This window comes from Schistocerca americana, chromosome 6, assembly GCF_021461395.2.
Source record: "Schistocerca americana isolate TAMUIC-IGC-003095 chromosome 6, iqSchAmer2.1, whole genome shotgun sequence".
Lineage (NCBI taxonomy): Eukaryota > Metazoa > Arthropoda > Insecta > Orthoptera > Acrididae > Schistocerca > Schistocerca americana.
In genome coordinates this window covers 133,410,457-133,912,685 of record NC_060124.1, presented here as the reverse complement: position 1 = coordinate 133,912,685, position 502,229 = coordinate 133,410,457, and the positions used below count along the sequence as shown (strand labels likewise).

Here is a 502,229-nt window from a genome sequence, read left to right as displayed (position 1 = left end):
TATGTGCATGGGATGTGATGTGTCATCATTGTTGTTTATTATGGTTGCTGAGCAGTGGCGAAATGTGGCACTTTTTGTATGGTAGGCTGAGAATTATGAATTTCAAAAAGAAAAAGATCTTACAAAAAACTTGTAAAATAGAAATACTGCAAAAGTAACTTAGTTACATATTTCTGATAAGACAGAAACTTCTACAGAAATTGTTATAAATAAATGCATAAAAGTATTAAACACCTATACATTAATAAAAATATAACTCACAGTTACAACTTTTTATAAATCAGTTTATCCTGTCCTCTCCCATGGAGGAAACATCGCAAACATGAGAGATGAACTCCTGAGCTGCATATAGGCACAACAAAAAGACTGCCAGTATAATCTCTCAGCCATTGTGTCGAAAATAGAACACACACACACACACACACACACACACACACACACACACACAGATGGAGGGATAGCTTGGTAGGGGTGGCGGACAGTGAAGAGGTGCTGCAGAGTGCTCAAGGGCGAGGTGGAGAGATGGTAGGGCAGCTAGGTGCAGTTGGGAGGTTAGATGGAGGGCCGAGAAGAGGTTTTTTTTTGGGGGGGGGGGGGGAGGTTTACAGAAAAGGAGATAAGTGAAAACACTGGGTGCATTGGTGGAATGAGGGGTGTGAAGTGCTGGAATGGGAAAAGGGAAGGGGCTGGATGGGTGAGGACAATGGCTAATGAAGGTTGAGGCCAGGAGAGTAATTGAAATGTGGGATATATTGCAGGGAAGAGTTCTCACTTGTGCAATTCGGAAAAGTTGGTGTTGGTGGGAATGATCCATATGGCACAAGCTGTGAAGTGGTGGGAAGGATAGTGAGCAGGACATTTCTCCTTTCAGTGCACGACAAGCAGTAGTCGAAACCCTGTTGGAGAATGTAATTCAGTTGCTCCAGTTCTGTGTGGTACTGAGTTATGAGGGGAATGCTCCTCTGTGGCTGGACAGTGAGACTTAGGGAAGTTGTGGGAGATTGGAAAGTTAAGGCATGGGAGATTTGTTTTTGTACGAGGTTGGGAGTATAATTACGGTCTGTGAAAGCCTCAGTGAGACCCTCGGTATATTTTGAGAGGGACTGCTCGTCACTGCAGATGAACCACGGGTGGCTAAGTGGAGGTATTTCATGTGGTTAATAGGTTTGATATGGACAGTGGCATTGATGTAGTCATCTTTGAGGTGGAGGTCAACATCTAGGAAGGTGGTTTGTTGGGTTGAGTAGGACCAGATGAAGCAAATGAGGAAGAAGCTGTTGAGTTTCTGGAGGAATGTGGATGAGGTGTCCTCTCCCTTGATCTAAATCGCAAAGATGTGTTGTGCCCATGGCGACTCAGAATATCCTGTATATAGTGACTAGCAACTTTCCTTTTCATAATATTGTTAAAATTCCATCCTGGATTTTCCATTGTTTGATAGATATGAACTCTTGTTGTTTGGTTTAAGATCTGACAGTTTCCTTCTCAATAGCCAAAATTGCCAAGTTTGTCAGTATGTCATTTGTCATTGTGTTGCTTCTTTTGCAAGACGTAGTGGTTCCTGGAATTCCAAGAACCAATGACAATAATTTCACACATTCAGAGAACACATTTTTTAATCCATTGTTTATAATAGTTTCAAGGAGGTCCTGAAGCCGTAGACGTTTACCACCACTGTTGTCATAAATACAAATTCTCCTTTCAATTTTTCGCTGTCAAAGATTAGTCAATATTTTAAGTATCATGGTTTGAGAAATTGTTTGGCCTACTATAAACTGAGAACTTTTTATTTGCAAGCTCTGTAAAATTTGTTTCATGAAAGTCCTGGAATCTAGTTTCCATGTTTACTACTACTGTGTCAACTGTTTCGAATGCTAGCCTTCTCAATTTCTGAATACTTGCTTCTGTTTCATTAAAATAAATTTCAGTTATTCTTGCTGAATTTATATGGCTCTTAGCTTCCACTTTGCATTTAAAATAATTTCCTCACATCTTAGCCTTTCAACAGCCTTAATGTAGTTTTCAATTTTGAGCTTACAGTAGTTTATGTCAAAAATTTCTCTTTGCAAGATGATAAACAAGGTACTTGCATGCTGGAAAATCAAACTGAACAGCTGTAGTAGAAAAAGAAAACTGTGATATACTATTTATCCCAGTTGCTTGATGTAAAGAATTGTTGTTTCACCTTTCATTGTTTATCACATCATTAAATGCTGCTCTCAGGTCTGTATAGTGAAGAATATTGGTTTGTACAGTGCATGGATGGAATTTTCACCTTGTTTCACAAGGACTGGGTAGTTTAAATTCCCTTTATCTCAGAAGTTAATTTCTTTTACTGGAATGGCTAAAAAATGCATGAAATCCTGATAGATTTCCCACAAGAATTTTTACTTCTGTAATTTTCTTTACAAGCTTAGACGAGGACAAGGTTCAAATGATGTGTGTAGCAGTAAATAAAGAGCGCATGATGATATGCTTGTTTCACAATAAAATGGACACCATGATTTTTCCTTGCCAGTGCACTGCAGCTGTTGTATATTTGCGATAAGTTTTTTAATCAATATTCCAAACTGTTTAGCACTTGCAGTAAAATAATGGCTATGTCTTGTGCAGTCCGGTCTTTGGATACGTCATAAAACCCTGAGAATCTCTTGTATTTCTCCTGATTCATTATTTGCAGAACAAAAAAATTACACTCAAACTTCTAGTATCCATTGTTTACTCAGCATTTAATGATATAAAAGGTATATGTTTAACTTCACTTGAATTTTGTTCATTAGCAAAATCCATAAACAAGCTATAAATTCTTTCTGGCAGATTAAAACTGTGTGCCGGACCAAGACTTGAACTCTGGACCTTTGCCTTTCATGGGTAAGTGCTCTACCAACTGAGCTGTGAGGACGGGGTTTGAGTCGTGCTTGGGTAGCTCAGTTGGTAGAGCACTTGCCCGCGAAAGGCCATAGTTCGAGTCTCGGTCCAGCACACAGTTTTAATCTGCCAGAAAGTTTCATATCAGCGCACACTCCGCTGCAGAGTGAAAATCTCATTCAAGCTATAAATTCGTCCTCTTTGCCAGAGGAAGCACCTTTAAATACTCCACCGGATGATAAAAGATCCTTCATGTGTGATTCATCTTCTGCCAAGAAGTCCGAAAGTTCTAAATAATTCCCTTTATTTACTGACACCTCAGATTCATCATGACCTCAAAGAACCAACTCTTGCTGTGCTAAAAAGCAGATAGTCAAAATTATTTTCTTAATTATACTTCTGTTTTGATCAACCTTCTTGTTACGTTGCAAAGCTCTCAAGCATGTTACTTCTAAAAGAGCATGGTCAGTTATTACTGTACCTAGCTGACTGTATTTAACAGCTGATGTGATATTTAAAATGAATGTTCATACCTTGTAGCATTTGAAAGGAAATTTTGAAGACACTCTTCACCTACTCCCCACTTACACCATTCAAAACTGTTATTACCCGTTCCAAATAGCACACAGTAAAAAGAAGAAGGTTTGTTACTTAAAAACGTTGCCACTTAACCATAGTACCATTGTGTTTGGAAATGTCTTATAAATTTTCCATAATGTTTTGTAATTGGCAGAATTGGCGTTGGCTTTCATTCTTTCAGCAGGAGTTTATCTTCCAAAGAAAGATGAGAGAAGAATGCAGGGTTTTCAGTTACAAAATTCAGTGGGTCTCGCGTAGAAATAAATGTGTCCATGGCAGTTTGAGATAGAAAGCAGTACTATGTGTTATATGATAATGATTTAAATATTAGACAACTTACAGTTTTCCTTTCGACAACCCAATGACAAGATAAATTGACGTTGACACCTCACACATGCCAGGGCACAGTGAAATATACTTCACTACCACTGCTTACAACATTTTAACTGCAAAAATCATGTTCCAGGTTTCACCATAAGCACATCTAGTACTGTTGATTTGAAGACCTACAGACATGCTATGGAACTACCAACATTTGAAATAAGTAAAACTACTGAATTTTAATCTGAGGACCAATGAAAATACACGGGCTATTTCCTATAATGTTGCAACATCATCCTGTGACGCATTAACATTTATTTTCTGTGAATTATGAATGTCTTCGTGTTTTTTTAAATAAACACTTAAATTAAGAGTAATGGTTTCTCATTATGCCCAGCTTGCTGCTAGTGTGCTAGACAATGCGAATAGCACTATCTATTAGGGAACTGCTGAATGACTTGTCATTCCACTTAGACATGTGTCCACCTGCTGGCGAGCAGAAGAAACAAATCAAATGCCAGCTTTTAAAAACCGTATACACACTGTAGTAACCCCAGTCTGCCACGTGAAAGAAACGGGCGTACTGGGCTTGCTTGTAATGAGCATGGTATTCTGAGCTGCTATTGGTTGCAAAGTTAGGGGAGTGATGCACTATAATAGGGGTGCCTATATGAAATTCAAACGTTAAATATTTGAAAGAAAAAAAAAAAATTACTAGGATTCATGATCAGATCAGATTAAATTCAGTTTAAGCAAATTATTTTGGAATTTTTCGGGTAGGCTGAGGGCCTTAATCGAAGCTTTGCCACGGTTGTTGAGGTAAGTGGTAAGACTGCCATAATTTGTTATAGGGAAATGTTACTAGACTATAACTGTTGAGTTGCTTCACATGACATCTTGCAGCACCTGCATGAAATCTACTTATCAAATGGCTCTAGGTTGGAATAATGACAGTATTATGAAAAGGATAAATTGCTACTCACTGTATAGCGGAGATGCTGAGTCGCAGATAGGCACAACAAAAAGATTTTCAAACTTAAAGCTTTCTCCTAATGGCCTTTGTCACACACACACACACACACACACACACACACACACACACGCGCACACACACAGTAACAGTCTGTGGCTGCCAAGGCCATACTGGGAACAGCAGCGCAAGATTGGAGAGGCAATCTGTGCAATGGGAGTAAGGGGGAGGCTGGGGCGGGAATGGGAAGAGTGCGGGGTGAGGTGGAGAGAGGGTAGGGCAATTAGGTGGAGGCAGGGTGTTAGACGGAGGGTGGGGTGCAGCGGAAAAGAAGAGAAGTAAAAAGATTGTGGGTGCGTTGGTGGAATAGAGGGCTTTGTAGTGCTAGAATGGGCACATGGTGGGTGTAGGTGGATAAAGGAGAAAGACTAACGAAGGTTGAGGCCAGGAGGGTTACGGGAATGTAGGATATATTGCAGGGAGAGTTCCCACATACGTAGTTCATAAAAGCTGGCGTTGGTAGGAAGGATCCAGATGGCACAGGCAGTGATGCAGTCATTGAAATGAAGACCAATGGGATGGTCCAGCTGATTCTTGGCTACAGTTTGTTGGTGGCTATTCATGTGAACAGAGACAGCTTTTTGGCTGTCATCCCCGCATAGAACGTAGCACAGTGGTTGCAGCTTAGCTTGTAGATCACAGGACGGGTTTAACAGGTAGTCCTGCCTTTGATGGGATAGGTAATACTTGTGACTATACTGGAATAGGCAGTGATGGGAGGACATATGGGACAGGTCTTGCATCTAGATCATATTACAAAATATGAGCCATGAGACAACGGATTAGGAGCAGAGGTTTTATAGGAATGGAGGGGGATATTGTGTAGGTTTGATGGGCAGCAGGATAATACCACTGTGGGAGGGGTGGGGAGGATAGTGGGCAGAACATTCCTCATTTCCAGGTATGATGAGAGGTAGTCGAAACCCTGGCGGAGAATGCGATTCATTTGCTTCATTCCTGGATGGTACCAAGTCAGAGGAGAATGGCTCCTCTGTGGCCAGATGATGGTTCTTTGTGAGATGATGGGGTGACTGGAGAGGTAAGACACAGGAGATCTGTTTTTGTACAAGGTTGGAAGGCTAATTTTGGTCTGTAATTAACAGATCTCCCATGCCTTCTCTCTCCAGTGGCCCACCACCTCCCAAAGTGGACGAAATTCAGTTCTGTTCCTTTGTAGTAGAAATTCATTGTGTGGTACAATATACAGTGTGTCCCAAACCGTCTGCTCAGAATGATACACATGGTACAAAACACTAAACTGAGTATTTTGAGAAAGAAACCAATGGTTGCAAGTAAATACACTCCTGGAAATGGAAAAAAGAACACATTGACACCGGTGTGTCAGACCCACCATACTTGCTCCGGACACTGCGAGAGGGCTGTACAAGCAATGATCACACGCACGGCACAGCGGACACACCAGGAACCGCGGTGTTGGCCGTCGAATGGCGCTAGCTGTGCAGCATTTGTGCGCCGCCGCCGTCAGTGTCAGCCAGTTTGCCGTGGCATACGGAGCTCCATCGCAGTCTTTAACACTGGTAGCATGCCGCGACAGCGTGGACGTGAACCGTATGTGCAGTTGACGGACTTTGAGCGAGGGCGTATAGTGGGCATGCGGGAGGCCGGGTGGACGTACCGCCGAATTGCTCAACACGTGGGGCGTGAGGTCTCCACAGTACATCGATGTTGTCGCCAGTGGTCGGCGGAAGGTGCACGTGCCCGTCGACCTGGGACCGGACCGCAGCGACGCACGGATGCACGCTGAGACCGTAGGATCCTACACAGTCCCGTAGGGGACCGCACCGCCACTTCCCAGCAAATTAGGGACACTGTTGCTCCTGGGGTATCGGCGAGGACCATTCGCAACCGTCTCCATGAAGCTGGGCTACGGTCCCGCACACCGTTAGGCCGTCTTCCGCTCACGCCCCAACATCGTGCAGCCCGCCTCCAGTGGTGTCGCGACAGGCGTGAATGGAGGGACGAATGGAGACGTGTCGTCTTCAGCGATGAGAGTCGCTTCTGCCTTGGTGCCAATGATGGTCGTATGCGTGTTTGGCGCCGTGCAGGTGAGCGCCACAATCAGGACTGCATACGACCGAGGCACACAGGGCCAACACCCGGCATCATGGTGTGGGGAGCGATCTCCTACACTGGCCATACACCACTGGTGATCGTCGAGGGGACACTGAATAGTGCACGGTACATCCAAACCGTCATCGAACCCATCGTTCTACCATTCCTAGACCGGCAAGGGATCTTGCTGTTCCAACAGGACAATGCACGTCCGCATGTATCCCGTGCCACCCAACGTGCTCTAGAAGGTGTAAGTCAACTACCCTGGCCAGCAAGATCTCCGGATCTGTCCCCCATTGAGCATGTTTGGGACTGGATGAAGCGTCGTCTCACGCGGTCTGCACGTCCAGCACGAACGCTGGTCCAACTGAGGCGCCAGGTGGAAATGGCATGGCAAGCCGTTCCACAGGACTACATCCAGCATCTCTACGATCGTCTCCATGGGAGAATAGCAGCCTGCATTGCTGCGAAAGGTGGATATACACTGTACTAGTGCCGACATTGTGCATGCTCTGTTGCCTGTGTCTATGTGCCTGTGGTTCTGTCAGTGTGATCATGTGATGTATCTGACCCCAGGAATGTGTCAATAAAGTTTCGTCTTCCTGGGACAATGAATTCACGGTGTTCTTATTTCAATTTCCAGGAGTGTATTTCAGGCATTATGAGGTTTCGAATTAATGAGTTGTGTAAGGTAGGTGTTTGTAAACTGTGTATTAGGGATCAGTAATGAGCTCTGTGTACTCACTTTAAACTTGCCAGTGAGTCCTGTGACATCTCTGAACTTGGTAACAATTACATTGACATGTAGCACACTTTCATGTGGTTACCAAGTCAGTAAAGACATTATCAGAAAATGTGTCATGAGGATGAAGTGCAATGTCTAAATGGTGACTAATTATTGAAATACATTACATAAATGAATGATAAGGTACACAACACATGTTAGCCAGTGAACGTAAGTTGCCATGACAAAATGAATATAAAAATAGTGCTCTTTTTGGACTTTGGGGTTTAACAATGAGGTTGTTCTGTGCACAGCTTCCATTTTGATGTACTACATATGTTTTCCCATGGTGGAGGTGGACTAAACAAGAATACAACCATTTCATTGGATAAAATTTGTTCTTCATCTGAAGCATTGACTACAGTATGAAAGTTATTCCAGATATCACTTCTCTAATGCATCACATTTGAATTGTGTACTTTGCATCAGTTACTTTTTGTCTTACATCCTCCACAGTCCCACAAAACACAGTTTTGTTAAACGCCATCAGATCCCGAGAATTGGTCATTTTGCCTTGTGAGCGCTACTTCAGAGCAGCAAGATAGTGTACTCATCTTCCATACTAACAATAAATTACAATTAACACTATACTAATGCACGCTTCAGTAAGAGAGAACAAGTCGATGAGTAGGAAGTAACCATAGTGCCACAGTTCTCAGACTCTCATGCTCATGGAACTACTGCAGGAATGAAGGAAGCCAGTTAGCACTGATGTAACAGTGACGCCTTGATTTGTGAAGTCAAGTGATAGCTCTCACAATAACGGCAGCGGTGCTTGTTATATTTCATGCATGTTTGTGTATTTATCAAAGTTCTGCCCTTTATTAACTTTGCAGTGCATAGAACTGCTATTTGCATCTCACCAGGCATTTGTTTTGTGTTTGCTGCTTATAGTAATTAGATCCTCCAGTCGAGTGATAGGTCTCATAGCAGCAGCAGTGCATCAGATTACTGTGAGTTGGCCCAGCTTCTCATAAGAAGTGACTTAATTTAAATTTCATGAGAGTTCTTTAGCTTCAACTCCTGTATTTTGTGCATGTCTGAGAGTTTGTCAGGCCATATTTTGTATGGGTAGGAACTATAGTTGCTGTGCTCAGATGAAAACAGAGTTGGTAATCCATTGCTCACAGCTCCAGGCCAAGCTGGTTACAGTCATGCAACTTGAGGCTATTGCCAATGGGCATCGTTTTGGACAGCCAGATGGAGTGATCTGAGGGTGTCCCGTGTGTGTCCCCCAATCGGTCCACTACCATGGTCACCACAGGTACTGCCTGCACTGAAATTAACCCCTTACCCGTGGTTGAGTGAGAGGTTGGTCCGAGGGGAGGCATGCTGTGAAAGACTTTCGTGGAGGAGGGGAGGGAAAGGGTGATCTTGAGGCCTCTTCCAGTTCGTCCGATGAACAAGTTTTGGGCGCTGTCTGTGGTTGACAGAAGTTCCTGAGCCAGATGAAATTGCTCGCCCTGTTCTACGGGAATCCTCTCGGTCCACAAAGTCTGGGCATACACAGAAAGTGGGATTACTGGTAGATGGGAGCTTCAATGTTAGGCTCGTAATGGGGCCTCTTAGGCTGCAAGGGAGGGGAAGGAATTCAGTATGCACTTTGTGTGCATACTGGGAGGAGTTCAGATGTGGAACCGGTGCTTCTGGATACAGTAAAGAGCACAGGTACCAACAATGTGTTTTGCTTTGGATTGGAAGAGATTTTCTGTTTTCGGCTGGCTATCTGAAGTGGTAAAGTCTGTTAGTCTTGCTTGTAAGATGGAGGCAGATCTCGCCAACTGTAGCATTGTCGACAGAACTGACTGTGGTCTTTTGGTACAAAGTCTGGATTTCAGAGCGAGGTGCTTTTAATAGTTTCCACATCGAAACTCTTGTCTTGAAATCTGGCGAAAAGAAATCAGAAAGATTCTGATGATATGTAAAGTAAATCAGCAGAAAGAGCCAATCAGTACCTTCAATGTGTGACAGGAATGTTGACGTTACTGATGACATGCCACAAAAGCGGAATTACCAAATATGATTCTCTGACATTTCTTCACTATAGAAAACAAAGTAAGTATTTCAGAACTGGAATCAAGAACAGCTGCCAACATTTGTAACTTAGAAGTAGATATCCTCAGTACAGTGAAGGAGCTTTAATCACTTCATAAATAGAAGTTTTTTGGTCCAGATTGTATACCACTTATGTTTCTTTTGATGCAGATGTTATTACTGAGCAATTACTTGCTCAACAAAAGATCCATACCTAAAGACTGGAATGTTGCTCAAGTCATACCAATACTCAAGAAAGGAAATACAAATTACAGACAAATATCACTGATGTTGATTTACAGTAGGATTTTGGAACAGACATTGTGCTCTAACCTAATAAACACCTCAAAGAAAATCACCTATTGACAAAGTCACCACAGATTCAGAAAATATTGTTGTTATGAAACACAACTAGCTCTTTATTTACATAAAGTAATGAATGCCATAGTCAGGGAATCTCAGATTGGTTCCATATTTTTAGATTTCCTAAAGGCTTTTGACACCATTCCTCACAAGCGACTTCTAATCAAATTGTGTGCCTACATCTCAGGTGTGTCAACTTATTTGTTATTTCCTGTAGAAAGATCACAGTACGTAGCAAATAATGGAAAACTATTGAGTAAAACACAAGTGGTATGTACTGTTTCCCAAGGTAGTGTTATAGGCCCTCTGCTGTTTCTAATCTATATAAACATTTTGGGAGACAATCTGAGCAGCCCTCTTAGATTGTTAGCAGATGATGCTGTCATTGACCATCTAGTTAAGTCTTCAGAAGATCGAAACTAATGCAAAAATGTTTTGCCAAGGTATCTGTGTGGTGTGAAAACAATAAATCTAGCAAATCTAAAGGCTGTCAATTCACTAAATATTTAGGGATAAGAACTGAAATTGGAACAATCAATTAGACAATGTTGTGGGGTAGGCAAACCAAAGATTGTGCTTTATTGACAGGACACTTAGAAGATGCAACAGGTCTACTAAAGAGGCTACCTACTCTACACTTGTCCATTCTCTTTGGGAGTATTGCTGTGCGATATGGGATCCTTATCAGATAAGATCAATGGAGAACATCGAAAAAGTTCAAAGAAATAGTTTACCTTTTAATGAAATTGAAGTAGATAATTTCTTTGCGTTAATATGGGTAGAAGTTATACTTGACCAGAGTGAATTAATAATTGGTTCCTTTTACTGATCTCCTGACTCAGATGAACAGTTCAAAGATTACCTGAGTCTCATTTCAAATAAGTACCCCACTCATACAATTATAGTTGGCTGTGACTTCAATCTACCCTCGATATATTGGCAGAAATACATGTTTAAAATTGCTGGTAGGCGTGAAATGTTATCCAAAGTTGTACTGAATGCCTTCTGAGAAAACTATTTTGAACAGCTACTTCAGGAGCCCACGCAAATTGTAAATGGTTGCAAAAACATGCTTGTCCTCTTAGCAACAAATAATCCTGACCAAATAGGGTCCTGACAGATTAGTGACTACAAGGTTGTTATAGCTAGACTGAATACTATAACATCCAAACCCATCAGAAATAAACATAAAATACCTCTATTAAAAAAAATCAGATAATAATTTGCTTAACACTTTCCTAAGAAACAGTCTCCACTTCTTCCAATCCGACTGTGTAAGCACAAACCAGCTGTGGTTTGAAATCAAAGATATAGTATCGACGGCAATTGAGAGAGGTATACGACATAAATTAATAAGAGATGGTACAGACTGTCTATGGTACACTAAACAGGTCAAAACACTGTTGCAGAAGCATAACAAAAATGCTAAATATAAAAGAATTCAGAATCACCAAAACTGGAGAAGTTTTGAAAGCTACAGAAAACCAAAAGAGATTCTGATTGTATGCAAAGTACACGAGTGGCAAGATACAGTCAATACCTTCACTGCGTAATAATATTGATGTTATCAATGACAGTGCCACCAAAGCAGAGTTACTAAACATGATTCTTTGAAATTCCTGCATGAAAGAAGACAAGGTAAATATTCCAGAATTCGAATTAAGAACAGCTGCCAACATTAGTAACATAGATGTAGATATTCTCAGTGTAACAAAACGGCTTAAAACAGATAAGAAAGGCCAGGTCTCTGGTTCAGATTGTATACCAGTCAGGGTCCTTTGAGAGAATGCTGATACAATAGCTCCATACTTAGCAGTCATATACAACAGTTGGTTTGTACAAAGATCCTTACCTAAATACTGGAAAGTTGCACAAGTCACAGCAATACCCGAGAGAGGAAACCACGGATTACAGACCCATATCACTAATGTTGGTTTCCAGTAGAATTTTGAAAAAGTATATTGTGTATGAACATTATGAATCACCTCGTATAAAACAATTTATTTATGAATAGTCAACACAGATTCAGAAAATACTGTTCTTTTGAAATACAATTAACTCTTTATCCTTACGAAGTAATGAGTGGTATTGATATGGGACATCAAATTGATTCAGTATTTTTAGTTTTCCAGAAGGCTTTTGACACCATTCCTCACAAGCGACTTCTAATTAAATTGCTTACTTATGGAGTATTGTCTCAGTTGCGTGTGAATAGCAGACTGGACTCGCATTCAGGAGGACAGTGTTTCAAACCTGCGTCCAGCCATCCAGATTTAGGTTTTCCATGCTGCTTTCCCTAAATCATTCCAGGTAAATAACAGGATGGTTCCTTCTGAAGGGCACGGCCAATGTCCTTCCCCATCCCAGACACAATCCGAGCATGTGCTCCATCTCTAATGACCTCAGTGTCGATGGGATGTTATCTTCTATCTGCTCTTCTTCATACCTTATGCATATGCTGGGTGGAAACCTCTTACAGGTTCTGAATTGCATATAGTGAGTCTTTTAAAAGTCTAATGTCAGTGAGTTGGCTTTAAACCATTTATTAATATCCATGAAAATATCATTAGCAGATCTTTCTAGAACTACACTCGACATACTATTTATTGCAATACTTGTGTCGTCTGTAAACAAAACGAACTCTGCTTCTGGCAGTGTAACTGATGGAGAGATCATTAATGTACACAAGAAAAAGCAATGGCCCTAAGATGGATCCTTGTGGGCCACCACATGTAATTTCTTCCCATTCTTATGATGACTGATGACTTAATTCACTAGTCCCTTGCACTGACACCCTATGTTTCCTGTTAGCGAGGTATGACTTGAACCATTTTGCAGCACTGCCCGTGACACCATGGAATTCTAATTTATTTAAAAGGATGTTGTGGTTCACACAATCAAATGCCTTTGACAAATCACAGAAAATACCCGCTGCTTGTAATTTGTTATTTAATCAATTAAGTACATTTTCACTGTGGGTGTAAATAGCCTTCTCGATATCAGAACCCTTCAGATATCCAAACTGTGTTCTTGATAATATGTTATTTGTGGTCAGATGATTGAGAAGCTGCCTGTACATTACTTTTTCTAAAATTTTTGAGAATGCTGGCAAAAGTGAAATCGGTCTGTAGTTTGATGGTATCTCTTTATTCCCTTTCTTGAATAGAGGCTTAACATCTGCATATTTTAGCCAGTCAGGAAATGTCCCAGTTATAATTGTTTGGTTACACAAGTAACTTAGAATTGTACTAAACTCACAAGAACATGCCTTAACTAACTTTATTGATATTTCATCATAACCACTGGAATGTTTTGTTTTTAAAGATTTTATTATGGAAGTTATTTCTTTTGGTGAAGTGAGTGACATATTCATGTACCTGAAGCTATTTGTGAAGGCTAGTTTCAGATATTCAAGGGCATTATTTACTGATCCTGACAATCCCATTCTATCAGTAACGGATATAAAGTACTTGTTAAATAGATTTGCCACACTATGCCCATCAGTTACTAATGTGTCATCTACCCTTAATGCTATTTGCTCCTGTTCCTTTCTGGTTCTACCAGTCTCCTCTTTCACTATATCCCATATTGTTTTTATTTTGTTCCCTGACATTGCTATCTTCTTCTCGTAGTGCATTTGTTTAGATGTCTGAATTACTTTTTTTTAATATTTTACAGTATTCCTTGTATTTAGCTAAATCATCAGCATTGGAGCTATTCTTGGTCGACAGATACATTTTCCTTTTTGTCTTACAGAAAATCTTCATTCCTTGTGTAATCCATGGTTTTATTATAGACTTCTGTTTAATTTGAGTAACTTTTAGAGGAAAACAGTTTTCAAACAAGATACTGACATTGTTCATGAATGTGTTACATTTTTCATTCCTGTCATGAGCACTATAAACATCTTTCCAGTTCATATCTTTGAGCAGTTTTCTAAAACACTCAATTTTTGGTTGATTGACTACTCTCCTGTACTCAGATTTAGCAGTCTTGATAATCTGCTTAGAATTTACATCTAAAACAAGGAGCTGCATGTCATGATCTGATAGTCCATTTATTACAGGTTTTATGATATGATTTTGTTCCTTTGATTTGTCTATAAAGATGTTATCAATGGCTGTCCTTGAGGATTTAGTGATCCTAGTTGGAAAGTTTACAGTATGAGTTAGATTGAAAGACAACATTACTCATCATCATCATCATTTAAGACTGATTATGCCTTTCAGCGTTCAGTCTGGAGCATAGCCCCCCTTATACAGTCCCTCCATGATCCCCTATTCAGTGCTAACATTGGTGCCTCTTCTGATGTTAAACCTATTACTTCAAAATCATTCTTAACCGAATCCAGGTATCTTCTCCTCGGTCTGCCGCGACTCCTCCTACCCTCTACTGCTGAATCCATGAGTCTCTTGGGTAACCTTGCTTCTCCCATGTGTGTAACATGACCCCACCATCTAAGCCTGTTCGCCCTGACTGCTACATCTATAGAGTTCATTTCCAGTTTTTCTTTGATTTCCTCATTGTGAACACCCTCCTGCCATTGTTCCCATCTACTAGTACCTGCAATCATCCTAGCTACTTTCATATCCGTAACCTCAACCTTGTTGATAAGGTAACCTGAATCCACCCAGCTTTCGCTCCCACACAACAGAGTTGGTCGAAAGATTGAACGGTGCACAGATAGCTTAGTCTTGGTACTGACTTCCTTCTTGCAGAAGAGAGTAGATCGTAGCTGAGCGCTCACTGCATTAGCTTTGCTACACCTCGCTTCCAGTTCTTTCACTATGTTGCCGTCCTGTGAGAATATGCATCCTAAGTACTTGAAACTGTCCACCTGTTCTAACTTTGTTCCTCCTATTTGGCACTCAATCCGTTTATATTTTTTTCCCACTGACATTACTTTCGTTTTGGAGATGCTAATCTTCATACCATAGTCCTTACATTTCTGATCTAGCTCTGAAATATTACTTTGCAAACTTTCAATCGAATCTGCCATCACAACTAAGTCATCCGCATATGCAAGACTGCTTATTTTGTGTTCACATATCTTAATCTCACCCAGCCAGTCTATTGTTTTCAACATATGATCCATAAATAATATGAACAACAGTGGAGACAAAACTACTCTGAACCATGAACTCAATTTACCGTCAACTCTAACTACTGCCTGACTATCCATGTAAAGACCTTCAATTGCTTTCAAAAGTTTGCCTCCTATTCCATAATCTTGTAGAACAGACAATAACTTCCTCCTAGGAACCCGGTCATACGCCTTTTCTAGATCTATAAAGCATAGATACAATTCCCTGTTCCACTCATAACACTTCTCCATTATTTGCCGTAAGCTAAAGATCTGGTCCTGACAACCTCTAAGAGCCCTAAACCCACACTGATTTTCATCCAATTGGTCCTCAACTAATACTCACACTTTCCTTTCAACAATACCTGAGAAGATTTTACCCACAACGCTGATTAAAGAGATACCTCTGTAGTTGTTACAATCTTTCCTGTTTCCATGTTTAACGATTGGTGTGATTACTGCTTTTGTCCAGTCTGATGGAACCTGTCTCGACTCCCAGGCCATTTCAATTTTCCTGTGTAGCCATTTAAGACCTGACATTCCACTGTATTTGATGAGTTCTGACTTAATTTCATCCACCCCAGCTGCTTTATTGCACTGCAATCTATTGACCATTTTCTCCACTTCCTCAAATGTAATCCTATTTCCATCATCATTCCTATCCCATTCTACCTCGCAATCTGAAACATTACTGATCGCATTTTCACCTACATTGAGCAACTCTTCAAAATATTCCCTCCCTCTGCCCAAGGCATCCACAGGATTCACCAGCAGTTTTCCTGACCTGTCCAAAATACTTGTCATTTCCTTCTTACCTCCCTTTCGAAGACTGCTAATTACACTCCAGAATGGTTTTCCAGCAGCTTGACCCATAGTCTCCAACCTGTTTCCAAAGTCTTCCCACGATTTCTTCTTGGATGCTGCAATTATCTGTTTGGCTTTGTTTCTTTCTTCAACATAACTTTCTCTGTCTACCTGGGTTCTGGTATGTAGCCATTTTTTATACGCCTTCTTTTTCCTTTTACAGGCTGTCTTGACTGTGTCATTCCACCAAGCTGTTTGCCTCATCCTACTTTTACACACTACTGTTCCAAGACATTCTTTAGCCACTTCTAGTACTGTGTCCCTGTACCTTGTCCATTCCTTTTCCAATGACTGTAATTGACTACATTCAACTAACTGGTACCTTTCTGAGATCGCTGTTATGTACTTGTGCCTGATTTCCTTATCCTGAAGTTTCTCCACTCTTATCCTCCTACATATGGACCTGACCTCCTGCACTTTCGGCCTCACAATCCCAATTTCACTGCAGATTAAATAATGATCAGTGTCATCAAAGAATCCCCTGAATACACGTGTGTCCCTCACAGCCTTCCTGAATTCCTGATCTGTTATTATATAGTCAATGACAGATCTGGTTCCCCTGTCTTCCCAAGTATACCGGTGAATGTTCTTATGTTTAAAAAAGGAGTTTGTGATTACTAAGCCCATACTGGCACAGAAATCCAAGAGCTGTTTCCCGTTCCCCTCTCCAAATTTACCCGTAACCTTTTCATACCCTTCTGTTTCCAATCCTGGCGTTAAAATCACCCATGAGCAGAACACTGTCCTTGTCCTTTACTCTAACAACTACATCACTGACTGCCTCATAAAAACTATCCATCTTATCTTGATCTGTCCCTTCACAATGCGAATATACTGACACAATCCTAATTTTCTTGCTAGACACTGTCAAATCTATCCATATCAGTCGTTCGTTTACATACCTTATTGCAACTACACTGGGTTCCATTTCTTTCCTGATGTAAAGCCCTACCCCCCATTGTGCTATTCCTGCTTTGACTCCTGACAGGTAGACCTTGTATTCTCCCACTATCTCTTCTTTCTCACCCCTTACCCGAATGTCATTAACAGCTAAAACGTCCAGCCCCATCTTACTTGCAGCCTCTGCCAGCTCTACCTTCTTCCCAGAGTAGCCTCCATTGATATTAATAGCTCCCCATCTCATTACCATTTGTTTGCCAAGTCGTATCTTAGGAGTCCCTGGTTTGTCAGTTAGCGGTGGGACTCGTCACCTCCAAAGGTCCGAGGCATTTTGCTCTGATTGTTGCCAGCATCATATTTAAAGTACCAGGGAAGCAGGTTGCTAGCCTTACTTGCCCCGAGTCCCATTGGGTTTTACCCCTAACGGCTGAGGGACTAACCAGTGGATTTGGTAGTCTTTGCCGTATGAGCACAAAGGTGACCACGACTCAGAATATGTCCGAGATGCCCAGCCTTATTCCAAAGTAACTGGTATCCCGACTGTCGGGACCACTTACTTGGCCACTCATACGTTGCCCGTGGTTCATGAACTAGGACATGACTACAGGAACCCACACCATGAACCACGACAACATTACTAACTGCAGTAAATGTTTACTGGAAGATTACATTAGAAAATCTGTATTAAAGTCACCAGCAATCAAAATTTCTTTGTTTCTTCCTGTTAAATAACCCAAAAGAGCTTCTAGATTATTTATGAATAGATCATAATTTCCTGCAGGTGCTCGGTAAATAGTTACTATTATATAGGATCTGTTATGGAACTCTACTTCTGTTGCACATGCTTCTAGATGCTGTTCTAAACAGAATTTATTAATGTCAATGTTCTTGAATTTATGGCAGTTTTTAATAAATGTGGCAACTCCTCCTCCATCCGTATCTACTCTGCAGAAGCAGGAAGCTATCTTAAATCCTGAAATGTCTAACATATATATACCAGTGGTCACTTGATGTTCAGAGAGGCAGATTATGTCAATTTGGTTAGATGAATTCATTTCATCAATACAAATGAGTAGTTCAACTTTATTTCTGAGTCCCAGAATGTTCTGGTGTAATAAAGATAACTGATACTCCATACTGTTGGGATTATAACTACTTTGGCGAAGATGAACTGGCAGTTTCTGATTACTTTCTGTTAAACATTGTTTAAATGGAAGCTGTATGCTACAGTCTGACTCCTGTTCATCTGTTTTCTCAAACTGAGTGTTTCTTCCAATCTCTCTTAAAACTACTTTTCTTTCCCCCTTCCCTATCTTAAAAAAGGCATCCCTCTGACGCCCATTCAGAGTCTCTGTCAATGCTGTTTCCCAGACCACCCACTGTAACCACGGCATCCTCCTTTGTGAAATCCTTGCATAAAGAACCTACATCCTCTGTTACCTGACCCAGATCTGCACTAGGATTGAAAAAGTTTGTGACCTGGTACTCTGGACCTAGATTTTCCTGCAGTAGTTGGCCAACACCTGTACCATGGGAGCTACCTAACAACAGAACTTTCTTTCTCTTTACAAATTTCCTTACCTTTTTCAAGTCCTTGAAAGCTTGTTGTGCCCTTTCTACAGCTTCAGCTACATGAGGCTCATCCGATTCTGACTGAGGCAACAGGTCAAATCTGTTTTCAAGATTTATGACAAAGCTGTCTGATGCTCTTCTTTGCCCTTAGAGACAGAGCACAAGCTCGGATTAGGAAAGGATGGGGAAGGAAATTGGTCATGCCCTTTCAAAGGGACCATCCCGGCATTTGCCTGAAGTGATCTAGGGAAATCACAGGAAACTTTAATCAGGATGGCCGGACGCGGGATTGAACAGTCGTCCTCCCGAATGCAAGTCCAGTGGGATAACCACTGCGCCACCTCGCTTGGTCCTGTCAGAAAGGTCACAGATCGTAATTACTGATGGAAAGTCATCGAGTAAAACAGAAGTTATACCCGGAGTTCCCCAAGGAAGTTCTACAAGCCCTCTGCTGTTCCTGATCTACATAAACAATTTAGGAGACGATCAGCCCTCTTCGCTTGTCTGCAGATGATGCTGTCATTTAGCATCTTGTAAAGTCATTGCATGATCAGAATGAATTGAAAAATGATTTAGGCTAGATATCTGTATGGTGTGAAAAGTGACAGTTGACCTTAAATAATAAAGTGTGAAGTCATCCACATCAATAAGAAAAGAAATCCGCTAAATTTCAGTTACACGATGAACCACACAACTCTAAAGGCTGTAAATTCAACTAAATGTTTAGGGATTAAAATTATTAAAAACTTAAATTGGAATGATCACACAGATAATACTGTGGAGGAAAGCAGGCCTAAGATTCCAATTTAGTGGCAGAACACTTAACAGATCTACACTTGTCCACATTCTTCTGGCATGTTGCTGTACAGTGTGGGATCCGTGTCAGATGGGTTGATGGAGGGCATCAGAAAAGTTCAATGAAGGGCATCTCATTTTCTGTTACCATGAAATAAGGGAGAGGGTGCCACGGATAAGATACTCGAGTTGGGGCGACAGTCATTAAATCAAAGGTGTTTTTCGCTGTGGCAAGATCTTCTCATGAAATTTCAGTCACCAACTTTCTTGTCAGAGTGTGAAAATATTTTTTGGTGCACACCTACCTAGGAAGAAATGTTCATCGTAATAAAACAAGAGAAAATCAGAGCTCACAGGGAAAGATTTAAATGATTATTTTTCCTGTGCACTGTTTGAGAGTGGAATGGGAGAAAAGCATCTTAAATGTGGTTTGATGAACCCTCTGCCAGGTGGGTAATTGTGAATTGCAGAATAGTCATCTAGATTAGATGAAGTATGCAACCTGAACATTAGACTCGTACCCGCTCCATTTCTGACCTCTGCTGCTTATGTGTTTGTGTCAGTGTTGATGCCGCTAACTTGAAAAATAACACACAATGGTCTCTGGTGTAATCATTATGGATTCTTTGTGCGAAGAGAAACTTGTTGGTACAGTTCTAGCTGCTTTTCTCATTGTACAACAAACATTGTGAATATTTCAGAGAAATTTTATGCTCAGTTGTTATGCTAGAGAAATTTTATGCTCAGTTGTTATGCTAGAGAAATTTTATGCTCAGTTGTTGAGCTAAAAAAAAATTACGATTTGTTGTTATGCTTTTCTTTAGACTACTTGGGTTTTGCGCGGTAGGCTATATCTGATGTACAGTCATGAAAGCCTCTCTCTTAGAAGAAAACGGAACTGATGACGAAGTTGTTTGGTTCCTTTAATCACCCAAGCAACGAACCAACAAACCTTGAGACTAACGTTTGGCATTTTGAACAGTTGCCAAGAGCTAAAGTTGTTGCAGTAAGGTGTAAGTTGTGTGTCAGCCAGAGACAGATTAGGATAATACCCATATTTCCTCCAGTGTCCTGTTCTAACTAACTAACAAAAAAGACTGCGCGATCACTGAATCTTGTGAGTTTCATAAATTCCCCCCCCCCCCCCTCCTCCTCCGTCCTCCCCCCCCCCCCCCCCCCCCATGCCTCCAGAGGGCTTACCACTCTTTGGCGAGATCGTGCTTAGTTACCACGGGGCCCCACTTTTTCCCCCTCCTTTGGGGAACATGTCTAGGATATTTTTGGCGATGTGTTCTGAAGTTTTAGTATCCTGACATCAGCACAGTCCCTCCACTACTTTTTGTTACTTTCTCGGTTTTCCATCTCCTATCCTTCCTCTGCTTTGACGTTTGAGACCACAACAGCAGAATTGCTACCGACAAAGAACAAGATTAAAAATGACGGACCAGAGCCCATGTACTAATGGACTGATATGGTACAATAAACTGCCAGAGCCCATTAAAAACAGTAATAAAAAGCAATTGAAATCAAAACTAAAAGAATTCTTAATTGAAATGTGTGTATTCACTCAATGAATTTTAAATGGTTAAGTTTAAGAACTGTGAAATGTATAAAAAAATAATTAGCTGTATTACCATGTGTAAGATGTAATGTATTTTGACAACCATCAATTTACTGTTTAATTACTATCTGTAAGGCTAAGATCTAAATGTATTTTGTTTGTAACTGCACTTGATGTTTGCAAAAACCATCATATTAATATTTTCACGCAAAAGCAATGTAAGTAAATTACTCTTTCTTTCTTCTTTCTTGCTGCATGCTCCTGAAGGCTGGCCTACACGTCTGATGCGTAATTGGTGACTGTGTAACATGTAATTCCCAGCCCCGGGTTGACAGGTAAGGTAAAGACTATGCCCAGGGAGGGGTGATTACCTGAGCTGTTATCTTCCCAGATTGCCGATTAGTCCCTCTGTCAGGAGTTCAGGAGGTGTGACCTGAGGCGCGAACAATCACCTAACGCAGGTGAGGGACCCCCCCCCCCTCTCTGAGGGGGTCCTCCAGTTGGAAGGAGCGTGCCATTGGTGACGCTGGCAATTGTGCAATTGTGGGGGATTTTCTCACAATGAGCCATTCACTATCTCAGTCTACATCCACCCAACATAAACAGAATGAGGCTAAAGGTCCCAAGACACTCCCAGCTGCACCTCGGTTGCTTGATATATCACTTACTGAAGGAGGTCAGTCCTTTGCTACAGTTAATCCGTTTATTATTCAGAAAGGTGTTGATACAATTGCAGACCCTGTGAAATCCTGCTCCTGTTTGATGTGATAACACTTTACTTTTGGAGACCAATTGTGATTTTCAAGCGCAATAACTCCTTGCAGCTTCGCTATCCTGTTCGTTTCAAGGCCCATCGAGTGCTGAATTATTCACCTGGTGTTATTTGCACTAGGCTGCTTGATGGTCTGATTGAGGGAGAAATTCAAAGTTACCTCTCTTATCGGGACATCACTGCAGTCCATCAGGTAATGAAAAAGGTTGTTGCAACATTAGTACCTACATGCACTCTTTTTTTCTCACATTAGATAATGTAGTGCATCCACCAAAGATCAAAGCAGGCTCTGAAATCATCGTGGTCCGACCTTACATTTCAAAACTGATCACTGCTACCAGTGTCAACGTTACAACCACTCTCGAATGTCTTCTTGAAATACAGCCAAATGTGTACTTGTGGTAGGGATGCTCACATGGACGATTGCCCATGTCCACCTCTCCGCTATATCAATTGCAATGGTGACCATGCAGCCTCATCCCAAGAATGTCCCATATATCTCGATGAGTGGGCTGTCCAAGAGATCTGGGTGAAGGAAAAAGTGCATTATCCTGTCACTTGCAAGTTGTTGGCCTGTCTAAAGCCCAGTGTTTTACCATCTTGCACTTACATTACCATTCTTGCTACATCTTGCTCTATGAAGGACGTGGCCATGCAGTCTTGCGAGCTCAAATTCAGCACCGAGTCTTCATCTGCCAACTGCAAAGGCTCCTAGAAATCGAGCAAAGGCAAACGGTCCTCTCCTTCGCCGAATAGGAGAGCTGCTTCAATGGTGTCACTGCTTCATGCCCTCACCCGGCTGACCTCTGTTTCACCGGAGTGCACTGACAACTGTTTTTCATCCTGGAATTCACAGGCTGACCAAGAGAGAATGCTGACACTTCAGTAGATCTTGTGGAACAGGATCTCCCAGCCTCTGTGCCCTGTAGCAATGAGTCTTCAAAGGTTGGCACTAGGCAGCCATTGAGGTGATTTAGCTTCATTTCTTCCCTCCTCTCCAATGCTTGTTATGACTCTTCTCAAGTGGAATATTCATGGCTTGAGATCCAACAAGGAGGAATTACAGCTGCTCTTGTAATCCCAGCGTCCACTTGTTCTTTGCCTCCAGGAAACAAAATGGTGTCCTCGCAACCACTTTGACCTATTGCATTTCCTTCCAGAGGACAGCATTCCATCTCATGGGGGAGTTGTGCTGCTGATTGGGGATAAAATTCGTAGCCAAACAATAGCACTGAACACTCGGCTGCTACAGTCCGTATTATCCTTCCTTGCTCTTTTTGCTGCTCGATGACATTAATGCATAACAGAACGTCAGATATGTGCCCTTTTGGCTGACCTCAATCAACTCAGCCTCATCTGTCCTAACATTGGAGCACCCCTGTTCCTTCCAGGCTTAATTCCTCCCTGGCAACCTTCTACCAAGAAAATTTCCCCAGTTGTAATCACAATGTAGAGCACCCCATGAACGTTATTCTTACCACTGCAGAACATTCCATATGTTGCATTTCCATCTTTACTGCTACGTGTCTCGGTCAGCATTGGACTGAGGCGTGCCTGGACCTGATTTGTGTGCAGAGATGTGCTCTCAACTTCTTTAACCATCATCCTACAATGGCGAACTCTATCTGTTATAAACAGTTGCGTGCACAGTGTCATTGCATTCTTCACAATAGGAAAAAAGCTAGCTAGATTTCATTTACTAGTTCTTTTAACAGTTCCATTCCCTTACTGTCATCTGGGGCAATCTCAGTTGGCTCTCTGGGACCAAGCTCCATTTCGCAGTTTCTGGCATGTCTGTGGCAGGTGATGTCATTGTGAACCCTATAGCATGTTTGAAAATATCTCTGTTATCAATGTTTTTGGATTATTCATGCATTTTCTTCCCCTATGGAGCGTCTCAACAGTCCACATCACTGTTAGTTTTTCCATGCTCAAGGAATTTGATGAGTATTGTGCCTCAGATGACAAAAAAGACGGTGAGCATTACCTTACCAGCTGAGTGCACAGTTTTGGATATTTGGTGGCGCTTGCATGTTTCGTGTCTCACTATATTATCATAAAGCAATATTTCGTATCTTTTCATTTGAACACTCCTTATAACTGTCGACAAGGTGTAGCTTAAATTCAGAAAAATTGTGTCAACGGCAATTCAGCATTTTGTACCAAGTAAATTAGAAAGAGACAGACAAAATCTCCCATGGTTCATGAAACATGTCAGGACAGTGTTTCAGAAGCAACGAAAAGAGCATGCCAGATTTAAAAGGCCATAAAATATCCAAGATTGGCAACAGTTTTCACAAGCTTTTAACAGTTTCTAAAACAAAACTCTATCCTAAAATCTGTCAGAAATCCTAAGAGATTCTGGTCGTATGTAAAGTATACCAGTGGCATCATACAATTGGTACCTTCATTGCATGGTGCAGTGGTACTGTCATTGACAACTGCGTAACTAAAGCAGAATTACTGAATACAGTTTTCCAAAATATCTACAGAAAAGAAGATGCAGTAAATATTCCAGAATCAAGAACAGTTGCCGACAAGAGTAATTTGGAAGCAGGGACAGTACCCTCAGCGTAACGAAGCAACTCGGGTCACTTAATAAAGGTAAGTCTTCCAGTCCAGACTGCACACCGGTTAGGTTCCTTTCAAAGAATGCTGATGTGAAATAGTCTCTCTCTCTCTCTCTCTCTCTCTCTCTCTCTCTCTCTCTCGGTTGTGTACAACCACGCGCTCAATGAAAAATCAGGGAAGTTGCACAGATCGTACCTACATACGAGAAAGAAGTTAAAAATACTTCACTTAATTATAGCCCTTTTTCATTGATTTCTAGCAGTATTTTGGAAAATATACTATGTTCCAACACTGTCAAATACCCCGAAGAAAACTATATGATAACACACAACCAGTGCGGGTTCAGAAAAAGTCATTCTTGGGAGGCATGACTAGCTCTTTATTCACATTAAGTAATGATGCTATTGATACGGAATCTCAAATTGATTCCATATTTCTATATTTACAGAAGGCTTTTGAAACCAATCTACATCCACTTACATTCTCCGCAAACCACTGTGTGGAGTGTGGTGGAGGGTACGTTGTACTATTGCCACTCATTCCCTTCCCAGTCCCACTTTTAAATAGTAAGGGGAAAAAATGACTTTCTGTGTGTCCCCATATGAGCCCTAATTTTCCTTATCTTTGTGGTACTTAATGTGAAATGTACATTGACGACAGTATAATTGTTCCACAGTCAGCTTCAAGTGGTGTTTCTTTAAACTGTCTTGGTAGTGTTCCACAAAAAGAAAATCATTTTCCCTCCAAGGACTTCCACTTGTGTTCACGAAGCATCTTGGTAATACTCGCAAGTTGATCAGATCTACTGTTAACAAATCTAGCAACCTGCCTCTGAATGGCTTTCATGTCTCCCTTGAATCTGACTAGGTGGGCTCCCCAAACACTTGAGCTATACTCAAGAATGGGTCATACTTGCGTTCTATATGCAGCCTCCTTAACAGATGAACTACACTTTCCTAAAATGCTTCCAATAAGCCTAAGTTGACATTAGCCTTCCCTACTACTATCCTTACTTGTTCTTTCCATATCACGTCACTTTGCAACGTTACACCTAGATATTTAATTTTTGTGACTGACTCAAACAGTACCCAACTAACGCTGTATTTGAAAACTGTGGGATTGTTTTTCCTGCTCATCTGCCTTAACTTACATTTTCCTACATTTAGAGCAACCAACTGTTTGTCACACAACTAAAAATTTTGTCTAAGTCATCTTCTATCTTCCTGCAGTCACTCAACAATGACATCTCCAGGTACCCCACAGGATCATCAGCAAACAGATGCAGATTGTTGCTCGCACTGCCTGTCAGCTCATTTATGTGAGTAGATAACAGTAGTTGTCCTAGCATTCTTCCCTGGGGCACTCCTTACAAGACATGTGTGTCTGATGAATCCTTGCTGTTGAGGACAGTATACTTGGTTCTGTTACTTAAAAAGAAGTCTTCGAACCACTCACATAACAGGGAACCTATAACGTACACTCATACCTTCATTAATAGTCTGTAGTGGGGCACTGTGTCAAATGCTTCCTGGAAATGTAGGAATACGGAATCTGCTTGTTGGCCTTCATCCATGGTTTGTAGGAAGGCTACGCTAAGTTTTGCATGAATGATCCTTTCTAAGTTCATGCTGGTTTGTGGAGAGAAGCTATTCCATCTTGAGGAAATTTATTATATTCAAATTGAGAATGTGTTCAAGAAAGTTGGAGCAAACTGATGTTAAAGATATTGGTCTGTTATTTTGTGGGTTTGTTGTATTATGTTTTTTATATAGGGGTGTATACAATCTGGGACAGCTGTGAAATTCAGGAAAGCATGGGAACTTTTTCATCCAGGAAAAATCTGCAGAATAATAGTACAGCAATAAAACACAAATGAGATAATAAAATTTAGTTGCAAAGATCACATTTTGCTGCAAAGAACACATCTAGCTGTTGGCAGACACAGCACACACAAGTGTCTGCCAACAGCAAAATGTGTCAAAGGCTTCAGGAAGAAGACTATGCAATACCATGTAACAACAAACATGCTTTTGATGAGCATGACGTCACAACTATTTACATTTCTAACAGGTCGCAGTAAAATGTTGGGAATGGTGGTTTGGGAAGCATCACTTTCAAAGTAAATTTCCTTTTATGCAAGATGAATTGTATTACGTGCAGTGAATTCTTAAATCACAGTGTGTTTGACTCTCATTCAAAATTTAACACTTTAAGGACCAGCCACTTAGAAAAATTTTGGGCCCAGGAGACCAGCCATTTATGCCATTATTTAAAATTTTACTTGCACATTTTTGTTTGATATATCTTAAAGGGTAATACACACTAAAAAAGACCAAGCTTCAAGGTTAATTTTTCATATTTATTTTAGTTCTTTCATAGATTACAAATTATGCAATACTGTGGCAAAAAATATAATTATCCTTTCTGTGGAAAAGTCAAAGTGTTCTGGCATGCAGAGAGATATGTTGCAATCAAAGCAATACCCATGTGCTTTTTTTTGCCAGTGAACTGTCTTGTCTTCTCCAAACCATGCTTTGAATATCGGCTGTCATTGGCTGGTGAAATCACATGACATGAGCTATGATTGGCTGACAAAAGCATATTGCACTGCACAATCCCAATTTCATTGGTTTGGAAGCTACAGTATTGTATTTGGTGGAAATCATATTTATACTTTCTTAGTATTAAAATATGCAGTTTACATGTTGCCACACATTTTTCCCAACTGCATTGTTTTTTGCTGGGTTTTGTATCACGAAGTGCCAGGGAGTTCTGTGGCTGTGTATAAAACCTTTACCATACAAAGGATTGTTAAGTTTTGCAGCTTCAGTGGAAGGTATATTGTCACTTAACAAGGAAAAAAATGTCTTACCCCAGGGTAATAGTGTATTTTCACCCAGGGAAAAGTGTATTTTTAACTAGGAAGTCCAGGAATTTCTTTTTCTTTCTGATACACCCTGTATATACAAAAGGCACTTGCACTTCTTTTTCCAGGTTCTTAGGACTCTTCACTGGGTAAAAGATTCGGAATAAATGCAAGCTAAGTAAGCAGTCAGAACTGTACTTGCTGTAAAACCAAATTTTGATTCCTTCCAGACCCGGTGACTTATTCGTTTTCAACTCTTTCAGTTTCTTATCTATGCCAAGGTGCCTATTGCTGTGTCTTCCATATGGGTGTCTGTGTAATGGTCGAATGATGGAATGTTTGTACAATCCTCCTGCATGAATGATGCCTTAAATGTTAGATTTAAAACTTCAGCTTTCCTTTGCTGTCTTCTATTGCCACACAAGTATAGTCAATGAGTGACTGGACAGAAGCCATAGACCCACTTAGCAATTTTACGTAGGATGGGAAATCTCTCAGGTTCTCGACAAGATTATTTGCTAAGTTATGTTTTGCGCATTGATCTATTTACAGACGCACAAAGTTCTACTAACTTTTGCCTGTTGTCATTTGCCCATTCTTTTTTGAGTAAAGAGTGCAACAATCTCTGCTTCCTCAGCAATTTCTGAATTTTGTTACGAAATCACAGTGGGGCTTTTCTTATCTTAATTCACTTATCACATACTTACCCGGGTTGTGATTTACAAGCTGTTTAAAATTTATCCGTATTCCTCTACATCCATCATACTGTAACTAAATTATGTCCATTAATTTTCTGAGTGGGATGCTAACAACTGTTTATCCATTCTTTTTAGCAAAAATAGTCCCCTAGCCTTCCTAATAGATTTATTAACTTTAGTGACCATCATCACTATGACATTATGATCATTAATCCCTGTTTCTGTACTTACACCACTGATAAGGCTAGGCTTGTTTGAATCTGCAAGGTCTAAAATATGCAGTGCTTATGGGCTGTTGAGCTAGCTGCTCAAGACAGTTTTTAGAATGTGTGTTTCAAAGTAAATCATAAGCCTGCCTGTTGTAGCATCTGCTATGTATCTGTAGACATCCCAGTTTATACTCATAGTTTAAAGTCACATCCAACTAATAATGCATTATCTGGGTATTTCTGTGTATTTAGCATACACATTTCTTGAACAATTCTAAAGCTGTCATAGTGGAATTGTGTTGCCAGTAAAGAGTTCAGCTGTACATGTTACAAGCATCCAGATAACTTCAGTCAGACTCAATGTTGACATCTGTAGACACAATATTCTTGTCAACTGCAATGAGAACTCCCCCTCCTGATGTGCCTAATCTGTCTTCCAGCATCTATTCCCTGCCACATAAACATTTGAAAACTTTCTACTTCTAGTTTCAGCCAGCTCTTTGTTCCAAAAATAATTTGAGTGCAACAAGTTTCCTGAAGGATAGTTAATTCAGGAATTTTGCCATGAATACTTCAACAATTTACTGTCAAAATTTTTACAGTTGAAGTGTATTTGCGTGATCTGATTTCACTCTCTCCATAATGACTGGCAAGCATTCATGAGAGGATCTCAAATTACCACCTAGCATAAGAAAAACCCCATGTGCTCTTCACAAATACTCTGCTAACTGCATAGCCTGCTACCTTGATGTAGTGCACCCCGTTCCTCAAGGGGAGTTTGTCTACCCCATAACACAGGTCCAGAAATCTGCAGGCAAGACCAGCACAGAATTGACGGAGCCTTTGGTTGAGACCCTCCACTTGACTCCAAACCAAAGGACCCCAATCAGTTCTGGAAAGATACAGCGAGTGGTGAGCTCTGCTTGCATCCCATTTGTGAAACCAACAGTCTTCACCACTTCCACCAGCTGCTCGTATGAACTGAGGATAACCTCAGAACCCAAGTGACAGGCATCATTAGTGCCGAAATAAGCCACAACTTGCAGATAACTTAACCCTGCATGGTCGATAGCACATCTCAGATGAGGCCCTCTCAGCAGATGTACCGAGTGTACACTGGATTTCTTTCTGGCCTTGGGCACTATTTCTCTAAGAGGCTCCATAACGTGCCTAAGATAGGAGTTCTCTTCCCCGATAACTTGCAAACCCTGCCCCCTTGCACCTGTTCGGACCCAACTGAAGAAGTGCCACTTGTCCACTCACAGGGTGAATGGGCGAGGCCAGACAACCAGCCTCCATGTTGGATTGAGCAACACAAACATGCTTCCACCCCTATCTCACCCTGCAGTGAGAATGGATCTACAGAATAGGGCACACTGCAATGTGCCTTGGAAGCAGAGCCCATGGGCAAAACAAGCAACACTTGAGGTGTTCCCATGTGATTCGCCAGAGCCTCCACCACCACTCCTCAAAAATGGCTTTTAATTGAATTCCTTGTACTAGTGGATTTGTGATTTTCTGTCACAAAGATCACAGCTTGCTGTAATTGACAGTTTGTGGGTTCAACTAAATATAAACAGATTAAAATTACCAACACCTTGAACTGAAACCCTCACATAGAAAAGAACTGTATTGTATTGACAAAATGCTTAGGAGATGTAACAAGTCTACTAAAGATGCTGCCTACACTATGTTGGGATGGCAATCACTAAAACAAAATTGTTTTTCGTCACGACATAATCTTTTAATGAATTTTCAAGCACCTCCTCTCCCCTCCCAAAGCCAAGATATTTTGTTGATTCCCACCTGCATAGGGAGAAATGCACATCTAAGTAAGAGAAATGAGAGATTGTACAGCAATGTTTAGGTATTCATTTATCCCATATGCTATTTGAGATGGAACAGGAAAATAGACCAGGAGCTATTCGTGGTGTGGAGCCCTCCAACGAGGGACACCTGCGAAGAAATGAGCATCTCTGTCCTGGACTCCGAGTGCTGGCAGGGACATGGTGTAACACCAGCGGGAGGCACCCCAACAAGAGGAGAATATTGTCATACTCCGAAGTTACCACACCATTCATGATGGCACCTCGCCGCCCTTTCTGAAGTCATTAGAATGCAAGACATTTAGACAACCTGCGGAGCAGTGCACATTGCCACCACCCAGCACCAACAGATGGAGACAAGTAAGATTTGGCTATCTAACCCTGGAGAAGAGTTCACTGTTCCTCATCAAGCAATGTTCGATGGAACTGATGAACACACTACACTCAAGGATCTGGGATTGTTCAGTCGGCACAAACCTAGCTAGGTACATAGGCTCTTTATCATATGCAATTTTGGTTTACATATTAAAGTGATTGTCTATTAACTGCTGTTCTCAGTTTTGTGTGTCACACGTGCCATGTTGCATTCACAGCTATTTACTCACTCACTTAGGATGCAGATGTGGGCTGGCAGGGTGGCCCACAGTGCCTAGCCCCGATGGTAATACAAGGAAGGATATGTATACTAGGGAAAGAGACAGGATTACATTTTAAGTTTAGTAAAAACAGAACCAAGGAGGTCCTGCAGTTAATACATATAGATGTGAGTCTATAGGAAGAGTCCATTATTTTCTTGTCTTCATACATGACTATATAAGATATAATCATATTTATTTTTTAAGTTTCAAAAATCATGTGAGTTATACTTTTGAGAACTTTCATCAAGCAAGAGAAAGAGTAATGCGAAAGAAGATAAAAGTAGTCAGACCTGATAATGGGGCATACTAATAAAAAAATTCAGGAATAGTTTGAAGAAAGTAGGCATTAGGTACAAAACTGTTATCAGATACAGGCAATCCCAAAATGTACTTGGTGACAGAGGAAATAAGACTATTGCTAAAAGGGCAGCATGTTTGTTTAACAGCTGCAGGATTACGTAAACGTTTTGGGGTAGACTTGATGTCGACAGCAGCATATTTGATCAATTGATCACCTACCAAAGTGGATAAAAATAGAAGCCACTATGAAGTGTGGAGAGGGAACAAGCCAAACCGAAGCAGCTTAAAAGTTTGTGGATGCAAGGCTATGATACAAGTCCTGAAACAGTTGAGTGTAAAATAGGACCCAAAGTCTACGAAAATTTTCTAGAGGATGAAGAAGAGAAAGTATTTTAATATGGTTCTTCTTGTGTTCCATACATAAATCTAAATCTAAAGAAATGTATATAGCCCAAATTTGAATGATGAACCTACAGTAGTTGAAGAGGTTATGAGTGGTCTGAATTCTCAGAAATGGAGAGAAGCTATAGAAGGAAAAGAATTGTTAAAGATACAATGGCTTAAAAAAAAAAAAAAATAAATAAATCCTGAGAGTGCAGCACTGACATACAAAGTACAAATTACAATCAAGGGATATTTATAAAAAGAATGGATAGATTAAAGAGAAACATTTTTGCCTTGCAAAATATGAATCACTTGATACCTTTTATTTAGCCTTGGCAGTAAAAGATGATTTGCTAATTCATCAAATGAAAGTGAAGACAACTTCATTAAATGGGAAATTAGATGATGAAGTATAAATGATCCCACCAAAATAAAAAGAAGCAAGACAAACTTGTCTAGAAAAAGAAAAACTGAACAAAAGTATATATGGATCGAAACAGTGTGGATGCTGCTGTAACAGATGGCTGCATGAAACCTTGATTAGAGTGAGTATGAAACTATCTAAGGCAGATCCTGGTATTTATTAGAGGAGTAAAGGAGAGGTCACAATAATGGCTACATGGGTGCATGATTTCTTCATTCTAACTTCAGATAAAAAAAGATGAACAATTTTAAAAGATAACTCCAAAGCAAGCTTAACATGCATGACTTCAGAGAGGTAAAGCAGTATTTGGGTATGCAGATGGTTAAAAATACGAAGATAGAAGAGTTATGCATAGACCAATCATCAGACAAAGAGAAATTTTTGAAAAAAAAAGAAAAAAAAAGGTGGAGGGGTGTTGGGTGGGGGGGGGGGGGGGGGGGGAGGGGGGGGGTGGAGAGAGAGAGAGAGAGAGAGAGAGAGAGAGATGATAGGAGTGACTGTAAACCCATTTCTACATTGATGGAACCAGGAGCCAAGCTAATGACCAATGAAGATGATGGAGAGTACAATGAGTGTGTGTTGTCTGTGCGTATTTACTCTAGCTCGGATAACTATGAAAGCGAGCAAGTTTCTGTCTTTTGTTGTGCCTATCAATAACTAAATACTTTTGCTTTTCTGTGAGTGGTCTCCTTTAACTCAAAAGTATTTACACTCTACAAGAACTTTTCTACTACGTATATGTGCATATGTGTGTGAAAAAGTGTACTAGATGGTGTTTAATAAACCTTGTGGCCATGTTTTATGTACTCCGTGCTGTTACCTTGACAATGTACTATTATGTGCTGTTCTATGTAATCACGAGTGTTGAAATATAGCTACCTTAGTCCTGCAATTTAGCATTCAGGATTACTTATTTTACTGCACTAGTTCTTACAAGCAGCCTTGGAAATGATGGAAACTGTCCTTTCCTTGCATGTAATTATCATCTCACTGCTTCAAGTTATTGTAATTTTAACTGAACAATAATGTTTGTTAAGATTGGTATAATCATTCAAAATACCTTCTCCAACATCATACTCTTTGACAACCACTGGAAGCAAATTGTTTGTCTAACTTTTAGATATTTCCACAAGGGGCTGACACACTTATCATGTGAGGTTCTTAACTGGCATTCCTTTGTTGGAACAACTACCTTTCTTTTACACTATTTTCCACATGAGAAAGTAGTATAGCCACATGGAGGGTCTAGGTTTAAATGAGTGTGCTCTGATGGATTCAGAACAACAGTTTGGAGTAACATGTAGTCATGTTGTAGTAGAAGAGAAAACATTTGACTAATTGAGAGTATGAATACATGTCACTGTTTACTTCAGTAGCTCTAAAAACAAATGTGTCAAGGCACCAATCCCGTATGTACATAAATACTTCACAATCCACTATACATCGTTTATTTTAGTGGAAGTCTATTGCCATTCATATATGGAGCAAGAGAAAATACCCATATGCCTTTGTATTCACCTTAATCTTCCAACTATTGTCTTTACAGTGTGAAATGATATGTGGAGTCAGAAGAATTCAACAGTATGGAGTATTGGTTCTTTAAGTTTATACAACAGCACATTTCATGATAAGCATCCCTCACTGTTTCCTATTTGCACAACATTTCTATGTGGACTAAAACCCCTGATTGCAACTGTAGCAGCACATGTAAAAATTCCTTTCAGCTTGTCCTTCAGATAGACAATGTGAGGACTCCAAACACAAACAGAACTAAAAAACAGTCCACTAATCTCACAAGTGATAAGTTCATTATTCTATGTGCAGGTAAGTCTTCCAACTCATTCCACAAAGTTAATTTTTTTCATTCAGCTTTACATAACTTAGTATCAATATATATCTAAAAACAAAGATGATGTGACTTACCAAACGAAAGCGCTGGCACGTCGATAGACACACAAACAAACACAAACATACATACAAAGCACTTCCGCCTCGACTGACATCTCTGCCCAAACTCTTTGCCTCTGTATATGTCTGCTTGTGTCTGTATATGTGTGGATGGATATGTGTGTGTGTGCGAGTGTATACCTGTCCTTTTTTCCCCCTAAGGTAAGTCTTTCCGCTCCCGGGATTGGAATGACTCCTTACCCTCTCCCTTAAAACCCAAATCCTTTCGTCTTTCCCTCTCCTTCCCTCTTTCCTGACAAGGCAACCGTTGGTTGCGAAAGCTAGAATTTTGTATGTATGTTTGTGTTTGTTTGTGTGTCTATCGACGTGCCAGCGCTTTCGTTTGGTAAGTCACATCATCTTTGTTTTTAGATATATTTTTTCCCACGTGGAATGTTTCCTTCTATTATATTAGTATCAATATAATAATATTATGATAAAGATAGTTGTCGTTCACCATAGAGTGGAGATACTGAGTCACAGATAGGCACAACAAAAAGACTGTCGCAAAATAAGCTTTTGGCCAACTAGGCATTTTCCATCCTGGATTTTCCATAGTTAGTATTAATACACCATTATTTAATCAACATGTTGGCTGTCGGTTCACCACTAGTACTATAATCAAGTGCCATAAGGTTCTTATTCTACTTACAAGCATTTAAGCTTTGCCACAATGCAATACAGCAAGAAGAAATTTCATTGATGTTATTCTGGATTTCCTTACTGTTACTGATATTTTCCTGAAGTGTAGCTTTGTCAGACAACTACTTGGAAGGACCCACTCTATTTGATACTCTGTTTATATGTATTGTAAATATTAATAACCTATATGCCACATTATAGACACACACCAGTCTTACATTTGTTTCCATTCTAATCTACTGTGAAGGGTGTGTTTTGGTGTCCAAAGTCTTAGACATTTTTGTGATCTTTATGGGATGCATTGTAATCATTTATGGTTATCTTTTGAATTCAAAGGCACTCTACTTCAAAATTTCTTGAGTATCTCATTGTCATCTGCTTGTTGACCAAGGGATTGTGCAATCAGATGGAATACCCTATTGAAAATTATACACTGTGTTGATAATCTTGTCCTGAAATACTGTCTGTTAATTGGCACCTGTAAGTCCAGAAATTTACAAACCTTGGCAAACTGAATATTCTTTCAAAAGAAGTAGACAATGTATGGTTGAGGTTTGTAGTATTAAAAATTGGCAGAAGAAATGACACAATTGAGAGAGGTGGTGGTACAGTACAGTAATATCACTTTATCATATGAAAACAATGAGTGTGTTTATTAGACAAACATGTGTAAATGCATGTCTTACTCTCAGGGATGGACCTGATGCAACTGACACTATGCCGGGATGCACTGAAGAAGTAAGAGTCTAATCCTTTTCTGTGCAGGCTATGAACGAGATTTCTGGACATAAGTTTTCTAAATGGAAGATAAATACCAGTTACTTTGAAGTATGAATGGATTCACATTTCATCAATGATTTGAAGACTATCTGTTGCCTCTAATTGCTGTAGGTTAACTGGCTAAGAAATTGGGGTATAAATCTGTATTGACTGTAAAAATGAGTTATGATCTAATCTAAAAAGAATGCAGTCACTGATACTATAACATGTGGTCAAGTCTTATAAAATTTTCCTTCTTTAATTTGAGAGAACTAATTTGTTATTTCACAATATTTACTGCATATGACTCGTGTTCACCCTGTACCTGTTATGTGACTTAAAATGTATAAATACAATAAGCTTTGCAGTCTCCACTGCTAACACTAGCGTGCTGTCCCTACTACCAGCAAAGATAGTGACAGGAGTCTAGAGTTGTTCCACTTTTGTTTGTGGCATGGGAACATGTGCCACATGTATGAGCACATGGTATATTACACACAATTAAGTAATGCCATCTTTTGCCATGGGTATATGTCAATCACAAAATTATTGTAACAGAGCTATAGAGGCACATACTGAGTTAAATCTTGCTGAGTGTTTTTTTATTGTTCTTTAAAATACGCAATTTGATCACTTTTACCACTGAATAATGATGCTTTTGTGTGTGTGTGTGTGTGTGTGTGTGTGTGTGTGTGTGTGTGTGTGTGTGTGTGTTTGGGATACATATGTTTTTTTTTCAGGTTTCTCTGCTTCCTATACTGTTTGCACCTTATTTTGATATGTTATGAAATGGTTTGTTATCAAAACAATGGTTTATATTCCCATAGTCAGTCAGGTCTGCCAATTTATTCCCAACATAGTACAAGCTTTGATAAAAAAAATCATCTCTCCCTTTTTTCACTGTTAATGATCTTATCACATCCACTGACAACATTAAAAACTTGGTGGTTGATATTATTGCAAGCATCTTCTCTCTCTCAGTTGCAGACATAGCACAATATGTTTGTATTTATAGCTGTGACACTTACTTTGGGAGTGGGATCAAAATCATTCAAAAATAGAGAGTAAATATTGTTTTGTAGACAGTCTAGATAATATGAACGTCCTTGATAACATGACTTTAGGCTGTTGACGCTAAAATAATGTTTGGTAAAATTTTTGACAAGTGTGTGGCCACATCAATATGTGGATAAAACGGCAAATTTTTCTGTTACAGTTGAAAGTAATCTTCATTAGGACGCTTGCTTGGAAAGCATTTGTTACAGCTGTGTGTTCCATTGGATTCCACACCATTCCAGTTGTCATTTGGTGGACGTGTTTAAGTGTTCTGTGTATTGTTTGGATTACACTTTCAAGCTGGAAGGAGATTAAGTAGGAAGTGTTTGATTTTAATTTTTATTACTTGGTTAGGACACTTACCTATAGTCATCAGATGACCATGATGAATAGTGCAAGGGGTGTGGAATACTCCGTGCAAGTGTTGGAGTCATTCCTGATGACATTTACCCATTCACAGTTCTATGCAGAACACTTATTCTCTTAACATTACACAGAGAAGTGTTTGATCACCCATAAAAAACTGCAGAATTCGTTCACTGGTTTCCATCTGGTACTGTATTTAATCAATTCCTTATCCAACTAATCATTTTGTGGCAGCAAAAACATGCAGGTGTCTGTCATATGATGGTTTCATTTCCATGCAGTAGACCTCTCCATACAGGATACAAACATTGATAAAGCAGTATGCCATGTGACTCTGTTCGGGTGGTTGATACATTTGGAAATAATTTAAGAATTGCTGCATGTAGACCAGCTCTTTCAGTTTGCAGTCTTATGAGAAATCAACTCTCCTTTCTTGTAATCTTCACCTGATATACATTGACTGTTCTTGTTGTAAATGTTAACCTCATGCATTTGGTTCTTAAATTATCTTGTATGTACTGTCACACGCCGTACAACTCGACTTCACTAGTGTAATTGCAGCACAATATTGAAATGTTGTAATGTTGGAGTTATTGTGTAGTATCAATTCATTTTAAGTCACTTAAAATTGCAAAAGTCATATGGATGGCCCTTAATGAAGTTCACAAAATGAGCTAAAATAAACATATTATTGCAATTACAGTCATTTAAGGAATTCTTAAAACTGACTTATTGGTTTGGTGGAAAGTACCCAGAGTCTATCAGATGCCTTCTTACCTCTGTTGCCTTCCTTGTATTAATGCTGTTTGTTAGGTTATCACCCGTGCAGTTGAACTTCTTAACCATAGCAAGTAGACCAGTAAATGTGAAACGTAATGTATCCAGTCAATTTTGATCTGTACTACATGTTCAGGATATATCTAAATAAATTATTATTGACAATTTTATTACAACAGTTTTTAGATATGTATAATATAAGAGCACCTTGTAAAACCATCTCAAAATTCATGTTGTGGCTTCCAGTCTTGTCACTATGTGCTAAGGTAAGTCGTAGGATCTTTGGAGACAATGACAATTTCTCTCAATTTTTTTTAAAAAAAGAAAAAAATATTTTTAATATGTACATTGAGTCTTAAAAAGCAAGTCCAAGGTTTACATTTTTTTTGCGATGTATAATATGAATATTGAAGACAATTATAAAACTGAAGGGTACCCATTTCCCACATTCTCTATTTTGTAGTTGGAGTATATATGACAGTGATGTGATTATTGGTTACTGTTGTGTTTGTCCTCTGGTGGAGATTTGGAACCTGAAAATGAATTATTAATCAGTTTGCAGACTGAAAATCATAATCAAGAGATATGAATATTCACCAAGTGTATGAAATACCAGTGAAGTGTCAAAGACAAAGTGACTTATTTTTTATATTAATTATGATACAAAAAATTAAATGACTATTTTACCCATGGCAGATTTATATTATGTATATTTTTGCCGAAATAAAAAAAAAATGATAAAATTAAGTACCGGTTACAGCTGACTGTGTTCAACTAAAGAAAAGTGTGACTTTAAGATGGAAATAGTATATAGAACGAACAAACATCTCTTTATTCTAGAACCAGTGTTCTGATTTTGTAGTTTTGTTGATTCCATCTCCATGGAGCGCTTCCTATCCTCCCCCCCCCCCCCCCCCCCCTTTTTTTTTAAAAGTCTTCCTCTCATTTATTATTTATGATGCTCTTTTCATGTCTTTGTGATCTATACATGCAGTCCACATCGAGAAGGCCTGTGATATTACTGGGAGGCTAACGTTCTTGTACAGCTCCTCGAACACAGCTTCCAAGGACATCTTTCCATTTTTATATGGTGCTTCTTCTCTCCATGTTATTTTAAACAGCAAATTGGTGACATTCTCTGTGACTGTTTTGAACAAGAGAGCAGTGTCCATCACAGAAGTTATCAAGTGTGACTGTGTCCCCTATAACTGTTAATAAGGTAACTTTGACAATAAGAGATCTTGTCCCATATTTGTTGTTTGTGGATGATGTCTGTATCATTTGTTCCTCTCCAGCCTTGCACTGAGTGATTTGGTGCATTGGTAAAGCACTGCAATTGCTTAAAAGGTGGTGGTCATGGTTCAAATCCTCATCTGGGCATCCAAACTTAGGTTTTATTTGGTTTCCATAAATCACTTAAGGTTTATTTAAAAACAAAGATGATGTGACTTACCATATGAAAGCGCTGGCAGGTCGATAGAAACACAAACAGACACATATATATCCAGACACATATATATCCACACATATTGTGGATGGATATGTGTGTGTGTGCGAGTGTATACCCGTCCTTTTTTCCACCTAAGGTAAGTCTTTCCGCTCCCGGGATTGGAATGACTCCTTACCCTCTCCCTTAAAACCCACTTCCTTTCGTCTTTCCCTCTCCTTCCCTCTTTCCTGATGAGGCAACAGTTTGTTGCGAAAGCTTGAATTTTGTGTCTATGTATGTGTCTGTTTGTGTTTCTATCGACCTGCCAGCACTTTCGTATGGTAAGTCACATAATCTTTGTTTTTAAATATATTTTTCCCGCGTGGAATGTTTCCCTCTATTATATTGATATCATTAACTTAAGGTTTATTGTTAGATAGCTCCTTTGTAAAGGACATGGCCAATTTCCTTTCCCATCCTTCAATGATCCAAGCTTGAGCTTCATCTCTAATTACTTTGTTGTCCACAGAATCTAACCCCCTTTTTCTTTTTCGAGTATTATAGCCAACCAACCTTCAGTTGAAACATGTTTAGAAGAACAGGCAGAGAAGAAAGGTTTTAATTTTTCACCTGGGGAGTCTATATGTAATCCTGTCCAACCAACCATGTTCTATTTTTAATTTTGCTGAACTGAAGATGGTGGACACTATTCTTAATTTTACCTGTTGGCCACACATTACGTACATGAAAGAATTGGGCCTAAAAGCACTAAATATTTTAAATGTTGTTAGTCACAGCTCACGAGAAATAGATCAAACTTGCCTGCTGGAGTTTCACGAAGTCTTCATACTATTCAGGCTTGAGTATGGGTACACAGTGTATCTAAAAATACTAGACATGGTGGAGGAATTAGTATGGAACATGGACCCATGAGAACTGCCCTATTCCAAGCATCTATGCTGAAGGTAGACCAGTACTCAACATCAGGCAACAACTCCTCATGATGCACCCTATACATAAAAAAATCCATCCCATAGGCACCTGCATACTATACCATAGCTCACCCATCAATGGAATGACTTTTTAACTAATTAAGTGTGAGCAATGAGGCCGTTGTAGATTCGTGTGAAGAACTCTGTTTTAGAAGTGGGTGTATCTAATTTCAAACTTCCATTTAAAGGTTGCAGCAGATCTACACATTGGTTCCATAAGAGATATAAAATTAAAGGAAACACATCCCCTCCTTCAACAGGAAGAGATACAAATGTCATCCTGCTGTACAGGGTGGTCCATTGATAGTGACCAGGCCAAATATCTCACAAAATAAGCATCATACAAAAGAACTACAAAGAATGAAACTCGTCTAGCTTGAAGGGGGAAACCAGATGGTGCTATGGTTGGCCCACTAGATGGCGCTGCCATAGGTCAAACGGATATCAACTGTTTTTTTTAAATAGGAACCCCCATTTTTTATTACATATTCGTGTAGTACATAAAGAAATATGAATGTTTTAGTTGGACCACTTTTTTCGCTATGTGATAGATGACGCTGTAGTAGTCACAAATATATAAATACCTGGTACCACGTAACGTTCCACCAGTGCGGACGGTATTTGCTTCATGATACATTACCCGTGTTAAAATGGACCATTTACCAATTGCGGAAAAGGTCGATATTGTGTTCATGTATGGCTATTGTGATCAAAATGCCCAACGGGTGTGTGCTATGTATGCTGCTTGGTATCCTGGACGACATCCTTCAAGTGTCCGGACCGTTCACTGGATAGTTACGTTATTTAAGGAAACAGGAAGTGTTCAGCCACATGTGAAACATCAACCACGACCTGCAACAAATGATGATGCCCAAGTAGGTGTTTTAACTGCTGTTGTGTCTAATCCGCATATCAGTAGCAGACAAATTGCGCAAGAATCGGGAATCTCAAAAACGTCGGTGTTGAGAATGCTACATCAACATCGATTGCACCCATACCATATTTCTATGCACCAGGAATTGCATGGCGATGACTTTGAACATCATGTATAGTTCTGCCACTGGGCACAAGAGAAATTATGGGACGATGACAGATTATTTGCACGCATTCTATTTAGTGACGAAGCGTCATTCACCAACAGCGGTAATGTAAACCGGCATAATATGCGCTATTGGGCAATGAAAAATCCACGATGACTGCAACAAGTGGAACATCAACGACCTTGGCGGGTTAGTGTATGGTGTGGCATTATGGGAGGAAGGATAATTGGCCTCCATTTTATTGATGGCAATCTAAATGGTTCAATGTATGCTGATTTCATACATAATGTTCTACTGATGTTACTACAAGATGTTTCACTGCATGACAGAATGGCAATGTACTTCCAACATGATGGACGTTGGGCACATAACTCGTGTGCAGTTGAAGCGGTATTGAATAGCATATTTCATGACAGGTGGATTGGTCGTCGAAGCACCATATCATGGCCCACATGTTCACAGGATCTGACGTCTCCGGATTTCTTTCTGTGAGGAAAGTTGAAGGATATTTGCTATCGTGATCCACAGACAACGCGTGACAACATGCGTCAGCGCATTGTCAATGCATGTGCGAACATTACGAAAGGCGAACCACTCACTGTTGAGAGGAATGTCGTTACACATATTGCCAAATGCATTGAGGTTGACGGACATAATTTTTAGCATTTATTGTGTTAATGTGGTATTTACAGGTAATCACACTGTAACAGCATGCGTTCTCAGAAATGATAAGTTCACAAAGGTACATGTATCACATTGGAACAACTGAAATAAAATGTTCAAACGTACCTACGTTCTGTATTTTAATTTAAAAAACCTACTACCTGTTACCAACTGTTCGTCTAACATTGTGAGCCATATGTTTGTGACTATTACAGCGCCATCTATCACAAAGCGAAAAAAGTGGTCCAACTAAAACATTCATATTTCTTTGCGTACTACATGAATATGTAACAAAAAATGGGGGTTCCTATTTTAAAAAAAATGCAGTTGATATATGTTTGACCTATGGCAATGCCATCTAGCAGGCCAACCATAGTGCCATCTGGTTTCCCCCTTCAAGCTAGACAAGTTTTGTTCTTTGTAGTTTTTTTGTTTGATGCTTATTTCGTGAGATATTTGGCCCGGTCACGATCAATGGACCACCCTGTATACAAGGACATGCATGTGGGAATATGGCTGTTCATGCATTTTGGTGGCATTCTTTCAGTGGTTGCTCTAGATGATAGATTGATATAGTGTAGGAAATGACCACTGGACTGAAGGTAGCAGCAACATTTCACTGAACGGAATCTGTGAGGGCTGGAGAGCAGAACAGAGCTGATGTTGACCCAGTAGTGGGGCTGAAATGTGTGGTTGCCAGTGTTTAGAATACACAATTCCTGTCTAAAAATTGTTCCCTTGGGGAAGTAGTTCATGGGCTCTTTTACACACTGTTTGCATGTAAGGTCTGCCAATAGGAGAAATGGTCACAGAGCTGTATTATTTTTGAGATCCTCATATCTAATTCATCTGGTGATAGGATGTACAGAGAGAACACACTGATTTTTTCACCCAAATGAATTTCAACAGCAACTGCTTGAAGTTGTGTAGCCAAGTGTACAACAGAGGAGTGGTATGTGTTATGAACACAGCTGCCCCTCTTTTGGCTCTTTCCCTAGTAAGGCTCGCAGTGGACAGTAAAGCCTCTTAGGGCAGGGTCATCAGTGAGTTTAAACTGAGTTTCTGAGTACACTAGTCTTCCCTGTGCTAGGAATTTCAGTCTCTTGACATGTGTCATGAATCCATTTAATGTTCCACTGCAATATGGGAGCTTTGTCTTTCCCCTTATCCTTCTGCCATGCTAGGAAACCTAAACAGAATGGTGTATTGGATGAGGGGAGCAGCAGTTCCACCAAACAGTTTCCATAGACGATAGCATATGCACAAGTTTCTTCAGAATTGTCAGATAAACTAGTGTTGAGTATTCTGATGTCTTTGGACTCTAGTCTTTTATGTTTTCTATTTTTTGTTCCCTGTTTATCTTTTGTCAATGAAGGTGGGAATTAAACTATTTTGCATATACTAGTTGGTTTATCTTTTCTATTCTCTGTGCATTGTGCATTGTTCATAAATGTGGGTTTCACTAGTTACTTGGAGGAGGTAGCCTGCTTTATAGTTATTGCTGTGCCTCTGTCAGTGCAGTTACAAGTGCATGTTGATTCTCTTTCATTACTGGTCTCAGTATGCGTCAACATCTGAACTTTTTGTGGCAGCTTTTTTATTTTAACCACAAATGCTGTAAAGGTAGGCATCTCATTCATGTTTTTCACTTCACTGTAAGGTGCCTACGTGGTCATTTTAATTTCCCAGAGCATCCCCTCCAAATAGATAGGACAGCTGATCTCAGACTGGGTGGCTCTACCTCTACTGAAGGTGTCAGTGGTAGAAAGTACTAACCCTCAATTCAGTAATGATTTGACTGGTCACTTTGTTGTGTTTGAGACTGTACACATCCTCGAAAATAGCAGTTCCATGGTACACAGGAAAGCACTGTCTATCATCTAATTTTTTTTTTTTTTTTTTTTCATATTGTACTTATGGTCTTAGGTTTAACCAAACATATAACATGCAATAACTCAAGATACATCATTGAGTTAAGAAATTTTTTCTGATGACCTCATCAGTTAACATGAGTGTGTAGTTGGATACTGAAGCAACATATATTTTCTACAGTTACTGCATGATGCCCAGCCTTTACATTATAAAGTTGTGTGCCTAAAATATTGACATTTAATACTTCTTAAAGGATTTGGTACGTACAACCTTACTTTTATGCAGATAAACACTGCTATTAAATGTTAATGTCTTTCCACACAGAATTTTTTTCATGATATTATGTACATCAGCCACTCTGTCAGCTTCTCATTCTTCCTTCAATTCTACCAGCCACCATGTCATCCTCAGCCTACAGGCATCACTGGATGCGGATATGGAGGGGCGCGTGGTCAACACATCACTTTCCCAACCGTATGTCAGTTTACGAGACAGGAGTCGCTACTTTTCAATCAAGTAGCTCCTCAGTTTGCCTCATAAGGGCTAAAGTCTCAACAGCTTTGCTAAAATTTAGGATATTGTGCAGTTCCATCACATCTGGGAACCAACCAACGCATTACACATTCTGCAGCAGTATTGCCTGGCATGATGTAGCAGTTTTCATTATCAGTGTACCTCTCTCTCTCTGTTTCTCAAACCTGCACTGCTCAACTGGGTTTTAGATAATTGTTTTGACAATCTTATAACAGATTATAACATCTAAAGATGTGTAATATTGTCATAATCTATGGCAACTTGAGATCCATTCATATATAAAATGGGTGTTAATGTGATTTGTTTGTATATCTTTCAACTGTGTAGGAAAGTATGCTATATGATTTTACACTATCACGAATTCATGGCTTTCAATCATTGATGATCCTTTCCCATTGTTTTATCATCAAATGTTTGTTAATATCAAAAATTTAAAATGTTATTGAAAACCAAATTACCTGTCACATCAACGATTTTTTGTCCTATTGACAAATTAGCCTAACTTTATTTCTTGATGATCATAATTACTTACATATACTGCTTTTATGATAAAACCTGATGGTGTCTGCATTTTAAAGTGTCTCCACCATCTCCTCCAAATTGGGTTAATTTTTTAATTACATAAAAAAATTTGTAACAAAAGTAGAGGAAGCACTAGAAAGTACAACAAACATGCAAACAAAACTTTGTTCACAGATCCAATGAATTTGAAATGAATTCTCTGATATAATTAGATGACATAAGAAAATTTCATAGTTGGAATTTTTGATTTTGTTCATAATGATGCACATTTGTTTTTCACAGTAACTGAAATTGTGGCAAAATTATTATGCAGAGATTTAAAGTTTTGTAAATACATACCAAATAATATTATTGGTATATTATTATTAGTGAAGTACTTCATTTTTTGAACCAGATGTGATTACGTACGATTTTTAATGTGCTTCTTCCTGGGGTGGTTTGGACAGGGCAGGTTCATCAAATGCTGTCGCCAACCATCCTCCCATGGTGGAATGTTGCTGTGACATAATGGACAGTGGTTGGCAGTGCTTAGAGGTTCCACAGCTGCAAGAAATATATCAGTCATTTAGCTTTGAAGTTGGTAGAACAACTGTGTGTTTCTAATTCTTTAGAGGCATTAGTTTTATTGTTGGACCATGTGCATCAGAGATGGACGGGGTGGGGGTGGGGGAGGGGGGGGGACAGAGAGAGAGAGTATAGGAATTATGATTAATTCTTGAGGTTGTATATTACTACCATAATTGAGTTTCAAGGCATCACTATTTGAAATAATTTTAAAAAATCAGACTGGTTATCTAAAACAAGGTCAGCAACAATGAAAAAATTTTAGATTCATCATGTAAACTCTTTGTAAGAAGTAAGACATGAAGCTTTTCAGTGCCAAAGAACTAATCAACATTATGCAAACATAATAACAAGCATAAAATAAAACTTAGTTATAAGAGTGGACAATCAAAAATGTGGAACAATAATGACACATTACTCTCATTAGAAACATTTCTAATTTCAATCTTGACTTTATCTTTTCCTAACATTTTGGGAAAAAAAAATATTACAAGGTTCCTAAAATATTGTTCATTGAGAAATGAGTCCATAACAAAAACTTTAAATAGAAATGTTAATTTTTTTCCCATATTACTTTTGGGATAACAGAGATCCCTTGAGTGTGATGGTATATTTTAGTAGTGTATTGTCAAATAAAACATATCTGTAATACATTGAGAAAGATAGGGAAGAAATCCCTTAATGTAAACATTAAACACTCAGATAGTCATGGTCGTGAGTTAGGAAAAATGTTATGTGAAGATCATGATGTCAATGTTTGCAGTTTTGTGAAATCAGGAGGACCAATGTATGAAATTCGAAAAAACATACAAGATGGCTCTCCTACAAATATAAGTGAATGAACGGTAATAGTGGGGGGAGCCAACGACATTTACAAAAACGAATTATCGAGTGCTGTCCAAAACTTGAAGATGATACTTGATTCTAATGATAGTAAAGCAATGATCATCATGGGAATTCCTCATAGATATGGCCTTATATATGAATCATGCATAAACAAAGAAATAACCGAGTCTAATAAACAGTTTGAAAATATTTGCAAACTGTCTCGAAATACTCAGTTTCTGTCTGTTGACTTCCTACAAACAGACAGCTTCATGAGGCAAGGACTTTATTAATAATGGTGATGAAATCTGTTTTAGTGAACACTTTATGAAACTTGGTTCTGACACACTGCAACTGAATAACTATAACCTAGCAGCTCTTTATTGTGGACATTCTTTAGATAAAGGTGGAGTGGAAATTTATGTTAAGAACAAAATAGGGCAATTTATGTTAAGAACAAAATAGCTTATCAATATTTAGACTTGAGTGAATACTGTATTGATCAACATTTTGAGGTCTGTGGAGTTGTAATCTGTACTGGTTTTTCTGAAATTACTGTCCTCTCATTTTGCAGGACTCCTGCAGCCAAAATCAGTATTTTCCTAAACAGTTAGAATCTCTGTTAACTCATTTTTTGTGCAAAAACAAAAAATATTATAATTTTATGTGATTTAATGTTGATTTTCATACTGATAACATGGGAAGAACTGAATTATCACTTTTAATTAGCTCTTTTAATTTAACGATACTGGTTGATTTTCCCACTGGAGTCATAGCTAATTCCATGAGTCAAATTGACATCTTCTTAGACAGAAGCAGAAATCTAAACACAACTGTAAAACACATATTAAAGGGGCTCTCAGACCATGATGTTCAGCTACTTTCAGTTGAAGGTGTTAGCCCTCTTAGTAAGAACAATTCCTGCAGTAAAACTTTCAGAGTAATTAGCACACAATCTATCAATACCTTCTGTAATTTCCTACAAGAAGTTGATTGAGCTCTTTGACATTGTTAATGACAAGTATAATGCTTTTCTAAATGAATTTATCTGCCTATTCTTAAAAGGACTACTAAATTCAAACATGAAACCTGTTCTAATGAAAGCTGGTTAACTTTGGCCATCAAAACCTCCTGCAGAAGGAAATGTAATCTGTATGTCTTATTCAAATCCAGTTATGGAAAACGAAAAACATTACAAACTATACTGCTCTATCCTTAAAAAAGTTCTAAGTATTTCTATAAAATCAAAAATTGATGTCTCTAATAATAAAACTTAAACCATACAGGATGTAATATAAAGGGAAAGAGGTAAAATCCTTGCTGCAGAAAACACCCTAGAAACTAAAACAAATGATAATGTTGAAATAATTACCGGTTTTTAACAATCACTTTTTGGCATCAGTAGCCCAAACTGAGAAAACATATTCTGTTAATGAAGCCATATTATCCCTTCAAAAAACTATTAATAAAAAACCAAGCAGATTAAACTGTCTCCTGTCACAGTACATGAAACTGAGAATATAATTAGAGAGATGAAAAGCAAGAGTTCCATTGGCAGTAATCTTCAAGATTACTGATGGAATGCTATAAGCCAATAAGCAGGGTGCTGTGCCATGTATTCAATGAATCCATCCAGCATGGGGTGATCATGAGGAACTAAAGTATGCTATTGTGAAACTTCCCTTTAAAAAAGGAGACAAAACTGACATTACCAACTATCAGCCTATTTCCCTTTTAACAACCTTGTCTTAAATTCTTGAGAAATTGGATCAGAAAAGACTCATTTATTATAAGGTATTAAACAGTAGCCAGTTTGTATTTCGACAGGGTGTATCAATAGAGCAAGCTATTTTCTGCTTCACCCATCAAATCTTAGAGTCTTTTAATAATTAATTATCTCCTCTGGGTATCTTCTGTGACCTTTCTAAGGCCTTTGATAGTGTTAACCATGAAATCCTCTTAGCAAAGGCTGAATATTATGGTATAAGTGGATCAGCTCAAGAATTAAATCCTACCTAACTGGAAGAAAGCAGAAGGTCATGTTGAATGACTGAGGGGCACCTTGTGACATCTATGTGGGACTCTGTTGGCTGTGGTGTTCCTCAGGGCTCAGTACTCGGCTCCCTGCTCTTATTCATCTTTATTAATGACCTTGTGTACTAACTTTAAAACTTATTTTACTCTTTTCGCTGATGACACCTCCATCCTCATCAACAAAACTCCCAACCACAATCCTGAGGAATCAGACAATATTATCTTTAATGAAGTAGTTAACTGGTTTGAAAATAAAGGGTTATCACTAAATGTCAACAAGACCCGGTTTGCTCATTTCCAAGTAAGTAATGAAGTGGGGGTCAATTAAGTATTAACTGTAATGGTAGTGAGTTACTGCAAGTTGAGTCATTCAAGTTCCTGGTTGTACACACTGACAGCAATCTAAAATGGTCTGATTATATTTTTCAACTTCTCAAAAAACTGAGTTCAGCAACATTCGCTATTTGTATGATTTTCATTGTCTGTGACCAAGACACCACAAAAACTTCTTATTTTAGTTACTTCCATGCACTATTGATGTATGACATAGTTTTCTGGGGTAATCAGCCACTTTCCAAAAAAATATTCACTGACCAAAAGAGAGTTATTAGGGTAATGAGTGGAATCCAGCCTAGATATTCTAGTAGAAACATTTTTAGAAAATTAGGGATACTGACAACTGCATGTCACTATATCTACTCCCTGTTATGCTTCATTGGTAAAAATGAGCAACTATACAAAACCAATGAGTCTTACCATACCCACAATACCAGGAGGAAGATGGACCTCCAGTATGAATTAAAAAACCTTAGTACTGTACAAAAAGGAGTCCATTACATGAGCTGCAAGGTGTTCAGTGTTCTCCCACCATCACTGAAATCACTTGTCCATGAGCTTCCCAAATTTAAACAACACCTCAAACATTATCTCACAGATAATTATTTTTATTCGGTTGAAGAATATTTCAGTTGTGTTAACTCTAATTGATTTTTTCTTTTAATTAAATCTGATGTTCTCTAATGCATTACGATAGTTGGAATCATTGCTAACATTACTATATATCTTATGTAGCTTTATGTTAACCTTTTTAAGTTTAATTTTGTCTCATTTTACTAAGGTTTGAAGCTCCTCTTGATGTTCTTCTGTGTTTTTGTTTTAAAATGTGGTTGTTTTGAGAAATAGCCTTATGCAAATACAATTTTTTTTTTGTATTTACCCAGACATGTTTCAACACCTATGTGTCATCTTCTGTGGTTCAATTTTTTTTATTTCGTAAAATTACATCACTAAATCATCTGCATTATTATACACTGGTTTTTGTGCTCTTTTTTGTCGTTTTTTTGAGAGCACGTCATCTGCATATTTTTTTTTTTTTTTTTCCGTCCAGATATGTGTCTGGTTGGTGTCTCGATCAATGGCTATTCAGTACACTGTTTCTACACAGTTTTCCACACAATTTCTGCTCACTAATTCACTTCAAATGCACTTACACAAAATGTGGTGAAACGTGATCTGAGCAGACACATCTGACTCCATTCTCAGTGAGAGGTGTTATAACACATGCTGTCAAAAAAATGTCAAGAAAGAGCTCAAAAACCGGTGTGTAATAATGCACATCGTTTAGCGACATAATTTTAAGAAATAAAAAAAGAAGATTGACCCACAGAAGATGACACACAGGTGTCGAAACATGTCTGGGTAAAAAATAAATAGATAAATAAATTGTGTTTGCATAAGGCTGATTCTCAAAACAATCCAATTTTAATTTTGTCTACACCCATTAATGTCTATTTTGTCTTATACCTATATCTCCTCTTGCAAGAGGGTTTTTTATGTGTTCTTTTTGTATAATTTGTAATAACCTGACATGTTGTACATCCATGCGAATGTCTCACTGTATTGAATTTATGGGATCTAAGTAAATAAATAAAATAAATGATCTTGATCCAAAATATTCGTGTTGTCATCTTAGTTAATGAAATCCATTTTTCTGTCAGAGTACAAGATTTATTACATGAATAATAAGTGATATTTGTGGTCTTCAGTCCAAAGACTGGTTTGATGCAGCTTTCCACACTTGCATCCAAGTAACATCATCTCTGCATAACAACTGGAATCTACAGACACATGAACCTGCTATGACTAAGCATTGGTCACCCTCTATAATTTTTATCCCTAACACTCCCCTACTATTCCAAATAAACTATTCCTTGATGTCCCAGGACGTGCCCCATCAACCTACTCCTTCTTTGAGTCAAATGTGGCACAAAACTCTTTTCTCCTCAGTTCAGTTTAGTACCTCTTTGTTAGTTATCCAGTCTTCCTACCTAATCTTCACCATTATTCCATAGCTCTACATTTCAAAAGCTTCTATTCTCTTCTTGTCTGTCCTGTTTATAGTACATGTTTCATGTAAGACTGCATCTCAAACATATATTTTCAGAAGAGACTTCCTAACACTTAAATTTGTATTCTATGTTAACAAATATCATCTTCTTTTTTGTGCCTTTGTTCAGCTTTGGCACAGGGTCTGCATGGCTATTGATGGATTTGACATTGTTAGATTAAGGAGTTGCTGGCTACCATTCCTGTTGCCACCCCGTTACGACCCCCACCCTCTGATATACAATATGTGTATGCCAGCTGTCTATGTAGGAAAACATCTAAAACCCACATCCAGAGTGACTAGTACACTGATCTCTGTCATTGAATCTGTTGGACAGATTTGACTTGGGTCTGTTGCATCTCCCCACTTCAGAAGTGGTGCTTTAAAATGCATGGCTGTCCAGGTGGTTCGTTACTAACAAGTATCTGTTCTTTTCTTTTCACAAAATGTTTTCCTTGCTACTATCAGTCTGCATTATATATCCTCTTTACTTTTGTCATCGTCAGTTATTTTTCTGCCAAATATCAAAACCCATTCACTACTTTAGTGTCTCATTTCATAATCAAATAACATCAGCATCACCAGCTGTAATTTGGCTACATTTCATCAGCCTTGTATAATTTTGCATGAAATGTATTCACAGTTGTGAATATGGACAACTATTAGCTGTATAATGGAATGACAACAATGGAAACTTGTGCTGGACTGGGACTTCAACCCTGCTTTCCCACTTATTACCTTACCATTAGGCTGCCCAAGCATGACCCAGGGCCAGACCCAAACCACCATATATGTCATCAACCTTGTGTCTACTACCTGTACTCATATACCCATTGTGTATATTCCTGTACAGGTGAGAAATTTTACTTGAAAGTTGCTTGCCCAGTGTTGGTGGATACGTACAATATTACAGTGTCTGCGTTATTCCGAATTATGAGCCAATGTCACTTTGGACATGCATGCACACAATATCGTATTTATCCCCATAAATGTCCAAAGGAACATTGCATTGTAATTTGAAATAACATAGGCCCAGCAATATTGTATTGTGTAATATAACTTGTTTTCGAGAGATTGTCATTTCTGTTTATCTGATCTCCCAAGTCATTAGCCACCTCTAACAGAGTCACAAAGTCAATGACAAACCTAAAAGTTTTTTTCTTCTCCTGTAACTTTAATTGCTTTTTCCAAATTTCCCTTATGTTTCATGCACACTGCTTTCCCTGTGTACAAATTGAACAACATGAGGCGAGCCATGAAATCCCATCTTACTCCCTTCTGAACTACTGCCTCCCTTCTGTTTCCTTCAGTTCTAATAACTGCAGTGTGGTTTTGGGCCAGCTGCTCTCTGTATTTTATCTACAACAATTTCAGAATTCAAATAATTTATTCCAGTCAACAGTGCCAAAAGCTTTTCTTACATTAACAAATGATGTAAATGTAGGTCTATCTTTCTTCGATATATTTTCTAAGATAAGTTGTTATATCAGTATTACCTATTGTGTTCCTACATTTCTCCAGAACTGAAAGTGATCTCTCCCAGGTCAGCTTCTACCAGTTTCCCAATTTTTTTTTTGTAGTTAATTATTGTTAGTATTCTGCAGCCATAATTTATTAAACTGATGGTTTGGTGATAATCCTGTCTGTTAGCATCCACCTTCTTTGGTATTGGGATTATTATGGAGAGTAGGGTCTTTTTGAATCTGGGGATTTTTCATCCTTCTCATGTATTCCATATATCAAGTGGATCAATATTATGAAACAGAAAGTTGCTGCTCACCATGTAGTGGAGATGCTGAGTCGCAGATAGAGACAACCAAAAGACTGTCACAAAATAAGCCTTCGGCCAATGAGGCCTTTGTCAAAGCAGATCTCTCGCTCACACACACACACACACACACACACACACACACACACACACGTGCAAATACAAACACAGCTCACACAGACCCATGACAGCAGTCTCTGGTAGCTGAAGCTACACTGCGAGCAGCAGCAGCAGTGCATGATGGGACTGGCAATTGGGTGGGGGTAAGGAGAGGCTGGGGCAGGGAGGGGGAGGGATAGCAGGGCAGCTAGGTGTAGTCTGGAGGTTAGACGGTGGGCAGGGGAGGGGCGGGTGGGAGGTGGGGTAGCAGAAAAGGAGAGAAGTAAAAAGACTGGGTGCATTGATAGAATGAGGGCTGTGTAGTGCTGGAATGGGAACAGGCAAGGGGCTGAATGGGTGAGGACAATGACTAACAAAGGCTGCATGCTATGTGAGCATGACAACCAACAAGTTGTCTGTCCACATGAAAGGCCACCAACAAAATGTGGCCGTAAACAAGTGGACCACCCTATTGCTGAGCACGCTGCCCAACACAACATCCTTCATTTCAATGACTGCTTCACAGCCTGTGCCATATTGATCCTTTCCAACAGCACCAGCTATTCTGAATTGCGCGGCTGGGAACCCTCGTTGCAATATATCCTATGTTCCCGTAACCCTCTTGGCCTCTACCTTCGTCAGTCATTGTCCTCACCCATCCAGCCCCTTGCCTGTTCCCATTCCAGCATTATACAGCCCTCATTTTACCAATGCACCCAGTCTTTTTACTTGTCTCCTTTTCCACTACCACCCCTTCCACCTCTCCCCCTCCCTGCCCCAGCTTCCTCCTTACCACCACCCAGTTACCACTCCCCTCATGCACTGCTGCTGCTGCTTGCAGTGTGACTTCCACATGCCAGAGACTGCAGTCATGTGTGTTGTGAGTGCATTTGTGTGTGTGTGTGTGTGTGTGTGTGTGTGTGTGTGTGTTTTGTGTGTGTATTTTTGATGAAGGCCTTGTTGGCTGAAAACTTATTTTGTGTCAGTCTTTTTGTTGTGCCTATCTGTGGCCCAGCATATCCATATATGGTGAGTAGCAGCTTTCCTTTTCATAATATTGTTACATTCCATCCTGGATTTGCCATTGTTTGATATATCAGGTGAAACACTTTTGTCATGGTTTGTTCAATAATTCTGAGCAAATTTTGTTTACATCCGGTGCCTTGTTTTGAGTTGAGTCTTTTTATGCTTTCCCTTCTTTGCTTAGCACTAGCTTGCCAAGTGAGTTCTTGATGTTCATACAGATGCTTCTCACTTCTCCAAATATATAAGGAATCTATCTTTCCTACAGTCATGCATGCTTTTAGAGCATATTTCTCTGCTGCCCATTTCTGCTTTTCCATTTGAACTTTCTCTCTGTCCCAGTTTTAGACATCTTTATTCCTTGTGCCTGCTCATTTGATGTATTTTTGTATGTCTCCTTTCATTAGTTACACTTAATAATATCTCATGTGTGATTCTCTGCACTTTGTCCATTTACCTTGTTTCTCTGTTGTCTTTTCTATTTCATGTCTCAAATAAGCTAGCCATCATCTTTGTTGTCTCTCTTTCGTCTATTTCAATAAGTTGTTATCTATTGTTCCCACTGAAACTCTCACCAATCTCTGATCTTATCCAGACCACACCCTTTCATTCCCTATCTTTTTGCAATTTCATCAGCTTTAGTACACATTCACTAATCAATTAATTATTGTTGACGCCCACATCTGCTCCTGGAAACATTTTGCAGTTTAGTATCTAATTTCTTAACTATCTATCTTAATATTATATGAAGGTGTTCTGAAAAGTAATGCCTCCAAATTTTTTATATGAAAAATCTTATAAGCATTTTAAATAAAACAAATTTTATTAACAGTCTACATCTATACTTTTCATGTCTACATATCTATTTCTCAAGAATGTCACCCTGGCAATGAAAACGTTTCACCTATGAGACACCAGTTTGTTGATACTGTCACTGTAGAATATTTAACTTTGTTGTTGGAACCACAACCTCACCTCTGCTTGCACTGCCTCATCACTGTGTGAAGTCCTTGAACGTGTTCTTTAAGTTTTGGAAACAGATGAAGATCAGATGGGGCCTAGTTGGGACTGTATAGAGGATACAGTCCCAAGAGGATAATAAATGACAGTGGACACAAGGCATCGGATTTTTTGCTTATGTTGCAGTGCTTGTGTTGTCCGGCATTGACATGGTGAAGGAGAGGGTGCTCCATGTGTGAACAAACTCTTCAAATTCGAAACTCAATTACAGCACACTGCTTCTCATGGAGCGACATAATTACATTATACACTGGCATGTTACACACTACAATTCAGAGCCCTCTGGTGAGAAAAGGCTGCAAATGTGTAAACACAGAGAATAAAGATAGAGAACATTATTAATATTTGATTTATTTTAGAAACTTAAAGAGTCTCCACATTAAAAATTTCGATTCAATGCTTTTCAGCACAGTCTCATGTCATTAATCTGAAACCTTCCAATGTCTCTAGGTCTCTTTGATGTATACAAACTTTGTTATTATGTTTAATCCAAGTATTATCAATCATTAAATTGTGCTTTGTGTAAAATTCTATTAGGTGGCTTCTTGTTTTATTCCTCTCTCCTACTATTTTTTTTCATTCCCTTCCCTGATATGAAAATCCTTGTCACCCATCACAATTAAATTTTTGCCTTCCTTAAGGTCCTGAATAATTTTTTTATCTCATAACACATTCTTCAGTCTCTTCGTCATGTGTGGAAGTACTTGGCGTCTATATTTGTGATATTGTGGTGGGCTGTGGTGGCTATGATAATCTGTTCACTGCGCTGCTTTTCATTACCCACATTTCTTTTTTCTTTTTCATTACTCCTGTGTTACCTCTGTTTGACTTTGTGTTGATAGACCTGTGCTCACATGACCAGAAGTCCTGTTATTGCCCCTGTTGTAACTTTCTTTGCAGGCTTTATGGTTCTGTAGTGGATACAGCAGTGAAGAACAGATGTGGTTCATGGACAGAGAATTCAGATATTAATTTAATCTAGGGCTAATATCAAACAGGAAAAGTAATACATAACTTTGTTTACTGTAGTTCCAGCATCAATTGCTAACAGTAGATTTGAATGTTGAAATACCTACAGATGCAAAGGTTTACAATTCAGGCAGACTTCAATAGAATGACAATTCTGCGGATGACAAGTCCTACCACTATGAAATGGCTAACAACAAAATGGGCTCTGTGCATCAATGTTTGAACTTAAGTACATGTGCTACTGGAGCTTTGTAGAGGGGATGCTTGCACATCATTCACAGCAGCTTAAGCATTTGTGGTAGCACCCCATGTCATGATGGCAGCTGTAGGAAACAAGGTGGCATAACTGGCAGCACACATGTTTTAAAGTGCAGCCAACCAGATGATGGCTGACACCGCAGCTCCCGTACTTCACGAATTACCACTATATCTACTTTCAACCTACCCTTTACCTTTTCATATTTGCTAAACTACCTGAGTAAGGGATCTAATATTCCATTCTCTAAACTGTAGAACATCAGATTTGTTTTCTCTGATGACATCATCATCTGGAGTAGTCTCTGCCGGGGCAGTAATTTCCCCTTACTTTTAGCCGTGCTCCAGTATGAAAACACCAAGGTCAAGGTCATGCCAGGTAATATTACATGGCCAGATCAATCAGTCAGCCAGACTGTTAACCCTGCAACTACTGGAAAGGCTGCTGCCCCCTTTCTGGAACCATAGCTTAGCCTCTCCACAGAGATCCCTCTCATGTGGTTGCATCTATAGTACGCCAATCTATACCACCAAGGCATGTAAGCCTCACTGCCATGGCAATATCAATGGTTTGTGGGGGGGTCATTGGTACTACTACGTGATGTGCTGTGCCACATTGTTTCTTTAGCATACATTATAATCGGAATAGATCTTCATTTTCCATCCTCTCTCATTCCATTACTGTCTGTACTCACTGAAAGATACAGCTGATAGTTATATGTGAACATTTTGTCTATACTGTTAGGTAGACTAATGTTGTGCCATTTGAGACACGCTGGCTTTCATGTCTGCCTCTCGAATACATTGCACAGATAGCTCAGTATATAGTCATGTCTCCACTGAGAAAGACTTCCTGGTTGTCACATATACACTGGAATATGAAAAGGATGTTTGATTCTCTGTTATCAGCTGTCTTCCTATGTCTGTACTGATCCAGAATCCCTAATATCCATTAAATGAGATACTCTGCAATGCAAATACATATGGTATTTTGATTGAAACATAAATTGAAATACGTAAGGAAAATATGTAATATGTATTCCTCTTGGGGACACACTACATAACACCACAAATGGGCAATTATTGTTAGATTACAAAATGGAGTGCTTTTGCTTCAAATTCTGCCCTAAATGGCTTGGGTAATGTGGGGAGTTGAGGAGACCTGTGAAACAATGCCATCAATTTGTGCTAAAGAGTTGAAAATTAAAAAAATGTTGGTCAGGATAGGTATATTGCCTTAGGGAATTACAGTGCCCACCTTATTATTTATTTATTATATACTAGCTGTTTCCCATGGCTGGGCTCGCATATCAGAAGTTTGGTTATGAGGAGTGATGGTGAGTAAGAACAGTACTGTACGTGCAATAACATCAGGTACCTCACATATCTACTGTTGGGTAAGCATAGCTCATAATGTGCACCCCACTCTCTCTCCTCCCAAGCTGTCGCAACACATGATGCATCGACATGTGCAGTGCCACTGCCAAGCAGTGTGTACAGACGGTCATAGGCAGGAGCATTGTGCTATTGAAGTAGCTATACATTATACAACATGTACATTATGAAATAAATAGTGTGGAAGTATGGGTTGAACACACTGAACATTGCATTCAGTCCTTTGAATCATTTTATGCAGCCAAAAAAGCATTTTCACAGACGTGATAGAGATCAAAGTAGAAGTGTAAATAGCTCTTGAAGAGTAAATAGTTTTCTCTAATTCATATAATATTCTTCAAATCAATAAGTATCTTGTATTACACACTTTATAAAGAAGCTTATGTTCTTCCTCAGTTTTCAATCTCTCTCCATACCAAATTTCATCAAAATCAGTTCAGTGGATTGGTCGTGAAAGTATAATGGGAGAGTTACTTTCACATTTATAAAATTAGTGTGGATAAAACTTTCAGTTATGATTTCTGTTTTTTCTGCAGTCTGATTTTGGTGTAATAAAGCATATATTGTGCCCAAAACAATGCTCAAGTCAAATGTGGAAGCTCCATGAAAATTCATTCTGTAGTTTTGGAGAAGTATGTTCAGACAGACAGAGAACAGTTTACAGGTTTTTTATTAGTATAGATTTCAGCCTCAGATCACACAAATGTTATCATTACTGGTTTCAACTTATCAAGTCATCATCATGTGATCTGTTTAAAAATAAAGAATTTGGGGGTGGGGGTTATAAAATGCTAGAAAATTATATTACAAATCAAACTAATTTCTATACACATGTATGTCTACTTGAATACTTAGTAATTTTTCAACTGAACAGGCCCACATAGGAGTTCACAGTGTTGACCCTAAGTACACAAGTGCAAGTTAGAATATGCCAGTTGTGCTTTCTAATATGTTTGGTGACATCTATGGGAGATTTTAGGTACTACCTGTTCCACTGTACTGATCAATTATATGATTGCCTACCCAAGTATATTCATCTGATAAGTTACTACATAACGTAATGAAGTATGACAATTGTGTATACAAATTAGCTTGGTTTTTAATGTAGTTTCTTAGCGTTTTACTAATCCCCTTTTTATTTCTTTTCAAACATATCATCTGACAATGACTTGGTAACAAGTTGAAATTGGCTCTAATACCTGTGACCTGAGGCTAATGTACATAACTAAGAAATAATAATAAATTCAAAGTTAGCACATTTTTGAGTAACTGAATTGAATGATTATTATTACCGGTTTTAGGAGAATACCACCGACATTATTATTCTTCAGTGGATGTATAATCTGTATTGCACCCATATATCTGCCCTGGGTGGCAATTTCAGGGACCTCCAGATTCATATTCTTGAATGAAAAAACCTTGTCTCACAAAACACCTAGCATCCAGTGCACTTTGGCTCATCAGTCATTCATATGATTTTGAAATGCATCCCAATTGGTTTATGAACACATTCTATGTTGATTTCTGAACAAATCATAAGTTGGTTTTTGAATGCATGCATAGTGTACATGATGTCTCTGCCAGGGGAACTCTGTTGCATGTAGAAACAAAAAACTTTCCTGCAGACAAAAGGGGGTGGGGCTATGTGAGGCAAGCCGAATAAACCTGAACAGGTGAATGCCAATCACTGTTTGTTTATGTGATTGACTGGGTGAGCAAATGATCATTGTAGTTATAATTAATAGTGAAATCCATAGATTCAGATTACCAGGGTGGAAATAAAGAAAGATCATATATTATCTTCTCAGTGTGTCCAGCAGAATGAAATTTTGACAGAAAAGTTTTGCCAGATTGCTACATTACCAGTTGTACAGTCCCCAGTTAACAGATGCTTTAAGTTCTATTCTCAGAACAGTGTGAAAAAGTGTGTTGTTCAAACATGTAATAACATCTAACTGGAACATAAATGTGAGATAACTGTATCTGTGATTCTGGCAGTGTTACTGAAGTTGACTGGAGAATAAGTTTTGACAGTGGCAGGAATAGTTACAGAATTAGTGATGACAAGATTGTTTGCTAGAACAAGGAAGGAGAAGCAAGGAGGACATCACACAGATTATATGGAAGAATATGATGATTCCAACTTTATATAAAAATTTCATACTACTACTTTTCAGACTCATAGTTGAGAAACTGGAATGTATGAATGAAATGTGAAATTATTTACTAACATAAAACTTTTTGCTGGTTCTAGACCTAATAGACATTTGATTTGGTATTTCGTGAATTATGTTCCATCATGTTATTTATGTAAATGAGGTAAACAAAAATCACCATTTGTACCAAAGCAGTTTCGCTTATATTTGGCGTGTGTTACAATTGCTGCAATATTAGAAAGGCCTATTTTGTTTTATGTAGCAGACAGTGACAAAGCAGATGTAATCAAATCAAGAAATCACACCAGTATTGGGTATTACTTGTACAACCGCTTTTTCGGTATTAGACAATGACATTTTAATTTTTCATGTAGCAATATGATGAACTTTCATGAGGTAATAGATTCTTTTGTAGAAAGGAAAGCATGCCATCTAAAGCTGTAGCAAGATTAGAGAGAAAAGAATGCTGGGACCTAAGGATTGAAGAAATGTGTACCATCTTGGTTGTCTCTATCTTTACTGGTTTTATGTTTCCTATATTTAATTACCGCTGGACCTTCATGGCCTGTTCAGGGGGAGTTTAGCTTTTAGTTTTAATATTTAACTTTATGTCAAACAAAAGAGAAAGTTATTAGCTAATAGGCAACAAAGAGTACAAATTTTATGAAGAGTTCTTATTCTCCTGGTCACAAATAATACCACCCAGTATTAATTACGAGTTTCTTTTTTTAAGGAGGACAGGATGTCAAACCAGCCGACTGGGAGAAGAAGAAGCACCACAGGACATTTTAATTTCCACAGTCCTGAATATAGGTTTGATGGTTCTCATTACAAAATATACACGTTTCAATTCCACAGAGTGAAATATAGTGATGTGCGATAGAAGAATGCTGTGTAAAGAGGTGTGGCACTGCACTCTGGCACACTTAAGACCAAATAACATGTCTTACATTTCCTCGAACATATATATTTTATATACAAAAGTCTTCAGAAAGATGTGTGCCACAAAATGAACATAATTTTGAAAAATCGATTTTTTTTTGTTTTTAATTTGTGATGTTCTAACTCAAAAGCTCGAGGGGGAGGGAGAGGGGGTGTCACTATCAAGTTTATGCCCCGGTTCGGAAGTATCATAGATCTGGGGCTATTTACCTCAGTCCAGTCTTCTAGAATAGCAGTTAACTGATTGAGTGGATTAAAATTTTATTGTTGACTGATGTCGGCTTGTCCCGTTAAAGTTTTTATCTGATAGATAACTTTCAGTCACGTTGTTGACTATCATTACGAAATCTAAATAACCAAAAACAATGGAGCACTGCAATGTGTCCCTTTAAACAAGATCTAACACCTATAACTGGTCATTATTTCATTAAAAAATTAAAAACAGCATAATATATTCTGCCAAAAAAAAAAAAATTGTTTGCTTGTTTCTCTTTAAAGCACTGGAGTAATGTTCTGGTTTTATGTTTATTTCTTTGGGAAAAAAATCCAGAACAATTACTGATTTACTGTAAATAATATTCTAAGACTCTAATGTTTTCAGCATCTATCATTGTTGATTACTTACGGACACATTCAGTAGAGTTGATGTGGTCATCAAAATAATCTTCCAGGATGGCTTCAGTGCAACGCTCACATTTCTTGTACAGGTGTCGCATGTCACATTCATCTGTAAATACAGTTTCATTGATATTTTTTTGAAATCTGTTAATTTTTCTGTTGTCAATTTAGCAAAGATCAATCATATTAAAAGTTTGCATGTTTGATCTTACAGTGTTTTTGTCCAATATCGAGAATTGAAAAATATGAGAAAGGAAGAAAATGTAAAGCCTGAAATTTTGAGTGCCACCTCTCAGATTCATTTAAAAGAAATGTAAACGTATTACAGTTTTAAATAGTGTGTGCTTTTGCATAAACTAGATTCTAAAGCAGATTGCGAACCACAAAATTAAGGATGAGTATACATTTGGTATTTATAGAAAAGTGTATTGTTCTGCTGGGAAATGACATCTTACTGTGGGACAGTTTGCTTATATTGGCAATTAAATCTGTGAAGGGCCTGAATTTCATATGCTTCTCAATGGACAAGGAAAAGCAATAATCATTTCTCCTTTGTGGTCTATGTACAACTTATTGTGTCAAATTAGTGGTTACTTAGAAGTGAATATTTTCTGCTATGAACAGTTGCTTGTCATTTTGAGCAAACAAGCGGCATAAAGCAGTGACTGTAACATAACATCTGACACCAATTATTTATAGTGCATGATAAGTTCATTTTGTTTCCCTTAGCAGCATAGGCAAAAGATGCAGTAATCCAAGACGTCTGTTTAAAAGGTATTGTTTGGTTACAATAGTTTGTGAGTAATCTTTTAGATAAAAAGAACTTTCAATTAAAGTGGTTTTATAAGAAATGATATTGCATTCTGGCTGGATTGCATCAAACAGTTAGAAAAATGCTTTATATCAATCTTTGAAAGGGGTCACTCACTTTTAGTTGTGGCATGAAGGCAGAATGCCTACATGCTCCACACATATATTTGAATACAAACTTAAAAAAAAAAAATTTGGTATCCTCACCATAAGAACTTGCATAATTTTTTGTAAGAGAAATTTCCTTCTCAGTACTCTTTTGCTCACAGGAAATCACTTCACACAGCCACCTGTGTAATGGAGGTACAAGTAAACCTGCAGTCAGTGCACTTGAGTGGTGTGCATTGCATTGCCAATCATGAATGTGAATTTGTCAGCATGACTTGAAGGACCATTTTAAAGTCAGACTGTGCACATGTAGCAACTTCACTGCAAAAAGAGTTATCAACACAGGAAGTTGCCCATCAAATAGTGTACATCATAGTGACTTCATCTGAATGTTCATCCACCTTCATTAGATACACAACAGTGAAGATTTGCCTCTTAGTGGTCACGTTCAATCAGCATCAACAGTTGATGATCACCGCGTACAAGTTGTAACTCTTTGGTAACCTGAAGAGAATGGAATGGAACTGTGTGCTGTGTTTTGAAGGCTACTGGGAGTATTGCATCAACTCTGACAGGGCACAACCATTTCCATATGACAAATTTGGGCTCTAAGCATCCATTAGGAGCAACAGAACAAATCCGCCATCACTATGGTGTGTGAGTAAAGTGAGAAATGGTAGACTTGTAATCGTGGCATAAGGTTCTCTTCACTGATGTGTGATAGAGCTGTCTAACGCCTGATGTTCATCATAGAACAGTGATAACAAAACACATCTCAGGCAAGGGAGGTGTGGGGGGGGGGTTAAGTCATGTTTGGAGGGGTATCATATATGGATGTGTATTGATAACAGGATTCTCCATCCTATTGTACAGCCCGACAGTCAATATTTCAGAGATATCTTTATCCATCAAATTGATAATGCACAAGTACTCTGCACCCATCTTCTAAACACTTTCCTCCAAGAACAAACTAAGTGTACGATTTGTTGACATGAACCTGATGGAGAATACTTTGGATGGTTGGAATTTATATTATTGCAATAATCCTTCTCACACTGGACAATCTCAGATGGGCTTGAGCAACAACATCTGTGTCTTGTGGAAAACATGCCAGGAAGAGGTCCAAGCATATTATAATTAACAGGTAACAGGTTGGAGCAACTTACTGCTGAGAGTTAGTCAACAGGAGACCTTTGTGGATATGCAGGCTGTGTTGAACTTTTTTAAAATAGGCTTTTCACACAATTTTGGTACCTATCAAAAAATTATTACAGAGGAAGCAATTGTCATTTTTTTCTGTGATAATCTGTTCATTATTATCTGAATACAGAAAATAATGAGTTCTGCTAAGACTTACAAGAATGAATATTTTTTGAGCAATTCATACTTTTATTATGTTTTTTGCATGCATATAATTTTGGAATGTTCATTTCTACATTAGACATGTATTCTGTCTGTAGCATAAATTGGGACTTGTAATACTGTGGTTTGCTGAACAGAGGACCATATATACATTCTTGAAAATTATGTGAGAAATGGCACTACTGCTTAAAATTTAGTCAGATGAATGCAACATGTACACAAAGTGTATCACATGATTCACAAAATAGTGAGTTATGTATGTAGATATTATGTAATACTGATGGCGAAAAATTAAATTCAACTTTTCATTAAATTTAATTTTCTAACTGAAAATTTATTTTCCTATAGGTTTAATGTTACATGCCAGAATGTTGTCTTCTTACCTGTCAGATGATGCGACAGGACTGATATCTCAACAACTTGCTTGCAGTGCACACAACGTGTTAACATGGGACATGAACGCCAGTAATGTATATTTAATCCTTCCTCGGTGAAGTTTTCTGCTCTCACAAGGCAGAAAATACACATTCTGTCAACAAAAATTGCAAAGAAATGAAACGTGTCTGGAGAGCAGAAGGTTGATTTTAACACATAAGAAAATCTCTTTTGAATATTTATATGAAACCCAAAAAACTGCTCCTGCATAGCCATGAGGGGAAAAAAATGTTCAGCATCTGCCAGTAAACATTTTATAATGACAAAATTTAGTGATCCTGGTTATTTGTGCTATATGATGACCTAAGAGAGTGTAGAATTATGGCTTAATATTGACAGTGAAACTCAAATATTGTAGTACCTGTGGCCCCCCTGTCTGTCCCTCAAAAATTATCTAGTAGATAAAATTATAGACTGTAGTTTAACATGAAATAGTGATGAATATGGTAACAGAGGTGATATTTTGAAGCAGTTACTTTTAGAATGATGTTATTTACTGCAATATAAAGCAAAGTAGATTATAATGCAACTTTCAATATGTGAAACATTTATACCATTGTTATCAATGCAGAAAATTCCTTTCTACATGCACTCTTGCTTACCACCTATATTGAGAGTAAGATGATACACAGAAGGCTCTAAATTTCCTAGGAAAGAATAAATATATGGTGCATTCAAAAAGAAATTAATGACTGTCCCCCTCAAAATAGCCCCTCTACTGGCAATACATGGACGATAACCAGTTTGGACAAGAAGAGAATAGAAGCTTTCGAAATGTGGTGCTACAGAAGAATGCTGAAGATAAGGTGGGTAGATCACGTAACTAATGAGGAGGTATTGAATAGGATTGGGGAGAAGAGAAGTTTGTGGCACAACTTGACTAGAAGAAGGGATCGGTTGGTAGGACATGTTTTGAGGCATCAAGGGATCACAAATTTAGGATTGGAGGGCAGCGTGGAGGGTAAAAATCGTAGAGGGAGACCAAGAGATCAATACACTAAGCAGATTCAGAAGGATGTAGGTTGCAGTAGGTACTGGGATAGAGTAGCATGGAGAGCTGCATCAAACCAGTCTCAGGACTGAAGACCACAACAACAACAACAACAACTGGCAATACATTGTTCCCATCATTTCTTCCACTTTTGGAAAGCCTCCTGGAACATATTTTCTGGGACAGTTTGATGAAGCAAACTGGGATATTTTTACTTCCCCTCTTGTTTTGCCATCTGCCTCCTTAAATTCGTTTTTTTCACTTTTAACTAATTATCATTAATATGCATGAGTATAAACTGCATTTTCATAAAAGAAATAGGTTGGCCCTTAGTTTTAAAGAATATTGCACCAATCTTATTTTGTGCTTAGTTTTATGTCTATAATTGATTTTCTAATTTATTTTGACTATTCCTAGTTAATACCTTTCATTAGAGGGTGAAATCTGCAATTGCTTCATAACTTAAATTCTATTGTTGACTTATAAACAAATGTAAATTCTGTACTAATTATAAACATTTGGGAGATGAAACACTGCCATTATTTAAGTATTTTTTTGGCTCTATTCGAAAACATGTCAGCAAAGTCAGCTCTTAATTAATTCCAAAGTAATCAACAGTTTTGTCAAAAGTATTGTTTGCATAACACTATCTGTTAATTTCATCATTTAAACAAATAATTTGGCCTAACGCTTGTAGTAGAAAAAACTGTTAAAAAGAACCAAGTTGTCAATGTATTCAATGAATCAAATGAGTTAAGTTTAAATTGTAATTTCTGTAGGTTGGTTAAAACAACAACAATGCATCAACTTAACTGTGAAGAAAGTGTAACCCAATTACGCCGTATGTTAAAATAATGACAGTGTCTGTTCCATATGTACCTTATTATACTACAAGAACTATGAAATGTGTGGTTAGGTTTTTATGGCTCATAGATGTTCAACAGTAAACTATTGTAGCAGTTTGTGGAGGTTTTGCCTGCAAACTATGAATGAAAGTTATCCAATAGTGCAGTGGCCATATAACTGTGTAATATTGGGGGGGGGGGGGGGGGGGCAGTTGTGAACAGTGAAAGTAAAGAACTGTGAAACGCAAATGTGCATCTGTCAGCTACATCATTTAAAGTAGTCAGTTTTGTTTTCCACACCCCATTTTTCAGCCAGTATAGCAACACAGTACATTGACACCAAGAATCATCAATGAGGAAATAAAACAGGCAAACGGCATGTAGGTCTCATCCTGCACTGTCCTGAATCTCCTCTATAGTTTGGAAATGACATCCTTTCAACATGATTTTAAGTTTGGGCAACAAGAAAAAGTCTGCTGGGGCTATGTCTGAAGAATGCAGTGGACTGGGCACAACAGGAATGTGATATTTTACTAGATAGCTGCAGACAAGAATAATGCTTGAGCCAGCACATTCTTATGATACAACATCCAAGTCTGGTTTTCCCCACTATTCTGGTCACTTCCTATGCAAAGCATTGCTCACTTGCACAAGGATTTGTCAGTAACTTCTCAAACAGTTAAATGACAATTTATGAGAATCACAGCATGAACTCTCATGACATGGTCATCATTTATTGATATGGAAGGTTGTCCAGGCTTGGGACTGTCACCGACTGACATTCTACTCTGTTGAAAATGCTTTACCACTCATAGCACTGTGTGTGACTTCCTGCTGCTTGCTCTGTCTCCCTCTCTCTCTCTCTCTCTCTCCCCCCCCCCCCCCCCCCCCCCCCCCCCCCCCCGCCCCCCCCCACACACACACACACACTACTTCCAGATTTTTCACTGTCACTTTAGCACTAACCTGATGTGCAGCTTGTGCATTTGCTCACTTCAGCACAAGGTTATAATATGACATCAGTAGCTGTAGCTTGCTGACTAGTAATCAGAATGAAATGCTGCTAACAACAGCTCTCTCTGCTGGTTGGTGTGCTACTTCAAAAGTTTGGTTTCTTTTTTAAGACATCTTGTATGCTCATTTGTGACTGTATAACTACAGTGCTATGGCTATGTAGTTTGCCAGAACAATGTAGCCATGTGTGTGTATGGTTGTATGTGTGATTTTTTTGTTTTTTTTGTTTTTAAATAAGAATGTTACCTGAAAGATCAGCACTGTTTTTAGTCTTGTCTATGCGTCTGTCAGTTACTCAATGCCTCAACTATACTTTAATCCTTCCATTAACTCTGAGGACTTTTCCAGTATCATATGTATACAGTTAGATTAATTTATGAAAAAACGGAAATGTATTACTTAAGAAAATTCCATGAAGTTTCATCTTAAGTTTAGGCCTTTAGTGAGCGAGTAATGATGTACCATCATTTGGGGTCCACACATATAATGAAACAAATATACTGAAATTAAAACAGAATTTAAAAATTTGCATTCAACTGTCTTTTTGCTGTGAAACCCAAGATGTCACTCCACCATTCAATGGCCACAGTACTGAAAAAAAGAGAGGAAGATAGATAGATAGAGAGAGAGAGAGAGAGAGAGAGAGAGAGAGAAAGAGAGGGGGGGAGGTAGAGAGAGAAAGAGGGAGGGGGAGAACTTACTTCCCCACCGTTTCTTTTAAAAAACTAAAACTGATCAGAGACAATGCAGTGCTACAATTATTTTTGATGTACTTTGAATTTGCCACTAAATAATCAGATAACTACTATTTATTGAAATCTACTGCATGGATGTTTCTTATGTGAGACAGGAAGTGATCACAGCTCTCAGCTATTTACCAGTGAGTTAAGAGTGTCAGCAACTCTGAAAATGTTGCGAAGCTTTTGGACAGTGTGCTCCTTCAGAGTGAACTAATAAAGAATGTACATACACATGGCTACCCTGAACTGACACTGCTGCTCTACTGGGGTGATGTGCTGTGTCATGTGGATTGGATGAGAGGAAGGTTGGCTGAGGTCCAAGGGAGATTTGGCAAGAGAACAGAATAGGACTGTGGTCCCAGTGAGCTCACCCTGATGTAGGTAGGGGCTTTGCATGTGACACTCAGTGGTCTGGCAGGGTGAGATGGAACAGAGGAAGAAAGAGATTGCAGAGAGGAAAGTGTGAGTGTGGATTGATGGGATGGAGAGAGGGGCATGACAAGAATGGAGATGGGTGTAAGGCAGGGTCTAGCAGAAACAGAGACCAGAAAGATTGTGGGATTGAAGATATGTTGTGAGGAGAATTCATGTCTGTTTATTACAATGAAGATGATGTTAGGAATGAGGTGGGGATTACAGATTGCATGGATTGTGAAGCAGTCATGGAATCCAGGATGTTGTACTCAACATTGTGTTCTCCCTCTGGGTGGTCAATTCCGCTCTTGCCCACAGTTTGGTGGTGACCATCCATTTGGGTTGGCAGCTGGTTGGTGGTCATGTGCACATCTGAATTTGTACAACAGTTTAACAGAGATGGCATATGACATGAGTACTTTCACAGGTAGCCCTGAATCTGATGAAGTAGGATAGGCCTTTGACCATACTGGAAAGGGATATGCTGGTGGGTGCATAGGACAGGTCTTGCATCTGAGTCTGACACAGTGATATGACTCAGAGCTATGTGTAAAGCAGTTGGAAGTAAAGGTGGCATAAGAATGGACCAGCCATATCCCATGTGCCCCACTTCACCCATCACTCTACATCCACACTTTCTCCTTTGCAGTCTCCCTCTTCCTCTGTTCCCTCCCTGTCTCCCAAAACATTCTCCCACTTCATCGTTTTCCACACAACTTCCCTGTCTATGGCATTGTGAGCTCATCGGTGCCATGTTTGCTTGTTAGAACTGAAGAAGGGCATTGTCCACAAGTCCGAAAACTTAGCGATGTTTTCCACCTTGTTTATGTGCCTGTGAACCACTTAATGCAAAAACCATACAATAAGTCATTACATTCAGTCTTTCCATTATTTGTACTCATTGAGGACTTTTTCCTGTACCACACTAAAAAAACTGCTGTCTTATTTTGCTGAATAATATATGCATCAAAGTTGTAGATCGGTGCAGATAAGGTTTTTGAGTATGGCATATGCTTTTGTAACAATCAGCATAGGTTGTTGAGGCCTGTAACGTTTAGAATCTGAAGTTGGCCAATGTGTGGCCAAAACCAATTATGACTTATCACGTTATGTGACTGTGTCTGAAATAAAGTCTTCTCCACAGAGAGAATGTTGCTTTTTTCCAGAAACTGAATCCACAGGATTTAATTTACAGTGATTGCTCTTAGTTTATGTGGAATGATTTATGAAACAGTATACACTGACTGGAGGTAATTGTGTCAACATAACGACTCTACTTGGCATTAAGGGATATGGATGATAAAGGTAAATTGCATAATAACCTCTATTGTAAAATTGTAAGAAAAGTCAGGAGTACATCAAAATTTATGTACTTTCGCAAAAAAAAAATCAAGTAAATTAAGACATTTCTTTTAAGGTAGATAATGAACTGGTCAAAGAGATCTCTAAAATTGCAGGAACTTTTAATAACATTGTTCTGTCAGTGGCATATAATTGGGGTTTGAATACTCCATTAGCAGATAGCCCAAAGTCCCTAAGGAAAGCCTTCCAAAACAAGTTTGACAAAATTCAACTACAGCCGATACCTCCAAAAGAAACACAAAGTTTATCAACCCCCTTAAAAATAAATATTTCAGGTTTTATGATGAAATCATTAGTAAAATAATGAAATATCGTTCAGCTGAACTCTGTAATTTATTGAGTTACTTGGAGACTTAAACAGGCTTTTGTCAAGCCACTCCACAAAAAAAGAAGGCAAAACATTAGTGAAGAATTACTGGTCCATCTCATTACTGCTAGTATTTTCAAAAAAATTTTGAGAAGATAATTGTACAATAGCCTTCATACTTACTTAGTACATAAAAGCATATTCATTAGCAAACAGTTTGGATTTCAAAAAGGACTGTCAACTGAACCTTGACAGATGATATACTAGAATCAGTAACACATACATTATTACCACTGGGAACATTTTGTGGCTTAGCTAGGGTTTTTGATTGTGTGAACCATTACATCTTAATGCAAAAGTTAAAACATTATAGAATAGTAGACACAGAAGTTCATAGTTTTTATCTTACCTCAATGACAGAAAACAATGTGTATCATTTCCATGTCAGTCACGTCATAACAGGCATTCAGAATTTGAGCAGTCAGACATGCTGTACCACAAGTTACATTTTGAATTCTCTATTAGTTCTGATATGTACAAATTATCTTCAACTTATAATTTCAGAAGATGCACATTTTGTACTTTTTGCAGATAACACAAGTATAAGAATAAAAAGCAGTACCAGTCCTCAGGTAATGAAAGATTTGAAAACATTAACAGATGGCTCATGGCAAATAGATTAGCATTCACTTCTGACAAGACTCAGTACACACAGTTTAGTTCATCTCACTGAACTCCACAAGCCATAAAAATGTTTCTCTAACCATGCATACATGAGGTAGAAAGTGTGAAGTTTATGGTACTACAGATAGATTACAACCTCAATGCAAAAACCCGCTGTCTAGCATTACTGAAACACCTTGGTTCACCTGTGTTCACAATATGCATGTTTACTGCTACACGCAATTTAAAAATGAAGAAACTGGTTTATTTTGCATGTTTCCATTTGCTTATGAGTGATGCAATCATTTTCTGGGCAAATTCAAATTACGGGGATTTTGTTGTTGTTGTTGTTGTTGTTGTTGTTGTGGTCTTCAGTCCAGAGACTGGTTTGATGCAGCTCCCCATGTTACTCTATCCTGTGCAAGCTTCTTCATCTCCCAGTACCTACTGCAACTTACATCCTTCTGAATCTGTTTAGTGTATTCATCTCTTGGTCTCCCTCTACAATTTTTACCTCCCACACTGCCCTCCAATACTACATTGGTGATCCCTTGATGCCTCAGAACATGTCCTACCAACCGATTCCTTCTTCTAGTCAAGTTGTGCCACAAACTTCTCTTCTCACCAATCCTGTTCAATACCTCCTCATTAGTTATATGATCTACCCATCTAATCTTCAGCATTCTTCTGTAGCACCACATTTTGAAAGCTTCTACTCTCTTCTTGTCCAAACTAGTTATCATCCATGTTTCACTTCCATACATGGCTAAGCTCCACACAAATACTTTCAGATACATCTTCCTGACACTTAAATCTATACTCAATGTTAACAAATTTCTCTTCTTCAGAAACACTTTCCTTGCCATTGCCAGTCTACATTTTATATCCTCTCAACTTCGACCATCATCAGTTATTTTGCTCCCCAAATAGCAAAACTCCTTTACTACTTTAAGTGTCTCATTTCCTAATCTAATTCCCTCAGCATCACCCAACTTAATTCGACTACATTCCATTATCCTCGTTTTGCTTTTATTGATGTTCATCTTATATCCTCCTTTCAAGACACTATCCATTCCGTTCAACTGCTCTTCTAAGTCCTTTGCTATCTCTGACAGAATTACAATGTCATCGGCAAACCTCAAAGATTTTATTTCTTTTCCATGGATTTTAATACCTACTCTGAATTTTTCTTTATTTCCTTCACTGCTTGCTCAATATACAGATTGAATAACATCGGGGACAGGCTACAACCCTGTCTCACTCCCTTCGCAACAACTGCTTCCCTTTCATGTCCCTCGACTCTTATAACTGCCATCTGGTTTCTGTACAAATTGTAAATAGCCTCTCACTCCCTGTGTTTTACCCCTGCCACCTTCAGAATTTGAGAGAGAGTATTCCAGTCAACATTGTCAAAAGCTTTCTCTAAGTCTACAAATGCTAGAAACGTAGATTTGCCTTTCCTTAATCTAGCTTCTAAGATAAGTCGAGAGTCAGTATTGCCTCACGTTTTCCAATATTTCTACAGAATCCAAACTGGTCTTCCCCAAGGTCGGCTTCTACCAGTTTTTACATTCGTCTGTAAGGAATTCACGTTAGTATTTTGCATCCGTGACTTATTAAACTGATAGTTCAGTAATTTTCACATCTGTCAGCACCTGCTTTCTTTGGGATTGGAATTAGTATATTCTTCTTGAAGTCTGAGGATATTTCGCCTGTCTCATACATCTTGCTCCCCAGATGGTACAGTTTTGTCAGGACTGGCTCTCCTAAGGCCGTCAGTAGTTCTAATGGAATGTTGTCTACTCCCAGGGCCTTGTTTTTCAGTGCTCTGTCAAACTCTTCACGCAGTATCGTATTTCCCATTCCATCTTCATCTACATCCTCTTCCATTTCCATAATATTGTTCTCAAGTACATCGCCCTTGTATAAACCCTCTATATACTCCTTCCACCATTCCGCTTTCCCTTCTTTACTTGGAACTGGGTTTCCATCTGAGTTCTTGATATTCTTGCAAGAGGTTCTCTTTTCTCCAAAGGTCTCTTTAATTTCCTGTAGGCAGTATCCATCTTACCTCTAGTGAGATAAGCCTCTACATCCTTACATTTGTCCTCTAGCCATCCCTGCTTAGCCATTTTGCACTTCCTGTCGATCTCATTTTTGAGACGTTTGTATTCCTTTTTGCCTACTTCATTTACTGCATTTTTATATTATCTCCTTTCATCAATTAAATTTAATATTTCTTCCGTTACCCAAGGATTTCTACTAGCCCTCGTCTTTTTACCTACTTGACCCTCTGCTGCCTTCACTACTTCATCTCTCAAAGCTACCATTCTTCTTCTACTGTATTTATTTCCCCCATTCCTGTCAATTGTTCCCTTATTCTCTTCCTGAAACTCTGTACAACCTCTGGTTTAATCAGTTTATCCAGGTCCCATCTCCTTAAATTCCCACCTTTTTGCAGTTTCTTCAGTTTTAATCTACAGTTACGGGGATAGTATTTTCAAAATACAGAATTGTGTTACAAGAATTATATCTGCTAATAATTAAGAACATCTTGAAGAGGCCTCCTACTTTTTTTCTTTTTTTCTTAAAAAAAAGGAAAACTGGGTATTTTGACAAATTGTACATATGATTGAGCTGCCCCTGCCATTATCATTTTATTATATCATCAGCATTGACAGATAGTTTGTTAACATCATTAATTTAAATGGCCTCATGGGCAATGAATGAAAAACAACTTTCGTAAACATTATAATAAAACTAATTATGTTGACAATTTAATCCAAACTTAACCCTTACAAGCACAGTAGTTTCATAGTCAAAAAGCATGATGAATACAATGTTGCAATTGTTTATGCTGTCAAAATTCACAAAATTTTTAGGTAAAATTTATACAAACATCAGTATTATAATTTTTAAGTGCTTGACTAAGCCAGTGGTGTTACAAGGCCTGTCAATGAAGAATAAAAAAAGGTCAAACATGGAAAATAATTTTTGCAGTCGCGAGTATTTCTGCAGTGGTAGGAGGGAATGGCATCAGCAAGACACTGGAAAATCCTGACTGATAGGGGTCGAGCTGGGAGTGGGGGTGCATTTGAAAGTAACTTTTGTATGTTTTTCCTGAATAATTCAAAAACTATGGCGGCTATTGAAAACATTTCCCACTACAAAATTTAATTGCATTAAATTTCCTACAAAAGGCTGTGTTCATTTTTTCTGTTGCACCAATACTTGCCACGTAGCAAGTGAGAGAATATGAAAATCTCATGTGTGGTTTATGTAGGCTCCCTGTGACATTGCAGGTTGCATAAAATGACAGTGAATGGGACAGTGGAATCAACACACACACACACACACACACACACACACACACACACACACACACACTGCTATAGTGAAAAGTGTGATGTAAACAGAGAAACAGAGAGGAAAGGTTGTGCTGGAGTGAGGGTGTTGGTCTCTGCCAAAGATGGGATGGACATGCGCTGCAGAAGGTTATGATGGAAATACAGGGTGATTCAAAAAGAATACCACAACTTTAAAAATGTGTATTTAATGAAAGAAACATAATATAACATTCTGTTATACATCATTACAAAGAGTATTTAAAAAGGTTTTTTTTTTTCACTCAAAAACAAGTTCAGAGATGTTCAATATGGCCCCCTCCAGACACATGAGCAATATCAACCCAATACTCCAACTCGTTCCACACTCTCTGTAGCATATCAGGCGTAACAGTTTGGATAGCTGCTGTTATTTCTCGTTTCAAATCATCAATGGTGGCTGGGAGAGGTGGCTGAAACACCACATCCTTAACATACCCCCATAAGAAAAAATCGCAGGGGGTAAGATCAGGGCTTCTTGGAGGCCAGTGGTGAAGTGCTCTGTCACGGGCTGCCTGGCGGCCGATCCATCGCCTTGGGTAGTTGACGTTCAGGTAGTTACGGACAGATAAGTGCCAATGTGGTGGCACTCCATCCTGCTGAAATATGAATTGTTGTGCTTCTTGTTCGAGCTGAGGGAACATCCAATTCTCTAACATCTCCAGATACTGTAGTCCAGTTACAGTAGCACCTTCGAGGAAAAAGGGACCAAAAACTTTATTGGCTGAAATGGCACAGAAAACGTTCACCTTAGGCAAGTCACATTCATACTGAGTTGTTTCCCGCGGATTCTCAGTGCCCCATATACAGACATTGTGATGGTTGACTTTCCCGTTAGTGTGGAAAGTTGCTTCATCACTAAACACAATCATTGAAATGAAAGATTCATCTGTTTCCATTTGAGCAAGGATAAAATCACAGAAATCGATTCTTTTACTCTTATCAGCTGCAGACAGTGCTTGAACCAATGTCAGACGATAAGGTTTCATAACTAACCTTTTTCGTAGGACTCTCCATACAGTTGATTGTGGAATTTGCAGCTCTCTGCTAGCTCTGCGAGTCGATTTTCCTGAGCTGCGAACAAATGCTTGCTGGATGCGTGCTACATTTTCATCACTCGTTCTCGGCCGTCCAGAACTTTTCCCTTTGCACAAACACCCATTCTCTGTAAACTGTTTATACCAACGTTTAATACACCACCTATCAGGAGGTTTAACACCATACTTCGTTCGAAATGCACGCTGAACAACTGTCGTTGATTCACTTCTGCCGTACTCAATAACACAAAAAGCTTTCTGTTGAGCGGTCGCCATCTTAGCATCAACTGACGCTGACGCCTAGTCAACAGCGCCTCAAGTAAACAAATGTACAACTAAATGAAACTTTATAGCTCCCTTAATTCGCCAACAGATAGTGCTTAGCTCTGCCTTTTGTCGTTGCAGAGTTTTAAATTCCTAAAGTTGTGGTATTCTTTTTGAATCACCCTGTACAACGACTTCTCTATTGCTTCTTTACTAATTTACACAGCTTGGACTCCACCATGTAACTGGTCTGTAGTGGCTGCATGCAGGCATGAGAAAGAACACAGTTAGTCTTTAATAGTCATTTGAGTGTGTTTCTGTCTTCATCTAATATTCTGGCATAGTAGTGGCACGGAAGGAAGCACAGCATATGGTTGATACCTGCTACCTCATAGGCAGTGCTGAGCTGACATCTATGGTATGCCAGTGCTGAGTTGACAGCAATGATCAAGCACTGCTCTTGGTTTTCTGCAGCACAGGGTGGCTGGCAAGGTCAACTGGTACAGCAAAAGGTCACAATGTCTCAGATACATGGCAATGGCATTGCCTGGAGTTAGAGTCGGATCCGATGCTGTAGAGCAAGGGCAGGCAGCTGGCAGTGTGGTGGCTGCCTGGACTGGGCAGATAGGCTGAGGTCTCTGGATCACAGCCCAGCAGCAGCAGTGGTGACAGTGCCTGGATGTCACATAACTGCCCACCTGGCCAAATGCTGGCTGGTTCAGGTGAGCTTAAATGCTGTTACGGCTCATTGACTTTGTGGGAGGCATGGTATTAGTATTTCACACCAAATTATCTGGAATGAAGTTAATGACCGGCTGGGTGGGTTGAGCAGCTGGTCTTCCTGGTGACTGGCCATGTTTTGTCATGTGGACGCTGTGACACAGAATAGCAAAGTCCATTCAGCTCGATGGTTGCTGACCGGTGCCTGACTGACTCTAGTATGTGGCTTAATTACCACCCTGGTGCTCCATCACCAACTTCAAGTCCTGTTGAACTTCTTTCCTTTACAATGAATGTACCACTAGCACCTAAAATAATGTCTACAAAGACCTCAAGTGATCAACAAGTGGACATTCAAAAGATTGAATTAAAGAACTTTCTATTGAATTACTACTTCTCCATTTAAGAGTACCTTCACCTGCATTCTTAAATTCAACTTTTGTAGTCTTGTCTTCTTCAGTTGCATGCAACATTATGGTATATTGATAATTTTTATTTTTTTGGACTGTCTGACTACAACTGAACGAAACATGATTTTTGTGCCGTAAGCATTTTGCAAGACATCTTCAGTGGCAGGTTGTGCAGACGATTTTCTACATACTATGTTTCTGTTCCATTTTTGGTGCAGTTCCTCTTCTTATAATTGCCACTTGGGGTTTCTCCATATTTCACAGCACTAGGAACTGAACACTTGTTTTGATGCACCCTTACACAGACTGTACTCACAGTGAAAATGAGGTCAGTACTATGGATACTATGGTAACATTTATAGTGCAGAGTTTTAATTTGAAAATAAATTAAACCATCACACTGTGTGTTTGTTCCATGTGCTATATTAGTTACTAACTCTGTATTCTGTACCATATAAATGTATTCAGTGCAAAATAAACACTACCCACGCGTGTCTGCAAATTGTGTCAGCACTGATATAACAGCTGCACTGCAGAAGTGTGGGGTGATAGAGTTTCTAGCTTCTCATTGTGACATAGTGTGGTAGCCACAGAGGAGACTCGCTAGCTCTATCATGAGTTTGCAGACAGACAATGCTCGTAGAAATGAGAACACACATGTTGGAGAGGTATTTTTAAAAGTGCCACGTAAAATCTACGCAATACTTATATAATCTTTACTCTGTGGCCATTCGTACACAGAGTGTGGATCAGCTTTTGCAACTGTCGGATGGCAGCTATTGATCTAAAAATAGAGAACTCTTCTAGCTGGACTAATCAATGCCCATGAGTCGGTGCCGGTTATGTTTTTGCACTTCTCTGAGCCATTCAGCAGAGCTGGCACTTTGAGGTCCATCTCATTGAGGAGCCTTGGTTCTTTCCATGCATCAAAACAAGTGTTCAGTTCCTAGTGCTGTGAAATGTGGAAAAAACCCCAAGTGGCAATTATAAGAAGAGGAACAGCACCAAAAATGAAACAGAAACATAATACGTATAAAATCATTCATGCAACCTGCCATTGAAGATGCCTTGCACAGTATAAAGGTGAAACGCATATGGTGTGAAAATTGTGTTTCATTCAGTTGTCATCAGATGGTCCAAAAAGTAAAAATGATCAATATACTGTAATCTTAAATTCAATGTTTTAAGTTAATGTATAATTAGACTTAACACTGGAATAAGGCAATATTACAATATTATGTCATTTAGCAGTATTGCACTTAAATGAAATTAAATTTACACTCTTGAGTTCTTCCATCCCAGAGATCACTCTTCATGGGACCCAAGGAGTATCACTAATGTAATACAATATGATATTCTTGACATATAAGAATTTTTATGCATAAGGCGCTGCAGTCGTGGACTGTGCAGCTGGTCCTGACGGAGGTTCGAGTCCTCCCTCGGGCATGGGTGTGTGTGTTCATCCTTAGGATAAGTGTGTAAGCTTAGGGACTGATGACCTTAGCACCTTAAGTCCCATAAGATTTCACACACACAATTTGTATGCAGCACAGTGTTTAAGGTTTTAGTCATTAAGGAAGTAAATGATTGCTGGCAATGCATTGGCAAAGAAAGGCATGCATCCAAACTGCCTTCACATATTTACTTGAGTGTCTGACTTGTTTCACATAAGATGCTGAACCACTGTAAATGGAGGCAGTGTGATCACTGACTGGTTGTTTGCACCTTATGAGACTCTCTGAAATGTTGTGCATGGCAGTTAGCAAAAAGAGCAATGTCTGTGAAGTGCCATGTAAAAAAAATTTCTCTCTTCACCACATCATTTGTATGTTGTGTTGGCCAAGAGGAAGAACGGATACATCATTTAGCTTATTCACAGTGTCTGCAGGTATCTATATACTTTTTATTGGTTGACTTTAGAGAGGGTTATGGGGAATGGGTGACCTAAATCTTGCCATTCTGGTGTGGGAAAGGAGCATTGCAAGTGGAGAAAGTATTATCTTCCTCATATAGTGCAGCCACCATTCCCATGCTTTCTGCTAAATATCTATGGTGGTAACTCTTATTGTTCATAGAAAAGTTATTCTACCAAGGAGTCTCTTGCAGTATCCATGAAGTATCAGATGCTGATTCAGTTCTCATTTTATTACAAAGAAACTGAACATGGCACAGTGAAATAAAAAATAGCTCTCATCAATGACTATACTCTCTCAGTATTGTCTGATCACTTAAATTGGCAGTGACTGAGATCAAAACACTAACAGTCCAAAGTCTTCTGATTTCTACTGAATTAGAACTAGGAAGCTGAGCTGTCAAGAAATCTGTTGTACACTGTAATTTTCGGTGTATTCCATTCGTGGAATAGTACCACTTCAGTAACAAGAGGATATTTCATATATGTCACAGAAACTTAGGGAGCAAAGTTTTCAACCCTGACATGATGCTAATAGTGTATATCTGACACTTTTTTTCAGCAAGTCACATTTCCATGTGGTGGTATAATGCTGATATTTTTTGATGACTTTTATTGGTTTTGCTTTAATTTTCACTAAAATGGTCGTGGTTTGAAGTAAATACAAGAAACGTTTATTACACTAATTCAAACACAAAATATACAGAATACACATACATGAAACAAGAATAAAGAACATTCATAGAACTAACACCACAGAACATGTATATTGGTAGAGGTATAGATTCTCGTTTATACATTTCCACTAGAAACAGTGTTTGTTGACCAAGATGTTAAGCACCAGACCAGCTTGCAATCGCAAAAGCTTAATTCGACACTATACTGCAAGAGGGCGTTGTTAGACTATCGAAGGCTGTGGTCCACTGCCTTATATTTGGTGCCAAAGAAAGGTGGGGCCTGATGCCCATATGGAGACTATCGTGCTCTGAACTCGAGAATAGCGTTGGACTGATATCCTGTGCCACTACTAAGAGACTGTAACTACACATTACACGGTGTGAGGATATTCAGCATCTTAGACTGTGCTAAAGCCGATGATCAGATACCTGTGACTAAAGAGGACATCCTAAGGACTGCAATTAGAACACCATTTTGCCTGTTTGAGAGTATGTGTGGAGCATTACAGAGTCATCTTGAACATCACCAATTGTGTTTTCGGATAATCTGAAGTGACCTTCTTGGGACGTAGAATCCTGCTGTGGCCTCCCTACTTCTGACTGAGAAGACAGGTGTGATTTTACAGTTACCTGGGCCAGAGAAAATCAAGGAATTGAGTTAGTTCCTTGGTATGCTGAATTTTTATCGTTGCTGTCTGTCTCGTGCAGCATAATAGCAGGAACTATTGACAGCAGCACTAACTGGTCCTAAGACAAAAGCAACTCCCCAGTGCAGAGGACTCAGTCTATGTGTTCTGCATCTGAAGCCATGAAATAGAGCATGGCTGACGCAGTGTATAAAGTATTCATTGCACAAAAGCGTGTAATCAGAATAATAGCTGGAGTCCACCCAAGATCATCCTGCAGACATTTATTTAAGAATCTAAGAATCTAAGAATCTAGGGATATTCACAGTAGCTTCTCAGTATATATACTCTCTTATGAAATTTGTTATTAACAACCAAACCCAATTCAAAAGTAATAGCAGTGTGCATAACTACAATACTGGGAGAAAGGATGATCTTCACTATTCAAGATGAAATCTAACTTTGGCACAGAAAGGGGTGAATTATACTGCCAGTAAAGTCTTCGGTCACTTACCAAATAGTATCAAAAGTCTGACAGATAACCAACAAGTATTTAAGAAGAAATTAAAAGAATTTCTGAATGACAACTCCTTCTACTCCATAGAGGAATTTTTAGATATAAATTAAGAAAAAAAGAAAAAAAATTATAAAAAAAATAAAAAAAACAAAAAAATAAAAAAGTTGTTATATTAACTTAATTATGTTGTTAAATTAACTTAATTATGTCATGTATTGGAAAATTTGACTCGTTCCACATCATTATGAAATATCGTATTCATGATCCATGGAACTAATATTAATCTAATCTAATCTAGCTCATCCTAAGCTCAATGCACCTCTCGCATTAGCAGTGGATGCAAGACAGATGGCTATCAGTGTGGTGCTACACTCTGGAGGAAGGTTTATGGCAACCACTGGCATACTTCTCATGAAAGCTGTTACCATCTCAGAGAAAGTGGAGCACCTACAACCACAAATTCCTGGCAGTATTTGAAGAGGAGAAATACTTTCACCCTCAAACCGAAGCTCGAATGTCCACAATATTCACAGATCATAAACCACTGACCTTTGCATTCAAGTGGAACAATGCCAACTGTTCTCCTCACCAATTCAACCACCTAGGGTTCATAGCCCAGTTCACTACTGACATCCAGCACTTTTTGGGAATTGATAATGTAGTGACTGTCTTTCATGATGAGTGGTATCCACTTTTTTCCGTTGGCCTGAGGACAAGAAGAAGATGAGAAACTCCAAACGTTTCTTGACAATGATGTGTCATCATTAGAACTGCAGTTCCTGGAGAAGATGTCAAGCTCTACTGCAATGTCTCTCATGGATAACAAAGACAAGCCTTCAACAGAATTCATAACCCCTATTCCACTGCTTTGTGTGGCCAAGCATGGAAAAGGGCTGTTGAGCATGGACAAGGACATGTTTGCAATACCAAAGGTGTAAAAAGCCTCAATGTATGCATGTCTGAGTTGGCAACTTTCTAGATACAATTGTATGTTTTGCCCATGTACATCTATACGTTGTGGGGCTTCCTCCTTTGAGCAGTCAATGCTACCTTTTGTCAACGACTGATTGTTTTACCCACTGGGCAAAAGAAGTGCCAATTTTACTGCAGAAATGTTAGCCTCTACCTTTGTGTCAGTGTGGTTAATGAGGCTTATGTGCCCGCAGCGTAACACTACCAACCATGGATGGCAGTTTGAGTTGGACCCATTCTACTGGCTTGCCAAGTTTTGCAGGTAGATCCACCACAATACCACCAGTTACCATATCACTAGCAATGACATGGTTGAGCACTTGCATCATACCCTGAATATGATGCTCATGTGCCATGGAAACTCATGGACTTCAGCTCTTCCAATGGTTCTACTAGGCCTACAAACAACTTATAAAGCTGACTTTGATTCTTTGACCATGGAGATGGTTTACACAGGGACGTTGTGTCTGTCTGGTGAATTTTTCAATGCTGATACAATGAAAATATCTGCACTAGACCGACTGGACTTCTCATGTCACCTGTGGAACCTTGTCACATAGATCCATCCTCTGAGGCTTCACGTCACAGCACGCTGCCTGCACCAGGACCTGGATCACTGCTCTCATGTCACACTCTGCACCAACAACATAAAACCACCATTGCAGCCTCCAACCACTGGTCCATACTGCACATTATGGAGAAGTATGCAGACAATGTACATATTGGTGAACAGTAAACCAATGACTGTTTCCCTGAACAGAGTCAAGCCTGTACCCAATTTTCAAGAAACATCACAGTCCACTACCCAATAGAGACATCAGAACATGCCAGAAAAAGCCCCAAGCAACACCATCACCACCATCACCACCACCACCACCACCACCACCATCACCACCACTACAGCCATCCACAGAACATCCATCTATTTGAGTGAACTGCTCCAGATGTGGTGTTCACTTCCCTGCCTGTTTCCTTGATACTGATGCACAGTTTCTTCTGAGGGAGTTGTTACACGCTAGCGCACAGAAATGAAGTGCTCACACAGTGTGTGCATGGTGCAGTGTCACATGGTGTAACAGGTGAATTGCAGCCATCATGGTAGTTCGTTACAGGCTGCCAGAGGCAGTGTGTTTTTCATATGTAATAAGTGAATTGTGGCTGTCAAAGAGTCCCGCAATCAACACCAGGAAAACTGATTTTTTGTGGTGTGTGCTTTTGCCTTCTCCATGCATGATATTTGTTCCTGTGTTTTTATGTTTTTATATATTATTCTGAACTGCCACTCTGTGTTACATGTCAATTAACCTCTTGCCTTCATTGAATAAAGAGTGTTTGTTAAGTGTAATCCTTTGGCATTGGATTAATCAGTATTCTTAAGTCGATCAGTTTCAATTATGCAGATCCCATCAACATTGTATTCTTGACAGTGACTTAGTCATCATAACAGTAAGCATCTGCTCCACCAGGATTTGTTCTAGCGTAACTTGAGTCTATTTTTTTCTCTAATAAAAATTAAGTCTGATATTGATATGCTTGGTTCTTCCACTGCAACCACTTGTTTTGGTTAAGTCAACTGCATCTTTGTTACCACTGGCCGCCACCTTCAGGACTTGAACAGATTTCTTTTATTAACCTTTGTAGCCAGAGTCTCTCAAGACAAACTCAGGCTAGGGCCTTGTATTTAGCTTCAGTAGTTGATAGGGCAACTGTGGTGCTGAAACAACTTAGCAACTATGACTGAATACGCGAGGTCAGTTCTTGTTCCCATATGTGCATACATCAACATTGAAGTGCAATCCTTCATGTTGTGTTTATTTAAGATTTGTTCTATATAATGAGACTGATCCACCCACTAGACTCTTTTGTGATCTCTTGTGACTCTGATGCCAAAGCAATTTGTCACTTGTCTGAGCTCTCTCCATTTAAATTACTCTTTGAGTTTCTTTTTGAAGATTTCCTTCCCTGGTAGATTATTACTGAAAATTAAAATGTTGTCCACATAAACTGCAACAATTAAAATGTTATTTCTGTTATTCTTCTTATAAACAAGTGGATGTTCTGTGCTTCTTGTAAAGTTCAAGCTGAACAGTGCTTCATTTAGGTTAATATCCCAGTTACAAGTGCCTAGTTTTAATCTAGAAGTTGCTTTTTTAAGCCTCATTATATATTTGTCCTTTACAGTTGAAGTGTCAAAATTGATTTCTGGAATTTTTTGTGTTAAATACTTGATGTCATGCATATAGTGAGAAAAAGTTTAGAAAGGTTTGAAATTGTGTTTAAAATATTGTGGAAGTTGCTAAATGCTCTCATTTTCAAATGCTCAATGAATATAATCTGAGTGAGACTTATACAGAGTTTCTAATTGTGATACTTGTATTACTGTGTTAAAATTTTAACATCAGATGATGCTTTTTAATGAGTAGATTATGATAGTATTTTAAATTTTTAAAGTCAGTCAATAACTATATGAAATATTGAAAATCAAGTTTTTGTTGCCACTGGAAGCTGTTAGAGAGGCAACTTGTAACTGGAGCCATGCACTGGGTATGCCATTTAGTAATATAGATGCTGATCAGATATTTGCATATTTAAATTAATTTATTTATTAGTTTCAGAACTGCATTTCCACAGAGACAACAGTAGAATCATTTTAGAGGAGCTACACAGGAAACCTACTTGACTCCTTAGAAATTATTTTGTACTTAAATATATTTACTTGTCATCACTGACGTCTTGCTGAGATGCATCGCTTGGTGAGGTTATTATACTTGCTGATGAGGAACTGCTACCTGTTTGATGGCCAGGTGATTTGTTGACATTTGCATTGTTTGTAGGACTTGTAGACACGTTTGTAACTTGTGCAGCTGCGCGAACCACTTGCCTGTTTCTTTCTAGGACCTCCCTCTTCCGCTGAAAGTGTTTTGCCATAAATCACTCATCAACAAACAAGAAAATATTGTAAAATTTTGTTACTATTCCTTTTTTTTGCACTGTTACATGGATCATTTGACACTGCATTAGGAAAACTACCCACTGTATTGCTTTTGATGGTACTCAGTTCACTTTCTTAAATAATTACTTGCTGTAACGGTAAACTAAAGTAACAAAATTAGTTAAGCTTCGCGGATGTAACAAGCAGCTGGATATATCTAAAAAAGTTCACAGGCATGCAGCATAAGGTATGATAAAGTATTGATCAGAAGCTGTCATGTACATTTATTCATTCACAATCAGATTTCCTAATTTTTCTAAATATTTCATAATTACCACAGTTCCAGTACAAAAACTGGTGAAGCTGGTGGTGTAGAAAACAAAAGTACATTTCAAATTAAATAAAAAACTAAATGTTAACAGTTTCAAGATAATGTGTCAAAATAGAAATAACTAGAATAATAGATATGGGGAAAAATTTAGAAAATGTAGTTTAATGTCTTTCCTTTAAAACATTAAAATAATTTCTGTGCCAATAGAATGAGATCAACTGTGTTTTGTAATTTGTACCCTCTGAGTACTACTAAAGTTGTTCTTGTTTTGGCAGCTGCTATATAACTACTATTAATATATAAAATTTTTGTAATTTTATACATATACTCTACATCTTTTTTGTTTGTATTTATTTATTTTGTTTATTTACATATTCCTTAGATCCTTTAATGAGTGTGAAATGCTAGGATGTGAAATGACACGAATGTATTTTCATAGAATGTAGTAATTACTTTATGAAAGCAGACATTAGACATAACAATAATTTTACAAAAACAGTTGCAGGAAAAGTTCATAATATAAAACTGCAACAGAAAAAATAAGTTATTTTACAAAAACAGCTTTTTCAAGTGTAGTCATTGTGGTATAGTTCTATTAATAATGCTCATTATTTCCAATAGCTGATTTAGATCATGATAAGATAATATTTACTACATTAATGGAAATTCCATGATGGAAACAATAAGCAAAAAATGAAGATAGGCAGCAACTCACATGCACTTGATTGAAGTAGGGCACACAAAACATTCTGCTTCTTTCCATATCTATACTGGTCACCCATTGTTGCTCAGATCTAATGCTTACTTTTATAATAGCCAATTATATAAACAATTGCCACACTGAAGCACAATACTCTCTTGGCAAGGCACTTATTTTATTATTGGGATTTTTTTCTTCTGGACTCTTACTCTCATTTCTTCTGTCAATATACATTACATAAGATACCAGCAGCTCAGATTCTTAATTGTGAATATTTGTTTAAATTTTAGACAGCTTACCAAGTGAACATTTTTAATATGTGCTTTCTAACTTTCTATGGTGGTTTACTAAATTTTTGACTCCTGTCTCCATTTATCATTACAGCATTCACTTATTTTCAAAAGTATTCTGTTTTTGCATTTTCATTCTTGATTCCTCTTTCAACACACTTTGTTTTTGACCAGTTATAAGTGAACCCTGGCTCATTCTGACTCTAACAGTTCAAAAACACTGGCTTCACTCAATCCAAAGAGAGTCCCAAACACTCTTCCTGAACTCCTTTGGTTGGTTGCCATCCATCCTTTCACAATGATTTCACTTTTTCAGAATCCAAATTCTAAGAATTTTGCCAGTCTGGTCATACACAATCACACCATCCAAGCACAGACCTTACTTAACTGCTTCTGCTCCTTTTACAAAATCTTATGACTCTGTGAGTGCAACTGCCTGCATCCTGTCTTTGAGATTGAGACGTTTGCTAGAACAACTCTCTCAACACCATTTGATGAAACTATGCAAGCTAATTTTATGAGATAACTGCTATTACCAAAACCATCCAACTGCCTATTCAACTACTCACAGTCCCAAGACAGTGGCATGATGACCTACTTCACCTCCCACATTCCCCAGAAACTTCTTTCATCTACTGCCTTACCATGGTTTTCAGCCTGTTACAACCATAACCCTTGCTTTTCACTGTGGACACTCCATCACTGTATGCCAAGATCCCCCTTGACTTTGCTGCAATGCAACCTTATTCTGATCCACAATTATTTCTCCTTTGAATGCCAAATCTATAATAAAAAGATCTGTGTAACTGCCATGTGCACTTACATGGTCCTTTTCCATGCCAAATTGTTTATGGGCCACTTATAGAAATTCTTCCTTTCCACCCAACACCTTAAATCCCTTGTGTGGTCAGATTCATTGATGACATCCACATGATGTGGACCCATAATGAGGACAGCTTATATTCTTTCCTACCCACAAATCTGCTTCACATTGTCTTCCTTACCTCAGTGAGTCACCTTTTCTGATGTTGATCTCGAACTTCTCAAACCTCTGTCCATATTCAATGCTCTAACAGCCAGAAAGTTACTCCATTGAATCCATGGGACCTATAGGTGCTGCATCTACAGTAGAAAGCAGGAGTTATCCAAATATGCTGACACACAATGTCCTACTTTGCAACCCAAAAACAGATTTTCTGTGCTATCTCTTCATAAAACACCAACAAACCTATTGTCATTGTGAAACAGGCATCACTCAGAATGCTCATCACTTAATATTATCCAGACACAGTGACATTAAATCACACCTTTATCCAGAGCTTTGAATACTTCTTTTAGTGCCTTGTAATGTGAAATATGCTATCCAAAATCCTACCTTCGTCAGTCAAAGTAGTCCTGTCACCCACCCATCATCCTTATACCAGCCCTGCTCCTGCACTTACATGTCACTCCTCTGCAGGAAATCTGGTTTAAAGACATGTCCCATACACCCACCCACCATCTCCCACAGTAGGCAGTTCTATCCAGTTCGATTACAGGACTAAATGTGAAAGCAGTCACATAATGTACCAGCTGTACTGTGCTTACTCTGCAGCATTCAGCATATAAATAATTCATGAGGATATTTTTGATCTGTTGTTGCAACTAATAATTAGCCTGCTGTGTCTGCCAGCATCAATCGCTCCCATCAAACTGTAGCTCACCACCAACTTTACTGCTTCAAATGCAGTAGTAACAGCCCACTTGCTCTGATATCACTCTTAGCATAAATAAAATAACAGTAATATGGAAAGAGTAGAGTGTTACTCACTACATGGAATATTTTAACTTTCAGAGGAAGTCTTTCTTCAGAAAACAAACAAAAACACACACGGGACTGGATGGATTGGGGAAGGGGAGGGATAGCAGGGCAGGGGTGGGTGAAGATGCCAATGGGAGCATGCAGGGACGTAGTTGGACAGGATAGGGCTGTTAGGTGCTGCATCAGGAGGCTGTGCTGGGGAAGGGGGAGGGGCAGAAGGATGGAGATAGGAGAAAGGAGAGAATTAGAGAAGGGAAAAGGTCTATGTAGGTGTGCTGACAAGACAGAAGGCACGTCTAGTACTGGAGTGGGAACAGTATGAGATAGGCAGCTGTTGAACAGGGACTAGTGAAGGTTGAGGCCGGAGGGGATATGGAATTCAAGGATTCATTTTTAGGGAGAGTTCCCACCTACACAGCTGAGAAAAGCTGTTGTTGGTCAGAAGAATACAGACAGCACAGGCTGTGAAGCAGATGTTAACATGTAGCACATCATGTTAGGTGGCATGTTCAGTAACTGGGTGGTCCAGCTGTCTCCTGGCCACAGTTTGGCAGAGGCCATCCATGTGGACTGACAGTTTGTTAGCTGTCACACCCACAGAACATAAATATATTTCTGATTGCTTTGTTATGCGAGCTATATGAAACTTGTACATGAAATACCAACATTCTTTTACAAACTGTATTTGTCTAATCTTTACTGGCCAAGAGTGTAATTTACATTTAATTGGTGATCACAATATAAAATTTGACCCCACTAAGAATTGTTTGTTTCAGGACTGACATACCTCATTTTGAAGCACTATTTCTCTTCTATATAAAACATTTTGTTTTCTTACAAAATTTTGTAATTATGGAAATATTTCTGTTAAAAACTTTTGTTATCATAATAAACATGTTACTTGAATTTTAAAATGGAAATCTTTTTCAAAAAATCCAGTGTTACCATTTTATAGCTCTGAATTTTCTGTCTCTAAATTATGCATTGTTACTGGGAAAATGTGTTAGTTAATTAAATATGTCAAATATATGTATTGCTTAGAGAACAACCTTGGTGGACTTAACTAGAAAATGTGGGACAAATTTCATACCTAAAAATCTCATCATGAAAGTAGAACTCAGTGTTGAGACATTTAAAGAAAACAATCCAATAGACAGCCCAATAATTTCATTTCTAAATGTACACACATATTACCTACAACCATTGTTTTTTATCTTATTATTAAATATATAATTGACCTGTATTTTAACATTTTGTAAAAAGTTAGTTAAGTGAGTCTTTAAACAGTGACTGTGGGCAAAGATACATTCAGTCTCTGTCAAACATTCATTCAGTGATATTCTCATAGTTGCCCCTAGTCATCCCTAAGCATTTATTAATGAATATTAACAATGAGTCAACCTGAAACAGCTTTTGAGTTCAGTCATGTTCAGTTAAGTCTCTGTTAGTTTCTGCTATTTATTCAGGGGAAATGTAAAGAACCAATATTTAGTTGCCACTCATACAAATAGATAGGCTTCTCTGTAATCTCAGCAGATCATTGACCTAATTTTGTGAACATTAATGATAACCACAGCCTCCACGCTGATCAAGTTGTGTGTGAGTGTGATGATAAATAGATACTGATTGTAATTTAAATATGCTCATGGTTGATATGTTTATTCAAAATTTTAACTGGCCATTCGGTGAGCTATAAGTAAGAGGCACACTAAAGGCTAGTGACATTACATGCTCAAATGCTGAACATGCTGCACATTACAGTACCAATGACATCAACAGCTGTTTATATCTGGATCCTCTGCCCAGTACTTGCTTCTCTGAACTATGCAGGTGGGAACTGCTGCTCTTCCTTCTCACCTACCCTCTTCCTACTTGTTTCTTATCCTTTCCTCTTCTATCAATTTCCATTCCATTCCTCTCTTGTAGAGGCCTTGTAGCCTCTAATCTCCCCCCCCCCCCCCAATCCCCCCCTGCCCTAAAAAAAATCTAGCTAACTTCACCCTCTAATTTTGTGGTGTTCCCTTTATTTTATCCTCATTTTGCTACAGAAAATCAACTTTCTTCTCCACTCATACCACTCATTACATCCCTACAGTCCATTTTGTCTAACTCCAGTTACTACACTCCTCCACTTAATCCACAAGGCTGAGCAACTACTTATAAATGGCATTGCCAAATCTTCAAGTGATTAGTGCACAGCTTCATTTCTCTTTATTTAAAACAATATCTAGAGTGACTTAGTTGCCAGTTCATCTTCCACATTGTGTGGTCATGGTCTATGAAACATTTTTGTTCCTGGTGTTGTGTCTTTATAGTTGTGTTGAACATCTACATTACTGCTCCTTGTTCCAATGAGTCTTGCTGACTGATGGGTTGGACTCTGATGTGTGACATAAATATTGTGAAAAAGGGTATGATAAAAGCTTAGACATGACTGGCACAGAGCATCCTTGTCAGAATTGAACCTAACTATCGGATTGTTGTCTGTCAAAGATAAACTTATCTATTGATTCTGTAGAGCTACTCTCCACATATCACCAAGTTTCTTAGCTGCTTCTTATCATCCCCATGTTTATACATTTTGAAGGCTTCTCAGTGTAGCTATGGAGAATAGTTTGTCATTGTTGATAAAATTATGGATTTGAAAAATTTCACATGATTTTTCCTGATTGAAGAGCATGTTCTGCTACAGTTGATATTTCTACTTTCCCTAGTTGGCAAAGACTTCTGTGTTTATTCAGTCATATATTTACACTTCTCTTGTTAGTTACAATGTAGACCTTACCACACATACACAAATTTTGTATACCCTACATGCCAATAGAAGAGGGTGTCCATCTTTACATATCTAAGGACCTGATGTATTTTCCTTGTTGGTCTGAAAACTGGCATGGTGTTATGTTTCTGTAAAATCTTCACAATCTGATCAGTTACTGGAAGAACACTGTTTGTCTTTCTTCCATGGAAAAACACAGTTTATATAGAGAAGCCATCAAAATATGTAAAAATGGGGATAATTTTATAGAAAAGAAGAGGCCCTGAAACTTAGTGATACAGTACCTCCATTAAACTGATAGATAAGTCTTATTTGCTGAAGATGTCTGCACATGTCCAACATAGCTCTGGACGAAACATCAGGACTGAAAATGTTTCATGGACTACACAACGTGCAAGATTCCTCAACAGCTATGACAAACAGTCATGAAAGCCTTCATTGTATGATTTAGAATGACTTTCATTTATTTATTCACCTGCATGTCAATGAGATCAAATTCATGAAACAACTGACGATATAGAAGGTTCCTCCGAGTAATGTCATCATCAGGTGGCAGCTGTTTCCTCACAAGTCGAGGATTGACCCTGTACACAAGCGTGAGCACTCTCTCTGCCACTTTACGCACTGCTTCAGCAGGATGATGCAGACCAGATGAGCCAAACTCAGCAAGTACACGGCATGTCAAACCACTGAAACATAGTTGGTACAACATCTCATATGAACAGTGAATAAAATAATAAATTATGTTAAGCATTTGTGTCCCTCCAGTCTAACATTAAAAACACATACAGCTACAAAGAAAAAAGTGTGTGTGTGTGGGAGGCCGATGGAGGGGGTGGGGAATGATGAGGCAGAAATAGAGAATTTTTTTGTCATGAAGCATATTGCTGTGTATTAAGTATATTAAAGTGTTATTTGACAGCAATGTGTTCAAAAGTGGGATCTCATTGTTTGATATTTGTACATATGAGATATTGTCTGTCAGTTGAAGGGAATAATTTGTGATGGCAACTACTGAAATAAGTTTTTTATGATGGCAGAATAATTTCTGGAATGATTTCATTATTATGATATCAGTGATCACTGGATGCTAATTAAGTCTGTTGAATTATACTAGGTTAAGATACTAGCAGAGCAACGAGCACACTTATGGAGTCTGAGTTACTGAGTCCCTACTGGGCCAATAAAGGCACATACAATGATGACTTGTTATTTTGCAGTGTTAAGAAAGAATATGTAGACTGGTAAATGCTCTGGATGTGATGAATACTATCCAATTTTCACAGATAGAAGAATTATTACAGATCAACAGGAAGATTATTTACACATTCATGGAAATAATGGCTGTTTCATAACATCATTTTACAAAATCAAGGAAGCACAGACATTTTTATCTCAAAGTCTCAATCAACATTTGAAAATTTGCTACTTTCCAATAATATGGTCAAATATTTTGATTTAATCAAGTATGCAGAATAGTAATACTTACATGCCAAATAAAGATAGAAAAACTTCTACTTACAAAGCTACAGTAGACCGACTGATACAAAAGCATCAGGGCTTCCTCATTCAACAATGTACAGATACAAGTAACATTCAGTTCTGTACAGTTCTTGGCTTTAATCCATTTGTTTGTAGCTGTTAGTGTTTTTTGGCAGTTTCTGTATATATTTGTCAGCCTGCTAATACTTGATCATTACAAGTTTTTTCTACCGTCCTTTACTTATACTACACAGGAAAAATGCACTGCAAATTACCTTTGCTTGTCTGTAGAGATACCGTGGCTTAAAACCAACTGTTCCACCATCTCAATACGGCTGAGAGCAAGTCTAGGATGTATGCTGCTTGTTAATGGACGTGTGAGGTGCACTGGTATAATATGCAGCTCTCTGGAAAATTTTAAAGATTGATTGGACTAACTACAAAGTATAACAAAATTCAGTGATAAGAAGGAGTATATAAGAAGAGAGAAACAAAGTAAAACACGTAAAAAGATGGTGAAGCTACATAAAAAAATCTAACAAAAGCTATGATTGGAAAAAAGTTATTGAAGGCTTTTTGCAATGCAGTGAAGAGAGGGAAGGAGGGAAACATATGGAACAACATTTATTATTTCTCTGTAAGCATGATGCTGCCTGCTTACAGTGAATGGTTGCCTCACATGAAGTTTTCTCTTATTTTATAAATGGTTTTCTCTGTTTAACTCAATATCTACCCACTGATTTTGTGTAAGCTTTGCTGTATAAGTTTTTTAACACTGCTTTGTTTTTTTTCTGCTTCCAATATGACAATGGCAACACAACTTGCATCCTAAGGCAAAACTCATTCCATGTTCTATCTGTATGATAACTATTGGATTAAATATGGTCCCTCCCTCTTCTTATTGTGTTTGTTTTAAAAATTTTTACTGTTGGTGTCTACACTACTGGCCATTAAAATTTCTACACCACGAAGATGACGTACTACAGATGCTAAATTTAACCGACAGGTAGAAGATACTGTGATATGCAAATGATTAGCTTTTCAGAGCATTCACACAAGGTTGGTGCCGGTGGCGACACCTACAACTTGCTGACATGACAAAAGTTTCCAACCAATTTCTCATACACAAACAGCAGTTGACCAGCGTTGCCTGGTGAAACTTTGTTGTGATGCCTTGTGTAAGGAGGAGAAATGTGTACCATCACGTTTGCGACTTTGATAAAGGTCAGATTGTAGCCTATCTCGATTGTGGTTTATCGTATTGTGACATTGCTGCTCGTGTTGGTCGAGATCCAATGACTGTTAGCAGAATATGGGATTGGTGGGTTCAGGAGGGTAATGTTATGTGTTATGTTATGTGTTATGTGGTTTATTCATCTCATTACATACAATTTTCAAATCATTTGATTTGATGTACAGGAGACATGTCAAGGTTTACAAAAGAAACTTTTTTCACTTTTTTAAAGAGAAATACAAAAGTTTACATTATATTTTACATTTCTAAGTTACAGCTACACATGTACATAAAATAATAAATGTATTACAATCCCTGTGTTCAGATTGTGAAGCTGTCCTCAATGAATTCATCGACAGAATAATAACACTTTTCCACCAGGAGAGTAAAGAGAAATCTTTTCAGTGAACCAATCCCCATTTTAAATATATTTTATTGAAAATTTTTAACCCCATATACTCTGGCATTTGGGCATAAAGTTTTAAACGATGTGTTGGAAGTTTGAAGTTATCTCTGTGGCGAGTGCTGTAGTTGTGATCAAAATGGAAATTGTCTAGTGTATGTTGATTTCTATATAGGAACACCACCATCTCATATATGTAAAGTGATGGGATAGATAGTACTTTTAAATTTTTTAACAGTGGTCGACAGGATTCCCGTTTTTTTGCAACACACATGTTTCTAATTACTTTCTTTTGTAATACTAGGAGCCTAGTGACATTTGCTGAATTTCCCCAGAAGATTATGCCATAACAAATAACTGACTCAAAGTAGCAGTGATAAACTATCTTTCTGGTATCCATGTTTGTGGTACCTGACAAAATACACATTGCAAATGCTAAGTTGTTCAGTTTATTTGCTAAGTAATCTATGTGTACCTTCCAATTTAAATTTTTGTCAAGATTTAGGCCTAAGAACTTCATGTGGTTTGCTTCTGTGATATCCTGATCATTGCAAGTTATCTTTATTTCACTCCTTTCTACTGATTTAGCTTCAAATTGCATCATTTTGGTTTTAGTTACATTTAGTTTTAGTCCATTTTGATAGAACCAAGATTCAAGTTTTCCTAAAGTATTTTTGGCTTTTTCTGGAATATTTTCAGATACCTCATTTTCAATTAGAACTGATGTATCATCAGCAAATAAGACTGAATGAACATCAATAGCAAGTGGTAGGTCATTTACGTAAAAAAGAAACAGATAGCGATCCAATATCAAACCTTGTGGGACTCCTTGGGGAACTGTTTTCCAGCCTGATGAATAATTGGTTCCATTTGAAGTTAAAATTACTCTTTGTTTCCTACCTGACAGGTAAGAGCTAAACCAGTTTAAAGCAGTGTCTCTGATTCCATACATCTGTAATTTGTGGAGGAGTAATGCATGGTTCACTGAATCAAAAGCTTTAGTCAGATCACAGAATATACCTGTGACCTTTCTACCTTTATCTAACGTGGAGCATATTTTTTGGATAAACTCATTTATAGCATTCGCAGTGCTTTTACCCCATTGGAATCCGAACTGGTTTTTAAAAATTATATCACTTACAGTAAGAAAGTTATTAATTTGTTTTGCTACAATCTTTTCAAACACTTTAGAGAAGACTGGCAAGAGAGAGATAGGGCGGTAATTCCCCATATCTTCTGTCGATCCTTTCTTGAATAGAGGTTTGATCTCACCATATTTCAATACCTCTGGAAAGCATCCCTGTTCATAAGATTGATTTATAATAGTTGACAGTGGTTGGGAAATAATATCGTACACATACTTGATTACAGATGTTGTTATTTCATCCCACCCATGTGAGGTTTTGTTTTTTAGAGACAATATTTCCTTTTCCACATCCCTTTGGGTTATTTTTCCAAATTGTTTAAAAGATGTGTTGTGGCTGTTTTCCAAATTTGTGATGCCCTGATAGAATGTCATATTCACATCCGATCTTACTACGTTTAGGAAGAATTCATTGAAACAACTTGACATCTGAACAGGCTTTACTATAATTTCATTTTCATGTCTAATTTTCAAAATCTCATGAATTTTTACTTTGGCTCCTAGTTCAGACTGAACAACTGACCACACTGCTTTTGTCTTATTTCTGTGTTCTCATATGAATTTAGTATTTGCCATTTTTTTAGCTGCCGCTACAACTTTCCTAAATACAGCTTTATACTGTTTGACATAAATAACAAAATCTGGATTTCTGTTTGATTTTAACTCATTGTGGAGCTCTCTCTTTCTGGCACTAGAGATCTTTATTCCTATTGTAATCCATTTGAGTTTACCATTAACCTTCTTTTGCTTATATCTATGAGGAAATGATTCATTAAATACCTCTAAGAAACAATTTAAGAATTTGTCATAGTTTATCGAGCTTGAACTATTGTAGTCTACAGGCCAGCTTATTATACTTAATTTACTGCGGAATAAATCCATTTTACTTTTTCTGAGATCCCTTTTTATACACACTTCTGGAGGCTTTAGGTTACGGAATGCCGTGCTGGATCCCAACAGCCTCATATCACTAGTAGTCGAAATGACAGGCATCTTATCTGCATGGCTGTAACGGATCATGCAGCCATGTCTCGATACCTGAGTCAACAGATGGGGACTTTTGCAAGACAACAACCATCTGCACAAACAGTTCGACGACGTTTGCAGCAGCATGGACTACCAGCTCAGAGACCATGGCTGCGGTTACCCTTGACGCTGCATCACAGACAGGAGCACCTGTGATGGTGTACTCAACGGCAAACCTGGGTGCACGAATGCCAAAACGTCATTTTTTCGGATGAATCCAGGTTCTGTTTACAGCATCATGATGGTCGCATCCGTGTTTGGGGACATCGTGGTGAGTGCACATTGGAAGCGTGTATTCGTCATTGCCATACTGGCGTATCACCCGGCGTGATGGTATGGGGTGCCATTGGTTACATGTCTCGGTCACCTCTTGTTCGCATTGACGGCACTTTGAACAGTGGACGTTACATTTCAGATGTGTTACGACCCGTGGCTCTACCCTTCATTAGATCCCTGCGAAACCCTACATTTCAGCAGGATAATGCACGACCGCATGTTGCAGGTCCTGTACGGGCCTTTCTGGATACAGAAAATGTTCGCCTACTGCCTTGGCCAGCAAATTTGCCAGATCTCTTACCAATTGAAAACGTCTGATCAATGGTGGCCGAGCAACTGGCTCATCACTGTACGCCAGTCACTACTCTTGATGAACTGTGGTATTGTGTTGAAGCTGCATGGACAGCTGTACCTGTATACGCCATCCAGGCTCTGTTTCACGCAATGCCCAGGCGTATCAAGGCCATTATTACGGCCAGAGGTGGTTGTTCTGGGTACTGATTTCTCAGGATCTATGCACCCAAATTGCGTGACAATGTAATCACATGTCAGTTCTAGTATAATATATTTGTCCAATGAATACCCGTTTATCATCTGCATTTCTTCTTGGTGTAGCAATTTTAATGGCCAGTAGTGTAGTTTATTTGGTCTAAACTCGAGAGGAAATACAAAGTTTATCTTGACATATTTTTAAATTTTTTACTGTATAAAATTGTACTCTTAAAGGCTATAATCCTAGATTTTCACAAAAATGTTGGATACTGGTTTTCTTCATAAGCTACTGTTAAGCAGACTAGCATATCTAACAGAGGCTTCTGAGTGTGTATACTCTTCTTGTAAACTGTAAGGTATCTTGTCTTGCTCCTGTAGGAAGTTTTTAAGAACATAGTAATGCAGTAAACGGAGATACTTGACAATTAAGAGGACAAAAACACTGAATCAAGCACTAATAACTATCCTGTTGTGTAATATGACCAAAACAAGAAAAACAAGGTATGATTAATGTCCTCCACGGGAAGACATACAGAGGCTTAAGAAAGTAAGGAAATGTGCATGTTAAAGAAAGAGATGAGATCGTGCAGGATCAACAGATTTTTTATGTTTTTCAACAGCACACAACTTGTGTAACTGGTGAGCATTACTGCACTGAGTTCAATACCTGACCTCCTGGCAGTCTGCCATACTGAGTATGGTGTGAACAGCCATATTATGAATCCGTGGAGTGGTGTCACCGGATTTGGACAATAGTTCTGGGAGCAGACGCTCTACACTTCTAGATACCTCTGCTGAAGTAACCCTGAACAGAACAACATACAGTTATTGTATTAAAGTGTGATGTACACAGTTTGAACAATGAAGGTCTACACATTTCATTTAACAGAATTTATACTGGTATATAAAATAGCAGTTCATTAAATTTTCAACTCTTAAATTACCACTGCAGTCTATTATTTGATGTTTATTCCACTATGTTCATCACAAGACTTTAAAATATCTAAGTGTCACTACCAACGTCTTTGAACTTCTCTTTAATTTCCTCATTGTTTGACCATAGCTTCCTGATTTTGTATGCTTGACACCATGATAATGACTTCATTGTTATCTGATACCTCTGCCTCACTGTTTCAGTTTTTTGTCTGTTTATATAAATGTCTGACACTTTTTGATGTTTCTGGGTATCCCCTACTTTTTTGGTCATTTCACTACTACTGTAAGTGCACTGCATATGCTCACAAGAAACTGGGGCAGTGTACCCTTCTTCGGCTCATAGCATTCTCAGGGCCACCATACAGCTGGTTCAAGTATTGGGCATTGTCATTTTGTGCAAAGATATTGCAGGTTATGGGAATGAAACACACTGGAAGAGTCAGACAGTGATTTATATTCATACTGCATGGTTAACACAGAGGACACACATGTAATGAGAGTATCAAGTATGAAGTGGCAGTCTATATTTGATAATCACCATCGCTTTTCAACTCCAGTTTCCCAGATGTGATGTACAAGTGCTTGCTCACCAACTCCTACATCTCCTTGTTCTGGTGTAATGACAAGCGTTGGCACAAAGATCAAGAGCTATACAGCAGAGAGGGCTGTGAGACAATGTCAGCCAATAGCTCACTGACTAGGACGTCACCATAACAGAAGTGGTCTCTACACAAAGAGAATGAAAGTGATGTGCCGCCTAGCCGCAGCCGGACTAGAAGAGAGGCTCTAGAAGATGCACTAGAAGAGCTCCACTAGAAAAGCCACAGTGATATTAACGATAGCAGTGACTTGTGAACTTGTGTGATTAGCTTGGATGGAAATTGTATACACCAAAGGACTTCGATTATTTGCATGTCACCAATTTCTTGTGACCCATCATGCAGAAACTAAAGTTAAGTACTGTCAATTCAATTACAGTAATAAGCTCCATTAATATGATTTGCTTGTACGTTGTCTAGCTATCCAAGAAACAGCTTCCTAGGCACCCTATAAGAGACGAATGGGCAGGATCCCACACTTCTGTTCCAGGAAAACTTACCAATTGTGTCCTTTCTCCCCCACATCAGATCCTACAGTCTCTATCCTGTATTTTCTTGGTCTTCCTCATGGTTTTTTTCCTATGAGTCTCAGGTCGAAAACCCTTTTAGCAGGTCTTTGGCTGTTCATTCTCATAATGTGCCAATACCATTGAAGCCCGCATTTCTTTTGACACTGGTAACAGGAACCTCAATACCAGCTACTTTTCTGTTCATCTCATTCCTAATTTTGTCCTTTCTAGTTGTTTGATTCACTGTTCTAACAAATCTCATTTCTGTTGCTTGAATTCTGCTGAGGTTTTTGTTTAGTAGGATACATGTTTCTAAATCATATTTTAGGTCTGGTACAAAATAGATGTGGTACATAGTCACTTTTGCTTTTCATGGCCTTTTATCATCCCAGAGAAGATTTGTGATTTGACTGTAAAAACTGGATGCTTTCTGTGTCCTGCTGAGTATTTCCTGCTTAATGGTGCTGTCTTTCAAGATAATGCCTCCTAGATACTTGAAATGTGAAACACATTCTACTTTGACTCCTTCTAGAAATGTATTTGAGGTTATTCTTTGCCTGTTGGTAGTCATTTCTACTGTGTTTGTTTTACTTATTTTTAGTCTAAATTTTTGAATGTGTTTGCAGTAGCCACCAGAAAGTTCGCAGGAGACGCACATCAGCACGGCGCGTCATGGACGGTAGTTGCCGCAAGTAGAGTCCCGTCCACCAGAGGGCACGCGAGAATTCGGACGCGACCTCTGCTGGCATAACAACAACAACAACTCCATCAGCACGGGCCGTGCCCAGTCAGTTAACATTGGGCATGCCTAGGACACAGTCCCGGTCTACGCTAAGTGAAGTGCGATGTAAACGTGAACAGTGTTACTACACAATTGGCGATGAGTAGGGTCGTTCTTTTGCGTGTTGCGTCGTTGTTCTGGTTTCGCAGCTTCTCCACGGCATGGAGGATTTAGTGCGGGTTTTGGCTGAGCAGCAGACGGAGCTCATGGCCACCATGAAACAGGTGCTTCCGGCGTTGCTTTCCACGCCGTCTGCTCCAGCGCCGTTCCCTCCTCCCTTTCCCCCGTATGACGAGACGGCGGAGGATTGGGACGCATATGAACATCGCCTTCGGCAGCATTTCCAGGCGTTTCATGTTGGCGATGCGGAGGTATGTTGTGCTCTCTTCTTGCCTTGGATATCTCCCTCACTGTATCAAGTTTTGCGGCAGCTAGCGCCGTTGCAGGAACCCTCGTCCTTGTCTTTTGACGCATTGTGTGCATTGCTGTCTTCATATTATCGCCGCCGCACGCATGTTGTGGCGGCTAGGGTCGAGTTCTATCAATGCAAGAAACAGCCCCATCAGTCTTACAGGGCGTGGGCCGCTACCCTGCACGGTCTTAGTCGCAAGTGTCATTTTGTCATGGAGCAGGTGCGAGAGTCGTATGCCCACGTTATGGTACGCGACGTCATTGTTCGTTCAGCCCCTGATAGGGAGGTCTGGCAACGGGCCCTGCAGTTAGAAGACCCTTCCCTCGAGGAAGTCCTGTCCATTGCTCAATCATATGAAGTCTCTCACGCCGCAGGTCAACAGCTGGAAGTGTGGTGTGACGTCGCGGCGGTTCAGGGCAGCGCGGCTGCGTCCACTGTGTCCGGGGTGGACGACGTGTGAGCGGTACAATCCGGCCGTTACGGCTGCTCCCGCACGGCGCGTAAACAGAATTTCGGCCACTGGCCCCTGTTGCCGTCCTGTGCGGCGTGCTATATACATCATGATCGGTCAGAGTGCCCCCAGCATTGGGCCGTTTGTCGCAAATGTAATAAAAAAGGTCACATTGCTAAAGTTTGCCGCTCAGCCTCCAAAGAATCGAAGGAAGCAGGTACAGAGGACATGGACGTTGACATTCAGGAAGTTTCATCGGGCAGGCTCCCGACGCATCGGCACGCAAACTCTTTATTCAGGTGTCGGTTCTGTTGCACTGGTTACAACTGCAAGTAGATACGGGCGCGGCAGTTTCGTTGTTGGATGCACAAACTTATTCCGACCTCGGATCGCCCCCGTGGCGCCAGTTTACCGGCGTCTACGCGGTTATGGTAAACAGTTCATTCCCCTACTGGGTCAATTCACTACCGACGTGACTTACAAATCAGTCACTCGGCCTATTACTTTTATTGTTGTCAGTGATGCGAGCTCCACTAACCTTTTTGGCCTGGATGCCTTTCAAGCTTTCGGTTTTTCTATTGCTGACACCATACAGTTGGTCTCCGAAGACATCCCCTATCAATCATTGGAATCTTTGATCTCAGACTTTCCAGATATTTTTGAGGAGGGCCTGGGGCGTGTTTCAGATTTTGAAGCTCACTTAACGTTGAAGGTGTCGGCTCGCCCGCGTTTTCTACGTGCGAGGCAGATTCCCTTGGCTCTCCGCCCTCAGGTAAAGGAAGAGCTAGACTGGTTGACAGCCCTAGGAGTCGTTCTTCCCATTTCTTCTATTGAGTGGGCTTCGCCCCTCGTTATTGTAAGGAAGCCCTCGGGAAAATTACGTCTTTGTGGCGATTTCAAGGCCACCATTCATTCCCAATTGGTGGTGGACACCTATCCTTTGCCTCGTGCTGATGAATTGTTCTCCGCCGTGGCGGGAGGCCAATATTTTTCGAAAATCGATCTTTCGGAGGCTTATCATCAGATACCACTTGATGAGGACTCCAAACGGCTGGCAGTCGTCAACACCCCGTTTGGCCTTTACCAATACCAGCGGTTGGCCTTCGGAATATCCAGTGCCCTGGCGATATTCCAGCGTTATCTTGAGCACGTCACGTTGACAATCCCTCATTGTATTAATTACCTGGATGACATAATTGTCACAGGCCGCAGCACGAAGGAACACTTGCACAACCTTCGTACCCTCTTTCTCAAATTCAGGTCCGTGGGCTTGCGTTGCAACCTGCATAAGTCAAACTTCTTCCAACCGTCCATTGAGTATGTGGGCTACACCATCTCTTGGCACGGCATCCAGCCACTAGGAAGTTTGGTCCAAGGTATCGTCGACCTTCCTCGGCCCACTTCGCTGAAAGAGTTACAAGCTTTTTTAGGCAAGATAGCCTATTACCACCGGTTCATTCCCACGGCTTCCACCATAGCCCACCCCCTGTACTGCCTTCTGCGCAAGGGTGTTCCTTTTGATTGGTCGCCTGCATGCGAGCGAGTGTTCACCTCGTTGAAGGGCCTCCTCACGTCAGCACCTTGTTTGGCTACTTTTGACCCCCATAAGCCGTTGGTCCTGGCTACAGATGCTTCGAAGTATGGGGTGGGGGCGGACCTGGCCCACCGCAACGCAGATGGTTCCGAGCAACCACTGGCGTTTGCATCTAAAACTCTTAGTCCCGTGCAGGCCCATTACTCCCAGGTGGAAAAAGAGGCTTTGGCCATTGTCTACGCTGTTACCAAGTTTCACCCTTTCTTGGATGGCACGAAGTTTCAGTTAATCACTGACCATAAGCTGTTAATATCGTTATTTGCCCTGCCTCTCAGATTCTGGATAGGGCGGCCCACAGACTACAGCACTGGTCCTTGTTCCTCTCTAAGTACCATTATGACATTCATTTTTGCCCTACCGGACAGCATGCCAACGCCGACGCTCTTTCCCGTCTTCCGGTGGGCCCGGATCCTACGTTCGATCGAGAGGAGATTATGTGTTTTCATTTGGATGTGGTGTCCCGCCAAGCGGTTGATGGCTTCCCGATCACTAGTTCTCGAGTCGCCAGGGAAACGGCAGCTGACCCGGTTCTCCGGCAAGTAGTTCGCCTCATTCAGCAGGGGTGGTTATCCCGCACTCCGGGCCGGGCCTCGGACCCTCTTCGTAATTATTTTATTCTACGAGACTGCCTCTCGGTCTTGGAAGGAGTTCTCCTTCTGGCTACTGATGATACAGCTCCTTGCGTGGTTGTTCCTGCAAGTTTACGAAGGGAGGTCCTCACGTTATTACATGCAGGGCACTGGGGTGTTTCCCGTACTAAAACCTTGGCTCGCAGACATGTGTACTGGCCCGGTATTGACAGAGAAATTGAGCACTTGGTGGCCGCCTGTTCCCAGTGTGCGAGCCAACAGGCATCTCCCAGGGCAGCGTTCTCTTCATGGCCGCCGGCAACCCAAGCATGGGAACGTGTTCACATCGATTTTGCGGGCCCGTTTCTCAATGGCTTTTGGCTCATTGTCATTGATGCTTATTCCCGATTCCCATATGTGGTTCGCTGCTCCTCAACCACTTCAGAAGTTGCAATCCAGGCACTAGCAAAAATCTTTTCTGTGGAAGGTCTGCCAATCACCCTGGTCTCGGACAATGGACCGCAGTTTATTTCGCAGACCTTCCAGGATTTTTGTAGGCGCTTCGGTATTCGGCACGTTTGCTCTCCCCCCTTCCATCCACAATCAAATGGGGAAGCCGAGGATATGGTGCACACATTTAAGATGCAGATGAAAAAGTATGTGCACGAATTTCCTGTGGAGGAAGCATTGACGTTTTTCCTGACGGCATACCGGACCACACCAATGGGAGAACGCAGCCCCGCAGAGCTCCTCCATGGGCGTCAACCTAGGACTCTGCTGCACCTCCTCCGGCCTGGTCCTCGCCAGTCTTCGCAAAGCGGAGTACCTGGCTTTCCACTGGGTATGTCGGTCTGGGCCCGTGGGTTTGGTCGCAATCCACGTTGGATACCGGCGGTGGTCCTGTGCCGAAATGGCCGCCGGCTCTATACCTTGCAGGCGGGGGACCGGGTGGTACGTCGTCACCAAAATCAGCTATGTCCATGTTTGGGCACCCACCCTCAGACCCCTCGGGCACCGGCTTCCCCATTGCCGGCACCCGTGTTGGTTTCTCAGGGGACATTACCGCCTCTCCCCGCTGTGACTCCGCCGCACTACGATGGTTCCCAGCCTTGGCAGCCTCCAGCAGCTCCAGCACCGGCATCGCCATCGTTCGAGATGCCCCAGCGAGAGCCGGTCCCCCTCACAGGCCCGGTTTCTCAGGAGGCTGGTTCCCCTGTGGTCGTCCCTTCCCCATCGTCCCCGCCACTGGGTCTTGCCCCTCCCGAGGTGGAACAGGATCCGGGGTTCGACAGCTTGTCACCCGTTTTGTCCTGGGCTCCGGTTGTGGGACAACGGGGGCCTCTTCGTGTGGGTCACTTCCAGCCGTATTCGAAGGTTCCGGCTCGAGGGTTGGCAGATCCCCTCGACTCCGGCCTTCCAATAGATGTGGAGGTCATCGCTCCTGCCCGACGCTCCACCTTCCGACGCAGTGGATCACAGTGGCTTCACCCCCCGAAGGAGGAGGAGTGCAGTAGCCACCAGAAAGATCGCGGGAGGCGCACATCGGCACAGCGCGTCACGGACGGTAGTTGCCGCAAGTAGAGTCCCGTCCACCAGAGGGCACACGAGAATTCAGAGGTGACCTCTACCGGCATAACAACAACAACAACAACTCCGGCAGCACGGGCCGTGCCCAGTCAGTTAACATTGGGCATGCCTAGGACACAGTCCCGGTCTACGCTAAGTGAAGTGCGATGTAAACATGAACAGTCTAACTACAGTGTTGTTCCAATAATTATGTTTCTTCTATGCTTCAGCTTCTGCCTCTCCCCATACTATCAAATCATCAGCAACAACCAGGACATTTGTTTCGTTGTCTATTTTCTTGATAGATTTTATGATGATGTCCATTACTATTATAAACAGGAGTGGTGACACGGTGGCACTTCCTCGTTGGACACCTCTCTTTGTTTCAAACTATACTGATCATCCATTGCCCATCTGGACACAGCTGTAACACTTTTGGTACAGTATCTTGACTTTATCTTCCAAATATTCCCATTTCTTGTTTCAATTGAACACTGTCATACGCTTTTTCAATGTTCACAAACACAATCACAAGATTTCTTCCACATTCCCAGTACTTTTCTTTCAGCATTCTTACTGCAAAAATAAGATCCATAGTACTTCGGTCTTTCCTGAATCCACATTGTTCTTCCTCGAGTGAAGGTTTTATTATCTTTCTAATGATCATTTCTATGATCTTTTCTAACAGCTTCAGGGTGTGTGACAGCAGCATGATGCCTCTATAATTTCCACATTTTCATCGATTGCCCTTCTTGAACAGAGGGATGATGACTCCTTTCCATACCAATGACAACACTCTAATAGCCAATTTAAGCCTAATATTCCAACTGCCTTTATCATGTGTGAGCTGAGACCATTACAGCTTGTCGACCTTCCATTCCACATTCTCTTTAATGCTGTTTCTACCCCACACCATATTAATGGGCATCTGTTGGTTTGGACTTCATTAATTACTCTACAATCGTTGATGACAGTGTTGTCCCCATCTCCATTTAGCACCATGTTAAAGTACCTTTTTATTTCATCCCTGATCCCTTCCTCTGTTCATATTAAGTTACCGTCATCTGTTTCCAGGGCAGGGACATTTACATATTGATTTTGTTTACTGTTTAGTACTTTGTATAGTAATTGCCTACTTCCCTAACAGTCTTCCTCTATCTCTAGTTTCTTTCCCCAGTATTCCTGAGCTAGATGTTCAATTGCTGATTCATTTTGTCTATCATCTGTTTTCTGTTTTTCATGGTCTAATTTTCTTTTCAGTATGTTCCTATCTCTTACTGCTGTCTTTACCCAATCGTTCCACCAAGGTGTTTCCTTCTCATGGCACTTTTTTCCCACAGATGTCTGTGGGTTCTCTAACAAGGGTTTTCTTGAATAAGGGCCACTCTTCTTCTACTCTCCCTTTCTCAGTTTTGGGTAATCTGGCTCATCTGGATGAGTCTGTCTATATGTCTATATCTTTATGGAGGATGAGGCCAACTCCATTTTTGGATTCATTGCTGTTATCACTCCAATATTGCACATATCCATTTCTCAGTAGTTTCTTCCCATAGCTTTTTCACTTTGTCTCACATAACCCCAATACCCTGAGCTTAGGCCTGTCCATAAGATCTGCTAGTTCTTTACATTTGTTGGTGAGAATGAGGATATTGAGTGTATCAATTTTCAGTTTATATTTGATAGATTTAATTTTGTTTGAGAAGGGCAAAGTACCATACATTGTAGTCAAGTGAGAGATTTTTATTAGAATTACTTATAATTTTTCTGAGAACATTTTGTGCAACAGTAACTGACCTGATCATTGAAAACAGTTCGAACATTTTCAACCAAACTTTGTAACTGCACCCAAATTATTTTCAGACTGTACTCTTTATCAATTAATCTAAATATACAGCCATATTTACGTATTTAAATGGAGTAATACATGAGAAAGGCAGAACTGAGCTATGATTGAAAGAATATCTGCATCCACATCCATACATTGCAAAGCTTTGTGAAGCGCATGGGAGAGGTTATTTGTCATTGTAATACTTATGAATGTTTCTTCTCATTCCATTCAAGCATGGCTTTAGGGAAAGAATGATTGCTAGAGTGTCTCTGTTTTTACTATAATTAGACTAAGCTTGCTTTCATGGTCCTTTTTTAAGTCATCCGTCTTTTGAATAATTTGACTTGCCTGCCATGAGTTCCTCTCCTGCCCCAACTTTTTCATCTCAGACCAGGAATTGCAACCTACGTCCTTTATTATTTGTTTGATTTTTTCCAACCTCTCTCCCTCTAGTTTTCACCCTCTGCAGCTCCCTCCAGTACCATGTAAATAATACCCTAATGTCTTATCAGACATCCTATCATTCTGTCCCTTCTCCTTGTCAGTGTTTTCCATGTATTTCTTTCCTCGCTAGTTCTGTGGAGAACTTCCTCATTCCTTACCTTGTCAGTCCATCTAATTTTCAACAGTCTTCTGTAGCACCATCTCTCAAATGCTCCTGTTCTCTTCTGTTCTGGTTTTCCCACAGTTCATGATTGACTACCATGCAATGCTGTACTCCAAATGTACATTCTGAGAAATTCTTCCTCAAATCAAGCCCTTTGTTCGATACTAGCAAACTTCTCTTGGCAGTACTAGTTTGCTTTTTATGTTATCCTTGCTCCACCCACCATGGATTATTTTGCTGCCTAGATATCAGAATTCCTTAACTTCATCTACTTTGTGATCCCTGACCCTGATGTTAAGTTTTTCGCTGTTCTCATTTCCGATACTCCTAATTACTTTTGTCTTTCTTTGGTTTACTCTCAGTCCACATTCTGTTCTCATTAGACTGTTCATTCCATTCAACAGATATTATAATTCTTCTTCACTTTCACAGAAGTTAGCAATGTGATCATAAAATCTTGTCATTGTTATCCTTCCACCTCATATTTTAATCGCACTCTTGAACATTTCTTTTATTTTTATCTTCTTCAATGTTTAGATTGAAGGTGATCCACATTGGAGTGATATGTAGGGGTCTACGGTATATTCCTAGATTGCCCATTTAATACCAGTTCATGAAACTTTGTGAATAGACTTTCACAGGACTGTTGGCATGTGTCTTCAACTTCTGCCAGTTCAGGTTTTCCAGCATCTCAGTGACACTGTCCACTTGGTCACACAAATCTATGACCAGTTATGCTGCCCTTCTTTGTATGCATTCCATACCCACTGTTATTCCTATATGGAATGTGATCCAGGATGGGCGGCTTGAGTATTTTGTAAGCAATCTCCTTCATGGACTGCATACATTTTCCCAGTATTCTGCATATGAATCAATGTCTGCCATTTGCTTTACCTATTACTGAGCCTGTGTGAGCATTCCACTCTGTATCTCCAAAAACTGTTACACCTCAATGTTTGCAGGAGATGACTGATGCCAATTGTGACTCACTGGTATTGTTTTAGTGTACTACATTTTTGCATTTTGTGCAGTGCACAGTTTTATTTTTCTGAGCATTTAAAGCAAATTTCCATTTCTTATACCACTTGCGAATGTCATAAAGGTTTCAATGCATATTTATGAAACTTTTTTTTACCCCCAGACAGTACTGCATAATCTGCAGGCTACTATTAATATTGTCTGCTGGATCATTAATGGGCCCCAACACACTTCCCTGGGGCAAGGTTGAAGTTATTTCTACCTCCGTTGATGACCCTTTCAACCAAGATAACATGTAACATCCTCCCTGTCAAGAAATCCTCAATCCAGTCACAAATTTCATTTGATAACCCATATGATCATATTTTAGTTTGTAAGTGTTGATGTGGTACTGAATCAAATGCTTTCCAGAAGTCAAGAAATACTGCATCCACCTGATTGCTTCACTCTGTCACACTCAATATATAATGTGAGAAAAATTAGTTCAGTTTCACGTGATTGATGTTTTTGGAATGTATGCTGCATGATGTTCTGTTCCTTACAATGTGTTGTGAGATTATGAAACAGATGGATGTTAATGATACTGAATGATAAACTTTATGGATCACTTTCTGATACCTCTCTTGTAAAAGACTGTGACCAGTGGGTAAATATTTTTGTTTGATGAATCTATGGTAGAATATGGTTGAGAGAGGGGCTAATTCAGTTGCAGATTCCATGTAGAACAGATGGGAATTTTATCAGGCCATGGGAACTTGTTCAATCTAAGTGATTTCGGCTGTTTCTCAATGACACTGACACTAATTTCTACACCAATGACGTTTATTGTGGGGCAGAACTACTGAATAAACTGTAAGTGATGAAATTTAACCTGAAACATTTTCTTATGTTCAAATTTCCAAGTTATTTGGAATACAGTAGAGCGTCGATTATCCAAACGTCGGTCAAACAAACGACCGCTTAACCAAACTGTGTACTCGCTCATACCTGTTACTCTCCCACCCTACCGTCCATCATCCCCCTCATTCCCAAACCAAGTTTCCCACAGTAGTCACCGAACAGGGCCACCGCTGGCGGAACATTGCTTCTAATGGGGCCTTCACAAGGTGCTCCTGACCGGCCAAGCCGCCAGTCGCTGTGTTTCAACAATCAGCACACTTTTGTCGGCTTGGCACTCGCAGTAGAAGTAGCGGCAGTATCAAAGCTGTTCACAGCAACAGCTGCACCAGCTTAGAGTTGAGGCATGCTGCTCCACACAGTTTGAAGGATTGCGCGCCCCCAAGAAGAGCTTCTCATGGTGCAAACAGTCACCTTCTGTTCTCTGTTACGACCACTTGTGTGCTGCTGCGTGAAGAAGTGAACTTGATGATACAAAATGCTTAAACGTAAACGTGTTGTCCTTTCTATGAGGGACAAGTACGAGATTATTAAAAGGTTAGAAGAAGGTGAATCTGCAACCACTTTATCCAGTGAGTACAAGGTGGGAAAGTCGACAATTACAGATATAAAAAACCAAAAGAGGAGCATAGCAAATTTTATAGCTATGCTTGATTCTACTGATGGATCAACAAGCCATAAAACTATGAAGCTCGCCACTAACACAGATCTAGATGATGCTGTTTACAAGTGGTTTACACAAAACAGATTGGAAGGAGAACCTATCTCAGGTCCCATTCTGTGTGAGAAGGCAATGCAGTTCAACGAAAAACTTGGAGGGCCTTCGAACTTAAAAGTGAGCACGGGCTGGTTAAAATACTTCAAGCCAAGACTCGGCATTCGTGAGCTTACAATACAGGGAGAAAAACTGTCGGCTGATTCTTCAGCAGCTGATTCTTTCAAAACTAAGGGACGTATTAAGGGAAGAAGATTATGCTCTCAAAAACGTTTACAATGCTGACAAAACTGGACTTAACTGGAAAGCTTTACTGAGAAAAACTCTTGTTTCACATCATGAATTAGCAGCACCTGGTCCTAAAACAAGCAAGGACTGTATTACAGCTTTGGCTTGTGCTAATGCTACTGGAAGTCACCGACTGCCTATGTTCGTCATTGGTAAAAGCAAAAAGCTGCGTTGTTTCAAGCACGTTAATATATCAGCCTTGCCTGTTGTGTACACCTCACAAAAGAGTGCCTGGATGGATAGTACGATTTTTATGAAGTGGTTTCTGGACGTTTTTGTACCCTCTGTAAAAGCTCATCAGCTAAAGAATGGGAAGAGGGAGAAAACACTACTTCTCCTTGACAATGCACCAACTCATCCGTCATGTGATATTTTAAACAAAAAAGATGAGTTCATAAAGGTAATATTTCTTCCACCTAACGTAACCTCCTTATTACAGCCCATGGATCAAGTCATTATTGAGACTTTCAAATGATATTACAGGAAAGAATTGTTGCGTAAGTTATTGTTAGAAAGAGAAGAGGATGGAGAAGAAAGTCTCTTAAGAAATCATAAGAATATTGACTTGAAAGACGCATCCTACATGATCAGCGCAGCATGGAATAGTGTAAAGGAAGAGAGTTTGGAGAAAGCCTGAAATAAAATTTTGGACACAGAAGAAAATTCACAAGGTATGATTGAAAATGAAGAGCAGAATGATATGTCCGAAATTCTCGGTATGCTAAAAGAAATAGATTGCCACGAATGTGATGAAGAAGATGTTCATGAATGAATGAATATTGACGATGCAGATCCAGGACACCAAATCATGCAGGACAGCGAGATTGTAAATGTCGTCACTGATAAAGATGACGCCGCCAGCATCTCATCAATCAGTACTCCAGAAAGTGAAGATGAAAGTATACCAACAGCTTCTGAGGCATTCACTTGTTTAGATACTGCCTTGCAATGATTTGAAGCCCAAGATGAAAGTGACCAGTTTCAGATATCTGTAATGAAAAAAGTATGTGACTTAGCTGCTCATAAGCATGTAGACTTGCTTAGACAGACCAAAACAAAGGATTTTTTTAAATGTTAATTTTGTATACTGTGTGTATTGTTCATGCAAAATGCATATGTAATATTTATATATTTTTGTTTAATAAACTGTGCCACATACTATATGTTTCTACTGAAGTTGCCTTTGTATGTTACTTTGTAATACTAAAAGAGATGCCTGTTTTTATGAATAAATTTACTGTACAGTACTTCTTTTTGGCAAATGAACATGTACAGTTTGATTATCCAAACAAACCAGTTTTCCAAACACCCATGTCCCCCAATTACTTCGGATAATCGACGCTCTACTGTAATATTTATTTTGGAATTTTAATCATGGTCATATTTCTTTAGGACACATTGTAAGGTGCAAATAAGACTCACATATGTGAAAAATTTAACACTATTTTTTTTATTTAAAATGGATTTGCAACCATTTAAGTTTACTCCATTCTTTCTTGTATATTTCATTTTATTTAATCTTTTTCTTTCTTTCTAATACAAACTTTTTCTGATTTAACTCTTGTGAAGCTTGACATGTATTTTTTTTCTATCTTACACTGTCCTAGGTATTGTGTATGGTCCTCCTATTTGTCCCCACTCTTTTTATTTATTCATTTATTTATTTGGTCCAGTAAATAATTCTAGGTTATTGTTTGTCCATTTAATAAGGATAATTTATGTTACAGTAGTTAATAAGTGAGGCTGCAAGTCAAACAAAATCAAAGTAAATAATGATGTAAGAATATTATAATATCTGCTTTTTATTAACGCTATAATGTCTTTAATTATAGTGTATTTCGTTCTGCCCCTCTTTTCTTCTTCCAAACTTTTTCTCTCTAGATCATTTTTCTTCATACAATACTTTTAGTTACTTTGCAAACAAACTTTTGTTTATTCCAAGCTATATCCCTGTCTCTGTTGATCTCTTGCCTTTACTTGCAGGGTTTTATTATAAATGTTTACAATTCTGGATGCATTTTTTCCTCACAGAAAGAAGAAGGAGGTGCTTAAGAAGAGTGACTACACAAAGCACAAGGAATTACTATCTGGAGATTGCAACAGTGTATTTTTTCAGGCATTATGGTTCACACTTCTCCTCAACATGGCACTTTCAACAGAAGTCCTCATCAACTCTGTGGGATGTCTGCAAACTTTATTAATTATTGACAAGGTAACATTGCTATCCAAGAAGTGGGAAAATTACACCTCACTTTTTCATCTCAATTAGGCATTGGCTTTGTAAAATTCATCATCATATTGCCAGGTTTTGGCTCCATAATGGCCATGTCTTATCTTTAATCATCCAATGTCTGATATCCATTACCTAACTTGCAACATACAGATCAATATTCACCAGAGGATAAAAAGCTCATGTATTTCTCAGTAGGAACACTGCACGCTGTCATGCCACCTTCCTATTTAGCAATGTCTCTCATGTAAACTGCATGTTAGTTCCTGAAAATACATACCCGGTAACAAATTTCTCATTATTATTATGAATTTAATTATTTCTTTTGATGATGTTTGATGACATTTCTCTTGAAGATGTTGGGTTATAAATTTTGTGGATATTGGAATATAGATGGCTTCTCCTTATGATATATTTATAGGTACAGTGTTTCAGGATTGCCAACTCTTGTTTTATTGGCACATATGTTCCTGCCAGGATGGAAGAGTTGTTAGGGAAACAGAATTCCAGTTTGTTTTCCGATTACAGCTTTGCTGTCAGTCATACATCACCACTTTATGAAATAATGAATAGTTTTGCAAAGAATAATAAAGTAACTTTTCTTATATTACCACATCATTTAAGCATACCATAAATGATTCAGGCAGTCATTAGCTAGACACCTCTGAAGACAGAATAACTGTGTTGTGAAGTTACCAATAACATAGTAAGTGCTTAAAGAGGTTCTTGCTAGACTGTGACAGGCAAGTCCTACACATTGCTCATTCCACTTGCCCATTTCCAGTGTAGATATTCTTGTTAAGAGGTGAGTTACACATCAGAACTACGGTGGAATGACAGTAAATAGAAATGTTGAAAATATTGTCATATTAATGATTTACTTTTCCTGCAAATTGGCAATGACATTAAACAGAAAAGTAATTTATCTGAATTATTTACGAGTCAACTTGATGTATTTATTCATTTTAAGTTCTTGATGATGAACTCACACACAAAAATATGAAGATCTGTTACACATATATCACGATTACATTTATTATTTATATCTTTTATGGCCTGGGTAAAAGTTGTTTAAAACAATGAAAATTTCTTAACATGTATTTTGTACTTACCATTTTAAAACTAGAGTGTGTAAGCTTTATCTTTACACTGTATGAACAACTAAAGATAATTTCCAATAATAAATTATGTAAAGAACACATTTAATTTTTACCTGGTAGGAACAAATTCTGAGAAAAACAGCCTAATATTTTCAGCTGCCAAACTGTAGACGGAATATACCTTATCCCTGAGTGCCCTGTGTAATAAAAAAATTGCAGCCCTTGCGATTTTGTTTGGTGAAGCAGTTGGTTGCTCAGGATGTTTCTCTCCAGATGCATATGCCCGAAGCACATCTTTCAACTGCTGCAAACCCTCCTCCTTGTCTGAATACTGCTTTGAGTAGAACTTCTCAACCTAAAAGAGTGATACAGCTGATTAATTTTTACTTACAACTGCCTCATCTCCTTCAACAATAGGAAAGAAAACAACATTTTCAAATATACTACTGTGAAACATCATGTTGTGAATAAAATAAACACAGTCATACAATCATAAGGGATAAGATGGTCAACTGTTCACTGTGTGTATTGTCATTCATAAGTTGTAAGATGGCTAACATTTCACAACAATCCATTTTCTGTCCTGCAGAACAGTTTATGGAATCTTCCTACAAAGGAATTTTGTTAGTATGGTACAAACACTACAGTGTGAGGAAGTTTCCAGGAAATTTCTACATAAGTGCATAATGCTTGCAATATTTTTTATCCTGCACTGTTTAGTTGTTCCACATTTCCCTACCTGTCGTTTGCGCACACATAATTCGGTTCTGCTTTTCAGGAGGAGGGGCCTGTTTAGTGTAATGTCACCCCCTTCCCTGTTTTATATCATATTATTTGCACTTGATACAGTCTGCTGCACATAAGTGGGAAATTATTCACCTATGGATAACAGGAGGCAGGTAGTTACTTGTTTAATTATATTAATGCCACAAATGGAATTACATAGAACCTGTAGTAAATGCCAAAGTATAATAGATAGTGCCTGGGATGAACTGGCTTTATACACAAAAGGAACCATGAAGTACTTGTTGGTGATCTGTGGAAATCCTTCCTTAAAACACAAATAATGCATAATGTGTGTATGCCAAGAAGAGCACTATTTCTCAGTGACGATATCTTACTGTGAAAGGCTTACGATTGGCAGAAGGGACTAGTCACAGCCAGCTTTCTACACTAGGGAAAAACGTTCTTTCACTTAAACTTGCACCTCTGTAAAGCACCTGAAGACTCCTTGAGGGGTTAGCTTGTTTGCAAAACACTGAAAGCCATTATCTTCTCAAACAGAACCTTGAAAATGCTTGATGGATCTGAGTAAGCGAAAATCCTGCTGGTTTTCAGAAGAAAGTTGGCATCCTGTGACGAGGAATCAAGAGGAAGAGAACTGCCCAGGAGGAATTGTCTATTGCCTGGAACTGATGTGTCATCAGCCATTGATAAGCTGCAATGACAAAATTTCAGTGCTCTGGGAGTTTAAGAGGGGAAGACCTGGATCAGAATCAGAGAGCTGGAAAGTGAAAGGATTGTTTTTGGTAGCGTGATGTGATTTGATGACCAACATTTCATGAACTTTTCTGGTGGAAACATCCAGTGAGGAGCAAGACTTCATAATGAGTCTTTCAGGAGACTTCACGTTAGGACTTCATCCCAAGACTTGGTAGTAAGGACTTGGTCTGCACTTGCCCTTGATGCTGATCTGATACCATGGTGACTTCAATTTACTCCATGTTGTTTTAAATCCCATTCCAATCTGCTGGATTTAATCCCAGTCCAATGCTTATTCTTATAACAATTAAACTTTGTTTTCTTATCTAAAGCCAGTCTTCTGACTCTCATCTGACGCTGCTTTTCCAGCATGATCCCAATACTGATACGAATAATGACTCTGTTACCAATGAGTCATTCTCATGACCATTGTTAACTGGTTCAAATACTCCCTTGGTCAGAAAAGTTCCAGGACAGTTTATTTTTTATTTCTGAGTTTGTAATACTAAACAGGAACAAATGTTGCTTTTATGTTACCAAGTATGTGTGTGTGTGTGTGTGTGTGTGTGTGTGTGTGTGGTGGCAGGGTTGTGCTTAGAAACACACTGTTTGGGTTCTTGGTGCATTAGTTATGGTGGCACAATAGATGCTGATTGTGATCAAAAGGTGAACATTAAGTTCTGTGTTAAGCTCGCGAAAAGCCCTAGTGAAACACAGACAACATCAAGCAAGCATATGCAGATGAGGCACTTTCAAGAAGTCATGTTTTTGAGTGGCACAAAAGGTTTTGTGACAGCTGCAAGATGATCTCACAGCTGGTCGCCTATCAACAGCACATACCAATGCAAATATGGGGCAAGTTAAGTTATTGCAAGAAGACCATAATGTATCTGTCCATGCGATATCAGAGGAACTTAATTTAAATCACATTTTATGCAAAGATTTAGGGAAATGGAAACTTAACACAAAATTTGTTTCTCACACACTAACAAATGAACAGAAAGGGGAAAGACAAAGGATATCTGCTGAACTACTGCATAGAGCCAGGCATGATCCCATATTTTGGTCAAAGATTTTTGCTGGGGATGAAAGTTGTGACCCTCACACAAAGCTTCAAGGTCAGGCTCCAGCTCTTGGCTGCGATACAAGTGCATCTACAGAACAACAAGTTAAGAGTTTATCCTTTTCTGTGTTTTCCTCATAGTATATTTATTAAATTTCACACGTGTTTCTCTATTTAAGAGGGTTAATCTTGGGTTTTTGTAAATGTAAATTCATTCAGTCTGTAGCACAGTAGATGCTTATTTGTTTTGTTTTGAAAGCAACTGTCCATTTATTTAGTAAGCCAGTCAGTCAGGCTCCAGCTCTCGGCTGTGATACGAGTACATCTACAGAGTGTTAACAGAATCTTCGGTCAGTTCTTATATTTATAATTTTATTTATTTACTGTGCAATTTTTTACTTTTTCATTGCATTACCGCCACACTGTCAAATATGTTACTTACTGTATGTTTCTGCTTCAGTCTAGACATGTTACTTCTCTTCCAATGTTATCTGCAAACATTGTAACTCCTTTGGTGACAATACTCAGTGAATGCCTGAAGATGGCCTTGTAAGCCGAAAACCGGTTAACACAATAAAAGTAATACTGTGGAACAAAATCAAACTGGTGCTTTTCATTTATTAAGTGTTTATCCTTTTCTGTGTTTTTCACATAGCATATTTATTAAATTTTGTACATGCTTCTCTGTTTAAGGGGGTTAATATCACATTTCTGTAAGTGAAAATTCATTCAGTTTTTAGTGCAACTGCTCATTAACACATCTGCATCCATTGGTGACACAACAAGGTAGCATGTCACTTATCTAGGATTGTCTGCTTTTATAGTTCATTTCTTCTGTTATTGATAGGTCAGATAGGATGTGTGCATGCTGTGTGCAGATGCAAGAGGAGCTGGCTGCCGTTCATGAACTGTGTTGCTGTTGTTGACTATGGTCAATCACCTTCAGGCCACTGGGGTGTAATGGTGGTGGACAATATAGCATGTAACATAGGACACCTCTCACTTGTTTTGCCTGCAGGCTCTGCTTCCAAGGCACCTCCCAGAGCACACGACATAGTGGATCAGCCCTCACAGCAGGGTGAATGGCGGGTGGTAACATGTTTGTGTCAAGGATGCGCAGTGCCAATGTGGAGACTGGCCGCCTGGCCTCACCCGTTCACCCCGTAAGTGAATAGATGGCTGGTCCTTCAGCAGGATCTGAGTAGTCACATGCAGGGGAGGGGTTTATGGGTTACTGGAAACTCCAATGTTAGGCATGTTATGGAGCCCCTTGAACAGATAGTGTTCAGGGCTAGAAAGAAAGTCAATGTGTACTCGGTATGTCTGCTGAGGGGCCTCATCTGAGATGTGGAGGTAGTCTTGCCTGTGGTTATCGAGCGTGCAGGGTGCAGTTGTCTGCATGTTGTGGCTCATGTCAGCACCAGTGATGCCTGTTGCATGGGTTCTGAGACAATTCTCAGTTTGTGTAGGTGGCTGGTGGAGGTGGTGAGGGTTGCTGACCTCACGTGTGGGATGAAAGTACAGACTGCAATATGCAACATCATCCCCAGAGTTGATCGGGGTCCTTTGGTTTGGAGCCAAATGGAGGATCTCAACCAAAGGCTTTGTCAACTCTGTGATGGTCTTGCCTGCAGATTTCTAGACCTACGTTACCTTGTGGGGATTTGTAGGCATCTCCTTGATAGGTCAGGGGTGCACTACACAATGGAAGCAGCTACTTGGGTAGCAGAGTACTTGTGGAGTGTACACGAGGGATTTTTGGGCTAGGCGGTAGTTTGAAGTGCTCTAAAGAACACTCGCTAGTTGATTCACAGCTAGGGAAGTCAAATGGGGTTCAGAATAAAGACGCTTCAACTGTCACAATTTTATCAGTAAACTGTCAAAGCATTCGCAATAAAGTTCCTGAATTTACTGCCCTCCAGGAAAGTTCTCACACCCAAATTATTCTTGGGAATGAAAGCTCACTGAGACCCAAAGTGGAAAGCTCTGAGATATTTAGTGAGTCATGGAACGTACATTGGAAAGACAGATTAGAGGTCACAGGAGGGGGAGTGTTCATTGCAGTTGACAAAAACATTGTCTCTATTGAGGTCAAAGTTACATGTGACAGTGAAGTCATCTGATCATGTACAACAAATTCTGTTGTGACAGTTCTAGAGTCATTCAAAGAAAGTCTACAGTCAAAGGTGTGTAAATACTTAAATCATGCAATATTAGTTGGAGGTGACTCTAACCTGCCAAGTATAGACTCGGATGTCTCTGGATTCATTGCAAGGGATACAGACAAAAGTCTTGTGAAATACTTTTGGACACATTTTCTGAAAAGTGCCTTGAGCACCTAGATGCAATGGAAATATCTTAGACCTCATAGCTACAAATAGCCCGGACCTTATCAACAATGTCAGTATAGAAACGGGGATTAACGATAATTATATCATTATAGCAACTACAATTATGAAAGTTAATGAATCACTCAAGAAGGCTAGGAGAGTGTTTCTGCTAGACAGAGCAGACAAGCAGTTATTAACATCTCACTTAGAGAGTGAATTGACATAACTTAGTTACAGTAAGATGGATGTAGAGGAATGTAACAATATTGTGAAAAGGAAAGTTGCTACTCACCAAATAGCAGAATGCTAAGCCGCAGATAGGCACGACAAAAAGACTGTCACAAATACAGCTTTCAGCCAGTAAGGCCTTCATCAGAATTAGACGGCAAACACACACATACACACTTATGCAAATGCAACTTACACACACATGATTGCAGTCTAAGGCAACTGAGCCCACACTATGAGCAGCAACAACAGTGCATGATGAGAGTGGTGACTGGTGGGGGTAAGGAGGAGGCTGGGATGGCGAGGGGGAGGAATAGTAGGGTAGGCATGGTGGCCTGTGACATGCTGTTGGGGAATGCGGAGGGACGAAATTAAAAGAGGGTAGGGCAGCTATGTGCAGTCGGGAGGTTAGATGGATGGAGCGGAGAGGTGGGGAGGGGGGGTGGGGGGGATAGTGGAAAAGGAGAGACGTAAAAAGTCTGGATGTGATGTACGAATGAGGTCAGTTTAGAGCTGGAATAGGGATAGAGAAGGAGCTGGTGGGAGAGGACAATGACCAATGAAGGTTGAGGCCAGGAGGATTACAGGACCGTAGGATATATTGCAGAGAAAGTTCGTACCTGTGCCAATTCAGAAAAGCTGGTGTTGGTGGGAAGGATCCATATGCCACAGGCTGTGAAGCTGTCATTGAAACAGAGGATGTCATGTTTGGCAGCATGCTCAGCAACAGGATGGCCCACTTGTTTCCTGGCCACAGTTTGACACTGGCCATTCCTGGAGACAGACAGCTTTTTGGTTGTCATTCCCACATAGAAATGCAGCACAGTGGTTACAGCTTATCTTGCAGATCACATGACTGGTTTCACAGGTAGCCCTGCTTTTGATGGAATAGGTGATGTTAGTGACCAGACTGGAGTAGGTGGTAGTGAGGATGTATAAGACAGGTCTTGCATCTAGGTCTATTAGAGGGGTATGAGCCATGAGATAAGGGGTTGGGAACAGGGATTGTGTAGGGATGGATGAGTATGTTGTGTAGGTCCGGTGGATGGTGGAATACTACTGTGTGAGGAGTGGGAAGGATAGTGGGCAGGACATTTCTCATTTCAGGGCACAATGAGAGGTAGTCGAAAACCTGGCATAAAATGTATTTCAGTTGCTCCGATCCTGGGTAGTACTGAGTTACAAGGGGTATGCTGCCCTGTGGCTGGAGAGTGGGACTATGTGAGGTGGGAGGAGATTGCAAAGATAAGGCATAAGAGATTTGTTTTTGTACAAGGTTGGGAGGATAATTATGGTTTGTGAAGGCTTCAGTGAGACCCTCGATATATTTCAATAGGGACCGCTTATCACTGCAGATGCAATGACCACTGGTGGCTAGGCTGTATGGAAGGGACTTCTTGGTATCGAATGGGTGGCAGCTGTCAAAGTGGAGGTGTTGTTGGTATGTTTTGTCATATTTTTTCAGACGTAATTCTATGTTATTCATGTAAGTTTTCACATTTCTTCCACCACCATGGATCCTTGCTCCTTCCATGTGCATCAATACAGAAACGTTTCTTTATCCCTAGCCAGAACCCAGTCCCACATACTGTTCCTGCATTGTTGCTTGGCTTATGGAATCCTCCCAAATGGCCTTACCATCAAATTACCCATCTCCGGCTGCCATTCCTCCTTAAAAAATGACCACCACATGTTCAGATTCTGCCAATCCTTAGCCCTCACCAACATAGTCCTGCAAAACCATATCAACCAAGCCCAAACATCCTTGCAGTAACTTCTCTCAATCCACAAAATTCTCCTGCTATGCAATCCCAAATTCCTGGAACCCTTAACACACATCGAAACTCTTGCCCTCCAGGAACTAAAGCAATAGGCACAACATCACCTCAAAAAGCTCTCCAACCTGCTCAATCCCTACTCCCACCTTGGAGTACAACTGTCCACTCCCTCTACAACAATTTCCAAACCTCCTCCACATCCCCTCGTGAACTGCTAGGATTATCTGGCAGAAGGACTTCATCAGCTGTCAGATACACCCACCTGCAAGCTTTACCACAGTGACCCCATTCCAGAAATCCAGCAGGATCTCCAGTCACTCCTCAGATCCTTAAGCCCTACCCAGAACCTCTCCCCAGAGTCTATCTCTCTACTCACCCCTACTACTCCCTATTCTCCCACCTTCTACATGCTTCCTAAAATTCATAAATCCAATCACCCAGGGCACTCCTTTGTGGACAGTCACTATGCCCCCACTGAGAGAATCTCTGCTCTTGTAGACAAACATCTCCATCATATTACCCGGAACCTACCCTCCTATATACAAGACACCAACCATTCCCTCCACTGACTCTCCACAGTTCCTGTCCCTTTACCTGCTCATCACTATTGATGCCACCTCCACTTACACTAATATCCCTAATGCCCATGGCCTTACCACTATTGAACACTACCTTTCCCAATGCCCACTAGATTCCAAACCAACTACCTCCTTCCTAGTTGCCATGACCTACTACACACATCAAAAAAAGTTTTGCATCACCTCGGTTCCAGAACCTGTACAGAAAATTGGAAGAGAGTTCAACATAAACATCATTTACACCCTTATTATTGCTCATGAAAATCACGCATTGCATATTGTACCACCATACAGTGAGACCTTCAAAGGTGGTGGTCCAGATTGCTGTACACACCAGGACTTCTAATACCTAGTAGCACAACATCTTACACTGATGCATGCCTGTATTTGTCATGGCATACTATCCACAAGTTCTTCAAGGCACTGTTGGTCCAGATTGTCCCACTCCTCAACGGCGCTTCAGCACAGATCCCTCAGAGTGGTTGGTGGGTCATGTCGTCCATAAACAGCCCTTTTCAATCTATCCCAGGCACATTCAATAGGTTTCATGTCTGGAGAACATGATGGCCACTCTAGTTGAGCAATATCATTATCCTGAAGGAAGTCATTCACAAGATATGTGTGATGGACACGTGAATTGTCGTTCATAAAAATGAATGCCTCACCAATATGCTGCCGATATGGTTGCACTATTGGTTGGAGGATGGCATTCACGTATTGTACAGCCTTTACGGCACCTTCCATGACCACCAGTGGCATACATCGGCCCCACATAATGCCACCCCAAAACAGCAGGGAACCTCCACCTTGCTGCACTCGCAGTGTGTCTAAGGCATTCAACCTGACCGGGTTGCCTCCAAACATGTCTTCGGTGATTGTCTGGTTGAAGGCATAAGTGACACTCATTGATGAAAAGAACGTGATGCCAATCCTGAGTGGTCCATTTGGCATGTTGTTGGGCCCATCTGTACCACACTGCATGGTGTCATGGTTGCAAAGATGGACCTTGCCTTGGATGTCGGGAGTGAAGTAACACAACATGCAGCCTATTGTGCTTAGTTTGAGTGGTAACAAAAAGTCCTGTGACTGCACAAAAAGCAGTATTCAACATGGTGGCGTTGCTTCAGGGTTCCTCCAAGCCATAATCCATAGGTAGTGGTCATCCACTGCTTTAGTAGCCCTTGGGTGACCAGAGCGAGGCATGTCATTGACAGTTCCTGCCTCTCTGTATCTCCTCCATGTCTGAACAATATCACTTTGGTTCACTCCAAGATGCCTGGACACCTCCCTTGTTGAGAGCCCTTCCTGGCACAAAGTAACAGGGCAGACGCAATCGAACTGTGGTATTGACCGTCTAGGCATGGCTGACCTACAGACAACATGAGCTGTGTACCTTCTTCCTGGTGGAATGACTGGAACTGATGGCTGTCAGACCCCCACCGTCTAACAGGCACTGCTCATGCATGGATTTTTACATCTTTGGGGACTGTGTCTGTAATACAATATCCACAGTCAGTGTGTATCTTCGGGATTTCTGGGTACTGGGGTGATGCCAAACCTTTTTTGATGTGTGTATAGCCTCACCCACAATTACTTCTCCTTTGACGGCATTACCTACAACAAATCCATGGTATGGCTATGGGCACCCACTTGGCACCATCCTACGCCACCCTATTCACGGGCCATCTACAGGAATCCTTCCTAAACACCCAGGATCCTAAACCCCTCACCTGGTACAAATTCACTGATGACATCTTTGTGATTTGGATCGAGGGAGAGGAAACCCTATCCACATTCCTCAAGAACCTCAACATCTGCTCCTCCATTTGCTTCACATGGTCCTGCTCAGACCTACAGGCCACCTTCCTAGTTGTTGACCTCCATCTCAAAGATGGCTACATCAGTACTTCTGTACATATCAGACCACTAACCACCAACAATACCTGCACTTTGACAGTGCCACTTATTCCATGTCAAGAAGTCCCTTCCATTCAGCCTAGCCACCCGTGCTCATCGCATCTGCAGTGAGGAGTGGTCCCTCGATCAAAATACACTGAGGGTCTCACTGAATCCTTCATAAACCATGATTATCCTCCCAACCTTATAGAAAAACAAATCTCTGTCCCTTATCTTTGCAATCTCCCACTACCTCACAACGTCCCACAGTCCAGTCACAGAGGAGCATTCCTCTCGTAACTCAGTATCATCCGCAACTGGAGCAACTGAATTAAATTCTCTGCCAGGGTTTCGACTACATTCTTCGCCAGGGTTTTGACTAGCTTTCGTCATGCCCTGAAATGAGACAATATACTCGCCCGTCCCTACACAACTCCTGCTCCCAGCCCCTTATCTCATGGCTCATAACCCTATAATAGACCTAGAAGCAAAACCTGTCCTATACATCCTCCCCCCAGGACTTTCTCTAGTCCGGTCACAGACCTCTTCATTTCAGTGACTGCTTCACAGCCTGTGGCATATGGATCCTTGCCACCAACGCCAGCTTTTCTGAATTGTGCAGATGGGAACTTTCCCTGCAATATATCCTCAGTTCCTGTAACCCTCCTGGCATCAATCTTCATTAGTCATTGTCCTCTCCCATTCCAGCACTACACAGCCTTCATTCCTTCATTGCATCCAGTCTTCTTATTTCTCTCCTTTTCCGCTATCCCCCCCCCCCCCCCCCCTCACCTCTCCCCACCTCTCCGCTCCATCCGTCTAACCTCCTGACTGCACATAGCTGCCCTACCCTCTTTCCACCTCGTCCCTCCGCGATCCCCAACAGCATGTCACTGTCCGCCATGCCTACCCTACTATCCATCCCCCTCTCCACTCCAGCCTCCTCCTTACCCCCACCCAGTTGCTAATCCCATCAAACGCCAGTGCTGCTGCTCATAGTGTGGCCTCAGCTGCCTGAGACTGCAGTCATGTGTGGGTGAGTTGCGTTTGCGCGAGTCTGTATGTGTGCGTTTACTGTCTAATTCTGACAAAGGCCTTACTGGTGAAAGCAATATTAGTGACAGTCTTTTTGTTGTGCCTATCTGTGACTCACCATCTCCGCTATATGGTGAGTAGCAACTTCCTTTTTACGATACTGTTACATTCCATCCTGGCTGTAGAGGAATTATGGGCAAAGTTTAAGTAGATTGTAAATTGTGGTCTGGAGAGTTACATGTCTACTAAGTGGATGAGGGATGGAAAAGACCTGCCATGGTTTAATAACAAAATTCGGTGGATGCTGAGGAAGCAGAGTCTGCTGCACTCTAGATTCAAAAAGGGGGCACACAAATGACGACAAGCATAGGTTAACAGAGATTCATGCATTTGTGAAAATATCTATGCACAACGCATACAACAACTAGCACTGTCGGACCTTTGCAAAAAATCTGGCAGAGAACCCGAGAAAATTCTGGTTGTATGTAATATTTGTAAGTGGGTCTAAGGCTTCCATTCAGTCCCTTATTGACCAGTCTGGTGTGGCAGTTGAAGATAGTGAAACAAAAGCCGAAGTTTTAAATTTCATGTTCCAGAAATCATTCACACAGGAGAACCGTACAAACGTATGTCATTTGATCATTGGATGAACTCCCATATGGGCGACATAGAAATAAGCATACCTGACTTCCAGAAACAATTGAAAGATTTGAAATCAAATAAATCAACAGATTTGTTTGGAATTCCAGTTCGATTTTACAAAGAGTGCTCTACAACATTGGCCCCTTACCTAGCTTGCATTTGTCGTCAATCTCTTGCCTAACACTAAGTCCCAAACAATTGGAAACAAGTACAGATGACTTCAATATATAAGAAAGGTAAAAGAATGGACCCGCAAAATTGCAGATTAATCTCCCTAACTGCTATTTGCTGCAGAATCCTTGATCATATTCTCAGTTTGAGCATAATAAACTTTCTTAAGACTGAGAAGCTTATGTCATGGTTTTAGAAAGCATCAGTCATGCAAAACTTAGCTTACCCTCTTCTCACATGGTATACTGAGAACCATGGATGAATGGCAAAAGGCAGATTCCATATTTCTAGATTTCTGGAAAGCATTTGACGCAGTGCCCCATTGCAGGCTGTTAACAAAGATATGAGTATACAGAATAACTTTGCAGATATGTGAGTGGCTTGAAGACTTCTTAAATAATAGAACCCAATGAGTTGTCCTCAACAGTGAGTGGTCATCAGAGACAAGTGTATTGTCAGGAGTGCCCCAGGGAAGTGTGATAAGACGACTGTTGTTCTCTATATACATAAATAATTTGGCAGGCAGGGTGGGTAGCAATCTGCAGCTGTTTGCTGATGATGGTGTGGTGTGCAGTAAGGTGTCAAAGTTGAGTGACTGTAGGAAGATACAAGATGACTCAGACTAAATTTCCACTTGGTGCGATGAATGTGGAAAAATGTAAGTTAATGCAGATGAGTAGGAAGAACAAACCTGTAATGTTCAGATTTAGTTTTACTAGTGTCCTGCTTGACACAGTCAAGTCGTTTAAATATCTGGGCATAATGTTGCAAAGCAGTATGAGGTGGAATGAGCACATGAAAACTGTTGTAGGAAAGGCAAATGGTCGACTTCGGTTTATTGGAAGAATTTTAGGAAAGAGTGGTTCACCTGTAAAGGAGACTGCATATAGGGTGCTGGTGTGACCTAGTCTTGAGTAATGCTTGAATGTTTGGGATCCTTACCAATTTGGATTGAAGGAAGACGTCAAAGCAATTCAGAGGTGGGCTGCTAGATTTGCTACCATTAGGATTGCACGACATGTAAGTGTTACTGAGATGCTTTGAGAAATCAAATGGGAATCTGTGGAGGGAAGGCAACATTCTTTTGAAGAAATTCTATTGAGAAAATTTAGAGAACCAGCATTTGATACTGACTGCCAAATGATTCTACTGCCACCAACATACATCTCATGTAAGAACCAAGAAGATAAGATACAAGAAATTAGGGCTCATACAGGGGTGTACAGATAGTCTTTTTCCCTCGTTGTATTTACGAGTGAAATGGGAGGGGAAATGACAAGTAGTGGTACAGGGTACCCTCCGCCATGCACCACATGGTCACTTGTGGAGTATCTATTTAGATGTAGATGTACAAGTGCTGAATGGTAGAGTCCTGGATCACCAGCCTTAAAAAAAGTCAAACAACAATCTTTGAGAACAAAGACATTGTTGATCACTTTCTTTGATAGTAAAGGATTGTTCGCCATCCGTATGTTCCTCCAGGTCAAACAGTGATCCAAACTCTTTCCATCAGAGTCTTGAAACGTTTGGGACAAGCAGTTCAACATCACCATCCTGATTTGAGGCATCCTCAAGAATGGTTCTTACTGCACACAACACAAGACTCCATACTGCTTTATCTGTTACTGAGTATGTGGCCAGATGTTCTGTTATTGCCATCCCCCATCCACTATGTTCACCCAATCTCTTGCCTTGCAATTTTTTCTTTTTTTCACGAGATCATCCAGATATTGCAGACATTCAATGGGCTGTGAGAAATGAGCTTACAAGCATTGCAGTTGAAAATTTTCCTGCTTGCTTCCAAGACCTCCAAAACCTTGGCAACTGTGTATAGGTAGCTAAGGGGACTACTTCCATAGGAGCTAGGATCATTATTTGGTAAGTGCAAATTCTGTTTTTAAAAAAAACCTGGCCTGGAACTCTTCTGACCAGAGAGCCGACCGCTTCTAATGCTACTACGTAAATTGTGAATGTGTAAGCCATGCAGGCCTCACCCATGGACCACGGCACTAATCCTCTTGGCCTGCACAAAGGGAACAGGCCATTTAACCATGACAGCTTTCAGTCACCTGCCATGCACTGCCCGCTGCCAGGGTTGATGGACAAAATGGCAACCCATGACACACAGCACTGCAGATTGATGGCATCTGACAGCCACCTCTGCATGTAAAATGGCCAAATGAAGATCTAACTGACACGCCAGCTTCACGGGGACCCTATTTCTTCCATATCTGCCCAGTCCAAGCGCCCTGAGACCCTGTATTTAATGGTGTTTCTTGTCTTTTGTTGTTTTAATAAATTGCCTGTCTTCACCTCTCAGTCATTCCATTTTGCACATGGCCATTGAAGAGGTGAATTTTGGTTTGATTAATGCTGATGCAAAACACACAAGAAATCACTTAACTTTTCCCTATTCTCCTGCTAAAATTTCTCATTCAACACAGGCTCAGTATTATGCAAGTTATCACAAGCTTCACATCCCAATCTCTATGCATCATGTGACTTCCTCTTAATTTTGTGTCTGAGTGATCTATCTCCTTATCCATATTATGTTTCACATATTTGTATGGTGTGACACATGGTATGAGAAGTGTGAAGTCATCCATATGAGTACTAAAAGGAGTCTGCTAAATTTCTATCACATGATGAAACACACAAATTTGAAGGCTGTAAATTCAACTAAATATTTAGGGATTTCAATTACAAATAACTTAAATTGGAACAATCACATAGATAATGTTGTGGGGAAAGCAAACCAAAGACTGTGATTTATTGGCGGAACAATTAGGAAATACAATAGGTCTGCTAAAGAGACTGCTTACACTACACCTGTCTATCCTTTTCTCGAGTACTGCTGTTTGGCATGGGACATGCAAAAGATAAGACTGATGAAGGACATCAAAAAAGTCCAAAGAAGGATAGCTCATCTTGTATCATCATAAAATAAAGGAGAGAGTGACATGGACATGATACACTAAATGAGGTGGGGATCATTAAAACAAAGGTGATTTCTGTTGCACCAGGATCTTCTCATAAAATTTTAATCACCAACTTTCTCCTCAGTGCTTGAAAATATTTTGTTGGCACCCACCTACAAAGGGAGAAATGATCTTCATAATAAAATAAGAGAAATTTGAGCATGCATGGAAAGATTTAAGTGTTTGTTTTTCCTGTGCACTGTTCTTCGAGAGTGAAAAAGTATAGAGAAAGCTTGAAGGTGGATTGATGAACCGAATGCCAGGCACTTAATTGTGAATTGGAGAATAATCATATAGCTGTAGATGTACCCATGCCAAACCTGTCTTTGACTTATTCCTCTGCTCTCATCCTTAAGAAAGAACCTCTGGTTGCGAAAACTAGGCCTTCCTTGTGTGTTTTCCTCTGTATGTTTAAAACAACATCTCTGGGAGCTTTGTCTTTTGAGATATGTCCTGAATAGATAATGTTTTATTATGTGAATTCAGTCTTTTTGCAGTTCCCATATACAATGTATGTTTCAAACATGAAGTGGAATCAGACAGAATTTATTATAATAAGTGTGGAAAATTATTTAAAAGATACAGTCAATATGAATGTAAACCAGCTGACTAATGCCGACGGCCTGGGTGGCTGAGCGGTTCTAGGCGCTACAGTCTGGAACCGCGCGACTGCTACGGTCACAGGTTTGAATCCTGCCTCGGCATGGATGTGTGTGATGTCCTTAGGTTAGTTAGGTTTAAGTAGTTCTAAGTTTTAGGGGACTGATGACCTTAGGAGTTAAGTCCCATAGTGCTTAGAGCCATTTGAATCATTTTTGACTAATGCCAGAAGTATAGTGTGATTTCTATATCCTTCCAAGGAACACTTCTTTCTTCTAACAAAATGCAGAATGTATGTGTCTCTCATTTTTTCCATGGGTGTGTTTTGCTTCCTTCTCTCCTTGTCTTACTTGCTTTTCACTATCTGATTAAGTAATAATGAAAGTTCACAATTCGTCATCTGTTTTTTTTTGTTTTGTTTTTTGTTTTTTCTTCCTCTTTGTACCTCTTTGTCCCTATTCCATTAGCTTCTGTTTTATTAATGAACCATGTTAAACATAGTGAGGTGAAATATAACGAAGTAAACAGAATCTGAAGTAGAAAACTTCATCAGCACCAAAAAGACTTTATTATATAGACATATCAATTAAAAATTTCCTTACAATTTCCATGCTATTTTTGCTTATGAAATCGAGAAAATTTAGACACTGATATTTGTGCAGATGTATATACATACCAATTCCAGTCCAAAGACTGTGATTGGAAGAGCAGCCTGTTTCTTTTCTCGTTCACTAATTTTTGACCTGGTTGATGTTTCATTTTCCACTTGGCACTCTCTCAGGCTGCTAGCATGGCAGCTGAAAAAAAAGTCTGAACTTAAAACTAAGTAGACTGAGAACACTCGTCATGGTTATAAAAACACTAAAATTAAATAAGCATTGAGATCGTAATACTGGTATTATAACGAAGTAACAATTTGAATTAACTGAGAAGTAATTCATATAATTATAACTAAGAGTATTTCAGCATTAGTCATACTTTATTGTTAGTATACTTTACAGAAGGTGCCTGTAGTGGCAGGTTCTGCTTATTAATACCAGGGTCATCCACAAAGTAAATTCTGTTTGGTTACATAAAACAAATGGGTACAGATACAGAAAAAGTATTTATTGTACAAAAATCTACAACTGTTGAACTACTTTTCTACATGACTTCCGAAATTTTGTAGGCACTTGTCATAGCATGGCACATGTTTTTGTATGCCTTCTTCATAGAAGGTTGCCACCTGTTTATTCAACCATGTCGTAACAAGTTCTTTCAGCTCGTCATCATCGTTGAAGTGTTGACCACCAAGGACAAATTTTAGGTGTAAGAAGAGAAGAAAGTTGCTAGGAGTGAGGTCTGGGCTGTACGGAGGATGCTCAAACATGTCCCAGTGAAATTCCCGTAAGAGTTGTTTGGTCATATTTGCCGTATGTGCTCAGGCATTATTGTGGAAAAAACAACACCTTCTGACAGTAATCCTCGGCGCTTGTTCTGTATTGTGTGGCGCAATTTCTTAATGGTCTCACAGTAACCATGTGCATTGATTGTTTGGCCTTGTGATAAGAAATCAATCAGCAAAATGCCTTTTCTGTCCCGAAAAATGGTGCACATGACTTTTTGAGGTGTCAAGATTTGCTTAGGCTTAACCTTAATTTGGGATGAAGTGTGCCTCCATTCCACTGATTGCCGTTTTGTTTCATGGGTGTCATATGATACCCAAGTTTCATCCCCCGTGACCTTCTGAGAAAGAAAAACATCACCTTCTTCATTGTAGTGTGTCAAAAACTGAAGTGCACTGCCCATCTGTTGTTCAGTAAGAATTTTGGGTACCTAATGTGAGCAAAGTTTTCAAAATTTCAGTTTTTCAGTAACAATTTCATGAATTAGTGATGGTGAGATTTTCGGAACTTCCGTAGCAAGGGCACTAAGTGTAAACTTATGGTTGTGCTTAATCTTTTCTTCAGTTGTGTGAACCAGTTCATCAGTAAGCACAGATTCATTGTGCACTTGATCATGTCCTTCATTGAACAGTCTGACCTATCTTCTAGCCATTGAATCACCCATAGCATTTTGTCTGTAAAACTCGCAGATTTCCTTTGGTTTAACTTTCTTTGCATTTAGAAAATGAATCACAGATCTGATTTCACACATGGTGGCATTTTCAATTATGGCTGACATTATAAAGAAGCACTACAAAGCACATGTTGACAGCAGCAATCTGAAAATGGTGTACATGTCTTCTCCTTGAGTCAGAGTAACTGCCACACGTGCTCGGAACTGTGATCATAGTGCTGCCACAGATAGAAATAGAAACGGAACTTACTTTGTGGATGACCCTCATATATAACTTTAGTTGTATTAATATATCTAAAAACAAAGATGATGAGACTTACCAAACAAAAGTGCTGGCAGGTCGATAGACACACAAACAAACACAAACATACACACAAAATTCAAGCTTTCGCAACAAACGGTTGCTTCATCAGGAAAGAGGGAAGGAGAGGGAAAGACGAAAGGATGTGGATTTTAAGGGAGAGGGTAAGGAGTCATTCCAATCCTGGGAGTGGAAAGACTTACCTTAGGGGGAAAAAAGGACAGGTATACACTCGCACACACACACATATCCATCCGCACATACACAGACACAAGCAGACATTTGTAAACAAGAAGAGAGGATATACTGAGGGGCAAGTTCCCAACTCCGGAGTTCTGACAGGTTGGTGTTAGTGGGAAGTATCCAGATAACCCGGAAGGTGTAACACTGTGCCAAGACGTGCTGGCCGTGCACCAAGGCATGTTTAGCCACAGGGTGATCCTCATTACCAACAAACACTGTCTGCCTGTGTCCATTCATGTGAATGGACAGTTTGTTGCTGGTCATTCCCACATAGAAAGCTTCACAGTGTAGGCAGGTCAGTTGGTAAATCACATGGGTGCTTTCACACGTGGCTCTGCCTTTGATCGTGTACACCATCCGGGTTACAGGACTGGAGTAGGTGGTGGTGGGAGGGTGCATGGGACAGGTTTAACACCGGGGGCGGTTACAAGGGCAGGAGCCAGAGGGTAGGGAAGGCGGTTTGGGGATTTCATAGGGATGAACTAAGAGGTTACGAAGGTTAGGTGGACAGCGGAAAGACACTCTTGGTGGAGTGGGGAGGATTTCATGAAGGATGGATCTCATTTCAGGGCAGGATTTGAGGAAGTCGTATCCCTGCTGGAGAGCCACATTCAAAGTCTGATCCAGTCCCGGAAAGTATCCTGTCACAAATGGGGCACTTTTGGGGTTCTTCTGTGGGAGGTTCTGGGTTTGAAGGGATGAGGAAGTGGCTCTGGTTATTTGCTTCTGTACCAGGTCGGGAGGATAGTTGCGGGATGCGAAAGCTGTTTTCAGGTTGTTGATGTAATGGTTCAGGGATTCTGGACTGGAGCAGATTCATTTGCCACGAAGACCTAGGCTGTAGGGAAGGGACTGTTTGATGTGGAATGGGTGGCAGCTGTCATAATGGAGGTACTGTTGCTTGTTGGTGGGTTTGATGTGGACGGACGGGTGAAGCTGGCCATTGGACAGATGGAGGTCAACGTCAAGGAAAGTGGCATGGGATTTAGAGTAGGACCAGGTGAATCTGATGGAACCAAAGGAGTTGAGGTTGGAGAGGAAATTCTGGAGTTCTTCTTCACTGTGAGTCCACATCATGAAGATGCCATCAATAAATCTGTACCAAACTTTGGGTTTGCAGGCCTGGGTAACCAAGAAGGCTTCCTCTAAGCGACCCATGAATAGATTGGCATACGAGGGGGCCATCCTGGTACCCATGGCTGTTCCCCTTAATTGTTGGTATGTCTGGCCTTCAAAAGTGAAGAAGTTGTGGGTCAGGATGAAGCTGGCTAAGGTAATGAGGAAAGAGGTTTTAGGTAGGGTGGCAGGTGATCAGCGTGAAAGGAAGTGCTCCATCGCAGCGAGGCCCTGGACGTGCGGAATATTTGTGTATAAGGAAGTGGCATCAATGGTTACAAGGATGTTTTCCGGGGGTAACAGACTGGGTAAGGATTCTAGGCGTTCGAGGAAGTGGTTGGTGTCTTTGATGAAGGATGGGAGACTGCATGTAATGGGTTGAAGGTGTTGATCTACGTAGGCAGAGATACGTTCTGTGGGGGCTTGGTAACCAGCTACAATGGTGCGGCCGGGATGATTGGATTTGTGAATTTTAGGAAGAAGGTAGAAGGTAGGGGTGCGGGGTGTCGGTGGGGTCAGGAGGTTGATGGAGTCAGGAGAAAGGTTTTGTAGGGGGCCTAAGGTTCTGAGGATTCCTTGAAGCTCCGCCTGGACATCAGGAATGGGATTACCTTGGCAAACTTTGTATGTGGTGTTGTCTGAAAGCTGACGCAGTCCCTCAGCCACATACTCCCGACGATCAAGTACCACTGTCGTGGAACCCTTGTCCGCCGGAAGAATGACGATGGAATGGTCAGCCTTCAGATCACAGATAGCTTGGGCTTCAGCAGTGGTGATGTTGGGAGTAGGATTAAGGATTGAGAGGCAAGGCTGGAAGTCAGAAATTCCTGGAAGGTTTGGAGGGGGTGATTTTGAGGAAGAGGAGGTGGGTCCCGCTGTGACGGAGGACGGAACTGTTCCAGGCAGGGTTCAATTTGGATAGTGTCTTGGGGAGTTGGATCATTAGGAGTAGGATTAGGATCATTTTTCTTCATGGCAAAGTGATATTTCCAGCAGAGAGTACGAGTGTAGGACAGTAAATCTTTGACGAGGGCTGTTTGGTTGAATCTGGGAGTGGGGCTGAAGGTGAGGCCTTTGGATAGGACAGAGGTTTTGGATTGGGAGAGAGGTTTGGAGGAAAGGTTAACTACTGAATTAGGGTGTTGTGGTTCCAGATTATGTTGATTGGAATTTTGAGGTTTTGGAGGGAGTGGAGCTGGAAGTGGGAGATTGAGTAGATGGGAGAGACTGGGTTTGTGTGCAGTGAGAGGATGTTGAGGTTTGCTGGAAAGGTTGTGAAGGGTGAGTGAGTTGCCTTTCCGGAGGTGGGAAACCAGGAGATTGGATAGTTTTTTAAGGTGGAGGGTGGCTTACTGTTCTAATTTGCAGTTGGCCTGTAGGACGATGCTCTGAACAGCTGGTGTGGATGTGGGAGAGGAAAGATTGAGGACTTTTATTAAGGATAGGAGTTGACGGGTGTGTTAATTGGCTGAGTTGATGTGTAGGTGAAGGATTAGGTGGGTGAGGGCAATGGATTGTTCAGTTTGGAACTGGTATAGTGTGCTTTAGTTGTATTAACATCCAGATGGGTTGAAGGCTATGTGTATATTAATCCTCTGCAGGTAATGTGTCATTGTGTTGCCAGTACATTTCTGTAATGGTGTTGTTGATTCCACTGAGTAGAATCTTGGGGCACTGACAGCCCATCTCCTTTCCCCATCCCCCTGCCCTGTACCTGGAACTTTTTGAAAGAAATTTTTGCCATTTGACAGTAGATTTGGATTCATTTATGGAACCACAGTTGCTGTCAGTACCTCATTGTCTTGACATCTGTCATAGTGTGTCACACATGTCTGTCTGCTGAGTTGCTGGGGGGAGGAAAATCTGTACATTTTTGGCCATAGATTTGGCAACACCTTTGGTACCAATGTATACCACTTTAAGCTGATTGATGGATGCAACTTTATTTCCCTGTTTTACCCAGAGGATCAATCAATGTCCTGTCACTCCATCCTTCGAGCATGTAGGGGTCTTGATACAGTGGCTTCAAAGCCTTACATAGTGGGCCCAGGTACATAAAGTTCTGTTTCGTTGCGCCTAGGTCTGTGAAACTGAATAGCTCCTTTGTTGTGGTAATAGGTGAATTTAAACCAAATTTCTTCCATCTTCTTATGGAGATTAACAATTTCTTTTAAAAATGAGAGTGGCTTATTTTTGTTGATTTTTAGTGTGCTTTTTATGGTTTTATGGTAACAAAAGAGTCATATCACCCACCATTTTTAACAGTTAACATTCATTACTTTTCTTTAAAAAATGAAATTTTGCTATCTAAATTATGTGTATTTCATACATTATTTCACTGACTATAAAAGTTGCCAACAGCCTAGCCATAGTTATACACCAGTTCCCATCAGATCAGCAAAGTTAAGCACTGTCAGGTTGGGCTAGCACTTGGATGGGTAACCATCCGGTCTGCTGAGTGCTGTTGGCAAACGGGGTGCACTCAGCCCTCGTGAGGCAAACTGAGGAGCTACTTGACTGAGAAGTTGCGGCTCCAGTCTCATAAACTGACATATGATCAGGAGAGTGGTATGTTGACCACATGCCCTTCCACATTTGCATACAAGGATGCCTATAGGCTGAGGATGACACAGCGGCCAGTCAGTGCAGTTGGGCCTTCCTATACTGTTAGGATGGAGTTTAGTTTTTTTAATAGTATGAAGTTAAAATTTTGGTGTCGGGTTTTATATTTGTAAGCACTTATTATAATTACTATGACAAGCTCTTTCCTGCACAAGAATGTCATGGATCTGAAAAAAACCCTGTCACTATCTCCAGATATTAAGTTGGAACCAATGACACAGTTTATGGGAGTCTTATCTAAAGATGATCCTCAAGATTCACTTTTTGAACAATCGCCTTTATTTTTTGCTTGAAAATTGGATGATGGCAGTGAGGAAAAAGGTGATTACTTCCATCAAGACTTCAGATGGTATCAGGGTCACTGCAATACCAATAAGCTGGGAGACTACTGTTTGTCACTTCACCAAGACCGACAATGAACAACTGGTCAGAGAGAAGACTATATATTAGATGATAAAAAGAAGAAAATAAACATTAGTTCTAATGGGAAAAATTAAATTATTTTCCATTCTAACTACATGCATTTTACCAATTTGCAGCAACACTAACCATGATAGAGAGAGAGAGAGAGAGAGAGAGAGAGAGAGAGAGAGAGAGAGAGAGAGAGAGAGAGAAAGAGAAAGTTGTGAGATACAACTATGGCACCTGTGTAATGAACATTGATGTTGTGTAGGTAGGCGTGAAAGACAGAAGGAATAACTCACTTGACAACTGCAGCGACCCATCATAGGTGAACTCTGCCAAAGGCACTTAACAGTCCTTCTAAAGCATACTGTGCAATCTCAGCATGCTAGCAGGAGGAAGGAAGATTAGAGTTTAATGTCCTGTTAATGATGAAATCATTAGATACAGGGTACAAGCTCAGACTGGGGAAGGCTATCAGCTGTGCTCTTTCAAAGGAACCATTGTGGCCTATCCCTAAAATGATTTAGGGAAATCGCTAAAAATTTAAATCTGGATGACTGCTCGGAGATTAGAACCAGTTTCCTCCTGAATACAAATTCATTGTCTTACCATTGTGCTATCTTGTTTGTTTGTAGCAGGACACGCTCATTGTAAAGACACTTCAGCTATCAAGATATTAGCAGTAAATTTTCAGAGTGTTCGGAATAAAGTTCCTGAATTTACTGCCCTCCAAGAAGTGTGTGGCGTGCAAATTATTCTCGGGACTGAGACCTGGCTGAACCCTGAGATAGAAAGTTCTGAAATATTTAGTGAGGATTGGAATGTGTATCAGAAAGACAGATTAGACACCATAGGAGGTGGTGTCTTCATTGCATTTGACAAAAATATTGTGTCTACTGAGGTCGAAGTAGACTGTGATTGCGAAGTTATCTGGACATATTTAACAGGGCTAGGGGAAATAAAGTTAACTGTTGGGTGTTATTACTGGCCACCAGGTTCCACCATGGCAGTTCTAGAATCATTCAAAGGGAGTCTACATTCTGAATCGCAGAAGTACCCGGATCATGCTATATTAGTCGGAGGTGACTTCAACCTACCTAGTATAGACTGGGATGTCTATGGATTCATTACAAGTGGTACAGACAAGCTGTCGAGTGAATTACTTTTGAACACATTATCCGAAAAATGTCTTGAGCAACTAAATCGACAGCCAACGGGTAATGGAAATATTTTAGATCTGGCAGCCACGAACAGACCAGACCTCATAGACGGTGTCACTGTTGGGACAGGGATTAGTGATCATGATGTTGTCATTACGACTATGGTTAAAAGTCGGTCAAGAAGGCTAGGAGAGTATTCTTACTAGAAAGAGCAGATAAGCAGTTGTTAGCATTTCACTTAGTAAATGAATTGACTTCATTTACTTCCAGTACGATGGACATGGAAAAATTATGGGCAAATTTTAAACACATTGTAAATCACGCATTGGAGAAGTATGTGCTGAAAAAGTGGGTTATGGATGGAAAAGACCCACCGTGGTTTAACAGCGCAATTCGGAGAATGCTCAGGAAGCAAAGACAGTTGCACTTGCGGTACAAGAAAGATTGGGAGAATGAGGACAGGCAAAATTTAGTAGAGATTCATGCTGCTGTAAAAAGAGCGATGCGTGAAGCATACAACCACTACCACTGTCATACCTTAGCAAAAGATCTTGCTGAAAACCCAAGGAAATTCTGGTTTTACGTAAAATCGGTAAACGGGTTGAACGCTTCCATCCAGTCGCTCACTGATCAGTCTGGCCTGGCAACGGAAGACAGCAAAACGAAAGCTGAAATTTTAAATTTAGCATTTGAGAAATCTTTCACGCAGGAGGATCGTACAAACATACTGCCGTTTGAGTCTCGTACAGATTACCGTATGGAGGACATAGTGACAGACATCCCTGGGGTTGTGAAGCAGCTGAATGAGCTGAAAATAAATAAATTGCCAGGTCCTGATGGGATTCCAATTCGGTTTTACAGAGCGTACTCTACTGCATTGGCTCCTTACTTAGCTTGCATTTATCGCGAATCTCTTGCCCAACGTAAAGTCCTGAGCAACTGGAAAAAAGAACAGTTGACGCCTGTATATAATAATGGTAAAAGGACGGATCTTCAACATTACAGACCAATATCCTTAACACTGGTTTGTTGCAGGATTCTCGAACATATTCTCAGTTCGAATATAATGAATTTCCTTGAGACAGAGAAGTTGCTGTCCATGCATCTGCACAGCTTTAGAAAGCATCGCTCCTGCGAAATACAACTTGCCCTTTTTTCACATGATATCTTGCGAACCACGGATGAAGGGTATCAGACGGATGCCATATTACTTGACTTCTGGAAAGCGTTTGACTTGGTGCCCCACTACAGACCCCTAACTAAGGTACAAGCATATGGGATTGGTTCCCAAATATGTGAGTGGCTTGAAGACTTCTTAAGTAAGAGAACCTAGTACATTGTCCTCGATGGTGAGTGTTCATTGGAGGTGAGGGTATCATCTGGAGTGCCCCAGGGAAGTGTGGTAGGTCTGCTGTTGTTTTCTATCTACATAAATGATCTTTTGGATAGGGTGGATAGCAATGTGCGGCTGTTTGCTGATGATGCTGTGGTGTACAGGAAGGTGTCGTCGTTGAGTGACTGTAGGAGGATACAAGATTACTTGGACAGGATTTGTGATTGGTGTAAAGAATGGCAGCTAACTCTAAATATAGATAAATGTAAATTAATGTAGATGAATAGGAAAACGACTCCCATAATGTTTCAATACTCTATTAGTAGTGTAGTGCTTGACACAGTCATGTCGATTAAATATTTGGGCGTAACATTGCAGAACGATATGAAGTGGGACAAGCATGTAAAGGCAGTTGTGGGGAAGGCGGATAGTCATCTTCGGTTCATTGGTAGAATTTTGGGAAGATGTGGTTCATCTGTAAAGGAGGCCGCTTATAAAACACTAATACGACCTATTCTTGAGTATTGCTCGAGCATTTGGGATCCCTATCAGGTCGGATTGAGGGAGGACATAGAAGCAATTCAGAGGCGTGCTGCTAGATTTGTTACTGGTAGGTTTGATCATCATGCGAGTGTTACAGAAATGCTTCAAGAAGTCGGATGAGAGTCTTTGGAGGAAAGGAGGAGTTCTTTTCGTGAATTGCTACTGAGGAAATTTAGAGAACCAGCATTTGAGGCTGACTGCAGTACAATTTTACTGCTGCCAACATATATTTCGCGGAAAGACCGCAAAGATAAGATAAGGGAGATTAGGGCTCGTACAGAGGCATATAGGCAGTCATTTTTCCCTCATTCTGTTTGGGAGTGGAACAGGGAGAGAAGATGCTAGTTGTGATACCAGGTACCCCCTGCCACGCATCGTATGGTGGATTGCGGAGCAACCGATGAAGAAGTGAAGAAGAAGTGTGTTCACACAAGACTTGGTCGTGAGTAACATGATTGCGACTTCCAGTGAATGGGGAAGGCTTTCAACCATGTCATTAGAAGCTATATGATATGTTGTTATTCTCGTGCATGGTATACTACTGTTTCCCATCAGCAATCTTAATTAGTTGTCACTTGTTCCAGGCAGCTAAAGTGTGCTGTCCAACTGAAAGTATGGGCTACTCTCTCCATTGTTTGAAATCCTCGTGGTAAAATTTCTGGTCACCCCTTGAATCAGTCGTTTCCTGTAAAGCAGTAGTAGAAGTTGTTAGAAGCAGGTAGCTGGCCAATCATATTCACATTGCAGTTATGCTAGACTTGTGTCAGGATAATAAAGGTTTTGAGTGTAACAATGTTTTCAGTTCCACTGATGTATTGCATGTTGGTTGCAAGCTGAGTAATAAAATTGTAATGATTGTGTTGAATGCTGTGTTGTTTGAAGAGGGCCACTGCAAAGACCGTTGAAATGTGTGCTTTAATAATGGATTGAGTGTCAAAACGATGGGGCCTAATGTCCAAAAGGAATTTATTCAAATGGAAACTCATGGTGGAAGCCTTTGCACTTATATCAGTGTGCAGTTGCTCCAGAGTTCTGTAAATAGAAGTGTCAGCAGTCGGCACTGTGTGGATATGATGAAGATGTGGCCTTCGACCATAAATCTGGAGTTTTTACGGCCTTCTAGGTAGCCATCAGTTCTGTATAAAACACTGGCTTCTGTCTGACTTTTTAACTAAAAGGCCCAAGGGCTGCCAGGTTGCATTGATGTGCTACTGAAGAACTGCACCTATGACAGATGACATGGGTTGAAGCACAAGAAAAGATCACAAAACAGGCTCTCTGGTTAGATGTTTGAGTGAAACAATCTGTGTACAGTTTGTCTAATTCAAATGGATGATATTGTGGTCAACGTAAGGCCACAACAATGTAAAAAAGTCAAAAAGAAGCATCAAGAACTTAGAAAACTCTCTCTCTCCAGTGACAACTCCAGATTGGGCAAAGATGAGAGTGTCATGGAAAATGATGTATAGAACTCCACTTCATCCTCAACAGTGGAGGCATTAATGCTGTTACTACTAAAGCTTCTACTCTATAGATGAATATGTTAACAGGGCCAGTTAGACCAGCCTGTTAGATTTTAGTTTTGACAGCATTTGGTCACAACAGTCAAGATTAGGTATTTTGTTTATGATAAATTAATTTAAAGTGTGTAACTATGTTTCATTATGACAATGTATTAATTCTGTAAATATTAGCAGTTCCAGTTTACTGTAATATATTCATCTATTTTGGCGATCTGACAAATGACCAGGGTAGTGAGTATTGTATTCAAATTTTTTATGTTATACTTTCTGATATGTTCCACACCCATTGGACTCATCTCATTTTTGGGTCTATGGAATGAAATCTAAATCTAATCAATGAATTACTGCTTGCTGTAAATGTGCAATGTGTGATTAGCACTTGCTGAATGCCATAAATGTAACAACAAAAATAACAAATGTAGTATGGATCCATTGTAGCACAATAATATAGTGAACAGGAATAATAATTCAATATTGCGGAGCTGATTTGATTCAGGATATGCGTGAACTTACATAGCCCATGATGTGTGTTACACCTTATATGTGACACCATGGTCAAGGATTTTCAAGGAACAATCTAAATGTAGCCATGATGCAGTGCATGGCCAAGTTTATTTCATATCAGTACCACCAAGTTTGTCTCAAATCAAATCAAATTTTTACTATCCCATAACATGCCTCACATAATCAAAGATTGTGACATAGGTGGCTTGTCAATTTTAAGACTGACATACAGACTAATAAACTAATCTAAGGTGACAATACATATGTACAGGGTTATTACAAATGATTGAAGCGATTTCACAGCTCTACAATAACTTTATTATTTGAGATATTTTCACAATGCTTTGCACACACATACAAAAACTCAAAAAGTTTTTTTAGGCATTCACAAATGTTCGATATGTGCCCCTTTAGTGATTCGGCAGACATCAAGCCGATAATCAAGTTCCTCCCACACTCGGAGCAGCATGTCCCCATCAATGAGTTCGAAAGCATCGTTGATGCAAGCTCGCAGTTCTGGCACGTTTCTTGGTAGAGGAGGTTTAAACACTGAATGTTTCACATAACCCCACAGAAAGAAATTGCATGGCGTTAAGTCGGGAGAGCGTGGAGGCCATGACATGAATTGCTGATCATGATCTCCACCACGCCTGATCCATCGGTTTTCCAATCTCCTGTTTAAGAAATGCCGAACATCATGATGGAAGTGCGGTGGAGCACCATCCTGTTGAAAGATGAAGTCGGCGCTGTCGGTCTCCAGTTGTGGCATGAGCCAATTTTCCAGCATGTCCAGATACACGTGTCCTGTAACCTTTTTTTTGCAGAAGAAAAAGGGGCCGTAAACTTTAAACCGTGAGATTGCACAAAACACGTTAACTTTTGGTGAATTGCGAATTTCCTGCACGAATGCATGAGGATTCTCTACCGCCCAGATTCGCACATTGTGTCTGTTCACTTCACCATTAAGAAAAAATGTTGCTTCATCACTGAAAACAAGTTTCGCACTGAACGCATCCCCTTCCATGAGCTGTTGCAACCGCGCCAAAAATTCAAAGCGTTTGACTTTGTCATCGGGTGTCAGGGCTTGTAGCAATTGTAAATGGTGAGGCTTCTGCTTTAGCCTTTTCCGTAAGATTTTCCAAACCGACGGCTGTGGTAAGTTTAGCTCCCTGCTTGCTTTATTCATCGACTTCCGCGGACTACACGTGAAACTTGCCCGCACGCATTCAACCGTTTCTTCGCTCACTGCAGGCCGACCCGTTGATTTCCCCTTACAGAGGCATCCAGAAGCTTTAAACTGCGCATACCATCGCCGAATGGAGTTAGCAGTTGGTGGATCTTTGTTGAACTTCGTCCTGAAGTGTAATTGCACTGTTGTGACTGACTGATGTCAGTGCATTTGAAGCACGACATATGCTTTCTCGGCTCCTGTCGCCATTTTGTCTCACTGCGCTCTGGCGGCAGAAACCTGAAGTGCGGCTTCAGCCGAACAAAACTTTATGAGTTTTTCTATGTATCTGTAGTGTGTCATGACCATATGTCAATGAATGGAGCTACAGTGAATTTATGAAATCGCTTCAATCATTTGTGATAGCCCTGTATTACTTTACATGGTTAGCACTTTTTTTTTTTTTTTAAATCTGTGGTTATAATATACTATGGTGTTACTTTTTAGAGAGATACTATATTACATGGTCATCATTCAAGAAATCTTCTACACTACAGTATCATTTACTTTTAAAACAGTTTTTCACGCCTCCTTGAGTATTTTATGGATCTGGATCACTTTTCTCCTAACAGATTTTATTTACAAATTTCGTGCCCATGTAGTGTGGAGTTTTTTCATACAGGCTGAGTCTATGGATAGGTAGCATGTAATGTACCCTACGTCTAGTCTCATACTGATGCAGAAAGCAGTTATCCTCAAAAAGTTGTGGGTTTTTGCGAAGTTTTATTTCAAATTGTAATTTTTTACCCATGCCTCCACTTCCCTAAGTGTCTGCTCAATACGGCCGATTAGTCTCCATTGGTTTTACAGCAGACTATCGCTGTTGAATCATCTGCACCATGGATGGCATCTGACTCAACTTGAAATGGCATATCATTGATGTAACACAAAAATAATAGTGGCCCTAATATTGAGCCTTGTGGGACACCTAATTGTATGTGTTTCCAGCCAAAAAGGAATTTCTTGGCACTAAAATAAGTACTCTTTGTTTTCTGTTTGGCAAGTATAAAATGACATACAATTAAGAAAGTTTTCTTGAAAACCATAGCTAGTCAGTTTTTGAAGCCGATCATGGTTTAAAGCGTCAAAAGCTTTGGTAAGACTGCAAAAGATGCCTGATACACACATTCTATTATCAAGACAATTGCTAACTTTTGTGACCAATTAATTTATCACATGGGTTGTGCTGCAGTCTTTCCTGAAACTGTACTGATTATGTAAAATAATATAGTGGGGTGAATTATAATTTTCTATCTGGTCATATGCAGCTCTTTCAAATATTTTTGGAAAAAAAAAAATGCTAACCATGAGATGTGCCTATGTTTCCTGTTTCGCCTTGTTTGCCTTTTCATAAATTGGCAGAACTGCAGCATATTTTAACTCTGGAAAACATCCCTCTTTGCAAGACTAGTTGATTATGACAAAAAGTAGATGTGCAATACTATGAAGTACTGATTTTATTATTCTAGTGGACACCTCATCCCAATCCACTGAATTTAAATTTTTCAGGGACATTACAATTTTAATGACATTAGAGCTTGAAGCAGGTGAAAATTTAAAACTCGAGTAATTTCTCACTGCCATACTAGGAACTGTACTTGGTGATGAGCAGTCACCAATATTGTTAAAACTAATGAAGGATTCATATATGGCACTGGGATCTGTAACTGTCCTACAATTCATCATTAGTTTAGATTGCATTTTCTCTCCAATTTGCTGCCAACCTCACTTCTTATATCAGATCAAACATCTTTGCATTTGTTTTTGCATTTAAAATGAATGTATTGTTTGCAGTACACTTTGCTAGTTTAACTACATGTCAAATTTTTTGTATATGCTTACATATTTAAGAAATTCAGGATTTCAATAATCTTTTGCTTGCATATGCCAATGGCCTTGCCACTGTGGTAATGCCGGTTCCCTTCAGATCATCGAAGTTAAGCACTGTCGGGCTGGGCTAGCACTTGGGTGGGTGACCATCCGGTCTGCCGAGCGCCGTTGGCAAGCATGTTGCACTCAGCCCTTGTGAGGCAAACTGACATATGGCCGGCAGAGCTGTGTGCTGACCACATGCCCTTTCATATCCACATCCAGTGACGCCTGTGGACTGAGGTTCGGGCGGAGTTAAGTTTTATTTTTTGCTTCCATATGCAATTTTTCTCTTCTTAATGCTAGACACTCTAATTCCTTTTGTTACCCATGATCTACGTTTGTGAGACCTAGACCATATTGTTACAAAAGTGAACATTCATTGAATATGCTCATGAATTTGGCTGAGAAGTTATTGTAATTGTCATCTGTTGAAGTGAGTTTGTTCACTGACCATATGGTGAGGCTTAGTTTTTTAATAAATATGTCCACATTTTCTTGGCTTTAGTTCTTACATCTATTTGTTGTGCCATTTAAATTTAATTTTGATAATGATACAGATTTCATGCATTATTTTGTCAACAGATCGATTCAAGTGTTGCTCACGTGTTGTGAAACTAGCTTTTTCATAACTGTTGACATCAAGAAGTCTTACATTTTTAAACTTTGAACACAAGTGTTTTATTTTTTAATTTGTTCATCAAATTCCACTATTTAGGCAAGAGCAGTTCACCAGATCAAACCTCATAGGTATGTTGTTGTTGTGGTCTTCAGTCCTGAGACTGGTTCGATGCAGTACTTACGGGAGGCGCGAACGATGTCTTCAAAAATGAAACATTGAGTGCAACGCGCGATCTTAAACAGTGTCTGAGGAACCTCACTCACACTAACGTAATACTTGTCAATATTCCGCAACGCTATGATCTTGTAAGATGGTCATGTGTTAACAGGGAAATAGAAAGTGCCAACAGTTAGTTTGCAAAAATCTGCAAACATTTTAAAAACGTGAAATGCGTTGATATAAGCAGTATTGGACGTAGATTCCACACGCAACACGGACTTCACCTGAATGGCTTGGGGAAAGAATATCTGACAAGCCTGATAACCAGGGTAATAAAAAACCACCAAAACAAATTCAAAACCAAAACGATAATTGCATTGCCATCGCCTGACTCCATTATGAAAACACTTCAAAAAAATTCATTAGAAACTTCATCAGCAGCAGCAAAACATGTAAAAAAAGACCAAATTTTAACAGAAAGAACAGTGGACATCGATTTCAACAACAAAAGAACTACTGTTCCTCATCAGCCAAGTATTATTTTAGAAGAAAATAACAAAAACGAGAAGACTCCAAGTTCACAAGGAAACACAGCAGTAGTGGTAGAACCAACACTTGAAGTGTCAGAAACAGCACCACCATCAACAACAACAAATAGAAGGCTGTTGGACAGAAGAAATGCTGAGCCTCCTTCTCATCTCAACGATTTTTTATGTGTGGGCCCGAAGAAAAAGAAGGGACAACAGTAGGTAGTGTCAGGTGTCTCCTCTCTCCTGTCTCAAGGCAGACTCCAATGGATTCTCAGTCAGGTAACAGCACTAATAGAATGAAAAAGCAAGAGGAAGGCATCTCTTTCTTTCATCAAAATATAAGGGGCCTCTTAAACAAAATAGATCAACTCCTTATTAACATTAGTGAAAAGGACAGTATAAATAATGCCCAGATTTTGTGCTTAACTGAGCGCCATGTTACTGATAAATGTGCCTTGCCATCCATAGCAAGTTATACTTTAGTAACATACTACTGTAGGGAAAGTAAAGATAAAGGTGGAGTAGCAATTTATGTTAAGGATAGTGTAGCATACAAAGCTATAGATATTAAGAAATATTGTGTGGAACAACAATTTGAGGCATGTGCCGCAGAAATAACAACTAAATTCTATCCAATAATAGTGTTGGCTGTCTACAGGGCTCCTTCAGGTGACATAAAAACTTTTCTGCATTCAATGGAACTCCTTCTGTCATGGTTACTTTCAAAAGCGAAGGATATTGTAGTATTAGGTGATTTTAATATAAACTTTTTGACAGAAAATAAGAATAAAATAGACTTTGAGATTGTGATGACCTTACTCAATCTGACTTCAGTAATAAATTTCCCAACAAGAATTACATCCGAGTGCCAAACTATGATAGAAAACGTTTTTTTAGATGTAAATAGACATCAGAATTATATTGTCAGGCAGGTTATAAGTGGGCTTTCAGATCATGATGGACAAATTCTCACTATTTATGACGTTAATCTGTTCAAAAAAGAATTTCCTCGATGGAAAGTCATAAGAGTAATTAATGAAAAGGCGAAAGGAACTTTCAACCACAGGTTGCAGCAAATGGATTGGTCTTTAGTATATAGCCATGATGATGTTGATACTAAATTTAACTGTTTTATAAATGAATTCTGTTCTCTCTTTGAAGAAATATTTCCCAAGAAATGGGTCAGAAACAGTGCTTCCAATTCTGTAAGCAAGCCTTGGATTACAAAAGGTATAAAACAGTCATGTAAAACCAAAAGGGAAACTTATGCTGCAATACGATTCTGTAAAGATGTAGAAAAATGGGAACACTATAGAATATACTGTAAAATTTTGAAGAAACTAATACAGAAATCAAAAGCCCTTTATTATGAGAAGAAAATAGATAATTCTAATAATAAAATAAAAGCAATTTGGAGCATTGTAAAAAAAGAAACAGGAAGAGATGCAACAAGTAAAGAAGATATAAATAATATCAGATATGAAGGTATCCTAGTAGATAACCCCAAAAGGGTGGCTGAGATTTTTAATAAACACTTCCTATCAGTATCTCAACAGATTGGTTGCAAGCCCGATGTTGATGAAGCTGTAACTCTTTGTCAAGCTGTATATTCTAACACAATTTCAGAAATGCACCTTAATCCTGTAACTGTAGAAGAAATTCAAAAAATCATCATGTCTCTAAAAAGTACGAATTCTGCAGGGGTTGATAATATATCTAGTAATTTATTGAAATATTCTTGTGTGTGGATAAGGGACATTCTCTGTCATATTTTCAATGCTTCCCTTCAGAAAGGTGTTGTTCCCAGTAGACTTAAGTATGCCATTGTGAAGCCCCTGTACAAAAAGGAGGATAAAGCTGAACTAACTAACTATCGACCTATCTCTTTGCTGACAGCTTTCTCCAAAATTCTAGAAAAGCTAATACATGTAAGAATTACTGATCATCTCATGAAGAATGGAGTTCTCAGCAAAAGCCAGTTTGGCTTTCAAAAGGGCCGTTCAACAGAAGGCGCAGTCTACGCACTTGCAAATGAAGTTCTAGAAACCCTTAATGAAAAAATGCTAGCACTTGGTGTCTTCTGCGATTTATCCAAAGCGTTTGACTGTGTTGATCACCAGATTCTCTTGCAAAAAGCAAAATTAGTAGGAATAAGTGGTGTTGCAGGCAATTGGCTACAGTCGTACCTCCAAGACAGAAAACAAAAAGTTGTGTTGAATAGCTCGGGTGGAGTATGTGACACTTCCTCAGATTCTGAATGGAGTTCCATTATATGTGGAGTGCCCCAGGGCTCAATTCTTGGGCCACTATTATTCCTGATTTTTATAAATGATCTACCATCATGTACAAGCCTGCCGTGTAAATTTACATTATTTGCTGATGATACCACAATTTTTATGAGCAGTAGAACAGACAACAATCTTGAGGAACTCAGTAATCACATACTCTCAGATATGGTTAATTGGTTCAAGGTGAATGGTCTCTCATTAAATTCCAGTAAGACCAGCTTTATTCAATTCTGTACAAAAACAGAACAAGAGAGAGAGATAAGTGTGACATGTGGTAATCAACCAATAGTCAGAATGGAAACAACAAAATTTCTTGGAGTGCACATTGACAAGAAAATGAACTGGTCTTCACATATTATTGATCTCTGTAAGAGGCTTAGCTCTGCTACCTATGCTTTACGGGTTGTCACTACATGTGTTGAACCTAACACTGCAAAAGTGGCCTATTATGGCTATTTTCATTGTCTCATTGAGTACGGAATTATTTTTTGGGGCAACCAGCCATTAGCAAGGAAAGTGTTCATTGCACAGAAGCGAGCTTTAAGAATTATATGTAGATTGCGCCCAAGAGACTCTTGTAGAAATAGTTTTCGTAATCTTAAAATATACACAACTACATGCCAATATATTTTTTCTCTCATGTGTTTTGTTTGTAAAAATATAGATATATTTCAACCAAATAGTAATTATCATGAGCATAACACATGGAGGAAGAATGATATACACAGTGAACTCAGAAATTTGAGCTTGGCACAAAAGGGTGTCCATTACACTGGAGCAAAACTCTTCAATGCTCTTCCTCCCGAAATAAAGACAAAGATTCATAACAATAGCGAGTTTAAGAAAGCACTAAAAATATTTCTGCTAGAAAAAGCTTTTTACAGTCTAGATGAATTTGTAACTAAATAAATTGTAATATTTTAATATTATATAATACAAGTTGACATAATGCCACTATGAATTTTATTTAACCTGAGATCTGTATCTGTGTGTGCTCCATATCTGTTTTCTGTAGTGTTTTAATAATTCTAAGAAAATATGTATTTTCTTTTTCTATATTGCTGCCCAAAGAATTTACTGTATAAGTTTTTATATAATTATGTACTCAAATTTCTGTATATGCTATAAGATTATCAGACTGTATTAGTAAAAAACTGACTCGTTCCACGTCCTTGTGTATTCAACACAGTTGACCTATGGAACACGAAATAAATCAAATCAAATCAAATCAAATCTCCATGCTACTCCACCCTGTGCAAGCTTCTTCATCTCCCAGTACTTGCTGCATCCTACATCCTTCTGAATCTGTTTAGTGTATTCATCTCTTGGTCTCCATCTACGATTTTTACCCTCCACGCTGCCCTCCAGTACTAAATTGGTGATCCCTTGATGCCTCAGAACATGTCCTACCAACCGATCCCTTCTTCTGGTCAAGTTGTGCCACAAACTCCTCTTCTCCCCAATTCTATTCAATACCTCCTTATTAGTTATGTGATCTACCCATCTAATCTTCAGCATTCTTCTGTAGCACTACATTTCGAAAGTTTCTATTCTCTTCTTGTCTAAACTATTTATTGTCCATGTTTCACTTCCATATATGGCTACACTCCATACAAATACTTTCAGAAACGACTTCCTGACACTTAAATCTATACTCGATGTTAACAAATTTCTCTTCTTCAGAAACGCTTTCCTTGCCATAACCAGTCTACATTTTATTTCCTCTCTACTTCAACCATCATTGGTATATTCGTCACTATAATGTTTGTAGCTGATAGCAACTGCAAGATAATTACCAATTTTTGATCCTGCTATGAGAAGAACACAGTCACTCTTAGTAGAAATGCCCCATTCTTTATCACCACTGCTAATAATGTTTTCGAATGTTGCTCCAGGCTTAACAAAAGGTGAGACACTCATGTTTTCTTTTGTAGTGTCTGATAAAAAGTTTGAAGCATTGCGTGCATGGCTGTCTCTGAATATTTTGACTTTTATTCCATCCTGAATTTGTTTTTGTGTTGCTGCAGACTTATTCTTTGCAGATTTCATATCAGTTTTTTATGGTCCATTTTTCCACGGGATTTTAAGCACAGCAGTGATGTCTTCTACATCTTCAGAGGCAAGGTTTTTATTGGTTACATAGTGAATATGTGTAGAATGTTTTTTCTTGTCTATTATTGTTAGACAGTCTTTTTTTAAGTTTTCCCTTCCTACCATTTTAGATGTAGCATATTTCTTGGTTAAATGGGAGCTAAAGGTTTCGAAACACTTATTTTCATTCACTTTTAAACTGTTCCCCAGTATTTTGCATCTGTGTTTTAAAGTAGCACATTTCATCTGTAATGCTTCAATATCACTTTGCACATGTTTATTTACTGAATGCTTTTCTCTGATAATTTTTATACACTTTTTTCATGTTTCGGTACATAGGGATCACTTGACTACGAGTAGTCCACAGTTACCAGTTTTATGTTTATTTTGCAACAGTTTTCATGAAACCACCATTTACAACATTTCTTAACTTTCATCCCACATAACTTACAGTTACCACCACTTTTTAATTCACTTTTATCGGAGCAATTTACACCTACTGGTCTGGTCGGTGCCATCTTTACCATTTAGACCTCTGTATTTTCATACGGCAGAAGGCAAAATGACTAGTGTCGATTTCTGCTATCTAATTCTCATTACACTACATATTAAAAACAATGAATACAGTTGAACTGTCACACATTTATCATCAGATTATTTTCTGTGTTTACCTAACAGGTTATTCAGGCTTTTCTTCCAAAGGTTCATTGATGTTCTCTGTTGCACTTTCATACAGTCTGCACTGACCTATTATGGTCTTAAAAATGTGTGTCTGATTCTGTTCAATGTTGCTGTCATGTTTACCTGATAAATAACGCAAACTCTGGAACAGTACTCCAGAACTGATCACTCCAGTGTCTTGCATACAATTTCCTTTACTGAAGAATCACACTTTTCAGAACCATTCCAACAAATTCAAGTCTTCTACCAGCTTTCCCTACTGATATTACTTGTTCATTGTACTTCATCTTGCTGGTACCAAAAAACAAACTTATGTACTGAATGGATTGACTTAAGGTATTTGCTATACCCACAAAGAGACAAAACTTCAACATGAAAAACAGACAGCTATGGTTCATACATTTGTAGACCGGTGGGTTAGTTCCAAAATTCAGAAGAAAGTGCTGCTTTAATGACAGCTAAAAGGTCTGTGAAAAACCGCCCAGACGGGTGTACACATTAACATGCTGCTTCTAGCACATGGGGAGGCAAGTCTGCTGGGATCAAATCTGCCTTGCGGATTAACAATGAGGCCTGGTGGGATGGCCAGCCTGAATGTCATATTTAGGCAGTCTCTCACATGTTGTTGTTGTGGTCTTCAGTACAGAGACTAGTTTGATGCAGCTCTCCATGCTACTCTATCCTGTGCAAGCTTCTTCATCTCCAAGTACCTACTGCAACCTGTAGGGTGTATTTATCTCTTGGTCTTCCTCAAAGATTTTTTACCCTCCACACTTCCCTCCAATACTCAATTGGTGACCCCTTGATGCCTCAGAACATGTCCTACTAACCGATCTCTTCTTCTAGTCGAGTTGTGTCACAAATTCCTCTTCTCCCCAATTCTATTCAGTACCTTCTCATTAGTTACATGGTCTACCCATCTGATCTTCAGCATTCTTCTGAAGCACCACTTTTAGAAAGCTTCTATTCTCTTCTTGTCTAAACTATTTATTGTCCATTTCACTTCCATGGCTACACTCCATACAAATACAAGTACTTTTAGAAAAGACTTCCTGACACTTAAATCTATACTCAGTGTTAACAAATTGCTCTTTTTCGGAAACACTTTCCTTGCCATTGCGAATCTACATTTTATATCCTCTCTACTTTAACCATCATCAGTTATTTTGCTCCCTAAACAGCAAAACTCAGCTACTACTTTAAGTGTCTCATTTCCTAATCTAATTCCCTCAGCATCATTTGATTTAATTTGACTACATTCCATTATACTCGTTTTCCTTTGTCATGTTCATCTTATATCCTCCTTTCAAGACACTTATCCTCCTTTCAAGACATTCTCCATTCCGTTCAACTGCTGTTGCAGGTCCTTTACTGTCTCTTGACAGAATTACACAATCATCAGCAAACCTCAAAGTTTTTATTTCTTCTCCATGGACTTTAATTCCCACTCCAAATTTTTATTTTGTTTCCTTTACTGCATGCCTAATGTGCAGATTGAATAATATTGGAGATAGGCTACAACCCTGTCTCACTCCCTTCCCACCCACTGCTTCCCTTTCATGCCCCTCGACTTTATAACTGTCATCTGGTTTCTGTACAAATTGTAAACATCCTTTCACTACCTGTATTTGATCCCTGCCACCTTCAGAATTTGAAAGAGAGTATTCCAGTCAAAACTGTCAAAAGCTTTCTCTAACTCTACAAATGTTAGAGATGTAGGTTTTGATTTTCCTTAATCTATCTACTAAGATAAGTCATAGCGTCAGTATCGCCTCACGTGTTCCAACTGTTGTGACTCGCTGATCATTCAAAGTGCCGCTGCTCAATTGCGTGCGTCCTCTACGTGCGGCGCTGTCTGCCAGCCATGCAGCAGCTGCGCCACCTAAGCGGCCAGCCAGGAAGCGGCCGTTAGACTTGGACTCAGTGCTCATTCGAATGTTACCGTGTTCACATGTATTGCTTGTCAAGTTGCCCTGTGACTTATATGTGTTGTGTCGTTTTGAAATATATGCGTTCAACTTGATGTTATAACACCAACATTTCTACAGAATCTAAACTGATCTTCCCCAAGATCAGCTTCTACCAGTTTTTCCATTCATCTGTAAAAGAATTTGTCTTAGTATTTTACAGCCGTGACTTATTAAACTTACAGTTTGGTAATTTTCACACCTGTTGACACCTGCTTTCTTTGGGATTGGAATTATTATATTCTTCTTGAAGTCTGAGAGTATTTCGCCTGTCTCGTACATCTTGCTCACCTGATGGTAGAGTTTGTCAGGGGTGGCTCTCCCAAAGCTATCAGTAGTTCTAATGGCATGTTGTCTACTCCTGGGGCCTTGTTTCGACTCAGGTTTTTAAGTGCTCTATCAAGTTCTTCACGCAGTATCATATCTCCCATTTCATCTTCATCTACGTCCTCTTGCACTTCCATAATATTGCCCTCAAGTACATTGCTCTTGTGTAGACCCTCTATACACTCCTTCCACCTTTCTGCTTTCCCTTCTTTGTTTATAACTGGTTTTCCATCTGATCTCTTGATATTCATACAAGTGGTTCTCTTTTTCTTCACAGGTCTCCTGTAGGCAGTATCCATCTTACCCCTAGTGATATATGCCTCTACATCCTTACATTTATCCTCTAGCCATCCCTGTTTAGCCATTTTGCACTTCCTGTTGATCTCATTTTTTAGACGTTTGTATTCCTTTTTGCCTGCTTCATTTACTGCATTTTCATATTTTGTCCTGTCATCAACTAAAATCAATCTCTCTTCTGTTATCCAAGGATTTCTACAAAACCTCTTCTTTTTACCTACTTGATCCTCTGCTGCCGTCACTGTTTCATCTCTCAAAGCTTCCCATTCATCTTTTGTTGTATTTCTTTCCCCTGTTCTTGTCAATCATTCCCTAATGCTCTTTCAGAAACTCTCTACAACCTCAGGTTCTATCTTTATCCAGATCCCATCTCCATAAATTCCCACCTTTTTGCAGTTTCTTCAGTTTTAACCTACAGTTCACAAGCAATAGATTGTGGTCAGAATCCACATCTGCCCCTGCAAATGTCTTACAATTTAAAATTGGTTCCTAAATCTCTGTCTTACCATTATGTAATCTATCTGAAACCTTCAAATGTCTCCAGGCCTCTTCCACATATACAACCTTCTTTCATGATTCTTAAACCAATTGTTAGCTATGATTAAGCTATTCTCTGTGCAAAATTCTACCAGGCAGCTTCCTCTTTCATTCCTTACCCCTCTTCCATATTCACCTACTACTTTTCCTTCTCTTTGTTTTCCTACCATAAAATTCCAGTCCGCCATGACTATTAAATTTTTGTCTCCCTTCACTATCTGAATAATTTCTTTTATCTCGTCATACATTTCTTCAATCTCTTCAGCATCTGCAGATCTAGTTGGCATACAAGCTTGTAGTACTGTGGTAGGCGTGGGCTTTATGTCTATCTTGGCTGCAACAATGTGTTCACTATGCTAGTAGCTTTTCCACACTCCTACTTTTCTTATTCATTGTTAAACCTACTCTTGCATTACCCCTGTTTGATTTTGTATTTATAACCCTGTATTTACCTGACCAGAAGTCTTGTTCCTCCTGCTACCGCACTTTATTAATTCCCACTATATCTAACTTTAGCCTTCCCTTTTTAAATTTTCTAAGCTACCTGCCCAATTAAGGGATCTGACCTTCCATGCTCCAATCCGTAGAATGCCAGTTTTGATTCTCCTGATAACGACACCCTCATGAGTACTCACTGCCCAGAGATCTGAATGGCAGACTATTTTACCTCCGGAATATTTTACCTAAGAAGATACCACCATCATTTAACCATATAGTAAAGCTGCATGCCCCCAGGAGAAATTATGGCTATGGTTTCCCCTTGCTTTCAGCTGTTCACAGTACCAGCATAGCAAGGCCGTTTTGGTTAATGTTACAAGGCCAGATCAGTCAATCATCCAGACTGTTGCCCCTGTAACTACTGAAAAGGCTGCTGCTTCCTTCAGGAATCACACATTTGTCTGGCCTCTCAACAGATACTCCACCATTGTGGTTGCACCTACTGTATGGCTTTCTGTATCGCTGAGGCATGCAAGCCTCCCCACCAACGGCAATGTCCATGGTTCATGGAGGGGGGGCTCCCACATATACCTCTGTAAATACTGAGCTGATACCCATGTCCTGCCTTAGACACAATCTACACAAACATTCAGAAAACGTTCTGACACTTCAGCATGAGAGTTACTCTACATGGGGCACACTGATTCCTTCCTAGTGAGGAAGGTGGTGTCAGGAGGGGCATATGGTCACCAAATGTCACTAACATTTCTAAAACTGATATAACAATTCTGACCCAATAGAGAAACCGGAACAGGTGAAGAAGAAGAAGAAGAAGAAGAAGAAGAAGAAGAAGAAGAATCTGTCTGTGAAAAACTGAAACACACTTAAAACTGAAAATGTGAATGTAGTAATTGAAAACTGAGTTGTAACCTCAAAACATGAATAACACAGTATGTTGCAGTGCATATATAGTCTATATCCCCTCCCTATTTATCTATTCCATTCACAGGTGGTATATGTGAAGAAAGATTATGGTTACCTCCTTATGCATTTCCAAATTCCTCTAAAATTCAACAGTCTAACAATTGTGCTGCACCATCCACACCAAAAACTGGGAAGCAGGTTCAGCATAGCAGACATCAGTTTCTTATACCCTTTATGAGATATATAACAATGACTACTCTGGTATCCATATGATCACCTGGTATCATAAAGGTGCCTGATGATGACGTGATGCAATTGAAATCGACTGCAATAAAATTAAAGAGTTACAAATAGAGCTGAAGGTGCCAAACCTACTACACAACGATTGTTTTAGTTTGGTGCGGTCTCCGTTTATGTGACTACCGGTATATCTTGTTCAGTACGCTAATGAGAAAGTATCGACTTTTTAAACATCTAAATACATCGAAATACTGATCATACTGGCATACCATGTTAATATGAGGCGCATTCAATAACTAATGCAACACACTTTTTCTGAAAGCAGATTGGGCTTATTCAGGATCTCAACACACCATATACCCCAATCTTTTGATGACAAAACCTTATTTTTCAACATAACTCTGTTATTTGTGAGGCCTTAGGTTACCTTAGTGGGAGTACCTGTCTAAGCCTGCTTGGTACTACTCTACTGGTCAACAAAGGAGCCAACATCTTCCCACTTCAATGACCTCCCTGTTATCCATGTATTGCTTCCTGTAGAGTACATCTCTCATTGGTCCAAAGAGATGGAAGTCGTAAAGTGCAATATCCTGGCTGTAGGGTGAATGAGGAAGAACAGGACAATGAAGTTTTGTGAGCTCCTCTCAGGTGCACGAAATGTGTGAGGCCTTGTGTTGTCATGGGGAAGGAGAAGTGTGTTTGCATTTTTGTGGTGACAAACTGCTAAGTTGTTTCTTCAATTTCATGAGGGTAGCACAGTACACTTCAGAGTTGATTGTTGCACCATGAGGAAGGACATCAAACAGAATAACCCCTTCAGGGTCCCAGATGATAGTCGCCATGACTTTACAAGCTGAGAGTGTGGCTTTGAACTTTTTCTTCAGAGAACAGGTGGTGTGGTGCTACTCCACAGATTGCCATTTTGTTTCTGATTTGAAGTGATGAACCCATGTTTCATAGCCCATGATGATGTATGACCATCAGTGACAGAGCACCTCGAGTTCCTACTGCTAATAAGGCGAGTACACTGTTCATTTGTTATATATCTTTAAGAGCTTCAACAGGAGTGACTTATTTTCAGTTACCTGTGTAGTTACTAGTTATTTTTGTAATTTCTTACATGTTTGAATGCTAACTAGGCACAGCCTTTTATTTTAATAACAGTGTAGTGCACAGTACCGCCATTGCTATCACCCCTTGTATTGACCCTCGTAACCTATAGGTTTTTGTCTGTTTTGATTAGTGCCGCTCAGTGTTGGTTAGACCATCAATGAGAGAGCAACTGGAGTTCCTGGTGCTAATAAGCTGAGCACACTGTTCGTTTGTTACATATTTTTATGAGCTTCAAACAGAAGCGACTTCAGTAATCGATAGGAACAGTGTACAGATGCAGACTGAGTTGGTGACCCTTAGCTCACAGCTCCAGGATGTGTTGGCTTCCGTCACACAGCTTGAGGTTGCTGTCAAGGGGCATCACTTTAGGGGTCCGACACGGGGATGCGAGGGACATCAAGCAAATCCCAAGTGTCCCCCGATTGATTCACTGCTGTGGCTGCAGGTACTGCCTGCCCGGAGGTTGACCCCTCATCTGTAGCCGAGAGGGAGATCATTCCAAAGTCTGGCAGGCAGTGAAAGACTTTCCGAGAGGTTGATTATAGGGTCTCCTCATTTCATTGGATGAACAGCTTGTCAAAGTCTCTAAGCCAGTTGCAGTTGTCCACCCTGTTCCAGAGGAAGCTTCTCAGCCCGCAAGATCTGGGCTTTCACAGATGGTGGGTTTGTTGGTAGTTGGGAGCTCCAACGCACACTGAGGGAAAGAATGCCAGTGTCCAGTGTGCTCTCCATGTGCATACCGGGGGGGGGGGGGGGGGGGGGGGGGGAGTCACTCTGGATGTGGAAAGGGTGCTTCCGGATGCCATGAAGTGAATGAAGTGTACAAGGTGCAGCCAATTGCAGGAGGTGACTCAGGTCAGTACCAATGACGTCTGTCACTTTGGATTGGAGGAGATTCTCTCTGGTTTGGGGCGGCTAGCAGAAATGGTAAAGACTGTCAGACCTGCTTGCGAGATTAAGGTGGAGCTCACCACTTACAGCATCATCGACAGATCCAACTGTGGTCGTTTGGTGCAGAGACAAGTGGAGGGTCTGAATCAGAGACTCAGGTGGTTCTGTGACCGTGTAGGCTGCAGATTCCTTGACTTGCGCCATAAGGGTGGTTGGGTTTCGGGTTCCACTGAATAGATCAGGTGTCCACAATAAGCAGGAGGCGGCTACACAGATAGCATGGGCTGTGTGGCGTGGACTGGGCGGTTTTTTAGGTTAGAAGGTCTCGGGAAAACACAAGAAGGGCTTCAGTCACAATGGGTGCAGGCTGAACACAGGAAGGACGTAGATACAGGAACCATTGATATAACAGTTGTAAATTGTCGTAGCTGTGTTGGGAAAGTACCACAGCTCCAAGCGCTAATAGAAAGCATTGATGCTCAAATCGTTATAGGCACTGAAAGCCGGATATAAGCTCTGCCGAAATTTTTGCGAATAATCTAACGGTGTTTCGAAAGGATAGCCTAAACACGGTTGGCGGTGGCGCGTTTGTTGCTGTCAGAAGCAGTTTAACTTTTCGCGAAATTGAAGTAGATACTTCCTGTGAGTTAGTATGGGCAGAGGTCATTCTTGGCAACCGGAATGAAATAATAACTGGATCCTTTTACCGACCTCCCAATTCATTTGATACAGTTGCTGAAAGGTTCAAAGAAAACAGGAGTTTGATTTCAAACACGTACTGGACTCATGCGATAATAGTTGGTGGTGACTTTAATTTACCCTCCATGTGTTGGCGAAAATACATGTTCAATTCCGGAGGTACGCATAAAATATCATAAGAAATTGTGCTAAACGCATTCTCTGAAAATTATTTCGAGCAGTTAGTTCATGAGCTCACGCGAATAGTAAACGGTTGTGAAAACACACTTGCCCTCTTAGCAACAAATAATCCTGATTTAATAACGAGCGTCAAAACCGATTCAGCGAGATTGAATATTGTAATTCCCAAATCCTCGAAAAATATACCTATTCAAAAAAGCAGATAAAACTTCACTTGACGCCTTCCTGAGAGACAATCCCCTCATTCCAAATTAATAATGTAAGTGCAGACCAGATGTGGCTTACATTCAAAGAAATAATATCGGCAGCAATTGATAGATTTATACCGAAAAAATTAACAAACGGCGGAGCTGATCCTCCTTGGTACACAAAACGGGTTAGAACAGTGTTGCAGAAACAACAAAATAAACATGCCAAATTTAAACAGACGAAAAATCCCAAAGATTGACGATCTTTTATAGAAGCCCGAAATTTAGCGCGGACTTCAGTGCGAGATGCGTACAACAGTTTCCACAAATAAACTTTGTCTCGAAACCTGGCAGAAAATCCAAAGGGATTCTGGTCGTATGTGAAGTATGTTGGCGGCAAGAAACAATCAATGCCTTCTCTGCGAGATAGCAATGGAGATACTATCGATGACAGTGCTGCCAAAGTAGAGTTACTAAACACAGCCTTCCGAAATGCCTTCACAAAAGAAGGCGAAGTAAATATTCAAGAATTCGAATCGAGAACAGCTGCCAACATGAGCAGCGTAGAAGTAAATATCCTCGGAGTAGTGAAGCAACTTAAATCACTTAATAAAAGCAAGTCTTCTGGTCCAGACTGTATACCAATTACGTTCCTTTCGGAGTATGTTGATGCATTAGCTTCGTACTTAACAATCATATATGACCGTTCGCTCAACGAAAGATCCGTACCTAAAGACTGGAAAGTTGCACAGGTCACACCAATATTCAAGAAAGGTAGTAGGAGTAATCCACTAAATTACAGGCCCATATCGTTAACGTCGATAAGTAGCAGGATTTTGGAACATATATTGTGTTCGAACATTATGAATTACCTCGAAGAAAACGATCTATTGACACACAGTCAACATGGGTTTAGAAAACATCGTTCATGTGAAACACAACTAGCTATTTATTCTCATGAAGTATGGAGTACTATTGACAATGGATTTCAGATCGATTCCGTATTTCTGGATTTCCAGAAAGCCTTTGACACGGTACCACCCAAGCGGCTCGTAGTGAAATTGTGTGCTTATGGAATATCGTCTCAGGTATGTGACTGGATTTGTGATTTCCTGTCAGAGAGGTCACAGTTCGTAGTAACTGACGGAAAATCATAGAGTAAAACAGAAGTGATTTCTGGCAAGTGTTACAGGCCCCTTTCTTTTCCTTATCTATATAAACGATTTGGGAGACAATGTGAGCAGCCGTCATCGGTTGTTTGCAGACGACGCTGTCATTTATCGACTAATAAAGTCATCAGAAGATCAAAACAAACTGCAAAACGATTTAGAAAAGATATCTGAATGGTGCGAAAAGTGGCTGTTGACCCTAAATAACGAAAAGTGTGAGGTCATCCACATGACTGCTAAAAGGAACTCTTTAAACTTCGGTTACACAATAAATCAGTCTAATCTAAAAACCTTAAATTCAACTAAATACCTAGGTATTTCAATTACAAACAACTTAAATTGAAAGGAACACATAGAAAATGTTGTGGGGAAGGCTAACAAAAGACTGCGTTTTATTGGCAGGGGACTTAGAAAATGTAACAGACCTACTAAGGAGACTGCCTACACTACACTTGTTCGTCCTGTTTTAGAATACTGTTGTGCGGTGTGGGATCCTTACCAGATAGAGCTGATGAAGTACATCGAAAAAGTTCAAAGAAAGGCAGCACGTTTTGAATTATCGCGAAATATGGGAAAGAGTGTCACAGAAATGATACAGGATTTGGGTTGGACATCATTAAAAGAAAGGCATTTTTCGTTGTGACAGAATCTTCTCACGAATTTCCAATCACCAACTGTCTCATCCGAATGCTAAAATATTTTGTTGACACCGACCTACATTGGGAGGAACGATCACCACATTAAAATAAGGTAAGTCAGAGCTCGTAGAGAAAGATATAGGTGTTCATTCTATCTATGCACTGTACAAGATTGGAATAATAGAGAACTGTAAAGGTTGTTAGATTAAATCTCTGGGAAGCACTTAATGTGATTTGCAGAGTATCCTTGTAGATGTAGATGTAGACAACTCTATGCTTGGAACGCACCCCTGTTGCAGACGCCATTTTGGAGCTACGTGTAGCGCCTCCACCTATAGGAACTCGCCTGAAGCGAGATTGTTCCATGATGTCCCACAAATAATTCTTCATTTTTTCATCCAAAATTGGCCGTTGTTGTATTACTTATTGAGCGTCCCTCATCTTTGGTTGATTCTGTTGATGTGACTATTTCGCGTTCAGCATTCTGGTGAGAAAGTAAAGAAAGTATTCACTTTGAACATCTAAAAACGTTGAATTACTGGTCATACTGACATCTGCTGTTAACACAAACGTTTACAGAATAGCTAGCTGTAGATTAGAAGTTGTGCAAGATAAACATTTGCGCATTGGCTCCAGCCATCGAACTCCCCCTACCCTACTGTGCAGTAACATGTACAACAGAAACCACACAACTACCAGTGACCCCTCCTCTACCTCAACGTTTTTGCTGGTATGGGTGGAGTTGTTTCGTGTGCACTAGAGATGGGCAGAACCAAGAACTTCAAGGAATCGAGAACTGTTCTTGAGAACCCAAAAGGAATCGAATATATGTCCAAGAACCAAGAAGTGTCAAGGGGAGTGCAGATTTGTTATTCAAAAGCATGTGCTTGTACTACAGTTAAAAAATATGTTTGAACACTAATATCAGCCGTTTTCATTTATTTTATTTATTTATTTATTTATTTCTTGTTCCATAGATCCAGTTAGTGAGTCAATCACAAGGATATGGAACGTGTCCAATTGTACAGGTTTCAATTTAAACTTACAATAAATACAAGGGCATTTCAATGGCAAATTGTACATAGTTTAAGTAAGACATACTATAAATACAGTAACAGATACAATGTCAGCTAGATAACGTAACTACCATTTGACAGAAAAAGGAGTTTCAAATAAAGGTTAAAGATAAGAGCTCAAAGTTAAATCAGATATTAGGCCTACAAGAGTAAATACATGTACAGCCAATCTGTTGTTACAAAAAGTGTGCTAATGCCCAAATGCACAATAAAATCAATTGAACTACTTCTAGACATAATACGTTTAGTGATGGTATACATTTTCTTTCAGGTATTCATCCACAGTATAATAAGATTTCTCTGTCAGGTAATCTTTGAGAACTTGTTTAAATTTTGGCAGTTCTGTATGAACACATTTGATATGCAGTGGTAGAGCATTGAACAGCTTAATGCTGGAGTAGTAAACTCCTTTTTGTACCAGAGTGAGACGTTTCATTTCTAAATGTAGATTGTTTTTGTTTCTGGTGTTATAACCATGGAATTTGCTGTTGTCTTGGTTGATGGAATAATTTTTGCACACAAAGGTGAGCAAGGAAAAAATATACTGTGAGGCAGTTGTTAGGATACCTATCTTCCGAAACAAGTGCCTGCAAGAGTGTCTTTGATGGACCCCACACATTATTCTGATTGCTTTTTTTTGGATGGTGAAAACTTTTTTTGCAAGTGGTTGGTTCCCCCAGAATATGACAGCATATGACATCAATGAGTGGAAGTAGCCAAAGTAGGCAACCTTAATAGTGTCAACTTCAGCCACCGAAGAAATTACCCGTAATGCAAATGTTGCCGAGCTAAGTTTTTTACATAGATGAAGAATGTGAACTGACCAATTACATTTACTGTCTATGTAAGCACCCAGGAATTTTGTGTCTTCAACTTTCTGTATTGGTTGATCTCTACATTTTATGTTAATTTCATCGGGATTACTTTGTGATGTATGGAACCTCATATAATGAGTTTTATCTGCATTGAGCGAGAGACCATTTGAGGAGAACCAATTTAAGATGTCATTAAAAACAGTATTTGTAGTTTTTTCAAGATCATGATCAATCAAATCGTCAATTAGAATTGTGGTATCATCGGCAAACAGGGTAAATTTGCTGTTTTTCTCAGAACAAAGAGGAAGATCATTAATAAAGATGAGGAAAAGCAGTGGGCCCAAAGCGGAGCCTTGAGGCACACCACACGTTATCGTGCCCCATTCAGACGAGGCAGGTTCTCCAGAAGAGCCATTTAGCATTACAGTCTGCTTCCGATCCTGTAGATATGATTGCAGCCACAAGCCAACAGTACCACCTAAACCATAGTATTCTGCCTTTTTCCAAAGAATTCGGTGGTTTACACAATCGAAGGCTTTCGTAATATCACAAAAAATACCCACTGGAGACATTTTTTTGTTAATGGCTTCCAAAACTTGGTTGCTGAAAGAGAATATTGCCTATTCAGTACAAAGACCGGCACGAAAACCAAACTGATTTTTGCTTAAGATACTGTGGAAGTTGAGATGGTCTACAATCCTCCTGTGCATGAGTTTTTCTAGAATTTTCGAGAAGGTAGTTAATAGGGATATTGGGCGATAGTTTGTAACAATGCCTTTATCCCCTTTTTTAAAGAGAGGAATCACTACAGCCAACTTAAGTCTGTCAGGGACAATCCCATCTTGTAGGGATGCATTGTATATGTTGCATAAGACGGGACTAACAAATTTATAACAGTGTTTCAGTATTTTACTAGAAATATTGTCCACTCCAGCAGAATTTTTATTTTTTAAGGATCTAATTACTCTTATGACTTCGCTTACAGTAACTGGAGGTAAGGATATCTGTGAGATTCTGTTACTAATAGCTTTCTGTAGGAGGGACAATGATTCTTCCATAGAACCATTACAGCCTGTCTTCTCTGCTGCTCTCAAAAAGTGGTTATTAAATATTTCTGCAACCAACTCAGGTTTCTTTATGATACTGTCCCTTGTATTAATCTCTACCTGAGACATGTTCCCTGTTGTCCTGCCAGTTTCCCTCTTTATTACATTCCATATAGTTTTAATTTTATTTTCTGAGCTTTCGATTTCTGATTTTATGCACATACTTTTAGATTTATTTATAACCTTCTTGAGAATGCTACAGTAAAGTTTGTAGTGTTGTCGTTTCTTTGGATCATTACAAGTCCTGAGAGAACTGTATAACATCCTCTTTGTTCTACAAGATGTTATTATCCCTGTAGTGATCCAAGACTTCTTGGCATTGCCTATATGACTATTTCTAACTACTTTTTTGGGAAAGATGGACTCAAATACAGACATGAATCCATTTAAAAATGAATTGTACTTTTTGTTTACATCTGTTTCCCTATAAACTCGGCTCCAGTCTATCTCTTTTAGGCTATCATTGAATTTTTTAAGGCCCTGTTCATTTATTATCCTAAAAGATTTCCAAGAATGCTCAGAACTGTTGCACACACTGATGTAATTGAGCCTAAGCAATTGACCACCATGATCAGAAAGGCCAAGGATTGGATGTACAGTGATCTCATTGCATTTAGACTTACCTATAAATATATTATCTATCAGACTTTTACTGTTAACAGTAATCCTAGTTGGGAAATCTACTATTGCCATCAGATTATAAGACTCCATTAAATGTACTAAATCAGCTTTACTATTGCTCTCATTTAGGAAATCAACATTAAAGTCACCAGTAATTATCAAGTTCTTGGACTTTGAGTACAGTATGGATAATAAAGAATCTAAGTGCTTAAGAAATACATTCAAATTCCCTGAGGGAGATCTATACAGTGCTAACACTGCAGCCGTGAAGCCATTTACAGTAATCTCAACACCACATACTTCAATTTGTTGCTCTATACAATGGCTCTTTAAATCTAATGCATTGTAAGATATGTTGTTTTTTACATAAATTACCACTCCACCTTTTTCCATTATGGTTCTAGAGTAATGCGCTGCCTGACAGTAACCACTTAGCTGTAACCTTTCAATATCTTTCACATGATGTTCACTAAAACATAATACATCAGCATCTTTTATTCCTTGTGGTTCCTCTAACAGAACAGTAATGTCATTTACTTTATTACCAAGTCCTCCCACATTTTGGTGAAAAATCGTCATTTCTTTGGAATTAGAGACAGATCTAAACTTTTGCCTAAAAATTATCGGTAGCTACAGACACAGTACGTTCATTACTAACAATTTCCTGAAACATTTGAGTTTGAAACCGAGTCTGACTTGATGGTTGGAGCCATTCAAGTGCGATTGGTTCCAACTTTGGGGTACATTTGTGGACTTCTTCCAATATTTTTGTTTTTAAGAGGGTACCTAATGCTTTTTTTCCTGATCTGTTCAGGTGCATACCGTGTCTTGTAAACAATTCTCGTCCAAAACTGCTTACATCTACAACACAAGTATTTTTAAAATGCTTACACAACTTTGCTAACTTAGAGTTCGTTTGTGAGATAGCCTCATTTACACAGGACTGTGGAATTAAGTCATGTCTCTTTGGAATGTTCACAAAAAATACCTTAGACTGATGAAGCGCCGATATTTTCTTCCTGAGCGACTGTATGGCATCATTCCCTTCGTTGCAGGCAACGTTGTTTGAGCCACCTATTAAGATCACACACTCGTTTTTTACTTTTTCAGGATCACACCCCGCTACAACTTCTTGAAGTTTAGCACCTGGCTTCACAATTCCACAAACATCGGCAGCATTAAAACTGCTTTTCCCTATATCAGCCATGCCTCTACCATGACTATCAGCGAAAATGTGAAAACGATTTGTTGATGTTTCACTCACAGCAGACTGGATCACACCACTGCCACTTTCATTGCTTTTAACTGAACGTTATGGCTTTGGAAGATCAAACCTAACCTTTTTCCGATAGTTTATCGGCACACTCTTCTTACGATTGTTTTCACTTTTAGTGAGACTATTACTAGAACAAAGTACATCAAAATTGTTTACATTCTCGAACCTCGAAACATTTGCTGTACACGAATTTTTAGTGCCGATTGTTTGACGCTTGTTGTGTACTACCTTCCATTCTGATGATTTATCAGCGTCATTTTGCACCAATGTAGCCATGTTCTCGCGAAAGTTTTTGTCCTTCTGTCTGTCTTGAAGCAATGGATCCATGTTTCACTTCGACTTCAGTTCCATATTTTCGGACTTCAGGCTGTCGATTTCTATTCTTAGACTGCTGATTACACATTGTAAACTAGCAATACGCTCATTATACTTTAATAATTCACTTTTGCAACTTACACACGAATTTTTAACGGCTTCACTGTAACTTATTTTTTGAGTAAAATCGCGGATATCTACACACGCCGCCATCTTGAACTTAGATACACATTAGCCTTTTCCCAATGCCACCTCAGCCCCTCGGCTCAAATAAGTGTTCTACGACGTTCTTATCGTAACTTACTTCAGATGGTATACGGTCTGGTTAAAATTGCTGAAAACCCTCCTCAGACGAGCAGAAAAAAATTCCACAGATTCATTTCAACTTGCGCATTACTGCAATCTTATGTATCAGATGTTACACGTTATTTTCATTACAACCAGTTTTCACTTATGAACACTATATCTACCAGAAATCTGATGGTTGATATTTATTCTGATACACACAAAGGATGTGCTCACCAAGGTCGCATATTGCTGACGGTACCCCGATACCACAAATGGCTGCTTTAACGCCAACTTCCCACAATTGAACAAGCAGCGACACAACCACTACGACGTTTCTCACTAGCTTTTACTCGGATTTGCGGGGCACCCCAGAGATTGTTACCACTTCTTATATCATTAGCCCTTAAACAACTTCATTATTATCATCACAACTTGTTTGTGAAATATTTTACTCTCTTGTATTTTCACACAAATTTTTTTGGCAGTTAATGAATTATTTCGTTCCATAATTCTATGATTTTGATGTTGCAGATATTTTGTTTGTCTCAAGACATATTTCAATTCAACGTAATAATTTGTTTCACAAGTTTCTGTGTTAAAAGCCAGCAGGCACAAGTAAAAGTCTGAGAACCGAAAGCGTACATCCCATTTTGGTCAAAGGAAACATATACACAACAAAGAACTGAGAAGCAAGAAGTAAGAAAACGGAACTGGGAAACAATACGCAAAACTGACAACTTCTGGATTATAATCACCACAAAACTTTTAAGACATTGATTCTTTTGCCCTATAGACAAAATAACATAAATGGAGGTTTAAACGAAATAAAGGATTGTGAATAAAACAAAACTTTAGCAAAATGACGAATAGAAATAATGAAGGCAATAATATGAAAGAAAATATGAAATGATAACATATGAAAAATAATGAAAATGTATGGACAAAGATTGCAAATGATATAAAGAAAAATGATTGCAAATAAAAATGTTAATATGATGATTAAACAATGTGGTAAGCGATTAGAAATGAAAGAAGAGATTGTGGATAAAACACAACTCTAGCAAAATGAGGAATAGAAATAACGAACACAATAACATGAACGAAAATATAAAATGTTAATATATAAAAAATAATTGGGATTACATGGACAAAGACTGCAAATGAAAATAAAAATGATACAAAAAAATCGAGCACAAATAAAAATGTTAATATGACGGTTACACAACGTGGTAAAGGATCAGAAACGAAAAAAAAATTTAATTCAAATCAATTAATGGAATAAAAATAATGATGAAAATCATTTCAATGAAAATTTAAAAATGTAAGTTTTAAAGCACTTCACAAGAATCGAACTCACAACCTTCGGTATATCAGAAATGTATTTCAAGCATTATATTACGCAGATACTTTGAACACAGTGTCAACTTAATTGTACTGATACAAAATGCAAATACCTGTGATTGCACCAGCACTAGGTGTATAAATGTTTGTGTCAACAATTTTTTGACACTACATGCAAGGACTCAAAACGGAGAACAGAAACCCGTCCTCGGGAGTTGACTGGAATCTGGAAATTACCCAGTGTACTTACTGCCTGAGTGCTGGGACGGTGCGCTCCTCATAGGCCTCGTAGCTGTTCCTGGCGGGCAGCGCGGCGCCTGCAGACTTGTTGCGGCGTCGCTGCGAGCTACGCAGAGACCCCGTGTGCAGCTGCAGGCTCTGCGTTTGGCTGTGGCTGTGGCTCAACTGCATGTTTGTGGGCGACGACGACGGGCTCACCCGCGCTGCCGCTGGTGCCCCTGCGCAAACACACACAAACTGGTCAGGTTTTCATCTCTACAGTGGCTCAAATGGAGCACGCAAAAGCAGATGGTAGCCTGTAATTCGTTGGTAGGATACTGTGAAAATACAGTAAATCTACACATAAGACAGCTTGAAAAACTCCTGTACCACCTACCCTACAACTGAAGACTGGAGGTAGACTGCAGTGTCAGAGAAGTGTCCTTGTAGATCAAAATACCTTCACTAGGTTTCACAATACAAGTACCTTTGTTCGTGACATGAGGAACGCTAGATGTGTGGACCATATCTAACTGCAGTGGTGAATATGTTACAAACCTCTTTCTCGTTCACTTTCCTACAAGTAATGAACAATACTAAATTTTACTTCATTTCAATTATTTATTTGACGTGAATCTTTTGTGTCCAGCGCTTTTGGATGGAAAAGAAAGGCAAACTAGAAATACACATGAGAATACTGTGATAAGAATTCAAGGAAAGTCATATGGAACAAAGGGAGAGCTTGTAATATCCCCCCTCCTCCTTTGTTCCATCTAATGCTCACATTAAACAATTCCCAATCCACCTAATTAATAAGCAAAGTTTTTCTTGAAGATTTGAGGGGAGCGAAGAGTACAATAAACTGCTAAGTTTACTTACCTTGTCATGATGAGATGGCTCTAGATACAAAAAATTTTGTCTAGAGCAACATATAGAAGCAAGTGCCTGTCAACTTAAACTGAGGGAGGGCTCTTTTATAATTGGAACAGTATATTGGTCCCCTTCAGGAAACTTTCATTTATTACTGGAAAACTTGGATGCCTTGTTGTGCTACCTGTCAGATGGGGGAAAGCAAATTATTATTTGTGGGGACTTCAACGTCGATTCACTGAAAGAGTATAACAGGAAATATGACCTGGAAGTCTTGCTCAGTTCTTTCAATTTGACATCTGTCATTAATTTTCCTACTCAGGTAGTAAAGGACAGCAGCACATTGACAGATAACACTTTTATAGACCAAGATAGGTTTAAAAACATAAATTCTTGTCCTATTGAGAATGGCCTTTCTGATCATGGTGCTCAGCTACATCTACATCTACATACATACTCCACAATCCATCATACGGTGCGTGGCGGAGGGTACCTCGTACCACAACTAGCATCTTCTCTCCCTGTTCCACTCCCAAACAGAACGAGGGAAAAATGACTGCCTATATGTCTCTGTACGAGCCCTAATCTCTCTTGTCTTATCTTTGGGGTCTTTCCGGGAAATATATGTTGGCGGCAGTAAAATTGTACTGCAGTAAGCCTCAAATGCTGATTCTCTAAATTTCCTCAGTAGCGATTCACGAAAAGAACGCCTCCTTTCCTCGAGAGACTCCCACCCGAGTTCCTGAAGCATTTCCGTAGCACTTGCGTGATGATCAAACCTACCAGTAACAAATCTAGCAGCCCGTCTCTGAATTGCTTCTATGTCCGCCCTCAATTCGACCTGATAGGGATCCCAAACGCTCGAGCAGTACTCAAGAATAGGTGGTATTAGTGTTTTATAAGCGGTCTCCTTTACAGATGAACCACACCTTCCCAAAATTCTACCAATGAACCGAAGACGACTAGCCAGCCGGAGTGGCCGTGCGGTTCTATGCGCTACAGTCTGGAACCGCGTGACCGTTACGGTCGCAGGTTCGAATCCTGCCTCGGGCATGGATGTGTGTGATGTCCTTATGTTAGTTAGGTTTAAGTAGTTCTAAGTTCTAGGGGACTGATGGCCACAGTAGTTAAGTCCCATAGTGCTCAGAGCCATTTCTGAAGACGACTCTCCGTCTTCCCCACAACTACCATTACATCCTTGTCCCACTTCATATCGCTCTGCAATGTTGCGGCCAAATACTTAATCGACGTGACTGTGTCAAGTGCTACACTACTAATGGAATAGTCAAACATTACGGGATTCTTTTTCCTATTCATCTGCATTAATTTGCATTTATCTATATTTAGAGTTAGCTGCCATTCTTTACACCAATCACAAATCCTGACCAAGTAATCTTGTATCCTCCTACAGTCACTCAACGACGACATCTTCCCATACACCACAGCATCATCAGCAAACAGCCGCACATTGCTATCCACCCCATCCAAAAGATCATTTATGTAGATAGAAAACAACAGCGGACCTACCACATTTCCCTGGGACACTCTAGATGATACCCTCACCTTCGATGAACACTCACCATCGAGGACAACGTACTGGGTTCTATTACTTAAGAAGTCTTCGAGACACTCACATATTTGGGAACCAATCCCATATGCTCGTACCTTAGGAGTCTGCAGTGGGGCACCGAGTCAAACGCTTTCCGGAAGTCAAGGAATATGGCATCCGTCTGATACCCTTCATCCATGGTTCGCAAGATATCATGTGAAAAAAGGGCGAGTTGCATTTCGCAGGAGCGATGCTTTCTCAAGCCGTGCTGATGCATGGTCAGCAACTTCTCTGTCTCAAGGAAATTCATTATATTCGAACTGAGAATATGTTCGAGAATCCTAAAACAAACCGATGTTAAGGATATTGGACTGTAATTTTGAGGATACGTCCTTCTACCCTTCTTATATACAGGCATCACCTGCGCTTGTTTCCAGTCGCTCGGGACTTTACGTTGGACAAGAGATTCGCGACAAATGCAAACTAAGTAAGGAGCCAAAGCAGTAGAGTTCTCTCTGTAAAACCGAATTGGAATCCCATCAGGGCCTGGCGATTTATTTATTTTCAACCCATTCAGCTGCTTCACAACCCCAGGGATGTCTATCACTATGTCCTCCATACGGGAATCTGTACGAGACTCAAACGGCGGTATGTTTGTACGATCCTCCTGCGTGAAAGATTTCTCAAATGCTAAATTTAAAATTTCAGCTTTCGTTTTGCTGTCTTCCGTTGCCAGGCCAGACTGATCAGTGAGTGACTGGATGGAAGCCTTCGAACCGCTTACCGATTTTACGTAAGACCAGAATTTCCTTGGGTTTTCAGCAAGATCTTTTGCTAAGGTATGACGGTTGTAGTGATTGAATGCGTCGCGCATCGCTCTTTTTACAGCAGCACAAATCTCTACTAACTTTTGCCTGTCCTCATTCTCCCGATCTTTCATGTACTGCGAGTGCAACTGTCTTTGCTTCCTGAGCATTCTCCGAATTGCGCTGTTAAACCACGGTGGGTCTTTTCCGTCTGTAACCCACTTTTGCGGCACATACTTCTCCAATGCGTGATTTACAATGTGTTTAAAATTTGCCCATAATTCTTCCACGTCCATCGTACCGGAAATAAATGAAGTCGATTCATTTAATAAGTGGGATGCTAACAACTGCTTATCTGCTCTTTCTAGTAAGAATACTCTTCTAGCCTTCTTGACCGACTTTTTTGCTTTCGTAACCATAGTCGTAATGACAACTTAGTCGTAATGACATAGTTACAGTATATGACATAGCTCCATTCAGTAATTCAAAACGACCCTCCAAAGTTGTGCGTTCAGTTAATGACTCAACAATTAGAAATTTCAGGGAAAATCTTCAGCAGTTAGACTGGGATGAGGTGTACAAGGAACCCGACGCTAATGTAAAAATATAACTTATTTCATGATCACTTGTAAGAGAATTTGAAAACTGTTTTCCCAAGAAAGTAGTTAAATCTAATTATAAGAAACCATTCAAAAAACCTTGGCTTACTAAAGGAAGAAAAATATCGTGTAACCACAAAAGGGAACTGTATCTAACAACAAGAAAGTATAAAGTCCCGAATACAGCCAAATATTATAAAAACTACTGTGCAACATTAAGAAAGGTTATTAAAAAGTCCAGAAGCATGTGTATCATGTCTGAGATTATACCTCTGATAACAAAATCAAAACAATTTGGAATATTATTACATGGGAGACAGGCCAACCAAGAGTACAGGATGACGGTATTACCATAAAAGCGAATGGAAACTTGACAAACAACAAGCCGGAAGTCGAAAACATTTTGAATAATCATTTTTTAAATGTTGTAGAGAAAATACGATCTAAATGTTCATTAGAAGAAGCAAGGGAGTTAATGGAAGAGGTCTTACCCACACAATTTGATACAATTGAAATTCCACCCACTACTCCTTCTGAAATGAGGAAGATAATAAACTCTCTCAAGAATAAAAGCTCACATGGAATTGATGGCATTTCCAGCAGGATAATAAAAGCTTGTTGCCAAGAGATAAGTGGGATTCTTAGCCACATTTGTAACAGCTCACTGAAGCAGTGTATTTTCCCAGATAGACTGAAGTATGCCATTGTTAAACTACTGCATAAAAAAGGGGATAAGTTTGATGTCAACAACTACTACCCAAGCTCTCTTCTGACTGCTTTATCCAAAATTCTTGAAAAAGTAATGTATTGTACAGTAGCTTCATACCTTTGTAAAAATAAAGTTTTAACAGAATCTCAGTTTGGTTTCCAGAAAGGTTTTTCAAAGGAAAATGCTATATATACTTCCACTAATGAAATATTAAATGCTCTCAGTAACCGGAAGTCATTGGGATATTTTGTCATCTCTCAAAGGCTTTTGACTGTGTAAATCATGGATTACTTCTGGATAAGCTCAAGTGCTGTGGTATGAATGGGACAGCGCTCAAATGGTTTAAATCATACCTAACTGGAAGAGTGCAGAAAGTTAAAATAAGGAGTTCACATAATATGCAAAACACTGGTGATTTCTTAAACTGGGGAGCAGTCAAGAATGGGGTGCTGCAAGATTCGGTCTTGAGTCCTCTGCTGTTCTTAATATATATTAATGACTTGTCATTCTATATTCACGAAAATGCAAAGCTGGTACTTTTTTCCGATGATACAAGTATAGCTATCACACCCAACAGACAAGAATTAACTGATGAAATTGTAAATGATGTTTTTCAGAAAATCATTAAGTGGTTCTCTGCAAATGGGCTCTCATTAAACTTTGATAAAACACAGTACATAGAGTTCCACACAGTAAATGGATTGACACCATTAATAAATAAAGACTTCAATCAGAAATCGGTAGCTCTGGTAGAATAATTAAAATTTCTAGATGTATGCATTGACGAGCGGTTGAACTGGAAAAACACACTGAAGATCTGCTGAAACATTTGAGTTCAGTTACTTACGCTATTAGGGTCATTGCGAATTTTGGCGATATACATCTGAGTAAATTAGCTTACCACGCCTATTTTCATTCTCTGCTTTCGTATGGATCATATTCTGGGGTAACTCATCATTGAGTAAAAGAGTGTTCATTGCACAAAAGCGTGTAATCAGAATAATTGCTGGAGCTCATCCAAGATCATTCTGCAGACACTTATTTAAAGAGCTAGGGATCTTCACTGTAGCCTCACAATATATATATATATATATATATATATATATATATATATATATATATATATATATATATATATATTCACTTATGAAATCGTTATTAACAATCCGAACAAATTCATAAGTAATAGCAGTGTACACTTTGGCTTAGAAGGGTGTAAATTATGCTGCCACAAAAGTCTTTGGTCACTTATCTAATAGCATCAAAAGTCTGAAAGACAACCATATAGAATTTAAAAGGAAATTAAAAGAATTTCTGAATGGCAACTGCTTCTACTCATTAGATGAATTTTTGGATATAGTAAGTGGGTAATTTCCCCACCCCCCACCCAAAAAAATTAAATGTCATGTAATATTTTGTGTAATGTAATATCTTGTATAGATACCTTTTATTAACGTGACACATTCCACATCATTACAAAGTGTCGTATTCATGATCTATGGAACAAGTACTAATCTAATCTAACCTAATCTAGTTCTCCTTGTCTAGGGGTCTGATTCTCGAAACTGAAAATCTAACATCAGGTCCTCACCGTTTGTTGGAACTAAGTATGTAGGAAGATTGTTGCTACAGAATTTTTTGCAGAAATATATTTTCCACTGTTTTTCTCACATTTTAGTAGGCTACATATACAGTATTTTGATTTTTCACATTATGTTGTTCGCACCTGTTACACAAAAATACGTCCGATCACTCTTACATCCTGCGGAAATAACAATATTTCACAGGATTTACAATTTTCCTAAACAATTGTATTCCTATTAGTTTTCGTTACATTATTAATTCGATTATTATTTCATAAATGAATCCAGAAATAAACATTGTAAACAGTACAGGATTGCGTAATTAATAACAGAAATTTTAAATGTGCAAATAATTCGTAATTTCAAATGTTTCTAAAAAAATAGTTTTAACTGTACATTAAGAAATAGTAGTTATCGATTATAGCTCGGAACTAAAATATTCATCATCATCATCATTTAAGACTGATCATGCCTTTCAGCGTTCAGTCTGGAGCATAGCCCCCCTATAAAATTCCTCCATGATCCCCTGTTCAGTGCTAACACTGGTGCCTCTTCTGATGTTAAACCTATTACTTCAAAATCATTCTTAACCGAATCCAGGTACCTTCTCCTTGGTCTACCCCGACTCCTCCTACCCTCTACTGCTGCACCCATGAGTCTCTTGGGTAACCTTGCTTCTCCCATGCGTGTAACATGACCTCACCATCTAAACCTGTTCGCCCTGACTGCTACATCTATAGAGTTCATTCCCAGTTTTTCTTTGATTTCCTCATTGTGGACACCCTCCTGCCATTGTTCCCATCTACTAGTACCTGCAATCATCCTAGCTACTTTCATATCCGTAACCTCAACCTTGTTGATAAGGTAATCTGAATCCACCCAGCTTTCGCTCCCATACAACAAAGTTGGTCGAAAGATTGAAAGGTGCACAGATAACTTAGTCTTGGTACTGACTTCCTTCTTGCAGAAGAGAGTAGATCGTAGCTGAGCGCTCACTGCATTAGCTTTGCTACACCTCGCTTCCAGTTCTTTCACTATGTTGCCATCCCGTGAGAATATGCATCCTAAGTACTTGAAACCGTCCACCTGTTCTAACTTTGTTCCTCCTATTTGGCACTCAATCCGTTTATATTTCTTTCCCACTGACATTACTTTCGTTTTGGAGATGCTAATCTTCATACCATAGTCCTTACATTTCTGATCTAGCTCTGAAATATTACTGTGCAAATTTTCAATCGAATCTGCCATTACAACTAAGTCATCCGCATATGCAAGACTGCTTGTTTTGTGTTCACATATCTTAATCTCACCCAGCCAGCCTATTGTTTTCAACATATGATCCATAAATAATATGAACAACAATGGAGACAGGTTACAGCCTTGTCTTACCCCTGAAACTACTCTGAACCATGAACTCAATTTACCGTCAACTCTAACTGCTGCCTGACTATCCATGTAAAGACCTTTAATTGCTTGCAAAAGTTTGCCTCCTATTCCATAATCTCGTAGGACAGACAATAACTTCCTCCTTGGAACCCGATCATATGCCTTTTCTAGATCTATAAAGCATAGATACAATTCCCTGTTCCACTCATAACACTTCTCCATTGTTTGCCGTAAGCTAAAGATCTGGTCCTGACAACCTCTAAGAGGCCTAAACCCACACTGATTTTCATCCAATTGGTCCTCAACTAATACTCGCACTTTCCTTTCAACAATACCTGAGAAGATTGTACCCACAACCCTGATTTAAGAGATACCTCTGTAGTTGTTACAATCTTTTCTGTTTCCATGTTGAAAGATTGGTGTGATTACTGCTTTTGTCCAGTCTGATGGAACCTGTCCCGACTCCCAGGCCATTTCAGTTATCCTGTGTAGACATTTAAGACCTGACATTCCACTGTATTTGATGAGTTCCGACTTAATTTCATCCACCCCAGCTGCTTTATTGCACTGCAATCTATTGACCATTTTCTCCACTTCCTCAAATGTGATCCTATTTCCATCATCATTCCTTTCCCATTTTACCTCGAAATCTGAAACATTGCTGATTGTATTTTCACCTACATTGAGCAGCTCTTCAAAATATTCCCTCCATCTGCCCAAGGCATCCACAGGATTCACCAGCAGTTTTCCTGACCTGTCCAAAATACTTGTCATTTCCTTCTTACCTCCCTTTCGAAGACTGCTAATTACACTCCAGAATGGTTTTCCAGCAGCTTGACCCATAGTCTCCAACCTGTTTCCAAAGTCTTCCCAAGATTTCTTCTTGGATGCTGCAATTATCTGTTTGGCTTTGTTTCTTTCTTCAACATAACTTTTTCTGTCTACCTGCGTTCTAGTATGTAGCCATTTTTGATACGCCTTCTTTTTCCTTTTACAGGCTGCCTTGACTGTGTCATTCCACCAAGCTGTTTGCTTCATCCTACTTTTACACACTACTGTTCCAAGACATTGTTTAGCCACTTCTAGTACTGTGTCCCTGTACCTTGTCCATTCCTTTTCCAATGACTGTAATTGACTACATTCAACTAACTGGTACCTTTCTGAGATCGCTGTTATGTACTTGTGGCTGAATTCCTTATCCTGAAGTTTCTCCACTCTTATCCTCCTCCATATGGACCTGACCTCCTGCACTTTCGGCCTCACAATCCCAATTTCACTGCAGATTAAATAATGATCAGTGTCATCAAAGAATCCCCTGAATACACGTGTGTCCCTCACAGCCTTCCTGAATTCCTGATCTGTTATATAGTCAATGACAGATCTGGTTCCCCTGCCTTCCCAAGTATACCGGTGAATGTTCTTATGTTTAAAAAAGGAGTTTGTGATTACTAAGCCCATACTGGCACAGAAATCCAAGAGTTGTTTCCCGTTCCTGTTTGCCTCCATATCCTCTCCAAATTTACCCATAACCTTTTCATACCCTTCTGTTCGATTTCCAATCCTGGCATTAAAATCACCCTGTCCTTGTCCTTTACTCTAACAACTACATCACTGAGTGCCTCATAAAAACTATCCATCTTATCTTGATCTGTCCCTTCACAATGCGAATATACTGACACAATCCTAATTTTCTTGCTAGACACTGTCAAATCTATCCACATCTGTCGTTCGTTTACATAGCTTACTGCAACTAAGCTGGGTTCCATTTCTTTCCTGATGTAAAGCCCTACACCCCATTGTGCTATTCCTGCTTTGACTCCTGACAGGTAGACCTTGTATTCTCCCACTTTCTCTTCTTTCTCACCCCTTACCTGAATGTCACTAACAGCTAAAACGTCCAGCTCCATCTTACTTGCAGCTTCTGCCAGCTCTACTTTCTTCCCAGAGTAGCCCCCATTGATATTAATAACTCCCCATCTCATTACCATTTGTTTGCCAAGTCGTATCATAGGAGTCCCTGGTTTGTCAGTTAGAGGTGGGACTCCGTCACCTCCAAAGGTCCGAGGCATTTTGCTCTGATTGTTGCCAGCATCATATTTAAAGTACCAGGGAAGCAGGTTGCTAGCCGTACTTGCCCTGAGTCCCATTGAGTTTTACCCCTAACGGTTGAAGGACTAACCGGTGGATTTGGTAGTCTTTGCCGTATGAGCACAACGGTGACCACGACTCAGAATATGTCCGAGATGCCCAGCCTTATTCCAAAGTAACTGGTATCCCGACTGTCGGGACCACTTATTTGGCCACTCATACGTTGCCCGTGGTTCATGAACTAGGACATGACTATAGGAACCCGCACCATATTAACTAAAATATTTTATAAAGTAATTCCTTCTCATAAATTTTAGCTTGAAATATAACGTACTGTGTATAAAATTATATGGAAGTTTTCAGAAAAGCAACTGAAATAATATTGACCTGTCCAAAATTCGAAAGAAAATAATACTGGTCTCGACAATTACTGTTGAGCTTTTGCTCAGAAAGAACCACCACAACATGATGTAAACTGAAATCGTTAGGATTTAACTGTGTATTGTGAAGAATAACGAAATAAAACAAAATATCGTGTAAAGTTAAGGTTCATCCTAGGAAATATTCCTCACCTTCCACTGAGCGGCAATTTAAGTGCTGGAAAAAAAGGCAGGAGGAGGCTCTGTTAGCCATGGTCAATTTTCCTGGAGTGAAATACAGGGAATTTTATTACTGACTGTGTCAGTGATATCAACACTGTGTTCTTTGTTAGTGTTCAGAAATAAGTGTGCAATCAGCGATTTCTTGGAAATGGGACTTGGCATTTGAATATTAGCCTAAGTTTTCATTTTCGAACCTATTACGCTTCTGCAACACTTTTTTGACAGACGTTACAGAAGCTGTGAAACTATCATAATTAACATTCCCTTGACTAAAATGATCTATAATGAGAAACTGTTATGGTTTTTTCTTGATTTTTTACGTTTTGGCGTTTTGCACCTTGAGCGTTCCCCTTTTCTAGTCTACAGGTGTGACCCACAACCTCAATAACAGCCTCGCCTCACAGCAAGACACATATATGAGCAGTTGTGCAATGTCAAATAGCAAAGAAAGGGGCCCTAACTTAATTAAATTCAGATTTGTATTTATACAGAATGTCGATCCTCTCGTTACAATTACTAGTCTTATCCATTCGATTTCTTAACATTAATTTTATTTCTATATCTGTGTAACTTTACATCAGATTTCCCAGTCAAGACTGAAGATACTATCATATCGAAATTCCTTACCTACCTCTGAACAGTATGCGGGCACCTGATCTATGATACAATAACCATGAGAGAACTTAGTAATTTCTCCAAAACTGCGACAACTGTTAGAATCCGCTGAAAATTTGAATGGCGCCTCGTCTTAAGAGAGGTGCCTTGATACGGAAAACATTCTCCTTCACGTCGGTTGGCACCTAGGCAGGATGGGAGACCACAGAGAAATGAAGGCTTTATCTGCTTCTAGGGTCCATGCTCTTTGTGTGAACATCGGTGATTGCACGGTCGAAAGACACCAACAATTATCGCATTCGGCTCCAGGCAGTTGCCACCTAGACTCATGTTAGAGGGTCGCTATTCATTAAGTTCGACAGAGACGCGCAATGACACCTTTGATGAAGCTACGCTGTTTTAACATTGCCTGAGCAACCGTTTTGAGTAGGAACTTTTTAGCAGCCTGCTGGATCCTGCAGGCCACCTTCACCATCCCCCACCCATCTCCTTTTGTCACCTCGACTGAACTCTCTCTGACATCCTGTAACTACTACCTGCTTAGTAATTTATTGACAGAGCTTGTATCCTTTTAAATTTCAGTGTTTTGCCAATAGCTGTCTGCAGTGAATTCTTGGTTGTTCCCATACTTTTGTGAAGCTGTTTTCGGCAATGTGAAAGTTCTTTGCTGTAATATACGAATATTTTAATGATAACTTCTTTCTTGTGAAACTTCCTGGCAGATTAAAACTGTGTGCCCGACCGAGTCTCGAACTCGGGACCTTTGCCTTTCGCGGGCAAGTGCTCTACCATCTGAGCTACCGAAGCACGACTCACGCCCGGTACTCACAGCTTTACATCTGCCAGTATCTCGTCTTTCTTGTGTTTTATAAACCCTGTTCAACTCCTCAGTTTCGTAATTACTCACTCTGCACAGTACAACCCTCTTGCGAGTTTGATTACCTTATGCAGTTAGGACTAATCTTAATTGGTTTTACCAAGAAGAGGGCGCTACATGGAGACATTCCCTCTTCTCACTTGATTCACTCTGTCCAATTCAGTTAGACAATATTGATCATAACTGTGAGTCCTGTACCAAATAGAACTAACACTTTTTTTCTGACCTTCTTCCAGCTATATCTACACCTTTCGTGATTACTCTGCACATCACATTTATTTTGACTGAGGATTCATAGGACCACTTTCAGACAGTTTCTCTACATTTTCAAATGTGAAATAATCTGGATGAAGTTAAGCATCAAAGGTGGGTCTAAAGCGAGATATTCGGATGCTTTCACAGACCGACTACGTCAGGAACTATAGCGGCAGAGCGCTTCAGAGAGAATTCGCAGAATTTCGTGAATAAATCACCCGATTACGCTTTTGTAACAGGGGAAGACTTTAACTTACCAGCTGCTGAATGGGAAAATGATGGGATCAAAACTGGTGCCAGAGTGACATTCTCAAAGTCGTGTCTTGGAATTACTTAGAGGAGATAGAGAACCAACTCTTGAAGGTAATGTATACACCCTGTAGCAACAAACAAATCTGAACTTTTCGAAACAGTTAACGCAAAATAGGGCATCAGTGATCGTAAGGCTGTAATAGCATCAATGACTGAGTGTTATAAGAACTGTTAAGAAATCTAGGAAAATATTTTTGTTTAACAAAAGTGACAGTATACAAATTGCGGAGTACCTGCATAGTCAACATAAAATATTCAGTGCTGAGGAGAAGATATGGAACGAAAATGGATAAAATTCAAAATAACCATTCAATACGCCGTAGACAAGCACGTTCTGAACAAGGTTTTAAGGAATGGGAAAGACCCACTATGGTTTAACAACTGCGTTGGAAAGCTGCTGCGTAAACAAAGAGCCAAAGATTTAAGATAAGTCAAAACTTAACCGACGAGCAAAACCTACTGAAGCGAAAATGAGAATGAGAGTAATGAGAGAAGGGTCCAGTCGGTTTCAAAGTAAAATTTTGCCAACTGATCTTAGTGATAATCCTAGGATGTTTCGCTCTTACATAGCTTCAGCAGACGGGTTGAAATCAATCTATTCAGTCACTCAGTGACTGTACTGACGTCAAAACAGGACATGACAGAAGGCTGAAATACTGAATTTGGTCTTCCAAACTGTTTCACTGCGAAAAATAGTAACGCAGTCCGTCCTTTGAAACGCAACACAGACGGCGAAATGACAGATATTGAAATAAGTGATTGTGGAATAGAAAAGCAATTACAATAGCTCAGTAAAGGAAAGGCAACTGGACCAGATGAGATACCTATAAGGTTCTACAGAGACAATACGAAAGGACTTGCTCCCCTTCTAGAAGCAGTATATAGCAGATCGCTGGGGCAACGAAGGGTACTTAGTGATAGGAAAAAAAGCGCAGGTCATTCCTGTTTTCAAGAAGGGCCGTAGCACAGATGCACACAATTATAGACCTATATCGCTGATGTCAGTCTGCTATAGAATTATGGAACATCTCTTATGCTCAAGAATTTTGTGGTTTTTAGAGAAGGAAAATCTGCTCTGTAAAAATAAACATGGATTGCGCGAACAGATATCTTGCGAAACTCAGCTCACTCTTCCTTCATGATATCCACAGCGCCACAGACAATGGCTCAGCTTGACATCGGAAAGGAATTTCACACCGTCCAACGCTACCAACAAGTGAAAAAAATATGAGCTAACCGTGTATTGCACCAGATTCGTGACTGGATTCAGAACTTCCTTCCAGATAAATAAAGGGACTGTTAACATTAGTGACTCGATGACGCTGTTTGCAGATGATGCGGTTGTCTGTAAGAAAGTGACAATGCCAGAAGAGAGTAGAGAACTTTAGGAAGACCTGCAGAGGATTGATTAATCGTGCAGGGAATGGCAGATGCCGTGTCCAGACTAAGCGCCTGCAACTCTTGCTTCCCGCGAAGCAGACCGGCACAGCGGGCCCCGGGCCGAGTAGGGGTCAGCCTGGCCGGTCGTCCCGGAAACACAGACGCTTCCCAGAGACCACCAGGAGGCGTCCACGGCGCCGCAAGAGGTCGCTACAGCCGCGGACCTCTTTCCTTCCGCTCGACACGTGACTCCAAATAGAGCCAGTCATATCCATGCGCCGAGCAGTATTTAGGCTGGCGCAGGAGCCTGGAGAGGCAACTCCAACGCCACCGGCAAATACAGCGACACGTACGGAACCTTATTACAGCAATGAAACGCCGGGACTGGCGCCAGACCTGCACACGACTCAATGCCACCCTCCCTATCAACTCCTCCAAGTACTGGTCTGCCTTCCATCGTCTTACTGGTTCCCTTTCCGCTCCCCACTACCCCCTTCTCCATAACGATCGTCCCCTTCCAGACAACCTCAGTAAGGCCAACCACTTCGCTTCCCACCTTTCCGAGGTCTTCTCCATCCCCGATGATCCCCACTTTGATTATTCTCTTTTCCCCACCGTCATGGAACGTGCTGATACCTCAGTCGCTCCACTTGCTCCTAGTCTCCAGTACTTGGGGCAGTTGCCCCCCTCGGACGTCAACACTCCCATCACAGCACAAGACATTAAACTTCTCCTCCAGTCCAAACGCAACACGGCCCCTGGTCACGACTGTGTCACCTACCGTCACCTTCGAGAAAGCCCCTATTCCTTCCTAACTGTCCTCGCCCATCTCTATAATGTCATCCTCTCTACTGGCTTCTACCCTGACCTGTGGAAGACCTCCCGCGTCCTCCTCTTCCTCAAACCCAACAAACCCCCTTCTGCCGCCTCTTCCTATCGTCCCATCTGCCTCACCTCCGTCTTCAGTAAGGTCCTTGAATCCATCCTCTCCCACCGTATCCATCGGCACCTTGCTCAACACCACCTCCTCCCCCTTACCCAGTGTGGCTTCCGACCCTCCTTCTCTGCGGATGACCAACTCCTCAACCTTGTTCACCTTCTGTCCCTCCAGCTCAACTCCCGTCGCTCCGCCATTTTTGTTTCCCTTGACCTCCAAAATGCCTATGACCGTGTATGGCATCCCGGTCTCCTCTTTAAACTCCAAACCTACGCCCTGCCTATCAATTTTGTCCGTCTGGTCGCTTCCTTCCTCTCGCACCGTCCTTCCTATGTCGCCCTCCACAACACCAACTCCCGTATCTTTTATCCCACGGCTGGCGTCCCCCAGGGTTCTGTCCTCTCCCCTCTCCTTTATCTCTTGTATACAGCTGATATGCCCAAGCCACCCCCACCAGTTCACCTTCTCCAATATGCTGATGACACCGCCTTCCTGGCTCTCTATCCTACCCTTCAAAGGTCTCAACGTACCCTCCAAACCCACCTTAACCAGTTCACCACCTGGTGTAACCAGTGGCTCCTCCGTCTCAACCCCTCCAAAACCCAGGCAATCATCATAGGCCGTACCACTCGCTCCTTTCGCCTCCAAGATTTCTACCTCACCCTTTATGGTCGTCCTATCCAACTCACCCCCACCCTGAAATACCTTGGCCTCACCCTTGACCGACACCTCACCTGGACCCCTCATCTCCTGACCATCCAGCAGAAAGCCCATTCCCGCCTCCGCCTGCTGAAACTCCTGTCCGGCCGGACATGGGGATTGCATCCTTCTACCATCCTCCACACCTACAAATCCCTCATCCGTCCTATCCTCTGTTATGCCAGCGTCGCCTGGATCTCCGCCCCCACCCGCTTTTACAAGGCTCTCCAAATACTTGAACGCCATGCGCTCCGCCTTGCCTTCCGTATCCGCCTTCCTTCCCCCACACGGCTCCTGTATGAACTGATCCCCTTCCCCCACCTCCTCTTGTTCCTCCAACATCTCCGCATCCTTTACATTGTTCGCAGGGTTGATCCCCCCCACCCTCTGGTTTCCTCCTTCCTCTCCACCCCCCGCCCGTTGCCGCGCCTCTATCGCTGTATCCCTCCCTCTCTCCACCTCCACACCCTCCATCTCCTTCATCAGGGCAATTTCCAACGCCTCCCCCTCCCGGATGACGAACTTCGCCGTGACATATACCCTTCCTTCCAACTATAACCCGGCCTTGTTCCCCCCCCCCCCCCCTCCCCAGGGCCCCCTTCTCCTCTTTCCTCCTTCTCCCAGAGCGGATTTTCCTCCATCCCCCCCTCCCCTGAGACCCTGCACCCCATACTTGCCTCTCTCCTTCCCACATCCCTCCCTACCTGGCCCTCTTCCGAGCGCCCCCCATTTCCCCTCCCCCATCTCTTCCCCTCCCTCCCTTCTTCAGGTCGCCCTCATCTCCTTGAAGCTGGCAGATCCTCTGTATTGATCAACATCAGTGTGCCACGTCAGTGTTGTGTTTCGTGCTTTTCTCGTGTGCGTCAAGAGGTGTGATTTTAATTGTGTGCTGCCTTGAGGTTCGCCGTCAGTGCTACGCTGTGTGCTATGCCAGCCGTCAACACCTTTATGCTCCAGTCATACTGTGCCTTGTGTTTCTTTTAATCGTCGCAGTGTGTGGCTTTTTGTGTGTGCTACTTTTAAACAGTTTTTTATCTCCATTTTACAGTCACCCCGTTTTTTGTATATTGCCTTCCATGATGTTCTCCCTTTTTATATCTATGTTCGCCTTCTTCTCTCCTTTGCTGTTTTTAAATGTCTTCTATTGTTTTGTTCTATGTCTTTCGGCTGAAGAGCAGCGCATATGCTGCTGCCAGCCCGCCCCGATAGGGGAATTGAAATACAATAAAGAAAAAAAAAAAAAAAAAAAAACCTGGAGAGGCAGTTTACGCCGAGCGAGCTCACTGGTGTCACCGTAGCCGCCGCTTCATGTCCACCGCCGCCAGCGTACCGGAGCCATCCTCACAGGGCCTCTACTCGTCCTCGGACTCAGGTGACGGCAACGTGGACTCCGCGCCGCTCTTCACAAGACGCCTGGGGCTTGGTTTGGTGAAGTTGTGTGGTTACTACAGACAGTTTATGTTTGGAAGAATCTCTGATTTAGTTATTGGTAGGCTTGGAGGATCAGTGCTACCTCACGAATATTGTTTTGTAAATTTTGAAGAAAGACTTAGTTTAAATAAAAACGCTATAACTCACACTCTGCGATTTTCCTATCCGCGGGCGGTGGATATATTAGCAGATGACCCTGAACCTGAACGTAAATAAATTTAGCATAATGCGCATACGTAGGAGAAGGTATCCCTTACAGCAAAATTACACTGTTGGTGACAAATTGGTGGAAAAAATAACTATTGAAAAACATCCAGGAGTAACCACCAAGCAAACTTATGTGGAATGACCACATGAAAAAGTAACAGGAAAAGCAGATGCCAGACAGATTCACAGGAAGAATCTTACAAAACACTTGTTTGACCAATTCTCGAGTACTGGTCATCAGTGTATGACATTCACCAGGTAAGAATGATTAAAGATTGATTGATTTGGGAGAAGAGACCAAACAGCGAGGTCATCGTTACCATCGGATTGGGGAAGGAAATCGGCCGTGCCCCTTCAAAAGAACCATCCTGGCATTTGCCTCAAGCAATTTAGGGAAATCACGAAAAACCTATATCAGGATGGCTGGACGCCGGTTTGAACCGTCGTCCTCCCGAGTGCGAGTAAGTGTGCTAACCACTGAGCTACCTCGCTTGGTCTAATAGAAGACATGCTTAAGATCGAATGAAGAGCATTTCAGTTGGTGCGACAGTGTTACGGAGACGTCCAACAGACTTCAGAGGAAAGCATTACAAGATAGTTTTTACTTGTGCATCATGGTGAGGTTTATATTGCAATCCTGAGAAAGTACTGGAAAGAGTCAGAAAACATTACTTCCTCTCACGTCTCATGAAATGACAATGAGACAATTTTATAACTTAATTAATTGGTTATAAATTGGTACCTTACATAATTGCGCTCTGGCTATTATTCTCCTCCCACACCCTCCCTAGTGTTTTATTTGGGGGGGGGGGGGTCCAACTGTGTTTCAGTATCGACGCCTTTTGGCCAATGGGCTCCTGTGCACCGGGACTCCACATGGGGTAGCATTTCTTACTATCAAATGTCTGAGCGGCACCAGTGCCACTTGCGTTCAGTACTTTGAGCAGTAATCATGACAAAACCCATTCTGCAGCAGCGAGCAGCTAAGAAGAAGAATAAGAAGACTGCATGTGAAAGTGCTTGATCATTATTATTATTATTAGTATTATTATTATTATTGCTGATGTTACGTGTGGGCACACACACACACACACACACACACACACACACACACAGTCACTACTGTTTTATTATTGTTACAGAATTGCGTGACTCCACACAGCCTCCACCAATGGCAGCAGCAGCATTAGCAGCTAGCTTTCAACTTCTTGGCATTTGACCAGCAGCAATCTGCATTTAAGCTCACTGACCCACTGGCATTCAATTAACCCCAGCCAGCAGCATCGAAACTGCAGTTCAGTGCTACTACTAACAGAATGTTGCCACTGCTCTTCGCTACTACATACACTTTAACAGAAAGTGGTTCCAAGTGTGTGTATGTGGGTCTGACAGTGACTTTGAAGCTATTGACAGAGAATGTACAGTGAAGTGATACTAAAGTGTGTTTTATGTGGTTAGAATTAAACCACATGAGTGATATGATTGAGTACATTGGAAGAAAAATTACTGATGAGTTAAGTTCTCTGCTTACACCAACTAATATTTGAATGATAAACGGTGAAACAGCGGTAGTGGACATGTAATAAGAGGCCATGCACGAGTTAACAGCTGATGGTGCAACCAAATACATCAAACATTCAAGTGCGTTGCATTTATGTGACTTTTACTTTGTATTAATGATTGCGTCTGACAAACTGTCGCTGGCAGCAATATGTCACAACAATATTCAATGACTATTATGAATTTGTACACCAACAAAATTAAGCTGAACAAGCTGGATCAGTGTATTAACACGTGTATTCCATATGTACCACAATCTATAAAAGTTGATCTTCTAAGTGTTGATGCTGAATATATTGAGTGGATACCAGTGCAAATGCCCCAACAGGATTAACCCCTTAACAGTGGTATTTGTTTCTTCAGATTATGTTCGAAAAATATTTACTTTTATTAATGAAAAAGATTCTGTAACGACTGACATTACATACTGACATATAAAAATAGTTTTTAAAGCTAAAAATAACACGTTACAAACTCTTGAAGACCACTAAAAATAAAATATCCTGAAACTTGAAGCCACTTTTTAGTTTCTATATATCTATGAAGTCCAACCATGCATTTCACAGCTGTTTCCTGTGAACATTAATACATCCGCTGTGCTCCAGCCAGCTCCTCCAAGATTTCTCTTACCACTGGTCACTCTACTGACAAATTGTCACTTTCAGTTTCTGATCTTTTTTTAATAGCGGTCTCTCGCGAACAGACAAGTCCGCGTTCGAATGCGTGACAAGCCTGTGTTACACAAGTAAACATAGTGTCTGTGACCGCCACCCTTTCAGTGAAAGACATATTGTGAGGTACTTTGAAATCCTACATTTTTATCATCGTCCTCACAGCTTCCAGATCTCAAAGCTAGCATGAATTTGATATGAGTATGTCCTCTCACTGTATTTCATTAGTTGCTTGTTTTAAAGACAAATGCGGGTGCCTCAGCGTCCTCTGCTACTCGCTTGCTTGGTAGCGTTCCTCCTGATGGGATGGATTACAGAAGTTTGTGTCATTTTATGATGTAATATTTGACTTAAATTAGAATGTTACGAATATTTACGTTAATACGAGGGGCGTTTGAAAAGCCCACGCAAAGTCCGAGAGATGGCACCACCGGCGCGTATGGAGATCATGTTTAGTTAGTAGCATCTTTGGAAAGAACTCACACCAAGTTTCAGCCATATTGGTCTATTTGTTTGTGTTTGGCATTCGTGTGAATCAAGGAAGTCGAGTGATTGTCAAAAAATGAACGAAAAAGAATTTTGTGTGGTGATTAAACATTACTTTATGAAAGGCAAAACGCCTCAGGAGACTAAAGAGAAGCTTGACAAACATACAGTGACTCTGCACCTTCGATTAGAACAGTTTATAAGTGGTTTCAAAATTTCCGGAGTGGCCATATGGGCACAACTGATGCTGAACGTTCTGGACGCCCTGCTGAGGTTACGACTCCAGAATCATTGATAATATCCATGATATGGTGATGGATGATAAAAGAGTTAAGGGTGCGTGGATTGCTAGTGCTGTGGGCATCTCGAATGAACGGGTACATAATATTTTGCATAAACATTTGGACATGAGAAAGCTATCCGCAAGATGGGTTCCGCGATTGCTCACGTTTGACCAAAAACAGAATTGTGTGCAGTGTTGCAAGGATGCTTTGCAGCTGTTCAGGAAGAATCCGCAGGACTTTAAGCGTCGTTTCGTCACTGTAGATGAAACATGGATACATTACTATACTCCTGAGACCAAACAACAATCTAAACAATGGGTTACCAAGGGACAATATGCACCAAAAATGGCGAAGACCAATCCTTCGGCCGGAAAGGTTATGGCGACTGTCTTTTGGGATTCGCAATAAATAATCCTCATCGACTATCTGGAAAAGGGTAAAACTATTACAGGTGAATATTATTCACCATTATTGGACGGTCTGAAAATCGAGCTGCAAGAAAAACGCCGGCGATTGGACCGCAAAGAAGTCTTTTTCCATCACTACAGTGCACCAGCACACACCTCAACAGTTGTGGTTGCAAAATTAATAGAAATAGCATCCCAAGTCGTTTCACACCCCCATATTCTTCAGACTTGGCTCCCTCGGACTACTATTTGTTCCCCAATTTGAAGAAATGGCTGACGGGACTAAGATTTTATTCAAACGAGGAGGTGATTGCAGCAACTGATAGCTATTTTGCAGACTTGGACAATTCCTATTATTCGGAAGAGATCACCAAATTAGAACAGCGTTTGACGACGTGTATAAGTCTAAAAGGAGACTATGCCGAAAAATAAAAAAAAGGTTTACCCCAAACACATAAGCAGTTTTTATTTTTACACGGACTTTTCAAACGCCCCTCGTAGTTTTGCCATTTTCTCCATTGCTTCCCCTAATCTGATTCTTAAACATTTTTCCGCAAATTATTCGGAGACGTTCTTCTACGTCGGTCGTCTTAATACGAGGATGCAGTTGATTGGCTGCCATTTCGCGGCTTTAAGGGCATATTGCACGATATACGTTGGAACCCATTTCCTCTCAGAAGTCTGATTCCCTTTTAGAGCATTATTTTATTACATGCTCAACACCGAGACAAAACTTTTAATTATCTTTTCACGGTCACGCATCATTGTGTTAAAGATGGGGCGGCAATACAGGCTTCGACGAGTTTGATTGATTCCGTCAAAATTACGATCGCCCTTTCTCACTTTTACTTATCTTATCCTTTCCTCTTCTTTCTTGGCTCTACAGCTCATGATGAGCCTTGGCCTCTTCTACATTTTCCTTACATCTCTCTCGGTCCTTTGCCAATACTCTACAGTTTTTATAGCCCTTCTTCCTAAGATATTCGATTACTCCATCTTCCCATCTGGCTCTTGGTCGACCACGTCCTCTCTTCCCTCCTGGCTTTCCTTGTAATATTCTTTTTGGTACTTCTGTATCATTCATGCGAGCCACATGTCCCGCCCACCTGTCTGGAAGATTTCACTATCCTTCTGCTGGGTTGGTCTTTGTATATGGTATACAACTCATGGTTGTATCTCCTCCTCCATCTTCCTCTTTCGCAGATTGGGCCGATAATTCGTCAAAGTACCTAACTTTCAAATGCATCCAGTGTTTCAATATCTTTAGTTGTTAATGTCCAGGCTTCAGAGGCATATGTAAGCACTGGTCGTATAAGTGACTTATACATAGTTAATTTCGTGGTACGAGTCAGGAGCCTTGTGGATAGAAGTCTTGTTAGGGCAAAATAAGCTCTGTTGGCCAGTATTAATCTCTGCTTAATTTCAAAGGAGGTATCATTTAGATGTGTAACTGTCGAGCCCAGATACTTGAAATGTTCAACTCTCTCAAATGTATAATTGCCCATTGTTATTGCGTTCGGCATATTTTCTCTATGTGCTTTTCAGCTGCCATATATTTTGTTTTTTGTTCATTAATAATTAACCCCATGTTCCTACTGGGCTGTTCAAGAGCTGTAACTGTCTCTTCCATTGCTTTTTGGGTTCTTGCTATTATATCTGTCATCTGCGTAGGCCAGTATCTGCACCGATTTATAGAAGATCGTTCATCTGTTCCTTTACAACCAATATTAAAAGAAATACGTACAGAGGAAGAGCGATTATAGCGTACAAGGTCCAACTTCGGGAAGCGTGTGTTCCGAGATGGACTGACCTTCGGTGGCGGTGGCGGCGTGCACGTGCGCGGGCGGCGTCTTGGGCCTGGTGTGGTGGTGCAGCGGCGACACCGGAGACTGGTGCATGGCGGGCGGCGCGGGCAGCGGCGACGTGGCGCCCTCCCTGGCGGCGGCGGGGGCGGCGGGGGCGGGGGCGGGGGCGGCGGCGGCGGCAGCGGCGGCGGAGGCGGGCGGCGGCTGCGGCGACACCTGCAGCAGGCGCGGCGGCAGCGGCAGCTCGGGCCGGTGGCCGGCGCCGCCCACGTCCAGGCTCTCGTCGTTCTTCGCCACGGGCTGTCGACATACCGCACCGCTCTCCGTCACTCGACACTCGACAGAGCGACTCATAGACATGGCTGCAACACTCTTACATGACCGAGTACAACAGGGCTCTAGTTCAAAGTACTGCGCGTTTTTACCTCGCAGTTCAAGCTTGGAATGTAATCGCGGAAAATGCCTTTGTGAGCAGCCGCAAAGGCTTGCTGTTAGTTATGTAATTTATTGACCGTTAAAAGGAGAACCGAGTTTCAAGATATCTGTTGTGAATAGCCCCTTTAAGTACACTACTGGCCATTAAAATTGCTACATCACGAAGATGACGTGCTACAGACGCGAAATTTAACCGACAGGAAGAAGATGCTGTGATATGCAAATGATCAGCTTTTCAGGGTATTCACACAAGGTTGGCGCCGGTGGCGACACCTACAACGTGCTGACATGAGGAAAGTTTCCAAATGACTTCTCAAACACAAATGGCAGTTGACCGGCGTTGCCTGGTGAAACGTTATTGTGATGCCTCGTGTAAGGAGGAGAAATGCGTACCATCACGTTTCCGACTTTGATAAAGGTTGGATTGTAGCCTATCGCGATGGCGGTTTATCGTATCGCGACATTGCTGCTCGCGTTGGTCGGGATCCAGTGACTGTTAGCAGAATAAGGAATCGGTGGGTTCAGGAGGGTAATACGCCGTGCTTGATCCCATCGGCCTTGTATCACTAGCAGTCGAGATGACAGGCATCTTATCCCGCATGGCTGTAACGGATCGTGCAGCCACGTCTCGATCCCTCAGTCAACAGATGGGGACGTTTGCAAGACAACAACCATCTGCACGAACAGCTCGACGACTTTTGCGTCAGCATGGACTATCAGCACGGAGACCATGGCTGCGGTTACCCTTGACGCTGCATCACAGACAGGAACGCCTGCGATGGTGTACTCAACGATGAACCTGGGTGCACGAATAGCAAAGCGTCGGTTTTTCGGATGAATCCAGGTTCTGTTTACAGCGTCATGATGGTCGCATCCGTGTTTGGCGACATCGCGGTGAACGCACACTGGAAGCGTGTATTCGTCATCGCCATACTGGCGTATCACCCGGCGTGATGGTATGGGGTGCCATTGGTTACACGTCTCGGTCACCTCTTATTCGCATTGACGGCACTTTGAACAGTGGACGTTACATTTCAGATGTGTTACGACCCGTGACTCTACCATTCATTCGATCCATGCGAAACCCTACATTTCAGCAGTATAATGCACGATCGCATGTTGCAGGTCCTGTACGGGCCTTGCTGGATAATGAAAATGTTCGACTGCTGCCCTGGCCAGCACATTCTCCAGATCTCTCACCAATTGAAAACGTCTGGTCAATGGTGGCCGAGCAACTGGGTCGTCACAATACGCCATCACTACTCTTGATGAACTGTGGTATCGTGTTGAAGCTGCATGGCAGCTGTACCTGTACACGCCATCCAAGCTCTGTTTGACTCAATGCCCAGGCGTATCAAGGCCGTTATTACGGCCAGAGGTGGTTGTTCTGGGTACTGATTTCTCAGGAACTATGTACCCAAATTGCCTGAAAATGTAATCACATGTCAGCTCTAGTATAGTATATTTGTCCAATGAATACCCTTTTATCATCTGCATTTCTTCTTGGTGTAGCAATTTTAATGGCCAGTAGTATAGTTATAGACAAATCCCGAAACCTTCAACCTACGCAAAATAATGCACTCTCATCTCCCAGAAAAACAATTTCAAAACGTTATCTGACTCGGATAGTTCAATAGAAATAGTCACACACACAAATACTTTTGTATTGCAGTGCAGTGGAAAAGAAATAGGTTTGTGCAGTTAATAACTCAATCAATGCACAGCGAGTACTGATTCCTAAAGGCAGCAACTACGCTGATGAACCAAAGAAACTGGAACACCTGCCTAATGTCGTGTAGGAACCCCGCGAGCATGCAGAACTACCGCAACACTACATGGCATGGACTCGACTAATGTCTGAAATAGTGCTGGAGTGAAATAACACCCTGAGTCCTGCAGAGCCGTCCATAAATCTGTGAGAGTAGTAGGAGGAAAAGAGATCTCTTCTGAACAGCACTTTGCAAGGCATCCCAGATACGCTAAATAATGTTCATGTTTGGGGACTTTAGTAGCCAGCGAAAGTGTTTAAACTCAGAAGAGTGTCTCTGGAGACACACTGTAGCAATTCTGGACATGGGGGGTGTCGCATTGTCGTTCTGGAATTGGCCAAGTCCATCGGAATGCACAATGGGCTTGAGTGGATGCAGATGATCAGACAGGATGCTTACGTACGTGTCACCTGTCAGAGTCGTATCTAGACGTATCAGGGGTCCCATATCACTCCAACTGCGCACGCCCAACACCATTACAGAGCCTCCACCAGCTTGAACAATCCCCTGCTGACATGCAAGGTCCATGGATTCATGAGGCGGCCTCCATACCCGTACACGTCCATCTGCTCGATTCAATTTAAAACGAGACGAGGCAACATGTTTCCAATCATCAACAGTCCAACGTCGGTGTTGACGGGCCCAGGCGAGGTGTAAAGCTTTGTGTCGTGGAGTCATCAAGGATACACGAGTGAGCCTTCGGCTCCGAAAGCCCATATCGATGATGTTTTGTAGAATGGTTCGCACGCTGGCCCAGAATTGAAATCTGCAGCAATTTGGGGAAGGGTTGCACTTCTGTCATGTTGAATGATTCTCTTCAGTCGTCGTTTGTCCCGTTCTTGCAGGGTCTTTGTCCGACCGCAGCGATGTCGGAGATTTGATGTTTTACCAGATTCCTGATATTCGCGGTACACTCGTGAAATGGTCGTACGGGGAAAATCACCACTTCATCGATACTTCGGAGATGCTGTGACCCATTGCTCGTGCGCCAACTATAGCATCACGTTCAAACTCACTTAAATCTTGATAACCTGCCACTGTAGCAGCAGTAATCGTTCTAACAACTGCGCCAGACACTTCTTGTCTTATACAGGCGTTGCCGACCGCAGCGCCGTATTCTGCCCGTTTACGTATCTCTGTATTTGAATACGCATGCGTGTGCCAGTTTCTTTGGCGCTTCAGTGTAAAATGAACATGTATTAGCCTTTCACTTGCATCATCCAGATGTGGCGTAATGATGTTTCCTCAGTTTTACAATTGTTGCCTAAGAATATAAGGTATCTCTAAACCACGTGAGCCGAAATGTAATTCCTAAATACCAGTTTTATATAGGGGCGTAATAATGTGTGAGTACTATCCGCACTATGTACAAGGTGAAGATAAAATGGCGCACTTGGCGGCGGCATGCAATTCCCCATCCAGATTCAAGACAAAAGTTTATCCTGAAAATTTCCTTTCCCATCCCTGACACCATCCGAGCTTGTGCTCCGTCTCTAATGACCTCGATGTCGATTGGATGTTAAACCCAATCTTCCTTCCTTCCTTTCTTTACGTTCATGTAGAGCGGCTTCTCGATAGAGTACGCAAACGATGGGTACGTCGACATGCTTCTGGTGCTGAATGCATCCCATAACCAAACTGCTGTTGCTGCTGCTCGTGCGTATGCTGCACGGTACCCCCAAAGGCGAATAAGAATAGTTTTCGTTGCCTGGAGCAACGCCTTCGGGAAACCGATGGTCTTCATCCACAAGTACTGGAAAGGTGTCGTCCAAGGACTGGTCGTACTCCACAAAAATAGAATGCGATCCTTGAAACTGTTCACCAATCGCCTCGGCGAAGTACCCGTGATTGTTGCAAGGCAATTCCAGATATCTCAACGACTGACTGTTGAAGTGTTGCACGATTAAGAGCTGCACCTATATCATAAAACGTTAACTCACTACCAGAGGCCAGAAGACAGCATTCGACGAGTACAGTACTGTGTATGGTTTTTGCACTAAGTGGAAGATAACGAAGATTTTATATATAACGTGATATGGACAAACGAATGTAGCTTCATTCGTGAAGGTATTTTCAACCTTCACAACAGCCATTATTGGTCGGAACATAACTCACATGCCACCTGTGAACATGGTTTTCAGGCTCGCTTTGATGTAAACCCGTGGGCTAGAATCGTGGGAGGTGTGCTTTTGGGCCCTTATCTATTTCCGGACAAGTTGAAGGCGCCCCTGTATTGTACTTTCCTTTGAAATACACTCCTGGAAATTGAAATAAGAACACCGTGAATTCATTGTCCCAGGAAGGGGAAACTTTATTGACACATTCCTGCGGTCAGATACATCACATGATCACACTGACAGGACCACAGGCACATAGACACAGGCAACAGAGCATGCACGATGTCGGCACTAGTACAGTGTATATCCACCTTTCGCAGCAATGCAGGCTGCTATTCTCCCATGGAGACGATCGTAGAGATGCTGGATGTAGTCCTGTGGAACGGCTTGCCATGCCATTTCCACCTGGCGCCTCAGTTGGACCAGCGTTCGTGCTGGACGTGCAGACCGCGTGAGACGACGCTTCATCCAGTCCCAAACATGCTCAATGGGGGACAGATCCGGAGATCTTGCTGGCCAGGGTAGTTGACTTACACCTTCTAGAGCACGTTGGGTGGCACGGGATACATGCGGACGTGCATTGTCCTGTTGGAACAGCAAGTTCCCTTGCCGGTCTAGGAATGGTAGAACGATGGGTTCGATGAAGGTTTGGATGTACCGTGCACTATTCAGTGTCCCCTCGACGATCACCAGTGGTGTACGGCCAGTGTAGGAGATCGCTCCCCACACCATGATGCCGGATGTTGGCCCTGTGTGCCTCGGTCGTATGCAGTCCGGATTGTGGCGCTCACCTGCACGGCGCCAAACACGCATACGACCATCATTGGCACCAAGGCAGAAGCGACTCTCATCGCTGAAGACGACACGTCTCCATTCGTCCCTCCATTCACGCCTGTCGCGACACCACTGGAGGCGGGCTGCACGATGTTGGGGCGTGAGCGGAAGACGGCCTAACGGTGTGCGGGACCGTAGCCCAGCTTCATGGAGACGGTTGCGAATGGTCCTCGCCGATACCCCAGGAGCAATAGTGTCCCTAATTTGCTGGGAAGTGGTGGTGCAGTCCCCTACGGCACTGCGTAGGATCCTACGGTCTTGGCGTGCATCCGTGCGTCGCTGCGGTCCGGTCCCAGGTCGACGGGCACGTGAACCTTCCGCCGACCACTGGCGACAACATCGATGTACTGTGGAGACCTCACGCCCCACGTGTTGAGCAATTCGGCGGTACGTCCACCCGGCCTCCCGCATGCCCACTATACGCCCTCGCTCAAAGTCCGTCAACTGCACATACGGTTCACGTCCACGCTGTCGCGGCATGCTACCAGTGTTAAAGACTGCGATGGAGCTCCGTATGCCACGGCAAACTGGCTGACACTGACGGCGGCGGTGCACAAATGCTGCGCAGCTAGCGCCATTCGACGGCCAACACCGCGGTTCCTGGTGTGTCCGCTGTGCCGTGCGTGTGATCATTGCTTGTACAGCCCTCTCGCAGTGTCCGGAGCAAGTATGGTGGGTCTGACACACCGGTGTCAATGTGTTCTTTTTTCCATTTCCAGGAGTGTACTTTGCCTGACGTATTAGAAAACTTGTCGCTTGGTGTTCACCGACAGCTATGGTTTCAGCAAGATGATGCAACGCCACAACTTGGAATGAATGTGCGTAACTATTTATATGAAGCGTTTTCAGGGAAATTGATTGGTTGTAGGGGTCCAATGTTCTGGCCACCACGTTCCCCACATTCCTTCACTAGATGTTTAGTTGTGGGAACACTTAAAGAAACAAGTTTATAGTACCCCACCCATGGATGTACACGACCTAATAGATCGCGTGCATGCTGCTTTGGCAATGGTGGATGCAAGTGTGTTGCATAGGGTCCAGAAAGTATGATTTAGTGACAGGTGAATTGTTTTAAAATGCAAGGTGGTCGCTTTTTGCACATCTTCTCTAGAGTGAACTTTGCTTGTACGTGTACGTTCCGGCTCTGTGAAAATAAACGTGGACATCAAACATACAGAATGAAGTTGTTGTGCGTCGCACAATGTGCAGTCTAGTGAATCCTACCTATTTTTTGTACCTCGTTGGATACAGACGATGTTACTGTATCAACTATTATTTTCTGTTGGCTTTATTTGTGCCATTGACGAAACAAAGTGGTCGTTTACACCTGTAAGGTAATGTTATGTCTTAGTGTTTAAATAAAGGTAACAGAAACAGAAAGAAGTACACAAGATATAGCATTGTGGAGGTACAAATTGGATACAATTTGATCTTTAACTGAAAAAAAAAGATTGACGCGAATGCGACTCGAATACCGTCGAGTCTGCATATCCGTTTCCTATGGCATTGCCTTGTCTCATATTTTCTTAAAATATATTTTTAAGGACTCTTACCTTCCAAGCGCCCAAAGGGGGGAGGGGGGGGGTGACCATTTGTGGGAGGAACTATTATGTTGCCCGACAATTTTTGGAACATACGCTCTCGGACATTCAACAGCAAACTTATTCATGACGCGCAATGTTTCTCTTTAAGTGTTTGCTAATGAAGTTTTACGATCACAGCTATACTCCAGACCTTTCCAAACGAATCCGTGACGAAACATTTTGCTCTTATTTGAATCTTCTGTCTCTCTATTCTGCTGGACGGGCAAATTAAACTAACGTGGAAAATATCTCATGTACATTAAGACAGGCAACCCAACTGGTATCATCTGATGATCTAAATTTGCTTGCCTGTCTTAAGGAGCATGAAATATTTTGTAGACGAATTTTATTCTGCCCACGCTGTGTTAATCCTGCATGGTAAAAGTCTCAAACTGACACGCACTACTCAATAACCGGTCCAACGAGTGTTTAGTTAGCAATTTCTTTCGTCGATGAATTACGGTCGTTTAAGATATTTTCAGTGAATCTTGGTCTGGAGAAAAATTAGTAGCCAAGGTCGCATTCAGTACTATTTATTCCTAATTACCGATTTCAACTGTTAAGACTGTCATCTTCTGATCTTTAAAAAGTTGTTATTATAAGTCCTGGTCCATTATGACTGTACCGCACATAACATGCTGACGTTATAGTAGGTATTATGTCCGACATAACAGACAAATTTGTTAAAAATAAAATCGATTTTCATTTTTATTCTTAACAAACATCTGTGGAATGTCGCACATAATATCCACTAGAATGTCAACATGGTACGTGCGGTATAGTCACAGTGAAACAGGACTTATAACAACACGTTTTTTAAAGGTCAGAAGATGACAGTCTTAACTGTTCAAACCGGTAAATCAGGAATAAATAGTACTGAATGCGATCTTGACTATTAAATTTTCTCCAAAGCAGTTGCGGATCGGTCCTTCTTATCTCTAATTATGAGAAGTTTCAATCGAATCTTGGTCTGGCACCTGGTTTTCCTACAAGTACTTTTATGTGTTCATCCAATTTTAGGTTACTCCAGACAATTACCTTCGGTTTCTGTACGGTTCTTTCTGTTTCCAGTCATATCATGAATAGTGTAATCGGTCAGTAAGACCTAAAAATTAATGTAAATTCGTCTGTCTTTAAAAATATCGATTAGCGAAGCATATCACTTTCACCGTCACACTTTAGCGAACGATCTTGACGAAAACCTTAGGAAATTCTGGCTCTAAGTAAAATCGTTACTTGGGTCGACGGCTACTCTTCAGTCACTCGTAGACTAGTCTGTGTTGGCGATAAAAAGAAAGTAAAAGGTAAGCCGAAGCTTTAAATTTAGTCTTTAAAAAATCATTATCGCAGGACACCGTACATATGAACTTTTACAGACGCACAAACTCCCGTATAAAGAACAGAGAAACGGCATCCATGGCGTTAGAAAGCAGCTGAAAGAGTTAAAAAGAAATAAGTAACCAATTCGGTTTTACAGAGAGTACTCTTCGGCACTGGGCTCTTACTTGGCTACATTTATCGCGAGTCTCACACCCAGAGGAAAAACCCAAGCGAGTGGATAAAAGCGCAGGTGTCTCTCCTGTGTAAGAAGCATAAAGGAATGGACCCGAAGAATTACATACCAATATCCTTAATGTTGGCTTGCTGCACAGCTCTTGAGCACATTCTGAGTTCGAATAAAATAAATTTCCTTGGGTAAGAAAAGCTTCTGTCCATAAATCAACACGGGCTCAGAAAGTTTCGTGGTTGAAAGTTTTTGCAATAAATAGGACGTTTTGCATAACATTTTCTGTGGTGTCCTGTCCATTCGTCTCTTTTAGGGTGCCTAGGAAGCTGTTTTATCGGATAGTTAAAACGATAAAAGCAAATCATATTAATGAAGTTCATTAGAGTAATTGAATTGACAATATTTTGATTTAGAATGTCGTGTCGCAAGCAATTAGCGACAGGCAAATAATCAATGACTTTCATCACACACAACGTCCATGCAAATAATGGATATGGATCACAAGTCACGGCTATCGTAGTGCTCACTTCTAGTCTGGGTCTACTACTGTCCAGCCGAAGCTGGCAGGAGCGGCTCTTATATTCTCTTCGACTAGAGGCCGCTCCTGTCGGGGTGCGGTCCTTGGTAATGGGCGATTGGCTGACGTTGTCTCACAGCCTTCTCTGCTCTTGCGTTCTTCATCTTCGTGCCGGCGCTTGTCGCTACGGCGGAACATTTTCATCGATCTTTATAAACACTGCCCAACGGCAATTTGCCTTTAACGTCAGTGCGCGACCATTGTTTTAACAACATGAAGAATATAAGAATTTCCTAAGCTACATTACAGGCCATTAAAATTGCTACACCACGAAGATGACGTGCTACAGACGCGAAATTTAACCGACAGGAAGAAGATGCTGTGATATGAAAATGGTTAGCTTTTCAGAGCATTCACACAAGGTTGGCGCCGGTGGTGACACCTACGACGTGCTGACATGAGGAAAGTTTCCAACCGATTTCTCATACACAAACACCAGTTGACCGGCGTTGCCTGGTGAAACGTTGTTATGATGCCTCGTGTAAGGAGGAGAAATGCGTACCATCACGTTTCCGACTTTGACAAAGGACGGATTGTAGTCTATCGCGATTGCGGTTTATCGTATCGCGACATTGCTGCTCGCATTGGTCGGGATCCAATGACTGTTAGCAGAATAAGGAATCGGTGGGTTCTGGACGGTAATACGCCGTGCTGGTCCCAACGGCCTCGTATCACTAGCAGTCGAGATGACAGGCATCTTACCCGCATGGCTGTAACGGTTCGTGCAGCCACATCTCGATCTCTCAGTCAACAGATGGGGACGTTTGCAAGACAACAACCATCTGCACGAACAGTTCGACGACGTTTGCAGCAACATTGACTATCAGCTCCGAGACCATGGCTGCGGTTACCCTTAATGCTGCATCACAGACAGGAGCGCCTGCGATGGTGTACTCAACGATGAACCTGGGTGCACGAATAGCAAAGCGTCGGTTTTTCGGATGAATCCAGGTTCTGTTTACAGCGTCATGATGGTCGCATCCGTGTTTGGCGACATCGCGGTGAACGCACATTGGAAGCGTGTATTCGTCATCACCATACTGGCGTATCACCCGGCGTGATGATATGGAGTGCTTTTGGTTACACGTCTTGGTCACCTCTTGTTCGCATTGACGGCACTTTGAACAGTGGACGCTACATTTCAGATGTGTTACGACCTGTGGCTTTACCCTTCATTCGATCCCTGCGAAACCCTACATTTCAGCAGGATAATGCACGACCGCATGTTGCAGGTCCTGTGCGGGCCTTTCTGGATACAGAAAATGTTCGACTGCTGCCCCGGCCCAGCACATTCTCCAGATCTCTCACCAATTGAAAACGTCTGGTCAATGGTGGCCGAACAACTGTCTCGTCACAATACGCCAGTCACTACTCTTGATGAACTGTGGTATCGTGTTGAATCTGCATGGGCAGCTGTAACTGTACACGCCATCCAAGCTCTGTTTGACTCACTGCCCAGGCGTATCAAGGCCGTTATTACGGCCAGAGGTGGTTGTTCTGGGTACTGATTTCTCTGGATCAATGCACCCAAATTGCCTGAAAGTGTAATTACATGTCAGTTCTATTATAATATATTTGTCCAATGAATACCCGTTTATCATCTGCATTTCTTCTTGGTGCAGCAATTTTAATGGCCAGTAGTGTATTTGGTCATTTTCATAAACACCCAGCCATTGACGTTATTGCATAGAATTGTCGAGGAGTAATTAGTTATGACAGTATTGTCCAGGAAATAATGTTATTTCCTACTTTAATTTTGTAGTATCATACAGAGATCGTTTTGCCACACCAAAGTTGGCAACGCGAATCAATATCGCAGACATTAGCGAAGGTTCGCTGGAATCCACAATGGCGAACTGGAGGCGCTCCTGAAGACCACGTCTCCCCTCTCAGCTCTCATGCTGATGTCAGCACAGTGTCGAGCCAGCAAGAGCTCTTCCCGCTGCGTGACCTCAACTGAAAGAGTCAACACGACGGTACAGGACCAACATGGTAATTAAAGTTTATGATGGACTTGTTCATTTAAGAACAGTTTGGCAAACATGTTCATAAGAAAAGGCCATGTCATGATCCAAACAATAATAGGGGATTGATAGCAATCCCTTTCGTTGGAAGTCTGTATTCGAAGGTACTGAAAGATCTGGCAGAGAAAGAAACGACTCACAAGCAGCGAGAATAGCAAGAGGGATTCAGAGCTGGAAGATCTGTAATGGACCCATTTTCGCATGAAACTAATAAGTGGAAAACGCATAAATATTGGAGGCACATGTTGCATTGATTGACCTGGAGAAAGTGTACTATAATGTATCCACCAACAAACTGTGGGAAAAGTTGAAAGAGACAGAATTAGATGAAATTATATATGAAAATAACACAGCGAGAGTAAGGAATCGGAATAGTTTGACAGAAAAATTGGAGGTGAATAGGGGCAGCGACAGGGATTTGGGCTGCCATCGACCCTCTTTAAGCTGTACCTAGACAAACCCTGCAGACTTGGCATAGAAAATACCAGGTTATGGGAGTGTCAGTAGAGAACAGTAAGATATTTAGCCTGCATTTTCCAGTTAACCAGACTGTGTTAGCAGAAGATGAAGGTGATAAGAGCTATGTGGTAAGAAAGCTTAACCCTTCAACTGCTCTGGACGTCCAGAGCAGTTAAAGGGTTAAATAGAAGTGTTATAAGGCTGGTCTGAAGATGAACACGAAGAAGTGTGAGTACGTGGGCTTTGGAACGGAAAAATTAAGAAATTTGGAGGTAGATGGAGAAGCAACTGTAGGCGTGGAAAAGCCAAAATATATTGGGGTATTATTTAATCAACAGGGCACTAGTAATAATGAAATCGCTTGCAGGATTAATAAAGGAAGAGCTGTAACAAGGGCAATCAATTCTGTTCTGTGGAAAAAAAGATAAAAAGAACAGCGGAGTAGACAATGTATAAGACAATAGTCTAGAGTGTAATTTTGTAGAGAGCAGAAGCATGGGACGCTGTTGAGGTGTGGCCATGTGAATAGGATGAATGAAGATAGGATACCAAATGGGATACTACGATGGATACCATCCCAGCGGAAGACGCAAGTGGCAAAATGATGTGGAGAAGGCAATGCAAGCAAGGAATATGAATGTTGAGGAAAGTCAAGACAGTAGAAGATGGCGACTAAGGGTGGAGAAGCGGCGCCAGCTGTAGGTAATCCGCAAGAAGAAGAAGGGGGGAGAACAATTTGTCTATTAGTGCATCAAGTGATCCTTTGCTAGTCCATGACTGTTGTAAATTACACAGTACTGCTGTGGCAAAGATGAGCCTTCTCCTAGAGCAATCAAAGAACCCACAGTTATGTCTGGATGGAAGTATGGTAGCTTCGCTTTCTCACAGCTTCATTGTCCATAAGATGTACAAAAACCTTCCATGTGAATCAGTCTAGCTATTGATGAAAACGGGATGAAAATCCCTACAGTGGTGACTGAGATTAGTCGTAACACACAAACAGAATATTGAGGTGGTGGTCTTTAATTTACATGTACAGATAGTTAAAAAAAAACAGCTTTTCGTAGGTCACAAAGAGTTTGGAAGACGGGAGTGCTGGTGGAGACTCACCCCGCTGAGCTCGAGCAGGTCGTCGACCTCGAGGAAGCGGTAGACGGTGTGGCGGTACTGGTCCAGCTGCGACTTCTTGAGCTTGGCGCGGTCGTAGTCCTCGCAGCTGATGGCGTGCCGCTTCTCCAGCTCCAGCTTGCTCAGCCGCTCGCCCGCCACGCGGAGGTCCGCCATGGCCAGCTTCAGTCGGCGCGCGTACTCGAACCTCTCGTCTGCCGGCACACAGCACACGCGCCTCCAGTCTCACTCACCAGCTCAGACTGTGTTGCACAGCAAGCTAGTAGTAGAGTGCGCACGAAATAAGCCGGCCACTACCTTTTCAATGGCGGTGGTAGGGGGTTGGGGGGGGGGGGGGTGAGGGGCGAAATACATGCAGAGGTTTTAAGCTACAGCTAACGAATGCGCAAACAATTGAATTAATAGATCAGGGCAGTAGCATTAATACACTGTGCGAAAAAAAGCACCTGGAAGGGAAAGAGGAAACGAAATGAAACTTCACAGATTGAGAGGGTCTTTGGTGATAATTCAGTATTACAAATAGAGTCCAGTTTACAAAGAACATGACAATATGAGCCCACTTACCAGTATGATCTAGTGCCCCCTCTGTCCTGGATTAATGCAATGACTAAGTTGTGATGGGTATTATAAAGCAGTTGTATTTTTTCCTTAGGCAATCTGGCCCATAACTGTTGCAACTGGTCCTTGATATCATGGGTGCTGGCGCTGGGACAGAGCTGACGTCTAAAGTAGTCCTATATGTCTATTGAGGACAGATTTCGATGTCTTGCTGGCCACAGGTGTACCTCAACGCCACACAGACAGTTCTTAGAGATGCGTGCTACATGTGGATGCGCGTTGTTGTGTTGGTAAATGACACCACGATTCTGTCGCATGGAAGGTAACACATGAGCATGAAGGATGTCCATGACGTACGGTTGTCTCGTCAGAGTTCCCTCAATCGCTATCAACCATGACATGAAGCCATACCTGATAGCTCCCCACACCATGACGCCAAAAGATCTAGAATGATTGGACGTCTCCCCAGGTCTCCGCCAAACTCGCCAACGATGGTCATCCAGGGTAGTGTAGAACCCCAATTCAACGCTGAATACAGTGCAATACCTTTAATCACCAGTCCATGGTTCGCAGTCACGGAACCTCTCCAAATGCAATCATTTGTGCTGTGTTGTGAATGGCAGCCTATGCATCGGTCGGTAATTCCCTAGGCAGCTGAAGGGGCTACTGCCACAACCAAATGCCCTACAAATCTCGATACTGCACGATTTGACCAGCTGGCCAAATGTAGCGACATAAGGACACTCCTTTGAAACACTGTCAGTTTCCAATAATGCTGTCCCACACAAGTACACGTATACTCTGTGTCCTTCATAGTGACCGCTATCCCGCCCTGTAGTAGTCAGACGTGGTTTGTTGGGACCTTGACAAGTGTGGCTGCCCTTACTTTCCCATGCAGTCCAACATCAGATCACTGACACATCCGGATGCCCAACAAATCTCATATTGCACAATTCGGCCAGCTGATGCCTCGCACGAGTATGCAGGACCTCCGTGTCCTTCTCACTGATCAGGCAACATCTGACGCTATTCACGACCGTTATATGCCCTATTAGGCCTGGTAACAACGCTAAACACGAACAACACTAATGCATTCTCGTGGCTGTTCTACCTGTCACGGAGAACTGCAGCTGTAATCATTGACATATCCGCCGATGGTGTTTCTGTGCACAAAGTTACATTGAAGTACGGCCACATGTTACTGCCTGCTTCACATTTTTTGTCAGGCAGTGCAATTTGACAAGTCGGTAGGCACTGACTAGAATACCAAATAAGAAAATCAGCACATGTGCAACTGAAATGGTCACTTCTAACAGTTGATATTCACTGCTTACTATACTAAACAAGCTCAAGGCGTCCGCAGCTTCGCAACTAAGAGGTAGACTAGGCCAACGCTAAGAACGAGAATGCGTTTTTGTGCATAGGTCAAGTAATTTTGCACGAGCTCTACCAAGTCACTCACCAGGCCGCAGAAAAACTGATAAAGGGGTCTTGGAAGGAAAGAAGGGAGAACAGAGCTTTACCTCCCGTCGACGACATGGTTATTAGAGATGCGGATCAAATTCAGTATGGCAAAGGATGGGGAAGGTAATCGGCCGTATTCTTTTCTTAGGAACTGTTCTGGCATTTGAGTTACGCAATTTAGGGTACCCACACAAAACCTAAATCGGGATGAAGATTTGAACCGCCAGTATCCCATCGTGGAAGTAATGATGAGTAACCTTACTGAAGGGCCCACCCAGAATTGGACACTTCTCTTTGTGGCAATAGCAACGCAATGAAGGAGATAAATAAATGACACGAGACATTTAAGAAACTCATGAACTGTGATATAATCACAACGAAGTACAGCGTTACCCATTGGTTAGGTAAGCTTTGTAAAATTTAGAACAGTCTTGATCACAAACAAATTTCCTCTTATATTATACTTGGTACCTATCTCGTATAAGATCCTCATTACATATGTGTCGAAAAAAAACAAGAAGAACGTGCTCAGTCTTTTGATTTCTTCAAATGTCGGATGTAGCACCATCTTTATGAAGGGCACAGCGATTCAGGGTATTCAAGGCAGATAAGATACACAAATTTACAGTTGCAGAGAGGCAGGTCTAACATATGCTGAGAAGCTTCTCATCGACGGTCTTGTTACTTAAACCTATACGCTTCCACGCTTGATGTAAATATGAAATGAAACATTAATTTCCATCGAGGACTAAAAGATAACAATGGACTCTCAATGACTGTGCTCAGCGCAGACAACGTACAAGATACTTTTGTGTAATAAACAACAACTCGGTCAGACAATGAAGGTATAAAACTGAGTGCACATACTCACTATCTCTGTGCATCTCGTAAATGTAAGTAGAAGAAGGAATAAGTACTATACCTCTTTTTTCTTTATTTTCACTCCTTCAATCACTCACCTGTATTTATTGTTTTCCAGTTTCAGTATTATAGGTTTCGAATCCATAAGACTCAATATTCAGGAACAAGGAACGTGGAAATCGGTACATATCCATAACATATGTCATCTGAACATGAGGAACTGCTCATCCTACCACGTCATCAGTAAGAAGTTCTTGGCGGCGGATTCCCACGATTTTCTGTCACTGTGGAAGCGACAAGGCACAACGAGGGTGTCTAGAACACATTTCATTTTTGTTCAGCGTTTGCTACGCTGTGTGAGAATGCGTTAAGCCATACAAGCACGCAGGCATTCAAATGAAAAAAAAAAAAACCAAATTTATTCCTGTAGGTAAATGGTACCCTTATCATTTTGCTTTCAAAGGGGTATGCTAGAGATTTGAATCATGATATCTGTTGTTTATCAGATATACTGTATTTTTTCCTTCAGAATCGGCATTTGGAAGATGATACCGCTGTCATAAAACAGACAGACATTAACAACCACGATGTTATTACGGCAACCAAAGTCGCCAAATGCAGAAAGTTTGTCCAGAGGGCTAGAAGAGTGTTTGCGTTTGATAGGGATGTTAACCATTTAACACCGTACTCTAAAGGCGAACTGTGAACATTTTGTTGAAGTCTTACAAACGAAGAAGCCTTGTGATCAAAGTGTAAACAATATGAATGGCACTTGAGATAAATAAGTAGAGAGTAAGATAATAAGAGATGGCGAAGACCCACGTTAGTGTAATGATCCCATTCAGTGAAGGTTAGAAAACAAAACGTGTTACACTCTCGCATCAAAACATTATGTAGGGGACTGTTGTAGGAAACTTAATGTCACCCCACACATCCATAAGAAGAGCTACCCGTATAGTATTCAACAAACTATCGAAATATATTTCAGGAATGCCTAGGGAATTCTAGCCCTATGTGAAGTCGACTAACGTATAGAACCTTCAATTCAGCTTCCTTAAAACAACAGAGAAAGTCCATTTATTAAATTCTAAAAAATCCTTTTACTAACATCCCACCGTTGCAAAAAATTATAAATGGCTGTAGGTACACAGCCCCGAGTACTTAATCTAAGCTCTACGCCATTGTGACAGAATTTAGAATTTCGTACTTCGTACTGCGCAATAAGATATTCAAAGCTCTCGCAAGTTACAGTCATATTCCTCAATTCTGCGTTTCAAGTGGCAATAACAAGCACCTTTGACATCTTACTAATCCTGTGGGCTCGAAACCTTGCCTGTTCAAGTTGCAGACTCGCGTGTGTTTCTAACCAGATTGACGTATTTTCCAATTAAACTACATAGCTCTAGGGGCAGTGTTAACCATACAACAAACTGAAATATCTTAATGAACATGTTAAAATGCTTAGAAAATTTAAAATTAAGATAAAGCAGTAAATATACAGTATAAATGGAGGAATGTCATTCTCTGCTTCTAATGAGCAGAATGTCCTTTCAAGCACAGAATGAAAATGCAATAACTATGAGAGACAGCCCACTTACAAGCAAAAAACTGCAGAAATTTGTACTTAATAATTCAGTCAGTTTATGCGGGAGAGACTCCTGACTGGGTAGAAATCACTTATTGGGTTCCACAAGGATCAGTCTTAGGTCCAATGTTGTTTCTAACTTCATGTAAGCGACCTTCCATTTCATATAGAACAAGTAGAATTAGTTGTTTCTTCACGTTACACTAGTACTGTAATCAGTTCTAACATATGTAAATCAACAGAAAAACGATAAATAATTTTCTTAAAAGTATGAGAGTGACTTTTTGTAAATGGTCTCATATTCAGTTTCAAAAAGATACGAAATATTCAGTTGTGCACAACTAGAGCTATTATACCAGGGATAAATGTTACACATGGAGAAGAAGTAATAACTAGGGTGGTAACGCCAAAGTATTTAAATGTCCATACTGATGAGAATTTAAACTGAAAAAAAAACGTATTTCTGAACTCTTAAAACAACTCAGTTCAGCCACATTTGCAATTCGAATCACTGACAATCTTGGGGAGATACAAATCAGTAAGTTAATATATTTTGAGTGTTTTTACTCCGTAATCTCCTATGCAATAATGTTCTGGCGTAACTCATCCTTAAGAAAGAAATTTTAGTTGCACAGAAACGTATTGTAAAACTAATATCTGTTCCTCACCAACCATCATCTTCTGTATGTATTTTTCAGGTGTTAAGTATTTTGCGCACTGCTTCACAGCACGTGTATTCCCTCATGAAATTTGTTGTAAATGATCCAAAACAGCTCAAAATGAATAATGCACGTAATTATAATACCATAAGAAAAAATTACCTTCATTATTCCACATTAAGATTGACTTTTAACTCAAAAAGAAGTGGATAAATGCTGTCACAAAAAGTTTTGATCACCCTCCCAATGATACAAAATGTCAGACAGCCCGCAAAATTAATTTTAAAACAAACTGAAAGAGTTTCTCCTTGATAACTCCTTCATTTTCGTAGAAGGATTTCTGTTTATGTAACATTTTAAAGTTGGTTAAGGATTACTAATGTAGATGAAAAATAAAACCCTGTTAATGATCTTCATGAAGCCATATCTAAATATGAACGTATAATATGAATGGAAAAGAACTCGTTTGACATCACTACGATTAGTCGTACAAATTATTCACGGAACATGAAACAACTACACTGAACTGAGGGGTATCAGTACCAACGTTTGAAATTTGAAACGCATTGTGTTAAAGTCTCCTCTCTGTGCAGTATAACATGACCTCTTTATGGTTGTTTCCCCCAGTGCTCTTTGTGACAGGAAGAGATTTTGGTACTGGGTGACTGTCTGCGGAAAACATTGAACTGGCTGCGCAAGCCAGGTGGCCTCTTCTTTGACTGGTGAAGCGCGCCGCTAGAGGTCGGTCACGTGGGAGAGGGGAGGGAGAAAGGTCCCCGCTATCGACGTGTGTCCTACATGTGTGCTCTTCAAAACGTACCCATCGTCCATACAGGATGTTAAGACAGAGGCCGAGCTTGTAACTTGTCCTTGTGCTGATGGGGGAAGGGACAGGCGATGACAAGGATTCAGATCTAGGAGGAGGTGGGTCAGAGTTTCTTAGTTTCCACCCCTCCTCTCAACTCCTCCTCCCCAAACTCCAAATGTAATTTGCCATCTCCATCACATTTAACGTGCCACATATGCCTAAAATTATAATAATAACAAAAATCATAATAAAGCATTTTAAAGAAAACTGAAGAAATACTAGAACAAAGAGCTTAAAAATGGAGAAAATGGAAAAGTTCAAAAAAAGAGTAACATTTAGAAGAATTCAGAACAAAGAAAAGGAACATCAAAATTAATCCGAAAAATCCAAAGAACCTTTGGAGAAACTCAGCTTATAGAAATACAAGAAAATTTAATAAAAATAATCCTAGAAATTTTTACGAAACTTTTAAAAATGTAGTTAAAGGGTATCAAGCGCCAAGTATTTTTTCAAAGATGAAAATGGCAAAGCAAGATTTAATAACAAAGAACTTTGTGAAATACTGTCAAAATTTTTAGCAAGGTTCTAAGAGTATCCAGTTCAAAGGGTTAAACTGGAATTTTCAGCACTATCACAAAATCTGGACGAAGATTTCCCACCAACAGAGGACGAAATTTATGAAGATATCAAATCACTCAAAAACAACAAAGCAAGTGAAGAAGACTTCATTATAGAAGAATTCTGAAATGGTTACAATCAAAGATTATAAATGATCAACAACTGCTTTTTGAGAACATCTGGAGAACTGGAAAGATTCCAGAAAAGTGGAAAAAAGGGTTAATCCACCCGTTACGTAAAGATGGACACAAATAAAATGTCAACAGTTACAGAGGAGTGTCACTCTTCCAGCTGCACAAAATATTATCAAAAATTCTCCTCGACAGATTTGTACAAACTTTAGACAAACAGCTGGGAGGGTATCAGGGAGGTTTTCGAAAGGGAATATCATACATAGAACAGATTTTTAACTTAAAAGCAATAATTTTCCACAGAATGTTAACCAGCAAACCTATAATAGTATCGTTTATTGATTTCAAAAAAGCATTTGATTTAGTAGACAGAGTAACAATAGACAAAATCATTAAAGAATTCGGTGTTAAAGCAAACATAGTTCGGGAAACTCTTATAAATACGAAATCTGAAGTTAAATTGTGCGATAATTCTCGCACTTGTCAGCTCTTGCAGTCTTCGAAATTGCGTGGATGATATTTTTCCGGAAGTCAGATGGTATGTCGCCAGAGTCGTACAGTCTACACACCAACGTGATCAGTCGGTTTGTTCCCCCAATGATTTCAGAAATCATCTATCGCTTCTGCATTATTTGATGTTAAGTCCTCCAAAGCTCTCTTAAATTCTGATTCTAATACTGGATCCCCTATCCCTTCTACATCGGCTCCTGTTTTTTCTTCTATCACATCAGACAAATCTTCCCCCTCATAGAGGCCTTGAATGTACTCTTTCCACCTATCCACTATCTCCTCTGCATTTAATAGTGGAACTCACCTTGTATTCTCAAAACCTTTGCTTTTAATTTCACTGAAGTTTGTTTTGACTTTTCTGTATGCTGAGTCTGTCCTTCCAACAATCATTTCTTTTCCGATTGCTTCAAATTTTATATACAGCCATTTCGTCTTAGCTTCCCTGGACTCCCTATTTATGTCATTCCTCAGCGACTTGTATTTCTGTATTCTTGAATTTCCCTGAACATTTTTGTATTTTCTTCTTTCATCGATCAACTGAAGTAATTCTTCTGTTACCTATGGTTTCCACGCAGTTACCTTCTTTGTACCTACACTTATCTTTCCAACTCCTGAAAGTGCCCTTTTTAGAGATGACCATTCCTCTACAACTGCACTGCCTACTGAGCTATTCCTTATTGCCATATCTATTGCCTTATGGAACTTCAAGCGTATCTCGTCATTCTGTAGTACTTCCGTATCCTAGTTCTTAGCATTTTGATATTTCCTAAGCTCTTGAACTTCAGCCTACGCTTCATCACTAATACAATGTGATCTGAGTCTATGTCTGCTCGTAGACACACCTTGAAATTCAGTGCCTGATATTGGAGTCTCTGTCTGACCAAAATGTAATATAATTGAAATCTTCTCGTATCACCCAGCCTTTTCCAAGTATTCCTCCTCCTCTTGTGATTCTTGAACAGAGTATTCCCTATCATTAGTTGAAAGTTACTGCAAAACTCAATTAGTCTTTCTCCTCTCTCATTCCTAGTACCAAACCCATTTTTTTCCGTAACTCTTTTTTCTACTTCTTCGCCTACAACCGCATTCGAATCACACATGACTATTAGATTTTCGTTTCCCTATATGTACTGAATTACTCATACAATATCCTCATGTACTTCTTCTATCTCTTCATCTTTGGGGTGCAACGTCGGCATGCATACCTGAATTGTCGTTTTGGGTGTTGGTTTGTTGTCGATTCTGAGGAGAACAACCCTATCACTGAACAGTAACTCACTCTCTGCCCTACATTCCTATTCATACGAATCCTATTCCCATTAAACCATTTTCTGCCGCTGCTGATGTAATCCTACACTCATCTGGCCAGAAATCCTTGTCTTCATTCCATTTCAATTCACTGATACCCATTGTATGTACATTGAGATTTAGGATTTCCCTATTCAGATTTTCTGGATTCCCTACCAGGAACAAATTCGGATATTCCACGACCTGACTCGTAGAACGTTATCCTTTCGTTGGTTATTCCATGTTTTCCTCATAGTCACCTCCCCCTTGGCAGTCCCCTGTAGGAGATCCGAATGGTAATCTAGTCCGGAATCTTTTGCCGTGTTATCTGTTTACCAATGCGCCGTCAATTCAGGACATACACTTGCTATGTTGCTCCTGCGCAGTCCATTACACCTCTGATAGGGGTGTACATTTTACCAGCCAACTGGCGAGCTACGAATTTTGCAATTTTCAACATTTTTTTTCTAAAAAGGTACTTTCTGTGCACCTTAGCAGCTGAAATTTTGACGGTGCCTTTCTTTCGTGTATTCTTCCTGTATAAAAGATTTCAGGATGTGTTTCAACATGTCAGACTGGTCTACTCCCTTGTATGTGCTGTAGACTATATTAGGCTGTGTGGAATATATTATTAATTCTTCAGGTACTGAATTTTATAATGAGAAAAGTGCTACATATTTTCAAAACTATTTATATAATATGTGGACAGTTACACCTCACTTCGTTGGCTGTGCACCATCTGTCTTGAAACAGAAGAATGTCTTTTACTGAGAAACATGTGATACTTGCAAAAAGAATTAAATTTCTTTAATGTCCTGATAATTTTACTTGTCTTGAAAATGGAAATTCATTTTAGTTTCCAGTAGCTTCTGTTTCAAACTGTATTTAACTTGTAACTGTTTTTTGATAATACTTCTGCTTAAACTGATTTCACTTACTGGCTATTGGTGTGTAGTAGAGCAATAATGTAACTGATAGACGATTAAACACAGTATTGACAAGATCTTGTTGATTGCAACGCTTCTAAATTTCAATGCAATGCACGTTCCTAGGTACATGACCGCGTTGTATCTTGAAATACTATTTCACATTTTGAAAACCTTAAATTTCTGAAGTAACCACTGTAATTTCTGAAAAAAGCTGCTGCACATAAAAACTGAATGTCATGGTTTAAAAATGTATGAAAGTTCACTTATAGGGAGGGCTAGAGACGGAAGTGTGGAAAATGCACCAAAGTGCAACTTCGTCCATATTCTCTAATTTTTGGACGAATGCTTCACAAATGCTGTACTTCTCTGAAGTGGAATTTCTTGGAAGTTCTGTAAAAGTGATGTAGTTACTGATGTAAACAATTTGTCATTATATTAAAGCTTATATAAGCTTTTTTGCTATGCTGCTTAACAAATGTTCAAACGTGTGTGAAATCTTATGGGACTTAACTGCTAAGGTCATCTGTCCCTAAGCTTACACACTACTTAACCAAAATTATCCTAAGGACAAACACACGCACCCATGCCCGATGGAGGACTCGAACCTCCGCCGGCACCAGCCGCACATTGAAGTGACGCTATACTTTATCGTGACGACAGTGGAGAATAAACAAGGAACTGTTTCATTGTTAGTAAACTATTCATTATTCAAAAATTATCATACGAAATGTGCTGCAGGAATTGTTAAACTCGAAAAATGAAGTAAGTGTAAGAAATATTTCATTCCAACAAATGAAAAGTCCGTATTGATGGAAATCATCTGTATAACACAAACACTGTCTTGGTTTATTTTCCCCTGTTAGTCACCTTCGTAAGAACTACTTCTGCAACACATTAGCTGTCGATATGAACTCCCTCTTATTCAAAAAAATAATAATATGTAACATTTTCGTATGACTGCTTCAAATTCGCACGTGTCACCGTGGTTATTTGCGCTACGCAGCGCTACGCTCTCTTGTAACCGCCGATCGCGCACTAGGCAGGAAGGGATTGTACAAACAACTGTCATAAGCGATTCGTTGGGTGGCAAAAACGAGTAGCTTCAACAGTTTTCAAAACGTCTTGCAGTGCGTCTTAGCAGATGAAATTTTGACAGTGCATTCCTTTCGTTGTATTCTTCCTGCACAAAAATAAAAAAAAAAGGCTGCGTTCCGACATGTCGGACTGGACCATTCTCTTGTTACATGTACAGAATGCGAAATACACTCCTGGAAATGGAAAAAAGAACACATTGACACCGGTGTGTCAGACTCACCATACTTGCTCCGGACACTGCGAGAGGGCTGTACAAGCAATGATCACACGCACGGCACAGCGGACACACCAGGAACCGCGGTGTTGGCCGTCGAATGGCGCTAGCTGCGCAGCATTTGTGCACCGCCGCCGTCAGTGTCAGCCAGTTTGCCGTGGCATACGGAGCTCCATCGCAGTCTTTAACACTGGTAGCATGCCGCGACAGCGTGGACGTGAACCGTATGTGCAGTTGACGGACTTTGAGCGAGGGCGTATAGTGGGCATGCGGGAGGCCGGGTGGACGTACCGCCGAATTGCTCAACACATGGGGCGTGAGGTCTCCACAGTACATCGATGTTGTCGCCAGTGGTCGGCGGAAGGTTCACGTGCCCGTCGACCTGGGACCGGACCGCAGCGACGCACGGATGCACGCCAAGACCGTAGGATCCTACGCAGTGCCGTAGGGGACTGCACCACCACTTCCCAGCAAATTAGGGACACTGTTGCTCCTGGGGTATCGGCGAGGACCATTCGCAACCGTCTCCATGAAGCTGGGCTACGGTCCCGCACACCGTTAGGCCGTCTTCCGCTCACGCCCCAACATCGTGCAGCCCGCCTCCAGTGGTGTCGCGACAGGCGTGAATGGAGGGACGAATGGAGACGTGTCGTCTTCAGTGATGAGAGTCGCTTCTGCCTTGGTGCCAATGATGGTCGTATGCGTGTTTGGCGCCGTGCAGGTGAGCGCCACAATCAGGACTGCATACGACCGAGGCACACAGGGCCAACACCCGGCATCATGGTGTGGAGAGCGATCTCCTACACTGGCCGTACACCACTGGTGATCGTCGAGGGGATACTGAATAGTGCACGGTACATCCAAACCGTCATCGAACCCATCGTTCTACCATTCCTAGACCGGCAAGGGAACTTGCTGTTCCAACAGGACAATGCACGTCCGCATGTATCCCGTGCCACCCAACGTGCTCTAGAAGGTGTAAGTCAACTACCCTGGCCAGGAAGATCTCCGGATCTGTCCCCCATTGAGCATGTTTGGGACTGGATGAAGCGTCGTCTCACGCGGTCTGCACGTCCAGCACGAACGCTGGTCCAACTGAGGCGCCAGGTGGAAATGGCATGGCAAGCCGTTCCACAGGACTACATCCAGCATCTCTACGATCGTCTCCATGGGAGAATAGCAGCCTGCATTGCTGCGAAAGGTGGATATACACTGTACTAGTGCCGACATTGTGCATGCTCTGTTGCCTGTGTCTATGTGCCTGTGGTTCTGTCAGTGTGATCATGTGATGTATCTGACCCCAGGAATGTGTCAATAAAGTTTCCCCTTCCTGGGACAATGAATTCACGGTGTTCTTATTTCAGTTTCCAGGAGTGTATTTACAAATTCTGAACAAAACACAGCCACAAGTCTAACAACAAAAACTGCAGAAAATGACGAAAAGTGCTTCTCGCGGTCTCCACGTGTTTCTAAAAGCAGAAACTAGACTGAAGGAGCGACAGAACAACATCATGTGTTCCTAGGTACTCTGTCCACTTGATACAATACTCTCCCCTACATATGACACACTATTGACATAAGAAACATAATAGCAACAAACTCTCACATTTCTGACTTCAAAATTTGTACTTATTTCCGACACACTGTGGGATGGAATAATGTCCAACACAATTAGAAAAAAATATTTGCGTTCGGCTGTAGTCGAAGTATTATTTTGCCTATTGACTACCAGTTTTGGCATCATTACGCCATCTTCTGGTGCATATTAGTCAAGCTTGCTTTCCAAGTATGACGGGCGTTCAATAAGTAATGCAACACATTTTTTTGCTTGAACAATTTCGGTTGAAAGAATGTGGAATCTGTTGTGGGACATAGTGTAATTTTCCTGCTTCAGCACCTATAGTTTCATGAAGTTCTGATTGGTGGCGCCGCTACACGTGGCCTTCAAAATGGCGCCTGCAACGGAGGTGCGTTACAAGCAGAGAGCTGTCATTGAGTCTCTTTTGGTAGGAAACCAGGGCATCGTAACTATTCCTAGGCGCTTGCAGAATGTCTACCGAGACCTGGCAGTGAACAAAAGCGCGGCGACTCGTTGGGCAAGGCGTTTGTCATCGTCGCAAATAGATTGTGCAAACCTGTCTAGCCGGCCGGCTGCAAAAAGCTGTGACTCCTGCAATGTTGAAACGTAAAGCACAGTCAAACACCTCTCTGCACAACTGGACGTCTCTGTTGGTAATTCTGACAAACTCGTCCACCAGTTAGGGTACTCAAAGGTGTGTACCCGCTGGGTTTCTCGTCGCTTAACAGAAGACTTAAAGCGCAACGAAGGACCACCTGTGCGGAATTGCTTACACGTTACGAGGCTGATTGTGACAATTTTTGTAGAACATCGTCACAGGCGATGAAACATGGATTTGTAACTTCGAATCGGAAACAAAGCGGCAGTCCGTGGAGTGGCAGCACATCAGCTCTCCTTCCAAGAAAAAGTCCAAAGCCGCGCTCTCAGAAGGTAAAGTCATGGTGGCGGTCTTCTGGGACTCTGAAGCGGTTGTTCTGTTTCATGTCCTCCCTCATGGGGCAACGATCAATTCGGTAGAGTGTTGTACTACCCGCAGGGAAGTGAAGGAACTACTTCAGTGTGTTTGTCTTCACAAAAATACAAACAAACTTCTCCTTCTCCACAACAAAGCAAGGGCTCACACAAGCCTGCGTGCCCGACAGGAGTTCACAAAACTTCACTGGATCGTTCTTCCTCATCCACCCTACAGTCCGCATCTCGCATATTCCTACTTCCATCTGCTTGGCCCAATGGAGGATATTCTCCGAGGGAAGCAGTGCGTGGATGATGGAATGCTATTGATGCAGCAGAATTTTGCTCCAACGTCGACCAGTGTAGTGGTACTACTATGCGGGCATACAGGCCCTCCCTGTAATGTGATGGAAAGCCATCACATTGAGCGGAAATTATGTTCAAAAATAAAGTTTTGTTGCCAAAAGAGTGGGGAATAATATGGTGTACTGGTACCATGAATAAAAGCAACCTGCATTCAGAAAAAAATCTGTTGCGTTATTTATTGAACGCCCCTGATATGTGTGACACACACTGCTTAAAAGCTTGTTTGTCTGTCCTTGGAACGAAATACATAATTGGTTCTGCGTGTCAGGAATCCGACAGTTTCGTGGTAGGTTTGGCAGGTATGTGGCATTAGACGCCTACGTACAGGTCTACATCTACATCTACATTTATAATCCGCAGGCCACCCAACGGTGTGTGGCGGAGGGCACTTTACGTGCTACTGCCATTACCTCCCTTTTCTGTTCCAGTCGCGTATGGTTCGCGGGAAGAACGACTGTCTGAAAGCCTCCGTGCGCGCTCGAATCTCTCTAATTTTACATTCGTGATCTCCTCGGGAGGTGTAAGTAGGGGGAAGCAATATATTCGATACCTCATCCAGAAACGCACCCTCTCGAAACCCGGCGAGCAAGCTACACCGCGATGCAGAGCGCCTCTCCTGCAGAGTCTGCCATTTGAGTTTGCTAAACATCTCCGTAACGCTATCACGGTTACCAAATAACCCTGTGACGAAACGCGCCGCTCTTCTTTGGATCTTCTCTATCTCCTCCGTCAACCCGATCTGGTACGGATCCCACACTGATGAGCAATACTCAAGTATAGGTCGAACGAGTGTTTTGTAAGCCACCTCCTTTGTTGATGGACTACATTTTCTAAGGACTCTCCCAATGAATCTCAACCTGGTACCCGCCTTACCAACAATTAATTTTATATGATCATTTCACTTCAAATCGTTCCGCACGCATACTCCCAGATATTTTACAGAAGTAACTGCTACCAGTGTTTGTTCCGCTATCATATAATCATACAATAAAGGATCCTTCTTTCTATGTATTCGCAATACATTACATTTGTCTACGTTAAGAGTCAGTTGCCACTCCCTGCACCAAGTGCCTATCCGCTGCAGATCTTCCTGCATTTCGCTACAATTTTCTAATGCTGCAACTTCTCTGTATACTACAGCATCATCCGCGAAAAGCCGCATGGAACTTCCGACACTATCTACTAGGTCATTTATATATATTGTGAAAAGCAATGGTCCCATAACACTCCCCTGTGGCACGCCAGAGGTTACTTTAACGTCTGTAGACGTCTCTCCATTGATAACAACATGCTGTGTTCTGTTTGCTAAATACTCTTCAATCCAGCCACACAGCTGGTCTGATTTTCCGTAGGCTCTTACTTTATCAGGCGACAGTGCGGAACTGTATCGAACGCCTTCCGGAAGTCAAGGAAAATGGCATCTACCTGGGAGCCTGTATCTAATATCTTGTGGGTCTCATGAACAAATAAAGCGAGTTGGTTCTCACACGATCGCTGTTTCCGGAATCCATGTTGATTCCTACAGAGTAGATTCCGGGTTTCCAAAAACGACATGATACGCGACCAAAAAACATGTTTTAAAATTCTACAACAGATCGACGTCAGAGATATAGGCCTATAGTTTTGCGCATCTGCTCGACGACCCTTCTTGAAGACTGGGACTGCCTGTGCTCTTTCCCAATCGTTTGGAACCTTCCGTTCCTCTAGACTTGCGGTACACGACTGTTAGAAGGAGGGCAAGTTCTTTCGCGTACTCTGTGTAGAATCGAATTGGTATCCCGTCAGGTCCAGTGGCCTTTCCTCTGTTGGGTGATTCCAGTTGCTTTTCTATTCCTTGGACACTTATTTCGGTGTCAGCCACTTTTTCGTTTGTGCGAGGATTTAGAGAATGAACTGCAATGCGGTCTTCCTCTGTGAAGCAGCTTTGGAAAAAGGTGTTTAGTATTTCAGCTTTACGCGTGTCGTCCTCTGTTTCAATGGCATCATTATCCCGGAGTGTCTGGATATGCTGTTTCGAGCCACTTACTGATTTAACGTAAGACCAGAGCTTCCTAGGATTTTCCGTCAAGTCGGTACATAGAATTTTACTTTCGAATTCACTGAACGCTTCACGCATAGCCCTCCTTACGCTAACTTTGACATCGTTTAGCTTCTGTTTGTCTGAGAGGTTTTGGCTGCGTTTAAACTTGCTGTGAAGCTCTCTTTGCTTTCGCAGTAGTTTCCTAACTTTGTTGTTGAACCACGGTGGGTTTTTCCTCACAGTTTTACTCGGCACGTACCTGTCTAAAACGCATTTTACGAGTGCCTTGAACTTTTTCCACAAACACTCAACATTGTCAGTGTCGGAAGAGAAATTTTCGTTTGGATCTGTTAGGTAGTCTGAAATCTGCCTTCTATTACTCTTGCTAAACAGATAAACCTTCCTCCCTTTTTTTATATTCCTATTAACTTCCATATTCAGGGATGCTGTAACGGCCTTACGATCACTGATTCCCTGTTCTGCACTTACAGAGTCGAAAAGTTCGGGTCTGTTTGTTATCAGTAGGTCCAAGATGTTTTCTCCACGAGTCGGTTCTCTGTTTAATTGCTCGAGGTAATTTTCGGATAGTGCACTCAGTATAATGTCACTCGATGCTCTGTCTCTACCACCCGTCCTAAACATCTGAGTGTTCCAGTCTATATCTGGTAAACTGAAATCTCCACCTAAGACTATAACATGCTGAGAAAATTTATGTGAAATGTATTCCAAATTTTCTCTCAGTTGTTCTGCCACTAATGCTGCTGAGTCGGGAGGTCGGTAAAAGGAGCCAATTATGAACCTAGCTGGGTTGTTGAGTGTAACCTCCACCCACAATAATTCACAGGAACTATCCACTTCTACTTCACTACAGGATAAACTACTACTAACAGCGACAAACACGCCACCACCGGTTGCATGCAATCTATCCTTTCTAAACATCGTCTGTGCCTTTGTAAAAATTTCGGCAGAATTTATCTCTGGCTTCAGCCAGCTATCTGTACCTATAACGATTTCAGCTTCGGTGCTTTCTATCAGCGCTTGAATTTCCGGTACTTTACCAATGCAGCTTCGACAGTTTACAATTACAATACCGATTGCTGCTTGGTCCCCATATGTCCTGACTTTGCCCCACATCCTTTGAGGCTGTTGCCCTTTCTGTACTTGCCCGAGGCCATCTAACCTAAAAAAACGCCCAGTCCACGCCACACAACCCCTGCTACCCGTGTAGCCGCTTGCTGCGTATAGTGGACTCCTGGCCTATCCAGCGGAACCCGAAATCCCTCCACCCTATGGCGCAAGTTGAGGAATCTGCAGCCCACATGGTCGCAGAACCGTCTCAGCCTCTGATTCAGACCCTCCACTCGGCTATGTACCAAAGGTCCGCAGTCAGTCCTGTCGACGATGCTGCAGATGGTGAGCTCGGCTTTCATCCCGCTAGCGAGACTGGCAGTCTTCACCAAATCAGATAGCCGCCGCAAGCCAGAGAGGATTTCCTCCAATCCATAGCGAGACACATCATTAGTGCCGACATGAGGGACCACCTGCATTTGGGTGCACCCTGTACCCTTCATGGCATCCGGAAGGACCCTTTCCACATGTGGAATGACTCCCCCCTGTACGCACACGGAGTGCACATTTGTTTTCTTCCCCTCTCTTGCTGCCATATCCCTAAGGGACCCATTACGCGCCTGACGTTGGAGCTCTCAACTACCAGTAAGCCCACCCTCTGCGACCGCCCAGATCTTGCAGACTGAGGGGCAACCTCTGGAACAGGACAAGCAGCCATGTCCGGCCGAAGATCAGTATCAGCCTGAGACAGAGCCTGAAACCGGTTCGTCAGACAAACTGGAGAGGCCTTCCGTTCAGCCCTCCGGAATGTCTTTCGCCCCCTGCCACACCTCGAGACGACCTCCCACTCTACCACAGGTGAGGGATCAGCCTCAATGTGGGCAGTATCCCGGGCAGCCACAGTCGTAGTCCGATCGGGGGATGTGTGGGACGAGCTGGCCGCCCCCGATAAACCCCCATCCGGACCCCCACAGTGATGCCCATCGGCAACAGCCTCAAGCTGTGTGACCGAAGCCAACACTGCCTGAAGCTGGGAGCGAAGGGATGCCAACTCAGCCTGCATCCGAACACAGCAGATGCAGTCCCTATCCATGCTAAAAACTGTTGTGCAAAGAACGTCTGAACTAATCTACAGAGAGCACAAACAAATCGACACAAAATTTAAACGGTTATTAAAATACAAGATTGCCTAGTAAATGCAGTAATGCTGCTACTTTCGCACTGCTGACACACTGCTCGGTGGCGGAAGGAGACTACGCGATTTTACACTATTCAGGTACTAAAACGCGATGCTATAACTCTCAAATACTATAATACGCCCGAAATTTATGAATTAAACAATGCAAGTACCAAAAACACGCAAACAAATTAAGAATTAAACTATGTAACAAATAAGTGAGCTAGGAGTATACGACTTTTGCTGGCAGCTGCTTATCCAACGGCGGCAAGGGGGGCACGTAATTCGCGTAAATAACGGGCCGCTGATTTGCGTACACGGTGATGGCGTCCCAATAGTGACCCAGATGAGTTCCAAAGGTTTTACATCAGGAGAATTTGGTCATCGCGATATCAACATGAGTTCACTATAATGCTCCTCAAACCACTGTAGCAAGGTTCTGGCTCCGAAACATGGGCAGTTACACTGCTGGAAGATGGCAACGTCGTCAGAGAAGACAACAAGCTTGAAGAGTGTCTCCCGTATTATAATACTGCCCCACCAGCCTACGTTGTAGCGCGCAGCATGTTTCGAACTGCCGTTCACCTCGATGATGGTGTTTGTGGATACGATCATCGACTTAGTGAACCAAACATGTGATTCACCCATTTGCGTTGATCGAAAGTCGAATCCCTATGGTCTCGTGCCCACTGCAATCGAAACTGACGATATCTTTGAGTCAACATGTGAGCACGTAGGGGTGGTCTGCTGCGGAGCTTCATGTTCGACAACGTACGATGAACGGTGTGCTCCAAAACACTTGTGCGTGCACCAGCAATTTGCTCTTTCGGCAGAGATGCCACAGATCCCCATCTATCCTACTTTACAGAGCAGACACTGCTCCGAACCACACGTTCCGTGAAGAGTCATGGACGTCCATTCGTTAAGCGCCTAGAGGTAGTTTGACTGTTCTTCTACCTCTTTCCACAGATGCTCACGCCGTTCACAGGCTCTACATAATAATAATCTGCACTTATTTCAATGGACTTCCCCATTTGCATCGCATATCTTCGCTAAGGTGATCTGCCGTTCGTGTCTGCGCCGCTTACATACTTTTGCTACCGCGTCAAGTACCCTCAAAGCCACCAGGCGCCATCCAACGTCGCAGTGGGCAGTGGTCATATTGTTCTGGCTCATTAGTGTATACTAAAGGTAACAACGTAATGTCGAAGTGATCTTTCATGCTGATTACGATTTCACTTGGCACTGCTTATGAAGAAAGATCTGTAAATATGACTATTCGAATATGTAAATACAAAGACTGCTATACCTTTCAGCCGTTTCCGTCTACCTTCCGAAATTAGTTGTTTTTGTAATTCTTCTTCTTAGCTGGGCGATTATTGTTTCCGTTTCTGTCTCGGCTCACTCTACATCCTGTGGTTTTCCAGTCCTATCTGAGGTCTCCAAACGGTTCGGGTTTGTGGTCGGCAGCAAGTTCGGTTGGCTTGTGCATATGCGCCTTTACCTGGCTGGAATGTTCTCTGCAGGCAGTCTGGACGTACGCCCATCCGCGTGGGAAGAAACTGAATTGTTGAAATATGTCGGCCGAATATTTGGTTGATTCGTTTCGTAAGTCGAAAGATATTAAGTCTCCCGGTAATTTAAAAGACTAAATATGAGCAAAAAGTAGAGAAATGGTTGACATTTGTAGGATCGAGGCGTGCTTCCCGCTTCCTTCTCTTCTAAGAATCATGACATTAGTTGTCCCTCTAGGTTGGAAACTTTTCATAATCCCGGCAGTTTGCAAAAGACGTAAATTCTATACCCCTGGCCCAGTGAACACAACTTGAGGCCGCTGGCCAGACAAGTGAAGCAGCTTCAGTTGCGGGTTTGGTACGGGGTTACGCGTTTTGTGCGTGCCGTTGGCTTTTCGACGAGAAATGTGCGTGGACAAGATTCTTTTCCGTATAGTTTCGAAGACACTGACTACACTGTGACTACCGAAAATAATCACGACAACGACAGGAAAACCGTGTCTTCTCGAGGACAGTCTTCACCACAGAGAGCACAGAAATTGTGATGATTATACGAACTGGATGTGCATGAATTCCGAAAGGAGTAAAATCCGAGGTCGTTTAAATATTGCAAACCAGCTGTACCTGGACACGCCTTGGTGTGACTTCGGCTGCTGAAATGGAGAAGACGACAAGAGAAAGCAGACGTTTCCACCCTGTATAGGAATTGGATATACGTCTTAATCTCCGACTCTCCCCTGTCTCTGTCCATCTTTCCCCCCTCCATTCTTTGTCCATCTCCTCCTCCTTCCCCCACTCTCTGGCCATCACCTCCTCCCCCTCTCTCTATTCTTCTTCTCCTCCCCTCTCTCTGTCCATCTCTTCTTGCCCCTCTCTCATAGTCTATCACCTCTTCCACTCTTTCTGCCCAATCTTCTCCTCCACCTCTGTCTCCATCTCCTCCTGCTCCCACTCTCTATCAACCTCCTCCTTCCCGTGTTCTATGTCCATTTTCTTCCACCCCTCTTTCCCTCCCCCCTACCCCCCCCCCCCCTCTGACTTCAAGCCTTCTTTATTAATATAGCGACTTCAGATTCTATAGTAGTATTCTAATTATAAACCAATAAGCCATAACTACAACTTTCCTGTTTTTTTAAAATGTTTCATCATTGTGTATTTTACAACGTTTCCCTAGTATTCAATTTATGTAAATTTGTGTATTACGTATATTTAAAAATAGATAAATAAAAACGGTGTCTCAGTGGAACGTTGCGTCAAAATTTCGAAGCAATCGGTTAAGAACTTTCGGACATTAACGATTTTGACCAAACGAACATTTACATTTTTATAATGTTTCCCCTTTTATTACGTACATACCAGATAGCGTTCCAGTAGGTGTATAAAAACACGTGAGTATTCGAATGCAATGTTGTGTCAAAATTTCAAAACCTTCGGAAATTTGAGATTCTGAAGCAACGAACATTTACGTTTCTACTTATACAGAAACTGTAAATGCTCCTAATCGCAAATCTACGAATCTATTTGTGTGTATGCTTTTAAATTTTGACACGACAATGCACTGGAAGACACGTGTGTTTTTATACACCTATTTTTAATATACACAATATTTTATACATTCCATAATAGGGAAAAGTTGTTACAAAAAGTCTCAAAAATATCAAAAAGAACATTTACATTTTTCTTTACATAGGTAGAAGAATCGTTGCTGAAGAGCAACAGTCAAATCCACCTAATGAAGCAGATGTGCAGACCAAGAAACGAATGCATAACTGCAAGAAAACAGTCCACGAAGAAAAGACAGAGCCTGGTTTCGAAATTTTAAAGAGGAATTTCAAGATTTAAAAGATAAAGCTTTAAATTTCATCGCAGATATGCTATATTATGAGAACTGCGAGAAAGCTTTATCTCAAACAAGGAGGCAGTTATTGGGACGATCCAACGCCCTGGCTGTAGTTCTTAGATTCAACTGAACGACATTTTGAAATTAATTGAAGGTGATAGTTTTTTGAAAATTGATGATGAGTCTGCCCCTGACAAAATAATCCTGGTGTTCGGTTGTGAAGAAAAGCAACAAACTCTGTCTTAAAATGGAACTTTTCTTATGGACGGGAAAATTTTACAGTTTTTTGAAACGATTGAAGCAACTGTACACCAGTAGGTTGACATTGGAAGCACAGAAGGGAAATATAGGGATAGAGAAGACGTCCGACTGTTTTGCCGCATGTGTGCTTCAGTGGTAGATTTTCCATCAAACAGTGTTGATGAAGCGTGGATGGTAATAATGGTGGAAATTCAGAATGAAGAAATTGTCATGAAATTCGCAGATTATATGGTCAATCAACGCCTGGAAAATCCTAGTATGCCAACTGAAATGTGGAATGTTTGTTACCAGCGGCACAGAACCACGGATGCTGTCGAAATTTGTCACAGGAAACTAAACGATTCAGCAAATCAAAAACTATGAACTTATACTTTCCGATAAATAAGCTGAAAGAGGAAGCAGTAAATTCTATATTTGAAATTAAAAAAAGACTCTATTAGCCTGTCTCTTCAAGAAAATAAGGAAAAGATACACGGATCTTAACAAAAGGTTAGAAGACATTGTAAGAATATATAACGACTATGGGGATTAAGAAGAGGTTTAAAAACTCTTTCTTACAAAAAATTGAGTGGTAAATTATAATTCATAAAATAAGACAAGACGTTTAATCATTGCTGCACAAATTTTGGCAAAAAAGGTAAAAAGAACCAAAAAATTTAATCATTTGCTGCACTAATTTTGTGGAAAGAAGAAAAGCTAAAAAATAAAAAATAAAAACAAGCTTATACATGCCTATTTAGTAGGCAAATAGTCAGTCCTAAGCCTGGATAAAATGTGAAGCCATGTTTTTACAAAATACTGTCTAACAATAAAGGAATATCATCCGTCAGTTAGTGTACATTCTATAGGATTCTGAAAAACAACATAATTTTTATAGTGGTATCAGTTAATGTCACATGCCTTTTTTAAAAGTAAAGAGAGGCATCAGTCGTGACTTACGCCCCTTTGAAAAAAATTCTTAGGTAGCAGTACTGCTGATGCTACGTACGTATAATTTACTACTTCCTACTTGCACTCCTAGATGATATTACCAATAGTGTTTACAAGACAGCAATGTGCTGTTATCGTTTTGAAGGATTGCTGTCTTCGTTATCCCCCCAGTTAAACGCATTATAGGTTGGCAGTAGTGTTTTCCAATTATAATACAAGGACTCCTTCTAACACTATACAACAAGAATATACCGAACTGTGACTATTCTCAAACAACTACTCAGTTCAGAATAAGAATAACACTCTCAACAGATTTCTGTTGTGCCTAACCGATTCTGGGAAATTCAGCAAAATTCAACATTTATTTCCAGTAAGAGGGCACAATTTTTGCCCTGCGATAGGTGTTTCGGCAATATGAGAAGGAAAAAGTAAGGAAACACAACAAGTTGTTTACTGTGCATGACGTCGCAGAGATAATTCCTACAAGTTCGAAACCATATAAATTTCTCGTTAGAGAGCTTGCTGCTACTGAAATAATGGAGTTCAAGTCTTGGTGGCAGACGAACAATAGGAAGACCATAATTCCTGAAGCAACCCAAACTACTGAAAGACAAGGGAAGGTGACAATCTCTATCGGAGCTTTTTCACAATCTGTTTTTGTTAACAGAAACGGGTTTTATTACATCTTCTGCGCTGATCATTGGACTGATGAGTTACACTTGTCGTCTGGACCTAAACCGTGATCCATTGATTGAGCCGGAAAAACTAGCTTATCCATCAAGGACTTGGAAAATCTCCGTTTTCTGCCTGACGAGCACTTAAACTTTCTACGAAGAAATGTTGAAGTGACCTGTAAAGAACGACAGCCAAGACAGCGAATGAATAGGGTATCGAGCACTGATTATCGTTGTAGAAAGATGCAGTAATATTGTGAAATGTAGGACCGTGCATTTGTATGCACACAAGATAATGTTACAGTGAATAAAGAGGAATGTGCGATTGCTCTATCTCTTACATGTGTGTTTTCAACTTTTGATGATCAATTACACTACCAAAATATAACATTAGAATTCCAATTTCTTCTTTGATAATCACATTTCCATCGTATTACATAGCAAAGCGAATAAAGATGCCCGTAAAAAGTAAATAGTAGTTCTCAATTTTCGTCCAGTGTGTGTCAGTTGACTTAAGCTCCTTTGAAACTGTACGATTCATCTGCGATCGAAAACAATACGCTAACGTCACAGTCACAAACCCCATGGCCGGAAAGCCCGCGACACCGAGTAGGCGCCGCTCGTTAAAAAAAACGATACCTCGCGATTTTAATTTCCTTAATTATTTCGATATGCCTTTGTGGACGTAGGCCCGTGTTTCCAGTCTGCCTTTCGTATGACGCATTATGTCAAATAGCTTCCTAATGTGCTTCTTCTTTGCTTACAACTTGTAGTATTTCAAAATCACTTTCCATGATCCCCGAGTGTAATTTTCACAATCAAGGCGATGTTTCTTTTTGAATGTGGATGGCCACGTGTTGATAGACCGACTTCTGTGTGGCTCATAGTCTTAGATAACTTCCTATTGTGTTCCTTCTTAACTAATCTTGCTTAAATGCAGTTCTACAGTCATTTACAATATGGCCCTGAGTATAATTCCTTAACTAAACTAATGGTTCTCAATGAATACGCGCACTCAGAGTCAGGAAATCTTCTGTACTGCTCATGGTCTCTGATAACTTCCCCCGTCCCTCTTCATTAGCAAACGTGTTTCACGAGAGTTCTGCTGCCTTGTGGGAGTAATTTATCCAATTTGACCGGGATTGCTGTGAGAATTCATACTCGTGGTGGCATGAATGCTGGTTGATAGCCCTTGTTACTCTGGCATGTTACCCCTATCACGTAGCATTGAACCAGTTATTTCTCTACAAATGGCAGACTATCCGGCACGTTTCGGTCCTTCGTTGTCTGGTCCTTCCTGCCCCACATACAAAAAATTTGCTCGAATTGTTGTAAGAATAGTGTGTTACTTATCTCCAACTAATGGTAAACTCGTGATTCATGAGAATCACGAGAAGTTGTTGTTGGAGAAATGAAAAACAATACAGAAATACAAAAAAAAAGTAGAACTAACTTAGAGAGCTACAGTCCTATGACACTCGTACCTGTTTTTAACAGAACACATATTATTAGTTCAAACATTATGACGTATCTACAACAAAATAGAATTCTATATGAAACTCAAAATGGATTCCTGAAGTTACGACAACGCAAAACTCGCGTTCTTCACACATGATATCCGCAGTGCCATCGGTGTTTCTAGACTTTCGAGGTTTGCGACTGGGTCGAATACTGCCCGACAATTAGGAAGCAGCGCGTTATCCTGGATATAGAGTCATCTACAGACACTAAAATAATATTTGCAACCATTACTTATCAATTAAAGGACATGGGGTACATTAAGAGGTGTTTTACATCATGTAGGATTCGCTAACAGGACCGTTGTTGTATATGTTAATATTAGACGCAATCACAGGTTTTTCGCAGATGATGTGTTTCTTTATGAGGAAATTCTGTCTTGCGCAGAGTGAAGTTATACCCAATTAGATTTCGACAAATATCAACCTGCTGCAAAGACGGACAACGAACTGTTAATGCAGAGAAATGCGAAGCGTGGTATCTTTTGGCTACAGAATTAATCACAACTAGAGTCGGTTATGTCATACAAATATTTATGAGTAACAGTGTATGGAGACATGGAGTGAAACGACCACACTGTTTCAGTTGAAGGTAATACATATGGCAGCCTACGATTCATTCGTAGGATACGAGGAAACTTTCTAATATCATCGATTTTTTTAAAGTTTAGGGCGTGATATATATTTTTTCAGTGATAATTGGTAGCATTCAGCCACTTTAATAGCGCAGTTAACTATTGAACAGCGCGTTTCGAGAAACAATCGTCTTATCACCACCACATATGCTTACAACACTAAGCAGTATCAATATATTAATGTCATTCATGAAACGAAATTTAATTTTGTTGACTTCTGTTTTATTTTATTTCATGAACGCCTTAAATATGTTTTTAGTATTTTAACCAAACGTGCTGAATGTTACAAACGTGCTGAATGTTACCGGCCTGATGAGGAGAGCACTGTCTCTCGAAACCCATTGCTGAATTACGTTAAGTACCATTTAAGTGCCTGACCGATATCAATTATTACTGATACAAGGAAAGTGCACTCTACAAAAGAAATTACGCACAAAATCTGGGCGGCCAATGCTCAGATGCTGCTCAAGTGTAGTAAGTGTGCGACTGTCGATAGTGTTATGACCTACTCCTTACGCATCGGTGGTTCACTGGAACAATCGAGCTGAGCGTGGCTTTTTGAGAGGAACAGAGCGAAGGTTAACGCGCCTCTGTGCGAGGCGAGAGCAGCAGTTCAGGTTTCGTATCAGTAATATGTCAACTGGCGTTTATGAAACATGAGGCTGGAAGTTTTTCTTCAAATAGTAAGTAAACAGTAAGTAATTAATCGGTTTGTTTGTAGGGGGTGCACGTAATTAAACACGAAAGCAGTACACAAATCAGTATTGTCATTCTTAGTCAGCAGCATCAGTTGGCGGCCTATATTATTAATTGGATTATTATCAGTATTATCATGAACTTTTATAGCGTGATATCTTAATTTTGAAAAGCAATGTAGCAACGGCAGTGGAATTAATTGCTAACGTGAGCGTAGTTGAGTCTAAGCATTATTAGGAAGTCTGTTACTTACATCAACCATCGATAGAAACGGAATGAACTGTTATCCTTTCAAAGCGGCATTTTCAGTTAAATTGAAGAACTGAGGACTTTAATATCCCTAAAGAAAGGAGAAACGTTTTGTTTTAGGCAGCATTGCTAGGCTTTATACGAACCGCGTTGTGTCTATTAACCATTTCTTACTCATGTCCGATATACCCAAAGGAATCTATTTCAGTTAAGAACCAGTAAAAATATAGTGCGAGGGAGGTTACGAGGTATATCAGCCATATCAAGCTGGACTGTGAGAAGAGACGGTGTATGCGAAGATGGGTAGTACGAATATCGAAACACTTATCTGACTAGTGAGAGAGTGCAGGATCTGATCAAAAGTGTCGGGAGAACTATTAATGTTCCTCTATTGCACACAGAACACAGTGCTGAAAAATCTGTTCATATTGTTCCACGTTTAGCGTTTTCTTAAGCGCAATAAGGAGGCCACATCCTCATCATGAAAAACGCCCCTTACCGTAACACCACACCCTTCGCTTTAATGTTGGCACTACACATCCGTCCTCCAGGGATTCGACAAATCGAAACCCTTCGATATGATATATACACTAATGGCCATTAAAACTGCTACACTACGAAGATGACGTGCTACAGACGCGAAATTTAACCGACAGGAAGAAGATGCTGAGATATACAAATGATTAGCTTTTCAGAGCATTCACACAAGGTTGGCGCCGGTGGCGACACCTACAACGTGCTGACATGAGGAAAGTTTGCAACCGATTTCTCATACAAAAACAGCAGTTGACCGGCGTTGCCTGGTGAAACGTTGTTGCGATGCCTCGTGTAAGGAGGAGAAGTGCGTACCATCACGTTTCTGACTTTCATGAAGGTCGGATTATAGCCTATCACGATTGCGGTTTATCGTATCGCGACATTGCTGCTCGCGTTGGTCCAGATCCAATGACTGTTAGCAGAATATGGAATCGGTGGGTTCAGGAGGGTGATAGGGAACGCCGTGCTGGATCCCAACGACCACGTATCACTAGAAGTCGAGATAACAGGCATCTTATCCGCATGGCTGTAACGGATCGTGCAGCCACGTCTCGATCTCTGACTCAACAGATGGGGAAGTTTGCAAGACAACAACCATCTGCACGAACAGTTCGACGACAGTTCGGTCACACTTGACGCTGCATCACAGACAGGAGCGCCTGCGATGGTGTACTCAGCGACGAACCTGGGTGCACGAATGGCAATACGTCATGCTTATAGCATCATGATGGTCTCATCCGTGTTTGGCGACATCACAGCAAACGCACACTGGAAGCTTGTATTCGTCATCGCCATACTGGCGTATCACCTGGCGTAATGGTATGGGGTGCCATTGATTACACGCCTCGGTCACCTCTTGTTCGCACTGACGGCACTTTGAACAGTGGACGTTACATTTCAGATGTGTTACGGCCCGTGGCTCTACCCTTCATTGGATCCCTGCGAAACCCTACATTTCAGCAGGATAATGCACGACCGCGTGTTACAGGTCCTGTACGGGCCTTCTGGATACAGAAAATGTTCGACTGCTACCCTGGTCAGCACATTCTCCAGATCTCTCACCAACTGAAAACGTCTAGTCAATGGTGGCCGAGCAACTGGCTCGTCACAATACGCCAGTCACTACTCTTGATGAACTGTGGTATCGTATTGAAGCGGCATGGGCAGCTGTACCTGTACACGCCATCCAAGCTCTGACTCAATGTCCAGGCGTATCAAGGCCGTTATTACGGCCAGAGGTGGTTGTTCTGGGTACTGATTTCCGAGGATCTATTCACCCAAATTGCGTGAAAATGTAATCACATGTCAGTTCTAGTATAATATATTTGTCCAATGAATACCGGTTTATCATCTGCATTTCTTCTTGGTGTAGCAATTTTAATGGCCAGTAGTGTATTTTTTCAGTGATAATTTGTAGCACCTAGTCAGTTTAATAGTGCATTTAACAATTCAACAGCTCTGCTCGACAGACAATATAGCGTGATCCACAACTCCAAATCATTCGCTTCCAGTCATTCACTATTCAGCGGCGTCTCTGTTTACACCACCGGAACCTCGCTTAGCATTGACTACAGAAATGTGTAGGGCATGAGGACCTGCTTGACCACTGTAACCCATTCTTTTTAACTCCCTACGCATAGTCATTTTTGTAGCGAGACTGCTAGTAGCATTTTGGAATTCCGAGTGATTTCTTTCACTGACTTCATGCAATTTTTGAAACGGACGATCTGCAATGTCATTGTCCGTCACTGCATGAGCTCTGCCTGGTCTTGGTTTAGCTGTTGTTGTGCCTTCCACGTTTCCATCTCATAATTACATTGGCAACAGTCGACTTGGGTTGCTGTATGAGGGCTAGAATGTTCCTACCGGATTTGTTGCTCAAGTAACATCCAGCGGCCCTCCCGGTTGGCCGTGCGGCCTAACGCGCGGTTTTCCTGGCGGGAAGGAGCGCCTGGTCCCCGGCACGAATCCCCCCGGCGGACTTGTGTCGAGGTCCGGTGAACTTGCCAGTCTATGGATGGTTTTTAGGCGGTTTTCCATCTGCTTCGGCGAATGCGGGCTGGTTCCCCTTATTCCGCCTCAGTTACACTATGTCGGCGATTGCTGCGCAAACAAGCTCTCCACGTACGCATACAGCACCATTGCTCTACCACGCAAACATAGGGGTTACACTCGTCTGGTGTGAGACGTTCCCGGGGGGGGGGGGGGGGGGGGTCCACTGGGGGCCGAACCGCACATTAACCCTGCGTTCGGTGTGGGGCGGCGGAGGGGTGGTAGTCGTGGGGTTGTGGACCACTGCGGCTGCGGTGGGGACGGAGCCTCTCCGTCGTTTCTAGGTCCCCGGTTAACATACAATACAATACATACAATATCCAGCGACTAGTTCATCTTCAAAGTCACTGAGCTTTCCTGATCGAACCATTCTGCTGTTACTGCTTCTCGACGGACAACAAAATATTCCTTACCTCCTTCTATAATGGCAGGTCCGCCCCTCGTGCCCATCTAGTGGGCAATAAGCGTCTGGCATCGGTGGCCGGGAGGCCCCTATTCGGGGAAGTTCGTCCGCCAAGTGCAAGTCTTATTTCATTCGACGTCACATTGGGCGACTTAGGCGCCGGTGATGGGGTTGAAATGATGATGAGGACAACACAACACCCAGTTCTCGTGCGGAGAAATTCTCCAATCCGGCCGGGAATCGAACCCGGGCCCACTTACATGAGAGGCGAGCACGTTACCAGCCAGCTACGGAGGCGGACAGCGTGTGTGGACAATTTAGATTAGATAGTGTATGTTGTCGGTTCATGTGCATGCCCGTAGAGGTCTGGCTGATGCTCGCTCGCTTGTTCATTAGATGGCGATAAAACAGCAACAAAATGCATTTTTGGTTCTTCGCTTCAACAGGTGCAATTGAATTTAACGGTACGGAGTTATTTTCGACGGTAGTATGATATTGCACCTCCTACAGCTGATAGTCGTACGGATCTCGCATTGTACCACCGCCTACAAGGTCGCCTGATCTCGTAGTACACGATTTTTTTTTTTTTGTGGGGTTTTTTGAAACACTCCCTCTGTGTCTCCAGTTGTAACAATGTTGGGTGAACTATGACGCCGCATATCCACAGCAATGAAAGTAGTAACTACAAACATGCTCGAAAAACGATGCGACGAGTTTGACTATCACTAGGACATTTGAAGTACTTGCATTGGAGGGTGTATTGAATTTTTGTGAAAGATAAACAAAAACACAAAAACTATGATTCTAGATTACACCAAGACTTCGTGTGCATATATGTAAAAGGTACATTCTTGTAGTATTGGGTGGCTCTTTCGAAAATAGAAAACTTTGTAGTCTCATGCGTAAGTTAAAGTTTACCATAAGTGTCTTTCTTCATTCCTATAAAACAAACATTTTTATGGCAGCATAATTCACCTCTTTCTGCGCCAATGCCTGATTTAACCCAGAATAGTGAAGACCACTCTTTCTTCTAGTGTTGTAGTTATGCTCTTTGCTATTATTTTTGAACTCGGATGTGTTATTAATTACAAATTTCGTAAGTGAATATATGTATTGCGAAGGTGCTGTGAATATCCAGAGTTCCTGAAATAAATGTCTGTAACGTGATCTTAGGCGTGCTCCAGATATTATTCTGATTGCATGTTTTTGTGCAATGAATATTTTTTTCACTTAATGATGAATTACCCCAAAATATGAAGCCGTCTGAAAGGAATGAATGAAAGCAGGCATAGTGAATTAATTTACTGATATGTTCATTACCAAAACTTGCAATAACCCCGATAACATAAGTAGCTAAACCTAAAGTACGGGCGGGGGGATCCTACGCAGAGCCCCTGAACCAATAAAACCACTATCTTAACCGTTCTCTACTTTTTATTATACTTTTTATTAATCGAGTCTTGAAACTTTTTGGACAGACAAGGTAGATGTAGATGCTTGTGAAAAGCTCATAATGGTCTTAATAACTTACAAAAACAAGTAAATTTGATATTATTGTTATCTGAAACAATTTTTGTGTGATATTATGACCTATTCCTCAGATTGTATTTATTTAAGTAGACATAGTTTTGGACAAATTTCTGTTTAAGGAAGAGGTATCTAAGAACGAAAACTACTTATCTGCAACTACATGTGTACTGCGGAAGTCTTCGTATGGTGCACGGGAAAGGTACCTTGTATTTCTGCTAGTTATTCTCTTTCCTGTTCCACCCGTAAATGGAGCGAGAGGAAAACGCCTGTCTGTATACTTCCTTACGGGCCCTAATTTATCTTGTATTCGCGGCTCTTACGCAAGATGAACCTTGGTGGCAGTAGAATCGTTCTGTAGTCTGTCGCAAATGCCAGTCTCTAAAGTTTCTCGATAGTGTTTTGTTTTGTGAAAGAACGTCTTCTCACCTCTATGGATGAGACCACGGAGAAGAGTTGTGAAACTACTGAAGGTTACCGTAGACTATCAAAAGTGTGCGTACACTACAATAGTTGTTCTGGGAGCTTTGGTCAGTTAAGGACGTACCCATAATACCTTCACATTAGGTGAGTTGCTTGTCTATTAGGTGTTACCTAGTAAAGACCGCTTTCTTTACTTACGCGATCAGTGTCCTTCCAGATTCCCCTAAAACCCGCAAGTGGTTAACCGTCTAGAAATTGAGTGAGATTATATAATGATCTGGGTAAGCTGTGGAACATTTTTGTTCCACAGTTATCCTCCTGTCTCTTGCTTAAAAGTAAACAGTACGAGTAGCAAAATTGAAACTGTCAACGTTTTATTTAAGTTTTATCTGAAAATTGTTGATTTGTAACGCGAAACGGGGGATTTTGTAGTAGAAATAAGGAAAACAATACACATCTGTTTCACAGCTCTAGAAAACACCATTTCCTCGACAAAAAGGTAAAATTAAATAAGATTGTATGAAACATGTTTCTGTTATTCATAAACAACTTTCGCATTTATTAATAACTTGCTGACCCGGCGAACTCTGTTCCGCCTTAAAGCCAATAAATAATCAGATTTTGGATGCTAAGATCAATTTTTATTGGGAAATACAAATAAAAAATTAAGTATTTTAATGATTCTTTATTCTTTATGTTTTTTGGTGCATAGCTTCCACTCTTCAATTAAATACCTTGTGATACACATTTTTTGTTTTATTATCAGGCGCAAGAACAAACAACGCAAATGGTCTTCCGACTCGTGAACATGCCACATATAATTGACCATGTGAAAAACATGGATATTCCAGATTTAAACCACAAACTTTCAAGGATTTTCCTTGGGATTTGTTAATGGTCATGGCGAATGCAAGATGGATCGGAAATTGAAGTCTTTTAAACTAAAACGGCATATCGGTTGGGATCATCGGGATTCTCGGCATGAGAACTTCCTCACCTTCGAATTTTCCTTTGAGTATCGTAGCGTAAATAACATTGTTCATCAATTTACTAACCACCAAACGTATACCGTTGCACAGTTTTGGTTGGTTTATGTTTCGAAGCATGATTACTACGGAGCCAACTTTTAGGTGTAAATTGTGCGGTGGTAAGCCAGGCACATCCAAGGAGTTTAAAATTCAATTGGATAGTTGGTGGCTTCATCTTCATTTGTTACACAGTCAACAGATTTGAATGAATGCATTTTACCAGTGATCTCATTCTGAATTATGTAGTTTAGGTCATCTATATCTTTATTCTTAGCGACTAAAATTGCTCTCTCACTCAACCATTCATTACTTTTGCAGTTAGTAATGATGTTTGGGAATACTTTGTTTGTAAGTTCGTCTTTCGATGAGACAAAGTTACAGAAATTATGAGGAAATGAAATCATTCCGCTCGATTCTTCGACAGGTACTCGACCATTACCGATAGTCAGCAATTGCTCAGAGAAATCTCCAGCAGATGTATCATTAAGCAATGCAACTCTCATGCTTGTCAGCTGAAATTTCTTGACATAGCGCCATAAATGGTTCAAATGGCTCTGAGCACTATGGGACTTAACATCTATGGTCATCAGTCCCCTAGAACTTAGAACTACTTAAACCTAACTAACCTATGGACAGCACACAACACCCAGCCATCACGAGGCAGAGAAAATCCCTGACCCCGCCGGGAATCGAACCCGGGAACCCGGGCGTGGGAAGCGAGAACGCTACCACACGACCACGAGATGCGGGCATAGCGCCATAGATTCGATGATTTGAGGCAAGCATTTATTTCGTCTGCAGCCGTTGATCTTGGAAGTACTGGCAGTGTTTGGCGGAAATAGCCAGACAGTAAAATCATTGCTCCTCCAAATCACCTCGAGTCATTGCGTAGATATTTCAGTGTTCGGTTAACTGCCTCTAATGCACGTTTATGCGCCATTGTGCATTCGTCCCAGATGATGATCTTGGATGCTGATAAAACTTCGGCCATTGCTGAGTTTTTTGTAATATTACATGTTGGTTCTTCAATAGCTTTAAGATTTAACGGTAATTTTAATGCTGAATGGGCCGTACGGCATCCTTCTAACAATGTGGCTGCTATTCCAGAAGAAGCTACTACACCGCAATGTTGGAACTCGCACGAACAGTGAGTGGCTAAAACTACTGACATGAGGAATGTCTTGCCAGTTCCACCAGGGGCATCCAGGAAACATAAACTACCATTTCCATCATCAATTGTCTTCATTAATGTATCATAAACTTCCTTTTTTGGGAGTTCAACAGGGATACATTTGTTTGAACTACTAAATTTAATTCCTGGTGATCATATTCACGTTCCCGTTCCAATTCTCGATTAAATGTGTCATTCATTTCACGATTTGGCGCCGGCCTTCCTAACCTGACTAATAAACTTTTGCACATTAGATAACACACGTCTTCGATCAAGAGAAAAGCCCGATTATGTATCTCCTCATTCATTTCAAGATCTTGATTTCTGAAACTGACATGAATTTGATGTAAAATATCTTCTGTCATATTATCCTTGTATTTGTGCCACAGGTTAGATGGGTTCGATGGAGAGCTCTTCACGGGCAATTTGTTGTTCTTCTTTAGTCCTTTCATTCGCAATGTTTTGTATCCTTCTTGCATTACGGCTTTGTCGAGAAATATTCGATCGTCTTGGTCGCGGCATTGTTAATGATGATTCAAAGAAAATACAAATTATTTCTTTAAATTTTTAATTAATGATGTATACTGATACTTAACCATAGACGTTTAGCTGTCATTTGCGTTTTGCGTTTTGTCATTCCATATCAGATGCGTTTTTGTTATACCACGTTTTATAGTGACGTTTAGCTGACATTTGCGTTTTGTTATTCCATGCCAGATGCGTTTTTGTTAGACCACGTTTTATAGCGGTCGAACGGGATAAAAAGTAACCTATGTCCGTCTCCTGGTTCTAAGCTACCTCTCCACCAATTTTCAGCCAAATCGGTCCAGCCGTTCTTGAGTTATAAATAGTGTAACAGGAAACTCTTGCCTTTGATTGTGACGAAGGATGTTCTGCTGCGTACAAAATAATAACAATAGTCGTATATATCTTTTTATGTTTGTAAAACATACTTGCGTCAAAAGTAATTGCTTTGATTACAGCAGGCTTAGGAGTGAGGCGTAGTCGTCAGCTCTCAGTTTCTGTCTTATACATTCATTTATGTTTCTTTCCCCACAAATGCTTCCAATACTACTGGTAATCCTACTAACGTCATTTATTTAGCGTACCGCGCAGTATTTCTGTAACACTCGCGTACTGACTGGACACAGTAACAAATCTAGCAGTACGCCTTTCAGTTGCTCCGATAACCTCTTTTTATCCGACTTGGTGGGGATCCCAAACACTTGAACAGAACTCAAGAGTCGGTCACACGAATGTTCCGTACCGCTACGTCCTTCATAGATCAGCTACACTTTCCCAGAAGTCCCTCAATAAACCGAAGTCGGCCATTCGTCTTCCCTACAAACCACTTTACTTGCTCGTTCGTTTCACGTCGCTTTGCTACGTTGCAGGTAGATATTTGACAGACGTGATTTGTCAAGCATCACACCACCTACGCTATTCGAACATTACAGGAGTGTTTTTCCCGCAGTCTGAGTTAAATAACATTTTTCAACTATCTGCTGCCTATCACGTCTCATCAGAGAGTCTGTCAAAGTTATTCTGTATCCTCCTACAGTTAATCAATGACGACACTCTCCCACACTCTGCAGCCTCATCACCAAACAGACACAGATTTTTGTTCAACCTACTCATTACATCATTTACATACAGGGGCCAATACCACTGGTACACAGTAGAAGCTTGATTTTTAACAGGCGAGTACCCCACTCTCCACTGCTCCTTGACATGAACTTTAACACGATTGAAAGTGAAAGCGCATGCTGGACTCTGTTTGGGTACGGAACACTTGCAGTCGCAGTAGAGAGAGGATGCGCTCTCATTTCGTTGCAAATGAGACTGCAGAAGCCGCTAGCCGTGACGTTCCTCACTTTTTCTCATTTATGAAACTCCAGCCACAAGTGTCCGGAAAAGGGGTCTTTTCAGCTTTGTCCGCCCTCGGCTCCCGGGCTCACAGATCTTTCCCCTTTAGCTTCTAATCCACTTGTGGGTCAAAAGACTTTTAATCTCCTCTTCCACAACTAAGCGAGTTTTCAACTCTGGCCACTTAACTCAGATCTTATGGCTCTTTTCCGAATCAGAAGCGTTTGTATGAATGTTATGAACGCGTTTACATCCACTCGACTCCGTTAGATGTTCTGTCGCGTACCCCGTGTCTTCAGTCCCTCTCCTTTCACCGTCTCCCACCCTAACTCTCCGATCCTACGACGCTTATTCGAAAAGTAGGAATCGTTTGCTTATTCCGAAATGCTGGCGGCTCACAACTACGTTTCACGAATGTACCGCCATCTATCGATTATTTACGAAGGTAGGAACTCGTTATTTTGAATCAGCAGCCATTTTAAAAACGGTTGTTCCAGCCAGTTACGAGGTGCGGTCTGTAATTCGACTTTCGTGCCCAAAAATATCTGCAGCTACTCAGATTGATCAAGGGTTGTGCCTGGTTAATTAGCCTGCTCTAACCTCTGAAGGAAGAACGAGACAATTGTGACCGTACTAAGGTGAATGATGAAGAGTACAGTGGCAGGTGCAGTAACCAGACCGAAGAAATCGTGCTACAAATGGACCAAGAAACGAGAACGGATTGATGATTGGTTCTGTGGCTGATGAATTCCCTAATGTTGGAAGCATCAATATACATGGTGTCTCAAACCTTTTGCCGGCCGTTGTGACCGAGCGGTTCTAGGCGCTTCAGTCCGGAACCGCGCTGCTGCTACCGTCGCAGGTTCGAATGCTGCCTCGGGAATGGACGTGTGTGATGTCCTTAGGTTAGTTAGGTTTAAGTAGTTCTAAGTCTAGAGGACTGATGACCTCAGATGTTAAGTCCTATAGTGCTTAGAGCCATTTGAACCATTTTTCTCAAACCTTTTGGTTCAAATTTAATCAACCAGTTGTATTAAGCCAGGGAACCAGTCGTCGGAAACGCATATTTATTGTGTTATGGACGTAAACAGCGTATAACGCATAATGATAAAGTAGCTCATAGTAGTTGTTCAGAGTGACAACCACCAGGTCCTGTGGCCGGAGTTTACGTTACGTTACATTACAACTATGTATAGTGGGCGTAATTCTGTCATGTGATCCATTCTGCCTTTAACCGTATTCAGATTGCTAATATGTTCCTTACAAACATTTCTACTGTGTTGTATCATGAACACTGTGATTTTAAGCCAGAAAGACACTTGTAGTACACAGGTTAGTATCATATATTTAGTATTAAATAGGAAACTTATTCCTAAGGTTCTGCAATATAAATTTTGCAGAATATCAGGAAAATGATTCCAGATTAATACTGTTGTCTTGTTCTGACAATAATTTAGAGAAAACGCCGCCAGTATCACGTACAGTGAAGAGCCAAAGAAACTGGTACACCTGCCAAATATCGTGCAGGGCCCCGCGAGTACGCAGAAGTGCCGCAGTACAACGTGGCATGGACTCGACTAATGTTTGACGTAGTGCTGGAGGGAACTGACACCATGAATCCTGCAGGGCTGTCCATAAATACGTAAGAGTACGAGGGGGTGGAGATCTCTTCTGAACAGCACTCTGGAAGGCATACCAGATATGCTCAATACTGTTCGTGTTTGGGGAGTTTGGTGGCCAGCGGAAGTGTTTAAACTCAGAAAAGTGTTCCTGGAGCCGCACTGTAGCAATTCTGAACGTGTGGGGTGTCGTATTGTCCCGCTGGAGTTGCCCAAGTCCATTGGAATGCACAATGGTCATGAATGGATGCAGGTGATCAGACGGGATGCCTACGTACGTGTCACCTTTCAGAGTCGTATCTAGACGTATTAGGGGACCCATATCACTCCCAACTGCACACGTCCCACACCATTATAGAGCCTCCACCAGCTATCATGCAAGGTCCATGGATGAATGAGGTTGTCTCCACATCCGTACACGTTCATTCGCTCAATACAATTTGAAACGAGACTCGTTTGACCAGGCAACATGTTTCCAGTCATCAACACTCCAATTTCGCTATTGACGGGCCCAGAAGAGGGATGTCGTGCAGTCATCAAGAGTACAAGAGTGGGCCTTCGGCTTCGGAAGCCCATATAGATGACGCTTCGTTGAATGGTTCGCACGCTGACACTTATTGATGGCCCAGCATTGAAATCTGCAGCGATTTGAGGAATGGTTGCCCTTCTGTCACATTGAAGGATTCTCTTCAGTCGTCGTTGGTCCCGTCCTCGAAGGATTTTTTTCAGGCCGCAGCGATGTCGGAGATTTGATGTTTTATCGAATTCTTGATATTCACGTACACTCATGAAATGCCTGTACGGGAAAATCCTCACTGCATCGCCACCTCGGAGATGCTGTGTCCAATCGCTCGTGCACCAGCTATAACACCACGTTCAAACTAACTTAAATCTTGATAACATGCCATTGTAGGAACAATAATCGATCTAACTGTGCCAAACACTTGTTGTCTTATATAGGCGTTGCCGACCGCAGCGCCGTATTCTGCCTGTTTACATATCTCTGTATTTGAATACGTATGCCTATATCAGTTTCTTTGGCGCTTCAGCGTATATCTATATATACGATATGAAATCATTTCTCGACCTTTGATAAATTTTACATTTTTCGCATAAATCTGTGAGCTTCATCTGGAAGCTACGCTTCATGAACTTGCCAGGACCAGTTTTGGTAGAGGACTGCGCGGTATGCATGCAGTTTAATGGATCCCACTGCCCTGTGATTGTAATGTGATAAAATGATGTTCTGCTTAGAGACGACGAGGACTAGATAACGGACGTCTAAAAATAAAAAAGAAACTGGACGAATATTAGAACCATAGCCCCACGTTGGGTTTGAGTTTGAAGTCCCAGATGTCTACTCATTGAACTACGACTGCCGGTACCAGAGAGCGGGCTGATACATGTCCCTCTGTACACTCCGATGCGCTGCACCATGTGACAGTGTTACCATATCGTCATATCCTCGTTTTCATACTATGTTTTCAAAATGGATCCGATTTGACTTTGTCTTGAACAATCGCATGCTGACCTCAAAGTGCGGCATTTTTTCTTCACCCTGGGTAAGGAAAAATCATAGAAATCAGACAGAAGCATTTCGACTGAAATCGCCGCTCATTTCCTATATGTACTACATATAACAGAGCTATCGTCGACATCGTTCGACTAAACTAATTATTATTATCATTAATTACCGGCCATCATCTCATGATTTATACGCATCGCAGCTGGCGCTTCGTGCGTATTTATTAAAATTAATTTGCGACTCTAGTGGTAATAAAAACCTAAAATCGAATAATCCGACTATTTGGCGTTAAATATGAATCAGATAATGTAGCAAGTGAAGCTCTTACAATTCAGTTACAGGGTGACAATTATTTCTGAACATTTTGCATTAGGACGTTCAAACTGCACAGTTGGCCGGGGGGCATGACGGAACTGGTATGCGTATGAACATTGTTTGGTTTAGCGACGATGCCCACTTTGATTTGGATGGGTTCGTCAATAAGCAAAATTGCCACATTTGGGGGACTGAGAGCCTGTATTTCACGATCGAGAAGTCTCTTCACTCTCAACGGATGACTGTGCGGTGTGCAGTGTCCAGTCACGGAATAATCGGCACGGTGACTACCGAACGATACGTCAAGGTTGCGGAAGATCATTTTACCCGAAGTGACCCTTATTTCGACAATATGTGGTTCATGCAAGACGGAGCTCGAGCCCATCGCAGGAGGATAGTGTTTGATATCCTGGAACAGCACTTTGGGGATCGCATTCTGGCTCTGGGGTACCCGAAGGCTCCATGTATGGGCCTCGATTGGCCGCCATATTCTCTGGATCTGAACACGCGCGACTCCTTTTTGTAGCGCTATATCAAAGACATGTTGTACATCAATAACTCCAAAACCATTGCTGAGCTGAAAACAGCATCGATGTTCCGACACTTCAGCGGCTCATGCAGAATTTCACTATTCGTCTGCGTCATATCATCGCCAATGACGGCAGGCATATCGAACATGTCACAACCTGAATCTAAATATCTGTAGGACGTTTACATGTTGAATAAACTGTGTGCACGCCATAGTTTGTAACTAATTTAAGTTTTTTCACATAGGTCAATTATTGTCAGCCTGTACATTAAAGGTAATAAGCATGCGCGAAATCTATAAGCCGTCTAAATTAAAGACTAGAGTAAGGTAAGACGTAACTTGCTATCTTCGTCAGAAATGCCTCTAAGGCAATCAGAAAATTGGGAATGAAAAAACTATGTAATATGTGACCAGTGACTTTCACAAGAAACAATAATAAAGTGAATGAAGAAACAGCCTGGAAATTGGAGACGACGTTCGTACAATTTTTTAACACCTTAGACACGCAGTCCCTTGAAAAAAAGTGAACCATTAAAACAGAAACAGGAATACCTCCAAAAAACTAAATTCTTTATACACTCCTGGAAATGGAAAAAAGAACACATTGACACCGGTGTGTTAGACCCACCATACTTGCTCCGGACACTGCGAGAGGGCTGTACAAGCAATGATCACACGCACGGCACAGCGGACACACCAGGAACCGCGGTGTTGGCCGTCGAATGGCGCTAGCTGCGCAGCATTTGTGCACCGCCGCCGTCAGTGTCAGCCAGTTTGCCGTGGCATACGGAGCTCCATCGCAGTCTTTAACACTGGTAGCATGCCGCGACAGCGTGGACGTGAACCGTATGTGCAGTTGACGGACTTTGAGCGAGGGCGTATAGTGGGCATGCGGGAGGCCGGGTGGACGTACCGCCGAATTGCTCAACACGTGGGGCGTGAGGTCTCCACAGTACATCGATGTTGTCGCCAGTGGTCGGCGGAAGGTGCACGTGCCCGTCGACCTGGGACCGGACCGCAGCGGCGCACGGATGCACGCCAAGACCGTAGGATCCTACGCAGTGCCGTAGGGGACCGCACCGCCACTTCCCAGCAAATTAGGGACACTGATGCTCCTGGGGTATCGGCGAGGACCATTCGCAACCGTCTCCATGAAGCTGGGCTACGGTCCCGCACACCGTTAGGCCGTCTTCCGCTCACGCCCCAACATCGTGCAGCCCGCCTCCAGTGGTGTCGCGACAGGCGTGAATGGAGGGACGAATGGAGACGTGTCGTCTTCAGCGATGAGAGTCGCTTCTGCCTTGGTGCCAATGATGGTCGTATGCGTGTTTGGCGCCGTGCAGGTGAGCGCCACAATCAGGACTGCATACGACCGAGCCACACAGGGCCAACACCCGGCATCATGGTGTGGGGAGCGATCTCCTACACTGGCCGTACACCACTGGTGATCGTCGAGGGGACACTGAATAGTGCACGGTACATCCAAACCGTCATCGAACCCATTGTTCTACCAATCCTAGACCGGCAAGAGAACTTGCTGTTCCAACAGGACAATGCACGTCCACATGTATCCCGTGCCACCCAACGTGCTCTAGAAGGTGTAAGTCAACTACCCTGGCCAGCAAGATCTCCGGATCTGTCCCCCATTGAGCATGTTTGGGACTGGATGAAGCGTCGTCTCACGCGGTCTGCACGTCCAACACGAACGCTGGTCCAACTGAGGCGCTAGGTGGAAATGGCATGGCAAGCCGTTCCACAGGACTACATCCAGCATCTCTACGATCGTCTCCATGGGAGAATAGCAGCCTGCATTGCTGCGAAAGGTGGATATACACTGTACTAGTGCCGACATTGTGCATGCTCTGTTGCCTGTGTCTATGTGCCTGTGGTTCTGTCAGTGTGATCATGTGATGTATCTGACCCCAGGAATGTGTCAATAAAGTTTCCCCTTCCTGGGACAATGAATTCACGGTGTTCTTATTTCAATTTCCAGGAGTGTAAGTATCAAAACTATAACAAGAAGTTACCAAGATGATTCCATGGAGAACAGAACGAGCTACAAAGAAACAGCAGAAGCGCTTCTAAAGGACACACCTCGTCAGTCCAAAAATTTTCGAGACTGGATTAAATAAAAAATAGAGAAAAGTAAAACTTGGTGGTTTTACTGGTCCAGATGTTCACACATAGTCCCCTCAATCCAGCGACCCACCTATAAACACACGCACACACACAACTATGTGAAACTGTCAGGAAAGTCGTCCATTTGGATACTGTTCATCTCCTGCGTCACATTGGCTTGAATGTCGGTTTCGTCGTCAAAGCGTTGACCCTTCGTTTAAATTTCTGCACTTTGTCGTTTTGCGATAGATTCGTATTGATAACATCAAGTCTCGACACTGGCGATGTCCGCGTATTGGGTTTCAATGAAGCGTCCAGGCGTTGTTGTTTCTGTTCTGGAGTCAAGGTGTGCGGGACAGGCTTAACACACATTTTTCCCTTCAAAATATTATCGATAAGTCTTAAACACTTGCTTTAAAGATGCTGCTCCATTGCGATTTGTAACACAACAACGATAACACAATACGGCAGCAATTCCAATACTTAACACTGCTGACAAATCTAATGTACATCTGTTGTTTGCAGCTGTTAGTTCAAGCTGCCTCCGTAATTGCAGCGCTGACGTCACCCATAAGCCAGAAATACAATCAGTATCGGAACTTTTTGGACGGTCCGTGTATATGCACGTGATGAGAAGGTGAAAGAATAATCCAGGGCACTAAATCATCAAACAAGAGGGATCTAAAATAGGTAATTAAAAAAAACAATAAGGAGGGCAGAAAGAGTAGAAAAGCGGTGAGAGAGGGCTCTTTACAGCAATGAAACTTTTAGTGCTAGTACTGAACATTCGCGGAGATTTTTCAGTGAGTTTTACCTTTTGCCAGTTTATCAATAACACGGTCTTTGTGTTTTGGTATTGGGAGAAATTGTAACTCTGTTGAACCCGAACACTCTGTCCTAATTTGCGCTTGTATATTGGAAAGTGTTGGAGACTGCGGTTGTCGAATATTGATGCGGCCCGGAAGCACTCTAGAGAATAGAGAGAGCGAGAGAGAGAGCATGCGTGTGTGTGCGTGTCTGTGATGAGTGTAATCTTGAATGACGGGGAATTTTCTCCCCTCCCAGAAGTGGGCCACGTGCTGGCGCTTAACACAGCCCTAGGGGCAAGGCGTCCACTCACGTAATTAGTCTGCACGCTCCGCTAGCAAGGCACTGGATTGCTCTTGGAGGGGCCAGCAACATGGCTCTCGACAGCTCAACAAAGACCGCTTCTATTTGCACAACGGCAGGACGCCGAGTACAGGATGTTATCGGAAAGAAGCAGCCACATACAGGGAAGAACAGGTTTGTGATTCTTGAAGATTTCCCGGCGTAATGAGTGTTACACGATATTTCGGGCTTGCAGTCAGATGTCATCTACATTTTCCCACGATATTTCAGCTGCCAATCCCTCTTCAAGCGAGTTCTGCACTAAAGATTGCTCTCTCTATATCCTTTTTTTGCTTTTTTAAAAATCTTGATAATAACACTGGGCTTCGTGCACTTTGACCCTTGTAGTATACAGGTAGAGGTTGAGGTGGAGAGCTACTGTGGAACCTCAATAACCGCCTGAGGGACTCGGACCCAGTGCCGACGCTCACAAGCTACCGATCCAACATATTCTAGGTGGCGTAACGTGGGCCGTAGGGTTTCTAGTTTATCCACGAGCTTCCGTGTGTGTGTTGGACGATGGTTTGCGGGACAGTAGGTTGGTTAAGCTCTTCATGCAGGTCACGGATTTTTGACCATCTGGGTGCCCACAGTGTGCGTCGCATACATCGATTATGCAAGCTTTGGATGGTTTTTAAATTAGAGGGACTTGCCGTCCCCCATGTGGAACAACTAATAGTTGGAGGGCTGTTGCTCTGTAAAGGCGAAGTTTCGCATTGACATTCATCTCCGAGCTGGCCAGTTGGGGGTATAGTTGGTATTTGAATTTTAAAATCTTGATCCTCTTATCCCGCACATGCAGTTTAAGGAGTAACTTACTGCTGACTATAACCCCTACGTACTTGACCTGATTTCTCCAAGGACTTTCCTAATAGTGGAGAATCAAACTATCTCACAATTCCAAGTGGCGACGCGCAAACATCCTTTTGAATCTGTCTAGTGTATTCATCTCTTGGTCTCCCTCTACGACTTTGCCCTCCACACGTCCCTCAAATACTAAATTGGTGATTCCTTGATGCCTCAGAACGTGTCCTACCAATCGATCCCTTCATTTAGTCAGGTTGTGCCACAAATTCCTCTTCTCCCCAATTCTATTCAGTACCTCCTCATTAGTACGTGATCTACCCATATAATCTTAAGCATTCTCCTGTAGCACCACATTTCGTAAGCTTCTATTCTCATCTTGCCTAAATTTATTTATCGTCCATGTTTCAGTTCCATGGCTACTCTCCATACAAATACTTTCAGAAAAAGACTTCCTGACACTTAAATCTATACACGATGTTAACGAATTTAGCTTCTTCAGAAACGCTTTCCTTGCCATAGCCAGTCTACATTTTATATCCCCTCTACTTCGACCATCATCAGTTATTTTGCTCCCCAAGTAGCAAAACTCATCTACTACTTTAAATGTCCCTTTTTCTAATCTAATTCTCTCAGCATCACCTGATTTAATTCGACTGCATTCCATTATCCTCCTTTTGCTTTCATATTCATCTTATATCCTCCTTTCAAGACACTGTCCATTGCGTTCAACTGCTTTTCCACGTCCTTTGCTGTCTCCGCCAGAATTACAATGTCATCGGCAAACCTCAAGGTTTTTATTTCTTCTCCGTAGATTTCAATTCCTACTCCAAATTTTTCTATTGTTTCCTTTACTGCTTGCTCAATATACAGATTGAACAACATCAGGGATAGGCTACAACCCTGTCTTATTCCCTTCCCAATCCACTGCTTCCCTTTCATGCCCCTCGACTCATATAACTGCCATCTGGTTTCTGTACAAATTGTAAATAGCCTTTCGCTCCTTGTATTTGACGCCTGCCACCTTCAGAATTTGAAAAAGAGTGTTCCAGTCAACACTGTCAAAAGCTTTCTCTAACTCTACAAATGCTAGAAACGTAGGTTTGCCGTTCCTTAATCTATCTTCTAAGAAAAGTCGTAGGGCCAATATTACCTTGCATGTTGCAACATTTCTACGGAATCCAAACTGATCTTCCCCGAGGTCGGCTTCTACCAGTTTTTCCATTCGATGGTAAAGAATTCATGTTAGTATTTTGCAACTGTGACTTATTAAACTGATAGCTCGGTACTTTTCACATCTGTCGACACCTGCTTTCTTAGGGATTGGAATTATCATATTCTTCTTGAAGTCTGGAGGTATACCGCCTGTCTCAAACACTTTTTTCACCAGATGGAAGAGTTTCGTAATGACTGGATCCCTCAAGACTATCAGTAGTTCTAATGGAGTGTTGTCTACTCTCGGGGTCTTTTTTTTACTTAGGCCTTCAGTGCTCAGTCAAATTCTTCACTCAGTATCATATCTCCTACTTCATCTTCATCTACGTACTCTTCCAGTTCTGGCCGTGCGGTTCTAGGCGCTACAGCCTGGAGTCGAGCGACCGCTACGGTCGCAGGTTCGAATCCTACCTCGGGCATGGATGTGTGTGATGTCCTTAGGTTAGTTAGGTTTAATTAGTTATAAGTTCTAGGCGACTAATGACCTCAGAAGTTAAGTCGCATACTGCTCAGAGTCATTTGAACCAACTCTTCCAGTTTCATAATATTGCCCTCCAGGACATCGCCTTTATATAGACCCTCTATATACTCTTTCTATCTTTCTGCTTTCCCTTCTTTGCTTAGGACTGGTTTTCCACCTGAGCTCTTGATATTCATACAGGTGGCTCTCCTTTCTCCAAAGGTTTCTTTAATTTTCCTGTAGATGTATCTATCTTACCCCCAGTGACATATGCCTCTATATCCTTACATTTGTCCTCTAGCCATCCCTGCTTAGCCATTTTGCACTTCTCGTCGATCTCATTTTTGAGACGTTTGTACTCCTTTTTGCCTGCTTCATTACTGCATTTTGATATTTTCGCCTTTCACCAATTAAAATCAGCATCTCTTGTGTTAACCAAGGGTGTCTACTAGCCCTCGTCTTTTTTCTTACTTGATACTCTGCTGCCTTCTCTATTCCATCTCTCAAACCTACCCATTCTTCTTCTGCTGTATTTCTTTCCCCTGTATTTGTCAGTCGTTCCATAACGCTCTCTATGAAACTCTCCACAACGTCTGGTTGTTTCAGTTCATCCAGGTCCCACATACTTAAATTACTAGCTTTTTGCAGTTGCTTCAGTTTTGATCTACAGTTCGTAACTAATAAATTGTAGTCAGTGTCCATATCTCCTCCTGGAAATGTCTTACAATTTAAAACCTGTTTCTTATTCTCTGTCTTTCCATTACATAAACCATCTGAAATCTTCCAGTGTCTCCAGGCCTCTTTCACGTATACATGATTCTTAAACCAGGTGTTAGCTATGATTAAGTTATGCTCTGTGCAAAATTCTAGCGAGTGGCTTCCTCTTTCATTCATTACCCCCAGTCCACATTCACCTACTACTTTTCCTTTTCCCTATTATCTATGTCCAGTCCCCCATGACTATTAAATTTTTGTCTCCCTTAACTATCTGAATAATTTCTTTTATCACATCATACATTTCTTCCATTTCTTCTTCATCTGCGGAGCTAGTTGGCATATAAACTTGTACTACTGAGGTAGGCATGGACTCCGTGTTTATCTTGGCTACAATAATGTGTTCAGTATGCTGTTCGTAGTAGCTTATTCGAGCTCCTATTTTTTTTATTCGTTATTAAACCTGCTCCTACATTCCCCTATTTGATTTTGTATTTATAACCCCGTATTCACCTTACCAGATGTCTTGTTCCTCTTGCCATTGAACTTCACTAATTCCCACTATATCTAACTTTAACCTACCCATAACCCTTTTTAAATTTTCTAACCGACCTGCCCGATTAAGTAATCTCACATTCCACTCTCCGACCCGTAGAACGGCAGTTTTGTTTCTTCTGATAACGACTGAGTTGATTATAATTGTATTTTCCTTGGTCCAATCTTCTACCATTACGAGTTGGGTGTTGTAGACGAGTGATGAACACGTTGACCCTCCGGCTTCTTGTCACCAAGGCGATGTCGGCTGTGAATTGGGCGAGCTGCATACGAGTCAATAGCGGAATATAACTTATAATGATAAAAAGGAGTAACAGAGACAATGCCCTACTATATATCCAAAAATTTCAGCTGCGGTATTGGGGAGCACTGCGAGCACAGGAGTTCGTAGCCTCCTAGTCGCCATTCATGTCACATGCGTAGCAAAAGAATTACTCTATACGTCTGGTAGAATTTTGCACAGAGCATAACTTAATCATAGCTAGCACTTGGTTCAAGAATCATACAAGAAGGTTGTATACATGTAAGAATCCTGGAGATACTGGAAGGTATCAGATAAATTATATAATGGTAAGACAGAGATTTAGGAACCAGGTTTTAAATTGTAAGACACTTCCAGGGGCAGATGTGGACTCTGATCACAATCTATTGGTTATGAACTGTAGATTAAAACTGAAGAAACTGCAAAAAGGTGGGGATTTAAGGAGATGGGACCTGGATAAACTGACTAAACCAGAGGTTGTACAGAGTTTCGGGGAGAGCATAAGGGAACAATTGACAGGAATTGGGGAAAGAAATACAGTAGAAGAAGAATGGGTAGCTTTGAGAGACGAAATAGTGAAGGTAGCAGAGGATCAAGTAGGTAAAAAGATGAGGGTTAATAGAAATCCTTGGGTAACAGAAAAGTTATTGAATTTAATTGATGAAAGGCGAAAATATAAAAATGCAGTAAATGAAGCAGGCAAAAGGGCATACAAACGTCTCAAAAATGAGATCGACAGGAAACGCAAAATGGCTAAGCAGGGATGGGCAGAGGACAAATGTAAGGATGTAGAGGCTTATCTCACGAGGGGTAAGATAGATACTGCCTACAGGAAAATTAAAGAGACCTTTGGAAAAAAGAGAGCCGCTTGTATGAATATCAAGAGCTCAGATGGAAAACCAGTTCCAAGCAAAGAAGGGAAAGCAGAAAGGAGGAAGGAGTATATAGAGGGTCTATACAAGGGCGATGTACTTGAGGATAATATTATGGAAATGGAAGAGGATGTAGATGAAGATGAAATGGGAGATACGATATTGCGTGAAGAGTTTGACAGAGAACTGAAAGACCTGAGTCGAAACAAGGCCACGGGAGTAGACAACATTCCATTAGAACTACTGGCGGCCTTGGGAGAGCCAATCCTGACAAAACTCTACCATCTAGTGAGCAAGATGTATGAGACAGGCGAAATACCCTCAGACTTCAAGAAGAAAATAATAATTACAATCCCAAAGAAAGCAGGTGTTGACAGATGTGAAAATTACCGAACTATCAGTTTAATAAGTCACGGCTGCAAAATACTAACACAAATTCTTTACAGACGAATGGAAAAACTGGTAGAAGCCGGCCTCGTGGAAGATCATTTTAGATTCCGTAGAAATATTGGAACACGTGAGGCAATACTGACCTTACGACTTATCTTAGAAGAAAGATTAAGGAAAGACAAACCTACGTTTCTAGCATTTGTAGACTTAGAGAAAGCTTTTGACAATGTTGACTGGAATACTCTCTTTCAAATCTAAAGGTGGCAGGGGTAAAATACAGGGAGCGAAAGGCTATTTACAATTTGTACAGAAACCAGATGGCAGTTATAAGAGTCGAGGGACATGAAAGGGAAGCAGTGGTTGGGAAGGGAGTAAGACAGGGTTGTAGCCTCTCCCCGATGTTGTTCAATCTGTATATTGAGCAAGCAGTAAAGGAAACAAAAGAAAAATTCGGGGTAGGTATTAAAATTCATGGAGAAGAAATAAAAACTTTGAGGTTCGCCGATGACATTGTAATTCTGTCAGAGACAGCAAAGGACTTGGAAGAGCAGTTGAATGGAATGGACAGTGTCTTGAAAGGAGGATATAAGATGAACATCAACAAAAGCAAAACAAGGATAATGGAATGTAGTCTAATTAAGTCGGGTGATGCTGAGGGAATTAAATTAGGAAATGAGACACTTAAAGTAGTGAAGGAGTCTTGCTATTTGGGGACCAAAATAACTGATGGTCGAAGTAGATAAGATACAAAATGTAGTCTGGCAATGGCAAGAAAAGCGTTTTTGAAGAAGAGAAATTTGTAAACGTCGAGTATAGATTTAAGTGCCAGGAAGTCGTTTCTGAAAGTATTTGTATGGAGTGTAGCCACGTATGGAAGTGAAACATGGACGATAAATAGTTTGGACAAGAAGAGAATAGAAGCTTTAGATATGTGGTGCAACAGAAGATTGCTGAAGATTAGATGGGTAGATCACGTAACTAATGAGGAGGTATTGAATAGAATTGGGGAGAAGAGGAGTTTGTGGCACAACTTGAAGAAGGGACCGGTTGGTAGGACATGTTCTGAGGCATCAAGGGATCACAAATTTAGCATTGGAGGGCAGCGTGGATGGTAAAAATCGTAGAGGGAGACCAAGAGATGAATACACTAAGCAGATTCAGAAGGATGTAGGTTGCAGTAAGTACTGGGAGATGAAGAAGCTTGTACAGGATAGGGTAGCATGGAGAGCTGCATCAAATCAGTCTCAGGACTGAAGACCACAATAACAACATGCTCAGCAAAAGAGGAGCAATTTGTCCTAAGATCAGCTTTGAAAATCAATCAACAATGCTGATGTTTCACACTAGTGGTAAGGCAGTCAAGTAACGTAAAAACGATGAGGTCACTGATATCTCCTAAGGTATGGAATAGACATCTTTTGTACACATAATGAGGCATGTGATAGTACTCAACGATTCTTCATTAGGACAACATGTACTTCCGTTGTCGTCAGGTGTAAGAAACAGACGTGGTAGCCATCAGCTCGTCTAAGCACTCCCACAATACGATTTATTTGTATCGAATTTGTAACGTAGCAACTCAGTAATTTCAATATCCTTTTCTTCTCTTTTTTAAATACCTTATCTCGTCCATTAGCTTGATTCTCAATAAGGCAGTAAACTTTTGCAACTGTAAATAAAATGAAATACACTGATCAATATATTCACAAGATAGACGTTGACTGTGGATACGGTATCACAGACACAGTCCTTCTGACTGTTTTGAGATGTCACCAAACCAGCCCAAAGATGTGAACAACCATGCATGAGCAACGCCAATTAGACGGAGGGCGTCTGACAGCCGATCATTTCCAGTCATTCCACCAGGAAGGAGGTACACGGCTCGTATTGTCTGTAGTTCAACCATGGCTAGACGGTCATTGCCGCGGTGCGATCGCGTCCGCATTATTACTTTGTGCCAGGAAGGGCTCTCAACAAGGAAAGTGTTCAGGCGTCTCTAAGTGAACCAAAGCGATGTTGTTCGGACATGGAGGAGATACGGAGACAGGAACTGTCGATGACATGCCTCGCTCAGGCCACCCAAGAGCTACTACTGCAGTGGAGGACCGCTACATACGGATTATGGCTCGGAGGAACCCTGACGGCAACGCCACCATGTTGAATAATGCTTTTCGTGCCGCCACAGGACGTCGTGTTACGACTCAAACTGTGCGCAATAGGCTGCACGATGCGCAACTTTACTGCCGACTTCCATGGCGAGGTATATCTTTGCAACCACGACACCATGCAACGCGATACAGATGGACCGCTCAGGTTTGGCATCACGTTCTCTTCACCGATGAGTGTCGCATATGCCTTCAACCAGAACATCGTTAGAGATGTGTTTGGAGGCAACCCGGTCAGGCTGAACGCCTTAGACACACTGTCCAATGAGTGCAGCAAGGTGTAGGTTCCCTGCTGTTTTAAGGTGGCATTACGTGTGGCCGACGTACGCCGCTGGTGGTCATGGAAGGCGCCGTAAAGGCTGTACGATACGTGAATGCCATCCTCCGACCGATAGTGCAACCATATCGGCAGCATACTGGCGTGGCATTCGTCTTCATGGACGACAATTCGCGCCCCCATCGTGCCCATCTTGTAAATGACTTCCTTCAGGATAACGACATCGGTCGACTAGAGTGGCCAGCATGTTCTCCAGACATGAACCCTATTGAACATGCCTGGACAGGTTGAAAAGGGCTGTTTATGGACGACGTGCCGAACCAACCACACTGAGGGATCTACACTGAATCGCCGTTGAGGAATGGGACAATCTGGATCTTGATGAACTTTTGGATAGTATGCCACGACGAATAAGGGCATGCATGAATGCAAGAGGACGTGCTACTGGGCATTAGAGATACCGATGTGTACAGCAATCTGGACCACCACCTTTGAAGGTATCGCTGTATGGAATGTGTGGTGTTCATGAGCAATAAAAAGGGCGGAAATGATGTTTACGTTGATCTCTATTTCAATTTTCAGTACAGATTCCGGAACTTTCGGAACCGAGGTGATGCAAAACTTTTTTGGATGTGTGTATTTACTCATAACTTTGCCTGAAGATGGCTCCACAGCTGCTAAGAAATTTTCGAACGACTTCGTATCGCTTCCATGCCTGCTGTGTTTGGTCTCTGTTCATTGTAAAAATAGCAGCAGTGTTTTGTCGAGCTTTTAGGAAACCTATGTAATCTGGTTGTTCTATGACCTTCCGAGAGCATTCTAGAGCCTTTGCTAGCGTGGCGTGTAGCCGACAAGGAGTCATCCAAAAAAAAATTGTTACCTATATTTAGAAGGGCTCACTGGTAGGATAGGAATTAATTTTCGGATGCTCTTTGTAAATATCGATAGCTTAGTCATTGGGTCTGCTACATTATTTAGCGGCGAGAGTAGAAATAGTTGTAAGCTAGCAGTGAGAATATAAGTAGACGATGGCAAGGATATGGTGTCTGGTATACGATATCGTACTTGTTCGTCGACACCAAGCGAGCAACTTTAAGTTAGATTTTCTCCATTGTGCGGTAATATACTTAATGAACGTGCGAGTGCTTGTTGCAGACACGTGGTTGACGACGTATGAAAGTTTGCTTCTGGCCGTGGAGAGTGTTTGCATAACCTTATGGTAAGGTGACCAATCGCGATAAACGATAAATCCGGGTTCGAGTCCCGGTCTGGCACAAAATTTCATTGTCATCATTCCATTATATAGCTGATGGTCGTTCATAATTGCAGCTGCGAATACATTTAAGGAATCTGATATGTTTCCATGGGGAGAGCGCTAAGCAGGCGCTTTTGATACGGCTCTGCCCGGATTGCTTCTGGTTTTCCCCATGAGACTTTACATGCCTGTCGCCTGTTTGAAGAACCAGCACCACTCCCGCAATTCGTCGTAGCCTTCATTACTTCGCTTGCATTGAGTGTCAACCCTTGACGACTGGAAAACCGTGACCTGATCAGATGAGTCCCGATTTCAGTTGGTAAGAACTGATGGTAGGATTAGAGTATGGCGCAGATCCCACGAAGCTATGGATCCAGATTGTCAAAAAGGCGCACTGTGCAAGCTGGTGATGGCTCCATAACGTGATCTGTGTTTACATAGATTGCACTGAGTCCTCTGGTCCAACTGAACTGATCATTGACTGGAAGTTGTTATGCTCGGTTGCATGGAGACCATTTGCAGCCATTCGTAGACTACACGTTCCCAAACAACGCTGGAATCTTTATGGATGGTAATGCGCCGTGCTATCGGGCTGCAATTGTTCGCTATTGGTTTGGAAAACGTCCTGGACAGTTCGATCGAATGGTTTGTCCACCCAGATCCCTCAGCATGAATCCCATCGAACATTAATGGGACGTAATCGAGAGGTCAGTTCGTACATAAAACCCAGAATCGGAAAAAACTTCGTAATTATGGACGGCTATAGCGGCATCATGGCTCCATATTTCTGCAGATGACTTCCAGCGACTTATTGAGTTCATGCCATCTCGAGCTGCTGCACTAAGGCGGACAACTTGAGGGCCGACATGATATTAGGGGGTATTCCAAGACTTTTTACACTGACGGAAAAATAGTCGCAACACCAAACTGTAGAGTAATGAAATTTTGGGAATGTATTTGTCTAGGTAATATATTTAAGTGTTTTACATCGTAAGATCACAGGTTGATGTAAGCACGAGATAAGCCATTGTAAATGTGAACTTTGGTACATTAATAAACAGTGTAAGCGCCACAATTGCAAGCATACAAAAGTGCATGCATTGTGTTGTAAAGGTGCCGGATAAGGTGCCGGAAGTCAGCTTGTGCGATGGAGTTACATTCCTGTTGCACATGGTCGGTCAATAAAGCGCGGTTAACACTGTCTGTAGATGACGCTGGAGTTATGTCTGATGATATCCCACACGTGCTCGATTACTAACAGATTTGGTTATGGAGTAGGCCAAGGAAACATGTCGACACTCTGTAGAGCATGTTGTGTTGCGACACCGATATGTGGGGGAGCGTTATCCTGTTGGAAAACACTCCACTGATGCTGTTCATGAATGACTGCACGACAGGTCGAATCGACAGATTCCTGTACAGTTTTACAGTCCGGGTGCGTGGGATAACCGCGCGAGTGCTCCTGGTGTCATATGAAATCCCATCCTAGACAATAACTCCACTCTAGCACGCAGATGGGTTGGTTGTAGGCCCTGAACTGGCCTCCTTCTAACCAACACACGGCCATCACTGGCACCGAGTGGGGTCAGTGAAATGCACGTTACAGGGCGTCTGGCTCGGAGCTGTCGCTGAAGTAAGCGATTTGTAACATTTCGTTGTGTCACTGTGGTGCCGACAGCTGTTCATATTGCTGTTGCAGCTGCACTAAGATGCGCCACAGGCATACACTAAAACACGATGGTACTCTGTGCAACGTGGCCGCGTCCGAAGCCCAGTCTTCTTGAGACAGTACGTTCCCGCGACCTCCACTGCCAGCAATCACGCACAATGGGTACATTCCTGCCAAATCTTTTTGCAGTATCATAGACGGAACTCCACCTTCTTGTAGCCTGTTACACGACCTCGTTCAAACTCAGTGACATGTTTATAATAGTATCTTTGTCGACTTAAAGGCATTCTTGAGTATCATAAACTTACCACGTCCAATCTCAAAGATAATTAACGCTCGCGACCTTTGTAGCGTATATTTAAAGAAAACGCGATTTCTACATCTACATCTACATCCATACTCCACAAGCCACCTGACGGTGTGTGGCGTAGGGTACCTTGAGTACCTCTATCGGTTCTCCCTTCTATTCCAGTCTCGTATTGTTCGTGGAAAGAAGAATTGTCGGTATGTTTCTGTGTGGGCTCTAATCTCTCTGATTTTATCTTCATGGTCTCTTCGCAAGATATACGTAGGAGGGAGCAATATACTGCTTGACTCTTCGGTGAAGGTATATTCTCGAAACTTTAACAAAAGCCCGTACCGAGCTACAGAGCGTCTCTCCTGCAGAGTCTTCCACTGCAGTTTATCTATCATCTCCGTAACGCTTTCGCGATTACTAAATGTTCCTGTAACGAAGCGCGTTGCTCTCCATTGGATCTTCTCTATCTCTTCTATCAACCCTATCTGGTACGGATCCCACACTGCTGAGCAGTATTCAAGCAGTGGGCGAACAAGCGTACTGTAACCTACTTCCTTTGTTTTCTGATTGCATTTCCTTAGGATTCTCCCAATGAATCTCAGTCTGGCATCTGCTTTACCAACGATCAACTTTATATGATCATTCCATTTTAAATCACTCCTAATGCGTACTCCCAGATAATTTATGGAATTAATTGCTTCCAGTTGCTGACCTGCTATATTGTAGCTAAATGTTAAACGATCTTTCTTTCTATGTATTCGCAGCACATTACACTTGTCTACATTGATATTCAATTAGCATTCCCTGCACCATGCGTCAATTCGTTGCAGGTCCTCCTGCATTTCAGTACAATTTTCCACTGTTACAACCTCTCGATATACTACAGCCTCATCCGCAAAAAGCCTCAGTGAACTTCCGATGTCATCAACAAGGTCATTTATGTATATTGTGAATAGCAACGGTCCTATGACACACCCCTGCGTCACACCTGAAATCACTCTTACTTCGGAAGACTTCTCTCCATTGAGAATGACATGCTGCGTTATGTTATCTAGGAACTCTTCAATCCAATGACGCAATTGGTATGATAGTCCATATGCTCTTACTTTGTTCATTAAACGACTGTGGGGAACTGTATCGAACGCCTCGCGGAAGTCAAGAAACACAGCATCTACCTGTGAACTCGTGTCTATGGCCCTCTGAGTCTCGTGGACGAATAGCGCGAGCTGGGTTTCACACGACCGTCTTTTTCGAAACCCATGCTGATTCCTACAGAGTAGATTTCTAGTCTCCAGAAAAGTCATTATACTCGAACTTAATACGTGTTCCAAAATTCTACAACTGATCGACGTTAGAGATATAGGTCTATAGTTCTGCACATCTGTTCAATGTCCCTTCTTAAAAACGGGGATGACCTGTGCCCTTTTCCAATCCTTTGGAACGCTACGCTCTTCTAGAGACCTACGGTACACCGCTGCAAGAAGGGGGGCAAGTTCCTTCGCGTACTCTGTGTAAAATCGAACTGGTATCCCATCAGGTCCAGCGGCCTTTCCTCTTTTGAGCGATTTTAATTGTTTCTCTATCCCTCTGTCGTCTATTTCGATATCTACCATTTTGTCATCTGTGCGACAATCTAGAGAAGGAACTACAGTGCAGTCTTCCTCTGTGAAACAGCTTTGGAAAAAGACATTTAGTATTTCGGCCTTTAGTCTGTCATCCTCTGTTTCAGTACCATTTTGGTCACAGAGTGTCTGGACATTTTGTTTTGATCCACATACCGCTTTGACATAAGACCAAAATTTCTTAGGATTTTCTGCCAAGTCAGTACATAGAACTTTACTTTCGAATTCATTGAACGCCTCTCGCATAGCCCTCCTCACACTACATTTCGCTTCGCGTAATTTTTGTTTGTCTGCAAGGCTTTGGCTATGTTTATGTTTGCTGTGAAGTTCCCTTTGCTTCCGCAGCAGTTTTCTAACTCGGTTGTTGTACCACGGTGGCTCATTTCCATCTCTTACGATCTTGCTTGGCACATACTCATCTAACGCATATTGTGCGATGGTTTTGAACTTTGTCCACTGATCCTCAACACTATCTGTACTTGAGACAAAACTTTTGTGTTGAACCGTCAGGTACTCTGTAATCTGCTTTTTGTCACTTTTGCTAAACAGAAAAATCTTCATACCTTTTTTAATATTTCTATTTACGGCTGAAATCATCGATGCAGTAAACGCTTTATGATCGCAGATTCCCTGTTCTGCGTTAACTGTTTCAAATAGTTCGGGTCTGTTTGTCACCAGAAGGTCTAATATGTTATCGCCACGAGTCGGTTCTCTGTTTAACGGCTCAAGGTAGTTTTCAGATAAAACATTTAAATAAATTTCACTGGATTCTTTGTCCCTGCCACGCGTTATGAACGTTTGAGTCTCCCAGTCTATATCCGGCAAATTAAAATCTCTACCCAGAACTATAACATGGTGGGGAAATCTACTCGAAATATTTTACAAGTTATCCTTCAGGTGCTCAGCCACAACAGCTGCTGAGCCAGGGGGCCTATAGAGACATCCAATTACCATGTCTGAGCCTGCTTTAACCGTGACCTTCACCCAAATTATTTCACATTTCGAATCTCTGTCAATTTCCTTCGATACTACTGCACTTCTTATCGCTATAAACACGCCTCCTCCTTCACTGTTCAGCCTGTCTCTGCGGTATACATTCCAATCTGAGTTTAGGATTTCATTACTGTTTACGTCTGGTTTCAGCCAACTTTCTGTCCCTAGTACTATATGGGCATTGTGACCGTTTATTAATGAGAGCTGTTCTGGGACCTTTCTATAGACGCTCCTGCAGTTTACTATTACATCATTAATGTTGTTATTCCCTGTTGCGTTTTGCCTACTAGTACCTTGCCGCGTCTCAGGAGGCGTCTTGTCGAGCCTAGGGAGGGAATTCTCTAACCTAAAAAAAAACCCACATGTGCACTCCACACGTACTCCGCTACCCTTGTCGCCGCTTCCTGCGTGTAGTGCACGCCTGACCTATTCAGGGGGACCCTACATTTCTTCACCCGATAGCGGAGGTCGAGAAATTTGCACCCCAGATCTCCGCAGAATCGTCTGAGCCTCTGGTTTAAGTCTTCTACTCGGCTCCAAACCAGAGGACCTCGATCGGTTCTGGGAACGATACTACAAATAGTTAGCTCAGATTCCACCCCGCGAGCGAGGCTTTCCGCCTTCACCAATTCCGCCAACCGCCTGTACGAACTGAGGATGACCTTGAACCCAGACGGCAGGAGTCATTGGTGCCGACATGAGCAACAATTTGCAGTCGGGTGCACCTAGTTCTCTCTATCACCGCTGGCAGGGCCTCCTCCACATCTCGGATGAGACCCCCCGGCAAGCAGACAGAGTGAACACTGGCCTTCTTCCCCGACCTTTCCGCTATTTCCCTAAGGGGCTCCATCACCCGCCTAACGTTGGAGCTCCCAATAACTAATAAACCCTTTCCCCCGTGTGCCTGCTCGGACACTGCTGAAGGAGCGGCCACATGTCCACTCACAGGCAGAGCGGGCGATGCCACACGGCCAGCCTCCACATTGACCCTCCGCCTCGTGCGCCGCGAACGCCGCAGAACCCGCCACTCCCCTTGGGGAGAGGGTGGCCCAACCGCGCCCGGTACCCGCGAAGATGTCTCGACAGCAGGGACAGTGGGCGAAGCATGTAACACCTGGGGTGTACCATGCGACGCACCAGACTCCCCACTGCCGTTACACTCCGAGGCGGCAGCCTGAAAATGGCTGACTGCGGCCATCAACACGTTCAGCTGCTCGCGAACAGTGGCCAGCTCCTCCTGCGTCCGTACACAGCAGTCGCATATCCTATCCATCCTAAGAAATCAATTTACTGTAGAGAGTTAATCAACTTTTAACTAGACTGCTAATTCACTAAATGCGGCTGATTGTTGACTAAACTGTGGTTGCTAGACACTTCTTGTAGAAAACAATGAAAATAGCACTACCTGTCTCTGGACAGTATTGAAAACAAACACTAGCACTACTGGCACTATGGCTGACAAAAGGGACTCTGACTGTATTCAAAACAAACACGAAATCTATGGAACACTATTACTAGCACTCGACAGTTAAAGCTTCCTAAAAGCAAAAACACACGGAAGAAGAAGTGACAAGTAAGAAAAACAGTTAATACTTCAATTAACGTAGTTCGCTGTGAAGCAGAGGTGAAGCAGACGGCAGTTACGACGACACTGACACATCTGACTCATTTCGATCCTCATAGTGACACTGCCAGTTTCTTGGTGTTGTGAGTTCTTTCCCGTCAGTCTATTACAGGTATTTTTCAGGTACAGAGTTTTACGATGAGTAAAATTCTGTGTATTTTTTAAAAATGGTAACGTAACGTGTGGATAATTAAGCGACACGTAGTCAGTTTCGCACCATCTTGTAGCTTGAAACGGACGATCTGTTTACCATGGAACACGTGATATTTGCAAATGATCTGAGCTTCCTTAATGTATTAACAGTTTTACTGGTCTTGATAACAGAAATGTGTGTGTTAGTTGCCAGTATCTTCTATTTCAAAATGTTTTAATCTTTTAACTGTTTTTTCATAATATCGTTTTTATTTGATTTCACGTACCGATTACTGGTGTTTAATAGATTAATAACGTAACACATACACTATTACATACAGTGTTGACAAGATTTTCTCGATTGTAACACCTTTAAACCTAAATAGAATGTTTATTCCTAGGTACGTTGCCGGCCGAGGCGGCCGAGCGGTTCTAGGCGCTTCAGTCCGGCTACTACGGTCGCAGGTTCGAATCCTGCCTCGGGCATGGATGTGTGTGATACCCTTAGGCTAGTTAGGTTTAAGTAGTTCTAAGTTCTAGGGGACTGATGACCTCAGATGTTAAGTCCCATAGTGCTCAGAGCCATTTGAACCATTTGAACCTAGGTACGCGACCCTGTGCTGTACATTGGAAAAGTTTTTCACATTTCCAGATTAATTAGTGTTATTTCAGAAAAAGACTGTAGCATACGTAAAGTAAGTGCTGTCAGTTCAAAATGGAATAAGAAAGTGTTAACCTTCTATTAAAGTTTGGCGGAAGTCTGAAAAGTGTTCCAAGGCACAACACTCTCCCCTACTTAACACATTCTGGAACCACGCAGCCCTTCAATCATGCTATGAACCAATGCCTTGCATTAATTGCATGATTCGTTTATTTTAAAAAGTTATTAAAATTTACTCTGTAATTTGCATACAAGTAAAGAAATGCAAAATAAGAGTGCATTAGAGACACTTTCGTCCTTCACGTTAACAGATCAACGCTTAACTCCCGTTCAAGTGTTAAAGACAGATTATTGAACATCAGTGCAAATATGTTGCCGGAAAAAATTAATACAGCTGGAAAGAGGACGTCTATTTTGATTTGATGCTGGCATGCGTCACCTGGAGAGACTAAATGTACTGATAATAGTTTCAACGTCGTCCGGCAGCAGACAACGTAGTGGCGTAGCACCAGAGCGGCATCTGTGTATACCCTTTAATATGGAATGCTCACAGCGAGAAGGCTTAGTGCAGTGCAGATGTGGGAGGCAATTGGTCAACCATGCCTCGGAGAGGCACTCTTCATTCCTACATGCAACTGAGCGAGTTTGAAGGAGGTCAAATTATGGCCTTCCGGGTAGCAGGATGGTCCTTTCGGAGGACTGCCACACGAGTTGGATGTGCTGCGTCAGTTGCGCAACGATGCTGGTACCAGCTGTCACGTGGACATTGTCACACACGTAGACGAGGTACTGGACGTCCACGCAGCACGGACGCCAGGATGATCTACATCTACATCTACATCTACATCTACATGGATACTCTGCAAATGACATTTAAATGCCTGGCAGAGGGTTCATCGAACCACCTTCACAATTCTCTATTATTCCAATCTGGTATAGCGCACGGGAAGAATGAACACCTATATCTTTCCGTACGAGCTCTGATTTCCCTTATTTTATCTTTGTGATCGTTCCTCCCTATGTAAGTCAGTGTCAACAAAATATTTTCCCTTTCGGAGGAGAAAGTTGGTGATTGGAATTTCGTGAGAAGATCCCGTCGCAACGAAAAACGCCTTTCTTTTAATGATGTACAGCCCAAATTCTATATCATTTATGTGACACTCTCTCCCATATTTCGCTACAATACAGAACGTGCTGCCTTTCTTTGAACTTTATCGATGTACTCCGTCAGTCCTATCTGGTAAGGATCCCACACCGCGCAGCAGTATTCTAAAAGAGGACGGACAAACGTAATGTAGGCAGTCTCCTTAGTAGGTCTGTTACATTTTCTAAGTGTCCTTCCGATAAAACGCAGTCTTTTGTTGGCCTTCCCCACAACATTTTCTATGTGTTCCTTCCAATTTAAGTTGTTCGTAACTGTAATATCTAGGTATTTAGTTGAATTTACGGCTTTTAGATTACACTGATTTATCGTGTAACCGAAGATTGACGACTTCCTTTTAGCATTCATGTGGATGTCCTCACAGTTTTCGGTATTTAAGGTCAACTGCCACTTTTCGCACCATTCAGATACCTTTTCTAAATCGTTTTGCAGTTTGTTTTGAACTTCTGATGACTTTATTAGTCAATAAACGACAGCGTCATCTGCAAACAACCGAATACGGCTGCTCAGACTGTCTCCCAAATCGTTTATATAGATAAGGAACAGCGAAGGGCCTATAACACTACCTTGGGGAATGCCAGAAATCACTTCTGTTTTACTCGATGATTTTCCATCAGTTACTACTGACTGTGACTTCTCTGACAGGAAATCACAAATCCAGTCACATAACTGAGACGATATGATCGTATTGTGAGGACAGCAGTTGCAGTTCATACACCTACCACAGTATAGACAAGAGGGCTGTGAGCCCAGACGAATCAATACGAACGGTTGCGAAGCAGTTATTAGCAGTGGGACTACGGGTACACACAATTCTAGCCCTTATTCCACACACACCACAGCATCAAAGAGCACGGCTCGGCTGGTGCCGTCAGATGATCTCTTGCAGAAGGTGGAATAACGCACCATGATCTTCAGCGATGAAAGCAGATCCGTTTGCGCGTACGACGTAGACCTAGTGGTCACTGTCTCGTAGAGAACATTCGTCCAAGACACACTTGCCCACTATATGCCTCGTGTTGTTGGACCTGTTCTTTTGCCGCTGTTGCAACAGGAAGGTGATATATTGTTCCAACAGGATAGTGCTCTCCCACACATTGCACATGAAGCAAGCGTCTTCTAATCAAACTGCGTGCCTACGGACTATCGCCGCAGTTGTGCGAGTGGATTCGTGATTTCCTGTCAGAAAGATCACAGTCCGTAGTAATAGACGGAAAGTCATCGAGTAAAACAGAAGTAAAGTCCGGCGTTCCCCAAGGAAGTGTTATAGGCCCTCTATTGTTCCTGATCTACATTAACGACAAAGGAGACAATCTGAGTAGCCGTCTTAGATTGTTTGCAGATGATGCTGCCATTTATCGTCTTGTAAAGTCAGCAGATGATCAAGACGACTTGCAAAATGATTTAGATAAGATATCTGTATGGTGCGAAAAGTGGCAATTGACCCTGAATAAGGAAAAGTGTGAAGTTATTCACATGAGTATTAAAAGAAATCAGCTAAATTTCGCTTACGTGGTAAGTCACACAAATCTGAAGGCTGTAAATTCAACTAAATGCTTAGGGATTACAATTACAAATAACCTAAATTGGAACGATCACATAGATAATATTGTGGGAAGAGCAAACCAAAGACTGCGATTCATTGGCAGAACACTTAGAAGGTGCAACAGGTCTACCAAAGAGACTGTTTACACCACGCTTGTCCACCCTATTCTGGAGTACTGCTGTGAGGTGTGGGATCTGCATCAGGTGGGAATGACGGATGACATTGAAAAAGTACAAAGAAGGGCAGCTCGTTTTGTATTATCGCGAAATAGGGGAGATAGTGTCACAGGCATGATACTTGAATTGGAGTGGCAATCATTGAAACAAAGCCGTTTTTCGTTGCGACGGGATCTTCTCATGAAATTTCAATCACCAGTTTTCTCCTCCGATTGCGAAAATATTCTGTTGCCACCGACCTACATACGGAGATATGATCATCACGATAAAATAAGGGAAATCAGAGCTCGCACGGAAAAATTTAAGTGCTCACTTTTCCCGCGTGCCGTTCGAGAGTGGAACGGTAGAGGGACAACATGAAGGTGGTTCATTGAACCCTCTGCCAGGCACTTTATTGTGAATAGCAGAGTAATCACGTAGATGTAGATGTAGAAAGTCATGACCAGCACGATCTCTAGACTTGTTTCCAACCACAGTCTTGTGGAGTATGATGCGACGAGAAGTGACTGGTGTGACTCGTCAACCAACAGCTCTTAACAGAACTACGTGAAGAGGTCGAGCAGGTGTGGTATAGCGTATCTCTGGACAGTATTCGCCTGCTGCACGATCGATTCAGTGCGAATGTCAATGCCTGCATTGCCGGCCGTGGAGGCGTACGCCATATACTAATACGGGTGTGTCAGCATAGGTCGATACCTTGTACCCCAGAACCGCTTGTGCTATTGATCTGTAAATGTGATCATTTCATGTACTTCATATGTACAGTTGCAACAATAAAATCTGAGTGAATTGGGAACGTCAAAAAAGATGTACTAATTTTTTCTGGCTGTAAAATGAAACAGTGGCTAGCTGATTACTTTAGGTCACCCTTTAGCTGAACGTATTTAAATGGTATGAATACTAACCGATCTGCTAATGTAGCATAATGCGAAACGTGCTAGCTTGTGAGACTGGGAGGTGGGCCACACTCGGATCGAATTCGCGCTGTGTATTGATGATCGTTGGCCCGGTACGTCGGCTAGCATGAGTGTGGCTTTTATACGATTATCGTAATTCTGTTGGGCAAATGCTGAGCCAGTCCCTAATCTCTGACTCAGAAAATACGATGCACAAGCAGGTAAAATAAGATAACACATATATTGTTTAGTCTATCCACAGACAGCTGGTGCGCACGACTGTCCTTTCCTTGGTTATCTTGTGAGTATGGCCATAAATTTTAGTAAAATATTAATTTTAAAAAATTAAAAATTATTACAAAATAATGTCTATCTAGACAATTTAAAAAATTACAATAAATTTTAATCTTAACAAGTTTGCTTGCATGGCCATCATCCGCAGGAAGCATAGAAATATTCGTTTTGCAAATAAAAACCGGCTTTTATTGATGCAATATATTTTATTTCTTGTAGACGCGTTTCGCCTTTTGCTTTAAGGCATCTTCAGTGAAATCTAGAATGATACAGTTTTAATTTAATTTTATCCATATTTCGCAGCTTCAAACGTGACTGTATTCAATACACTGGAGGTATGGATTAAAAAATGCCTTCAGTCACAACTTTCGAAAAGTTGTGACTGAAGGCGTTTTTTAATTCATAGCCGGCCGGGGTGGCCGAGCGGTTCTAGACGCTTCAGTCTGGAACCCCGTGACCGCTACGGTCGTAGGTTCGAATCCTGCCTCGGGCATGGATGTGTGTGATGTCCTTAGGTTAGTTAGCTCTAAGTAGTTCTAAGTTCTAGGGAACTGATGACCTCAGCTGTTAAGTCCCATAGTGCTCAGAGCCATTTGAACCATTTAATTCATACCTCCAATGTTACAGTTTTGTTTTGATGCTCGATATTTGTAGATTATGAGAAGTTCACGTCTCGTTTTTTACATAAACAAGTGATTACTCAGAGCTCTGTATGTTTTTGGTTGGCATCTGCGTTTCCTCTCATCTGGTCAACAGGATGAGACACAAAGGGAACAAACTGTAATTAAGACTTCTAATCGAAGTTTTGCGTAAAATATCTACAACTAGTGGCAGAAGACTAATAGTGATTCACAGCAGCAAGGGCAAACAATGTGGAAATTGTGAAGGAAAAAGTTCGTAACATGAAAACATGCTTATGTTTCGCTGGTGAAGTTATACTGCAACCTCCAGCATGTGACCAGATGAGAGGAAACGGAGATGCCAACCAAAAATGCGAAAAACTGCAAGTAATCACTTATGTAAAAAAGAGACGTGAACTGTCTTATAATTACAAATATAGCGCAACAAAACAAAACTGTATCATTCTAGATTACATTGAAGATACCTTAAAGTAAAAGGTGAAACGCGTGTGGAAAAAATAAAATATATTGCAAGAAGAATGGGTGATTTTTATTCACAAAATGAATTTAATTTTTTTAAATCTGTAAGATCGTTTTTTTGTATTCCTGATGATGTCAGGTATTACAAAAATATTAATATGCCGAATCATGAAACAAAGTGAGGCTCGTATTTCGTAATAAACGCTTGGAAGTAAAGAGGTATTATTATTATTATTTTCGATTATTCCCATTTAAGAGAGCGTTTGAACTTGAATTCCTTTATGATGATTGTTTATGTTTCTTCTGAGCCCAAATTTTCTTCATGTGTTCACTGGGGTTGTTTCTTTCGCTCCGCTGTCCATTTGCATCCTGGTCTCTTCTGTGTTGTGTCAAATTTATGTTTTTTGATGGTGTTCCTGAATTCAGTTCTATTTTCTGCATCGTTTACTGTTATGTGTGCTTGTCTGAGGTCCTCTTCAACTTCTTTTATCCATTTTGTTTTTCCCTTGCCTGAGTTGATGACTTTAAGAATTCGCTTTGAAATTCAGTTTTCATTCATCCTGTGGATATGTCCGTAGAACTGCATTCTTCTTTTCCTTATTGTATCCGTAATCTTGTCTGTGTATTTATATAATTCTGATGCTGGTCTCTTCTTCCAGATTCCTTGCTCTTGTATCGGGCCAAAAATTTTCCTGAGAATTTTCCTTTCTTGTTTCTCTACTTCTTTGATTTTAGTTTGCCCACCTATTTGTGTTGTTTCAGATGCATACAGTGCATCCGGAAGTACGACAGTGTTGTAGTGCCTCAATTTTGCATTAATGGATATGGACTTTTTGTTATAATAGTTCCACGTGAGTTTATATGCTTTCTGTAGTGTTTTTATTCGTTCCCCATTGGCCTTTAGGTTGATCCCTGATGGCTGGATGATTCCTCCCAGGTACTGAAAATGTGGTACTTGTACGATTTTCCCATGGGTTGTCACAATAGGCAATTTGTCTTGTGGCACTCTTTCTATGTACTGGGTTTTCTCATATGAGATTTGCAGGCCAGTTCTTTGTGCAATTTCGTGTAACATCTCTATGGCGTTAGTGGCTTCTCTTCTATTATTTGTGAGGATTGCAAGGTCATCCGCAAAAGCTAAACACTTCACATTGAATCTGTTATCTTTTCTAATGTCAATTTGGATTCCTTTGACTTCTTTTTCCCATGTCCTGATAATTTTTTCAAGAATGATATTAAAGAGTAATGGTGAAAGTCCGTCACCCTGTCGCACTCCAGTTTGGATTTCAAATGGTTCTGAGATATCCCCCATAAATTAAACCTTGGAGACTGTGTCAGTTAATGTTTCCCGAATGATTGCTCTTGTCTTTTTGTCAGTGCTGAATTCTTCCAGCGTCTTGCAGAGCGCTACGCTGTCTATTGAGTCGTAGGCCTTTTTAAAATCTGCAAAAGTGACCACTGTGTTTCGGGTGTTTCTCATCTGGAGAATCATTTTCAGATTCCAGATCTGCTCTATGCATGATCATCCCTCAATGTGAAGAGGTATTATTATACGCAAATTTAAAATTACGTGATAACCACTGTGATTCGTAGAAAATTAGAATTAGTATTACAATTTTTCAAAATGTATTATTTGTGTGTGTGGAATGTGGTTCATGTACGTGCCTGTGCGTCTGTGCTGTGTTATCAATAAATTATCTACGGCGGTATCGCTGTGATGTGATGTGTACCAGTTAACGACTAGTATTGCCTGTGGAGAATGCTGATAAAAATGTAATCCTTAAACGAGCTTGTTTTCAGTGCAGAAAAAAATCCTACTGTTGAAGAATGGTGTTGTAAGGGCTCCAGGGGACCTACTTTTCCTCTCTTTTTGTTGCCATGTTTTTTCATTACATTTATAATAAACATCACTACATTCAAATATTATAAATACACCTATCTGAATATAAATGTTCCAATGTGTCTTTATGTATCCTTACCTGTAAGAGAGCGTATTGCGATTATCGAAACTGAATTGTCGGACGGTAGGATCGGTGACGAAAGAAACGTTGGTTGTTGACGTGAAGGCATGCCTGGTGGTATGGTTTTCACGGGTGCGGACGCGGTTAAATTAATGTGTGAATTGCAGAAAGACTGATTACTATTGAGTGAACCGTAAATTACACGCTGTGCGTTTATCGTTGGATGAATTGAGATGGTTTTTGAGTGTCCAAGGGACGCAGATCGATGGGTCGCTGATAAAAGAACACGTGTTGATATGAGATCTGAACATTGCTTTGATGTGAATCAACGTTGAATTCTGTCGGGTCACTCAATGAGCAGGTACTGTTTCACGGGTGCCGTGGAGTAGGACATCGTATAGACAAATGTTCTCTGCAAATACGTCAGTACTGCATATTTCAGATTGTGCGCACTCGGGAAATGCAATCGCACGACATCAAGCTCCCGACGACAGCTGCGGCAGAAACGGTTTTGAGCGCATAATCGTCAAATACCAGAATCGTGCATCATCGCCACACTAGACCAGGATCATGCATCGAGGGGAGGTGCAGCTAAGGCCACGGTTTTTTTAAACAGACTGTTAAATGGGGTCAGGTTCTCAATTGCAAAAGTTATATGTCCAGTATTGTTTCACGTGCACTGTCTGCATATTATTATTATTATAGTTATTAATATCAAGGGTTTTTTTCTTCCATTAAGTGACGATTAATGTAAAAATCACCAGATGTTTAGTTTTGTCATGACAATAGCGTTGTTTTGGCTGTCTTTAGTCTAAAACTGATGAACGGCGATTGCATTAGATCGACAGTATTCTCACGAATTCCCGCAACACTACTAACATATAAATGCAGTATTTGCTCCACACGCCTCCCTAAAATTTTTCCTTTAGTTTATAAAACGGTAGTCACACAAAGTCCCATTCAATCAATACATTTGCAAAGTTTCGCAGTTTCTGATTTCTCACGTAATAAATAATTTAAAGTACGAAGTAGACAATTTACAAACCGCCACTGTATGGTATAAAAATGGATTAAAACAGTCTTGACCGCAATGGAATATTTATTTGCACTGGTTATCGATTTAGGTCAGAATGTGACTATCTTCAGACCATTTACACTCAAATGAAAATACAGAGCCGCGCGGGATTAGCAGAGCAGTCTGAGGCGCTGCAGTTATGGACTGTGCGGCTGATCCCGGCGGAGATTCGAGTCCTCCCTCGGGCATGAGTGTGTGTGTTTGTCCTTAGGATAATTTAGGTTAAGTAGTGTGTAAGCTTAGGGACTGATGACCTTAGCAGTTAGGTCCCATAAGATTTCACACACATTTGAACATTCTGAATTTGAAAATACAGAATGTATTTACAGGGAAGTCTGATAACAGTAGTAACATATAAAATACATGATATATAACAAAAATTAAAAGAAGAAATTGTACCCATGACAGTAGGTCGTGGTGGTGAACGAACAGATGTGGTGACTCTACGAACGTCAACTGCTAAGGAGAGCAACATAGCTCTTGCTTACGTCTGTGTACCTGATTGTCTATCGCTGATATAATTCCTTATGGGGAGGGCGGAGCATAGCGTATTTAAGCAACAACTACGTTACTCTCCTCAGCAGTTGACGTTCGTAGAGTCACATCTGTTTCGTTAACCGCCACCAGCTAACATCATGGGTATAATTTCTTCTTTTAATTTTGATAACACATCGCGTATTTCGTATGTTACTCCTATTATCAACGTCCCTCTAAATCCATTCTGCATTTATATTTCAGTATAAATCATCTGAAGATGGTCACATTCAGACTGAAACTAGCAACCATTGTAAATATTCTGTTACAGTCATGGCTCTTTTTAATCCATTTTTAAAGTATTTTAGCTCCACCACCGCGTTCTCCACGGGAGATGTTCTCAGAAATTACTGCCACTATATGGCGTGTGCGCGAAGCTATAACAAATTTGCTTTGTTCTGGTTGATCGAGAACCGTAGCAGGGGCTGCATTCTGATCTGACAGCTGGTGCACACGTCTTTGCGGTTACTTTGTTTACGATATTACGCGAGGGCAAGTGATGGGCGTGTCAGTGCATTTCGAGTGCTTGTGTGCATTTCTGGCTACATACATACTTGTGGGAATTATATTTGTCGCCAAAGAATGATGTTAACTTAATTATGTTCATTTTAGTTTTGTGTGCTTGGGTAAAGGTGAAGGACATGTATATGAGTATCACTTTATTGATTTTGAGTTGGAAAGTAATTTTATTTTATTCTTAATAATTTCACAATTACGCACCCGGAACCAATTATTCTTGACTAGCGCGTTCTTGACTAGCACGCTCAAGCTCAATGTAACATAATGAGATTAGCTCACCATTTGATTACACGCTCATTTACACTATCTAAATTTAGGTCGACCATCCCTTTGTGTAGGACTGTCGAGGTAGTCAAGCTGGTGCCTGTCGCCCAGGTGTCCAATTTTCATGGCGGGCGGTAGGCGTTAAGGGTTTCAAAAACATTTACATTATGATTTGAAAATAAATTTGACTTAAATTATTTGGTATGTACTCATTATTATGAAGTTTTAACCTAAATATGTCGCACAAATTGCAGGACACATCCCTTACATATAGACGAAAAAATTAGACTACTGGCCATTAAAATTACTACACCAAGAAGAAATGCAGATGATAAACGGGTATTCATTGGACAAATATACTAGAACTGACATGTGATTACATTTTCAGGCAATTTGGGTCCATAGATCCTGAGAAATCAGTATCCAGAAAAATCACCTCTGGCCATAATAACAGCCTTGATACGCCTGGACATTAAGCCAAACAGAACTTGGATGGCGTGTACAGGTATCCAACGCGATACCACAGTTCATCAAGAGTAGTGACTGGCATATTGTGTCGAGCCAGTTGCTCGGTCACCATTGACCAGATGTTTTCAATTGGTGAGAGATCTGGAGAATGTGCTGGCCAGGGCAGCAGTCGAACATTTCTGTATCCAGAAGGGCCCGTACAGGACCTGCAACAAGCGTCGTGCATTGTTGTTGTTGTTGTGGTCTTCAGTCCTGAGACTGGTTTGATGCAGCTCTCCATGCTACTCTATCCTGTGCAAGCTTTTTCATCTCCCAGTACCAACTGCAACCTACATCCTTCTGAATCTGCTTAGTGTATTCGTCTCTTGGTCTCCCTTTACGATTTTTACCCTCCACGCTGCCCTCCAATACTAAATTGGTGATCCCTTGATGCCTCAGAACATGTCCCACCAACCGATCCCTTCTTCTGGTCAAGTTGTGCCACAAACTTCTCTTCTCCCCAATCCTATTCAATACTTCCTCATTAGTTATGTGATCTACCCATCTAATCTTCAGCATTCTTCTGTAGCACCACATTTCAAAAGCTTCTATTCTCTTCTTGTCCAAACTATTTATCGTCCATGTTTCACTTCCATACATGGCTACACTCCATACGAATACTTTCAGAAATGACTTCCTGACACTTAAATCAATACTGGATGTTAACAAATTTCTCTTCTTCAGAAACGCTTTCCTTGCCATTGCCAGCCTACATTTTATATCCTCTCTACTTCGACCATCATCAGTGATTTTGCTCCCCAAATAGCAAAACTCCTTTACTACTTTAAGTGCCTCATTTCCTAATCTAATTCCCTCAGCATCACCCGACTTAATTAGACTACATTCCATTACCCTTGTTTTGCTTTTGTTGATGTTCATCTTATATCCTCCTTTCAAGACACTGTCCATTCCATTCAACTGCTCTTCCAAGTCCTTTGCTGTCTCTGACAGAATTACAATGTCATCGGCGAACCTCAAAGTTTTTATTTCTTCTCCATGAATTTTAATACCTACTCCGAATTTTTCTTTTGTTTCCTTTACTGCTTGCTCAATATACACATTGAACAACATCGGGGAGAGGCTACAACCCTGTCTTACTCCCTTCCCAACCACTGCTTCCCTTTCATGTCCCTCGACCCTTATAACTGCCATCTGGTTTCTGTACAAATTGTAAATAGTCTTTCGCTCCCTGTATTTTACCCCTGCCACCTTTAGAATTTGAAAGAGAGTATTCCAGTCAACATTGTCAAAAGCTTTCTCTAAGTCTACAAATGCTAGAAACGTAGGTTTGCCTTTCCTTAATCTTTCTTCTAAGATAAGTCGTAAGGTCAGTATTGCCTCACGTGTTCCAGTGTTTCTACGGAATCCAAACTGATCTTCCCCGAGGTTGGCTTCTACTAGTTTTTCCATTCGTCTGTAAAGAATTCGTGTTAGTATTTTGCAGCTGTGACTTATTAAGCTGATAGTTCGGTAATTTTCACATCTGTCAACACCTGCTTTCTTTGGGATTGGAATTATTATATTCTTCTTGAAGTCTGAGGGTATTTCGCCTGTTTCATACATCTTGCTCACCAGATGGTAGAGTTTTGTCAGGACTGGCTCTCCCACGGCCGTCAGTAGTTCCAATGGAATATTGTCTACTCCGGGGGCCTTGTTTCGACTCAGGTCTTTCAGTGCTCTGTCAAACTCTTCACGCAGTATCATATCTCCCATTTCATCTTCATCTACATCCTCTTCCATTTCCATAATATTGTCCTCAAGTACATCGCCCTTGTATAGACCCTCTATATACTCCTTCCACCTTTCTGCTTTCCCTTCTTTGCTTAGAACTGGGTTTCCATCTGAACTCTTGATATTCATACAAGTCGTTCTCTTATCTCCAAAGGTCTCTTTAATTTTCCTGTAGGCGGTATCTATCTTACCCCTAGTGAGATAGGCCTCTACATCCTTACATTTGTCCTCTAGCCATCCCTGCTTAGCCATTTTGCACTTCCTGTCGATCTCATTTTTGAGACGTTTGTATTCCTTTTTGCCTGTTTCACTTACTGCATTTTTATATTTTCTCCTTTCATCAATTAAATTCAATATTTCTTCTGTTACCCAAGGATTTCTACTAGCCCTCGTCTTTTTACCTACTTGATCCTCTGCTGCCTTCACTACTTCATCCCTCAAAGCTACCCATTCTTCTTCTACTGTATTTATTTCCCCCATTCCTGTCAATTGCTCCCTTATGCTCTCCCTGAATCTCTGTACAACCTCTGGTTCTTTTAGTTTATCCAGGTCCCATCTCCTTAAATTCCCACCTTTTTGCAGTTTCTTCAGTTTTAATCTACAGGTCATAACCAATAGATTGTGGTCAGAGTCCACATCTGCCCCTGGAAATGTCTTACAATTTAAAACCTGGTTCCTAAATCTCTGTCTTACCATTATATAATCTATCTGATACCTTTTAGTATCTCCAGGGTTCTTCCATGTATACAACCTTCTTTCATGATTCTTAAACCAAGTGTTAGTTATGATTATGTTGTGCTCTGTGCAAAATTCTACCAGGCGGCTTCCTCTTTCATTTCTGTCCCCCAATCCATATTCACCTACTATGTTTCCTTCTCTCCCTTTTCCTACACTCGAATTCCAGTCACCCATGACTATTAAATTTTCGTCTCCCTTCACTATCTGAATAATTTCTTTTATTTCATCATACATTTCTTCAATTTCTTCGTCATCTGCAGAGCTAGTTGGCATATAAACTTGTACTACTGTAGTAGGTGTGGGCTTCGTATCTATCTTGGCCACAATAATGCGTTCACTATGCTGTTTGTAGTAGCTTACCCGCATTCCTATTTTCCTATTCATTATTAAACCCACTCCTGCATTACCCCTATTTGATTTTGTGTTTATAACCCTGTAGTCACCTGACCAGAAGTCTTGTTCCTCCTGCCACCGAACTTCACTAATTCCCACTATATCTAACTTCAACCTATCCATTTCCCTTTTTAAATTTTCGTGCATTATCCTGCTGAAATGTAGGGTTTCGCATGGATCCAATGAAGGGTAGAGCCACGGGCCGTAACACATCTGAAATGTAGCGTCCACTGTTCAAAGTGCCGTCAGTGCGAACAAGAGGTGACCGAGGCGTGTAATCAATGGCACCCCATACCATTACGCCGGCTGATACGCCAGTATGGCGATGACGAATACAAGCTTCCAATGTGCGTTTGCCGTGATGTCGCCAAACACGGATGCGACCATCATTGTGCTGTAAACAGAACCTGGATTCATCCGAAAAAATGACGTTTTGCCATTCGTGCACCCAGGTTCGTCGTTGAGTACACCATCTCAGGCGCTCCTCTCTGTGATGCAGAGTCAATGGTAACCGCAGCCATGGTCTCCGAGCTGATAGTCCATGCTGCTGCAAACGTCGTCGAACTTTTCGTGCAGATGGTTGTTGTCTTGCAAACGTCCCCATCTGTTGGCTCAGGGATCGAGACGTGGCGGCACGATCCGTTACAGCAATGCGGATAAGATGCCTGCCATCTCGACTGCTAGTGATACGAGGCCGTTGGGGTCCAGCACGGCGTTCCGTATTACCCTCCGGAATCCACCGATTCCATATTCTGCTAACAGTCATTGGATCTCCACCAACGCGAGCAGCAATGTCGCGATACGATAAACCGCAATCGCGATAGGCTACAATCCGACGCCGGCCGGTATGGTCGTGCGGTTCTAGGCGCTTCAGTCTGGAACCGCGTGACCGCTACGGTCGCAAGTTCGAATCGTGCCTCTGGCATGGATGTGTGTGATGTCCTTAGGTTAGTTAGGTTTAACTAGTTCTAAGTTCTAGGGGACTGATGACCATAGATATTAAGTCCCATAGTGCTCAGAGCCATTTGAACCATTTTTTTACAATCCAACCTTTATCAAAGTCGGGAACGTGATGTTACGCATTTCTCCTGCTTAACGAGGCATCACAACAACGTTCCACCACGCAATGCCGGTCAACTGCTGTTTGTGTATGAGAAATCGGTTGGAATCTTTCCTCATGTCAGCACGTAGTAGGTGTCGCCACCGGCGCCAACCTTGTGTGAATGCTCTGAAAAGCTGATCATTTGCATGTCACAACATCTTCTTCCTGTCGGTTAAATTTCGCGTCTGTAGCACGTCATCTGCGTGGTGTAGCAATTTTAATGGCCAGTAGTGTATGTTATAAGGACATGGGTCTGGAAACGCTTTGTTTCCGTGTTACAGCTCATTTTCTCCAACTCAATAATCATGGGAAACACACACGAACGGACCGCACCAACATACCACATGCAACTCTTTCTCACAGGAGATGTTCATTATGACCTCCGTGGATGTCAATACGCGGTCGTAGTGAATCTCGGATGCGCTGATGTATCCCTGGAGTACTGCGAGTGGTTTCGTAGCCTTCCGTAACACTGGCACGTAGACTCTGAACATCTTGTACTGCGGTTCCATATACAAGAGCTTTCAAGTGCCCCGACAAATAAAAGTCCAGTGGGTTTAGGTCCGAAGAGCATGGAGGCCAGCCAATTGGTCCAACTTTACTTATCCACCTGTCACAGAATCTGTTATTTAGGAGCCGACGGGCGATAACACTAAACTGAGAAGGTGGTACTCCATCGTACATTAAGTACATCAACATCTACATTCTACATTTATACTCCGCAAGCCACCCAACGGTGTGTGGCGGAGGGCACCTTACGCGCCACTGTCATTACCTCCCTTTTCTGTTCCAGTCGCGTATGGTTCGCGGGAAGAACGACTGTCTGAAAGCCCTTCTTTGGATCTTCTCTATCTCCTCCGTCAACTCGATCTGGTACGCATCCCACACTAATGAGCAATACTCAAGTATAGGTCGAACGAGTGTTTTGTAAGCCACCTCCTTTGTTGATGTACTACATTTTCTAAGGACTCTCCCAATGAATCTCAACCTGGTACCCGCCTTACCAACAATTAATTTTATATGATCATTCCACTTCAAATCGTTCCGCACGCATACTCCCAGATATTTTACAGAAGTAACTGCTACCAGTGTTTGTTCCGCTATCATATAATCATACAATAAAGGAGCCTTCTTTCTATGTATTCGCAATACATTACATTTATCTATGTTAAGGGTCAGTTGCCACTTTCTGCACCAAATGCCTATCCGCTGCAGATCTTCCTGCATTTCGCTACAATTCTCTAATGCTGCAACTTCTCTGTATACTACAGCATCATCTGCGAAAAGCCGCATGGAACTTCCGACACTATCTACTAGGTCATTTATATATATTTTGAAAAGCAATGGTCCCATAACACTCCCCTGTGGCAAGCCAGAGGTTACCTTAACGTCTGTAGACGTCTCTCCATTGATAACAACATGCTGTGTTCTGTTTGCTAAAAACTCTTCAATCCAACCACACAGCTGGTCTGATATTCCGTAAGCTCTTACTTTGTTTATCAGGCGACCGTGCGGAACTGTATCGAGCGGCCGTGCGGTTCTAGGCGCTTCAGTCCGGAACCGCGGGACTGCTATGGTCGCAGGTTCGAATCCTGCCTCGGGCATGGATGTGTGTGATGTCCTTAGGTTAGTTAGGTTTAAGTAGTTCTAAGTTCTAGGGGACTGATGACCTAAGATGTTAAGTGCCATAGTGCTCAGAGCCATTTGAACCATTTGTATCGAACGCCTTCCGGAAGTCAAGGAAAATAGCATCTACCTGGGAGCCTGTATCTAATATTTTCTGGGTCTCATGATCAAATCAAGCGAGTTTGGTCTCACACGATCGCTGTTTCCGGAACCCATGTTGATTCCTACAGAGTAGATTCTGGGTTTCCAAAAACGACATGATACTCGAGCAAAAAACATGTTCTAAAATTCTACAACAGATCGACGTCAGAGATATAGGTCTATAGTTTTGCGCATCTGCTCGACGACCCTTCTTGAAGACTGGGACTACCTGTGCTCTTTTCCAATCATTTGGAACCTCCCGTTCCTCTAGAGACTTGCGGTACACGGCTGTTAGATGGGGGGAAAGTTCTTTCGCGTACTCTGTGTAGAATCGAATTGGTATCCCGTCAGGTCCAGTGGACTTTCCTCTGTTGAGTGATTCCAGTTGCTTTTCTATTCCTTGGACACTTATTTCGGTGTCAGCCTTTTTTTTTGTGCGAGGATTTAGAGAAGGAACTGCAGTGCGGTCTTCCTCTGTGAAACAGCTTTGGAAAAAGGTGTTTAATATTTCAGCTTTACGCGTGTCATCCTCTATTTCAATGCCATCATCATCCCGGAGTGTCTAGATATGCTGTTTCGAGCCACTTACTGATTTAACGTAAGACCAGAACTTCCTAGGATTTTCTGTCGAGTCGGTTCATAGAATTTTACTTTCGAATTCACTGGACGCTTCACGCATAGCCCTCCTTACGCTAACTTTGACATCGTTTAGCTTCTGTTTGTCTGAGAGGTTTTGGCTGCGTTTAAACTTGCTGTGAAGCTCACTTTGCTTTCGCAGTAGTTTCCTAACTTTGTTGTTAAACCACGGTGGGTTTTTCCCGTCCCTCACAGTTTTACTCGGCGCGTACCTGTCTAAAACGCATTTTACGATTACCTTGAACTTTTTCCATAAACACTCAACATTGTCAGTGTCGGAAGAGAAATTTTCGTTTGGATCTGTTAGGTAGTCTGAAATCTGCCTTCTATTACTCTTGCTAAACAGATAAACCTTCCTCCCTTTTTTTATATTCCTATTAACTTCCATATTCAGGGATGCTGCAACGGCCTTATGATCACTGATTCCCTGTTCTGCACTTACAGAGTCGAAAAGTTCGGGTCTGTTTGTTATCAGTAGGTCCAAGATGTTATCTCTACGAGTCGGTTCTCTGTTTAATTGCTCGAGGTAATTTTCGGATAGTGCACTCAGTATAATGTCACTCGATGCTCTGTCCCTACCACCCGTCCTAAACATCTGAGTGTTCCAGTCCATATCTGGTAAATTGAAATCTCCATCTAAGACTACAACATGCTGAGAAAATTTATATGAAATGTATTCCAAATTTTCTCTCGGTTGTTCTGCCACTAATGCTGCTGAGTCGGGAGGTCGGTAAAAGGAGCCAACTATTAACCTAGCTCGGTTGTTGAGTGTAACCTCCACCCATAATAATTCACAGGAACTATCCACTTCTACTTCACTGCAGGATAAACTACTACTAACAGCGACAAACAAGCCACTACCGGTTGCATATAATCTATCCTTTCTAAACACTGTCTGTGCCTTTGTAAAAATTTCGGCCGAATTTATCTCTGGCTTCAGCCAGCTTTCTGTACCTATAACGATTTCAGCTTCGGTGCTTTCTATCAGCGCTTGAATTTCCGGTACTTTACCAATGCAGCTTCGACAGTTTACAATTACAATACCGATTGCTGCTTGGTCCCCGTATGTCCTGACTCTGCCCCGCACCCTTTGAGGCTGTTGCCCTTTCTGTACTTGCCCGAGGCCATCGAACCGAAAAAACCCCCAGTCCACGCCACACAACCCCTGCTACCCGTGTAGTCGCTTGCTGCGTGTAGTGGACTCCTGACCTATCCAGCGAAACCCGAAACCCCACCACACAATGGCGCAAGTCGAGGAATCTGCAGCCCACACGGTCGCAGAACCGTCTCAGCCTCTGATTCAGACCCTCCACTCGGCTCTGTACCAAAGGTCCGCAGTCAGTCCTGTCGACGATGCTGCAGATGGTGAGCTCTGCTTTTATCCCGCTAGCGAGACTGGCAGTCTTCACCAAATCAGATAGCCGCCGGAAGCCAGAGAAGATTTCCTCCGATATATAGCGACACACATCATTGGTGCCGACATGAGTGACCACCTGCTGATGGGTGCACCCTGTACCCTTCATGGCATCCGGAAGGACCCTTTCCACATCTGGAATGACTCCCCCCACTATGCACAAGGAGTGCACATTGGTTTTCTTCCCCTCTCTTGCTGCCATATCCCTAAGGGGCCCCATTACGCACCTGACGTTGGAGCTCCCAACTACCAGTAAGCCCACCCTCTGCGACCGCCCGGATCTTCCAGACTGAGGGGCAACCTCTGGAACAGGACAAGCAGCCGTGTCCGGCCAAAGATCAGTATTAGCCTGAGACAGAGCCTGAAACCGGTTCGTCAGACAAACTGGAGAGGCCTTCCGTTCAGCCCTCCGGAATGTCTTTCGCCCCCTGCCACACCTTGAGATGACCTCCCACTCTACCACAGGTGAGGGATCAGCCTCAATGTGGGCAGTATCCCGGGCAGCCACAGTCGTAGTCCGATCGGGGGAAGTGTGGGACGAGCTGGCCGTCCCCGACAAACCCCCATCCGGACCCCCACAGTGATGCCCATTGGCAACAGCCTCATGCTGTGTGACCGAAGCCAACACTGCCTGAAGCTGGGAGCGAAGGGATGCCAACTCAGCCTGCATCCGAACACAGCAGATGCAGTCCCTATCCATGCTAAAAACTGTTGTGCAAAGAACGTCTGAACTAATCTACAGAGAGCACAAACAATTCGACACAAAATTTAAACGGTTATTAAAATACAAGATTACCTAATAGATGCAGTAATGCTGCTACTTGCGCACTGCTGACACACTGCTCGGCGGCGGAAGGACACTACGCGATTTTACACTATTCAGGTACTAAAACGCGATGCTTAACTCTCAAATACTATAATACGCCCGAAATTTATAAATTAAATAATGCAAGTACCAAAAACACGCAAAGAAATTAAGAATTAAACTATGTAACAAATAAGTGAGCTAAGAGTATACGACTTGCTGCTGCAGCTGCCTATCCAACGGCGGCAGGGAGCACACTGGCTGTGACCAACAGACACTGGTCGTTCAAAGCAAAAACAGAAGACAGACGACTACCGAATTTACACTATTCAGGTACTAAAACGCGATGCTACAACTTTCAAATACTATAATACGCCCGAAATTTCTGAATTAAACAATGCAAGTACCAAAAACACGCAAAGAAATTAAGAATTAAACTATGTAACAAATAAGTGAGCTAAGAGTATACGACTTGCTGCTGCAGCTGCTTATACAACGGCGGCAGGGAGCACACTGTACGTGTTTTGTCGCACAGCTAACGGCACAGATTCTAACAGATCAGATATAACGTTCTCTGCGAAATGGTGATAACTTTATCCATTAAACCTTGGTGGAAGAAAGTGAGGCCCTACCAGTCAGCAACAATTCCAGCTCAAACATTAACACAGGACCTTTGTTGATGACTTCTTCGACAGTCGCGTGAGGACTGACGCCTGTCCATACATGTCGATTGTGAAAATTCACACGTGATCTTGAAACTCGTTGGAGAAAATGAGTTGTAACACGGAAAAAAAGCGTTTCCAGACGTTCTCATATGACAATTTCTTCGTTCATGTGTGAGGAATGTGTCCTGTAATTTGTGCCTTACATTTTTGTTACACCTTACATGTTTAAACTTGCAGTAACGCTGCTTTATAAACTTTATAAAGTATTTCGAGTTTAGGGAGAATACCAGGTGGGCTGAGATGTGAATGGGATCTTGAATTGAGGATGGAGGCGTGCTGGGGTAGCCGGTACAGTAGTGCAAAGCCACTGTGTCAGAGTGGCGTAGTGGCTGCGCATCTGCCTTACGAGCTGGAGACCTGAGTTCGACTACCAGCATTGATACAAGTTTTCATTCGTCGCTTCAGCCTGCATATATACATCATACATGACTGAAACTATAAAAGGTCTCTGGAACCGTATAGCTTCATTTCGGCGCTTAGAAAAGTTTACAACTAACAGAGACATAAAAGAGGGCGGTAGGTAAGAAAAGGTTGACTATCCCTGTGTTAGAGTACATTTTGGCTATTGGATGAGTCTGACGTTAGTAGAACTTTTAAGGTGGAGGTCGCAATACAGCATGCCCAAGGAATGTCCACCTGCAGCTTATTGTCATTTTTCAGACTGTGAGAATGGCCAAATGACTGTCATTAGGAACCTGGGACCGTCATACCAACAGACTACCAGACAGTAACTGCAGTACAAGTAGTTACTAGGTGGAATCAGGACGACAAGAAGAGCAGACACGTGTCATTCCAGGACTAAACTACGAGAACATCCTAGGGTTGTAGACTTGCTCTGACGAATGGACGAATGACAACAGCTGAAATCTGGGAGAAGGTTACAGGTAGAATATCACTACGAAACGTCGGGAACAGATTACTGGAACGTCGAGACATTAAAACGGTGTGCAGTATTGGGACTCGCTTCTGAGACTTCGCGAGCAAGTGCTCTTCCGAATGAGCTACCCAACCACGACTCACGACCCACCCTCACAGCTTTACTTCCGCCAGTACGTTCCAAGCGTCACAGAAGTTCTCATGCATACCTTGCAAGACTAGCAATCCTGGAAGACAGGAATGTGTACTGATGGTTCAAATGGCTCTGAGCACTATGGGACTTAACATCTGAGATCATCAGTCCCCTAGAACTTAGAACTACTTAAACCTAACTAAGGACATCACACACATCCATGACAGTGGCAGGATTCGAACCTGCGACCGTAGCGGTCGCGCGGTTTCTAGACTGAAGAGGCTAGAACCGCTCGGCCACTGCGGCCGGCTGAATGTGTACTGAAAATTTATTGTTAACCACAAATTCTGTCATGGAGTGTCGATACAGAGGTGGCAGAGTGAGAACGCTGAGCCGGCCGGTGTGGTCGAGCGGTTTTAGGCGCTTCAGTCTGGAACCGCGCGACCGCTACGGTCGCAGGTTTGAATCCTCCCACGGTCATGGATGTGTGTGATGTCCTTAGGTTAGTTAGGTTTAAGTAGTTCTAAGTTCTATGGGCCTGATGACCTCAGATGTTAAGTCCCATAGTGCTCAGAGCCATTTGAACCATTTGAGAACGCTGAGACGCTGGAGAGATTCACGAAGTAATTGCGCAGCCTGTTCTGACTGTCCTTTTCTGAGGTGAGAATATGCTTTGTGGGTGCACAGAAAAGCTCCATAATACACTGATGTGCAAAACTTATGAACGGAAGTAGCTTTTGCTTGATGTGTCAATGCCAAGCACATAGCAATGCCAAGCACATAGCTTGATAAAACTTGGACTATACATAGAAAGAACTACTAGAGTATAGTGCAGAAGTGAATGAAAGAAACACGCGATTGGAAGAACAGAAATTACACTCTTATTCAATGATAATAATTACACTAAAGTCACAGCGATTAATGATGATCTCCAGGATAATACAAACGTCGGGACATGGTTCTTAATATGGTATATGATTACCACGGACGGCAACGTTTGTTCTGCTGCGTGCTCCCATACTGACTGTAAAGTTTGTGAGGAGTTCTTATGGTAGGAATTTCTATTTCTCCAGCGGCGAGGTTGACAACTGCTGAACGGTCGTTGCTGCATGCGGACGAGCTGCAATACGCCTCCCATGCAGCTCAAATGTGCTCGATGGGATTTAAGTCAGGGGGACGGCCCGGCCAGCCCATTCGACGAGTATCCTCTCATTATCTCCTCATACCAACAGCTCCTCCACCTGCGCTCTTCGATGCGCTCGCTCTTTGTCATCCATAAAAATGAAGTTAGGACTGAATTCGCCCCTAAAAAGATGCACATGTGGAGGAAGTACGGTGTCACAATAACGCTGACCGGTGAGTGTTCCGTTTCAAAGATTTATAGGTATGTACGCCCATACAACAACATGTCTCTCCAACGTCAGAACCTCCAAAACGATAGAGTTCGACACTGCTGGATGTACCACACGGCGAGAGGCGAGCTTACGTAATGCACCCAGGAACACTGTCGAACATGATCGTTTTGGTGATGTAGATCTTATGGTGTGGGGAGGTATTGTAAGAGGTCCATGACTAAGGAATTTATTGCTAGCGCACTTGAGCAGATGTAACTTCGATGGGCTGCTCATGCGCTTCCTGCGATATGTAAGCTACAATAGAATCGCAGACCAGGGAGCTGTGTCGGCTGCAGTAGTACTAGTAGTAGTAGTAGTAGCTCGCAGTCGGTCTGTTGTGTCAGGTCGCTCTTAGAGGGTTGTATAGCTCACAGAGAGCATTTGTGTACTGTATTGAATTACCAAGACCGGTCGTGGAGAACGATGGCGGTGGTGGTGGTGGTGGTGGTTAGTGTTTAACGTCCCGTCGACAACGAGGTCATTAGAGACGGAGCGGAAGCTCGGGTTAGGGAAGGATTGGGAAGGAAATCGGCCGTGCACTTTCAAAGGAACCATCCCGACATTTGCCTGAAACGATTTAGGGAAATCACGGAAAACCTAAATCAGGATGGCTGGAGACGGGATTGAACCGTCGTCCTCCCGAATGCGAGTCCAGTGTGCTAACCACTGCGCCACCTCGCTCGGTCGATGGCGGTGCCTGAGCGATGTACTGTAAGGTAAAAGCAAAAATTATTATTATTTATTGTCGTGTGCATACGTAATTTGCGACAACTTATTTTGTACTATTGTTATATCAAAGCCACATGTAAATAAATTTAAATAATTTTTCAACAATAATCTTTCTTATAAAGATATCTTTTGACAGTCATTCATCTGAATCTAAAGGTTTTATTAATTGTAACTCTTCAGGCTTTCCCGGCGATCTAATGACATCTTGGGTTGTCGGGTGTTCTGCCGGATATCAGCGTCGTACTTGCACGATATTTCGGTCACGTAGCTCGTAACCTTCATCAGGTGCGACCTGAGACTGCTCCTCGAGTGGACCTGGTCCAGTATTTATTAATTTCTCCTACCCATAGTCATGCCAATTATCGTAAATAAAATCAGTAATTTTTCATACATAACAAAATCTTGTGGCCAGCATTGCACTGGGCTGTGCCAGAAAAATTTCTTATGGGAGCAAATATGTACGCGTTATCCGGCGACTTTATTGAGGTAAGAATCTTCAGTTTATTCTGAACGACTTTTCAGGGCCATGACGCAGCACTGCTGACGTTTAGATTTTCCAGTTTAGATTCACAGTCAGTTAATTATTGAAAGGTTATATATGAGTCACATTCTTATTGGGAGGTCAGTCAGATTTTTATTATGAGGTTACGGAAATAATCTGTTGGGAGGCTACAGTTTAATATTGTCGCGTGGGCGTGTTGACCTCCAAGTCTTAGAATACAGTCACTGGCTAGCGCTATTGTGACAGCCTACTCTTTCCCCACGCACATCTTTTCATGGACGCGTTCAGTCGTGAATTCATTTTTATGGATGAAAGTGAGCGATCCCATCGAATGGTGCAGGTGGAGGAGCTCTTTACACGAGAGGACATTCCACGAATGGACTGTCCTGTCCATTTCACTACTTCAATTCCATCGAGCACTTGCGGCATGCGTTGGGGAGACGTATTCCAGCACTTGTACATGCAGCGACAACCATCCAGCAACTTCAATTGCGCTGGTGGGCATGGAACGCCATATCTCAAGGACTCCTTACCAACCTTGTGGCCGGCATGGCAGCACTTTTGAGGGCGTGCATTTTACCATCAGTGGTGATCCCACAGCTCATTAGGAACCATGTGCTGCCGTTTGTAATGCCCAGGAGACCATCGTGAATGGCGTTTGTAACACCAAGATCGATTACAAATAATTTATACAATGGTTCATGGTGTGGGTTCCTGTAGTCACGTCCTAGTTCATGAACCACGGGCAACGTATAAGTGGCCAAGTAAGTGGTCCCGACAGTCGGGATACCAGTTACTATGGAATAAGGCTGGACATCTCGGACATATTCCGAGTCGTGGTCACCTTTGTGCTCATACGGCAAAGACTACCAAATCCACCGGTTAGTCCCTCAGCCATTAGGGGTAAAACCCAATGGGACTCGGGGCAAGTAAGGCTAGCAACCTGCTTCCCTGGTACTTTAAATATGATGCTGGCAACAATCAGAGCAAAATGCCACGGGCCTTTGGAGGTGACGGAGTCCCACCTCTAACTGACAAACCAGGGACTCCTAAGATACGACTTGGCAAACAAATGGTAATGAGATGGGGAGCTATTAATATCAATGGGGGCTACTCTGGGAAGAAGGTAGAGCTGGCAGAGGCTGCAAGTAAGATGGGGCTGGACGTTTTAGCTGTTAGTGACATTCGGGTAAGGGGTGAGAAAGAAGAGGAAGTGAGAGAATACAAGGTCTACCTGTCAGGAGTCAAAGCAGGAATAGCACAAGGGGGTGTAGGGCTTTACATCAGGAAAGAAATGGAACCCAGCGTAGTTGCAATAAGGTATGTAAACGAACGACTGATGTGGATAGATTTGACAGTGTCTAGCAAGAAAATTAGGATTGTGTCAGTATATTCGCATTGTGAAGGGACAGATCAAGATAATATGGACAGTTTTTATGAGGCACTCAGTGATGTAGTTGTTAGAGTAAAGGACAAGGACAGTGTTCTGCTCATGGGTGATTTTAACGCCAGGATTGGAAACAGAAGGGTATAAAAAGGTTATGGGTAAATTTGGAGAGGATATGGAGGCCAACAGGAACGGGAAACAACTCTTGGATTTCTGTGCCAGTATGGGCTTAGTAATCACAAACTCCTTTTTTAAACATAAGAACATTCACCGGTATACTTGGGAAGGCAGGGGAACCAGATCTGTCATTGACTATATAATAACAGATCAGGAATTCAGGAAGGCTGTGAGGGACACACGTGTATTCAGGGGATTCTTTGATTCACTGATCATTATTTAATCTGCAGTGAAATTGGGATTGTGAGGCCGAAAGTGCAGGAGGTCAGGTCCATATGTAGGAGGATAAGAGTGGAGAAACTTCAGGATAAGGAAATTAGGCACAAGTACATAACAGCGATCTCAGAAAGGAACCAGTTAGTTGAATGTAGTCAATTCCAGTCATTGGAATAGGAATGGACAAGGTACAGGGACGCAGTACTAGAAGTGGCTAAAGAATGTCTTGGAACAGTAGTGTGTAAAAGTAGGATGAAGCAAACAGCTTGGTGGAATGACACAGTCAAGGCAGCCTGTAAAAGGAAAAAGAAGGCATATAAAAAATGGCTACATACTAGAACTCAGGTAGACAGAGAAAGTTATGTTGAAGAAAGAAACAAAGCCAAACAGATAATTGCAGCATCCAAGAAGAAATCGTGGGAAGACTTTGGAAACAGGTTGGAGACTGTGGGTCAAGCTGCTGGAAAACCATTCTGGAGTGTAATTAGCAGTCTTCGAAAGGGAGGTAAGAAGGAAATGACAAGTATTTTGGACAGGTCAGGAAAACTGCTGGTGAATCCTGTGGATGCCTTGGGCAGATGGAGGGAATATTTTGAAGAGTTGCTCAATGTAGATGAAAATACGATCAGTAATGTTTCAGATTTCGAGATACAATGGGATAGGAATGATGATGGAAATAGGATCACATTTGAGGAAGTGGAGAAAATGGTCAATAGATTGCAGTGCAATAAAGCAGCTGGGGTGGATGAAATTAAGTCGGAACTCATCAAATACAGTGGAATGTCAGGTCTTAAATGGCTACACAGGATAATTGAAATGGCCTGGGGGTCGGGACAGTTCCATCAGATTGGACAAAAGCAGTAATCACACCAATCTTTAAACATGGAAACAGAAAATTTTGTAACAACTACAGAGGTATCTCTTTAATCAGCGTTGTGGGTAAAATCTTCTCAGGTATTGTTGAAAGGAAAGTGCGAGTATTAGTTGAGGACCAATTGGATGAAAATGAGTGTGGGTTTAGGCCTCTTAGAGGTCGTCAGGACCAGATCTTTAGCTTACGGCAAATAATGGGGAAGTGTTATGAGTGGAACAGGGAATTGTATCTATGCTTTATAGATCTAGAAAAGGCATATGACCGGGTTCCTAGGAGGAAGTTATTGTCTGTTCTACGAGATTATGGAATAGGAGGCAAACTTTTGCAAGCAATTAAAGGTCTTTACATGGATAGTCAGGCAGCAGTTAGAGTTGACGGTAAATTGAGTTCATGGTTCAGAGTAGTTTCAGGGGTAAGACAAGGCTGCAACCTGTCTCCACTGTTGTTCATATTATTTATGGATCATATGTTGAAAACAATAGACTGGCTGGGTGAGATTAAGATATGTGAACACAAAATAAGCAGTCTTGCATATGCGGATGACTTAGTTGTGATGGCAGATTCGATTGAAAGTTTGCAAAGTATTATTTCAGAGCTAGATCAGAAATGTAAGGACTATGGTATGAAGATTAACATCTCGAAAACGAAAGTAATGTCAGTGGGAAAGAAATATAAACGGATTGAGTGCCAAATAGGTGGAACAAAGTTAGAACAGGTGGACGGTTTCAAGTACTTAGGATGCATATTCTCACAGGATGGCAACATAGTGAAAGAACTGGAAGCGAGGTGTAGCAAAGCTAATGCAGTGAGCGCTCAGCTACGATCTACTCTCTTCTGCAAGAAGGAAGTCAGTACCAAGACTAAGTTATCTGTGCACCGTTCAATCTTTCGACCAACTTTGTTGTATGGGAGCGAAAGCTGGGTGGATTCAGATTACCTTATCAACAAGGTTGAGGTTACGGATATGAAAGTAGCTAGGATGATTGCAGGTACTAGTAGATGGGAACAATGGCAGGAGGGTGTCCACAATGAGGAAATCAAAGAAAAACTGGGAATGAACTCTATAGATGCAGCAGTCAGGGCGAACAGGCTTAGATGGTGGGGTCATGTTACACGCATGGGAGAAGCAAGGTTACCCAAGAGACTCATGGGTTCAGCAGTAGAGAGTAGGAGGAGGCGGGGCAGACCAAGGAGAAGGTACCTGGATTCGGTTAAGAATGATTTTGAAGTAATAGGTTTAACATCAGAAGAGGCACCGATGTTAGCACTGAATAGGGGATCACGGAGGAATTTTATAAGGGGGCTATGCTCAGACTGAACGCTGAAAGGCATAATCAGTCTTAAATGATGATGATGATGATGATGATGATGTAATTATGTGTATGTAACTATGAAGTAATTGGTCTTTACTGGTTAAGTTCATTGAGTTGTGAAAAAAAACTCAACTCCTCCCGCACAGTACACGAAGGCCCAAAGGTACTGCCTACCCGCCATGTCATCTTCAGCCCACAGGCGTCACTGGATGAGGATATGGAGGGGCATGTGGTCAGCACACCGCTCTCCCGGCCGTATGCCAGTTACGAGACCGGAGCCGCTACCTCTCAATCAAGTAGCTCCTCAGTTTACCTCACAAGGGCTGAGTGCAACCCGTTTGCCAACAGCGCTCGGCAGACCGGATAGTCACCCATCCAAGTGCTAGACCAGCCCGACAGCGCTTAACTTTGGTTATCTGACGGGAACCCGTGTGACCACTGCGGCAAGGCCGTTGGCTGAGTTGTGAAAGGAAAGTTGATATGTGTAATATATGTAATATAAAAACTTAAAAGATGTTTCAAAAATAATGAAATTTTGTAAATTATGTCTGTTTATAAAAGAGAATTTGTAATTTTAATACTGGTTCATACTTAGGGAAATTGTATGATGTAACTTAAAAGACGTAGGGAACCTTTCCGCTACGGAAGGGGCTTGACGCGTGGGAAAAGGTGGACCTGGCGGTCACTCTGGGCGGCAAGAGAGAGAGAGAGAGCACATTATGCAGTCAGTAGCTAGACGTTGTACTTTTAACAACGCGGGTGGCAACTGAGGCATTTGGAAGCTAATTGATGTTGAAATTGCCTCGGATGTGGTTTTGGCTGTCGTATGGTGCTCTTGTTATCATGGAGTGGCTCTGAAATGAAGGAAATACGTCGCCAAGAAGAATTTATAAAGAGCATTCATCTTCAAGAGCATGGGACCACTTAGCCGCCACGTGCTTACCACCACTATTGAGCCACTGCTCCACCAACTGCAGGAGTCCAGATATGTATCACAGTATGGACCAGTATATTGATGTGAGCGTTTTTTAATAATAATTACAGTGACATAGACTGTGTTTCACCTTAAAAACAGTCCTAATCACAAACCAATGCAGGGTCCTGTCCTTAACGTACAGATAATCGAGCATCCTGTTTCTGAAAATATAATGGCTTATTGTTGCACTAAAAGTGCTAAAGTTCAGTGCTAAAATGTTTAAATGTTGTTATCAAAGTTACCTGCTTCACAGGTAGTGAGAAAGGCACGTATATTGGACTATTATGAAAAGAAAATTGTATTGATTAGTATCATGAACAATTTTCTGAAACTGATTGAGCTTAATAGTTGAATAACTTGTTTTAAAGCATTAAAACATACACAAATTTAAATGGGGTTAGAAATCCACAATAGTGTAAGGTAATTTGTCTCTGAAATAGTTACAGAATTTGACAGTAGAGTAATTGACAGTTTATGGGCCCCTACTAAATTCTTTTCTATTATGAGAAAGTTAAACTAAAGATTGTTTTGCTAAAGAAATCTGAAGTATTTCCATAAATGAGACAGGGGAAAAAAGTGTTTGTACAGTGTTATTTATCTGCATTTGTGGAGTGTGTGTAAGTTCAACCAGGACTCTTGTCATACTTCATTCAGTCTCGTGAGGTTTCTGATAACTTTATGGTGCTGAATTGGTTAATGGTTGAGGTGGTGATTGTTATTAACAGGAGTAAAGTGCTAATTATCTTTCTGTGATTGCCAGTTTATGCAAATGATAACTATTGCTTACCACTGGTCAGTTCGTCTGGTATTTGTGTGTGTTCATTACACTTTACAAAGAGAGGAAGAATGAAACCCCCTTTCGCTAAATTATATTTAAATTATTTGAGATTAATGTTACAAATGATTATTCCTAATTAGGTTGGCGACCGTTTGTTATTTCATTTGTATGTGTTTACTACGTTATTTATCTTCAAAGTCTTTCAGTTTTCTATTAATTGCCATAGTAACGAAATTCATGTTCGATACCCTCTATCCATTAGGTAAACACACGGTCAAATACAAAATTCCTCCCTGAGGGTAACAATTATTGTGTGTTAGTGTCATATTTAGGTGTTGACGTACAGTGCAAGTGTTATACGGTGACTTCAGTGTAATTACTAGCTTGAATTATAGTGTCATTTTCATTCGTGTCATTGCGTGTTTCTTTCAGATACCTTCTATACTTTGTAGCAGTTCTTTCTATGTATGGTCCAAGTTTCACTTGACAGTGACACATCAGGCGAAAGTTACTTTCGTCCATGAGTTTTGCACACCATTGTACAATACTGTAGGATATTATACTGTGAAAATTATTCTCATAGTACAGATTGATGTATTTAGTTTCTGAGCTATATGTTGAAAGCCATATTTCCAAGAGAGATTTTCAGTTGTCTTTAGTTCTAAGAATTTAAAATATTCTAATTGACAGAATAGTTGCTCACCTTGAGACAGTTAAATTTCGCTTTTACATGCGTTCTGCGTCAGAAACAGACTGCTCTGTGTTAGCAGCAATTAAACGTCACCAGAATGAGATTTTCACTCTGCAGCGGAGTGTGCGCTGATATGAAACTTCCTGGCAGATTAAAACTGTGTGCCCGACCGAGACTCGAACTCGGGACCTTTGCCTTTCGCGGGCAAGTGCTCTACCATCTGAGCCACCGAAGCACGACTGACGCCCGGTCTCACAGCTTTACTTCTGCCAGTATCTCGTCTCCTAACTTCCAAACTTTACAGAAGCTCTCCTGCAGGAGACGAGATACTGGCAGAGGTAGTACCGGGCGTCAGTCGTGCTTCGGTAGCTCAGATGGTAGAGCACTTGCCCGCGAAAGGCAAAGGTCTCGGTCGGGCACACAGTTTTTATCTGCCAGGAAGTTTCAATTAAACGTCAATTTTTTTACATTGAAAAAAGAGAGCTAATGTTATGTACAAATTTATTTGCATTACATTCAGCATTATTGTGAAAGATACTTACATAATCCGGAATAGAGTTTTTTTAGCAGCAGATCGTTGGTATACATGTACAGATAAAAACATTTGACCGAGAACATAATGCCAGAAATCTGCATCCCTCCCCCTTCCGTACTTCACTTTACAGCACTGCAATCGGGTTAAAAACTGTATTTTGACGTTTAAGGACAAATTTACATTTCCTTTTATTTCTACATTTGACCGGTTACTCAGCTTTACGCCTAGTTATTTATTGTTCACATTTACACAAAAGTAAATAAAATCAAATACTTTTATTAAATCACGAAATGGAGATGTTGTAGAATGATTATTTCATCATTTCCAATTCCTTTGCAACTTTTTCTCGAAGGAACTCCCGTAACCAGCATTTGCCACAGATTGCAGAAAGATTCTACTGTCTCCAACGTTCCTCAAGTAGTTGGACCGTATAGACGAAGTAAGAGTAATTCGGTCTTGTACATAAGCCTATGGAGAATCCCTTTTCTCTCGTTCGATTTGCAAGTGGAACAGGAAAGAGAATGAGCAGCATTGGCATACAGGACCCAGCTTCATGTGCTGTACAGGGACTTGGGTAGTATATATGTAGGTGTAGACGAACTACGCATGAACTCTCAAATCTCTTTTAAAACAATGACCCACATAACCTCTTTAAGTATTGCAAGGGAAATTTCTCTGGATGTTTCGATTCTTCCGCTAGGGTAGAAAATGGAAAATAATCACATCAATTCGAATTTGGCCAATACTGTCCGGGAACCACACGTGTAAGGCTGCGTTCACAGTCTCACAGCAACGGTCGCCAGACGACGTCGCCAGAGCTCACCGATAACATCGGCCGACAGCTCGGTCACAGTCGATCCGACTCCCTCGACAGAATCAACGAGGTTACAAACAACTCTGACATGTCGAGTACCGTAGACTTCTTCCTCAGTTACTGGAATAATCAGACAAGTTTTACGAATAAACTTTCAATTACATACTTGAGATGTTCGTGGTGACGTCGAACAGCAAGATTACAAACACCCAGCATAATTTCAAATAAATTCAGCAACACAGACATGTATCAATTAACCTTCAATGACTGCCATTCAGCATTTGTCTAGAAGGCAAATATAAATTTCAGAACAAAAAAATGGTTCAAATGGCTCTTAGCACTATGGGACTTAACTTCTGAGGTCATCAGTCCCCTATAACTTAGAACTGCTTAAACCTAACTAACCTAAGGACATCACACACATCCATGCCCGAGGCAGGATTCGATAAATTTCAGAATAAGACACCCTGAACACCTAAAACGCTGCAAACTGGAAACACGTACATTACATCTGCATATAACAGAATCGCCACCATACTGTCATAAAAACGTCAGTAAGCAGTTCCAATAATTCGTAGGCAGCTAATGCCCACTTACTACAACCTTAAAAAAGGCCCAATAAAGTAACACATAATGTGTTGAGGTTATAGTTTAGCCCTAAAATTCCTGGTACGGATTTTTGCCTGTGTTTTAAGTGTAAACATAAGGCTGAAATGGCTAGGGAGCCACGGATAATGTGATAGAAGGTAACATTCACTTGTATGGTATTGTATCGTACGTTAACCGGGGGCCTAGAAACGACGGAGAGGCTCCGTCCCCGCCACAGTCGCAGTGGTCCACAATCCCACGACGACTACAGCAGTCCGCTTCACCTCAACTCCGTCGCACACCGAACCACTCTTGAAGGGTTATTGTGCGGTTCGGCCCCCGGTGGACCGCCCCAGGGAACGTCTCACACCAGATGAGTGTAGCTCCTATGTTTGCGTGGTTGAGTAATGGTGGTGTACGGTACGTGGAGAACTTGTTTGAGCAGCAATCGCCGACATAGCGTAGCTGAGGCGGAATAAGGGGAACCAGCCCGCATTCGCCGAGGCAGATGGAAAACCGCCTAAAAACCATCCACAGACTGGTCGGCTCACTGCAACTCGACACAAGTCCGCCGGGCGAATTCGTGCCGGGGACCAGGCGCTCCTTCCACCGGATAGCCGTGCGTTAGACCGCACGGCTAACCGGGCGGGCACAACATTCACTTAATTATTATTAAATTTTTAATTTGCTCGTAACTTGTGCTTCCAATAAAGTAGCGATTTTAGACCATAGATACTGAGGCATGCCTCTGTTATTATACAGGGTGATTCAAAAAGAATACCACAACTTTAGGAATTTAAAACTCTGCAACACAAAAGGCAGAGCTAAGCACTATCTGTCGGCGAATTAAGGGAGCTATAAAGTTTCATTTAGATGTACATTTGTTCGCTTGAGGCGCTGTTGACTAGGCGTCAACGTCAGTTGATGCTAAGATGGCGACCGCTCAACAGAAAGCTTTTTGTGTTATTGAGTACGGCAGAAGTGAATCGACGACAGTTGTTCAGCGTGCATTTCGAACGAAGTATGGTGTTAAACCTCCTGATAGGTGGTGTATTAAATGTTGGTATAAACAGTTTACAGAGAATGGGTGTTTGTGCAAAGGGAAAAGTTCTGGACGGCCGAGAACGAGTGATGAAAATGTAGCACACATCCAGCAAGCATTTGTTCGCAGCCCAGGAAAATCGACTCGCAGAGCTAGCAGAGAGCTGCAAATTCCACAAACAACTGTATGGAGAGTCCTACGAAAAAGGTTAGTTATGAAACCTGAACGTCAACTACCCGAGGCGATGGATCGGCCGCCAGGCAGCCCGTGACAGAGCACTTCATCACTGGCCTCCAAGAAGCCCTGATCTTACCCCCTGCGATTTTATCTTATGGGGGTATGTTAAGGATATGGTGTTTCGGCCACCTCTCCCAGCCACCATTGATGATTTGAAACGAGAAATAACAGCAGCTATCCAAACTGTTACGCCTGATATGCTACAGAGAGTGTGGAACGAGTTGGAGTATCGGGTTGATATTGCTCGAGTGTCTGGAGGGGGCCATATTGAACATTTCTGAACTTGTTTTTGAGTGAAAAAAAACCTTTTTAAATACTCTTTGTAATGATGTATAACAGAAGGTTATATTATGTTTCTTTCATTAAATACACATTTTTAAAGTTGTGGTATTCTTTTTGAATCACCCTGTATTTCTCACCTTCAAGATGCCACAAGCTCCTTGTTTCCTGGAGTAAACTTAAAAATTTCTCACACTCCATGTTTTGCGTGTAAGAGCGTTGCCCTATTCGACTGAAAAAAAAAAAGAACTGATTTGAATTCCGCCGACAGTCGTCCGGCGTCAGTAAGTTCGGGCGTTGAGATCGGCTACACAGAGACGGCGCACGTACTGGCGTACCGATACGAAAACATCAGCCGTCTTCGGCCGACGTCCGCCGTCGGCAGAGTGTCCTGATATCGGTGTTACTACGACAATAGCCTAAGACGCATAAATTCCTTGATGACCGTCTGGGAGGATGCAGGTCATTGTGTGAAGCAAGTTCCGTAACAGTATCGTCAGTGCTCCAGCGCCCAGAAAAGGTAGAACGTTTCTGCAATAGGACACAATGCCTGGCAGCACGATTCATATCCCATGCTGGCAATCCACATCTAGCTTTTCTGTAACTATGCTAAACCATTTCAAGCGAAACCCGGGTTTATGCCTTCAAAGAGTCTGCTGCTGATTGGCATTCTTATCCTTGTCCACCTGATTCTTCTTCCCCCTCCTTACTGATCAAACAGTCGACGAGACAGTCTCTGAGGTTTCTCCTTTCTTACATCCTTCCTTCTACTGGAAGAATTGCAACTAGTACTTTTCTGGAATAAAAAAATTGTCACCGTTCGGTCCCACTTGCAATGCGGTGCCATGCTACTTGGGCCCACCAGATTCGTGCTGGCGACTTCCCATATCCGTTGTAACTTCGGTAAGTTGTTTCAGCTTCGAAAGTCCCTTTAGCTGTTCGATCGGCCTAGATGCATTGAGCGAATGAGTTAAGCTTGAACAAGGGATCCCTCTCTTCCACTACTTAACTTCCTCTCTTATTTATAAGGCTGCCAGTTCCACTAACTTCGCACGCAAACACACACACACACACACACACACCTCTCATCTCCACTGGAACTAGACTGACGTCAGCAGAAGACCTGAAACCTATACTCTCGATAATTACTTGACCATTCAAAGTTGAGGTGCAGCAGACCTTTTTGTCACGAAACAACAAAAACGAAACGTTCATCAGTTGCTACAAAAAACCTTCTTTAACTAACACAGGGTAATACAATCTTAGTTTTAGCTAATACACTACTGGCCATTAAAATTGCTACACCACGAAGATAACGTGTTACAGACGCGAAATTTAACCGACAGGAAGAAGACTGTGATATGCAAATGAATAGCTTTTCAGAGCAATCACATAAGGTTGGCGCCGGTGGCGACACCTACAACGTGCTGACATGAGGAAAGTTTCCAACCGATTTCTCGGACACAAACAGCAGTTGGCCCGCATTGCCTGGTGAAACGTTGTTGTGATGCCTCGTGTAAGGAGGAGAAATGCGTACCATCACGTTTCCGAGTTTGATAAAGGTCGGATAGTAGCCTATTGCGATTGCGGTTTATCGTATCGCGACATTGCTGCTCGCGTTGGTCGACATCCAATGACTGATATCAGAACACGGAATCGGTGGGTTCAGGAGGGTAATACGGAGCGCCGTGCTGGATCCCAACGGCCTCGTATCACTAGCAGTCGAGATGACAGGTATCTTATCCGCATGACTGTAACGGATCCTGCAGCCACGTCTCGATCCCTGAGTCAACAGATGGAGATGTTTGCAAGACAACAACCATTTGCACGAACAGTTCGAACACGTTTGCAGCAGCATGGACTATCAGCTCGGACACCGTGGCTGCGGTTACCTTGATGCTGCATTGCAGACAGGTGCGCCTGAGATGGTGTACTGAATGACGAACCTGGGTGCACGAATGGCAAAACGTCATGTTTTCAGATGAATCCAGGTTCTGTTTACAGCATCATGATGGACGTATCCGTGTTTGGCGACATCGCGTTGAACGCACACTGGAAGCGCGTATTCGTCATCGCCATACTGGCGTATCACCCGGTGTGATGGTATGGGATGCCATTGGTTACACGTCTCGGTCACCTCTTGTTCGCATTGACGGCACTTTGAACAGTGGACGTTACATTTCAGATGTGTTACGACCCGTGGCTCTACCCTTCATTCGATCCCTGCGAAACCCTACATTTCAGCAGGATAATGCACGGTCGCATGTTGCAGGTCCTGTACGGGCCTTTTTGGATACAGAAAATGTTCGACTGCTGCCCTGGTCAGCACATTCTCGAGATCTCTCACCAACTGAAAACGTCTGGTCAATGGTGGCCGAGCAACTGGGTCGTCACAATACGCCAGTCACCACTCTTGACGAACTGTGGTATCGTGTTGAAGCTGCATGGGCAGCTGTACCTGTACACGCCATCCAAGCTCTGTTTGACTCAATGCCCAGGCGTATCAAGGCCGTTATTACGGCTAACTTACCTGCGCTATAGGGAACTTAATTTAATGATTACTTACAGAGGGTAATACAATCTTAATTTTAGGTAATACATAAGACGTTCTTGAAATTGCCTCTGTAATTGCCGTCACCAAAAAGTATGCCACGCACTCTATTTTTAGGTACGTTATTTATGTACGAGTGTGTGCTTTAGCGTGTAGCTTAGCTCTATGTTTTTTCCGTTACTGAAATTCAGATAGCGCTACAGATTTCAAACAAGTTCCCGCAGGTTCGCTGATGATTTTTAATTTTTATAAAGTATGAGCCAAGTCCGATCTGAATCCTTAACGCAATGTCCTTCAGGACACGCAGTCCGTCTCATACCAAATTTTAGGGCTAAGTTTTGAAAGGATGCCACGTATACCAGAGGCCAACGCCTATGACAGACCGGCATTCGTTGCGTATCGTTGTGCGGCCAATAAGAATGGTACTATTTGAGCGTACTACGTTTCCAGCCTATTGTATGTGGGAGTCTAGAGTGGGAAAGTGAAATGGCTCTGAGCACTATGGGACTCAACTGCTGAGGCCATTAGTCCCCCAGAACTTAGAACTAGTTAAACCTAACTAACCTAAAGACATCACAAACATCCATGCCCGAGGCAGGATTCGAACCTGCGTCCGTAGCGGTCTTGCGGTTCCAGACTGCAGCGCCTTTAACCGCACGGCCACTTCGGCCGGCTGGGAAAGTGAGCCAGTAGCTCAGCCGAGAAGAAAGGTATGCAGAATCAAAGTGGAACAAGTTTATCTTGGAAACAAATGAGACAAATATCGACTGGAGGGAAGTGGAAGAACACGAAACAGAAAAATATTAGTAAAAGAATTGAAGGAAAGATAGTAATAAGAAGGATATTGTGTTCGGGTTTAATGAGTAATAATCGCTTGTGCATCAGAAGAATCAGTAATTGTCCGTATGAGTTTTTATGTAAACTTTGAAAATTCTTATGGAGAAATTTCCACAATCGCAGTAACCTGAGTGAAAAGTGTTGTAAACATAATGACGAATGCTAGCAAGGACTGAAGTATTGCAAAGTTCAAAATGGCGCCTAATAAACAGTGGCAATAGCTACAAGTGTCGTTCATCAAAATTTTTGAATACGTACTGTGTGCATCCTACCGTTTATGTAATTATAATACAATCAAGCTGTATTAAAATCAAAACTGGAATTGGTAATAACGACAGGATCACAGATATTAACATTCCGTTGTTTACTGAATTGTTTACTCAACGAGAAAGCTTCGCCCTCCAAAACAAATAATATTAAATGTTCCACCGCTAATAACCGTCGAAACATAGTAGCCTACAGCTAGACTATAAAAATCGTTATCACACGGATATTAAACTATGGTGAAAACAGCTCACTTGCAAAACGTACATGTTTCAGTAACAAAACAAGCAAGGTTTATCCCTAACTGTGTCCATAATCTCATACAAAATATTGTTGGGTCCTATAAGTAACTGCGGCAATAACCAGTGCTGATCGTAACGAATAACATCCGTTTACATCCCAAGTTAGGTAAGGCACCCAATGTAAGGAAGCTGCTTACCCAGTAATTGCAACTCTCTGAGGCCTTGACTACGTCACCTGATACTGAGGTGAAGCATTGTAGGCGACTGCTGTTTGGCATGCAGGGTAGAACGTTGCATGCATTTAAATGTTATTCTACTACTCTTGGAAAGTACTGCAATACTTGACATGTACAAACCCGCAAGAATCACCCTTGCGCAAGATGGCGGAGTCTAGAATTATGATACGATTAGCTCTGGCGTGACAGGGTTCAATATCATTCTGAATCTGCGTACGTGGTCTGCAAGCCACTGTAGATCATTCTAAATCTGCATACATGGTCTGCAAGCCACTGTCTGGGGCTAGGCATTACTTTTCTGATATATCCGGAGAGAAGACCTGTGTTCCTATGTGTGACGCCTTCACTCACATATCTTGTTCTTACGCAAAATGTGCACTGGACCAGCAGTCTGCTGTGAATGCTGGTTCTGTAAACTTTCTCAATAGCATTTCACGAAAAGATTATCATCTTCCCTCGAAAGATTCCTATGTACGCTCATGGAGCACTTCCCCAACGGCCTCGTGCTGCTCCAACCGACCAATAACAAAGCTAGCAGCACTCCTCTGCAATACTCCGATGTTTCTCTTTAACGCTTTCTGGTAACGATTCCAAATAATGGAGATGTGCTCAAGAATGTGTCGTGTAACCATTCTGTACGCAGTCTCCTTTATACCTGCGCTGCGCCTCCTTTTTCTACACAACCCAAAAGTCGGCTGGCTCGCACATACTTCCTCTGCGGTATCCTAGGACGTCAGGTAGACTGCAACACAGCTAAAGCTGATGGGTTGCCATACCGACGGACATCAACCACCAAAATAATAACTTTTTAAAAGTTTTGTACATGGTTAGATAGCAACTGTAGAATGAAATATTCTTGTAGAAGTAGTAAACAGCCTATCAGTTACAAATTGGAAGGTTTATTAAAATCTCTTTACCATGGTTTCAGCGTTCATAAAAACATCTTCTTCAGAAGGAAAATGTGTGGAAGGTTTATTAAAATTCTTTTACCGTGGTTTCAACGTTTATAAAAATGTCTTCTTAGAAACAGCTGGATTACATGTTGTGGGATAGGTAGGTTAAAATATAACCGAAAGGGGTCTTCAAATATAAAACTTTCACCTCCTTAGCTTAAGCGCTGTGTACGTGACGCTACTGCACTAACTGTACATTGGTGAGCAAGAACTATTTGACGAGAACCATGCTGTGCATCTTTTAATTTAATATGGAGGTGAAAATTTTATATCTGACGACATCTTTCGACTATATTTTAACGTACCTGAGCGATAACATGTAATCTAGTTGTCCGTATTTTCCTTCTGAAGAAGACCTTTTCATAAACGTTGAAACCATGGTAAAGGGATTTTAATAAACCTTACAATGTGCACCTGATTGGCTGTTTACTATTTCTACTAGAACAAAGTAATAACACTGGCCGACATACACCAACAATAAATAATAACACCTTTGCGTGTCCACCACTGGTAAATAAAAAATTTATCGACGAGCCGAGAGAAGATTACTAATATGAAACACAGGTCTGGCCGACGTACATCAACAATAAATAAAAACAGCTGTCTGTGTCCACAACTGGTTAATAACACATTTGTCGGTGGGCCAAGAGAAGACTACTAGTATCAAACATAGGTCTTAATTCGAGGAACATACTTCTGAGAAAGTACCTTTGGAGCTCAGAATTGCATGGTAGTGAGACATGGACGTGACAAAACGAAGAGAGAATCTTAGGATTTGAGATGTGGTGCTCCAGACGAATATTGAAAACTCGGTCGACTGTAACATGAGGAATAAGAGGTTTGTACGCAGAATCTGTGAGGAAAGGAATACATGGAAAATATTGACAAGAAGAAGGAACAGGATAGACCGACACCTGTTAAGAAGTCAGGGAATAACTTGCATGGTATTAGAGGGGGTTGTGGAGGGTAAAAACTGTAGAGGAATACAGACATTGAATAAATCCAACAAATAATTGAAGGCATAGGATGCGAGATCTACACTGAGATAAAGAGGTTGGCACAGGAAATAAATTTGCGAGATCTCGTATCAAACCAGTCAGAAGAGTTATGAGCGAAACACAAAAAAGGCGTGCCTGTGGAAGGCTGCGAGCCAAAATGGCCGCGCCAGCGTCGCCAGCCACGGCGCCTGCATCGCCACCAGTCGCGCTGCAGTCACGTCCTGTTTTCTCTATGCTGGCCATGTGACCGCAGAAGGACAGAACGAGTACCTTTCCGCTCAGCATGTACACTCCTGGAAATGGAAAAAAGAACACATTGACACCGGTGTGTCAGACCCACCATACTTGCTCCGGACACTGCGAGAGGGCTGTACAAGCAATGATCACACGCACGGCACAGCGGACACACCAGGAACCGCGGTGTTGGCCGTCGAATGGCGCTAGCTGCGCAGCATTTGTGCACCGCCGCCGTCAGTGTCAGCCAGTTTGCCGTGGCATACGGAGCTCCATCGCAGTCTTTAACACTGGTAGCATGCCGCGACAGCGTGGACGTGAACCGTATGTGCAGTTGACGGACTTTGAGCGAGGGCGTATAGTGGGCATGCGGGAGGCCGGGTGGACGTACCGCCGAATTGCTCAACACGTGGGGCGTGAGGTCTCCACAGTACATCAATGTTGTCGCCAGTGGTCGGCGGAAGGTGCACGTGCCCGTCGACCTGGGACCGGACCGCAGCGACGCACGGATGCACGCCAAGACCGTAGGATCCTACGCAGTGCCGTAGGGGACCGCACCGCCACTTCCCAGCAAATTAGGGACACTGTTGCTCCTGGGGTATCGGCGAGGACCATTCGCAACCGTCTCCTTGAAGCTGGGCTACGGTCCCGCACACCGTTAGGCCGTCTTCTGCTCACGCCCCAGCATCGTGCAGCCCGCCTCCAGTGGTGCCCCGACAGGCGTGAATGGAGGGACGAATGGAGACGTGTCGTCTTCAGCGATGAGAGTCGCTTCTGCCTTGGTGCCAATGATGGTCGTATGCGTGTTTGGCGCCGTGCAGGTGAGCGCCACAATCAGGACTGCATACGACCGAGGCACACAGGGCCAACACCCGGCATCATGGTGTGGGGAGCGATCTCCTACACTGGCCGTACACCACTGGTGATCGTCGAGGGGACACTGAATAGTGCACGGTACATCCAAACCGTCATCGAACCCATCGTTCTACCATTCCTAGACCGGCAAGGGAACTTGCTGTTCCAACAGGACAATGCACGTCCGCATGTATCCCGTGCCACCCAACGTGCTCTAGAAGGTGTAAGTCAACTACCCTGGCCAGCAAGATCTCCGGATCTGTCCCCCATTGAGCATGTTTGGGACTGGATGAAGCGTCGTCTCACGCGGTCTGCACGTCCAGCACGAACGCTGGTCCAACTGAGGCGCCAGGTGGAAATGGCATGGCAAGCCGTTCCACAGGACTACATCCAGCATATCTACGATCGTCTCCATGGGAGAATAGCAGCCTGCATTGCTGCGAAAGGTGGATATACACTGTACTAGTGCCGACATCGTGCATGCTCTGTTGCCTGTGTCTATGTGCCTGTGGTTCTGTCAGTGTGATCATGTGATGTATCTGACCCCAGGAATGTGTCTATAAAGTTTCCCCTTCCTGGGACAATGAATTCACGGTGTTCTTATTTCAATTTCCAGGAGTGTATTTAAGAAGCCGTCATCACCAAACCAGCCAGTTACTAACGCAGCGCAATCTAGGATGCTGAACTCCAGCGAGCATCAAGACGGTTACAAGGGTGTAGATATCGCTCTCGCCAGTGACCACTCTCTCATTGGCCTGTACCGTTAATGGACAACAAATTACAAATTGGGCTTATCCCTCAGCGAGGAACTTTCTAGTTGGTCTTAGGTCAAGTGTTTAACTGTCTAGTGGACGTGGTTGAATAGTGATTGATTGACTATTATTCAGACTTGGCGTTTCAAGTGGACTCTGTATTTCTGCTTAAAATTCACAGAATATTTGTTTTGGTATTTTTTTTTTTTTTTGAGTGAATCAGTTTTACATTGCGTGGACTAGCTGTCCGAAATAATTGCAGCATTGTGATTAACTGTATGTACAATGCCTTAAATAAAAATATTTGTTCTGTACACGATGCCTGGGAATATCAATTAGCAAGTATTTTCCGATTCTGGTGACATCATCCCTTCTTGATTCTAGTCTCTTGATGCTTTCGTATCTTCTGCTAGCTTTAATTACATCCCTCCATCACTCCCACCGTCCGAAGTGGCTCAGTAGTTAGACGTATTCGGGAGGACGGTGGTTCAAACCTCTGGCCAGTCACCCAGATTTAGGTTTTCCGTGATTCCCCTAAGTCGCTTAATGTAAATGCAAGGGTGACTCCTTTGAAAAGAGCAACGCCAATTTCGTCTCCCCTACTTTCCCATCATGCCCTTGTGGTCTGTCTCTAGTGGTCTCGGCGTCAACAGGACGTTTTTTGCAACACTGCACTACACGATCACTTCGTGCAGTCGTCCACTCGATAGAGATAGACATGTGACAATTTTTGACTGAGTCATCCTCCGCTAGGACTCTGTCCAGTACATCAGAGCAGGTTAGTGTTGGATGGAATCTGACTTTAGACATTCTTGAGATTTGTTTCGCGCCTTTCAGTGAAACATGACCCATTGCATTTCTTAAAAAAAAATGAAAAGAAATCCTTGGCGCACCGATGATAATACTAAATTTATTTCACCCTTTCAAAAATAGTAGAAAATCGTTAGGTACTGGCAGTGCTTGACTTCAAAAAGAAATAAATAAGTGTTGCATGTGTTAGAGTTTAACGTGCTTTCAACTGTGAGAAGATGAGTAGGGGTTCGGCACGCCCGTTCCAAATGGGAACTGAACCATACTGGTATTCGCTGAGGTAACTGAGGGAAACCACTCAAACCTTAAACGGATGACTGGAGTGGAATTTGTATCCCACTTCTCCTGAATGGGTGGTCTGGTTAACGGAAATGTAACAGCTGAATCATCCCATAAGTAAATTTAAAAATAGCACCATGAAAAAACAAATGACGTTACTGATGATCGTTTCTTGAAAGTGGAACGTCACACTGTTTTGCCTCATGAGTCAAAACTTTGGTACTGAAAATTGTAATTCATACTGTATGTGGCCACCAGCACATATTACTATCTTAAAGGCCATAAGAGGAGAAATATGAGTTTCATTTCATTTTGCTTAGTTAGCTGCGTCCTATATGAGTCACTTTCGTGATGTATCTATAACGTGTGGAACAAACCAGTTGATTTAGAGATATGACTTGTCTCAGACTATTTAATTTATTTTCAATTGTATTAATCTTAGTCCATTCTGAAATTCGTTAATGGAGTAGAAGGCATCGTAAAGCAAAAATTATTCTAGCTTTCGTTGAATGGTTGTCTACCACCGTAATTAACTCACGAGGAAGGAGGGCAAACATTGTTGTGGCTACATACTGTGCTCCTTTTCTCGGGTTTACGTCACACTGCGGTGCATGATTAGTTGTTTGTACAGAATTGTTTTCGCCCATTTACTATTAGTTTTGTGATATGATTTTTTTCCCTAGATTTGTCTACAAAGATAATATCAATAGCAGTCTCAGAGCATTTACATGTCCTAGTTGCAAAGTTCACAGGAAGAACTAAATTGAATGATAGTGTTACTGACTGCAGTAATTGTTCACTGACAGAGCTTTTCAATAAATCCACATTAAAATCACCAGCAGCCACTACTTCCTTGTTTTTTTATATTTTTTTTACCATGAGATGGGACAGCAGAGCTTCCAGATTTTTTATGAAGTGGTTAAAATTTCCTGAAAGTGATCTGTATATACCTACCATTATAAAGGATTTATTATCAAATACTACTTCTGTTCCTCAAGCTTCTAAGTGCTGCTCTGAGCAAAATTTATTAATATCAACATTCTTGAAATCAAAACAGTTTCTGACAACTGAAGCAACTCCTGCTTTCTCCATATTTTCTCTGCAGAAGTAAGAAACTACTTGAATCTCGTTACATTTAACATATCTATACCAGTGGTCACATGATGTTCAGAGAGGCAGATTATATCAACTGGTTTGTTCAACACTAATTCTTCAACAGAAATAAGCAACTCCCCTTAGTCCTCAGATGTTCTGATGCAATAAAGGTAACTGATTTTGTGCACTGGCTGAATTACAACAGGATGAACCTAATTTTCCTGACAATTTTTGATTATCTCTAGTTTCAATCAGAGGCTGTCTGCAGGGATTGTATACATTAAAATTTGCTTTCTGGCTGCCTGTTTTATCAATGTGAATGTCATTTTCAGCCTGTCTCTAAACATCTTTTGTTTCTGCTCTCCCCACCCTAAAAAAACTAATCTGTCACTTGTAACCACTGGTACTTTACCACTTGTGACAGTGTCCCTCACCCTTAAGTTATTTGCTATTAGCTCAGACAATTTTCCCTTCCCCTTCCTGTTGAGGTGAAGGCCATGCCTAGTGTAGTCCCAGCTGCTAATAGAGTCAACAGGAACCACACTGATATGAGACCCCATACCTGATCCAAGCAGCCACTCCACCTCTAAATTAACTCTCCTAACGCAAGATTTTAAATGGGGCCAGTCATGACGCCTCAGAACAGACACAAGCCAACACCAGTATGTCTCGTTGCTGAAGCTATCTTTACCAGGTGACTCTCAATTGGATAGTTATGGTCCCTATCTATACTGTTGCCCACCCCACCCACTATTACCATGGCGTCTTCCTTTGTGAAGTCTTTACAAAGTGAACCTCCATCCTCTGTCACCTGACCCAGACTTGCACTAGATTTAAAAAAACTTGTGACTTGGTAACCTGACCCTAGTTCATCCTGCAACAGTTGGCCAACATCTCTACCATGTTAACTATCTAACAACAAAACTTTCTTTTTCTTCACAACTTTTTCTGACTTCTTGGTTTTCAAATACTTTTTGTAAGTTTGTTGTGTCCTGTCTACTCCTACATCTACTTGTGGCTCATCAATTTCCAACTGTGATAGCAGATCAAACATGTTTTCCACATTCACAGCCACACTGTCTGAGAATGTCCTATTCCTGTTTCTTCTATAACCTGTTGCCACTTCCCACCTCTCTTTCCCTTCTGTCCCCTTAACGTTTCCATATCTTGTTCACTTTATCTAGTTCTGCCTGAAGGGCAGCAATCTTCTTCTCCTGTTCCATTATCTTCCTATCTCTACAGCAAATCCTGCACAACCAATGAGCCTTGTTTATTTCCTTTTCTCTAAGCTCTGTTGCTATTGATGATGTCATATCCTACCTTGTACAGAACATAATAAACTTCTTTCCCCCTTAAGTAAAGTGACAGACGATCTACAGAATGCCAGTCAATAATTTTTGTGAAAATTTCACATATTTACTTTCTACTGGACTTCGTTACAATGCACCATCAACAAAACGAACGGTTTTTACTTAATCAGCATAAGACAGGGGAGGTCATCTATGTACAATGAGTGCAGGAATGGACCCAACGTCAAACCCTGTGGAACAACAGCAGTGATTATTGCGCATGAAAATTGCCTGTGCCGTCTAACATGACTGCTTCCATATGGTTAAATTTGAAGTGAATCAACTACTAACAGTGCCATGAAAGTCATGAAGTTAAAATTTTTCCATAGGTATGTTGCGACGCTCACATTCCAGTGGACTATTACGTACGGAGAGGAGACGTACTTATGACGGCTTGCTGCTTTTTGGCCTCCATGGTGCGGATGATGCTGGCCACCTCGGGGTCGACGTACATCTCGAAGGCGAGGTCGTCGTAGGGCGAGGTGTACTGCGGGTTGCTGACCAGCAGCAGCGCGTTGTGGTTGTTGGGCAGGCCGTTGTTGTTGTTCTCGCGGCCGCAGCCGTCCGGCTCGCACAGCTGGCCCAGCACGTTCACCGCGATAAGGCTCACCTGCAGGAAGCAGCACTGTAAGTACTCCAGATTTCCCCAGAGTAGTCGGAAACAAACATGGTTCTGAAAGTTTCGTTAAGAATGATGTTATCGTGCAAAATACTAATCTTTGAAACATAAAAACATTTCAACTGTCGATAAATTGTAAATTTACATTAATGAAACGGAACTATGGGGGAACCTGTTCCCCTACCGGGCGCGTCCCCAGGTGGCGGATAGGGGAAAGCTCTACAGATATGTAGGGTAGGTGGGAAATAAAATACCACCCGTGGACCAACACAGGACCAGAAATCCAAAGGCGACTGTCTCACATTGGGCGGTCTTTGGTCAGCGTCTGTTCCCCAGGTTAGGGGCGGCTGGGAAAAACCTCCAGGGCTAACAACCGCGGTTGTAAATTTGTGGCTCGAAGAGTCACCCCTTACATAATACTATCAATCATGGAAGAGTGTAATGTGAAACAAATTACCCCAGGTGGACAATCCACCGCACCAAGGTGCGCAAGCAGACTATCGGATTCTGGGGAGTCTGCAGCATTGCACAGAGATGAATCGGGACATGATAAGACATCAAGCAAATTGAAATGTAAAAAAACAAGTTACATAGCTACTTTCAATGTAAACTCTCTTTTAAAAACAGGAAAATTAAAACATCTTACAGATACCCTCAAACATCATAGAATACTCATAACATCACTACAAGAAACTCGATACATAGATGAAAACAATTTTGATTCCGGAGGTTTCAGAATATACAAAGGAAAGGTAGGCAAAAGAATAATGAAAAACACACCCCACCTTGGAACGGGCTTTATAATAGATAAAAGTATTTTAGACTCCATTATCAGCTTTCAATCACAATCGGAAAGACTCTCCACACTCACTTTTAAATCTGCTAATAGAGTATACACAATTGTGAATGCACATGCCCCCATAAATGAAGACAATAGGAAAAATAAGGAAAAGGTGGAACGTTTTTGGGAACAACTAGATGACGTGGTGCAAAAGATCCCAGACAAACACAACATCATACTTACGGGGGACTTCAATGCTCAAGTAGGAAAAGAGAAGAAATACAAAAATATTGTTGGAAACTACCCAGCGCACAATAGAACTATCCAAAATGGAGTCAGATTAGTAGAACTATGCCAAGCGCATGGCTTGATCCTGAAATCCACAGCCTTTAAGAGACTACCCAGAAAACAGAAGACATGGACCTCACCAAACCCACACTTGGGTGAATTTCAACTTGATCATGTGGCGATAAAATGGAAACACCATACAGAAATACAAAATGTCAAAGTACTCAGAGGAGCAAACTTGGATTCTGATCACTATCTTTCTAAAATAAAACTCAAAATTATCCCCAAAAGGAAAGATAGAAACAGTAAACCCAAAAGCAGAAGATATGATCCAGAAAAGATAATGAATTCGAAGGAGTTTCCCCTCGCGACTCAAGATATAAGGAACCAAAATTGGGATCAAATGAAGGAAAGCCTACTAACCAAAGCTGAACAAATAGCACCTATAACCAAAATCAAAAAACACGCATGGTGGACAGAGGAATGTGACAAACTTATTGAGCAAAGAAAGAAAGCATGGCAACAGATGCAATCTCAGAAAAATGAATATAATAGGCAAAATTTCCTGAGTGTAAGAAAACTAGTGAGTAAAAACCTCAAAAGAATTAAAAAAGCACAAGAAGATCAACTCCTTTTGCAGTTCAACGAAGACTTCAACAAAAACAAGACTAGGAGCTTTTACAGAACTTTTAAACAAAAAATAACCAAATACAGCCCACCGACACTCCAATTACAAGATAAAAATGGTAATATTGCACACAACAACAGGGATAATTGCAAAATTTTGAGGGAATATTTCAGAAACCTTCTCAACTGTAAAGAACCAATTGAAAAAATGGATTTCAGCAACTCAACTTCAACAAGTCCTAACTCAGAACCACCCACCGTCGAGGAACTACAATCAATCATTTTGAATCTCAAAAACTATAAGGCTTCGGGAGAGAACCAAATTACAGGTGAACTGTGGAAAAATGTCAATAGAAATGCCATAGAATCTCTCCAAAACATATTTGAAGAAATATGGAAAACAGAAAGAATTCCGGATGAATGGAAGATGGCCCTCATTCACCCAATTCATAAGAGGGGATCCAGAACAGACCCCAACAATTACAGAGGGATTTCGCTCCTTGACGTAACATACAAAATACTGTCTAAAGTCCTTTTGAACAGAGCAGAACCCCAGCTAGATTGTCGACTTGGAGAATACCAGGCAGGCTTCAGGAAGGGAAGATCCTGCCCAGAACAAATTCTAAACCTCAAAAATCTTATGGCCTACCAAAAATCGAGAGCAAAAGCGTATGTCATCACATTCATTGACTTTCAAAAGGCGTACGACTCCATAGACAGGGAATCTCTAATCTCCATATTAAAAGAATTGAACCTAGACAATAAAACTACAAACCTAATTAGAGAAACCATCACCAACACATACTCCAAAATTAAATTTATGGGAGAACTCTCAGACCTATTTGAGATAAAAACTGGAGTACGACAAGGTGATGGACTCTCTCCATTGTTATTTAACTGTGCCCTAGAAAAAATAGTAAGAGAATGGAACAAGAAAATCAATAGTGGAATCCGACTAGGAACAAAAAACAAAGGCATCAAGGTTAATTGCCTAGCATTTGCAGATGATATGTCCCTACTAGCTGAAACATGGGAAGAAGCCAAAGAACAGATCCTCGAATTACAGAAACAAGCAGAGAAAATAGGCCTTAAAATTTCTTTTGAAAAAACCAAAATAATCACAAATATAAAAAAGCCAATGAAATATCTTAAAGTAAGAGACCAAAATATCGAAATTGTTAAAGAATTCAAATATCTTGGTGAATGGATTAGCTGGAAAGCAATAGAATTAAGAAGAAACAAAGTTGAACTAGCCTTTCAGCTTACTAAAAATACTTATAATAAAAAGTCCCTCTCATGGAATTCAAAAATAAAACATTACAACACTGTCATTAAACGAGAAGCACTATATGCAGCTGAGACATTATCTATCACTAACCATGGCCCAATTGAAAGGCTAGAGATCAAAGAAAGAAAAATATTGAGAAAAGTTTTAGGCCCCAAATTTCATAACGACAAACTAATTCATACCAAAAATGAAACACCCTACAAAACCACAGAAAAACTTTCGGATACAATGAGGAAAAGAAGAATTGAGTTTTATGGGCACATTCTCAGAATGAACCCAAATAGACTTACAAAAAGAATGTTTGACTACTTCAGGAATAAAAAATCCAAACCAAATTGGTTTATCCAAACAGAGAAAGACTTAAGAGAACTACACATCACAGAAAAAATGCTCACAGATAGGACCGCAAAAATGATAAGCAAAGACAGAAAAGAGGGATTCCAGCTCCAAAATAGAAAGAAAAGAACGATTGTCATCTCTGATGAGGAAAGAAAAGCAAGATCAGAAAGAATGAAGCAGTACTGGGCGAAAAGAAAGGCACAGAACACACAGAAGTGATTGATTCAACGTACCCCAAAGTTGGGTGAAACGAAGAAGAAGAAGAAGAAGAAACGGAACTACATCAGAAGCTTAACTTCTCTTTGACAAAAAATTAGTCTACTGTGATCTACATTATAATGCAGTATGCCAACATCTACATAAATGCTCCGCAAGTACCTATAGTGTGTGGTGGAAGGTATTTCATGCCAATATTAGTGGTTTTACGTCCTATTTTAATCGTGTTTCGAGCGACAAAAAAAGTCTACACGCCTCGGAATGCAGCCTGATCTCTCTTATTTTATTCTCGAGACCCCTAAACCAGATATACAGGACGAACATAAAGTCTTCCCCTTGTTACAATTTTTTTTCTTAGCGCTATGCTAGATACAGCTATGCGGTTTGTCTGCAAATGGTAGCTTAGCTCATAAAGCTTTCGTTGATACACTTCCATGTGTGCTCTTTTTGTTGCCCATAGAACAACTAGACGATATTCAATTTCTCACGATGTCTTGGCCAACATCTCCTCCGTCACTGCCTCTACAGCATCTCGTATTCATAGTGTAAGAGTCTGTACATCAGGAACTGGTGAACTGAACATTTTACCCTTAATGTAACTCCTCAAAACATTCGAGACGGGTTACGTCTGGGGGACGTGGTGGTTATGATGCAGGACTGTATCTATCGATCCATCTGCACGGAAAGGTTTCATCCAAGAACCGCCAAACTAATAACTCCCATTATGGTGATGCACCAACTTGTCGAAACACTACCATTGACTGAAATCTCTATAACTGAGGTGCAACGTAAAGCTCCAACATATCCATGTAAACGGTCGCCGTAAAGGTAGGCTCAGTGAAAAAGAATCACGCCGAAATGTGAAAGTGCATCCATAGAAAACTTTGAGTTAAGCTGCCATTTTCAACAAACCAGATAGCTATATCAAACATAGTTGCTTTGAAAAATATATTTGTAATCAAGAAAAGCGTTTATGCTCACCCAATGCACTGGGGCACCATTTCGCGAATAATGGATCTTTAAATTTAATCAACATATTTTGATAACATTGTTTTTCTTCCAAAGATCGTGTTTTTCATGATAGAAACTATCCTCATAATATTGTCACAGACGCATTGTCCTACTTGACATAAGCGTACGTCCTTCCCTTAGTTGTTATTTATCCGTAAAAATCATTGCAGTACATTGTTTACATACCCATCAGAGGACGTGGTTTGGTGAACACTTGTGGTAGGGATCACAGTATGTGTGTGTGTATGTGTGCGTGTGTGTGTGTGTGTGTGTGTGCAGTAGCAGACTGGGACACTGACGTCACAGGCAATCCGACCACCGCTCAGAAGCCCCCCAACACTGTTTTAACCTATTGTGATGTCATTGCGTTTTCGAGTGAATACAAGATTGCTTATGTGAATGTGAGTTCTTATCGGTGACTGACCGTTTACTGTTGAGTTAAGCTACAGTTCTCAGTGTATTGAGGGATTCAGGAGTGTATTTTGAATTGAAACCAATGGTTTGCTGTCCAGTTGCGAGCGGCACTGACCGCTGGAGACAAAGCAAAAAGTTAGCAATATTCATATAATTCCTAACAACAAAGAGGCGAAACAAAGTGTATGAATGCCTGTAAACGTACCGATTTGTTTTTAGTTGCTAATACTGTTGCGTGCTCCAACATTTTGCTGATTCGGATTACGAAACAGATCTGAAAAGTGAACTATTGAATCTTACTCAAAAATTCAAGTTGAAGCCTGATGCTGCTACAGCTGTATACCTCCCAAATGCAATAGTCGATTTTGGAAGCAGTAATAAGATTAATAATGATAGAAAGATTCAGGCACAAAAACTGAATTACCGTAAAATTATGTGTTTTACAGGTACATATATCACCAACTAATGATTGGACCACTAGTAGAGAAAACATTACTAAGGAAACAAACAATACTGTAAACACGAGAATGTTTGTTTGTGCCAACAGTTAGAAACTATTCGCATAGCAGAAATTCGCCAAAAGAATGCAGAGTTACAGGATCGTCTCTCTCGGTGTAATGCTGAGTTAAAACGTTTTCAAAGAGTAGTTAAAGGTTATTTCCCGACTGTAAGCAAAAAGTTGTTATGAAAGGATAGTGCATCAGCTGGGCCTCTGACGATATTGCAGGCACTGCATCTTTACAGCGTTTAGCCGTGGGTGCGTTACAATCGATTTCTACCGCTCATTAAACTTCTCTGATTTTATCCTAGTAATTATTTCATTGGCATGTCACGAGAGACAGTGTAGTCGCTCGCCGAACTCACTCAAACACAGGCACGCTCTTCCTTGGCATCATTATCCGTCTGGCGTTCTGTTTAGTAACAGTGATTGCTCACCAGAGGACGGACGTCCGGGTTTTCGTGTCATGAATGGCGATGGAAAGTGTGCCTACCATGTCTGCCATATCATTCTGCCTTCGTGTTCACGGGTTTGTGCCTTCGGAGCTACCTCGCTTCTCCCTTTCGCCACCTTGTTTGTGGATGCTGTAGTCCCGGTATTTACCTGCAGCCAAGGACTGGCATACAGAGTAAAGGATATGCACACGACAGCTGAGGAATTACTGCTTCCCCTGTCTTCATGGTTGCGGGTTTGCGTCTTGGAAATTGGCACGTTTCTCATTTCGGCTGCCTTGGTTGTAGATGCTGTGCATGTCAGTATTTGCTTACAGCCGAAGGGAGGTTTACCAAGAAAACGACGAGCACCTCTTCATACACGTAACTAAAAGGCTGGTTGTCATCCAGCGAAATTCAGTTTGTGTTCTCCCGTTTAACGCTGCTTAGCTCTGATCATCAACAATTAAATTAGTCTTAGACCTTCACGTGGGTCAACATTCCGTGATAGTAGTACACGCCTGAGTTATTTTAAGCTACTTGTAAAAAGCGAACAGAATATAAATTTTACTGTTGGTTGGCTTAAGAAAATTTTATTTCCTGTGCTTTAATTTTCAAATCGTGCACTTCCTTTTAAAGATCCATATGTTAAACAAGTTAACTTCTGAAAGAATTGATCTTTTATTCATGTGTCAAATTACTGTCATGCTTCAAATTATTGTCATTGCTTTTAAGCCATAATTTAACTTGAAAGCGGCTTATGATATTTCTTCTCGAGTGAATTACAGTTTATTTCTGTTATTACTTTGTGTTTATGTGGTTTTAAATTTTGCTCTTAATGTTATAGAATTCCTAATCTAAGTTGAATAGAGGGAACAGGCTAAGCTCAAGCTGGTCACCTTGTGTTAATGCCTGTTTAATGACCAGCTGCATTTGTTTCAGGTTTTTCAACTGTTATTAATGGTGTCAGTTATTTGTCTGTTATTCTCCTATTTAAAAATATTACGTATGTCTAACGTTCAAAATTTCTTTAAGTGTTGAGCACTTGAATTACGAGGGTTGTCGAGAAAGTATGTTCCGATCGCTCGTGAAAAGGAAACCACAGTGAAAACCTGAAACGTTTTATTTGCAACAGTTAGGTACACCTTTCACCTACTTCTCTACGTAGTCGCCACTTCAACTTCGAGTTTTGTCGTAGTGTTGTATCAACTGTCCAATATCCTCGTCATAGAAAGCAGCCGCCTGTGCTTTCGGCCAGTTGTCTGCACTGGTCTGCAGCTCGTTGTCTATGGAAAAATTGTGTCTTCACAGCCAGCGGTTCTTGCGAGCAGAGATGAGACTCAGGGGGAGCCAATTACGGACTGTATTGTGGGTAATCAAACACTTCTCATCGGAAACGCTACAGGAGCGTCTTCATTGCCTCTGCAGCGTGCGGCCGAGAATTGGCACGAAGAAGGAACTGCTCGACAGGTGTGTTATGTGGGTTGCATGACACAGGCGAAATCTCTAACCAGGCCTTCGTACTTGGCGGGAGACGCTATTCCGTACGCATCTTGACGTGCCCACTGTTCACTAAAAAAATGAAAAGGGCGACGCGACACGATCTCTGGGCATACTAGAGACACTGCCCAACACATCTTTGCAAAGCTTTACCGGATTTTCCCAGTGGTTTCCATTTCGCGACCGGTCGGAACTTACTTTCTGGACAACCCTCGTCTTTTCATTGTGACATCTGTTAAATGACTTACGGTCACCTTTTATAGTTCAGTTGGTTAATGTTAAAAACCTGCTGAGGCAAATAAAAGTTTTTAAAATTTAATCTCCTATATGCTCAGCACCTCCCCTCTCCCAGTTACATGCTTTCTACCTTTTTCAATTGTATATCTTACAAAGCATTACGTCTTGCCAAGTTCACACTGAAATATTCTTTTCCTAGCGCAGTAGCTATTAGAAGAAGAATCTCGCAGTTCGGCATTCCACCAGCTTCTATACTAGCATTTCACTCACCACAAAAAAAAAAAAAAAACAGCCTAGATAAATCTGAGAAAGCGGACAATCTTTTATATGTTTCTTAAAGCTTTATACAAAGAAAAACTTTTAAATAAGGGCAAATTTATTTCTTTATTTAACTACTAAATATCTTAATAATAATAACACATTACAACATGAAAAATTCAGATTTTATTCACAATTGTGTATGAGTCAAACACGTGTGTGAGGTGTGCCTATAATCTTCTATGCAGTGTGTAAAAGACAATAATATCAGTGGTAATCAATCACAGCACATCTGTTTATTCTGTACTGTCCAGTCACATCAATGTGACCATCTGTCAAAAGCCTGAATAATCACCTTTTGCAGCACAGACTGCTGAAGTGAAGTTCTGGAAGTTACCGACAGGCATGTGGAGCCATGCCGAAACCAGTGTCGTGGCCAGCTACGTTAGGTTCCTCGGCTGAGGATTCACAGCGCTAGTAGCCCGTTCGAGGTAATGCCGCAGATTGTCTATTAGGTTTAAATCTGGACAGTTTGGTGGCACGTTGCATTGTCCTGCTGGTAGATGCAATCATGCCGAGAAAAATCAAACTGCATGTAGGGGTGGACGTGGTCCCCAAGGATTGATGCATACTTGTGTTGATCGATTGCGCTCTCCGGAAAGACTAAATCACCCAGGGAATGCCGCGAAAACAATACCCGGACCATAAAGCTCCCTCCTCTGTCCTGGACTCTTCCCAAGCTTGTTGCAAGATGTACGGTTTCAGACGTTTCACGCCATACACGCCAACAGCCATCCGATGCAGCGTAAAACGTAATTCATCTGAAAGGCCACCTGTCGCCAGTCAGTGGACGTCCGATGCGATATTAGCGTGCTAATTCCAGCCTTAGTCGCTTATGTACAACAGTCAAAGTGGGGGCACGAACCAGACGCCTGCTGTAGAGGCCCATGTGCAGCATTGTTCGCTTCAAGGTCGTTCAGGAGCCACTGTACGTAGCCCACATCTGGGCGGTCAGATGCTCGACAGGTGCACGTCAACTCTCCCGTACACATGTCAGCAACCGTCGTTCACCCCTAACATTTATAGCCCACGGTGCACCACAGTTACCTCGGTGCTTGTTTTGGATGGCGTCATTTTGCCATGTACGGTATTCTTTAACGACGACGGCGTACGAAAAGTTTAAACACTGGGCTGTTTTGGAAATGCTTTCGCCCTTCGCTCGAAAGCTAATGATCGTGGCCTTTTAGACGTCAGCTAAATCGCTCCGTTTTCGCATTATTAGAACGACTCCACTGTTTTCCGCCTCCCGCCTCCCCCCGCGGCAAGATTTATCTACCCTCCACTGACAGTGCTGCCACCTGCCATCTATGAGTGGTTACTGAATAGCCGGTGGTCACATTTTTGTGGCTGGACCCTGTAATAACCGTGGTTTCGTGGAAAATAGAGATGGCCAAAGTCGTTCATCCTTGGAAACTAGTTCACTGGTGATCGCTCTTTTTTGGGAACCGTTCATTTTAACTCATTCACCGTTCATTGTGCTTGGTATATGGTTCTTATGAAAAACTGAAAATTAGTAGCATAGGTGACTGAAGATGGATGGTGCCAAGAGGGGGGAGTTGCCTCCCCCCTGGAGTACCGAGTTTTTATTCATTACAGAATTCTCACAAACTTGTAATTTTCGTGATTCTGCAAAACATCTCGTTTAGCCAACTGTAACGTTATGTGGCTAATCGCAGTGAAATAATATGTGGCGCACGAAAAACCGGCTCCGAGTACAGACTGCTCGCCAATTACGCACGATTTGTTGACCACTACGAGCAGAATACATAAACATATAATAATTAGGCAGTGAATAAATAACAAATAAGCTAATGCAAACAACTTCGAAACAATAGGTGACGATTGGTAAGCGACAATGAGCAGTCTAGTACTCGGGGCCGATTTTTCGTGCGCCACCCTGTGCCACTGAAATAATATTGTAGGAGCTATCATATTCTCTTTACAAAATGTGACACCATACACTCGATTACGAAGCGCGGGCTTCATTAGGTTGTAAGTCGATCTGCCTTTCATAAAAATGAACACGCTCTTTTACCTTGGATCAAAAAAAGACGGAAAATGGCCACTCGTGTGCGCCGTGCCGACGTGCTTTGCCTGTGTAATAACAAAAAAATCTTGTGAGACCTGAGTTTCTCCTGGCGTATACAGTTTGCCTTGAAAATGGCGGGGTGTTCTCCCGCCGAAATATCGGCGGTCGCTGAAAGTGTTACCTGGCTGAATTCCCGGAAGTTATTTGAAAAAAATCTTGCCTTTTTACGAGTATTACTTCTGCTGTTTATCGAATAGTGAAGTAAGCTTATACACTGTTTTGTTACCTGAAAAGATGTATGTATAACATACCACGTAATTTTTATGTAGTTTACGAAATAAATTTTAACTACCGGTCGTGGACGCTGAATAGAATACGAAAAGAACCAGAAGTTCAGAGTTCAAAAAGGTTTGAAACGGATCTAGAAGGGCGTGGGAAGCGAACGAAACGAACAAAAACTCGATACAGAACTATGAGCAGTCGGTAGTGCAACTGCCACGAGTGGCCACGCGAAAAAGGACGAGTCTGGCTGAGCGAGACCGACAGACGGGAACGGGACCGAGGCTGGAACGAGACCGGCCGACGTGCCGTCGCGGGAACGAGACCGACCGTTTCCCGTTCCCGGGAACCATGAGTAGAAAGCCGCGACCGAAGTGATCTATGAAGGACCGTTCCTTAGAATTCGTTCCTCGCTCGTTCAGTTCATCTTTGTGAACCGTTCCTTTGGACCCGTTAGTTCGCGAACGACCCATCTCTAGTGGGAAACAGATCAATCAGTAACTCGTGTTGTACTAATTGCACATCGCATTCGTGTTTTCACATATTGCAGAAGCCTCTTCATCTATATCGTCCAATAATGCCACAGCAAGAAGATTAAGGACTGATCAGGATGCATCACGAAGGCCATTAGCCTCATTGAAAAGTTAGTATAGTTAATTATACCTACAATTAAATACAATCAACCACTTAATGAGATATTTTTTCGTAGCTTGTTTCATATCACGATCACCCTCAGGTGAGGAGAGCGGAGGTCTAACATAATTATTCATAAAAAATGTATTTGTCACAGAGGTTGCTTCATAAAGCAACATTGGTGTCAAAATCCCACTAAAACCTTCCGCCAGTATTGCCTTCCGGTTGCAGAGTTAGGTGCTACGCCCTGTCACTGTCTGTTTGTTTTTTATTGATTTGCAAAACTTTGTCCGTATGAGAAGCCGCCGAGCACTCACTATATCTCTAATGTCCATAGCAGGCGGAAGGAAACTGAGTTTATTCTCAGAAGTTCCCAAAAGTCACAGGATTTCCCAGGTGAAATCAGTTAAGAAATATATGACAACAGAAAACCGCAGACATGCGGATACGTGGTAGGCAGCACATAAGCATTCGCGCAGCCCTTGTTCTTTTTCTAGTATTCGTATAAACACGTACTCACACATAAGAGAAAAAAGCTCGCACTTTAACGCCCCGTAAATGACGAGGTCATTAGAGTCGTATACAGATTCTGAGTGTGGAAGAGCAGGAAGCAAATTGAATGTGTGCTTTTCAATGCAGCCTTCTCTGGTCTTTCTTTAAGCGATTTCCTTAGGGACACCGTGGAAAAACTAAATTTGTGTGGGTGGACATCGATCTCAACCTGGGTAGCCAGAAATGCATCATCTCCCACTGTTATATACACGCGAGACAGAGTGTTTGTAGCAATAATAGTAAACGACCTTAGGTTCGATAATTTGTGCACCGTTCTGATTTTTTTAATGCGACCGAGCTTCACCAATCGTCAGTCTGCAAGGGTGATTGCCACCCCCCAGTTTTTGCTCATTAGCATTACATCTTAGGTGAATGCAACCGTCACCGTACTGCAAGAAATAGTTTCTTCATGTACTGAAAACAGACAGTGTGTTGATACATACTTCAGTATCATCATCCGGGATGTGCTATTGTGTATTTTACTGACGGACGAATATTCGATTTCTTTAGCAAAAGACTGCAGTTGCTTTCAAAAGTAATTGTTACCTGAGTAGACTCGTAGAGGCAAACGTCAAATATGTCTGTCAGTAGAAACCTGGTCCTATGTTCCGTTAAGTCAACAGAAACCACATTTGTCTGCAACTGAATAAGTCTGCTTCTTATTACAGTGGATGACATTCATCTCCTACTAGACGTATGAGCGACAGAACAAGCGCTTAATCTGTTTTTTCATAAACACCTATCAATACACTTCAGCAATAAGCATCCATGAGATCTGGACCAAGAGGCAAGAGATTTGGTAGGTAACAATTTAGTGACACCATCCCGAAGTTTCTGATTCAGTGACAATAGATAATAACTTCTGCTATGCTTCTTGACGGCACGTCACTGTACTTATTTTCGCTCTGCTGAAGAAATCTGATGGCGATGAACGTGAGATCTACCAAATGGTCAGTCTTGTAACCGACCCTTCTAATTTGATGACTGGAATAATACACAGAAGAATAAAAAAATGAATTGAAGAGATAGTGGCTGGTGTCTATTCTGTTTCAGAAAAGTTATAGATACACAGAAAATCAATCAAAATATTTCGAATCAAGAAGAATATAAGGAAATATTTCTGTTTACCAAACAATTTTTGTTAACTTTATATGACAGAACCAAACCAAAATATGAGAATCGAAATTTTAGTATAAGGGAAAAAATGCTAACTCTGTGGTTCTAAAGCGATGTAGCCTATAAAATATACTTTAGAAAGATTCAGAAGAGTTGTCAAATATTGTTTCCCTTGAATAAGTCTTTCCACAAGATGCTGATCTTAATAGATCAGACTCACTTTCGCGTCATGAGGCTGAGCGGATTTTTTTTTTTTTTTTCCTTTATTGTACACTCCTGGAAATTGAAATAAGAACACCGTGAATTCATTTTCCCAGGAAGGGGAAACTTTATTGACACATTCCTGGGGTCAGATACATCACATGATCACACTGACAGAACCACAGGCACATAGACACAGGCAACAGAGCATGAACAATGTCGGCACTAGTACAGTGTATATCCACCTTTCGCAGCAATGCAGGCTGCTATTCTCCCATGGAGACGATCGTAGAGATGCTAGATGTAGTCCTGTGGAACGGCTTGCCATGCCATTTCCACCTGGCGCCTCAGTTGGACCAGCGTTCGTGCTGGACGTGCAGACCGCGTGAGACGACGCTTCATCCAGTCCCAAACATGCTCAATGGGGGACAGATCCGGAGATCTTGCTGGCCAGGGTAGTTGACTTACACCTTCTAGAGCACGTTGGGTGGCACGGGATACATGCGGACGTGCATTGTCCTGTTGGAACTGCAAGTTCCCTTGCCGGTCTAGGAATGGTAGAACGATGGATTCGATGACGGTTTGGATGTACCGTGCACTATTCAGTGTCCCCTCGACGATCACCAGTGGTGTACGGCCAGTGTAGGAGATCGCTCCCCACACCATGATGCCGGGTGTTGGCCCTGTGTGCCTCGGTCGTATGCAGTCCTGATTGTGGCGCTCACCTGCACGGCGCCAAACACGCATACGACCATCATTGGCACCAAGGCAGAAGCGACTCTCATCGCTGAAGACGACACGTCTCCATTCGTCCCTCCATTCACGCCTGTCACGACACCACTGGAGGCGGGCTGCACGATGTTGGGGCGTGAGCGGAAGACGGCCTAACGGTATGCGGGACCGTAGCCCAGCTTCATGGAGATGGTTGCGAATGGTCCTCGCCGATACCCCAGGAGCAACAGTGTCCCTAATTTGCTGGGAAGTGGCGGTGCGGTCCCCTACGGCACTGCGTAGGATCCGACGGTCTTGGCGTGCATCCGTGCGTCGCTGCGGTCCGGTCCCAGGTCGACGGGCACGTGCACCTTCCGCCGACCACTGGCGACAACATCGATGTACTGTGGAGACCTCACGACCCACGTGTTGAGCAATTCGGCAGTACGTCCACCCGGCCTCCCGCATGCCCACTATATGCCCTCGCTCAAAGTCCGTCAACTGCACATACGGTTCACGTCCACGCTGTCGCGGCATGCTACCAGTGTTAAAGACTGCGATGGAGCTCCGTATGCCACGGCAAACTGGCTGACACTGACGGCGGCGGTGCACAAATGCTGCGCAGCTAGCGCCATTCGACAGCCAACACCGCGGTTCCTGGTGTGTCCGCTGTGCCGTGTGTGTGATCATTGCTTGTACAGCCCTCTCGCAGTGTCCGGAGCAAGTATGGTGGGTCTGACACACCGGTGTCAATGTGTTCTTTTTTCCATTTCCAGGAGTGTATTTCAGTTACTCATCGGGGCGGGCTGGCAGCAGCATATGCGCTGCTCTTCAGCCGAAAGACATATAACAAACAAATAGAAGACATTTAAAAAGAACAAAGGAGAGAATATGGTGAAAATAAATATAAAAAAGGGGGAACCTCATGGAAGGCAATAGACTAAAAAAGGGGTGACTGTAAAATGGAGATAAAAAACTGTTTAAAAGTAGCGCACACAAAAAGCCACACACTGCGACAATTAAAAGAACACAAGGCACAGTATGACTGGAGCATAAAAAGTATCGACGGATGGCGTAGCACACAACAAACACTGACGGTGAACCTCAAGGCAGTACACACTTAAAATCACACCTCTTGACGCACAGTAGAAACAGCACTAAACACAAGACTGACGTGGCACACTGACGATGATCAAAACGGAGGATCTGCCAGGCACAAGGAGATGAGGGAGACTGGAAGATGGGAGGGAGGGAGGGAGGGGAAGAGAGGGGGGAGATGGGCGGGGGGCGCGCTGGAGAGGGCCAGGTAGGGAGGGATGTGGGAGGGAAAGAGGCAAGGATAGGGTGCAGTGTCTCAGGGGGGGGGGGGAGGAAAATCCGCTCTGGGAGAAGGAGGGGGGAGGAAAAAGGGGGCCCTGGGGAGGGGGGAGGAACAAGGTCAGGTTATAGTTGGAAGGAAGGGTAGATGTCATGGCGAAGTTCGTCATCCAGGAGCGGGAGGCGCTGGAAATAGCCCTGATGAAGGAGATGGAGGATGTGGAGGTGGAGAGAGGGAGGGATACAGCGATAGAGGCGCAGCAACGGGCGGGGAGTGGAGAGGAAGGAGGAAACCAGAGGGTGGGGGGGATCAAGCCTGCGGACAATGTAAAGGATGCAGAGATGTTGGAGGAACAGGAGGAGGTGGGGGAAGGGGATCAGTTCATACAGGAGCCGTGTGGGGGAAGAAAGACGGATACGGAAGGCAAGGTGGAGTGCATGGAGTTCAAGGTTTTGGAGGACCTTGTAAAAGCGGGTGGGGGCAGAGATCCAGGCAATGCTGGCATAACAGAGGATAGGACGGATGAAGGATTTGTAGGTGTGGAGGATGGTCCATGTCCGGCCAGACAGGAGTTTCAGAGAGCGGAGGCAGGAATTGGCTCTCTGCTGGGCGGTCTGGAGATAAGGGGTCCAGGTGAAGTGTCAGTCGAGGGTGAGGCCAAGGTATCTCAGGGTGGGGGTGAGCTGGATGGGACGACCATGAAGGGTGAGGTAGAAATCACGGAGGCGAAAGGAGCGAGTGGTGCGGCCTATGATGATTGCCTGGGTTTTGGAGGGGTTGAGACGGAGGAACCACTAGTTACACCAAGTGGTGAACTGGTTAAGGTGGGTTTGGAGGGTACGTTGGGACCGTTGAAGGGTAGGATAAAGAGCCAGGAAGGCGGTGTCATCAGCATACTGGAGAAGATGGACTGGTGGGGGTGGCTTGGGCATATCAGCCGTATACAAGAGATAAAGGAGAAGGGAGAGGACAGAACCCTGGAGGACGCCAGCCGTGGGATAAAAGATACGGGAGTTGATGTTGTGGAGGGTGACATAGGAAGGATGGTGCAAGAGGAAGAAAGTGACCAGACGGACAAAATTAATAGGCAGGGCGTAGGTTTGTAGTTTAAAGAGGAGACCGGGATGCCATGCACGGTCATAGGCATTTTGGAGGTCAAGGGAAACAAAAATGGCGGAGTTGACAGGAGTTGAGCTGGAGGGACAGAAGGTGAACGAGGTTTAGGAGTTGGTCTTCAGCAGAGAAGGAGGGTCGGAAGCCACACTGGGTAAGGGAGAGGAGGTGGTGTTGAGTAAGGTGCTGATGGATACGGTGGGAGAGGATGGATTCAAAGTACTGAAGACAGAGGTGAGGCAGATGGGATGATAGGAAGAGGTGGCAGAAGGGGGTTTGTTGGGTTTGAGGAATAAGAGGACGCGGGAGGTCTTCCACAGGTCAGGATAGAAGCCAGTAAAGAGGATGACCTTATAGAGATGGGCGAGGACAGTCAGGAAGGAATAGGGGCTTTCTCGAAGGTGGCGGTAGGTGACACAGTCGTGACCAGGGGCCGTTTTGCGTTTGGACCGGAGGATAGGTTTAATGTCTTGTGCTGTGATGGAAGTGTTTATGTCTGAGGGGGGCAACTCCCCAAGTACTGGAGACTAGGAGCAAGTGGAGTGAATGAGGTATCGGCACCTTCCATGACGGTGGGGAAAAGAGAAGACCTCGGAAAGGTGGGAAGTGAAGCGGTTGGCCTTACTGAGGTTGTCAGGAAGGGGGCGGTCGTTAGGGAGAAGGGGGTAGTGGGGAGTGGAAAGGGAACCAGTAAGGCGATGGAAGGCGGACCAGTACTTGGAGGAGTTGATAGGGAGGGTGGCGTTGAGTCGTGTCCAGGTCTGGCGCCAGTCTCGGCGTTTCATTACTGTAATAAGGTTCCGTACGTGTCGCTGTATTTGCCGGTGGCGTTGGAGTGTATCCCAGTCACAAGTGTGCAGGAAGGAGTGATAGAGGTGGCGAGATTCACGGAGGAGGAGGACAGCCCATGGAGGGAGAGTGGGATGATGTGGGTGGATGGTTTTAGTAGGAACATGGGCCTCCATGGCGTCAGTAATTACCTTCGGAAGAAAGGACGAGGCGTGGATGATGTCGTCAGGATGGCGATAGGTAAGAAGGTGGCTTTCAACATGGGTGGAGATGGAGTCCCGGTAGGTGCGGGATGCAGGGTGTGGAGCCGGAGGTGGGCGGTGAGCAGACGTTATGGTGAGAAGGACAGGGAGGTGATCGCTACCTGTGGGGTCAAGGATGGCGACAGCAATACGCCCGAGGAGGTTGGCGGAGGAAATGACAACATCGGGGGTGGTGTCACTTCGGGTTGGGTGTGCTGGGGAAGGGGAACAAGGTCACCTTGGATCGTGGAGAGCAACAGATGCCACCGCCGAAGGGCGGCAGGAGTGTGGCTATGGATGTTGAGGTCGGCGGCAATCACATAGGTGGAGAAGGTGCAGTCAATGTGCGAGATGAAGTCATAAGGAAGAGGAGCAGTGGAGCGGACATAGATGGTGGCACAGGTAATGGTGAGGGAGGGGAAGAAGACGCTGAGGATAAGGTGTTCAGTGGGGTTATTGAGGAGAGGTTGTGGCCGGATGGGGACATGCTTAAGGTGGCCAATCGTGACTCCACACTGCGCACGAGGACCAGGAGCGTCAGTGCGGTGGAGGATATAGGGAGAGGTGCGGATAGAATGGTGGGGCTGGAGAAAGGTTTCGTTCAAGAGGAAGGTGTCGACCTGGTGGTGGGAGAGGGCGTGCATGAGGAGGTATTTGTTGGAGCGGAAGGAGCGAATGTTCTGGAAGAGGATGTGATACTCGTGCCGTGCCATGGCGGGGAGGAGGGGGGGAAGAGAGGGAAGGGAAGAGGCTTAAATTAGGGTGTCGAGGTGGGTGAAAGTGAAGTGGGCTTGGTTGTGGGAGTAAGTGGCGAAGGTGTTCAGGTGGAAAACGGAGCGAGTGCCAAGGGAGATTTGTTGGAAGGTGTGGGGGCGTTGAAAAGGGTGAATGTTTTGGAGTACAACGGTAAGGAACCGGATGATGTCCTCGGCTGTGGGGGGGTGGACGGAGGGAATTGTTGGGATGGACAGGGGGATCGACGGGACGAACAGGGACTGTAGGCTCAGGGGTGGCTGGAGGGGGTTTAGCTTTACACTTGTGGGAGTAGGTGGGATGGGGGCCATTGCAAGTGTTACAGGAAGGAGGAGCAGTGAGGTTGGGGCAGTTCTTAAGAAAGTGGGAGGCCCTGCAATGGGGACAGGTGGGAGGGTTTTTGCAGCTGGGAGCCAGGTGGTCATTGTACATCAGGCACCGCTGGCAACAGTAGAATTGGGGAGGGGATTTGGAGGATTCGACCGGGTGGCGATGGTGGTATATCAGGGCACCCTGGGTGAGGAGATGGTCAATGCATGGGGTGGACTCAGAGAAGACCCGCATGAGGTAGGTGGGACCAGAGGCATTGTGGATACGGCGGGCAGAGCGGATGTCCAAGTCCGGGTGGGAGTTCAGTTCTGCCAACACTTCATCCTCCGTGAACACCGGGCTGAGCTCGGTGATCACAGCGGGGTAGGTGGGGGGGGGGGGGGCGACGGGGAGGCCGGGGCTGACGAGGAGTGGAAGTGGAAAGGAAGGGTGTCAGAGAGGCGTGGGGACCAAACATAACTCGTGGGAGTTTTCGAAGGAGGTCTGTGTGAAAGGATGGCGACAGGGACTCAATGAGGACTGAATCCCTGCGGGGAATGAGTTGAGAGATGGGAGCACCAGGTAAGTACTTTCGTATCTCCACGGTGAGGGTACGAGCATCGAGGAACTTGGGATCGGGAGTCGACAGGACAAAGGTGTGGAGGGAGGGGGCCGGGGTATGGGTGGCTGGAGGTGAGGTGGTGTCCATGGAGACGACAGGAGGAGGGGGAGGAGGTGCTGACTTTTTGTGGGAAGTGGCGGCAGCAGAGTCGGTAATGACGCGCTTTTGGGGTTTTTTGGCGACTGGAGGCTGGGAGGAGGGGAGAGGGATGGGGAGGAGAGGGAGGTAGTGGGTGGCAGATCCCTGTAGCGTAGTGGAGGTGCCGAGAGAAGCAGCCGGTTCAGTGGTGGCGACGGTGGCTCGGCGCGACGTGATACTTGCAGGAGATGCAGATGACGAAGCGACAGGGTGGGTGAGAGAGGGGAAGCCTACCAGCTGAGGGGTGGCAGCAAAGGCGGCAGCAGAGGCGTACGTGAGGGCGGGGGATAGTAGTGGGAGCTGTTGAGGGTGTGGAGGCTGGAGGAAGGGTGCAGAGGTGTGGGTATACAGCAGGGGAGGAGATAGGGGGATGGGTGAGTGGGGGAAGGGGAGGGGAGGTGTAAGGAGGGAGGCCATGGGCGGCACTTCAGGATGTGACTGTGGGGGAGGGGGAGGGGGAGGTATAGGTGACAGTGGAGGTGGGAGTACTCATAGCAGACGAACGCCGATGGACAGACGGACGGGCAGCAGGCAGCAGCGGCGGCGGCGGAGGCGGCGGCGGAGGCGGCGGCGGCGGAGGCGGCGGCGGCGGACAGCGAGCAGGCAGGCGGACAGACGAACAGCTACAGCAGCAAGTGGCGGGCGGGCAGACAGACAGACCGACTGACAGACACAATCTTCGAAGACGGAGATTCCACCCTGAGGGTAGCCCAGGCTTTGCAATCTGACGCTTTCGAAGCAGGGGATCCAACCCTCTAGATGGGCTGAGCGGACAGCAATCCAAACCTTTCTACACATAAAAATGTCAAACAGCCACAGAGAACCGAATCCGAAACCGCCATTTCGGGAGTTACAATGTTAACCATTGCATCCTGAACCGAGAGCAAATTTGTCGAACATTAGAACTAAAATGAAATTTATGAAGAGCAGTAGGATAGAATTAAAGCTGTGAGGTGCAGAGGACGTTCATTACAAACTGAGGTGACCAAAGTCATGTGATAGCGATATGCACATATACAGATGGTGGTAGTATCGCTACACAAGGTATTATAGGGCAGTGAATTTGTACTCGTGTGATTCGCGTGGAAAGGTTTCCGACCAGATTATGGCCACACGATGGGAATTAACCGACTTTGCACGTGGTATGGTAGTTGGAGCTAGACGCATGGGGCATTGAATTTCGGAAATCGCTAGGGAATCCACAGTGTCAAGAGTTTGGCGAGAATACTAAATGTCAGGCATTACCTCATACCATGGACAACGCAGTGGCCGACGGCCTTCACTTAACGACAGAGAGAAGTGGCGATTGCGCAGAGCTGTCAGTGTTAACAGGCAAGCACTGCTTGAAATAACGACAGAAGTCAATGTGAGATGTACGACGAACATATCCGTTAGGACAGTGCGGCGAAATTTGACGTCAACGGGGTACTGCAGCAGACAACTAACGTGAATACCTTTGTTAAGACCACGATATCGCTTCCAGTGCCTCTCCTTGGCTCCTGAACATATCGGATGGGTTCTGCACGACTGAAAACCCATGGTCTGTTTAGATGAGTCCCAACTTCGGTGTGTAAGAGCCGATCGTCGGGTTCGAGTGTGGCACGGAACCCACAAAGCCGTCGATGCAAGTTGTCAACAAGGCACTGTGTAAGCCAGTGGCAGCTCCATAATGATGTGTGGTATGTTTACATGAATATGGCGTAAGAGTGGCGTCTTTGATTAGTAATCAAAACGACCTCATTCCGGGGTTCGAACCACATCACCGCTTAAATCTCGAATGCAATTCATCAGCAATGGTGGTCAAAGACTTCTGTCGTAAGAAGTCACCCTAATCAGCCAACTGCCTTGTGAAAGGGTTCGGAGAAGCAGATGGAGGTTCTGGGTCCTCTCTTGCGCTTAGTGTGGGAAATTGTCCCGATAGGCGGAAGAATCACCAACGATCAATTGTACGAGGATGCGGAAGGTAATGGAAACCACTGCGTTAAAGTCACACAACGTGTATCCACAGGAAACGTGGCCTGTAATTCAAAAAGTGTCATTATGATCTCTCCATTGGCAAAAGTTTCTGTACTAGTTCCACATTCAGATCTCCCGGAGGGGACTGCCAACGGGGAGGTGACTATGAGAAAATGATTGATTAAGGTAACGAAATGATAACGTTTTACTTGTCAGGGTGTGAAATATCAGCAGTTTGAGCTTGATAAGGAAGATAGAAAATCTGAAAAGAGAAATGCAAAGGCTCAGTCACAATACAGTGGTGGTCAATGAAGTAAAATGCAAATAAGATAAGGAATTCTGATCAGAGGTGTATATGGTAACATCAGCAGCAGCAGACAAGGCAGAGAGTGAGTTATTGTGAACAGTCAAGTTGAGAGAGGACAAGTTACTCACTCACCTATTTTTCATATGCGAAAAATTATTAAATATTTTATTACAACCTTACACACTTTGAGCGAGACTCTAGAAAGTTAACAGCCTGAGCAGACTCTGATGGAGACTGGTAGGGCGCTAAAAGCATGTATTTTTATGGTTCTTGGTTCATAGAAACGGCATGTTGGAAGTTGAAAGCAATTGATAGCGAGCCCCTCCCTCAGTAAATCCTGCGGACAGGCCCACAGCCGTACAGGGCAAACAGAGCAGCCCCTAGTCGAGACAGGTCTCCATCAGGACAATGCCACTATACATGCATTGGCGCCAGCCAAAGGCTGGGCTGGGAGTGATGGACTGAAGGGACGTGTCTAGACAGTGGAGTTGTAAACCAAGCATTGTGTGCATATCCACGCATAATAAAAATACATAAGTTTTTGTGTTCGCTGATACTGCAGATAGGCGTATGACTCACTTCTGTCAGCCGCCTTGGCTGTATAAGAAACTCCGGTGTCTGAGAAATGTTTAGAGATAGAATCTTTATTACACATCATAGCTTTCACATTAAGTAAGGAAATGTGTGTGGTGGTTTTAACAGCTATCTGCATTGTATATTCATGAAGATCATCCCTATGAGAGATGGCATCAAGGCAGAAATACAGTTTCTCCCATACAGGAATGATAATGCAATACAGAGTAAAATCAGCAAGGAAGCATCTAGAAACTCAGTGACTGTACTAAATGGTTCAAATGGCTCTGAGCACTATGGGACTTAACATCTGAGGTCATCAGTCCCCTAGAACTTAGAACTACTTAAATCTAACTAATATAAGGACATCACACACATCCATGCCCGAGGCAGGATTCGAACCTGCGACCATAGCGGTCCCGCGGTTCCAGACTGAAGCGCCTAGAACCGCACAGCCACACCGGCCGGCGACTGTACTATATTAATTGGAATTGGTTGAGGCTAAAATGAGTGTTCTGACTGGCCAGTTGCCTAGAACATCAAAGTAGCTCTTGGTGCTTTGGTGTACAGGTTCAAATGTAGGCAAATAGAACTATATCTTTGCCTTAAACCTTTTCAATCTGAGCACTCCTCTATTGGACTTACATTCATATGTTTCTCTGTAGGTTCTCCTACATTTTGTTTGTTATCAATCTTTCCCTATAGCCTTGGCTTATTTTTCTTAGAATTTCAAACACCTATTCACTAGCCCGTCAGAATCCCCACTCTCTTGACAACCAAATGTCACAGACTCCTCCCACCACCGCACAAATGTGATATGATAATACTTGATAATTGTCATTCGTTTCATGACCATCCATGTATCATGACAGATTCTGGCACTAGTTATCGAAATACTTACAGGTTTGTTCTATAATATTACGAGAGATGCATGCCGCCACTGCTGATCAAACTTACAAGTTAAAGTGAATCTGGCAATGACTGACTGATTATGTCACAACTGATACTGTCATACAGTGGACACTGCATAACAGTTTGATGAAATAGCATGATGTACAGCAGTGATACAAATTTGTGTAGTTAGGAAAGAGGGTTTCCATGCTTTCAACTACCCACATTCAGATTATTTTCAAAGTCACCCAAATACTGTAGTGTTTCCACGATCGGTTATTAACTTTATGTTGGAGTTCAAAAGGTTTTTTCCTCATCTACTGAAAGAGCTAACTTAATCAGTCACACAGGGACAACTCCATGTCACTTAGTCCCCTATGTTGATATATTACAGTAAAATTGTAACAAATTACCCCATCTTAGATTGAAATTGTAACAAGATGCCCCCACTAAAGTGAAATTGCATCAAATTACCGCACTTCACAGCAAACTTGTAACAAATTACGAAAATTGTAACAAAATCCCACTCTTACAGTGAGACTGTAATGAACTGCCTATTGTTACAGCAAATATTGTTACAAAATACTCTTTGATACAGCAAAATTGTAACAAAGTGCCCCATGTTACAGTGAAACTGTAACAAATTATCCCCTGTTACAGTACTGTTGTAATAAATTACCCCATGTCACAGTGAATAATAAATTGTCCCATAGATCACTATGTTTCAGTAAACTGTAACAAAATGCTCCATATTTTGTTGCATATAACAGGTGAAATTTCCTCATTAACCACATATGTCGTCATAACACTTGATGTGGTATAGTCACTACACACCTCTAGTAGATTTGGTATTGTTGTCCCCTGTTTGTTTTATTCAAAGTCTGATATTCTGATATTATAATTTGTTAATATCGCCAGGACAGTAGCTACTGCATTGACAGATACAGGACCAAGTGTGTACATAACAGATAATCAGAAATTACTCATATCATTAATTCTTTAACACAGTCTGTGTAATTTTATGTGGAACTTCCTCCTTCCTAGCTGTGGCGATTATGAGTCTGTGGGAGAGATGATGAGATTCTGTCTTCGTTATGTGCAGAGTTCTTTAGCCACTTGCTTGACGGTTATTGTGGTAGTCCATAATGACAAGTTCTTGTTGACATTGGTAGTACAATACCTGCCGCATACTATTAAATTCAGACCACAAACAGTGCTTCATGCGTATGTCTATTTCTGCCAATAACCCTGCTTTCATCACAATGGCCAGTAACATGTTTATAGACAGAAGCATCCACTTCTCATAAAATATTCAAAGTTTGAACCTCATCTGAAATATACCAGAGTAGCCACCATTAAATCAAAGCTCCCATGACGAGAAATGACTCAAAATTCGGTGATTATTAGAAATATTTTGAAGTCCAACTACAGTCGAAATATTTCTAAGGCTCACAACCTAGCAGACTTGTAGAATTCTCCAGGTCCGCATACAAGGTAATTTCACTATCATGTCCTGTACTTGCCATCATGACACCCCACAAAACACTTCCCCACAAATTCCCTTGTTGAAGGAACCACATCTGTATTCGTCAGAAATGATTTAGAAATCCTGTGGAAACGTCTGATGTCAATGTGTAGAATGTAGAATACACAGTAATGCAAGAAACCTTAAAGATAAATGTTTTGTGATGTGGTTGCTGTCGAATGACATTTGCAGAGGTTAAAACCGAGTGAATAAGTACGTTTGGTTCTTCAATGTATAGGTTCATCAAATCGAGAGCAGGTCTGCAACAAAAATTCATTGATTTCACCGCAAAATTCACTGATTCCGACGCTAAATTCAATGTTTTCGACACAAAATTAGTCGATTTCGACATGAAATTCTAAAAATCATTTAGCACTCTCTAATGATGTTAGTCTGTCAAATGAAAAAGCCAACTACACCATTTCTCTCTCGCATTTGGCATACTTGTAATCCGTTTGAACTACAACAGGAAGGTTCATCATCACAGCTGTAGTGATCTTGAGTCGGTGACTGAGTTGGGTGGATTCACTATGCGTTATGCACACATTTCTCTGCTCAGTTTCTTGTCGGTTATTGCAAGAGAGAGATTGGGGTTACCTAGCGTTCTATTATATTCTTATTCACGATGTTAGCATAAGTCTGCAGCATACTTTAAACCTCATGCCTCAAACGTTGCTGCTATGTATGCATCTACACTGAGGTAATGGAAGTCAAGGGGTAGCGATTTGTACATATAAGGATTGCAGTAGAATCACGTACAAAGGTTATAAAAGGGCAGTCAACTGGTGGAGCAGTCATTTGTACTCAGGTCATTCATGTGAAAAGGTTTCCAACGTGATTATGGCGGCACAACGGGAATTAACAGACTCTGCATGTGGGATGTTCGTTGGAGCCAGACACATGGGATATTCCATTTCGGAAATCATTAGGGATTTCCGTATTCCGAGATCTACAATGTCAAGAGTATGCTGCAAATATGTTTCAGGTCTTACCTTACCTCTCACTACGTACAACACATTAGCCGACGGCCTTCACTTAACGACCGAGAGCAGCGGCGATTGCTTAGAGCAGTCAATGCTAATGGACAAACCACACTGAGTGAAATAACCGCAGAAATCAATGTGGGACCTAAGACGAAAGGGCGGCGAAATTTGGCGTTATGGCAACACACGATCGACGTGAGTGTCTTTGCTAACAGGACGACACCACCTGTAGCGGCTCTCCTGGGCTCTTGACCATATCTGTTGGACCATAGACGACTGGAAAACTGTGACCTGGTCAGATGAGTCCCGATTTCAGTTGGTAAGAGCTGATAGTAGGCTTCGAGGTAGGAGCAAACCCCACGAAGCAAAAGGGCAATGGGCAAGCTGGTAGTGGCTCCAGAATGGTGGAGGCTGTATTTACATGGAGTACACTCACTTCTCTGGTCAAACTGAACCGATCATTGGCTGGAAATGGTTATATTCAGCTACTTGGGAACCATTTGCTGCCATTCAACGATTGAACTTTCATGGATGACAATGCGCCTTGTCACCAGGCCATAATTGGTCGCAACTGGTTCGAAGAACATTCTGGACAATTTGAGGGAATGATTTGGTCACCCAGGTCACCCGACATGAGTTCCATCGAACATTCATGGGACGTAATCGACAAGTTAGCTCGTGCGCAAAATCCAGCACCCGCAATGCTTCCGCAATTACGGAGCGCTGTAAGGGAAGCATGGCTGAATATTTCTGCAGGAGAGGTGCATGGCCTCCAATGACTTGTTGAGTCCATGTCAAGTCGAGTTGCTACACTACACTGGACTAAAGAAGATCCGACAGGGTATTAGGAGGTATCGTATGACTTTTGTTACCTCAGTGTATTTCTGCCAAGGAACTCACTTTCATTGTGTTAGTCAGTTAGAGGTGCATTGATAATAGCTGTTTTTTTAAGGACGACTGATACAGAGCTACGACAACATGAAGGCATCTCATGATAGGCATTGATTAAAGTGAAAAGTAAGTTTGAAATACGTGAACACTGTGTAGATAAGATGAGGTAACATTCATTTGCCCATGTTAGTGTCTCATATGTCCGATATTATGGATATTAATAATAACAGTAATAATAATAATAACCATTAATTCACGATGTGACTTCCTGTGATCCATTCTACGAGGTGGGACCTCTGGGACCCTTATGTTTAACCGGAGGATTATGGCACAAATGATTTTAAATTTTAAATTAAAGTTATATAGCATCTATTTTTACAATCATTTCAGTGTCTTTTTAAAAACTCCTTGTTGATTTAATTGCACTAAATAATAGCGACAATATTTTACTTTTCATCGCACAAAATCAAATCCCTTTTGTGCGGTTTTTAAATACTACACATAAACAAATTGTCAGAGAACTGAAATTCACATCCTGAAACATTATAGCATCTCTGGAACAAGTATACGTTCACATAAAACTAAATTCCAGGGTTTACATTTGCACATGACAGTTGCACTCGATAGGTACAAAAAGAAAGTATGAAAAATTGGCATTGAATGCTGGGATCTACATTCTTCTTTATCACCACTGAGAAAACATTTGATTTTAACACACACATTAAGTTCTTTATAGTAGAAGCAGCCATGTCACCAACACAATTGTCCTGAAGTTCTTCCTCCGAAACAACGTCATGTTCGATAGCAGAACTGTGATAATTAGCTATTGTAAAAACGTCGTTCTTTATATATTTCTCGATGTATATCACTGGCATCTTCAATCATCCACCGATTAACAATTTCATCAAGCTTAGGATCGTTGAAACTGACATGTTCCTGCGAGCAAATCTTTTACTGTACTGAAGAAAACAGGTACGTAACTCATGAGGTGCACTCTAAGAGACCACAACACGTATCAGTAACGCGTGTCACCAATAAAGAAAGAGGGGCTCAATACAACTGACAATAAAACATTGTAGGCTTGGCGATGCAAGAGAGGTAGGGGGAGTATAGAAGTATTCGGCTAGAACTGGGCTTAGAGAGCGATTTCGAAAATTCTCGCGTAGTCTGAGAGACCGCATCCTTGAGTTAAGGGATGATAATAATAATAATAATAATTTCATGTGGCTCAGTGGCGTGGCCTGATGGAAAGGAGACCAATAGTTTTATTTACACCGTCACTACAGCAGCAGACGCAGTGATTGCAGCTACAGAGCCAAACCTGTATCATGCTCCAGAAAAGAGGTATTATTCATATCACTTCATAAAGCATCTAAACATTCTGCGTGGTGTCTGTTTGTTCTATATCATGTCTCCCTACCACTTTCGCGCAACGACGCTCTGAGCGTGATTTTTAGGGAATTGACTAGTTTGAACCTGGGACCTGTTGCTGGTAAGGAGACGTCAGACCACACATGACATGTAGAAATCAGAAGAGTTCAGTGAGACTAGCGATGATATAACCAAATACTTAATGATTTCAGTGTCAGCTCCACTGCACTCCCTGTAAAGGGATCTTAATACTAACTAAATTTAGTGGAAGGGGTTCAAGGCTTTCCTATTTTTAGTTAGCTGGTAAAATAACGTCGAAAAAGCAGTTAAGTTTACCATTGGAAATTTTATTCTACTCACAAAATATCGTTTATAAATTGCACTATTGATAAAAGGAAATATTTTAATACAGAATGGTAAAAACCAACTGCGTTCAACAAAAATGTGAACGAATATTCCCCTAATGGGTTTCCAAGTTCTACAATGGATCGAAGGATGACCTATGCCATATCACATCTATAATCAAGGTTTAAATTAAGTTTCACAAAAGAGTAAACTATCAAAATTGTCTACAGTGACCCTCAATTATCTTTAATTACTTATCTAACTTGTCGTAAATTACAGTGGCTGATGTGGCTTCTCAATAACTATATAACAGAAAAATCATCGCGTTTCAGATTTTTACTTCAAGTGGCAAATGTGAACACCGTGAGCTTTAATTGACGATCGACAGTAGTATTACGCAAAAAGGGAAGTAACAAATGAGACTTCTGCAGTTCTGAGTGAAGCTTTATGCGCTGTTATGCGGCATCGCGTGCGTTCATTACCTTGTCGGTGTTCGTCAGGGGGCGGCGAGCAGCACAGCTCCGTCCAGCTCGCCCTCTCGGAAGCAACTCTCCTCTAACTTCTCCTTACTACAATTTACCGAAGTTGGTTTAAAAAAAACTATCTGGTTGTGTTTTCATCTGACCAATCAGGGTCTCAATGTTAACCTTAAGCTCCGCCTACAAAAATTCTGTCTATCCAATAAGACACGTTATACTTTTCGTGGTGGGGCAATGTTTTTAAAGTTTGCTATGTAACAGAGAAGCGAAAAAGTCTCACGCTAAAACTTGCAGCTGGTGTGGTCCTTTTAGCGTTATCGTAAGATCTATACTGTTCTTCTGGAGGGCTCTATCTTTTAACATGGGCTGGGGGGTGGTCCTGATGTAACAGAGACGCGAAAAATCTCACGCTAAAACTTGCGGGTGGTGTGGCCCTTTTTGTGTTATCGTAAGATCTATACTGTTCTTCTGGAGGGCTCTAGCTTTTAACATGGGCTGGGGGGTGGTCCTAATGTAACAGAGACGCGAGAAAGTCTCACGCTAAAAACTTGCGGGTGGTGTGGTCGTAGCGGTTAGCTGGCGACATTGGTGTCCGTCCCTTATCGTAGGGCCTTCTCGCTTAACACAGTTCTGCTCTCGGCTTCTGTTCTCGTTTCTCCCCTCGGAACTGCATCTGTCTCACGGTGGGAAGGTATAACATGCATTTAGGCATTCTTGTGTTAGTCTGTGGTATTCCATTTGCTCACTCGTTACTCGTATTACTTTTGTTAATTTAATGTCACGATTTATTCGGAGCTATGTAACATACTACTGGATTTGCTTATCATGTCAGGGTTTTCATGGAAGGTGTTGGATTTGCCTGACACCTTACATATCACCACCGTTCGAACTTAATTTTTGCACTGAATTTAGGCAATGATTGAATCGTTGTCTAAGTCAGTCAAAAATTATTGCTTTATCTAAATTTTGTTGCCTACTGTTCAGCCACGTTATTCTGGTTCTATGCTAGTTTGTATTACTAATTTATATTTTTATATTCTTCCACATTATTCTTAAAAATGACAAGAGAAGAATATTTTTATGCTATTATTAATTTTTAATTATTTTCTTTCTTTATTTAAGTGTGAAGTTTGTTTTTTTAAAAAGTTTGTTATCGAAAGTCAGGAAGCTTTCACATCGATTTTCTTAGAAATATATTTTTTTATAAATGTAGTAATTAAGTAAAATCTATTCCTAGCACATTTTCTAAATATCATGTACAAGTAAAATGTTTTTGTTTCTAGACACTCATTTCAACATTGTTATGCTACCAAATAAGAATTATTTCCAAGAATTGCTTTGACAAAGAAATATGCATACACAAGTATTGAGATATTATCCTAACAAATGGTACAAATGTTAAAAAAATGGAAAACATCCAACAAGATAATTTTTTATTCTTTGTTTTTATAAGGAGAAAATAAGTAAAATATAGTTATTGTTTTATTTTTATGAGGAGAAAATAAGTGGCATATAGTTTTAGTGTTTATTATGCCTTACTTTTGTTCTTTATATACTGTCCATTTCAGAACTAATGACTTATTTTTATCGATAGTCTATTTTTTACTTAAGTCCATAGTTAATGACTGTTATTTTGTAGTTTATTAGCTGTCTGGTGTGCTTAATTTATTTAGTTTTTCACACGTTTCTTTTGCACAATTCCAACATCACATAATTTGATTTCACATTTCCTATGAATGTTTAAGCATGAGGTTGGCGAATGTTTTTGCACGAAGGTGATGGACTTGAGCGAGATGGATGTGGGCAAGTATTTGATGTACAGCTTTGTTCGCCGTTCCTTGTTGGCTTTGCAAGTGTGTGTTGCTGTTGTGGAGGTCCCATAATGGAATGGAGCTGTGAGTGCAGAATCTCGTGGTTTACTGGCTTTGTATGCGTGAAAGTCATCGTTATGTGTCGCTGAAAGCGGTCGTTTTTCGTTGTAATACTTCGCAGACGACTAGTTTACAATAGGATAGGGATTTGGGAAGGTATGTCGTCTATTCTTCACCCATCTTCTTTCTTGGTCTCAATCTTGTGAATCTTCAACTTCTGTTCTTCCTGCTTTTTCTCTGCTTCTTACTTGCTTCTTGGTTCTTCTCTGGGCAGGATATGGAAATATTTATTGATAACTAGTTGCTTTGAAGTTCTCCGCTTAGTAACAGTTTGATAAATTGTTTGGGCGTGTCATTTTTACTTTGTGGAAGTTTTGTTCAGTTTCGTGCATCAGCGTGCTGTTTAATAGCGGTATTGTGACTTTTACACATATTTTTTGCCAGTGGTGGCTTGCCCAAGCGGTCTTCTCGTCGGGCCGTTTTTTGCTCACTCCGCTGAGTGGGGGCGCTCAGAGACCCTTCCGGCATTCGGTGTTTGGCATCCCGTCTCTGCAGGGCTCCGTCACTGTGCAGCTCCGTGTTCGTTCCAGCAGGGTTCCGCCTAGCGGTTAGATTTATTGCCCACTTCAGTTACAAGGGCCTTCTGTTGGTCTCGCTGTCCTTTCCCTTCTCTCGACGCTTCTGCCTTGTAGGAATCATGTCTTGCTAATTACGTTCTTTTCTTTCTTGATACTTCTCCTGTTGCAACTTGTGGGTCATTGCATCTGGTCTTTGCTGGAGTTTTTACAATGGTTGTCACTAAAAGTTTTACTTATAATCATCTAACATATGTCTAGTACCTACATTGTTTTACGCCTTCTTAAAAAGCTTTACAAATTCCGGCGCCCTTTCCATGTTACAATTCTAAGATATTTTGAGTCTTAACTTATACAAGAAACCTCAAATTCGTTTTTTATTTTATGTAGTGTCGTGGTGTATAGCATTTTAGTATTTCATGCTGTTAGACTATCTACGCTTTATCCCTTCCCCCTAGTCTATGGTACTATTGATGTTATTATTGAAACTACTTTCTTTTTCCCACCTTCCTCTCTCTTCATTCTTCTTTCTCCTGCCGATATTATCTGCAATGTAATCTTGAAATATTGTGCTGTTTATTTACCAGTAATAAAATTAATCTTCAAACTTTTTGATATGGCTCATATGGCGAAGTCCTAAGGTTTTGCCTGTTTTTGGGTTCATTAGTTCCACAGCATTATCATGAGCAATTCGGCTAATTAGGACAGGGCCTTTGTATGCAGCGTAAAACTTATGTATTTTGTGTTTCTGATTGCTGGGGAGATGGTGTGTTTTTACAAATACTTTCTGGCCTGCTGAGAATGTTCTTTTAATTGCTGTTCTATCTCCTCTTTCTTTTCTTTTAATAGCTGCCTTTCTGATGTTGGAGAGTGCTGTTGCTATGACTTGTTTGTGCTGTCTACATGGTACAATAGGAAATCTAACATTTTCTCTGGTTATGTTTGGGGGTTCAATATTTTTAAGTACAGTAACTGGAGGTAGTAGTGTAGTGCTATGTGGCATTTCATTTATTACTTCTTGAAAATCTTTAAGGTATATATCCCAAGTGTTGTGTCTTTTGCTTGCATATAATCAGCATAAAGTGCCTATGTCCTTCGTAGATCGTTCTGCTGGATTTACGCTAGGTTTGTACTTAGATACGTAGATGGGTTTTATTTTGTGTTGTTTTAACGTGTTCTGCCATTGCACTGATTTGTATTTGGGCCATTATCCGAAATTATTCGTTCCACTCGACCTATTTGTCTGAGAAAATCTTGTCTAAATGCTTTACATATAGTAAGACCTGTTGCCCGTTTTAATGGTGTCAAGGTAACATATTTAGAAGTAAGTTCCAAAACGACAAATATGAAAATATATCCATTTTTTGTGCGTGGGAGGGGCCCCATCAAATCTGTTGCAGCTATTTGTTTTAATCTTTTAGGGATTACTGGAGACATAGGTGGTTTGGTTTGGAAAGTGACGTGTTTAGCCCTCATACATTTTTTGCATTTGACTAATACTGTTCTAATTCGTGTTTCCATATTAGGAAAATGGCTTGTTTGTTTTATTTTTAAAAAGCATTTCTTTGGTCCAAAGTGGCTATTACTTAAATGTGTATACCATATGTACTTATTAATTAGCTCATCTGGGATATAAATTAACCATTCATTCGTTGCAACATTTCGTCTAAAAAATAAAACATTGTTTTTACGAGATAGTGCTGTCGAATGTCTGGAAAATCCTTACTTCTCCACTTGTGTTTGATTCCTAGTATTTCGGGATCCTTGTCCTGTTCTTTGCCTATGTTTTTCAATGCTGTCGTAATGTAGTTTTCGAAAGGTACTTGTTTCATATAGTACATTGTAAACTGGTCTTCTGCTGCTTCCAAACCTATGTTAGTGGACATCGTGATAAATCATCTGCTAATACATTCGCTGGTCCTGGTACGTGTGTAATAGTGAAGTCAAATTCTTGTAGTATTAACATCCATCTGGCTAACCTCCCATGAGTTAGTTTGGCGGATAACAGAAATTCTAATGCTTTGTGGTCAGTGTATACTTTTGTTTTTCTTCCGAATAGGAAGTATCGAAAACGTTGGAAGCCCCATACAATGGCCAATGCTTCCAGCTCCGTGACTGAATAGTTTTTCTCGCTTTTTGTGAGTACCCGACTGGCAAATGCAATTGTTCTATATGATCTTAGCCCTGCCTGTTCGTATTCTTGGAATAAAACAACTCCTAAACCTGTTTTCGCGCTATCAGTGGCCATACAAAAATTTTGTGTTAGATCAGGATGTGCCAAAATCGGTTGTGTTATTAGCGCGTTTTTCACTTTTAAATATTCTTCATTGGCTTGTTGATCCCATACCCATGGCATGTTTTTCCAGTCAATGCACATAGGCGTGGTGTTGCGAGAGAGTCGATCCAAATAAATTTTTTATAGAATCCGGTGAGACCTAGAAATCCTCTGAGAGTTTTCTTATTATATGGAGTACAGAATTCTTTGATTGCCGTTAGTTTTTCTGGGTCGGGCATTACCCCTTTCTCGGAAATTATGTGTCCTAGAAATTTGACCTCTCGCCTTACAAATTTGGATTTTGTTATATTTACCGTGACCCCATGCTCTTTCATGATCTGATTTAATGTGTCGTTGTGATGTTCCCAAGAGGGTTCTGCTATAATCACATCATCAACATAACAAGTAATTTTTTGTAAAATTTCAGGACTGAGTATAGTATTAAATCACCTAATAAACGCTGCTGACGATATGTTTAAACCAAATGGCAATCGTTTAAACTGGTAACATCTACCGAATACGATAAATGCTGTAAATTTTCTACATTCTGGGCCCAATTCTATTTGCCAGAAACTACTCCGTAAATCAGTTGATGAAAATATCTTAGCACCGTGGAAGTTTTGTATCAATTCCTCTAATTTTTCTGGGCGATCTGTCTTAGTGATTATGATTGTGTTGATCTGTCTGGAATCAAGCACTAACCTGATGCTCCCATCTCGTTTTTGTACAATATGGAGCGGGCTGTTATATGTGGAGGTAGCTGGTTCAATAATATCGTCATCTACCATTTTAGATATCTCCTGGAATACTTTATTCCTGTAGCTTAATGGGATTGTATAGAGTCGCACTCTAAATGGTTTGTGCTGTTTTACTTCAAACTTGTACGGAAAGTGTTTAATACTGCCAGTCTTAGGTAAAAATACCTCTGCTTTATCTCGTAAAATACCCTCTAATTCTCTTTTACTGTGTTCCGAAATACCTTGAACTTCTTGCAATTTTTCGTCGATTTCTTTATGGACTTCTAACATGAGTTGAGGCGATTCCCCCTTTTGTGCATACCATTCTAATTCTTCATCCTCTTTATCTCGCATCATTCTTAATTGTTTGTTTATGACTGGTATTTCTTCTAATTTTAGCTTTTGCTCAAAGAGAAGTGTGACATTCCCGAATGTTACGCTACCTTTCCCCATATCTATTATCGCTCGTCTCTCATTTAAAAAATCTGCACCTATAATCAAATCTACAGTTAGTTTAGGTATAATCACGAAGTTGGCTTCGATCTTTTGACCTTGGCACGAAAGAGTTAACCTTGTTTGTCTCGTAACTTCCGCAGCATTGTTTCTAATAGGACCTCTTGCTTTAATCTTACGTGTTTTCAGAACTGGCAATTCCTCATTGGCATTAAAAACACTGCATGAATAAATTTCCTGAGATCGCAGTCAGTTCACTTCCGCTATCAATTACAATATTGACTGGGATATGCTTTACCATGGCCTTCACAATTGGTTGAATTTGAAAGGGTTGGTTCTGTTCTTCTTCTTCCTGCATCAACGAATCCTCCACTGAATCATACATGAGTCTTTTCAGGAATTTCCCTTGTGAATTCGAACTTTCTGTAGGATAAGCTTCGACTGCTACTTTTCTCTCTTTTATTTCCTCTTCTCTATTTCTTCCATCATTTACGCTTTCTTCAACATCCTCTACTTTTTCCTCATCCTCGTCTATCTTCTCCTTCTTCGTCGCTACTTCCACATAATCGCATCTAAATGCTCTAATTATCGCTTCATAACTTCCTTCATTATATACGTTGGGTTGTGCGCTCACTCGTAGCTTATTTTCAACTTCTGTCGACTGCGCATTATCCTCATTGAATTCGCTTTCCCTGGTTTCCATCTCAAATAGCTCTGCAATACTCATTACTTCGTCCTTTCCTCCTACATTCGTTGTGCATGCCTCTGGTAATTCATCTTCCTCGTCAGTATTCTCCCAATCAATTTCGTCCCAACACGATATTGTTATTTTCTTGTCTTCGTTTTCATCTGGTCCCTGCGGATTTGTTTCTTCCTTCTTCTCTTCTCGTGATAAGGTATTTACTTCTCTGTTCAAGGTGCTGCAATTGTTCTGGGTCGGTGCGTCATTCTCTTCGGCATTGGCGCTTAGCTGTCAATTCGAACGTTTATCGGGGTTTGGTGGTCTTACCTCCACCTCTTCTATCTTTATTCTCTTTTCTTGTTCAGCTTGTTGATAGTGGTTTCTTTGTTGATAATTTGTCGGTCTATTGGTTCTTCCGAAAATATGAACTCTAGTTCTCTTAGAATACCTTTAAATGCTTCGACGTCATTGCCTCCGTGACCTACTAATGATTGCTGGTATTTCAATGGTAGCTTCATCGCGCATAATTTAATCAACTCTTCGTCACTGTATGGTACATCTAAGCATTGACTTTTATTTGCCATTAATTCGAAAAATTTCACGGGACTCTTCCCTCCTGAATTTTCAAAATATGGGTTCTGTACTAATTCGTACTTCACTCTGTTCTGTGCTTCGCTGGACCAATATCGTGAGAGAAACCTCTCTCTGAAATCTTCGTACGATCGGCATGTCGCTGCAACATTCTGCATGGTTTCTGCGACTGTTCCTGACATGTGTGCACATATAAAGTCTAATTTGTGTGCTAGCATCCAGTGTTCTGGTAATCCTACTTGGAATTGATCAATAAAAGTTCGTGGTTGTAATGAGTTCCCTTCTCGAAAGTGCTGAAATTTTCTGACTGTGAGGAAATGATCGTTGTCGTACTTCGTCATAGTACCATATGAAATTCGCGATTCTTCGCCACTTTTGTTTCTGATCATTTCTCCCGTCGTTCTTTCCGGTTGTGGTAGATCCATTGGATATTGTCCACCGTAACTTTTGCCTACCCTTGCGTAGTATCGTTGGAGTGGTACGCAATAATTTTCTTCCATCGGTTGTGAACGTGTAGCTGAATGCATTGCACTGTACTCTTCGCGACCTGGCTTTCCATTATCAGGTATTGGTTCGGTATCTTGTCTGGCTAACCTTGCTGCTTCATTGCACGATCCAAACTGTCTTGAAACATACATTTGTGGTTCCGCATGTGTTTGTGATGACGTTTGTTCATCAAGAATTTCGAAACGTGTTTGTTGCTGTGCAGGCTGTCTGATTTCACGTATATTACTTTCCGCCTGTGATTGGAATCGCTAATGTGTAATATCTTCTTTAATTGCTTGTTTTTCTGGTGCTGTTACAGATACGGATCTGGTTGCAGACTCTGTGCTTGTTCGATCCTGTTCACTACGCTCTTCAATGGTTTACAACAGCTCTGTTCGCAATTTCTGAAACTGTCGCTTCGTTTGCGCTTCTATTTTGACTATGCGGTTATCATATCTTTTCAGCGCTGCTTTCGTGATACGTTTGTGTAACACACTGTTTTCAACAATTTCACGCGCTGTACCTGCTGCTTGTCTAGTAATTTCGTTTATCTGTTTCTCTAGTTTCTTGACTTCTCCCTGGGTGTTGTTACGTAATGTTTTGATCTCGTCCTGAGTGTCATTACGCAATGTTTGTACGTCCGCTTGTACCTTGTCAATGTCTGTTCTCAATTGATTGTGACCTGTTATTAAGTTTCCTATCACTTCTCGAGATTCTTTTACCTCGTCTTCAATATGACTTAGGTGTAACTGAATTTTTTTGTTTTGTTCTTTAATCTCACGCATTTGTCTCGTGGTTTCTGCAATTTTTTCGTCGTTTCTGCATTTTGTTTCGTCATTTCTGCATTCTGAATTTTAATTTGTTTCGCAATTTCTTTATTTTGTCTTGTCATGGTTTCTGTCATTAATTGTAATAATTCTGCCAGATTGGTGGGTCCTATTGCGTTTTCTTCCGACGTCCTACGCTCTGTGTTTTCGCCCAAGAGTTGGTTCGCAACCGATTGCATTGAACTGTGCTGTGACACGTTTATGCTCGCATTCCTTGTACTCTGTGGTGAGGGAGCTCTGATTACTTGTACTATAGGTTCTACGTATTCAAGACGCAAGTTAGAATCCTCATCGACTGTCTCTCTACTTTCCTGCTCCTCTGTCGTATGCTGACCTAGGTTTTCTGTGCCTTGACGTACATTATCCTCGTTATGGTGCGTTATATGTCCTATTTCTCGCGATACTGCAACGTCCGCTGTACTGTCCTCTATTCTCTGTCCATCTTCATGCTGGGTCTCTACCTCAATTCGGTCAAGGTCTCGATCTACCATTGCTAATCTTTCCGAATCCCTTATTTTCTGTTTTAAAAGCAATTCACGCGCACTACTTCGCGTTAATATGCGCTCATACGATCTCACGCGTTTCATAAACTTTTTGTTCACACGACTTGACACTACTAAGACTGACAATCCATTCACTTACTTGTTGGGTCAGAACCAACTTGTCAACGATGTATCCGCAACCTGTGCGCTTGCGTTGGATAGAAAACTTAATTCTAATAATATTAAAATTCATAACTTAATTATGCTGTTGTCTCTGCTAGAATGTCTATCCATTGAATACTTTATTACTATCTATCGCTGCAGCTACTGTTTTCGACTATGTACAACTTTAGAAAAAAAAATTTTTACTACGAAAATTTTTCAACAGGATTTTTTTCTGACCAAGTTAGGCATGTGGTCGACCTTCAATCATGGTATTTTACCATCCTGGCAGGGTCGCCATTTTCTAAACATTCTGCGTGGTGTCTGTTTGTTCTATATCGTGTCTCCCTACCACTTTCGCGCAACGACGCTCTGAGCGTGTTTTTTAGGAAATTGACTAGTTTGAACCTGGGACCTGTCGCTGGTAAGGAGACGTCAGACCACACATGACATGTAGAATTCAGAAGAATTCAGTGAGACTAGCGATGATATAACCAAATACTTAATGATTTCAACGTCAGCTCCACTGCACTCCCTGTAAAGGGATCTTAATACTAACTAAATTTAGTGGAAGGGGTTCAAGGCTTTCCTATTTTTAGTTAGCTGGTAAAATAACGTCGAAAAAGCAGTTAAGTTTACCATTGGAAATTTTATTCTACTCACAAAATATCGTTTATAAATTGCACTATTGATAAAAGGAAATATTTTAATACAGAATGGTAAAAACCAACTGCGTTCAACAAAAGTGTGAACGAATATTCCCCTAATGGGTTTCCAAGTTCTACAATGGATCGAAGGATGACCTATGCCGTATCACATCTATAATCTAGGTTTAAATTAAGTTTCACAAAAGAGCAAACTGTCAAAATGGTCTACAGTGACCCTCAATTATCTTTAATTACTTATCTAACTTGTCGTAAATTACAGTGGCTGATGTGGCTTCTCAATAACTATATAACAGAAAAATCATCGCGTTTCAGATTTTTACTTCAAGTGGCAAATGTGAACACCGTGAGCTTTAATTGACGATCGACAGTAGTATTACGCAAAAAGGGATGTAACAAATGAGACTTCTGCAGTTCTGAGTGAAGCTTTATGCGCTGTTATGCGGCATCGCGTGCGTTCATTACCTTGTCGGTGTTCGTCAGGGGGCGGCGGGCAGCACAGCTCCGTCCAGCTCGCCCTCTCGGAAGCAACTCTCCTCTAACTTCTCCTTACTACAATTTACCGAAGTTGGTTTAAAAAAAACTATCTGGTTGTGTTTTCATCTGACCAATCAGGGTCTCAATGTTAACCTTAAGCTCCGCCTACAAAAATTCTGTCTATCCAATGAGACACGTTATACTTTTCATGGTGGGGCAATGTTTTTAAAGTTTACTATGTAACAGAGAAGCGAAAAAGTCTCACGCTAAAACTTGCAGCTGGTGTGGTCCTTTTAGCGTTATCGTAAGATCTATACTGTTCTTCTGGAGGGCTCTATCTTTTAACATGGGCTGGGGGGTGGTCCTGATGTAACAGAGACGCGAAAAATCTCACGCTAAAACTTGCGGGTGGTGTGGCCCTTTTTGTGTTATCGTAAGATCTATACTGTTCTTCTGGAGGGCTCTAGCTTTTAACATGGGCTGGGGGGTGGTCCTAACGTAACAGAGACGCGAAAAAGTCTCACGCTAAAAACTTGCGCGTGGTGTGGTCGTAGCGGTTAGCTGGCGACGTGGCTGTCCGTCCCTTATCGTAGGGCCTTCTCGCTTAACACGGTTCTGCTCTCGGCTTCTGCTCTCGTTTCTCCCGTCGGAACTGCGTCTGTCTCACGGTGGGAAGGTATAACATGTATTTAGGCATTCTTGTGTTAGTCTGTGGTATTCCATTTGCTCACTCGTTACTCGTATTACTTTTGTTAATTTAATGTCACGATTTATTCGGAGCTATGTAACATACTACTGGATTTGCTTATCACGTCAGGGTTTTCATGGAAGGTGTTGGATTTGCCTGACACCTTACAAGCGTACCTGGTAGTGGGAATAGAGGGTAGTTAATTTTCATGGGGAGGACAGATTGGACAACTAGGGAAATTTGTTTGGAAAGGTGGAACACTTGATAGCATTACTGTGACGAATTGGACAATAACTTTAACTATGGGAGAGGTACACAATGAATTGTTGGGGTAGATTTGGCTGCCTCAGTCTTAGGGGACCTGTGAGTTCGAAGTTTTGTTGGGGGATGTTTGGCTTTCTACTTATAGGAATATGTGAGATGGGCTTCATTGTGGGTGGGAGGGTTCCGGGTTGGGGAAGTCTCTACGAAGACGATGCGACTTGCAGTGAGGAATTTTGTACCATAGTTCGGAGTCCACCGTGTATAGCCAAATGAGAGAGTGCACAGATCGGAAGACGTACCAACAGGATGGCGCACTCTTCTACTCACACCATGTATACGGTAGTGGATAGCTTGACGTTTAATCCTGTGGCACAATTGTCCACTGCAGTGGATAGCCGATAATGTCGGTTCTTTGGCGTTTTTAATCAGTTCTGACGCTGCCCATACACATATATATATATATATATATATATATATATATATATATATATATATATTGACGTTAATACCTATATTAGAATATTTTATGGTATGTATGGCTGGTATGCTTGGCTGTTGATCATGTTAGCATTTTTTTTATGCATCACTAGGCCTATTCCAGATTATTTTCAGCTAATCAAACTTAGTTAGCTACTCCACTGTTTTTCTGTTTGTAACAGAGCTGAAAATGGCAATAATTGAAACCGGTAGTTCTGGAATGTACAACTTTAGTGATCAAGACAGACCTTCTCTCGTTGAGTGAAATGTGTCGTCGCCAGGTTGGCTATGTTGACAAATAAATATGTACATATGAAGAATAAAGATGTAGAATGTTAACCAAGTTTGTTTTGTTCAAAAAATTTTAAGAGTTTTCACATGAAAAAATTCGGAGGCATTAATTTTCAGTACGCTCTGGTAATAAATAATGGAGGACTTTGGGTGTATGTGCTTCTCTCAGATGAAGAGGTTGGCACAGGAAAGGAAACAGTGTAGAGTCGAATCGAAACAGTCAGAAGGGTAATGACACGAAAAATATTATATTAGTTGTATTAATAAGGGACAGAATTCGAGATTTTAGCTGACGGCTTACCTGATTGTGGACGTTAAAGGCATTTGGGTGGTTTTTGTGCAGGCGCAGCTTGAGGAACCTGGCCTTGCAGGAGGGGACGGTGACGGACTTGAGCTCCCGGGACTTGAAGGCGGTGCTCTCGTTGCTGGAGAGCGTGATGTAGCCCAGGTACTCGAAGTGCGAGCCGCACACGCTCTGCGGGTCCGACTCGTCCACGTCGCTGCCTGCCCACAGCTCCAGCCGCTCCGCTGCAACCACACCACGGTTCGCCTCAACTTCACTTTCCCTATTTGTCAAAGGAAAGCAATTATCGCCTTGCAGCTATCGAGCATGTTTATTCGGCATAACGGTTTCATAGCATTATAGATGCTAGTGATAACGAATATTTTCATTCGTCATCAGAAAACTAAAATGATGTTAGGTATTTATAGACATATTTTTTAAAATTGCAAGTGGTGTGAACAAGAGAGATGAGAGAGGAGCAACACGGATCATATTACCGACACATGGATCTTGGTCGCGTGTTGAGGGAAATGTTGTACAACGGCCGCTTCTTTGGGCAGAGAGAGAGTGTGAGGTCTCGGACTCAGCAGAGATGACAGAGATACTGTGCTAAATAGACATAAGGAAACTTAGAAGAGACAAATTCTTTTGCTATTTCTTTGGGAGAAGCGTATGTACGGCACAAATTGGGTTGCGTAGTGATACAGATTTTGTGCTACACCATTGAAGAATTGTCCGCTTACACGTTATATGTTGTATATTAATGATCACGATTTTTCATAGTGCTGTCCGCCCCCGGTAGCTGACACATGAAAAACAAATCAGTAGTATAGCAGATACAAGAATATGACGACAAACATCTGGTGTCTGATATAAAGGAAGATCTTGAACTCCCTATGGATGCGTTTAGAAGGCTGGGTCTGACAAAAATAACAAGGCAGTGTTCGGGACTGCTCTTCTGTCCACGTAATTTACCCTGGAAGGAACACACATCAAGGATTTACTGAATAATTAATTTGGGTCTGGGGAATGATGATGAGGAACTGGCTGCAGAAGAAGAAAATGTGCATGCTGAACTGCCACCAGTTCAAGGTGACAGTGAAGGTGCTAAATTGTGCTACTGCCAAAGACTCATTCTTTGAATGCTGTAATTTATGACTGCAATTATCTGTCACCTTATTTATGTCATTTCATTGTAGCCATTTTTGTTACTGTTTTTGTGGAATAAAAAAAAAGTGGTCAGGGCGACAGAATGTCAATCCTAAGGGCCTGGGTTCGATTCCCGGCTGGGTCGGAGATTTTCTCCACCCGGGGACTGGGTGTTGTGTTGTCCTAATCATCATCATTTCATCCCCATCGACGCGCAAGTTGCCGAAGTGGCGTCAATTCGAAAGACTTGCACCCGGCGAACGGTCTACCCGACGATAGGCCCTAGTCACACGACATTTATTTATAGTGCTAATTGTTTAAAGTAAAACTGCGAAGTGTGTTTTTTTAGATTTTCCTTTGTTGCATGAACGTCGCGCAGGTCGAGCGAGAGCGGACGACTGTTTCTTGCGCAGCACGGGAGATTCAAGTCGCTAGCTCCAACTTTCTCTTTCCCACGCAAGACGCAGCCCGAAGCTGCGTAAAATCTCTTGCGGTTATTATTTCTGCAATGCTTTGAAATTTTTAATAAATAGCATGGTACTACATTCTTTGGTGAAGAATAAATCAACTTAAAACTCATTGAGTTATCAATTTAATTTCAAGTACATTTGTTCATGAAGTTATTATCAACTGACTGCACGTACTGAAAGAAGTGTTTATATCGTGAACAGTACAAAAAGAATGAGAGTATATATAATAAGGGCAGACAGCGCTACAGAAGTATGCTTGACATTGCTTTGGAGCCGGCGCCGCCATGTTACATGCCCCAAAGCTTTAGCAGACAACTGTTTACGATTCCTTCTCGTTCTTAATTTCTATCGTATGCTCACAACAGTTGCTTTAAATAGTAAATGTTACAGTGCTTTCGTGCATAGCAGGGTGTCAGGGAAGAATTTTCAGACGTTTTTCTGACTTAAATGCATATCTGATACAGTAATGTGATGAATGTATCATAGTTAATGTAGCTTTATTTTTGTTATTCGTTTCAAATATAATCAAGAAGAGAAGCATATCCTGTGAAAAGGCCGCTTTCGTAATCCAGCATTTTGTTTAATAAGGACTGATTTTCGGTCTATGTCCTCTTCCCGCAAAATGCTGAGAACATATTTTGCAATATTTTGTTGGTATCCAGTCTTCCTTCTCACAGCATTCAATCAGACAGCTTTTCTACTTTGGCTGATATTAAATCTGAAGTCAAAGGACTGGAATAAAACCACTACACTAAAAATAAATAGCGCAACTAAAATTCATGTATGTAGAATAAAACATCGCTTGGAGTCCATTTACTGATGAAATGTGAGTCCTTTACACTTTAAACTACAATCAGAACGGTTAATACAGCCGTAAATAATGCAAGCTGGGATTTTTGATCAAGACACGTCCACCAGACCAGACCAGAAGCTAATGTTTGGGGTAACGGACATGACAGGCATCAGCTTCAAGTATGTGACGTCATGAGAACTTTCTTTATTATACCTCGATGACAAAAAGTGAGAAATGAAATACCTGTTTTTAAAACATTTCGCCGAGAATATTTTGAAGTATTCGATTTTTTTAAAAAAATGAGTAAGTTATTAACTTATCATGAATGGAAGACACTTAACTCTGTTCAGTGAAAATAAGCACGAACTGCATTAAAGTGGACATAGTTAATTTCGTATTTGAATGCTGTCGCACAAACAAGAGATTCAGTGAATTCAGTGGATCGTAATATTAAATATTACCTTTGTTTGTCTAAGCAACGCACAACCAACAACTAAATTACGACGGTTTCAAACAGAAATTCTAATCAGAAGCACTAACTTTTTTTCGCTGTGTTCCATCTCAGGGGAGACGAACCTGCAAACCATTAAACATATTAAGAAACGGTAGTGTACACGTAGCAGCAGTTCATGGACTATTTGGTCCATCAATATAACAAGAGGGACCATGAGATCCGGAAATTAATCCCTATGCCCACGCATGTTGTTTCCCTTATTAGGAGAGAGGACGTCGAACGCATTTATCAAATCAGGTATCTCCCGTGCACGAAGATGCGTATTGAATCATATGATGGCCACAACGGCCCCTCCACCTGCAGTAGGTATCAATCATAGCGAAACAATGGCAATTATCGCTCACTGCCTTTTTCGGTGTGTCAAATGTACTGGCTCGCATGCGTTAGAGGACTGCAAACGCCCAGCCTCAGAAAAACCCACGTGTGCCCGTTGTTTGGGCACTTCTCACAACCCCAACTATCTGGCTTCCTGGAAGGGATGCCCTATATACCAGAAGACTACGAAATCTTTCCGCCCTCCAAGAAGGAAATTACGGACGAATCGGCCACCCCCGCCATTGCAGAATCGCACCCATTCCTTCTTAAGGGGTAAGCCCAACGACCATCCCATCACTGATTCTCAGGATCCTGACACATCTATGACACAGGAGCTCCCTCTGGCTCCATCCCCTACGACCACATTTGATGCTGCAGCTCAGTCTCCTTCTGCTCATCCATCTTCTGTGACACATACCAACGCCCACCAAACAGAAAGACTGTCTGCGGCCTCCCCACGCCCACCTGCTCAAGTGCACAGCCCTCCAATGTGGCACCTTCTCCACCAGTCACCACACCCATCACTTCCCGTCGCAGGGTCAAACAGTCCACCCGGGACATTCCCGGGTCGAGACAGATGCTTCTTTCTGGGATGATATGAGGGAGATCCTCCACGTTATCTCTCTGTTCATGCAGCCCCAAAACAGTGCTGTCATTCGTTAAACAGCTCAAAAGATCTGTCGGTCGGAGGACAGGCTCACTGAGGTCAAAACCCTTGTTGACGGGCTCAGCTGGATTTTGTTATAATGGGGAATCACCCACCGCACAACCATCAGCTCCCTCAGGACCTACTTGTGTGTACTTTAATGGTAATGGCCTTAAAGGTATGAAGACTGAACTGAACACTTTCCTCTACGACCACCATGTCGACATTTTACTTGTCTCGGAAACCCACCTGAAACCCAGCGACGATTTTTCTTCTTTGTAACATGGTTTGCTGTTGCACTGACCATCTCCATGGCTGAGGTGAGGGCACGACAGTGTTCCTCGTCCATAATCAAGAGGTTCTCCAATCACTAGAACATAATTATTGAGGCTACAGCCATCACTATTTCTACCCACCTCAGTACTATTACTTTTTCTGTGGCGTATTTGAGCCCTAATCTACCACTTCTTGAAGTGGACCTCTCTATGTTGACATCATTTGACAAGCTCATTGTTGGGGCAAATCTCAACGCCAAGCATCTGACTTGGCATTCTCATGTTGTTAATCCCAAGGGCAGACTCCTCCTTGACCTGTAAGATCCTCTGTCGCTGTCGGTCTATGGCCCACAAGCTCCCACCCATATACCAGTCCGCTCCGAGTGTCAGCTGGACGTTCTGGATGTTACCATTTACAAGAACTTTGCGGTGCAGTTTTTGCTGGAAAGACTCCACGAACTTGCCTCTGACCACGACCCCATGCTCCTGCATCTTACTGACATCACTCGGTCGTTAGATGTCCATTCTACAGGGTGAAATGTATTTAATCTGACAAACTCTGGGAGGTTGTAGTGGACATCAAAACAAATATTTTTGCCTAATGTCATTTTTTCCTACGAGGATTATTTAAACCGACGGAGGCCGTATTACGCTCTTCAATTGTTATAGGTCGTATTACGATTTTCAGTTGTTAGAGGGAGTATTACGCTCTTCAGTTGTAGGCAACTGCTGTCCACCAGTGTAGTAGTGCATTGTCTCTGTTGACTAATGGGGCGATACACCTGGAGTGAGTACACTGATATGGTTGGTGCATACTACATAGCGCACCACAACGGACAAGCTGCACAGTGGGTTTATCAACAACAATATCCTAATCGCCGTATCCCGCATCATACGACCTTTGCTGCTGTGTACCAACGTCTGCGTGAGACCGAGTCATTTAACAGATTACCTGGACAGGGACGCCGTCGCACGGTAAGAACTCTGCAATTTGAGGAAGCTGTCTTGCAGCATGTGGAGCGGGATGCTTCAATCAGCACTCGTGCAATTGCACGTAACACGGGTACGAATCAGACGAATGTGAGAACAGTCCTTCGAGAGCACTTGTTACGTGCATTTCACATACAGCGTGCCCACAACCTTGAACCAGTTGATTATCCACCCACAGCACAGTTTTCGCAGTGGTACCTGGAACAGTGTGAAATGCATCCTACATTTGCACCCTCTGTGTTCTTAAACGATGAAGCAACGGTCGGACGTGATGGAATCTTCAACATGCACAATTCGCATGTTTGGAGTGAGGATAGCCCACATGCCACAGTTACTAGCGCTCATCAAGTGCTGTTCTTCGTTAATGTGTGGGTCGGTGTTGTTGGGGACTGTTTAACTGGGCCGTATCTGCTACCTAGGCCATTAAATGGCAGGCACTATCACAATTTTCTCGCCAGAGCATTGCCAGAATTGCTGGAAGACGTCCGGCTCCCTACAAGACAATGCATGTTGTTCCAACATGACGGAGCGCCGGCACATTTCAGTCATCATGTGCGTCGATTACAGGACCGACGGTTCCCAGAAATATGGATTGGCAGAGGTGGTCCGGTACCATGGCCTGCTCGATCCCCAGATATGTCCCCTCTGGACTTTTTTGTGTGGGGAGAGATGCGCAACCTTGTTTACGCAACTCCTGTTGCATCAGAAGAGGATCTGGTTGCCCGGATGGTAGCAGCAGCAGGAACAATTCAGGTACTTCTAGGCTTTTTGTCCGTGTCTGACGGAACATGATCCGACTGTGTAACCTTTGTTTACGTGTCAATGGAGGCATTTTTGAAAATCTACTGTAACTGAAATTGAGTTGTGTTAATGTGTTGTCTCTTGGTCATAAAAAAGTGGAAAAGTGTTTGTTGGTTTAATTAATTTGCCGCCAGAGAAATCTTCCTCTACCGCTTTGAATACACGTCATATGAAAAAGTGACATTAGGGAAAAATATTTGTTTTGATGTCCCCTACAACTTCCAAGAGTTTGTCGGTTTAAATACTTTTCACCCTGTATGTTGATCATCATGGATTGGGACAAATTTTCCAGGATCCTCACTAACACCACTCGGCAACATCTCTACCTGACAACGCCTGCCAATCCCGGTTAGTGCTGTTGATTACCTAGCCACAAAAATCCAGAAGGCTGCACAAACTCAAAATCGATACGAACCACTACCACATTTATCTTCTTTCTTCTTTTCATATTTAGTGTAATTTACTGGGCTTTACGGTGACTTGTTATATATTAATCTTTAAGTCTGTGAATATGTATAAATCAAAAGATGCATGATTCGGATAAAGGTGTAACCCCCAACTCCTCTTTGCCTTTGTTTTTTCGTTCATATTTTCATCCAGGGGTTCTTTCATGACCGCTGCTGCTAAAGGAAGACAGGAGGTTGCGCATGGTCCTATTACAGCATACATGTAAAACCAAAAAGACTATGATAATTTTTTCATATTTCATTTATCATTTTTTTGTTTTTACTTTATTGCTGCTCTTCCAAAGAACAAATACAGGAAGTTGTACTTCGTCTTGTCATATATTTCAGTGTAATAAACAGCTGTCACAGTGTTGCTATCGCAACTGTGTTACTTTTGCGTTAAAATGATTGTAGTTAGGACCCCCATATGAACGTTGTACACACAAAATATAATAATCCTTCCTTCCCTTCCTGCTACTCTTCTATTGTACTACGTCACTTTCGGGATTAACAAAGGTTATGAAAAACATAAAAAGAACAACCATCCGCTAAGTCAAGTCCGGTGATTTACTTGAACATCTTTACTGTATGATGCCCTTCCTTTCTGAATATTTGCCACTTTTACCTTATTTCGTTTATAATTTCATTGTATATCAGTCCAACCACTCTCAGATTTTAAAATTGTGTGACACAGAAAAGTATTTTGACATTAACCCAAGTACTGTATGTGCTTTTAACAAGTTATACTCACATCTTCTTATTTTATTTTGTCGACTAAACAACCAATGGCCAACGGCCTTGCTGCAGTGGTAACACCGGTTCCCGTCAGATCACCAAAGTTAAGCGCTGTCGAGCTGGGCTAGCACATGGATGGGTGACCATCCGGTCTGCCGAGCGCCGTTGGCAAGCGGTGTGCACTCAGCCCTTGTGAGGCAAACTGAGCAGCTACTTGATTGAGAAGTAGCGGCTCCTGTCTCGGAAACTGACATACGGCCAGGAGAGTGGTGTGCTGACCACATGCCCCTCCCTATCAGCATGCAGTGATGCCTGTGGGCTGAGGACGACACGGCGGCCCGTCGGTACAGTTGGGCCTTCATGGTCTGTTCGGACGGAGTTTAGTTTTTAAACAACCAACGGTTGCTTTATACTTTGCATTTTAATTACACTACTGGCCATTAAAATTGCTACACCACAAAGATGACGTGCTACAGACACGAAATTTAACCGACAGGAAGAAGATGCTGTGATATGCAAATGATTAGCTTTTCAGAGCATTCACACAAGGTTGGCGCCGGTGGCAACGTACTGACATGAGGAAAGTTTCCAACCGATTTCTCATACACAAACAGCAGTTGACCGGCGTTGCCCGGTGAAACGTTGTTGTGATGCCTCGTGTAAGGAGGAGAAGTGCGTACCATCACGTTTTCGACTTTGATAAAGGTCGGATTGTAGCCTATCGCGATGCGGTTTATCGTAACGCGACTTTGCTGCTCACGTTGGTCAAGATCGAATGACTGTTAGCAGAATATGGCATCGGTGGGTTCAGGAGGGTAATACGGAACGCCGTGCCGCATCCCAACGACCTCGGATCACTAGCAGTCCAGATGACAGGCATTTATCCGCATAGCTGTAACGGATCGTGCAGCCATGTCTCGATCCCTGAGTCAACAGATGGGGACGTTTGCAAGGCAACAACCATCTGCACGAACAGTTCGGCGACGTTTGCAGCAGCATGGACTATCAACCCGGAGACCACGGCTGCGGTTACACTTGACGCTGCATCACAGACGGGAGCGCCTGCGATGGTGTACTCAACGACGAACCTGGGTGCACGAATAGCAAAACGTCATTTTTTCGGATGAATCCAGGTCCTGTTTACAGCATCATGATGGTCGCATCCGTGTTTGGCGACATCGCGGTGAACGCACATTGGAAGCGTGTATTCGTTATCGCCATACTGGCGTATCACGCGGCGTGATGGTATGGGGTGCCGCCATTGGTTACACGTCTCGGTCACCTCTTGTTCGCATTGACGGCACTTTGAACAGTGGATGTTACGTTTCAGATGTGTTACGACCCGTGGCTTTACCCTTCATTCGATCCCTGCGAAACCCTACGTTTCAGCAGGATACTGCTTGACCGCATGTTGCAGATCCTATACGGGCCTTTCTGGATACAGAAATTGTTCGACTGCTGCCCTGGCCAGCACATTCTCCAGATCTCTCACCAATTGAAAACGCCTGGTCAATGGTGGTCGAGCAACTGGCTCGTCACAATACGCCAGTCACTGCTATTGATGAACTGTGGTATCGTGTTGAAGCTGCATGGGCAGCTGTACCTGTACACGCCATCCAAGCTCTGTTTGACTCAATGCCCAGGCGTATCAAGGCCGTTATTATGGTCAGAGGTGGTTGTTCTGGGTACTGGTTTCTCAGGATCTATGCACCGAAATTGCCTGAAAATGTAACCACATGTCAGTTCTAGTATAATGTATTTGTCCAATTAATACCCGTTTATCATCTGTATTTCTTCTTTGTGTAGCAATTTTAATGGCCAGTAGTGTATATTATACGATACGTATGGCAGGCACTTGGGAATTACTGCACAGTCGAAACTACGGAACAGTGAAAACATGAAACAAATGAATGGTTTAACCCTAACGATAAGAGCCAGTGCAGCAAATTAATATCATATAAGAAATTTACCATGACTGTGGACCCCTTTGCGACTAAAAACAAATTCAAATTGCTCTCAGCACTATGGGACGTAACGTCTGAGGTCATCAGTCCCCTAGAACTTAGAACTAATTAAACCTAACTAACCTAAGGACATCACACACATCCATGCCCGAGGCAGGATTCGTACCTGCGACCGTAGCGGCCGCGCGGCTCCAGACTGTACCGCCTAGAACCGCTCTATCACTCTGGCCGGTCTTGCAACTAGAAATATTGGGCCCAGAAACTTGTTCTACGTAGTAACAAAATTGTTAGTCCTCCCCCGGTAGTTGAGTCGTCAGCGCGACAGAATGTCAATCAAAAGGGCCCGGGTTCGATTCCCGGCTGGGTCGGAGATTTTCTCCGCTCAGAGACTGGGTGTTGTGTTGTCCTAATCATCATCATTTCATCCCCATCGACGCGCAAGTCGCCGAAGTGGCGTCAAATCGAAAGACTTGCACCACGGGAGGCGGGAGGCCCGCGTCACATGACATTATTATTATTATTATTATTATTATTATTACCAAGTTGTTACTAAAAGAGAAGCACGGATAGACCTCTCACATAAACGATGTCAACTTGCGGCAAGCCTTTGTCGACGCCTTTTGCAATGTCAGCTTAGCTGGCGCGTCGCCTTTGTTGCTTTGTGCGGCAGCGCTTGGCATTTCGGGCGAGGTCATCTGCATAAAATACGGCAATCGTTAGCGCCCCGCTGCCGAGGCAGATGGGAGCACGGACGACTTACTTCCACCTTGGCTGCCGTTTTTAATAGAGGCACGAGAGCTGTGCCTAACAACCTGTTACACGAGAGTTCCCAGTAGATCTGTTATCTCGACAGATCTCGCTGGGTGGCGGAAGACGCCAGGCTAGCGCAATAAATGATATTCTCTAATAGTCGCCCACACGGGACGCGCAGCGCCGCCAACGAACGCGCGGCACAGGGCACCGGATAACGGCTCAGATCAGGGCAAAACTGCGCAGGATGGAGCAGAATGTTCGTAGCTGCGGTGCAGTGTTCCACTGTGCGCGTACCAGCCAGTAAAAATGAAAAATGAGAAACGCCGACGAAACAGAACGTGCACGAACGTGCCAGTTCGTTTGTTGTACCAACACTGCGGAACTTATTCGTTGTTGCACAGAGCGGCGCTGTTTGAAATCCACAACGGTCGCGCCAAGCTGAGCCGAACCTCGTTCCTTGGTTTTGCGCTGCGCTGCGCCGCGCAGTCGGTATGGACGCGGCGTGAAACAAACTTCTGTACACTTAGGGGGCTACTACTAACCCCGCAGCCCGATTCTTTAACGAATAGAATCCTCATGTGTAAAACAGATTCAAACGTCTGATTACTTTACTAATGAGTTACTCTGGTTTTCCACGCATCTCAATGTTTATGATATATCTCCTGAACTACGTGTCATTCAATTATATGAGAGGATCGGAAGCTAAGGGATACAAGTGACATTTCCCATAAATATGAGATACGTGCATCTAAAACATGGCAACTGTTGTGGGCAAAGGATACGTGTGAAATTCCTCTGTGCCCTGCCCCTTGTTGAACGGAAAGAAAACTAGTAACAAGACGTCGCGAAAAAGTTACGTTCATGTAGTGTTATACTGATTTTTTTATATTCTCTACGTATCATTCTATGAGGTATAGTACGCAAAAAGCACAAGAATAAACCACTTCTGTTTAAAAAAAATCATTGCCAGCCTGTGTAATTATCATAATTGTCCCCCAACGATATTATTTTCGGTCTCCTTTAAGCCACACGGAAATTATTATGATAATAAGATGTTACTTAACAGCAACGAAACTTTAATTTCTTCTGTTATGGTTTTCTTTCTAAAGACTCGAATATGCTTGTGTGATGTTAACTCTAGTAGTATCGAGTCATACGCATCACATATACCATTGCACACAACTCTGCAAAATTTAAGTGCACCACTTGCGATGTTGCCAAGAGCAGAGATACTGGATCAACAATGAGACCAGATTCCCTCATATGGCTTGACGTGGGAACACGCAATAAACCCAGGAACATTGACGAACAAGATTGTATAGGTGATCTAGGTGTTACGGTGTGGAGAGGAACAACGTTGCACGCGCATACTGATCTCCGAATCTTTTAACACGGTACAATCACCGGTCAACTTTATCCTCACACTGTACTCCTTCCCCATGTGCGTCTTTTCAGGGGTTCATTCAGCTCTGGTTTCTTTATAGCGATGACAATACGCGACTGTATTAAACAGCGCAGGTGATGGAGCTGTTGGAACGAGAGGATATTCGACGAATGACACCCCTGACTTAAATCCCTTCGCGGACGTGTGGGACGCGTTAGCTAGACGTGTTGCAGCAAGTCCACAGGCACCACAGTTGTCAACCGCGCTGACGGAGAAATGGAACGCCCTATCACAATAACTCTTTACGAGCTTTGCCGCCAGAGAGGTACCAAGTCGCAGAGCATCCACTGCTGTCCGAGGTGATTAAACACCCTATTAAGAACCATCTCCCATCTTTTGTAATGTCCAGTGGACCATCACAAATTGTGGTAACTTCAGTACAATTATTTTCTTTGAATAAAAGTTTCATTTCTGTGTTAGTGTCATTGTGTATTTCCTTCCATTACCGTCTGTACTATTCTGTAGCTGTTTTTCTATTTATGGTTGCAGTTCCATCGAGCTATATTATTTGGCAATGACACATCAAGCGACAATTACATTCGTCCTAAGTTTTGCACACCAGTATATGTCTGACACTGGCTGTACCTAGGTGAAACCAACAGTAATAATTGTACTGTGATATTCTGCGGTTAGTAATATGGTTCCTGAAAAAGGAAGGTTAACGACGCTAAGCTCGAAGATGAACAGATTATCTGCTGCTAGACTTCCCCAAATTAATAAAAGCCTGTCATGATCCCGAAGGTTAGTTCATACGTAAAAGTTTTTTCTAGAGATAAAAGTAACAATCAGTGGCAGAAAACTTCCTAGGAATGTTCCACAGAAACGAAAATACATCCAGTGTGCCCCAAGAAAGCGTAAAAGGACCTCTAATATTTGTTTAGCCGCAGTGCAAATTAATTAGGTCCTGCGACTCTGCCATGCCGTTAGTAAAAATGTAACTGTAGACGCACACACACACTCAGTGAGACAGCTACACTGCGCGCCAAACTTTGAGAAGATACTCAACTATTTTCCATTTTTAGATCACCTACAGTACTTAGATATTTCAGTAAGTGTAAAACCACCAAAAAATATTAACATGTTTCATACTCTTTACAATATTTCGTAGATTTCCAGGTCTAAGATTATTGCTAGTACTACTAGCCCAGCTGCAACAATACAGAGAAAAACAAAAACGCGAAACGAAAGTCAATACCCTCTAACGCAACCAAAGGCCGGAAAGAGAGTGACATCGACAAGAAATGGGTATTTAGCCGCAGTGTAAATGAATTAGGTCCTGTGACTCTGCCATACTTGCAACAGGAATGACGCGTACACCATAATAAGTTAAACTAAACGATGGAACTTTATTTTTGTGTACGGCGCAAAATACAGAGCTCACGATTCCAGTAATGTGCAATAGTTTAGTCGAGGTCAGTGAGCTCCTCGTTGCTAGCGATACTAAACAAATATGAGAGGAACACACACTAGGGAAATAGAGATAAAAAAACATAGAATAATTAACATGCAAAATGTAACAAAACAAAGAATAAATGATCCGCGCTTCGCGCGAATAAACCCAGCGCCTCAGGCGGCGCCATGTAACTACTGACGCACGCGCGAAAATTTGACAGTCGCGTACAACACAACCCACACACACACACACACACACACACACACACACACACACATGGTACGCGGCTGCGGGTCGTTACATTTGCATACAAATGATTTGTCAAACAATATCACTACAAACGGTGTTCTGAACGCGAAAATATAGTCGTAGAACATTGGTAAGAAATTTTCAATTGGTTTAACGAATGATAGTGGAAATTTTTTGGAAATTTGTGGTAAGATCTTATGGGACCAAACTGCGGAGGTCATCGGTCCGTAAGCTAACGCGTTACTTAACCTAACTTAAACTAGCTTACGCTAAAGACAACACACTCACATATACCCGTGCCCGATGAAGCACTCCAACTTCCGAGGGAGGGAGCCGCGCGAGCCGTGACAAAGCGCCTCAGATCGCGCGGCTACCCCGCTCGGCCAGATGATAGTGCTCCTTAAATAGGTATGACTAAGATAATGTGTGTAACGGAGGGAGATAACCCCACAGTATATGATCTCATAAGAAAGTAACGGTAGAAATTAATTTCGAGAAAACACAGTATATTCAGTTCTGTACAACAAATGGAGTCATACCAACAACTGATGTAGCAGACAACTCGGAGTCAGTAAGCAGGGTAGAATGCTCCAAATTTTGGGTGTACATGTAGATGAAAACTTGAACTGGAAGAAGCATATCTCAGCAACTCAGCCGGCCGGAGTGGCCGAGCGGTTAAAGGCGCTACAGACTGGAACCGCACGACCGCTACGGTCGCAGGTTCGAATCCTGCCTCGGGCATAGATGTGTGTGATGTCCTTAGGTTAGTTAGGTTTAAGTAGTTCTAAGTTCTAGGGGACTTATGACGACAGCAGTTGAGTCCCATAGTGCTCAGAGCCATTTGAACCATTTTTTTTCAGCAACTCAAAGAGTTAAGATCGGCTCTTTTTCCCTTCGTATAACTGTTGGTCTTGTAAAAAAATATACTTCTTGACATACTTCACACATTTCCACTCAATAATGTCTTATGGAGTAATATCTGGGGTAACTGATTACTTAGAAAGAATGTATTGATTGTACAAAAGTGAGCAGTAACTATAATATGTGAAGTTCACACGTGGTCGTCATGTAGGTACCTCTTAAAGGCATTGTAAGTTTATCATCATGAAATTCGTCATAAATAATCCATCGCAATTTGAGAAGAATAGTGATGTCCATACCAACAGCACTAGAGGAAAAAATTACCTTTATTAAAGCTGTCAGTGACTCAGAGAAGAGTTCAATATGCAGAAAAAAAAAGTTTGATCAGTTGCCCAATAAAATAAAATGTCTGGAAGTTTTAAATCTAACCTAAACTCATTTTTCCTGGACAACTCCTTCTATTCCATGGGCGAATTGTTATTTAAAAACTGGAAGCCTGTAAAAAACGCTACTTTTTATTTGTAGCTGCATGATGAAGACTAAAAACTTATATGGACACTAATGCAAACACTTATCATGAATACGCATACCATAAACTAGCCCGTTCCGCATCGTTTCGGCGGAAGGATGGATAACAATTTAACATCACGTCAACGTCGAAGTCGTTAGAGACGGAGCACAAGCTCGGATTACGAAAGGATGGGGAAGGAAATCGACCGTGCCTTTCAAAGGAACCGTTCCGACATTTGACAGGAGCGATTTAGTGAAATCACGGAAAACCTAAATCTGAATGGCCGGACGCGGAATTGAATCGTCGTCCTCATGAATGCTAATCACTACGACACTTGACTCGGTACAATCTATATCTATATATATATATAAAACAAAGTCGGGTTTGTTACAACACTTATAACTCGAGATCTGCTGGACCAATTTTCATGGTTTTTGATTTGTTGGATTTGTCTCCGCCCCGAATAGCAGAATACATCTTAAAAATAATGAAAAATTGACGAATACTTGAAAAATGCGTTATTTTCCCTAAAAGTTCTTTAGTTTCGGAGCTGTCAAATTTTTTTGTCAAAATCTGTAAGTAATGATTGACATTTATGCATGCGTTCATAAACTATTTAAAATGGATGAATAAACTATTATGTGTATTTTTTTTAAAAAAAAAAGATTGAAAAATATTACGCGTGCGTTCAGGAATGTTTAATGAATACTTAATCATTTCAATAAATGCTCATTTGTTTATTACATGTCAAACATTTGTTGTCCAATCCTGTCAAATACTGTAACAACTATTTATGTGTGCGTTCAGAAATTTATTTTGTGTAAAATGTCTCGAAAGTTCAGGTAGGTACTGTTATATTTGTTTGTTTTAGACATTAATTTGTGTAAATTATTTATTAAATTAATTAAAGGTTTATTCTACAGGTTAACAAAAGTGTAAATGTCTTTTCATAGGTTGTCTATGATTTTTCTTGATAAGCTATTGTCTATGTCTCGATTGTATTATGTGGTTTTGTGCGAGTGCATATTCAGTATTACTATTAATAAAAATGCCGCGTCCTAGAAGATCTAATCTTTCCCAGCCGAGCCGTAATGCAATTAGGCAACGGAATATCGCGAGTCAATTATCTGACGAAGAACGAGAAATTGCCCGAGAAGAGCGCCGCGCTAGGATGGAGCAAAGAAGGGCCTTAATTCGTGCTTCTCAAACACAAGAGCAAAGAGAGGCAGCCCGTGAAACGGCTAGATTAGAAACGAGAAATCGTCGAGCTTATCGTACAGATGAACAGAGGAATAATCTTCGAAGTGCAAGAAGAAATGGTTCAAGTATTGATCTGAATCGAGCAGCGTTTCGATATGATTGCACCATCGACTACAGCTTGCATCGTTTAGTTTGCATTGGTCCAATGGACGTTGTTTGCCAGCATTGTGGCGCATTGAAGTTTGCTGGTGAAACGCCTGGTTTGTGCTGCCTTAGTGGTAAAGTGACATTGCCATTAGTGGTCCCGCCACCAGAGCCATTGCGTTCCCTCCTTTATGGCGAAACACTAGAATCACGAGATTTTCTAGCGAACACTCAAAAATACAATGTCTGTTTCCAAATGACTTCATTTGGGGCGGAAATTATCGAAGAATACGGATACAATCTGACATTTAAGGTAATTTACGTTAAAAACTTTATTTTCTATGATGGAAAAAAAAATTGGAATGTAGTTTGTTAGATTTCTGTATTTGTCTGTGAAATAAAAATGGTATGTTATTATTTGAAAAAAAAGTGTTTGTAAATCTAACTATAACTATGGCTTTGAATTTACAGATTCAAGGCCAGATTTGCGATCGCATTGGATCATTGCAATCTATTGAAGGTGCACAGCACAAATTCTTGAAAATATACTTCATGTACAATATGGAAGAACAACTTGACCGGTGTCAAGGGATCAACACAGCTACGAAAAGAGCAATTCTCCAAGATTTGCAGCAAATGCTTCATGAACATCATGCATTGGTCAGGCTGTTCAAGGCTGCTTTAGAGCGCATGCCAAGTGATGACTATAAAGTTGTAATCAGGGCAGATAAAAGACCAGCTGGAACACATGAACGCACATTTAATGCTCCAACAATCGATGAAGTGGCAATCCTGATTGTTGGTGAAAACTTGGAAACACGTGATATTGTGCTTACACGACGCAATACTGGGCAACTACAAAGAATATATGAAACACACCGTTCATATGACCCGTTACAATACCCGCTGATGTTTTGGCAAGGAGACGATGGATATCACTTTAATATCAAAATGATTAATCCATTGAATGGTAAGATCAATATCATTGTTTTCATTTTAACTTGATATACATTTTATTCTGTTTGCTTTTGGTACACAAAAAAAGTTGTCACTCCTAATTTAGTAGAGAGTAGCTGTAAGAGTCGTTAACCTATTAGGGGTTCTAAAATACAATTTTTACTGTATTTGTTTCAGGTGAGGAAACTACCAAGAAGGTTAGTTCGATGAATTATTACGCATATCGTTTGATGATTCGTGAAAATTCTGACAATTATTTGTTACGATTTCGTCGACTGCTTCAACAATACTGCGTTGACATGTACGTTAAAATCGAAACGGAGCGCCTGACTTTCATCCGGTTGAATCAAGCTAAATTGCGTTCGGAAGAGTATATTCATTTACGCGATGCAATAAGCACAGAAGGAGATTCAGAAAATGTTGGTCGATTGACTATTTTACCAGCGACATACACAGGTAGCCCGCGTCATATGCATGAATATGCGCAAGATGCAATGACATATGTTCGTCATTATGGTCGGCCAGATCTATTCATTACATTTACATGTAATCCGAAATGGATGGAAATTATTCAATTGCTGCTTCCCGGACAAACATCAAGTGATCGACACGACATCACCGCACGGGTTTTCAAGCAAAAAATTCGGTCACTAATAAATTGCATTGTTAAGCAACACGTCTTTGGGATTACTCGATGCTGGATGTATTCAGTGGAATGGCAAAAACGAGGCGTACCGCATGCTCACATTCTAATTTGGTTAGTAGACAGAATTCGGCCAGATCAAATACACTCCTGGAAATTGAAATAAGAACACCGTGAATTCATTGTCCCAGGAAGGGGAAACTTTATTGACACATTCCTGGGGTCAGATACATCACATGATCACACTGACAGAAACACAGGCACATAGACACAGGCAACAGAGCATGCACAATGTCGGCACTAGTACAGTGTATATCCACCTTTCGCAGCAATGCAGGCTGCTATTCTCCCATGGAGACGATCGTAGAGATGCTGGATGTAGTCCTGTGGAACGGCTTGCCATGCCATTTCCACCTGGCGCCTCAGTTGGACCAGCGTTCGTGCTGGACGTGCAGACCGCGTGAGACGACGCTTCATCCAGTCCCAAACATGCTCAATGGGGGACAGATCCGGAGATCTTGCTGGCCAGGGTAGTTGACTTACACCTTCTAGAGCACGTTGGGTGGCACGGGATACATGCGGACGTGCATTGTCCTGTTGGAACAGCAAGTTCCCTTGCCGGTCAAGGAATGGTAGAACGATGGGTTCGATGACGGTTTGGATGTACCGTGCACTATTCAGTGTCCCCTCGACGATCACCAGTGGTGTACGGCCAGTGTAGGAGATCGCTCCCCACACCATGATGCCGGGTGTTGGCCCTGTGTGCCTCGGTCGTATGCAGTCCTGATTGTGGCGCTCACCTGCACGGCGCCAAACACGCATACGACCATCACTGGCACCAAGGCAGAAGCGACTCTCATCGCTGAAGACGACACGTCTCCATTCGTCCCTCCATTCACGCCTGTCGCGACACCACTGGAGGCGGGCTGCACGATGTTGGGGCGTGAGCGGAAGACGGCCTAACGGTGTGCGGGACCGTAGCCCAGCTTGATGGAGACGGTTGCGAATGGTCCTCGCCGATACCCCAGGAGTAACAGTGTCCCTAATTTGCTGGGAAGTGGCGGTGTGGTCCCCTACGGCACTGCGTAGGATCCTACGGTCTTGGCGTGCATCCGTGCGTCGCTGCGGTCCGGTCCCAGGTCGACGGGCACGTGCACCTTCCGCCGACCACTGGCGACAACATCGATGTACTGTGGAGACCTCACGCCCCACGTGTTGAGCAATTCGGCGGTACGTCCACCCGGCCTCCCGCATGCCCACTATACGCCCTCGCTCAAAGTCCGTCAACTGCACATACGGTTCACGTCCACGCTGTCGCGGCATGCTACCAGTGTTATAGACTGCGATGGAGCTCCGTATGCCACGGCAAACTGGCTGACACTGACGGCGGCGGTGCACAGATGCTGCGCAGCTAGCGCCATTCGACGGCCAACGCCGCGGTTCCTGGTGTGTCCGCTGTGCCGTGCGTGTGATCATTGCTTGTACAGCCCTCTCGCAGTGTCCGGAACAAGTATGGTGGGTCTGACACACCGGTGTCAATGTGTTCTTTTTTCCATTTCCAGGAGTGTAGATGACATCATATGTGCGGAGATTCCTGCTCCTGAAACCGATCCAGACCACATGATGTTGTAATCACGAATATGATTCATGGACCATGTGGCACTATCAACCGCCAATCACTGTGCATGGTCGACGGCAAGTGTTCCAAACGGTATCCGCGAAAATTCACGGCAGAGACCATTACAGGCAACGATGGTTATTCATTGTATCGGCGTCGATCGCCCGATGATAATGGTAGAACTATCACAACTAAAGTGAAAGGAAACGATTTCATAGTTGACAACAGTTGGATTGTTCCATATTCGCCACTTCTTTCCAAAACATTCAAGGCACATTGTAATGTTGAGTATTGCAATTCGGTCAAATCTATTAAATACATTTGCAAATATGTCACGAAATGGAGCGACATGGCGGTTTTTGGTATCCAAACATCCAATATTAACGATGAAATCACGCGCTATCAAGTTGGTAGATATGTGAACTGCAATGAAGCAATTTGGCGTATATTATCATTCCCTATTCACGAACGTTATCCCACTGTTGTACATTTGGGGGTGCATCTAGAGAACGGTCAGAGAGTATATTTCACAGCGTCGAATGCTGCTCAACGTGCCGAAACACCTCCAGCGACAACACTGACCAGTTTCTTTGCGATTTGTCAAAACGATCCGTTCGCACGAACGTTGCTTTACTCGAAAATGCCACGTTATTGCACTTGTAACGTTACATCGAAGAAATTTCAACGTCGGAAGCAAGGCGATGCAGTTCCTGGTCATCCAGATATGCGTTCTGCTGATGCTCTTGGTCGTATTTACACAGTTCATCCGAAGAATGATGAATGTTTCTATTTGCGGTTGTTGCTGGTACATGTTCGAGGGCCAACATCATTTGAATCACTACGAACTGTTAATGGTATAGTGTGCCCCACATTTCGTGCAGCATGCCAAGAGCTGAATTTGCTTGAAAACGATACTCATTGGGACACGACAATCGCTGAAGCAATTATTTCTGCATCTCCAAGTCAGATACGCACATTATTTGCTATCATCATTTCGACATGCTTCCCATCGAACCCACGTGACCTGTGGAACAAATACAAAGATAACATGTCAGAAGACATTTTATATCGAATTCGTGTCAGCTCAAGAAATCCCGATCTTGAGGCGAATGAGGAGATGCATAACCAGGCTTTGCTCTTGATCGAAGATATGTGTTACCTCATGTGCGGCAGTTTGTTAGTTAGGTTAGGAATGCCAGCGCCAGATCGCGGAATGAATGACGCATTTAATAGAGAATTGGAACGTGAACGTGAATATGATCCACATGAACTAATCCAATCAGTTCAAACGAATGTACCACTGTTGAATCCTAAGCAGAAGTAAGTCTATGATACACTGATTAATGCAATTGATGATGGAAATGGTGGCTTATTTTTTTTGGATGCCCCCGGTGGAACTGGGAAGACATTCCTCATGTCATTGATTTTGGCCACTGTACGTGCGAGATCCGAAATTGCGGTAGCAATTGCTTCTTCTGGAATAGCGGCCACATTGTTAGACGGATGCCGTACGGCTCACTCAGCGTTAAAATTGCCATTAAACCTTCAAACTACTGAACAACCGACATGTAACATTTCGAAACACTCCGCAATGGCCAAAGTTTTAGTAGCATCAAAAATCATCATATGGGACGAATGCACAATGGCGCACAAACGCGCATTGGAAGCACTAGACCGAACATTAAAAGATCTGCGCAATGACTCGAGATGTTTTGGTGGTTCAATGATTTTATTATCTGGCGATTTCCGACAAACACTACCAGTAATTCCAAGATCTACTGCTGCCGACGAAATAAACGCTTGCCTCAAAGCATCAAATCTGTGGCGATATGTAAACAAACTTCAACTGTCTGTAAATATGAGAGTTGCATTGTTGAACGATCTATCTGCTGATGATTTCTCGAAGCAATTGCTGACTATCGGTAATGGCCGTGTTCCTGTTGACGAATCGAGAGGTTTGATTTCATTTCCTCCAAATTTTTGCAATTTCGTCTCATCAAAAGACGAGCTTATCAACAAAGTTCTTCCGGATATCATTGCTAACCATAAAAATACTAAATGGTTAAGTGAGCGAGCAATTTTGGCGGCTAAAAATAAAGATGTAGATGACCTCAATTTTATAATTCAAAATCAAATCGTAGGTACTCTGTACTCATTCAAATCTCTCGACTGTGTAACAAACGAAGAAGAAGCCACTAATTATCCAACTGAATTTTTGAATTCCTTGGATGTGCCTGGTTTACCACCGCACAATTTACAACTGAAGGTTGGCTCGGTAGTCATCATGCTTAGAAATTTAAACCAACCAAAACTGTGCAATGGAACGCGTTTGGTGATAAGAAAACTGATGAGCAATGTGATTCACGCGTCGATACTTAAAGGAAAATTTAAAGATGAGGAAGTTCTTATTCTAAGGATTCCGATGATCCCAACAGATATGCCCTTTGAGTTTATACGAATTCAATTCCCGATTCGTCTTGCCATCGCCATGACGATCAACAAGTCACAGGGCCAATCCTTGACTATTTGTGGCCTCAATCTAGAAAATGCGTGTTTTTCTCATGGTCAATTGTACGTGGCATGCTCACGGGTCGGCAAACCATCCGCATTATTTGTTCTTGCGCCTGACCAAAAAACAAAGAATGTCGTTTACCACAAGGTGCTTGAATGAAAATCCGATTAATGAATTAATCAGAGTGTATCCCAACCTGCACAACATAGTTTTCAATGATTTTTTTTCTGACATGTGTTTGAAATACTTAATTATTATTATTTTTTTAATTATTATTCTCATTCTGTATGTATTCATCATCATTCATCAAAATAAAATACTTTTATATTTCTATCTATATTAATATTATTTTGTATCATTGTATTACGTTCATCAAAACCTAAATTAGTTCAGCTAAAAGGTAACACGACATTCATTGACTGTTAGGCGGTACGAAGTTCGCCGGGTCAGCTGGTATTTCGATAAAAGGATCGTTCGAATGATCTACAGAACATGTAACAAACAAACGAACTAACTAATTACAAGATTATTGGTGAATATATCGAGCATGTCACGTTTTATTTGGGAGTAATTCTAAGAAACAATCTGAAATCGGAAGATTACGCAAAATCTGTTTTACGGAAGGTGAAAGGAAGACTTAAATTTGTTCGAAAGGCTCCAAGAATTGCAATACATCTGCAAAGGAAGTGGCAAGACGCTAATGTGACCAATTTTAAAAGATCTGCTCCAGTGTTTGAAGGCCTCGTCAAGCACGAATGGTAAGAGACATCGAACGGATTCAGAAACCCGTTGATGGGTTCGTAACAGGTCGGCATAGGCCCTAGGAAAGTATAACAGGAATGACCAGTGAACTCAAATAAACATCGCTGGAAGGAAGTTGACGTAGTTCTCGCGAAACCGTGGTGGATGCGTTTAAACGACATATATTCGTATATTCGTAGGGAACGGTGCGACCTTTATGCTACCACCATCGTACACTTACGCAGAGATCATGAGAATAAAATAAGAGACAACAGAATCTTAACATGTACTTTCATTTCGCGAACGGAGCAGATCAGAAAATCGATAGTATTGTCACGATGTACCGCCCCCCCCCTCCCCCCCCTCCCCCCCCCCCCCCCCCCCCCCTCCACAGCCATGCACTGTGCAGTGGCTTGCGAGGTATATATGTTGTAATCTCTTGCTCACTTTCGTCGCCGAGACGCACTGTCCCGAGTTAGTGAGTGTAATTATCAGTAGAGAGAAGGGCAGATAATTACAGAACGGACAAATCAACCAGGTAGAATTTTGGAACATCTTTTATGCTCGCGTATTATGACATTTCTCGAAACCGCAAATCACCTCTGTAGGAATCAACATGGGTTCCCAAGGCAACGATCGTGTGAAACCTAGCTCGCTGTGTTCGTCCACGAGACCAAGAAAGCAGCAGATACAGGTTCCCAGGTAGGTGCCGTGTTCCTTGACTTCTAGAAGCCGTTCGATACTGTTCGCATTGCCGCCTAATGAACAAAATACGAGCGTACGGAATATCAGACCAACTGTGTCGCTGGATTGAAGAGATTCTAGCAAACAGAACACAGCAGGTCATTCTGAGTGCAGAGAAGTCTTCAGACGTAAACGTAACTTTGGGCGTGCCCCAGGGGAGTGTTACAGGACCATTACTTTTCACAATATACGTGAATGGCCTACCAGATGACGTCGGGAGTCCCATGAGGCTTTTCTTGTATGATGCTTTTGTGTGTAAAGACGTGAAGCTAGAAAATTGTAGGGAAACGCAGGGAGACCTGCAAAGGATCGACGCATGTTCCCAGGAGTGGCAACTGATCTTCAACGTAAACAAACGTAACGTATTGCGAATGCATAGACAGAAAGAATCTTTATTGTATGATTACACGATTGCAGAAGAAACACTGAAAGCAATTACTTCCATAAAATATCTAGAAGCATGCGTATGGAGCGATTTGAAGTGAAACGATCACGTAAAATTAATTACAAGTAAGGCAGATGACTGAGATTCACTGAAAGAATCCCCAGAAAACGTAGTCCATCAACAGAGGAAGTAACTTACAGACCACTCGTCCGACCAGTACCTGAATACTGCTCGTCAGTCTGGGGTCCACACAGAATGCATTTGATAGAGGCAATAGAAAAGATCCAAAGAAGGGCAGGATGTTTCGTTGCAGGTTCATTTAGTACGCGCGAAAGCGTCACTGAGACACACAGTCAGATCCAATGGCAGGTGCTGCAAGAGAGGTGTTTGGCATCATGGTATGGTCTTCTGTTAAAATTACGAGAGTATGAATTCCTAGAAGAATCAACCAATATATTGCTTCCTCCTACGTATGTCACACGAGCAGACCTTGAAGATAAAATTAGGTAGACTCAAGCCCACACATACACTTAACAGCAATCGTTTTTCCCGCGACCTATAAAAGGAAGAAATGACAATGGTACACCAAACACCCTCCGCCAGACACTGTAAGGTGGCCTGCAGAGTGTAGACTTGCATGTTGATACTGAGGAATTTTCTGGTGTAGTCTCGGCATGAGCTGAGTATAACGTGCATACGCGTGTATATACCAAAAATGTGTTGGAAGTCGTTATTTAATAGAGTTAAATGAAGTGTGTTGTACGGTCAGGCTGCTTAAACTGCTAAATTAATAAATAGATTTGCTTCATTGTTATAATCATGTCTAAATGGCTCTCTCCCGGTACATTGCACACAACGTCTGCTTTCGTATTAGAACAGATGGCCTCCTCTACTCAGAAACAATGGCGCGAGATACATATTTGAAAATGTAATCTGCCTCGGCCAGGGAACGTCGCGAATTATTTAGTAGGTGGCAGTCTGACATACTGGGAAGCGGCTGTGCTAGGAGGCAGCAGTGCGGTCGTGAATCACTCCTCGTTGAGCCCTTCGAGCAGGCACGCGTGGACTCACCACTGCCCCCCCCCCTCACCACTGCCCCCCCCCCCCAGAAATACAGATGTAATCCCAGAGGAGGTCGTAGAATAGCTTCCTTGAATCATTATACAGCATGTTTCAAAGTCCAAGAACACTTTAAAAACTTTATTGTAGCCGAGTAAACTTGTAATTTTTTTTTTAACAATTCAGTTCGCATACACTCCACGTGGGAACAATGTGTGATACATAGGTTGAAACAGTAAACTTGCAAGTTTTTTTCCAAGACCATTCAGTTCACACACACTCCGCGTGGGAACATTGTGTGATCCTACAAACGTCGACTCGATTATGAACTCTTGAACTCTTGCCACACACGGACCAACATGTGTTCCGAGTCTGTGGCTGTTGCTTGTTCAATTCTCTTTTCAATTTCACAACACCACCTGGAAGAGGAGGGACATAAACAAGGTCCTTTACATAAAACCATAAAAAGAAATCGCAAGAGGTAATATCCGAGGACCTAGGAATCATTTTAGCACACAGTAGTAAGTTGCTCCACCACGACCAGTCCAACGATTGGTTCAGATATGCCCTAACATCACGGTGAAAATGTGGGGACACCATCTAACTGAGGGACAAAACCTCTGGTGCTGTTTACAACAATGACATTAACCAGTTCTGCAGTATCTGAAGGAAGGACTCTCTGGTAACAGTTTGTTCTTTAAAGAAGTAAGGCCCATAAGGTTTCTTGTGAGACACGGCACAAAAAACAAAATTGACCTTTGGATAATCTCACTCGTATTCAGGAATGTTGTGAGTATTTACTATTAAAAACAATCTTGATCACGATTTATTTATTAAGGTGGCCGGTTTCGACCACTACTGTGGTCATCTTCAGACCATTGAGTAGGAACCTATTTCTGCTGGAGAATCACTCTCGTAACCAAGACTGTTTTTAATAGTAAATATTTGTAACACATTGATCACTGTCACTTCCATAATGTATTCAAAAGTAAATAATGTTGTGAGTGTTTTATGTTCCCCAAATACCACAACTATGCCTGTTTACTTTCCCATTTATATGAAATGTTGCCTCATCCGAAAGAATTATCGAATTCACAAAACCACCATCAGCAAAACTCGAAAAGCTGGTTTTTGGCTTTAGGACTCTTAGAGTGACTGCACTCTGGTATGGTTTCATGTTTAATTTTTTACGCAAAACACACCAGACAGCCGTTGTTGACGTTTCCAACTCAAATGAAATTCTGTGTAAAGATTTGGCCGGACTCCTTGTGAAAGTTTCTGTCACTCGTTCAGTGTCATTTGCATTCACACCTGGCCGACCACTTCTCTTCTTGTCACACAAACACCCAGTTTCAATTAACTTTACGTGTCAACTGAGGATTGCAAATGGTTCAAATGGCTCTGAGCACTATGGGACTTTACATCTATGGTCATCAGTACCCCAGAACTTAGAACTACTTAAACCTAACTAACCTAAGGACAGCGCACAACACCCAGTCATCACGAGGCAGAGAAAATCCCTGACCCCCCCCCCCCCCCCCCCCCCCCGAGAATCCGATCCGGGAACCCGGGCATGGGAAGCGAGAACGCTACCGCACGACCACGAGCTGCGGACCCTGAGGATTGCCTTTCTGTTTGGTGCCGCTCTCCCATACTTCATCCTAAATTTTCATTGGGCATCCGTTGCAATCTTAGTTTTGTCAAACTCTAGCACGCAGAAAGCTTTCTCATCTCCAGACAGCGTCATCTTGATTATGATACCACCTAGTGACCATACATGGAACTACACCTCACATCTACAATGAGAAAAAAAAAACGTACAAGTTTACCCTTTCAAATTATGTATATTGTTACTTTGTAATGCTACTCATTCGGTTACCACTTACGAATGATGTTTTAGTAAACTGTATTGCACAAAAACTACCGTGACACGTGGTATGAAATGAGGTATGCAACGCCAACGTGCAACTGTATTACGACTTCTTGGTTTCAGTCATACTAACCACATCGCATTTTTCGATACACAGTTTGCAAAAGAAAGGGACAATAATTAATGAAATACAAGACGTGTTAAAGACGCGTATTATCAGATGACCATCAACAGTCAGCACTCGAAATGTTATTTTCAGTAAGCACAGATATATTTTCTGCGCTTTCTGACTATAACAGTCATATTTATGCAGCCGACGTTTAGCCCCATATATAGCTAGGCCATAACTTCTGAAGGTAATCGTAACTTCAGTTTGTGGATAGTGTCCGACCCATTGTACACTTTTCAGTGCGCGAGGAGCTTAAAGACCGGTCTTTAGAAAAGATGAGTTCTCGGAGGTGAAAGTGAAACACAACGTACTCAGGGTGGGACATATCCACTGGGGACCAAAGGAGGCCACAGATGTAAGAAGACCGGGGTTGATGGTTGGCCCATGAAAATTTTGTAGCAATGGCGAAGACTCTTGAATGCAGACATGCATCCACTTCTTTTGGGTGAAACTCGAAAACCAACTAATAGTGGGAGAAAATTTCTGTCTTCTGCAGTACTCTAAGCGAGAACTTAGCATGACTGATTAACCACAGAAGTTTCGTAAGGAGAAGGGAAATTGTTGCGTCATAAAATTTTCGTTGGACGAAGCTCTGGAAATATTGTGCTGTTGCCTACAGAGATTCCGGCGCTGGGAGAACCAGAAGACATTTCCTCTCAGATCTCCATAAAGGAAAAGACTTCGTCTCGGGGCTGCAGACAGAGGACACTTCAGTACTGCAGAGGAAGACCTTTTCGCTAGAGATGCCGGGCAGAATTTAGTATTCTCAGCCACTACTGTAGCCATCCTCTGCAGCTGAATATCAGCAGAGTGCTACGCATGGACCGCATTTGCGTAAGTCGCGACGAGGGAACTGCGAAGTTAATTGCTTCACGTCGGAGGTTCGTTTTCCTGAATAATTCACACAGCCAGCTAGCTGCACTCAATATGAACTTAGGCGAAAAAACTGGTTGAAGAGGAATTCCGCCAATGCAAGACACCTTTGTTGGTTTGCATTCACCCAGGCATGTTTCAGCACATTCTGTGCTACCTTCAGTGTCTTTGTTTGTTTATTTTCCTTCTGTAAAATTGTTGTTACATGTAAACCTTTTAACTTAGTATAAAATTTTTACATTTGTAAAATCAGCTATTATTGTCAAATTTTTACATTGACTTGCATACAGCACAGAACTAAGACATGTATCACTGAGTTGAAACACTCTATGTTGTTTGTTTACAATATGTCTAAGGGTCCTACTTTTGTAGCACATTTGAAAATAAAGTGGTTGTATCCGTTTGTTTACATACATGAAGCTATTGAATGTTTCCCTAGTGGCTTACACTCTACTAAGCAATCTACAGCTTCTCATTTGCAAACAGCAAAACGTTGTTTTATTTTTCTGTTTATTATACATTTCCGACCGACAATCACTATGTATCGTGTTATTTAGCGTATTACTTAAAGTTTTTGTCATTGAGATGTTTTTGCTTTGTTTGCATCTCGGTAGCATGCTTATTTCTTAAGCGTTTATCGTAACACCTGCATTTTCTACGCTTTGTTCGCCAAGCACAGAATTTTTGCCCCCATCACACGTAGGTCTGGCTGTGTAATGTTCACTTGTTTCGTAGTACGTTTTTTTGGGATGCGGCGCGCGGATTAGAAATGCTTTTGACGTTTGTGGTGTACAGGTAGTGTGTGTATGTGTGTGTGTGTGTGTGTGTGTGTGTGTGTGTGTTTTGTATATGTGTGTGTTTTGTGCTTCCAAGACAGGAGGAGAGAGGGAGAGAGGACTTGTGGATAGGCATATACAGTGAATGGTGTGTGGTGTGTGGTTTTCAGTACGCGGAGAAGGAAATTTTAGAGGGGATCATATGCAGTTTTGGGCACTTAGTTCTCTTCCTGTGACACAAAGGGTTTTATTGCACTGCGATTTCTATACCAGAAATTAACAATGGAAGTAAACCATCCACAAATCATTAACGCAAGGAAATGAAGTGCTAAACGAATAAACAACACTCTGCAAAAAAAACACTTTTTTGCCACAAGAAGAACTATATAATTAATATTCACCCCAAAACTGCGTATTATCAGCTTCCTGTACATGCTCATCCACAACTCCCCTTATTCCCTCCTGTCTGTCTCTCTCTCTCTCTCTCTCTCTCTCTCTCTCTGTTTGAGTGTTTGAGAAACACACACACACACACACATACCAAGAAACAAGCCGAAATATGAAGACGGTGAAAACTTTGTGCCTGACCAACAAACCGTAGAAAATGCGTTTGTCACGAGCAACGCGAAAGAAATAAACGGACTAGTTCGACACAAAAGTAAAAACATCTCAACAACGAAAACTGTAATACTTTGAGCCATTTGAACCATTTTTTTTATTGTTATAGCAACCTTTACTTCCATTTAGCAGCCTGATGGAAACTTTATCAGTATACCTATGTGTATTGTGGTACCCATATTTGATGTTTAATTTGGCCACCCGTTTTTAAATCAGGTACGTAATTAGTTATCTACGATATTCCACTGCCTGTCTTGTTAAGACAGGCATCTCCGAAAGAACAGACACTACGGATACTGCAACCGTTATGAAATACATGACATGTATTCACAGTTGCGAAAATGGACAATCATCATCCGTACAAGGAATTGACGACAATGAAAATTTGTGCCAGGCTGGGACTCGAACCTGGATTTCCCGCTCTACACGAGCAGTTGCTTTGACCGCTTTGGATATCCGTGCCTGGCCCACAGCCAGACCCGTCGTCGTTCCTGCGTTGAGCGTGCTGAGTTTCTGACATCATAGCGTGGAACAGCACGTTCGGGAGTCTCCCCGAACGTGCAGGGCAATATCTAACATGCCAGATATTCTGATCGTGCGGCTAAGCGTTGACCAATCACATGGCACAACGCCACCTACGTCACGTGCACGCCATCTCCCTTCAGCATTGAGCTGTGAGGCGCCATATTGGCACTCAGTTCAAGCCTATACGTAAATACACTCCTGGAAATGGAAAAAAGAACACATTGACACCGGTGTGTCAGACCCACCATACTTGCTTCGGACACTGCGAGAGGGCTGTACAAGCAATGATCACACGCACGGCACAGCGGACACACCAGGAACCGCGGTGTTGGCCGTCGAATGGCGCTAGCTGCGCAGCATTTGTGCACCGCCGCCGTCAGTGTCAGCCAGTTTGCCGTGGCATACGGAGCTCCATCGCAGTCTTTAACACTGGTAGCATGCCGCGACAGCGTGGACGTGAACCGTATGTGCAGTTGACGGACTTTGAGCGAGGGCGTATAGTGGGCATGCGGGAGGCCGGGTGGACGTACCGCCGAATTGCTCAACACATGGGGCGTGAGGTCTCCACAGTACATCGATGTTGTCGCCAGTGGTCGGCGGAAGGTGCACGTGCCCGTCGACCTGGGACCGGACCGCAGCGACGCACGGATGCACGCCAAGACCGTAGGATCCTACGCAGTGCCGTAGGGGACCGCACCGCCACTTCCCAGCAAATTAGGGACACTGTTACTCCTGGGGTATCGGCGAGGACCATTCGCAACCGTCTCCATGAAGCTGGGCTACGGTCCCGCACACCGTTAGGCCGTCTTCCGCTCACGCCCCAACATCGTGCAGCCCGCCTCCAGTGGTGTCGCGACAGGCGTGAATGGAGGGACGAATGGAAACGTGTCGTCTTCAGCGATGAGAGTCGCTTCTGCCTTGGTGCCAATGATGGTCGTATGCGTGTTTGGCGCCGTGCAGGTGAGCGCCACAATCAGGACTGCATACGACCGAGGCACACAGGGCCAACACCCGGCATCATGGTGTGGGGAGCGATCTCCTACACTGGCCGTACACCACTGGTGATCGTCGAGGGGACACTGAATAGTGCACGGTACATCCAAACCGTCATCGAACCCATCGTTCTACCATTCCTAGACCGGCAAGGGAACTTGCTGTTCCAACAGGACAATGCACGTCCGCATGTATCCCGTGCCACCCAACGTGCTCTAGAAGGTGTAAGTCAACTACCCTGGCCAGCAAGATCTCCGGATCTGTCCCCCATTGAGCATGTTTGGGACTGGATGAAGCGTCGTCTCACGCGGTCTGCACGTCCAGCACGAACGCTGGTCCAACTGAGGCGCCAGGTGGAAATGGCATGGCAAGCCGTTCCACAGGACTACATCCAGCATCTCTACGATCGTCTCCATGGGAGAATAGCAGCCTGCATTGCTGCGAAAGGTGGATATACACAGTACTAGTGCCGACATTGTGCATGCTCTGTTGCCTGTGTCTATGTGCCTGTGGTTCTGTCAGTGTGATCATGTGATGTATCTGACCCCAGGAATGTGTCAATAAAGTTTCCCCTTCCTGGGACAATGAATTCACGGTGTTCTTATTTCAATTTCCAGGAGTGTATGTCGTTTCTGAGCACCAGCAAATTGAGAATCACTCGAAAACCCGCTGTTAACTGCGTGATTCGTTGCAATAAAGTAATAAGAGACGTCATAATCGTGGCAAAAGAATTTGCGTATTATGAGGGTATGTCATTTGATGGTAGCGACACACTGAGGATCCATAAAAAAGCCCATTGTTCTTGGTAGAATCTATTATAATTAAATTTAGGTTAGTAACATAACTACGGTTAAAGCGTTTAGCAAGTGACAACATCTTAGAATTGGACAAAGGATATTGTTATCACTTTTGCATAGTGAATCAGCCGGCACGGTAGCTCAGCGTGCTCGGTCAGAAGGTTTAACTGTCCTCTGTAATAAAAAAAACTGAGTAAATCGATTAACAACGAACTTAAACGGGTGTATTATGACGTGCGCCCCGAGCAGATGCAACGAACGAAACCGAACATAAATGAGATAAAAAAAAGTGAGTAGCGTTGATAATTAATGTTCAGATTCATAATCTAATGATGGTTCGCGTCTCGCCAAGTCGAAATATTTTATTTCCTAACATTCACATATGTAATACGTTCTGATGTTTTATTATTAGTTTAATGTAAGCATATACTACAATATTTGATGTTATGTAAATATAAGTTCACCTTTTCTTTTAGGAATGAGTTTGTTCGATTGGCTTAATCTACAGGACAGTTTGCGATACTTGTATAAAGATATTTTGTTCCTTTTTCTTTTGAGTTTCGTAATTTACATGTTGCAAAGAATCTACTGCTGGGTAGGAATTGTGATCAAGTAAGAATGACCTTAGGGTTTTACTAAAATGTGGGAACGATAAAATAGTGTTTATCTAATGAGGAGAACAACTGCAAATTTGTGTCGCACTGCTTGTAATGGAACTTTGATAAACCTGTGTCCTTATTGATTGGGCATAGTACTTTCCTTTTTGTCTTAAAACATGTACATCGATATTGAAATTTCTATTTATGCATATTACATATAGAACAAGTGACTAGGATATGAACAATGGAGGAAATGTGCTTTTTAATAGAGCTAACGTGGGAATTTTACGAGCGCCTGTTGAGTAAACAGTGTGATTTATGAATTAGAAACATCCCACAACTGCAGCTGGAGTGCGTTGCGATCGCGTATACCACGTACCGTATGCACAAGTCGCATCGTTCCTGAGCGTTCGGCAGCACGTTGAAATTGGCAGGCACAACGTTAACGTTCGACAGCACGGTCCGTGTGCCGACGGCTTTACAACCTCTACTCGTACGCACTTTATGTAATTCCCGTACAGGACAGGGCATCTTTAATTGACAGTCGCTGCCTGGCATCGGCGAGTAAATACGATACTGCAGTGCCTGTGTTGTTAAGGAAGACGCTATGTTCCTTCGGACAGGCTAGGGTGTTACAAGAACGTTATTCTCTGGGCAACATGCAGTTAGGCGCTAGCGTCGGGGTGCTGGCCATAATAACGAAAATTTAGGCATGCGAATACGAAAAGTATATGAAACGAAAAATATGTTGTTTTAGAATATTTATGTTGGATTGCGCGTAGATAGCTACAACAAATTCGTTTTGATAATGTTCATTTTAGCTAGCTTACATACATACACACACACACACACACACACACACACACACACACACACACAGTTTGCGCATCGCAATCTTTGGTATCAAATGCATTAAATTACAGAAAAATATTTGCAAGCGTGGATAATGGACGCAAGTGGTGTCTCCGTATATTGGCAACATACGTGAAATGTAAATCAAAGACAGATAAACAGATAGTCACAAATTAAAGAGTGAGTGAGCTACTGGCGTATGTGGCAGACATAGGCGAACATGGAAAATTGTAGGTGTTTACTTGAATTAAGCTTTTGCGTGTGGAAACATGGTAATATAAAATAATAAAGAACAAAACACTTACAGATAAACTAACAAAGTTAAAAAGTTGATACGTGAATAAAACAGTGAAACAGTTACAAGCTTACGTAACAGACATGTCTAAAGATGGAAAGCTGGGTATGTTCGTAAGTTGTATTATTAATTGTGTGCTGATAGAATGACACCCCATGTTATGAAGAAGGACTAATATGCCACTTTACTGTGTTTCTTGATGATGTTTTGGTGCCAGGATATCTTCATAATTCAGGGAAAAATAAAGTCCTGCGTCATTTCAGTTTACTCGTGAAGGAGTTTATGAGGTGATTTTACCTGTGCATTTAATCTCTAACTGTCCAAAGAGATCTGTCTGTAAACCTTTACCATCTACGAGTAACACAGAAAGTTTGTCGTTGAAATATAGAAGTCAAAAGATTAATGACTCCATGTAATATAAATGCTTTCCTTTGTTGTGTTTCGCAATAAGATGGCAAAGTATTAAAAAAGTTTGGTGGGTGCAGCGTTCCAGGCGCATACTTGGGAAGTGCTGCCCTGCGAACTTTGGCCCCTCCAGCCGACCTGCTTGACCCGCCCTCGCGGTCCCTCCTACCTCTCTTCCCCCCCCCCCCCCTCCCCCTACCTCTTCCACCCAGACTCCCCCTTCCCCGCCCACCACCAATTTCCGCTGCGTCGCATCCAGAAGGGTCGTTATTGACGCCCTGGCGGTGATCGAGTAACCCCAGCCAGCAGATTCTTCTTTGCATGTTCTGCGGCCTTCTGGCAGGGCTCGAATCACTCATTTGCGCTACTGGCTGTGACGGGATTGCGAACAGCGATAAATGATTTGAATCTGCAAGTCTCTGAACTCGCTATCGATGCATATATAGTTTCTGGACTGCTTGCATCATTTTGCATCTCAACGTTGCAGTCGCACAACTGCTATCTTCATCCGCAATCAATGTTTTACAAATGTCGCTATTCATTGTCGAAAAATGCAGTGTTGCTTCAGTATAAAATACCAAATTCAGGTCAGTTAACTAACCGATACCAGATGTCAGCTTCCACCCCTAATGTAATGATGAATGGGCGCGTAACATGTACAAACAGAAAGAAAAAAATGGTTCAAATGGCTCTGAGCACTATGCGACTTAACTTCTGAGGTCATCAGTCACCTAGAACTTAGAACTAATTAAACCTAACTAACCTAAGGACACCACACACATCCATGCCCGAGGCAGGATTCGAACCTGCGACCGTAGCGGTCGCTCGGTTCCAGACTGTAGCGCCTAGAACCGCACGGCCACTTCGGCCGACAAACAGAAAGAGAACGGAACTTCAGTAATATTTATTTTTTATCTGTATCAGTTTTTGGAATGTAGGTTGTGTTGGCAGTCTGAACTGCTGCGTAGCCAGTGGTACAGGTTAGGTTGGAAGAGGACAGTGTGATTGTCAGCTGACGAAGCGATACCGAACGCTTTAGTTAATCCGGAAATTCCTACCGTCTCTTGCTACAACTAGAGAAAATTTGAATATGAATGTAAATATAAACAATTGCGACCAGTCACTGGTGAAATTTTTGTTTATTTTCATACACTACTTTTCGTGCTTTTTCAGGCTCAGCTTCAAATGACGTATCCAGAAGTTAGTTATTTTCGTAGCCATTTGCTGGGTTCTGTGTCTGTGAGAAGAAGTTAGGAAAACTCGAATGTGTCGAAAAGGATATTGTTGCTAATATCCACTAACCAGCTTCCATTTTCATTGTCCCGTGATAGATAATGTAGCATCTGATTGCCCCACCTGAAGAAAAGCCTGAAAAGGTTTTAAAATTAATTTGTGGTTATAAACAAATATTTCACAGGCGACTGAGTAAATTAGTCTGATTGAATGTCACTTCATTTGAAAGCGGAGAGAGAAGTGTCCTTCCTGAAGAAGTCCGTACCTACCTGCTCTGTTTGTGGGAAAATTAAATGATTTCTGGTCTCAGTCATGACCACGCAAGGCGAACAAAATCGTCCCACTGCAGGGAGTCCTAAAATGATTAAGATCGAGATGGCCAGGAGTTTAACGTACAAAGGAAAAGGTTGTCACTAAAATATTCGTAGCGTAGAACAAGGAACTCTGACTTTTCCTAGAGCACTCTTTATAAAGTATGTATGCACCCAATAACTTACTTCAGACAACAATAAACAAAACGTTTAAACTTAACGGGAAAGAAGCGTTATTAAGAAATTACAAAATGAAGGGGCCGATCAAAAAGTTTCTGTTCGAAGGGCGTATGGTCCAGAATAGGCATGCCAGCCAGGCAAAATCGCGGTAAGCACTGAGGCAATCATCTTACTAACGCACCAGGTAGTAAAACAGTAAAAGGTAGTATAAGGACGTGTCCTCCCTGAAGAAGTCCGTACCTACCTGCTGCACATCCTCGTCCGACACGAATGGCCGACCCTTCAAGGCATTTTTTAGGGACTGAAAGATGGGGAAAGATCAGGACTACAGGACGGGTGCTTGGATGTCTCCTTCTTGAGTTGGCTTAAGTTCTGGGTTACGATGTAAGAAAAATAGGGACGTGCCTTATCAGCACTGTACTTGGCGCACCATTCCACAATGACGGTTTTCGTCAGACATGCTGTCCTATACACATTCTTCATTCTCTGTAGGATGTATGCCAGTATTTGTCCTTCGACAGCTAAGAAGAGGATAACAGCACTATGGTCCTGTTTGGACACCTTTGGTAATAGCTTAGCTATAGTTGGCGTTTCCGCATTTGCCGCACACACATAAGAATGTCACCAACCCAAACTAATCCTTTGCCTATACTTCAGTGCTTATTTTCCTACAACGGAGTCCCGCTACGTTGCATATACGATACAGCAACGCTATCGAACGGAAACTTTTTGACTGTCCTTTATAAGTACTGGACCAGAGTGGTGTACAACATTTCATTACTCTAAAAACTAAACTTGATTCTACATTGCAGATATTGTTGGGGGAAACCTTTCGATATATATCAGAGAGATCAGAGAGATCATTGCACTCATAAGAGGTCATTCGAAACGACAGGGAGGGGAAGGGACGAATCACGTGGCCGTGGTGAAGATAACTTCTCCTGATCGAAACATTGCTCACGCTGCGTTAAAACAATGGTACATTACCACAGGCACCATTACGAATGCCTGTCCAGGGTGCAAAGTAAATGTATATCGAAACTCTACAGCCTGCAGCCTGGTAACGAATGCGAAAACCGATAGCGTCTTCCGAATGCGCAACCGATGTTCACACAAGGGCAGTTGGGTTAGACAGTCTTGTTCCAGAGTTTTATGACCTCGGAGATATCGGTAATTTTCCGACGTCTGTAGAAAGGTCTCCTGCCAACAGCTGAGAAACGCAGCTGTCGACTTTTACCTCTAGGATACAGAAAGCAGATAATGCCTTCGCTCCACAATGGTTTCCCACCCTGCCTAGGCGCCAACCGACGAAAATGAGGACGTTTTCTGTATCATGGCGCCGCTTTTAAGAAGAAGAAGCCACTCATATTTGCAGCGAATTCTACTGGTTGTTGCTATTTTGAAGAAATTACTATATATTCTCTGGATGATTGTGTCATAAATCACATTCCGGGATACTGTGTAAGATGGCAGAATAAATGAAGGTCAATTTCACACCTTACATAAGAGTTTTATACATCGTAATGGGAAGGTGAATATGACACTTCACTTACTTCGGCGGTAATGACCAGATTTGCCTATAAGTATGTAATGCAAAAGGTGTGGCACTCAATCGACGGTATTAACACACAGATCCTATATAATGCATGTCAATGAATAGAAGGTAAAACAAGCAGCGAGAGGAAACGTTTTGCGTGGAAGAGGGCGTGGCCAGAAGCACAGAAGCAGAGGCCACAGCACGGGAGGCACCACGAAAAGCTCTTAGGGTGTGTCCCGGGGGGGGGGGGGGGAGGGGGAGGGGATTCAGCGACCGGTTAGGTGGCACATACTGGAGAGCAAGTAACGGGCTACCAGAAGTAGGACAGAAAGAAGCTTTAGAAAACTGCATTTTGGAATTCCAAATGGATACGAACGAAACCAGTGATGCAGTTGATCACGTGAACAGCGAATGGTACACATGTGATGTATGCATGTGGCTTTTAGGCGCCTGAAGCGGGCACAAAACGTCCGATTGGCAGAAACGAACTAGGAAGGAGTAAAGTACTGAGATTTCGACGCAGTTCAATGGTAGGGCCCTTGCGATTGGTAGAGAGAGTTTCCACAAAATAAGAGGACTGCTCCTATTGGTCGAAAAAAGCTGTGATGTGGTGAACAAAAGGACCCAGGTAGGGAGACAGTTCGCCTACGAGGAAGACAAGAGTGAAATTTTCGAGGACTTTTCTCTGAACTGGCGTTAAGTGCAGAATGAGGCGCATAACACTCCGTATGAAGCAGAGGAGAAATTTGTGTGAACACTGCATTCACCGCGGCTGACATTCAGCTAGATATTAGCTGAAGCGTAATTTGAGCTCCAACTGTGGAGAAATGATGCTCCAGCCACGTGCGGGCATATCGCCATATTCCAAGACTAGGGATGAGTACATGTTTTCTCACATAACGAGAAACATAGGGAGAGTTTCTGCTGAAAAAATCAGAAAAGGCTTAATTAGTTTTTAAAGGAATTTCAGAGGATGAGAGCAGCCATGCAGACGACAGCTCATCGCAGCTAAGGTAAATACCGTGAGCAGAGGCGTAGACTTGTTGGTTCACCAGCTTGTGTCCACTGTAAACTCGAGTGGCCTTGGGTAATCTTTTGCTCAACTTGTCACGAAACTAACCATCTTCCGTAGACTTGATTGTCGTCCTAAATAGTACCGAACTCTGAACCGGAATTGGATGATTTATCGTAGTACTGGCCAACATCATGACGTAGTCGCAAGAATAATTTTGTAAAGAAACTTCTAGTTAAAATTTACCATTGTTGTGTTTAGCATTGTTTCACTTTCTGAGAACGAGATGCGTTCGTTTGACAACTGTCGTAACACTGTCACGTTATAAACTGTGCAAATGCGTGTATTTCTGTGATAAGATTGCAACACTAAACGAAAAAAATATTTACAGCTTACACAGTTGTTGTTCTGACCTCAAAACCTTACAACTGGACTACATATCTGACTGTGATTGTCTACTCTACGATTTTTGTTGGAGGTGAAAATATGCAAGTAGATTTATCTAGGCATGGAAATAAAATTAATATCAAAAAATCAAATACAGCAGACCATTATACTACAGCAAAGGGTTCAATATTGCTTAGCAGCATAAATCTGATTTTAATTATTTGTGTGTACATGCTTGTAGTAGATGGTTCCAGGGACTTCAGCTGTTCAGTATGAAATGAAAATTAAAACACCTGCAGCCGTCTATTTTGAATTCAATTTATTTACTCAGCCAGTTTCTATATTCCATTACACCCTCTTCAGGCCTTCGTGTAAAAACAACAATGACAACTTAAGCACGCTAACAAACATACTAGTAAAAGTAAAGAGAGAACAGTTTTAAAAATTTTGCGGTTATTACGCTGAATACCCGTTATTGCCCAGGTATATATTCATTATAATAATCTTTCACTTGTCCATCTCCCCCTTCCTCCCTTCTCTCTGCGCATCTCCCCCTTCACCCCTCTATGTCCATCTACATCCCCCCCCCCCCACTGTCTATCTCCTCTTGTCCACACTCTATCCATATGCTCCCCTCACCCCTCTCCTCTGTCCATCTGCTCCTTCCCCCATCACGCTCACCGCACCAGGGGGATGGTGACTCTCACCCCACAGTATCTCGTCGCAGATCGTAACTAATTTTTGAAACAAATATGGTTAAAATCATTCCAGAAGCTTAAAATCAGTTTTCTGTCTGTGACTTTGCCTACATACGTATATTTCAAATACGTTAACCTATATTTAATATACTTCACGCGTATTTGTGCACATACTCCATCTGTATCTCCAGCGAATTCCGCCCTGCAGTTTCACTTTGACGCAGCTCAATGTTTACGACGACATGACATCTTCTGGAAAATGTGCTGTATGATGATAGAGTTTCGCAGATACATACATCCTGTGGAACGTGTGTCTACTGTCTGCGAAACTGTTGAGAATTGAGTTAGTAGTAAAGAAGTAATAAATTAATGTCATGCGCGATGCGGTAGTTTTTCACGCATCTCAGTGTTTATGACGTCGTATCTCCTGAAGTATATGTCATACAATGATATAGTTTTGTTGGTACGTTCAGTGGAAGATGTGAATGCTGTCTGCAAAATGTGTTGTGCGTACAGGTGGTAGTAAAGAAAATTATAATAAATTAAAATGTCGCTCTTCACGCAACAGTTTTACTGCATGAATAGCGAAAATGTAGTAAACGACAAACTTCTTTCCTTTCGTTATTTTGTGGGAACTGTCAGCGAGAAAAGATTTCTTAAAGATTTGAAATTATGTGTAATGTTTGTTACAAGTCACTAAGTGCTCTCATTCTGAAATACTGGATGACTTAAGTAAGGGTATTCGGGTTTCATGGACTACATTGCTACTTCACTTCCACACCCGCCCCTTTGATAGATACTTGGTTCTTACCTTCCTCCCATCCCTCCTCCCCCCCCCCCCCCAACAAGGGTTTGTTTTTTCATACAGTAAGTGATATGTGTACCAAGATTGATTGTAATCAGTCCAATGGTTTACTAAGAGATGTGGAGCACACATATATAGGATGATTCAACTGCTCCCACCTATGGGTTTTATGCAACCCACAACGCCTTCAAATACCACATGCATGATTTCTATATTCTCTTACTCGCTACCCGCAAACTGTTGGTCTCAAAGAAAATATGAACAAGAGCTTTTATAGGGAATTTAATGTAGTTAAATTTTGTTGTGGGATACGTTTTCGCTAGAGGCCATATTTTTCGAATCATTCAAGGATAACGTACAAAACTGACCTTAAAACGCTTTTTTCTTGAATAACTTGAAAACCGTGGCTTCCTGCAAAAGTGTATCCCAGTACAAAACTTATCTATATTGAACTTCCTACAAAAAGATCCTGTTCATTTTTTCTGTACAACTAGCAGTTTGCGAGTAGCAATCAGGAGAATACGAAAATCTCGTGTGGGCTGCATGAAACCAATAGGTAGGGGCAGATGAATCACCTATATATACAGGGTGATCCACTGATCGTGACCGGGCCAAATATCTCACGAAATAAGCGTCAAACGAAAAAACTACAAAGAACGAAACTTATCTAGCTTGAAGGGGGAAATCAGATGGGGCTATGGTCGTCCCGATAGATGGCGCTGTCGTAGGTCAATCGGTTATCAACTGCGTTTTTTAAATAGGCACCCCCATTTTTATTACATATTCGTATAGTACGTAAAGAAATATGAATGTTTTAGTTGAACCACTTTTTTCGCTTTTTGATAGACGGCGCTGTAATAGTCACAAACGTATAAGTACGTGGTATCACGTGACATTCCGCTAGTGCGGACGGTATTTGCTTCGTGATAAATTGCCTGTGTTAAAATGGACCGTTTACCAATTGCGTAAAAGGTCGATATCGTGTTGATGTATGGCTATTGTGATCAAAATGTCCAACGGGCGTGTGCTATGTATGCTGCTCGGTATCCTGGGCGACATCATCCAAGTGTCCGGACCGTTCGCCGAACAGTTACGTTATTTAAGGAAGCAGGAAGTGTTCAGCCACATGTGAAACCTCAACCACGACGTGCAACAAATGATGATGCCCAAGTAGGTGTTTTAGCTGCTGTCGTGGCTAATCCGTACATCAGTAGCAAATAAATTGCGCTAGAATCGGGAATCTCGAAAACGTCGGCGTTGAGAATGCTACATAAACATCCATTGCACCCGTACCATATTTATAGGAATTGCATGGCGACGACTTTGAACGCCGTGTACAGTTCTGCCACTGGGCACAAGAGAAATTGGTGGGCGACGACAGATTTTTTGCACGCGTTCTATTTAGGGACGAAGCGTCATTCACCAACAGCGGTAACGTAAACCGGCATAATATTCACTATTGGGCAACGGAAAATCCACGATGGCTGCGACAAGTGGAACATCAGCGACCTTGGCGGGTTAATGTATGGTGCGGCATTATGGGAGGAAGGATAATTGGCAATCTAAATGGTGCAATGTTTGCTGATTTCCTACGTAATGTTCACCGATGTTACTACAAGATGTTTCACTGCATGGCAGAATGGCGAAGTACTTCCAACATGATGGATGTCCGGCACATAGCTCGCGTGAGGTTGAAGCGGTACTGAATAACATATTTCATGACAGGTGGATTGGTCGTCGAAGCACCACACCATGGCCCGCACGTTCACCGGATCTGACGTCCCCGGATTTCTTTCTGTCGAGAAAGTTGAAGGATATTTGCTATCGTGATCCACCGACAACGCCTGACAACATGCGTCAATGCATGTGCGAACATTACGGAAGGCGAACTTCTCGCTGTTGAGAGGAGTGTCGTTACACGTATTGCCAAATGCATTGAGTTTGACGGACATCATTTTGAGCATTTATTGCATTGATGTGGTATTTACAGGTAACCATGCTGTAACAGCATGCGTTCTCAGAAATGATAAGTTCACAAAGGTACATGTATCACATTCGAACAACCGAAATAAAATGTTCAAACGTACCTACGTCCTGTATTTTAATTTAAAAAACCTACCTGTTACCAACTGTTCGTCTAAAATTGTGAGCTATATGTTTGTGACTATTACAGCGCCATTTAACACAAAGCAAAAAAAGTGGTCCAACTCAAACATTCATATTTCTTTACGTACTACACGAATATGTAATAAAAAATGGGGGTTCCTATTTTTAAAAAACGCAGTTGATATCCGTTTGACCTATGACAGCGCCATCTAGCGGGACGGCCATAGCGCCATCTGGTTTCCCCCTTCAAGCTAGACAAGTTTCGTTCTTTGTAGTTTTTTCGTTTGACGCTTATTTCGTGAGATATTTGGCCCAGTCACGATCAATGGACCACCCTATATATATATACAGGGTGGCCCAAAATCCCGGAAACACCCTCATAAAATTCAAATGGAGTAGCAAACAAGGAAGCAGAGTCCCTACACACGAGGAACGGGAGGGGGGAAACTTCGTAGGCTATGCCACCAACATGCCGGCCGTCTTGAAAGCCGCCATCTTGGATTCAACTCCAAAATATCAAATGGGAATGTGGTCATGTGACATATCAAACAGATAGAGTATTTTACCAGAAAAACAATGCCGTTGTTATTTTAAACATAACCTTATTCCTTCTCGGGTTATAGCCAGTTACATGCAGCGGTGGGACGCTCGGCAGCATGTGTGTTATGTGCCGAAGAGACATTACGCCGATGTTACACAGTCCCCAGAGATCACCAACAGTCATAGGAATGGCTCGATATGTTGCCCATTATGTTGGATTGTTAATGCTATCCTCTGAACCCATTCCTGATGAACTTTGACCAACACATCTGGCTGAATTTGACCACACGCATCAACAATGCGCTGCTTTAGATGATGCAAATCCCGTATTTTCACAGAATAAACCAGTGCTTTGACATGACCCCAAAGATAAAATTCCAAATGAGTCAAATCTGGTGAACGTGGTGGCCACTCCACAGCACCCCTACGACCAATCGACTTTTGAGGGAACTGCACATCCAGGTATGCTCGCACATTGTGCCCATAATGTGGTGGGGCTCCATCATGCTGGAAGAATTCCGGAAATGTCCCGTCCTTCGTTAACAACGAGGGAAACACTTCTTCTTCCAATAACTGAAGATAACCGTTGGCTGTTAACGTACCATCAATAAAAAAAATGTCCAACGACTTTGATCAAAGTTCATCATGACTGGGTTCGGAGGAGAGCATCAACAATCCAACATAATGGACAACATATCGAGCCATTCCTATGACTGTTGGTGGTCTCTCTGGACTGTGTAACATCGGCGTAATGTCTCTTCGACACGTAACACACATGCTGCCGAGCGTCCCACTGCTGCCGCAAGTAATTGGCTATAACCCGAGAATGAATAAAGCTATGTTTAAAATACAATGGCATTGTTTTTCTGGTGCAATTCTCTACCTGTTTCATATGTCACATGACTACATTCCCATTTGAAATTTTGGAGCTGAATCCAAGATATCAGCTTTCAAGGTGGCTGCCATGTTGGTGGCATAGCCTATAAAGTTTCCCCCTTCACGTTCCTCGTGTGTAGGGACTCTGTTTCCTTGTTTGCTACTCCATTTGGATTTTATCAGGGTGTTTCCGGACTTTTGGACCACCCTGTATATATATATATATATATATATATATAGGTGTGTGTGTGTTCCATATCTCCTCCTAAACCACTGGACCGATTTCAATCAAATTTGGTACACATGTCACTTATCGTCTCGAAAAAATCACCTGTATACATAGAAATATACAGAAAAATTTTATAACTGCTGTTTTTTTTCCTTTTGAATGGTTCACTAACAATGATATAACATCCTGTACGGTCTAGCTGTTGGCAAATATTTATATATTCCTATGAATATTTCTGATCTCTCAAATCTGTGCCATTTTTTTACTATTGGGTCTGTTAGCTTGTCTATGTTGTCATTGTTGTTTTTACACAGGGGCTTGAATATGGCGTGATGGAACATCGAAACAGTTTGCGGAAATAAATTAAATGCAAAAGTGAGTGCTGCAGGTGTTTCCATTTTTATCTGATTTTAGTTAGTAGGGGCTTCTTTCTTTACTGTTTGGCCTCGCACGAGCTGTCGTGTAGCCTATTCTCCTCAACAGGTGGCGAGACTGCGTTGTGTCGCAGTGTCACAACTCGTAGTAGCTACCTGTACCTATATTTGATTAACACACAGATATGTGCTACGATGTCCTTAGGCTTACTAGAGAAAAAAGTCATCAATTTTCCGCCTAGTTTAATGCTGTCCTACATCTTTTCCTATCTTGTACAATTATCTACAAAACTATTACACCAACGTCTACTGTAATCTGTGTGGTATATTCTAGTCTTGTTCTCATTGTAAGGAACTGGTCAATAGCTCATCTTTACAACAAAGATAAAAAAATCAGTCGTCAGCTGCACAGAAAAGCCTTTTGGTTCACTTTACCTGTTTCAACAGTTTAAACTGTCACTTAGATGTGAAACAGGCTCAAATCATTGGCAAGCTGTGAGCAGTATGTTGGCTGACTTTCTTCGCACATGCTATGTACGATTCGTTATTTCACGGTTCATTGTTTGCTACTCATCGCACGTACCACATATTTTTAGCGATGTCTCTGTCTGTTTTATCGATACTGTAGCAAAGGATACTACCGTGTGATTCTTATTTTCACTGAACATCTCGTTTAGGCGCTGGTCAACAGCAGGTACGAATTTTACAAAATGAATAACACTGTGCTGTCTGTGATAATATTATTTATTCTGCTTAAACCATCATCAACGACAGAAAAGTTATAGATTTATCACATGTCATGCCTGCTTTGACATACGTTACAACTCAAAGCCTAAATTGCCAATATGGTTTTGAGTAGTAGCGAATCTGAAAGCATGTATGACACGTGATAAATCTGCGATAATTTTTCTGCCGTCGTTATTGGTTTAAGAGCGAAGCCGGTAGCAGAATACATAATATTATCATAGACAGCACAGTGTCGTGCATTTTGTAAGATTCTTATTTTGCGTTGGTTTAGAATGATCTGAGCGTATTTCACTTCTGAAGATGACAGCTTAAACTGCTGAAATCGGTAAAGTGAACCAAATAAAGATTATTTTTTTAAGCAGCCGACGATTGACTTTTTATCTTTGTTGAAATTTTCTGCAGCTGTTGAACTAGAGCTATGAAGAAAATCATAAGCTCATCTTTTGTTACGTGTACTACTAATCAATACATTAAAAGAAATAGATTATTCTATCACTCCTTAAATTTACTATACAATACAGATAATTTCGAAATCGTAATTTCGTATACGGCATACATTTAATGACATTAGTTAAATAGTTTTGTACACTTACACAGAGAATTATGTTCAAACATGCCTCTGATATAAACAATATTAATTTCAGAATTTTTCGAAAAATTAATAGTTTCTCATATGTTTGATTTATTTCAAAATTTATTTATTCAATTTTATTTCCATTTGAAGTCATCGACATTAAAATCGTGTTACAAACTTAAAAAAATATCGTCAAAGAAACTATTATCAATAAAAAAACTATTTCGTTATGCAAAAGAAATTTTTAGTATATGTATTATCTTTGTTGTTCTGAGGTTGGTTGTGAGACGTTTATGTTGTTTGCAGTCGGCGAGAAGCTGTTGTACTGTGTGTGTGTCATGTAGTATTCTGAGTTTCAGGCGTATTTGATTGTTGAAATTGTTATATCTCATAATGGAGAGAATTCATTGCTCTCTGTGAAAGGTAAAGTGGCTGCAACGAGTTATTTCAATGTACATATTTTAAACCAAAACCCGAATATCCTCATGTAAGCGGAAATGCACCTCTAGTTCGTAAGCCAAAAAAGACAGAATACATCAACTGAAGACAATAAGCTAAGTAATGAAAATGACTAAAGTAATTTTTATCACTGTCGTTATTTTATGAATAATTCATTTGTTGTAAATGACAGAATATATCAAGCAAACATGCAAAGGAATGATTTGCGAGATTTGTTACAAAAGTAAGTATTAGATACTAGCAGAGAAATTTGACCGTGTTGCGTCTCCCAGCGCCGGGTTTACTGTTCCTGAACATCTTATCGTATGTCCCTTTAACTGTCCCGTGCCCTAGTAAGGGGCTTCCGTAGAATTCTTTCTTCACCTTTTTGTAAGCTGCATATCTTATCGCTGATATCGATAGTCGCTTCAGTGCCGTTAATATTGCTTTTGTTTTATCATATTAAGGGTGGGGTCAACGCTAAAAAAATAGGAAAAGAGCTGGAATTCACCATTAGAGAATGGCGCCGGCTGTTTCAGTCGTTGGAGCCAGGGAACGGAACGTGACTCTGAGAGGTTGAAATCTGCGTGTGAAGCGCAATTCGTACTGCGACGATACGATCTGCGATAAAACACCTTGCAAAAAGTATCGCGCGACGTGACGCTTATCGGTTTGACGCTCGTGTTCCCCCTGCATCGATACGACGGGCAACAACACATCACCTATCACATTTCTGCCGTTCGTTCTTTTCTGAAGAAGAGCTTGTGGCTTATAATTATTTAAAGATCAGATCAGTGGTGATCTGCGACGCTGCGAGTGGCAGTGTGGCTCACTAAAAGGGGAAACCGGAGACAGTGCCGGGAAGAGTTGCTGGACTGCATGTCAAGAGAGACTTTGTACTTTGTTGTTAACTAAACCCGAATGAAAAATGTTGAATATTGTATCAATTCTTGTAGCGTCTTGTCAGATGTAACATCTTTCGCGGTGTGCATATTAAAAGGTGGAGCTACAATATTTTGTCTGGTGTACGCCTCTTGAGTAGTGTAATACCTCACCGACATAGTTCATATTGCGGAAAATATTATTCTGTTTACCTCAATTTTATTGAAAGTGGACAAGCTTGCAATCAGTTTGTTTAAAAGATACTAACTACAGGAAATGTGTTGGCTTCAACCGAAATACGATTTTTAAGGTATTTGGTTTGAAAAGGCCATTCACAAAACAATTGCGTGAATATTGAGAATAGAAGTAAAGAGTAAACTCTCTGCAGGTGGTTAGAAAAAGGGAAAGCATAAAGGGCGATTGGAATTATTTTGCACGGAGTGATCGTAATAGATTTATCGGATCATGACATCAAGAAGCATTTATACGAAAATCATTCAGAGACATACAGTCAAACAGCATCTGTAAATTATCGATCTCAGTGACGAGGCGTTGTTTTTCTTAAATGAACATTTTATAACTGTATTAACCGAAATTGAATGAACGATTTTCGATCTCTTCTCTTTCGATAAAAAGTCTTGCATCGTACTTAGAAGATGTAGATAACAGATTTGCAACCTGTGGAGGCAATAAACTTAACTAAATGAAGATAAGTGTGTGGTGAGACGACAATATGCACAATCAAACAGTCACTTGAAGATAATATTTTCTCGCTATTTTATGGCGACTAAAAGCTCACGATAGTAAGAATTCATACCGATTCATGTCTATATAGAGCCAACGGAGTGTTACCGAACAGCGGAATCTGATGTTAAATATTTTCAAAATCATTTTTCCCAACTTTTTTGAAGCAACCACAAAGTTCTACACATGTTTTGTCACAGAGGACCTCTTAGAAGGCCCTTTCCATTATAGCAGAAAACAATACGTGGATTGTTAAAAAAAAAAAAAAGCGAGAAATTTTTTCGTTATTATGTTGGTAAACAAGTCAATCTAGATGGAGTGGGGGGGGGGGGGGTGCGGTGAAGTGAAATGGAGAAGACGAGTATTTCTCGTCAGTGAGTATAGTAGTGAACAATTAGTGATAGGATTGTAGGATTGCTCTCATCAGTATCGATAGCAAACCAACAGCAACAACGATAGTTCATATATATATATATATATATATATATATATATATATATATATATATATATGCTGACGTCGCAAGCTGAAGTTGAAGAGACAGACAATGTATCTGAAGATATTAAAAGGGTACTTCAGTACGTGAATGGAGATGAAAATCTAATAACCCAGAGGGATTGGAATGTGGTTGTAGGTTAAACAACAGAAAAAGAGTTACAGGAGAATATGGGTTTGGTACTAGAAACAAGAGAGAAGAAAGACTCACTGAGTTCTGCAATACATTTCAGCAAGTAGGCCTAGTAGCGAATACTCCGTTCAAGAATCGCGACACGACGACGTATACGTGGAAAAAGCCGGAAGATACGCAAAGATTTCAGTTAGATTATATCATTGTTGTTGTTGTTGTTGTGGTCTTCAGTCCTGAGACTGGTTTGATGCAGCTCTCCATGCCACTCCATCCTGTTCAAGCTTCTTCATCTCACAGTACTTACTGCAACCTACATCTTTCTGAATCTGCTTAGTCTCTTGGTCTCCCTCTACGATTTTTACAATCTACGCTGCCCTCAGTACTAAATTTGTGATCCCTTGATGCCTCAGAACATGTCCTACCAACCGATCCCTCCTTCTAGTCAAGTTGTGCCACAAACTCCTCTTCTCCCCAATCCTATTCAGTACCTCCTCATTAGTTATGTGATCTACCCATCTAATCTTCAGAATTCTTCTTTCGGAAGCTTCTATTCTCTTCTTGTCCAAACTAGTTATCGTCCATGTTTCACTTCCATACATGGCTACACTCCATACAAATACTTTCAGAAACGACTTCCTGACACTTAAATCTATACTCGATGTTAACAAATTTCTCTTCTTCAGAAACGCTTTCCTTGCCATTGCCAGTCTACATTTTATATCCTCTCTACTTCGACCATCATCAGTTATTTTGCTCTCCAAATAGCAAAGCTAATTTACCACTTTAAGTGTCTCATTTCCTAATCTAATTCCCTCAGCATCACCCGACTTAATTCGATTACATTCCATTATCCTCGTTTTACTTTTGTTGATGTTCATCTTATACCCTCCTTTCATGACACTGTCCATTCCGTTCAACTGCTCTTCCAAGTCCTTTGCTGTCTCTGACAGAATTACAATGTCATCGGCGAACCTCAAAGTTTTTATTTCTTCTCCATGGGTTTTAATACCTACTCCGAATTTTTCGTTTGTTTCCTTTACTGCTTTCTCAATATACAGATTGAATAACATCGGGGAGAGGCTACAACCCTGTCTCACTCCCTTCCCAACCACTGCTTCCCTTTCATGTCCCTCGACTCTTATAACTGCCATCTGGTTTCTGTACAAATTGTATATAGCCTTTCGCTCCCTGTATTTTACTCCTGCCACCTTCAGAATTTGAAAGAGAGTATTCCAGTCAACATTGTCAAAAGCTTTCTCTAAGTCTACAAATGCTAGAAACGTAGGCTTGCCTTTTCTTAATCTAGCTTCTAAAATAAGTCTTAGGGTCAGTATTGCCTCACGTGTCCCCACATTTCTACGGAATCCAAATTGATCTTCCCCAAGGTCAGCTTCTACCAGTTTTTCCATTCGTCCGTAAAGAATTCGCGTTAGTATTTTGCAGCGGCTACTCATTAAACTGATAGTTCGGTAATTTTCTTATCTGTCAACGCCTGCTTTCTTTGGGATTGGAATTATTATATACTTCTTGAAGTCTGAGGGTATTTCGCATGTCTCATACATTTTGCTCACCAGATGGTAGAGTTTTGTCAGGACTGGCTCTCCCAAGGCTGTCAGTAGTTCTAATGGAATGTTGTCTACTCCCGGGGCTTTGTTTCGACTCAGGTCTTTCAGTGCTCTGTCAGACTCTTCACGCAATATCTTATCTCCCATTTCATCTTCATCTACATCCTCTTCCATTTCCATAATATTGTCCTCAAGTACATCGCCCTTGTATAGATCCTCTATATACTCTTTCCACCTTTCTGCTTTCCCTTCTTTGCTTAGAACTGGGTTTCCATCTGAGCTCTTGATATTCATACAAGTCGTTCTCTTTTCTCCAAAGGTCTCCTTAATTTTCCTGTAGGCAGTATCTATCTTACCTCTAGTGAGATAAGCCTCTATATCCTTACATTTGTCCTCTAGCCATGCCTGCTTAGCCATTTTGCACTTCCTGTCGATCTCATTTTTGAGACGTTTGTATTCCTTTTTGCCTGCTTCATTTACTGCATTTTTATATTTTCTCCTTTCATCAATTAAATTCAATATTTCTTCTGTCACCCATGGAGTTCTATTATTCCTCGTCTTTTTAGCTACGTGATCCTCTGCTGCCTTCACTACTTCATCTGTCAAAGCTACCCATTCTTCTTCTACTGTATTTGTTTCCCCCACTCTTGTCAGTTGTTCCCTTATGCTCTCCCTGAAACTCTGTGCAACCTCTGGTCTAGTCAGGTTATCCAGGTCCCATCTCCTTAAATTCCCACCGGTTTGCAGTTTCTTCAGTTTAAATCTACAGTTCATAACCAATAGATTGTGGTCAGAGTCCACACCTGCCCCTGGAAATGTCTTACAATTTAAAACCAGGTTCCTAAATCTCTGACTTACCATTATATAATCTGATACATTTTAGTATCTCCAGAGTTCTTCCATGTATACAACCTTCTTTGATGATTCTTGAACCAAGTCTTAGCTATGATTAAGTTATGCTCTGCGCAAAATTCTACCAGGCGGCTTCCTCTTTCATTTCTAACCCCCAATCCATATTCACCTACTACGTTTCCTTCTCTCCTTTTTCCTACTACCGAATTCCAGTCACCCATGACTATTAAATTTTCGTCTCCCTTCACTATCTGAATAATTTCTTTTATTTCATCATACATTTCTTCAATTTCTTCGTCATCTGCAGAGCTAGTTGGCATATAGACCTGCACTACTGTCGTAGGCGTGGGCTACGTGTCTATCTTGGTCACAACAATGCGTCCGCTGTGCTGTTGGTAGTAGCTTACCCGCACTCCTATTTTTTTATTCATTATTAAACCTACTCCTGCATTACCCCTATTTGATTTTGTATTTATAACCCTGTGTTCACCTGACCAAAAGTCTTGTTCCTCCTGCCACCGAACTTCACTAATTCCCGCTATATCCAACTTTAACCTATCCATTTCCCTTTTTAAATTTTCTAACCTACCTGCCCGATTAAGGGATCTGACATTCCACGCTCCGATCCGTAGAAAGCCAGTTTTCTTTCTCCTGATAACGACGTCCTCTTGAGTAGTCCCCGCCCGGAGATCTGAATGGGGGACTATTTTACCTCCGGAATACTTTACCCAAGAGGACGCCATCATCATTATCCATACAGTAAAGCTGCATGCCCTCGGGAAAAATTACGGCCGTAGTTTCCCCTTGCTTTCAGCCGTTCGCAGTAGCAGCACAGCAAGGCCGTGTTGGTTAGTGTTACAAGGCCAGATCAGTCAATCATCCAGACTGTTTGCCCCTGCAACTACTGCAAAGTACGAAAAGAATAAATCGAAGAAAGATGAAAGTAATGAGAAGTAACATAAAATGAGAACATCGAGAAACTTGACATCAGGAAAGGTGATCATGAAGTGGATAAAGTTTAGCTATTCTGCTACTTAGGCAGCAAAATAACCCATGACAGATGGAGCAAGGAGAACCTAAAAAGCAGACTAGCACTGGCAAAAACGGCATTCCTGGCCAAGAGAAGTCTACCAGTATGAAACAGGCCTTAATTTGAGGAAGAAATTTCTGAGAATGTGCGTTTGTAGTACAGCATTTTACGGCAGTGAAACATGGACTGTGGGAAAACAGGTGAAGAAGAGAATTGAAGCGTCTGAGATGTGGTGCTACAGAAAAATGTTGCAGATTAGGTGGATTGATAAGGGGAGGAATGAGAAGATTCTCCGGAGAATCGGAGAGGAAAGAAACATACAGAAAGCACTGACAAGAAGAAGGGACAGGATGGCAGGACATGTGTTAAGATATCAGGGAATAACTGCCATGATGCTAGAGGGAACTGTAGAGGGTAAGAACTGTAGAGGAAAACAGAGATTGGAATACAGCCAAATAATTGAGGATATAGGTTGCAAGTGCTACTCTGAGATCAAACCCATCAGAAGACTGATGACTCAAAAAGAAAAGTCTGAAAATATATGTACACTGTTAGGCATATCAGATATTTACGAGGGCTATTCGGAAAGTGAGGAACGATCGGTCGCGAATTGGAAACCACTGTGAAAATCCAACGAGGCTTTTCACAGATGTTTTGGGCAGTGTTTGTAGTATGCGCGTCGATCGCATCAAGACGTTCTTTTCAGTTGTGAGCGTACTGTGAGCAAGTAAAGGTGCCTAGAACAACAATGTCTTCCGCCAAGTAGGAGGGCCCGCTGAGAGGCTTCGCCTTAATGAATGCAGCCCACCTAACACAACTGCCACGCACTTCCTTCTTCATGGCAAATCTCAGCCACACTCTGCAGGGGCAGTGAAGATGCTCCTGCAGCCTTTTCGATGGGAAGTGTTCGATCACCCACAACAGAGCCCTAATTGGCTCGTCCTGAGTCTCACCTTTGTTCACATGAAACGCTGGATATGAAGAAACCCTTGGGCGCAGGCTACGCGCTATAGACCAGCGTACAGAATTATCGGAAAGCACAGCCGGCTGTCTTCTATAACGATGGTGTTGGAAATTTGGTATAACGCTTCGACAAATGTCTAAGTCGGAGCGGTGACTATGTAGAGAAGTACATGGAAAGTGTAGCTAAATGTGCAAAGAAAACTGTTTTGATTTTCACTGTGGTTCCCATTTCGCGACCGATCGTTCCTTACTTTCCGAACAACCCTCGTAGTTGATCGATGAAAGAAGGAAGTGCAAAAATGTTAAGGAAAATTCAGGAATACAGAAGTACAAGTCACTTAGGCACGAAATAAATGGAAAGTGCAGTGAAGCTTGGGCGAATTGGCTGCATGAAAAATGTGAAGAAATCGCAAAAGAAATGAATGTCGTAACGACGTACTCGGCCAATAGAAAAGTCAAAACAACCTTTGCTGAAATTGAAAGCGAGGGTGGTAACGTTAAGAGTGCAATGGGAATTTCACTGTCAAATGCAGAGGAGAGGCTACACATATTTTCGTAGTATCACAGATTATTTATTTTGTGTATAAATGAACCAGAGAATTGATATTAAATTTTTCTGTAAGAACAGAATAAAATGCAGCAAAGTTATGGATTGTTAAATAATAGTTTTTATAAGTCATCTATGAGCAAAACAAGGGTTTACTGATGTTACAAGCGTTTCGACGAAGGTTGTGAAAACGTTAGAGATGATGAGTGAACTGGACCCCTCAGCATATCAATGGATGAAATCGTGAGAAAGGGGAAATAATTACAAACCATAGCCGGATCACAGAGCAATTGCTGATTATATAGGAATATTAGTAGGCTCATGTTATGAAATTTTTTTCGAATTTTTTTGGACATGAGACGTCTGGCAGTAAAATTTATCTTTAACAGTGGTGAATGCAATTTGCTCAGGAGTCACTAGATGAAGTTACAACGATACAGAACTACTGAAACGTGTCATAACGGGGAATGAAACATGGGTTCGCAGACATGACGTCGAAACTCAGCATTCTGGATAGCCGAGTCTGAAAGAGGTTCGACAAATCTGAAGTTATACTCGCAGACGGACGTCATGTTGCTTCTGGAAAGCCACACGGGACGATAAGTGATCTGTATTAAATCAGATCGAAGCCGTTTTGAATGTGGGAGGGGGTGGGGGGGGGGCAGGGTGTCAGTCATTCATTTCCACCAGCACTGTACGGTAACATATGCACCGCATACGCTTCAGCAGCCAACAATGACCGACCCGCCTCACTTCGCTGACCTGACGTCTCAACACAGGGACCGCCGACTGTCTTGGCTCTTGAACGTCGTTGGTAGACCATGGAGTGTTTTAACTTGAATGCACCTCGTAAAACTTTGCGGACATAGGATACGTAGCTTCGTGGGGTATACATCCCAGACCTTCACAACTAAAATCTGGATTCACCGGCCCAATTACACGTTGCCACTGTTCAAATTTTTTTCTGAGCACTTGAAACAGATAGCAACACGAGGTTTTTTTTAAAAGAAAAATACGCATGCGCTCGTTTTGAGTGCTTGACAGAGATGGCAGCACTGTACAGCACACATAAATCTTGTGGCAACGGCGAGGTTGAGGACTATTTTTGACACTTAAAATAGCGACGTTATCATTACATTCTGTTTCTCCAGTTGCATGGTGTAGCACTTATTGAACCTGATCGCCAGTTGAATGAGACACGCGTTGAAGGTATCATCGGTGTGTCTAATGAGCGTTCGTGGACGCTACAATTCAAAGAAGGCTGAACCTCGTGTGACATCAAATCAGGAAAATCTCGGCCTCGCAGCAGCCGGTCTGTCGACGTGATCGAGCGAGTGGGCAAAGTTGTTTTGGAGGATAGCCGAATACGCATGGAACACATCGCCTCTAAAGTTAGCATTTCCGTAAGGCCTATGCGTCCAATCCTGCATGAAGAACTGAAACTGCAGAAGTGTGCTCTTGGCGGGTGCCACGAATACTGACGGACGACCACAAGGCCTTGCTCGTGGTATGTACCAGTGTTGTCACGTGACGAAGGCACTGTCATTCATCCATTGTGACTTTGTACGAGATATGGATACCGTTTGTCAATCCCGAAACGAAGCACCATTCAGCTCAGTAGACGCACATACACTCACCGCCATTAAAAAAAATAATAATAATTATGCTATGCGCCAATGATGGAAAAATGATGGTGGCCATGTTCTGGAAGAGCAATGGCGTATCCTTACTCATTACGTTGCAAAGGACACTACGGTGACAGGTGCACCCTACCAAGATGTTCTGAAGAACAAACTCCTTTCAGCATTGCGTGAAAATGGCCGGAAAAGGCTGCACGTGTGCTCTTTCACCAACGCAGTTTACCAGTGCACCGAGTGAAAGCGACGCTGCAGTTGCTTCGTGACAACAACTTTGACATATTTAATAATTTACCCATCTTCATGAAGTGTATTTGTATTTATTGAAATAATCTGCAACCAGCTGCACAAAATAAATTTTATTTCCTTTACCGGTTCCGGGCATCTAGTGCCCTTCTTCAGAAGGTTGTAATTATCGCATTATTTGTGTGCATCAAAAATAAAATGCATGTAGAATATTGCTGTGGTCATGGTGTCCGTAGTACCTGCATAAAAATAGTATAATGAACCCAAATAACAAGTAAGGTAAGAGATTTCTAACGCCAGCTGCTCACATGATGTGGCTCTTAGAGACTTTTGGCTGCTTGCATTCATGTGACAAAGCAGACTCCTGAAGAAGCGTTCGCAGCTGTCATGGAACCTTGTTGTCGACTTTGTGAAAAATGTGTATGTCTGCAAGGAGATTACGTCGATAAGTGACAGAAGTTTCACAATTTTCGTGTTGTTAGTTTGTGAAGAAAATAAACTAGGAGCCATTATAACTTGCATGCACCTCGTATCCAGGCAGGAAGCGTTCTTTAGACTCTGGGCTGTGTTCACATGATCGCAATAAGGCCTCGTTGTCCGTCTGTTACAAGGGCACGTTTTGTGGACATTCTAGCAAATCATCTGCTTCCGTCTCTGATGGACATGCCACGATTCCGCAGAACAATGCGACATGTCACCGCCCTTTGTTTGCACGCAAATGGCTAGATGAACACTCCAGTAAATTCACGGCCATAGCTTGCTCCAACTATACAATGACGTCGCTGACCGTGTACGTTCGATGAAGCAAGCACCAAGCACACAAGCACAGTTGTGTGTAGTACTACTGGATGCTTGAGTCAGTATCACTCCTGAATGATTCCAACACCTCAGAGAGTCCACGTTTCAACACGTTGCTGCAGTTCTGAGGGCTCCCGGAGGAGCAACTCGCTATTTCCTCTGAATGCACACCCCCAATTTCCTTCCTCTTCCTTCCCCAATAAGAGCTCGCGCTCCGTCACTAATAACCTCGTCGTAGACGGAAGGCTTAACCTTAATCTTCCGTTTTTGTTAAGTGCAGTTAGGCTGGTATTTCCGAGTACGAGTCTGGTGCCTGAATCACAGAACCATGTGCTCAATGACCTGCTTTATGGCTAAAATAGAACCTTACATAAGGTCCGTTTGTTTTGTGTCCTAAGGTAGTTCTTTTGTGATGAGTGATGTCTTACGTGTGCGGAGCGTTGGTGACTTTGCTTGCCTGGGGCTGTTAGGGGCCTCAGCAAAAGCTGCGACTGTGGCAGTTTATTTTGAGTTTTCCAGAGCGTTGTGAAGTGTGATCGTGTGGTTGCACAACTATTTGAACAGAAGATAACGAGTTAATGCTCCTAACAAATCAGACCTCAAGCATTTTCTGTGGTGGTGCTAGGAACGAGCTCTGTGATTACAGTTTACATTAACTTGCAATATCTTATAGATACGTCTTCCTTTCGACATTTTTTTTCAAATTAGAGCCAACTTACAAAGTAATGAAGCTGATAGAGTGAGTGATAATATTAACATAACTAAACAAAGAAAAGCTAATACTTGAACAGTTACGAAATACGTAAGTCTGCAGAAGTTTGACAGTAAAAGAAGACTGAATCCTTGAACGTTAAGTATAAGGAAAGCGACATTAATCATTGTAAGTAACGGATAACACCATGCAGAGCGACAGAATAAAGTTAAATCACCATTTCCAAGTTAGCCTTAGTGTGTAACACCTCACGTTTAAGCGATATCAAGTTTATTTTGTTTCCTGTATAGGATTTTCAGTCGAGACATATAGGTCAAATAATGTTTTAGATACGGTGTGTAGTTAATTGTCGTGATTTTCGGCAATCTGTATTGGTGTCGGTGTTTGGTTTTCTGTATTAGAATCGGGTTTTTCAGTTTATCAATACATCTTTTTGATTTGCAGCTCCCTGTGTTGGCCGTGCTTGCAGTTAAAATTTTTTGGATTTGAGGTCCAACAGTTATGCAAAAAACCGTTTTTCTCAGTACCCAAACATGTTTCGGCACCACTGTGCCATCATCAGTGGGTTTTAGTTTTTATTTATTTCGCAATGCGAACATTTTTGTTAAATGATTATAAAATTATGTGCATTTTTAGTTCAAACAACATATCGCTTCTTTTTGTGAATACCTTTACATTTGGTGAGCATGAATTTTCTGGACCACTTTTGTGTTAATTACTACAGGTAGCTTGTCATCTGCAACCAAATGATGTTGATGAGAAAGCGATGTTTTCGCGCCTATTTTCGTATTACGAAAATGTTTTCGCGCCTATTTTCGTATTTACTTACGAAAATAGGCGCGAAAACATCGCGAAAAACTAAATTACACTCTAGAAGATAGGTTAACTCCAAACAAGAAAACTTTCTCATCAACATCATTTGGTTGCAAATGACAAGCTACCTGTAGTAATTAACACGAAAGTGGTCCAGAAAATTCATGCTCACCAAATGTAAAGGTATTTACAAAAAGAAACGCTCTGTTGTTTGAACTAAAACTGCACATAATTTTATAATCATTTAACAAAAATGTTCGCATTGCAGAATAAATAAAAACGAAAACCCACTGATGACGGCACAGTGGTGCCGGAACATGTTTGGGTACTGAGAAAAACGGTGTTTTGCAAAACTGGCGGACCTCAAATCCAAAAAAATTTATCAATACAGCGTAAGTGATGTCTTGATACCAGTTTCAGTTGGTTGTCGCTAACTTTGTGCTTTTTTTGTGATTTTGGTACCAGCAGCTATTCGTGTTTTTCTTGTTGCGTTGGTTTGCATATTTTAGTATTTTCGTGATTTTGTGATTGTTATTTCGAATTTTAGTTTGTCCTCGCCCAAAATCACAATTTCCCACGTTTCTTCCGTTAAGCTCAATATTAATTATTAACGATTTCTACGACTCTGTAATTTATGTATACACAGTTTCGCGTCCTGGTAAAGAGTGACTATGACATCATGGCCGCCATTTTGAAAAAAGTTCGTACTGCATTACAATGTTTACGATGACGTCATTGGTCAAGGTCGGAGGGTGGTCCAGTACACACTTCGGTAAGACAGTACTGTTTGCTCCAGTACTGACCTGTACTGCAGCACACGCGCCAACAGTGTGCCCCTCGGGAGCTGAGTCCCCACCGCTCGATATGGCGACCCAGGAGGTCAAGCTGATCGCCGCAGTCCCCGGCAGCGGTATCCAAGATTGGTCCATGGCCCTGCCCTACCGTGGCGCGTGTGATCAATGCGGAACTAGTCGCAGAAATCACCTGATTACAAACTGCCGTGGTAGTCCAATTCCTTCCGTCGTTTGCCGACCGCCTGTTCCTACACACGACTAAAACACGCAGCATTTGTCTGGAACGCTTCTGTGGTAAGAACGAGTGATGGCTCAGAGCCACTGCTTTCATAGATTCTGTGTAATATCCATTTCGATCCGCTTAACTTTACTTATTGAAAATATATTACCAAATTACTTCCGTTACGAAACTCTCTCTGACGTGACGACAATCCATGTCACAATGATTGTTTTAAATTTATTATTCAGTAGAAATTTTTAAAATTTTGAACATAGCTGCTGTTCAGCAACGGTGAATGTAAATGAATGATGTGAGAAAATTAGCCAACTAGCTGCAGGGACGAAGTCTTATAAAGCCGGTCGCTGTGACCGAGCGGCTCTAGGCGCTTCAATCAAATTGCATAGGTATGGCCTCTTCCATTAACAGCCTAGCATCTTCTAATGAACACCTGGATCCTACTATATCCACAACATTTAGAAAATGATTATTAAAAATATTTTCAACTTCTGACTTTTTGTTCGTAAAGTTTTCATTCAATTTGATGGTAATACTGTCTTCCTCTGCTCTTGGTTGACCTGTTTCTCTTTTAATAATATTCCAAATTGTTTTAATTTTATTATCAGAGTTGCTGATTTCAGACATGATACACATACTCCTGGATTTTTTAATAACTTTTCTTAATATAACACAGTAGTTTTTATAATTTTTGATAGTTTCTGAGTCACTACTCTATCTTGCTGTCAGATACATTTCCCTTTTCCGGTTACAAGATATTTTTATACCCTTAGTAAGCCATGGTTTGTTACAAGGTTTCTTACGAGTATATTTAACTATTTTCTTGGGGAAGCAGTTTTCAAATGCATTTACAAAAATGTCATGAAATAAATTATATTTTAAATTGGCATCAGGTTCACGGTACACCTCATCCCAGTCTAACTGCTGTAGGCTTTTCCTGAAATTTGCAATTTTTAAATCGTTGACTGAACGTACTACTTTGGAGGACTGTTTAGTATTGCTGAATGGAGCTATGTCATATATTGTAACTAGCTGTGCACCATGATCAGAAAGACCATTCTCAACAGGTTGAGCATTTATCTGGTTAAACTTATCTTGGTCTATAAAGAAGTTATCTATCAGTGAGCTGCTATCCTTTACCACCCGAGTAGGAAAATCAATAACGGGTGTCAAATTGAAAGAACCGAGTAATACTTCAAGGTCATTTTTCCTATTACCCTCTTTCAGAGAATCTACATTGAAGTCCCCACAAATAATAATTTGCTTCCCCCTGTCTGACAGATAGCACAACAAGGAGTCCAAATTTTTCAGAAATAGATGAAAATTTCCTGATGGGGACCTATATACAGTTACAATTATAAATGTGCCTTTATTTAATTTAAGCTCACAGGCACATGCTTCTATATGTTTCTCTACACAAAACTTTTTTGTTTCTATACTTTTTGCACAATGATAACTTTTGACATATATGGCAACTCCTCCTTTCTCCATATTTTCTCTCATTACATGTGCAGAGAGCTTATAACCACTTACATTTACCTTATCCATATCAGTAACAATGTGATGCTCAGACAGGCATAGTATATCTATGTCATTCTCAGCTTCTAAATCTTCTAAACAAACCAGAAGCTCATCTACTTTATTCTTTAAACTCCCAATATTTTGATGAAATATACTTACATTATTTTTAATTATACTTTTATGAGAACCTTTCCTTATTCTAACATTTGCAGTACTCTCCTGTCTGAGTTTCTCATTGTGCTTAGGCCTAGTTCCCATGCCAGTGGTCACATGGTGTTCAGAGAGGCAGATTATGTCAATTGGGTTGGGTGACTTTAGTTCATCAATGCAATTACCTAGGACTGAGATACAACTTGGTGGAGATAAAATTTCTGGTGATTGGTGAAAATTTATAATTGATAGCTGTGATTGGTGATCCAATGTGCTAGAATTGTGCTGTTTAATTTCTTTCCTAAACTGAAGATTTGTTTCAATGCTGACCTCTCGTAGAACTTGACATCTTTCTGTCTTACCTATCCTAAAAAAGGTGCTGCTCCAACACCTGTAACCACTGGTATTTTACCATTCATGGCAGTGCCTCCCCCTCTTAAATTTCCTGCTATTACCCCAGCCAGTTTCCCCTTCCCTTTCCTGTTGAGATGTAGGCCGTGCCTGGTATAGTCCCACCTACTGAGATAATCAACAGGAACCACACCAATGTGAGCCCCCGCACCCGACCCGAGCAGCCGTTCCAACTCCAAATTAACTCTCCCAACAGAAGAGTTCAAATGAGGCCGGTCATGGCGTCTCAGGACAGATACAAATTCAACATTGGTGTGTCTCGATGCCGACGCAATCTTTACCAGGTCACACTCTATACTGTACCCAGGATCTCTGTCGATGCAGTTCCCTGGCCCTCCCACAATAACCACGGTGTCTTCCCTGGTAAATCCTTTACAGAGTGAACCTAAATCCTCTGTCACCTGATCCAGACTAGCACTTGGTTTGAAAAAATTTGTGACCTGGTATTCTGGTCCTAATTCCTCCTGCAGAAGTTGGCCTACACCTCTGGCATGAGAACTGCCTAACAACAAAACTTTCTTCCTTTTCGATGACTTTCCTACATTCTTTTTCAATTTCCTATTGAAAGTTTGTTGTGTCCTGTCTACACCTACCTCTGCTTGAGGCTCATCAGTTTCTAACTGAAGCAACAGGTCAAACTTATTTTTGACATTCACCACAAAACTGTCAGACTTAGTTCTAGGCCTGTTCCTTCTGCTACCTGTTGCCACTTCCCACCTCTCTTTGCCCTTCTCCCTCCTTAACCTGTCCAGATCTTCCCTAGCCTTGATCATAGTTTGAACAATTGTAAAACTGTCTACTTCAGAAGTACATCGACAGGTGAAATTACATACTGACCACGACAAATTTTAGAGTAAAGAAGCCCATTTGAAGTAATTGGTATGTTTGTCCATCAGTAAAACAAAATAAAATCCGTTAAAAACCTTTCGATTGGACTGACCTTAGCGCAAAAGTCTTTACTTTTAAAGTACGTAGAATGTGAAGACTTTTACACTTACAGCCAAATCTCCAGATGTCTGACACTCAGATCGGTACCAAACGTTTTATATCGATAGAGTATCAACCAAAACTCCAATTTAGTCCGTATTGTGTGGTGTCGCCCAGCAGAACGAGCGTAAATGTTAATTAAAAGTACCACCAGAACTATTTGGAGTACATCAAAAGCACAACTATAAGTTAGTCCACATGTTGCTTCCGTGGGGAAGCTGGTAGAACTTTAAATCCTTATGCTAAGGGTCCTGGGTTCAAACCCAAACGGCAAAGAAGTTCTTTTTTACTGTATTATATATGAAAGTGTTATACAGGACAACGTGTTTATGACATGTAAAAGGGCTGTTTGGAGTTTACGGCAATGTTCTCTTGGCAGTCTGCTTTCGCTTATTTTCTTTGAAAGTAATAAACATGTAAGTACATTTGCAGTTTCACAAATGTACAATCAGAACACAAAAAGAAGGAAACAATTGCATTACACGTGCAGAAGTAATAGTAATAATAATAATTAATAATAAACAAAATAATAAGATCAATAATAAGTACATAACGTTTGGCAGGTTGCCAAAAGAACATTGCTACAAACTCCTAAAAGCCCTTTTACATGTCAGTAAAATGTTCTCCCATTAACAGTTCCACGCATAAACAGTTTACAAAAATTGTCATCAATGGCGACGGAACGCTATACCTACTCACCCACGCGAGATCTACAATACAGTCACTACAGATACACTTTTCATGTATTCCATAGCTATGGTGATACTTTTAATTACCTTTTACACATGTTCTACTGGACGACAGCACACAACACGAACTAAATCGGTGTTTTGGTTGATACTCTATCGACAGATAACGTTTGGTACCGATCTGAGTGTCTGGCATCTGGAGGTTTGGGTGTTAGCCCAATTCCAGTGAGAATGTTTCTTAATGGGTTTTATTTGGTTTTACTGATGGTCACAAATACCACTTTACTTGACGTGAGCTTCTTTGCTCTGAAATTTTTCGTCGCCAATACGTGATTTTTCGTGCCCCTGTACTTCTGAAGAAGTCAATTTTACAATTGTTGAAACGATGGTCAGGGATTGTTAATAAACCTTTATACCTGACACTGATTGGCTGGTTTTCTCACTTCATTTCATTATTCAGTTATTAGTCACCCGGGTGACCTAGAGAGAGCGGTACGAAATCTGGCTACCTATTATGAAATTTCTATTTTATTACATCGACGAATATAAGATGGTGGATCGTTATCTCAGTATCCCATCTTATCTCTCAGTATCCAAACGTATTTAAACTGCAACACCAAGTTACGATAGCAAAAAAGAATATAAGAATAATACTGATCTTAGTTAATAGCCTGATCAGGACGCATTCTTCAATTAATGATGTTTTATGTTTAAAAATCTGTGATGTCTACATATCAAGCGATCTCCGCTCCTGCGAGAAAAGTATATTGTACTTTATAAAGTGACTTACATCTTCATCGTCAAAACAAGCAGACACGGATTGGGGCCGGCCGCGGTGGCCGTGCGGTTCTGGCGCTGCAGTCCGGAACCGCGGGACTGCTACGGTCGCAGGTTCGAATCCTGCCTCGGGCATGGGTGTGTGTGATGTCCTTAGGTTAGTTAGGTTTAAGTAGTTCTAAGTTCTAGGAGACTTATGACCTAAGATGTTGAGTCCCATAGTGCTCAGAGCCATTTTTGAACACGGATTGGGGTCCTGAGCGTGCAGTAAAGGACATGACCTCGCGAGAGAAATTCAGACATAGTGCATATAATCAAATATTTATTCAGTTTTTAACTGGTCGTCCAGTTTCGTCCAGTTTCATTTACATTATATATATCACATCTGGAGAGTCGATGCATCGCCTTCAGGGCCCAATTTTTTTAGTCATTCACTCAGTCAGTCTATTCCATCGATTACACCATGATCGAGAACATTCAGGAAGATGGACTGGATCAAGGTCAAGGTACAAACAAACCAGTAGCCGGAAGTAGCTTTCGCAAACTAATTCTGTACCAGAATCTCAAGTCAAACATCTTTGAGCCGTCTAACTTCCAAACTGTTATTTTATTGGGCTACTAATTTCGGCGATATATTACACCATCTTGAGGTGGTTCCGCTCAAAATAGGGGCCAGCATTCAAAGACTGGTATCCGCAGATTTCTACTTCATACGGCGATCGCTTCAAACATCACCTGCATTTGAATCTACAGACGATGTTTGAAGTGATAGCTGTATATCAAGTAGAAATTTACAGATATCAGCCTTTGAATGCTGACCCCTATTTTGACCGGAATCGAGGTTACAATCTTCCTACAGGTCGGTCAAGGGGCCTGAAGATGGCGTAGTAAATCGCCGAAACTGGTAGTCCGATAAAATAACAGTTTGGAAATTAGACGGCTGAAAGGTGATTGATTTGACATTCTGTACTGCACAACCGAGGTCCCACAACTACCTCTGAAAAGATGGACATCAAGAGAATTCTATGTCTTTTTTTTCCCTGTGTGTCACAATTAATAAAATAAACTAACGGAAACTGTCAGTGTTACACGATGAACATTTTGATTGCACGCTAGCAAACTTATACTCCAACATTTCCATGCCTGTGGGATGTACGCGTATTGATTAAAATTTCATTCTTGTGTGAAAATATTTTCAATACAAAAAGAAATCCATAAATACAAATGATGGCTAACAGATGTGTCTAAAGTTGCAGGAAGTTGTTAGGTGATGACAGCAACAAGCATGTCCAGGAAGACTTGAACGTGCAGCTTATCGCCATCTTTCGGACTTCGAGAAAGATCGACGCATTAGCATGACGGACATACCGTCACTTCGCATTGACAGTCGGCTGTTGTACAATGACTGCGTATCGAGTGCTGACTAGATGGACAGGAAAATTAGCGTCATACGGTTGATCGGTTGGCTCTGACGACTAGAAGGACAATAACAGCTGAACGGCAGAGCTAACAGCCACAGTGACACCACGAACCGTCGGGAAGAGATTTCCGGAAGCTGGGTGACATCTCGAGTTGCTAGAGTTGCTAAGGGTCGTTTACGGCTGACATCACACCACTTACAGCTAGTATTTGGATGGTGAAGAGCCAAAGGCAACTGGGACATTGAGTGGCACACTGCCGTATTCAGTAATCTGTGTCGCTTCTGTTTGTGGCGACTCTAACGTGTCCGTTGACGACCTAGTGAAATGTCAAAGAAACAACGATTCTCGAGATCCGTACCACACATACTCTTGAAATTATGGTGTATTATGGTATGGTGAACTATTGGATATGACAATAGTACTGATTTGATGGTTGCTGAATGGAGGCTGAATGCTCTCCAGTACGTGGCAAGAACGGCAGATGCTGATGGAGTGTCCTTCATAGGGGTCTTAAGAGTACACTGCAAAAATTACAGCCATTTACAGTGCACAGCCGTGTCAGAAGCAGTGGTTGGTTTTCGTAACCAAAAAACACGTTTTTGGGATGTTACCCGATAATTGGTAAAGATTTTTTAAAACGGGAAATGGCACTTCTAGATAAATACCTAGGGAATAATCTGTTAAAATGTGAGCAATTTACTGCGTTTATTTATTATTCAGATTTCGCCTTGTACTGGATTTCACGTGTAGAAGTACGGTAATTTTAAACCCTTGTATCTTAGAAATTGGTAAAGATATGAAGAAAATGTTGAGCGCTATTCGAGAAAAGGATCGTAGGACGTTATCGTAAAAATTTAAGCCATTTGCTGTGCATAGACACCTTGGAATTCTCGGCTGGGTTTTGGTTCGCTAGTGAGGGCGAAAACGGAATAAAAGAACTCTTTTTGTAGAGTTTCCTGAAGAGCTACAAATGAACTAATGGTGACTCCGTAAGTCCCATCAAGCCCACCGTAGATCGCACCAAATGCAACAAGAACCAACCGTTTTTGCCCATTTGCCTTAGCAGGAGGAAGTCTGCAATGTTCACACTTTGACCCCGTACTGTACGATAATGGCATGCACACCAATTAACTTGAAGAAAATGATGTATTGACAAATACTCAGCAGGAATTCAGGAAATATCCTTTTTGTGAAACACAACTAGCCATTTATTCATACGAAGTAATGAGTACTATCGACAGGAGATCCAAAATTGATTCCATATGTCTATATTTCCAGAAGGCTTTTGACACCGTTCCTCACAAGCGACTTTCAATAAAATTGCTTGTCTACGAAGTTATCAGTTGTGCGACTGGATTCGTGATTTCCTGTCAGAAAGGTCACAGCTCGTAGTTAACGGCAGGAAGCCATCGAATAAAACAAAGGTGATATCTTGTGTTCCCCAAAGAATTGTTATAGGCCCTCTGCTGCTTCTAATCCATATAAATGATTTAGGAGACAATCTGAGCAGCCCTCTTTACGATGCTTGCAGATGATGCTGGCATTTACCGTCACTTAACGACATCGGAAGATCAAAACTATTTGCAAAATGTTTTAGAGTATGGTGCGAGAAGTGCCAGTTGATCCTAAGTAATGAAAAGTGTGAAGTCATTCACAGAGTTCTAAAAGGAACCTGCTAAATGTCGGTTACACGATAAATCACTCAAATCTAAATTCTGTCAGTTCAGCTAAATACCTATGGATTACAATAACGAATAACTTAAATTGGAACGACCTCGTAGGTATTACAGTGGGGAAAGCAAAGCGAAGACTGCGTTTTATTGGCAGAACACTTAGAAGATGAAGCAAATCCTCTGAAGAGGCTACCTACACTACGCTTTTCCGCCCTCTTCTGCAGTATTGCTGTGCGATATTGGATCCGCATCAGGCAGGATTGACGGCAGAAGTCGAAAAAGTTCAAAAAAGGGCATGTCGTTTTGTATTATCTCGGAATAGGGGAGAGTGTGTCACGGATATGATAGGCGAGTTGAGATGGCAATCTTTAGAACAAAGGCGTTTTTCTTTGCGGCAGGATCTTTTAGCAAAATTTCAATCACCAATTTTTTCCTTCGATTGCCAAAATATTTTATTGGCGCCCACCTACATGGGCAAAAATAATTATCGTAATAAAACAAGAGAAATCAGAGCTCGCACGGAATACGAGGGTTGGAACTTTAATAGTGGTAACTATTTATTTACAGCTCGTGCAAAATAGATACGTGTTTCAGAGTTTTACTGACCTTCAAAGTAGTCACCACCATTGTGTATAATCTGTTGCCAGCGATGTGGAAGTCGTAGGACACTCTTAGCAGTGCCAGTTGTGTTGACAGTTTGAGCGGCGCGATCTGTTGCCCGACGAATTTGTAGCAGTTCCGAAGCGAATGCCGTGAAGTGTTTCCTTCAGTTTAGAAATCGACTTGAACTTACGAGGACTTAAGTCAGACGAGTGCAGTAGGTGGTACAGCACTTAGCAGCCCCGTCAGTGAAACAAATCAGTAACAGCTTGCACTGTACGTGCTTGAGCATTGTCCTGCAAAATGATGGTCAGGTCCTGCAGAAAGTGTCATCACTTCGGTCTTTATGCTGTTCATTTTTGGAACACAACCTACGACCAGCTTAGAGACAGAAGTGATGACACTTTCTGCAGGACCTGACCACCATTTTGCAGGACAATGCTCAAGCACGTACAGTGCAAGTTGTTACTGATTTGTTTGACTGATGGGGCTGCTAAGTGCTATACCACCTACTTGACTCCCCTGGCTTAAGCCCTCGTGAGTTCAACTAGATTTCTAAACTGAAGGTAACACTTCACAGAATTCGCTTCAGAACTGCTACAAATTCGTCCGGCAACAGACCGCGTCGCTCGAACTGTCAACACAACTGGCACTGCTAAGAGTGTCCTACGACTTCCACATCGGTGGCAACGGGCTATACACAATGCTGGTGACTAATTTGAAGATCAGTAGCACTTTTAAACACGTATTTATTTTGTACGAGCTGTAAATAAATAGTTGCCACTATTAAAGTTCCAGCCCTCGCATTTAAGTCTTTCTTTATATTGCGCGCTGTTCGAGAGTGGAACAGTAGAGGAATGGATTCAGGATGCTTTCCAGAATGAAAAGTTTCACTCTGCAGTGGAGTGTGCGCTGATACGAAACTTCCTGGCAAGACTGAAACTGTGTGCCGAACTGAGACTCGAACTCGGGACCTTTGGATTTGGCGGGCAACTGCTCTACCGAGTGAGCTGCTCAAGCACCGACGCACAACCTCTCCTCACACCTTTATTGCCAGAAATAAAGCTGTAAGGAGGGGTCGTGAGTCGTAATTTTGTAGCTCTGTCGGTAGATCAGTTGCCCGCCAAAGGCAAAGGTCCCGAATTCGAGTCTCGGTTCTGAACACAGTTTCAGTCTTGCCACGAAGTTTAAGATTGAAGGTAGTTCGATGAACCTTCAGCCAGGCACTTAATGGTGAATTGCAGAGTAGTGATCTAGATGTAGACGATGCGGAATTGACCACTAGACGCCACCAGAGGCACACCCGCCTTTATGAAAGGAGGTGGGGAGTATTAAGTTGACAGTACTGAAGCAGTAACAGCATAGTGGATCGGTAGGAAGAGCTCAGTGAGCTCGAACGTGGACTATACATTGCATGTCACCTAAGTAACAAATGCATCAGGGACATTTGAACCCTGACAGTGTTGCCAAAGTCCACTGTTGGTGATGTGACCGTGAAGTGGAAACTCGTAGAAATAACCACGGCTAAAGCAGAACCAAGAAGACCACATGTACTGACGGACAGGAACTGTCGACCATTGTGGAGGGTGGTGTAAAAAATCCCAGGTGAACAGCGGAATGAGGCCACGCGTTTGTGTAGTCGATGCGACGCTTGAGTTGGTGTAAAGAGTGACACCACTGGAAAGTGGATGACTGGAGACGATTGAACTGGAGTGATGATTCATGCACTGCCTTGTAGCCAGGGTTTTGGGTTTGGTGAACATCTGGAGAAGTTGTAAGCGTAGGCTTCCGCGGCCGTTGTCTTCTTCAATAAAATTCTTCAGGGTATCAGACCGCATCGTCATAATTTAAAATGCGCCAACGTTTCGGCCAGCGTTGCAGCTAGCCTTCGTCAGCGCCTTACGTTAACTGCTAAATGAACACACTTGGTTCCTTAAATAGCTGCACGAGAAAACCGTGTCGTTACTTGATTGGCTGTAAAAGGAGGAGGAGGAGGGGTGAAAGGTATGCTTTATTGGTGTTTCCTTTATTATCTGTCATTGGCTGAAATAGCTGTTTTCTATTGGTCTTTATATTAATCCACCCCATTGGAGGAGACGGACGAATAGCGAACAGGTGATGGCTGTGACGTCACACTGTTTCCATGCTGTCCAGAAGCCGGCTGCGGCGTGCCATTGCTTTGTGTGCTCGCGACCACTACTGCGGCTCTCCGCGTGTCTGCATGGGCCGCCACGGCTCTGCCGCCGCTCCGTAGCCCTGCTATTGCAGGCAGCCAAGACCTCGGAAGCTTGTACCCGTCCTCTCTATTCATGTTGGCGGGTCTTTTGGCTATTTCTATCGCCTCTCTAATCTTTCTTTTGAAAGTGAGAGGCTGTTTCGCCAGGACGCGGGCTTCTTGAAAAAATATTGGTTTCCCGCACTCGTCTCGGTGTTCCGCCACTGCTGACTTAGTGTGTTGTTTCAGGCGGATATATCTTTCATGTTCCGAGAGCCTTGTGCTAATCGGACGTCCCGTCTCATCTATGTAGACTAATCCACACGCACAACCAATTTCATACACGCCAGCTGTGTGTAGTTTGTCAACTGCATCCTTGGTAGAACCGAGCATGTCTGATATTTTGTTTCTGCTTCGGAAAATTGGTTTGATGTCGGCTTTTCGTAGAATTTTGCCAATACGTTCGGTGACCCCTTGTACATATGGTAACACAGCAATGCTCTGTGCCTCCTTCTCCTCTTCCCTATTAGTCTTCTCCCTTGTCGACATGGTGTTGTCTATCATCTGCTTCCCATGGCCATTAGTTCCGAAGATGGACCTGAGGCGTTCAAGTTCTGTCTTCAGATGTTCTTCGTCGCTTATCCTGTACGCTCTCTTCGTTAGCGTGTGCAGGGCGGACTTCTTCTGCGTGGGGTGATGGTGGGAGGAGGCGTGAAGGTACCTGTCCGTATTGGTTGGTTTCCTGTACACTTTGTGGCCAAGTTTACCATCAGGTTTTCGATAAACTTCCACGTCGAGAAAAGGCAGCACCCCATTCTTCTCTGTTTCCATTGTAAACTGAATTTTCCTAATCTGGCCGGAAAACTTCAGATGGAAGACTGGGATAAAGTCGTCAGGTTAACCTTTCAGCAAGCATCAAGGACCAGCAATAGTATTACTAACCGACAGATGAGAAAGTGCGACAAACTACAACAGAAAGCCACGGACGAAACTTTGACGCTGGACAGGCGACGGACAGTGGTCAACCTCTCCAGCCACACCTTGAGCGAAGCAACCACAGCAATTCTGGCCAAGGGGATGAATTTCGCAGTCGCACCTAAGCGAGTTCCAAAAGAAGATATCATAGAATCCGTAGAGGCTTCGGTACGTCATCTGCCACAGGCCGAGGCGGAGAAGATCCGGCAGGAAACGGTCAGAGTTCTGAATAAAGCAAAGCCACCGAAGCAAAACATCAACGCTGAGGAATACCATGCCATCAAGGAACTCAGGGACAACCCCCACTTAGTAGTGGTACAGGCAGATAAGGGCAACGCCACTGTAGTCTTGGACACAACTGATTACAACAAACGAATGGAAGATATTCTCGCAGAACCTATCAACAAGAAACTTCAGGGAGATCCGACGGCCAAGGTAATCAAAACGACGCAGGCACTGCTCAAGCACTCTAGAATCAACTTCGACAAGGCCAGAAGATTCATCCCGCAAGTGACACAGGCACCAAGGATATATGGTGTACCGAAGGTACACAAAACCGACTTCCCCTTAAGGCCTATAGTAAACAGTATAAATTCGCCGACCTACTACCTAGCGAAAGAACTGGCACCTAGGCTCCGACACCTGGTGCATCAAACCGAGTCCTACGTTAAGGATTCCACTCACTTCGTGTCTCTCCTAAAGGAAATGCGTGTTACGGACCAAGATCTGATGGTTAGTTTCGACGTCAAATCCCTATTCACGAATGTCCCAGTGTCAGATACTGTGAACATCCTAGAAGAACGCGTGGCACCTGATATATGTGAGCTTGTGCGCCACTGTCTGACGACCACCTATTTCAAGTGGAGAGGTCAATTTTATGAACAAACTGACGGTGTAGCTATGGGCTCACCCCTATCGCCTATCGCAGCAGAAATTTTCATGGAGGCATTTGAGGAAACAGCCCTCCAGTCCGCACCATTACGTCCAAATTGTTGGCTTCGCTATGTCGATGATACTTTCGTCATCTGGCCCCACGGAGAAGAGGAGTTACAGAACTTCCACAAGCACCTTAACCAACAGCATAGGAAAATTCAGTTTACAATGGAAACAGAGAAGAATGGGGTGCTGCCTTTTCTCGACGTGGAAGTTTATCGAAAACCTGATGGTAAACTTGGCCACAAAGTGTACAGGAAACCAACCAATACGGACAGGTACCTTCACGCCTCCTCCCACCATCACCCCACGCAGAAGAAGTCCGCCCTGCACACGCTAACGAAGAGAGCGTACAGGATAAGCGACGAAGAACATCTGAAGACAGAACTTGAACGCCTCAGGTCCATCTTCGGAACTAATGGCTATGGGAAGCAGATGATAGACAACACCATGTCGACAAGGGAGAAGACTAATAGGGAAGAGGAGAAGGAGGCACAGAGCATTGCTGTGTTACCATATGTACAAGGGGTCACCGAACGTATTGGCAAAATTCTACGAAAAGCCGACATCAAACCAATTTTCCGAAGCAGAAACAAAATATCAGACATGCTCGGTTCTACCAAGGATGCAGTTGACAAACTACACACAGCTGGCGTGTATGAAATTGGTTGTGCGTGTGGATTAGTCTACATAGGTGAGACGGGACGTCCGATTAGCACAAGGCTCTCGGAACATGAAAGATATATCCACCTGAAACAACACACTAAGTCAGCAGTGGCGGAACACCGAGACGAGTGCGGGAAACCAATATTTTTTCAAGAAGCCCGCGTCTGGCGAAACAGCCTCTCACTTTCAAAAGAAAGATTAGAGAGGCGATAGAAATAGCCAAAAGACCCGCCAACATGAATAGAGAGGACGGGTACAAGCTTCCGAGGTCTTGGCTGCCTGCAATAGCAGGGCTACGGAGCGGCGGCAGAGCCGTGGCGGCCCATGCAGACACGCGGAGAGCCGCAGTAGTGGTCGCGAGCACACAAAGCAATGGCACGCCGCAGCCGGCTTCTGGACAGCATGGAAACAGTGTGACGTCACAGCCATCACCTGTTCGCTATTCGTCCGTCTCCTCCAATGGGGTGGATTAATATAAAGACCAATAGAAAACAGCTATTTCAGCCAATGACAGATAATAAAGGAAACACCAATAAAGCATACCTTTCACCCCTCCTCCTCCTCCTTTTACAGCCAATCAAGTAACGACACGGTTTTCTCGTGCAGCTATTTAAGGAACCAAGTGTGTTCATTTAGCAGTTAACGTAAGGCGCTGACGAAGGCTAGCTGCAACGCTGGCCGAAACGTTGGCGCATTTTAAATTATGACGATGCGGTCTGATACCCTGAAGAATTTTATTGAAGGAGTCAGGAGAAGTTGCCTGCCATCATGTCTGTTGCGATTAGTGCAGTACAGAGGAGATGTTTCGTGGTTAAGGTGTGGTTCCCTTAAGAGAACGCTAAACGCTATAGGGTATGAACATATTATACGGCATTGCGTTCTGCGTAGGGTAGAGGAACAATTGGTGTCGACGATGGTTTGTACAATGACAAAGCAGCGTCTATGAGGCAATGGTTTAAAACTGCATGGGCTGTCCTACAAAGAATCCCTCGCTGAATCCAATGGAACTCCTTTGGAACGAGTTAGAACGTCGTCTTTGCTCCAGACCCCACGCCCACAACAACACTACGTTCTCTGGTTTCGTGTCTTGAGGAGGACTGGGCTGACATTCCTTCACAGACAGACACCTCATTGAAAGTGTCCCCAGCAGAGTTCAAACCGTCATCAAGACGAAGGCTGCGTTCGTACATGCGTCATACTAATGTCCAGTGATAGGTGACCGGATACTTTTGATCAGATAGCGTAGTTTGCGGTTTCCTGTCACCAATTACAGGTTACAAGGAATTGATTTTGTTTCGCAGTGAGACTTCCAATATTTTTCCAGAAGCCACAGCTGTATACATTACCTACCGGATTCCCAGTCTCTTGATTTATATCTGCCAGTACTTAACAAAGACCTTTGCGTTAGAATGTAGTAGCGTACTCCAAATGTTAAACACAGGAGCCAAGCTTATATGGAAATTATTTTTGGGTCTTGTGTTACGGATGAGTAGTAAATGAGCTGGTGTGTGAGTGTTAAATTTGTGAAGAGCTTTGTCGGAAAAGACCATACCAAGTGACTGCGACTTTAACAATACCAAAAGGCGAAGAGTCTGTAAAGGAACTTGCAGCTAAGGAAATACACCTTAAAAATCACTCAAGAATTATATCTGCGAATTGACGAAACTGGCCTGTAAAACCAAAAGCACCCACATGGTTAAAGAGACCCGAGCTGAGGGCTCTAGGTAGAGATTAGATTAAATTAGATTAGTACTTGTTCCATAGATCACGAATACAACACTTCGTAATGATGTGGAACGTGTCAGGTTAATAAAAGGTGTCTATACAAGATATTATATTACACAAAATATTACATAACACAATATTTTTTAATTTTTTTTTTTTTTTTGGTGAGGGTGGGGAAAGTACGCACTTACTATATCCAAAAATTCATCTAATGAGTAGAAGGAGTTGCCACTCAGAAATTCTTTTAATTTACATTTAAATGCTATTTGGCTATCTGTCAGACTTTTGATGCTATTAGGTAGGTGACCAAAGACTTGTGGCAGCATAATTTACCCCCTTCTGAGCCAAAGTTAGATTTAACCTTGAGTAGTGAAGATCATGCTTTCTCGTAGTGTTGTAGCCATGTACACAGCTATGACTTTTGAATTCGTTGGGATTGTTAATAACAAATTACATAAGTGAATATATATTTTGTGAGGCTACTGTGAATATCCCTAGCTCTTTAAATAAGTGTCTGCAGGATAATCTTGCATGTGCTCCAGCAATTATTCTGATTACACGCTTTTGTGCAAGATATCAGGAATCCCTTACGGAAAAAAGAAAACGTCCACACAAATGAAACTAGAGAGTAATAAAGAAACCTCAAGGAGATGCAAGTCGATGTCGTTGTGTTTTTCACGAATGGATGGTAATCTCCCGACATTAAACATTTAAAACTGTGAGATCCGTGCAGACTATTCCGGGAAACTATTAAACTAAAAAAAAAAATAGGAGTGCCATTGAGGACGAGGAAATTGTATTCATCAACAGTTTAGGACACCCCGCCAAATAGGAAATAAAACGCTACGGCGCCAGACTTAAAAATAACAAGACACCAGGCGAAAACTCTGACTCGCATAACGCTGGAAATACGCCCGTGAAGACTCACTGACATGCTGTAAAAACAAGCAATAGAAACTTGAAACGCAAAAACACTACCCACAGATGGGAAAATGGCCGTGATCTATCCACTCCGCAAGAAAGGCATCATGAAGAATGTCAGTACTTACAGCGGATTCTCTCTGTTATCGGTGACCTACAGAAATCTATCATTCTGGAGAGATTAAAAGCCCAAGTCGAGCATGAAACAGGCGAATACTAGGGGACTTTAGCAACCGTCGTTCAATAGCTGAACAGTTCCATAACCTCTCAGCAACGACATACTGCATGCTGAGGTCAAAATAGTATGTATGCTTTAAGAAAGCTTACGACTCGACAGACTGAGCCGCGCTGGCCCAGGCTTATGCTTTGGTTTAAACCTTGACTGTTACTCTGCGATTGGTTTCCCGCGGTTATGCCGAGGTTCTTCTTCTTTCTACGTGTGGCAGCAGAGTGTGTGTTTCGATATTCGCACCTTGTACTATCTTTGGTCCGGTGCTTATAGTTTCCGGCTAGCCGGTGTGCGGCAGTAGGTCGGTTGGTGTGGATCAGCCAGGAAATCTCCACACGGCGCAGTGGGCCGGGCCCGCTGGCTGTCTCTACGCAGTGTCTGAGTGTGTGGGAGCTGTTCCGATTGCTACGAGGTTCGTGGCTCACCGACCCAGGACTTAAAAGTTGAGTGGTGATTTAATTACCGAAGCCAGTCTGTTCAGATTGTGCCGTTGGTTTTCATGGTTGGCTGTTGGGGGTATTCCCGTGAGCAACAGCGAGTGTTCGAGTTGGCGAAGGTTTGGCCACCATCCGGTGGAGTTTAACTGTAGTTTGGTTATTTGAAGTCCAGGTGCACCAGCGGAATTTTCTGCCTTGTGGCTGTTAGCGTTCCGGTTACCTGCCGTGGCCGCTGACGTAAAATTCAAGCAGTGTCCTTTACTCACCGTGTTGTCGCTGTCCAACACGTGTGTGTAGTTTTGACAGCTTATGCATAATTGGTTTTGGATGGCTACGCCTTTTACGTTTTGGCTTTGGAGTTCCTTGTGTACTGGTCGGGTGGAAAGCAAATCGTCTTGTGGGTGGGTCCGTTGACTGTCTCTTGGTTGGGTTGCCGGCGGATCGGATATAGTTGGGCCGACTACCTGTCTCCCCTAAGCGAACGTTAATATTTCAAGTGCACACCGACGCCCGGAAACTTCTGAGCGCTGCTGGCTGTACTACCCTTTCTTTTGGTGTTTGACTGTATATTTTAATGGCTCGTAGCTGATGGCTTGAATTTGTATGCTTTTAGTTGTGTTTTAAATAGTGGGCCTTCAGGCGCTTTAAAATTGAAAGTTCCTTACTTGTCAAGTCTTGCATTGTTCGGGTCTGCAGCCTCATTTAAAATATTTTTTTCTGGGTAAAGCTTTGGGCCTTCTGCCTTTTGAAAATTTATTGCAGTTGTGTTTTTAAATCATAGGCCTTTAGCCGTTTTAAAATTAAAATTCCTTACTTGTCAAGTCTTAGATTGTTTGGGCCTTCAGCCTCATTTGAAATATTATTTAAGGATAAAATCATGCGCGTTCTGCGTTTTGAAAATTTGTTGTAGTTGTGTTTTAAATTAAAGAGGTTGTGCCCTTATGCCATAAGACTGTGTGACATATTCAGTCGACAGTTAAGTTCGGAAATTGGCGCTGTAATGTTTGGGCAACTAAATAAAGTTATATGTGTTCGAGTGTAACTGACAGCCATTCATTTTTGGCCTCCTGCGGAATTAACCAGGCGTTTCAGTCTTCTTTAACATCCTTGACAAATTCGCAACTGACCTGCTGGCCATTGGCAGAGCCACGCTGACGTATGACACATCCAAGGTGAAGTTTCTAGAGTGTCTCTCGCATTCCTTCGTGGTAAAAACAAGCATATTACAATATTATGGTCACCCAATGTTGCTTTTCAGTTGCGTTCTGGAGAATATCATAAGAACTACGAAAAACGGCTACGTCCCACTGAGACTGAGAATCAAATTTAAAAGGATCGCGACAGACTCTCTAGCATTTGCCGACGAGATCGGCATTCCGTCAAACGACATAGAAAACGCTAGGTACTAAATCAGCCTGCCAAGCGAAATCATAAACCAAACTGGCCTACAGGTATCCTTCGATAGAACAGAAATAATGACTAGCAAGCAAGACGCCCCACCAATACCCCAGATAAAATAAAGAGACATAAAAACAAGTATATAGACGAAACCACTAAGAAAAATACACTAAGATGACAAAAGTCATGGGATACCTCCTTTATAGCCGTTCATGGCTGCGAAAGTGTTGTCAGTGCAGGATTTTGTGCACGAGTTGGCCTCTCGATTATGTCCCATAAATGTTCGAAGGGCTTCATATCAGGCGATCTTCGTGGCCAAATCATTCGCTCGAATTCTCCAGAATGTTCTTGAAACCACTCGCAAACAACTGTCGCACACTGTCAAGGCCCATTTTCATCCATAAAAGTCCCATAGTTGTTTGGAACGTGAAGTCCATGAATGTCTGCAAGTGGTCTCCAGGTAGCCTAACATAACCATTTCCAGTCGATGATCGGTTCAGTTGGACCTTCTAAATACAGCGTTCACCATTATTTAGAGACCACCAGGTTGCACCGTGCCTCGTTGAAAAGTTGGATCCATGACTTCCTGAGGTCTGTGCCACTTTCGAACCCATCCATCAGCTCTCACCAACATCTGGACTTACCTGACAGGTCACGGTTTTCCAGTCGTCTAGGGTCCAACCGACATGTCCACGAGCCCGGACGAAGTGCTGCAGGCGACGTCGCGCTGTTAGCAAAGGCACTCATGTCGGATATCTTCTATGATAGCCGGTTAACGCCAAATTTCGCGTTACTGTCCTAACAGATACATTCGTTGTATATTCCACATTGATTTCTGCGCTTATTACACGCAGTGTTACATGTCTATTAGCACTGACAAATACGTAAACGCCGCTGCTCTCCGTCGTTAAGTGAAGGCCGTCGGCCACTGCGTTGTTCGTGGTGAGAGGTAATGCCTGAAATTTGATATTCCCAGCACTCTCTTGACACTGTGGATCTCGGAATATTGAATTCCCTAACGATTTCTGAAATGGAATGTCCCATGCTTCTAGCTCCAACTACCATTCCCCATTCACAGTTCTATTAATTCCCGTCGTGCACCATAATTATGTCAGATACCTCTTACGTAAATCAAAAAAATGGTTCAAATGGCTCTGAGAACTATGGGACTTAACTTCTGAGGTCATCAGTCCCCTAGAACGTAGAACTACTTAAACCTAACTAAACTAAGGACATCACACACATCCATGCGCGAGGCAGTCGCGCGGTTCCAGACTGCAGCGCCTAGAACCGCTCGGCCACTCCGGCAGGCCTTACGTAAATCACCTGAGTACAAATGGCAGCTCGGTGAATGCGCTGCCCTTTTATATCTCGTGTATGCCGATGAGCATCAACTTCCATCTGTACGTGTGCATATCGCCATCCCATGCCTTTTGTCGCCTCAGTGTAGTTTGGACAAAAAACACTTAAAATAACCTACAATACATCACGAACAATGTACAAATGCCTTTGCCAGAATTACGTACGTCTTTGTATAATAATCCTGCAAGCAGGCGTTTTATATGATGCGGGAGCTACGGGTATGTTCTAAGGTGGCAATAAAGGACTCGTCGGAAGAATTCTGAAATCCAGATTCGTGAAAAACATTCATAAAAAATAAATCTAGCATACAAGCTTTCAGTAGAGTAGAACAAAAATCGCAGATAGTAACCGCAGGAGTAGGGCACTCCTTTAGGGTCACAGCAGACTTGTTATTTGACTTTTTAGACGGAGAAACCAAAACGGTAATGCCCTGTTTTACAAACCTTCGTACACTTTCGACAGATATCACTTCCACTGAAAGTTAGTGACACCTAGGAAGGACAGCCAAAAGCAAGACACTTTGTGCCACTGGACGCAGTAGTCCACTAAACCAACTAATAGAAAATGAAGGAATGTTGGCCACTAAGGAAAGTGAAGTCCTGTGTCAAGTTCACTAAAGCTTAGCGTGATCCGAGGTGATCCCAACGAAAGTTCCTGTTCAACATTCTTTCTTTCTTGAAGACGGTTTCAGACTCTGAAAATTACCGGATTAGCTTTTATAGATCTGACTGCTGCTTGTGACAGCGTCAATCACCGCCATCGTCACAGAAGATCTACGAGATAACTGAAGATTACGGTTTCACCAAATTTATTCAAAATTTATTTCAAAATAGATTTTATGTGGTGCATGGGGGCTTAATTAAATAAAGTGCAAATATTTTTTAGTATTTAGTAGCTGTATGTCCGATTACGCTGTGTCTCGTAATCGGTTGGCCCTGACTAGTATTATTACGCTATCTGACTGCAAAGAACAACAAGAATGAAATGAAATTTTTCGTTAACACAATTAATTAATTAAGTCCCCAGCAACTATAAAACCTACAAAACTCAAGCACAAATGTAATTGTTCTGTGTGTGGGAGTGTGACTCAACGTACACATCTAGCACGGTTCTTCTTCAACAAGACAAGAATTTTTAAGTACCAATTATACTGACGTGATAAAAGAAAATTAGAAATGTGATAATTGCGTAAGGAAAGCAGAATTACACTCTAATACAAGAACACACGCCAGATGCTTTGTTGACTGAACCTGTAATGACGCATTATTTAGGATACTGAAATAAAAACAAACGGAGTTCATTACCTCATTTATATTGATGAAAATCATTCTAATCCTTACATTATATCTCAACCAGAACTCTCCAATATCACATCTCAGCAAGCACTGCCTAATAGCACATCTCAACAAACACTCTCTGCTACAACATTTCAGCACAGACTACCACGAGACCTCGACAGGCACTGACTACCACGAGCTCTCGACAAGCACTGCGGAGGCGGCTTAATAATACTCTTTGGAGCAATCTCTGGCGCAGTGGCTCAGTGTAGCCACCTTTCATATGCCCCTCCTCCACAGGCCAGAATTTGATGGTATTTTTTGCCAGCATTGGTGGTGAAAATACCACCAAATTCGTCCACAAAAATACAGACAAAAATAAAAGATAATATTAATACCTAAATATCACATAATTAGTTAAAATTTTGGCTTTGCACTGACCTTTCAATAACCTAATATATAAAATACAGTAGGCAATACAAATTCTTTTCATACATGTGGCTTTACATAATAGTTTGCACAATACATAAAAAATCAGTTTATACAAATGTTCACATAAAATGCTGTCAATGATTAGTTTATACAAAAAAAGACACCAACAGGTGACATCTTTTCAGTAGAAGCAGTCCATCAGTTGCACCCAGTAAAGTTTAGCAGGTACACCCAGCAACAAGTCACATTAGTTCAGTAGAAGCAATCCATCAGTGGCACCCAGCAATGTTGAGTAGCTGCAGACAGCAAGAAGTAACATCATTTCAGTAGAAACAGTTCTAACAGTGGCATCCAGCAATGTTGAGTAGGTGCAGACACCGGCAAGTGACATCATTTTCATAGAAGTAGCTTCATCTGTGCACCCAGTAATATTGAGCAGGTGCAGACACCAACAAGTGACATCATTTCCATAGAAGTAGCTTCATCTGTGCACCCAGTAATGTTGAGCAGGTGCAGACACCAACAAGTGACATCATTTTAGTAGAAGCAGTTCCATTAGTGGCACCCAGCAATGTTGAGCAGGTGCAGACACCGACAAGTGACATCATTTCAGTAGAAGCAGTCCATCAGTTGCACCCAGCAATGTTGAGCAGGTGCAGACACCAACAAGTGACATCATTTTAGTAGAAGCAGTCCATCAGTTGCACCCAGCAATGTTGAGCAGGTGCAGACACCAACAAGTGACATCATTTCAGTAGAAGCAGTTCCATCTGTGGCACCCAGTAAAGTTGAAGAGGTACACACAGCAATAAGTCACATTAGTTCAGTAGAAGCAGTCCATCAGTGGCACCCAGCAATGTTGAGTAGGTGCAGACAGCAACAAGTGACTTCATTTCCATACAAGTAGTCCATCAGTTACACCTAGCAATCATGAGCAGGTCCAGAGAGCAGTCCATGATATTCACTATCACCGATCACACTGTTCATCAGAGTATATAAGCACAAATTAAACTTGTCCTAGTGACACCAATCATGTAGAAAAAGTACAAGTAACAGTACATAATATTCACTATCCCTGATCACACTGTTCATCAGCAGAAATTAAACATGTCCTAGTGGCACCAATCATGTAGAAAAAGTACAAGTAACAGTCCATAATATTCACTATCACTGATCACACAGTTCATCAGCAGAAATTAATCATTCCTAAGTGTCACACATTATGTTGAAAAAGTGCAGGTAACAGTTCATAATATTTACCCTCACTAATCAGACAGTTCAGGCATGAACAATAGTTTGAATGCACATACAAATGCTTTTACACTAAACACACAAGTCATAACAAACACACAAATGATGTCAGATAATTTTCATATTAACTATTACAAATACTCAAATATCAGTAAACCTATAATATTTATGGGTGTCAGTGCATGCCACTACAAACAAATAAAATAATATTTACGAGATAGGTGGGTAGGATTAGGAAAGGAAAACACACAAAACACACTCATTCATCTTTCATCCACATTAAGTACTACTGTGTAATTGAATGGTGTTAACTGTGTAAATGTAATTCTGTCAAAATCTGATGTTCATCAAGTGTATCAAGTAGTAGTGGCAGCAATGTATAACAGTCAATAATAGTTAGGTCAACGTCATAGTCATCATGTCAAGACCAATGTTTGCCAAGCCAGATCAAATGTACTGTTGTTGAACAACTGTCAGTGAGCCAAGATATGCAATTACTTCCTCTCTCCAAAAAAAAAAAAAAAAAAAAAAAAATGTACTGCTTATTGATTTAACAAAGTGTGTGTAGACAATCTTCCTTCTACTTGAGTGTTCTAGTCTGCTATCTTCATCCTCCTTGTTCCATAAGACCAACAAAAAAAATATGCATCTCACTTACTTTACCTCTTATCCACCAAAACTCCAATAATCATCAACTTCACACAATCTCAATAATACCTCAATAATACCTCTTCAATACGTCGATACATATAAACCTTATTGCCAATATATGCTCCTCACTTACTTTACCTCTTATCCACCAAACTCCAATAATCATCAACTTCACACAATCTCAATAATACCTCAATAATACCTCTTCAATGCGTCGATACATATAAACCTTATTACCAATATCATTTCACTTCCATAACAACTCTTTCCTCTAGTCAGTCTCCTCGAACAAGTACAGATAAAATCCTAATGCAAGCCTCATCATCCCATACAATCCGAAGACACATTGTCAACACACAACCTCTGTGTAATCCATCTGAGCCAAATCTTCTACTCATTATGAATTATAAACAAAAGAAATGCATACATGACCTCTAACAGACTTAGTTCGAATAACTCTCAGTAATTAAGTACGATTACGGAATGCGAATGATCACAATATTTCACAGTGTGTACACCACATCAAGAATTATGGCAAACAGAAGCAAACATGTGGAATATTTCTTGTGTCAAGTGTCACTTCCTATTTCAATTGCTTACGAAAAATGCAGTGTAATAACCGTTAATGGTCTAAACCTAGTAATGGTATGTCATGTCGTTAGCTTCCTTCCTATTAGCATAAATTTATACTGCTTCCATAAAACCTCCAGCTCATGTGACTTCTATGAAGTTTCTTGTACTAATGTCGTTCGTCGAATTATAGCAGTTCATTTTCTTATCTTAAAAATATAAGGCACTTAGCGTAAGCAAAACAAGCAATAGCGAGTAAATATACCAGTAGAGAACAGAATGTCAAAAAGTGGATGCAGCACAATCCTTACAACGAGGCTCTGCCAAGCGAACAATCTGTAACCTATACCATAGTGTAACCTAAACTCTATATTCGTACACTGTACATCAGCATTTCTATACACCAAATTAAAGAGTAGTTATGACAACAACAGATATGTATAAATATGCAATCCATACGCAAAGCAGTAAACATGTCATTAGCATCATATCAGCATAAGCAAATAAATGTTCATATGTCATCTTAATAAGTAAACATGAAGGCGCAAGCAGATAAATCACAAAGTATAACTTACATATATAATCACAGTCAGCACAATAAATCAGGTTACAATTATAATTTAAATAAATAAGCACAGCAGGCACATAATTAAAAAAAATATGACATCAGTAAATTAAAGCGGTGCAGCCAAGCGATGCATAATATATACAAATAACAATCCTGTTCATTAATAAAACATTGACAAAAACCAGAAAATGTACGCAAGCACGTCGCTTCACACGTAAATTCATAGAACATGAAATTAGCACAAAGTATGAATCACGTAATCGCGAGCAGCAAATTACGTCTAAAGTACGTACCTAAGTGGAAATATGTTACCTGAAAAATAAACTCAATTAATAGTTACCTTTTTAGTTTATTAGTTTCTTCTTGGAAATTACATTCTTCCTGAAAATTTCTCGATAGCAAGTCCTCTTAACGTCGGAGACACACAGAATTTACCTGAAGTTCTTAAATATTTTATAGAACCGTATCCTGAAAAATACTGAATGTTAATAACATAATTCATCAAGTCACTATAGCTTTATACTGAATTTAATCGGAGAAATTAGACTGTGTATTTGTTTACGGCTGTCAGTGCATTCGCACTGAGCGCTCGATCAGCTGTAGGCGCGTGACGTAGGAAGCAATTGTTCGCGGTCAACGACTGCCTTGTGCGGCGCGCAGACTTGACTGTTGCTTTGAGTATGTGCCGCCACCAAAACACAGCGCGGTATCCTTGTACTCTCCGCATGTTTACATGTAGCTGTTGGTTTCTCAAAAGTATGTCATTCCACAAAAATTTTTACGTTAGATATATGATGTATTCCTTTAGAGCGTCGAGATTTAAGAGTTTTTACTTCGATAGTGTTATCATGAATAATTTTACGAATTCTATATGGACCGTTATAAAGCAGAAAAAAATTGCGACACAAGCCTTTTCCTTTGTGAGACAAACGGTGGGACTTAATTAACACCTTCTGACCAACTGACAAGATTTTTAAACGACCAGGACGTTTAGCTGATCTCTCTCTTCTAGAGCCGCAGATGCAATATTTCGTAGAGCCAGGTTGACAACTTCAGAATGCCGCAGTTTCCGTGAAGGCGGAAAAGGAACTATTTCAGAAATGCGATTTGTCGGTGCTTTATTTTTTAATGTCAATATAGGCGGTAAAGAAGTTGAATCATTAGGGAGTTCATTCAGAATGTTTTGAAAAATAAGAAGATACTGATCCCACGTTCTGTGATTCTGATGACAATAAAGACGACACAATTTATTGATTTCCTTCATCCATCTCTCTGAAGCGTTAGATCGAGGGTGAAAAAGTGAAATAAAAATTGGTTTAATTTTACGACGCTGTAGAGTACGAAGCCAAATTTTAGAACGAAACTGTGATCCATTATCTGATATAACCTTATCAACATGACCAACTTCTTTAAGAAAATGTTTGATGAAAGCGTTAGATACTGAACGAGCTGTTGCTTTGCGTAAAGGTGTAAAACACACATATTTTGACGTCAACTCCACTGCTACGAAAATGTACGCAAAACCATTAGTAGAACGAACCACTGGACCGAACAAATCGACTGCAGCCATTCCTTTAATTTCGCTGGAATGATAGGAAACAACGGTGCTCTGTGAGAAACTGTTGGCGGCTTAGCCTTTTGACATAATTTGCATTTGGCCAGAACAGATCGAATACGTTTTTCCATATTACTGAAATAACAATTTTCTCGTAATTTGTGAAAGCATTTTCTGGGACCAAAGTGTGCATAACTGAAATGCGTATACCAAATCAGCTTATTAACCCACTCATCAGGAATACAAACTAACCAAACAGAGTTGTCGACCGATTTTCGTTTAAAAAGAATGTCATTGCGGACTAAATAATGCTGTCTAATCGCTACGCTTTCCTTTCTCCTCCACTTCTCCTTAATGTCCTTCCAGATTGGATCCTTATTTTGCTCCTTAGCGATGTCCTGGAGCGAAGACGAAATAAAGTTCTCAAACGCAACACCTTGAATATACATCAAACTATAATTGTTTTCCTTGCAGTCCTCTTCAGCACTTTGTTTCAAACCCATAGGTGCACGTAATAAAGCATCAGCAACAATATTTGAAGAACCCTGTATGTAAACAATACTAAAATCAAACTCCTGTAGGTGCAACGCCCATCGTGACAATCTGCCATGAGTTAATTTTGTCGACATAAGAAATTCCAGAGCTCGATGATCGGTGTAAACCTTAGTATGTCTGCCAAACAAAAATGTGCGAAATTTTGTGAAAGCCCAAACAACCGCCAAAGCTTCAAGTTCCGTAATCGAATAATTCTTTTCGGATTTAGAGAGAACGCGACTTCCAAATGCAATAGTCTTCTGTACAACAACGCCGTTTTCTTCAATCTCTTGAAATAAATGTGCACCTAGGCCCTTGTACGATGAGTCCGTCGCCAAACAAAAATCTTTAGATAAATCCGGATGTGAAAGAAGTGGAGCAGCAACTAAAGCATCACGAAGCTGTTCAAATTCTGACTGAGCTTCCTCATCCCAACACCAATTAGATTTCTTTCCAGATAGTTCACATAAACGAGGTGTGGCCAAATCGTCCAATTTAACAAAGCGTCTAAGAAAATTACAGACACCAAGGAAACTACGAACATCACGTTTTGTGGTAGGAACAGCATAATTACGAATAGCGTCTAATTTCTCTGGATCAGGAAGAATACCTTCTGTAGAAATAATGTGACCGAGAAATTTCACCTGAGAACGACCAAATTCAGATTTTTCCAAGTTTACTGTAATGCCAACTATTGCAAAAATACGTAACAATGAATCCAAAATTTTGTTGTGCTCACTCCAAGAATGTTTAGCAATAAGAATATCGTCAACATATGAAGTAATGTTGTCACGAAGATAAACAGGTAAAATTTCATTTAAGCTACGAATGAATGCTGCTGAAGATACAGTAAGTCCAAACGGTAATTTCCGAAACTGGTAACAGTTGCCAAAGGCTAAAAAGGCAGTATATTTTCTACAATCAGGGTGGAGTTCTATTTGCCAAAAACTTGCGCGCATATCAATCGTGGATAAGACTTTAATTCCATGGAAATGTTGAAGAAGTTCATCTAAATTTTGTGGGCGGTCAGTTTCAGGAATGATGATATTATTTATCTGTCTGGAATCCAGAACCAAACGAATTGACCCATCCTTTTTAAGAACAACGTGTAATGGGCTGGTATAAGAACTGACTGCAGGCTCAATAATGCCCTGATCTAACATGTATTGAAGTTCATTCTTAACCTTGTCTCTGTAAGCCATAGGAATAGCGTACGTTTTTCCTCGAAATGGTGTGTGTTCTTTTACTTTAAATAAGTATTGTAAGCCTTGTATAGTTCCTGTGTGATGACTAAATACTGTAGCATGTGAAGTCAAAATGTGGTGCAGCTCTTCTCTTGCAACGTCATCTGGCACTTCAGCTTTCTTAACCTTTTCATTAATTAATTCTTCGCTATTAATTATATCATCCATCGCGTTTCTGTATCTATCGTCATTGTCATGAATAAACACACTGTCGTCATAATGCTCAATGAAAACATCAGAAGTAAGAAACCTTAAACATTTTGTATCTGATTCAGAACTTGTTAAACACTCGAAAAATTTCAAACATTTCGGCATTCCGGCAACAGTCAAATTTACACTTCCTTCTTTAAAGTTCAAAATTGCCTTATGTGCGTTAAGAAACTCCATACCTAATATAATTTGGGTACTGAGTAATGGAACAATAATAAAATTAGCAGAAAATTCGTATTCTTGACAAATGAAATTTAAGTTGGTCTGTTGTTTGACTTCCACACTTTTTCCAGAAATAGCACCTCGAATTGTAGCTTTAGAAATAGGTAACACAGGACAGGCAATAGTTCTTTCACATATACGAAAAACTGATTCACTAATGACATTCAATGGGCTCCCAGAATCTAAAACTGCAGTGAACTTATTCTTACCGACACATACTTCAAAAACAGGATGTAAAAATGCGTCTACATTATTTTCCTTTTCGTCTAACAAAATGTCTCTCATGTCTTCCAGGCGTACGTAGTGTAAAGTCGTAGTGTCATTACTTTCTGAACCGTCTATTTTGCTGCCAGAAGCCGAAGCTGCAAGTCATTGTCGATTGTTTGCGTCACGTCTTTGATTATTCGCGTCATTTCGCGGATCAATTTCAACGATTTGCACTTGTCTCTCTTAAGTTCTGTCACGTGGAGGATGCCAATTAGGTCCCTCCTGTCTGTTAGATGCAAATTCTTGGTTGTGTCTGTTATTAAAATTTCTGTTTTCCTGTCTGTCTGCATAACTACTTCTTGTATAATTTCGACTGTCACTTCTGAAATTATTGTTGTATCTACTACCCTGATTATTTCTGTAGTAAGAATTTCTATTACTGTTTGAATAATTTCTGTCTTGATGATACCGATTACTGTTTCCGTATGATTGATCATTCCAGTACGAATTACCGTTATTATAATTGTCTGTGTAATTTCTGTTAGAACGTCTGTTATTGTCATAAGGCTGGTATCTATTGTCCTGTCTGTTACGTCTGTCATTCTCAAAATTACCCATATAACGCCCGTTCCGATCACTATCCCTTTTCTCTGAAAATCTATTGTAATTACTGTTACTGAAGAAGTTACAGGAAGTCCCGTCGTCGTTGTCATACTCAAGTTCTTGCAACAAAGCCTTAAAGGTCTCTATGTCGTCTTTACATCTTCCGGCTAAAGCAATTTGTCTTATGGATTGTGGCAGCTTAGTTAAACAAATGCGAATTAATTCAGTCGGGCTGTAAGGGTTGGAAAGGAACTGATTCTTTCGAATCACGTCTTCAAAATACTCTGCCGGCGTGCGGAACTCTGTTTGAAATTACGCTGCATAATTAGACTGTGTTTGACTCTGTCTTGTGTGTTTTCGGACCAATATGCCGATAGAAATGCATGATAAAAATCATTCAGATTATTACAATCTCTAATGAGTGCGCGCATCCGCGTCGCCGGTTCGTTTTCTAAATATCCACACACAAATTCCAGTTTGTGACTTAGTGGCCAATTTGGTGGAAGTGCGTACATAAAATGATCTAACCATGCACATGGATGTATGTCATTCTTAGAATTGCGGAAGATCTTAAATTTCCGAACAGTCAAAAAGTGTTTATAGTCAAAGTTTTCGCCTCGTGGCGACAAAGACCTGCCGCGTCTGTCCCAGTCCGAATGTCGATTATTGTAAAGTTCGCGCGCCTGGCGCTCTCTTGTTGCATCCCGTAAATGAAACAAATTATTTTCTTCAAACCCCTCTGCTATCTGTGATTCTAAATTTCCTTTGCCGTCTTTTCCTACGATTTCGCCTTCAATTTGTTTGACTTGCTTTTTTAATACCTCAAATTCCCTTTTCAGGCGTTCATTAAATTTTCCCTGATTTTCAACATGCTTATTTATGTTCTGATACTCTTCGGTTTCTGCAAATGGTAATGGAGCTGTATCATCCGAATCTCTGTCCCCATGTAAACTAAGATTTGTCAATTTATCTGAAATCTCCTCAACTCTTTCCGATAAGTCACCTATTTGTTCTTTCTGTTTATTTACGTCTTCCGTAAGTGTCGCGATTCGGGTTTCAGTGTTGACACATTTGGTAGTTAGCTGTTCATATTGTTGTGTTAGGTTATTTAATCTGTCATTTGGCACGGATTCCTCGATTCTCTCAAATATTTCTTCCTTATCCTTAGCACGTTGTAAATTTAACTCTGAAAATTTCTGTACTATCACGCGATCTCTTTCTTCCTGTTCTCTATCCTGTTCCCTTTGTCTGATTTCTACTGCAATTAATCTATTATTGTGAGCATTCAAAATTGGTTGTACTTCTTCTCTGATTTCTTTCTTTAATTCATCTTTCATATTTTTGAAAACCGTGTTTCCATTGTTTCCATCTCAGTTCTAATTGTTCCTATTTGCGATCCCACTGAGTCTAACCGTGTTTCCATTGTTCCCATACCAGTTGTAATTGTTCCTATCTCTGTTTTAATTGATCCTATCTCTGTTTAAAATTCAAATCGAAACTGCTCCATTGTTCCCATTTGCGAGTCTAACCGAGATCCCAAATTTAATATTGCACACATCAACTGCTCCATATCTTCTGTCGTTAATCTCGGATTCTGTGAATTTTCTGATTGAGAAAAATTTTGAAATCGTTCCGGACTATTTTCCCGATTTATTAAATTGTTTTCAACTCCATTATTCATCATACTGTTGTCCTGTGTTGGCGAGTTCGCCATGTCAACAATTTCGTCATTCTCACTATTCATCATTTTCGCCTTTTTCATCGACCGCGTAATCATTTACAAAACATAAAAAAATTCGTCACTGTACGAAAATTACACACAATGACTCTTTATCTCCAACAATACCATTTACATAAAATGTTTCCCTCAAACACGATTAATCGAACAATTGAAATAATTGCACTAAATTGTCAAACGCGTATACAAGACAACCAATCAAATTCTGAGAAAAAATACCATTAGAAGAATGACAATTACCAAATCTACACATGCAAAATAGACTACAATTACTAACTACAAATTACTACAACAATACTACCGTCTACTATTTTTACAATCAGAAGAATCCAAGGGATGAACCGAAGCAGCGGTCGCCACGTGCATGGGGGCTTAATTAAATAAAATGCAAATATTTTTTAGTATTTAGTAGCTGTATGTCCGATTACGCTGTCTCTCGTAATCGGTTGGCCCTGACTAGTATTATTACGCTATCTGACTGCAAAGAACAACAAGAAGAATGAAATGAAATATTTCGTTAACACAATTAATTAATTAAGTCCCCAGCAACTATAAAACCTACAAAACCCAAGCACAAATGTAATTGTTCTGTGTGTGGGAGTGTGACTCAACGTACACATCTGGCACGGTTCTTCTTCAACAAGACAAGAGTTTTTAAATACCAATTATACTGACGTGATAAAAGAAAATTAGAAATATGATAATTGCGTAAGGAAAGCAGAATTACACTCTAATACAAGAACACACGCCAGATGCTTTGTTGACTGAACCTGTAATGACGCATTATTTAGGATACTGAAATAAAAACAAACGGAGTTCATTACCTCATTTATATTGATGAAAATCATTCTGATCCTTACATTATATCTCAACCAGAACTCTCCAATATCACATCTCAGCAAGCACTGCCTAATAGCACATCTCAACAAACACTCTCTGCTACAACATCTCAGCACAGACTACCACGAGACCTCGACAGGCACTGACTACCACGAGCTCTCGACAAGCACTGTGGAGGCGGCTTAATAATACTCTTTGGCGCAATCTCTGGCGCAGTGGCTCAGTGTAGCCACCTTTCAGTGGGCTTTCTGGGACATCGTAGTCGAAGGAGATGTCAAAGAAACGGCTTACTACAAGGAAGGTTTGTTTCATCAATGTTATCTAACATTTACATCAATGACCATCAACTTCCAGCGAAAACAAGGTGTTTCCTTTACGCTGACTAACTGGCATTAACGAGATGTTGAAGCCCACCTAACAGATGCATTAAGAGAGTTGCGTATCTTCTACTCTAACAATCAACGTCGTCCAAACCCAGCAAACACCCAACTCTGTGCGTTTCATTGGATCGTACTCTGACGTACAAGCAGCATTGAAAGAATACGAAAATGAAGTTGGCAGTCAGAAATAATGTCCTTCGCAATATCACTGGTAGTACGCGAGGCTCTCGAACACGAACCCTGAGGACGACGGCTGTGGCAACATGTTACAGTGCTGCGGAATACTCATGGCCATTGTGGTACAAGTCTACAAACGCAAACATAGTTGACAAGGCACTAAACGAAACATGTATTCTTATTTTCTTATTCAGGTTGCCTGAAACCTACGCCACTCGTAAATCTCTACCAGCTCGCAGACATAGCGCCAGCAGATTGTTGTCGTGAAGTAATTGCCAACGCGGAGTAAACAAATCAGACTCACCAGAAATCCCATGTGCAAGTTCGAAGAGCCCCAAGTTTGAGACCCAGAAAAATTGTCCTCAGAACCATTTCAGTAAGGAAGCAATTGTAGGTTGTTCGGCTTAAGAATAACTTTACTTGCTCTTTCCCTTTGCATACTCTCCCTCTTGGGCATGAACATAAATGAATAGTGAGTTTACTCAACCGTTATCGTTCTGGAGTTGGAAGATCTAGATGTAACTTCCAGAAACGGCATTCCACGTGCGTACCACCCTAATACACAGAGTACATACTGGAGTTTCGAATGTGCCCTCCATCTGCTGCTTGTGACTCCGAGGGCAAATGCAGCTGCAGAATTTTGGTGAAGAGGAGCATAATTTGACTGTTCTTTCTTTCATTCGCTTTCATTCGTAATGACCATATGCTGTATTTGTTTCTGACTCAAATCGAAAAAAGTCTTTCTCTTCATTCACACTACAGCTGGGAGGAGTCAGTTACAATTATAACTAGCTGATGGCTCAACATTTCCGAAAGCTCTTAGGATTAAAGCTCATCGGAACGGCATCAGCACAACATACTTCTGCTCTATGTTGCTTAAAGGCAATAAATTAATCATCAATCACAAAAAACTTATTTTCATCCTACTGTTAATTACATAAGACAAGAAAATGCGCAACTCTTTCTTGAATAACCGAGTTTGGTGTGTGCTACCAAAGACCGCGTTGTGTCCATAAATGTGATGAGAGACGCCATTGCTCTAACGTAGGGCTCAACTGTCATCTGTGAAATTAAAGGTGCTGTAGCGCGAGGCAGGAATTGTTTGATGTCATCTGAATAGAGCACTTGAAGAAATGCGCAGCCTTTCGTGTACTATATAGTTGTGTTACACGTTAATAGCTCCCATAACGAGCACCACATGACACAGAATGTAAAGCCAGCATCCGCGTGTGCGAATAAGTTGCGTCATTAGTTTGAGCGGTTTCCTGTCATTGCGGCTGATGACAAAACAGCATGTTGCATATGAGATGCCAATAAATGTCGCCCATACTTTTCATGGGCGAAGTTTCGAGTTGAAGCTTTGCACAAAATTCGGTCCAGCAGGCAGAAAAATGTCGTTATTGAGAATTCCTGCAGCAAATATATTTAATGGCAATGCGTTTGCCCGTACGTGGTTTCTAATTTGAAAACAACAGCAGTACTTATTTCTTACTAGGAATAAAATCAGAAGACTGATCAAAATATTTCGCCCATCAATCATTGATCAATCCAGCGCCTGTCCTCTCTCATCTTCAGTACTTCAAACTGTACGTGCACTTCTGATCACAATTTCTTGAATTATTTCATATCAAACGAACTAACTGCATCTACTCCTGTTTATATCATTAAGTGAATCTACTATATCTGTTCAGCTCGCAGTTTTGAGTACTTCTGTTGGAAGGCAGGATGAACACAGCTCGTATTGACATGTCAGACTTTGTACTAGCGTATTGAGTTATTTGATATCAGGCACGCTAAATACTTATACTCCCGTGGATATCATTGAATAAATCCAATGTGCACAGGCAATTTTCACTTTTCCCTAGAAGTATTGACTACCGATCTTAAATAGAAATAGGCAAGAGGATATTTTCACTGGTTTACTAATGGCCAATTTTTTGAGAGGTTATTCTTAACCGTCCTTAAACTATGTTTAAACTTATAATTTGTCTCTTATGATAGCAAGTACATGCACAATCTTCTTAATTGCTCAGTGTCCTTCCTAAGGTAATCTTACGTCGAAATGAACTGAAAGTTCTTCACTAAACAAAATAAACACTTATCTGTACTTCTGGGACGGAAAATAATGGACCTGATATCGGAATTATTCCGAAAAATTGAGAAATTACTCGGGACCTTAACTGCAGTCTTCGATCGGCTTGACGTAGTGTCTAAGGAATAGTAGTCTGAAAACAGGTAAACATGCCGACTAAAAACAATTTAACGGATGCTCATCCTGCCTTGCGCATAGAAATTTCCGAGTCGCATGAGAAACTGACGAATGAAATTTCAGAGTCTCAAACTGCGTTGAGCAAGGAAATCTCATAAATCTCATATCGTCTAAGGTAATGAGATACCCGAGCTTAAGTGGGCACATCAGCACTTGCCAGGAGCAATTTCACGCTTAACCACAGAAGTAACTGAAATCTGCCAGAGCCAAGAAACCCTTTCCGAAACAATTCTCAGACCGCGTTACGAATATGTTTCTGGAACAAGGAAAAATAATCAGCGAGCAATTTACCTTACAAAAGGATCAGTTCTTTGCTGAACTGCTGCCTTGAACTGCTTCTAAAGATACTCAAGTGTAAGAAGCAAAATAATGTGACTGTTTTGATTTATCCGTACTGTCATAATAAAATGTACACCCATCCAAGAGTAAGATAAAAAGAATGTAAACGCTTCAATAAAAGTAAAAAAGGCAAGGACTGTTGTGACTTGGCAAGACAGCCAAGCTACTAGGACAGGAAGCCGAAAGGCACGCGTTTAAGCTCACGCAGGCTGGCGTGAGGTCTGGAACAGTTAAAGGAATTATACTAGCAAAAAAGGTACGTAGCTTCTGGAATACTTAACTTTAATCCATAATTGGTAAACATCGGTCTGACGGTACATGCACCACAAGATAAATAGCAGTTGATAATGGCGCCTTGCTAGGTCGTAGCAAATGACGTAGCTGAAGGCTATGCTAACTATCGTCTCGCCAAATGAGAGCGTAATTTGTCAGTGAACCATCGCTAGCAAAGTCGGCTGTACAACTGGGGCGAGTGCTAGGAAGTCTCTCTAGACCTGCCGTGTGGCGGCGCTCGGTCTGCATCACTGATAGTGGCGACACGCGGGTCCGACGTATACTAGCGGACCGCGGCCGATTTAAAGGCTACCACCTAGCAAGTGTGGTGTCTGGCGGTGACACTACAAGGACTATTTACGTAAATGAATAAAATTTCGATAAAGGTATCGATATGTAAGAAAACTTTCTGTCAGTTGTTAAAACAGAAGTTTGTTGAGGGGAAGAAACTCATTCCCTTTTATCATTCTCGTTTGTCCGGTCTCGTAATGCACCCATAGATACGAATAATTGGTAAATCCTGTACTTTGTACTGTTCTGACTAATCATTTGGCGTATTTATCAAAAATGTCTCCCGTTAATACTGCACTCCGTCATCAGGCCACAAATGGCCCATCGGGACCATCCGACCGCCGTGTCATCCTCAAATGTGGATAGGAGGGGCGTGTGGTCAGCACACCGCTCTCCCGGTCGTTACGATGGTTTTCTTTGACCGGAGCCGCTACTATTCGGTCGAGTAGCTCCTCAATTGGCATCACGAGGCTGAGTGCACCCCGAAAAATGACAACAGCACATGGCGGCCCGGATGGTCACCCATCCAAGTGCCGGCCACGCCCGACAGCGCTTAACTTCGGTGATCTGACAGGAACCGGTGAATCCACTGCGGCGAGGCCGTTGCCTCCCGTTAATATAGTCACCTTAAATTGCTCGTTGATGTTTTTATGCTGTGTATTTTCTGTTTTTAGGGACCGTGTGTCAGGAAGGGTCACTAAGTTGTTCGAAAGCAATCAGACCGATCGCGGATCACGTTTTGCTGCTTGAGCATTGTATTCCGAACAGAACCAACATCTTTAAATACGAAGATCAATTCAATTTTGCTACCACTATTTAAGGTGTAAATTAAAGAGAATTTTCGCGGTCAATCTGCTTTTTGAACAATGGCACTTTCATCACTACCCAAGGCCGAAGACACTCACCAGTCTGTAAGAGACAGCGATTTCGCTTTTCTTGCAGGAATTCATATTAATACTCAGAGAGATAACTAATATTTTCAGACGTCTAGAAGTGAATCCTAAACGTCATGCTACCGCTTCTGTGCATGCACTGCATACTATTGCATACTTGCTCGCTGATGTCCGATAAAGGATACATTACAATAAGCTGATCGTGAATAAGACATAAGAAGAAGAAGTGCAAGGTGCAGTAAAAACACTAGCATCAAACAAAGATAGCGTTAGCGGAGACCGGGCGAAGTGATTTCACGAGATTTAACCCGAATAGGGAACGATTTTGCTCATTGGCGAGCGACAAGTAACAGAGGACATCGAAAAAGTACAAAGAAGTGCAGCTCGTTTTACATTATTGCGGAACATGGCAAAGAGTGTCACGGAAATGAGTAGAAAAAGCGAGTTGGGGTGATAAATGGCAACCATTAAAACATAGGGGTATTTCGTTGTGGCATAATCTTTCCACGAAATTTCATTCGCCTGCTTCCTCCTCCGAATATGAAAATATATTATTGTCGCCAACATAGGGAGAAATGACCATCGCAATAAAATAAGCAAAATCAGAGTTCGAACAGAAACATTTACGTGTTCGTTTTTCCCACACGTTGTTAGAGAGTGAAACGGTAAAGGAATAGTCTGGAGATGGTTCGATGAACGCTCTGCTAGGCACTTAAGTGTGAATTTCGGAGTAATCACGTAGATTTTCGTGTAATGTACATCTGTAAGCAAGGAGTTTACTGATCTGAAGGCAACACTCCAAGATAACCAGACGAGTATCCATGAATCTGAATGGCTACAATCACGTGCTGCGATGTCAGGAAGAGCACAATGTGACCCTGCAGATCTTGACGTGAACTCATCACCTCGTATGCAAAGTATGGATGGGGCGATGACAAATTATGCTAGAGTGATATTAGAAGAAAAACTGATTAAACTTAGAGAATTCCGAGTCTTTACCAGATAAAAAGAGCATTCGTAGAGTCATATTGATATGAACTTTTAGAGATTTACTTCTGACCCGTGGTAAAAATTGCTGTTTTGAAGAGCGCGCCGCAGCGCGTAGTGTGAAGCAGTCGCCCTCCGTTTCTGCCGGCGGCGCCGCTGTGGCAATCGCAGCTTTGGTGTCTCCCTCTGGTGGGAAAGGGGAAAAGGGGAAAAGTTGCCTGTTCACGTGCATTTAAGGGGCGCTATGAGCTCGCCAGTCGATCAGTGAGTCAGTCGGAGTGAGTCTAGTCAGTTGGTCAGCCGGGTCTGTGTGGGGCAGACAGTGTCTGTCTGTCGTCCGGAGTGCTAGTATGTGTTAGGCCGCCAGTCTGCTCGAGTTTGCTCAGGCAATGGGCATTGGCGGTTGGATCGATTGGTTGATCGGTCGCGCACTGAGACACGAGATGACTAGTCCGCCTGGAGCGTCGGCGCATGTGAGATCGCCACGTCAGTCCAGTGGGCGGCGCTGTATAGCGAGGGGTAGTGGCTTCGTGGCCGACACGACAGCAACAGGAGTCAACCCACGACGTCGGTCTGGCCGGTGCGAGCTGCGACGCCGTGAGACGGGAGATCGGCGCGCCTTCCTGCGTCCGTTGAAGCGGCTGGCAGCTAACGGTTCGGGAGAGCGTTTTGGGGGGGTGCTGCGCCAGGTCTTCGCCAGACATCACAGTTTATTAGAAGTTAAGTGATTCGTGATCTGTCGTTTCATTTACTTGTTAAATTCTACTTGTTTTCTTGGTCAGTCTCTCGTTCCCAGCTTGCTCGTCTGTCTCTCGTCCGCATTTGATATGCAGTTAGTGTCTGTCTGTCTGTCTGTGTGTCTGTCTGTCTGTCGGTGTGCCGCACGTTAATAGATGCCTCTGTCATATTTATCGGATTCGGTCGTAACGAATTTATTGCTTAAGGTGTAAAGGCCGAATTCCTGAAATATGTTTTTATCTTGCCTATCATCTTGCGAGGTGGAATATGTGTTTATATGTTTGAACATTTTATGTAAGACTGCATTTCATGGGTTTTTATTTAAATGGTCATTTTAGTATATAAAGTTGCCACCCTTTTACCGTAAGAGTTCTTTTAAAAACAAGTTGCACTTTCGGTGGCAAATAATTTTTAATATGAGTAATTTGTACCATTTCCATCCCTCATACGGGGTGCATAGTGTATGTATTTGTGTGAGTTGTTAAAATTTTTAGTTTAAAGTAATCTGGTGTGTTGCAGATTTGCACTAGTGTACTCTTTCAGAGGTTGTTGTGAGCGGTCGTGACTACGGCCGTGTTAAAAGGGAGCGGCAAGGTTCTCAGCCCGAAAGCTGATATTGTCAAAAAGGAAACATTTTGTTATTTCCGCCTCAGAATAAATTGTAACTTGATATTTACAGGGTGCTTCCTGATTATAATTTTAAATCTGTTTTTAAAAAAAGGGGGTTTTAGGAATAAAAGATTCCATTTATTGAAATTTTTTTTTTAAATTTGTTTCATCAGTTACCAATTGGCAACTACTTTCCACGCTCACATAGTGTGATTAAATGTGATGATTTTCTTGATGAGTCGCTAGTAAATAAAGTAAATTCTTTAAGAAAAGATTTTGAAAGTAAAGTCACGGTGCAACTTCCTCGTTCGTGAAACGAAATACAGAATATAAGCAATGTGAGTAGAAACTTCCTGGCAGATTCAAACTGTGTGCCGGGCCGAAACTCGAACTCGGGACCTTTGCCTTTCGCGGGCAAGTGCTCTACCAACTGAACTACCCAAGCACGACTCACGCCTCGTCCTAACAGCTTTACTTCTGCCAGTATCTCGTCTCCTACCTTCCAAACTTTACAGAAGCTCTCCTGCGAACCTTGCAGAACTAGCACTCCAGAAGGAAAGGATATTGCGGAGACATGGCTTAGCCACGGATACTGGCAGAAGTAAAGCTGTGAGGACGGGGCGTGAGTCGTGCTTGGGTAGCTCAGTTGGTAGAGCACTTGCCCGCGAAAGGCAAAGGTCCCGAGTTCGAGTCTCGGCCCGGCACACAGTTTTAATCTGCCAGGAAGTTTCATATCAGCGCACACTCCGCTGCAGAGTGAAAATCTCATCCTGGAATGTGAGTAGATTCTTATACACGGAGACACTACTCTCTGGACAGTTGATGCTGCTGAGTACTGTGGCACATATGAAGAATTTGATTTGCTGGAAGAGTAGCTGAGTAACCGTTGACAGTCCTCCCCACTCCTCGCCTCCTTCCCCCCCACCTCCGCCCTAATGTCATGGGGTGGGGAGATGAAATGATTAATGAAGCAAGAAAACAAGTTGAGTTTGCTGTGACTTGAGAGCCGGCAGAGCGTGTGGTACTCACGGATGAGGAACTGGTGTGCCAGGATCTGTATCCTGCTGACGACGGCCTCTGCGTGCAGCTGCAGCACGAGCTCCTGCGGGTAGGTGCAGGCCTGCGCGGACTGCCAGCCGCGCACCGTGGGGCCGTGCACGTTCAGCTCGGTGGCGCGGTGGTGCTCGTCCTCACCTGCGAACGCCGTCACCAGCCGCTCACTCTCCCTCCTGTGGCACACCTTTTTTATGAAGCGTTTTTTTTTCAAGTAAGTATCATTTTCAAACACGGCCGCTGCGTGGCTGCATTCCGCGATCTGTGCATGCGAGCTGAATATATCATCTATTTAATTTATTTACTGGATCATTTGTGAAGCCTCTTGCCTTCTAGATACGAGAGCTGTTCAACAACCAATGAGCATAATTTCTGTACGGTCGTAATTCATAGCGCTAGAATTTATTTAATCCTATGATTTTCTGGTAGCTTAGTGCTTAACAAACACGTGTACTAGTTTAATTGTTGGCACTCGGCTGTCAGAAGCGGGCAAGCTGAGGCATCTTCAGTATCGTCTAGGTACAGAAAAAAACCAACTGGTTAAAATCGATACCAGTATTTTTGTTCTGAATAACCGGCATTTTTCGGTATTTCTTTGGACTCAGTTACGAGGGTAATCCCAAAAGTAAGGTCTCCTATTTTTTTATTATACTACTGGCCATTAAAATTGCTACACCAATAAGAAATGCAGATGATAAACGGGTATTCATTGGACAAATGTATTATACTAGAACTGACATTTGATTACGTTTTCATGCAATTTCGGTGCATAAATACTAAGAAACCAGTACCCAGAACAACCACCTCTGACCGTAACAACAGCCTTGAAACACCTGGGCATTGAGTCGAACAGAGCTTGGATGGCGTGTACAGGTACAGCTGCCCATGCAGCATCAACGTGATACCACAGTTCATCAAGAGTAGTGACTGGCGTATTGTGACGAGCCAGTTGCTCGGCCACCATTCACCAGACGTTTTCAATTGGTGAGATATCTGGAAAATGTGGTGGCCAGGGCAGCAGTCGAACAGGACCTGCAACATGCGGTAGTGCATTATCCTGCTGAAATGTAGGGTTCTGCGGGGATCGAATGAAGGGTAGAGCCACGGGTCGTACCACATCTGAAATGTAACGTCCACTGTTCAAAGTGCCGTCAATGCGAAGAACAGGTGACCGAGACGTGTAACCAATGGCACCCCATACCATCACGTCGGGTGACACGCCAGAATGGCGATGGCGAATACACGCTTCCAATGTGCGTTCACCGCGATGTCGCCCAACACAGATGCGACCATCATGATGCTGTAAACAGAACCTGGATTCATCTGAAAAAATGACGTTTTGCCATTCGTCGTTGACTACACCATTGCAGGCGCTCCTGTCTGTGATGCAGCGTCAAGGGTAACTGCAGCCATGGTCTCCGAACTGATAGTCCGTGCTGCTGCAAACGTCGTCGAACAGTTCGTGCAGATGGTTCAAATGGTTCAAATGGCTCTGAGCACTATGCGACTTAACTTCTGAGGTCATCAGTCGCCTACAACTTAGAACTAATTAAACCTAACTAACCTAAGGACATCACACACATCCATGCCCGAGGCAGGATTCGAACCTGCGACCGTAGCAGTCACGCGGTTCCAGACTGAAGCGCCTTTAACCGCACGGCCACATCGGCCGGCCCTGCAGATGGTTGTTGTCTTGCAAACGTCTCCATCTGTTGACTCAGGGATTGAGATGTGGCTGAACGATCCGTTACAGCCATGCGGATAAGATACCTGTCATCTGGACTGCTAGCGATCCGAGGCCGTTGGGATCCAACACGTTGTTCTATTTCCGTCCTGAACCCACCGATTCCATATTCTGCTAACAGTCATTGGATCTCGACCAAAGCGAGCTGCAATGTCGCGATACGATAAACCGTAATCGCGATAGGCTACAATCCGACCTATATGAAAAGCGGAAACGTGATGGTACGCATTTCCCCTCCTTACACGAGGCATCACAACAATGTTTCACCAGGCAACGCCGGTCAAGAGCTGCTTGTGTATGACAAATCGGTTGGAAACTTTCCTCATGTCAGCACGCTGTAGGTGTCGCCACCGACGCCAAGCTTGTGTGAATGCTCTGAAAAGCTAATTATTTGCATATCACAGCATCTTCTTGCTGTCGGTTAAATTTCGCGTCTGTAGCACGTCATCTTCGTGGTGTAGCAATTTTAATGGCCAGTAGTGTAGTACATAGACCTGTTTATTTCTACAATGGTTTACATCAGTTTACAGCTTGAACATTTAGTTATTTTTCGACATACCACTTCTGTCGATGCATTTTTGTAGACGCTGTGGCAGTTTTTGTATGCCCATGTCATACCAGCTCGCCGCTATGCTGTTCAGAAAATTATGAACCTCTTCTTCCACCTCGTCGTTGGAGGTGAATCACTTTCTGGCCAAATGTTCTTTTAACTTAGGGAACAGGTGATAGTCACTGGGCGCCAAGTCAGGACTATGGGGTGGGTGGGTGATTATGTTCCACTGAAACTGTTGCAGGAGAGCAACGGTTTGCCGAGCGATGTGTGGGTGAGCGTTGTCATGGAGAATGTGTACGCCCTTACTCAACATTCCTCTTCTCCGGTTCTGAATTACGCGTTTGAGTTTTTTCAGAGTCTCACAGTACCTGTCAGCGTGAATTGTGGTCCCAGTGGGCATAAAGTCGACCAACAATACCCCTTTCCGATCCCAAAAAACGGTTGTCGTGATTTTACGGGCAGACTGTGTTTGTTTGAATTTCCGCGGCTTCGGCGAAGCAGGATGCCGCAACTGGTGTGATTGTTGCTCGGTCTCAGGTGTAAAGTGGTATGCCCAAGTTTCGTCACCCGTGACAATTGAGTCCAGAAAGTTGTCCTGTTCGGCTGCAAGGAGGTGAAGAAATGCGCGGGAAGCATCAACTCGTTGCCGCATGTGGTCCTTAGTCAGCATGCGTGGCACCAATCTTGCCCACCCCCTGCGGGTCCGGGGTAAGAATAGGCCCGAGGTATTCCTGTCTGTCGTAAGAGGCGACTAAAAGGAGTTTCAACCGTTTCGGCCTTCTATGTGATGGTCCCCCTTGGGGTTTGACCTCCATTTTCCAAAATTCTACAGAAGTACGAGCCTTTTGGGGAAGGACACCTTACATGGTGTACCACTGGTCCTAAGTGCACTAAGACCTTGCCACTCAGCATTGCACTGGCGTTGTAACCATACCCACTATTCCTCAAATTGGGCCTAAACGCCTGATGGGTTGTCCAAGTTACGCCCATAGTGCATCTCCATCTGCACCAGCGATCATGATGGACTTTCCATGGCACCAGAAATCCAGCACGGTAGCCAGCCCGTTGTGGTGGGGTCGTCATGTACCCTCTAGGTTGTAGCCCCCTGACAACACAGGGATCGTACTGCCGATACCTGAGCTGCACCCTCCCCACATCAGCCAAGGAGTAGATGCCCGTCTCCTTGGGGCATCAGGACTCCCGGCAATGGTCATCCTGCCAGGTGGCCCTTGCTGCGGCTGGGTGGCGCCCGTGGGGAGAGCCCCTGGTCGGAGTGGGTGGTATCGGGGCGGACGTTTCGCAGATGAAACGTCAACATGTATCAGGTCGCTCTGCGGCCGAGTCTTTCAAAAGAAAAGGTACCGTTTCTAGTTCTGGTTCTCCTGCCCTTTCCCCCTTGGCCACTCCATGGGAGGAGGGACAGGCCCGCCGGCTTGGGGCGAAGTACTTCCCCCGCTATTTGGTCTGTTCTCGAACCGATGGGGGGACGTTCGCCACCTCCAAGCCCATGTTCTTTGTTCAGCACATTGAGGATGTCTTCGGGGAAATCGAGGCTCTCAGCAAGATGCGTTCAGGGTCCGTTCTTATCAAGACCACCTCCGCCACACAGTCGGCGGCGCTCCAGGCGTGCGACCGCCTAGGGGACATCCCAGTATCCATTGTCCCACATCTGGCACTAAATAGGATGCAGGGGGTTATATTTCATCGTGACCTCCTGCTACACTCTGATGAGGAGCTCAGGGCCAACCTGGAGCGCCGAGGCGTGCATTTCGTCCGGCGAGTCCAGCGCGGCCCCAAAGACCGTCGCATCGACACCGGGGCCTTTATCCTCGCCTTCGAGGGGGACGTTCTCCCGGAGAAGGTAAAGGTGATGTGCTACCGGTGTGACGTGCGACCTTACATCCCGCCTCCTAAGCGCTGTTTTAGGTGTTTGCGCTTTGGGCACATGTCGTCACGGTGTGAGGCTGAGCCCCTTTGTGGCGATTGTGGACATCCTCTTCGTGAGAAACATACATGCACCACACCACCTCGGTGCGTTAATTGTCCTGGCGTCCACTCGCCTAGATCCTCAGACTGCCCCGCATATCAGAAGGAGAAGAAGATACAAGAAATCAAAACTTTGGATCGGCTCTCTTATTCTGAGGCCCGGAAGAAGTACGACCGCCTCCATCCCGTGCCATTGACCACTTCGTTTGCCTCAGTTGTGTCCACTCCTTCCGCGGTATCCTCACCCCTATCCTGTCCCCCCTCTGCCTCCTCCGCCCATCAGGGGGCTCTGCCTCCGCCTCCCAAATCCCTCCCTTCCAAATCCTCCTCCCCCATGGCCCCCACCCCCTCTGCCCCAGGGGCCACCCTTCCTCCTCCTCCTCCCCCCACGCCACCTGAGAAGCGATCCTCTTCTCAGGCATCCATCGGGGAAACGTTCCGGACCCCAGCTTCCGAGGTCTGGCGTTGCAAAATGGACCCCGCGCGTGAGGACCTTCTTCGGGTCCAGCCCTGTGCCTCCTTGGCCTTCCAAGAAGGCCTCCAAGAAGAAGTCTCTATCTCCCTCTCCACCCCGGCGCGTTTCGTCTGATGCTCCATCCGTGAGTCGCTGCCCCCGGCCGTCCTCAGTTTCGCCGGGACGCTCTGCTGCCAGGCGCTCCGCCGGCCTTTCGTCGGCAAATGATGCAGCCCCTCCTACCAACCAGGGACAGCGGCCGCGGCTGGCGACGACTCGATGGAACCGGATCCGCCTCCCGTCGGTTGTAGCGTTGTTCCTTCGCAACCTGGCCCTCCGCGGCCGTCGAGGTGACCAGCTCTTCCCCCGTCTCGTTCCCCCAACCTTTTGACTAGCGATGGCGTTGTTTCATTGGAACATAAGAGGTATTCGATCTAATCGGGAGGAATTACAACTGCTCCTCCGCCTGCACTGTCCGCTCGTCCTTGGTCTCCAGGAAACCAAGTTGCGCCCGACTGACCGTATTGCCTTTACCCACTATACCTCGGAGCGGTATGACCTCACCTCTGTGGACGGTATCCCAGCTCATGGTGGGGTCATGTTGCTCGTTCGGGACGATGTTTATTACCATCCCATCCCATTGACCACCCCACTCCAAGCAATAGCTGTCCGCATTACTCTTTCTGCTTTTACTTTTTCAGTTTGTACCATCTACACTTCACCGTCATCTGCTGTTAGTTGGGCTGACATGATGCACCTGATCGTTTAGCTTCCCCCGCCGTTCTTATTGTTTGGCGACTTCAATGCCCATCATCCCCTTTGGGGCTCTCCTGCATCCTGTCCAAGAGGCTCACTCTTGGCGGATGTCTTCAACCATCTCAATCTTGTCTGCCTCAATACCGGCGCCCCGACTTTCCTCTCGGACTCTACTCATACCTACTCCCACTTGGACCTCTCGATCTGTTCCACCACTCTTGCCCGTCGGTTCGAGTGGTATGTCCTTTCTGACACCTATTCGAGCGACCACTTCCCCTGTGTCGTTCGTCTCCTGCACCACACCCCATCCCCACGTCCTTCGCGCTGGAACATACTGAAAGCTGACTGGGGACTTTACTCCTCCCTGGCGACCTTTCCGGACCATGATTTTCCCAGTTGTGACAGTCAGGTCGAATACCTCACGGCTGTTATCATCAATGCTGCCGAACGTTCCATTCCTCGTACTACTACTTCTTCTTCACGTCGCGTTTCCGTCCCGTGGTGGAACGAGGCTTGTAGGGACGCTATCCGCGCTCGACGACGTGCTTTACGCACCTTTCGCCGCCATCCTACGTTGGCGAATTGTATTGAATACAAACGACTCCGAGCGCAATGCCGTAGAGTCATCAAAGACAGCAAAAAAGCTTGTTGGGCCTCTTTCACCACCTCCTTTAACAGTTTTACTCCCTCTTCCGTCGTTTGGGGTAGCCTGCGCCGGCTGTCGGGCATTAAGGCCCACTCCTCAGTACCTGGCCTGACCTCAGGTAATGAGGTCCTTGTTGATCCTGTGGCTGTCTCCAACGCCTTTGGCCGCTTTTTCGCGAAGGTTTCAAGCTCCGCCCATTACCATCCTGCCTTCCTTCCCAGGAAAGAGGCAGAAGAGGCTCGGCCACCTTCCTTCCACTCGCTGAATCTGGAAACTTATAATGCCCCCTTTACTATGCGGGAACTCGAATGTGCGCTTGCACTGTCCCGGTCCTCTGCTCCGGGGCCAGATGCCATTCACGTTCAGATGCTGGCACACCTTTCTCCGGCGGGCAAAAGCTTCCTTCTTCGTACCTACAATCGCGTCTGGACCGAAGGTCAAGTCCCCATGCATTGGTGTGACGCCGTTGTTGTTCCTATACCCAAACCCGGGAAGGATAGACACCTTCCTTCTAGTTACCGCCCCATTTCTCTTACAAGCTGTGTCTGTAAGGTGATGGAGCGCATGGTTAATGCTTGGTTAGTCTGGATTCTTGAATCTCGACGACTACTTACTAATGTACAATGCGGCTTTCGTCGCCGCCGCTCCGCAGTTGACCACCTTGTGACCTTGTCGACATCATCATGAACAACTTTTTGCGAAGGCGCCAAACGGTAGCCGTGTTCTTCGACTTGGAGAAGGGTTATGATACCTGTTGGAGAGGAGGTATCCTCCGCACTCTGCACAGGTGGGGCCTACGCGGTCGCCTGCCCCTTTTTATTGATTCCTTTTTAACGGATCGAAAGTTTAGGGTACGTGTGGGTTCCGTATTGTCCGACGTCTTCCTCCAGGAGAACAGAGTGCCTCAGGGCTCCGTCTTGAGTGTCGCCCTTTTTGCCATCGCGATCAATCCAATTATGGATTGCATTCCACCTCATGTCTCCGGCTCTCTCTTTGTCGATGACTTCACGATCTACTGCAGTGCCCAGAGAACATGCCTCCTGGAGCGCTGCCTTCAGCGTTGTCTAGACAGCCTCTACTCATGGAGCGTGGCAAATGGCTTCTGGTTCTCTGAAGAGAAGACGGTTTGTATCAACTTTTGGCGATATAAAGCGTTCCTTCCGCCATCCTTACATCTCGGTCCCGTTGTTCCCCCATTTGTGGACACAACTAAGTTTCTAGGGCTCACATTGGACAGGAAACTGTGTTGGTCTCCACATGTCTCTTATTTGGCGGCCCGTTGTACACGTTCCCTTAATGTCCTCAGAGTTCTTAGCGGTTCATCTTGGGAAGCGGATCGCACTGTGCTGCTACACTTGCATCGGTCCATAGTCCGATTGAAGCTGGATTATGGGAGCTTCGTCTACTCGTCCGCTCGGCCATCCCTCTTACGCCGGCTCAACTCCATCCACCATCGGGGGATACGTCTTGCGACCGGAGCCTTCTACACTAGTCCTGTCGAGAGTCTTTATGCTGAAGCTGCCGAGTTACCATTGACCTACCGGCGCGACGTACTGCTGTGTCGGTATGCCTGCCGGCTGTTGTCTATGCCCGACCACCCCTTTTACGAGTCCTTCTTCGCCGATTCTCTCGACCGTCAGTACGGGTTGTATGCGTCTGGCCTGCTGCCCCCCGGAGTCCGCTTCCGTCGCCTGCTTCGACAATTGGATTTTGCCCTCCCTACCACCTTCAGAGAGGGTGAGAGCCTGACACCACCTTGGCTCCAGGCTCCGGTTCCTATTTATCTCGACCTCAGCTCACTCCCAAAGCAGGGTACTCCGGCTGCAGTGTATTGCTCACGGTTTGTCGAACTTCGTGCTCGACTTGCCGGTCACACCTTTATTTACACCGATGGCTCCAAAACACGACGGTGTCGGCTGTGCCTTTGTCGTCGGGGTCGCCACCTTTAAATACCGGCTCCTCGACCAATGTTCCAGCTTTACGGCCGAGCTTTTTGCTCTCCATCAGGCCGTTCAGTATGCCCGCCGCCACCGCCATTCATCGTATGTACTCTGCTCTGACTCACTCAGTGCTCTTCAGAGCCTTGGAGCTCCATATCCGGTCCATCCCTTGATTCAACGGATACAGCAGTCCCTCCATTCTTTCGCTGATAATGGTGGTTCTGTCAGCTTTCTGTGGGTTCCCGGACATGTAGGAGTGCCTGGGACTGAGGCTGCGGATGCTGCAGCCAAGGCTGCAGTCCTCCTGCCTCGCCCAGCCTCCCATTGTGTCCCGTCATCTGACGTTTGTGGGGATGTATGTAAGAGGCTTGTGTCGTTGTGGTGGGATGCTTGGTCATCCCTCCAAGGAAACAAGCTCCGGGCAGTAAAACCGCTCCCAACTGCTTGGACAACATCCTCCCGACCATCTCGGCGCGAGGAGGTCCTTCTGACCAGGTTGCGGATTGGGCATTGCCGGTTTAGCCACCGCTACCTGCTCTCCGGTGACCCAGCCCCGCAGTGCCCTTTTGGTCAGGCATTAACAGTGCGCCATGTTTTATTGTCGTGTCCCTGTTTTAGTCAATTTCGTGTTATCCTGTCCCTGCCATCTACTTTACCGGATGTTTTAGCTGATGACGCTCGAGCAGCTGCTCGTATTCTGCGTTTTATAACTTTAACTGGCCTGTCCAAAGACATTTAACCTTTTTACTTATTTTATCTGCATCTTTGTCAGGTCCTTCTGATGTCCCCCCATCCCCTTGAGTTTTAGCAGATTCCATGTGCTCTAACACCAGTGACTGGGCGCTAATGACCTCAGCAGTTGAGCGCCCTTAAACCCTAACAAAAAAAAAATCTTACCCACACCTTCCGGGAGTTCAAAGTTTCCGTAAAAATTCTGTGAGCGGCGCTTCGGGAAACCTCAGGAACCAACGTGCAGATATCATCCAGGGTAATGCGCAGACCGCCACGCATGCTTTGCTCAACCTTCAACTCTGTCGCCTCAGAAATTGACGGTCTCCCGCTCCTTTGTTCGTCGTGAATTTCGGTCCGACCAGCTACAAACTCTCTACACCACTTGCGAACATTTTTGACATCCATACACGACTCACCATACAATTCCGTCAGTTGGCGATTGATTTCAATCGGCGCAATGCCCTTTGAGTTCAAAAACCGAATAAGTGCACGCAATTCGCACTTGGCGGTAACATCCAATTGGAGCTCCATTCTCAACGGCTGCCTCAGCACAGCGTGCGCATGTTTTACCCACTGCGCGTAAAGCACTCTTCATAACAGTGTGACCAACTACCACGCAGAGTTCTGTACTTATAAGAAAATAGGAGACGTTACTTTTGGGATAACCCTCATACGAGGGCTGTTTAGTAAACAATTATCATAATTTTTGTACGGTCGTAGTTCATAGCGCTGGAATTTATTTAATCTTATGATATTCAGCTAACTTAGTGCTTAACAAATACGTGTACTAGTTCCATTGTTGGCACTTGGCTGTCAGAAGCGGGCAAGCTGATACATGTTCAGTATCGTCTAGGTACGGGAAAAAACCAGCTGGTTAAAATCGATACCAGTATTTTAGTTCTGAATAACCGGCATTTTTCAGTACTTGTTTGGTCTCAGTTACAATAGGAGTTTTCCATTTTTTGCTAATAACCAGGCAAAAGACCGAAATATCTATTAGTCATAGCAGCATTGCTAAAATTTTTCGTTTTAAAGTAAATCTTTTTTAAAAAATAGGAGCAATTTTTATTTGTAAAGTTTGCATTGCTTTCAAATAGTGTATTAGTATAGAAAATGAAAAAAGCGATCAGTGCTATTGTAAATACCATGTCAACAGAAACAAGTAACAAACACATGGCGAAAAGATTGATACATCACTGCTAAGGGAATAATATGCCAGTTGTCATGGGTCGTTAAGGTACGCGTGTGTGTGCAGGGCGCAAGGCGTCTCCCGTATGATTTATACGGTATTTTCTCACTGTCGTCACCTTTCATTCATTGTACTGCGAATGGCACCTACCATAGTACGGAAATATCTTTACGAAGTGACGTGGCAATGAAGTACAGTGGTTCATTTGCTTTAAAAGATTAAAGTTTTGTCTGCAATTTCTACGAAATAACAGAAGCGGAAGGAAATTACGGTAACAGTAACAAATTGAAATTTGAACAATTCATTCAAATTATACAATAAAAACAAATGTAGCTGATCTGTTGCCTGTGTCTACATAAAGCCTTTATCTGTTTGTAGCCCTTGAAAACGCCAAAATTAACACGAAAAACCTCAACCTTAGTTTTCACCCCAAATAGTGGTATGATCCCTGATTACAACACGGGTTTTGAGGAAAGTTTAAAAGAATTAGAATCAAAATGAGAATATTAGTGATTTTTTTGTAGTATTTAACCACGTATCACTTATCGAGATAAGCAGTGAACGATGGACGGACAAAGCTTTCTTTTATTTGCCTAATTAATTTAATATTTTCATTCTATGTATTTTGAAACCGAGTGAACTGAAATTTTTAAATTATTGTTCGATTTCTGCGTTTATTAAAGGAAGTAATAGGAACAAAAAACTGAAGATTTGTTATTTCAGAAACCAGTTATTCTGAGCGGTTTTAACAGTCAAGCCGAAATGGCGTCGAAAAAAAAAATGATATGACCGAAAACCGGATGTTTCAGCGGAAATCGCCATCCTTAGCTATCGCCTACCGCAGAAATGGAGGTGACGGCCGATGAACAATACGCAGCTTTGAAACACTACTTTCGTCTCAACACCTCTCCAGCTGAGCTCCATGCCATGTTAATGGAGAGTCTGTTCTGTTCTACTGCACAGACCAAAAATGGTTTAAATTGTTTAAGAGGGGAGACAATCAATTTCAGAGTAAGGTGGACCCAACGTTCCATGTACTGCTTAGCAAACAGAGATTCGCTACAAATTCATACGTACCCAAAGCCTCACAGACAAATCAAAACTAAGCGAAGCCATAATTACACTACTGGCCATTAAAATTGCTACACCACGAAGATGACGTGCTACAGACGCGATTTTAACCGACAGGAAGAAGATGCTGTGATACGCAAATGATTAGCTTTTCAGAGTATTCACACAAGGTTGGCGCCGGTGGCGACACCTACAACGTGTTGACATGAGGAAAGTTTCCAACCGATTTCTCATACACAAACAGCAGTTGACCGACGTTTCCTGGTGAAACGTTGTTGTGGTGCCTCGTGTAAGGAGGAGAAATGCGTACCATCACGTTTCCGACTTTGATAAAGGTCGATTGTAGCCTATCGCGATTGCGGTTTATCGTATCGCGACATTGCTGCTCGCGTTGGTCGAGATCCAATGACTGTTAGCAGAATATGGAATCGGTGGGTTCAAGAGGGTAATACGGAACTCCGTGCTGCATCCCAACGACCTCGGATCACTAGCAGTCCAGATGACAGGCATTTATCCGCATGGCTGTAACGGATCGTGCATGTTGCAGGTCCTGTATGGGCCTTTCTGGATACAGAAAATGTTCGACTGCTGCCCTGGCCACCACATTTTCCAGATCTCTCACCAAGTGAAAACGTCTGGTGAATGGTGGCCGAGCAACTTGCTCGTCACAATACGCCAGTCACTACTCTTGATGAACTGTGGTATCGCGTTGAAGCTGCATGGGCAGCTGTACCTGTACACGCCATCCACGCTCTGTTTGACTCAATGTCCAGGCGTATCAAGGCCGTTATTACGGCCTGAGTGGTTGTTCTGGGTAGTGATTTCTCAGGATCTATGCACCGAAATTGAGTGAAAATGTAATCACATGTCAGTTCTAGTATAATATATTTGTCCAATGAATACCCGTTCATCATCTGCATTTCTCCTTGGTGTATCAATTTTAATGACCAGTAGTGTAGTTACGAAGGCTATGCTTGAAGCGTTCAACGAGTTCAAAATTCTACCGACTTGACAGAAAACCCTAAGAAGTTTTGGTCGTATGTCAAATCAGTAAACGAAACGAAACGAATCCGGCTGCCCAGACACTCTGTGTCTATACTGGCATTAACAAAGAGGATGACATAGTAAAGACCGAAATGCTAAACTTTTTTTTCCAAACCTGTTTCACAGAGAATGATCGCATTTTAATTCCTCCTTTAAATCGTTGCACGAGCGGCAGGAGATTGATATCCAAATAAGTCAGCAAAAGACAGAAAAGCAACTGAAAGCGCTCAACAGAGGAAAGACCACTGGACCTGACGGAATACCAATTCGAATCTGTACAGAAATTAGCCCTCTTCGAGCAGCAGTGTACCGTATGTCTTTTGAGGAGCGAAGCGTTCCTAATGATTGAAAAAAAAAAAAAAACTGGTCATTCCCATTTTCAAGAAGGATCGTCGAAAAAACGCATAAAACTATAGTCAGATGAAGAATATTGGAACATGATTAATGCTCACATGTTAGTATTTTATGATACTTGGGAGGATCGAAAATCTCCTCTGTAGCAATCAACATGAGCTCCGAAAACAATGATCGTGTGAAGCCCCGCTCGCTCTGTTCGTCCACAAGACCCAGAAAGCAGAGGGTACAGGCGCCCGCCCAGGTAGATGCCATGTTCCTTGACTTCTGGGTGGCGTTCGATACAGATCCGCAACGCCAAACAGCGTCCACGCCGGTGAGGGGGGGGGGGGGCGGGGGTTGCAGGAGGGGGTCGCCTCCTCTTCCCCCCCCCCCCCCTTGCTCTCAGGGAAAGGAAAAAACATATTGTAGTCACGTGTTTTTCTTTCAATAATAAGTATACTGTTTTAGTGGAGTATCAATACTATGGTCTAGTATTTTAGTAAGAGAACAAAGTTTTTAACAGTGTCAGAACTGGAATTTTTTTATGGCTACTGCCTGCCAGGTCACCACTCGCCTTCCAAAATATTTAGTCCATGCCCTTCCACGCCCTCTGCAAACTATCACATGGGCATCCTTGGCACTCCCACCTAGTTAACAAAATACGAGCGTACGGAATGTCACATCAGCTGCGTGACTGGATTGAAGAGCTTCTGACAGAAAACACAGAATGTCATTCCGAATAGAAACAAATCCTCAAATGTACAAGTAACTTCGGGCGTGCCACAAGGGAGTGTTACAGGACTATCACTTTTTACAATATATGTAAATGACTAGTAGATAACGTCGGAATTTCCATGAGGCATTTCGCGGATGATGATGTTGCTGTGTACAGAAAAGGCAACTCTAGAAAACAGTAGCTAAATGCAGAACGACCTGCACAGGATCGACGCTTCGTGTGCGGAATTGGCAACTGACTTTCAGAAAATTGTATGGTTACATGATCGCAGAACAATCACCGGAAGCACTTACACCCATAAAATATCTAGGAATATACGTAAGGAGCGATTCAAAGTGGAACATTCAGGTAAAAGTAATCTCTGGTGAGGCAGATGTCGGACCGAGGGTCATTGGAAGAACCCTCATCAAATGTACTCCATCAGTAAAGGAAGTAGGTGACAAGACTCTCGTTTGACCAGTGCTTTAAAATTTGCGCGTTACTCTGGGATATGCACCAGGTAGGATTGGTATAGGAAATAGAGAATCTAAAGAGAAGCTGTACATTTTGTTATAGTTTCGTTTAGCATGCGCGAAAGCGTCAGTTGCAGTAGCAGACACTACAAGAAAGGCGTTATGCATCACGGTATGGTCTACTGTTAAAATTACGAGAGTTTACTTTCCAAGAAGAGTCCCCAGTATAATGCTTTCTCCTAGGTACATCTCGGGAAAAGACCATGAAGATAAAGGGATTCGAACCGACACGGAGGCTTAGCAATAAAGGTTCTTTCCGTCAACCATACGTGGCTGGAACAGGAAAGGGGAAGTGACAGTAGTGCACAAAATTCCTTCCGCCACACACCGCAACGTGGCTTGAGGAGCTTAGATGTAGATGCAAATGTACGGAAGAAAATATCAACACACCTACTGTTATAGTGAGAGAGGAGGTAACCTTGCGAACACTTTCAGAAATACCGAGTTGGTGATAGGATATTTACACATGAGACGTGTTCGTGGGCGGTGGGTTCCAGGACTGCTCATTTCCGAACAGAAGGACATTCGCGAATAAGTCTGCATGGAATTGATATTAGACGTAGATATGGAGTTTCTTCAAAGGTAATCATTGCTGATGAAACTTGGCTTCATCATTTTGATCCTGAGAGCAAAAGCAAGATTCAGTGTGGAAATCTCCTACATCACTAACCTCGAAAAGAGCAAATGTGGTTGCTTCTGCAGAGAAATTTATGGTCATCTCATTTTTTGATGTTAATGGAATTGTTTATCGTCATGTTGGAAAAATTGGAAATTTGTGGGAAGGTCTTATGGGACCAAACTGCTGAGGTCATCGTTCCCTAAGCTTACACACTACTTAATCTAACTTAAATTAACTTACGCTAAGGATGCCACACACTGCCATGCCCTAGGTAGGACTCGAACCTCCGACGGGGGAGCCGCGAGGACCGTGACAAAACGCCGTAGACTGCGCGGCTACCCCGCGCGGCTATCAGCATGTTGTACCTCCACAGAAGTCGCTAACGGGACAATACTACAGGGATATCCTGAAAACTTTGCAAGTTCGTATCAGGCGCGAAACAGCACGTACCTGTGAAACCAGCTGGGTGCTGAACCACGATAATTCACAGCCGCATACTGCACATTTTGTTATTGGATATCTTTCACAAATCAGTGTGAAATACATCTATTATTATCCCTATAGTCCTGATTTAGCTCCTTGTCACTTTCTTCTATTCCCTAACCGAAGGTGCATCTTTCGTATGAGGCAATCAAGAAGGTGGTCAAAATTTTGTATTCCCTCTTATAATTTACTGTACAGTATCATGCACTTGTTGAATTTCTTAACAAAATGTAGAATGTTCAACCATCATCACACACAACAAGCTTTTAAACAATGACTCCCCTTAGGGCCAAAACAAAGGAATCCCATTTTTATCAGTCTATAGACATAATGTGAAATTTATCTGTGACAACTATGTTATATACGCTCGGAATTTCGAAAATGTTCGCAGTTTCTTCCACTGGATATATTTATTGCATTATACCTTGTATTTCTATATCGTTAAGGTAACCACTGGATAATAGCCCTAGTGGAGTAGTAATCAAAAATGTGCAACTGGTGCTGTATTTTAATTCCAAGTAATAATGAATCACTTGAAAATTGCTAGAGCTAAAACTGCAATAGGAAGTAAAAGAACAGCCATGTAGGGAAAGCGTTTACACTGAGACAACTGTACATAACTGTGACGTGCATTAATAGAAAAATTACCCGACATTTGTTGACTAAATGTATACTGCCGAATATGTGGACCTATTTCTTATGTGTTTCCGCTTTAAGAACGCTAATAACGATATACTGAGTTCTTTTAGCCAGAAAGTCTTCAGTCCAATTGTACACTTATTCAGACATTCAACATGCACGTATTTTATTTACTGGGCGACAATACTCGATTTGTGTAGAAGGCTTTCTGTGCGTCAAAAAACGCTGCATCAGCCCGAGCTTCACCATTTACTGTCTTCTGCATCCCATGAGTGAGCAAAGTAAGCTGGGTTGTACGCGATCAGTACTTTAAGGAACCACGTTGATTACTACATTGTTGCTCTGTCTCTAGAAAAGTCATCATGCGCAAGCATAATGTATGTTCAATAACTGTGTAAGAAACTGACGTCAGTGAAATAAGGCACACGCCCAGAGCTGTAGACTGGAACGAGCTGCTCCTTTTTACAAACACATGGCAGGAGTCGTTGATCCAGCGACCTATGTGCTATAAGAATGGCTGGATTCTCCGTATATTTAATATAGAATTAAATTCTTCATTTATGTGGCCATATTGACCATAGTTGCTTTACAATTTCTGGCGTATTTTTGTTCTGTCGTTCTAATTACAAGAAAATACGTGTTTTCCCACCAGCCGCGTTTCGCCTTATTGAAGTAAAGCATCATCAGAGGTCTGTAACTAAAGATATTTCCAGTTTGATTTGTTTTCTACCTCGAACAACAGTTCCTTAACAAACTGTTGGTTTCTACTTACTGTTGTTTCTCCTTGTTTTTTTGTCGGCATCAGGAAATGCTGTCTACTAGCACGTCTTTGGTTACTTTCTTCGTTAGGTACTGATATTTGTGCTCTAATTTTATACTGCTTTACATAACTATGCATTTTTACGTTTAACAAAGCACAGTTTCGTACACCACAGTTTAATATTAATTTGTATACTATTTTAAACATAGCTGCGCAACAGCAACGGTTCCACGTAATAAGATTAAAAACAGCCGACCAGTTGCAATGGATAAAGTAATCTTTACCTAGGTTTCGACAGATTTAAATCTATCTTCTTCAGAAGGCGGCAGTATTACATTAATATGGAATGATATGTCATTGTCGTTTTTACAAATATCTGCATAGATCCATTAGTCCAAAATAAAATATAGCCCTGAAAATAGGGTTTTTCATGTAAATAAAAATTAGTGCATGGAAGTTGCAGAGCTCACAAGCGATTTGTAAAAACGACATAAGTGTATAGTAGTTTGATGGAGAGTAAATTGAAGAAGAAAGGTTTGGGGCAAGAAGTGAAATGAGAGTGGGGGGGGGGGGGTCTTGGCAGAGAGAGTGAAGGATGGGAAAGGCCATTTTCTTTTTCGTGTGATTCTTCAATTATTTTACATGTTCTTTGGTTTTCAATATTTATTTACTTATTGAACAGCTGTTTATTTTGTGTTAATGCTTTATGTATATAGAAATTTTCTTGGGAAGCGAGGAGGTGTACGTCTTTACTGATTCTTACGATATTCATATCTTTTTCATTAGTGCTTGGTCTGTGGTATTTCTGTTGAAGATGGCCTCCAAATGTCAAATGATTTGTACCGTATTTCAGTGCTCTGATGTGTTCTTTATATTTTGTGTCAAATGTCCTGTCAGTCATTCCAGTGTATATTTTTGCACAGTCTTTGCAACTGATAGATACCAGATTGTGTTTCTGTTATTAGTTGTTTGTTTGGTAAGCAATGTTTAAGCTATGTTTTTTGAATTCCTTATGGTAGATCATTGTATGCAATTTTCTTTGGTCGTGTAGATTTTATGTGTTGACGTGGTTTGGTTAGTTTTCTTCATTATTCGTGTCTTTATTTTTCTGTTCAGTTTGTCTACCAGTGCTTTTTTATGTCAATTTTAATTCTGTTTGTTTTACAATGGCCAGCTCTTTTTGGTAATCAGAAATGTTTAGGAGGATCCTGTTCAGTCTGTTTAGCATGTATTTGACTGCTGCCTGTTTTTGATTCTGCAGGTGGTTTGAGGTTGCATTTAAGATAGTGCCACTTGTCGTGTGTTATCTGTACGTGTCAAATGGGTGCTTGTGTTCGCCTTTTCTTGACGCTATGTCTAGAAAGTCGAGTAAGTTCTTCTTTGATTGTAAAGTTTATGTGCTTGTTTATAGCATTTATGCCTTTGTGTAGCTGTTGCATTTTATTTTTAGGTTCATCTAACACGCATATTATGTCGCCCATGTACCTGTACCAGTAGATGATGTTGTAGCCTTCCTTTGTTATTATATCTTCAAATATTAGTTTTTCTATACGGTTCATGAAAATATTGACTAGTATTCCTGAAATAGGTGTACCCGTGTGGAAACCTTCTTCTTGTATATTGTATTTCACTTGTGTGTAGTATTTCACTTCTTGCCCGTTACATTTTTTCCTCCAATTCACTTTCCATCACACTACTATGCACTTAGGTCCACCCATCTTTGCTTCACCCTCCCCCACCTACTCATAAAAACACTCCATCGCTATTGCTTCTTTACTCCTACACAGTATACAAATACACAGTAACATAATCAAACGGAATAACACGCATATAATGAACTACAGAGCACGAAAAAAAAAAGTGGATAGATGAAAGAAGAGATAGTGGAAATGTTGGCAACTGTACAAAACACAACACTCACACTGAAGAATACAAATAAACAGTGAAGAGTGATGTACGAAACTGTTCTTTATTAAACGTAAAAATGCATAGTTATGTAAAGCAGTATAAAATTAGAGCACAATTATCAGTGCTAACGAAGAAAGGAACCAAAAACGTGGTAGCTGACAGCATTTCCTAATGTAGACGAAAAAACAAGGAGAAATTACAGTAAGTAGAAACCAACAGTTTGTTAAGGAACTGTTTTTCGATCAAGAAAACAAATCAGACTGGAAATATCTTTAATTTCAGACTTCTGATGATGCTTTACTTTAATAAGGCGAAACGCGTCTGGTGAGAAAAAACACGCATTTTCTTGTACTTGTAACGACAGAACAAAAATACCTCAGGAAACATAGAATTTAGCAGGCATCCCACACGATCCTGCGGTCTGTCATCTTTCGGGCGATTTGTAGTATCTTTCAATGTCGCGCTTACGTTACTCTGTATCTGTAATTTTCTCGTCTGTGCGATGTGCAGATGCAGGACATACTCTGCCCTGCCAGAAGCGTTCTCTCGATGCTAGTGCAGCGAACAGAGCTGGAAGCGCAGGGGTTTCCCTGCGCCACGTTCTGACGACTGCACTTTGCAGATGGATTCACAGAGGAACGGAGACAAAGTGCTACAATAACGTTTATGCTAGAATTTCCGTTTCAGGCGGGCTCTCATCAAATTTACGATATCTGATCCACAAGTTTCATCTGGCAGAATGTAGCTCATAATGCTGGAAGAAAAATAGACGTGACTTTTGCTAGTTACGCAGGGAAGCATAGTAGTGTGATTGCCGTTCGGCCTCTACAAGGTACACTGCATGAACCAAAACATTTTCTATACAATTCAAATGATCCGGGGAAGATTTCCGGCCAGCGATATAGCCCAGGAAGATATGTTTCAACATATTTTTTACTCGTTTCTCTTTTGTCTCTTGCGTTATTCAGTCATCCTCGACTTGTTTAAATACAGTTTTTTACAAAACTGAAAAAATAGCCAATACGTATTCTAAAAGTGACTTGAACCTCTTTGAAAATCCGAGATACAGCCACTACGCGATGTTTACTTGACAGAGTAAATGAAAACAATGCAATACTTGTCCTTTACTTTTAATACATAGCCAAAATATTTTTGCAGTTAAGTTTCAGTTTGAAAAGTGACAAACGTTATATAATGTGCCACCTTTTCGAGAGTTCAAGAAGTCCTTTGAAATGGAAAAAATGGAAACTGTCAATATGACGTAAATTCACGTAATTATACAAAAGTAGAAACAAAGTTTCTTTATTTTATGTGAAATATGTTTCTTGTGAAATTTTGTGGGTTCTGTTATTTTAGATTCTGTAGGGGTTACCTTGTATTTGATTATTGCATTACAGTCGTTTGAATGTGTATTGACAGACAAGCTCTATTGGCCATAGACTGCAGAAGAACTCCCAAACCTGTTAGTGGTATAGGAAAAAAAATCTCTAAAATCCACACCAGTATTATAAATACGAAAGTAACTCTATCCGCTACGTTTTCAAGACGAAACCGCTGAACCGATTTCGATGAAATTGGTATGGCGATGGCCTTGAACCTGAGGAAAAAAATAGCCTACTGCAGAACGCAAAAAGTAAAAAAAAAAAAGACTCCTAAGAGGGATGCAGTAGAGAATGGAACATCTATTTTTTACAATCAGTGAACGTAATCTATGTTAGAAAAACTTATATTTGTTGTATAGTATAAAGCGATTTCAACAGCGTGATGCATACACGCGCGCTTCTACCAACGCCCTTCCGCACACACCACTTGACGTCCATTCCAGGTGTGCGGTTTCGTCGCGCGTCGGGCAGTTTGGGGAATGGAAGGCCGTGCACACATCACTAGTTGTGCTCACCAGAACAGGCTGACATGTGAGAGCAGCTGACTTTATTTCACGTACAAATACGCTTAATTGTGGAGCCAGGTTCCAAAAAGTCAAAGAAAATCCATCACCGACCGTTGTGGCAGCCTGACATCTACTTCAAGGCTCATTATGGCTTACCTGTAAATAAAAGAAAATACTTTTTATACCAACCTATAGCTAAATGTCCCAAGTATGTTCACAAAAAATTCCATTCTCCTCCTGCATAAATTAAAACAATAAGAGGCGACTGTGCAAAACATTTTGAACGCCCTCTGTACAATGGACATCTGAGCACACTATGACTAAGTGGCCACATAATGCACAGAAAGGAAGAAGCCTACAGCCGGCCGCGGTGGTCTCGCGGTTCTAGGCGCGCAGTCCGGAACCGTGCGACTGCTACGAACCTGCGTTCGAATCCTGCCTCGGGCATGGATGTGTGTGATGTCCTTAGGTTAGTTAGGTTTAAGTAGTTCTAAGTTCTAGGGGACTGATGACCACAGCAGTTGAGTCCCATAGTGCTCAGAGCCATTTGAGCCATTTGAAGAAGCCTACACACGAAACCCTCGTGATTGGCGGGGAATACAACTATACTTCCCATAACAAGCGAAACGAGTGTCTCTGCTTCTACCAGGAGCTTGTTGAGGGGGACTATTACTACGACGACGACGACCACCATCCCGCTACCACCACTATCACCACCTCTACTGCTACTACAACTATTCACCGTACTACTACATTGGCGTGCAAAACATAAGGACGAAAGTAGCTTTCGCATGATGTTTCACTGAAACATAGGTCAAGTAACATAGTTCGATGAAACATGAACAGTTTATAGAAAGAACTGCTGCAGGTGGTACAGAAGGTAACTAAATGAAGCATGCCAAGAGATGAACAGAAATGACACTTTTATTCGAAGACAGTAATTACGCTGAAATGCAATGATTTATGATAGTTCCCTGCACATTACAAAGGTGCGAGATGGTTCTTAATAGCGTGTGTGATTACCATACTGTGAATGGCATAGGAGAGTAAGAGATAAATATTGGCCTAATTTAATTGGCCTGCAAGATAATCTTTAAAATCTGGAGAGAATACTGTGGACAAGAACCTCATGGATCAGATGAATCAGAAGAACGGTTATGTCACTACCGCTACACGCTAAGTTGGGCCTAGTGATGGAGCGGTACAAAATTGCTCTGAGCACTATGGAATTTAACATCTGAAGTCATCGGTCGCCTAGAACTTAGAACTACTTAAACCTAACCTAAGGATGTCACACACACCCATGCCCGAGGCAGGATTCTGACCTACGACCGTAGCGGTCGCGCGGTTCCAGACTGTAGCGCCTAGAACCGCTCGGCCACCCCGGCCGGCTCCCCTGGAACTTTTTGTTGTTGTTGTTGTTGTTGCGGTCTTCAGTCCAGAGACTGGTTTGATTCAGCTCTCCATGCTTCTCTATCCAGTGCAAGCTTCTTCATCTCCCAGTACCTACTGCAACCTACATCCTTCTGAATCCTCTACGAGTTTTACCCTCCACGCTGCCCTCCAATACTTACTACTTTAAGCGTGTCATTTCCTAATCTAATTCCCGCAACATCACCCGATTTAATTCGACTACATTCCATTATCCTCGTTTTGCTTTTGTTGATGTTCATCTTATATCCTCCTTTCTAGACACGATCCATTCCGTTCAGCTGCTCTTCCAGGTCCTTTGCTGTCTCTGACGGAATTACAATGTCATCGGCGAACCTCAAAGTTTTTATTACTTCTCCATGGATTTTAATTCCAATTCCGAATATTTCTTTTGTTTCCTTTACTGCTTGCTCAATATACAGATTGAATAACATTTGGGAGAGGCTACAACCCTGTCTCACTCCCTTCCCAACCACTGCTTCCCTTTCGTGCCCCTCGACTCTTATAACTGCCATCTGGTTTCTGTACAAATTGTAAATAGCCTTTCGCTCCCTGTATTTTACCCCTGCCACCTTCAGAATTTGAAAGAGAGTATTCCAGTCAACATTGTCAAAAGCTTTCTCTAAGTCTACAAATGCTAGAAACGTAGGTTTGCCTTTCCTTAATCTATTTTCTAAGATAAATCGTAGGGTCAGTATTGTTTCCCGTGTTCCAACATTTCTACGGAATCCAAACTGTTCTTCCCCGAGGTCGGCTTCTACCATTTTTCCATTCGTTTGTAAAGAATTCGTGTTAGTATTTTGCAGCCATGGCTTATTAAACTGATAGTTCGGTAATTTTCACACATGTCAACACTTGCTTTCTTTGGGATTGGAATTATTATATTCTTCTTGAAGTCTGAGGGTATTCTGGCGGTCTCATACATCTCGCTCACTAGATGGTAGAGTTTTGATAGGCCTGGCTCTTCCAAGGCTGTCAGTAGTTCTAATGGAATGTTGTCTACTCCTGGGGCCTTGTTTCGACTTAGGTCTTTCAGTGCTCTGTCAAACTCTTCACGCAGTATCATATCTCCTATTTCATATTCATCTACATTCTCTTCCATTTCTATAATATTGTCCTCAAGAACATCGCCCTTGTATAGACCCTCTATATACTCCTTCCATCTTTCTGCTTTCCCTTCTTTGCTTAGAAATGGGTTTCCATCTGAGCTCTTGATATTCTTGAAAGTGGATCTCTTTTCTCCAAAGGTCTCTTTAATTCTCCTGTAGGCAGTATCTATCTTACCCCTAGTGATATGTGCCTCTACATCCTTACATTTGTCCTCTAGCCATCCCTGCTTAGCCATTTTGCACTTCCTGTCGATCTCATTTTTGAGACGTTTGTATTCCTTTTTGCCTGCTTCATTTACTGCATTTTTATATTTTCTCCTTTCATCAATTAAATTCAATATCTCTTCTGTTACCCAAGGATTTCTAATAGCCCTCGTCTTTCTACCTACTTTTTCCTCTGCTACCTTCACTGTTTCGTCTCTCAAAGCTACTTAAACCTAACTAACCTAAGGACATCACACACATCCATGCTCGAGGCAGAATTCGAACCTGCGACCGCAGCGGTAGTGCGGTTCCAGACTGAAGCGCCTAGAATGGAACGCCACGGTTGATCCATTCATGTACAACGTTTTTCTCCGTGAAGATGGTAGTAACAATCGAAACCGATAGAGAATAAACAAAAAATTGTACTGCTGATGACACAAATATGTTTTTCCTAATGAAACAGTTTGTGAAAGCCTTTCATCACTTGAGAACGAGTAACGGAGATACGCATGTTGGGAATTACTGATTAGAAACGAAAATAAAGGATTGGATCGGGAACAGGCTGAAGTTGAAGATGTAATTACGACTGCAGTGAGAAAGAAATGGAGATGAGGGTGATCAATAGCAACCCGAATGGGTATTCCCCAAGGACGGCTTTTAGTAGATTCCAAGAGATAAGAATAATACAGAGAGACAACCTAATGAAATGTGGACAGATGGCATTATAAATCACGCAGGAGTGATATGGATATGCGTAAGTGAATGGATGTCTGCATGGAGAAGACTGATAAAGGCCTTTATCCAGCATTCGATGTCAAATGGTTGATGCTGACGTAGATGATGATGATGATGATGATGATGATGATGATGATGATGATGATGATGATGATGATGATGATGGTGACGCCCTGAGGACACGCGATATATTTAGTAATCCTCAATAGCATCTACAGGAATATAATACATTCGAATTCAATGGAACGCTCAGTCGTTGTTAATTTGAAAAATAATCTATCTGCTTCTAGTCACACGGCAAGTGTAAACCGCCTGTCGGTCAGAACAGGAATGTTAGCCTGGCACAACATCCGTTCTAGGACAAAGACACAATGAAAATGCTGTGAATTGCGGACATTTGTTTTCCCGCCGCTGGTGAAGCGTTTCCAGCGTGATTTGTCAGAGGGTTACGCCGAGGTCACCTGCAATGAGGCGACCAACCGCGAGTGCCAGCACTGGGGAGCTGCGAGGAGCCTCACTGGAGAGCTGGAAGTATCAAGAGGGCCAGCGAGAAAGCAGCAGTTCTGGGATTTGGGCTTGCAGTGGCTGGCTCTCAACACGAGGCATCGTATCTGGACTGCTGGAGTGGACGGCGTTTGGCTTCGTGGATCTAGAGAAAGCGGCGATGCCAGCATGCAAGTTGTAATTAGTTGCTGTGTGTTTTCAGCTATGATACTTAAAGGACATTATGGTTGTTGTGTTCTGTGCAAATGTTTGTAGAGCAGACGACCGTGTGTGGTGGCTTGGTCAGTTCGAATTCTGCAAGAGGTCAGATTGCAAAAGTACTGGGAGACGGTTGTACAGACTGCAGTATTAAGTACTGGGGATCTGCATTTTATTGCTTATCTTATTCAGAGTGTTTTTCATTTGTTCTTACTGCTGGCGTTCACTGATTGGTTGTTCTTATTTATTGTGGCTGTGGTCAGCAGCGAGTAACCTGGTTTGGTGCGTTCCATTATTTGTGTTCTGTTCTCTTGGTAATTGATATTATAGCATTGATTTACGGTGTCAGCCTTCGTGAGGCATATTTTGCGATATTGTATTCTGGGCTAAGATTTTATCATTGTGTGACATTCTTGTTATCCGTATTGTTGCGTTATTATTTGTAGTATATTGTTTGGTTCGCCCTTTCTGTAAACTTGAGGAAATTTAATGGGCAGATAATTTTACCATATGGTCTGTTGTGTTAGGTAATAAGTTTTGCATTTTGGTAATATGCGCGCTGAATACGTTACTTATGTTCACCTTGTGCACGCGCTCGGAGTTGTCGAATGTGATTAGTAAATACACTACTGCCCATTAAAATTGCTACACCACGAAGATGACGTGCTACAGACGCGAAATTTAACCGACAGGAAGAAGATGCTGTGATATACAAATGATCAGCTTTTCAGAGCATTCACACAGGGTTGGCGCCGATGACGACACCTACAACGTGCTGACATGAGGAAAGTTTCTAACCGATTTCTCATACACAAACAGCAGTTGACCGGCGTTGCCTGGTGAAACGTTATTGTGATGGCTCGTGTAAGGAGGAGAAATGCGTACCATCACGTTTCCGACTTTGATAAAGGTGGGATTGTAGCCTATAGCGATTGCGGTTTATCGTATCACGACATTGCTGCTCGCGTTGGTCGAGATCCAATGACTGTTAGCAGAATATGGAATCGGTGGGCTCAGGAAGGTAATACGGAACGCAGTGCTGGATCCCAACGGCGTCGTATCACTAGCAGTGGAGATGACAGGCATCTTATCCGCATGGCTGCAACGGATCGTGCAGCCATGTCTCGATCCCTGAGTCAACAGATGGGGACGTTTGCAAGACAACAACCATCTGTACGAACAGTTCGACGACGTTTGCAGCAGCAGGGAGTATCAGCTCGGAGACCATGGCTGCTTCATTGACAGGAGCGCCTGCAATGGTGTACTCAACGACGAGCCTGGGTGCAGGAATGGCAAAACGTCAAATTTTCGGATGAATCCAGGTTCTGTTTACAGCATCATGATGGTCGCATCCGTGTTTGGCGACATCGCGGTGAACGCACACTGGAAGCGTGTATTCGTCATCGCCATACTGGCGTATGACCCTGCGTGATAGTATGGGGTGCCATCGGTTACACGTCTCGGTCACCTCTTGTTCGCATTGAAGGTACTTTGAACAGTGGATGTTACGACTCAGATATACCCGCGGCTCTACCCTTCATTCGATCCCTGTGAAACCCTACATTTCAGCAGGATAATGCACGACCGCATGTTGCAGGTCCTGTACGGGTCTTTCTGGATACAGAAAATGTTTTACTCCTGCCGTGGCCAGCACATTCTCCAGATCTCTCACCAATTGAAAACGTCTGGTTAATGGTGGCCGAGCAACTGGCTCATCACAATACGCCAGTCACTACTCTTGATGAACTGCGGTATCGTGTTGAAGCTGCATGGGCAGCTGTACCTGTACACGCCATCCAAGCTCTGTTTGACTCAATGCCCAGGCGTTTCAAGGACGCTATTACGGCCAGAGGTGGTTGTTCTGGGTACTGATTTCTCAGGATCTATGCATCCAAATTGCGTGAAAATGTAATCACATGTCAGTTCTAGTATAATATATTTGTCCAATGAATACCCGTTTATCATCTGCATTTCTTCTTGGTGTAGCAATTTTAATGGCCAGTAGTGTATATTTAAAAATGTTAAGGATTTACGTGGACACAACCCCAGCCACATTCCACCCCCATCGTTTCCTGCGCCACAAGATGAAGTCTATTTGCAGATCTGTCGAAGTTCTGTCGTTAAATGTGTTATCCCTTCTGGCTATATCCAGTTAATTACCTCCATGTATACATCATCTCAAGGTTAAAATGTTACAAATTTGTATGTTAAATACTTCGAACATACTTTTGCCTAAATATTCTAGCACAGCCAGGCTGTTCCACAGTATCGATTTGAATGTAGTGGTAACACCTGTTCTGGTCAGATCAACGAAGTTAAGCACTGTCGGGCTTGCCTAGGACTTGGATGGGTCACCGTCCGTATCTTGCGAGTGCTGTTGGCAAGCTGGGTGCACTCAGCCCTTGTGAGGCCGATTGAGGAGCTAGTTGACTGAGGAGTAGTGGCACCGGTCACGAACACTGAGGACGGCCGGGAAGCGCTCTGCTGGCCACACGCTCGTCCACAGCCGGTGACGCCTCAAGCCTGAGGATGGCACGGCCTGCTCGGACGGCGTTCGTTTGTTTTTAATACAGTCATCAACAATGTTTTGGAATTTGTTCAGTTTATCGGTACGCGCTGACACTAAAAGGGATTTCCGTACTACCATTTTGATGCCATTATCTGGTTTCACTAAATGATACACGAAGGAAAATCATAAGATATTCGTCTCCTGGCCGATACAGGCTAAGATTCCCATACGTAGCCTACAGAGTTTGTAGTCTACCACTAAAGGTCTTACAGACGTTTTCCTAAACCATGTATGAATGTTTTTTGTTAAATAATATATATATAGGGGAATGTGAATGAATTCATTCTATTCCTGAAATGTGTATCATGACTTGTTTCACCTCGCAAAGTATTGTAGAAATGGTCGCAGATCATTGAATAATGTCGTTGCAGATTACGCTTTCCTGTGCGTTGGTTTTCGTCTGGAATTTCCGCTGACATTGGAGACCGAAGTGACAGAAAAATTTCCGTTAATTATTACTAAATAACAACCAACCTGGTTCCTCATTGCGACATGGTATATCCAGAAGACACCCTCCATAAACACAAGCTACGATGACAGTTAGAGCCGCGCGGAGTGGCCGTGCGGAGTGCGCGGCCCCTCCAAAAAATGGTTCAAATGGCTCTGAGCACTGTGGGACTTAACATCTGAGGTCATCAGTCCCCTAGAACTTAGAACTACTTAAACCTAACTAACCTAAGGACTTCACACATGTCCATGCCTGAGGCAGGATTCGAACCTGCGACCGTAGCGGTCGCGCGGTTCCAGACTGTAGCGCCTAGAAACGCTCGGCCACCCCGGCCGGCGCGGCCCCTCCCGCCGGAGGTTCGAGCCCTCCCTCAGGCGTCGGTGTATGTGTTGTTCTTAGCATAAGTTAGTTTAAGTGTCGTGTAAGTCTAGGGCAGCAGTTTGGTCCCTTAGGAATTCAGCCGGCCGAAGTGGCCGTGCGGTTAAAGGCGCTGCAGTTTGGAACCGCAAGACCGCTGCGGTCGCAGGTTCGAATCCTGCCTCGGGCATGGATGTTTGTGATGTCCTTAGGTTAGTTAGGTTTAACTAGTTCTAAGTTCTAGGGGACTAATGACCTCAGCAGTTGAGTCCCATAGTGCTCAGAGCCATTTGAACCATTTTGAACCTTAGGAATTCACACACATTTGAACATTTGACCAGTTAGTCAGTTGTAGTGCCCCGATTCTACAAGCGGAAACTACATCATGCGAACGTCTACAAGTAAATTATTCATTTATGTTGAGAGCACTGTTATCTACAGAAAAAGCGAGTAGCTTGGTACGGCTAGCAGTTCCCGTGTCACGCGGCTCTTTTCTTCATTGTCTACTTTGAGTATGTGCCTGCGTATCCTTTCTGAATACGATTCATTTAGACCGATTACTTTATTAGCTTCTACTTTTGACCTAAAACAGTCAGTTTTGGTCTTTGAATAGAAGTCGTTCATGGACTGGCTTTTTACTGGGTGAGCAACAAAGTAATGATGTTAAATCTCAGGCGACAATACTTCGCAATTATGCGCTGTTCGTACTTCCAGGCCAAAATAATAAAGAAATCATTGTGTTTTACTTCATTCCCTGCAGACCACGCCAAATTCGATTAAAGTATTTCCAGGTTTCTTTTAAAACTTTCCTCGCCCGTGAAGCTCAAACCACGCAGAGAAATGTGTAATGAGACTTAATTCACGACTGTAACACCCCTTTAAAAAAACTTGAAAAAAAAAGATGTTTGACTTGATACATGAGTTTCCTACGTTCTGGGCGGTCTGTTTATTTCCTCTTTTAAGTCATAACTCTTCGGGTAACGTACCATACATAAACATTTATAAATTTTCGTGCACCAGCAATTTTCCAACAATGTTCAATTTATGTGAGCATATCATAATTGACGGTAGCCTTTTCTCAGAGTCTTGTAGGTGTTGGTTAATCCCTGCGTAAACGCACTCACGCAATAAATAGCATTAGTACTGCCTCGCTAGCACCGCACTTGGACTAGGAAACTGGACTGTTGGGACACAAGCACATCAAGTATCGCGCTGGCTCATTGTCTACATCTTACATTCTGTATTCAAATGACTAATATATACGTACATACACAATAAGGGACAAAATTTACAGAATTAAAGCAAACAGCTGTCTTATCACAGTCGTGTAACATAGAAAATTGAAATACTGGAGGAGTACGTCGCTCATCAGACGCTTGCTTATTTAACATACTAGCTAAGCGCAACGGACTTCTCTGTAATGATACTGAAAGATGGTGCTCTGTTTACAAAAACAGAACACTCCTGAGGGTGTACCAACGCATGTTTACGTGTGCTCTCCGTAATATGAAACGTATAATTACAGCCCTTCTCAGTCACAACAGGAAATGCTTCGTAGAAGGCAACATGTTTCATGTTTGCTCTACGAGAGGAAGATGAACCCTTCCACCGCTTTGCTCTACGAGAGGAAGATGAACCCTTCCACCGCTTTGCAGGACATTGTTTCTAACACTGGCACCCTCTCACCCCTACTTGACCTATGCGTAAATAATAGCTGACTTGTACATTTCCTCAGCAAACCACCCAACAACATACACATTGTGAGTAATCAAATTGGCAACTGATCTTTTACACAAAGATTTTTGTCACAAATAGAAAATAAGAACACAATTGATACTTGCATACAGCGTATTATTAAAGAGCAAGAGGTAATCTACTGGCTGTGTAAAATGTTTTTCGTTTGAGTCGTGGCTGGCTCGCGTCATGCCTTGTTTGTTTATCGTTGGTTGCAGTCCAGTGGTGTCTTATTTCTTCTTCGGTTACCGCCATAACGTTGCTGTCTTCTCTCCGTGAGTGGCACCAGCAGCGTGTATCGATACTAGTACTGCTGTACTGTCTTTGGTGTGGCGGATATATATTCCGTCTGTGCGGAGTGTGGCAGTCGGTCGGTTGGGGCAGAGCAGCGAGGAAGTCTCCGTGGTGCGTTGTCAGGCCGGAGCTGCTGGCGGTGTGCACGCATTGTTGGAGTTGTGAAGCGCTTCTTGCGAGGGTTACGAAGTTAGTCGCCCACCGATACTGGACACTAAAACTGAGTGCTGAATTAACCTACTATCAAGCCTCAACTGCTATCATATCTCTTCATTGGATCCTGGTTGTCGCTTTCTGGTAAATTTCTGCGAGCAACAACGTGTGTGCATTGAAGTTGGTTAGAGTTGCAGCCGTCTTCCTGTGTGATGTTTAACTTAATTTAATTCATTCATTCATTAACGAAGTGTATCTTCTGCCTTTTGGTCGCTGACATTCCAGTGACCTGCTTAGTCGTTGACGTAGTTTTGGGCAGTGTATTTTCCTCGTCGTGTTGATCCTGTCCAGCACGGCGTGTAGTTCGACAGCTGAGGTGTTGTTGGTACTTTTGGGCGTTTATGCTGACTTGGCTGGATTGGGCATCAGTATCCAGAACGTTGTACTATTGACATCTTGTTGTCGTTTTGCTGGTCGGGTAGAGCAGAACTGATCTTGTTGGTTGGTTCGTCGACTGGCTTTCGGTTGGGTTACCTTCTGATTAAGAGGTTGTCGGTCTGGCTGCCTGTCTCACCTAAACGTGCATTAGTGTTACCTTCCCGGGCTAATTTTTGGAACCTTCTGAGCGCCGCTCCTTGTGTTTTACATAGCGAATCCTTTTTAGTCTTAAGTACTCGGTGTGGCCTTCAACCGAGTTTTAGCTTATTAAAATTTCTTCTTAGGCGTTAAGCTGTAAAAAAATAGTTTCTTGTTTGGTATGTGGCCTTCAGCCGAGTTTCAGCCTTCCAAAATTAAAATTGGAAATTCCTCGTGCCTAGGCCTTAACCCGTAAATTGGTTCCAAGTTGGTATGTGGCCTTCAGCCGAGTTTTCAGCCTTTTCAAATCAAAAGTTGATAATTTTGTCTAGGCCTTAAGCTGTATGAAATATTTTCTAGTTCTTATGTGGCCTTCAGCCGAGTTTTCCAGATTAAATTAAAAATTGGAAATTTCTTTGTCTGGGCTTTAAGCCGTGAGATTGTTTAGGTTTCGTATGTGGCCTCCAGCCGAGAGTTATGTGAAGCATTTTGGGATAAAGCCTTTAGCCTAATTTGGTTGAAATTTAGAAGCTCTTCCCTTTAGGCCTTAAGCCGTAAAATTGTTTTCTGCATGATGTGTGGCCTTCAGCCGAGTTTTAATCTCTCTTCAATTAAAAATTAAAAATCCTTGTCTTGCTCTTAAGTCATAAGATTGTTATTCTGTAGTATGAGGCCTTCAGCCGAGTCTTACACGAAATATTTTAAGATAAGGCCTTCAGCCTTTTCGTATTGAAAGCTTTTCTTCCTAGGCCTTAAGCCGTTAAAATGTTTTGTTGATATGCGGCCATCACCCGAGTTTCTGCCTATTTAGATTAAACTTTGGAAATTTTGTCTCGGCCTTAACCCGTAACACTGTTGTTGATTAATGTGAGGTTCAAAAATGGCTCTGAGCACAATGCGGCTTAACTTCTGAGGTCATCAGTCGCCTAGAAATTAGAACTAATTAAACCTAACTAACCTAAGGACATCACACACATCCATGCCCGAGGCAGGATTCGAACCTGCGACCGTAGCGGTCGCTCGGTTCCAGACTGTAGCGCCTAGAACCGCACGGCCACTCCGGCCGGCTATTAATGTGAGGCCTTCAGCCGAGTTCTGTGGGGAAAAATTCAAGCTAAGGCTTTCAGCGTGTTTACATTGAAGATAAAAGATTGAATTATCATGTATACTCACTGTTACATTAATATTTTCTCTCGTTACACAGGAAGTCAAGCAGTTTGTTTGAGATCGTCCTCATTGCTAATATCACACTCTCAGAATGGAAATTGACAATGTACGCTGCTAACACGTCTTCCATCTACAAATCCATATACCTTCTGGAGCTCTGGAGCTATGTTTCCGTTACTGACGAAATACACATCGATCTCACCCATTTGAGGAACAACTCAAAATGCACAGTACTGGTTCTAACTTATCACACTTCCAGCTAAATGAACAACTTTTCGTAGTAAGCTCAGTCTAACTGGGCAAGAGAATCGGAAAGACATGAATCCAGGCGAGTCACTGCAAAATCATTGTAAACATCATCGTCATGGCTGGGACGTGTTGCAAACTTTGGATAGCACTTATTGTTCGTCATTCCATCTAGTTTCTTGCTTGTTCTCCTCTGTGAAGCCTGTTGGTTGATTGTAGGGCATCACTGTTCTCGGAAAAAGTGAATCTCACATCCGTTCTTCATAATGCGAGGGATGTGATTTTTGTTTCAATAAGAGACTTGCTAACAGCAACAGTATATTTTTTAGCATGTATCATTTGAGTTATTTTCGGTACCATAAGCAGATAGAGCTTTTAAGACCAAACACTCTCTCCCTGACTCAATTTTTGTCATACCAAAATCAGCAAATTTTTTGCAGATGCCTGAGTTAGGTAGGATGCCCTGTATGAATCAAGCAAAAGGAAAGCAAAGAAGTAAAGGCGAAAACTACGCCAGTTGTGACATCTAAAGATACGAAAGCATCAGAGAGAATAACAAATGGGATATCTATACAATATATGAAAGTCTCCGCTACAAAGAGCAGATGAGATTCAAAGAGATAACATATCCCTCTGGAAAATCACGATCTATCTGAAAGCCTCTGTAACGCCGATGACGTAATCGAGGAGCATCTTTAATTCCATGTATTCAAATGGCATAGTGTGCAAAGTAGTCCACCATTATTTAGCGACGAAAAGCCAATCACCCCTACCTTATCGAAATGTATCACTAAATCCAATTAGTATTTACAAACACAAATGTCCAATGCAGCAACTTCTGCACTCCCTCTAGTGACCCTAGCCATCACCAAACGCCACAAAGTAAAAAATAAAATAAACGTGGCCTCCAGAGCATATAAAGGTTACTTGCGTTCAAGTGAAATGTCTTTTCATACATTTTTATTAATGTGGACTTGTAGCCGCGCATTATCAGCCAGCTGTGTCAGCCGTGTACCGCAAGTCTCTAGAGGAACGGGGGGTTCCAAATGATTGGAAAAGAGCACACATAGTCCCAGTCTTCAAGAAGGGTCGTCGAGCAGATGCGCAAAACTATAAACCTATATCTCTGACGTCGATCTGTTGTAGAATTTTAGAACATGTTTTTTGCTCGAGTATCACGTCGTTTTTGGAAACCCAGAATCTACTATGTAGGAATCAACATGGATTCCGGAAACAGCGATCGTGTGAGACCCAACTCGCTTTATTTGTTCATGAGACCCAGAAAATATTAGATACAGGCTCCCAGGTAGATGCTATTTTTCTTGACTTCCGGAAGGCGTCCGATACAGTTCCGCACTGTCGCCTGATAAACAAAGTAAGAGCCTACGGAATATCTGACCAGCTGTGTGGCTGGATTGAAGAGTTTTTAGCAAACAGAACACAGCATGTTGTTATCAATGGAGAGACGTCTACAGACGTTAAAGTAACCTCTGGCATGCCACAGGGGAGTGTTATGGGACCATTGCTTTTCACAATATATATAAATGACCTAGTGTCGGAAGTTCCATGCGGCTTTTCGCGGATGATGCTGTAGTATACAGAGAAGTTGCAGCATTAGAAAATTGTAGCGAAATGCAGGAAGATCTGCAGCGGATAGGCACTTGGTGCAGGGAGTGGCAACTGACCCTTAACATAGACAAATGTAATGTATTGCGAATACATAGAAAGAAGGATCCTTTATTGTATGATTATATGATAGCGGAACAAACACTGGCAGCAGTTACTTCTGTAAAATATCTGGGAGTATGCGTGCGGAACGATTTGAAGTGGAATGATCATATAAAATTAATTGTTGGTAAGGCGGGTACCAGGTTGAGATTCATTGGGAGAGTGCTTAGAAAATGTAGTCCATCAACAAAGGAGGTGGCTTACAAAACACTCGTTCGACCTATACTTGAGTATTGCTCATCAGTGTGGGATCCGTACCAGATCGGTCTGACGGAGGAGATAGAGAAGATCCAAAGAAGAGCGGCGCGTTTCGTCACAGGGTTATTTGATAACCGTGATAGCGTTACGGAGATGTTTAATAAACTCAAGTGGCAGACTCTGCAAGAGAGGCGCTCTTCATCGCGGTGTAGCTTGCTCGCCAGGTTTCGAGAGGGTGGGTGCGTTTCTGGATGAGGTATCGAATATATTGCTTCCCCCTACTTATACCTCCCGAGGAGATCACGAATGTAAAATTAGAGAGATTAGAGCGCGCACGGAGGCTTTCAGACAGTCGTTCTTCCCGCGAACCATACGCGACTGGAACAGGAAAGGGAGGTAATGACAGTGGCACGTAAAGTGCTCTCCGCCACACACCGTTGGGTGGCTTGAGGAGTATAAATGTAGATGTAGATGTATTTCTCTCGGTGGGTAAAGATTCACAGATGACGTAAGAGTTCAAAGATACCTGGAAAAATTTGACTAGAACATGCTGTGTGTTTTCTGGGAATAAAGTAAAACCCAATCACATTTTTTTTTCTTTTCTGTATTGATAAGTATGAACAACACATAAATGAGATAATATCGTCCGAGAAAGTACTGCCGCTTCGGTATTTATATTAGTACTTAGATGCTCTCCCAGTATAAAGCCAATCCATGTTAGATTTCAGCTGGAAGATCTTAACAGTCTGCTTTAGTCAGTGGTATAAGTTTATAAAGTAAACGGTCAATAGGTATCGTGTTCAGAAATGAAACGCATTTGCATAAACGCGACTTGTTAGAAAAGGTTCACGCAACGGTAATCTAAAGCCGTAACAAAACATGAGGAACTGCGTGTTGTACTATGCTAATCACTTTCTCCGTATATACCATTCCTCTCACCATAAATCAATAATAATATCTAAGGCATTCACGTCATGTACCCCCACTGGCAGTCCTGCTTACGAGACACACCTGTTTGACTCTTGATTAGTCGTAATTAACCGAGATTTTTTCTATCACTTCTGTCTCCAGTGTCAGCAGAAATTCGATCTACACTCCTGGAAATTGAAATAAGAACACCGTGAATTCATTGTCCCAGGAAGGGGAAACTTTATTGACACATTCCTGGGGTCAGATACATCACATGATCACACTGACAGAACCACAGGCACATAGACACAGGCAACAGAGCATGCACAATGTCGGCACTTGTACAGTGTATATCCACCTTTCGCAGCAATGCAGGCTGCTATTCTCCCATGGAGACGATCGTAGAGATGCTGGATGTAGTCCTGTGGAACGGCTTGCCATGCCATTTCCACCTGGCGCCTCAGTAGGACCAGCGTTCGTGCTGGACGTGCAGACCGCGTGAGACGACGCTTCATCCAGTCCCAAACATGCTCAATGGGGGACATATCCGGAGATCTTGCTGGCCAGGGTAGTTGACCTACACCTTCTAGAGCACGTTGGGTGGCACGGGATACATGCGGACGTGCATTGTCCTGTTGGAACAGCAAGTTCCCTTGCCGGTCTAGGAATGGTAGAACGATGGCTTCGATGACGGTTTGGATGTACCGTGCACTATTCAGTGTCCCCTCGACGATCACCAGTGGTGTACGGCCAGTGTAGGAGATCGCTCCCCACACCATGATGCCGGGTGTTGGGCCTGTGTGCCTCGGTCGTATGCAGTCCTGATTGTGGCGCTCACCTGCACGGCGCCAAACACGCATACGACCATCATTGGCACCAAGGCAGAAGCGACTCTCATCGCTGAAGACGACACGTCTCCATTCGTCCCTCCATTCACGCGTGTCGCGACACCACTGGAGGCGGGCTGCACGACGTTGGGGCGTGAGCGGAAGACGGCCTAACGGTGTGCGGGACCGTAGCCCAGCTTCATGGAGACGGTTGCGAATGGTCCTCGCCGATACCCCAGGAGCAACAGTGTCCCTAATTTGCTGGGAAGTGGCGGTGCGGTCCCCTACGGCACTGCGTAGGATCCTACGGTCTTGGCGTGCATCCGTGCGTCGCTGCGGTCCGGTCCCAGGTCGACGGGGGCACGTGCACCTTCCGCCGACCACTGGCGACAACATCGATGTACTGTGAAGACCTCACGCCCCACGTGTTGACCAATTCGGCGGTACGTCCACCCGGCTTCCCGCATGCCCACTATACGCCCTCGCTCAAAGTCCGTCAACTGCACATACGGTTCACGTCCACGCTGTCGCGGCATCCTACCAGTGTTAAAGACTGCGGTGGAGCTCCGTATGCCACGGCAAACTGGCTGACACTGACGGCGGCGGTGCACAAATGTTGCGCAGCTAGCGCCATTCGACGGCCAACACCGCGGTTCCTGGTGTGTCCGCTGTGCCGTGCGTGTGATCATTGCTTGTACAGCCCTCTCGCAGTGTCCGGAGCAAGTATGGTGGGTCTGACACACCGGTGTCAATGTGTTCTTTTTTCCATTTCCAGGAGTGTATTACCAACAGACTCTCACCTACATAGAGATTACTGTATGAACTGCCGCCATTTCTACAACAATTCTCGAGGCGAAACAAGTAGTGCACATTGCTGGAACACAATGTTTTTATTCTTCCCCTAAACACGTTATTTAACACACAGAAGTTTATAACTGATTTAGAAACATGTTTGTAAGACAGTTAATAACAGACTGCAAGCTCTGTAGGTTACCTACGGGCGTCTTAGCCTGTATCGGTCAGCAGATACATATTACGTATTTTTCCTGTCGTGTAGGTTTTACTGAAAACAGGTAACCGTATCAAAATTGTTGCAGGGAATTCTCTTTCAGTGTCGTCGCGAACTGATCAAACTGAACCAGTATGTTAAAATAGACACAGTGAAACAGCAACCCTCATTTATAAGATCAAGGCAAACGTGCGTTCAAAGTATTCAACATACAAAATTACCACATTTTGTACTTGAAAACGAGATGATGTAGATAGGGTTGAATTGGATAAAGACAGAAGGTGTGAACGTAGATAGTTCCGGGAGTGGACTTGTGGACTTCGTTTCCCCCCCCCCCCCCCCCTCCCCCCGGAGTGGATTCTGACGCAAGATAACGTTCCTGTTTTGACAGAGTGTACGCTTTCCGTGAGGAAGCAGATTCCTGTTCAGCTTAGCGTAGGTAAGAAAACAATACAGAGGACGCACATAGAAAATATTTATACCAAAACACAGTGGAAAACCAATACAGTTTGTTATGCCAAACAGTACTTAAAAGTACCATTTGTAAGTACATACTGGTGACTGCAAGTTCCCAAATGAAAACTACTTTCAACTACAATTTGATGTGATGTACTGTAATTGTTTTACGTTGTAATTTGGTGCGTATATTCACTGCATTCACTGTAATTTTCCCTTGTCTGTTGGTACGCATCTTTTCTTTCTGGTAAAGTGTGAAAAAAATATATACTGTGTTTATTCGACTATTTTCCTTACGGCAGGTCCGATGATGGCAGTCTGACGAAACGCATAATCAACGTGGATAAATAAAGCGCGTTCCAGGCGGTTAATTTTGTGTAAATATTTCACCATGGTCACTGACCTCTATAAATACTTTCTATCTTATCACAAGCAAGGACAGAAAATAAAGGAATGGATTACAGACCAAACAGGAGTGAAGAACGTAATTATGAATACAATAAAAATGAAATGGATGTGAACGAGACCTGTAGCAAAGCGAATACATGACAGGTAGATCAAAGTACACCGATAGAAAAAAAATCGCAACACCAAAAAATAATTAATTTAGAGCAATGAAATTTCGGGAATACATTTGTCTTGGTAACATATGTAAGTGATTAACACTGCAAGATCACTGGTTAATGTAAGCACGAGATACGCCATTGCAAATATGAAATGATGGTACATTAATAACCGGTATAACCACCAGAATGTTGAATGCAAGCTTGGAAAGGTGTATGCGTTGTGTTATACAAGTGCCGGATGCCAGTTTGTGGGATGGAGTTCCATGCCTGTTGCAGATGGTCGGTCAATACGGAGACGGTTAATGCAGTTTGAGGATGAATTAGAAGCTGTCGCCAGATGATATCCCGTGTATGCTCGATTGGATGCTCTAGTGATGGAGTAGGCCAAGGCAACATGTTGACACTCTGTAGAGATGTTGGGTTACAACAGCGGTATGTGGACGAGCGTTATCCTGCTGGAAACCACCCCCCGGAATGCTGTTCACGAATGACCGCACAACAGGTCGAATCACCAAACTGACGTACAGTTTTGGAGTCTCGGTGCCTGGGATAGCCACGAGAGCGCTCCTGCTGTCATACGAAATCGCAGCCCAGGCATAACTCCGCCAGCCGCTGTGGCCGAGCGGTTCTAGGCACATCAGTCCGGAACCGCGCTGCTGCTACGGTCGCAGGTTCGAATCCTGCCTCAGGCATGGATGTGTGTGATGTCCTTAGGTTAGTTAGGTTTAAGTAGTTCTAAGTCTAGGGGACCGATGACCTCAGATGTTAATCCCATAGTGCTCAGAGACATTTGAACCATTTTTGAGCAAAACTCCAGTTGTAGGTCTTGTGTGTGTAGCATGCAGTGAGGTGCGTTGCAGGTCCCCAACTGGCCTTCTTCTAACCCACAATTGGCCGTCATGGGCACCGAGCATAGCCATCGTTCATTAGAACACACAACAGACCTGCAACCTGCCCTCCAGTGAGCTCTCACTTGCGACCACTGAAGTCGCAAATGGTGAGAGTTTTGGGTCACGCTACGGGACGTCTGGCAGGGAGCTATCCTTCAAGTAGCCGATAAGTAACAGTTATTTTTGTCACTGTGGTGCTAACGGCTCCTGAAATTTCTGCTGCAAATGCAGTATGACGCGCCAGAGCCATACGTCGAGCACGAGGTTTTTCCCTCTGGTTAGCGGCCTTCAACCGTCCGGAACCCGGTCTTCTCGCAACCGTACATTCCCGTGACCATCGCTGCTAGCAGTCGTATACAGTGGCTACATTCCTGCCAAGTCTTCCTGCAGTTTCGCAGAAACAACATCCCGTTTCCAGTAACTCTATTACACGAACTCGTTAAAACACAGTAAGGTGCTGATAACGGCGTCTTTGTCGCCTTAAAGGCATTCGTCACGTCCGTCTCAAAGGTTACTAACGCCCTCGATCTTTAGAGCGTCTATTTAAAGCAAACCTGGTTTGCATCCTCATAGTGGTGCTACTAGCGCCATTTTTATGCAACTGGTGCGAAATCTGAATAGACATCATCTCTGAGATGCAGAAACACGCCTAATAGTGTTAGTTTATGACGCACAACTTCCAACAGTGCAGTTTTTTCTGGATCCAAGAACTAACGAAAGTCCCAGGAAACGTCGTAAAGAAATGTGGGAAGATGACATTAGAAAATTGATATATTGTTATTGGATAAGCCATTCAACTGTTTTATTGACAGTATTTAATAAGAATGATAGATTTCCAAATTGCAAAACTCTATTTAGTTTACCCTTTAGGAAACAAAAGAAAAAAATATTATTTTGCAATTATGCATTGCTAACTACCAACTAAAGGAAAATGACAGATTAGTTTCGCATGGGAGCTACGTTAATACAGAGCTATACAATGCTCTTCACAAGTAAACATCAGATACTGAGAGATCCGAAAACTCAGAAATATCTGCTGGTAATTTTATACCAGAAATCCGAAAGAAACGGATTTGTATGTGCAACACGAGTCCGGGTTGTGTGTCACTGTATGTCCTCTTTTTCTCCATAGCACATCATTCCCAACAACCTGCATATTCGAAGGTATGCGTTGAAAAATTATTTAAGGTGGCAAATTGAGTGTAGAAAAAAAGATAACAGCACTCGGACTACGCTCTAAACAGTGATTTCTAGCTGCGCTGCAGGCAAGCCCTGTTTACGTATGCAGCTGTGGATGTATACATTGGCCTCGCGTAAATGAGTGTGTGTGTGTGTGTGTGTGTGTGTGTGTGTGTGTGTGTGTGTGTGTGCGTGCATATGATTGTGTTTCTGTGTCATAGGACCAGGGAAAGGTCGACGAGAGAGAGAAGAGAGAGAGAGAGAACGCAGCGGTGCAAACATCTGCTATTACTACGTGTATACAAAGAGGGCTACTGTTTACGTCACTTGACATTTACGAGGCTGAATTAAAAAACTGAGAAGATAAATGAAGTAATGGAAAATCAAAGATTTCTTTGGACACCTCTACAAAATGAATGAGAACGTGTTTGCGAAATAAATCTTCCTGTATTTCTAGGAACCGAAATCTACAACAGCATTGATTACAAAGTAAGAAATTAAGTACAAGGAATAACATCAAAGAAAAGGAAATAACAGAAAAAAAACTTTTTAAGAACGAAATACTAAATTTAGAAAGCTTTCAAGGCAGAAAATGAGAAATCGGGAATAACATGGACTGAAAAAAGGAAAAGAAACATGGGTATAAAATGAAGCAATACAGGAGAAAAAAAAGTACAAAGAAATAAGGAGGACTGAAATTTTCACGTGAACCTGGATGGTCAATGCGAAGATAAAAAAGCCGTGGAGTCGTGGATCTTGGTGGGTGGCTCTAAGGTTTTATATTCTATACGACTAACAACATTGGTATGTCAAAGTATCTGTGACATTACAAGGTAGTTCCTCTCTGATGTTTTTTCTATTTTATACACTGGACATAAAACTCTACATCTACAGCAGGTTTTCCCAAACTGTGTCCTGCGGAACGCTGGTGTTCGTCAGCCAAACTATTAATAACATGGCGTTTTTCCGACATTTGACGATATAATTATTTTTTTAATATTTGGTTATTATTTATGTGTTATTAGTTGTTATTTAAAATTGATGTACTCACTGAATAAAACAAGTTTTTGTCATTTTTTAGAAGTTTATTAATCTTTTAAGTAAACAAAGTGTTCCCTCATAGTACCAGGATTCCCAAAGTGTTCCGTCAGAGGGAAGGTTTAGAAACCCCTGTTCTATAGTGTATAATAGTAGAGTAGGCACAGTACAATAGTAGTGCGTATGAAGTGTGTAACGGAGAAGGGCGAGCAAAATTGTGCTCTCGTATCAAAGCAAATGATGCAAGTATGTTCACAAAAGCTTTGCAATGTGTTTAATGCTTCAGAGTACCAAAACTAGCCCTCGAGTCTCATCTGAAATTGTTGGATGTTGTGGAGCACCCCCTGCACAAGATATACCTAACATGATTATTTTTTCAGGTAATTCGAAAGGAAAAATTCATTCATCTTCAGAGAGGATTACACATTTCACATGAGGTCGTTTACATTATGTCCACAGAAAAAAACAGGAAATTTCCTATTTCGTTAAACGTGTCGAGACGATGTGGCATGCAACAGTAAGGACACGCATTAGGAAACAACGCATTGTTTTGTTCCAGCTCTAGTGACATAAACTAACGGCTCCATTTCTGGTAACATGCACTAAAGGTGCATGGCGCTCATTTTATGGTGAGAAATTCTTTTGCATGCAACGTACGTTGGAAACGTGTATCGCTTCTGAATGACAAGTTTGTGTTTTCATCACGTAGCCATGACAATAAACGTCCTGAGGATATAGTTCAAAATGAACCTTCCCTTCTATAGCTAGTTTGCCAATAAAATACGATATTGTAAGACAACCGATGAGCTGTATGGTTCAGTTTTCCTCTGTAACTTTTCGCTGTTTTGTGCCAATTGAAAATGCAGTTTCTGGCTTTGCAACAAATTATATGAAATTTACTACAAGTCTCAAACATTAAGGAAGAACTATTAGAAGCTCGGAGGCGTACTGCTCTGCACCGATTGTCTTTCCAAAATTAGAATGATAAAAAATATCCTCTTTTGCTTATAATTCTGTGCAGCGTGAAGAACTTCCAGGTATATCATTCAGGAACGACATATGTTTTTTAACACAGCTAACATGCAAAACTATTCTTCACGTTAAAGTAAGCGCAAAAAGTTGTTGTCGCTTGTCATAAGATCTGGAATAAAACAATCCACTGTTTCGTAATACCTGCTCTTACTGTTGCCCGCCATCACTCCTTGCGACGTTTTCCAGAGCTGGAAGCTTCCGGTAGTTTATGGTCAATACAATGTAAAATAAGTGAAATAAAATGAGTACTCCTGTCTGAAGACGAACTGTTCTTTCCGAAAAATCTGAATAATCAACTGTGGTAAGCATTGCGTAGGTCGTGGTCCACAACTACCAAAAAACCACTTCTAAAAAGGAAGCGGTGAGCGCCAAAAGATTGTAATATTTGATTTATTCACGATTAATTTCGATACCGTGACGCATTAAACACAGTACAAAGTTCAGTACGGAAATATGCCTGTATAATCTGCATATCCGTACAATAATTTGAAGCAGGCGAACTTAGTATGTTTAGAGTATGCCAGTTATGTAAGTATGTTTACAATATCTTCGTACAGAACTTAACGACCACCGTATATGATGTCTCACTCTAGGAAGCCGCTATGACTTCACTACGCCAACCACAAGATGATAAAAAAGGTATCTCCTGATTATCTGGGTCAGTGTGGCCCCAAGAGTGCATGGATAACCGAAAAACACGGACAATCCAAAATAAACATTACCTCGAATTGCTATTTATTTACAAAACAAGTCACATGTCACATTTGGAAGCCCACTGTAATGGAAACGCAGTACTCGCCTGAAAGAATGGGCTAAAAATTGCTAACATTTAGCTTCTAGGGAAGGAGCAAAGCATTCTCCTCTGAATGCGAAAATATTTAGTTGACACCCACCTACGTAGGGAGAAATTATCATCGCAATAAAATAAGAGAACCCAGAGATCGCACAGATAGGTTTAAGCGTTCGTTTTTCCCGCGTGCTGCTTGAGAGTGAAAAGGTGGAAAAACCGAGTGACAGTGGTTCGATGAACCCTCTGTGAGGCGCTTAACTGTGAATAACAGACAGTCATGTAGTTCATGACAGATGTAGACAGAAAATCGGTCGTGGACGCTTTACAAGGTCAGAGACACCGCGTTTACCTGGAGATGAGAAACGAAATAACAGAGACATATTTCAGAAAAGTCTGACGGTGCGATTGGTTCCCACATCGTTTTCCGCCAATAAAACATGAGTCATAAGCACAAGGTGTTTCACAATTCATGTTACAAACTTCTAGAGGTATTAGAGATGACTTAGTACATCAAGTTTTACATAGGAACTTATGTCCGGAAACGTCATCCAACGACGTTACAGAGCGTCAGAGTTAAAGGTGGCGGTTCCTGTAACGGTATGTATATACAGGGCGATTCAATGATGATGGTACAAATTTTCTAGGATCATGGAGAATGAAAAATGTATCACTTTGAGGTAAGGGTCCCTGTACCGGAAACGAACGAATCGAAAATTATAAGCGAAACCATTCTCATACCACTGACAGAGGAATACAAGTACTGGTACTGTTATTGCAAATGTTGTAGCGTAGGCAACTTTCAGAGGCGGCAGTACGAACCAAAACAAGGAAACAATGTCCAGTAGACGTGGGCTCTGGAATACACACCTGAGGAGATATGACCGCTTGTTCATCTTCGCTACTGTGAAACACATCTCCTCAAGTTATGCATCTTAGAGTCTATACTTAGTAGACAATTTTTCTTGTTTTGGTCCGTAATACCACCTCTGAAAGTTCTCTATCCTACTGTCTTAACAATAACACTGTCACAGGTATCACAACGGTTTTCGCTTATAACTTTCGACTCGTTCGTTTGAAGTGCAGGCACCCTTAACCTGAAACTGATACATTTATCCATCTCCGTCATCCTGGAGAGTTTGTAACGTTATCATGGAGTCACCTTGTATGTACATACATTTACAGGTACCGGCCCCTGTTAATTTGACTCTCTGTAGCATCCTTGGATGACAGTTCCCCTCATGAGTTCCTTTGTAAATCTTAATCTACGCCGACCGGTGTGACCGAGCGGTTCTAGGCGCGACCGCTACGGTCGCAGGTTCGAATCCTGCCTCGGGCATGGATGTGTGTGATGTCCTTAGGTTAGTTAGGTTTCAATAGTTCTAAGTTCTAGGGGACTGATGACCTCAGATGTTAAGTCCCATAGTGCTCAGAGCCATTTGAACTTAATCTACTAAGGCCCCTCCGCAAAATCTGTAAGTGTGTAACATGAATTGTGAAACACCTTGTATAACAGTATGTTCTGGACGAAAATATCCCCTATAACTACAAATGAATACTTCAGGCTTCGTTTTCTGTTTTGCCAAAAATCGCCGAATTATGCAAGAAAGATCCACAAAATCGGATAATCCACTCTTCAGTAACCCGGATCTTTCTGTATTATCGAAATTAGTCTTAAATAAATAATCATGAGATAGCTTCTTGGCGATCAGCTGTCCTTTTTATAATTAATAGCAGACTTTCGCCGATTTAATTTTCAGTAGTAAATAATCAGAATTGTAAGAACTATGTAGACAATGCGATACAGGACATTCACTAATTTATTACGTATAAGTAACTTTATTTACCATTATTCCTTATGCGTTTGTGCTTACAGTGATTTCTCGAAAAAACAATCTCTTTTCAGCTGATCTCCTCTACACTGATCATAAAATCGCGTGTATTTTTACGAATTGAAAGACATATATATAGAGCCAATAGAAAACTCACCGGTGGCATAAATGACGGTGAAGCCGATCTTGTGTGGCATTGTGCGGCGTCTGTGCAGAATGAGAAGACCAGTGGTAGGCGTGTCTCTGGCGCACCACAATGCGCTCCTTGCAGCGTGGATCACGATCGTTCCCCTGACATCTCTGCAGCCCCGTGTAACACATTTGCCATTTTGGTCACCTAACTCACAGGGGAAGAGGGGCAGCTACGCGCGAGGCACGTGCAACGCGGCCGTTTACAACCCGCGAACCGGACGCGGAAGAGAACTGGGCAGGCCACGAAAGCGACGGCGCGAGTGTTCTGTGGGGAGCGCGCCCGCGACGCGGCTGTCCCGGTTAAAAGCCTGCCGCCGTTTAGCGAGGTGGGCGAGTGGCGAGTGGCAAGTTGCCGTAATGCCGGCGAGCCCCGCGGCCACGCGCGATCAATACGACGCCGACGCCGTGCTCTGCGCCGCGCCGCGCCGCACCTCTCCGCACAGAGATGCGGAACCTGTACACCGGATCAAATTCCCTGCCCGCACCCGCCCACACTAATGGCAAAGCCTCTGAATCACATGGACTTCCTCGTTTCCCGCACATCTGCTTTCTCGCAAGCTTCCCTACGGAAGTGTTGCGCGTGGCGTCCACCATTACCGTATACGCACAAGAAGCTAAGGTGAAAATATTGTAAACTGGCACTCGAAAACTGTTTTTTGTCGTGTTCTCACTGTCTGGCCAAATAGATAATGTCAGAAGATACATGAGGTTGTTCAAGGATTATGCATTACAAAAGGTGCAAAGAAACAATAGCAGGATCAGAGCGAGTAACGGACTTCTAAATTTTCCATATAATCATTCTTCGAAAATACACCGTAATGTGACTACGGAAAAATGATAACCAATCGGTGGCTAGCACGCGGAGTTTTGTCCTTTAAAACGAATATGTTTGGCTGTCTCTAGCAGTGCAGTTTGTCCGACTAAGCTGCTGCTATAATTTCTTCGATGATGTCAACATTCTAGCGACGTTGAAGGCATATGTTTCTAGTATTTGTTGTAAAAATCGGACGTTGAGAGAAAACGAGCAAATAAAGGCGGAAAACTAACATTATTTTAAATTATAGCTGCCCATAAACAACAACCACAGAATCCTGACTTAATTCTTAATGATCAAATACAGTTCCAATACTCTTCCTTGCTAAAATACCAGATAATATTTTTCTCACTATAAGATAATTTGCTTGTTGTAAGTAGTACAATTATTCCCCTCTGCCCCTGTGTCCCCTCTCTCTCCCCCCCCCCTTTCCTGTACATCACATTTACCTGTAATTTTTTCCTTATAATATAGCACCTCCCCCCTCCCCCCCCCCCCCCCCCCCTCCCTCCATGGTCCATTGTCCTGCCGTTTGTGAGGACGCTAGGGTGCCTCAGTGGTACAGACAGCCGTACCGTAGGTGTTGAGAGGCCAGAGAAACGTGTGGTTCCTGAAGAGGGGCAGCAGCCTTTTCAGTAGTTGCAGGGACAACAGTCTGGATGATTGACTGATCTGGCCTTGTAACACTAACCAAAACGGCCTTGCTGTGCTGGTACTGCGAACGGCTGAAAGCAAGGGGAAACTACAGCCGTAATTTTTCCCGAGGGCGTGCAGCTTTACTGTATGGCTAAACGATGATGGCGTCGTCTTGGGTAAAATATTCCGGAGGGAAAATAGCCCCCATTCGGATCTCCAAGCGGGGACTACTCAGAAGGACGTCGTTATCAGGAGAAACAAAACTGTCGTTCTACGAATCGGAGTGTGGAAGGTCAGACCCCTTAATCGGGCAGGTAGGTTAGAAAATTTAAAAAGGGAAATGGATAAAGTGAGAATTAATGAAGTTCGGTGGCAGGAGGAACAAGACGTCTGGTCAGGTGGATACATGGTTACGAATACAAAATCAAATAACAATAATGTAGGATTGGTTTAATAATGAATAAAAAAACAGGAACGCGGATATGCTATTACAAAGAGCATAGTGAACGCATTACTGTAGCCAAGATGGACACGAAGCCCACACCTACCACAGTAGTACATGTTTATATGCCACTAGCTCCGCAGATGATGAAGAGATTGAAGAAATGTATGATGCGATAAAAGAAATTATTGAGATAGTTAAGGGACCCGAAAATTTGATTGTGATGGGGAACTGGAATTCGCTAGCAGGAAAAGGAAGAGAGGGAGAACTAGCGGGTGAATATGGACTGGGAGTAAGAAATGAATAGGAAGCCGCCTGATAGGATTCTGCACGGAGCATAACTTAATCAGAACTAACACTTGGTTTAAGAATTATGAAAGAAGGTTGTATACGTGGAAGAGGCCTGGCAAGACGGTAAGGTTTCAGACTGATTATATAATGGTAAGACAGATATTTAGGAACCAGGTTTTAAACTGTGAGACATTTCCAGGGGCAGATGTGAACTCTGACCACAATCTATTGGTTATGAACTGTAGATTAAAACTGAAGAAACTGCAAAAAGGCAGGGATTTAAGGAGATGGGACATGGATAAACTGAAAGAACCAGAGGTTGTAGAGAGTTTCAGAGAGATCATTAGGAAACCGTTGACAAGAACAGGGGAGAGAAATACAGTAGAAGAAGAATGGGTAGCTTTGAGAGACGAAGTAGTGATGGCAGCAGAGGATCAAGTATGCAAAAAGACGAGGATTTGTAGAAATCCTTGGGTAACAGAAGAGGTATTGAATGTAATTAATGAAAGAAGAAAATATAAAAATACAGTAAATGAAGCAGGCGGAAAGGAATACAAACGTCTCAAAAATGAGATCGACAGGAAGTGCGAAATGGCTAAGCAAGGATGGCTAGAGGACAAATGTAAGGATATAGAGGCATATATCACTGGGGTAAGACAGATACCGCCTACAGGAAAATTAAAGAGACCTTTAGAGAAAAGAGAGCCACCTGTATGAATATCAAGAGCTCAGATAGAAACCAGACATAAGCAAAGAAGGGAAAGTAGAAAGGTAGAAGGAATACTTAGAGAGTCAATACAATGTACTTGAGGGCAACGTTATTGAAATTTAAGAGGACGTAGATGAAGATGGAATGGTAGATATGGTACTACGTGAAGAATTTGACAAAGCTCTGTAAGACCTAAGTCGAAACAAAGGCCCCGGCGGCAGACAACATTCCGTTACAACTACTGATAGCCTTGGGAGAGTCAGCCACGACAAAACTCTACTATCTGGTGAGCAAGAGGTATGAGACAGGTGAAATACCTTCAGACTTGAAGAAGAATATAATAATTCCAATCCCAAAGAAAGCAGGTGTTGACAGATGAGAAAATTACCGAACTATCAGTTTAATAAGGCATGGTTGCAAAATACTAACACGAATTCTTTACAAACGAATGCAAAATCTGGTGGAAGCCGACGTTGGGGAAGATCACTTTGGATTCCACAGAAATTTGGAACACCTGAGGCAATACTGACTCTACGACTTATCTTAAAAGACAGGTTAAGGAAACGCAAACCTATGTTTCCAGCATTCGTAGACTTAGAAAAAGCTTTCGACAGCGTTGACTGGAACACTCTCTTTCAAATTCTGAAGGTGGCAGGGGTGAAACACAGGGAGCGAAAGACTATCTACAATTTGTACCCAAACCAGATGGCAGTAATAAGATTCGGGGGGCATGAAAGGGAAGCAATGGTTGGGAAGGGAGTGAGACAGAGTTGTAGCCTACCGCGGCTGCTTGTATATTGAGCAAGCAGTAAAGGAAACAAAAGAAAAATTTGGAGTATGAATTAAAATCCATGGAGAAGGAATAAAAACTTTGAGGTTTGCCGACGACATTGTAATTCTGTCAGAGACAGCAAAGGACTTGGAAGAGCAGTTGAATGGAATGGGCAGTGTCTTGAAAGGAGGATATAAGATGAACATCATCAAAAGCAAAATGAAGATAATGGAATGTAGTCGAATTAAACCAGGTGATGATGAGGGTATTAGATTAGGAGATGAGACACTTAAGGTAGTAAATGAGTTTTGCTATTTGAGGAGCATAATAAGTTATGATGGTCGAAGTAGAGAGGATATGAAATGTAGACTGGCTATGGCAAGGAAAGCATTTCTGAAGAAGCATGGAGGGTGAAAATCGTAGAGGGAGACCAAGAGAGGCATACACAAAGCAGATTCAGAAGGATGTAGGTTGCAGCAGTTATTCGGAGATGAAGAGGCTCGCACAGGATAGAGTAGTATGGAGAGCTGCATCAAACTAGTCTCAGGATGTAAGGCCACAACAACAACACAATAATCCATGCCAGTAGTCACCTAGAATACTGATTGGCCTTTACTACAGCTACACTTTTAATCTTTGAGTAGATTGTAATTTAAGGTTTATTTCTTCATAAAACTGAAGCTGTGCTCCGCCCGCACAGGCCATGAAGGCCCAACGGTACCGACCGGCTGCCGTGTCATCCTCAGCCCAAAGGCTTCACTGGATGCGGATGTGGAGGGGTATGTGGACAGCGCACCGCTGTTCCGTCTGTATGTCAGTTCACGAGACCGGAGCCACTACTTCTCAATCAAGTATCCCCTCAGTTTGCCTCAAAAGGGCTGAGTGCACCCCGGTTGCCAACATCGTTCAGCAGACCGGATGGTCACCCATTCTACATCTACATCTACATACATACTCCGCAATCCACCATACGGTGCGTGGCAGAGGGTACCTCGTACCACAACTAGCATCTTCTCTCCCTGTTCCACCCACAAACAGAACGAGGGAAAAATGACTGCCTATATGCCTCTGTACGAGCCCTAATCTCTCTTATGTTATCTTTGCGGTCTTTCCGCGAAATGTAAGTTGACGGCAGTAAAATTGTACTGCAGTCAGCCTCAAATGCTGGTTCTCTAAATTCCCTCAGTAGCGATTCACGAAAAGAACGCCTCCTTTCCTCTAGAGACTCCCACCCGAGTTCCTGAAGCATTTCCGTAACACTCGCGTGATGATCAAACCTACCAGTAACAAATCTAGCAGCCCGCCTCTGAATTGCTTCTATGTCCTCCCTCAATCCGACCTGATAGGGATCCCAAACGCCCGAACAGTACTCAAGAATAGGTCGCACCAGCGTTCTATAAGCGGTCTCCTTTACAGATGAACCATATCTTCCCAAAATTCTACCAATGAACCGAAGACGACTATCCGCCTTCCCCACAACTGCCATTACATGCTTGTCCCACTTCATATCGCTCTGCAATGTTACGCCCAATATTTAATCGACGTGACTGTGTCAAGCGCTACACTACTAATTGAGTATTCAAACATTACAGGATTCTTTTTCCTATTCATCTGCATTCATTTACATTTATCTATATTTAGAGTTATCTGCCATTCTTTACACCAATCACAAATCCTGTCCAAGTCATCTTGTATCCTCCTACAGTCACTCAACGGCGACACCTTCCCGTACACCACAGCATCATCAGCAATCAGCCGCACATTGCTATCCACCCTATCCAAAAGATCATTTATGTAGATAAAAAACAACAGCGGACCTACCACACATCCCTGGGGCACTCCAGATGATACCCTCACCTCCGATGAACACTCACCATCGAGGACAACGTACTGGGTTCTATTACTTAAGAAGACTCCGAGCCACTCACATACATGGGGACCAATCCCATATGCTCGTACCTTAGTTAGGAGTCTGCAGTGTGGCACCGAGTCAAAAGCTTTCCGGAAGTCAAGGAATATGGTATCCGTCTGATACCATTCATCCATGGTTCGCAAGATATCATGTGAAAAAAGGGCGAGTTGCGTTTCGCAGGAGCGATGCTTCTTAAATCCGTGCTGGTGCTAGCCCAGCCCGAGAGGTATTAACTTCGGTTATGTGACGGGAACCGGTGTTACCACTGCGGCAATGCCGTTGGCAATATTTGTTCATATCTGTTTGAATTATTTCAAGACGCTTATAACAGTTTACCAGTTTGTGAACAGTTGAGAAAATTTAACCAATCTCCGTATAACGTTTGTAGCACAGTACGTTTTTGTCAGTCGATCAGTCACATATGCACAACCCTACGTGCTAGCACTGGTGTGACTAGACGAAACCTTTTTCATGGCGTGTGACTGTCAAGCAACATAGCTCGAGGATACTTGGACCATACTTAGGAAGAGCTGCTACAGTACAGTACGGTATAGAAAGTAACTGAAGGAAATACGCAGTGAGACAGACAGAAATGACGTATTTATTCAAAGACAACTGAGCCGTGGGTGGCTCATGTTATGCATTTGATTAAACCCTGATTATTAATCTGTGTTTAGTCTCCCGCGGTTATCGCGATTATGCTGTTACACTCTCTCTCTCCGCGAGTGTCAGCAGAGGTGTGTATCGCTATTCGCACCTTTTACTATCTTTGGCCTGGTGCTTACAGTTTCCAGCTGGACGGTATGCGAGCAGTTAGTCGGCTGGCCTGGAGCAGCGAGGAAATCTCCACGGCGCGAAGTTTGGCCGGGGCCGATGGAGGCGTCTACGCGCGGTCGGAGTGACAACGTGTGTTTTCAAGTTGGCAAATTTTAGCCACCCTCCGATGGAGTTTAACTGTACTTGGTTATTTTGAATTGATTTGCGCCAGTGGAATCTTCTGCCTTGTGGCAGTTAACGTTCCGGTTATCTGCCCTGGCCGTTGACGTAAATTCAGGCAGTGTTGTCGCTGTCCATCGTGGTGTGTAGTTTGACAGCTAAATGTATAACTGGTTGTGGACGCCAATACCTTCCACGTTGTTCCATTGAACTCCCTGTTGTGTGCTGGTCGAGTGGAGCGGAAGTTATTTTGTCTGTGGGTCTGTTGACTGTCTGTCGGTTGCATTGTCGTCGGATTGAGAATGTTTGGGCCGACTCCCTGTCTCACCTAAGTGAGCGTTAGTGTTTGAATTCCATGTCGACCCTCGGAAACTTCTGAGCGCCGTTGGGTGTACTGCCTTTTCCTATTTGTTGTCGTTATTTGTATTTGTATGGCTTCTAGCCGATTTTTAAATTAAGGTTGTTTTGCCCTTAAGGCGTAAGATTGTTTGGGCCTTCAGCCTAATTAAAGAACTGTTTCAAGGTAAGGCCTTTTGCCTTTTAAAAATTTAATTTTGGTTTGAGTCTTAAGAGATGGGCCTTCAGCCGATCTGTTTAAAATTAAAGTTGTTTTGCTCTTAAGGTGTGAGATTGTTCAAATGGTTCAAATGGCTCTGAGCACTATGGGACTTAACATCTGTGCTCGTCAGTCCCCTAGAACTTCGAACTACTTAAACCTAAGTAACCTAAGAACATCACACACATCCATGCCCAAGGCAGGATTCGAACCTGCGACCGTAGCAGCAGCGCGGTTCCAGACTGAGCGCCTAGAACCGCTACACCACCGCGGCCGGCTGTGAGATTGTCTGGGCCTTCAGCCTAATTGAAAGAACTGTTTTGAGATACGGCCTTCTGCCTTTCGAATTTCTGATTTGGGTTTTAGTTTTAAGTTACTGGCTATCAGGCGATTTTAAATGAAAGTGGTCTTGCCCTTAAGGCATGAGATTGTGTGGCATATTCAGCTGGTTATTAAGTTCTAAAAATTAATGCTGTGTTTTTTTTAAAGATTTTCTTGGCTCTTGTAATGTTTGGCCAAATAAATAAAGTTGTATGTTCGAGTGTAACTGACAGCCGCTTATTTTGGCCCCTTCCCACAATTTAAACTACCTGTTCTGTCCTGCAGGTTTAACAGGGCGTCTCAGCAACACGGGTGTCACCACGAATTGAGATGGTCCGCTGGACACTACACAGGGCGGAACATTGTTCTAAAAAGGGCATGTGATTGCCACGGATGACGGAAGAACTTTAGCTGGATATCCTTCCGTTCCTAAAGTTTCATCACCAATGCAGTCCGCTTTGTCATCCATAAAAATTAACTCAGAGACGAGTACAGGGTGTTTATAAATGAATATCGGGGTTTTAACGCTTTATAATATTTATTACATTAAACTTACAGTTATAAATGATATGTCAAATGAAAGAACAACTCAAACAGTTTTGTTTGGCACCAGTGCACATGCGCAGCGCCCAATGTTTCCGCCGCAATCCGCTAGACAGCGGTAGTAGCGAAGATGGCGACTAGTGAACAGAAAGCGTTTTGTGTTTTGCAGTTTGCAAAGACCGAATCTGTGGTTATTGTGCACCGTGCACTCCGGCTGAAGTTCGGTTGTCATCCTCCAAGTGATAATAACATTCGTAGATGGTATCTTCAATTTGAAGGTACCGGCTGCCTTTGTAAAGGGAAGAGCACAAGACGACCAAGAGTTAGTGAAGAGACTGTTGTGGGAGCGAGAGAGTCGTTCACTCATAGCCCAAAGAAATCAGTCCGGATGGCTAGTCATGAATTACAAGTTCCCGTGTCGACTGTTCGGAAAGTTTTAAGAAAACACGTACATCTTCATCTTTACCATTAACATTTACTACAGGCTCTAAAACCGGCAGACCATGGATTACGTACCAACTTCGCAAACGAAATGTCGTTTCATGACAATGTGGATTTTCTGGATCATGTTGTCTTCAGTGATGAATCGACCTTTCACCTTCGTGGACATGTTAACACTCACAATTTCCGCATCTGGGGCTCAGAAAATCCTCACAAGGTGGTACAAATGCAACGAGATTCCCCTAAAGTGACTGTTTATTGTGCCGTATCCTGGTGGAAAGTTTATGGGACTTTCTCTTTTGGTGAACCTACTGTAACTGGCACTTCTTACCTTGATACACGAGAGCAATGGCTCTTCCCTCAGTTGGAAGAAGATGAGCCAGAGAACTTCATTTTCTAGCAGAATGGTGCGCCACCTCACTGGCATAGCAAAGTACACGATTGGTTGAACTTCACTGTATCCAAGCGCTGGACAGGCCGCAAGGGGCCCAATGACGCGGCTTGCTTTGCATGGTCTCCACATTCACCCAACCCAACGCCATGCGATTTTTTCTTTGGGACTTGATCAAGGATCGTGTGTCAGTGCCTCCGCTACCAGCAGACCTCCCTGAATTAAGAAACCGAATTGAAGCATCTGTTGCTACAGTCACTGAAGACACACTTATGAACGTTTGGGAAGAACTCGGCAATAGACTTGACGTGTGCTGCGTGACAAATGGTGCTCACATTGAACATTATAAGGTTCTTGGTCAAACTGTTGAGTTGCTCTTTCATTTTACATATCATTTATAACTGTAAGTTTAATATAATAAATATTGTAAAGCGTTAAAACCCCGATATTCATTTATAAACACCCTGTATATCACCAATAAGATGGACTTGGGGATGGAGTACAGTGGCACAAAAACGTTGAGGTGAGTGTACTGTGTCCAAAAGTTTATAATTCAGTACGCCTGTGAAACATTGTGCCTCTTCACACCTGGACCATCAAAACGATCATGTTCGACGATGTTCCTGTGTGCGTTACGTACACTCATATGGAGAGAGGTGAGAACACGTAATGCACCCAGGAGCCCGCATCTCGTGGTCGTGCGGTAGCGTTCTAGCTTCCCACGCCCGGGTTCCCGGGTTCGATTCCCGGCGGGGTCAGGGATTTTCTCTGCCTCGTGATGGCTGGGTGTTGTGTGCTGTCCTTAGGTTAGTTAGGTTTAAGTAGTTCTAAGTTCTAGGGGACTGATGACCATAGATGTTAAGTCCCATAGTGCTCAGAGCCATTTGAACCAATGCACCCAGGCACATTATCGAACATGATCTTTTCGCTAATTCCCAGGATTCTGGAAGGTATGGTTTACGAAATTATGCAATGAACTGAAGAGAATCTTCGACGTTGCAACATTAATTTTCTTTATTAATTGATGACTAGTATCCAGCCTAACCTCATCATCAAAACATCCTAAAAAACAGAAACCAAACAGTAAGTACTTTATATATTACAAAATAGTGCCACACTGCAAAGGTAACTAATTACCGTTGATACTTAGAACTAAGATATGCAACAACATCCATTATGAGAGCCACATGACTATTCATTTCAGTTAAACATATGTGGCAAACTACTGCAGGAATGAACTTCGTTCACCTAACTGAGACACTACAGTGTGAAAGGCATTAGGAAGACTAGGCAGGACAGGGGGTGCCATCAGAGCTGCGCCGTCTAGCAGCAACTTTGTTTTACATATTTTCTTTTTTCCTCCCCTTTTCCTGTTTTTTTTTTTTAATATATAAAGCCATTAACCGCCCATGTGGAAATAAGCATTACAAAATATATATCTGAAACACGAGCAAATGTATTGACAAGAAGGTATTTAATTTATCATTTGTAACGTAAGCAGCAAGGCGTCTACAATTGAATCACTTAAAACAAGCATCGCAAATATTTCGGGAATGGTACGATGGCAGGTAATTGATATGCGGATTTCACAGACTGGAATGGTAGGCAGGCGCCCGCCTTTGTAGCTTATAAACAAGGCGTTATCAGTTTCGAATGTTTATTTATCTACAAAAGGTATAAACATTTCAATGAAACTATGCATATTGACGGTATTACAATCAAAGTAGACAAATTAGAATATCAATGGTGTTTGTTGCAGGAGTCTAGCGCAAGTAGTTTATGAGATATCATAGTTTGAGCATTGTAAACATCGGCAATTGTTTGTTCCATGTGGTACCACAAACGGGTATGAATTAGACATTGGTGCGTGACTGCAGCTGTACACAGATGTTAATACGTCTCCGGAGGTATCGCGTAGTTACATGGGACATTACCTAGGACACACGAAAGACAATCAAAAGTGATTACAGTACCTTTTCGGAATATGACACGAGGAGGACCAATGCACCCTCACAGCCTGAGCTCAGAATGACCACCGCCAGCGTCAATACAAGCTTGCAGTCTGCCACGCAAAGATTGTTGGACACGTTCTAGCTTTCCAGCGGAAATCGCAGCGCAGGCAGCAGTAACACGCCGTTTCATATCATCTGGTATCGTTGGTATGTTCTTTTAGGAAGTGTCTCCCACAGTATAAAATAGAATGGCGTCAGATCTGGGGAACTGGCTGTGCACGGTACGGGTCCTCTTCGTCTAATCCATTGATTTGGGAACAACCTTTGAAAAGACGAAGTCGTAATTGGCCGGACATCCATTATGTTGATACTATAGCCTCCCTCTAGTCTGACGGGGAACGACTTCAGACAGCTGTGGAAGATGGTCCGTTAGGAGATTGAGATACTTATGCAAATCGAGTTTTTCCTATACAAGCACGATTCGCAAAACCATTTCCGGGCAGCACTTGATGGAGAGAGATGTGATGGGGATGGAACTTATGACGACCTCCTAAGAGACACTGCATGGTTTTTTTTTTTCATGCTGAAAACTGCCAAATTCGTAGTGTGCCAGGCTGCTGGAAAAGTGTACATCCCTACAGAAACTGTAGCGGACTCCGCATATGCACCATGGCAGGCGCATATCCTTGGTTGACGGAGCATCGGTAAACAGGTGGCGCGACTCGGCGCGATCGTTATTTATAAAGCGCATTTCAGTTGACTTTTATACTTTCTCTGAAACAATTGTCCGCAATTACTGTTCGCTTAAATTTGCAACTCATGTAATTTCCAAAATAATTACCAACTTCTTGTGCAGTAGTGTGTCAACAATAGAGATGAAACTGAATTTGTACTCATTGTGCCGGCCGAAGTGGCCGTGCGGTTAAAGGCGCTGCAGTCTGGAACCGCAAGACCGCTACGGTCGCAGGTTCGAATCCTGCCTCGGGCATGGGTGTTTGTGATGTCCTTAGGTTAGTTAGGTTTAACTAGTTCTAAGTTCTAGGGGACTAATGACCTCAGCAGTTGAGTCCCATAGTGCTCAGAGCCATTTGAACCATTTTTGAAACACGGAAAATTGTGAAAGAAAAACAATCCGAAAGATTTACTGTGCAGAGTATCCATAATGTCGCACTAGTCCTCATTAAAAATCAACATAAATCCCTAAACTTAAATAACACGAACAGCAGTTCTTAAGGGGAATTTTCTTGAGATACGAACTACACTAATGGCCATTAAAATTGCTACACCACGAAGATGACGAACTACGTACGCGAAATTTAACCAACAGGAAGAAGATTCTGTGATATGCAAATGATTAGCTTTTCAGAGCATTCACACAAGGTTGGCGCCGGTGGCGACACCTACAACGTGCTGACATGAGGAGAGTTTCCAACCGATTTCTCATACACAAACAGCAGTATACCGGCGTTGCCTGGTGAAACGTTGTTGCGATGCCTCGTGTAAGGAGGAGAAGTGCGTACCATCACGTTTCCGACTTTGATAAAGGTCGGATTGTACCCTATCTCGATTGCGGTTTATCGTATCGCGACATTGCTGCTCGCGTTGGTCGAGATCTAATGAATGTTAGCAGAATATAGAATCGGTGGGTTCAGGAGGGTAATACGGAACGCCGTGCTGGATCCCAACGGCGTCGTATCATTAGCAGTCGAGATGACAGGCATCTTATTCGCATGGCTGTAACGGATCGTGCAGCCACGTCTCGATCCCTGAGTCAACAGATGGGGACGTTTGCAAGACAACAATCATCTCCACGAACAGTTAGAAAAAATGGTTCAAATGGCTCTGAGCACCATGGGACTTAACTTCTGAGGTCATCAGTCCCCTAGAACTCAGAACCACTTAAACCTAACTAACCTAAGGACATCACACACATCCATGCCCGAGGCAGGATTCGAAGCTGCGACCGTAGCGGTCGCGCGGTTCCAGACTGTAGCGCCTAGAACCGCTTAGCCACTCCGGCTGGCGAACAGTTCGACGACGTTAACAGCAGCATGGACTATCAGCTCGGAGACCATGCCTGCGGTTACCCTTGACGCTGCATCACAGACAGGAGCGCCTGCGATGATGTACTCAACGACGAACCTGGTTGCACGAATTGGAAAACGTCATTTTTTCGGATGAATCCAGGTTCTGTTTACAGCATCATGATGGTCGCATCCGTGTTTCGCGACATCGCGGTGAACGCACATTGGAAGCGTGTATTCGTCATCGCCATACTGGCGTATCACCCGGCGTGATGGTATGGGGTGCCATTGGTTACACGTCTCGGTCACCTCTTGTTCGCATTGAAAGCACTTTGAATAGTGGACGTTACATCTCAGATGTGTTACGACCCGTGGCTCTACCCTTCATTCGATCCCTGCGAAACCCTACATTTCAGCAGGATAATGTACGACCGCATGTTGCAGGTTCTGTATGGGCCTTTCTGGATACAGAAAATGTTCGACTGCTGCCCTGGCCAGCACATTCTCCAGATCTCTCACCAATTGAAAACGTCTGGTCAATGGTGACCGAGCAACTGGCTCGTCACAATACGCCAGTTACTACTCTTGATGAACTATGGTATCGTGTTGAAGCTGCATGGGCAGCTGTACCTGTACATGCCATACAAGTTCTGTTTGACTCAATGCCCAGGTGTATCAATAAAGTTATATAATACAATCATCAGACCAGTTCTAGTCTATGGGGCAGAAACATTTAGCCTAACGAAAACAGAACTCCAGCATTTACAAGTGTTTGAGAATATAGTTTATAGAAAAATCTTTGGTCCATTTTATGACAATGAATCACAATGCTGGAAGAGGTGACACAACATAGAAATCCACGAGCTATCAAAACAGTCAACGGTAGTAAACATAATAATTGCTAGAAGACTGCAATGGGCTGGGTATCTGATGAGAATGAAAGAAGTTCAAATTGTGTTAAGAATACTCAGGGAGATGCCACATGGCAAAAGATCAAGACCCAGGAGTACTTGGCACAATGAAACTGATTGCATATGCGAAAGATTGGGAATAAATAACTGTCAAGAGGCAGCACAAGACAGGAGCAGCTGGAGGAATCATGTGAGATCGGCATGGGAGCTTCGAGTCCCTTAGAAGCCTACTACTACTACTACTACTACTACTACTACCCCATATTAAGTTCTTGGAACAAGATTAGTTGAGGCCGGCACGTAGTTTTCTCTGGCTGTCCCCAAATTCCTATTGCGTTATCCGCTGTGACCTTATAAAATATCCGTAGGTGCAAAAGATCGCCTGGAAATAAAGTTAAATCGGTGATAGATTGTTTTCAAAATTTAGGCGTGCCAAAACCTGTCTATTATCGGGCATGATAATCAGAGAATGTTACGTCGGCAATAATAAGAATGTGTCCAAGATCTTTTATCACAGCAGGCCATACAAAAAGAATGAAAGAAACTCATGTTATCAAGTGGTTCAAATGGCTCTGAGCACTATGGGACTTAACATCGGAGGTCATCAGTCCGCTAGAACTTAGAAATTCTTAAACCTAACTAACCTAAGGATATCACACACATCCATGCCCGAGGCAGGATTCGAACCTGCGACAGTAGCGGTCGGGCGGTTCCAGACTGAAGCGCCTAGAACAACTCGGCCACACCGGCCTTCTTTATGGTATCAAAAGTAAGCATCTCCCTTCTTAGCCCGTCATTATAAATTCAGTGATAATCAGTATATGCAGGGTGTTACAAAAAGTTACGGCCAAACTTTCAGGAAACATTCCTCACACACAAATAAAGAAAAGATGTTATGTGGACATGTGTCCGGAAACGCTTAATTTCCATGTTAGAGCTCATTTTAGTTTCGTCAGTATGTACTGTACTGCCTCGATTCACCGCCAATTGGCCCAATTGAAGGAAGGTAATGTTGACTTCGGTGCTTGTGTTGACATGCGACTCATTGCTCTACAGTACTAGCATCAAGCACATCAGTACGTAGCATCAACAGGTTAGTGTTCATCACGAACGTGGCTTTGCAGTCAGTGCAATGTTTACAAATGCAGAGTTGGCAGATGCCCATTTGATGTATGGATTAGCACGGGGCAATAGCCGTGGCGCGGTACGTTTGTATCGAGACAGATATCCGGAACGAAGGTGTCCCGACAGGAAGACGTTCGAAGCAATTGATCGGTGTCTTAGGGAGCACGGAACATTCCAGCCTATGACTCGCGACTGGAGAAGACCTAGAACGACGAGGACACCTGCAATGGACGAGGCAATTCTTCGTGCAGTTGACGATAGCCCTAATGTCAGCGTCAGAGAAGTTGCTGCTGTACAAGGTAACGTTGACCAGTTCACTGTATGGAGAGTGCTACGGGACAACCAGTTGTTTCCGTACCATGTACAGCGTGTGCAGGCACTATCAGCAGCTGATTGGCCTCCACGGGCACACTTCTGCGATTGGTTCATCCAACAATGTGTCAATCCTCATTTCAGTGCAAATGCACTCTTTACGGATGAGGCTTCATTCTAACGTGATCAAATTGCAAATTTTCACAATCAACATGTGGGCTGACGAGAATCCGCACGCAATTGTGCAATCACGTCATCAACGCAGATTTTCTGTGAACGTTTGGGCAGGCATTGTTGGTGATGTCTCGATTGAGCCCCATGTTCTTCCACCTGCGCTCAATGGAGCACGTTATCATGATTTCATACGGGATACACTACCTGTGCTGCTAGAACACGTCCCTTTACAAGTACGACACAACATGTGGTTCATGCACGATGGAGCTCCTGCACATTTCAGTCGAAGTGTTCGTACGCTTCTCAACAATAGATTCGGTGACCGATGGATTAGTAGAGGCGGACCAATTCCATGGCCTCCACGCTCCTCTGACCTCAACCCTCACGCCTTTCATTTATGGGGGCATTTGAAAGCTCTTGTCTACGCAACCCCGGTACCAAATGTAGAGACTCTTCGTGCTCGTATTGTGGACGGCTGTGATACAATACGCCATTCTCTAGGGCTGCATCAGCGCATCAGGGATTCCATGCGACGGAGGGTGGATACATGTATCCTCGCTAACGGAGGACATTTTGAACATTTCCTGTAACAAAGTGTTTGAAGTCACGCTGGTACGTTCTGTTGCTGTGTATTTCCATTCCATGATAAATGTGATTTGAAGAGAAGTAATAAAATGAGCTCTAACATGGAAAGTAAGCGTTTCCGGACACACGTCCACATAACGTATTTTCTTTCTTTGTGTGTGAGGAATGTTTCCTGAAAGTTTGGCCGTACCTTCTTGTAACACCCTGTGTAGAACAGACAGGCGGTGTTAACGAAGTGCAAACAAAACGAGTAGTGTCATCATAAGGGAGCTTGCAGAGTGTCGAAGTTATAGGCGCTAGCTCCTGCCGCCAGGTCACTCCTTCGGCAGCAAACGTGACTTTGTACGCTGATAGATCACAGGCGGAATGCCTCGGAGTTTTGTTTGTTATTCAATTAGCGTGACTGCCACGATCGCCGGTGGAGAAGAAGGAGGTAACCCACATCGCAGCAGCTTTCTTCATTTTCTCTACTGGCGATCGTGACAGTCAGTCACGGAATAACAAAAAACATTGCGAGACGTTCCGCTGCAGTCCATCAGTCTACAAAGTCGCGTTCGCTGATCTACCAGTGTAGGAAAGGGGTGGGCTAGTGGCAGGAGCCGGCACCTATAACTTCGGCGCTCTGTATCGTCGTTGGATGAGGTTTCTGGACACGATTTGTTCCTCAAAACACCCTTTATATCCCCTCGAAGTTCGTAGCAACATTTCTAGGACATCCTTTAGATTGTAAACAGTAACGGTATACTCCTGAAATTACATTTACATCGGTCATTTTTCTTCCGTTAAGAGCGACGTGTTGAATTCTGTCTGTAAGAAAGTCTTGAATCCAGTCACAAATCTGGTCCGATATTCGATAAGCTCGTAGTGTTTTTAACTAACCGACAGTGTGGGGCTGTATAAAACGCTTTCCTGAAGTCAAAGAACTCGGCGTCAACCTGAGCGCCGATGTATATAGCGCTGGGGATCTCATGGAGTTCGTCTGTACGAACAACGGAGGTTGTTAGTACCTTCGTTATATTTTAAATAGAGAGAGAGAGAGTACGTTCCTTGTGGATGTCAGTGAACACTGAAGAAGAAGAGCAGGAGGATGAGGAGGAATTGTACAAGAAGAGATATTTAAAAATCTTCTTCACTACAATTAAGACGTTTGAAACATTTTTATTAATCAATGTAAACCACGCACATTGTGAAAAAAAGTGGGAAGTGATAGCTGGCGAATGCTTACTACCTTTACCTACAGAACAGGTGCAAAAAGAATTATTGATTCTAGAACTAACTGCGTGCAACAATCACTATGGTCCATGTATCGTTGACAATACGTTTCAAAAAAATTCGTTTAAAACAGCCAAAATCACCCACAAAACAAGTTTTACAAAAATGACATACATGGGAACGATATCTGAGAGAATAAGCAAACTGTTTAGAAACTCTGGTACAATTCTTGCCTTTTCGACTAAAAATATGTTTTTAAATAAACACAAGCATGTGATTGGAAATTATAATAATCGTCATAGTAGACCAGGAGTATATAAATTAACGTTCAGTGATGTAACAAAATATATATTGTTCGAACGGGTCATAGTCTTTCAACACAGTTCAAAGAACAAATCTCCGGTCTAGCACGTAATAAATCTGTCTTTGGGCAACATTTGAATTGTAATAATCATTCAGAAGGAGATATCATGAATAAGTTCAAAATTCTGCATACTATTCCAAAAGGTTTACTCCTGAATACTGTGGAAGAATTAGAAATCTTTGTGCATTTCAAAAATAATTCGTCAACTCTGTTGAATGAACAGGCAGATTTCCGAGAAAAAGCTTTCTTCGAATTATTTGAAGACATCGTTTAACTAGACTGATGCTTTTCTGTTTTACTCTAATTCTACTGATATTTTCATTTTGTAAAGTAAAATCTCGTAACAGATAGATACATATAATTTTGCTGTTGGGGATTTATTAACAAAATGTTGACATGTGTGACTACTATAGAAATTTTTTCAGTTTTATTAATTCACCATATTTTATACGCTGACGTAATTTCACCACAAATACCGGTTTATGGGCTTCCAAGTATCACTGTTCTTTTGTAAAACAGGCCTGTATTACGAATATGACCAGCTTTTTGCTGGCAACTTAGTAGAAAAAAATTGTACTGGCCCACATAAGAAGACGCCATCCCGATGATCTTTGACAACTGCGATCAACCTCAGTCGTTATGGTAACACAGGGAGTCCATGGTATACATCTTACTACGATGTCCCCATGGCAACGGCGTTCGTAGATAGCGCAAGTTCAGGCCAGAAGAGTGCACCAGTGTTCTACCAAATTTCTTATTATTGAGAACATAGTGTAATTACTGTATACTTATCATAGATGATGATTATTTTACATAAATCCATTTGTTTATTCTATAGACACATTCTGTTGATTAAACAGCCGATGCTATGGATATGTTACACTGGTTAAATAAATTATTTTCTCCAAATGGTACTACAAGAAATAAGTGAAATAATTTTTAAATAACCTTATTACAGTTACTCCCTGCTTTCAATAATCTGTTCTGTCCCATAGACCTACTCTTTTATAATTATCCACTTTTAGATAAACTGCATCTTCGATGGTAAGTAATTTATGTAAATCGTTCTTCATTGGCTGGCGACGTCATACAGCACAAACACGCCCTCACCAGACGTAGAACACAACGCTGCCTAGCCAACAACAGTACTTCCAGCGACTAAGGTCTAGTGACTGTTCCAGACGTCGTCAACTTCTGTTGATGAGTAACAACTCTTCGATTTTAGTAAGTATTAATTACTTTATTTCAAGTCTCTGGCTTCTTTACGTAACTAGCATGATTTCTATCCTTCATAGTGATATTTTGAAGATTGTGAGTCTACATCCATATGGAGACAACCTACACTCGTACGTTCATTATGAATATTCCGTTACAGGAGAGACGTCTTAATTGAAAGTCATTTGCCCTGTGTCGACGGATAAATGTGGTATTGCAGCACCTGTTCATGTGAGAGATGCATGCATTTCCGAGGGAATGTTGCATCGCACTTCTGAACAATATCGTATTTATCTGGCGACTCCGGGCAGTGACTGCTATTTAAATGTCCTCCCCCTCTACGGAAATTACACAATTTGTGTAAGGGTACGTGACGCAGCTCGGCAGCTCAGCGTGTTCGGTCAGAGAGCTGGCTGGTCTCTATAATAAAAAACTAAGTGAAGGTATCAACAACGACGTTCGACTTATGTCATGTGACGTCTGCTACGACCAAATACAACGAACAATAACGAACAGAAAGAAGAAAAAAAAGTGGTAAGGCGACCCCTCGCGATAAGCGGGAAATACAGTTTCGAGTCCCGTCTGGCACAAATTTTCGTTGTCGTTATTCCATTATATAGCTGATTGTTACCTATATTCGTAGCTATGAATATATTTCACGTGATTTGAAAGAATGGTTAACGGAATGTGAACCTTGAGTTTCTTCTGGCATATACAAAATGTTTAAACAACTTATCGGAAAGCACCCGGATAACATCTCGAACAACAGCTGATATTTCGAACAGTGCACAATCTGTCATTTTCAAGGCACAAACACAAGGAGAGAGCGCTGAGCAAGGAAATTTAAATCCTCGGTATGCTGGGCATATGCCGAAAGACAACACACACACACACACACACACACACACACACACACACACACATACAGACACACCATATGTGCTA

General features: G+C 42.0%; 1 protein-coding gene, 1 non-coding gene and 3 pseudogenes across 2 annotated transcripts; 3 read left to right on the top strand and 2 right to left on the bottom strand.

Annotated features, from left to right (window-relative positions):
- Nucleotides 1-37,423: 37,423 nt before the first annotated feature.
- On the bottom strand, nt 37,424-482,731 carry LOC124619660 (centrosomal protein of 104 kDa). The gene is made up of 17 exons (XM_047146190.1): nt 482,612-482,731; nt 438,259-438,423; nt 341,723-341,949; nt 301,109-301,334; nt 197,940-198,151; nt 185,530-185,824; nt 163,438-163,645; nt 126,142-126,262; nt 110,798-111,039; nt 95,292-95,429; nt 90,325-90,456; nt 89,043-89,256; nt 82,454-82,647; nt 62,832-62,977; nt 60,176-60,277; nt 44,523-44,657; nt 37,424-37,595 (listed from the first exon to the last, which is right to left on the bottom strand). Exons 1-17 carry the CDS (start codon nt 482,649-482,651, stop codon nt 37,552-37,554), a joined length of 2,841 nt encoding a protein of 946 aa, XP_047002146.1. The 5' UTR covers nt 482,652-482,731; the 3' UTR covers nt 37,424-37,551.
- LOC124620676 lies at nt 140,388-140,505 on the top strand (annotated as a pseudogene).
- LOC124621218 lies at nt 348,892-349,009 on the top strand (annotated as a pseudogene).
- LOC124620526 lies at nt 434,493-434,610 on the bottom strand (annotated as a pseudogene).
- Nucleotides 437,860-437,934, top strand: Trnas-cga. The gene has a single exon. It is a non-coding gene; the product is annotated as a tRNA-Ser (tRNA).
- Nucleotides 482,732-502,229: the final 19,498 nt, after the last annotated feature.

Coding starts and splice junctions, on each gene's coding strand:
- LOC124619660 (XM_047146190.1), bottom strand. CDS start 482,651: ATGCCACACAAGATCGGCTTCACCGTCATTTATGCCACCG. Junction 438,424..482,611: donor CACCGTCATTTATGCCACCG/GTGAGTTTTCTA, acceptor CGGCGTTCGCAG/GTGAGGACGAGCACCACCGC. Junction 185,825..197,939: donor ACCTGCTCGAGCTCAGCGGG/GTGAGTCTCCAC, acceptor GTATGTCGACAG/CCCGTGGCGAAGAACGACGA.